Here is a 535,510-nt window from a genome sequence, read left to right as displayed (position 1 = left end):
ATGAAAGCCTTTTTTAGGCTGATAGGGCACAAACAGCTTTTCAGAAAACATGTAGCATTGTGAGGTAAAGTGATATTAGATCATCACTCAAAACTCACACTCCCCCTGGAATGAACCCAGTGAGTCTCAGATAAGATGACAAATTCTGGCCCTTGGCCAGGTGGCTCAGTTCATTGGTGTGTCATCCCGTACACCTAAAGGCTGTAGGTTTGATCCCCCGTGGGTGGGGGTGCATACAGGAGGCGACCGATTACTGTTTCTCTCTCACATGGATGTTTCTCTCTCTCTCTCAAATCAATAAAAACATATCTTTAGGTGAGGATTTAAAAAAATGAAGACAAATTCTGTTCTAGAAGAGCTCAGCTTCCTATTTAATCCACAAATAAGCCACAAGAGATTTCATTTCTTCATGGAAATTAACTTCTCCTTGGAAAACTGAAAGGCAATTGTGCTTCTGTATCTACTCTGGATCAGAGCAGAAGCCTCAGGCCAGGGCAGAATTTGATGGCCAGCGTTTACACCAGCTGGCACGAAGGCCAGTGACCTGTAAATATGAAGTGCATTCTGTGCGCACCTCATGAAATTCTCTTTTATGTTGATCTTCTGTTTCTTACCTACAAATAAATCCCAATATGCATTCAGTAGTCTCATTGTTAGTAAGAAAATAGTGTATCATTTTCAAATTTTTATATGTATATTATAGGATAAACCAAATAGTTTAATATCAATACAGACCAAAATCTTCAGCATAAGATGCAAATGACATTTTAGCTTACAAAAGCATTATGAATTTATAATTTATTTTGCTCTTCCTGAAAATTTCATATAATCTAACACTGAAAAGGTTTTTAAAAGCAACGACACCCCCCAGGAGCAATGAGCATTCACTGCACTCACATTGTGGTCCCTGTCACCATTTCCCACCCTCCCAAAACAAGCGTCTTTGTAGAAATGGCTGACTCTGACTCTCAGGCAGAAGACCTAGGAGATGTAATTTTCAACCAGAAAGCAAGGAAACTAACAAAAACCAGGAGTTATTCTAAGAGTTATGGCACATAACTTGAAGGGGCCCTCACTAGCCCACAGTTTCTTATCCTCAACACTATTGATATTTTGAGCCAAATAACCCCTTGTGGTAGGGGCTCTTCTACGCATTGTGTGCTGCCCAGTAGCAGTCCTGACCTCTACCCAATGTCTCCAGACATTGCTTAATGTCTCCTTGGGGTTAAAATTGCCCTTGGCTGAGAACCACTGCACAAGCCCGAGATGGAACCATTTGAGCACCAAAGTTTCAAAAGCTAAAATGACTTGAAACAAATAAAATACAAGAGAATTTATGAGTTTATAAATTTATGCGTTTATGAGTTTATAATGTTTCTTCAGCATGGAAACACAGTCTTCTCTGATTTTTGAATGCCCTTCCATCTATTCCCTTTGCTTCCTCCATTTCAAATTCTTCAGACCGATGTAGGAGCTTCTGGAAATTGCTTTACCTCTTGCACTGTGTTCTGGAAGAGTGCCTTGGCCCAATGTTCCAGGTCTCTACTATAACATCTGTCTGTGCCCATTTGGATATTTATCCCAATTTTTAAGTAGCTGGTGATTGTATTTTCAATAATCCAGAAGGCTTATCATTTCTTTCACAGAGTTGCTTTACTATTTTGTGGCTGCAATAATCATCCCAGTGAATGAAGGTTCTGGTCACAGGAGCCAGCTCCTAGGTGTGCAGAGCAGGATCCCGTAGATGCAGGTAGATTCTTGGCTTGGGAGTTTCCTCTCCCCAGTACCCGAGGTCTAGGAAACTCTCCTTTTTTCATCACCTCTCCCCACCCCAATTCTTGCTGTATGTGTAGAACTATCAAGTTGTGCTGCACTTCTGAGCAAACACTTCTGATAGGAGTCCTCCCAGGTTTACTGTTTAAAGCCATTACTGAGGTTTTAACAAGGGAGCAAACAACACTGTTGCCCGAACTTCAGCATATGCAGGACACATGTGGATTATGACAGTCCCAGCCATCCACAGTGCAGTCTTTTAATTTATTGACTGGCCCCTTCCACTGTACTCATTCACCTTGACATTGAAGCTCCTTTAGAACGTTAGTGTACAAAACAGCTCTCACCTTTGCTGTATCTATCTTCTGTCTTTTTTTCTACTCTTATTGCTCTGCACATTCAATAACATCTTTGTTTTTTTTTCTTCCAGGAAATCTTCAACTTTTCTGATATTTGGTCATAACTACTTTTCTTATTTATCATTTTGATAGAATTTGGGGAGAAGGAAAAGTAGACAGGGGTGCTCAGCATGCCAATTTGATCCCCAATTCTTTTATATGAGTATATAAGAACATGAGTGGGTATTATTTACTAAATTAGGATCACACTGTATATATTTCTTTTTGTATTTTGCTTTTTTCACTAGAACAACATGTTTCCAAAAGCATTATTATTAATGGTTGCATATTTTGAATGAGCCTTCATAGTTCATCATACTGGAGTATAATTACTAATTTTCATTATTTCTTTAGCACAAAATAACAAGGTCCTTGAGAAGAGAGGAAAAGGTCAGCTTTGTAGATCTTGAAGATCAATGAAATGTCTGGCATATAATAGCTCTGTAAGTGTTCCTGATTCAACCTGATTTTTTTTTCCAGTTCTACAGGTTGAGGACCAAGGCACAGATTTGGGATGGGGAGATAGGGGAGAAGAAGGAAGGAAGGTTGATTTGGGAGTGAACAACCCTAAATTCATGCATTCCTGTCTTTGATTTGATTTTCCCCTCCTACATTTTTGCTGCTACTACAGAAGTAGATCCTAGTTGAATCGGGAACTATGTATGTTCCTCTTATTAAAGCCTTGGAAACAATAACCTATGTTTGGAACATAATGTTCCTTCTAGCACATATCACAATATGTATAAAGTATTTCAGAAAGGATGTAACCCTAAGTTACAGGTGTATTAAGAAGTATAAAGATGGTCCTTGTCTACCCGAGTTGCTATTTTCTGCCTCAGAAGGATGAGTCACTCTCTGTTTATTTTGAAGGATTGGAGTTCCATCTCCTCACAGCCAGGGTTGTAATCAAGTCATGAATGTGCCGTGACAGTAACTGTAAACTGTTATGGGGCTGTGACATTCAGATGATTAGAAAGCTTTATTTCAGGGCACCGAGATGAATAGTTCACTACACGTGAGCAAGCGTTGGAAATCAAAGCAAGAAGGCAAACAGCAAGATTATACTCACCGAGAAGAAGTGTTATCAAACCCAGGACTATTTTTTCAAATTTTATAAATATAATTGAGAGCCTCAAAAGCGGATGATTGCCATTTCTTATCCACAAACACTGAAAAACAACTTCAGAGTCTTATTTTTCTCTTTCCCTTTTCAACACATCTATTTATTTAAAGTGAGTCACCAGTGTCTCCCATAGGGGGAAATTGAATAATTCATTAAAAACATCCCTCTCTCTGAATTAGAAAGTGAGATTTGGACATAAATTATTATCTCTTCACACGTAATAGTCTCACATAAAAAAATCAATAGGGGCCCACATTTATTTCTTTTTTGAAAGATGAGTTAAAGAAGATTGGAGGGGACGACTTGCCACTGATGTATTGGAAAGAGTAGTGGTGAGTATCTTGGTTTAAATTGAAATAGGTGTAGATTCTCGGTTTCTCACATTTCATAGGGTACAATATGAAAAAATACATCTAAAACAATTGTAATTACAGTAGTTTAAGTACCACCATGTGCCAAGTACCATTCATCTACTGTTTTTAATTCTCACAACAACACTGCAAGGTGAATATAAGCTCCATCTGAGACAGGAGGCTATAGCGCCCTGATAGGAGCTGTGACTGAAGTCACTTATGGCCACAGTGCAAACCACACCTACTGGCTCTACATCCTCCGCTCTTCATCGTACATCACAGTGTCTCTCTTGACGGCTGAGTTTAAAACTAGTGATTTTACTTGATTAGTTTACAATCGATAAAATTATTAACTGCTGCTTCTAATGGATTTTTAAAAAAATTATAGACTTACAGTATTTACTGAGTACCTACCATTTACAAGTATATTGCTGGGATGAGCGAGACTTTGCTTAGTAGCAAACCACCCCAGATCTCAGTGACTTTAAATAACAAAAGCTATTTCTTATTCACTTACTGTGTCCATCATAGGTCAGTAGGGTCTTTCCTGGGAGTTGACATTAGTCCCAGCTGAGCAATGAGCTATTCTCCAAAACAGTAAGAGCCACAGGAGTTAAGAGAAAAGATGACACTGAGGGGTCTTGCATTGGTGGTTTAAATTTTGGCCCAGAGGTGTCACACAGCACTTTGGTTATAACTCATTGGTGATAATTGGTCACATGTCTCCAGTCAATCATAGGGAACCAAGAAGTGGAAACTTACTCCAGGCTTAGAAGACTAATAGGCAGAAATATCTGGTGACTGACATTAACTCTCTCCCCAGGCATGCAGCCAGGCGCAGGGGGGACACAAAGAATAAGACCTAGTGTTTGTTCTTCTTGAGAAAGCTGTGAGACACGTAAACAAGCAACTGTAATGCCAAACTGTGGTATAAGCATCACGTTAGAGAAACACACAGGAAAGAATGATTAATTTTAAGTGGGGAGAGTACAGAAGTCTTACCTGGGCTAGGCTTTCATACTTCACAGGAACAGGGCGATCAGAAGGAACAATATTAATGGCTTGGGCTGGTCACAGCTGGAAGCTCACTGTGTTTATAGAAAAACCCTGCTCTGTCTTCCTATGCAGAAAAGGAGACGAGAACCTATTAATGTAAATAAACACACTGCAAAGCATGTGAAGCAGCCTGGCATTTGTGACAGAGGAAGTGAGAGGAGTGGACAAAGGGCAGAGCAGTGCGAGGCAACATGGGAGACGCCATGAGGGCCTTGGTGTCAAGGACCGAGCTCCTCAAATCACAAGTCCATGTGGCTCACCGCGGGGTCTGGAGAACATGCAGGTTCTGACTCTGCAGGCCTGGGGTGGGGCTGGAAATTCTACATGTCTAACAAGCTCCCAGGTGTAGCCAGTGCTGCGGGTGCCTGAATCACACTTTAAGGAGCAAGGACTATATATGACTGTTTCCCCAGCCCCTTCCAGCTTAGAGGTATTGGTCAGGTGCTAGCCCTGCCCTGAGCTCAGGAAGGGTAACTCCTGACAGCCCCACTGGTGAGGCTCCTAATCGGCCTCCACTAATCAAGATAAACCTACTGCCTTTCCCAGGGATTGGCTTGGGCCTAGTCCCGTGACCAGCCCTGGTCAATGAGATAAAAGGGAAGGCTGCTGGGGCCTTTAGGAAAGGGCTTCCTTGCTGTAAAATGGGGGCTCAAGGTGAAGACTTGGCACTTGCTGGCCTTGGAGTTGACCTGGTGAAGATGATCCTCAGAGCCGCTGTGTCCGTCTTACAAGTGTAAGGCGAGCCCTCGCTGGCCCCCGGGTCCTCACCGCCCCCCTCCCCATTGGATCCTGTCTACTTCTTTGTAAGCACCGCCTTCTCTAGCTGAGCCCTAAAAGTGGAATGCCTGAGGGTGCTGTATTGGACCCTCTTTTTTTCTCATCATGCACTCTAGACTTTTCAAACTGTGGATAGCAGGGCATTGTCAGGTCATTAAATCAACACAGAAGGTTGCAACCAGTACTGGGAGGAAGAACAGAGACTCACTGAACATCACACATGACAAAGGTAAGAATTGTTCGGAGTACTTATTTTTGGGAGGTGTGTGTGAGCGAGTGAGTGTGGATGATGTAAGATACATTTCTTATTGTAGATCCTTGTTAAAAATTTGAGAGCCACAGCTTTATATGATCTCATTTATTTGACTCTCAAACCCTGCTCTCCCTTCATAACTATGTCAGTTCCAAACCTCTGTCTTCAACATGTGCACTTAGAAAGCTCAGAGCAATTCACAATGAAAGCTGGACCTGCCTTTCAGGCCTGTGCCCGTCCTCTCCCCTCCCCCGCCCCTCCCCCATGCACGTCAAACCTGCTTTGCTCCAGTGTCTCTTGCATCAGGAACAGACACTGCCATCAACCCTACCGAGGCGGAGTAGAACCCAGGGTGTCATTCTTGGCCCTTCACATTCAGCACTCTTGATCTCAAAATTCTGCTTATTTCACCCCTATAAATTTTTCTAAAAGGTACTTTGCAGTATCTTTCACCCTCTCGTTTGTATGCTATGCATTCTGATCCACACCACTGTCATCTCACTTCCGGCCAAGACCATTTGCTTCCTAGCTCACCTCCCGCCTCATCTCTCATCCCTTCTCAATTCACTCTGCAGTCTGCAGACAGCGGGATCTATTAACCGTGTCACCCCCCCCCCCCCCGCTTACACAGAAGGGTCGTGCCACAGAATGGTAGCCCATCTTGGAAGGCGCTCCATAACTTGTTCCTGACCATCTCCTGTAACTAGCTTCATTGCTTCCCCTCTTGGGGCTGCTCTCAGCTTTTCGTATGTGCCATACTGTCTCATGGTTGGGCCTCTGAAGATGATTTTCTTTCTAGGAACTCTCTTCTCCTCTCATCTCTCAATGCATGCAACTCTCAGAGGCTGTTACTGCCTGAGGGAGGTGATCCTGGCAGCTGAAAGACCAGGTCCTTCCAGCATAACCCACAGCACACTTGTCTCTATTCTCCATGAGATGATGAGCTCCATCAAGGCCGGGACTGCTTCTGCTTTGCCTCTTTGCCTTCACAATGCCAAGCTCAGGATCTGGTATACAGCAGGGGCTCAATCATTCATTGTTGAATAGGCAAAAGAAGGAGGCTGTGTTTAACATATTTCTTTAAGTGATGGTAGCCCGTTGTGATGTAACATATTTAAAGGAACACATGATTGCCTGAAAGTAGAATGTTGCCACTTGAAATATTCTGGGAGCTTGGACCTGTTTAATATTCCAAATAAGGGATGTCAATGCCAGCTGAACCTCACCTGTCAAACAGGGATGTGCGTGCTCATCAGCATTCGGATTTTGCCACTGATCTGATAGCAAGATGCTGGATAATCCCATCCCTGCAATGGTTCACTCCCAAGCTTACTTCTCTGTATCTGTTCATCAGAACACACATTCAAAGACAGGACTTAGTGTCGCATTTTAGGACTGTGATTGTTTCTCACACTGGTAATGACAGTGGTGATCTTTCTGTCCCTTCTGCTCCCCTGGCAATGCCAGACCTACAGGCAGACAGGAGCCCGCAAGGCCGCAGACCTCTGATAAGAGAGAAGCTTCACTTATTTTATTTTTCATGCCCTTCGAAATGTTATTCCTCAATATGTCCCAGGGGATTCTACAGTAATCCCCTTGGCCTTGGCCTCTCTTTGAAGTTGAAAATTAAAATAAGTTTTCTCAGTTGCTTTTAAGTAATATAGTTAAATATTACAGCGCGGTTGACCCCTGCCTCCCCACATCTCCCCTTCGACATGATCTGACTGCGCTGACCAACCTGCTGATCAGACAAACTCGGTGCGCTGCAGAAGGGGGTAGCAGGGAAAGGAACGTGTTACACTTTAATGAAAAAGCAATTTCATGTTCCCCAAAGAAGGACAGGCCATGGAGGTTCACATACTGGCTCCTGCGGATCTACGAAGGCCAAACCTGGCCAGGGTCCATCTTCTCTCTGCACCAGCCCAGTGCAGCAGAGAGTGCAGCAGGGACTCCTTCCTGCAGCAGGTCAAGAGCCTGCACAGATGGCTCTCTTTCCCCGCTGGGCTGTCTGGGGGTCGCAAGGGGGCGCAGTCCAGCCCCTCCTCCTCCCCTGGCTGGGACTCTGTCAGCATCTGCCCCCTGTGGAGCCCCAACACGGCCAAACAGGGAGGAAGCGCAGGCCATTTACTGCTCTTCCGTTCCACCGGCCAGATGCAGAGGCAGACGAGCCCTCCCCGACGAGGCTGCGGGAGGCCTCTGCTGGTGGAGCAGGTTCAAGTTACATTCAAATAAAGTCCCTGGCAGTGTTTCTTGCTCTGTCCATTCAAGCTCTGGGGAGACAGAAAAGGCTGAAGTGGCTGCCGTGTCTTCCTGGCTTTGGGGAATGACACCTGCTGTAGGAAGTCACCGTGCTCTCTAATGACCATTTTGTTTTGGGGTACTGCACTCCCCCTCCACTTGATATTTCACGTAGACTCTCCCAGTTATTCTCCCCTCTCTTTTCTCTTTGATCCTCATTCCTTTCCCCTCTACACATCAAGCTGGACCAGCCTCGGCTTACACTGGGCTCCCTGGCAACGGGCTCGCCGGTGGGGAGCTGCGTGCAACCAGTCGCAGGGGCATTCTCTAGGGAGCTGGAGAAGAGCATGTGGAAGGAGACTGAGCAAGTGAAGAAGCTGACCCCGCATGGGGTTGCAACCCAGTGGCCTCAGCTGATCCTGCAGGGAGCTCTGGAGTTAGGCGGCCCTCCAGCTGTGTCGCAAATGGAAGCTGGGGGCCGGGCTGTTGTTTCCCTGATTCAGCCAGTCATTGGCCAAAGGCCTTCCCTTTGGAAGAGGCTTATTTTTGGACCAGGCTGTTCCCTTCAGTTTGGGGGGGGGGGGCGGCGTCGGGGATGGGTGTAGCAGTGAGGTTCTCAGCAAGTGCGGAGGGTCACCTCAGGCCTTGCCTCGGGGAGGAACCCCTGTGCCAGCTACAGGGCTGAATCTGCTCTTCAGACATGTGTCTTTCTTTCCCACAAACTAATCTGGATACTTGGCTTCTCTTAAAACCACAAGAACTAAGTGGATCAGTCAGAGTCCAGTTAGGTCAATAAAACGTACACAGGGTATTTCAACAGAGAAGTTTAGTGTAGGGGATTCACAAAACAAGTGTTTAGTATAGGGAGGCTGTAGAGTAATAACAAAGAGGGTCCCTGAGGTAAGCCACATGCAGTGACTGCGGGAAAGGAGCCCATGCTCCCAGGGTTGGGTGAATGAAGGGGATAAATGGGAGTTATCAAAACCCAGAGGCTCAAAGAAGGGGCTGCAGGCTGGGCCTCTGAGAAGGACCAGCCACCTGGCAGCTACCGGGGCCTTTGCGGGGACACAGGCTGTGGGACGTGGAGCGGGCCCACAAGCTGGAATTCGGAACCAGCTGTTGCTGCTGGGGTGAAGGTAATTGCTGGGGCGAGGATGGCGGTTCCAGTAAAAGAATAGGAGAGAGAGCAAGTTCCTTCTTCCCACTTCCTGCCATTTTCACTGCCTCCAGTGCCCCCTACTGGCAGGACCTAAGAGGATGGGGGTTGACAAAGGAGAAAGGCCCAGCATCACTCAGCAGAATGTAGAAGAGTAGGTAACAGCTGAAGACCGGCACATCTGGCATTCTGCAGTCACGGTCCTGCAGGGGAGCAGCCCAGACGCCGCCCCTTGGCTGACTTTCTGAAAGAGACAGGTGCCATCTGGTTCACTTGAGTCGGCCCGGCCACTGTCTCACATTTACCTTTCCAGACCTTGCGGGCGTTAGTTTGCTGGGAAAAAAAAAATAAATAAGAAAAAAGCATTTCCTTGAAAAGGATCCCAATTCCTTTTTGAGGAGGGCTCCAGGAGTATGAGCATGACTCACAGCCAGTACCACTTCACGATGTTCTTTCTCCTGGGACTAAAGTTCTCCTGTCTTCTCGCCCAGTCCACAAGCTCCCACACTCAGCCCCTCTTGCAGAGAGAAGTTTGGGGCTGCTCCTTCCTGATTCTTCTGCAACTCAGATGCACCGCTCGGCGCCAGGTTTTTTGCCTGTCACTCATGCTCCTGTTGTGTTTTCTCTTCATTGCCGTTCCCCTTTGGAGAGGGGCTGCAAAGGAGGCCAGGCCGTTTTCCAAAGCATGGATCAAAATTCTGCTGAGCCAGACCAACCCCGACCCCCTCCACCAAGTGGAACTCTTTCCCCTTGGTATGGATTTGTTTTTGGAGAATTGATGTAATTCTCCAAAGGACTTGGCAAGAAGTACCATTATTTTTTTTTTCTGGTTTTCTAAGAAAGGCTACAAATATTTTAGAAAATTAGTAGATAGTATTGAAGCCAATAATCGCTCTGGAAATTGTGGTCCAGGGGCCCAGACCATGGGAATATGGGATATAGGTCTTCAGTGCCTTCCAACTTTCCGAGTGTGGAGAGGGCTGGTTCAGCAGAAGGGGCTAGTGGGGTATCGGGTGGGGGGACACGGCGTGATTAGGGGGGCCTAGAGCTGGCTGCCTCTTGCTGCTTAGGGGCCACGGGCAGGATCCTGCAGCCCAAGGGCTCAGTGTCCTCACCACGACCTACGGGGGACTGGATTCTGTGATCTTCCTTGTTTTCCTAACAGTTTTAAGACACTCAGATTTGCAGTTTCCTGTTTCTCCTTACCACCTGCATAGAACCCCCAGCAGGTGAGCAGATTCCTTGTATCCACAGCCCTCCAAGCACCTTTGCTTTATCTCTGCTGAATGTGAATTTTCACACCTACCTCTCCTAGCCTGCCCTTGCTCTGCTGAAGCAAGAACACATGAAAGCCCGGATCTGTGATTTATATTAAGCAAGAAACTAAACTATGTGCCGTTTCCCTTCCCCCAAGAAGGGGCCATTGTCCATAGTGATTTACTGGGTGCCTACTCTGTGCATGGCTCCACGTACGTGTTACGTCTGAACCTCTGAGGTGGTTCTCATTTTCAGGTAGAAAACTGGGGCTCCGGGCAGTCAGACGGCACAAGGCAAGGAAGGGGCCAAATCAAGCTTGGAATCCAGCGAACATAATAAGAAAATTATGTTTAAAAGTCTTTCTTTTGTTCTGGTTATGTGAAGGAGACTCTGGCATTAATACATATTTTAAATTTTATTTTTTGTGATTTTGTATTTATATTTTGGTTTTCATATATCTTTAACACCGCTTCTCTCCACTCTATCCCCTCTTTCTTAACGAAGAGCAAATCTCTGACTTTGGCAGGCCAAGAGGCACGCAGAGGACGTCACTGCCGCTGTTTGTTCATTGTACCCATTTTCGTAGTTACCGCCTATTTGTGGCAAGTGATACTGATTTGCCATTTACAGTTAGAGACATGAAGTTTCTTTCTGAAGTAAACTTAAGTTTAAAAATAAAATGCGTCGGGTTAAAAGAAAAGTTCAGCACCTAACAGATGAGGTGGTACTTGAGTGCCGCAAATATCATGAGGGCATGACGTTGCAGAATGTTTCTGACTATCTCAGTGCCTCAGTTTCCCTGGGGTAAGAGTAGCACCTACCTCCCAAGGTGGTTGTGAGGATTAAATAGGGGCCGTGGGCAGGATTAACCTACATCAAGGGCAGAAATCAGCACCTGAAACAGTAAATCCTAGGTAAGTGCTAGACAGTGTTATTATCATGCAAATATGAGACTTTAAGAGAAGATTTTTGTGGTTCCTGGGTGTCTCCAGAGGAAAGGCAGGCTGCTACAGCAGCATCAACCACAGGCATCGAACTTTTACATGCAGCAATTTACTGGTAAAAGCTATTCCTACTTTCATACTGTTCTGTAAAATTGCAGAGTTTGGGGGAAACTACTGTAATTTGTGATTATTAGCATGCAATTTTTCTTTTTCAAATTGTGTTTATTACTATAAGGAATGGATGGCCTTTGAAGTATTTTATTTTTAACATGCTTTCCTGCCACTACCGCCTCCTCCCCACACCCACAGGAAACTGAGAACTGTAGCCAAACTGTGCAGACTGTTTCAATAATCATTGACCCAGGGACAAAGCTTGGTAGAAAAGTCCAGGGACTTTTAGAGCACATATTTTACTCATGTGGGGCATAGTTATATAAGGTAAAACTTTGATGGTGTCTTCTAAAACACCCAAGTGTCTGGACATAGGAGGTGGAAACTATGTGCGGAGGTGAAGCTTGAAGAGAGCTTGTGGAACACAATTTAGTGTTATCATGACGTTTCAACAGTAGTTTCGACGACCTGCCATGGAGCTTTGGAGGCTGGAGGCTGGTGTGGAGTTTGGTCAGGGGAGACTGCAGTGAAGCTTCCCTGGGCTCTCAGGTGTGAGATATTTGGTAGTCAAAGGTGCAATTAAGTCCTCAGGATCTTTCCAGTACAAAGATTCCAAAAGGACACAGAAGGAAGAAGCATCAGAGGCTACTATTTCTATCAGGGAACAATTAGAAACTATTATTTAGAACAGCGTGATGTCCTGACCAGCAGCGCCGGCATCACCTGAGAGCCACGCCTGTGCCACCCCCACCGCAGCTCAGAACTGTTGACTCAGGACCCTGGGGAGGGGTCCAGCAACCTGTGTTTGGACAGGCCGCCCCGGGACGCTGATGCGCACTGTGATGTCGTAGAGTCGCCAGTTTAGAGGAAGAAGTTTCCACTTCATCCATTTCGTCTGTCTAAAGAATTCTGTGTTAGGCTGACCATAGACATAAACAGACACAGACATAAACATAAACAGAATGAGCATTTGCTCCTTTTTCCTTCTTCCCTTTGCATCCTGAAGAAAATAAGTAAATAGTCTTCTAGGCCAAAGGGACAGTTTTGCCATAATGACTCAATCCTCCAGGGACACCACTGTGTCTGATGCCCAGGGCTTGACTCACAGCGAGCAAAGAAGAACATTCAGATTTTTCTTTTAACAACTCAATACACAGCAATCCAAGAGGTAGTGTAACGGGGCACAGCCAGGGCCCCCCACAAAGGGTATTTGTAACGGGGTCCAGGGATTGGGGTGTCCAAGAAAAATATATTCTCTCCACCCCAGGGCGGGCCTCCATGGGGGATGGGAGCCTTGAGCAGGGCCACTGAGAGTCATTTTGTATGTCAATAATAGGATAGCTTCGGTCCTCGTATGCAAAGAGGGTTATTTTGCATATCACCAAAGCTAATCAGAAAGGTTTAAAAGATTTAATACAGACTATAACTGTGAGAGGAGGAGGAGAGATAGGGGCCTGCAGGAGAGACCAAGGGACACAGATTCTGGGGAACAGTGTGAAGACCACGCGGGAAGGGAGAGGGGAGAAAGGACTCTTGCTAGCGGGCCAGGAGAAGGTGCCACGTGGTTATGGATTAAGAGCTGGAGATCACGGCGACGCAGCAGATGGAGCTGAGACCCATGAGAGGCCTGCCTAGCGGAGTCCCGGACTTCCGTTCTTTTTCTTCTGAAGGAAGGTACCCTGACAGGCCTGACTGGGCAAAGGGGGGAAGGCAGGACAGTGTGTGTGATGGTGATTGTCTTAAAGGGATTTTGAGGTTTAAGGGTGACACTTAGCCATTAATCAAACCTGTGTAACTTTTGAATAAATAGTTCCTTTCCTTTTCACCAAACTCTGCCATTCAGAGCCATAATTCCAAGGGTGGCGGGCAAAGGACCCACAACGGCGGGATCTCGGGGAAGGAGGGTGTCATGGTTTCGGTAACAGCATCTGGGCAACACCCACCCCCACGGGTCCTTTTGTTCGGTAATAGTAGGATCAGACACAGAAGAAAATTCTCGCTAAAAAGGCTGGTGATTCTACCATAGTGCACGATATGGTCCTAGACCCCTCACAGGCCGGCCCTGAGGTGTGAAAGGGAAGGCAAGCAGGAGAGGAGGCCCCGGCTCTGCGGGGGACGGTGCAGGGGCGGAGAGGCCAGCGCTGGGCGCCCACTCCGGGTCGCGGGGGTTCTCAACCTTCCCGAGCGGCTCTGCAACCCGTTCACTGGGGGAAACTCTGTCTCTTCCCACCTCTGGCTCTCAGTAAAAGAAGAGACTAGACATCACTGCAATTTTAGTCTAATTCCACAAAGGCAAGGGAGCCTGCCTTTCTTTTTCACTATTGTATTTCCAGGGCCTGGAATGCTGCCTGCTACAGAGGAGACAGATATTTAGGAAAATCAGTGAGGCTTGTGGGAGAGTTTGGTATAAAGCTGGGAGGTGGGACAAAAGAGACAGGGGCCGAGTCACTCCTTGCAAAGCACCTTGGTCCATCCAGGAAATCAGGACAAGCGTGAACATCCTCAGGAAGGAACACGGTTGAAAGCTGGAGACAGTCCAGGGTCAGAAGTTGGGCAGAACTGAACTTCAATGGGATCCAGGGAAGGAAATGAGGTGAAGATAGTCCTTGTGTCCACAAATTGCCGAGTGCAAGGGTAGGTCAGGTTGAGCTAAAGTTAGGTTAACTAATATTCAACAAGTCTGAAGTCCCTGTTGTGAGCCAGGTACAATAATAAAAGAACTTGTGATTTTGCAAGAAAAGAAACAGAAAAAAAAAAAAAAAATCCCTGCAATCATGGAGCAGATAGCAACTGGCTCCACAGAGAATATTAATACTAGCTACTTAAGGATCATGTCCCTTCACACTATTGCTGATGTCTCTTCCACCCCGTCTCACCCCCGTAACTACCCAGCGCCCAGAAGAACCAAGCCACACCCGTTACCTTTGTTGGTACAGTCAGGAGAGAACGCGGAGGTGCCTGTGCTCCCTGGCGCGGCACCCACCCATTTTAGCGTGGGTCGCTGAGCTGGCTCCTGGCTTGCTCCTGGCCTTTTCCATGTGACCAGCCAGTTCTGCCCAAACACCCACACGCTGCCTCCCCACACCCCGGCATCCGGCTCCAGGATATGAGATCGCGTTTTCACTCCCTTTAGGCCAAGGTCCACCTCTGCAGTGCTTTCATCCTGCCCCTAGATGGACCCCCTCCCTAGGATGACGAGAGTTGAAGCACCCCATCCCTTCAGTGTAAGCCCCTCCCTGCTACCCGCAGAGGTAGGAGATAGCCCTAAGACCCAACAGGACAACCCCAGTAGGGCTGATTCAAGGATGGTCAGGGAGGGCATTCATAACTGCACGTGGGCCCTCACCAGCCACCCCATGCTCTTCCTTACCCAGGTTTCCAAAAATCTTCGGGTCCAGGCTCACCCTAGGGTCACCTGGAGCCATAAGAGCTTGGGGTTCCAAGAGGCCCAGGTGCTATTCCAGGATTCAGAGTTTCCTGTTTTATCACCGACTATTTTCACTCTATTACAGTTTAGGAAAAATTCAAGCATCCCTCTGGAAACTTCACTCTATTTATAACATTGTTTCTATGGGGAAAAGTGTTCCAAGCAAGGGTTGATTTAAAACAGTTCTTAGAACACAACCTTTTCACTGGCAGAGGACTATTGGTAAATGTTTCTTCAAATGTAGCGATTATGTTGAAGTTTTTTCTGTTGTTGTTGTTTTTTAATGCATCTAGTATGAACAGATAGAACAAGGAAAAAGCAGGTGCTGCCTCTTGAATTTTTTTGGTGAGTTTGCAAAATTGAGTAATGTTTAAAGAAACAATGTTTATTTCAAAAGATAACATTTATTGAGTATTCTCTGCTGGCCTCTGAGTGAGAGTCTGTTTGCAGAGACTATGTAGAGTCTCACTTAATCCTCACAGCTACCCTCTAAACCGGTGGGCTGAAGAATCTGACCCCAGTTTTGATGCTCAGCTGCTCACAGCTTTCAGGTTCCACCAGGCCCCTTGCCCTGGCCCTCCCCTTGGCAAGCCCTCTTCCCCGGCTTGCGGGAAGTTCAAGCTCTGAACCCCGCTGCATGGAGGAGCCCCAACCCCAGCCCTACCCCAAGCCGAACCAGATTTTGGGGAGAGGGCTCACCTCATCTCTGAGGTGAGCGCATTCAGTGGGTACAGCATTCTCTGTTTTACCAATGAAGAAACTGAGGCTCAAAGAGATTAAGTTGCTTGCAAAAGGCCACAGAGCCAGATAATCATATCACCTTAACCAGTCTGCTCTTCCTCTACTTCAGGTTGCCTGAGAATTAGTGAATAAAGTTGCATGGGGGGGGCTTATACTTCTTGCTACTATTTAACACACAGGAACACATAGTAACTCATGGAGTCTTCTTAACAACTCTATGAACTAAATACCATTGTTATTTCCATTCTTTATAGATGAGGAACCTGAATAACAGCAACCTTAAATAACTTATGCAGGGTCAACCAACCACAAAAAAATAAAAATAAAAAAAATATTCAGTACTCAGATTTGAACACAGGAAGGCCGGCTCAAAGCTCATACACTTAGTTGAAGGGCTATAACACCTCTAACATGGTGACATGGTGTGTAAATAAAGAAGCTCATGATTGACCCAATTTGCAAGAATTATGTTCCTGACACTGCTTAAATGGACAACATGTGTTTAAAGAAAGCCTTGTATTTATGACATAATCACTGGTTTCAATATATTATCCATGCACACTTCATGCAATACCATATGCAGCTGGAAGGAAAAGCCAATAATTTGTTGTCTTGGAGGTCCCTCTCCCCTCCCTCCAAGAACTGGGAGATAGCTTTTCAGATAAAGGGGTCCCAACAAAGGCTATTTGATTAGTTTAAAATCCGTGGGTGTTGCGAAAGGAATCTCTGCAGTTTCACCTTTGCCCCAGATACTGCACTATGTACACATCCTTCCAGGTAGGTCGAGCCTCCCTAGCAATTGCCATGGAAACACTCCAGAATTCTTTTTCTTGTCTGTGCCATCTGTCTGAATAAAGGGATGACAGGGGAAATCTTGTCTTTAATTTCTCATAGGAAAATACCTCAAATTCTCTAGGGAAGAATATTTTTAAAAACCATCTGTTTTCCCTTTAGGATTTCCAGCAACTTCTTACAGCCAATAAGTAAAACTGTAGGAAAACTTTCATGGCTGATTCACCATAATAGCTACCAGCTCTAGAAACCCATTTGGGAGGTTAGGATTAAACAAAAATTATGAATCAAATAAAATCAACGTGAATTATGACACTAACAATTGAAACAAGTGTTAAAAACTAGTATCTTGTTTCCTCACTGGAGGCAAGGCGAGCTGATTTTTAAATCTGGGGCCTGAGCTGTCTCCCTCAGAAGCCTTGGGTAAATAGATTTAAATTTTGCCCATGAACAAAGCGAACTAAATAATGGCCTCCATGCAGAGCTATCAGAAGATGAAGGAGCCTGTGAAGGATTTTGAAGAATAAAGCTTTATGTAATCAACTGTCAGACATGGTCAGTCTTCTGAAGAAATAGATCAAAGCTCGGGGATGAAGTGTTTGAGTTGGAAGGCACTTCCTTCAGTGATTTTCAATCTGTGTTCCGAGGAAGGTCTGCATCCCTCTGATTTCCCTCTAGAGCTGCCAGAGGTGAGAGGTGAGTGTAGTCACCTCTAAACTCACCTGCCCAGCTTCTGCAGAGCACCTTTGCGTTTACTCAATCCTCTGATGATTCTCATTAAATTCATTTTAACATAGAACTCCATCCATGCCTCAAAAATGGTTTGTGAAACCCTTGATATAATCTAGCTCCCTCTTTTTATAGGGAAAAAAAAAAGGCTAAGTGATTTGCTCAGGCCTCGGAGATGTAGCTGGGAGCAGAGTGGTCCCTGACTGACCAATCCACGCTTCTCTCAGTGGCTTTGGGGCTGGAACTATGACACTAGGGCACAGCTGCCACTCCAAGACCGAGTTCTGAACCATTTTCCCAACTCCCGTCCCGAACTCCATCTCCTGTCTACTAACCTCTTCTCTGATTTTATTCTCACCTGACCATTTGGGTGTGTGGCCTAGCATGGCGTTTTCGCAACAACAACCTATTTGCTCTTCAGGGGGACAACTAACATTCCCAGTGCACAGCGTCCTGGGAGAGAGAAAGCCTGCAGAGACCCATCAGCAAGGTGCTGGGCTGCGGCGTCTCCGAGAAATGGTACTACACGTGATCTACTTCAAAGGAAACACTATCTTTATTCATGGAGTGGGAAAATCATTAACTTTTCTTTGACATAAATAACGAAAATTATGACTTTTCATGAAGGTCTCCCAGGAGAAAAGTAATATTAAAAAGGAGAAAAGTCTGTTATCTCTGTTACACGGATGAGTCTCCAGGTGGCAGCATCGGCACTGCAGGCACCGTGGAGAGCACTTCCCCTTCGGGAGCATCCGTGGTTTCCGACAGCGATGTTTCTGGCCGTCTTCAGTACCGCCGCCACTTCCTGAGCGCTCGCCGCATGGACCAGGCCGCAGGGACCAGGCAACGGGGCGAAGCTCTTTGTAAGTATTATCATTCACTCTCCATAACCACTGAGGGTTTTATTATCCTTCCCAGCCTACAGATATGGAAACTGAGGTTTAGAAAATGTGAATGACACAGCTTTGCACGACGGCAGAGAGCACCAATAATCCTGCTTTCTCCGTAAATAACACCGCTGAGAGCACAACGCAGTAACGCTGGGTTAAGTGACTCCGGGCTGCCCAAAAGTGGTAAATGGCACGCTCACAAATCACACACCAGCACTGCTGGGCTCCAGATCCCATGTTCTAAACACTACGCAAGCGTCTGCTTCAGAAACCCATATGCGTGCTCAAACTCTGCGAGTCTTGTCTTAAAAATAACTATTATTGATAATGATGAATCAACAAGGAAGTTGGCTGTTCAGTGCTGAGCACAATTCCTACTCAAGACAGGTGTCCAAGGAGACATTATTCATACTGGTTTTCTTTCTTTTTTTCAGATATTAAATAGTTTTTGTGTTAGGGTAAAATTTCTTTAATTTCTATTTTAGAAGAATTTCAACCTTACAGAAAAGTTGCATTAAGAGTGAATAGTTCCCAAATACTCCTTACCCAAGTTCACCAATTATTAACATATTGCTACTTATTACTTATATTCTCCCTCCCTCCCTCCCTTTGTATATATCAGAAATTCTTGGGGTGGCACCCAGCAATCTGTGTTTTAACATCCCTCCAGGGGAATTGGAGGTTCCCAAGTTTGAGAACCACTGTTTTATGCAAGGACCCTTGAAGAAAAATTGTTCTAAGCACTTGCTATTTTTCTAAAAAAAAAAGATAAGGAAAGTTCTAGAATTAGTGATTTAATTAACTTTCCAAATTATTGCCTGGAGTGGATTCATTTCTGTGTACTTAATCCCTCTTAAACTGTTCTACCTTTATTGCTTACACTCCCACACAAAAATTTTACAGAAATACAAATATAATTGTTATAGAGAAGTGTAACAATTCTCTAAATTACTATGTTCACCAAAATGGCTTATTATAATTCTCAGAGGATGAGTTTGAATTGCATCTACCCTTTCTAGCAAGCAGTTTAATAAAGTTGTCAAACACTGAGGTAACACATTGGTATCATCAACCATGTGAAAAGTTCATTAGTCTTTGCGATGACAAAATCACATTTCTCCCTTTAAATAAATGACTCAGAGTTTTACAACCAGCAAAGTGAAGATTTCCCACCGCCAAGAGTGTGTGTGTGTGTGTGTGTGTGTGTGTGTGTGTGTGTATGCGTGTGTTTGAAAGTGGAGCCTGAGTTTTACAGTAGGTTGACATGGTTACCAATAATTATTGATTTCTGCAACCTGGGTCAGGATCAGCCATCATTAAACAGGCTGATAATGACTGTGTACAGAGCACAGGATACACTCCCAAAGAAGGACCACTGGACACTATTTGTTTGGGCTATTAAAGTCTGGGTACATTTCTGTGAAGCGGTCCTTGACGTGGGCTTCTTCTTAGTTAATGTGACAAATCAAATTACAATAAGTAGCTTAAATTTCAAAGCCTATATGATGATCCATTTATGTCAGAAGTCAGCTAAAAAGAGAAGTCACAGAAAAAAAGGGAGGAGGAAGAGGAGGAAAAGGAAAAGGAATCGAGGGCAGTTTTTTAGAGTGCTTTAAAATAAAATCTGTATTTGAAATTTGTATGTGGAGAGGGGGAAGAATGTTTAATATACATCTCCTTGGAATACAAACTATGGAATTTTTATCATATTTATGTTTGTTTATTCTAAAACTTCAAAAAGCCCCATATCACAGAATCTCAGACAACAAAGATGGGAGAATAAATGAGCAAAGACGCAACCTAATATATTTCAGGGTTTTTACTTCACCCCAGAGGCAAGTCTATCTTGGGGAAACTGGCGGTTCTCCATAGTCTCCCGTGACTATGGCGCTGTGTCTCTGCCCCCCACCCCCAGCAGCCCTGCCCGATTCGCTCTCCCCCCTTATGATTCACGGTGAAATTTGGCAACTCCTTTCTCCTTTCTTCTTTCTCCTAACTTCTAGCCCAAGATTTGGCATATCACATTTCTGATATGTGACCGATGAATACTTAACAATAAAACTTTTATGACAGTGTAATCACAAGGGCTTTGAGCGTAGGATCAAGAAACCTGAATTTGGGTTTGGCTTTGGTTACTAATTAGTTTATAACCTTGGACTCAGGCTAAAGCTCATTGTCCTCATGGTAAAATTAGGTAGTTGGAGTAGGTGAACCAGAATATACCCTTCACCACTCAACTTCTATAACTCCCCCCCCCGCCGCCGTTTTATTGAGATATAATTAGCATACAGTACTGTATCTGTTTAAGGTATACAGCATCATGACTTGAATTACATATATTGTGAAATGATTACCACAATAAGTTTAACTCTCATCATCTTATACTGATAAAATGATGTTTTTCCCTTGTGATGAGAAATCTTAAGGTTTACCCTCTTAACAACTTTCAAAGATACCATACAGCAGTGTTACCTATAGCCATTACATTGCACATTACATCCCTAGTACTTGCTTGCCTTGTAACTGGAATTTTTTACCTTCATCCAATTCCTCATCTTTCCCTCAGCTCTGGTAACACAAAATCTGATCTCCTTTTCTGTAGGTTCTCTCCTTCCATCCTTCGTAACTTCCTCCTTCCTTTCTTCTTTCCTTCCTTCCTCCCTCCCTCGATTCCACATGTAGAGGTGAAATCATGTAGTGTTTGTTTTTCTTGGTAAGACTTATTTCACTTAGTATAATGACCTCAAGGTCCATCAATGTTGTTGCAAGTGGCAGGATTTCCTTCCACTTTGGGGACCCAAAAAACCAGGAATTTATTTATTAAAAAATTGTGTATTTATTCTTACATGTTTAGCCTTCAGTCACCTTCAAAGTACTATCCATTTGAGGCAATACACCTCTCAAGATGTTTTTTCTGCTGCTCAAAACAGTTCTTAAACTCATCGATTTTGATGTCTTTTTAGTGCTTCTGCCTTTTTTTGTTTGTTTGTTTCACCTCTTCCACTTTGGCAAAACTTTCCTTCTAAGGACTTCTTTCATCCGCAAAAAAAGTTGCTCAGGGTGAGGTCGGGTAAATGGGCGGGGTTGCTGGGGCGGCCTGGCATGCTGTTTTTGGTCAAAAACTGCTGAACACTCAGTGTGGTGTGGGCAAGTGCACCCCTAAATTGCCCACCACGAAATGGGCAAATGTCTTAGAGAGTCTTCAAAAAAAAAATTCACTGAAGCTGAATGCAGCTTCTCACAACAACGCCAGCTGGAACGCTGATACAGATGGGTTTCTAGAACATTCACCTAGTGGGAGAAACCTCTACTACACGGGAGTTTTCACAACTTTATCCATTTATTCATTGATGGTCACTTAGATCATTTCCACGTCTTGGCTGTTGTAGATAGTGCTGCTATGAATATGTGGGTGCAAATATTTCTTTAATGTAGTACTTTCATTTCTTTTGAATATATACCCAAGAAGGGGAATTACCGGATTATATGGTAGTTCTATTTTAATTTTTTGAAATCATACTCTTTTCATACTCTTTTCCATAATGGCTGGACCAATTTTTAATCCTACCAAGAGTGCACAATGAGTCCCTTTCCTCCACTTCCTTGCAAGCACTTGTTATCTCTTCTCTTTTTGATAACAACCATTCTTTTTTTTAAAGATATTTTTATTTATTTACTTTAAGAGAGAGGGGAAGGGAGAGAGAGAAACATCAATGTGTGAGAAATACATCAATCAGTTGTCCTTCATGCACCCCCAACTGGGTACCTGGCCTACAACCCAGGCATGTGCCCTGACTTGGAATCGAACTGGCAATCTTTCGGTTCTCAGGCCGGCACTCAATCTACTGAGCCATACCAGCCAGGGCTTGATAACAGCCATTCTAACATCTGTGAAATGATATCTATTGTGGTTTTGATTTGAATTTTCTTAATAATTAGTGATGTAGAGTGCCTTTCCCTATACCTGTTAACCATTTGCATATCTTCTTTGGAAAATGTTTATCTAGGTCCTTTGCCCATTTTTATAGTGCATTATTTGGTTTTTTTTCCTATTGAATTGTATAAGTTCTTAAGTATATTTTGGATATTGACTCCTCATTATACATGCTTTGCAAATATTCTTTCCCTTTCCATAGATTGTCTTTTCATTTTGTTGATGGTTTTTATTTTCTGTGCAGAAGCTTTTTTGTTTGATGCAGTCCCACTTGTTTATATTTTTTATTTTGTTGCTTGTGTTTAAGTGTCATATCTAACACATCATTGCCAAGGTTCATGTCAAGGAGATTTTCCCTCTGTTTTCTTCTAGGAGCTCTATGGTTTATGGACTTAACATTTAAGTCTTTAATCCATTTCAACTTAATATTTATAAGTGATTTAAGATAGGGGCCTAGTTTCATTTTTTTACAAGTGAATATCCAATTTTTCCAGCACCATTTATTGAAGAGACTCTTTTCCTCATGGAGTATTTTTGACTTCCTTATCAAATATTACTTGACCATATATGTATGAGCTTCCTTCTGAGCTCTCAATTCTGTTCCATTGGTCTATGTGTCTGCTTTTATACCAGTACCATACTGCTTCAATTACTATAGCTTTACAATATAGCTTTAAATAAAGAAGTTGAATGCCTACCATATTGTTTTCCTTTACTTTGGCTATTCTGGATCTTTTGTGGTTCCATGTAAGTTTTAGGATTGATTTTTCTACGTCCATAAAAAAATGCCACTAAAATCTTATAGGGATTGCATTGAATTTATAGATGGCTTTGGGTAGTATGGACATTTTAACAATATTAATTCTTCCAATTCATGAACACAAGATAATTTTTCATTTATTTGTGTCTGACTTTCATCAGAGTCTTAAACTTTTAATGTAGAGATATTTTACTTCATTGGTTAAATTTGTTTTTTAAGTATTTTATTGTTTTTGATGCTATTTGAAATGAGACCATGTTGTTTATTTCTTTTCCAGATAATTTATTGTTAGTGTATGGAAGTGATAATGATTATTTTGCATGTTAATTTTGTATCCTGCAACTTTACTGAATTTGTTGATTAGATCTAACAATGTTTTAGTGGAGCCTTTAGAATGTTCTACATATAAAATCATATCATCTGTAAATGAAGACAATTTCACTTCTTCCTTTCTGATTCTGATGCCTCTTATTTCTTTTTCTCACCTGATTGCTCAGGCTAGGACTTCTAGTGCTATGTTGGATTGGAGTGGTGAAAGTGAGCGCCCTTTTCTCTTTCTGATCTCATAAGAAAAGCTCTCAACCTTTCACCATTGAGTGTGATAGATGATAGCTGTGGGCTTGTCATATATGGCTTTTTTATGTTAAGGTACATTCTTTCTGTGCCTAATTAGTTAAGAGTTTTTATCATGAGTGAATGTCGAATTTCATCAAATGTTTTTTCTGCATCTATTGGGAAAGTCATATAATTTTTTCTTTCATTCTATTAATGTGATGGATCACATTTATTGATTTTTCTATGTTGAATCACCCTTTCATTGCAGCAATAAATCTCACTTGATCATCGTGAATGATCCTTTAATGTGTGGCTGTATTCTGTTTTCTAGTATTAAACTGAGAATTTTTTACACCTTAAATGTATATAATTTTTTAAATTTTTCAACTACAGTTTACATTCAGTGTTACTCTGTATTAGTTTTAGGTGTATCTGATAGTGGTTAGGCAATCATACACTTTACAAAATGGTGACCTGGTGCCCTGATATTTCAACTATCCACCTGGCCCCACACATAGTTATTACAATATTATTAACTACATTCCCATGCTATAATTTAGATCACTGTGACTATTCTGTACCTACCAATTTGCACTTCTTAATCCCTTCACTTTTTCCACACAACCTGCCTCAAACCTCCTCTTCTTTGGCAACCATCAGTCTGTTCTCTATCAGTTTGCTTCTGTTTTGTTTGTCTCTTTTGTTCTTTAGATTCCACATATAAATGAAATCATATGGTATTTGTTTTCTCTGTCTGACTTATTTCACTTAGTATAATACCCTCTAGGTCCATCCATGCTCTCACAAAAATTAATATTGTATTTTTTTATGGCTGAGTAGTATTTCATTGTGTATATGTACCACAGCCTTTTTTACCCACTCATCCATTGATGGGCACTTGAGTTGCTTCCATATCTTGGTTTTTGTAAATAATGCTTCAATAAACATGGGGGTGCATATATTCCTTCAAATTAGTGTTTTGGGTTTCTTCAGATGTACACCCAGAAGTGGAACCCCTAGGTCATTAGGAAATTCCATTTTAAATTTTTGAGGAAACTCCATACTGTTTTCCACAGTGGCTGCACACATCTGCATTCCCACCAACAGTTGACCAAAGGGTCTCTTTTCTCTATGTCCTCACCAACACTTGTTGTTTCTTGATTTATTGATGACAGACATTCTGGCAGATGTAAGGTAATATCTCACTGTGGTTTTAACTTGTATTTCTCTGATGATTAGTGGCATGGAACATCTTTTTGTACGTCAATTGGCCATCTGTATGTCCTCTTTGGAGAAGTGTGTATTAAGGTCCTTAGCCCCTTTTTAAATTGGGTTGCCTGTTTTTCTGGTGTTGAGTTGTCTGAATTGTTTATTAGTCTATGACAAAGGAAGCAAGGACATACAATGAAATAAAGACACTCTATTCAATAAATGTTGTTGGGAAAATTGGACAGATACATGCAAAAAATGACAGTAGACCACCTTCTTTCACTGTACACAAGAATAAACTCAAAGTGAATTAAAAACTTAAATGTAAGACCTGAAACCATGATATTCCTAGAAGAAAACATAGACAGTAAAATATCTGATATTTCTCTTAGAAATATTTTTCTGATATATCTTCTCAAGCGAGGGAAACAAAAGAAAAAGTAAACAAATGGGACTCCATCAGACTAAAAAGTTATTACACAACCATCAACAAAAGGAAAAGACAACCTACTAAATGAGAGAAGTTATTTGCCAGTGATACATCTGATAAGAGGCTAATATCCAAAATTCATTGAGAATTTTATATATATATATATATATATATTTTTTTTTTTCATGAACATTGGCCTGCAGTTTTTCTTGTTGAGTCCTTTTCTGGTTTTGGTATCTAAAGTAATTATGGTCTCATAAAAATGAGTTTGGGAGTTTTCCCTCCTCTTTGACTATTTTTGGAAGAGTTTGAAGAGAATTAGAGTTTTTAAAAGAATTCTTTAAATGTTTGGTAAAAGTCATCAGTAAAGTCTTCTGGTCCTGGGCTTTTTTTCCATTGGGAGATTTTTTATTACTGATTCAATCTCCTTACTAGTAATTGACATGTTCAGATTTTTTTCTTACTATTCAGTCTTAGTAGTTTCTTTGTATATATGATACCTTTTTCACATTGTCTCAAGAACTGCAAATATAAGTTGAAAAAAAAATACCCAGGTAAATAGGAGTTGAAAAAGGAAACCAACATTTTTAAAGCACAATGTACAAGAAGCTATGCTACATATATTTCTATAGATCATCTGATATAATCCCTGTAACAATTGTGTAAAATATTTGGTTTTATCTTTACTTTATAGTTTAGAAAATTAAATTTCAGGGGAGGTAAAAATTTTACAAGATTACATGGTTTAAAAGTACCGAATCTCTCATTTGAATTACTTGTGTTTTAGGTCAAAAAGTTTTGATTCTATATTTATAATTTATTAACATAATAGTACTCCCACAAGTTACCATGTATGAGTTTTCTGTGAATATATATTTCTATGTGAATATATTAATGAAGGACAGTTTAGAAAGTAGAGCCAGGCATCTCAACTATTTTAGAGAATGAGGAACTTAACACAGAAAAATAAGTGACTTGCCTTAGGATTGATTAATTTTGGGGGTTGTAGAATCGAGAAGGAAGAGATTTTTCATAAGGTTCTTCTGGGGTTTCACGAGAAATCAAAGATTCTCCTTTGGGCATTGTAAAAACTACATAGCCATAAGCAGTCTTCTAGGAAGAATGGCAAAATGTACAGCTGAATTAAGCTTTTAAAAATTCAAGTAGCTATTTAATAAGTTGTAAAGGTCTGTTTGCTGTCATATGAGAGATACCCCTTAAGGGATGTGTGGAGTGCATGACCTTTAACCTGAGCATAACCTGAGATCCCTAACAGCCAGGCCTAAGCACTGGGCTGCCTGGTTTGGAACATTTAGTTCCTAAGCATTACATGGCAAAGCTGACTGTTACTTCATGAAAATGGATCATTTAAAGGTGGAAATCTTTCTCCTAAGACAAGCAAAGAAAGTTATTCAAATCCCAGCTGCCATCAGGTATCATTAAAAAATGAGAGTGTCCAAGGAGATGCTTCTAATGGAAGAATAGCAACCAATAAAACCTAGCTGCTATTTCCCCCTAGAACCCTGGTCTCTGCCAGGTGGTGGGCCTCCCATCTGGTTCAGCAAACAAGCCCATGCTGCCCCGTCAACAAGTCAGTGCTCTCTACCTATGGGTGAGATTTGTCCTGGATAAAATGCCCAGATGCAATGACTCCTAGACATTCTGATTACTGAATTATTACTGTTTTCAGAAACTTAAAGAATAGGAGCTGTTAATGCTAATAGCACATTCTGTAACACATTTAGGGCATTTTGGGCTTTCTTTTACAACTGTTCTCATTAAGATTGATGCTATGCTAATTCTACCCCCAGCTGTCTGGAGATAGTCTATGTTCGATCACAAAGAAGCATCAAATAAACATATTTTCAAAATCAATGTTAAGTTTAGGCTGTCTGGATTCTTGGTTTTGGCATAAGCAGAAGGAAGAAAGCAGACTCTCTAGGGAAGGTTTGTAAAATTATGTTTTGAAATAATTTTTTTCTAATTGTGTTTTCATATACACAGTTGGACAAAATGTCTGGTTCCCTTACAGAAAGAACCATCAGCCTTAGAGAAAGACCCAAAAGTGCTTTTTTATTTTTGTCTTTATTTCTTTCGTCCATCCATTTATTTAATGACTCATTGACCACATAACAAATGGATGCTGTTAGGTACAAAATGACATAGTTTTTGTTCTCAGAAAGTACAAATTTGGCTGGGAAACAGGGTGGTTAAATAAATAATTACTAAAATATAGGAAAGAGAAACTTATTTGAGGAAAAAAATGATTCTGAGAAAATGAGGCATGGATCCAAGGGCAGGGGCGGGGGGGAGCAGAGAGAGATGAGGGAGGAATCGTGGCCACGGGGTTGCTGGGATCAGCCAAGCAGAGATGGGAAGAGGAGGAGGGAGCAGAGAACATTCTCTTGGGGACTGGGGACGTATCAACAGCCCCTGGGTCCTCTGTTCCACATGGGCCGGAAAGAATCTGTATGAAAGAAGAGGAGAACCACAGCTAAACCTGGGGATCCATGTGGTGTCCGAGCTGAGGACCAGGATAGCCAGGAAGCCTGAAGTGGCAGGCCAGACTCCCTAGTCAGTATGAAGTGGTTAGGAATTGACAATGAGCTTCCAGAAATATTAAGAAGGAACTAAAATTCCTTCAACTCTTTTTTTAATCTTGAGTTTAATGATGACCTGGGATGGGTATAACAGTTTTTGTCTTTGATAATGGCAGTTGGTGGATAGAGTATCATCTGTGGATCTTGATACCATTCCTAGCTTTTCCATAAGCTGGTTGTATGACCTTAGATAAGTCATTTCACCTTTCCAGTCCCCAGTTTCTTCACATCTAAAAAATAGAAGTTGGATTATCATTTCTTTCAGTCTTAAAATTAAATTTAAGACACCAAGAGGACAACTTTTTCCATTACAGATTTACTTCTAAGTTACTTCTTGTGTTGTCCACAGAAAGGGAAAGAGAGAGAGAGATTGGACCAGCTATTTTAAGATAAAGTAATTTATTTTAAGCCTTAAGTTGATAGCAGAGTTTATTTTGATAAAGTAACATTAATATTTTGACACTAATGCACAATTCATTGTGACCATGTTTGGATGTAAACATGTGGGACTTGTATGTCTGAGTTGAAGCAGTTGGGCTAGGCCCTTAGCTGCTACTTAGCCACGTGTCCCAGTCTTTTATTTTCCTTCCTTGGCATTCCATCTGGCTCTGTTCTCCTTGTTTGCTCTAATCAATTACCTTCATTTTTAACCACATCCCCTGGAGTCCTAAGGGGTCTGGATTCCTGCCTTGCTGAAGGTCAAAGGTCTAATTCTCAGCACGTGGATTCAGTAGGAGATAGAACTGCTGGAGTTTGGGTAGTTAGATGGAAGAAAAAGTTAAATGGAAAGAAATGTCCAGATCGACTTCTCAAGGCTGAACCTAAAATTTGCAGCAGCGATGTCTGGGGAAATAAGCCAGGTTTGTAAGATTGTGAAGGAACTGAAAGGTCCTCCAGGAACAGCCTTGAAAGTATCTCCTCCACAAGGAACCTCAGCCAAAGGGTATTATTGGTGGCACTTCCTATGGCGCGTTTCCCAGTGGCTACTTCTCCCCCGTGGGTTTGGGGCAGCAGCAGCAAGGCAGCCTGAGAGGGTGGTTCTCCACCCCACTGCACACCAGACTCTCTAGGGAAGCCTTGAAAAATATTGATGCTTAGACACCCCTGTTCCCAGAGATTCTGAATTATTTGGTCTGGGGGAAAAAAAGTTAAGAAATCATTTATTAAGGAATCACTCCTCTAGGACACCATCACTACAAACTCACTTTAAAAGCTGCCTATGAAAGAAAGGATGGTCTTGTCCTAGCAGGGTGGCTCAGTTGGTTGGAATGTCATCCAGTACACCGAAAGGTTATGGGTTTGACCCCCAGTCAGGATGCACATGGAGGGGACCGATGAGTCTCTCTGTCTGTCTCTCTCTTTCTCTCCCCTCTCCTCTCGCTCTAAAATTAAGAAACATATCCTTAGTGAGGATTTTAAAAAAGGATGGTCTTCATGAGAGGTTACACACTGCTGGCCCATAGGTAGAATTTGGAGGGCAGATGTATTTTGTTTGATGAGAAGAATGTGTTTTTTTTTTTTTAAAGAAGAGCAAACAAACACACTTAGAAAACCCTGAATTTGAATGCCTTTTCGGAACGCCTAACACTCAGTAGGCTTTCATAATTTCTGTTACTTTCATAACGTCTGTAGGTATTTGGTTAGTGGCTCCTCCTGGTCTTCTGAGAGCAATGCACAAACAGCCAGCTCTTTTCCTCTCATGATGAAGAAGACTACTGCGGAGGTGCTGGAGGAGGAGAAGGAGGATGAAGATGGCACAGGGTAATAGGAAAGCTGCAGATGATCTACCTGAAATTATGACTCTTCCCTTCCTTGAGTTTCCACCTCGTAGCCACACTATTTTTGTGGCTGGAGGAGCGCCTTCATTACGTGACAGGCTACCCCCAAGGAGGAGTTTGCGTAGAATGGGTCGATGTTAAGGACATTAATTGGACCATGGTGCAAGGGGTTTGTGCAGGGGAGAAGCAAAGCTCTGAGCTCACTCGGAGGAAGTCTCTGTTTGGACCCTTGGCTGGTATAGGGAGTTGAGTCTGGGCAGGGTCTCCAAAAAGGTTGTTACCAAAGACTCCGTGAGCGGCATTTGTTGACAGTGAAAAATAGTCCCCAGGCACGCGGGCAGGGACTTTGTCTACATGCAGAAAAGCAGAAGATGTGGGTGGATTCAATGCTGTGGCTTTCCTACCCTCTGCACTATTTCTGAATATACAAAAAATCTCTGGAAAACTATTAACACCTTTTACCACAACTTTCAACACAAATAGTGGTACTAATTCATCACTAACCCATCATTTCTACCACAGATGTTTACATTCATTATCTTGGGGCTAGAGATTCTATCACACGGTTTTCTGTCTGCCGCCCTTGTTCCCACACAACTCTCCCCAGGAGCAGAGCAAGGCAGATCATAGGTGTCGATGAACAGTTCATGGGCTGAGTTCATTTTCAGTTCCAGTTTTTACACTTATAAGTTGGGCTATAAAATTTCACAATTCCCTTGGTGACAGCACATTACAACTGGTGGTTAAAGCTCAGAAGTAGTAACTGTGGATTAGCTGTACTTTTTCAAACTGCAAAAGTCAGCCCAAGTTTGTGGTCAGGGCTTCTATTTCTGTTCCCATTAAAGGGTGCTACGGGCCAGATCAGTTCCAGTCTTAATCATTTTAAAAAAATGCGCACCTGTCCACAGAGGAAAGGGCCCATGGAGCAGACAGATCTTCTGATTCAGACATGGCAGAAAGGAAACGGCCTAGGTTCCCTTCTGGAGCACCAGGCCTGTGGCCCCTCCCTCCTCCCGACTTCACATACTCTGTATCCTCAGCTACTGGGAACACAGTCAAGAATCAGGATGTGCTATTTTTTGTTTCTTCATTTGTTTCTAGGAAGCTAAAATATACAAGCCTTTTGTAACAAAGTCTATATACCAGGATTTTATTTAGGGCATAATTTCTATAGCTATTTCTGCCCAGTTCTTCTACACTAGGCCACATGTGGGCTTTATGCAACATCCCTCAAATTCACTTATTTCTGCTATGGTAACACCCAGATCGGCGGTCCTTTCACAAGGACATAAAGAATTACCTTTATTTGAACATAACTACCTCACTACCGACAAATATAACATTTCTACTGAATAACTTTACACATTTCATTTAAAACAAACATTATGAAGGGGGGACATTGTGGTTTTAACCTTGACTCCTTCCCCAGGTCAGTGAATAGCAATTGATTTCTCTGTTCATGAGCAGCGAGGACGGAGCCATCTTTTTATTTTGAGTTTGGGGGATTTTGTAGGCCCTCATGTTCTCTTGGCCATCACATGAGAGATTTGCTGCTATAGGAATGATTTCGTGGACTGACTGCTGCTGCTCACCTGCCTGCTCCTCACAGGGATGCTTCCATCGACCTCTTCTTTCCCCCTCCTCACGTCGTATCTACCATGACCTTTTCGGGCTGCCCCGTGTATGGACTGCCAGGGTCTCTTCTTTTTTGGTCATGTACATAGTGACAGGTCCTGGGTCATGTAGACCGTGTGTTATTAATTTCACTCCCTGCTCCATTTTTCCCTCCAGGCACTCTTGTCCCGCGCTGGTTATTCCAGTTATTTAGACTCTCCATCCTGCTGTCTCAGACACGAGAAGGCCTGGTGCCCTAATTCCATTGTCCTGGATAAGCAAACCTTCGCTCTCTGGCCGAGCAATGTTTCCTGACCATAGTATAATCCACAGAACACTAGGTAATAGGGCTGTAAACAAATTTACATTATTACATTATTTACATTTACAGTATTATAAATTTATATTACTTTTTTGTAATATAAAACAAAAAACGATGCCTTATGTGTCTACACAGAGGGACTTTTGGGGCCTTTACTCATTCCTTGATTCAATCATTTATCACCTTTAATGAGGACTCTGGGGAACATTCTTCTCAGATCTCGACAAATCCCTTGGTCTGTGTGCCAGTACCCCAGGTTTTGAAGGCTTTGCCGCTAACTGCTCGCAGCTTTGTCCTTCAGAGCTTTGACCATGTAGACTGAAGTTACCTTGCCCATTTAGAGAATTAGGTGCCTGGGAGTGTATGATCCACCATCCCCTCAGCGGCATCTGCTACCCAGTGACCAACTGTGCAGCGGGAGGGAGCATGCAAAACACCAGCTTCCGGCCTCAAGAAGAAACCAACTCAGAGGAGAGATTTCTGCGCTGGTGCTCCCCATGGGATCTGGTGGAGACTGGGACTGTGTTTGGCCTCCTGATCTTCCCGCTCCTGCCTCCCCACTCCCTTAGCAATTTCTCCTGGGGGCATGTCCTTAATAAATCACATGCCTTTACATGTTTGGTCCAGGGTCTGCTTCTAAGAAAACACTGTCTAAGACGAGCCCCTACCATGTGCCAGACACTGATTATGTGTTAGTGGAAGAGGCCACAATAAAGAAGTTAACAAAATACTTAAGCTTTATATTGATGTTAGACATCATGGTCCTCTAATGAAATATGTGGTGTGTTCAGCAGTCTTGATAGGAAAGAGGTGGCATACTAAATTTAAGTAATTTGAGAATAGTTTTATGAAAGGATTATTTATAAAGATGTGGGTGGGTTATAGGGATGTCCCAAGGAATAGTAGCCCAGTAGCCTGAGCTAGTAGCAACAGGGGACCATCATTCTCTCCGGAGAGAAGTCCACTGACCAAAGCAGTGGTCTTTGGTGAAGGGACAGAGCCAGTCCAAGGGGACCACACTAGGAGTCCAGGGGAAAGGGCAGAGTATGGATCTGTTTGAGTTAACAAGCTTTTCAGCTCTTACAGAGTTTTTGACAATTTTGACAGTATGTAATTGTCAAAAATTACTTGGCTATAGGAAACCATTTTATAGACCATCTAATCGCAGGTCATGGCACTGTTGTTTTGTGGGATGCAGTTCGGTAAACACTATAGTGGAACTATATGCTGTTTAGAGATAATCTTTCTAAAGAAACACAAGATCTCTTTACCTATGGCATTTATCTGTTTTAAATACCACCTCCCCACACTGATTCTGCCCAAGTTATGAAAGTCATACGGTCCATTCCCATGCAACAGCATCACATTAAATATGACCACTACCTCTAACTGGCACCCACTGCCCTCATCCTGAATCACCTACCTGCCTTGAACCTTGCCAGGTACCATATTCCCACCTCTCACCTTGTTATTTGTGCTCCCGATTATAGACCCACCTTCCTTTTCTTACTGTGGTTCTTGTTCTCACCTTGACTCTGGTTCCAATTCTCCATTGATCACCCCGCAGAACCCTTTTCTGTGAAGCAACCATGTGCTGCACCCTGCCCTCCTCACCACGAGGGGGCAGTGTTTCCAGCCCAGGTCGCAGAACCCAGGCACTCACCCCGAGGGTGGCAAAAGGGGGCGCGGGGACGCGGGGGCGAGGTGGGGGGCGACTGTTTCCAAAGCTCACAGCTCACATAATCACCACGTGTTCATCCTAAGGAAAAAATCTTTTAACACGTCTATTCTTTTAAGTATTTACTGCTACCTGGGTATAGATTACACAGGACTAAAGGCATACACGTATTTAGAAAGATTTTGTATTTGCAAAGAGGAAGAGTTCAGGTGTTTGGAATCTAAATTTATTGTATAAGGCGGAGTTTTAATGAGCTAGTATCTTTGTTTCTGATTCAAGGTAGGTTAAAAGAAGGGTGGGTCAGCTGTGGTATTAGAGACAGGCAGCAAGATGGTGAGGGAAGTAAAAATGAAAAGAACTCAGAAAGCATTGCAGGCTGCAGGCAGTTCATATGCAGACCATTGGCACTGTGATAAAAGTAGGGGAATCGTACTCATATTTCAGTTGATTCTTAGCACTTTATTGCTTTTACCAGCCCGGAGCTGATTCCTACAAGGAAAAATCTGCGTGTTCGAGAAAATCATTAATGTTGGTCATTGTACTCTGTTTGTGAAGTCATGGAAGAATGTAATGCACCTTTTAAAAATGTTCACTTTCCTGGTTAGTAACAGTTACTATTTGCTAAGTACAATGAGCTGGGCACGGCACTGAACACCTTACACATTCTCCTTTAACTGACACAATAACTCTACAAGATATGAGCTATGATTTATCCTCATTTAATGGAAATGAAAGTGAGGGTTTGAGAAGTTAGGTCAGGTGCCCGTCTGCCTCGCACTTAGCATGCGGCAGGGACAGCATCCGAACTAGGATGTCTTATCAGAGCCGGAGTCTTTAATCACTGTCTTTTGTCTACACAACCTGACAAATGTTTTAGTGCTTCAGGGGTTACACCATCAGCTCTCTAGAGTATTCCCTTCATCCACAGACCATGTCTGATAAATGCGACAATATTGTATTTCTTAAGTCGTCTAATTCCAAGAGGATGTTCCCACATAACAGGATAAATAAAACAATAACAGCAGGTATTTAATCAAAAAGACATACAATTCAATCATCCTAAAGGAATGAGAATTGATTCCTTCTATAGTTAAGAAATCTCTGGGGGGAAATAAATCCACAAGCTCTGGTGGAGGTGAGTCGCTGTTTATCAGTCCTTCAGGTCTAGTTTATCTTTGCCAGTCAGTGTACTGGCTTTTCCCCTGCAGCCTCGGTCTCTACCCGCCCCTAAAACAGAGGCCTCCTCCTACCGTCCACAAGAGGGCGCCGGGTTTCCCACGACAGGACCCAGCGAGCGCTGAGACCTGACAAAACAGGACATGACCACTAGAGGGAAGCACTGAGATCCTTATGCCTCATTTCTTTCGTGAGATTCAAATCTGTTTGTAATTTCACCTTTTCAAAGATACTTTTATCTAAGATATATACTTTATCGTGCGAAGATGGTGCCAGTGGAAAATGTGCCCTGGCAAGCCATGGGGGCGCACTTCAGCCCAGCACTGCCATCTCATCGAGGCTGGTCTGATGTCAGCAGGGAACTTTGAGGGAAGCCCCAGGTACACAGCTTACCTAGTATAGTAAAGGCGTTGCCTGTCACTCAGTCTACTCAAAACATTTATTAATTATCGAATTCATTAAATTGTTAAATTTTTGGTGCCAGAAATTATTAAATCCATTAAAGTTTGCTCAGTTTCGAGAATGCATGTTGATCACAAATAACTCCAAAAATATTTGATTCTTCTCATTTTTTCTTTGAGGGAGTTGGAGGGATCAAGTCTGCACAGAAGTAGCCCCCACATTCCACACAATGAGTCATCTGTGTTCTGAGGGAACTGTACCACCTAACAGCGCCACCTCAGGACTATGGGAATACGGGGACTACAGAATGCTCCATGTGGGAGTGTACTGAAAAGAGCTGTAGTTATTAGCATAATGGCAATATTGATTACTCCGGGGTTTATTTTTCAAGTATCCTCTTTTGTACATGTGGCTACCACCACATCGCTTGAATGAATGCAGTTAAGTTTTTACACAAATAGTAGTGGGGGATTGAAGCATGTTCAAGATGTTCTGCAACATGGAATAATAAACAGCCATTTAAAATGATGCCAAGGAGTGTATTTAATATGGAAAAATAGTCACATTATATTAAGTTTTCTAAATAGGTTCTAAAACTGTATGAGCCCATTTATGTAATATATATTTATATACATACATTGAAAAAAACTGAATGATATATTGATTATCTCTGGATGGTGGCATTATCTTTTTCTTTTTTCCTCCTTTTTGCTTATCTGTATTTTCAACCTTTTCTATCCAACCATGTATTATATGTATACATTTTCTAAAGTTTACCAGACCGTGTTCTTTATATCTTTTACATTTCAGGGTGTGTTTAGGTAGAGCTGTCTGATCGTTTTACACAGATATTCTCATGATCATATACTTTTCACCCACCTGTTACCTTAGGTCCATGAGGCTGAATTAAGGATGGGACAGACAGGCAGAAGGGCTGCTTTTTTGTCGTGTTCTCTCTTGCTTTTAGAATGCAAGACTGTGTCTCCAAACTGCCCCTGCTCGAGAAGCTCTGGCTTCCCTATCCCCCCGAGTCATCTTCCCTTTTCCTATCTTATTCTACTTACCAAGCACTAGTCTTAGACAAGAACTTTTCCTCTTTTTCACCATCCCCTGCATGCCGCGGAGCAGGGTGGGGTGGTGAGGCCTTTGCTCAGCCAACCCCACTGCCTGGTATTCCTCACCTGCCCAAAGCTTGTCCAGCCTTCAAGGCCCAGTTCAAATGCCTCCTCACTCGGAGCCTTTCCTGAAGCCCCCAGGCCGTGAGCCCTCCAGTGTGTTGGGGAAGGAATGAGGAAGTGTGCAGTGAGCGGGTCGGCCCTGCTTTTCCCAGGGTGCCACCGAGTCCTTCTCATGAATGGTAATCACATCTGCAAACAACCAGCAACCCCACGCTCGCCCCACTGGTGCGAGTGGGTGTTAGTAAGGTCAAGGGATATATTTTGGCCAAAACTGCATACAACAAACAAGAATTGGTCTTTTACCAACATGTTGCATTATGATTCAGAGATTGTTTAGGAGTAAGAATTTCCAAAGCATATCAGGGCACACCTTTCCCTCTAGAATCATTGACAAGGCTTTTCCAGAATTGGCTCCTGGCTGCAGCCACCCCTTCTAGAGCAGGACAGCAGGAAAAGATGGTTCAGGCACCATCACGCACGGGGCCACAAGGAGCAGCTCCACTTGGCAGGCCCCTGAGGAGACTGGGCTGGCCTCAGGCGCACCTCCCGCCCCACCCCACCCCGGCCTCCGTGCTGCCCTAGCTGATGGACATGGGGCCGCTGGAAGCAGCTCCTGCTAGGTCCCTGCACCTTCCCCACCCCAGCTGCTGTGGCCCTGGCGGCCTTCCCATCCCTATTTTCTGGCTTTGTCCCTCTGCCCACCCGTGCTACTTCCTTTTCCTCGCATCTTCCAAGCTCCTCCCAGCCCACATCTCCTTGGCCTCCCCTCAGCCAGGCAGTGGGGGTCTCACTGGGACATAGGCAACCTCTAAGGGCAGTCAGCAGCGCCGCTGGGTTAGAGCGAGGCCGGTCAGGCCGGTCCCGATCCACCTGGGCTCAGCTGCTTGTGGTCCCTCAAACATTCCAAGGGCCTTCCCTCCTTTTCCCGTGGTGTACACACCGTGTACCTGCCTGGAACCCCCCATTGTAATTCCATTCCAACTGCTGTCCAGCTTCTAAGGCGGCCGAGGTCTCCCCGCCCCTAGGGCTCCTCTCGGCCATTCCCACCCCCGAGCATCCCTCCCCTCAGGCGCGAGCTCAGGCCTCACAGTCTGGCTGCCGGGGTCCAGGTCTGACTCGACTGCTTGCTGCCTCTGTGACTCTGGGCTGCTGACTGAGCTACAGCTTCCTCAGTTTCTTCTATGTAAAATGGGGGAATCACTGTACCTACCTCACAGAACAGTGAGAATTAAAGAACTAAGCCGTAGGTCTGGCAACAAAGCAAGAACTTCATAGATGTTTATTTTCCTCTGGATAGCATGTAATTTTCAATTTAGTGCATTCTTACTTAACTTTATATAGTTTCTATCTTGTCTTCTTAATGAGATTATAGTTTCTTTAAGTGCTATGGCTGAAGTTTCTATCTACAGTGACTTTCTGAGGTCTTCAGAGCATCCAGACAGTAATGTACGTACAGTAGATACTTAATAATTTCTTACTGGTTGGAATTGAATACAATAAGGTGATAATAGTGCCTTGAGACCTGTGAAACAGAACATACCAAACTGCAAGTCATGAGTCAGTGTACCTCACTCTTGTTTCAATCATCTTGTTTCAGGCATCCTGTTTCAGGTAGACTTTGCTGCTGAACAAATCGCCCTGCACTGTGATGGCCTAAAAGCAATGGTGATTCATTGTACCCTGTGATTCTGTGGGCTCTCTGGGGAGTTCTGCCGGTCCACAGCCTTCAGCTGGAGGGCAGCGGGGTGGGAAATCAAGATGGCCTCACTCATGTCTAGCAGCTGGTGCTGGCTGTAGGCTGGGCCTCTTTGTTTCTTCTCAATTTGACTTCACACCTTCCAATCAGCTAGACTGGGCATTTTCACAGCGTGGTGGCTGGGCTCAAGGCCCTAAGACTGTTAGAGTCAATGCTACATTACCCTCAAGGTCTAGGCTCTGGGACTTGGAGTGTCACTTTCACCATATTCTGTTGATCAAAGTCAGTGACAAGGCCAGCCCAGACCCAAGGAGTGGAGAGAGAGGCTCCACCATTTGGTGACAGGCGTGTCAGAGTCACATGGCAAAAGGGGACTGGACACAGGGAGGCCTGATTCGTGGGGGGCCATTTATAACCGTTACCATACCTATGTCCCTGGAGGTTTTGTAAACCTATGAGATGACAATCTCAATAACATTTTTCTACTGTGCTTTGCAGTTAAACAAAGGCGTTCACACACATTTGCTATTTTGTCCTTCACAACAACCGAAAATTCCTCTAAGGCAGGAAAAGGAGGTAATATTATCTTTGCAACAATGTAAAATTAAAAGCTGAAGTGACGCAGCCTTCTCCGGCTCACACAGCCAATTGTTAACAGAATTGCGTGAGTATGACAGTTTCCTTTTTATAAGCCGTGAAATATTTGTCATACAAAAAGAGTGGAGAGTAGTGCAAACAGCCACCCAGGGAACCGCCACCTGGCTGCAAGGCTAGCACGTCAGCGGCTGGCTCGCAGCTCCTCGCACACGCCCTCCACTTCCGCACAGCTGCTCTGGGGTAACAGCCATCTTCATCTCGGTTTTTATCTTTCCCATGCATAGGTAACATTCTATAAATACATTGTTATTCACAAATAATATCTACCATATTCCATATTTCTAAGGTACACCTTTTTTCCCCCCAAATTTTAATCTCTCTGAAATCAGGATGCTCTTATAATTGATGCCATCTCATAACAGCTGCCAGCCAGGTGGCAACTGTGTCATAGCTCTGCTGCCTGCACATCCTCCAACATCAAACGTAGCAGGAACAGACCCACAGAAAATTGTGGAGACAATAGGGGGACTTTTCTGACCATCAGGAATCAAATGGTGGTGGGGACAGAGTCGGGGAAGTGATAAGGCAGAAATGTTTAGAAATGGTCCAGGCGCGGAATCTGAAGGAGGTTAGCTCTACCTCATTGCAAAAATAGTGTCAGAGCCCAGTGCCAATGACTGTGATTTCTTTTATGGTCACTATTCAGAGGTGCCATATTGCCAGTCCTCTAGTTGAGCAGAGAATTCTGTGTAGGAAAATCCAGATATTAGTGACTTTTAATCAAAACTATTCAGAAGAACCAGGCTTTAAATGTGGAGGATTCTGGAAAATATCTTAATTGATTTCATTCATATTTTCCTTTTTATGCATGCACAAGAGTGATATATGGTTAAAAAATTGTCTAATCAAGTATAAAGTACCAAATCATAAATGACAAGAAAGCATTTTGTCAGAGTTTAATTCTCAGGATTTTTCTGTTTTAATGGTACACAAAATAATAGTATATTTTATAAACTTTAGGTACAGGGGGTCAAGTTATACCTGTATTTCTACAAACCATGCTTTTTTGCTCAACATTGCACTTTTAATATTTTTCGATTGGATAAATGTAGCCCAGTTCATTTGTTTTAACTACTACATTAAATTCCATCGTATAAGTATAGCATGTTTTATGTACCCATTCTCCTCTTGATGGGCACTTAGATTGCTACCATTTTTTTTTTTATTTCAAAGGATGCAGTTATGAGCATCTTGTACATACTTTCCTGTGAACTAAATTTCTGGATCACAGGGCACACACATCTTTGACTTTACTAGACTTGCCCAAATTATTCTCTCAAACGTTTGTCTAATTCACACTTTCAGGAGCCGTGTGTGCGAGGCCCCCATGCAAGAGTCCCTGAGCCCCATTCCCGCTCTCCTCTCTAGTTCTTCCCAACTCACTCTCCCTGCAGAGTCCAAGTGGCCCCTAAAACACACAACAGATCAAATCACAAACTGGCTTAAAACCCTCAGTGGACTTCCATCGTCCTTCATGACAACGTGACACGGCCGGCCTGGCCCTTACTTGTCCCCACAGCCCCTGCTCTTGCTACCCTTATATCATGCTAGGCCCACCGCCAATGTTGCAATCCAACTACTTCACAACCCTCTTGGTCCCTAGCATGAGGCAGGCTCTTTCTTTTCTCCCAACCTTTGCATATGTCATGGCCTCTCTCTGGAATGCTGTTTCCATTAAAACCACCCTGCTCCACCCGTCACCGAACTTTCCTCACTAACTCTGCTCGCTCTTCTTGTCTTAACCATCGCTTTCTCCTCAGAGCCTTCTTGGATCCCTCAACACCACCACTGGAGTAGGTAAGCGCCTCTCCAGTACACTCCATAGCATAGTTCACAGGCACTCATTGTAGCATCACCACGCGGTGCTGGAATGACCTCCTTGTTTGGTTCAACCTCCCACTTGATTTCAAACTCCAAAAATAGACGTGGAGGAGGGGCAGTGTCTATCTTGTTCACTGCTCTCTTCTCAGCCAGTAAATAGTTTCTATGGTGCTCCATAAATGTTGTATTTTTTGAATGAACAAGAGCACGGAATAAGTCACCATTTGAACCCACGTTGTTTGACTCCTAGTTCCCTGCATTTTCTACCGTAGGAAGACGATTATTCTTCCTAAATCTACAAATTATTAGCAGAGGGCCAGGTGGGCTGCACAACTGACCCTAAGGTGGAAATACGGGGGAAGAAATGTAGATTTTGGGTGTCAAATTATAGGAATTGTTTTAGGTTCATTGCACCTGAAACCTCTTGGGTCTAGGCACGCGCGTTTACAGGACCAATGTGTATTGTGTCACATGGGAGGGAAGGAAGGGGTCGGCCGGGCAGTCTTGTTTGCAGGCCCCTACCATGTATCGTTTGGGCAAAGGAAGGCACATCGGGGATGCCCTAGAAGCAAGTAACCATCCTAAAAATAGGATGGAAGTGAAACGGAAAAGGTTGGAGCCCGTGTTGAGAGATTAAAAATAGCCTAGGATTATTTTCAAAGGATGTTCTCTAGTTTTTCACTGTGTCATTTAAGACAAAAAGTGAGCTTGGCAGATCCTGACAGCCCTCTCTTACGACTCAAGAAAAAGGCAAAGAAACAAACAAACACATTTTTGCTTTTAAAACATCCACATCAACTCTGAGTTTTCGGCAGAATAACAAATTCCTAAATTTAGGAGCTCTACATCTTCCTTCTGAGCTTAACAGCATAAACTGGTATCTCCTGAATCAGTGGTTCTGAAACTCTCAGATGTAGCTGGATGATCAAAAGGGCTCATGAGAACACAGTTGCTGGGCCCACTCTCAGAATTGGTTCATGTGCCTGCGTGAAGCATGGATTTACATTTCTAAATAGTTCCTAGAACCATAGGCAGGAACAAAGTACCAATACCTGCGACAACCTGGATGAACCCCCAAAACATGATGCCAAGTGAAAGAAGTCAGACACTGAGAGGCCACATATTGTATGATTCCATTTATATGAAATGCCCAGAGTAGGCAAACCCATAGAGACAGAAAGCAGACTAGTGGCTGGCAGGAGCTGGGGGAGAGGAAATGAGGAGCGACTACTGAACGAGGACAGGATTTCCCTTTTGGAGTGATGATGAAAATGTTTGGAACTAGGTACGCGAGAGAATGCATAGCATGGAGAATGTACTCACTGAAAATGAATTGTGCACTTAAAATGGTTAATTTTATGTTATAAGATTTTTTCCCCCCTCAGTTAAATAAATTCCTAGGTGATGATGATACTGCTGGTTCAGGGACTACACTTTGGGAACCACTGATTTGAGTTGCAGGCGTGGACAGGGAAGAGGCTGAGGAAGGCTGACTTCCAAAATGAATGGAAGCCTCTATGTAGTCTACCAAGCAGACCTGGGATTCCAGAAGTCTACACAGATTATATTGAAATCTTTGTTCTCAGTTTGGGCTGACACTCAATAGCTGGAAGTCACTTCCATGTTCCAAACTGAGGCCCTGGCCAGCTAAAGAAAGGAGGTGACTGGAAACCAGTTTCGCCCTTTTCAGCTGATCACTCACCTCCGGCTGATAAAGAGGGCTTCAGAGGGTGAAGGAAGTTGCCAAATGGAGCCAGAAGAATTAGGTTTTACTCTCAGTTCTGCCTCTACCTAGTTGACTGCCTTGACCAATTGTTTACTTTTTCTGTGCCTGTTTGCTCATCTGAAAAATGGGAATAAGAATAACCCCTTCATAGGGCTCTTGGGGGAATGAAACAAATTGACTTTTAATTATCATTGTTATTGTTTCCCAGTTACTGTACTACTCTGCTCTGTACATATTGATCCAATCCCATGATGCAAATCCTCTAAGTGACACTCTCCTTACCTAGAGGAACAATTCTTGACCATTTTTTCTATGGCTAAACATGAAAGATGGCATTTATGTGTGCCACAACCAAATGTGTTTTTGTGTATCAGTGCAACTTTAGAAGACAAGAAAAGTGAATGGCAAGTATGGATAAGTAGGCTGGTCACCAAAGGAACATATTAGGCAGATTACGTAGAACATATAAATGCTGAATATAAAGAGGAAAAAAATGGAAGGACCAACAGGCACCTGATATTCATGATTTAGTCAATATTCATGAGTCCTTAAATTGATCCCATTGATAATAGCCATTCTGGACCCAATAAGTTCTCTGCCAAAGAAACACAAATGAAGACAATAAGTTAAGGGGTAAACTACAGCCTTAGCCAAGTGTACTTGCTCTTGTGTTTCTCCAAAGGAGCAAATGTGTGTTGTTGGCTCTAGTGCTTTTGCCTGCCAATCTCCATTGCTGAAACATCCACTCTGGCCCATGTACCCACCCCATGGGGAAGGGGTAGAATCAATGGAAGGTGGGTGGGGATTGACTACTGAGGAGCATAAGAGAATTTGGAAGAGAGGGTGGAACTGTTCTATATCATAATTATGGTTATAGTTTCATGACTGCATCCATTGGCCAAAACTCATAGAACTCCACACTAAAAGGGATAAATTTTATTGCACGTAAATTATACCTTAATAAAAACATAAAAATAAATATGATGCCCAAGCCTTTCACCCAAATATTATAATTCATTTCTTGTGGAATGATGCCCAGAGATTGTTTTATAAAAGCTCCCCAGGTGGGGAATTCTTGCTTCTGTCCCAGGTCGGGTAACAGGGAGCAGGTTTTCCCTCCCACCAGAGGAAACCACACAAGCAGACAAAGTATATAAAACAGTGGTTTTCAAGTTGGTAGACATCAGGCGACCAAGGTTAGTGAGCCCTCTAATTTTGGGGTGATGTTTGTTATCTTGATCTTGGTGATGATTTTGTGGATATATACGTACTTAACCAAATTGTTCACTTTTTATATGTGCAATTTATTGCATATCAGTTATACCTCAATGAAATTTTTTCTTAAGTTTCTCAAATGCAGCTATGTGTATAGCCTCAGTTGAGAACTGTCAGCCCCAAATATATGATTTTATTTGGCCCTGGGGCCTAACATCATAAGATTTGAATAATTTGAATTACATGTAATGTGGTCAAAGAACATACAATATTAAAGTTTATTAGAAGGTATATTTCACTTAACTAAAACTCATTTTGGAAAATCAGTTTAAACGTGCAGGAATGATTTTTTTAATAATGATTCTTCAAATAATGATTGATAAGTAAGTGTGAAGAAAGAGAAGCTAGATCTTACATGAAGACTTTCGAAAGGTTAGTACAAAACACATCAGTAATGACTCCTAGGCAATTTGGAATATGTATTAAAAGTCTTAAAATTGTTCTTAACATTTAACGCAGAGTTAAACTTGGGAAACGTAAGATGAGTGCGATGTCGGCCACCGCAGCAGTGCTCTAATAGCCACGACATGGGGCTCACCTCAGTGTCCAGAAAAGGGGAAGCGCTTGAATATCAGGAAATAGAATAGCATAGGCCCATTTGAAAAATATTGTAGGACAATATCTAATGACAAGAAAACAAATCTGTCAGATAGGATGTTTTTGGTTACAAGTAATAGAAGGTTTTATCAGCATAAACAACAAAGCTATTTATCTTATCTAACAGGATGCTCAGTTTAGGGAGGGTTGCAAAGTTGGATAATTCAGAAACTTCACAATGGAGCAACAGTCCTGGTTCCAACAAGCTTTCTTTAATTGGCTCAGCGTCTCAGGCTGACTCCCTCCCTCCTCACCTTTGCAAAATGGCTGCCATTGTTTCAGACACAGCCAGGCATGAAAGGCGGAAGTTTCCTTTTGCAGGTCAGTTTTTGTTTTTGTTTGTTTTTGTTGTTTTTTTTTTCAGAAGCTCCCTACAAACTTCTCTCCTGTCTCTTTGGCTAAAATAATGTTCCTAAGCTAATCAAGATGACTGAAATGACCAAGAATGGCCTAGACCAATTAAACTGCATTCCCTTAGGCTGGAGGAGGTGCCAGCCTTCCCTCAGGCACCTGGCTGTCCTATATCTGAATAAATCAAGGTTGACTGGCAAAGTAAAGAGGAAAAAAAATTTGTTCACTGGGCTGAAGTTAGGTAACACAAACAGTGAATATAATATAATTCAATTTTTAGAAGTTAATGTGAATACAGATAGGCCCGGGGAGTGGAGTGGGGAGAATAAAAGGCTATATACATTTTAAAATATGATTTCTATTTGGTAGAATAATAGTGTATTTATCTTTCATGTTTCTGCATTTCCCTTTTTGTTCTACATTTTCTGGAATGAATAGGTGATCCATATGAACCTGAAAGAATTCTAAAATGTTACTTTAAAATAAAAACACAGCTCTCACCAGGACTCTTTGAAAAGCAAATAAGAACAATTATGTAAGATCAAACCCAGGGCTTTCAGGGATGGTTGGAGTCTGTCTGTCAGGTTCCCCTTGGAGGCCAGGGCCTCTTGCAATGCATGAATCACCAGGACGCAGAGGTTCTACAAGGGTTTCAGCAGCTCTACCTGAGGCGCTACTTCTGCTGCTTGGAAAACTGTGCCCAGTCGGTGCTGTTCCCAAACCAGACGGCTGGGCAGCACAAGCCAGATTCTAAGCCAGTCCTCAGAGCCTAGGGCCAAGAAGGTACCATAGATCAGACCAAGGGGTAGGGTTACACAGAGACCCTCAGACCCGCCACAAGCTGAAGACCAGGGATGGAGGAATGAACTGGAAGGCATGAAAAGAGAAGATCATTAAAGAGCAATGAGGTGACTATGCCCCCAGACCACATATCCAATAACTTGGCACATAAACACCTACGTGTTGTAGCCAAGTCAGACAGGTGGGCTATCCTGGCGCACCCTAAGTGTCTCGTATAGACACTTCTTAGCCCATACCTAGGACTGAAAGGGATGAAAGAGAGCAAGAATGACCAGAGTTGACCAAAATTAAGGGAAGACATTTAACATTCAAGATATTTCATGACAATATACATCCAGTCACCAAACCTCTGATTCAGCCAAACCTGGCCTTCTGCATCCAGCCCCATGTCTTAAGAGAATGAGAGAGGCAGCCCAAGTGGGAAACACAGTGTATTTAGAGAACACAGACTTCAATTCTTATCTGACTCTATTAACTCCTAGTTGTACAAATTTGGGTAGGCTACTTCACTTCCCTCTGCTGCAGTTTCTTCATAAAATGAGGATAAGGCTGTCTAAGGCGTTAAATGAGCTAGCTCCCGCAAAGAGTGACAAACCTCAGCTCTGCATAATAAGGTAAAGAAGCTGGAAGCATAGTAGCTGCCTGCGAATGTATCGCCAACAGCTGCCCAAGCAATCCCTTTGTTGACCTTTAAAACAGCCAGTTATTATATCAGCAAAAAGGGATTACTGGGGAATAGTGGAGAATTACGATTCAGGACAAATGTGCTATAGCAAATACCATAGGCAAGTCCAACAAGCAAAGAAGAGGAATGTTACTTGACAGAGAAAAAAGAGTGTTGGGAGGGTTGTGTGAACAAAAGTCCATTGGAGGAAAGCGAGCGTTCAAGAGTTCAGGGTGGTGATTGTTTTTAACTGGCGAGTTTCTGGGAGAGAAAGGGAAATTTCTTTCCTCCTGCTGGAGTAGTAAGGTACTATTGACTCCCAAGGTGTGCTTCCTGTTGACGTCCACAGGTGGCTTGGAAGGGTGGGTGAGGGCTCCCCCTGCTGGCCTCCCCGCTCCATTTTAAATGAGGTTTCCTGTAACTAATTTTCACACCTCTCACCCCTGACCAGGAAGTTCAGAGCTCAGAAGACAGGAGTCTAGAGCTGTCAGATTTACTTTTCTGAATCGAGGTTTTAATGGAAGCAGATCTCAGGGCTTTGTCTTGCTGAAGCAAAGGTTCTTTGGAAATTATACCCAGCTAACTGCCCCCTGCCCACTGTCCGAACCCCTAGTGCTGGGGGAGTGAGCTCTGACTCTGCAAAGAAACAAGTCATGCTTGAGGGGCTGAAGGGGGAAAGTAAGTTTAAATCACCCAACTGCACATCCATCTTGGAAGGAATGTGTAGGAGTGGCAAGGAAAGGAGCAGAGAAGGAAGAAAGAAAAAGCAGCAGGAAACACACCCTGGAGTGAATACTGTCTGGGAAGAGCAGCGACCTTGACTTACCTTTCTTTTGGAAATGTGGAAATGTTGATCTCTTTGCGGCTCTTTGTTTGGGGGAGGGGTAGCAAAGCTAGGTGAGCAGCTTGTGGGAGCTTGGGAGGAGGTGAAGGATAGATTCTTTTAAATGAAAATTTCTGGACCGTCAAAGTGTTTCCACACAAGACCTCTTACACCTGCAATGCACACTCAGGGGCCTCGCCAGTGGTTGGCTTGTCTTTGTTGCTTTTCAGGACACTGAATTCTAACTCAATAACTATTAAAACAGTCTGGGGATGGGGGGTGGGGCATATGAAAATGAAAGCACTCAAGATCATATTTACTTATCCACATTGCAGAGACTGAAATTGGATCTCTTACAAAGCTTCCCAGACTATTAAAAATGCTCTACGACCAAACATGGCCAGTATGTCAGAGCCTCAGTACTTCCCCCGCTTTTTTTAACCTCATATATTTTGGTGTGTTTTAGTATGTTATCTAAGAAAAAGAATGCATTTGTAAAACTAAGGAGTGGTCTTTTTCAAAGTATTTTGCAAGTTTGCATTTTGATAGGAGTGCATTTGAGATTTCCGAGAACATACAGCTAGTGAGTTCAAACCTTCTGCCTGCAGATAGATGGGGACAATGAGCCTCAGAGAGGTGACAGGACTTACCCAGGGTCAGTCACACAACTTGCTGATGGCTGACCAGGACGTGAACCTAGAGCTTCATGTAAATATTTATGGATTTAGGTATGCCTTTACTAGTTTTTAAATAGTAATTAATCCTTATTTCAGAGTAATTCATAGCCGTATTTTAGAGTTGACGAGTACTACCCAAGAGTTTCTTGCTTGCTGCTCCCCAGAAGCAACCACTTCCAGATCTGTCACAGGCCTCCTCTGGCCTGTGCCTCCATGTTTTAAAATAACCTGCCAATACTAGATTTCTTGGCTTACCAACGTTAGGCATAGTCTATTCATTTCCTAATTTGTAGGGTGAAGATTTAGCATGTCCCTGATTTCCCCTCCCCTCTCCTCCCTATTTTTGGCAGTTATTTTAAAATCTCTGATTAAGTCAATAAATCAGCAAATACATTATTACAATCACATAAATATTCTTTCCTGCTAAGTCAAGTAATACATTATGATTTCATTTCTTTTTCTTTTTCATAATTTTCTTGTCCTTGGAGTTAATAATTGCCTTATATATTTTTATTTCCTTAGTTATTCAGGTACTGTTATTAATTCTTCTCGAACTCGCCAACAGAATATATTCTCTCTAGCACTGTTCTCCACATGCACCAGATTTCCTATCAGTTGGATATTGTTCCTGGTTAGCTGCCCCCTGGAGCCCCAGCCTCCGGCTCCAGGCCTGCCCGAGGCTCGCCAGGCTCCGTCCAGACATCAGGCTGCAGATGCTCTTCGCAGCATTCCCTCTATCCTGGGCTGGAGTCCCTTGTTTCCTAACCATGTGTATTTTTCTTGGATGAATAGCTCACTCATTTTGGTGGAGTACTTTCTTGAAAGAGTGCATAGGATGTAAAAAATATGCAAAATGGCTGTATTCTACCCTCATACTTAGTTTGGCTGAGGAGGTAGAAACTTTCCCTTCAGAATTTGAAGGTATTGCTTCTTTGATACCTAGCTTCCGGTGTTGCATTTGGGAAGTTCTAATGCCCCTATGACTTCTGATTTTTTTATGTGATCTCTTTATAGAGTTTATATTGAGTGTCTATTGTATATTAGACGTTGTATTCCAAACCTTATATGAACTTATCATGCTTAGTCCTTCATGAAAAAAAAAATAGCTGAAGTAGAAATTACTTTTTCTTTTTTCAAATAAGGGAATTGAGACTCAGAGATGGTATATATTTTTACTCGACATTTATCTATCAAGAAATTGTGAAATCAAGAAAAAGTTATGCTTCTCCTAAAAAATTATACCATAAGAATCACAATAGAGATGTTACTGGTTCAAAGGACTCATGTCAAGTTGAAATCAAGACCAAGAGATGCTGATGTGCAGAATCAAAGTTTAAGGCTGACTTTTCCAGGAACTGGGACAGGACCACCCCAGAAGCCAAGGCTATCTAATCAGCCAGTCTCGCTAGCAGCTGTTGCCATATTGCAAGTGTGTGTTCCTGACCCTGTCTGCTGAATGAGCCATTCTTGCAAATAAATGCCAATAAGTTTATATGCATAGTATACTTCATACAAATCTTGTGAGTGATGTTCTCAGAAATGAATTTTGGAAACAAAAGAAATCCCTAATTGACGATTTCAACACATGCTTATATTTAGTGCTGTTAACTTTGCTAGGAAATCTGAATGTTATTTATATTTTTTGAACACAGCCCAGTAACATTCCCTTTTCTATACAGTTTTTTAATATTTCCTCTAGGCTACAGTTCTTTGTAAATACTTTAGCTGAAAAAATGCGAAGAGCGGATGATGTGACTATTGTAGGATCCTCTGACGGGAAATCAGAAACTCAACAAAACTCTGAAACAGCAAAGCTGATGTCTATCTCAACATCAAAATCAAAACCAGGGCAAGCAGATAAGAAAGATAAATATTTTAAATTTCCATTATTAAAGCAGGAAATGAGATTATACATAGCAGTATGTACTCTAATGCTCAACTTGAAAGTGCATTTGGATGAACTTCTAAAAATTGAACAAATGTTAAAGCAAAAAAGGAAATTTATTAGGCAATTAATACTTTGTGTATTCTAAATTTTCCTTTCAACAACAATACATATTTATAGAAATATTAAATTTTTATAATAATTTTTATTTTATATATAGTATTAGTCTTCCCTTCTATTAGTATTTTCTATTATCAAATGTTTATAAAAGAGATTCTTTTTATGTGTAATTAAAATGTATAATCTTGTCACAAGATATTGATTCATAATAATCCATGCACTTATTTTGATTTTTTTTTTTTTACAGAAAACCTTGGTAGTACAACCCTGTAATAGAAAAATAAGTCAATGTTCATTATTATGATTTCCTGTTATTATTTACTATATGTAAGTAGAGTGTCATGAAAAATACAGAATCATTTATGATTTCAGAATATCTGAGAATTCCTATTTCTTATTCTTAAGTTCCAAAGACTGATGCCTCTTGGGAATTTGGCAACACTAAACAGCGGGAGATAGAACTACCAACTGCCTGAAATGACCATAGGCAGAAATATTTGGTGAATAGTACTAAGTACCATCCAAATGATAGAGCCATAATCTAAATTGTTCTTATTCCAGAACTTATGTTTGTCATCTACTTAAAACTTCCTCTACTGTCACTACCTATGTAGTAGTAGTCATTCATTCATTCATTTATTCCTTCGTTTGTTCATTCATTCACCTATGCATCCAACAAGCATTTACTGAACCCCACATGTATGGGAATCATATTAGTCTAACATAGAGATCAATGTTCAATAAACATTTGTTGAACTACCAGGTCCTGAAAGGTACACTAGCAGGACACAGTGGTCGTGAAGGAGTGAGATGCAGGATAGCCCATTTCTGATTGGGAGTAGAAGGTAAAGTCTAGAAAACAGCACGGCAGTTGGGGCCTAGAGTACGCAGACGGGTGCTGGAGCCATGCCTCGGTGAACTCAGGGGAGGCCGGGAGCAAAGGGGGAAAGTCCTGAATGGAGACCGCGGGCTTCGAGGAGAAAGACGAGAGGTTGCCCCAATCCACAGCACCCTGAGTGGGGACACGGACTTGGATATCTAATAGTCTTACACTCAAATCCTAATCTTGTGGTGTTAGTCCAGCTGCTGAAATGCTCTGCGTCTCGGTTTTATCATTTGCAGAATGGGAACAGTAATAGTTAATGTCTACGCTTATTATGTGAATTAAATATATTTATATTTACTGATGATGCATATCCCATTCTTTGTATAGTATCTGGAACATATAAATGCTCACTTAATAAGAGGTAGCTATTAATCATATTTTATCATTTTTGCCTGATCTTCCATATTCTTGAGAATTCTTTCATATTTACAAGTCATGTGCCATACAGAGTTTCAGAAGTTTCTTAAATAAGTCAAGAGTTCCGGCCTAAGGAGAAACTATTTAAAATGTAGTTTGACTTTCTGAGGAAAAAAATAGCCTGAGCTTTCATATTTCCTTTTCCATTCAGCGATGGGAAAGGTTTTTCTTAGCATGTTTGTCCTGACACCACAGTTACGACATAAAAACAAAATAATGTGGCTGCTCTAGGATTTAGGATGCATGTGGTTGTCAGAACGCATAAGTAAATATATCTAATATCTTTCCAATATCTTTTCTTACAAGATAAAATTATCACGGAACCCAGGGCTCCTCAAGCCCTTTGCTGTGTCATGGTGCGCCCTCTGGTGGCCCATCTTGTTGAAAGCATCTGCCTACCATAGTAATATTGTAATTGATTCAGAGAAGGGTCATCAATGGACGCTAAAACCAGTTTGTTTGTAAATAAGCTATCTACACACCCTACGAGCATCTCTCCATAGATTACTTATTACAACTAAGGGAAAAAGTTGCCTTTAGAGTGAAGAAATGTGACTGACACCACAAATGTCTGCTCATATGTTATTAACTATTAAAAAAAATATTCTTCTGAAGTGGAGAAATAACCTGGGTAGCACTTTAATGACATGATCAAAGTTAACATCACCCATAAGATGACGAACTGACAGCAGGTGTCTCCTAATGTAATAGCCTGAGAAGGCCACAGCATGTGCATAATTTGAATCTCATCCAAAGGAAACACCGGACAAGCCCAAATCAAAGAACATGCTAAAAAACCAATGGTCTGTACTCATCAAGAATATCAGTAGCATAAAAGGCAAAGGTTGAGGAACTGTCCTGAGGTAAATGACGCTAAAGAATCATGGCAGCTAAGTGTAATTGGGAAAATGTGTTATAAAGGATAATATGTTGGAAAAATTGGCAAAATTTGAATATGATTATATCCAGTAATAGTATTATATCAATGTTAAATGTCCTAAATTTTATCATCATGCTGTGCCCATGTTCTTAGGAGACACTTGCCCATATGTTTAAGTGGGCAGGGTGGTGATGTCTACAGCTTACCTCAAGTATTTCCTGTTTTAGTCCATTTGGGCTACGATAACAAAGTATTATAGATTGGAAGACTTGTAAACAACAGAAATTTATTTCTCACAGTTCTGGAGGCTGGGAGTCCAAGATCATTATGCCAGGTCACAGGCTTCTCCTTGTATCCTCATATGGGGAAGGGTCAAAGCAGCTTTGTCTCTTTCACAGAGGCACTACTCCTAATCATGAGAGCTTTGTCTTTATAACCTGACCACCTCCCAATATCATCACATTGGAGGGTAGAATTTTAACATATAAATTAAGAGAGGGGAGAAACACCAACTTTCATCCCATAGCAGTTCCTGCCAATATATTCTGTCCAGAAGCTCTCCAGCCATGTAATATGAAAAATAGAGAAATTTACTGAGGAAGATACAAGATACAAGAAATATTGTACATAGAAAAATGATGCCTCAGTCCCCTTCAAAGTAGGCACATTAGGACCTCACACAGTTCGCCCAATTGCCATCAGCTATCCTGTTCACTTTCCTGAATCTCATCAACAGTTTGAAATCTTCCCTTTCAAAGGTGATTTTAGTTTTGGGAAAGCCAGAAGTCGCAAGACACCAAATCTGGGCTGTAGCAGGGCTCAGTCACCTGAGTGATTTGATGGTTCACCAAAAAACTCTGCACTAGATGTGATGCATGATTGGGTGCCTTGTCATGATGAAGCTGTCAACCACCAGTTGCCCATAGCTGTGACCTTCTGAATCATCCAAATAGTTTCTGTGGAGGAATATTCAAACTTAATGCAAAATTTGATGCAGATTCATTGCTCTACTCACTCAGTCATTTTGAATGCAACAGGACACATGCCCACTCAATGGCGTCTACCACCCCCACTGACTAGTACAGTGAGTTGTCGTTCACGCATGTATATTCCAGTCCACTCTTCTTGGCTGCCAGATTACATTGATGTCACACAAACCATTCTCATTATATTAACAATGGCTGGACCTTTTCCAGACAGACCTTGTGTGTGTGTGTGTCTGTGTGTGTGTGTGTGTGTGTGTGTGTGTGTGTGTGGAGAGAGAAAGAGAGTGATAAAGCAATTACATTAATTGGTAAGTGTAGTTAAGATATACTTATATAGATGTTCAATGTACTCTTTTTGCAATATTTCTGGGAGTTTTTTTTTTCAAGATAAAAAAAAATGTATCTATCTACCATATATACAAGTAGAGGGGATCCTGCACACTTAAAAATCCAACCAGTGTCTCTTTCTTAAGGTCAAAAGATAACAATATTATCTTTCATAACCACTAAATTCCATCTTGATGAAATGTCAAAATAGGAAACAGGTGAAGAAGTAATTTCCTGCCCTGCCAGGCTCTTAGGAATGTACAGTATTTGCTGTCAATTTAGGCCCTGCAGTGTTTAGAGGAGAATTTGTTTTGTTTTAAATTAAGGTACCTAAATTGAAAGCTCCCAAGGTCCAAAGAGCAGCTGGGACAAGCATAGCTGCCCGCAGGCATTCCTGTCCACCAGCCACGTGTTTGTGAGTGGCTTCCAGAACCAGCCGGGCCGCGTGTGCACTGGCTGTTCCTGCTGGGGTTGGGGGCGAAGAGCGGGGGGCCGTTTGCATGCTCCTGTTCACAGGGCTCCTCCTGGATCTTTCTTACTGCCCAGGTGAGCACACACAGGAAATCAGGGAATCAGAGCGCGGAAATGGCTCTTGGAAGGCACTGAGTCCAACTCTCCCCGTCTTCCCATCTGTGGCTTTAATCTCCTCTAAAATGTCCCAACCAAGGTCAGCTAACCTCTGCTTGAATGTAGCTGGTAGCTGAAACTCCCCGCCAGCCCCACCATTTGTGAATGGCTTTAATCATTTGAACATCCTTTCTCTTAGGAGCAAGTATCATAACAAAATGTCTGCTTCCCTTTTTCAAGGCACCTAGTAAAATTTTTTAATGGAAAAACATGTCAATACAGGTTAACTAAAATTTTGGAACACCTCAACTACCTAGTCAATAGTTAAAGTCATATTTGACTATTTCAGATCTTTCACCGAGGCATCGCCGTATAATGTCATTGAGAAATGACAGAAATTTACATTTGAGGACACTTCTTCATTACCTCCTGAGATATGCCCACATTATGGCTGTATTTTTTAGAATAAAACAAAATCAGAGCAAGATTACACATATGGTGTACATACGTATGTGTACCGACAGTGTGTTTGCACGTGCAGAGAAGGGGATGTGGGAGGATAAATATCTAGGGTGTTCGTGGGGAGCGGGTTAGGGGAGGGGGAATGGGAACAGGAAAAAAAAGAAGGCTTTTACTTTCCATCTATATGGTTTTTGAAAAGAGCATGTGCTATTTTTATCATTAAAACATTTCTCTTAAAAATTTTTAAAAACCACAAAAAAGAGAAATTTAAATTGAGCCAAAATACCATTGCCTGAAGTTTCCATTTTGACTGCACTCTGGGCAACTCAAAATACACCTATTCCTTCTTGCATGTGGCAGCAAGTCTGCTATCTGATGCCACCCCGTGGGGCCCCTGTGTCTCATCTCCAAGCTTTATGTTCCCATTTTCTTCAACTGCCACTCAGCTGACAGGGTTTCCAGGCTCTTTGACATGCTGCTACCCTGCACTGCACCAGAGACTATCAAGTGGACTCAGAGAAAAAGGTATTCAGAAGTTCAGGCGGCAGCTGGTCTTCTGTTGAAAATTAGCATGTCCATGGTTCCCAGTGTTTGTGCACTAACATGGCCTGACTTTGTGGGGTTTCAGGTGCCCTATTACGAGACTGCATCCGTGCCGCAGCGCCGAACTAAAGCAGGTCTGCAGGGCCCCCACAGAGTTCTTATCAGAGTCCCACCAGAGCTCTCGTAGCACTTACAAAACCTGGCTGGCTTATCAGTGCCAACTCATGACAAGAACAGCAAGGCTGTGGCGTGATATCCTAGTTGGGCTTATCCAGAATAAACAATATCAGAGCTTGAAGAGGCTGTTCCCTGTGTTCATTGATCCCTAGAGAGACCATACTGCCTGTTTGCCTAGCTGAGTCTTCATTTAGTGCCAATTTGTCCTTGAATAATTATTAATAACTCCCCCCTTTTATTCATAAGAGTGTTGCAGCTTAGATGGTGAGCTATACGGTCACTCCACTTATCATATACCCAATGATAATAACTTTGTAAACATTGGAATTGATGCATGCAATGTATGTGGGTTTTAAAATTACCTTTGGATTAAAATTAACCCTGTTTTAAAAACTTACTACTAAAAATCCTTGAACATTGAATGTTTATATTTTGGTTAGTGGCTGATTAATAACTGCTTAAAACTTTCCTTAAAATATCAGCAAAGTAAATAGTAGCTAGGGAAAAAAAAGGAAATAAATCAAGTTTGGTATTCAAACTTTCGAACTGAATTAGTTATTTATTTAGTCCCTTCACCATTTTTAAAATTCCTCTTCCCCCATCTCCCCTTTGGCAAGCATCGGCTTGTTCGCTCTCTATATATGTATCTATTTCTATTTTGTTTTTTTAATTCATTTTTTTTAGATTCCACACATAAGGAAGTCATATGGTATTTATTATTTTCTGTCTGATGTTTCAATTAGCATAATATCCTCTAGGTCCTTCATATTGTGGCAAGTGACAAGATTTTATTCTTTTTTATTACTGAATAATATTCTATTATATATACCACATCTTTATTCATTCATCTATTGCTAGACATCTGGGCTGGTTCCATATCTTGGCTATTACTAGTAAAGCTGCAATAAACATAGGGGTGCACATATCTTTTCAAATGTGTTTTTGTTTTCTTCAGGTAAATACTCAAGCAGTGGAATTGCTGGATCGTAGGGCAACTCTACTTTTACTTTTCTGAGTTATCACCATACTGTTTTCCACAGTGGCTGCACCAGTCTGCATTCCCACCAACAGTGCACGAGGGTTCCCTTTTCTCCACATCCTTGCCAGCACTTGTTATTTTTTTATTTATTGATACTAGCCATTCTAACAGGTATGAAGCGATATCTCCTTGTGGTTTTAATTTGCATTTCTCTGATGAGGAGTGATGTTGAGCATCTTTTCATATGTTTGTTGACCATCTGTATGCCCTCTTTGGAGAAACATCTATTTAGATCCTCTGCCCGTTTTTTAAAATTGGACTGTTTGTTTGTTTGGTGTTAGGTTCTATGTATTCCTTATGTATTTTGGATATTAAGCCCTTATCAGATATGCTATTGATGAATATGTTCTCCATTTTTTAGGGGGTTTTTTTTGTTTTATTGATAGTTTCCTTCACTGTGCAAGAACTTTTTAGTTTGATATAGTCCCATTTTTTTCTTTTCTTTCTTTTGCCTGAGAAGACATATCCAAAAGTATACTGCCAAGAGTGATATCTAAGAGTTTACTGCCAGTTATTATTAGGAATTTTATTATTTCAGGCCATACATTTATGTTTTTAGTTAATTTGAGTTAATTTTTGTACATAGTATAAGAAAATGGTCAAATTTTATTTTATTTTTTGTGTGTATCTGTCCAGTTATCCCTGCACCACTTATTGAAGAGACTGTCTTTACTCCATTGTATATTCTTGCCTCCTTTGTCATAGATTAATTGACCATATAAGCAAGGATTTACTTTTGGGCTCTTTATTGTACTTCATAGATATATATATCTGTTTTTATGCCAGTACCACTTTGTTTTTATTATTGTAACTTTATAGTATATTTTGATATCAAGAAGCATACCTCCCGCTTTGTTCTTTCTCAATTTTTTTTCTATTTGGGAGTTTTGTGTTTTCATGTAAATTTAGAATTAATCTAAGAAGAATATCATTGGTATTCTATTAAGGATTATATTGAATCTATATACTACTTTAGGTAATAAGTACATTTTAACAATATTAATTCTTCCAATCCATGAACAAGGTATATTCTTCCTTGTTCCAAGGAAGGTATATTTTTGTATCTTATTCAAACCTTCTAAGGTATATTTTTGTATCTTATTCAATTTTTTCTTCAATATCTTGTAGTTTTCAGAGTAAACTCCTCCTTAGTTAAATTTATTCCTAGATATTTTATGGAGAAATTTCCTAAATATTATAAAAAGGAATTTATTCCTATCTTCAGATAAATCCAAAGCATTTCAGATCCCTAATAGCCAAATTTCAGGGGATGGCAGCTGCTGACATGGTTTTCCCTCTCTCATGCTATATAACCAACTTTGAAATGGCAGCCCCCAAAATTCATGATGGGAAGCCAAAAAGTAGATTTCCTGAGACAACTTACTTCAGCGGTGCTCCAAGGTTAACAGAGTGGCCATGGCACATTTTATCTTTCCCATCCCACGCAGCAACGGGCACTCCCTTGAAACTCCATCTTCACCTGTCCCACCCGGAAAAGCGTATTCCCCCCGGAATCAGGAGACGTCACAAGGATAGAGCCAACAGGTGCACATTACATCAGCATATACCAAAGATGAGAACACCTCGTTGGGCAGGTTCCTTCACCACCCTGTGCCTCAGTTCCCCCACTTTAAAATGAAAATGATAATGGTTCCTACCTCATAATACTAATAGAAGGTTTAAATGAGTTATTATTTTAAACAGTGCCTGGCACACAATGTGCTACCTAAGCAATTGGTGAACAAAAGGTAAATGAGGTAACTTGACCTTGATTCATGATTTCAGACTGGAATGGTCAGGGGGAAGACTGTAAACAAAAGGTGTATGAGTGGATTGGCTTGGCAAATTTGAGAATTAAACTGGGCTCTGTTTAGGAAACATAACCAAAGAATAGAGTTTTGTCAGCTGAAGTATCTCCCCCATTGCAAACACGGAAGAAATTGTCCTTCATTGATTAGTGCTCTGGATGCCTGCCTGCCTGCCAGCCATTTCCTCCTTGTCAATAAAGGCTAACATAGTCCAGCCTCATTAGCAACAGGAGGACATGAACAAATTAAATGGTTGCTACACCAAATCCTATTTAAAGGTACAATGACTAAGGAGAAAACCAATGCCATTCCTTCGTTTACATGAAGGCCCAAAGAATTTATTTGGGGCACACAATCAAAGTAGGTTTTTAAATCATTTTCTCCTATAATGTATCATCCATGTTTGTGCACAAGGCAGATTGCATGTTTCAAGGAGTCAGAGTTCTCGCCACGCTTCATATATCAACAAAATACAGATTATCCGTGAACCAGGTCTTTTCTAATTCGGAGTCTTCCCCATTCTCTTAACCAGTTGACATATCCCCATCCCAGGCAATATCCACCTCCATCTCTCCCTGCTCCCTCTTTCTCCTCTCTCTGCCCCTCCCCCTCCCCTTTCCTTCTCAGCTCTCCTCCTCTCCCATTAGTGGCGGGGTGTTGCAATGGGTGAGGAGGGATATTTTCTGCAGGGATTGATTTCTGATACCTAAAGCCGGAGTCTTGATCATTGCCCAAGGATGGAGTAGCATCTCTTAGATCCCCTTGGCCTTCCAGCTGACTGTCATATAAGCATCTGGTGGTGGGGACCAAAGAGCAGGGAAAGGGAAGACAATCTTTTTCTCCCATGTGCTTGTAGAACAGGTTTGAGGTTTTAGAGCTAAACTATAGTGTATTGTGATAAAGTGAAAGTTTAAACAGGATAGAAATAATTTATCTGGTAAACTAGAATTATGTATGTGTTCATTATGTATAATTCATGATCATAAATTGAAATGACTTTGAAGACAATCTCCTTTCCTCCTACCATTTTATAGATAGGAAGGCAGAGACTCAATGCAGTTTCCTTTTTGGAACAAGATGGAAGGGGTGTGTGCGTGTGTACATGTGTGTCATGGTACAAGAAGTAGTAGAAAGGGGAAGAGGGGGAGGAAGAGGAGAGTGGAAGCAAAAGTATCTGAAGTCCAGATACCTTTCCACTATCCCTATCTTGCCACAAGTTTGTGTAGTTCCATAACTTTATTTCTATAACATGAAAAATTACATAATAAATACACATTCCTTGGAGAAATTTCAGCATTTATACAAACACAAAGAAAACTCCCTTCTGTAACAGGCAGATATGACCGCTGTTACCATTCTGGTGTGTGGAGAGAGCACATGGTATGGGTGGCCTAGCATTCGCTCTGCCTTTTTCAGGGAGCCACACCCACATTTTGCTCTGGGGAGAACCCCTCAAGCAGTGGAATATCATTTCTAGTGGGACCACTAAGCCAGATGTCACGTTCTCCACTGACAAAGCGGTAGGCAGGTGACTAAGGTGAGATTTCAGTCTCCGGGTAAGTGAACCCCAGAGACTGAAAACTCTGGAGTTGCTTTCTCCTGGAAGGAGGTCGCCTTTTAGTTCCCATAACCCAGACACCTGGGACATCCTGGGTTCTGGCCCTTCTGAGAACTAACTCTTCAGCTTTCCCTTCAATTCTATTATGGTAAATTTACTGCATGATGGTCCCAGTTGGTGATCTTCATATTAATGTCCTTTATATGGAATCCTATGAAGAGGTGGAGTCTAGTTCCACATCCTTTGGCTCTGGATTGCCTATGACTTGCTCTGGCCACTAGAATGCAGGGAAAGTGAAGGCAGGCCAGCTCAGAGCCCAGGCTTCAAGAGGCCCTGAGTGCTTCCAGTCTCTCTCCTGGAGCCTTGGCTCCACTGTGAGAACAAGGCTGGACTAGACTGCTGATGGATGAGAAACCATTTGGAGGACATCCCAGGGGCCTCAGCCAACTTACAAAAGCAGAATCACCTAGTGGACACACAGCTACCCTCAGGTGCATGCAGAAGATCACCCTACTTTACTGAGCTAAATACATTGACTTTTTAAGCCACTAAGTTTGGGGTGGTTTGTTATGCAACAGTAGCTAAGTGACACTTCTGTGAAATCCCACATCCTTCCAATAAATTCCATTTATTACAAGCCAGAGTGAATTTCTGTGGCTGAAAAAAAAAAAAACTAATGGACACTTTCCATTCTTCTGCCGGAACATGATTACAATCATACCATACATCGTCTTTTGTAATCTACCTTATTTCACTTAGCAACTGATTTTGAGCATCTTTCCCTAGCAATAAACTGGGTACAGTAAAGAAGGAAAATCTATCCAATACCTCATCTGAACCTTTGCCCAAGTCAGTTTCCATCATGATATCAAGGCCATTGGCTAAATTGCCATTCTTAGGTAGGTCTAGCATGGTCTGTCCTTTTTAACAGAAAGTGCCTTTAGCCTATTTCTCAGTAAGATTACTGGACAGCACAGCAATTTTTCACAGCTTGATAACCAAGAGAAGGGCATAGCCATGCCTCAGAGGTGCATGTGAACATTAACATTTACAGCCAGTGTTTACCTCTGTGGAAAAAGAAAGAAGTATAATTTCATTCAAAATGTTCTATTCTTTTCTAATGTATAAGACATGTGGATGAAGAAAACAGAAAAAGAGATAGATATTCCCTGTAATAACTTTATTTTTTCTGAACAAAAACCAAGTGGTTGCAGCTCTTCAGGCCTTTTCTTCCTGGCCATCCTATTTCCACCATTTTTTAAACCAATCAGTAGCTTTAAGTTGCGATATTATTTGTTTAAAAGAGTAAGACAAGGGGAGGATGCAATACTTGCTTAATAATCCTAGGATTTATGCTAATGGAAGTGTGTCCATATTTTCCAAGGAAAATTAGTGTTTATCAAAATGGATCCCCTGAAACTCTGCAAATGTTCTAGTGGAGGGAATTTTCTTTTTCTTTTTCCAATTTTTTATTTTTAAATCATGTTTATTCTATCATAGTTTCCTTAGCTTTTCCCCCTTTGCCCTCCTCCACCCATCCCACTCCGCCCCCCTCTCCCACAGTCAATTCCCACTCTGTTGTCCACGTCCATGGGCAACATACATATTCTTTGTTTAGTCCCTTCTTGTGGAGGGAATTTTCTGAGTGCATTCTGTGCTTGGGTCCTTTCCAAAAAGTTGCAACTGGACGTCTATTCTGATCTTGATTGCTTTTCCTTTGAATTTGATTTTTTGCTGATAGTAATAGCTACCATTTATGAAACCCATATGGCATTTGTCTCATGTAATCTTCACAAAAACTCCATGAGGTAAATATAGATGTTTAAATTATTCCCATAAGGTTTCAGGAAGGCAAGTAAATGGTGCAAGGTAATAAGGATCAGAGCTGGGATTGCGACTCCAGTTTGTCAGACTCGCAAGTCAGAGTGCTTTAACTTAATGCTACACTGCCTCAATCACTATGGAGTTTTAAATAAAGACATTTTAAAAAACCATACTAAATCATCAGTAAATGGTCTTACAGAATTTTATTCCAATCCTAAGAGGGTATGATGTGGAAATAATACCTGATCTTCCCTGTCTCTTTCTACCCTCTGCAGCTTCTCCAGACTTCCACAGAGCCTGAGGGTACAGAACACACAATGTCTCCCTGAATGAGGCCACAGGGCACCATAGTAAAGAACCTCCTTTGGAACTTAAGAATCATTTGAAATCTTATGGCAGGCAATTGCTTAGGAACTCAGTGGTAAGCAAGAATACACGATATGTAGAATAAGCTTGTTTTTGAAGTGGATTTCACCCTAAACTGTAAATACTTATTGAAAACACAAGAGCACCTACATTAAACACCAAAACTAAGAATTACAACACACTCTACAAATGAGTACTGTCTAAAAGAACTTTCTATAATTATGAAATGTATTTTATCTGTGCTGTCCACTATGAGAGCCACTAACCTCATGAGGCTATTGAGCATTTGAAATGTGGTCCCTCCAATAGAAGGACTAATTTTGTTCATCTTAATTAGTTAATTATAATCAACTAAAATTTAAGTTTAAATAGTCACATGCGGCCAGTGACTACCATGTGGAACAGTACAACCTTAGGTGACCATACAAATGTAGGGTAAGAGCTATGTGAGCAATTTCAAGCATACCAACATTTGCATCATGGGGGTGCTAGAAGAAGAAGAGAGAGAGCAAGAAATTGAAAACACATATGAAAAACTAACCTGGTGAAGGAAATAAACGTACAAGTCCATGAAAAACAGAGAGCCCCAACCAAGATGCACCCAAAGAGGCCCACTACAAGACACATCATGATTAAAATGTCAAAGGTTAAAGACAAAGAATCTTAAAAGCAGCAAGAGAAAAGCAGTTACCTACTTTTAGGTAAGCTCTCATAAGGGAGCTCTCATAAGACTGTCAGCTGATTTCTCAACAGAAACTTTGCAGGCCAGAAGGAAGTGACAAGGAATATTCAAAGTGATGAAAAGAAAAGAACTACAACCAAGATTACTCTACCCAACAAAGCTATAATTTAGAATCAAAGGACAGATATAGAGCTTCCCAGACAAGAAAAAGCTAAAGGAGTTTATCACCACCAAAATAATATTACATGAAATGTTAAAGGGTCTTCTTGAAGAAGAAGAAGAAGAAGAAGAAGAAGAGAAGAAAGAAAGAAAGAAGATAAAAATATGAACAACAAAATAGCAATGAACATATATCTATCAACTGTTGAATCTAAAAGTCAAAATAAATAAGCAGAATGGAAACAGACTCAGATGGAGAACATTTTGAAGATTGCCAGATGGGAGCGGCTTGGGGGAATGGGTAAAAAAGGTGAAGGAGTTAAGAAGTACAAATTGGTAGTTACAAAACAGTCACAAGGATGTAAAGTACAGCATAGGGAATACAGTCAATACTATTCTAATGACTATGAATGGTGTCAGGTGGGTAGGAGATTTATCAGAATGATCAAGTAAGTTATATAATGTCTAATCACTGGGATGTACACCTGAAACTAATATAATGTTATATGTCAACTGTAAATAATAAAATTAAAAATGATTTAAAAAAAGAGCTAGATGAGGGTGGTCAGGGAAGGTCTCATCAAGATGTATCGCAAGAAGTTTTTGAAGTGGGAGAGAAAGGAAAAATAATGCAATTGGACTGAACAAGAAAGGAGGAAAGAGGGGAAACAAACACTGTCCTAGAAGAACAGTAGCTACAGATTTAAAGGCCCACTGGAAGGTAGCAGGAAAGTAATGTAAACAAAGAAAACAGTTTGGGGCAAGAGACAGCAAGGTGTGGTAGGGACTATGGAGAATTAGAGACCTAACCTGATCAAACGTGACAGTCATTAGTCAGCTCCAACCAGGCAGTCATTGCCATACAGAAATGCAAACCCCATGTTGACTATCTTCTTATTTTTGGAGAGAAGTCAGAAATTCAGATTTTTATGTAAGGTCATCTAATTTTAAACATCGGCAACTGTATTAATCTGTGCAGACTAAATGTTTTTAGTAGATGCTGTTGGTGGCCCACTCCTGTCCACTCAGCACTCACCTCTGCATGCCGGGGTACCTCCTGTGAATGCCTTTAACTCTCTGCCTGAAGACATCGTTCGCACACTTGGCCTTCAGGCAGGGAAGGCCGGGAATGTGAAAAATTAGTGCTCTCAGAAGCAGCTCTCTGCCGAACAGACATGGAGGGAGTGCATAAATACCCAGTCTCCTCACCTCCCAGCTGGCATAGCTCTGGGGTGTCTTCTGTGCTGTCTCCCAGAGTTCCCGTGGGAGACTGAGCTCCAGCTGTCCGCAGCAGAAACTGGCAGAGAATGGGCCATTCATTGGTCTCCATTCCTTCCCCATCTCCCTTCCCCACACATCTACCGATATTGCTAGGCATCACCTTCCAAGAAACTACTTGCACACCAATCTGTATCTTAGAACCTGACTCTGAAGGGACCTAAACAAAAACACATTTGTAACAAACTCAAAATCTTAGTTAAGTTTTAACTTTCATTCTCATCACAGCAAATGCAGGTCAGTTTCAGAGGCTCTGCCTGGGGACACATGGCTTTCTTCCCCATGTGGCCATGCATCTTCTATGATACGTTCCTTCTCCGCATTCAGTGATGGAGAAAGAAAGAGAACCAGGAGCAATGGGAGAAGGATTTTCATTAGCAAGGCCTAGAAGCAGTGACAGCGCTTTTGCCCACATTCCAATGGCAGAACACATTCACATGGTCCCTCCTACTTGCCGGGGAAGCTGAGGAATGCGGTGTTGCTGTGCACCCACTGCAACTTATTTAGATTTTGTAAAACACTGTCCAGGCCAAAGAAACCACGTCTTTGGACCAGGGTCAGCTTGTGGGTCACCAGTTTGGAATTTCTTACACACACTTATCCTAAAATTGAGAAAAAATGCCAGCAAGTTGCCTAACAAGTTCTTACCTTACACAGAAACAAATGTGGTACACTTGACCCAGCTGTGGAATAAGATAAGTGTATGGAAATCAAGTCACTTCTTCATTGACTACTACTATAATTTCAGGGAGAAGTTATAATTTCATTTCTGATAGTCCTTATATGAACAGTGGCTCCCAACATGATAGTTTTCTTTACTGGCTGCATTCTCTGCAAAGTGGTGGTCTATCTGCAAATAAAAGATCATTTAAGCACAGTCCCACGACCACTTCATATTCAACCACTCTCCCCCTTGCTCTCTACACTCTAGCCATGCTGTTTTTTTTTCTCAAACTGGTCTAACTTTTTCCCATTTCCAGGTCTTTGCAGATGTTCCCTATTCTAGTTATGTGTTCCCTCTCTTACCCCTTCTCCTTTCCCTGTTCTTTACCCGGATGACCCCTGTGTATTAATAACGTCTCAGGACAAATGTTCTTTCCTCACAGAAGCTCCCACAGAGCATCCAAAATCAAGTCGCTTCCCTCTGACCGCTGTTATTCTTGCTTATTCCATCTACGACAATTTAAAATCCTATTTGTGTATTTCATATAGGTGTCCCCGAGCCTGCTCACTTCAGCACCACACGCACAGCCCTTGGCACCATGTAGGGCACGATGCTGGTACTCAAAATGGATTTGTTGAATAAATACATGAATATTGAAAAAATTCCACTGCTTTAAAGAATTTTGTGGGGATAACTTTTATAATTAAAATATCATATCCCAACCTGTTTTGAAAGATTAGTTAAACTTTATTGGGTTTTAGGAAAAGTAGTATTTGTACAATGAATGCTGCCTGAAGCGACAAAATAAAATAAAAATTCTTTCTTTATCCTAGAAATCCAGGAACTCAATCTTTTCTAAAACCCGCCTAGATAAAATTCAACGTACTCATTTACGTCAACAGGAATGGAGGGATAAAAACTCTTAAAAAAAGTGCAAGTGGCATTATTACAACGTGAAGGATTATTTCCTAAAAGCATGATTGGCTTAAACAAGCTACCAAGTTGCTCATGGATTAAAAAAAAAAAAAGAAGGAATAGGAGCTAACCTCGATTCTTCCCTTTTCTTTACCCTGCACATTCTAATCTGTCTGCTGACGCTCTGAGTTGTACTCCCAAATGTAGTCCCTTCTTTCCCCAGAGAGAGTGGCCTGCATGGGAATAAAGAAAGGGTGCTACATTAAAAGGTTGGGGAGTGTTTTGTTCTTCATGCCTGTGGTATGTTTTGACTTCGCTGGTTCTAAAATGGCCCCTGGGGTATAACACAGCAATAAGGAGTGAGCCGGTCAGACCACTTGATTGCAGGTCCAGCACTTGCCAGCTGTGATGTCAGGCACGTTACTTGGTTGGGTCTCAGCTGTGGTTCCTCATACAAAAAAGAGGAATATTGGTACCCCCCTCATGAAATGGTGATAGCCATGAATGTATATGGCAACATGAGGACTCATTAAAGTCAAAGGAAAGAAGGGAGGGAGGGAGGGATGGAGGGAGAAAAGAAAGAGAGAAACTTTACCCTGAAACCACTATGAACTAGTTACGTAGTTAGGTACCTTAAACTCCCTGGGATTCACCTATTTTTCCTAAAAAATCAAACGAAGGGGTGGTGGATTACAGGACTTCTATTAGGCTATAGCAGTAAATGAGAAAAAATCTGGAGGTTCCACTTTTGCCCAAGACTGTGTGTCGAATGTGTAACGGAGCTGTCTACTCAAGGAGTACACTTATTTGTTTAGTTGGAAATGTGATTTTTGGTTTTTAGTTTTCATTTGGGAGGTATTTATTGCCAACTGGTGAGATTTGAAAGTATTTTCCCTATAGGAGGTGGATTTGGAAGTCTGGAACTCTTTCAGAAGCTGAAACTAATTAAAATATTTATTTTAGCACCCGTAGCGAAGACACTGCAGGGGAGAGAGTCCGGCGTTGGTTTTTATGAAGGTGTAATTATATCTACTAACCCCTCATGTGTGCTGTGGAGCATATGCCCCAGTACCACCCCACCTGCTCAGACACCTGCCCCGCATGCTAATTCGTAGAACAGTATTTAATGCCTGACCTAAGGGTACCCAGGGTTCCCCATCCCCACCCAAAAACAATACAGTCTTGTTCTTTCCACCTTTTATTACCTATAGCCTCACCTCTGAGTGAAGTACTTCCCCAGTTTTACATTCAATGAGAGCTATAAAACTGCAGAAGAGAAAGAGAAGCTGAAAGATGAAGTAACCAAGTGTCAGTTTCGGGGATATGCTATCACAGGGGTTGAGAACGGTACAAAATATATGAGTCCTCAGTCCTTCCTGAGCGCTTACAAAATCCTTGAAGAAGTATGATTTCAGTAAAAGGCAAAGCTAATGTGAACATTCACCATTCTCGAATGGTGAAAACTGGTAACTCTGGAGCTTTCACTGAAAACAAGTGTATCAAGGGTTGAGGCTTCAGGCGACTAAGAACTATGAATACCTGCTAATCCACGCAGGGGCTCAATGCTTCATTTACCACATTACTCCTCCCTACTCTCCATAGGCCTGCTGTTTTTGGAATATTTTGCAAATAATGAAATTGGGACTCCATGAAGGTCAGTGCTTTAGGAAGCAGTTATTAGTGAACTAAGTACATAGACTTGCAGGTCACATGGACTTCCCAGGCTCTTCTAATGACCAGAAGAATGACTTCAGGCAAGTTACTTCATCTTGCTGAATCTCCCCTTCTTCATTTATAAAAGAGGAGTGATAATAGTTCATGAACCACCTTTCTTGTGAAGATTCGATGAGTTAAATCATGAAAAATGCCTGCCTGGCACATCACCTGTCAGGGGAGGCACAATTAATCAAGTTTTGCCATCCTCCTCCTCAAAGACCACACGTGGCGGCCGGGGAGGCGGGGGGGCGGAGCAAGGAGCAGCAGCGGTAAGATACCAGCTTGGGATTTTTGTTCTACTCATTCAGCTATGTATTTGGTTTTCAAAAACTAAATTCAGGGAAAAATAATTGAAACTGGAAGAGGATGAACAGGGAGAACAGAACTGGAAAGAAACCGATCAGTCCTACTTTTGGAATATCCTGGATATGGGTCTTTTGACTCCCACTCAAGGCTTAAAAAAAAAAAACTATGATGAGCTAAGAAGTATTTGTTTTTTACCAAGAGAAGAGACTCTGTAGGGCTTCTAGAGTTCCCAGCCTTGAGGGCAAAGAGAAATTACAACGTTCTATTGTTATAGGCCAAGTCCCATTTTCTCTTCTCCAAGACTTTCCTCATACCCTTCCCCCTTTCTCTTCCTTACCGCCTCTTGACCTCAGCCTCCTTCTTCAAGGGCCAGTTCAAACCCTACCTCCTCTGCCTGGGTCTGCTCTTCCCTTTCTCTGGAAGCCGAAATGTTTATTTTTAGTGTAACATTTAATTGATTTCTTTGTTTCATACAGACTAACCTCCCTCAAATAAGTTAGGTGCTGCCTTTGACCACCCCACAGGATTTGATACTAAGTTGAAAACCTAGGAGGCTCTAATAGACATGTGCTTTGTACAAATTCTTGTAGAGAAATGAACTGATTATGGCAGTTGTGAAATACCCACTTGGCAGCCAGGACCAAACTGTGAACTTGGCACAGAATTTTAAGACTTGGTCCACACCCTCAAGGTACTTTTATCCCTAAAGAAAACAAAGCTCACAGCACTTTATAACTAGAGACACTGGAAGAGAGACCAGCAATGTGGATTTTACTGCTACTTCATTTCCCCTGCTTTTCTTAGCAGTAAAATGGACACAATAGTAGGACCTACGTGATGGGGTCTTGGTTGGGTTTAAATGAAATCACGCAAGTCAACCTCAAGATGGAGTCTGGCATATACTAAGAGCTCAAAGTTAGCAATGGGTAGGTTCAGAAATGAGAAAAACATTTGTTCAAATGCCAGGGTGGAAAAACAAACATCTTATGCTCAAGAGGCTCACCTGGACATTTTCCAGGCACAGCTCGAGCTGCTCTTAACTTATTTTTAAGAGGATATAGGGGGGATAAATGGTGATGGAAAAAATAAATACATAAAAATTAAAAAATATTTTTAAGGTATTTTATCCTAAGTACATAGGTCAAAGTAAGAATAACACTCCTTCCCCATGCCAGTTTCTATACAGTGGCACGGGGAGAGGAGGAAAGAGCTGAAAAAAATTGCTAAGGAGCTCACTTCTGGGCCTAAAAAGTCCCAGAAAGAGGTGACTCTGGAAGTCAGAGCCATTTATAGACCCCTCCCTCCTGAATCCCAAGGATGGGTAACTTGGAGGCATAAAGAGACAGAGTCCCAGGTAGTGCACATGGAGCAGTTTTCTGCTATGCATTCCATTCTAAGGGGAGCAGAGGGCTGAGTCCACTGAGCTGCAGTAGAACTGTGTTATATATTTTTCCCAACAGAGGCCCTGTTTCAACACAGGCCACATTTCCTTTTTCTGAGACTGCTTTCAGGAAAACAAGCAGGCGGATTTGATATTACTGAGCTGGAATCACGCAGCCTCAGAGGCATCTTGTGGAACAGCAGCCAGGTTCTGGGAGCAGTTGTGTCCAATGTTGGTGGGGAAGGAGAGGCGACTAGGCTCTTTGGGAAATGACTTTGGTGCACCTGAATGCGCTCTGCTAAGGGGGCTTCAGGAGCTCTTTGAGTAGGGATCAGCTTGGTTTCTGGTCCTGTTGGAAGCACCTACAACACTAAAATGAAACTCTTCAGCAATGGCACTTAGCTTAGCGTAAGGGTGTCACAAATAGCAAAAAGACTTTTCTGGTTCCGAGGCTTTCTGTTCCAAATTTCACCTGTGGTTTTTTTGTTTGTTTGTTTGTTTGTTTTTGTGAACTTGGTGGGGGACACCTGTCAAAAGGGTCTCAGCTTGATCCTCTTAATATTCAGCCCTGCAGCTGGGGAAGTTACAGTGCTAAGCTGTACTTGGTTGAATTATTGTTTTGAATGTGATCACCCTCCTCTCCTGGATGAAGGTAAAAAAAGAGAACTACCTGCGATTCTACAGGGTCCAGCAGAAGTAACGTCTGCTCGAGTGTGGTTGGTAGGGTAATAACGTGGGTGCAATAATTTATAGTTTTAATTTTAACACTTCATCTAGAATGCCATATGGTGTGCTTGAGCATGATACTGTTATGTTACAGAATTACATGCTTAGGATTTTGTGATAAAAGACTTTATAATAAAAAAGGGGCATTATTTGTGTCAGATCCTGTGAGCTTCAACACAGCCATACTGTGAATTATGGAGGAAGCTTTGCAGGCTAAACAATGGCGAGTGGGAAGCCTTTTAGGAAGGTGATGAGGTAGACATCCTGATAGCAATAACAACTCTGCAGAGAGCATTTTCTGCTGGCTCTCTCTCTGCACTGTGTTCAGACCTGCATTATCTCAGAGTTCTTGCCATCACTCTGCAAGGTAGGGACTATGACCTTCCTTTTAGGTTGCGGTGCCTGAAGCACTCATAGGTCAGCCACCCACTCAGCATCACACACCCAGAGAGGACAGAGGCAAGACTTGAGCACAGGTTCTTCTCATTCCAAAGTCTCTTTCCATCCAGCTGCCACTGTTAGTCACTTTTACAGGCTTCACTGAACCCAACACGTATTGAACACCTGCTGGGTGTAGGGCAATGCATAAAATCCCCAGGGGGGACAGAAAGACGTGTAATACCAACTGTGTCTGCAAAACAGTTCTGGAAAAGCAATGAACTATTTGCGTGGTTATCAGTTGGATGAGAATAAGAGACATCTCCCAAAGAAAATAGTAATCCTTCCTAAGAAAATAAGGTGGAGACCATATTGCTTCCTATCCAGAGTGCAAACATCTCTTGAGGCTGAAGAAAGGGCCAGGGTGTCAGAGCACAAATCAGGTTTCAAGACTAAAGGTCCTGAATTTTGGTCCCGGCCCTACCCCAAACTAGTGCGGTGTCCAGGGCGAGTTACCCCACATCCTTGGGACTTAGTTTCCTAGTTTATAGAAATAATAAAAATGAAAATATAATGTTTGCACTGGGCTACTGCATGAGGTTCAGTGGAGATCACATGAAGTAATTATATAAACATGCTGTAAAACACTCTAAGAAATTTTTTTTTAAATCCTCACCCTAGGATATGTTTATTGATTTTAGAGAGAGGAAGGGAGAGTGAGAGAGAGAGAGAGAAATATCAATGTAGAGAGAAACATTGATCAGCTGCTTCCTAAACACACCTCAACTGGGGATCAAACCTGCAACCAAGATATGTGCCCTGACTGGGGATCGAACCAGCAAACTTTTTGGTATAGGAGACGATGCTCTAATCGACTGAGCCACCTGGCCAAGGCTTAAGAAATTTCTTTTCTGAGCTTTTTTTCCTTGGAAGGGCTGCAGGGAACCAGGGAGGACATACCACTGAGGGCTCAGTGTTGGGAATGGCCTTGTAGATGAAGAAGACAAAGCAAGCTGTAGAGTTTTCTGAATTCTAGAAGCCTTCAACTGGTCGGTTCTCTGTTTATGGTGAATCATAATCATCTTTAAAGCCAGCGGTGAAGAATGGGGTCCAAAATTCTGTCCAGCTCTAGATCTAATGAAAATAGCCTTGTCATTTCAAAGTGGATGAGCCACCTTTCCCTCCCGTGAGCTCTGCTGGCGTCCTCCTCCGCACGGCTCCCCACACTGAACAAGTGGCATTTCCTGGGGGCAGGGCGCCTAATGGTCGGGACCCAGGGTCTGGATAGGAGATATTCTTATTACGACAACTGTTTTTCACCACTTTAAACCTGATTCCTCAGCATAGAAAAGTGGGGTGGGGTGGAGATGATAATAGTACCAGACTTGTAAAGTTATTGTAAATATTTAAATAAGATAATCCCTGTAAGCTGCTTATCCCAGTAGCTGGGAAATAAATGTAGACTATGAATATTATCATTACATTTATAATTTTAACTACTCTATGTGCCTGGTATTCTATTAATCTCATCCTCTGATACATTTGTTTTCAGTGCAAGTTTAATATCCTGGGAAGAGAGTTTAAACCCTGGGAAAGCTTCATGAAATCAATGGACCAAAAGCTGCTAAAAAGTTATAAGGCCAGAAAGCAGAAGCATCACCTTCGCTGGACCCAGATTTTAACCCAGTAATCTAAATTGAAAAACATACACCAAGGCAGAGAGAATCTGTCTCATAAGATTATGAATAAGCGTATATTCTATAACCCCTCGGTTGAGAGTATTAGAGCAAAGAAAAAAATTTTTGCATATGGCAATCACAATCATTTGCTTTCAATTGCCTGAAATTGCTAGGCTTCCATAAAGCACACTGAATAATTATAAGCCCCTGAAGTTTCCTGATTCAGCCTCCAAAGACTATTTGTTGAATTTCTTTCAACAACAAAACCGAAGTGAAAAAAAAGAACCTTCAACAAAAATACCTTTTTTTTTTTTTTTTTTTTTTTTGGTCAACAAAAGAATATCCAGCCTAAAAAAAGTCTTATAGAAGTTTATTTGAGCCAAACTAAAGGCAGCTGCTGAGAAGGAAAATCTCAATGGATTGAGAAAATGCTCTGGAGTATGGCAGTTTTACTGCTTATTTTATACGTCATAATCAAAGGAGAAGATGCACGGGATTACGTGAAATCCACTGGTAGGAGACTAGCGAGAAGGGATAGAGCAAAGCCGAGAAACCTCTGAGAGACACACACTTCTTTTATATTGGTAGGTCTAAGATAGTTAACAGTTAACATTTACAGTACATAGAAATGGTACAATATTTGGGCAACAAGGTAACAGAGAGGGGTTCCGTAATCTGGCGCTCTGGTGGGAGACTGGGCCCTGAGGGGCCTGGAGAAAGGGTAGTTACTGCCATTCCACAGGTATGTTATTGTAGATACAAAGAGGCAGGCTCACTTAGGGTGAAGGTTGACCTTTGCACGGAACGTACTGGCCTAGCATGTGACAACCCACCACGACTCACTTTTAGTTAGAAAGTTTTAATTTCAGACCATCCTATGGGATTACTTTAGGTCTCTGAATTTTTAAAGCCACCAAGCAGGCCTCTCTGGAGCTTGTCAGATGTAGTAAGTGGCTCCTTTTTCACCCACAGTGTTACCTCATTTACTATCTTCAAGATTTATAGGTTTGGGGAAGTTTCCTTTTTTGGGTGGAGTAGAAGGAGGGAAGAAAGGAGGCTTAAAAGCATTTCTTAGATTTTCAGACATAATGACCCGCCCTAGAGGCTTCCTTTCTCTCTAGAAAAGGAAACATACAAACAACAACAGAAAAAACAAACAGTGCTTCTGTTGTTTCCCAGGAAAACCCAGAGGCTTGCGCCAAGCAGACTGCTGTCAGTTATTCCTTCCTCTCTTTGGCTGCCAGGTCACTGGAGCTTAAAGAAGAGGAAGTAAATTTAGTGCACATTCTGTAACCTCTAGTCATGGGTCAAATTTCACTAAGGTCTATTAAAAATGACCAAACACCCGCCCCTTTGGAAAAACTCTGGGCAGCCATTTTGTGTTCAAAGAAGCTGCCCGGATCCAATGTTCAGCATTTTCTTGAAGTAAGTAAACCTCTCTGGAAAAAATCACAGGACAAAGAAAAGAGAAGTGCTCTGCTGAAGCAGAAAGAGACACTGCGTCCGGGCAGAAATTCCCCCTCAGGCTGCACGGTAAAGGCCTGGAAATCCCAGAGTAACAGCTGGGAAGTTCCACCTGGGCTGTATTTAGCTGAGCATTTTTATGGTCAAATCGACACTTGTCCTTCCGTATCTGTAAATAAACCTTAAATAAACTTGTTCCCTTTGGGGGTGGCATTTCTGGTTTCATTTCTCTTGACTTTTCTTCCCTTTCTATTTTGTAATCATTTCCATTATCGCTGACACTCCAAGAAGAGGAAACCTTAACTAAGGGAGTTAATGTGATTGCCTTCAAGCCAGCAGCACCCGCGTTGATCGCCGGCGGGAGGGCGCTGCCGCCCTGCTTAGGCCGGTTATGTCTCAATTGCTTTGTCAATCAGCATCTTTTCCGGCAAGGCCGTAGCCCAGCACGGCAGTAAGTACCCTGCAGCCAGCAGATAACGTTTTGAATCCTGTTGTTACTACTGAATAGTACAGGAGCTCAGCCCAGTTACTTAACCTCCTAGACCTATAAATCTGAAACTCCAGTCACATCTACCTCACATTTATAAGGATTACATGTTTTATGAAGGTTCATTAAACGCTTACTCCAACCACAGTACAGTATTTTACTGAGGTCTCGTTGAACTAGATGCCTCAGAAAGGAAAGATGAAATGGAAGTGCTTAACATTTTATGACAACTCCAACCTATCTGCACTTTTTCTAGAGAAGGTAATGGTTATGTGACTTCAGTTTCCCCGAGATCTGCCTTGGGGAGGATAAGGACAGGATGTGGAACTGCAATAGCCTACCCCTGGGCCCTTCCTCCAATTTTAACTCTACCTACTCTTCAACCTCATTAGGGTCACCCCATGACCTATGGTTTGGATTTCATACTCTCCCACCTTCCTTAAAAAGAAACCGTGGATGTATCAATTAACCCTTCTCCCAGCCGGGACCGTCAGTGTTTAACCCTTTGTAGATCTCTCCATATTAGAAAATAATCTCCCTGGGCCATATCCCCTCTCCTGCTACTACTCCATTTCTCTCTTTTCCTTCAGAGTCAGATTTTTCACAAATTATGTATTAATTAATGCCATTTTTCACATCTGATTTGCTCCTTAGTTTAATTCTATAGTCTGGTTTCTAGCCCAAACGTTCCCCCGGGGGAACCCTCTAAGATCCCTAGTGGTCTCCATGTTGTTCAATCCCAAAGGCATTTTCAGTCTTCCTCTCATTGACCCTCATCAGCATTGGACGCGGTCCCCCTTGCTGGGACTGCCTTGGCTCTGGGACATTACATCTGCGTTCTCTCCCACCTCTCTGGCTGCTCCTGTTTTCTCTCTGGTCCTAGCTCTTTCTCCTCCTCTTATTAAATGTGTTCTTTCCTCAAGTCCCAGTCCTTGACCCTCTTCTCACTTTTTGCCCTATCTCCAGGAAATCATTCTCAATTACTATTTCAGTTATTACCTACAAGACCAAGTTTATGATTTTTCTCAGCACATACGCTCCTCTTTCTTTGTTCCGTGTCTCAATGAATGGCACCATTAGCCATCTAGTGTGTATCATCCTGATTCCTTCCTCTCCCTCACTCACCATACCTAATTTATCACCAAGGCTTACTATCTCTTTCACTTCCAAAGTATCTCTCAAAACAATCTCGATTCCAGTATTCCCATAGGCATCACCCTAACCTATGCCACCCTCATGTTCTCTCTGTTTTGCTGGACTTCTCCCTCATTCACTCTGCTTTCCCAACCCTGTTCCTTTCACTACTGCAGCCAATCCTCTTATGTTCCTTCAAAAATTTCTCATGACTTTCTATTGATCATAGGAAAGTAACCAAAATCCAAATATGGTATGGCAAAGACTGACTTTCTACAACATCCATTTTCCCCTTCTTCCTTACAAAAATCATATATTATTAGGATGGCAGTCAGTCTCTCTCTCTCTCTCTCCCTCTCTCTCTTTCTCTCTCACACACACACACACACACACACACACACACACACACACACCATTTTTCTAACCTCCCTTACAGAGATTAATACCCTATGAGACATAAGCAGAAATTGTTATATAGTGTTGTTTGGGAAGTCCTTTTAACCCTGTCCTTTTAATTCTTCATGCCTGACATGTGAGTGTGATGACTGGAACTCCAGCAACCGTTTTGAGACCTCAGTAATGGAAAGTAGACCTGGAGATGGTAAGGCACAAAGTTGAAAGAAGCCAGAGTCCTGATAACTTTATAAGACTTGACCGACTACTTCTGGGCTTCTGTGTGAGAGAACAAAGTCCCATGGTTGAATCCTTGCTATCATTGGATTTCTAGCTCTAGGAGTTAAACGCAATCTCTAATTAATCTCTAATTATCTCAATCTCTAATTGAGGTAGTACCAGATTCATAAAGCCCTAAATGGTCTGGTCTCTGCTCTACCTTGCCGGGTTCTCTTTGTCCCACTCCTGCCCTTATGTCCTCAGTATACATTGGTCTGAATTCAGTTGTTCATATATACCACGTGGGCCTTTCTGCACAGGGACTTTGTCTATACTTCTCTGTCTGAAGGACTTGCCTTCCTCACCCTTTCTCTTCCAGTCGGTGCTGACTTACCTCTACTCATCCTTCAGACCTCAGGTGGAGCAGAGCTTTCTTAGGAAAGTCCTCCCGGACCGTCCCTCTCTTCCTCTTCCTCCCTCCCTCTACCAATCTAGGATAGGCTCCTTTGTTGTATGCTGTCGTACCACTTTATTCTTCAAAATACTTTTCTTAGGTTTAGAAATTTAGACATTTGTTAATATAATTATTTGATAAATATCTGTTTCTCTTCTTATATTTAAACTTCATGAATTTAAAGGCCATGTCTTTTTTTGCTCAATATTATATATGTATACATGCATGTGTATATGTGTATATAGTTGGTGCCTAATAAGTGATAATCAAGTGAATGAATGAACGACTCCTAGCCCCTTGTTTGTAATCTGTATTGAGCCCCTTCATTCTCTTTTGCCTCAACCCCACTCTTGCCAAAACTCTCAGCTGCTTAGCACTAACATTTTCATAGTGTTTTATGGCCTCAAAATACCATGATACAAATTATCTCATTTTCAGTCTCTCCAACAGTTCTGTAAGATACTTAAAAAGTGTCAAATCGTTGTCCAGACAGACTTGCAACATAAAATCACTACTTATTCATCCATTTAAATGGTCACCAGAGTTTGTGACCTCATTCCTTTCATTTAAATCTTGAGCCTCAGCTGTAAATTGTGATTTGGAGTAATTTTCAACTGTTCTGTAGCCATCCAAAATATGTATTCAAAGGAAAAAAGTCCTGCTAGGGAAGAAACTCCTAACATCGCACTCTCCCTTGCCCCATCCGAATAATGCTTTCTGCATCCACTCAATTCCCCTGACCTAAGACCCCCGGTGATAGTGAGGCTGCTGGCATGTTCTGGCATGCTTGGAGAAGCACTGTTCAAATGTCTTGTCAAGGGAAGAGGGCATGTTTCTTTAAAAGAACCCAGCAGTAGATAAATTTGCTGCTCTGCATTTTTAATAGCAGCCTGCAGAGCGTGTCATCTTGGGTATAATTTCTAGCTCACCTGGGAGAAAACTACTATAGAGTTGTGACAAACCATTGAGCCATGCATATCACCCTGTGGGTAATGAAGAAGAGAAACCATCCAAACCCAGTGGGAGAGCCCTGGGTCGCTGGGTGGCTTGCCCAGATTTCTGAAACTACCCTCCTTCTAAGACTGTGGGTCTTGGGAGACCACCGCAGCAGCTGTGTGTGCTGCAGTGGCGTGCGCTTCGCTCTGCATTTCAGCAGCTCCGCTAGCCCAGGCCAACAAGTACTGGCCCTCCAAATACACACAGCATGAGGAAAGCAGGATGGACTCTCTGACTCCACTTTAACTCTCCTGAGTTACAAAGTGGAATTATTTCTTCTCTGACTTTGGTCATCCCCCTTAGTCTGATAACCTTGGCAATCATAGTATCTCTGCATTTAAATTCCCCCCACCCACCAGCAAGATGTTTGTGTTGTTTCACATTTCCATCCTCTATTTCCCTCCTAAGGTGCTCAGAGGAAATTGTTTTGTTTTTTTTTGTCCTAAAATATGGTTGTGTCTACTTTCATGATTGATTTTGAAAACCTGTTTTGGGTATAAGACCCAGGACCAAAATGAAGACTAGCTATTCCTTTCGTCCAGTCAACGAAACTTTATTGCAGGCTATGGGAAGTACCAGGAGAGTGAACAGATACACAAAGAAAGAAAAATGTCTTTACTGCTCTTAAAGAACCTCTCTGAATCTTCAGTTTCCTCACTTGAAAAAAAAATAAAAATAAGAACAGTAACCCTATCTTGCACAATTGTTATAGGACTTAAATGAGATAATACAAGCTTGTTGTTATTAAATTAGGTAGAAAGATAATAACAATGTTTCAACTGATAGGCAAAAGTATATTATGGCTTTACTATGATTTGAATAAAGAAGTACTCAAGGAGAAATGTGTAAAGTTTTATTACATCTTCTATTACCAACATTACCATTCTAATGTCTACTTATGTTAATACCTCAGGCTTTTCCTTAAGGTAAATTGCATATCGCCTATAAACCAGTACAAGTTGTGTCTTTACAGTGTTACTTTCTACCACATGTACGATTACTAATGCTATCAAGTAATAATAAATACTAACACTTTGTGAACACTTACTATGCACTACTCCTTAATGCTTTGGAATTATGATCTCACTTAACACTCAACACCACACTGGAAAAGACATACTATTTTTCCATCACCCCTTTGCGGGTGAGGAAACTGATTCTCAGAGGGTTCAATGAGCAGAAAATGTGGCATGGCTCTTCCAACAAACATCTGTGATACTTGTCAGATATGCACATGCGTATGTGTCGAGAGGAAAATTATCAAGTGGGGAAGTGTTCCAGGTCATACAATGAAGGGGACTCTAGTTCCAACTGCTCCCTGCCTTGTCCTTCTCTGACCTCTGAGGAAGTTCTCAGTTTGCCAAATAGTTTGTTATGTTGGAGTTTTGTGCTGAAAAATAGGTGAAATAGATGGAGGGAGAGAAGAATAAGAACAACTTGAGTCTAACTCAAGGGTTGGGGGCAGAGTTTGAGGAGCTGAGAAAAGAAGTGTGGGAGTTGCCACAGTGTACGAGTGTGTCAAAAGCGGACAAAGATAAAAGGAATTTCGAGAGGTATGCACTCTAATGTGTTCTCAAAAGACTAGTAAATATCTTGAGTTATAGTTGAATGGTTTTTTGTTTGTTTGTTTGTTTGTTTGCCAGACTGCGTTTCTTTGATTGAGAGGCTGCTTTGAAACTGGACAAGGTGGATGAACAACTTTTAAAGATTAGGGGTATATAGTTAAAACATTATAACTTATCAAGAATCTTCTGGTTTATGTGTGTTTGCAAAAAATACCATTGGTAATAACAAACTTTGAAAAACTTTGTCTTGACATGGTCTTTCTTAACATCTCTAATGAGTCAGAACACCTAGTTTGTTAAGAAATCAAAGATACCCAGGAAATCCAGGACAATGCAGTGAGAATTGACATGCATGAGGTAGAAGAATGTGTGATGACCAGTGAAAGTAGTTATTGCTTATATCAAGGACAGCATTGAGGATCTGGTTTCTATGCTATTTAGGAACATGATTACTGGAGGGAAATGTCTATTTAGAACAGATCTCTTCAACCTATCAAAATGTACTTTAAGCGGCTCTTAATAAAATTATACTCTTTACAAATGATAGTACATGATAAGGAAGTGAACCATTTCAACTTGATAATCTTTCAAGTCATGATCAGGAAACCTATGAAGACATGCTCATAAACCTCTGAAGCTTAATAAATCTTTTGCTGAGGCAAAAAAGAATATAAATTATGTTCTCATACATTGAATGAGACATCCACTTGAGGTCCATGTTATATTCAGCTTTGTATAAAATGCTAACTTTAAGAAACTAGAAGGATTAAACATATTACATTAGAGATATCATGCTGGAAAAATACCATTTAAAAAGTATTCAGGTAAGCACTTACAAGTTGCAGACATTATGGGGCTGAAAGGGAGGATTCAGAGTTTGAAAAATATTGAAATTGCCTCTAGATATTTGGGGTTAGCAGTCAAATTTTTATGTTGCTTTCTAGATTTTTCTTTAAATTCTTCTCTCTTATAAAGAGGTTTTCTTTTCTTTTGGAATGGAAGTTTTAAAAATAGTCAACATAAAGCACATCCTCATCACATGCTATTATTCAGAAATAAAATTTGAAAATAATCTTTGTCCTGAGCGGTGTGGCTTATTTGGTTGAGCATGATACTACAAAAAAGTGCAAGATTGCCATTTCGACTCCTGGGGCACATGCCTGGGCTGCAGGTTCGGTCCCCAGTTGGGGTGTGTACAAGAAACTGCTTGTCAGGCTGCCAGCAAAAAGAACGCCCAATGCAAAGTGGCTTAAAAATAGGGATTTGCCATTTCGCATGACGAGAATCTGGTGAGAGATGAGCCTGGCCTGCTTAATTCAGCAGCACAATGACGTCAAGGACCAGGCACTTAGCATCTGCCCGTTCTGTCATACTCAGAATGATTCCTTTACTAAGGTGTGATGCGTGGACTGACAAGGGCCTTTCACTCAGTCCAACTGCCAGGCAGTCAAAGGAGACACCAACTGTAGCTGGTAAAAAAAAGCGGTGGGGTTCATGGGTTTGTCTCACGTTTGTCTTTGCTTTCAGGTTTTTGTAGTATTTTATAGCTAGTTAAGTGGATTTTCTTTTCTTACACAGAGGAATCTTTAAAATACATATTTATGAAATGAGAAATCATTCTAAAAATCTTTCGGGCGCCACATATTATTTCATGACAAGGAATATTAAAATAACTGTCCATCTTAAAATAGTTGTCTAAGCCTAACTACACATTTTTCTTTTTTAAAGTAAGTGTTCCACATTTGCTGACCTTTTCTGCAGTGTTTGTCATTGGTGCACTACCTAGCGGATGTTTGAAAAAATAAACTCATTTGGTTTCTCCCCCACCTCCTCCTCCTCCTCCTTCTTCTTAAAAAAAGAGACAACTGATTGATGTTTCTCTCCCTCTCTTTCTCCCTTCCCTCCCTCTCTCTAAAGATAAGTAAAATCTTTAATAGTGATGGCTATTAAAAAGAAAAAAATAAAAATCATCTTTAAAAACCAGATTTGAAATTATTCATGATTCACTGAAAAAATTATAATGAAAATTAGAATTACTCAGAATTGAACAATTGTCAATGAAATTAAATACTCAAGGGAACAGTACTACAAGTAAATGCAGCTGAAAGGAACATGAAGTCATCCAAAGAAAGAAGGGAGCACATAGTACAAAAAGAGCACAAATTAAGGAAATTGAAAACAGAAATTTTGCTGGGATTTGAGAGAGCCAAATAAATGACTTTGCTGTTTTCTCTCAAACTCTGAATCCATTGAGTGATCAACAAAGAATTATAGACATTAGCTCAAATGATCACCTTAATTAATGATTAACTACTTGGAGGTTGTGATTTAGCAAGAGCCAAAAAGATGTACTAGTACACCCTGCCTACCCTTCACTTGTACAACCTGGCACTGCACACGAGAGAGAAGGAGACCCACGCACCTCTGATTATTACCTTGCACTGGTCTGGAGGGTCAGAAGAGATCTGATACTGGTGCTTAGGTTGTTTGATGGTTTACATTCACCCAATCAATGAATCAGGAACAATGGCTTTTGCTCAACAGCAGATAATAAAGTTCACCTTTACGCAGAGGAATAAGGAATGGGGAAAGAAGTTGGGATTACTTAGGGAAATCTGTTCATGTATAAATTATAAGAGTAGGTAATTAGTATTTTCTACTCTGAAATATAATAGTGTCAACTGTATTGCATATCTTAATTTTAATAAAATAGATACTCGGGGCAAAATGAGAAAATAAAATAAAAAGGAGATAATGCACAAATAAATATGTTAAGATAAAACAAGGAATATAAACTAAGATAAAGCAGATATTAAAATAATAAAAGGATAATGTGAATTTTACACAGGAAAATTTGAAATTTTAGCCAAGAATGAGTAATTTCCCAGGGAAATATAATTTTGCATAACTGAGTCAGAAAGAAATAGAAAACCAAATGGACTTACAACCATTACAGAAATTGAATCTATAATTATATTTAAAAATCTACCCAACCTCTCCCCTACCCTCACTCCTCATAAAAAGAAGAGGAAAAAGAAGAAGGTGGAGGAAGAGGATAAGGTGAAGAATCATCACTAAGTCAAAATAATTTTAGTGGTGAGTTCTGCCAATGGGCAAATCCAATCCCATACAAATGGTTCTGGAAAATTCGGACCGCCCAAATTTTTCTCAAGGATTACTTAAAGTTCTTCTCTAAGGAGGAACAATTTTTATTTTCCTTCAACTTCTTGAACTGGTTTTGGTAACTTTTACTTTCCTTTTATTTATATGTACCAAAGACAGATAACAGGCTCTAAAAACATTGTTTCTTTATTATCAGACGAAACGCCAATGTGAAATGGGAACTGTCATTGCTGGTGGAAATGTAAGGTGGTACAGCCTCTTGGAAGACAGTTTATTGGTTTCTTACAAAACTAAACATACGCTTACTGTACAATCTAGCAACTATACTCCTTGGTCTTTTACCCAAAAAAGTTGAGACTTATTTTCACACAAAAACCTACACACTAATGTTTATAGTAGCTTTATTCATAACTGCCAAAACTTGGAAGGAACCAAGATGTCCTTCAGCAGGTGAATGGAAAAAAAAAGTGATACACCCAGACAATGGACTATTATTCAGTGTTGAAAGGAAATGAACTATCAAGCCACAAAAAGACATGGAAAAAACTTAAGTGAAAGAAGCCAGTATGAAAAGGCTACATTCTCTGTCATTCCAACTATATGACATTCTGGAAAAGGCAAAACTATGGAGACAGAAAAAAGATCAGTGCTTGCCAGAGGCTGGGGGCAGAGAACAATGATTTTTAGGGCAATGAAACTACCCTGTATGACAGTGTAATTGTGGATACATGTCATTGTACATTTGTCCAAGCCCATAGAATGTGCAATGCTGAGAGTCAACCTTAATGTAAACTATGGACGTTGGGTGATAATGTTGTGTCTGCGTAGGTTCATCAGTTGTAGTGAAGGCACCACTCTGGTTGGGTGTGTTGATAAGGGGGAGGCTATGCACAGGTGAGGGCAGGGGCCATATGGGAAATCTGTAACTTCTGCCCAATTTTCCTGTGAACCTAAAACTTCTCTTAAAGAGTAAAGTCTACTAAATTTTTAAAAAGGGGAGACAGTGTGCCCATAATTAAGGTCACTTCATTTGAGTACATGCTTGAGGCAAAGTTCATGGAGGAAATGGGAGGAAAAGTTTTTGTTAATTCTTCAATAAAGAAAAGTCAAGGAACCCCATTCTAAGTCCATTGCCGTAAGTGGTCTTTTTTAAGGGAAGAAGACCCTTTACAGATGTTAATTCTGAATTGCCAGCCTGCCTCCAGATTTCTTTTCCAACTCCAACTGTTGTCCAGAATTTTGCTGCCTGTAGAACTGTAAAGATTCCTAAAACAATGTCCGTGGCAACCCTGCCCAGATCCATTTTACTTACTATTGGCCTGATTGCGGTCTTATTGTGAATTCTTAAGAGTATCCTCTTCATTTTGATTCCCCCAAAGTCATGCATTCTGGGCTAATGGCTGGGTAACAAGAAGGCACTGATTAAAGATAATGGTCATGGTCTAGCTCTCATCCTCCTGCTTATTTACTTCCAGATTACCTGTGACCCATCATCTTTGTGAGGGTGGCCAGTTGTCTACGTTGCCCACCATCAATGATGGGCTTTCTATGTGACCCTGAAGACCTCATCATATCTGTTTAATGGGATTCCCCCCAATCCCCTGCTTTCTGTCTAGAACTCATCTTTGCAAAGAGTTCCGTTGTTTGGCTGAAGGCTTCCTGCCCCATTATATGTCATCACTTCTGGGAAGAGGAACACCATAAGCTGGACAGCTGAAGTGGATGACAGGTCAGGATGAGCTGAAGATGGCATTTTGCATTTGGCAGAGGTGGGGATGGTCTCCACCCTAGGCTGTGACCTATTTGAGTACAAAGACTTTTCTATTATTTTTTCATCCTTTTCCATTATTGCATCCTTAGCATCAGAAACTATGCCTGATACATTATATGAAGGCTCAGAAAAAATGTTTGTTGAAGAAATAAATGGATGGATGGATGGGTAGATGAATAAAGATATAAAAGGCATAAGCTTGCTTGATAGTAAGACAAAAATTAGCTTGCTTCTTGGAGCTGTGCAGGATAGGGCGTATAGGTAAGAACTTGATCAGCAGGACCAGCAGTTGGGAAGTACTTGTAGCTGACGGAGCATCACAACACTGTCATGAGAGCCATGTAACATTTATCCGTTTATCCATTTCAGGCATGTAGTAATACAAAGATGGGGATGATAAAATTCCTTGAGAGGTTTCACAGACTGCGGGCGGGAGAGATTTGTTGATAGGAAGGGCAAAGTTGAATTCCCAAAGATCAAGGAGTCAGCACGGTGGTTTCCTTCTGAGGGCTATGAGGGAAAATCTATTCTAGGCATTCTTTGGCTTGTAAGTGGCCATCTTCCTCCTGTGTCTTCACATTGTCTTTCTTCCATGTATGTCTGTCTGTGTCTAAATTTCCCCTCTTTATAAGGACATCTTCACATTAAATTGGGGCCCACCCTAATGACCTAATCTTAACTTGATCATCTGCAAAGACTCTATTTCCTAATAGGGTCACATTTGAGGTATTCGGGGTTAGGACTTCAACTCTTTTGGGGGACACAATTCAACCGTTAACAGAACCCAAGATAGAACCCAAGATCTCAGCTCTTCTCTGTTCCCGCTCTGCTCCCACAACCTCCAGTATGATAATTAGGAAAACCATCACCAAGAAGTCCTGAGGCTTATGCTTGGAATTTTTAAAAAATTGCATTTTACCAGTAAGGTCCCATGTTATTTCTGATTTATTCCTTAATGAAATTGACCGCCGCCTCTGTGGCTTTAACTACACGGCAGAGGAAATGAATAACAGAGAATCCAATCTAAGGTGACAGTGAGGCCATTTCCATTTAATTTTTTTTTAGTTTCCCACCATGCACTTCATTCCCATAAAGCATGGAATGAAGCACATGGGCCCACTGGATCAGGCCTTGATGCGCACTGCCGTCAGAATGAGTGTCTGGAGTGAACAACCGGGGCTGGATCATGCGCGCAGGTAGGGCTGTGTTAAGCTGTGCAGGATGGGTACAGGTCTAGTACGGGCTGCTTGGGAGAGGGTTCACTTAAATATTTGCCCAAAACATTAGGCCTGAAAGTGTGAGCAAGTTGTTCCCTGCTTAAACTGAACAACACGCTATTATAGCTGAAAGGGATGTTAGTAAACCTGATCCAAAGACCCTGTGCATGAGAGCTTCCCCAGGCCTATAGCAGTGTCAATGCGCCATCTGCATCGCTTCGGCCCACCCAGAGGTTCGCTTCAGCCTCAGGGAAAAATTCCCGTGCACGTGGGAGCCTTCTTCTTAAACACCTGTCTTTTCCCCCTGAGAGTTTTCTGTGGCTGCTGGAGCACAACTGCACAAGGGCAGGGCAAGGCAGGCTGGGAGAACCGGACAGTTATACTACAGTCCTTAACCAGTAAAGTTCTCAGGTATGTTCTGCATGTTGTCTCAAAGGACCTCCAGCAAAACAGTGTCTCTGTTACACACAGTGGTACCCACTAGTTAACACACCCCTTACTGTCTTTCCTCCCTTCTCTGTTTTATTTCCTCCTCTTGTCCCCTGGGATAGCCTCCCAAATAAACTACTGGTACCCTAATCCTTATCTCAGGGACTACTCTTGAGGGAACCCAAATTAAATCAGTGTTAATAACCCCCTGAAATTACATGCAAAACTAGACGTTCCTCTGCATTTTTCTGGGAAAGGGTACATAGCTTTCATCAGATCCTCAAAAGTGCTTACCCAAAACCTATGAAAAGGAGTAAGAACCACAGTTCATCATTTCATGGATGGAAGTTATTTCTTTCAGGTCTAATCTAATCACTTTCAGCTTGGGAAACAGAGATGAATGGAGGTAACATTTTAACTTGTTGCAGTTATCAGCCCGAGGGGAACCAGGGTGGCAAAGAGAACAGCACCCTCGTGTGGGAGTTTGGGACGGGAAAGAGCTTTATACACAGCTCTCGAGCATTGTTTCCAAGGCCGGTGGTTGTCTAAGGCTAATCTGATGTGCGTGCGTGTGCAATCCCCTCATGTTAGAGGACTTGGCTTTCATTGACTTTTAGTGTCTGGCCACCATTAGATGTGTGTCTTCACATCAAATTGTCATTAATCTGCAACTGTTCTCATGTCAAAGTCCTGTAGAGTCTTAATTCACCATTGGAAAACCCTTTTCCAGAGTAAGATTTTAGTCTCATAGTTTTTAATAAATTGAGACTTAAATTTGCCATCACGGAAATGACAGGGATTTACAGAGATGTAGCACAGTGATTGTTGCAGCAGATACCAAATGTCAGGAGCTAGAGCCAGACAAACACTAGGGTACATGTGATTCCTCTGTATGGGCAGTGTTCCACAGTCATTAAAATATCCTGGGTTGAAGTCAAAGAGACTATGATGTAAAGAAAACTCAAGATCAAATCATTGTTAAAATACTCTATTTCAACATTCTAATACTTAACTCTTTAATAAAACCAGAAATTTGTTTTGACGTCTATTAGGAAAAAACTTCAGTTATGATTTTTCTATGCTAATACCAATGATTACATTAGAGAAATACATTTAGTCCGGATTTTGGTAATTCAGTAGAACTAATAAATTTTAAGTGAATGTGATAACTTTTCAGAGTTTATAAAGCAATGAAACATTAAAATTGCCTTTTAATTATGGTTAAATGTAAGATATGATTATCCCGAATTAGCAAACAAAACCTTATTGTTATTAATATAATTGTGTACAAAATACTTTAGAATAGGCATTATTCACACTGATACTTATGGAAATCCAAACACAAGAGCCGGATAAATGTAGATTTGGATTTTTTGTCTTTCTTTTCTTTTCTTCTTCTTTTTTTTTAACATTTACCAGATTATTATAAAGAATTTAAGAGAACAGACAGATGAAAGGTACATAAATGCAAGAGATTCTGTCCCTGTGGAGCTGGGTGCCCCCACCTTCTGGGCCCGCGGGTGTGTTCTCCCCCACCAGAAACTCTCTGAACCTTATCCTCTTGTGTTTTATTACATAAAGCCCTCATTACACAAGCGTGATTGGTCAAATTATGGACCGTTGACAGTTGAGTCAACCTCTAGCCTCCTCCCCTCCTTGAAGGTCAGGGGGTAGGGCTGAAAGTTGTCATTTGTCTTCTTAACTAGCAAATCCTACATCAACAACTTAGTTTTAGCCAAGCAATAATTTCTATAACATTAATTTAATATTATAAATATATAATTAATTGGTTTTCTCGTTGGAGTTTGCATTTAATTTATGCTCTTTTTTTCCCCTTCATGTCATGTGCAAGAGCTTTGAGCACAGTGAGAATATACCTAGGTTTACTTGTGCTTAAATAACATTATAAGACAAGTGCTTAAGTGAACCCTAGGGAGTATATGAGAAATTTTGTTTTTTTAAAGGGCTTTGTACATTACTCAAGCTTGAGAAATACTATGTTAAAATTTCAGAGGAAAGCAATATTAATGTTGGCTGGGTTACCAGTCTGGGGAGACCATTCTCCTTGGTACTCACATCGTGCCCACCTTGTGAGCAGAAGCACTGAGTGCTTTTGTTCTAGACTGTCTTATCAAGGATATTTGTATAATGAACAATATTTGAAGGTAGAAATAATATCTCTATAAAGGAAATATTTGCTTCCAGTGTTGGAAGGTAGAGTAAAAGGGAGGCAGGTTTACTGTCCATTATAAAAGATTCGAGTTCCCTGGGTTCCGTGTCTCTCCTGTAATGCAGCCTACCGTTCACGCACCTGTCACCTGGCCCTCTCCGAATTACCCCATGCTGTGAGGACCTGGGGAACGGCACATAAATGCATGTACTCTGACTACTACTACTGCTCTGAATAAAAACTATCTTTTGTCTCTGACCCAGGAGTCTCTAGTCGTTAGCTACATCTATGAAACTTTAACTGGCTTAAATTGCAATCTTGCAAGTATGGTGAAATCTCAGGCCCTTTATAATTCTAGACCATTAAGTTGCTGCTTGCTGGCTGTGTGAGCTTGGGAAAATTATTTCTCTGAGTTCAGTGATTCCATATGTAAAGGGAGGAATAATAAGTTACCTTAGCATGGGAAGGTATTGCAAAGATTACAGTCTCTAAAGTGATTAGTGCAGTACCCAGTATATAGGGAGTCAATAAATGGTGAACACTCTCAGCTAGCAATGTGAAGAATATAGAAGAAGTGAGGGCAAAGGTCTCTTTTGTTCTGAAAAATATTACAGTTATATAAGATCCTTAGGACCCAGGCTAAGACAGTGATAGTGGTAACAGAAAGGATCCTGAATAAATTGAAAACTACTAGAACATGGAGATCAATTAGGCGTAATGGGAAAGTTAGCATTTATTGAGTCCCTAATATGTGCCAGGTGCTATTCTATTTACTTCTATGTAGTAACTCAGTTCTCCTTAAAACACTCTAAGGAGGCACTATTATTGTTGACATCTCACAGCCAAGAAGGCTTAAGCTCACTAAGATAAAACAACTTGCATGAAATCAGTAACTGAGGAAAAGCCAACGGGGACTCAAAACCAGGCAGCAAAGTACCAAAGCCCATGTGCTACACTGTCACGCTCCTGCATCCCTCAGCATGGGAAGGAGCAAGGGAACAGCAGGGGACAACACTTGCTTGGGTATTCCCAGCACCTCTGCTGTGCCTGGTTCTGGTGCTTGTTTTGTGTCTTCACACTGTGTGTTTTGCCTTTTAGTATGCCTTTTAATTTGTTATTTCTTGATTGCTGGGCATGGTGTACCAGGTAAAAGGAACTGCTGTAAATAGTCCTTTAGTAATGTGCTGTTAGGTATAGGGGAATAAGTCCTATGATTAGGTCTGTCTTTTAGTGAGCCTGTGCTTCCGGACTACGAACTTCACAAGTGATTCTCAGTCTCCCCGCAACACCTCATCAGAGTGGGCTGCATTTCGGTATTTCCCTTCTCCAAGGCTAGTGAGGCTCTGATAATACCCCAGCAGGTTAGTCTCCTGTTACAGTTTCTCCTGAGTGAGGGCCTTGTTAGAAGAACCGAGTACTCTGGAGTATTTCAGACTGGTTTCTTTCCTCTCCCCCTTCCAGAAGCTCAAGGGATTTTTCTTGATATTTACTTTGGGAACATGGTTGAACTCCTGGAGGTAAATGTCACAATGCTGTGGAGACCCCGAGTGGGTCCCGCTGGAGTCTTGAACTCAGAGCTGTCCACAATGGCCTCCAGCAATTTATCAATTACAGTTCAGGGTTTCCTCCTGGCACTGGTTCCTGTGATTGCAATGAGTGTCTGGGAAACCTTCTGTCCCTCCATTTGCCTGTCTGTCCAGTCTTGAGGGTAGTGGCTTGCCCTGTGTCCTCCTTCTGTTGCAGATGAAAGAAGAGTTTTTGATTTTTCAGCCTGCCCAGCTTCTTGCTTGTTGGATAAAGTGGCGATTTCCTAGCTCCTTACATGCAGAACAGGAACCTGGAAGTCTTCCTCACTGGTCTGGGAACTGAGGAGAACAGGAGGAGCAGAAGCTTGCACTGAGAAAATGATGCTCTGTGTCCTGACATGTTGAGTCTGGGGTGCGGGAACATCAAAGTGCAGGTGACCTACAGGTGCCTATGTGAGCGTCCAGCAGGCATCAACCAGGTATTACTGAAGCACCACCTTTCCTTTCTCAGAAAAATAGCTCCTAAAGTAGATGTCTTCTGAACATGGAATAAAACCTCTTTGCCTCCCTCCAACTGAGCTGGCACTCACCGGAGAGAACAAGAATAGCATGTAATGTTCTAACAGCTCTTCCAGCAGTGAGACTAAATACACATAAACTATTCTAAATTTGTATCTGCTGTGAACATGAACAGTGTCACAGTGTCATTCTGCTGAGTTTTGTCTGGACAAATTATATGCAAAGAAGAGATATGCATGCTCTATCACTTCCTTGACTCTTCCATCTTCAACATCATACCTGTGTGCCCAAGAAAATAACTCTGGCTTTACTTTTAGTCTCCTTTATTTGGGAGCTCTGTCATAAAGATAGTGAATGCAGATTGAGAAAGATATAGAAAATTAGAGGGGATACAATACAGGTATTTCTAGTGATCTCAGTTCAGTCTCTGTTAAAGGAATTTATTGGACAGTTCCACAAAGAAGTAAAGAGAGCAACACATTTTCCCAGAGTGGCAAATCCAGGCAATCTTATGAAGAACTCGCGATGTATGGGATATAACAGTAGCTCTACTCCTCCATCCTAAGATCTGTGAACCTAAGAAGAAATGAGCTGCACTCCTTACTCAGCTCCTCAGTCCACCTACTGCCTTTCCTAACTCTTCTTTCTGCTTCTTTTGCCTGGTGGCTTTGTCTTATTTTCTGTCTTTTTCCTTAGCATTATTTGACTTATTCCTCTGCTGCTAACTGGTTATTCTTTCTTTCTAGATCTCTCATTAAAACTCCGTATTAGCCCTGGCAGGATAGCTTAGCTGGTTAGAGCATCCTCCTGATACACCAAGGTTGGGGGTTTGATCCCACTCAGGGCACATACAAGAATCAACCAATGAGTGCATAAACAGGTGGAACAACAAATCAATGTTTCTTGCTCTAAAAAAAATCAATAATAAAAACTCCATATGAGAAAGGGAATGATTAGGATAGACAGCCCCAATAAGAGAAGAACACACCTGAGGGAAGAACAATGCAGGACTACTGGACAGCCTGTAAGTGATAGCTTAGGATCAGTTACTCATCCTTCGTTCCATCCACTGGTGGCTGGGGGTCAAACAGTACAAAGCCTGATGACTTAGCTTTCTTCATTGATTCCTCTCCTAACCCAGTTCAGTACACCTAAACCCTGAGCCAAGCCATGGCAACAACAGACAATGCTCCAGGACTGACTTGTCTGGCTCCCACTCTCTTCCAGTGTCCACCAGTTTCCAAACTCTGAATCCTTTATTAATCATGAGGCCTCACCTGCCACTTGTATCAGTATCTGTTTCTCCGGCTTCTGACCCTTCAGTAGCCTTCAAAGGCTTTGACTCAGCCTTACTCTGTCAACTCTCTCTATTTCACATTGCCTCAGAAATAAACCCTGACCCAGTGGGCCCACTGGCAGTGAAGGGTACAGGCTAAGTTGCTGCAACAGAAGACTCCAAAACTATAGAGGCTTAAAAAGATATGAGCTTACATACCTCCCAAGTAACAGTGCGGAGGTATGTGGTCTACCATTACCTGCTGCCATTAACACATACCTTCACTCTCCGGGTTGAGGGTGGTTGCTCCTATTAATGCCTTTTGCCAGCCAGCAGGAAAGAGGAAAAGGGGAGTGCACACTCTTAGAGAGTGCGCATTACTTGTGCTCACATCCCACCGACAAAACCCTAGTCGTATGGCCCCACCCAGCTTCTAACTGGGCTGGGACACATGGTCTGTAGATGAGTAGTCATGCCCTGCTAAAGCTTGGAATTGGGGGTGTGTGGTTGGCTCGTGGAGAGGAATGGGGGAGAATGGATCCCATGGAGCAACTAGTGGGCTCAGCCACAGGAAACAGCTTTAGATCCAAGCTCAGGGACAGATCCAGATTTTATGGGGCCTGATGCTTATGCAACTGATAGGGCTCTCTTTAAGATAAAGAATGCAAATGGATAACCACAAAATTATGAATACAGGATCTTGGAAGGGGCTCAAGCTAGCAAGAAGCCTGAAAGCTTAAACTTCGTCAGCTTCATGGTTAAGCCACCTTTGCTCTGGTCCATTAATCAATGTCCCACGCAAGTTCTCTCAATTTCTACAAAGGATAGTTTGGACCATTTAGATAGGGAGGATTTTGTTGACTTTCAGTGCCAGAGCCAAAAGTGGTAGCAGCATTTTGTTAAATAATAAGAAAACAAAACATGTTTTAAATTTCCTCTTCCTAATGCTTTCACTATAGCCCCTACCTACCCATGCAATGCCATTTGCTGGTGGTTCTGCCCTCAGCAAGGGTGGAAAAAGGCTCTTCCCATAATGGTGTAACTGGGCTGTAGTCATAAAAACTGCTGCTGTGATTTCTCCTTGGGAGCAGTCTACTTCCCAGCCTCTGATTGGTGGAGAGACCTCCTTATTTATGGGCAATTATTCTGAGCAGACAAGATGCCATAAGAAGCCCGTTTGGCAGCTGCTCATGGAAACTCTTACTGTGTCTTCATTTTCATATCAGTAAGCACGCTGTAGGAGATGAAGAACAGACTGAGGACTATGGCATTATCCCACACAGTCAATCAAGACCAGGCTAATTAGATTTTCCAGGTGCTTGGATTCAGTGGGACTGCATATTACATAAATATATAGATAAACATTCCTAGCCACGAGGACCAAAGAATTGTTACAGAAGGCTTTAGAAAGAAAACCTTTAGAAAAATAAGTCTTTAGAAAAGGCTTTAATTCTCTTGCTTACATGCTTGCATTCTCTCTCTCTCTCTCTCTCTCTCTCTCTCTCGGAACATAATAAAACTTCAATACAATTGAAATGCTTCGGCTTGTGTATTATTGATGAGTTTCATGGGCTGTAAGAGTAGTCACTCCCCAAAATGAAAATCTGAAAATATACATCCCAGAGGTTAGATGAATTCAAGTACATAAATACTAGCACATTAAGGAAAATATTCAAGAACAGTTTTTTTGGAAGGGATAATGATTGCTATTCATATCTGTGTTCATACCATCTCTCAGCTATATTTAATGTCCCTGGCTTTATATCAGAGATTTTTAAAAAGTCATGTTCTTCATTCATTAAATCTATAGGCTGCTTCTGGCTGTTGAGAAGCCATGGGTCCATGGGTCACTGTGTGGCTCGCATACAGGCAACCTTGCTACTCAGTGGTTTTAGCATACCCCCACTCCCCTGACTCAAATGCCAGTATCTACGTATCTAAGAGCATTCTGACTTCCTGGCTTCTTTTCCATGAATACGAACATCCAAACATTTGCCTGGTCATTTCCCTAGCATTTCATCTTCTATCTTAAGCAGATATTCTTCATGAGGTCCATCCTCACTCATTTCCCCCCTCTTTTTTAATTTAACATTTATATGTTGATGACTTTTCATGCTTTATCTCTAACTCAGAAGTCATTTTTCCTCCCTGAACTTTGAATAGATTCTGTGGGATATCTCCACTTGGATTCAATACTAGCACTGCAATCTCAAACATTTCCAAACTATGAACTCATTCCCCCCAGACACCAATCTGTTCCTCCTCTCGTACTCCATACCTCCGTGAGCGGCTCGGTCATGCCATCGGTCTGGGGGCCATACTTCATTCTTCCCTCTCATCTACCTTATTCCCCATGTTCAGTCACCAGGTCATGTTGATTCTACATCACTAATTTATTTCACATCTACCTGCTGCTCCTTCTCCATTGTGAGGACCCTCAGCCAGATTCTTTCTTACCCAGATTACTGAACAATTTCTTGTCTCCCTGCTTCTCATTACCAGGCTGGTTTTCCCAAAGACACATATGAGTTTTATTACTTCCTGGTCTTAGAAGACTATTCACAACTTTCCACAACTTTTAGGATAAAGCCAAAAATTCTTAGCGTGGCATACAAAGCCCTTGCTCTTCTGTCTTTTGCTTACCTGTTGGGCAAAATCAAGTTACATTGGAGTTCAAAAGAGTCATCACTTTTTTTGTCCTCTGGAATTTTTTTACTTGGAGGTCTTACCACCACCGAGAAGTTTCTTCTCACACACAACGCTGGGTTTTGTGCCTTTTCTCTGCTCTCATAACCCACATGTCTCCCTGTCCCATGGCTCCTGACATACTTCATGGGTACTGCGTGTTCTTACTTGGGTTCCCCACACTTAAACTAAGCTCCCAAAAAGCCTCATTCTTATCATAAATAAACACCATATCTTGTTTTTGTTGCCCATATCTTAGCAAGGTACTAACTCATAACAGGTACTCAAGAAATGTCTGTTAAATGAGTGAATTTGGTAAAAGCAAATATTAGATGGATGATTGGATTTGATGATGAGAAATTTCTAGAAATTATGCTTATAAAGTTAGCTGGGCAGATTCTACTCTAGTATTTAATCACCTTCTATACTCTCGGGTGCAAGTTTCTTATCTGTTAAATGATAACTAAGCATTTGATGAGCACCTACTCTGTGTCAGAAACTGCATGGCACCTCAAAGATGTGTAGGATGTAAAACTCTCTGTGGCACTACCTCTCCCTCAAGAATCTCACAGTCCCGGTTAGAGGCATGGCTAATAACAATCATATTGCAATGGGACAATTGTTATTCATGTAATGCAAGTGGTATGGGAAGTCAAAGGAAGGAGCACATTTTTCAGAGAACACAAAAATAGCAGGTGATATCTGAATCTTGAAGACTGGATTGGTGCTCATCGGGATGATAAGAGGTTGGTCCTGGGCCTGGGGAGTACGTTGCAGAGGAAGAGATCAGCTCCTAGATCAGTCGATGACTGAATTCCAGGACTGGGGTTTGGAGAGTTCAGCTGGACAAAATCATGACAGGCAAAGCCAGTCATGCCAAGTTTGGACTGTGCTTTACAGGTGATGAGGAACCATTGCCTGGCTTTAAACAAGTTTAATGCAATTTTCATGACTGAGGGATCATTTGTGTGCCTATAGGTGGGGATGTAGAAGAATAGGAAAGAGGCAGCAAGAACACCTAGGAGATTATTGCAGTGTCCCAGGCTAGAGATTATGGAGGCAGAGTATCTAGGGGTTATGCATGTAGATTCCTACATTCATATCCCAGCTCTGTTGGTTACTAGCTGGGGCAAGTTAGCTTCTCTGTGCCTCAATGTTCTAATCTGAAATGTGGTTTGTAATAATAACAACTGAGAAGATAACTGCAGGTTTAAAGGGAAATTTATACAAAGTGCTTAGAACAGTGCTAAAAGGAAAGAAAGAAAGAAAGAAAGAAAGAAAGAAAGAAAGAAAGAAAGAAAGAAAGAAAGAAAGAAAGAAAAAGAAAAAGTATTTACTCTTTTATTCTACAAGGGCTGGAACCAAAGAAGAAAACATAGAATAGAAGAGACAAGTACAATAAATATTCAGCAAATAGAATTGAAAACATTTGGAGTATGACAAGATGTGGGGTTAAAGAAGATGGATAAATTGAGAATGATCCCCAGGTTTCTGGCTTAAGAAACTGGGTTGAGCTGTGGCTAGATGGCTCTGTTAGTTGGAACATAGTCCTGTACACCAAAAGGTTGCAGGTTTGGTCCTGGGGTTCCTGGCACACACTTAGCTTGTAGGTTTAATCCCTGGTCAGGGCACATATGGGAGGCAACCAATCTACATTTCTCTCTTACATTGATGTCTCTCTCCCCCCAGCACTCCCCCCGCCCACTGTAAAATCAATAAACACATCCTCAGATGAGTATTTTAAAAAAGGAAATGAGATTGAGTGATGGTATCTTTCACAGGAGGAAGAGCAGAAACTTTTCTCTGAGTTCCACTTTGTCCTGAGTAACTTACCTACCCATGAATCAACCTGCCAATCATATTTGATTATTACAGGAAAACAATATATTGTCTTAAGCTACTGAGATTCTTCTTTGTTTCTTCTTGTATTTTTGTTAAAGCCGCATAGCATAGCTTACCCTAATTCAGTCTACATTCTAAGAGTAAATAGGTGTCCTTCTATCACAGTTTATTGCATACTCTGAATCACTCTCATGTTGAAATAATAGTTTCCTTACCTTTATTTTTTATTTTTATTTTTTTGAGAGGAAGAGACAAAGCCAATGTCAGAGAGAAGGTGACTTTGAGCTCAGCAGAACAGGACACAGAAACCTGGAGTGTGTGAGCCACTTTAATAGGTCAGTTGTAATATTTTAAATATTTTACTATCTATGCCCCTCAGTTTCAAGTGTCTGCAGTAATGAAGAGGTGTTCAATTGGAAATATGTCTGTCTTCAAATCAGACGCCTCCTAAGACTCTGCTTGGAACAGAAAGTTTTTGAAAGTCAGGGGTTGTTAGTGAGATGCATTTTGGAAATGTTGAATCTTAGTTTCTTGCAGCACTTTCAGGAGAACTTATTTAATAGGCTGTTGGATATGCAGATCTGGGGCTCTGAGGAGAGATCCCTAGCCTGAAATTAGAGATTTAGGGGTTCAAACCATGAAATTGTGTGGCTAGGTATCCTAGGAAGACAACACAGACTAAGAAGGGAGTTAAGGGCAGAACTCTAGCGGACACATCCACCAATCAGTAGCTGGAGGAAAAGATCCCAGAGGAAAAGGCTGAGCAAGACAAAATGGATGAACCAGAAGAGAATCACAGCATATTAACTGACAGAATGGGTAAGGCTACCTGTTGCTTAGCAATGGCAATAACAATAGTTGCCTAGCAATGCAGAGTGCCGGAGCAGCACCCCAAATTCCAAATTTCATGAAAATTCTTATTTGCCAGCAGCGTGTTTTTGTTGAATCCAGCCTCAAATCTTTGAAGCTACAGATTTGTACTAATTTGCATGGATAGTCCATATTCTAGAAGCAAAGCAGAACTATGATATTGTAGCTGCAACACTTTAATTTTCCATTTTGGGAAGCAGACTGTAGGTAATTCAGTTTCCTAACAAACACTCATTGTTTGTTAGACTGAGAGCTAAAACACCTACAAGAATTAAGTCTTTGACAGGGCAATTATGCAAGTGACAAGGAAAGAGACATGTGACTCTTTGTTTGGCCTTTTTGGTAGTTCAGGAATTCAGAACACATTCCCCCCTGTGATTCATTTGGACCAATGCCTAGTCTGTCCTACATGAAAATAATTATCAGTAGGTATACTTGCTCATGAGGAAATCAGTGAGATTATCCCATAGAATTCTCATAATTAGAAATGATCCTACCGAGCATCTAATAGAAGTTAAAATAAAAAATCCTCCACATACAAATGCGTCCACCCAAAATTTTAAGACTTTAAGAAATCCCAATTCAGTGTTAGAACATGCAGTGTGAACCTGTGTGTGTAATTTTGACTTTCATTTACTTAGCACATACATATTGAACTACTACTTTTGCCAGGGACTATGCAGAGTGCAGGGCACACATATGACATTCAAGGCAGATATCCCCGTGCCTTCATGGAGCACACACTAAGGCACAGACAAAATTCCAAAAGCAATAGGAAAAATAAACAAAAAAAGGCTTTAATTTATAGGAAGTGCCATAATGGAAAGAAGGGCTGAGCAGGAGGATTACAGAGAGGATCTACTTTAGTCAGGGTTGAACGAGGGCCTCCCTTAGAAGTTGACATTCAAACTGAGTATAATGGTGAGGAGGGCTAACCCTGCAAAGAGCCGGAGAAGCAGTCTGGGAAGTGGCAGTCGCAGCTATAGCAGCCCATATGCAAGCCTGCCAGGCAATGCAAGGAGGAGGCCAGTGTCGCTGGCAAATGGCATTGGTGGATGAGAGCCTGAAGAAGGAACATGGTCAAGATTTGAATGTTCCCCTAAATGCACTGAGAAGGCTTCCCATGGAAAGGCACCTGGGTGAAATGCTGCAGCTGTTCATACCCCTCAGCACATCATAGGCTGTAATAGCATGGCCGCCATTATAGGGGGGCAAGATTTTTTGTTAGCATTTCCCACATTGGTGACAGGTGATTATGAATCTAAATAGCAGCTCAGGGGATTAAGCACTGCTTTGTAGCCCTGCCACACTTCATACCTCATGCTGGGGAGATGTCTCCTCCTGCACTTGACCGGTTTGGGTGGCAGATTCGATGGGTCCGAAGGAGAGCTCCCCTGATCTCACTTGCGGCCTGACATTTCAGTCAGGAAAGCTGGGCCTCCATCAGCCCATGTAAGAGAAGCTCACGTTCAAAAGTAGCATCAAAGAACTGGACTGGTGCTAGCAGACCTATAAATGATACTTTGAGAAAGTAAATGGATTTTAAAGCAATGGAGTTTTCTCTGCCACTGAGTGACCACTTTTGTTGTTGTTGTTGTTTTTGTTGTTGTTTTCAGCATATAGCTTGGCAATTAGTAGAACTAGCTGGCTGGCTGGTTAAATGAGTATTCGAATAAACTAGGCATGAATTGGGAGGCCGCTTAGTGTACTAGAAGGCAGCTTGAATCTAGAGGCAGTCAGACCTTGCCACGCTGATTTTCTGGGAACCTCTGCATCTGGGAGGCTGGGTGAAGACTGTAGATAATGTATTGAAGCATCTGGCATACTAATTTGCACTGATAATTTGCTTGCTATTTTTATAATCATCTTTCAGTTTCCTTAGTTGGTGCCTTTGCTTTCATTCATCTTCTAAATGAGCAGTCCCCAACCTTGTTGGCACCAGGGACTGGTTTGGTGGAAGACAATTTTTCTGCAGACCCAGGTGGGTGGAGGTGGAGCTCAGGCTGGGGAGGGAAGTGGGAGACGGGAGACAGAGCTCAGGTAGTTATGCGAGCCCTGTCCATGGGCCAGAAGGTGCGAGGCTGGATCACCCAGTTGGGATTTCACCCTGCCCCTTCTTGTTTCCAGCTGGCTACCTCCTAGCTGGGTTGTTTCACTCATCTCTGCCAACCCTTGCTCTCCCTCCGTCCCAGCCCACAAGCCCACCCACATCCTTCAGACCCTCCAACTTCTCTGCCATTCCTCCAAATAAGCCAGTTTACCTGACAATTCCTTCCTGTTTAGAACCCTCTTCTTTCCTCCCTCCCTTCCTTCCTTCTTTCCTTCCTTCTTTCCTTCTCTTTTTTCCTTTCTCTCTCTATTTCTTTCTTTCCTTCTTTAATTCTTTCTTTCTTTCTCCTCCCTCCCTCTCTCCCTCCCTCTTCCTTCCTTCCTTCCTTTTCTCTTTCTTCCTTCCTTTCTTTCTTTCTTTCTTTCTTTCTTTCTTTCTTTCTTCTTTCTTTCTCTCTCCTTTTTTCTTTCTCTTTCTCCCTTCCTTCCTTTCTTTCTCTCTCTCTCCCTTCCTTCCTTCCTCCCTTCCTTCCTCCCCTCCTTCCTTCCTTCCTTCCTTCCTTCCTTCCTTCCTTCCTTCCTTCCTTCCTTCCTTCCTTCCTTCCTTCCTTCCTTCCTTCTTCACCTTCTCATTTTTCATAACTGAATGACATTCATGAGGCCCTAGGTTGAATCTTGAATGAAAACAAGGAAACAAACCCATTGCAGCCTCACTCCCCATTTACCAAAGGTACTGTTGGAGGTCCCCGGTTACCTAAGATATTTTCATGGTCAGTGACTTCCTACATAGAGTTATATTAGGTTTGGTTATTTTTCAGATTCTTCCTCATCAAGCCATGTTTCAGAGCCTAGAGTTACAGGAAAAAAAAATACTGTCTCTGAGAAATAGGAGGGATTCCTTGTTCATGTTGGACAAATACGATTCTGTGAGTCACAGCCTTTGTTAATCTGAGCCATGTCAATAGTAAATTGACGTGGTGCACTTCACCTACTCACAATAAATAAGTGGGTGTAAAGTTTTAGAGCTTAAAAATGCACTTATAATTTGTAAAAACTAAAGAGCTTTGTCAAATAATAAACTTCTTGCATTGGATTACTGAGTTTATGAATGAAGCCAAAGAGAGGCAGTCCAGGGAAAAGGTTTACTAGACAGCAGTGTAAGCAGGAAGCCCTCCTTCCTCTCCATCCCAGGCTCCTTGGAGCTCTACACAAGTGCTTCTTTGTGTGTAATCTCTTTGTGGCAAAAGATTTGTAACTCATCCAGTAAACAAATTCCTTTTTTCCTTTAAGGTAGGAATGGGAATCATGCCAATAACAGAGAAATTAAGTGACAGTAAGTGTATTGAGTACTTAACAGAGACATGAAGCTTTCTTCTCCCACTGATCTTCCAGAAATTGACACTGCAGACGGGAGATTTTAAGCATCTTCTCAATAGGGAACCTGGCCAGCTCAGGAGAATGAGTCGAAAATACCAGTATCAAAAAGCCTACCCAGATACCCTAGAGCAGCAGTCCCCAACCTTTTTGGCACCAGGGACTGGTTTCATGGAAGACAATTTTTTCATGGATTGGGGTGGGGGGTTCATTTCTGGATGATTCAAGTGCATTACAATCAAGCTCATCTCCTGCTGTGTGGTCTGGTTCCTAACACACCCAGATGGGTACCAGTCCGTGGCCGGAGGTTGGGGACCCCTGCTCTAGAAGGCCGCTCAGAGTTAATGAGCACTAGCCCCACCTACAGAGACTCTACTAGCATTTTAGCTCCTCCATTCTTCATCATGAGCAGACAGCCAAGATCACCAGACAACCTAGGAAAGCCTCCAATGATCAAAATGAGCAAATAAAAAGAGAACAAGGAAGAAACGGGCTGTTCGGGGAGAAGAAAACTTCATCTCCACAAGCTGGAATATGTATCTGCAGAGAGATAAAAGGTATTGCATCCATGAAATCAGTACAGAATGCTGTCATAAAGGAAATTTAGAAAACAGAAAGAGCTTTTGGGGAAAGAGCTTTTCATAGCAGAAATAAAAATAATTCAAAAGAAGGCTTGGGAGATAAAGCTGAGAAAATCTCCCAGGGAGTAGAGCAAAATGACAAGGCGAGAAGAAGATAGGAAAATGGAGGAGCACTCCCGAAATTTCAATACTTAAGTGATAGGACTTTGTGAATGAGGGGGAATAAAATCATTGATTAAATAATTCAATTAAAAATTCCAGAACTGAAAGTGAGGGGTTGTTTGCCTGATTCAAAGGACTCACAGCATAAAGAATGAGAATAGGCCCACACCAATGTACATCATTATAAATTTCCCAAAACACTGGAGACAAATATAAGACCTGAAAAGCATCCAAACAGAAAAAAAAATTAGCCATCCAAAGAGGAGCAGCAGTCAGAATAGGTTTAAACTCCTTAATAGCAACACAGGAATTAAGAAGATATATAGCCATACCACTAAATTTTGAAGAAAAATGATTCCATCCTAGAGTTCCATACTCAGCCAAACTATCTCTGTGTATGAGAGTAGAATAGGGATGTTCTCTTGAATGCATGATCTCAAAAAGTTTACCTCTCCTTTATGCCTCGCCAAAAGAGGGAATACACCAAGAAAAGGAACACAGAAAAGGTGAGATACAGAAAACAGGAGGTCAAAGGCAACAGAAAGGGGAAAGTGCTCTCCAGGAGACTGGTAGAGGGAGAGCTCAGCGAGACAGTTCTGCAGCAGATGTGGAGGGTTACCAGTCCAGATGAGGCAATGTGGCACGAAAAAAGAGTTGTCATCAGCATGATGCTGGCTGCTGCTGTATTCTCTAACTACATGCAGAATGTCTGCATTGAACTGACCTAGATTCTTACCTGCTCTTGGCCTGTCTCCGCTCCTTGGGTCAGCGGAGACAGCCATCACACCCCCACATACGTAATCTGGTTGGCCCTATTCTTTTTTAAAATTGTAGCAAAACATACATAATATTAAATTTACCTATTTAATTATTAAAAATTTAACTATTTTTTTAAATCCTCACTTCAGGATATGTTTTTATTGTTTTAGAGAGAGCAGAAGGGAATGAGAGAGAGAAACACTGATGTGAGAAAGAAAAATCAATCTGTTGTGTCCTACAGGCACCCCAAACTGGAATTGAACCCACAACCTAGGTATGTTCCCTAACTGGGAATTGAATCCACAACATTTTGGTGCATGGGGCAACACTCCAACCAACTGAGCCACCTAGCCAGGGCAAAATTTAACTTTTTTTATGTGTATAATTTAGTAGTGTTAAGTCCATTCACAATGTTGTGAAGCCAATCTCCAGATTTCTTTTCATCTTGCAAAACTGAAATCCTATACCCATTAGACAACTCCACATCCCCTCCACCCCAAGCTGGGAACCACCCTTTTCTTTCTATCTCTATGAATTTGACTATTCTACATACCGCATATAAATGGAATTATATAATATTTGTCTATTATTACTGGCTCATTTCTAAGTGAAATAAACACAATTTTCTTAGGGTTTATCCATTGTAGCATCTATCACAATTTCCTTCTTTTTTAAGGCTGACTAATATTCTGTTGTATGTATGTTTCTTCACTCACTCATTGATGGACACTTGAGTTGCTACTACCTTTTGGCTATTATGAACAATGCTGCTATGAGCATGGAAGTGCAAATATCCCTCTGAGACCCTGCTTTCAATTTTTTTGAGTATACACCCAGAAGTAGAATTGCTGAATCATATGGTCATTCTATTTTTCCCCAGCTTTATTAAGCTATAATTAACACATAAAATTGTATAATTTAAGGTGTACAATATGAAGACTTGATATGATTATGTATTGCAAAATGATTAACACCATAGTGTTACCTAACTCCCCCATCATATCACATAATTACCACTTCTTTTTTTATGGTGAGAGAGTTTAAGATGTATTCTCATAGCAACTTTCATGTATAAAATACATTATTTTTAACAATAGTCACTATGTTGTATATTAGATCTTCAGAACTTATAACTGGATATTTGTATCCTTTAACCAACATCTCCCCCTTTCTCTCACCATTGTAGTCTCCATTTCTGTGAGTTCAGCTCTTTAAAATTCCAGCTCTTTAATATAGTATTTTCCTTTCTCTGTCTGACTTATTTCACTTAGTCAGGCACTGAAGGTCCATCTATGTTGTTGCAAAAGGCAGGATGTCCTTCTTCCTCATGGCTGAATAATATTCCATCATACACATGTGTGTGTGTATACACATCATATATAAATATACATATATGTGTTTATATATGTGATATATGTGTACATGTGCACATCTATCTATCTATATATATCACATCATCATCTGTTGATTGACACATAGATTATTTCCATATCTTGGCTATTATGAAGAATGTTGCACTGAACATGGGAGTGCAGATATCTCTTCAAGATCCTGTTTGTATTTCCCCATTTACTCAGAAGTTGGCTCACTGGATCATATGGTAGTTCTATTTTCAATTTTTTTAACAACCACCATACTGTTTTCCATAGTGGCCACACCAATTTACATTCCTACCAACAGTGCACAAGTGTTCCAAATCCTTTGCATCCTCATCAACACATGCTATTTTCTGGTTTTCTGATACTAGCCATCCTAATAGATGTGAGGTGATATTTCATTGTGGTTTACCCTATTGCTGAGAGCTAGGGGAACCCATGGTGAACTCAGAAGACACAGATTGGAGCACACACTCTCTTAATCACATTTCTGTTAGATATCTGGTGTTGGGGACTTTCTACGACTCTGCAAAATCCCTGCCTATGGTGATGTGAGTTTACACAAAATGTCAATTTGTCAAGTGGGACTATGAAAATCCTGGATCTTACTCAACAACAAACTTCACTAATGATTCAAAGGATACAGGCAAGCAACAGGCACAAACAGAACATTTTTTTCCTGGAGGGTCCTAAAGTTTACCTTTACCTTGCATTAGGACACATTTTGTCCAAAGAGGACATACAGATGGCTAATACACATGTGAAAAATATGCTCAATTTCACTTAAGTATCAGAGCAATGCAAATTAAAACCACAATGAGATATCAACTCACACCTGTCAGAATGGCTATCATCAATAAATCAACAAACAAGTGTTGACGAGGATGTGGAGAAAAGGCAAACCTTGTACATTGTTGGTGGGAATAAAGACTAAAATTTTAGCTATCCTAATGGGTGTGAAGTGGTTTTTTTAAAAATTGTATTTTATTGATTATGCTATTACCATTTTCCTGATTCTTCCCCCTTTGGTCCCTTCCGTCCAGCATCGCCCACTCCCTCAGGCAGTCCCCCAATCCTGGTTCATGTCCATGGGTCATGTGTGTAAATTCTTTGGCTACTCCCTTTCCTATACTGTACTTTACATCCCCATGGCTATTCTGTAACTACCTATTTGTACTTCTTAATCCCTTCACCTCTCACCCATTCTCCTACAACTCCCCCATCTCTTTATCTTTAAACTTTGGCATTTTAATTATGATGTGTCTTGGGGTGGGCCTCTGCATCCATCATAATTGGGATTCTCTATGCTTCTTGGACTTGCATGTCTATTTCCTTCATCAAATTAGGGAAGTTTTCTTTCATTAGTTTTTCAAATAGAGTTGCAATTTCTTGCTCTCTCTCTCTTCTCCTTCTGGCATCCCTATGAAGTTAATGTGGAATTGCTTAAAGTTGTCCCACAGGATGGTTACACTATCCTCATTTTTTTGGATTCTCTTTTCTTCTTGTTGTTCTGATTGGTTGTTTTTTGCTTTCTTATGTTCCAAATTATTGTTTTGTTTCTCGGCTTCATCCACTCTACTATTGTTTCTCTGTAAATTGTTCCTTATTTCCATTACTGTATCCTTCATTTCTGACTGTATCTTTTTTATTCTGCTGAGACCTTCACTAACTTCCTTGAGCATCCTTATAACCAGTGTTTTGAACTCTACATATGGTAGATTGGTTATCTCCATTGCATTTAGCTCTTTTTCTGGAGTTTTGATCTGTCCTTTCATTTGGGCCATTTTTTTTGTCTCCTTGTTTTGGCTGCCTCTCTGCATTTGTTTCCATGTATTAGGTAGAGCTACTTTGACTCTGTGTCTTGGTAGTGTGGCCCAATGTAGTAGGTGGCCTGTAGGGTCCAGTGGCACAGCCTCCCCTATCACACAAACAGGGTACTTGAGGTGCGCCCTTCATGTGGGCTGAGTACACCCTCCTCTTGTAGTTGAACCTTGATTGCTGTTGGCAGATCAATGAGAGGGATTATCTCAGGCTAGTCAACTCCAAGGATTGGCTATGACCACTTATCACCAACCTCCATCCTCTGTGGAGGATCAGCCTTGCAGGGGCAGGGTAGTGGTGCTCTGACATGGTCTGTAGCTGCCCACTGGGTGCGCTGGCCATGGAGTTTCCTGGGTGGTGCAGGCATCAGCCTCCACCTGCATTTGCCCAGGGCCACCCTGCCTGAGTTATAAAGCAGTCTGAGATGGCTGTTACTTGTGCTAGGCTTAGAGATTTCTAGGCAAAGCCAAGCTGTGAATGCAGGCTGCTAGTTCCAGGCCTGGAGCTCACTGAGGCCATCTGCTGCTTGTTTGAGAGGATTTAGGAAGTTGTGAAGCATGAGCCAAGATCAGCCATTCATATGGAAAAGCAGCTTGGGTGGGCCCATAAATTGAGTGAAGGAGTCTCTGGGGATCTCCAAGGTGGGTCAGACAGTGTCAGCCAGGTAGATGGAATCTTATATGGGGCACCAACTCACTGGCTCTGTAGGAGGAGGGCCCAGAAAAGGGACAATGGCTTTTGTTGGCCTTGATAGCAGACACCGCAGCTTCCCCCTGCTCACCACTGCTGCCCCTCAAGCCGCCTCCCTGGTACTGGAGCCCAGAGGGAGTGAGTCTGACTAGGTGAGTCCATGTGTGGGTTCTTTAAGAGGAACTGCTTGGGGCTATAGAAGTTTCTTACACTGACTCAATCCCTGCTGGTTTTTGCAACCAGAAGTTGTGGCGACTTATCATCCTGGCACTGGAACTTTGAGCTAAGAGTCTGGTGTGGGACTAAAACTCCTTGCTCCTGAGATATCCCTCCTGAGTTTTTATCCACCACACAAGGGTGAGGGACCAACCTGTTCCTCATCTGTGCACCTCCTACCAGTCTGGATGGATGTGGTTTCTTTAATTCCATAGTTGTCCGACTTCCATTCAGCTTAATTTCTACAGGATCTGAGCAATGGTTGTTCTATTTTTTAGTTGTAATTTTGTTGTGATTGTGCAAAGAGGTGAGCCATGTCTGCCTACACTGCCATCTTGACTGGAAGTGGCAAATCGATTTTTAAAACCCAAAACCAATATACAAATTGGCCAAGGAAAAGTTTCTAGAGCTAATGGTCTTAGCAAGGTTGTAAGATTCAAGGCCAATATACAAAAATCAATTTTATTTCTATATACTATCAATGAACAATGAGCAATTAAAAAGCAACGTTTTAAAAAATACTACTTACAAATTACAACACTAAAGAATACTTAGGTATAAATTTAACAAAATATGGGCAAAATCTGTATGGTGAAAACTGGAAACCACAGATGACAAAACAATGAACTAAATACATCAAAAGATACATACTGTGTTCATTGTTAAAATGTCAGGTATCCCCGAATTGATCTACAGATTCAATATAATCCTAATCAAAATCTCCACAGGATTTTATTGTACATGTCAACAAGCTGATTCTAAAACTGATATGGGATAACATAGGAATAAGAATAGTCAGTACGGTTTTGAAAAAGAGGAACAAATCAAGTTGTCATGCCACTTGATTTCAAAAGTTGCTTTAAAGCTCCAGTAATCAAGACAATGCAGTATTGGCAAAGGATAGACATGTAGATCGATGGATCAGAACAGGGAGCCCAGAAATAGACCTACACATATATGTCAATTGATTTTTGACAAGGATGCAAAAGCTATAAAGATAGTCTTTTCAACAAATAGTGGTGAAGCAACTGACATCCACATACAAGAAAAAAAAAGAAGAACCTTGACCCACATCCTGTATTATATACCAAAATAAACTAAAAATGTATAGCAGGCTTAATATAAAATTATAAAACTTCTAGAAGATAACATTTTCAAAAAGTCCTGTGACCTTGGGTTAAGCAAAACTTTCTTAGATATGTTGCCAGAAACAATCCATAAAAGAACAAACTGATGAATCTGGCTTCATCAATATTAATAACTTCTTTTTTGTAAAAGACACTTCAGAAAATAAAAGACAAGCTACAGACTGGGAGACAATATTTGCAAATTTCATATCCAACAATGTCCTTGTATCCATGATGTATACATGAAAAGAGCTCACAAAACTCAATAATAAGAAACAAAACCCAATTTTTTAAATGGCCAAAATCTTTGAACAGATACCTGGTCAAAGAGGATATGTGGATGGAAATTAATCACCTCTCACATTTTAGGGAAATTCAAGTGAAAACTATAATGAAATACAATTTTATAACCACTAGATTGTAAGTATAAGTTTGACAGCTCCAAGTGGTATGGAAGATGTGGGGAATCTGAAACTCTCCTGGCCTATTGATAGGAGTATAAACTAGAGTGATTTCTTTAGCATGTAATTTGGCACAGTCTAGTTAGGTTGAAGATTCGTACACCACATAATACAGAAATTCTACTTCTAGATAGTTGATAAAAACTCTAAAAATATACACAAAAAAGAAATGCACACAAGAATGTTAGGTACAGCATTTGTGCAGTAAGGTAGGGAATGCAGAAAATGTCCATCAACAGGGGAATAGATAAATTGAAGTTTGTTCATACAATGACATACAATATAGCAGGGGTTAGCGAACTATAGCACATGGATGAAATCCAGCCCAATGCCTATTTGTGTAAATACACCTTCATTGAGAGCCAGCCACCATCATTCTTGATGCACTGTCTATGGCAGCTCTCCTGTTTATTGGATCATGGAGTAGTTGCAACAGAGATGATATGGCCCACAAAGCCTAAAATATTGACTAGCTTTTACAAAACAGATTGTCTGATGCCTACTATACAGCAACACAAAGAAATAAGTCAAAGTTACATGTATCAGTCAGGGTTCAACTAGAGAAATAGAACCAGTGGGAGATATGTGGTAAGAGGTTTATTGCAAGGAATCGGCTTAAACTGTTGCGGTCCTGGCAAGGGAGGTCATCAGGAAGGGCAGGCTGGAACTGCCAAGCAGGAACTGAAGTACTGTCTACAATCAGAATTTTTTTCTTTAGAGAAGCTTCAACTCTGTTCTTAATGCCTTTCAAATGATTGAATCAGGTCCATTCAAATTTTCTAAGATAATCTTCTTTATTTATAGTCAACTAATTAGGGCCCTGGCTGGTGTAGCTCAGCTAGTTGGGCATCATCCTGCAAAGCAAAGTGTTGCCAGTTTGATTCCCAGTCAGGGCACATGTCTGGGTTACAGGCCCGGTCCCACAGTTGGGGTGTGTGCCGGAGGCAACTGATCGATGTTTTTCCCTCCCTTTAAGAATAAGTAAATAAAATCTTTTAAAAAAATAAATAAAAATAAAGTTAACTGATTATGGGCTTTAATCACATCTACAATATACTTTCATAACAATACCTAGATTAGTGTTTCACTGAATAAGTCGGGGCTGTAAGACAATTCTTGTGAATAGAATGCTGAAAAACAACAAGAGAAGTAGTAAAATGTTGTGAGGCATGGCAACCTTTATATAAAGGCTGAAAACAGGCAAAACAATTTAATGAAGTTGATGGATACACGGACATATAAAACCATGAAGAGGAAATGATAAATAGCTACTTTATAAAACCAATTGTCACTGGGGAAGAGGGAAAGGAATGGGGATGTGTATACTGTATTGGTAATTTTTTTAAGACAAGGGACTCCAAAGCAAGTGAGAAGTAAAAATTTTTATTAAGCTCAATCTTGATATTGCAATTATTTATTGTATTACTGCTAATACTTGTAAGTATGTTTGCAGTCTTTCACAATAATTTTTTTTTAATGATAATAATTGCCCTACTTTAGACAAGCCTAAAAGACATATTCACACTGAGCAATCAAACTTGAATCAGGACCAAAGAATAGAAACTTCCTTTTTTTTTTTTTAAATTTTATTTCTTTATTTTTAGAGGGAAGCAGAGGGAGAAAGAGAGGGAGAGAATCATCAATGTGTAGTTGCCTCTCGCATGCCCCCTACTGGGGACCTGGCCCACAACCCAGGCATATATCCTGACTGGGAATTGAACTGGTGACGCTTTGGGTCACAGGCCGGTGCTCAATCCACTGAGCCACACCAGCCAAAGCAGAAGCTTTTTTTTTTACCTCCATGCCAAACACCCGTTGGTGGCTGCTTCAGGGTTTTGTTCATGGATCAGTGTTTCAGGGAATGAGCCCCATCTTCTGGGAGCCGAGCCTGGAAAATCACAGTGATCAATGGCCTCCAGCCTGCGCTCAGCTGAGACCACGGAGCAGGGTGTGAGTCATTCATCCTGGAGCCCTGACCTTAGCTGCCCTCCACAGTGTCAAGGTCTGTAGCTAAACAAAACTCCTGACTTAAGGAGCTAGAGATAAAGGGGTGGTGGTCTATCACATGACACGTGGCCGCTGATAGGATGAGACTTGTCTCACCTCCCAAGGGGCTTTCCCCAGGGCCTGCATTTTTGTTCATGCTCTGAACGACACAGCATAGGAGTTCTTCCTGAAGAATGGCAGATGACTCCTAAGAAGTGGTTATAGTTATACACAGATCTAAAGATTGCAACCTGCTGCTGCCTGCAGAAATTGACAAACTGACATTCTATACAGCATATACGCATAAGTCTTTTTGTAAAAATTAACTCCTTTTTTAAATTAAAAAAACCCACAATCTTTGTAAAAACTGGAATAGATGAAAAACTAGGTGGAAGAAAACAAATGTCTCCCGAGAATCTCACTACTAAGAGTTAATGGTGGTTTTATTCCAGTATTTTTTGGTCATGTAGATATATATTTTTCCTATAGTCAGTTCATCATTTCAACAATGGTCACTGAGTACCTGCCACATGCCAGGCTTTATTTGAGGTGCTAGAAATATATAAATGAACAGAACAATCATGATCCCTTCCTTTATGGAGGTAATAATGAGATGAGGTAGACCAACCAGAGAAAAGTAAATAAATGCACAAGAGAAATTTAGATAATGTGTGATAAGTAATGGTAAAGCAGTACCTAAAAATACTGAAGACTTGTAATATGCTGTTTTAAGTCCTTTGCCTCATATATATGAATACATTGACTTAAACTGGGGGAGGGGGAGGGGAAGAGTGGTGTGTTAGAGGAACGGTGGCTACCATAAATCTTGCAGCGCAATGGTCAGGAAAGACCTCTTGCAGGAAATGACATAGGTTCACATGAACGGAGAAGACAGATGGGGGAAGATCCAGGTTACAAGCTTCCTCGGCTAAGGGAATAGTAACTTTAAATTCCCAGAGCATGAAATAGTTTAGCATGTTCATGAAACAGAAAGAAACAGACAAGGATGGCTGCAACGTTAGGAAGCAAGGGGCAGAGTGGTCTGCAATGACACCAAAGATGTATGTTGTGGTCAGACCATGTGGGGCCTTGAAGGCCACAGAAATGAGTTTGACTTTTATCTAAGACAGAGGGAAGGACTTTGAAGATTTTTAGCAGCAGAGTGACAAGATCTGATAGCCATTGTTTTAAAAATCACATTGCACAGTGTTTTGCAAATGGATTTTAAGGAGGCAAGAGCCTAGTTAAAGCAAGGGGACTAGCTAAAAGGTACCTGTGGCCACCTAAGCAAGAGGTGATGGCCTCTGGGGCCAGGGCTGGAGTAGGGGAAGGTTTTGTGGAAGTGATACTGTTTTTATAGTTCTATGCATGCCTAGTACATTTTACATAACTTTATAAAATAAAAAGGATTCAAAAAATTCGTGTAGAACATAATTGAAAATACATATGAGCTGTAAGTCAGGAGACCCAAACTGGAGAACGAGCCAGGATATCTAAGAATGATACATTCCGAGAAAATGGAAGGATGACCCTAGAACTGTCACCCTTGTGGGGACCAAGGAGCTCTTTAGAGGAGCAGAACCAGGCAGAATTTTTCCAGCTGTGTCATTCTCTCCCCATCTCAACCCCTATTTTCATACTCTCATTTCAGTATGAGTAAAGGACTGAGTTCTTGTTACAGCTGCTACTCGTGGAAAATTTGGGACCATTAGCTGATACCGTGTCCTGTGCCTGTCTTGCCACCATCTTACAAACAGAATTAAAACTTGGGCTCCCTCCTTGCTAGAGCTCTGCCAGTCCTTAAGTCCATGGAACGTTAAAGGCAAGTGCAACTGGGTTTTACTAAAGGCTGAAGAGCCCACATTACTGAGTGCTACACAGAAGCCATAACTGAACAGAGCAGGCAATAGCCTTCTGTCGATAGGACTAAGGACTGTATTTTATTTAATTGAATGTCTTCTATGTAGCTTATGGTCAAAACGTCTAAGGCCTACTTCCTTCTAGTTAGTATATGGTGTCTAAAATTCAAAAATTATAAAATAGAGACATGAATATATTATTTAAAGTTATAAGAGTAAAACCTATTGCAAAAACAAGAAATTACAAAAATTGGGAGGCAGAAAGGTGAGGATGTGGGAGATAGTTCATAGAAGAATGTCAGAGATACTTTTAAGAAAAAATATAACTATATAATTTGATGTTAAGATGAGAACTACCAGATGAACAACAACAAAACCCACAGAAACTCTGAAGAGTAGTCTTCTCTGAGACTAGAACTAGAGGTTGGATAGTGAGTGGGAAGGAAAATTTTGCTTTTATTTTTAGACTCTTTTATATGACTTGAAATTTTTTGATCTCTGTGTGTTATTTATTCACACTTTAAAATCTACTGCTTAATTGAGAGTGATTTACATACCATTCAATTCACCCATTTAAAATGTGCAAATCAAAATTTTTCAGTGCATTTAGAGTTGTACATCCAGAGTTGTACATCCGTCATTGCTATGAACTTTAGAACATTTTTGTCATCTCCCCCCGAACCCAGTACCCGTTCGCAGTCACTCTCCATTTCCCCATCCAGTGCCCCTCTTCCCAGTCCTGGCAACCACCAATCTGTCTTCTGTCTTTATATATTTGCCCATTCTGAACTACTCATAAAAATGAAATCATATAACATGTAGCCTTTAGTATCTGGCCTTTTTCGGTTACCATGACTTTTTTTATTGTTGTTATATTACAGCTGTCCCAATTTTCTCCATTGCTCTCCCCTGCCCCACCCATCGCCCCTCCCCACAGTCAATTCACACCCTGTTGTCCATGTTCATGGGTCATTTACACTTCTTCTGTAACTAGATCCTTCCCCTTCTTTTCTTCCTTTATCCCCCTTCCCACCTCCCCTCTGGTCCCTGTCAGTTTGTTCCTTGTTTCCATGCTTCTGGTTCTATTTTGCTCATTTGTTTGTTTCATTCATAAGGTTCCTGTTACAGGTGAGATCGTATGGTGGTATTTGTCTTTTGCAGCCTGGCTTATTCCACTTGGCATAATACTGTCCAGTTCCATCCATACTGTCACGAAAGATAGTTCTTTCTTTCTGCTGTGTAGTATTCCATTGTATAAATGTACCACAGTTTTTTGATCCATTCATTACCTGAAGAGCACTTAGGCTGTTTCCAGCACTTAGCTATTGTAAATAGCACTGCTATGAACATAGAGGTGCGTAAGTTCTTTTCAATTGGTGTTTCAGGATTCTTAGGGTATAATCCCAGCAGTGGAATCACCAAGTCAAAAGACAGTTCCATTTTTAGTGTTTTGAGGAAATTCCATACTGTTTTCCACAGTGGCTGCACCAGTCTGAATTCCCACCAACAATGCACTATGGTTCACTTTGCTCCACAACCTTGCCAGCATTTGTTGTTTGTTGATTTATTAATAATGGTTATTTTGGCAGATGTGAGTTGATATCTCAATGTGGTTTTAATTTGCATCTCTTTGATGGCTAGTGATGTTGAGTATTTTTTCGTATGTCTATGGGCCATATGTATGTTCTCCTTGGAGAAGTGTCTATTCAGGTCCTTTGCCCATTTTTTAATTGGATTGTTTGTCTTCTTGATGTTGAGTTGTATGAGCTCTTTATATATTTGGGAGATTAAACCCTTGTCCAGTATATAATTGGTATATATGTTCTCCCATATAGTAAGTTCCCTTTTCATTTTGATGATGGTTTCTTTCACCATGCAGAAATTTTTTAATTTGATGCAGTCCCATTTGTTTATTCTTCCCTTTATTTCCCTTGCTCTAGAGGATGTATGAGCAAAAATATTGCTGTGTAGGACATCTGAAATGTTCCTGCCTATGTTTTCCATTAGAACTTTATGGTATCATGACTTATATTTAAGTTTTTATCCATTTTGAGTTTATTCTGGCGTATAGTATAAGTTGGTGGTCTAGTTTCATTTTTTCACAAGTACCGTTTCAGATTTTCCACTACCATTTGTTGAAGGGGCTATTTTTACTCCATTTTATGCTTCTGTCCCCTTTGTCAAATATTAATTGACCAAAGAGACATAAGTTTATTCATGGGCTCTCTATTTCTGTTCCATTGATATATGTATTGTCTCTTCTTGTGCCAGTACCAGGCTGTTTTGATTACAGTTGCCTTGTAGTATAGTTTTATGATCCCTGCTACTTTGTTCTTCTTTCTCAAGATTGCTGAGGTTATTCGGGGTTTTTTTTCATTCCATCTATTTTTGAAATGTTTGCCCTAAATCTGTGAAATATGTCATTGATATTTTAATAGGGATTGTGTTGAATCTATAGATTGTTTTAGATAGTATGGACATTTTAATGATGTGGATTCTTCCAACCCACGAACACAGTATATGCTTCCATTTGTTTTTATTTTCCCTAATTTCTTTCTTCAGTGTTCTGCAGTTTTCCAAGTGCAGATCTTATATCTCCTTGGTTAAATTTATTCCTATGTACTTTATTTTTCTTGTTGCTATAGTAAATGGAAGTTTTTTCCTGATTTCCATTTCTGATGTTTCATTTTTGGTGAAAAAAATGCCTTTTATTTTTGAGTATTGACTTTGTAGCCCACTACTTAGCCAAATTCACTTATCAGGGCAAGCAGTTTTTTGGTGGGGCCTACAGGGTTTTCCATGTCATCTGCAAATAATGACAATTTTATTTCCTCCTTCCCAATTTGGATGCCTTTTATTTCTTTTTCTTGTCTCATCTTTGTGGCTAGAACTTCATATATTATGTTGAATAAAAGTGGTGAAGCTGGGCATCTTTGTTTTGTTCCTGATCTTAGGGGGAAAGCTTTTAGTTTTTGCCCATTGAGTATGATGTTGGCTGTAGATTTCCCATATATGGTCTTTATTATGTTGAGGTATGCTCCTTCTATTCCCACTTTGCTGAGCATTTTTTTAATCATAAATGGGTGCTGTACTTTATCAAATGCTTTTTCAGCATCTGTTGATATGATTATGTGATTTTTATCTTTATTCTTTTTATGTATTGTATTATGTTTATTGATTAGTGAGTATTATACCATCCTTGTGTCTGTGGGATGAATCCCACTTGATCATGGTGTATGATCATTTTAATGTATTGCGGGATGCAGTTGCCAATATTTTATTGAGGATTTTAGCATCTATGCTCATCAGCGATATTGGCCTGTCGTTTTCTTTTTGTTGTTTACCCAGTTTTGGAATTATGGTAATACTGGTTTCATAAAAAGAATTTGAGAGTCTTCCCTCTTCTTGAACTTTTTGGAATAGTTTGAGAAGGATAGGAGTTAGCTCTTCCTTAAATGTTTGGTAAAATTTGCCTGTGAAGCCGCCCAGCACAGGACTTTTGTGTGTCGGGAGTTTTTGATTATTGCTTCAATTTCACTAATCGTTATCAGTCTATTCAGGCTTCTGATTCTTCTTGATTTTGTTTTGGAAGACTACATGTCTCTAGAAATTTTTCCATTTCACCCAGGTGTCCTATTTCTTGGTATATAGTTGTTCGTAGTAATTTCTTAAAATCCTTTGTATTTCTGTGGTATCAGTTGTAATTTCTCCTCTTTTATTTCTGATTTTATTTATTCAGGTCCTCAGTCTTTTTTTCTTGATGAGTCTGGTTAAAGACCTGTCAATTTTGTTTACCTTTTCAAAAAACCAGCTCCTGGATTTATTGATCCTTTGAATTGTTCTTTTAGTCTCTATGTCATTTAATTCTGCTCTGATCTTGATTATTTCCTTCCTTTTACTTGCTCTGGGCTTTGTTTGTTGTTCTTATTCTAGTTTTTGTAGATGTAGGACTAGGTTGTTTATTTGAAATGCTTCTGTCTTTCTATCTTTTTTAGGTGGGCCTGTACGGCTATAAACTTCACTTTCAGTACTGTCTTCACTGTGTCCCACAGGTTTTGGGCTATTGCGTGTTCATTTTCATTTGTTTTCAGAAACTCTTCAATTTCATCCTTGACCTCATTGTTAACCCATTCATTATGTAATAGTATGTTTTTAAATCTCCATGAATATGAATGTTTTTGACATTTTTCCTTGAGGCTGGTGTCTAGTTTCAAGCCATTGTGATCCAGGAAGATGCTTAATATGATTTCATTTTTCTTGACTTTCTTGAGGCTTGTTTTTTGACCTATCACATGGTCTATCTTTGTTCCATGTGCATTTGAAAAGAATGTATATTTTGCTTCTTTGGGATGAAAGGTTTGTCCATTTGATCTAGAGTGTTGTTCAAATCCACACTTTCCTTGTTTATTCTTTGCTTGGAAGATCTACCCATTGTTGACAATGGGGTGTTAAAATCCCCTACCAAGAGTGTGTTGCTGTCTGTATCTTTCTTGAAGCCATCCAAGATTTTCCTTATATATTTTGGTGCTCCTACATTGGGTGCATATATATGTATGTTTACAAGGGTTATATCTTTTTGATGGCTTGTTCCCTTAAGTATTATATAGTGTCCTCCTTTGTCTCTTTTTATGGCCTTCATTTTGAAGTGTATTTTGTCTGATATAAGTATTGTTACCCCAGCTCTTTTTCAGGTCTGTTTGCTTGGAATATTTTTTCCATCACTTCACTTTCGGTCTGTGTAGATCTTTTGTTCTGAGGTGGGTCTTTTGTAGACAGCATATATGTGAGTCACTCTTTCTTATCCATTCAGCTACCTTATGTCTTTTGATTTGATCATTTAATCCATTTATGTTTAAGGTTATCATTGATAGGTACTTATTCATTGCCATTTTTCTCCTTTGTACTTGTGTTCCTCTCTGTTTCTCTTCATATTCTTAAAACAGTCCCTTCAGCATCTCTTGTGATGCTGGTTTGTTGGCAATATATTCTTTAAGCCTTTTTTTGGTCTGCAAAGTTCCTTATTTCACCTTCCATTTTAAATGAGAGTCTTACTGGGTAGTGTAGTCTTGGTTGCAGGCATTTGCTTTTCATGACTTGGAATATTTCTTGCCATTCCCTTTAGGCTTGAAGTGTCTGAATTGAGAAATCAGCTGCTAGCCTTATGGGGGCTCCCTTGCATGTTGCTATCTGTTTCTCCCTTGCTACCTTTAATAATCTCTCTTTGACTTTAAATTTTGCCATTATAATTATGATGTGTCTTGGAGCGGGCCTCTTTGTGTTCCTCTTGATTGGGACTCCCTGTGCTTCCCGGACCTGTGTGACTTTTTCTCTCATCAAGTTAGGGAAGTTTACTGTCATTACTTTTCAAACAGGTTTCTGTGCCTTGTTCCTCTTTTTGTCCTTCTGGTATTCCTATGATACAGATGTTGTTATGTTTCATGTTGTTCTGCAGCTCCCTTAAACCCTCTTCATTCTTTTTGAGTTATTTTTCATTTTGTTGCACTGTCTGGGAATTTTTTCTACCTTGTCCTCCATCTAACTGATTTGATCCTCTGCTTCATCTAGTCTGCTTTTAATCCCTTCTACTGTGTTCTTCAATTCAGAAGTTGTGTTCTTCGTTTTTTCCTGGCTCTTGGCAATGGTTCCTTATAGCTTCCCTGCAGTAGTTCTTTTCAGTTCTCACTGAGCTCACTGAGCTTCCTTATGACCATTATTTTAAACTCAATGTCTGATCATTTGCTTGCCTCTATTTCATTTAGCACTCTTGCTGTGCTTACATTGAGTAATTTGTTTTTTCCTTTATAAATTTTTCTAAATTCTCAAAACATACATAAATTTTTGTTATGATCAAATGTTAACATTTCCTCCCCTCAAGTGTTTATTGTTTTCTGAATTGAAAATGTAGCATGAGACTTTTTAAAAGATTTTATTTATTTATTTTTAGAGAGAGGGGAAGACGGGAGAAAGAGAGGGAGAGAAACATCAATGTGTAGTGCCTCTCACACGCCCACCACTGGGGACCTAGACTGCAACCCAGACATGTGCCCTGAATGGGAATCAAACCAGCGACCTTTTGGTTCACAGGTTGGCACTCAATCCACTGAGCCACACCAGCCAGGGCAAGAGAGTTTTTTTAAAGCAGGAACAACATTAACCTGAAGGCAACAATAGTTAACATTTTAGCAGATATTCCTCCAGGACAATTTCTAGACTTTCTGTACTTTTTTGAGATTGTACTATAAGGTAAAGTTCAAATTATGCCTTTTATTTTTATCATGATATCATAAACAAGCCCCTGTATATTAAACAAAACTCTTTAACCATTTCTTCTTAAAGTCTCTAGGACGAAAACACCACTATAATGCTCAGTGTGCAAGTGGTCACAATAGAGGACTCCTTTGTCACACTCACTACTTTAAATGTAAGGGAAAATAATTAAGGTACACACTCACACAATGTTCCCAACCAATGGAAAATACAAACCAAGGAGACAGTAGAATTTGGAGAGGATGTAGCCTGGTCCATTGCCGCAGTCTGATACTCTCTCCCCACTTCATGCAGGAAAAGGCAGAGAGGAGTTTTACGCAGTATGAAGAAGCTGGGCAATTCTCCAACATTTCTAATTTATATCTTCATGGTGTGACTTTGCCTTTTGGTTTAAAGTGCCTGTAAAGCCTCACAGTACCCGCCCTCCAACTTCCATATTTATTCTTAAGGAGTATTCGTGCTAAAACAAAAAACCCTACATCCCTCTTGCTTGCCCCATCCTCTTTTCCTTCTCTTTCCCTCATTATAATTCTTTCTCCTGAAATCACCTGTGCCATCAGGACAGGATGACAGCAGGTAGAGCCAGGACTTATGTTTCTTTTCTTTCCTCCTGAGGGCTCCAGAGTTTCCAGTTACAGCAAAAGCTGATTGTACAGATTCTATCTTCTCTCATATAATGGAAGCAATTGCACTCTGCTGATGGTGAAAGCTCTGGAAGACACTTTTAACACTTGCTTCAAGTGTTCCATTTCCTGTAACAATAGAAGCTATTGACTCTTTGTTTTCACATATGTCCACAAACACTTTCAAGACAGCAATGTCATCCAGAACTATTACATACAATGGGCTAAAAACCTGGAGGAAACACACAGAGGCAAGCATAGGAGAATAAACCTGACCATGGAAGACTCTCCCTCCCAAGTCTCCAATCATAGTTGCTCAAGAATAAACTTAACATGAATAATTTGTCTTTAAGGTAGCAGATCAGGCAGAGAATATAGTGCTCACCAATACCTATATTCTCCTCTTCTTCCCTGGCACAGCTACTATACATACATTTCCTTGTCATTAGGTGGGGCTATGGACTGAGTTCTGGCCAGTGGAATGTGGGTGGCTGTGATATCTGCCACTTCCATAAGTGGCATCTGAAATTTTTTGCTTTCTTCCAGTTCATCAGGGATTTTGGAGGCCACATGTTAATAATAATGGTGCCACAGATGGAAGGAGCCAGGGTCACTGAACGACTGCATGAAGTCAACCCTATCACCAAACCTTGTTGAACAGAGACATGAATAAGAAATGAACCTTTATTACATTAATCCACTGAGAACTGAAGGTTGTATGTTATGTCAGTTTGCATAACATATTTCCTTTTTCTATCAACTACCCCAGCAAAATATTCTAGGTTGCTGTGACAGCTTGTGGACAATGTCTTTAAAGGTGTCAAAATAAGAGCCCCAATTTTCTAGGAAAGCATCAAAATTTAAACATCACCAGGAGGAGAGACTTACTAGGAAGGCTCTTCATAAATGGTTCCATGTCCAAGAAAGTCCCTAAATGTTTTAAGAAGTAAAAGCACAAATCAATGCTGTCTTTCAGGTGCATTCACAAGGTGAGATGACACAGAGGACTTGAGGAATCTGAAAGGGGTCTTCACCAGTGGACTAAAGTTAGCATTCGGTTCTCTTCAATTTTCTCTTCAACAAGCATTGTGTCATTAGCTCCATGCCACCATCTCCCTTTAGAAAGCAATACAGAGAAACTCCAAGTCTTGGCTCTGGAAGCTGCTCCTCCCCACAGAGCAAGGGTAATCTTGCTCACGGTCAGTGCGGGAGCCCTTCTTGAAACAGTGACAGGAAGGTGTCGGCTACACAGAAGTCATGGGTGGGCAGCTATTGTCTATATTTGGGAAATTTGAGTGTCTTTGTTGAATTCATTACCTCTCATTCTTTTTCAGCTGTCCCTACAGTTTCCTTTATTTCTTGGTATTCTTTCTAGACTTGTTGCACTTTTATTGTGACCCATCAGATGTATTCATTATTGAGAAGAAATTCTTTTAATGTTTCAAGGGGGTAGAAAACAACGGAATATTTCGCATATTTGAACAAAGGTTATGACATGAAAAACCTACGCTGAGTCATGATGAGTCCACGGTCCGTTCTTCCGACCACCTCCTGCTCTGGGGATAAGATGGCAGCCCTGGGTCTTATTTGTGGGTCTATGGCTGGTTTTTGTGACTTCAGGTAAGTTGTTTTAACACACTATTCCCCAGGGTATAATAATTGCAATAGATTTTGCACCCTTTGATTAGAGGAACATTGCTGACTCATTTCTGCCTCCTTCACCTATTTCAAGCTTTTAAGCCAGCCTCTCCAACCCAAGGTGGGTTTCTTTCTCTTATTTGAAAGAGTTGACTTTCAGTTTCCTTAACACCCAAGTTCAGATTTGATATTTTAAAAAGTTATATAAATTTTAATGTCTTTAGGATGCTTTTTGAAATAAAGTTTGGTTGTCTGTGCTACACTAACAATTCTCTACTTTTTCCTTCTCTCGCTGCTCCATCCTGATGTTTTTCTCACTTCTTGTTCATTCTTCAAATCAAATACAATTAAGTTTATATTTTTTTATAACTCCTGGGCAAAGTGAAAATTCATCTAGAAAAAGTATGCATATGAGTTTTTTTCTAACAAGAAAAAAATGTTGAAAAGGAGTAACTGAACTTAGCAGAAAACAGATTATACAGGCTAGTGGAAATTAAACCAGAAGTTTTAATGGTGGTATGCATTTTTAAATGTAAAAATGACATAACATCAATACTTTTTAAATCTTAGAATTTCCCCACCCTACCATATGAACTTTAATTTTTAATCATTTTCCTTCAGGAGTTGTTTGTGTGCGTATTTTTTCACATAATTATAATCTCAATGCATATAATCTCGTATTTTGGTGAATTTGTTAAGGAAAACTTTTTTTAAGCTCTTTTTCATATTCCTTAGATGAATTACCAGGCATTTTGGGAAACCTTTTTAGGGTCAGACCTGAATGCCTGCTGACATTGGGCATCCAGTTTTCATATTGTTTCTGGCTGAAGAATGTAACTATCAGCTAGTCTTGAGGAAAGCTAGAATGATACCCACCACTGGACAAAGAACAATGAGGTACATGGGGCTTGTAGTTGGTAGTGTGTTTTCTCATTGTAAAATGAAAAACTTAGCAAAAAAAGTACTGAGGTATTGGGAATAGTTTGGAAAAGGTTCAGGTACATATGCACCTCTTCTTCTGAGTCCTTGATATTCAACAATTTTGTTACTGTATGTGATGAAAAAGGGGGTCTAAAAATCATAGACTATTAGGTTTGTGCCCTTTCAGGGCATTTCATCTAACCAGCTCATGAAACAGACGGGAGTCCAAATCTGAGGCATCTGAAGCCAAGAAAGAATGCAGGCTTCTCTGTTGCAGGGAGGCAGGTGGGAAAGTAGGCCTTAGGACTTTTAGTTCAAGGCTCTTTCCAGTCCTGAGAGAAAGGAGGAACAAAGAAATGAAGAGGATTATGAAAGAAAAGATGCAGCAGGAAAAAAAAAGCAAAACTAGAGGAAAGGAAGATGGTAAAGGGAAAAAGAAGAGAAGGATGAGAATTTGGGTGAGGTTTTCAAGCCCCTGCTAATCTCAAGAGCAAATTTGAAGTGAGAGAGCAGAGTCCTCTGAAATGAGCATGTCAAGTTATATAGGGGGGTCAGCTAAGCAGTAGTTTTTCTTGTCTGCTTAGAAATCAAGTTTTTAGAAAGTGAAGACAATGTGATGAAATCATTCAGAAGTTGTGAAGGATGTAGTCCTCTTTTACTATTCAATGACTGAGGCTTTCTTTTTCTTATTGTTCATGACTTTCTTTTTTTTATTGTTCAGTTGAGACATTGTTGGCTGTTTTGAGGAGAAGTACACAGGCATTTCAATTTGTACACAATTCTTTTTTATTTTATTATTTTTAATCATTTTTATTGTTATTCTATTACAGTTGTCCCAGTTTTTCCCCCTTTGCCCTGCTCCACCCATCCCACTGCCCGCTCCCAGAGTCAATGGCCACATTGTTGTCCATGTCTATGGGTCATTCATACACGTTCTTTGTCTAGACCCTTTCCCTTCTTTCCACCATCATTCCCCTCTCCCCTCCCCTCCGGTCACTGTAAACTTGTTCCATGTTTCCATGTCTGTGGTTCCATTGTGTTGTTCATTAGATTCCTCTTATAGGTGAGATCATATGGTATTTGTCTTTGACTGACTGGCTTATTTCACTTAGCATATTCTCCAGTTCCATCCAATTTGTACACAATTCTTATCATATGTACCCAAAACATAAAGTCATACAGTCGTGATTATTTTCTAAACAGTTATTCCAGTTTCTTTCCAGTTTAAAATTTGAAGCCTAATTTTCCTTAATAGAGTATCAAATACCAGTATCTTCAAATGCTGATAATGCTCTTACATCAAAGTCCCACTAATTCACAATTTAATATCATATATACTACCTAATTGAATTTTCAATCTTTCACAGCACATTAACAAAGTTACCACGAAAACTGGACAACCATGCTAAAGTTATTACCGAGTGCACAAAATTCTCTCTGGGAGAAACAAGGTCAAGGAGTGGTTTTCTTCAGGAAACAATTCTACCAAAAACATGGGGATAGAAGTAATTTAAAATGTTTAAGACACAGTAAATGCACAACTGACTCCAAATTGTCATTCAGTTTGCTTTGTACTGCGGGATATAAAAACTACCCCATTCATGGAGTGTACATCCAGGACAATCAAGCCTCCCATATTCAATATCCCACTATTTTCTGATTGCACCAAAAAAATAAACAACCAGCACATGATTTCACCTCCTAAAAACACATTTACACACACTCCAGTGGGATGAACCCTGGCTGGGTAGCTTAGCTGGTTAGAGTGTCCTACCAGTGCACCGAAGATTGTGGGTCCAATCCCTGGTCAGGGCACACACAAGAACCAACCAATGAATGCATACAAGAGTGGAAAGCCAAATCTATGTTTCTCTCTCTTTCTCTCTCTCTCTGCCCCCTCCCCAAAAATCAATAAAACAAGACAACAACAAAAAAATATAAGTCTAAATACCAAAAGTAACAAAAAGGAATTACATCTTTAAAAAATGGGATAAGGAGGGATTCTCACCTTTTAAAAACATTTCTAGAGCCACTAAAACAAAGAATTTGATAGAAAGATTCCTCTGGATTGTACAAGAAGGGAGACAGGGACCACTGGTAAGACATGGCATATATTAATCAGACTTGGCTGCTTTCCCTCGCTGGACTGCCTTCATTTTTAGTTTCTCTGCTCTCTGCAGGTAGGTCTTCTTTGGGTTCCTATTTAGCCATGTTGGCCTGTTTTCCCATTGCTCTCCTTTTCTCTTTTATTTGCACTTTTTTTGCCTGCAGATCTATCCTTCCATGCTGCCTTTTTTTGGCTCCGTTGCCACTTTTGCAGGAGCAGGGCTTAGTTGACAACCTTGCCAATCTTCTCTTGGGCTCCTCCTTTGCCACCTCCTTGGTGGAGCAGACCTTCCTCTTGGCATGGTGGCGGCATGGCGGCACATGGACGGCACGTGCCAGGTGCCTGATGGCCTTGGTGCAGCAAGAGCCTTCGTGAGTCTGGGCTGCCTGGCTGCTGCTGCTTCTCCCACCGCCCAAGCTGCTTGGCCACACCACAAGGCATGCCTTTCATGCAGGTTTGTGAGGATTTTTTTCTAGTTGAGGAATAGATACAGATGACCTGCTAGAAGTACCCATAGTTGGCCAATGCTCCACAGATGCCCTCTGTCAACTCCTTCTTCGATGTATATGGGACTTCAGTTTTTCCCTGAGACATCACTGAAGTTAAATATGCATTAGCCACCTAGAGAAACCCAACCTCCCTCATTTTGTAGAAAGGTCACAAAGGATTTGTAACTAGCCCCAAGCCCCGTAGGCTAGAAAAATTTAGTTAATGGGATATAACAACCATCCCAAAACTTAGCAGGTGAGATAGTCCCCTTAAAATGGCTGCAATGAGGCCCTTTTATTTTTATAAATACATGCTTCCCCTCAAACCAAAAGTTTGAGTCTACCTCCTTTCCTCTTAAATCTGGTTTGCCTTGTAACTGCTTTGTCTAATAGAATGAAGTGGATGTTCTAGAACTTCCGAGCTCAGTCCTTAACAAGACTGGCAGTGTTCAGTTCCTCCCTCGAAGCCAGCTGCCAGGTAAGAAGTCTAACTGTCCTGCCGAAAAGACCACATGCTGTAAGGAAGCCCAGGCTAGTGACCTGGAAAGACTGAGGTCATGTGGAGGCAGACTGAGGCCCCTGATGTGTGAGTGAAGACTTCTCAGACCTTCCAGCTCTGATGCCAAGTGAGTGACCCTAGCCAATGCTCAGCTGAGTCCAGTTGACTCAGAAAATCATGAGAAATAGTAAATTGTGGTGGTTTGGCTACTAGTTTTGGGTAGGTTGTTATCCAGCAATAGATCATTGAAGCAGTGACTTAAAACAGTAACAATGTATTGGGTTGGTCAAAGTTTGGTTTTTTCTGTAAGATGGCTTTAGTAAGTGCTTGGTTGTCTTTAACTTCATTCAAAACAATTTTGTTAGATTGTATTGTGACAACTACCATATCAGCATGTGTTAAAAAAAAACTAATCAAAATTGGTGAATTTCTGTGTAGCCATTTTAATATTGAAGATGGAAGAAAATAAGCACCATTTCCAGCATATTATGCTTTATTATTTCAAGAAAGGTAAAAATGCAACTCAAAAGCAAAAAAATATTTGTGCAGTGTATGGAGAAGGTGCTGTGACTGATTGAATGTGTCAAAAGTGGTTTAGAAAGTTTTGTGCTGGAGATTTCTTGCTGGATGTTGCTGCATGGTCAGGTAAACAAGCTGAAGTTTAGAGTGATGAAATTGAGACATTAATTGAGAACGAGCAATGTTATACCATACGGGAGATAGCTGATGTACTCAAAATATCCAAATCAATAAACTTATTGGTGAAAATGAAAAATGTGTCTTTTATTTTATGGAAAAAGCCATACAGGCTTTTTGACCAACCCAGTATTATTTCTAATGAATCTATCAGTTGGGTGGGTGGTTCGGGCGATCTGAACTAAGCCTGGCTGTTCCCACTTGGACTAGCTTGTGCTTCTGCAATAACTGAGGGCTGTCCGGTCAGGGTGGCCTCAGCTTCGATGACTCAGCTCCGCTCCACAGGGTCTTTCATCCTTCAGTGGGCTTGTTCTCAGAGTGATGGCAGGATTCTAAGAACAGAAGCAGAAATGTACAAACTTTTGTTTTTAAATGGACTTTCTGTTTTACAAAGCTTTATATTTACAACAGAGCACAGAGAGAGACGGGGCTACAAAGTCAGAAGGAGATCATTACTTGGCACCATTAATGCTATCAAATCTACTACAAGAAATCTATGTGTATTCCTTATAGGGAGTATTAAATAGCATTATTATGATTTTGGACTAAGATCTGGAAAAATTGAAGAAATTATACTTGAAATAAAGTAAAACAATTAGATGAGCAATTTTTGATTTTTAAATGTTTCCAGATTTTTCTGGCCAAGTCATTGTTGCTAGTGATATTGATCTTGGTTTACTTCCAATAGAGGGTGACTTTCCCAAATTCTTGTTGATAAGTTTGTAGAGAATCTGGAAGAAATATCAGGTTTTGCACTGTGTGGGCCCTTGTTCCATTAATTAATTCATTTGCAGTAATGATGATCTTAAGGCTTTTGGTAGAGTTGTTTAGAATCCTGTTTAATAGAGTTAGTTCTCTAACTAGCCAGTGGTCAGTCTGCTTTGTGGCTTCTCTCTGGAAACCGAAGGCTGTTGGCATTTGTGCTTTATAGAAAGGAATCACTCAGGCTCTTAATGGGAAAGGCGGGCTGTATGTACACATGTATGTGTGCATTCATACGTAATGTGTGTGATCACCTGTGATCCACTACGATTTCAACTCTACCTGTGTTCACTTCTCCTGCATTTCCAGGAAATATTAAGAACTGACTTTGCATTTCGACTTATCACTACCTCTCTGGGGAGCAGATTCATTTTCCTCTCCTGGGATTTGAAAGCAGGTAGTTGAGGTGCAGAGAAGGGGAGACAGGGATTACCATTCCCGGAACCCAGCCTGCCTGCTCCGTACAGCAGTGTGCTGCTGCCCCCTACACGGTGATGCACGCCAGGCAGATAAAGGTTCCTTTGATCTGTTCCTCTTTCTTCCACGGCCCCCTCTATCGACCCCAAATTGAACTTTGTTAATCCAGTGTTTGTTATTTCCTGCTCAGGAATTGGGAGTCAAGGAACCTGTGCTCTGGCCCTTGAATCACTTATGATCTTTGGGTGTTCCTTTTCTCTTCTGTACAATGAGCAACCTGGACTAGACGTATGTGTCTGCTCTAGCTCTGAGGATTTCGAGTGCCAGTATAAAACCAGACACGAATTATAGGGTCCCAAACGAGCGATGCCCTAAAACCTCAGCTACATCTGGAAGAAGTCTAAGAATAGAGTTATTTGTGTTACCAAGGAATTATTGCGCTCCTTTCTGAGCCGATAATAAACCGTAACAAACTTCCCCAGGGTGGAGGAGTGGGAGGTACAAAAAGATTTCAGAACTGAAAAGAAGCGTTTTCAGAAAGTTATGTTGGCTCACCTAGCCAGCGATATTTGAGGATAAGGACCATGAATTGTTCGTTTTCCTCGGACAGAATGTATCCCACGTTTTCTATCAGTGTATTTTTGTTTGTTTGCTTAAACAAGGGTAAGGTGGGTGGAAGTAATGAGGGTGAGAAATACCACCTGCTTTGATTCATCTGCGAGATCCGCTCCGTTTTCGGTTCCTATTTAGTAAATTCAGATATAGCTTCCATAACAGTATCTCTCTCCCCACTAAAGAGAGTCCTTTAGATCTGCTCCTGCCCCTTCTGTTATTAGGCTGACAGCAGGTGAGAGCACAAGTGCCCCACGCCCACTCAGCGCTCTCGGTCGGATTTGGTCCCCACCCCCCATCCCAGCCCATTGGCGCTTTACGTCCCTCCAGCCTTCTCTCTGCGAGGACCCCATCGCCAATCCTTCCCTACCTGTTAGGTAGGTCTTATTTCCTGGGAACCCTTGCTGTCCTTAGGAGAGGCACCGCCGCCTTGGAATCCTAGCCTGTCCCTTCCTGGTCGAGGGAGCACCAGTACTTCAGTGCGGGATTTGCCGCAAGCAGAGTCCAGCGGGCAGGTGACCAGGCGTTGCAGAGTTCAACGGCCTGAGGATGGGGGGAGCCCTATCCCAAACACAGCCCTGTTTAGCTGGGACGCAGGATTTTGAGAACAGCCGGGAAGCTCCTGGATAGTTCCGGAGCCTTGTAGGAATCGGCCCGCCCCGCCCCTGCTCTCCGTCCTGGACACCCGACCGCGAGACAGAGAGCCGTGTCCATGTGCATCCACTGGGGCGTCCAGTCTGTTTTCAGCCGAGGCTCCCGCCGCCGCAGCTGCAAAACGGACTGGCTTCCTTGCAGGGCGTGCGGGATAGAACAAGGGGGTGGAGAAAAAAGGGGAAGAGCTTGGGCGGCCGGCGGGCGGGGCCTGCAGCCTCCCCGAGCCGTGGCAGTCACCGTGCAGTCCGCTCTTTCTGCGCCTCTCTCCGACTCGGGCGCGTACTGCGCCGGGACCCGCGCCCCAACCGGGGGGCGCCGCTGCTCCTTGGCTCCCGGCCTGCCATAGCGCGGCCGCGAGGCTGCGCGGGCAGTGGAGCTGTTTCTAGACGCTGAGGCTTTGGTGGCCGTTCACTGCTCAGTCTGACCGAAGGACTGGCGGGGAAGGAAGGGGAAAGCGGGGACACACATACTCGCCGCGGCGCGCGCGCATTGCACACTAGCAGCGGCGCGCCCCCGCCGAAGCGCGTCCGGCGCAGTTTGGCCCCGAGGCTCGGGCCCCGGCACCTGCCGGCTCTCAGCTCTGCGCCCGGGCCCCGCCCCCGGCCAGCCGACCCTCCTGCGCCTGGCTTGCACTGCTCTCTCTTCGCTGTGGGGAAGCAACAGCACCCCGATAACTTGCAGACTGTGGCGCAACTGGTCTCAACAGCGGAGGCGCCCGAATGCTGCCCGAGTGAGGTAAGTTTCCTGCGCGTCCCCGGCCCCTCCTCCCTAGACCCTCCTTCTGGGCTCGGGCTTAGGGACTCTGTGTCTCCGATGACTCTTGGCGGTCTCTTCACGCTCCCTGTGTCCGCTTTGTGCTGGGGGTAGGCGAAAGGGGGTGCGCATGGCTACCGAAGCGGGACATTCATTCCGCGGGGGCCACAGCTGCGCGCTCCCCGTCGTCGCCCACCCGCTCGCCACTCCGATCCCGGGGCCGTGGCGACACTCGGGGATCGTTCTGGGTTCACTTAAGCAGGAGCTCCGTCCTTTTTTCGAGGGAACGCGCTCAATTTGTCAGTATCAGGAGAGATCTCCCACCACCCTCCCCCAGTATTAATCAGCGGCGAACTTGTTAGGCGCCCCTGGGATCTCATGAGGGGCTTTCAAGTCGGTGTTCTGGTCATTTCTGGTGCTGGAGCCGGACTGAACAGGTGCGGTATGGTTCCAGCCTAAACGCTACAACAGACTTAACGCGTTTCCTCCGCTTCTCCTCCAGCCCCGTCAGCGTGACGCTTGAACAGCTGGGGCGGGGTCGGGGTCGGGGGGAGTGTGGGGGCAACGGAGAGAGAATGACAGGGTTTGGTTTGTCAGGCCAGAGCCAGGAGTCGCCAAAACAGAAGTCAACAAAAGTCTGCTTATCGCTCATCTATGCAGATAAGCCTGTTGTCCTTTCGTTTGCCCCCTCCCCTGGTTTACTTATCTCACAGGGCTCTGCGTGGTTGGGTAGAAGCCTGTTACAAAGAAGTTGTTTGGGTAGGCTGATGAATTCTTTCGTCTTGTGTACTGCAATCAGGGCTCTCAACAAGGCAACGCTAGTTACTGTGATGCTTTTTAAAGGCAGAATGTTGCAGACCAAAAATACCACCCCCGCCCCAACACTTTTCTCTGAAATTCTCAGCCTGCTGGAGGCCCTAGCTACAAGGTGAATGACTCTTGAGGGATCGGTTGGGTCTCATACTGTGTTAGTCTTCTGCAAAGGAGAAGCGGTCCCCTCCTCACTATTCCTGAGCAGGGGTTTGGGGAACCCCGGTTGTCCCTCTGGTGAAGATCACACACCCGGGCTTCTCTCTTGTTCTGTGGAAAGGCTGGTGTTCTGCAGCCCAGTGGAGAAAGCAGAAGGGTTTGTTTCATTACCACTCTAATGTGAAGTGGAATAGTATTCATGGAAGCTTTTGTCAGAGTATTTCCAGCTGAAAGGAGGCCCTGGAAAAAAAACCTTTCTCAGACAACTTCATGCCAGTGGGAGGTTGAATAAGCATCACACATGATCTGGGGCTGAGGGAAATGGTGCCTTCTGTATACAGTAATATGAGTGGAGACTTAGGAGGACTGCTGAGAAAGCTGGTAAGTCTGAGACTCATGTATAATGATGTCTTAAGAAGGAAACTATTAAGAGCTGAATGATAAAACCGCATTACACTTTTGTCCAAATTAAGACTAGAAGGATTTAATAACAACACTTTAAATTTCCATTAATGCCTTACTATTTGTAAATGCTTTTCAGCCTTGTCATTTGATTCTGACCACTTCTGAGAGATGCAGAGCAAAGATTGTGAACCACATATTCACAGGGGGGAACACGAGGCTCACAGGGCCAGGATCTTAGCATGGTAACAATGGGCTGGAACTGAAGTCGCAGCGAGGGTCTTTGAAACACCCGTACCACCACCACTGTCACCACCCAGGGCTGGTTCTGTACTTGTCTAACAGTTTTACAATGGCCAGAGCTGCTGCATTTATTTTGTTCTGCACCGTCTTCCTGTGAATTACTGTTCATACTTGACAGATGAGGATCCCGAGGTTTAGACAGGGGATGGGGGTTGTCTGTGGTTTCATGTCTAATCCAGTGGGGTTGACAAGCGTAGAACTCAGAACTCCTGATGCTAGTCCATTGCTTTGTGGATTATACCATTTTATACCATTGTTCCACTTCCGAGGACACATCACAAACACTGCACTGCACTAGGGACTGTTAAGCACGCCTGCTGGTGGCCTGGGTTCTAGTGCTGACACTGTCTTTGCCTGTGTGACCTGGGCCAAATCATATCACCTCTGAGCCTTACATCTCTCATATAAAACGAGGTTTCTATTGAATTACCTTTCTCTTTCTAGTTTTAGCATTCTAGAATGTACATCAGTGTATTTGTAGTCCCATGTTTTAAGTTTCTCTACAGAAAAAAAAAAAAGGCTTTTTACCCTTGTATTAACTAGGGATTTAACTAATTATCTATTTCATGTGTAATTTACTCCTTCCTCCCATTCACCACATACCACTTACCTATGTTTCGCTGGGCATAACGCGCATCCACGTTTTGTGCTCATTATACGGGATAATTATACCCATTGTATGTAATCATTATCCCCATGTATAATGCACATCCTTATTTGTCCCTCAAAAATTTGGGCAATAAGGTGTGCATTATAGATGGTAAAATACAGTAATGAAGGGAAAGGAAATTCCAAGTGTACTTCAGCTCAGCATCTATATTGTTTGGTATTACTATTTGACTTGAAAATATTCTGAGAGGCTGACCTACTCTAAAATACATGTCAGGATTTACTTGAAAATTCCAGACAGTCAACTCAGTACCTGTATTTGTTTATTTTTCAGCTTTGGGGTTTACATACCATAAGGTACTCAGTAAATAGTTGTTGAATGAAGGAGGCGAATCAAATAACTCCTAAGGAAATCACAACCATCTCATTATGTAAATTTCCAACATCTGCTGACCCACAGAATAATTTACCTACAAGAGGTGTGCCTCCTGAAGCTGGCAGGCATATGTGCCCATTGTTGCTCTCCTTCCTGAACACATCATATAAAGAAGAGTTGTTCTTATTCCACATAGACAACAGATTCGTGTAGCCTATGTTACGCTCTTTCACTTGCCTCCCCTCGCTTAGTTGTTAGCAATGTGTAACCCACTGAAAGATATATTACTAGAAATCGACTTGTGCCATTTCATGAAAGAGTGTGTCTTGAGAGGGAGAAACCAACCACCTTTTTTTTTTTTTTTAAGTATATTTCAGCACAAGCTAATACTAGCTCGCGGTTTCAGAGGGGGAACCTAATTAACAAAACCAACCTAGTTTCTGTTCCCTTTAAGAATCCTCTTTTCTTTCTACCTCTTGTTTCTGTATACTGAAAAGTAGTGTTTCTGTGTTTAGAAGAATGATGGTAAAGAATTAGAATGGGTCTTAATTATTAATTAACAGACCCAGCCACTGGGGATTGAGGTGTATTTCTTTCTGATAGAGAATTCAAGTATTAACTAACTAGTTCAGACCCTCGCACCTTTTCTGGGTGAGACAGCGGCAGCTGAAAGAGGTAAAACGGCTTGCTCAAAGTCACACAGATGTTTAGCAGGAGGATCAGAGCTAATGAGGAATTCTTAAGAAGGTTCATAGTCAAGATCATGCCTGGGGTTTTTATGGTGAAGGTGCGTTTTTACTTTTAAGAAGAAAAAGAATTGTCTGTTTTTTATCTATTCACTGTGTTTCTCTTGGCTACATACATCAGCAGATTCAGAATTAATACTTTGCTCCAACTACTGCTTGGAGACAGAAGACTATTTTAATAGATATACAAATGTGTGCTGGTTTTCCAAGCTTATCTTCCTGGTAAATAAAGCCAGAAGCCAAAGGTGGCCCTGTCATACAGCTGGTAAAGTCATAAATATGCATACATTTACTTTTCATTTTGCTTGTACTTCTGTTAAATGGTGAGTCAGAACACTCAATATCCTGGAAAAATAATTTTTGTTCCTATGGCCAGAGCCTTCGTTAGTTACTCTGTAAAACATCAAGTTCTAAATGTATTTGTTGCAGAAACATGTTCTCTTTGTATCAAGTACATTAACTGGAGTTGGAAGGAGTCCTTTTATTTTTGTAGGAGCTGCCCAGTTAGAACTGTACATTATGTAGCTCAGCTGTTCATTAGGAGACTTATCTGGCAGTTCTTCTAAAAGGAAGGCTAATAAGGGAGGAGAGAAACCTAACCTTTTGTTTAGTATTTTTCTTTTAAAAAATAAACTTTAAACTTAACCTATTGATGAAATTTTTGCAGTGTGCTGTATAGTAAACAATTACCTGCTCTTGAAGTGTTTTATTCAGTCATGTTCCTTCCAGTATAAAAGGTTAGGCCAAGGAAAACAGCTTGATTTTGTGATTGCCATTCTCAATTGTATTCACTTCTCCCTGACTTCATCAGAGGCGTAGAAAGGAGATGATGATATAAGAAAACACAAGAATCCTACCCAAACTCGATTATTTTGGGGAATATTTGAAACATAGATAACAATGGAGACGGTGACATGTTTAGTTAGCTGGCAGTGCCTTGGTATGATCATTTTAAGTTAAACCCACATTTGAACAGACAACTACATGAAGTGTCTTTTTGTAGAAGGTCTTCTCTGTTGTTTATGGGGCTGAATAAACAGTGGGTGTGCAGTTTGTTTGGGGGAGTTTACGGAACAGGAAATCAGTGAGATCTTGAGACTTATTTTCTCTACGAGTTTTAAAAAGTCAGTTGTGAAATTGTAATGAAACATAAAGCATTGAGTGGACAGTATTGCTGCCACTAAAAATGGGCGTGTGTGTCTTTCAGTTGAGGTTCAGATAAGGGTTGGAATTCAGGCCCAGGGGGCCCAGGGAGGATAATTAGCTTGACTTGAAACTAAAGTTGCAGGACTAAAGACAGGACTGTAGAAAGTTCATCCATTTTGTAAGAAAAAGGTGATATTTAAATCTTTGCCACTCAGTAATGCCGAGCAAGGGGTTTGCAAAGAGAATACAATTATAGCTAGCTAGTCATAAAAAAAAGTGTCTCTTTGCTTCACAGGCCTAAGAAATGCAATAGATTCACCATGTTGGGTAGTGGGGTTTCCACATTTAATATGCACTTTTTTCTTTCTTTAAAACAAAACAAAACATGCCCACTCTCATGATCATTGGATCATTGAGTCATAACATCTGTTGACAAAGTAAGGAAATAAAAGAACAGCAATCAGAAGAAGCAATATTATGACCTGCTTGAGGGAGTGGTAAGCACATCCTAGGTGTTTAGCTAATATTTGTCAATGGAAAAGGTTAGGCATCATGTTTTATTTATCTTTGCATTCTTGGAACTTAGCACTATGCCTGGCAAGTAGTAGGGATTTAATAAATGTGTATTGAACAATTCATGCATCTAAAAGAAAATCACTCATCACCTTGGGACATCTCATAATTATTCTAATGATTCTTTTATTTTCTAGACCATTTAGAAATGTCAGGCAGGCTAGTTTCAATAGTTTATAGTGTCCTTCATTTTTCATCATAAATAGTATTTATTCATCAGGCTGCCAATCTTTTTTTAACCAACATGTATAGGAATGACTTCTTATTTCTCTCCCTTAACAGAAGTAACAATGTAAGTATGAAATGTGTTGTTCTGTTTATTATTCAATATTTATAAGCACCAATTAAGCATTTTTAAAGCACCCAGAGCGGCTTCACAGTGAGCTTGGCGCAGGATACACAAATAAGAATGGACTTTAAGCTTCCCTAAATTAATCACTTGAAATGTCACCTTCTCTTGAGGCCTTCTCTGATCATCTAACATAAAGGGGACCTTCTACATATGTTTCTTTCACTCATACATTTATGTATTTTACTTGTTTTTCTACTACCTCTGCCTGAACTCACACTCAACCCAAGATTATAAGCTTTTTGAAGTCATGGTTCTTGAACACTCTTTTTTCTTTTTTTTAAGTGCTTGGCATGTAGTAGGTGCCCAGTAAATATTTAAATGAGTAAATAAGTCCCATCCATCCTGTCAGGATGAACTGGGCCACTATTAAGCTAATTCAAGCTGAACAGGTTTAGCTGTGAAGATAGTTCTTAAAGGCTAATGATAGTGGTTCTACGAAAATGATAACCAAGCCCCCCAGGAGGAGGAAACAGTGTTCGTTTAGGTGAATAAATTTTGGCACAAATATGAAGCAGAATCTCTAAAGAGTTATTCCTTTTCATTTACTCAAAAGTGGATAGTAGAATACAGATACATACAAACTATCAAGCATAAAACAAAACATTCCAAAACTATTGAAATGGGGTCTAAAAGTACCTAAGTCATAATCATATGTAATTCTTTGTTGAGACCACTTGGTGATAACATACAAGGCAAATCTTATGACACTTTAAGTGAAAACTTCCCACCCTCAGATCACTTTTCTTTAACTGTTAGATGTATCAATAGCCCGATAGCAGAGAAGGAGTTCTAAGGTGTGGCTCCTGGACCACCAGGAGCAGCAGCACATGTTGGAATCACACGTCATTGCACTATAAACTAGATGAACTGAATCAGAAACTCCGGGGATGGGGATCAGGAATCTGGGTGTCAGCAGGCCTCCGTGTGATTCTGACATATACTTGAAATCAGCAGCAAACGTTAAATCCATTGTTCGATGTACAGACCTTCTGAAGTGCTTGGTATTCCTAGAAAATCCGGGCTATGTGGAGAGGATGCCATCTGCCTGCTCTGCTAGAAATACCAGGGGAAGTGGATTGAGCTCAGGCTTACAAACCAAGGGGTCGCAGGTTGGAATCCCAGTCAGGGAACAGGCCTGAGTTGCAGACCAGGTTCTCCATTAGGGGCGTGCGAGAGGCAAACAATCAATGTATCTCTCACCCATTGATGTTTTTCTCCTTTCCTTTCTCCCTTTGTTCCCCTCTCTCTAAGATGTAAATAAATAAAAATCTTAAAAAAAAAAAAAATTCCAGAGGAAAAAGAAAAGCAGTATTGGCTTTTCTCAGAGCCGTGTGGATCACAAGAGAATAAATGTATATGACTGGACTGGATATGTTGGACCTTTGATAGAATGAAAAAGCTCTTGATAGTCACTGGCCCTGCCAAGTAATAGATACTCCCCAAACTGGGAGATAGACCAGGGTGTGTGGGTGATGAGGTAAGACATGTTCTGTGCATAACTTGTATTTGGTTCACCTCCATAGGATGCTTAGGTGGAAGAATGATTTCGAGAGCTAGTGGTTTTCTTGCAAGAGGAAATGGTGGTTTACTGACAGTACTCAGAATATTTCAAGTCAGTTTAATATACTAGATATTGATGGATCCCTTGACCAGGGCAGTACCAGGTGCTATGCGGTGTACAAAATATGAACACGGTTCTGGCTTCACTTTGCTGAGAACCAACACTATCCGAGGCACTTCCATAGTGCTATTTCTTTTCATCTTCATCACGTTCCTGGATGATAGAGGAGGAAAGGGAAATCAAGTCAGGTTAGGTATATGCTCATGTGCACAGAGCCAGAAAGGCATATGGTTCCAACCCTGGCTTTTCTGATTTTACAGTCCACATCCTTTTGTCTGCTTCACGCAGTTGCACCTTGAAATACAGTTTTGGAAGAAGAGTTTTTTTTAAAAAGAAGACATAAGGGAACCTAGAATTTCTATCTGTGAGCTCTAGATTATACTTGGATATCTCAAAGGCACCCCAAATTCTACATGCTGAAGACCAGAGTCATGATCTTTTCTCTCCATACCTGGTCCTGGCACTGCCTAGCTCCATGATGAGCACCACAAGCTACCACCTGGCTCAAGGCAGACACCTGGGTGCCGCCCTTGACCCCATCCTTTTCCTCCACCGCACTGAATCCATCACCCATTTCTATTGATTGTGTTTCCTGAAAATCTCCCCCATCCATATGCTTTTCATTGTTTCTGCTGACCGTGTCCTAGTTCACCTTTACATCTCCTTGCTGGGTTCCAGCCGCAGCCTCCCTGCACTCCTGAGTCCATTCTGGCTCCCTTCTGCTCTGTCATCCATCCTGCAGCCAGAGCAGCTGAGATGGCTAGACTCTGTTGGCCAGATCCTTACTCCCACACCCAGCCAAGCCCTCACGGAAGTAGACACATTCTGGCTTCTGGGCCTTTCATACTCTTGTATAACTGCTAAGGACTTCCTCTTCCTAACAGCATCCTACCCCTGATGCTTTTGGTCTCTTGGAGTGCAATTAGGCCCACAGTGGTAACTAATTTTACATGCAAAGAATGAAGACTTCAGTGTGATCCTAGGGACCTGCCCAACGCAAATTTTTAGAGTGCCCCTGGAATCCCTGAAGTGCACTCACTCATCCAAACAGGAAACAAAGACTCAAAGACTGCCAATTAGGTAAGAGAAAAGGAGTTGTTGAGGATGAAGTTAGTTGGAGGCTAAAAATATTATTAGCTTAGGTATCTTTAGGATGAAATAAGAAACAGGATTGTAGGATCCTGTAGAAACCAGTTAATATAAATTGGGCTAAGCAAAGCTGGCATTTCATCTTTGCACATGGTTTTTTCATTTACTCAGTTTCACTTGCACTGTAAATAAGAGCAGTAGCAAAATGTCTTAGTTAGTCCAGGCTGCTGTAACAAAGTACTGTAGACTGGGTAGCTTATAAACAACAGAAGTTTATTTTTGACAGTTTTTCTGGGGGCCGGAGGTCAGGGTGCTGTCGGGTTCTGATGAGAACCCTCTTCCAGGCTGCAGACTGCCAACTCCTCATTGCATCCTCATATGGAAAGAAGGTGAGAGAGCTCTCTGGAGCCCATTTTGTAAGGGCACTAATCCCATTCATAAAGGCCTCACCCATGTGACCTAATTAATTACCTCCCAAAGACCCCACCTCCCCACCCCGCCACTTTCCTAATATCATCACACCGGGAGTTAGAATTTCAACTTTGGCGGCACGCCAATATTCAGTCTAGCATGCAGCCCTTAATGGCTAAGTTAGTGTCCATTAAGAAACACATTATACACTGTAACCCAGTATAGATATAGACATATAAATAATTATATTTAAAATAAAGGTTTCATGGAATAATACTTCATTATACTACATGAAACATGCTCTGATATTTTCTGATATGTTCCCTCCTGCCAAACACTGATCGTGATCCACCAACTTGATTATATTCCCTATTGATGGGCTGAGACCTGTAATTTGTCCTTTTTTATTATTCATTTTTATTTTATGCAATCTTTCTTGTATTTTTTCCATTACTGTTTAGTCCCCTTATACTCCCCTCCCCCGACACTGTTGTTTATATCCATGAATCCTTTTTCCTTTTTGCTGAATCCCTCTACCCACTAATCTCTCCCCATACTAGCTGTTATCTGCTCTCTATAAGTCTCTGTTTTGTTTGTTAGTTCAGTTTATTCATTAGATTGCACATGTGAGTGAAATCATATGGTATTTGTCTTTCTCTGACTGGTTTATCTCACTTAGCATAATGTTCTCCAGGTCCATTCATATGTCACAAAGAGTAATATTTTCTTCTTTTTTATGGCCGAGTAGAATTCCATTGTGTAAATGTCGCATAGTTGTCTTATCCACTCATCTATTGATGGACACTTGGGCTGTTTCCATACCATGGTGATTGTAAATAATGCCGCAATAAACATGGGGGTGCTTATATTCTTTTGAATTATTGTCTTGGGTTCCTTCAGGTATATTTGCAGAAGTGGGATCACTGGGTCAAAAGGCAGATCCAGTTTTAACTTTCTGAGGTATCTCCACACTACTTTCCACAGTGGCTGCACCAGCCTGCATTCCCACCAGCAGTGCAAAAGTGTTCTCCTTTCTTCACATTCTTGCCAGCACTTATTGTTTGTTGATTTATTGATGACATCCATTCTGACAGGTGTGATATGGCATCTCATTGTGGTTTTAATTTGCATTTCTCTGATGACTAGTGATGTTGAGCATCTTTTCATATGTCTATTGGCCATTCGTAAATCCTCTTTGGAGAAGTGTCTATTCAGGCCCTTTGCCCACTTTTGAATTGGATTGTTTATGTTTTGGGTGTTGAATTTTGTAAGTACTTTATAAATTTTGGGTATTAACCTCTTATCAGATGCATTGATGAATATGTTCTATTATGTGGGTTGTCTTTTTATTTTATTGATGTTTTCCTTTGCTGTGCAAAACTTTTTAGTTTGAAGAATTCCCATTTGTTTATTTTTTCTTTTGTTTCCCTTGCCTGGGGAGATATGTCCGATAAAAAATTTCTACGAGCAATGTCCGAGATTTTGCTGGCTGTGTTTTCTTCTAGGATTTTTATGGTTTTATGAGACCTGCAATTTGGAGAGCACAACTCTAATCTATTGTCCCCTCCAGTGCTGCCTGTGTGGAAGCTCAGGCCGGACCATGACTCCCCATCCGGTGCCCTTTCCACCCCTGTGCCTTCAGGGAGGGTTGTGAGTTAACACCTTCACAAAGCTCCCCCTGCCAAGTGTTAATTTCCGTCTAGAAAACATTGGAGGGTAGGCATCTGATGGAGTTGGGAGAAAGTGACTCCTAAGGCCACCTCGTCTGTTACACAGGGTAAATAAGCTACCGTGATGAAATACGGCCTTTTAAACTGGGACGTGTCTAGGATATTTTTTCACGTAAGGCTCACCCTAAAGTTCATACTTATTTAGTTATACACGAACCTAAATACTGTAGGAAAAATACCCTTCCTTTTAAAACATTTCAAGAACAATTTGACAGCAAACTTTTTTTTTTCCTGTTTCAAATACATTGAGACATCAAGCCTGGCCATTTTATTTGGCCATTCAAGCAGTAAATGAAAGTAGTTTAAAACAGGGAATTCACAGCTTCTCAGAACTTTGGGGAAGGCTTTTAATTCTAGAATAGATTTCCTGATTATGAAGGGTTTGCTCCTTTAAGTGTCAAATTTTATTATAGCCAATTTTTGTATAGGGAACTTCCCTAAAGTTGTCACAACTTTCCCTGATTTTTAAAGAGATTTTACAGCACAGAGTGTGTCTTTTTTGCAATGATAAAGTGACAGCTTTATTATCCATTCAGGGATGCAAGGCTCTTGCCTCTCTTTATCTGCCTTGATTAATTTTTTTGTGCGGGGAGGGTGCTGTTTCTGTGGCTCAGTCGTAATCTCTCCTTCACCCCTTTTTGCTGCTGAGACTCTGTTACGACCTTGGGAGCCAGATAACCTCCATGTTGTCTGAATTTTATTTCCCAAATAGACTCAGATAATGTATTAAGATTGAAATTTTTTTAAAGGCGAAAAAGCAGTTTTGAGGGAGGGCTGTAAGAGTGCCAGTTCTAAAGCAAGGAAACTTTAGTTTTTTCTTGTTCACTTACTCCATTGGCCAAAAAAAAAAAAAAAAAAAAAAAAGGCGTGTTTTCCTTGTGTCCTGTTTTTGGGCCGTTCAGATGAATAAAGTGCTACCTTTTTAGGTTGAGATATTTATTCATGATTTCTTTTTTCTTTTAATAAAATAGTTATGTGTTTATTACATTATGGTCTAAAGCACGCTTTCATAGACTTTTTAATTTAACTTAGAGTGATAATTTATGGCTGATTGGTAACAGCTTCATTTTTCATGGATTCTTGTTTGAGAATTTATAGATTGTCAAAGGTATTTCTCTTTCCCATTGGAGAAATTGCATAGAAAATTTCCCCAAGTGTCCTAATATCCATCCTCCATTGGAAAACAAACTTTAATATCTGCAATAAAATAAGAAAAATGTATACGAAAAGTTTGACTTATTATTAAGGAGTGATGTGAACCAGACTATTCTTAAGATTATGAATTCATTATAGAAACAAAAGGACTTACAATAGCAGTATTCTTCTGGCAAGCTATATTTAAGTGATACCCTTTTATATTGTTTTCCTCCAAGACGTAGTTTGAACAGAATGGTGAAGATTTATGGCAAATGCAGTAACTGGGATACAGTCTCTTGTGCTAAGGATTAAGAGAGAAACATAACTTTTGTTTATGGTTGTTTATAAAAAACAGAATGGAAATTCAGCTCTTAAGCTTTGTGTACATTTGGGCTTCATTATTTAGTTTTGCAGTTTCTCAGAAACTCCCTCTCCTATGTGGCAATTTATAATGTAAACATGATGCATCATTTCATTTTGTGCAAACTTTATATAAGGAGTAGTCACTTTCCACATATGTAGAATACTTCTGGAAGAATCTTGTTTTATTATTTATTTACTTCTTTCTTTATTGGGCACTTTGTAGATGTCACACAGGTCTAAAAGTTATACTGTTAAATGATTATTTAAAAACTGATCAGGACTAAGGCTTTGATCCAGATCTCCAAACCAGAAACAGAAAGAAATGAGGCCAGTGGGTTGGGGTGTGTTCTTCCAATGTCACTCAAACCCAGAAAACCAGGATCTGAAGCTCCTTCCTGGACTCGTCAGGACGTGGGCCCTTGGGCTAACCCTCAGGTATCTCTGGCCGCATCATTTGTTGCCAGGGACCAGCAAGGGACTGGCAGAAATAGCCAGTGGAGTCCAGACATGGACCAAAAAATAATTGGAAGGAGAAGAAACAGGTACTGTCCAGGTATAGACTGGATCACAGAATGCAGCTAAGGCAGGTGGCGGAAGGGGAGGGACTGGGGAGAGGTATTATAGTAATGCAGGAGCATGGCCTCAGGGACCCTCACATTGTGGGTCCTTCTGGCGAGCTGGGGCTCCTTACTCCCCAACTTGTCTTTGAGGTACTCTTTGCAGACAAGATGTCTCTAGTCCACTTGGGGATTGTCCGCTTCTCACAGACCCAGATTCCTTGTGCTGCCTCCTGACTGAGACCGAAATCTTGGCTGATCAGTCTCATACCACCCTCGAACTCAATGATGGCATTTGCCAGGCCATTGATGGTCTCAATATGGCATTTTCCAGGCCGTTGGTGGTCTCAATATCCAGGTGGTTGGTGGGGCTCGTCCAGGAAGAGCATGTGTGGGTTCTGCCAGGCCAGCCAGGCCAGACACATTCAGCACTTCTACCGATCAGACAGGCTCCGGATCCCGCTCATCTGCTCTTTTCCGGTGAGACCATATTGCCTAGTGATCTTCCTCCTTTCTTATCCTAGATCTCTGGGTAGCACTTCATCATGTACTCCAAAGACAAGAGGCCTAAATCCAGCTGCTCTTGTAACACCTCATGGAAGTGTTTTCAGATCATCCAGTCTGTGGGCAGTAGCTGTTCAATTAGCAGCTTCGAAAGAGTTGGCTTTACTGCTCCATTGGGCTCTACCAGAGCCACTTCGGTGTCAAGATCAATACCAAATTCTAGATTGTTGTACAGTAGATGCAAGGCCCATTTTTTGTACACTTGAAGCTCACATTCTGCAACTAATGACGGGTGGAAGGATCTTGCCATGTGGTGGGTAACAAAATGACAGTGTCTTGTCTCTCTGTCACTTCCCATGCTATCATTTTCTATATTATCCTTGTTCTGGGCCTGCCAGGCCAGCTTAGCACCGCCATAGCCAAACCTAGCAATGTAGTTCTTCATATGCACAAATCTGATCTTGGTCCCAGTGAAACCTCTTCATCTGGTTCTCCTCTAGCTCCAGCTGTGTCTTTATATACTGATCATAATTACCCATGTGATAGTTCAGTTCCTTGTGCTTGACGTTGGTACAGACACCATTCAGAGAGTCCTGGGAATGGGAGATGAAGGCCAGAATGTGCTTAAAAGTCTTTAGCTCCCCCAGCAACCACAAACAAGCATTGAGGTCCAGGTGGTGCGTGAGGGAAAGGGAGGAGTAGAAGAGATGATTCTGTGGCTTTTGGCTTGAGTGGCTGGAGAGATTGGAGAATGATGGTTAACTGAGAGAGAGTCCTGGGAAGAGGCAGCATATCCTTGGTGGCAGAGGTGTGATGATGCGTCCAGTTTTGAACCTGCACTTAGTATTCCTGTGCAACTGTAAGGAGAGAGGTCCGTGATGGATACACTGACTATGTGATTGTCACTGGTCTGTGGGCGGTGATTCAAGCCATGGGAGTGGATGAGGTCGAGTTACTTGCAGGACATCCAGGGGATCTAGAAGGAAGTTGTGTGAGTGTGGATGGACGGAGACAGGCCCATGATGGAGACTGAGTGTCATGTTCTCTCAGCAGTGATTACAGCCAAGGGATTAAATGAGACTTCCCTGAGAAGGTTTGTACGCTCAGAAGAGAAAATGCCTGAGAATAATATAGCTTCCTGATTATCGTTTGCAATGTCATTTCTTCCTACTCCATTTTTTTCTTATTGACTCTTCTTCTGTCTTCTTCTCTGTTTAAGAAAATCACATCAGATTTTCATGACACCACACACGCCACTTTTCTATAGAAGGCTTCTCCGATCCCCGCACTTGCCCAGAGTGATTTCTCAGGCGTGCGTTCCCTTTGGAATTCTTGCTCTTATGACTCTTTTGGAGCTTTTCTTTGAAGCTGACTTTTCAGTGGTTCTACACTTATCTCTCCAAGCAGACTTGAGTCCTGGAGTCCTGACAGCTGAGACTGTATCTTCTCCACTTCATGTTTCCCACCCAGCCTCTCAGCTCCAGTGTCTTCTACACACTAGCTGCTCTTACTGCTTTTTGATTAATTTTATTCTCCTTTAGCAGAATGAAGCGAAAGGGGAACAACTCAAAGTTCTATAAGAATTTATATCAGTTAACATAGCTAAACTAAATTGAAAATGCCCGCCTACAATGTGTTTGTAAGAACGTTCTATTTCTCCCTAAAAGAAGAAATTTAATTAGCAAAATGGTTCACAAAACCCATTCTTGTCATTTATCACTCTTGTCAGAATTCTTGTCATTTATCATTCTCACTATGTGAAACTTTCAGAGGAAGAGAGTATATCTTTTGGCAGCTCCACTACTATTGCTTATTGTGAGCAGAGTTTATCTCCTGGTTTCATTGGGTTGAACTTCCTGCTGTTTTTAAATGACATTTTGCATACATTTGCACAAGCTGAGCCTGGATGCAGTGAGAGCTATGGTCCAAGAACCGGGTATTCTGTCCTATCCCACCCCTCTCCTGACACTTTAGTGACCCCTGATCCAATGGCCTGATCTTTTCTATGCATTTCCCCCCATCCCCCATCTGCGGTATGAGAATATACACTGGCTCCAGGCCTAGTTCAAAGGCACGTTGTGAGACCAGCTAGAATGATAGCCTTTGAGGTCCTTAGAACAAAAGCACCATGCATGTTAGAGAATTTATTTCATAAGAATTACAGCAGGAGGTCAGGCTCCAGACAGCCACGATAACCCCTGGGTAAGCAGATCTGAAGCAAAGCATGTAAAATCTGCTGTGAAAAGGTTCCCATAATAGAAGAGCTCTTCTCCCCTATTCCCAGAGGCTAAGGGTACTAGTGGGATGCTTTGCTAAAATTCTTATCAGAGCTCCAGAATTTAAGCACACCCTCATCATGGATGAGGAGAGCAGTGAAATTTTATCTTTAAAAAGACATATGTCTTGGGTATAGGTTTGGTGAAGAAGACAAAGCTCATATTTATCTGTTAAAGAAAAAGAATGCTGGCGGGCAGCAAATAATTCATGATAGAGTCCAAACCAGGACATGATGCTCAATGTATTAAACAAATTCATTGCTTATTCAATTTAGATTGTGTGATTTGTAGTTGTCGTCATCGCACTACACAGAGTTCCGAACACTGTGCCTCACATTCAAAGCTGGTCAGTGTTTCAATTGATTCCTATTTAGATGGACTAAGAGGAGCTCCTAGAAGTCACCCAGAAAGCACTTCTAACACATGTAGGAACTTTAAGGCTGTTTGAGGTTAATTGGACATTCCTCAAATGCTAATATAAACTTTAAATAATAATAGAAATATTTATCGTTTTGTTTACCTGTGTCAAATGGCAGAGGAGGTTGACTGGTGTTAATGACAGAGGTAACACCTGATCCAAATAAGAGGAACTCGTAGAGTTTAACATCAACGGCATAGGGGTCACAACATTGGTTCTATAAGAAGAACTAAGAGAGCAAAATCTTAATTCCTTATTTAGCTTGGCAGTGAGAATAGCGACATAATCATCATTGTACAGGTGCTATTTCTTTGTTTTCTGCTCTTAGATACAGACTGTGCACTAAGCATGGTACACTTTGTTATGGTTGCAGGCTAGATTGCAAAAGGTAGCAACTTCAAAAGAATAAAGAATAGATAACAAAAGGTTGGATGTCAAAGCAGAGGGAAGAAGGTGAGCATGCCTACTAAATCGAGGGAGTAAGATACAGTCATTAAAAGTTGGTGGAATTCCAGCCTTGGCCGAGTGGCTCAGTTGGTTGGAGCATTATCCCATACACCAAAAGGATGCAGGTTCAATTCCCTGTCAGGGCACATACCTAGGTTGTGGGTTCAATCCCTGGTTGGGAGCACATATGGGAGGCAATCAATCGATGTTTCTCTCTCACTCCCCTGCTCTCTGCCCCCTACCCTCCCCACTCCCCCTTCCTCTCTCTCTAATGTCAGTAAATGTATCTTCGGGTTAGGATTAAAAAAAAGTTGGTGGAATTCCAGAGTTGTGCCATTTTGCATTCCCACTGGTGGGACATGAGAGTTCCAGTTGCTCCACATCTTCATCACAGTTGGTATGGTTAGACTTTTTAATTTCAGATATTTTCATGTGTATAGTCATGGCTCACTTTGGTTTTAAATTGTATTTCTCTAGTGGCTAATAATGTTGAGCTCCTTCTCATGTGTTTATTTGCCATCCTTTTATGTTCTTTGGTGAGTTGTTAAATTTATATATTAACTCTAGTAATTTATAGCATCATAGAATTTTTTTACATAGATAATCATGTTTTCTGTAAATAAAGACAGTTTTACCTAAAAAAATTGTTGGAAACACAAATGATGATTTAAGTACTTAAAATTACAAAGGTAATGAACAGAGAAATTAAAACAATAATAGGTCAAACTTGTGGTGGAAACCCGGGGAAAATAGGAGGAAAGTCCCTGATAAGAATCAAGAAGAAGAAATTTAAGTATGTTATCAAGAGTTAAGGAGATAACCACCAAGACAACAAAAGAGAAAATTTTATGATTGGTTGCCTTGGGAGAATGGAACGAGTGGCAGGAACAGGAAAATCGAGAAATGGCTGTTCTAGACCCAGACACAGAGAGTTTACTGGTGGTTGCCAGTGGAAGGGGGTTGGGGGACTAGGTGAAAGAGGTGAAGGGATTAAGAAGTACAAATTGGTAGTTACAGAATCATCACACAGGTATAAAGTATAACAGAGAATATAGTCAATAATACTATAATAACTGTGTGTGGTGCCAGATGGGTACTGGAAATATTGGCGGGACCACTTTGCAAAGTATATGATTGTCTAACTACTATGCTGTACACCTGAAACCACAACAAAATAATATTGAAGTCAACTGTAATTGGAAAAAAAAAAAGGGATGCCAGAATGACACCTGAAAGTAATTTAATGTTAGGTGCCAACTCTAGTTGGAAAATAAAAATTATTAAAAAAAATAAAATAATGTAATAGCTGTTCTCACAAAGTCCTCTATATCATTTGCCCTATTACCTTATACATGAATTTTTTGATAAAAATAAATCATTATTATATTGGTAATTAGACCCTAAAGACAAAAAACAACATGAAGTAACTATAACTTGTAGAGAGTAAAAGCTGAACATCGTTAGAAATACTGGGGAAATAGTCTGTGTGCAGAAAGGAGGGAGGAGCCCTAAAACTACATTCATTGCTGACGCTTATCTAACACTTCTTTGGTACTTCCTAAATAATAAACAGGCATTAACTTGTTTAATATGCACAGCCACCCTGGGGATGGGCACTATTGTCATCATTTTATAACTGAGAGAATCATGGAGCAAACGTAGTAAGTACGTTATCGAGGCCACACAGCTGAGTTTCTAAGCCTGCATTTCTATGTTATGTCTCATAGTAGAGTAATGAGTGTGGCACCCCACAGTGCACACCCTGTGTGCTCCTTGACCCTAAGGTCATTTGACCTGCCCTCTGAGGCTGTCTCCGAAAGAGGTACAGCAGCCCCTGGTACCCCATGGGAGATACATTCCAAGACCTCCAACGGATGCCTGAAGCCACAGTTAGTACCACACTTTATATATACATTTTTCCTATACATACATACCTTTGATGAAGCTTAGTTTATAAATGATACAATAAGAGATTCATTTATAAATGATACAAAGAGATTAATAGCAAATAATATAAAACAATTATAATGATACATTGTAATAAAATTATGTGAATGTGACATTATTAAGTAACATAAGGGTAACTTGAACCAAGTACTGCAGCACTACAGCCATCAGTCTGACAACTGAGATGGCCACTAAGTGACTGCGAGTTGGGGGGGGTGGTGTATACAGCATGGATACACTGGACCAAAAGATACTCGTGTCCCAGGCGGGACAGAGCAATACAGAACAAGATTTCATCACCCTGCTCGGAGGGGGATGCGATTGAAAATGTATGAATTGTTTATCTCTGGAACTCTCCATTTAATATCGTGGGTCTACGGTTGACCTCGGATAACTGAAACCATAATCAGTGAAACCACAGATGAGGGGAGATTACTGTAACTCACCTTGGTTCATTCATAATTCAACAGATAGTTGAGGGCCTAACAACATGGTTCTAGGTACTAGGATTGGGATTTTTCCATTTAAGTGGGGAAAAATAAAGAATAATACACTAATAATACAGATAAAGAAAAGTAAAGATAAAGAAAAATACACTAATAATACAATACAAGATGCTGTAGAGAAAGAGTAAAGCAGAATAAGGAGTGGAGCGCTGACAGCAGTGGTGGAAGCGTGTTGTTTTGGAAAGCGACGTTCCCTCCGAGGGGAATACCCGTGAACGTGAGTGTTGTCTCAGCTCGGGCTGCTAGGACAAATATACTCCAGGCTGGGTGGCTTAAACAGCAGACGCTTGTGAAGGTGCCGACAGATGTTGTATCTGGTGAGGGCCACTTCCTTGTTTGCAGATGGCTGTCTTCTCTTTGTATCCTCCTCACACGGTGGAGAGCAGAAAGAGAAAGCAAGTCTGTCATGTCCTTTCTGATAAGGGCACCGATCTCATTCACAAGGGATCTACCCTCATGACCGACTTACTTCCCAAAGGCCCTACTTCCTAAATATTCTTCCACTGGGAGTTAGAATTTCACCATACGAATTTTGGGGGGAATGCAGACATTCAGTCCATAGAAACAGATGTAAGTGAAGTAGAGGCATGAACTATTCAGTATCTGTTGAATTATCCTGCGAAAAGCATTCCAGCAAAAGGAGTAGTAAGTGCAGAGCCTGAGACAGAGCTCCTTTGGCCTGTTTGAGGTGCTCCACTTGGGACAGTGGAGGGGAGTACTTGGGGCCAAGGCAAGTAGAGCCCCATGCACCTGATAGTGAATTTGGGGTTTTGGGGTTTTTTTTTTTTAAGTGTGATGAGAAGCCAGTAGAGGGTTGAGAGAAGGGAAAGGACATCAGAAGAACTGCTTGCATTGTATACGAAGACGCAATATTTCCAGAGTTTTGAAGCTGAGAGAGCATTTTGCTAGTTGGTGAAGGTTTGAATGAATGAACTGCTAGGGAAGGTAGGTCATCTGTGAATAAGGGAAAGTGTTTGTTTTCACCATACTAACATTTACCTTCTTTAAAGGTGACTTATTGGTTGGGGCAGTAGTAAAGTTGTAGCTGCTTAGAGATGCTAATTTGTGACACTGTTGTTGATTGCTTCCTGTGTTTCATGAAGTTAGTATGATTAACTACCACTAAAAAATTGTCATTCTTAGCTATAAAGTAATAACTGTGAGGATACATTAGGGAGCTGGTAGGGGGGTGGTATATAAGGAGAGGTAATAAGGAATTTTGAAGGAAAGGTTTACTTGAGTTTAGAATATTTGGATAAGGAGAGATACTAAATACCTAAAAATATTTATCTTTTTCTAATATTTCTCTTATAAACACTTTTTTTGGTTTTTTGCTCAAGGTATATATTTTTAAATAAATGGTCATTGAAAGTGAGAGTAAATCCTTAATTTCTGTTATCTAGGGCAAAGTATAACTTGGTTTATTCCTGGGAAGTATTAAAAATATCTAGTCTGTTTACTTATCCAGAATATCAAAGGAATTTCTTGACATGTTTGTTTTAAGAAATTATACTATAAATAATAAAACTACATTTTAAAAAGCAATAAAATAGGGAAAATATCTATATCTATGTACACATATAAAAGTTAGTGTCCAGAATATATAAGGCACGTATTTAATGTCACAACTAGGCCAAAGATTAAGTCCTATAATTTTTACAGCATAAGACCAATAGGTGCAAAAATAATTACCCATAGTAATGATGAAAGAAATGAAATGAGGTAAACTGATATTTAAAAAAATTAAAATAAATTATAATGTTGGTATGGGTATGTAGAAATGGAAATATTTGCTCATGATTGGTAGCATTGAAATTATTACATACTTACTGAAGGGTACCAAAAATATTTAACAAAAGCCATTATAATGAGCATACCCTTTGATCCAGTGATTTTTTTTATCAAAGGGAAAAAAGGTGAAGAAAATCTTGTTAGAACACTGTGAATTTTATTAATGGAAGATTATTAATATATTTGATATATTAGTATAAATTATATATTTATGTAATAATTTTAGTAATATATAAGGCATATATTTAATAACTCTGTTAGCTAAGATTTGGGATGATGGTTAAACAAGCTATAATAGCTCATAAAAATATACTGTTATTTGCAGATAAAAATACTGTGGAGATGCCTGTGTAGTCAGTAAAATCTCTAACATTTCTGTTAGCAATGGTTTGTTTTTTTTTTTGACATATCTCTTCAGGCAAAGGAAACAAAAGGAAAAATAAACAAATGGGACTACATCAAACTAAAATGTTTTGGCACAGCAAAGGAAACCATCAACAAAACAAAAAGACAACCTATTGGATAGAAGAGATTCTCCAATGGTATATGAAGGGTTAATATCCAAAACTTATAAACAACTTATACAACTCAACACCAAAAAACCCAAACAATCCAATTAAAAAATTGACAGATGGCCTGAGTAGGCACTTCTCCGAAGAGGACATACAGTGCCCAATAGACATGAAAAGGTGCTCAATATCAATGATCATAAGATAAATGCAAATTAAAACCATTGTGAGATATCACTTCACACCTGTCAGAACGGCTATGATCAATAAATCCACAAATAACAAGTGCTGGTGAGGATGTGGAGGAAAGGGAACCCTCATGCACTGTTGGTGAAAATGCAGGTTGGCAAAGCCACCATAGAAAACAGTATGGCATTTACTCAATAAATTAAAAGTGGAACTGCCTTATGACCCAGCAATTCCACTTCTGGGTATTTATTTGAGGGAACCCAAAACACTAATTTGAAAGAATATGTATATTTCTTTGTTCATTGCAGCATTCTTTATAATAGCTAAGATATGGAAGCAACCCAGTTGCCCATCAATAAGCAAGAAGATAAAAAAGTGGTAGTACACACACACACACATACACACACACACAATGGAGTATTACTTAGCCTCACAAAAAAAAAAAAATGAAATCTTACCATTTGAGACAGCATGGATGGACCAGAGATTATTATGCTAAGTGAAATGATCAGTCAGAGAAAGACAAATACCATATAATTTCACTCATATGTGGAATCCAAAGAACAATATAAATGAACAAACAACATAGAAGCAGACACACAGGTACAGAGAAAAGACTGGTGGTAGCCTGTGTGTGTGTGTGTGTGTGTGTGTGTGTGTGTGAGTGTGAGTGTGTTGGTGGGGGAAGGTTTGGGAGACTTAGTGAAAAAGGTGAGGGGATTAAGAAGTACAAATTAATAGTCACAAAATAGTCACAGAGATATAAAGTACGGCATAGGAAATATAATCAATAATATTGCAATAACTATTGTCAGGTGGGTACTGGAAATATTGGAGGGAACACTTTGTAAAGTGTACGATTGTCTAAATACTATCCTGTATGCCTGAAACTAATACAAAATAATATTGAATGAAAAATAAAAATTTTAAAAGGTTATATAAAATACCTATGAAAAATAGATACAATATTATGAAAGACTATTAATCATCAAGTACACTGTTAAGGATGAGAAAGCAGAGAGAAATTTTGTACAATTTGCTTTAATGATTTTGTTTACCTTTCTATTGTGTTTTTGGTTGCATATGAATACGATAGAATATAAGGGAATATAGTTCACATTTGAAAGCATATCATAAGATGTAGAAAATAATATGCCAGGTCAACAAGATTTGGAGCACCTGGTACAACAGCCAGGAATTGGGACACCAGGACCAGTCCACTCTATGCTTCTAGTAAAGGTGTAGCTGGTGTAATTGAAGAAATGCTCCTCAAGCCTAGTTAGAACTAGCATCAGTTCTCAAAAAGTGAGCTGTATCAGTAGATGAGATTTATTTTTGGATTAAAAAATCACTCCAAAAAAGGTTTTAGACCTGTTTTCACAGCCCATATTCCACTAGAACATTTTTAAAAATTCCATAAAAACAAATGTCTTAATTTGTAACTGATATCACACCTAAAGTACTGTCATGTACAACTAAATTCCAGAAAAATGGAGAATTTCAGTAAGCCCAAAGAAGTCATTGGAATGGAATTTGACCTGGGCTATATTGAAAAATAAAACTCTTGAGCTTGTCACAGCCGGTTGTATCAAAACTAGGCAGTAAATTCCAAGTATGTAATGAAATACTCAAAATGGGCCCCACCCACTTTTGGTATACACTGAGTACAAACACAACTCAACTAGAATGGAAATGGGAAAAGGAATCATGGATTTCCTGATAGCTTTGAATTTAGGATGTACTTCCGGTATATCGCCTCTTTTCATGAGATATTATTATCCCTGAGATGGGGTCACATGGTGGCACTTTCTTTTCAGTTTTAGTTGAAAGCTGCTCTTCTCTACTTTCAATCATTAACAAGTTAATAGGTATGACCTCATCAGTCATCACTGTAAAGGAAAGCTACCTTTAGCACAAGCCTACGGATCCTTCTCAATATGTATGATAATTTAGTTTCAAGGGTCATGTGTCATGCTTGAGTGCTGCCTTAGAATCTTAGAGGCTGTTCTAGAACTCTTGACGTCTAAAAGTTGTAGTATTTTCATTTAACCTCAGTTTATGAATATCCATCTCACCAATATGATTTCCGAAGCTCCTGATGCCTGGATAAGAAAGAGGTATATGTTTCGCAGGGGAAGGTGAGGAGAGGTGAACTTAAAATTGTATTGTGTGTAATAGACAAGATCTAAGATGATCCAATCTGTTAGTCCATCACAGAACAGCCTCTAAAATTAAGTTGCCTTTGTCTACCTTAAAAGATTTTTGAGAGGATTAACTGAGATAAAGAAATACAGGCAATAGGAACCAAATAAAAACTATTTTCTTTCACTTTTAATGAGTAAAGCTTTCTGTAAGGTGCTGAGGGCAGAAAAGATGGCCTTTCGAGTGAGGGGAGGAGGTGAGGAGACAATTGCAAAAACAAGTTCGTGGTCTTTATCCTCAAGGAATTTACAATAGGTGAGAGGAGCCAGGCAAACATATTTAATGAGAGGAAGATAATGCAATGGAAAGAAGGATGGCAAAAGTGCCAAATGTGGCAGGAGTTAGGGTGAAAGCCAGCCGAGGGGTTCCAGATTAAGCCTCTGAGCTTCTGGTATGTGTGGCGGTTCTCTCCAGATTCACAGCTAGACACAAGAGCTCACTAACACGCGCTGGCCAACTTCTCTGAGAGTCACACTCTAAAAAGTGGTAAGATGCTACAGTTATGCTCTTCGCCTTTGAAAATTGCCTCTTTTTCACTGTACCTCAGGAAATATTTTGTAATAGGCAAACTGCAACCATCATTATAACGTGGATGAAAGGAGGCTAGGAAGTGAGCGGGTGACTTTCAGCTCTTCCCAGTTCACCTTCCTCCTCCAGGGACTTCCGTGCTTCCACAGCTGTGCTGTTAGTGGGCCTCCTGTGAACTAGGTCCAAGTAAAATTGCTTTCTAGAAGCTCCTGAAATCTTTCCCACAGCACTGGACTAGTGAGGTGGAAGGCATAAGCATTTTATTTATATCTCCATTATGGGACTTAACTACCTTTCAGTTACTTGCAGACATGTTTTGTCTTCTCTACTGGATTCTAAGTTCCTTGAGGGAAGAAGGATCTCTTGTTTATTTTTTAATAAATAAAACTTTGTCCAAAGCAGTTTCTGCTGCTTGGAAGTCTTGCTGACTGATTGAATGACATGGATCAATTTTGTTTTGTTTCTGTGTTTGTCCATTCAGGAGTATCTGGAATTACGTGTTCATCTGGTTTGGGCATATTTGGGATTCAAAAGAAATTCATTCCCTTGCCATTTCTAACTCACATTCTGGTGGCATTTACCCTTTAGTCTACCCGGGGATCAGCCGTGGTATGTTTCATTTAGTCTTCATGATATGTCTTAGGAAACTCAGAACTATGGTGGCCTGAAGAGGAGATATTGGTCTCAAATTTGATAGCTAAACCAGACACTTGTGTCTGGTAAACAGAAGATGGTGGGATCTGAAAGAAAAGAACATACCTAACAGATATAGGAAGGCCAGTGTTTTTCCTGGTCAGGGCTTTCTGGGAGTGCTCAGAGTTAGGCAGCAGCTGGCATAGACCTAGTGGAGAGGCCTGCTTGCTCCTTAGGCAGCGCCTGGCCATTCTTGGTTGGATGGAGTGGCCTTCACAATCGCTTGTTGGCACAATGTACAGGCATTCTTCAAAAGCTCATCATCTGGTGTGCTACTCTTGGTGACAGTGAAGAAGAAATTGGAGCCTTTTACCAATTTGAGTGCTTTGCACCTGCTGAAGAGTTCAGCACCTTCCTCCCTGCAGTAGAAAAAAGATTATTTAATTTGGCTGTGGGCCATAAGGTGAATATAAATACTTGTGTATTGAGTAATAGAATTGGGTGGTAACATTGTTAGAAATCCCAGAAGCTGATCAACCAAGTACAAACTTGCCAGTGGGAAATGGGAAGCAGGTAGCTGAAGAGGACCTGGCTGTGTGTTGTCCATGGTCATGCAGTGTGGTTATCCCTCTAGCTCAGTGCCTTGTCTCTGCCTATGAGCCGTCCTGGCATTGCAGTCCAGACTGTACAGACGTGCATACTTTGTTTTTCTCTATTTGTTCATTCTATATCAGTAAGTCCTAACGGGTCCATGTAGAAAGAATGAAGACTAGCCACGGTGCTTCCTAAACAAAATTTTTAAAGTACCATCTCCCTTGAGTCCTATTGCCTATGCTGTACACAAACTCTGTGTGACTTTTAGATTAGGGGGGTTATGTTAAATTTTTCTGTCGGTTTGGGGTTCACATATCCAAGGATTTTAGCTTTCCTTCTTCATTCACCACATTAAGATACCTAGACTCTGTAAATGATCATTGAATTAGGAAGCATTTATTCAGAGGTAGTGGAATATACTGTGGTGATTTAGAGCTTTAATTTGGGTTCAAAATCTGGCTCTGTAAGTTCCATGTGTCCCTGGAAAAGCCACTCCTTTATTTCTCAGTGTTTTCAATTATAAAATGGGGTAATTTTGTGACTACCTTGAGCTGCTGTGAAATAAACACTTTGGAGCAAGCACGCAAATATTTGCTGATATTTACTGGACATTTTGTATGATCATTGCACAAAGTGTACACAGAAAAATAGATGAAGTTCACTCTAATCAGGAGCTTACATTGTAGTGGCGGAGACAGGCTCACGAATCACAACCAATAGTGCTGGGAATGCAGCGTGAGGAAGACATGGTTTATAAGAGGGAAAGATCGCGCCACTGTAGGAGTTACACAGGATTAAGGAAGCTGGAAGAAACAAGAGAATAGGGAAATGTACTAGGTGGGAGCCAAGGACAAGAAGAACAGAGGCTCAAAGCTTCACCCAGCTTATTTCTGCTGCTTGGTTAAGAGTATCATCCATGTCCTGTCTGGTGTGGCTTGGTTGGTTGGGAGTTGTCCTGCAAACTGAAATGTCTTGGGTTTGATTCCCGGCCAGGGTACATGCCTGGGCTGCGGGTTCGGTCCCCAGTCAGTGCATGTACAAAAGGCAACCAATTAACATTTCTCTCTCACATCAATGTATCTCTACATCTCTTTCTCCCTCTCTAAAAAAAGAAAAGAAAAAAGGAAAGGGGAAAAAAAGGAAGTCCTCAGGCGAGGGTTAAAAAAACAAAGAATTCCATCCCTGTAGTCTCAGGACCATTTGAGCAGGAAGCTATGGAAGCAAATACCAGTCACCACATTAAAGAAAAGAAATAAGGGGGAAAAGGAATAGGACCTTCCACATCTGGTCCGCTTGACACATTCTGGCCTCACCTGCCTGCTACCACCAGTCCTCACTGGCCAATGTCTCTCTAGTCTGTGGAAGAGAAGAGGAGAAACAGGATTGATAAAGAAGAAAGAGCATGCTTGTCTACCGATCTACAGTCTGATGAGGAACAATTCCACAGAGCATCTGGTAAGGCTAAAAGGGGGGAAAAGCCCATCGGTTTGATTGTTGTAGAGGCCTGCTAACCAGACAGATGGCAGCTAAGGCTGATAATACCTTGTTGACACAAAGTGCAAAACTGAAGAGACAATAAGAGATGACCATCTCAGCTTCTGCCAGCTGGGCAATTGGGTTAAAAAATGTATAACACCTTTTGGGCTTTAAAAAAATTTCACAGAATACAACCAAGAAAACTGCTATATTGGTTGTAACACTGAACCACTAAGGAAGAATTACTTCGTGGTGTGGAAGATGGAGGGCCCTTTGAACACAGTGATCACATTCTCTTAGGATTATTTTTAACAAGCTTTTTTTATTTTTGAACATTTTTCTTTTTAGAAAACTCTCGAGAATACCGTACAGGAGGTTCTCATATACTTTACACCCAGTTTTCCCTGTCACTGTCTTACGTTAGTGTGCTACTTTTGGCCCAGCCCATGAACCTATATTGTTACATTTTTAACTAAAGTCCGTGCTTTGTTCAGATTTACTGTTTTTCCCTACTGCCCCCCTTTTTTCCTAGGATCCTCTCTGGGATCCCACATTATATTTAGTTGTCATGTATCTCTAGGCTCCTCTAGGTTGTGACAGTTTCTCAGGTTTTCCTTCTTTTCAATGACCTTGACAGTTTTGGGAATTACTGTTGGGTGGTTTATAGAATGTCCCTCAATCGAGATTTCTCTGATGTTTTTCTCATGATGAGACTGAGGTTAATGTGTTCTGGGAAGATCAGGTGCTGTTCTCATCACATCACATCAAGGATACCTAAAGTTAATATGATACCACTGCTGATGTTGATCTTGATTACCTGGCTGAAGTAATGTTTGCCAGGCTTCTCCACTATAAAGGTGTTCTTTTCTTTCCTCTCTCTTTCCATACTGTACTGTTTGGAATGAAGTCACTATGTGCAGCCCACACAAGCAGTGGGAGTTATGTTCCTCCTCTTTCAAGGAGGAGTATCTAAAAATTATGTGAAATTATTCATCTGCATGGGAGATGTGTCTGTTCTCTCCCATTTGTTTATCCAATCACTTATTATATCACTATGGACTCATATTTATGTCATACTTTGAGTTATTATCCAATACTACTTTATTTTCTTGCTCAAATTGTTCCAGCTTTGACTCCTTTTTTCACTTCCTCTTTCAATTGGCTCCTGTATCCTTTGATAGATCCCCATCATTGCAGAACTTTGTTTGCTTGTTTGTTTTAGCGCCTCCTTACTTTCTGACACTACAAGATACTCTTGGCTCCTTTGGTATATTTTCTGTCTTAGGCCTCTTGGGAATTTGTACCATAGAGAAATAACTCTTGGCCATAAAACATGTAACCAGGGCTGTAGGAAAGAAGATTTTAAAACAATACATGGAAATACATTGGATTGCATGGCTTTTTAAGGAATATGTGAGAGATTCTGAAAAAGAAAATTCTAATGACACAAATAGGATGAAACTTCAGGGTGGGGGGAGGGCAACATCAAAAAGAACCAGCGTGGCTTCTGAGGACACTTTATTATTAATTTGGATTTAAAAGGCATGCACAGAAGACTTGTGACTGAACTGAGTTTCTAAAAGTATTATCAGCAAAAGTTACTTAGCTGCTGGTTTATTAAAACAATTGTGTGACTACACTAAATGAAGTTATATGGTTCACCTTGAAACCAGCTATATTAAAATGGCAATCCTTTCATGTCCCTGAAGTCATCTGTAATCTTAAGTCATTCACTCAACAAGTACCTACTGAACACCCACATGTAATTCATTCAGGCTCTGGGGATGCATCAGTGAGCAAGGCTGCCAACGTCTGTGCTCTTACGGAGTTTACATTCTGATTCAGGGAGGTGGGCAACGAAGAGGTATTTTTTATGACAAATGATAATACAGGCTATAGAGAAAGTAAAGCAGGATAAGGAGGATAAGGGGTTCTCGGGGGGGGGGTGATGGACTTGTTATTTAATAAAAGGTGGTCAGGGTGGTGACAATGAAATAAACTAGAAAGAAGCAAGATAATGAATCATCAAAATACAGATGACACACCACACACACTATACACTTAGACATATACACACATGCGTTTTTACACCAAAATGGTTCAACCTAGCCAGTAAAGAAACTAAATTATACTTTGTAACAAACCAGGGAAACATACCTTTAAGTGCTAATAAAAAAACCAATACTGGCAGAGGTGGTAAGGAGACAGACATACTCATGTGCTTACTGATGATGTAACTGTGTATGTAGAGAGCAAGCATGTAAGATGCTCATGCCCTTTGTTCCCGGAAACCTACACCTGGATCGTTCCTGCGAAGAGAACAGTGAGTGCGAAACATATGCAGAAGTATGTTTGGTATGTGCCAGGAATAACAAGTTGGCCAGTGTGGCTGGAGGGGCGTCAACAAGACAATGGAAGTGGGAAGGCCAGAGAGATGGGGTGGGAGAGGGCAGACGCGCACCAAGCAGGGGTGTATTGCACACTTTGGGGATGCCAGTCATGGAAAGTACATGGGGGCAGCTTTCCCCAGAGCTCTGCACTGCTGGGGACCTGGGCTTTGTAGGTTCTTCTCGGTACTTGGGCTTTTTCTTTGAGGAGACAGGAGTCTTTAGAGTATTTTGAGTGGAGGAATAAGGTAGTCAGATTTCATTTAAAAAGGATCACCCTGGCTGTTCTGAGTGCTAGGGTTTCAAGGGCAGAAGCAGGGAGACCAGTTAAGAGGTCTTTGAATATATTGGTATATATTAATTTTCATCTATTTGCCTTGATCTATTTTATGTATATTTTACATAGTAGTAATTGTGGACATACAACTTTCTATTTACATATATTAATGTTTTTCTCCTGTTACTATACTTGGGACTATACAAGTTCACAGGTTTAAAATTTTTAGTAGTTGCATACTAGTTTGTGCATTAGTTCCCTCTTACTGATCTAAAAAATTATCTCAAATTTAGTGGCTTAAATGGGCACAAAGTTACCTTGCAGTTCTAAAGGTCAGAATTCCTAAAATTGAGGGGTTGGCAGGGCTGTGTTTCTTCTGGGAGCTGCAGGGCCGAATCTGTTTCCTTGCTTTTTCCAGCTTCTAGAGGCCACCCATATACTTTGACTCGTGGCCCCTTCCACCTTTAAAGCTACTAGCGTAGCATCTTCAATTCTCTCTCTCTTCCCTCCCTTCAGTCTCTCACTTCCATTTCTGTCATCACGTCTCCGCCTCGGAGTCTGACCCTCCTGCGCCCCTCTCTAGGGACCCTTATATTACATTGAGCCAGGATAATCTCCCCATCTCAAAACCCTTAATTTCATCATGTCTGGAAAGTTTGTTTTAGTTGCATAAGGTAGCATATTCACAGGTTCTAGCGCTTAAGACCTGGACATCTTTTGGGGAGGGGGCCCTTAGGCCTTCCATGGTTGATATTTTGTGGTTCATTTGTCTATTCCTATCGTTGGAGACTTAAGACTGTGATTCCAATTTGGGGCTGTTGTGAGATTCCTAAAGACATAATTGTATACTTGGACCTTCTTTTCTTTTATAAGGTGTCCTTTAAGATAAATGTCCTGGTGTAGGGCTCCTAGAACAAACAGTAGAGGCATCTTATGTATTTGATTTCCAAATACACAAAATCATCAGCGTTACTTTTTCTTACTTAAAGGTGTATTTCCATGGTTTGTTATAAAATGGCATTTTGTTGTATTAATTTCTTTACTGGATAGGTTGAACTTTTGGAGTGTGTGAGTGCATGTGTGTGTGTGTATGCACGTGTAGTAGGTGTGGTATGTAATTGTATTGTGAGAATAGCATTTTAGTTTATTTTGCTTTTTAGTTGTATGTGGAGCTGGAAAAATAGAGACAGAGGTAGACTATTGCTTAAGTCAAGGGGTAAGGCTGGCATTCATAGATGGCATACACAGAGGTATTTTGCTTTTACATCTCTAGCAAAGAGAATAATCTTCATGATGAAAAGGGATTCATTAAGAGGGATTTAGGAGACGGTGAAAGAGCATGTAGGTAATTTGAATGAGTTCACATCTCTAGGGCACACTAGATTGCATCTCAGAGTGTTGAAGGAGTTAGCAGATATCATCTCTGAGTCACTGCCAGTGATTGCTGACTAACGCTTGGCTAGTGGGAGAGGTTCCAGAAGACCGGAGACATGCAAATGTTCTGAATAGCTTTTGAAGAATTCACATTCCTAAAACTATCAGTGTAGAAATGCTCCCTTGCAAAAAGTGATTTATGAGTCCATAGAAGAGATTACATTGATCCTTAGGAACCAGCATCATTTTACTAATGTGTAGTGACCAGTCTGTCACATTTTCCTTTTACGTTAGAGTTTTAGACTGGTATCAGAAGAGAAATCCATAGACATTGAAGCATTGGAGAAAAGCTTTTATAGGTCTCCTCATGCGCATAATAGAGAAAAATGGGAGGATGAGAGAATAGTTAAATAAATTCACAGCCGATTCTATTCTTAGGCCATAGCACAGTTACTGAGTGTCTGTCAGTGCGTTTCCAGTGGCAGGCCTTCAGGTTTTTCTTTGGCACCAACTTAGGAAATATTGTGAAGACTTGCATAGAAATCTTAAAAGCCATGTATTTGATATGTCTGATGACACCAAATTCAAAGGGTTAGCTAACCCTATAGAATAAAAATTCACACTATGAAATAAATACCCACCAACTATGAATATGGGCCAGACCAACTAGATAAATTTACAGAAATAATGAAAATTTTTTAAAAACTGAGGTTTTGGGAATCGAAACTGGAGTTGATTTTCATCCTTTATTGCCTTTCCTGAATTTCCCCTAATTAAAGATAAAGCAATAAGTACTCATATGATGAAAGTGATTATTTCACGTTCAATTCAAAGGTGGTGGGAGAATACATGGTTGATATGAGAGCATGGAATAATGTAAAAAATGCTGAAATGGGAAAGATCTGGGTGCTACCCCTGGCGCTGCCGGGGACTAGTTGTCATCTTGGACAAGCAGTCGGTATTGCCTTTCTGGGTCAGTTTTCTTATCTGAGAGTTGGGGATGGCAGGGGGTGGTGTAAAGCTAATCGCTTTGCCCCATTCCCGCTCTCGTCTTCTATCAGGCAATTACAAGTTCATCCTCATGTTCCTCAGTGAGTTGGGCCAAATTTCTAAATGGAGCTGTCCAGATATTTTGGATTAAACAGACCCTTGTACACCATCACTGAAAAGGTTCCATTTTCTTTTCATCTGCAAGTTCCTTCAGATCTCCCTCCTTCAGGGTCCTAGGAGACCATCCTTATTCTCAGCTCTTCAATCCAAGGTTGATTAGGCACTGCACTTGAGCCCTGTTTGATCTCAGGAAGACTTCGTCGTCTCTGGCTGAGGGCTCAGACCCGCCCTTTGGGATTTCTGGATGAGGCTGGAGCCTCTCCTTCACTGGCCGAAAAACAACTCCATGGCGTTACCCATGAGGCACTTGCCCTCAGCATCTCCGTTCCCTGTTGGCCTACCCCAGCCCGTCCTGGTAACCATCAGCTCCTGATCCCTGACGCTTAGCTATCTTTCTCCCCAGCACCACTACTTTGATTTAGTTGTAAGCATACTGAATGTTTAATGTTGAACTTTTAAACTTCACATTCCCCCCAATATGTAGCTTCTTGTTAACATTTCTAAAGGGGTTTAAAATGCTTTACATGCCTTAATTTACTCTTGCCTGGTCTAATTTCTACTATTGTGAGTTATCACATATGATCTAGTGTTTTATTTTTGCTCTTATAGAACACAACATATTATACATCTTCGTACAAAATCTAGCCTTTTGCGTCTTTTGTCTTACTTACTTAGACTGAATTCTCAGAGTTGAGAGTCTCTAACTGAGGGGTCCGTTGGTATGGTCCTTGCTCTGTCTGGCAGAACTTTATTTTGATTGATACAGTAAAGAATAGAGGTCACTTTAGCGTATTACATTATTTCCTTAAAAACTTGAAAATATTTAAGATGTTGGCATTTATAGTTAAACATAAATTTCAGTCTCCCTCTAGGCCCTCCCTCAATACCCTGTTCTCACTTTTGATGGGAGGAATGTTGGCAACCTGAGATCCGTCAGGCTGCCGCACCTCTCAGCCTGCTTTTCCCTAAATTTCTCCTTGGGCTTCTTCGACCCTGAATTATTCCCAATGGCTGCATTTCCACAGCTCACGTCAAGCGCTCCCTGCTCTGCTGTGCCTATGCATGCGCCAGGCTTTGCCTTCTCTTCATGTGACATGTGCAGCAAACTTCAGGTCCTAGGTCAAAGTTAATTACAGTTAACAGGTGAGAAATGTATTGTGCAGACTCCTGTGTGCGCTCTGCCTGCCGTAAATATATCGTGGGGTTCATGTAGCATGTGTTTGGTTAGCACATTGGACAGAAAACGAACCACCTGCTCTGGCTGTCACCAGGGTAGAGTTTCTTTGCTTATCTGAAAAACAGTTCTTTGACTTGCCGCCTGTGGCTGGTGCTCTTTTCCTGTGTCCTTGGAGGCCACCTCCCACCCCTTGCCTAGAAAGCTTTCCCAGCCCAACCAGCACAAGATAAGCAGGGCAAAATAGGAAGCCACATCCAAGGCTCCTCTGTATGCCTGTTCATATTGAATGTCTGAATTTTCTCCCTTAAGAAAAGGAAGATCTGAGAACTGATCTTTTTGTCAGATATAAACGGTGCTTTGTTGCTAATAAGGCTTCATATTTATAAATAGGAAGTTTTTAAAGCCTTAAGGATACAGGTGCTTTTAAAGAAGGTTTTCAGTCTGTCTGCTTTCTGTACATGTTTTGGGGCTGAATAAAGGTTAAGTAGTTCCAATACAGCATGATACAGTGAAATGGAAGTTAAGTGGCTATTATATGTGTAGTTAGCAACAGCAGAAGACAGAAATAACCCATTTCTTCTTTGTAGTCAGAGATGCCTACTGTTAGGACAGAGATGTTTTTTGATATATTTTCATCCTGAAAGTCTCCTGTGGTGGGTTTCTGTGCAAAGCAGAGGTAAAAAGTTTGTAACCAGAACTCTGGTTCAATAGCTCTGATGAAGTCACCAGAGCTCTTTTAGCAATCAAGTTGTTTGCATGTCATAAAACTATGATATGACTCTAGGCAAATATTTATTTAATGAGAAGTGTAGGTGTACACAGGAAGACTTACTCACTGCTTACGGAGTGTTTCTTTGAAGTTCCTTAGTCCCTAACTCTAGGACATGGTGATATCATGGGAGTGGCAAAGACCATAAATATCACAAGATCCAAGTTCAAGCCACTGTTTGGCTAGCTGTCTTACTAGTTGTAAGGCTTCAGGCTCGTAAGTCACCTGAGAGGCCAAAGGAGTTTTTCTGACAAAATTAAGAATGGCTGGGGGAAATGCTGAATTCAGTCATTTCTATGTCCCCCGAACCCCCCTGCTGCCTACTGTAAGTCTGCTCTCTGAGTCTGTGAGTCTCTTTTAGTTTTGCTTTATTCATTTATTTTATTCTTTAGATTCCACATATAAGTGAAACCATATGGTATTTAAGATATCTAATTATGTTTCCAAATGCCATTTTACCTTGTTTTATGTAATGGCCATTTTTGCCATGTGTAATGTACACCCACATTTTGGGCCCAAACTTTCAGGAAAAAAAATGCTTAAATTTTTTAATTAATTAATTAATTAATATTTAGAAACAAAACAGGTTATCATATTCCAGGGTATTATTTTGCACAGAGATATCATTATTGCTTTCTAGAGTTACACTTTTAATGCATAAGCATAAGTAAAAGAATTAAAAGCATTTATATAGATACAGAATTAGTACTACCCATGTATGATGCACATCCTTAATTTTCCCTCAAAAACTTGGGCACAAAAGTGCGCATTAAAAACAGCAAAATATGGTACTTACTCACTTAACCATACTTAGACAATACAGAAGTTACAAAGTAAAAAGTATCCTGTATTTTCATAACACACAACAAAATAATTGTTAATGTTTTGGAGTATTTCCTTCCAGTCTTTTTTTTCTAAACAGATATGTAAAAATGTGTAAAATATCATGTGTACATTCAGGGTGGGGCAAAGGTAGGTTTCAGTTTTCATATGGAAAATAATACAATAATTAATAAATAATAATACAAGAATAAATTCAGTGTTTTGCATACTCACAACTGTAAACCTACTTTTCCTCCACCCTGTATATTTCAAAATTAGAATAATACTGTATATACATTTTCATAAAAAGAGTTTTGTTTCACTTAACATTGTATACGAGGATTAGCCCATGTCATCTGAGTAGTGCTTAGAGCATTTATGAAAAATCAGATTTCCTTGGTCATTTCTGCAGTTTCTTCTGAATTTTCCATATTGGAGACAAAGTTATAGGCACTCTCCATGCTAAACGCTTTTGGCTTGTGAACGTCCTGTGAGCCCAAACAGCTAGCTTAGGCCATTTGAAGAATAAATAGGAAGACATATTTCAGAGCGCTTTGTACCTTCTTTCTGCCACAGGCAGGGGTCAGAGTGAGGATGATATGATAGAGGACCCCTAAAAAATTGCATATGCATGTGACCCGTCAGTGTCTCAGATGACATCCAGAAATAGTTTTGTTTGTGCACAACCAGGTGAAATGGGGCTGATGCTGGACAAAGTGAGAAAGGAGGGAAACTTGGTGATTAAAGCGTTTTTTTCTGTGTCCCACATACTGCTCCTTTCCCTGCCCCCAGTTATCTCTTTCTCCTCCATGGGCCTGAAGCATTTTGTTCATGCTGCAGATAAAGCTCTTATTGCATAGTAACTGGAAGATTTTTGTGGCAGTTGTTGGGTATGGGGAGGGCTAGGTTAGGTTATAAGACATAAGAAATTTATGTCTCCCCATTTTTTTTTACGTCAGTGAATTTCAGAGTTGGAAGGTACTCTGAGCTAAGAACAGGTGCAAATGGACTACTACTGAATATGTAAAAATTATTTGCTACTATTTTTTGCATGCATGTAGTTTTTTTAAATTTAATTTTTCAATTACAGTTAACATTCAGTATTATTTTGCTTTAGTTTCCTGTATACAGCACAGTGGTTAGAACCTCATATACTTTACATAGTGTTCCACTTGATACTTCCAGGACCCACCTGGCTCCATGCATAGGTATTGCAATATTATTGACTATATTCCCTATGCTTTACTTCATATCCCTGTGGCTATTTTGTAACTACCAATTTGTATCTCTTAATCCCTTCAGCTTTTTCACCCAGTTCCCCAACCCCCCTCTATGTTGGCTACCATCAGTCTGCTCTCTGTGTCTATAAATCTGTTTCAGTTTTGCTTATTCATTTATTTTGTTCTCTAGATTCCACATATAAGTGAAATCGCATGGTATTTGTCTTTCTCTGACAGACCTATTTCACTTAGCATAATAGCCTCTAGGGTTATCCTTCTGCTGCAAATGGTAGGATTTCATTCTTTTTGAAGTCTGGGTAATATTCCATTGTATATATGTATCACCACATTTTTATCCCGTTGTCTTTTGATGGGTAACTGGGTTGCTTCCATAACCTGGCTATTATAAATAACACTGCTATGAACATAGGGATGCATATATTCTTTCAAATTAGTGTTTTGGTATCTTCAGATGTATACCCAGGACTTTCGTTTGCTGTGAGCTGTTTTTTGTTTGTTTGTTTGTTGTTTTTGGTACTTTATTGCAATGGTTGTAATTGGTGTGTTCAGAATTGCTGGTTCTTCTTGATTCAGTATTGGAAAAGTGTATGTTTCAAGGAATTTATCCATTTCTTCCATATAGTCCAACTTGTTGGCATATAATTGTTTGTAATATTTTCTTTTAATCTATTGTATTTCTTTGGTGTCAATTGTTCTCTTCTTTCATTTCTGATTTTATTTGTTTTAGGTCCTCTTTCTTTCTTTATGAATCTACTTAAAGGTTTATCAGTTATGTTTATGTTTTCAACAAACCAGTTCTTGTTTTCATTTATCTTTTTCAGTGTTTTGCTTTTGTTTTTAGATTCTATTTTTTTATTATTTCTTCTCTAATCTTTTTTATTTTCTTCCTTTTAGTTACTTTGGATTTTGGCATTCATCTTCTAGTTCTTTTAGATGTAAGGTTAGATTATTTATTTTAGATTTTTCTTGTTTCTTCAGGTATAACTGTATTGCTATGAATTTCCCTGTAGGACTGTTTTTGCTGTGTCCCATAGGTTTTGTATTGTTGTGTTTGAATTTTCATTTGTTTCAAGGTATCTTGATTTATTCCTTGATCTCATTGTTAACCCATTTATTGTTTAATAACATGCTGTTTAGCCTCTGTGTGTTTGTGCGTTTTTTTGATTTTTTTCTTGTAATTGATTTCTAGTTTTACACCATTATAGTTAAGGAAGATGCTTGATATGATTTCAGTCTTTTTAAATTTATTGAGACTTGTTCTGTGTTCCTTTATTTATTTATATCTTTTGTTGATTATGCTATTACAGTTGTCCCATTTTTTCCTGCCCTTTATTCCCATCCACCCTGCACTGGCCCTCCACTTCGGATCCCCCACCCACCTTAGCTCATGTCCATGGGCCATACATATAAGTTCTTTGGCTTCTCCATTTTCTATACTATTCTTAACCTCCCTCTGCCTATTTCATACCTACTATTTATGCTGCTTATTCCCTGTACCTTTTCCCCTATTCTTCCCCCTCTTGCTCCCATCTGATATCCATTTCCATGATTCTGTTCCTGTTCTAGTTGTTTGCTTAGTTTGTTTTTGTTTTTGTTTTTTTAGGTTCAGTTGTTGATAATTGTGAGTTTGTTGTCATTTTACTGTTCATAGTTTTTGATCATCTTCTTTTTCTTAGATAAGTCCCTTTAACATTTCATATACTAAGGGCTTGGTAATGATGAACTTTAACCTGACCTTATTTGGGAAGCACTTTCTTTGCCTTTACATTCTAAATGATAGCTTTGCTGGATAGAGTAGTCTTGGGTATAGGTCCTTGTCTTTCATGACTTTGACTACTTCTTGCCAGCTCCTTCTTGCCTCCAAAGTTTCTTTTTAGAAGTCAGCTGATAGTCTTATAGGAACTCTTTTGTAAGTAACTGTCTCCTTTTCTCTTGCTGCCTTTAAGATTCTCTCCTTATCTTTAATCTTGTGTAACTTAATTATGATGTTCCTTGCTGTGTTTCTTCTTGGATCCAACTTCTTTGGGACTCTCTGAGCTTCCTAGATCTCCTGGAAGCCTATTTCCTTGGACAGGTTGTGGAAGTTCTCCTTCATTATTTTTTCAAATAAGTTTTCAATTTCTTCCTCTTCCTCTTCTCCTTCTGGCACCCCTCTGATTCAGATGTTGAATGTTTAAAGTTGTCCCAGAGGTTCCTAAGCCTGTCTTCATTTTTTGTAATTCTTGTTTCTTCATTCCGTTCTGGTTGAATGTTTATCTCTTTCTTCTGCTCCAAATAGTTGATTTGAGTCCCGGTTTCCTTCCCTTTACTGTTGGTCCCTGTATATTTTTCTTTATTTCACTTTGTTTAGCCTTCGCTTCCCCCCCCCCCCCCATTTTGTGACCATACTCAACCAATTCAGTGAGCATCTAGATTACCAGTGTCTTGAACTGCGCATCTGATAGGTTGTCTGTCTGTTCCTTGCTTAGTTCTGTTTTTGGAGCTTTGATCTGTTCTTTCATTTGGGGCATATTCTTTGTCTCAGTGCCAGTTGTGTTGGGAGGGGGAGAGCGTTAAGTATTCACCAGGGTTAGGCAACCCAGGTTGCTGTGTTGTGACACTGTATGGGGGAAGGGTCCGAAAGGGAACAAGGCTGCCTGCTTGGCTCCCTGCTGGCTTTCAGTCACTTCCCTGCTACCCACAAGAAAATTGGACCCTTCTAGTGCTCATTCCCAGGTGGACGGGTTTGTGAATGTTTTAGGACCCCATAGGTCTCTCCAATGGACTTTCCTGTGAGGTTGGGAGTTTCTTCTGCAGCCACAACCCCCACAGATTTTTACAGCCAGAGGTTTTCAGGCTTTCTTTTCCTGCACTGAAACCCTAGATTGTGTGGTCTGTCTCTGTCCCCAGCTTGGTCCTCACAGTTTATCCACACGCAGGTCGGGGACTGCCCAGTCATTCAGCTGCCGCCTTACTGTGCGTCCTCTCCATCCCGGTTACCTGTCTCCGCCCCTCCTGCCAGTCTGGATGAATGTTTCTTCTTTAGCTCCTTGGCTGTCAGACTTCCATACAGTTTGATTTTCTGGAAGTTGTGGTTATTTTTTTATTTTTAAATTTCTGTTGTCCTTCTTTTGGTTGTATGAGGAGGCAAAGTGTATCTGCCTAAGCCTCCATCTTGGCTGGAAGTCCTTGTTTTGTGTTCTACCATGTGATCTATCCTAGAAAATGTTCCATGTGCACTTGAAAAGAATGTATATTCTGTTTCAAGTGAAATGTTCTGAAATGTTAATTAAGTGCAGCTGGCCTAGTGTGTTATTTAGGGCCCCCATTTCCTTGTTGATCTTCTGTCTAAGATCTACCCATTGATGTCAATGAGATGTTAAAATCTCCTACTATAACTATATGACTATTTATCTCTCCCTTTATGTCCATCAAGATTTGTTTTATATATTTAGGTGTGCCCTTGTTGGATGTTGGATGGATAACTGTATACAAGGGTTATATCCTCCCATTGGATTGATCCCTTTATAATTATGTAATGCCCTTTTTTTTGTCTCTTATTATAGCCTTTGTTTTAAAGTCTGTTTTGTTTAATATCAGTATTGCTACCCCAGCATTTTTTTGTTTCCGTTTGCATGAAATATCTTTTTACATCTTATTACTTTGAGTCTGTGTGTGTCTTTTCATCTGAAGTGGGTCTCTTGTAGACAGTATGTATGTATATATACATTTTTTCTATCTGTTCAGCTATCTTATGTCTTTTGATTAGAGCATTTATTCCACTTCACTTAAAGTGATTATTGATAGGTACATATTTATTGTCATTTTATTATAAATATTTATCTGCCTTTACTTCCTTCTTCTTAAAGAAGTCCTTTTAACATTTCTTGTAATACTGGTTTGATGACATTGAACTTTAGCTTTTTTTTCTTTTGTTTGGGAAGTTTCTTTATTTCTCCTTCAGTTTTAAATGATAGCTTTGCTGGGTAGAGCAGTATTAGTTGTAGGTCCTTGCTTTTTATCACTTTGAATATTTTGTGCCAATCCCATCTTGCCTGAAGTGTTTCTGTTGAGAAATCAGCTCACAGTTTATGGGAGCTCCCTTGTAAGTAACTGTCTTTCTGTTGCTGCTTTTGATATTCTCTCTGTCTTTAACCTTTTCCATTTTAATTATGATGTGCCTTTAAACTGATGGGCCTCTATTAGTTTATCTAGTTTGGGACTCTCTGTGCTTCCTGAACTTCTGTGTCTTTTTCCTTCACCTAGCTAGGGAAGTTTTTTCTCATTATTTCTTCAAATGGGTTTTCAGTCCCTTGCTCTCTCTCTTCTCCTTCTGGTACCCCTGTGATGTGGGTGTTGTTATCCTTGATGTTGTCTCAGAGTTCCGTTAAAACTATCATCAACTTTTAATACTTTTTTCTTTTTGATGCTCTGATTTTTGTTTTCTGATGCCTTTCATTGATTCAGTCATCTGCTTCATCTAACCTGCTTTTGATTCCTTCTAGTGTATTCTTTATTTCAGATACTGTGTTTTTCACTTTTCATTGATTATTTTTTATCTTCTTTTTTATGTTTTCTATCACTTTGTTGAAGTTCTCACTGAATTCATCAGTTCTCCCCCTAATTTCTCTGAACAGCCTTATAACCCCTATAACTGTTGTTGTGAACTGTGTATCTGGTAGACTGCTTGCTTCCATTTCATTTAGTTATTTTTCTGGGGTTTCTCCTGTTCTTTCATTTGGGGCATGTTTCTTTGTGTCCTCATTTCGTTGCCTTTCTATATTTATTTCTGTGTAATAGGTAGACCTGCCACGCCTCACAATTTTTGTATGGCGGCCTGATGTTGTAGGTATCATGTGGTGTTCAGTGGCAGTCTCTAGGATCACCTGAGCCCTTCTGTTGTAGGGTAGTCTTGATTGCTGTTGGCCTTTTGTGGGTAGGGTTGACACTTAGGCTGGCTTACTGTGAGAATGACCCTGACCACAGTGTACAGGCTACTCTGTGGGGGCTGACCCCTCGAGCAGAATTCTTCCTAGCATCGTCTGGTGACTACCAAGATTTCCCTTTGGGTGTGCCACTTGTGCATCTAATTGGATCATGTTCAGATGTAGTCTGAAGCCGACCTCTTGGTGTGTTGGCTCTGGGGCCTCTTTGGAGGAACTCCTGTGCAGTTCAATGTCAGATGCTGCCTATGACTGACCCTGGCTACCTGTTAGGAGCTACAAAGCAATCTACAGGTTGTGGCTGTTTCTACTGGGCCTGGGTGCACGTGGGAGGGGTCAAGCTGTACGCTGAGCCTGGCATCTACCAGCACAAAGCCTGGTGGCAGGTCAGCAAGGTCCAAAGCACCCTGAGATTTTCCCCCACATCCCTCTGCTTGTTAGGCTCAGTCGCTGAAATAGACTCTGGAGGTAATTGAGTTTCATGAAATAGGTTCTCAAGGAGTCACCAGGTATGGGTAATCACCAGCTTGATACAGATTCACACTTGGTGCTAGTTGTGGGTCTGGGGCTACTCAGCAAAAGTCCCAGGGTACGCCTAGGCCAGCCACCACTCACCTGGAGCCCGTGGACTTCTTCAGTGGGGTGGTGTCAGAGAGCAGTCAGGGTGAAGCCGGTAGCGTTCATCAGTCTAAAACAGGTTAAGGTTTGGGCATGTGGAGGGAGGGCTCAGTGCCAGTCAGGGTGTGCAGAGGGGAAAACGGCCCTCACGCCAGAGCCACGCAACTCAGTCTTTTTCTCTTCATCTCTGACACAGCCAGAGTCTGCTGGGACTTCCTCAAGAGCCTTCCAAGAAAGACCACCGTGCAGGCCCAGGCTGCCCACAGAGAGTAGACTCCTCTGCAATGTGCTAGCTCAGCACGGTGGGGCCACAGGGAGTTGATGTGGTGGGGTTAGTGAATCTCCAGGGAGGGGATTCTGGTTGGGTGCACCAGAAAGTCAGCCCTTGCCCCCAAGCCACTCTATCCAGTCTGTCTGTGTGCATCTCTGACACCCTCTGAGTCTGTCCAGATCTCTTTGAAAGCCCTCCAGTGAAGTCTGCAACACAGGCTCAGGCTGGCCCCAGCTAGTTGCCTCTTCCACAGGGTGAGAGCCTGGCAGGGCTGGGCTAGAGATTCAAGAGGATGGGGCTAGTACACTCGCCCAGGCCAGTGCTACGTGGAGGTGTGTGCTTGACCCAGGAAAGATTGTGCCTGTGGGGAGTGTGGGAGAGGGACTCAGTATATGGTCATCGGCGGCTGTCCTCCCAGCCCTCTTCCCAGAGCCACACAACCCAGTCTCTTCTGGTATGACCTCATTCTGCTCTGAGATCTCTTCCTCTCTCCAGAGTTCAGGATGAGTGACCCCAAATGGAATTTTATGCATTGGCCCTTTAAAAGGGCACCTGGGTTTCTAGCAGACTCCCATTGTACCTGGCGCAATCCCCACCGATTTTCACAGCGAGATGTTATATGTGTTCCTTTTCTTGGCTTTGTTGCTCCATGCTGGGGGGCCCAGCATGGGATTGAAACCCTTGCTCCTCAAGGAAGAACTCGCAGCTGAGATATCTCTCTGATTATCAATTGCAGTACATGGGAGTGGGGCCAGCCCTTTCGGCATCTCTGCCCTTCCTCCTAGTCTCAATGTGGGTTCTTCTGTAAATCCTTGGTTATAAGACTTCTGTTCTGCTAGGTCAGTGGCTGTTTGGTTTGATTGTTCTGTAATTTAGCTGTAATCCCAATTTGGTTCTGGGAGGAGTTGAGTGTAACTTCTACCTATCCTGCTACCATCTTGGATTTCTGCATGTAATATTTCAACCACATTATAGGTCACATGGTTGGTGTTGGGCTTGCTGAAACTTCAACACCACAGAGTCTATATTAGAAAATACTACAGTTAGTGGGAAGTTTTTCTGCATCATTAGAGGTACTTTGAGGATCCTTGCCATTCCAAAATTCAGTGAGTTAAATTTATTTTCCCTATGGGAAGATGCATTCCCAATTCTAAATGACTGAGTTTGGATCACAACTCTTTCAGAGTTGCACACCACTGGTATATAAAACCATCTTTAAATATGCAGGAAGGTTTTTATATTTGGCTTTATGTGTAGATAATGGTAATAAAACTATTGTGTGAGCCATTATTATGCGTCAGGTACTGTAATCAGAGCCTCCAGGCATTCCCTCATCCTCCGAACAATGACGGTTTGAAGTGGGCAATCTTATCTCCTTGCCACAGGTTAGGAAGGTGAGGCCCAGCAGAGCCAGGACGTGGCTGCAGACCTGTCCATCTCCAAACTATGCGACCTTTCTCTCTATGGTACCTGATGCCTCCCGGCCCTGTGCTAGCAAGTCTTCCCTCTTTCTGCTTCATCTGCAAAGGGACTTCCACAAGAAAGGAAAATTAATTCTTTTAAGGATATCTATTTATTTTTCATTTTATCGTTTATGCTATTACAGTTGTCCTACTTTTTCTCCTTCAGCCCCCCTCCACCCAGCCTGCCCCCCACTTCCATAATCCATCCCCCTCACCGTTGTCCATGTCCATGGGTCCTTCACGTATGTTCTTTGACTAATCGCTTCACCTTCTTTTATTCTATTTTACACAGTGTTATTCTCTTTGAGCAACCCAAACACTGAATGCCTTAGATGGAGTCACACACTACAATGGATCTTTACTGTTTCAGAGTGGGGCTGAAAGGAAGTTGACATGGGCTCAGGTGCCTGTAGAAAGAGTTGCGTTAGGAAAATATTTTCTGTAAAATAGCACTAATATATCCTGTTATGTACAAGGTTCACATAAACATACAAAAAGTCATCTGCAGAGAATAGAATGGAGTAGTCAACAAAGATGGATAGCACGTCTTTCTCTTTACTTAAAACCGTATTAATAGTAATTCTGTATTCACATAAATCTAACTTAAATGTGAGGCAGGATATTCATTTGTTTGTTCATTCATTTATCTTTTATTAAGGACTTTTATTAAAAGTTCACTTATGTGCCAGGTTCCATGCTAGGCTCCAGGAGTAGATGGAACACAGTCCCAGCCTTTAAGGAGCTTAAAACCTAATGGACATTAGGCCACTAGGCCAAACATGAGAGTAGTGCATATGTGTAAGGAGAAGTCTCTTTCATATAATATGGATTTGGTAACCATTATCTTCAGTAACGTAAAAAGTTGGCCAGTGTGTGTGAATTCGGTGAAATCTGCTGACCTATAATGATGCTGAAACTGTTGCCTTGTCCGTTTGCTTGATCAAAGTGCCAGTTTATTGAAGAAGAGTTCTGGGTCATGTTTTTCTGCTCTGAGCCCTGAGATATGCTTCTCATGACACATAGGAAAGGGGGAATGAATGAAAGGATATCCCATCTTGATATCCCTGGGTTACTGCTGGGTATGAGCTGGGGCTCTGGGCTTCCCAGCTAGGCCCCAGTGGAAGGATTCTATTAGGGTGACATCTAAGGAGAAGATTCATGAGGTTTAAAGCCTGTTTCATGCAGATCAGAGCTGAGTGTGGTGGTGGTGGTGGTTCCTGGTGGCGGGACCCCTTCCTGAACCATACTTACGTTTCTGGAAGAGGAGGAAGGTGCAGGGATGAGAACTTCTGCTGTGGGCAGGAGGTTGGCTATCTCAGTAGCTATAGCTGCTGAAGGCTCTGCATGGCCTTGCAAAGGATGGAGGTGTTACAAGGTAAACCCAGAAACTGTGGTGATCTTAGTGTTCAAGCTGGAAGCATTTTTGGAAAGTATGTTTTTTTATGAGATGTGCTGCCACAAAGGCATTCTATGTGTAATTGGCCTTAAATAAATAGATTTTGTGGGATGCTGGTTAAAAAAAAAAAAAATCCAGCTTCATCTGGTCTCCCATTAAAATGTGTTCAGCAGAAAGCATTTTCCTTATTTCTGGATGAAAACATACCACATGATTATTTTGATTCCTCTTACATAATAAAAAGTACCACTTTAATTTGCCAGATCCTTAAAATGTGTAGTATCATAGTCACAGCTTCCAGCTTCGTTCCTGTTTAGAACCACCCTCCTTCCCCCAGCTAGAGTCTGTTGTAGAGAGAAGGGGCTGTGGTTGGATGTTTTCTCTCTCGCTTACTCAGTAGCTGTTACTGACCGTTTAGGGTAGGGCGGGGAGGACAGAAAGGGGTAGAGGAAATTTTTTTGTTGGCAAGTGGTATTGCAGGAGGGCTGTGTTTCTGTTGTGGGTGTTTACAACTGATTCTTCTCTGATGGGACCCTTTTGAAAGTTTTTCAGAGATAGCCCCTCACCTATCTCTGGGGACTTCTTACCTCCAGGTTTCTTGGTGTGGCTGCCGCATTCTCTCCTTTCTCAGTCTCTTGAAAGCCCATTGGTTCATTTGTACTCCTGTCTGCTGGGTTCCATTGCAAGAGGTAGCTTTTACTGGACAAGCATGATATAGCCCCACATGTGCGCTCATGGTATGGTCCCTGTCTGGCCCATTGGAAGTAGCCACCCATCCTTTGCTCCTACAAACTTGGGGAGTTGAGGCTGATCTCAATGCATCCTATCAGCCTACCTCTAGTGCTTCAGATTTCTCAGGCAGAAGTCATCATGTTGCAGGAGTCTCATGTTTTCCAACTAGTTCTGTCAAGACCCCTCAGTGGGCTAGCAGAGGCAGGGCAGGTATTCCCACCTCTTCCCTTAGTCCTTTATGCCGTGACCACTACCGCAGACTACTGGTTTCAAACATTCCTCCTTTTAGCCACCAACAGCCTGACCTATTCCTCCCCTCCCTGTGCATGGGGAGTTAAAGGTCAGTGAAAATGGTTTGGGGCTATGTCCTTTGAAGAATTGCATCTAGGCAAGGCACTTCCCTTTGGAATCTGATATCTAGTCTATCAGCAGCTTGGTTGGCGTGTCCATTTTAACCACCTATAATACTTTATTTGGGAAGCAGTGCTTGTCATATCCCTCACTCTTGGAGATTCACAAGAAACCTGACATAGCAAAGGCTCCCAGCCTGCGGGCCACTTTGCCCTGACCTTGCTGTGTCTCCTTGGGATGCGCCCTGATGTGCTTCTCACTCCTCTGCGTAGCTGGGCCCTGTGCACCTTCAGGATCCTCAAGTGTTGCTGCCCCAGAAAAGACTTCCTTGCCCCCTACACCTAATCGATTCCTGCTAATTTTCTGCCACTGCATTCTCTTTATTTCCTTCACAGCATGTATTACACCATCAAATTGTAAGTTCCACAAAGGAAAATCCATATGTCTTTCATTCAGTAGTGGTGGTCACTGAATATGTGTTGAATAAATGAATGAAGGCGTGAATTAAAAGAACAACTTTGTTTAAGCCACCACTTCCCAACTCTACCTCGTCTTTCTGGTTAACTTTTAACATCTGGGGTCTTGGTCCCACGGGAGGCTGGAGCGGAGTTCAGGAAATGCTGATAGAAGGGTTAACTTTCGGTAGACTTTACTGTTCATTATTGTCTCCACCCCCCTCCCCCACCCTGACTCTCATTTTCACTCACTCTCTTCTAACAAGACAGGGGTTTGAGGCAAGCAGGGCAGGTCTGTCATCCCATTTTACAGATAACCACACCAAGGAGGAGAAGTTAGGTGTGAGGTCGCCAATGGCAAACATGGTGCTGAGCTCATTCCTGGGGTGTCCTCTTCTACCTCCCCTGCTGACCCTCTTGTCGCAGCTGTCCTCTGACTTTGCCGCAGGACTGTGGCCTCACTGCCCGCTTCCAAAGTGCACAGAAGCGACAGGGACACGGCCTCACTTACGGAAAGACAAGTTCCTAGCCTGGTGTCTACAATATATGCGTGTTGCTTGGTGCAGAGTAAGAGAATTTCTCTTGAAGACTTAGCCCTGTGAAAGCAATGCACCTGCAGGTGCCACGTTCCCCTTCTGTCCTTGACCCACGCAGTTGGAGGTTCAAGACAGGTGAGAAAGTCCTCCTCAAGGAGAAGCTGGATCCTGAACCACTTGTTAGCCATTTGTCCTGAAGGATGGTGATGGGCTTGAACTAGGCTTGGCGATCCCCTTAACTTTTCATTCTTTCCCTGTCCTAACGGTGGCCACACATCAGAGCTTCACATTCTTCCTCTGACAAGCTTTATCCCGGTAGGGCCTCTCCGGGCAGTCCGGGTGCCCTGAGGTAACAACCTTCATTTCAGCAGGCGGAAGCTTATCTCACACATGCACATTCTTCTGGTCAGTCCTTTCTGGCTATTGCCACATTGAAACGGCAGCTGTCGGCATTTGTTGCTTAATTTCTGTCTGTTGATTGCACAGTATTAGACCATCAGTTCTGTAGGTTAGTTATTACTACCACACCATTTGAAACTGTGGACCATGTGGTGGCATTTTACTTTATGTCATCGATTGGTGATTATCATTCTTCGCACATGTAATAATAAAGCCTTACATTGGAAACATGCTTCAGATTTCACGGAGCACTTTCATTTTATTCTCTCTTCTGGTTCTTTTTTAGGAAATTCCAAGCAGGCAACTTAATAGGTATGGAAGTGGGATGTAAAGTTTTTAACCTAGATATTACTTTACAATAAATTTTGACATGAAATAACTTTTTTTACAGCAAGTATTTCTTTAGTAGCAAAAATTAAAAAGTGAATTTATAATTTTTATGACCTACCAAGTTTTTAAACCTTCTTGTCAAAGTCCAACAAGTAGAATAATACAGTAGAAAAGGAATTCTTCCCAGGGTCATATAAAATAAATCATGACTTCTTGGCTAGGAGCTACTACTCTAGGATTCAAACCATGACATGATTTAACACTACATTGTAAAGAAATAAGTTGTCTACCCCAGGGTTTGCTTAAAGTAGAGGCCTCCATTTATTTATTCCTATATATGTTGAGGTGAAATCCACACAACATGAAATTAACCCGTTTTTTTTTTAAGAGAGAGAAGAAGAGAGGGAGAAAGAGAGGGAGAGACACACTGATGTGAGAGACAAACAGTTCTTGAACATGCCCGCACTGGGGACTGAACTCACTCCGGGAATTGAACTGGTGTCCTTTTGTTTTGTAGGACAATGCCCAAACACCTGAGCCAGGGTGTTTTAACCACTTTAAAGTGAAAAACATCACTCCAGAGTAATTTCATACTATTAAGTGATCGACTACCCCCCATTCCCCACTCCCTATAGCCCTAAGCAACCATTAATCTGCTTTCTATTTCTATGAATTTAATTACTCTGGATATTTATATAGATGGAATCATGCAACATGTGTCCTTCTATGTCTGTCTTCTTTCACTGAGCATAATGTTTTCAAGGTTCATCCACATTGTAGCATGTATTAGTACTTCATTCCTTTTTATGGCAGCATACCCAGTATTTTTAACATCAAAAAATTTCTGGGGTTATGAAAACTCCAGCACCCACTCACACATAGACCCACCACATCCTTCCCTCTATTGGCAATAGCGTCCTCTCACAGTAATTGTAAGTTTGTCTGTAATAACCTACAAACCCTAAAGGAATAAGTGCAGTTAAAGCTGCAATTTGTCGAATGTTATTTAAGACTCAGAAAGAAGACTGGAAGCTGTTCTCTGCAAGGATTATAGGTATTTCCTTGTATAAAAAGATATCCCGGGAGGTACCTCTTTATACAAAGAAATGTTCACTAAATTATGCAAAGAAAATGATGAATTAACACAGATATTCTCAAGACCCTCGCCTCACGGAAGTTGGTTTTTACTACCAGTGCTGGGAGCACCTGTGGGTCTTTAGTCTCCTTCCATTAGTCCCCACTTGGAGGTTGGGACCTGCTGATTTAAGATCTTTTTCTCAGCCTTTGTAGGTGACGTGGTATAAAGAAAAGTGTATGAGGCCTAGCTGTGGGGTAGTGCTCAGAGCCCAGGACTTAGACTCTGAAGAAAAGAGAATGAACTTCAGAGGTTGACCGATCTGGGTTCAAACCCCTCCGCCACCACTTGTTAGCCATTTGTCCTCGGGCACATGACTTTAAGTGGCCTTCTGGGTAAAATGGGAATAGATACTAATCTACTTGTGGAAGGCAAAAAAATGGCTCCAAAGGTAGCAATGTACCTAACCCCTGGAACCTGTAAATGTTACTTTATTGGAAAACAGGAGTCTTTGAGGATGTGATTAAGGATCTTGAGATGAGTAGATTAGCCTGGATGACCCAGGTGGGCCCTAAATGTCATCATCAGTGTCCTAATAAGAAAGAGACGGGGGGACCACACAGACACAGAGAGGAGCAGGTGATATGAAGATGGCGGCGGAGATTGAAATGATATGGCCCCCCAGCCAAGGAGTGCTAGTGGCAGAACACCCTGAAGCTGGGAGAAGCGAAGGCAGATCCTCCTGGAATCTCCAGAGGGAGTCTGGCCAGCCAACACCTTGATTCCGACCCAGAAATACTAGTTTTGGGCTTCTGGGCTTCAGAATTGAGGATGAATAAAGTTCTGTAGTTTTAGATCACCAAGTTTATTGTAATTTGTTACAATAGGAAACATATGCTTCTTTTATAAGGTAATTTATAACTGCCTGTTATACTCAGTTTTCCTCTCTTATCCCCTTGTGTGAAAGGTGGTCTTTCTCAAACTTGTAAGAACAGTGGCGAAGAGCTTTAGCTCTAGAGTGAGGTTCTTCAACCTCGACATTGTTGACACTCTGGGCCAGATAACTGTTGTGGGCTGCTCTCGGAATTGTTGCATGTTTTGCCACATTCTTACCTGCTAGACATGCCAGTAGTACCTTCCCTTCAGTTGTGACAAAAAAAATCAAAAACAAACAAACAAAAACACCCCCCACCCCCGGCATTGCCAAATATCACCTGGGGAACAAAATCACTCCGTGTTGAGAACCACTAACCTAGGGTATGACTCCTGGGCTTGATCCTGTCTCCATCTCTAAGTAGCTATGTGGTCCTGGGCAGGTTAGACAACCTCTCTGAACCTCAGTTTCACTATCTGTAAAATAGTAGTAGTACCTGCATCACACAGTGAGGCTAGTTAAAGGATGTAATGTATGTAAAGGCCTCAGAACAGTGCCTGGTACCTATAGTAAAATGTTTAATAAATGAAAACTATTATTAATCCATGCTCTGCCACACTAGTTTATCACACTGTTTCCCATAGTTGCCTTTATAAAAGTAATTGGCATTTAAAACCTTTTCCAAATAGAAACTTCTGTTATAAAGATCAGTGTTTGACATTAAACATCCTTCTTTCATTGCCCTCCCCTCCCCTCTGCTCCCCTCCCCTCTGCTCCCCTCCACCGCTGTTCCTAAGAGTTGAGGAGTCATGGCTTGATTTGAACTTGGATCGCCTGTCAGGCAGCTAACTCTCTGAACTCTTCATATAATTTCCTGGATAAGCTGTAACAGCAAGAAAACCCCCTCCCATCTGTCAGTGATATTTCTATTATTCCATAATTACAGCTTTCTCCTCTGTGATGTTGCTTTGTTGAATTCACTTAGGGCTGTGTCAGTGCCTCTATTCAAATGTGTGAAATATTTAGCAGCCTTTAGCAGTTTTGGTGAAATGTTAGAAAGTGTTTTGAATAGATGTCATCATCTACTTTTCTAAGGAGGCAGAATGAACTCCAACTGTGATTTAGGCCATTGTGTCTCCAAGCAGTGGGGACACAGCAGGGAGAAAACAAAGATTTCCTGTTCTCAATGAGCTTGCATTCTAGCAGAGAATGATAATGTGCTCAATGAATAAGTAAGTAGTATAGTGTATTAGATGGTGATAAGACTGGGAAAACAAGGAGTCTAGGGTAAGGGGGATTGGGAGAGCTGAGGTGGCGCTGGGGACAAGATGCTCTCTTGAATGAGAGTGGGAACATTTTTAACATTTTTCCTAGTGATAAATGAAAATGTCTTTGATGTGGATTGAAACCAATGTCTGCTAGTACACATCTGCTTATGATGAACAGTTGGAATACCTTGAGTCTTTTTTTGGTAAAGATTTCATTTATTTATTTTTAGAGAGGGGGAAGGGAGGGAGAAAGAGAGGGAGAGAAACATCAATGTGTAGTTGCCTCTTGAGCATCCCGCATTGGGGACCTAGCCTGCAACCCAGGCATGTGCCCTGACTGGGAATTGAACCAGGGACCCTTTGGTTCGTAGGCTGTCACTCAGTCCTCTGAGCTACACCAGTCAGGGCCTTGAATCTTTCAAAGGTGTTAAACCTGTGCTCCTTCTCCACCATACTGCCTGGGAGTGCCTTTAAAAGGTAAGCCATGTGGCTTTGGTTTATTTCATCTGGAATCCTTGATAGAAATGGTTCAGGGATGGTTATTGGCAAGGCAGTTTCAGGGAAGGAGTACACCTGGCAGATCAGAGCACTGTTTTTTACATCAAATGGATCAACTTTTTAATTCTGGCTCCTCACATATAAAGCAAATGACTTTCGGCATGCCACTTCACCTCTCCAAACCCCTGTCTCCTAATGATCTTTGTCAGGATTAAATGAAATAATGCATTGAAAGCACTTAGACCTGCCTCAAAAGCATAATAAACTCTCAGAAGATGCTGGTAGTTGTAGTTTTACAATTAGCACAATAAACTATTTCTAAGGTAGTATGTAAATATTTGGGGTAATTGTAAAGCATACCTGTGATTATCAGATTCAGATATGTGCAAACATTTCTCTAATAAACCTGCCTGCAAAAGGGGCCTCTAATTAGTGAACCTGTGGACTGGTCTTTTGTGAGCTTTGGCCCCAGACACCCTCGGAGAACTCTGTGCAAATTTTTGGAAAGGGAGATTGAAATTGGGGAATAGAGGCAGTGAATAATATAGGTAATAAAAGCCCAGCTATTAAAAATGTGATTAATTGCCCTGACTGGTGCGGTTCAGTTGGTTGGGCATTGTCCCGCAAAGTGAATGGTCACTGGTTTGATTCCCAGTTAGAGCACATGCCTGGGTTGCATGTTTGGCCCCTGATTACGGTGCATATGAGAGGCAACTGATCAATGTTTCTCTCTCACTCATCCTCCTTCCCTCTCCTCTCTCTAAAAATAGACAAATGAAATCTTTAAAAATGTGATTAATTATTGATCACGGGTGGTTCCACCAATTGACTTTTCTAGGTAATTGTATGGCTATTCACATTGCTGATAGACATTTGTTAAATGATTCTGAAATAGAATGAGTTGCCCACTTTTGCTGAATGACTCCAAAAGTCCCTTGAGGAGTCAAAGGCTTCGCTGGGAAATGGTCTGGGTCAGGAACTGAGCAAACCTGGAAGATGCCTGGGAGGCATTGCTGCGCTGCAGTAAGTGTTTCAGAGCTAATGCAAATGGGGCGGGTGCAACATGTACTAAGGGCCACTGAATTGATCACTTTAAAATGGTTAGTTTTACATTATGTGAATTTCACCTTACTAAGTTTTTAAAAAAATGAAATTCTGACAGTGCTAGGATGAAAGCCCAGATACACCATCTCTTCGTCTACTCTTCAAAAGAGCTATTTAAAAATAGGGGGGGGGGGGGGGGGGGGGGGAGAAAAAAAAATATTAAAAAAAAAAAAAAAAAAAAAAAAAAAAAAAAAAAAAAAAAAAAAGGGAAAAAAAAAAAAAAAAAAAAAGGAGGGGGGGGGGGGGGGGAGGAGAAAGGAAAGGAAAGGGGAAAGTAAAGGAAAATAAGGGGAAAGGAAAAAAAAAGGGGGGGGGGGGGGGGGGGGGGGGGGGGGGGGAGAAAACGATACCGGGGGGGGGCCTCCATTTGTTTATATGGAGTAACTTTTCTTTAACTTAGAAATGTATGAAAATTTTAATATTTCAGTAGATCCAGCACTTTATGTTTACTTATTAATAAAATTCAGTCCTTCCAGCTTTAAATTTTTTTAGTGCTCTATTGGTTACATAGAGGCCAAAGTTACATCCCCATGGTATCTATCACAGTAGGTGCCCAACAAGGTGACATATCAATCTAAGTAAGTAAGTTTCCTTTATTTGAGATTCTGAGTGATTTATATGTACCTCTCTGTCTGCCCTGCTGACGTTTAAAAAAATCTGTAAGAAATTATTTGTAATATATGCATTTAGCAAAGTGGATCAAAAATTCATGTAAAGTCTTAATGTTTCATGCAGTATTACCAAGGCCTTACGTGTACAGTCGTTGAATGGTGGAAATCTGCACTCGTACTTCAAAGAAGAAATAAGTTTTGTGTTAGTGTGTGCTACTTTGGAGAGAACTTTCCTAAAGAGTCCATTTTCGCTTCTAGCACTGATCCTAGTTTTCAGATCAGCAGTATGTCACTTCGAAAGCACACTTATGGGCATACCTCCGCTTAATGATGTCGCAGCATTTCACAAAAGGTCGTGGGCACTAATATCGAGCAGTATGCTAATTAAAAATATATTCCCAAGTAATACACTTTCTTTAACTCTCCCCTCATACAAAAAAAAGAAAAATTGGCCTGTGTAAGGAATACAAGTTTTCCCCCCAAAATATGAAAAACATTTAAAAAGTATAAGGAATATAGTCCTATCCGTAGAAATACCCACTTTTGACGTTTATGATTGGCTTCCCTGATCTCGTGCAATTGCTATCACATTGCCTATACATTTGTATATTGTCCTTTTATCTAAACATTATCATCACATGTGCTTTTCCTAGAGCTGGAACATTTAAATAGGAAAACTAGACTGCTGCCCAGTGGGAACCTGGCCAGAGTCCTGAGGCTGAATCTCAGGATGACCTCGGCATGGCCTACCACGGTCCTCAGTCCCTGACCCAGTGTCCTCGGAGGGCCTGGAAAACAAAGCTGGGATCGTCCCACATGACCTCTGGGAGGCTCGGGGTCATCTGAACAAAACTCTGCTTTCCTCTGAGCGACAGAGAGGCCTCTGAAAGCTGGCCTTTCCCTCAGAGCCCCAGCATAGGCTTTGCTTTGGCATCTTTGATCGGTTGTCTGAGGCACAGGGATATTACCAGAATATCCTTAATCCTATTGTGCATGAAGAATAGCATGAAGGAGGAGGTTGGATAAACTGTCTTACTCCTGAGGCCAAATTCCAGGATTTTTTCAGGCCCTTTGGCTATGGCATGTGACATTTTACATAAATATTCCCTCAGACCTCTGTTTGACAGGTCTGCCTGTCTCTCTCTGTGGTATAATATTAGTTCTAAAAACTTATAGCTGATCCATTACCAAAACCAAAAAGGGAGAGCTCGAATTAGAAATTTAATGTGAAGAATTTCTGAATTGCTTTTATTTTCATTTTGTCAGCCTGACACATTTGAGGAAAATACAGATTTCTAAAAATGTGAGTGACTGACTGCTATGCAGTCTGTGTACTCATTCTTAGTTTACAGTTTTCTTTTACAAGGTCATCTGTGAATTAAGAGCCAGCCAACAAGCAAGGAAGTTTGGAGAAGAGTAATTTTTAACGCCTTTTTGTCCCACTCATCCGTGTATTCCAATTGATTGAAACTAAATTGGGAAAAGAATTTTCTGTTATTTTTGACTTTGTTACAAGTTTGAGAATTCTGATCATGTGTACATACTCTTCTGCCACATGGTTTCTCTATAATTTCTTTGCATCAAACAGATTTCTTGTATTTTTTCTTGTGTTTTCATTTTCTAGAGTTTCAAGTTAAAATATACACATATCTCAATCTATTCCTTTAGAACAGCAGTATCTGATAGAAGTATTATGAGAGCCACATAAGTAACTTTAAATTTTATAGAGGCCACATTTAAAAAATAAAAAAAAAACAGGTAAGACTAGTATTAGTGATGTAACTTATTTAACCTACCTACATGGTTATCATTTCAACATTTAATCATCTAAAAAATTAATGACACATTTATATTTTTTCTTCTGATGGAATCTTCCAAATCCAGTGTACATTTTACATTTACAGCACAAACACTGGATTTTCATCAGAAGTACTCAATCTGTATTTAGATTTCAGAAGCTTTGTCATTAAAAAAGTCAACTGACATTCCTCGGTTGTTTTAAACGTAATTAAAAACTTCTTAATAACAAAAACAAGCATCAGTGTTTTAAAAAATTTAATTAACATTAAATTTAATTTAAAACTCACCTCTCCTATCATTCTACCTGACATCAAACTATACTACAAGGCCATAGTAATCAAAACAGCATTGTGCTGGCATAAAAACAGACATATAGATTAATGGAGCAGAACAGAGAGCCAGAAATAAACCCATACCTGTATGGTTGATTAACATTTGACAAAGGAAGCAAGAACATACAATGGAATAAAGACAGTCTATTGAATAAATGATGCTGGGAAAATTGGACAGACACATGAAAAAAAAGAAACTGGACCGTGTTCTTACACCATGTATGAGAATAAAATCAAATGGATTAAAGATTTAAATGTAAGACTTGAAACCATAAAATTTCTTCAAGAAAACATAGGCAGTAAAATCTCTGACATCTCTCTCAGAAATATTTTTTCTGATGTATCTCTTCAAGAAAGGGGAACAAAATAAAAAAATAAACAAAAGGGACCCCTAAAAACTACAAAGTTTTTGCAAAGCAAAGGAAACCATCAACAAAATGAAAAGACAGCCTACTGAATGGAAAAAGATATTTGTCAATGATATATATGCTAAAGGGTTAATATCCAAAATTTATAAAGAACTCATGCAAATCAACACCAAAAGAAAACAAACAATTTAATAAAAAAGTAGGCAGACTACTTAAATACATTCTTCTCCAAATGGGACATACAGATGACCAATAGACATATGAAAAGATGCTCCATGCTCAAAGTCACTAATCATCAGAGAAATGCAAATTAAAACCACAATGAGATAACATTTCACACCAGTCAGGGCGGCTACCATTAATAAATCCACCATTAGACAGACAACAAGTGCTGGCGAGGCTGTGGAGAAAAGGGAACCCTCCTACACTGTTGGTGGGAATGCAGACTGGTGCAGCCACTGTGAAAAAACCAGCATGGAGTTTTCTCAAAAAATAAAAAACACGTCTGCCTTATGACCCAGTGATTCCACTTCTGAGTATATGTATGAAAAAAGCCAAAATACTAATGTGAAAGAATATATGTATTTCTATGTTTATTGCAGCATTAGTTATAATAGCTAAGGTATGGTAGCAACCCAAGTGCCCATCAACAGATAAGTGGCTAAAAAGGTGGTGGTACATAAATACTATGGAATATTACGTGGCCATAAAAAAGAATGGAATCTTACCGTTTGCAGCAGCATGGATAGACTTAAAGAAATAAGTCAGTAAGAGAAAAATAAATACCTTATGATTTCACTTATATGTGGAATCTAAAGAACAAAAAAAATGAACAAACAAAATTAAAACAGACTCATAGACAGAAAGTGGACTGGTGGTTGCCACAGGGGAGGAGGTTTGAAAGTGATAAAGGGATTAAGTACAAATTGGTAGTCACAAAATAGTCACGAGGGTGTAAAGTACAGCATAAGGAATATAATTAATAATATTGCAATAACTATGGTGCCAACTGGGTACTGGAAATATCAGGAGAACACTTTGTAAAGTATATGACTGTCTAACCCCTATGTTGTACACCTGAAACCAATATAAAGTAATATTGAAGGTCAACTATAATTGGAAAAAAAATCACCTCAGTTACATGCACTTCAGGTGCTGGTTTAATTTTATGCACGGCATTCAATTCTGTTACATTTACTAATAGCATGGGGAATTGAGAGAGAAAGAAAGGACTCGTATTGACTCTGTGACTAGCCGTGTGACCTGTGATGTGGTACTACCCAGGGCCTTCGTTTTAAGTTAACTTATAACGAGGAATGGACCAGACATTTTTCTCTGGTACTCATAAAATGTTATAAGATGCTCTTCTTTGGCACTTACAAAATGTTATAAGCCTTGTATGCACAAAGGTGCAAAATGCCACACCAGTTGAAATGCATTTCAGACAACTTCTATAAAATAGGTAGCTCTGAAGTGTTACATTTTAGGACATACAGTTTCAGTGAGGGTAGAGAAGTAGAGAAGGGAACAGCCACATCAGATATGGTAGTTCGCAGTTCTCAGCTCTCCTCTGGGGGGGATAATTGGTCACATGTTGTAGAAATTATAGGAATAACTGATCTCTTCTCTCAGTGAAATTGCCTGTATTTGATTCCTATTGTTGCTGTAACAAATTCCCACAGAATCAGTAACGTGAGACAGCAGACATTTATTACCTCACAGTTCTGAAGGTCGGAAGCCCCAAAGTGGTGTCCCTGGGCTACAATGAAGGCGCCAGTGGGGCTGCCTTTCTCCTGGGGGCTCTAAGGGCAGGGCTGTCCAACCCAAGGCCCGCGGGCCTCTGGCTGCCCAGCACAAAATCGTAAATTTACTTAAAACATTGTGAGATTTTTTTTGTGATTACATGTCACAATGTATGTAATGTGCAGCCCAAGACAACTCTTCTTCTTCGAGTGGCCCAGAGATACCAAAAGGTTGGACAGCTCTGCTAGGGAGAATCTGTTGTCTTGAATTTTTTAGATCCTGGAGGCCAGCAGCCTGCCTTCCTCCACGTTCAAAGCCAGCAATAGCCTTCCTCACGTCGCGCCACTCCGACATTTGAAGACCCTTGTGATCGCTTATGTAATCCAGGTGAATCTTATTTTAGGGCAGCTGATTAATAACCTGAATTTCACCTGCAGTCGTAAATCTTCTCTGCCCATAGTCACAGGTTCTGGGGATTTGGATGTGGACATCTTTGGGGAACCATTTTTCTGCCTACCATACATTGCCGTGTCTCTGCGGTTTCATAGTTCTTACCAGTAATTTCAGAGCTAGTCTTCTGTCTCCCTACCTTCTTTGTGCACTCCAAGTTAGAGGCAGCCATCAGTTAATAGAAGGCAGGAGTCACCTGAAGGAATTAGGGCGAAGTAGTGACCTTGACTGACTAAGGAATTTCTTTTTATTGATGCCTGCCTCAATCTCTAGCTGTATCTTAAAGCTAGTTATATGTAGAAGGTTCTTTTACTTGTGACTGTATTCCCGTCCATGGAAAAGTAGAAACTGTGTCCTTCTCAATAGGAATGTATTGCCTAAGCTTTTTAAAAAACCTCCTGTCCGACACCATAAATGTTTGCCAAAGTGCAGTGTGCAGTTTTTTCTCTCTGCTGAGCAGGTGGTTGAAGGTTGTGGAATGTTTTGTTTCTGAATATAGGATCATAATGTCCTTTTGAACATGCTCATTAAAATAGAAAAATTGGACTGTAGTAATTTGCATTTCAGTTCAGTCTTTTGGGTGGATACGTGTATCTGCTTCTCACTATAATTATTTGCATCTCTGGTGAAAATGCCACATCCATTTGCAGGTTAATTATGTCATTATCAAATTTAAATTCACTTGTAACATTTAGAGAAACTGTACAAGAAGCTGATGTAGAAGAAATAAGGCAGGGTTTTCTGAGTGTACCAAGTGGCAAAATCAGCACTTACCTTTAGGTTGACAGTGTCATTTGGACTTTACCTTATGAAGTGTTGGTGTGGAGGGTAATAAACTGCTTGGGAGACCTCACTAGTTCAGCTCCGTCTCATGTTTATGGTGAGACCTGTCTCAGCCGTTCAGTCACTTAGAAATGTTTCTGAGTGCATACTCTGCTACTCTGTGCCAAAGTCTTTGCAAGCAATGGGCTGCCGTCCTTAGAGCTGCCATACTGCACAACTCCAGGGGTCGCTGTTTGCAGCACTCAATAGTCTCTGTGAACAGCGCCCCCTGGAGTTCTGCAGTGAAAGACTATGAAGCCTTATTCAGTGACCCTGGCATGGCCCTCAGGAGAGCCTGTAGCCCAGCACGGCACGCATTTGCAAACAGACTCTTAAAATTCCTGTTCTTAGGAAAGTTAAGGTATCTAGAAAGGTTTCTCAGAGGAGGCCCTGCCTATACTGAGTCTTGAGGAATCAATAGGAGACGGTCGGATAAAAAAGTTGAACAGTTCTGGGCAATGCCAGTAGTTTGCAAAGGAGCAGAGGTGTGCAAAAACATATGGCATTTGCAGGACCCGCAAATATTTCAATGTGACCGAAGTGTGAGAATTCGTGTGGGGATATGGTGAAGTAGAACATTTAGCCTTTCTGTGCCTTGGTGCCCTGTTTAGTAAAACAAAGAGAACAGCACTAGCTACCTCATGGGTTGTTGTGAGTTTTAAATGAGATACCGTAAGTGGAATGCTTAGGACAGGGCCTGACATAAAAAGCATTCACATATCAGCTGTGGTTGATGATGAGATGACAGTTATGATGTGACAGGAGCCTGAAAAAATACACAAAGTCTGTTTAGCTCATGCTAAGGAGTTTTGACATAACATTATTGGCACGCGGAAATTGTTAAAGAATTTTTTAAAATGATGATTCTCAGCTTTGTAGATTCATACACTGTGTCTTCATTTTGCAAGGCTTGATTAGATCCTGGTGAATTGATTCATCCTACTCAAAATCGTCAGAGACTGATGAAGAAAAATGCCACTTTATCAATTTATTCTCAAAATGGAAACACTCAGCATGATGTGATGATTATGGCAACGAGGTCGTGTGTTTTAGCTGTGATGAATTGTCAAACTTTCTTAATTTCCCCTGTTAACATGAAATGGTCTCATGTATGAGGATGAGGAGTCAGAGCAAATGCAGATGAATGCTTCGAAGGGCTGGTTTCAACGGATGATGCCAACCCAGTGTATCAGCCCTGCTCACTGAATGCATGTGTGCCAGGCAGATGAGAACTCTCAAAGCACTTGGTATGAGGCACCATCACCTCTGGAAATAGCAGACACGCTCTGATTGTCTCTTCTTTCTCCTTTTACAGATACCCCTTTTGTTTTTTGACACATCCCTACCCAGCCTTTTTTTCCCATCATCCCTTTGTTTCAGCATGCTTTCAGATGTCACACTTTCGCAGTTTATCTTGATCCTTTTAAGGGTGACTGCTCTTTGATGATACTTTGGGATTTACCTGTCTTTTAATAATAAACACTTTCCATAATGGCCATTTTTTTTCGTTGCATTCAGGCACTAAATAGTGGGTTATTTCTGGGAATATTTAGTCAGTTAAGCCCTTCATTGTGGGTGAATTCACAGTACTATTGATTGCAGGAAATGGCTTTTTCATTTCTTAGTGTCCTCTTATTTTCCTAACCTATTGTTTTAATCATCTCCTATACTGCATGTGGAATCGATTATATTTGGGAACCTATAGTGCAATGGATGAGTTGGGAGGATAAGATTTGTCCCTTGAAGTTGTTATTTGTATAGAAATAAACACTCTTTTATCAAAGTACTATTGTAGGACTTTAGAATTTTATTAGTATCTTTTTATTGAATTCTTTAAAAATATAAACATTTATTTTACTGGATTTTTATACTTTCACTTAATGCTATAATGTTACTTTATATATTCTATAAAATATTCTAAGTTCAGGCAGATACTTTATCAAAAACAAAAAGTAACAATTCTAAAAAGACAGAAACTTTGATCTAGTTTTACTTGATAAAGTACATTTCATCTTGCCCTCACCTTTATTATGTGATCTCTTAATCACAAACATCAATGTATCCCTCAAAATTGATTTCAAATTGAAATTACCTGGATCTCTTTAATGATAGTTATTTAAAAACACTGAAGCATCTTACACATTTGGCATGTGCATTTTTAAATTTTTAAGGTAAGTAAAATGAGAATATTTTTTAAAAGTGAAGAAGATTCATATAAATTCACTGCCTTTTGGGATACATAATCTGAATATTGTTTTTAAACATTTAAATTAGAATGTTTTGATAGAATGCTACCATCACTGCTCACTCTCTTGAATTCACTTACAGGTCATTTGTTCTTAACCATTGTTTTAAAAAATGAATGTTCACCATGTTTTGCTCCATAGGAAATCAGTCACAATTGTTCATAATGGGTAGTAATTTTCAATTGAAAGCTCTAAAAAAATAAATGAAAGCTCTGACAAAGACTGTACTTTTAAATCATAATGCTTCAAAGAACACAGATATTGACACTGCGACAAAAGAGAACTTGCCTCTAGTCTTATTTTAGAAATCTGTCCCACGGAGCAGTTAGAGATGAGACTGTATTATAATATCTATTAAAAGTCTTACACTGTACTGAAAAGTCAGGTGTGTACCTTTGCTGTACTGAATTCTGTGCTCTAGCAAAACATTTTTTAATGATGTTCTAGTACATACTTATGTTAATACAACATGAAGAAAATGGTTGTTCTGCCTTACTTGGAATAAACTCAAAGCAATATTCCAGCAAGAGCACCAGAGCGGTTTCTAAAAGTGCAAAGCATGTTTTTCTTTTTTAAATTCTCTAGCAAAGTAGGATCTAAGGTCTTAAGAAATAAATATAATTTATATGGCTATTTTGTTTATAGAGAGGTAAATAGATCATGTAAAGTGATTATACTAACTTACTGTTGGTTAAGTTTGTAATACTAACTTACTGTTAGTTAAATTTGTAAATTTGTATAAGTGAAGGGCCAAAAAGCACATAAAAACATGTCCAGTTTGTTAACAGATTTGAAAGTGCAAAAGAAAATGCCACTTTTTAATTTGCTAGGTCTAAGAAGCACAATCTACCAGGGTTGAAGTAAATGTGAAGAACGAACACTTAGACTTCGTTGGAAATGTTGATTGATGTAGAGTTTCTCAAGGGTTCATCAGAAGCCTTGAAGTACATATCCTCTGACTGAAGTAGAGTAGTTCTACCTCTGAGAATTTAGCCTAAGGAAATAATTGAACAATGAGGGAAAAAATAAAGACAATATTTATTGTAGCATTGTTTATAATAGCAAAAATTGGAAACATTTCAAATATCCCTCAGTAAAATCAAATTATGATATAGATGCTGTGCAGGAAAATACAAGGTAATATTGTAAGTTACAAACTACTACGTATAACATAGTCTCATTTATGGTTGAAAAAAGAGTGTGCACTAAGACTTGGTGGATATATATTTAACAAAATGTTAACAGAAGCTATTACTGGATAATGGATTGTGGGAAATCTTTACTTTATTCTTTGAGAATATTTTAATATAAGAAACATAGACATTTTTTACAAGCAGAAATTGTTTTTAAATGTATCTGCTTAACTAGCATTTCTACTTTTACTAATCTGCCTTACAAGTATTACTGGATGAACATGCAAAATGTTCAGTAATGTTTGACACAGCATTGTCAAAAATAGTTTAAAAAAATTAAACCTGTCTCCCTATCCCCTATTGCCATGAATTCAAGAAGGTCATAATATAACCATGCATCATAGCTACTGAAATTGAAGATGTAAATCTATTTGTTAATATGGAAAAGGTGTTCATATCACATAACACAGAAAACATTTTGTGTGGGTGGGTAGGAAGGTATGTACGTAGACAATTAAAGTCTGAAATCTTTTACTGTCAATATCAATAGTAATTAATTTGAACAATGAACAAATATTTCTTTTATTACCAGAGAAAGTAAAAAAAAAAATCAACAAAAGTAGAGACCAAAAAGGAGATATAATCAAAAATATTGTGAGAGACATGTAAAATTCTATGGAGATAGAGGAAGTTGGTAGTATTTCTAGGAAAATTTACTTTATCAAAGTGGCTCCCGAGAGAGAGCCTAAAGGAATTAAAAAGCATTGTGCGAAGTGAAATAAACCAATCAGAGAGAGACAAATACCATATGATTTCACTCATATGTGGAATCTAATGAACAAACTGAAGTAACAAGCAAAATAGACACAAGCTCATCGATGGAGACAGCTAGGATGACAGCTCTGGGTGCAGCGTTGGGGAGTGGAGGAACCAAGGAAAAAGAAAAAGGACTCATGGACACAGGCAACAGTGCGGCGATTGCGAGGGGGCGCGGGGTGGGGCTGAAAGAGGGTATCGGGATAAACGGTAATGGAAAAATACAATAAGAACACGTCTACACACACACACACACTCTCTCTCTCTCTCTCTCTCTCTCTCTCTCTCTCTCTCTTACCAAATGGTGCTCTCTAAATTCAAAGTGTAAGCCCCATGTGGCCACAGTAAATTCTTCCAGCATTTAAGGATCTTGCTATTACTAAATAGGATGACCATAGAATTTATTGAAAGGGATTTTAATTGGAACAATGGGTGTAAACCAGAATTGTCCTATGTAAACCTGCACGACTTACTATTTCAATTTTTTTTCTAAGCATAGAGCAAAAGGCAAATTTCAGGTTTTTTAGAGGTGCCAAATGACCTTTACACCAGAATTCCCTGACGCTAGTGTGTGCATGTGTGCATATATATGCTCGCACGCGCTGCACATCGGTCTTGCTTTTGAGTGTTGATGCAAAACCCTTCAATAGAATACCATCAAATAGAATTTAGCAGTGCATTAAATAAATACCATGATCAAGTGGGGTACATCACAGAAATCTGAGCTTGATTCAGCACTGGAGAAGCTAGTCTCCAGATTAGATAGATCAAAAAAGAAAACTCTATATGGTCATCTTCATAGGTGCCAAAAATGCTTTGCTAAAATTCAGTACTCAGTGACATATTGATTGGGGCAGTAGTTATCTGACTATATATTTTTGTCAAAACTCATCAAGCTGTATTCACTCATCAAGCTATATTCTTAAGCTTGAGTAACAGGGTGAATTTTATTGCATGGAAATTATGTCAATAAACTTAAGTTTTATAAGAATAAATAGAACCAGTCTATAGTAAGAGAAAAAATTATACAACACACATTCCTGATTAAAAAGAAAAAAATTAAAACTTGATACATTTAGAATAAATATAATTTGTTATTTCTATTGCTTTATTTTGAATATTTATAGTCTCACACCAAGCCAACATCACCTTTTGTGAAACCTAAGAAGCATTCCTATTTAAATTTAACGTATGATCAGAATATTCACTTTTAGACACCTGACTCAAAAAGTACCATTCAGGAAATGTTATATATAAACCTCAGAGTGGAAGGTGCAGACTTATTATTCGTAGATATTTCAAGTGTATACCTAGAAAGTAGAGGGTCAACTGAAAAATTATTAGAAACAACAAGAAAAGTCAGCAAGTTTTGTGGCTAGTTATAATGCTGCTGGCTAGGATCGAGGTGGGTAGAAAAGGGAAACCTGAACGCATACATCATCCATTAGGAGAGGTTTCAAAGGTGTCCCCCACGGCCATTCATATGCATGTGATATAAGCTGGGGCCTGTGCAAAGCATTGGAGGACATTCTTTCACCTATAAGACAGGACTGCTGCCCTCTCAGCATGTGACCAGAAACAGGGGTTGATCATAAATAAAAATGACAAAAGGATGCTATGGAAGAAGAGGGATGACAATTCTGGGGGAAAGGATTGAGAATATAAGATAAGAAGAGAAAAGAATGGGTTTTAAGAAGTCACGAGCTTGTGCCTAAGCCAGCCCTCATACTCTTTTGATCTGGCCTACTTAATGTGTTACGCATTTTTTTCAATTTGACATCTACAAATTGCAAGAGTTCATATTTTCAAAAATCGGGATTTCCAGCCTCTCTTAAATACTTAGAAGCTCCAGCAGTGAATAGCATCCTTTTCTGCAAGGGCAACAGTTGGCTGGAACTGAGCAGTGGGTGTCTGACACCTTTAGCTGGCTGAGGGATTCTTCAGTCAGCCAAGTACAAATAATCTTTCTCTTGGTGCTGTCACTCTGTCTATCTGTCGCCCTTAAGCATGTCAGTTGGAACCCGTGGTGTTTATAGTAAACCAGAGAGATACTGGGCAAACTTGCTAGGCTCTTAGTTGTAAAGCAGAGTCTATAGGAATAGTTGACCGTCACTCTGTAGGGAAAAGTGATGGAAGTATTTGAACAAATTAAGAAATATATGCTTAACTAAATGTACAACTTATTTATACCCAGTAATACATCCAAATTTCCCCCACCTTATTTTTAAAATTAAAAAAATATTTTTAACATTAAAATAAAACATTGAGGGCCCGTCTTCAAAGGGCACTGGCCATTGCCTGTATGTTCCTCAGTGCATTCTTCCTTCTGAATTCTGCATCGTAAAAAGAATGCAGGAGAATTCTTTTTAGCCAGGGAAATCTTTCTGTTCTTTGACACATCGTTAAGATTAATTGAGCCTTTAAATTTTATAGATTCCAACAGCAAATTAAGTAGGAAAATGGAACAGGCTCTTACTGTCACGTATGCTATGGGTTTGTTGTGTGTATGTGTGTTTTTTTCCCCTAGCTAATATTCTGTGTCTGGCTGCCAGATCAGCTAGATATTCTAGAAATGTTAGCATTAATTGCTTTTTCCCTTCATTTTTGCTGAAGAAAGTTGGAAGTTTTCCTGCTGACAGTGACGGAGCTGATTAAACATAAGCAGCACTGAGCTAATATATATGAAGAAAAGAAAAATGTAATTTCCACAGAGTTGGCTGATCTAAAGCTGAAGGTTATGTTACTGACTTTTAAGATTTTATTTGTTTATTTTTTAGAGACAGAAGAAGGGAGGGAGGGAGAGAAACATCAATTGGTTACCTCTCGCGCACACCCCCCACTGGGGACCTGGCTCACAACCCAAGCATGTGCCCTGATGGGGAAACGAACCCATGGCCTTTTGGTCACAGACCAGCACTCAGTCCACTAAGCCATACCAACCGGGGCTTATTTTACTGACTTGAAACAAACAAATATTTATAACCTATTATTTATGCCCTCAGTCTATCTCCTCACCCCACTCCAGGGCTTTCTGTCTCAATGTCTTTTCTTTTGTATCATCAGTATTTTTCTTAATACTAGTCACTTTCCAGGAACGAAAAAAATGTTTAAGAAAATCTTGTCCTTAGAGCCATTCCATGGTCCATCAAGATGACATTTATGGCTTGCTTTCCTCTCATCCTCTGGCATCTAGTCAGAACTTGAAAAATGTTTTCTCAGTTGAGTCAGCCAAGTTTTTCAAAGCAGAGTCTATCTGGCTACCTCCATATTCTAACCATTTACTTAAGGTGCAGCTTCTTCACAATCTGATTTTTTTTTTCTGCACAATCCCTCATCATGTCTCTTCTGGAGTCCGCTCTCCAAGATCGCCGTGTCTCCCAGACAGTAACACACATGCACGCACACACGCACACTCCTTATTTTCTTTTTTTTAAAAAATGTTTCAGTTAGCCCTGGCTGGTGTGGCTCAGTGAACTGGGCACCAGCCTGCAAACCAAAGGGTTGCTGGTTCGATTCCCAGTCTAGGGCACATGCCTGGGTTGCAGGCCAGGTCCCCAACTGAGGGTGTATGAGAGGCAACCACACATTGATATTTCTCTCCTGCTCTTCCTCCCTCCCTTCCCCTCTCTCTAAAAATAAATAAATAAATCTTTAAAAAATGTTTCAGTTACAATTTACATTCAATATTCTATTCTTTTCAGGTGTATGCATAGTGGTTAGGTAATCATGTACTTCACAAATGTTCCCTCGGTATTTCCAGAACCCACCTGGCACCATACTTACTTATTACGATATTATTGACTGTATTTCCTACGCTATACTTTGCATCCCTATTACCATTTTGTAACTACTGATTTTTACTTTTTAATTCCTTCATCTCTTTTACCCAAATCTCCCAATCCCCCTCTACTCTGGAAACCATCAGTCTGTTCTCTGTATCTGTGAATCTGTTTCTATTTTGTTTGATCAAATGATCAAATCGTTCATTGTTCTTTAGATTCCACATGTGAGTGAAATCATATGGTATTTGTCTTCCTCTGGCTGACATTTCATTTAGCGTAGCACCCTCTAGGTCAATCCACGGTGTCACAAATGGTAAGATTTCATTCTTTTTATGTCTGAGTTATATTCCGTTGTATATATGTACCACATTTTTTTATCCATGCATCTGTTGATGGTCACTTTTGTTGCTTCTATATCTTAGCTATTGTAAATAATGCCACAATGAACATAGAAATAGACATATTCTTTTGAAGTAGTATTTTGCGTTTCTTTGGATATATACCCAGAAGTGGAATTGCTGGATTATAAGGCAGTACTATTTTTAAATTTTTGAGAAACCACCATACTGTCTTCATAGTGGCTGCACCAGTCTGCATTCCCACCAGGAGTGCATGAGGGTTCCCTTTTCTCTCCATCCTTGCCAGCATTTACTGTTTGTTGGTTTATTGATGATAGTCGTTCTGTCAGGTGTGAGGTCATAGCTCACTGTGGTTTTAATTTGCATTTCTTTGATGATAAGTGACATTGAGCATCTTTTCGTGTGTTTATTTGCCATCTGTAATCCCTCTTTGGAGAAGAGTCTGCTCCTGTCCTCTGCCCACTTTTTAATGGAATTGTTTGGGTTTTTTCATGTTCAGCAGTATGAATTCTTTATAAATTTTGGATCTCAACCCCCTTATCAGATGTATCATTGGTAAATATGTTCTCTCATTCAATAGGCTTTTTGTGTTGTTGAGGATTTCCTTTGCTTTGCAAAAACTATTTAGTTTGATATGGTCCCGTTTGTTTACTTTTCCTCTTGTTTCCTTTTCCTCAAGGAACTATGTTAGAAAAAATATCACTGAGAGAAATGTCAGAGACTTTACTCCTTATCCTTTCTTCTAGAAATTTTATGGGGATTTTTCTGTTTGTTTTCTTGTTGCTGTTTTTAATGTTTATTGAATTTATTGGGGTGACAGTGATTAGTAAAATTATACAGGTTTCAGGTGTACAGTTCTATAACACATCATCTGTGTATTGCATTGCGTTCACCACCCAAAGTCAAGTCTTCCATCACCATTTATCCCTCCTTTACCCTATTCTAGCTGCCCCCACCCCCCTTCCCCTCTGGTAATCACCACACTGTTGTCTTTGTATTTGAGTTGCTGTTTTTTTCTTTTTGTTTGATCTCTTCACCTTTTTCGCCCATCCCCACCCCCTCCCCATGACAGCTGTCAATCTGTTCTCTGTATGTGTGAGTATGTTTTTACTTTTTGTCTGTTTATTTTGTTCATTAGATTCTACACATAAGTGAAATCATATGGTATTTGTCTGTCGTGAGCCTTACATTTAAGTCCCTAATCTGTTTGAGTTTATTCTTGTATATGATGTGAGAAGGTGGCGTAGTTTCATTTTTTCCATGTATCTATTTTTTGCAACACCATTAATTGAATAGACTGTCTTTGTAAGTTCTTGCCTTCTTTGTCCAATGTCAATTGACCATATAGGTGTGGGTTTATTTCTGATTTATTTATTCTATTAATCTATGTATCTGTTGTTATTTTGATTACTATAGCCTTGTACAATAGTTTGGTACCAGGCAGCATAATAACTCCAACTTGTTCTTTTTTAAGATTACTATGTCTATTTGGGGGTCTTTGGTGGTTCTTTATAAATTTTGGATTATTTGTTCTAGTTCTATGAAAAATGCCATTGGTATTTTGACAGGAATTGCATTGAATCTATAAATTGCTTTGGTTCACGGACATTTTCATGATGTTAATTCTTCTCCATGAGCACATTATATGCTTTTATTCCTTTGTATCTTCTTCAAGTTCTTTCTTTAATGTCCTACAATTTTTTGAGTACTAGTTTTTTACCTCCTTGATTAAATTTTTTTCTAGATTTGTTTTGATGCAATTATAAATGCGATTGTTTCCTTAGTGTCCCTTTCTAATCAATCATTAATAGTGTATGAAAATGTAACTGATTTCCAAATATTTATTTTGTATGCTGCTACTTTACAGAATTTATTTATCTGTTCTAGTAGTTTTATGGTGGAGTCTATGGAGCTCTCTATATTCAGTACCATGTCATCTGCAAATGATGACACTTTTACCTCTTCCTTTCTAATTTGTGTGCCTTTTATTTCTTCTTCTTGTCTGATTTATATGGGTAGGACTTCTCTTACTATGTTAAATAAGAGTGGTGAAAGTGGACATATCTCTATCTTATTCCAGATTTTAAGGGCAATGCTTTTAGTTTTTACCCATTGAATATGATGTTAATTGAATGTCATATATGGCCTTCATTATGTTGAGGTATATAGTCTCTACTCCCACTTTACTGAGAGTTGTTATCAAAAATGGGTGCTGGGTTTTGTCAAATTCTTTTTCTGAATCTATCAATACGATCATTTATTTTTAATCTTCATTTTGTTTACATAGTATATCACATTAATTGACTTGCAGATATTGTACCAACCTTGCATCCCAGGAATAAATCCCACTTGATCATGGTGTATGATCTTTTTAATGTATTGCTGAATTCAATTTGCGAACATTTTGTTGAGGATTTTAGCATCTATGTTCATCAAGGATATTAGCCTGTAATTTTCTTTTTTTTTGTACTGCCTTTACCTGGTTTTGGAATTGTGATCATGCTGGCCTTGTAAAAAGTGAGCTTGGGAGTCTCCCCTCCTCTTGAATTTTTTGAAATAGTTTGGGAAGGACAGCGGTTACTTCTTCTTTGAATGTTTGTAATATTTACTTGGGAAGCCATTTGGTCCAGGACTTTTGTTTTTTGGAAATTTTTTGATTGCTGCCTCAAATTTGTTGATTATAATTGGTCTGTTCAGATTTTCTGTTTATATTTTATTCAGTTTTGGAAGATTGTATGTTTCTAGGAATTTATCCATTTCTTCCAGATTGTCCAATTTGTTGGTATATAGTTGTTTTTAACATTTTCTCTTAATGCCTTCTTTTTCTGTGGTGTCAGTTGTCACTTCTCTTTTATTTCTGATTTTATTTATTTGGGTTTGGGTCCTTTATTTTTCTTGAGGAGTCTGGTTAAATGTTTATCAGTTTTGTTTATATTTTCAAAGAACCAGCTCTTGGTTTCACTGATCTTTTACATTGTTTGTTTTTGTTTTTGTTTTAGACTCAACTTCATTTATTTCAGTACTGATTTTTATTATTTCCTTTCTTCTACTCACTTTGGGCCTTGTTTGTTCTTTTTGTCTAGTTCCTTTTAGTGTAAGGTTAGACTGTTTATTTGAGATTGTTTGTTTTGAGGTAGGTCTATATTGCTATGAATTTTCCTTTTCGGACTACTATACTGTGTCTCATTGATTTTGTGTTATTGTGTTTTCATTTTAATTTGTCTCAGGCGTATTTTTTTTATTTCTTGATTTCATGTTTAATACGTTCATTGTTGAGTAACATGGTAGTTAGTCTTCTTATGTCTGTGTGTTTTTCAGTTTTTTCTTGTAATTGATTTCTAGTTTTATACCATTGTGATTGGAGAAAATGCTTGATATGATTTTAGTCTTCTTAAATTTATTGAGACTTGTTTTGTGTCCTGACATGTGGTCTATCCTGGAAAATGTTCCAGATGCATTTGAAAAGAGTGTATATTTTATTGCTGTAGGGTGAAATGCTCTGAAAATACCAATTAAATCCATCCGGTCTAGTGTGTGATTTAAGGCCGCTATTTCCTTGTTGATTTTTTGGTCTGGAATATCTTATCCATTGATGTCAATGAGGGTGTTAATCCCCTACTATGACTTTATGACTATCAGTCTCTTCCTTATGTCTATCAAGATTTGGCTTAAATATTTAGGTGCTCCTATGTGTGGTGCATAAATGTTTTCAAGGGTTATATCCTCTTGCTGGAGTTATCCCTTTATCCTTATATAGTGTCTTTCTCTGTCACTTATTATAGCCTTTTTTGAAAGTCTCTTTTGTCTGATATAAATATTTGTACCCCAGCTTTTTGTTGTAATTTTCATTTGCATGAAATATCATCCTTTTACTTTCAGTTTGTGTGTGTCTTTTGTTCCACAGTAGGTCTCTTGCAGGCAGTACATATATGCATCTTATTTTCCTGTATGTTCAGCTACCCTATGTCTTTTTTTTTTTTTACTAAGATTTTATTTATTTATTTTTAGGGAGGGGGAAGGGAGAGAGAAAGAGAGGGAGAGAAACACCAATGTGTGGTTGCCGCTCATGTATCCCCAACTGGGGACCTGGCCTGCAACCCAGGCATGTGCCCCAACTGAGAATCAAACCAGCAACCCTTTGGTTCACAGGCTGGCACTCAATCCACTGAGCCACACTAGCTGGAGCATATATTATGTCCTTTGATTGGAACATTTAATCAACTCACATTTAAAGTGATTATTAATAGGTATGTATATATTGCCATTTTATTCTTTATAATTATGTTCTCTTTTTTTTTGTCCTTTTTTCTTAAAGAAATGCCTTTAACCTTTTTGGTGAAACTAGTTTGGTGGTAATGAACTCCATTAGTCCTGTTGTTTTTTTTGGGGGGGGGGGTTGTTTTTGGTTTTTCTTTTTTGGCGTGGTCTATGAAGCTCTTTATCTATCATTGAATTTTATTTATTTAATATTTTATCCTCGAGGGGACATGCCTTTAGACTTTAGAGAGAGAGGAGGGGAGGGAGAAAAAGATGGAGAGAAACCGTGATATGAGAGAGAAACATCAGTTGGTTACTTTCTGTACACATCCCAGCTGGGGCCTGAACCCACACCTCGGCATGTGCCCTGACCAGGAATGAAACCTACAACCATTTGGTTTATGGGATGATGATCCAACCAACTGAGCCACAGTGGCCAGGGTGTATCTTTCCATTTTAAATGCTAGCCTCGCTGGGTAGAGTAGTCTTGGTTGTAGGTTCTTGTTTTTCATCGCTTTGAATATATATTTTTGCCAGTCCCACTGGTCCAAAGTGTTTCTCTTGAGAAATCAGCTGACAGTCTTATGGGAACTCCCTTGTAAGTAACTGTCTTTTTCTTGCTGCTATTAAAATTATCTCTGTCTTGAAAATTTGACATGTTATTTATTATATGTCTTGATGTGGGCCTTTTTGTATTCATTGTGTTTGGGACACTCTGCACTTCCTGGACCCGTGTGTCTTTTCCCTTCACCAGGTTAGGGAAATTTTCAGTCATCATTTTGTCCTCTACATTCTCAATTCCTTATTCTATCTTTTCTTCTTCTGGTAGTCTTATGATGCAGATGTTATTATGCTTGATTATGTTCCAAAGGTCCCTTAATCTATCTTCAGTTATTAAAATTATTTTTGCTGCTCTGATTGGGTGTTTTCTGTTCCCTTGTCTTTCAAATCACTGATTTGGTCCTTTGCTTTATCTAATCTACTGTTGAATCCTTCTAATATATTCTCAGTTCATATAGTGTATCATTCATTTCTGATTTGTTCTTTTTTATAGTTTCCATGTCTTTTTTATGCTTAGTATCTCTTTGTTGAAGTTCTCACTGAGTTTATCCATTCTTCTCTTAATATCCTTGACCATTTTTATAACCATCATTTTGAATTGTGTATTTGGCAGATTTCTCGCTTTCATTTCATTTGGTTCTTTGGGGATTTCTCCTGTTCTCTGTGTCCCCATTTTGGCTACCTTTTTGTATTTATTCCTGTGTATTAGGTAGATCTGCTCTGTCTCCCAGTCTTGGGATGATGGCCTTATGTAGAAGGCGTCCTGTGGGACTCAGTGGTGTTGCCTCTCTGACGACTTGATCTAGGTAATCCAGGAATGTCACTTGTGTGGGTTATGTGAGCCCTTCTGTCATAACTGAGTCTTGACTGCTGTTGTCCTGTTCATGAGTGGGGTCGATCCTGAGTCTGGGTGACCGTGAGGACTGACCCTGGCCACAGTGTATGAGCTGTCGTTTGGGTCAACAACCCAACAAGGCAGAATTTGCCCCAGTAGGATCTGGTGCCTTATAAGATATTTCTTTATTGGTATCAGTTGTGGAGCTAATTGGCTTGTGCCCGGATGTCTGAAGCTTGCCTCTTGGTGTGTTGATTCTGTGGCCTTTTGGGAGGGACTCTGGTACAGGTCGATGTCAGACGCTGCCTGCGTCCAGTGCCAGACTAGCTGTTAGGAGCTACAAAGCAATCCTGCTGTCTGTTAGGCTTAGTCACTCAAAGAGCCTCAGGTGGCACACAAGTTACATGAGGTAGGTTCTCAGTGAGTCACCAGGTATGGACAGGTGGTGTCCACCAGGTTGATACAGATTCAAACCTTGTGCTAACGGTGGTCTCAGGCTAGATGCCCACTTGCCTGGGACCTGTGGACCTTTTCAATGGGGTGGTGTCAGAGGACTGTCACGGTGAAGCCAGTAGAGATCATCAGTCTAAAACAGGTTAAGATTTGGCCATGTGGAGGGAGAGCTCTGCACAGGAACAGCAGTGCCAGTCAGGGCATGCCGGTGGGGGCGGGGGGCGGGGAATGGCCCTTGAACTAGAGCCACACAACCTGATCTCCCTGTGCACCTCTGACACAGCCAGAGTCTGCTTGGACCTCCTCGAAGGCCTTCCAAGAAAGACTGCAGTGCAGACCCAGGCTGGCCACAGCCAGAAGACTCGTCTCCAATGCGTGACCTTGGCAGGGCGAGGCCACAGGGAGTTGGTGTGGTGGGGCTAGTGGATCTCCAGTCAAGGGGCAATGTCAGTCATGTGGAAGGTGAAATCAGCCCTTGCCCTAATGCCACTCCATTCACCTTCTCCCTGTGCATGTCTGACACCCCATGCTTTTGTTCAGACTTCCTCACAAGCCCTCTAGGAAAGTCTGCAACATGAGCCCAGGTTGGCCTCAGCTAGCTGACTCCTTCGTAGAGCAGGGAGCCTGATGGGGCAGGGCGGGGTGAGGGACCCTAGGGAATCGGGAGGGTGGAGCTAGTGCATTTCCTCAGACTGACAGCAGAGGGGAGTGCTTGAACCTGGAAAGATGGTGTCTGCACGCACTACGGGAGGTGGCCTCAGTACAGCGGCAGTGGCTACTGTCCCTCTAGGCTTCTCCCATTAGACGTAATTCCCAGTCTGATCCTGTATGCCTCCAGTCTGCTCTGAACCACTCTCCCAGCGTGAGCTCCCGCAAATGAGGTTTTGAGTGTTTGGCCCTTAAAGAGAGTACCTGGGTTTCTAGTGGACTCCCATCTCTTTCTGGTGGACGGAATCTACTGATTCTCACAGCCAGATGTTATGTGGGGTCCTCTTCCTGAATATGGTGATTCAATCGGAGGAGCCTGGCATACAGTTGAGATTTAATGCTCCTCATTGGAGAATCTTTGCATGGTGGGGTCAATCCCGAGTCTGGGTGACTGGGTGGGTGAGATATCCATCGGGATTCCCCACCACCACATGTAGGTGCAGGGGCCAGCCTTTTAAACATCTCCGCCCTTCCCACCAGTCTTGATATGGCTTCTTTTGTAATTCTTTGGTTGTAAGACTTCTTTTCATTTAGTCTTCTGTTGGCTATTCAGGTTGACTGTTCTCTAATTTAGTTTTAATTCTAGTTTGGTCCTTGGAGAAGGTGAGTGTAACTTCCACCTACTCTGCCACCATCTCAGGTCTCTCACAATCCTTACTTTCTTCCGCATTCTGCCACATTTGACAAGTGTTTCATGTATAACAAGCAGCATTCTTGGGATATAATCAGAACTCTCTATTTTTGTCTCTTCCTGTAAATGCATTCAGTGGGGAAAGGTCGACTTCTGCTACTGGATGAAAACTCAGGAAACTTTCTGCTCACTCTTAGGCAATAAAATCTCCTAGTGTCACTTTAAATCACTTTTGAATCTAGTCTCTCAAATGTCAGGTGCCATGTAATTGGCAGAATTTGCAACTTCATTCCAGCCCTTCCTCTCCCTTGACAAGGGCATTCTGTAGGCAACATACCTCAGCTCCTGAGGAGGGGCGCAAGTTCTCCTCTCTCTCCTGGCCTTTAACTATCAGTCCTTTCCAATTGATTGAGGTTTTAATCTCTTGGATTCAAAACAGTGAGAGGAGAAAGTCCAGATAACAGAAAAATGATAATTTTCACTCAGAGGTTTTACTTAACTAGTATGATTGTCAACATGACTTTTTTGTGCTCCAAATTAGTTAGATTAAAATTTCTTGGGGAGGCTTTTTTTTCAAGAGTTTTTCATAAACCATCTGACTCAGCTGAAGACAATATCTTCATCTCAACTGTCAGGACTTTAATAAGTACTTGTGACAGTAGATATGCTTTTTACCCTTGTAGTTCCAGCTTCTGGAGCACATTAGGTTCATTTGGACAATATTTTAAAATTCAAGTTAATAGTGTGCAGCTTTCTTCCTGGACTCTCAACTTCCCTTGGGTCTTTTTCATCTTTATAGTACCCTTTATAGAGCCTCAATCTTAACAGATTCTGCGTGTTTTGGGGTGTGAAGGAATTTGAGATCTCAGGGTTCTAGCAGAGAATCTTTGTCACTGAGATTTTTTCAGTCTTCGCACTGAACTGCATTTATTTCTGGTGCTCAATAAATATTGTATGAGGAGTTGGCTAGGTGGTTGGTGCTTAGGAAAGAAGAGTTATGTAACAGTCCAGTTAAATAAGATGTACTGGTTATGGTTTCTGTAGCTGTTCTGAGAAATCTCATGTCTGGCTGTGTTCTAAGAGCTTCATGAATATTACCTCAAATAATGTTTACAACAATCATTTGATACAGGGAATACCATCCTTACTTTTTCGATGAGGAAACTGAGTCACAAGGAGGGTAAGTAACTTGACCCTTAAGGTTACATGTGGATAAGTTACAGTCAAGATTTCGACCCCATACTTACCTGGCATTGAAGATACCATGATCATGAAGATTTTGACCCAGGTTCTCTGACTTCAGAGCCTGAGTTCCTAAATACTATGTTGTAGCACTACCCATTCAAAGGGAGTAGACCTTTAGAGAAATTTGGGGAAATATTAGGATTAGCCAGTTGCTCCCTCTCCCCTACTCCAGCCTCCCTTCTTTCAGTCTGCCCTCTTCTCTGTAATCTGCCTACCTGCCCTCCTGCCCTACAGGGGAACATTAATGAATCTTAGCAAAAGGCAGGGGGTTCCCTTGGTGCAAGTGCTTATAAAAATTTACTCTGGCAGCATTTATGCAGATTGGGTAGGGTTGGAGTCATCCTAAAATGTGCAAGACTCGTATGAAGTTATTGCAGTAGCTGGGAGGAGATATGATGGAATGTTTGTTAATAGAGGTAGAAAGGGAGAGAAGGACGTCAGATGTTAAGCGGGTAAAATTGAAGAGGTTTAGTGATAAATTATATAGGAGACATGGAAGAGAGATCTAGAATATGCTGAGTTTTGGTGTGGTTGTCTTGAGGGATTGTTGTATAATTTATTCTCAAGAAAAAAAATAGTAGATTTGGGGTAAGGAGAAGTGAATTTGTTCATAGATGAGTTTGAAGGACCTGTGGAATAGATCATGGAAATGTCTAGTAGGTAGTTATTTATGATAGTCTATGATAGAACAGCCTTGTCTAGGAATATAAATCGGAGAGTCATCAGCACATTGGTCAAAGTTAAATCCATGAAGTGGATGCTTTTGCTTATAGAGAGAGAGTTTTAAAGTGAAAGGGGAACCCAGGAAGCACATTTAGGAAGCAATCCCTATGAATTTAATAAATCATCCTGACTCTGTCCTGGATGCCTTTTTTGATTTTAAAGAAATCACTAGCCCTCTCTGAACCTCTGTTTTCCTTGCTGATAAAAGTTAGTGTAGGTGATTCTAGAGTCCCTTTCAGATCTGACACTCTGGTTCTAATCATTAATTAGCATTTGTTTTCCTGACCGCTTTGGGGGAAATAGGGCATTTATTCATTGCTTAATCATGTAACCTTCATTTAAGGGTAAGTTCATGAAATTGCATGTGCCCCTCATCTGTCTTTCCGATAAACATAGTCATTATCCTGTACATGTCAACCCCATCACTGTTCTTCACAGATGGTCTGGAGCACCACGCATATGGTAGGTTTGAGGAACCCCAGGGTGTTTCGTGAGACACAGTAGGGGATGGTGATTAAGAAGAGCTCAGCCTCTGAGGCCAAACCTCTGGGCTCCAGTTCTCCTACCACTTAACCTGCTATGTAACTTCCAGTAATTTAAAAGCTAATCTCTCTATTCCTCCTTTCCCTCATCTGTGAAGTAAGGATAATAATCTTAGAGATGGTGTAGGGATCAGACAAGTTAATATACACACAGTGCTTGGAGGGATGGATACCTGGCACACGTGCCCTTGGTAAATGGAAGCTACTATTGTATGATGGTGACAATGACAACATAGTCTGGTGAGAAGTGTCTTCATTGTAAGGGCTGAATAAGTCTAGTATCTTACTTCATTTTCATTTCCAAAAGGAGAGTGAAGAGGAAAAGTCTATACCACTTCCTAATAAGTGGGAACTTTCAGATGGCTGAACTCCATGGGTGGAAAAAGTTTATTTTCTGCTAACGAATTGCTCAGCTGCAGGTGAAAAAGGCAGATGGATACTGAATCACGGTTGCATTCAGTTTATAGATGAGTTGATATAAAAAGGAGGAATTAGAGTGCCCCACTCTTAGTACTTTTTCTTTTTGTTGCTTTTCCTTGTCATCTTAATGTGAAGCTGGGCAAAAGGAGAATAAATTAGGAACTGGCCTTTCTCAGTAATACACTTTGCTGTCTTTAAGCAGCTTAGAGGTTAGGTGGTTGTTGGCTGTGCTGTTGTCACCCTCTAAAACAAACAAACAAAAAAATTTCCTTAAAGCATGTAGTTTATGAATCTTTTAGAATGGGGCAGCAGCTTCAATTTCTTTGGAACTTTGGACCTGCTCCTCAGAACATGCCTATCAGGTATCAGCTGCATGGAGGGAAAGATACATCTTGAGGAAAGGTAACTATTGAAACTTCTTGAATGTTTTCCCAGTTTCTTTCCCTTTACTCCTCCCCGCCCCCCCTGCCAAGAGAGGCTGGATTCAACATGTTTGCCAGGCACAGCCAAATGGGTGTCCCTGTGCAGTTTATCATATTCTGGGAAGGACAGTAGCATGAAGGCAGTAATTCAAAACAGGTTTTAAAGGGGATGCATAAGAATAAGCCCCTGGGATTGGTCCCAGTTGAAAAGTTCAGTGTGACCAGGGAGGGTAGCTGCTGCTGTTGGGGATTAACAAATGGCTGGCTGAAGGGAATGGTATTCATTGTCGGGGCATATTTTTAGTGAATGATGGCCTGTCTACCCCATGGGATCCATCTCTTAGACTCAAAGAGTAAAATTCTTAAATAATATTGGGTTTTTTGTTATTTTTTTCATCCTCGAAACTGTCTACCTGACTGCATATGAACCTTTCAGTTCATTCTTTTTAGACCACAGAAGTATATAGCCCTAGAAATTACTACGGTCTCAGGGAGGAAGAATTTGCCTGTACAGAATCAAACTAAAAGCAAGAGAACAAAGGAAGCCCTCTGGTGAGAGTAGTGGAAAAGTTGGCAGGATCGTTTTGTGATCAGAGTGTTGAATATTTTAATAGAGAGAAACCTGTTTGAATAGGGCCTTTACTCTTTGCTAGGCCTGTTGTGGACGTCGTATCATTTTATCCTGACAAAGAGGTTGGGTCCCCACTTCACAGGTGGAAAAAGTGAAGTCCAGGGAGGTTGACAGACTTGACCAAGGCCACCGGACTGAAAGAACGATAGTCTGGCTCCTTTCTTTATGTTTTTGCTATGGTACTGCTGTGCACTAACATGTTGAGTCCTTAAGTATATAATCCAGCTAGATTTGCAGCTTTTTCATGTAACACATGTTTTAAAATTAACTTTATACGTTATCCATAAAGCCATCAGTCCCATTTTCCTTCTTGCCAGATGCATTAATCTTTCAAGTGAAAGATAGTAGATAGGCAGAAAGAAGTGTGTGTGTGTGTGTGTGTGTGTGTGTGTGTGTGTGTGTGTGTAGTGACCTTCGTTTATGTCTTAGGAGAAGTTCAATGTCAAAGAGAAGGCACCAAAAATGGACACTGCTCAACATGTATAAAATGAGTGAGGAACAAATGATACACTCATTTTTATATTCTATTTAAAAGACTTAAGGCAGTAGAGAGGAGGGCTGAGTGGCTATTTTTTTTTTTAAAGATTGTATTTATTTTTAGAGAGAGGGGAAGGGAAGAAGAAAGAGAGGGAGAGAAACATTAACATGTGGTTGCTTTTCGTGCACCCCCTACTGGGGACCTGGCCCACAACCCAGGCCTGTGCCCTGACTGGGAATCGAACCAGCAGTCCTTTGGTTCACAGGCCAGCACTCAATCCACTGAGTGGATGGCTATTTTTAATGTATTCACTGATATCCTCTTCTGAAAAAAAAAATGAACAAAATAACTACAGTACACAGGCATTTACTTGAACTTTGCTGAGGGCCTAGGCTGGGAGCCTCTTCCATCAGACCTTTGAGGCCCTTTCTCCCCCTGTACTTTCTCCATATAATAGGTGTTGCTCCATGCAACCAGTGTGATGACTTTTAACTTTACAAAAAATGAAAAGGGAGAGGTGTCAAGAGCCCCTTACTATACTTCTGCTTTGATTTTCTAATCCTTGCTGTTGTTTTAAAGTTTTAAGGATTAGATTAAGCAAACTTAAATGGTAAATACTCTGGATATTATCTGCACTTAATCGCTCTCAATAATTGTACAGTTGATAGTAAATAGTTGATAACAGTTTCTGAGATCATCTACTGTTTTTCTTTAATTGATAACAAAATAAGTTCCTTGTGGTGAAAATCATAAACACAACCTCATTCTTCCCATATGTAATAACAGCTCACACTGAGTTGTTTTGATGTTAATTTAACTCTGTTCCATTGTATGAATCATGCTAGGAGGATATTGCAGAACCATTTTTTGACTGAACACAAAGATTGCTGTTGAGACAGTCAAAGCCTATAAAATCGGTTTCATTTCCTCCTTCATTCCCCCTTAGAAATAACTAACTTTGAGGGCTTTCTGTGAACAGGACCAAGGAGAGCTGATGGTTCTGCTCGTGACCTGTGACTGACCTAAGACAAGTATCCAGTGGTTATGTGAGGTTTCTGGAATCTACTGGTGTTTAGGGGCCCAGTGAAATGTAGCTTAAGGGATGTGTGTGTGTTGTGTTTTTGTCCCCATTCTTTCTACTGTCAAGGCCAGCTAGCTGTTCTTTCACTGATGTTATTATGTGTTGGAGAGAGTTAGAAGCTTAGAATTCCAGTTTAGAGTTACACTCATGGTTAATGCTTGAACAGTGTCTTCCTGACAATTGAGGTACATTCTTATTCTTTTCTGCCCTCCATTTACATTCCAAGTTCCTATTCTCTTTCTTTATATATCAATAGCATTTTGAGGTCTAACTTCATATACAATAAAGTGTATAAATTTCAAGTATTTAGTTTAATAGATTTTTACATATGTGCGCACCTGTATAGCCAGCACCTCGATCCAGGACATGGAACATTTCCTTGTGCTCTTCCCCGTCAGTAGCCCCAAGGGTAACCTCTGTTTCAACCTCTGCCTTCATAGATTGATTTTGGCTGTTCTTGTACTTCTTTAAAATGGAGTCATAGTGTTGTATTCTTTTGTGTTTGATTTCTTCCATTCAACATTATACTGTAACTCCTCCTTGTTGTTCAGTAAAGAACTTTATTGTATAATGTAGCCATCCATTTGAATTTGGATTGGGACATTTGGGTTGTTTCTTGTTTGGGGCTATTACAAACAATAATGCCAGGAACATTCTTGTACAGGTCTTCTAGTAGACATAAGCACTTATTTCTCTTGGATATATACCCAAGAGTGCAATTGCTTCATCATAAAACATGAATATATATTTTCTTTCAGTAGGTGCTGTACTACCAAACATTTTTCCTCAGTGGTTGTACCAGGTAACACTCCCAAGTTCCTATACTTTGAAAGCATAATTTTTCCTCTGCAATATTGTTAGTCTAGGTTGGTGGTGCTAGTTAATATATTTGGAGATATTTTCCAGTTCATCACAGATTATACATGTACATATACATGTCTGTATTTCACATTAATTCAATGTGGATATGCTTGGGGGTTTAATAGTGAAAACCTGTCCCTAGGATTAAAAGGAAACTGTTAGTTTGAGAAAGTATAATATTAATCACAGTAAAATTTAACTATTGACTAGATGCCTGATTTTATGACTTAAGAGTGAGCATGAATACCAGCTAAGTATGGTATTTAATTCATATCCATATTGAAACCAGAAGGACAAATTGACTCAGGAAGGATCTCCTGGGACTTGCCTCTGGCATTATTTTTTGTAAAGGGCTGAATTGCATTTTATGGCTACTATTTTCTCTCATTTATTCCTTTGCAAAGAAGCAGTAACTCAATATAGTGAACACTGCTTAGAATCCTCAGCACTGAGCATTTCAATTATAACAAGTGTATATCAGCATATGGTTGAAAAAAATGGAAACTTAGGGCTTCAGTTTCTTAGTTCACGTAATAGGTAGTTAGACCATGACCTGCTTGGTCTGGAGGGCACTATAACTAATAATATTCTGGATATAACAAAACTAATTGCCAAAGTAAGGAGCACTCCGAATCAGTCTAGAAAAGCTTAGGCTAGAGTTTTCTTCCCTTTGGACAAAGCTATGTTAGTCCATTCATTCATTCATCATTCACTTGCACAATGATTCAGCAACCCCTTGTTCAGTATTATGTACAAGGCCCTGTTCCAGATACTAGGCATACAGCTGGGAACAAAGCAAAGGCCTTGCTGTCATGGAGCTGAACTTCTTGAGTATAAGGGGAGAAAAACAATATATACCTATATGTCTTGTGGTGCTCTGGAGGAAAATAAAAATACACTAAAGGCCAAGAGAATATAGGCTTGATGTTGGGAACTGTTGTAGCTTTTTATAAGGAAAGTCAGAGCAGATCTCTGAGTCAATGACATTCGTGCAGAGACCTGAAGGGTAGAGCAGTGTGGACATCCATTGGAAGAAGAATAAGCTAAGTGGAGGGGGAGTATGCCTGGTGACCTGAAGAACAGTAAGGGGGCCACTGCTGTTTAAGGGAGGTGGTGAGAGGTGGGTAGATAGAGGTGGGACCCAGATTAGAATAGGGCTCTACAGCAGGGCTCTGCAGATCATTGTAGTAACCTGAGCCTTTTCTCGGAGCAGGAGTCCACTGAAGCATTTTGAAGAGAAGTGACTTTTCTTTCTTTTCTTTTCTCTTTTCTTCTCTTTTCTTTGATGACCTTGGACAATGTGCATAAAATTGACGGTAGAAACAAGAGTGGAAACAGAAACAAGTGAAAATCTCTAATGGGTATGTTCAGGCAAAAACCAAATGGCAGAGATGTTTGATACTGTGGACTTACCACCACCTGTGTTTTATTAGTTAAAATAATTGTGTTTACCCAGACACAGATGAACAGTGTCAGCATATTTGAGTGACATTAGAAATAATTTAGTGATATGCATTAGCAATATGGTATGGATATTGTAAAAGAAGCCCTGTAGTTAATTATTTTGTCTAGTTAACATTAATTTTCCTCTTGAAGCTCTTTCTCCTCTTTCTTCTGTTCTTTTTTAATAACATTGTGTCATTCCTTCCACAGCTCATGCTTGAACTTCAGTCATTTGTGACTCCTCTCTCCCCATCCTCTGTACAACCAGGCAGTCAGGCTCTTGTTATTATACCTTGCTGGCTCCAAATCCATCTCCTTTTTTGGCCATTCCCAAGTTTAGTTTAGACCCTACTTTCATCTCAGAGTTAGCCATCAAACTCTCTATTCCATGGTAAATGCAGCAAAAATCATACAGATTTTGAAATGAGACATCGATTCAAAATAGTTCAGGTCTGTGCTAGTCTGTATAGCTGTAGCACCTTTTGCAATTTTTTAATTTCAGTCATTGTCCTATAAAATGAGCACAATATCTAATATATGGGATTGCAGTGAGGATAAGAGGGACTGTGGAGTGTTTATAGTGCATTGCAGGTAGCAGGCAGTTAGAAAATGTTGGTTCATCTTCTGTCCTTCCATTTAGCTACATCATTGATCTGCCTGGTAGGTCCTACTGAAAGTATAGCTCTCATTGTGTCATTGCTCATCAGAAACTTTCAATGGTTCCCTATTGTCTCACTTATTAAATAAAGATGCTACTGCCTGGCTTTCGGAGCTCCAGTTCTCTCACTCCAGTATTTCCAAGTTTTATACCCGTAACTATGCTTCTCCATGTACTTCATGTATTAGCCAAATTCACTATTTTATTTTCATGCTGCCACTTCTATGTAAAATGTCTTCTTTATATTATCATCATACCTATCCTACAAAGCCTGTGTCAAAAGCCATTGCCTTTACAAAGCTGCTAAGAACTTAGAAGTGGAAACGTCAGCTTTGGCAACATTGTGCCCAAGCTCTGGATCCAGGTCCTACTCCTTACTGTCATCCTGAGGATACTACTCAATCTCTGCAGCTCAGTTTCCCTTGCAAAATAAGAGCAATAGTACCTACTTCATAGAGTTGTTGTGAGGATTAAATGATATACTACATGTAAAGCCTTTTGAATAGTGCCTGGTACTTGGAAAGCTTAAACTAGTTTCTCTACAATCTTGGGCATGAATAATCAACATTATTTTTATTATCCGGACCTGTATTTTCCAGGGAATTCAAATTACAAGGTGTTTGACATCCAGTGGAAAGAGGAATAGACTAGGAACCAAGACACCTGGATTCTGGTACTGGTTGCCACATAGCCTCTCTGGATCTTTTCTTTGCTGCCAAAAAAAGGGTGGGGGGGGGGGGAATGAGCAAAAATCACTAAGCTTTCTTTCACTTCATATAGCCACATGGATATCTAATAATTGCCTCCAACTAAAATTGACCAAAACAGAACTCTTAATTTCTACTTGTCTAAACATACTCCTTCTGTATCAGTCAGTAAATGATACTATCATCTACTTAGCTAGTTCAAGTTAAAAAAAAAACAAAAAACTTCTGAGTTACCTTTGAATCATCTGTTTCTTTCACCATCTAAATCAAACCCTATTGGTTCTAAATACTTAAAAAACATATCTAGTGCTACAGCCCTAGTCCAGCAATCTCTTGTCTGCACTGTTGCCAAAGATTCTTAATACATCTTTCTGCCTCTATTCTTGCCCTTTTTCAAACTATTTTCCAGAGCCAAAGTGATACTGAAAACGTAAACCAGATATCACTCTCTTGCTTAAACCTCCTCCCCCCGCCCCCCAGTGGCTTTTCATCATGCTTAGAACAAGATCCAAACACATTTACTTCCTACCACTCTCCCCCTTATGCTGTAGATGCATGGCCCTTCTTTTCCTTCCAGCTCACCAAACTCATGTCTGCCTTCGGCCTTAGCATTTGCTGTGCTCTGTTCTTGAAATATTCATCCCCCAGATGTTAGCATGATTTGCTTCTTGTCATTTTGATCTCAGCCCTAATTGCCCCCTCCCTTCTGTAAGTAGTACTCTATCATACCCTGTTTTATTTCTCTTTTTATTACCTGAAAATAGCCTATTTATCTCTTTGCCCTCCTGGTTGAAACTAAATGTCCTCCTATTAGGTCTAATAATTCCTAACACAGTGCCTGAAACACAGTAGGTATGCCAAAAAAAAAAACAAAACAAACAAAAAAAAAAAAAAACCCAGACTGAATGAATACATAAAGGAATAAATATAAACCCATTTTAATAAGGTACCAAAATTTATATTAATTTTCATGAGCCAAGTGTTGTTTTTTAAAGTGTGAAAACCTGTTTGTTTTCCCTTAATTTAACCCCTCATATTGAATATTATTGAATACCTACGCTTGTGCAAGAAATGACTGTAAATAAAACAGTAATACAATTACAGGTTTTTTCCCCAAGTAGTTCTCAAATTTACCATTCCATCCATCTTCTCTCCCACACTTCCACAGCAGTGCAAATTTTCATGCTCTGTGGCCTAGAGGGTTCCCTCCTGTTTCCCCCCCCCCCCCCCCCCCCCCCCGTAAATTCTAATCTCCCAATAATCTATTCTCCCGACTGCAGCCATCGAGCTTTTCAGTCGCTATTATACACCTGCCTGAACACCTTCGGAGTTTTCATTGTTCTCAGGATAAAGACGAGAATCTACCCTGCTCCACCACCTCCCGTCACGCCAGCCCTCTCCCCGATCCTGGTTCCCGCCTGCCACCTGGTTGGTAGCCTTAGCTTTCTGCTTCCTCGATGGTTCTACACCGCACCCACTTCGCCTGCCTCTTCCCATCTTGAGATTGTCCCTTCCTCAGTGAAGCCTTCTCTGGTTAGGACAAGCGCCACTCCCCCTCACACAGTCCCACGTCACCAACGGCTTCTTTTTCAGAGCTCTTACTTAACAAATATATACTAGTGAATACGGCAAATTTATTAACGTCTTAGTGTGAGCTTACGCTCAATAGCAATTTGCGGAAGGAAACTTCCTAGCCGCCCAACCACTCCTCGCACCTCCCCCAAGGGCTGTGGCGCAGCTATGACGCATTAGATAGGCGCCACGGGAATATCGCAAAACGCCTGCGCAAAGGGGTACGCATGCGTAGAGGATCGAGACCGCTGACAGATTCTCGGTGGCGGTGGTGGCGGCGGCAGCGGCGGACCTGGACTGCGGGGAATGGGAGTTCTAGCTCTCTGACTGAGCACCGCCCCGGCCCCCCTGGCCCCCCGACATGGCTCAGGAAAAGATGGAGCTAGATCTGGAGCTGCCTCCGGGTACGGGCGGGAGCCCCGCGGAGGGCAGCGGCAGTGGCGGCGGCGGGGGCCTCAGGAGGTCTAACAGCGCCCCCCTTATCCACGGCCTCAGTGACACTTCGCCGGTGTTCCAGGCCGAGGCGCCGAGCGCCAGGCGGAACAGCACAACGTTCCCGAACCGCCATGGCCTTCTGCTACCGGCCTCCCCCGTCCGCATGCACAGCAGCCGCTTGCACCAGATCAAACAGGAGGAAGGCATGGACTTGATCAACCGAGAGACGGTCCACGAGCGCGAGGTGCAGAACGCAATGCAGATAAGCCACTCCTGGGAGGAAAGTTTCAGCCTGAGTGACAACGATGTGGAGAAATCCTCCTCCCCGAAGCGCATCGATTTCATTCCGGTGTCACCAGCACCATCTCCCACCCGGGGAATTGGGAAGCAGTGTTTTTCACCATCCTTGCAAAGTTTTGTGAGTAGCAACGGATTGCCTCCAAGTCCTATTCCCAGCCCAACGACCCGATTTACTACTCGAAGAAGCCAGAGTCCGATTAATTGCATCAGACCAAGTGTTCTTGGACCATTGAAAAGAAAATGTGAAATGGAAACTGAGTATCAGCCAAAGAGATTTTTCCAGGGCATCACCAACATGCTTTCTTCTGATGTTGCACAGCTGTCAGAGCCTGGTGTGTGTGTATCTTCCGATACCCTTGATGGAAACAGCAGCAGTGCTGGATCTTCTTGTAACTCACCAGCGAAAGTCAGCACTACCACCGACTCTCCGGTGTCACCTGCCCAAGCGGCCTCTCCTTTTATTCCAGTAGATGAACTTTCATCTAAGTGACTCACCCTCCCATGCTAGAGACTCGGTTGTTTTTTGTTTGTTTGTTTTGTTTTGTTTTGTTTTGCAATGGAGAGAAAAATCAAGTTGGAACAAGCACTGAACTTTGTCGATTAATTTGAGTCTATTTCCTATTTGACCCTTTCCCTTTTTTGGAATTTACTGAACTGTTGATATTCTAGAGAACTTTTATGTCAGGTTCCTGCGGATGCCCTTGAATTCAGTGTAGTAATATTTTCAGACGTTTTCCCAATAAGTGTGTTGAAGCATACATCTTTACGCTGCTAATATGTCTAAATACATATGTTATCCCTTGATTTTTTAAAAAATAATTGAGAGCTCTATTTATTTATGGGATTATTAAGTTCTGATGCAAATATAAATGTTGAATTAATCAGTGTAGTAAACTGATGTTTTAAAATTCCATACTTCATGCCCACACTAATTTTAATGTTATTTTTAGTGATTGCTAATTTCTATTTGATGAACAATAACTTACGTATTTACGCTATTTTTAAAATATGTTATATCATATCAATTCAGTGGTTGTCTGTTTTATCCAGGATTCCTTGGATATTTAATTTTCTGGGTACTTAAGTGGATGGGAGGGGGAATGATAAAGAACAAGATATAAACGTTTGCAACAAATCTTTTGAAATTAAACCTAAAAGTAAGCATTTAAGAAAAACATTTTAAAATGAAATTTAATAGTAATTCTAATAAGTTGTACAAATATAACTCCTCTACAGAAAACGTTTTTTTAAAACTAGAAACTGCATTCTCTTGGGTATAATCCTAAAGTGAAATGGGACAGTGTCTTGCAGTCTTAATTCACTGTACATAGACTGAGGCCAGATACTTTGTACCATTGCAAACTTAAAAGTTTTTAAAATGTAGACAATGTGTGGGAAGTCCTGTCGAACTTCAGCAGAGCACCAGGCAGATAAAACTCTCAATCATTAATATGCTTTAAAATATCCAATCATTGCTTCAGTAAAAATCATTGCCAACAAGAAGCCAGAGCAACTTTTGGCTGCTCTTTTTGCTTTGCCCATCTGTCACCTTCCTGGTTTTCCCTGGCTGAGGAAGGAAACAGCTGTTTCCTTGCCAACAGGTCCTTCCTCTCCATCTCCCACCAAAGTAGGGCATCATCGCATCATTGGTTAGACAAAGGTACAGTGTGACTCGGGTTTCTGACAGTGAGCAACAGCAGGACTGTGGAATTGTTTCAGGAACTTCTGTGGTTAAAGCTACACCTGGAGTTGAGTGCCTTGGGGACATCAGTTAATTAAGGGTCAGTGACTTGGAAAAGAATATCCGTGGAGAGTCACGTAGGCAAATCATTATTTGACTTAGGTGTTGTTAAAGGTAGAATTGTGAACTGTACTTTTCTTTGCCTTTTACAATTAAGACAAAATATGAAAATATTTAATAACAATGTTTTTTATATTATATTTCATATATCATCCTTAACTAGAGAGAGACAGAGAAAGAAAGGAAAAAAACAGGGGAGAAATAAAAAGACTAAAAGAGGCCAAGACAAAAAGCTCTGGCTTTTTATTGTCTACAGAGATTTTTAACAATTACGTGGAATTTTTACAGCTGAGAGAATAAACAGAACTCGCCAACTTTCAAAAGTTACCTCAAGGATTCAGTAAAATTATGTCAAGGGTAAGATGATGTGCAGAGGCTTAAAATTCTCTCTTTTAGGTAATGGTGTTCATTACCCCTTCCTGACTTGTTCCTCAAATTCAAGCCTGTATCTCCAACTTCCAGTTGGGCACCTTGACCTGCTTCCAGAGGTACTTTAATCTCAGCATCTCTAAAGCAAAATTTATTGTCTTCTCATTGAACCTGTTGTTGAATTACCTAAATTGATTGTGTCACTACCATCCAACTTCCTCAACTAGAAACCATAGGAAACATCCTTGACTTTCCTTTTTCCCTGTCTGGCACACCCAACTCACCAAGTCCCGTCTACTTCTGAAATGAATCTCAAATATCTCCCTTTCTATCTCTCTATCGCCATTGATTTAGCTTAAGTTATGGCCTAAGTGAATTGCTTGCCTATTTTCTTACTTCCCTTTTGGCCCAGTCTTCACATCGACTTTAAAGTGATCTTTTTTAAAATATGAACTTGAGTTTTCACCCCCCTGCTTAAAAAAGATATGCTTCCCCATTTCCTATCTTTTTTTTCTTTCTTTTTTTAATGAACTGGCCATACTCTTAGAAGCTTTAATCCACTGTTCATCCTGCCTCAACAGACATCTTGCCTTCTTACTCTGCAAACACTAGCCTACTTGGTAATCTTTAAATATGCCATGTACTTATATGTGTTTGTACTTTTGGATGGATCGTTCCTTCTCCTTAAAATGCTATTTCTATCCTTTTCAACCAGGCAGATGCTTTATTTCTTTTTATTGCATATGAATTTAACTGAAATAATGTATACCTGATGATTATAAAGATATTAAACAATGCAGGTATCTATACAGTAAAAAGATGAAAGTCTGCCTTTTAATACATAAAATTCATCTTCCCTTCCCATAGGTAATTTCTGTATATATTGTACAAGATGTGTTAATCCACATTTCCATGTATGTATATGTATATAAAGGCAGGAAACCAACATGTCATTTACATCTCTCTTCCTTTCCCCCATATCTTACCATTCTCCAAATCTCATCGATTTTATTTTCCAGAATCTATTTTCTTACTTTCATCTCTGCTGCCACCCTGATCCAGGATGCCATTATTTCCCTCTTAGGTTTCTGAAGCTGCCTTCTAATTCCCATTTGTCCCCCACACACTTGCTCTGGGTGGCTACCCACTTACTCTCCATATAGCAACTTGAGTAATTCTTTTAAAATTGCTAATCTGATCCCTCTCCCAGCTTTGAAGCTTCTTACTTGCTTCCTGTCGGTGTTGTGGTATATCAAGAGGATGGGGTTCTGGCCCAGCAGGCCCAGTGGGAGAAAGCTCTTGCCTCTCTCCCTCTTGTCTTCTGTATCCCACCTTGCTGGCTTCTTGCGTGTTATGTATATTATGTTCTCTCCTATTTTAGGCCATTTTGCCAGATCCTTTTTCTTGAAGGTACAGAGAAACAGAAACCTTATTCCTGGAAGCTTATTTTTCTATATAGGCAGTAAGTTTTAAATCAGATGAGTCTCTTAAGAGTTTATATAGACAAGTACTCCAGAATGTGAGTACTTAGATCATGTAAGAATTATCCTTTAAGAAGAAAACATTTTTTGGGTATTAGTATTGCTAATCTATAAACTTTGTGTTAGAAGTCCCAAAGCACATAACATTTAGTTACAGTATAGTTTGTCATATATAAGAAATGTCTGTATATGTTTTCTTTTGTTATGTTTGTTAAAAAACACAATGTAAGTAGGAAAAAATAATTTGGTCACTAAATTTGCAGCTGCTGGATGTCAGAACCTTTAAGCATACTTAAAAGATTGAGTGGAATCAAGAATAACCTGTATCAGGTTATCTTCCAGTGATTCACAGTAACTAGTTCAACCAGTTAAATACTATAGCAAGAGAGTACTCTTAGCAGTAAAGTGGGGAAAGTGTCAAGGCTTATGAAGGAAACACAATTTAGACTTTTTTTTTTTTCTTATGGGCATGTTAATAGGTGAGTAGTAAGAGTTTGAAGATCCAAGAGAGAGGTCGGAGACATGGGATAGTTGCCACAACAACAAACCAAGGATGACGATGTCACCTGCATTTCCTGGGTAGCTTCAGGGAATAGAAGAAAGAGTTGGTCTTGGAGAGGAGGTCTGGAAGCACATGAGGAGGGGAGAGGCCAAGAAGGGAAAGGCGAATGAAACAGCTAGGGAAAGATCAGTAAGTGCTGAAGTGATATGTTGTTGCAGGATTTCAGGGGTGTGGGGAAAGGTTATGAAAAGTGAGAAGAATTTGTATGTGAATGCTTCTATTTTCCAATCATTGCGGAATCTATGATGTTTGAGGGTGGAACAAGGGTAGACTTGGAAGCTTGAGTGAAATAAAAGGTTTAAATGTTGCCTCTATTGAGACTCTATAAAGAAATGAGTAGAAGGTTTATTGAGCCACACTGGATGGCAGGTGCAAAAGAAGTGGATTGGATTGACCTTGGTTTGAGAGTTGGTTAAGTACTAGGTACACTAGGTCAAGTCCAGTGTGTGAAGCAATTAAGTATTCTGCTGAAAGCGGAGTTGAATGACTTACCAAGGCCTTGGGGATGGTAATAGAAGTCAGCAGTGGGTTCTTGGATATTTCTTGCAAGGTCTTACCTTACAATCAGCCATGGCAGAGTATACAGAGAGTCTGATTTCCCTGCAGAACTCCCACTTTAGCGGTTTTGCCCATGTTTTTCATGGCTAATTTTCTTTAGTTGGAAAGTCAATCCTACATCAGCGAGCCTTGGGTTCCACTTATTTGATAAAAAAAAAAAAAAATGAGTCATATTGCACACTGTAGCCAAGAAAGTTCTTTATGCTTTCCCTAACTTGCCATTCAATAAAAAATGTTCTTAAAGGTTGAAATGACCTTTATATTAAAAACTATATGTAAAGTACTTGCTATATGTCAGTCACTGTTCTAGGTGCTAAACAAATGTGTTATTTCATCTTTATCATCTGAGGTAAGTGCTATTAGTGTCCTCATTTTATAAATGAGGAAATGGAGGTACAGAGAGGTTAAGTAACTTGCTCAGCATTCCAGAATGGAGGTGGGCAGTGTATTATGGTTAAGAACACAGACTGTGGAACCAAGTGGCCGTGATAAGGATTACATGGGTCACTATATGTCAAGTCCTTACAGCAATCCTGGGCAATTTCTGTAGGAGTGTTACCTATCATTATTCTCATTGTGATGTGTGGTAGTTGTCATTATTGTTTTCTTAATAACAACAATGATGCTGTGAACCTACTAAGAAATCTTATCTCTATCATCCTTGGCTAATGAAATGCCTGCCTTCATACTCCGTATCATTATACTCTCTACCCTTCAAGACATCCTTTATCCTTTCCTATTATAAGGTGAGTGTTTTGGATGTTGAGGGGTGGGTTTTTTTTCTTAATTTTTAAATTACAGTTGACATACAATATTAATTTCAGGTATACAACCTAGTGATTAGACATTCATATAGCTTAGGAAGTGATCACTCTGATTAGTTCCCATTTGATGTCATACATAGTTATTACGATATTATTGACTATGTTTCCAGTGCTGTACTTTATACCCTCATGACTGTTTTTATAACTAGCAATTTTTAAACCTTAATCCCTTCTTTTTTACCCAACAACCTCCCCCCCCCACAGTCTAACAACCATCAACACATTCTGTCTTCTAACAACCATCAACACATTCTGTCTTGTTCATTTGTAGGTTGTTCTTTTTTCAGACTCCACATGTAAGTGAAATTATGTGGTATTTGCCCTTCTGTGTCTGATTTATACCCTCTGGGTCCATCCATGTCATTGCAAATGACCAGATGTCATTCTTTTTAATGGCTGAGTAATGTTCCATTGTATATGTGCACCACATCTTCTTTATCCACTCGTCTGTTGATCGACACTTAGGTTGTTTCCATATCTTGGCTATTGTAAATAATGCTATAGTGAAATAGGGGTGCATATGATTTTTCAAATTAGTATTTTGGATTTCAGATATATATCTAAAAGTGGGATTTTATGGTCATATGGTAGTTCTGGGTCATATGGTAGTTCTGTGTCATATGGTAGTTCTATTTTTAAATTTTTGAGGAACCTCCATACTGTTTTCCATAGTGACTGCACCAGTTTACAATCCCACCAACACTGCGTGAGGGTTCCCTTTTGAGAAATTGGAAAGTCTTATACTAAGCAGACATCTCCCTCTGTAATTTCCACCATTTAATTCAATTCGGGCTCTCTGGAAAATGCAGAACAAGCCTTCTCTCTCTTTTAGATAATAGCCTTCCCTTCACAAATCAGAAACACTTGATTCCTCTGTAATTACCTCTTCTGAATTTGAGAAATCTTGAGCAGTTTTTTCAGCGTACTCCCTCTATGAAAGAGGGCTATCATTACTTGGCAGCCAGAATTTTCACAAGATTGTAATCCCTTTAAGACGGCTTTCCCTACTGAGAAAGCAAAAGATGGTTTAATAACATGAACCATTGCCAATAATAATTATAATTAGTGCTAACAGTTCTTGAGCACTTGGTATGGATCTAGACACTATTTTCAGTGTTTTGCTTGCATGAATTCATTTAATCCTCATGACAACCCTGTGAGGTGGTTGCTGTAATTATTTTCATTTAACAGATGAGAAAAACAAATACATTTTCTTAAGTCTCTAATACATTTTTTTCTTTTTGAATTTAGGTTCTTTTTATCTTTTCCTTATAAACAAACTTTTTTATTTGAGATAAAGCTGATTTTCCACTTTGCTACTGCTGCTGCTTTTATTTTGAATCAAATATGTTTATAAAAATTATGGCTTTAAACATTATAACCACATTAGAGAAAGTGATGGGAGAGTTATTTTAGTAATCAGTAAAAAATGGTATAAAAGGAAATCATGCTTTATATATTTTTAAACTGATTTGCTACTTGAAGAAATCCCCAAACCACAAAATTTCAGATTTTTTTTTATTTTCTTTATATATACGTGTATATACACATGCATATATATGCTTTGTCATGTTTGAGTTGTACAGTATCCTTGGTTGTCCTTAGGTAATTGTTCCTAGGGAAACAAAAGCAGGAACCATTTTGAGCCTCCCTTGCCCCCACCAAACCCTATGAGTTAAAAATGTATCATTATTTAGAGGAAAAATAACAGCAGAATCTAAAGAATGATCGAAACCTTTTATTACCTAAATAATAAGCTCTCTAAGAAGCCCTCTGCAGAGGGCAGAGATTTAAATTCGTAACAATTCGGCAGTCCTTGAGAAACTGTTAATTTTTTTAACTTTACTTCATAGAAAATCATTTTACAATTGAATGAAAGTACTCCAAAAGGAAAACCCCTTTCAACACATTTTAGAACTGGTGCTTAGATTTCAAGTTTCATAGTGGCATGTGCCAGCATTAGACAGTTATTTGTTCCCAAAGGTTAGTATCATTTTTGAAAGTTCAATAAATATTTTTAAATCTCTTCAAAAGTGACTTTTAGTTCTATCTGTGGCTAGTTTGAGAAAATAATTTTATAATAGAGGCTAGGCAGATAACATATAGTCAAGCCTCATGCATGTCAACCAAATGTACATGTACCTGTGCAAACACACACAGATACTATTGACAAGAATGTTTTGTGCTTTGATTGTACATCAGCTTTCTGAGTTTGAAGTGCTGTCCTAAAAAAGAAATAGGTATTTGGTTCTGGTACGTAGGATCTCTGCCTCATTCCTAGTTCTTCTTTTGAACTTGTGAAATAAGTACTTGGGGAGAGGTAAAAATCACTCATTAACAAATTCTAAGGCAGTATGACTGAAACTTGAGAAGGGAAAACTTACTGCTTTTATTTACCTGCAGAAGTTCAGTTCTGTGTCAATGCCAGGGATAGTTCTTGTTCTTTTCCAATTGCCTAAAATGGTCTTCCAAACCAAACTAATGTCTAAGGGTTGGCTAGCAGGCGTGTTGTGAAAGAAGACAATTGAGAAAGACCTTTTGTGTCCTCACAAAGTAAAATAGTTGGTCGAAGTTACCATTCCTGTGATTCAGGCAATACCTGCCCCTTGCTTTAAGGACAAAGAACGATTTTACTGTTGCAATGCCAGGAGGATTACCGGAGTCCAGTGACAAGTAGCTATTGAGTGCTGATATCTTTTGGAAAGAAAAATATGAGATGTTCGGGAGAGAATGGGAGTGGGGAGATGATGGATGGATTGGGTATTTCTTTTGGCATGTGAGCCCTGTCTTGGGCTATCATTTTGAGCTCACTGTTGAGTAAAGAATGACGTTGATGGTTTTCTTTATGAATGCTTATTTACTCTTTGTTCCACTTCACTGGGGATTCAGAGTTGAGTCAGGATGTGTTTAAGAATTTCTCTGAGTGTCTTTCCCTTCTGAGGAAAACAGGTGAATAATAATAATACTAATACTTGCCAAGTTACTTTGGGTCAAGAATTACAATTCTTGGAGGTCTTTACCTTACCAATTTATACCAGTCTTATAACTCTGAACTAAATTCTATGCCTATTTATACAGTCTTTCTAAAGGCTCCATTTTGCCACACTCCTTGTTACTAGATATTTCTAAAGTGCAATTTTAATGGCTACCCCTTAACTTCAAGATTAAATCAAATCATGCAGCATGAGTGAAAAGAGACCCCTGTACTTCCTCATACCCCCTGAATTCCCAACTAGCCACACTGAGTTGCTTGAGGTTCCCCCAAGGTTTCACGTTCCTATAGATGGTCTGTGCTTTGACAAGCTGTGCCCTCTGCTTAGAATGGCTCTTCCTTCTTCCTCTACAGTCCCTACAAACCTTCTTTCCTTAACTAACTCCACCCACGGAGTTCATCTTCTGGAGAGCCTTTCCTGATGGCCCCTGCTTCTCCAGCCCTGATCAGTTAGATGGCTTTCTTTGGTCATGCTCTTATACCCAAGGCTTCCTTCTACAAAGGCAGTCAACAGGCTGACTTGTTTTTATATGATTCCTTGTCTGTTTTGTGTGAAAACAAAGCCTCAGCCTTTTACTTCTGTCTCTAATGCCTGTGCATAGCATATTATAGTTGCTCAAATTTAATTTGAGTGGATGATTAATGGATGGGTAAACGGGTGAGCAAATGGCACAGACTATTTTTAAGAGAAAGGAATGTAGTAAGATACTTAGTGGAACAAGTCTAATCACATGGCTGGGCTCTATGGTTTGCCAAGAGACTAAAATTCATTCATTAAGCAGTTTTGGTTTGAGTACCTATTATGGGCCTCACACTGGCTCTTCTCTTAGGATATATCCATGTACAAGACAAAGACTCCCACCCTTTTGAAGTACATATTCTGCCTACATTCTAATAAGGTAAAGGGAGGGTGACAATAAACATAATAGGTAAGTAAATCATATAATACATAGAGGAACAGTAAGGAGGTCAAAGTGACTGAAGCAGAGTTATTGAAGGGAAAGAATAGTTGGAGGGGGACTTAGAGAGGTGGGCAGGAGTGGGGATTGTTGTAAACACAGATGGCATAGGGTCTTGTGTGTCACTGAAGGACAGTGGCTTTGGTTAGAAGAGATGGAGAGCCATTGCAGGGATTTTTTATCATAGAAGAGGCATGATCTGTCTTAGTTTTAAAAGGAACCCTTTTGCTGCATTGACGTCAGACTATGAAGGGCAGCATTAGAATAGGAACCCGTTAGGAGGTTTTCCAGCAATCCAGGTAAGAGATGATGGTGATTTTTGGATGAGGGTGGTAGCAGGGGAAAGTGGGGGTGAAGTGGTTGAATTCTAGACATATTTTGAAGGTAGAAACAACAGATTTTGCTGACAGATTTAAGATGGGCATGAGAGAGAAAAGTTAAGGATAATTCCAAGATTTTAGGCCTGAGCAACTGCAGGGACAGAGTTACCATCGACTTAGATGTGGAAATCTGTGAGTAAAGTTAAGATTTTTTTGTTTTTATTTTTATTTTTTGTCTGCGGGCATGAAGATAGGTGTAGGGCGCTTCAGGAGCTCCGTTTTGGATGTGTTAAATGAATGACTCTTATTAGACATTCAAGTGGCAATGTCAAGTAAGCGACTGGATATTTGAGTCTGGAGTTCAGGAAAGAGGGCTGGGCTGGACATACACAGATAATTGGGGGCGGGCTGGCTCTTGACTCTATTTAAAATCAAGAAAATAATACATGTGATCACTAGAGGTTGCCTGACTGTGTGTCTAGAATTATAAGAACTGAATCTTGGGTCACTCTCTAACATTGAGAGGCCAGGAAAAGGACACTGAGAAGAACAACCAGGAATGTGGTATCCTAGAAACTATGTGAAGAAAATGTGTGAAACAGGATGAATGGGATTGGCAAGAAATATTCAAAGTCATGAAAAGCTGTAGAATCAAAGGATAGATAAAGAGCTTCCCAGACAAGAAAAAAAACTAAAGGAGTTCATTATCACCAAACCCTTATTATATGAAATAATAAAGGGACTTATTTAATAAAAAGAAGATCAAAACCATGATTGATAAAATGACAAAAATACAAATCAGCAAACGAATCTAAAAAACAAACTAAACAAACAAGAAGAACAGAGACAGAATGATGGATCCAGAGAGCGTGTTGATGGTTGCCAGATGGGTATGTGTGGGAGAATAGGTGAAGAGGTGAGGGAATTAAGAAGTACAAGTAGGTAGTTACAGAATAGCCATGGGGATGTAAAGTACGTACAGGAAGTGGAATAGCCAAAGAGCATATATGCATGACTCAGGGACATGAACAATGTGGGGGGGGGGGACTGCTTGAGGGAGTGGGGAGGGTGTGGGTGGAAGAGGGCAAAAAGGGAAAAATCAGGAAAACTGTAATAGCATAGTCAATAAAATATAATTAAGAAAATAAAATACAGACCCCTTCAGAAAGAAAAAAGAGAGAATGATCAATTGTATCAATTGTAGCTGGCAAATTAGATGAGGATTGATTATTGAGCCCTGGATTTACTAACAGGTAAGTAAGCTACAGGTCATCTTGGTGAAAGTCATTTCATTGGCGAGGTGGGGTGGAAGTCTCATTAGAAGAAATTTAGGAGAGAATAGGATGAGCAGGATTGGCGACAGCCAGACGGCTGAAGATTGTTTTTTGTTTTTTGTTTTTTTTTTAAATCCTTGAGGATAAAGAAGAACTAAAGTGAAAGGTCATCTCTTTATCCCTTTCACCTTCTTATTGGTAAATTGTAATTAAGCATTTCATAAGAAATATCCCATCATATATGATTATATTTAATCACATTTGATTATAGTTTGGGGAAAAAACAAGGGCAAATGAAACTGTTTTCTCTACTACTGCTGCTTCTTCCTCTTCCTCTTCTTCCTCTTCCTCTTCTTTCTTTTTTCTTCTTCTTTTGCATTATTGCAAGGGGAAAAATCCATGAGTAAGTGTTTTTACTCCAAGCATGAGTAACCTGTTAAAGTGTTAAAGCCAAAGTCTTACTGATTCACTTTCTTCATGAATTTGTCTGGTTCATTTTATTCCCTTGTCACTTTTTTCTCTTGATGGCTTTTTTTTTCGCTTCTAAATTGAAATTTAATTCCACACCCGTGACACAATTATTTCTGTAAGTTTGGCCCAGTTTCCTAACCCAGAGACATTTTCCTCTTCAGTGAGTGCTGTGAATTTTTTTAAAGTAGTTCATTGTCCTCTTAGGTTTTATTTAGGAACAGGTTTTTTTTTCTTATTCCTTTTTAAAATTACTGCTGAATGGCAGGAGGGGAGAGCACCAGTAATGATAAGAAAGAAAGAATGCTTTCCTTACTTTGAATTGCTCACAATTTATTCTAATCATAAAATATCGTCAAGTTCATTCTTGTGGGTTAGTCAGTCTGTCTTAAAAATTTATAGAAGAGGACTCAGGGATATTGAAGCCGTGTTTCTACCCAGGAGGAAAAAATGCCTTCTCCTGGAACTACACTTTCCTGATACTGCATTTCTGTCTTTGAAGATTCCAACCAAGTGCTGTTCTTTCCACGGAGCCTCCTCTACTTCCCCAGGCTCTAGGTAGTATTGCTTTCCTGGGAATCATTGTGCTACGTACTGCCTGTAGCCCTTAATTTTGTTGTTTACCTGGGGGGCGGGGGGGGGGAGGCGGGGGCGGGGGCGGGCAGTTTGGCGCTAATGTCATGTAATGGTTAATGCAGAGCCTCTGCAGACTTGTAGAACTGCATTCCAGATGGGGAAGTCCCCATTCCCAGCTCTGTGATTTTAAGCAAATCACTGAATCTGTGTGTGCCTTTGTCTTTTCTCCTGTTAAATGGGAATAGTTCCTACCTCAAAAGTAATAAGGACTACAGGGGATAAGACTTGTAAAATTATTTGTCAGAAAACTGGTAACTTGAATAAATAGAAACCTGAATATATGAAATGTATAATATATACCTATATCTTTATGCTTATATATTTATATAATATATGAGATAATCTCCTACATTTATGGCAGATTGCCTTAAAGAAAGTGACAGTGGCTTATGTTTCTTTCCTAATACCAATTCTTATCTATAGAAAGAACTCAGTATTTATTAATGATGATAGATGGTGCTTAGGAAATATGGAATGTTCATGGAAATTGTGATATGCATGTCATAATGTATTTCATTCTTGCACATTGCAAATGGTTTTAGGCTTTAGAAAATCTTTGAGACTAAAACTCTTACAATGCACAGTGTAGGGAGGTAATGTTGCAACTTTGATGGTGTATGAAGTCAGTAAGCTTTCCTTTCAGTTTTTTTTAACATCCATGAAAATGGGGTTTTTCCAACAATTTTGCAGCTCAGGATACAGAAATCTGCTTTAACTTTAACACAATCTATCAAATTCTGTATAATTAGGAGGGGAGCTTAGGTGACATTTACTTTTAAGCAAGCATTCATAAGCCATGTATTTTAATAATGTGAAAAATATTAGAAGGAAGGAGCAAAATAGGCTAAAACAAACAAATTACACCTTCTAATGATAAAAGCAATATTAGTTAATTTTGGAAACTAAATTAGAAAATTCCAGTAAGCAGAAAATCAGTACAATTCACTGAGATGCCACTGTTTACACGCCCATGTATATTGTTCCATGCTTTTTCGGTGACTAAATATGCATATGTAATTTTCACACAAAATGGCATTTTACTGGATAGTCAGCTCTTTAAGGTGCTTTTTCCCATGTAATATACAATGATGCTTCAAATATATTTTTGCATTATTTTACCCTCTATCGCTGTCCTATATTAGTTCACCAACTGTTTTTGTCTTTTTAAGATTTTACAGTTTTTCTCAATAGCAGTGTTCTGATGTACATCTGAACAACTTATCGAATTTAAAGACCACAAAGTTTCCTTAGACTTGCCAATGTGAAATAGCTGGCATGTTAATTTAATTTAATTTTGTCCATTTAAAAAAAAATTCTTTTCCAGTTTTGAGTGATTTACCTGGTGGTCACACTTGGAGCTCCTCCTCTGTGTGACTGAAAAGAAACTATAGTTCTCTGACAAAAATGTGTATTTCAGGTTTTATTCATGAATATAAGACAGACTTTTCTTCATTTGATCCAAACTAGAGAGCTATGATAATGTCATCAGGAAAATGTTGCAGTGAGGTTTTTACTTCTTAACTAGACTGATCTGTAGTTCAGGGTTAGTAAAGTCACCAGTGGGTCAAGTTATTACTGTCCTGCCATTTCAGTGGAAGAATGGCTGCAGCCTGTGGGTCGGGAGTGATGGGGAAGGAATCCAGAGTTCGGTATTTGCCTCAGAGACTTACGGTTACCATCATCTCCATCTTTCATAGCTGTGGAAACGAGATTCCACATTTTCTTAGTCAAGATTTTATCAAATATTGCCTCCAGCTGCCCACCAAAACTTCTCAGAAGTCTTGTCATTAAAAGTAGAATATTTCTGTTTTATGCACTTAGAAATGACAAAAATTCTCTCTTGTGTCATGTTTATCAGTATTAGAGTTATAAAATATTGTATTCAAATCTATAGATCTTAGGAAAAGGAAAAATAGGGCTGACTTAATAATTCCTTTTTGCAGTAAATGTCTGGCCAGTGCCTACTATGTAAGAACCACTGTGCTAGAGGCTGCCATTGCACAGAGGAGTGAGCAAGTTCTTAAGCAGCTCTTGGCGGGCTACACATATAAATAAAAAAATACCAACAATGATTTGTAGTACTTTGCTGCCATAAATAATGACCTATATCCAAGATGCTACAGGAATTGAGAGGAAGGAAGTAACAAAGGTGCTTACAGAGGATGTAACTCTTTAGCACATTGATAAGTGAATAGGCATTCCCTTGGAAGATGAGGAGGGTGTGAAAAGTGTCTTGCAAAGTGTGCAAAGGACAGTGTGTATGTATTCTAAGAATTTCCAGCAAACAAGAATTGCAGTGTTCGTGTAAAACAAAACAATTCTTGAGTTAAATTTTAAAAACCTGTTTTACTAATTTAATGTTTTCTTATTTTTCTATGTTTATGTTTTTCTTAGAAAACTAATTGATTATTAGTTCTAATTAATTAATAAATTAATAAATCTTTTGATTTTAAAAGAGTAAATGAGATGGGCATGACTGAATATGGTGTTCTTGTAACCCTTTCCTATATCCATGACATACTTTGTTCCCTGCCTTAGATTTAATAGCTTAGAAATTATGACTGCAGATTTGCAGAGATAGAAAGATAGAAGAGAAAAAGAATATGTAGTTCAAATTATCTGCTAAATTTTCTATGCTCTTAATAATACTCCAAAGTATAATCAGGATCACTGTACACATCTGTTGATCTTAGCATTGAAAAAGCCTTCAGTTCTACATTCTGAGATTTCAAACACAGTCGATTTATAGTGCAAAGGAACCAGAGACTTATTAAATAGATATGTTGTCAGAAAACCGTAATGGTCTTACTTAAATATTTTCCACATTAAGTAAGGCATGCAGAACTGTTACGTTACTGACATGTGTTTTTTTTAATAAGTGAATTTGCATCCATGATAATTTTTAAAAAATTCTTCATGGATTTCCACATAATAGTCAATGTGAATACTTGAAAAAGATAATCTGTTGGATCCCAGATTTGAATTAAACCTCCTCAAAGTATAATGATTTCTTTATTAATTTGAGCTTATTTTATAAGCAAGCTTTTTTTTTTTTTTAGGTTTAGGAAGCATAGTTAACCAAAACCTGGAGAGTGATAAGTGGGTAGATTTCTAATATGGTTCTAACAGTTTTCACTTGGTGTATAGTATATCTTGAGCACCTACTATGGCCTAGACACTGAGCTTTCAGGAAGAATTTATCTCTAGTTTTTAATAGGCATTCATCCCTTGGCTTCATGGAGTTTATATTATACTGAGGGGAAATAGATGAGAGAGAGGTAATGAAATAATTGTCAATTGCCAATTACAGTAAAGGTTAGGAAGGAAATACACACGGGGCTGAGAACTTGAATCATAGAGAAGCACCTGCTTTGAGAGGGTGGTCAGGGAGAAAATTCACAGCCTGGGAGAGGCATGTGCAGATTCCATGAGCAAGAAAGAGCTTGATGTGTTTGATGGATTGAAATCAGGCTAGTGGAGTTGAAGCCAAGTGAGTAAGGCAGGAATACCCTGAGATGAGGTGGAAGAGCAAGGTAGGCAGCAGAGGTAAGGTAGGTCAATCAAGGTAAGGAGTTTGGATTTTATCCTAAATGCAATAGGAGGCATTAAAGATTTGATATGCAGGAGACTGTCCTGAACAGATTTCCTTTTTACGGTCATTCTTGCCTATGGAGAATGGAAACAGAGAGACCAATTAGGAGGCTGTTGTATTAGTTCAGGCACGGGACATTGGTAATGGGCTGGGATATAGCAATGAGGATGGAGGGGAGAAGGTGGTTGTGAGAAATTAGCAGGACTTGAGGGAGGGTTTGGTGAGGGGGGGGGAGTAAAATGGGGAGGATTAGAGTGACATTGAATAAGATGGAGAAGTCAGAAAGGGCAGGAGGAGAGGTGTTTGAGTTCTCTTTAGGACCTATCATGGCTAATGTACTTTCAGGGAAACCCAGAGGGAGCTGTCATTTGGATGTGTAAGTCCAAAGCTTAGGAAAAGGCTGGGCTCTAGCTAAAATTATATTTGGAATGACCACACTGCCCATCAGTATACTGGGTTTAATACATTTTTTAAAAAGGTGTTTGTGGTATAATTGATAAGACCAAAACTTTATCTGTAGTAAATATCCTTTATTCATCAGTGACTCAATCATTATGTCAAATGAATGAAGTCCTCTTTGGTGATTCTTCCACTATTCCAGATGGTTTAGCATGGTACACAAGAGCTTCCCGGCAGAACCTTCCAGATGTATGCCAGGCTTCTCCCCAACGTGTGTCCATTTGTATCTTCCAAGATACGTAACTGCTAATTTCCAGAAGGCACCATGTTGCCCTGCCTCCATGCCTTTGAAAATGCTATTTCTGTGCCCTGAAAATACCCATCCCAACCTTTTCATCCTTGCTCTCTGCTAGTCATTATTTAAGCTACAGCTCAGGTAGGTGTCACCTCCTCAGAGGAGCCTTCCAAGAAGAGTCAGACTGTGCCCCTGCCAACCTGTATTCATCCCATCTGAGCACTGATTACACTGTTTGGTGGCTGCCAATCGCTTCTTCTGTCTCTTAGACAACTCTGCTCTTACACCCAGGCAAGAGGGCCCTGCTCTCTCAAAACCACCTCATCTGGGTCTTGTGCTTGAAAGGCCCCTTCCCGGCTCTCCTCCCGCTGAGCCCCTTCTCCATGAAGCAACAAGTCTGAGAGGCCAAGACGATGTTCCCTGCTGGGGCCCAGGTGCTCCTTCCCATGCCTCACTCTGTGGAACCAGGACCCCAGATTCCAGAATTCCGTGTCCTCATTTGGCCAGCTTTGAAGGCCTGGGCTCCTTTCTCAGGCCGTCCTCCTGAGGGAGAGCCAGGCTCCAGAGACTACACCGTTGGGCATGAAAGATGGTGAGCAATATCTGCAGGGGTGTGTACGTGTGTGCGTACAAGGCTCTCGGAGGTGTGACACAAGACTGCAGAGGAGAAAAGGAGGTGCCAGGCCAAGGGTCAGGAGGCAGCCCATTCTGTCCCAGAACCCTGAAGAGTATGAGATTTCTGAATTCAAAGCTCGCTCTTTGAGGAACTGAAAACAGTGATGCTGTTGGGGGCTGAGGTCCGTGTGGGCAGCAGGTGCCCAGTTTAGGCTGGTGAGGAAGAGGAACCTCCTAGCATATGGTTTGTGGGCCTCCGTTTGTTCTCTTTCCCAGACCCTGCAGTTGGTGGGGGTGGGCCTTTCCCTAGTGCTAGTGCAGGAGGTTGGGGCCATGCCTTTCCCAGCACTGAGCACAGGACCTGCACATGCACAGAGGTTTGTTAAGTGAAGGAATAATCCAGCCTTCCATGGATTCTCTGGCCTTGGGATGAATCAGGGGCAGTTTGAACCTCCACCGCTACCTGCTTACCGATAGACCCATCCCACTCAGGGTCTGTGGATGGAGCCCCTGCCTAGAGGGTGCAGCACTGCCATGTGTGTGGTTCTCTGCAAAGGTGCCCAAGTGAAGGGCAAACGAGGGCTGCTTTCCAGCCCACACTCAGCAGCCAAGCCCTGCACATGCCAATAAAAAAGGGTAATTTTTTTGCAGGGTTGAACCTGCCCAGTGGAGATATCTTTTTTTTTTTTTTTCATGCTCCAGAGAGAAGTGACCTTTTGCTAAGTCAGAAAGGGTGTTTTATGCAGGGGAGGGTTGTCATTCAAACAAAGGTGTTCTAAGCTTTCCAAGGTTGTGGGAGGGTAGGATATTTGAGTTCCTGGCTCCCAATTCTCCATTACTAATAAGTTCTTGAGATGCTTAAGCTATAAGCACCTTGAGTGTCAGAATATTTTGAATTATTGCCTCTGTAACTGCATCTCTTCCTCCCCCTTCCCCCCAAACCTCAGACAGGGAACTATTGATCCACGTCTCAGCCGTCCATGCCATTTCCAGTGCTCCCAGCCCTCAGTCAGCACCTGCTGCCCCCGCATAGATTGTCTGTAGGTACTTTAAGCCATCACTTTTCCTAGACTCCTCCGCCCGCCTTCTGCTAAGGTGAATTGAAGTTGTGCATAGTGGGGAGGGGGGTGCCGGGTGCTCTCCTTGAGCCACGACCCAGTCCTGTGCGTTCTGACGAGAGCTCCCCAGACGGGCTCTCCAAGGGGAAACAAGCCTGGGCGGGAGCCATGCTGGAATTCCAGGGAGACTTAGCAGTATTAGCACTAGGGAAAGGGCATGTACTTTTCCCATGGGCTGCTAATTATCACAATAATGCGCCATTCTTTCTGGATTTCTTTCAGTTGGACTGAATTAAGAGCCATAGGTTTATCCCAGTCCTTGACGCTGAGAAAAGAGGGTATGTTTGGTGCTGAGACGTCAGCACAGCAGTGAGCTTTGAGGCAGCCTGCCAGTTGTGTAAGAGTTGAACTATATCCTAAAGCTGAAGATTTGAAATTCTTTCCCCTATTTTCAAACCATGGGAACTGAAATAGTTTAATAATAAGAGTAAGAGTTACTTCTGTGAACTTAATACACCACTTGACAAGAACACTTTGTCGGAGTGGACTGAGTCCCATCCAACAGATAAGTGAAAATGCAGACCTGCATTCCCGTGTAAGGCAAGGTTACTTTGCAGACCACAGGGCCGTGGTGCATCCGCGGAGGGTCTGCAGAGCTCAGCGCCCTCCAAGAGAAGCCCAGTCTCCCATTGAAGGCTTCACTATTTAGAGCAGTTGCTGTATGGGGTCTTATTTTGTTTTGTGACTAATGACATGTTGCATTCTAATAGAATGAAAGGTGGAGGTCTGCCCCAGAGTGTTGTGGTCTGTTTCGGCCTCTCGTGCCATTCTAGAAGCAGTGAGCCAGTGGAGAGCGGAGGCTGTGTGTGAGCATCGCAGAAAACACTAGAAGATACTCCCGGAGGAAACTATTAGTGTCTCTGGGTGCTGGCTGCTTTTATTTTCTTTTGTGATTTTCTGTGTTTACCCAATATTTCTATAATAGATATGAGTTCCATTTATAGTTATATTTTTAAAATATTTAAAAAGAAAACCCATTTGAAGAAACTGAAAGAAAATTGTGTAAAATGAACCTAAAACAGGAAAGGGGAGGGGAAGGGAGAAAGGAAGGAAAAATCTCTCATGGAAGTGTTTGGGATGCTACATTGATCACTATCCTAGTTTTTCATCTTGTTTTATCACTCTCGAAACTGAACATTCATTTATTATCCAATGCTAAAAGAGAGGAAGAAGAAAACATTTATAAAGCATTGACTTAACTTGTAAGGATAAAAACAATCCTCTCTGTCCTTGAGACAGCTTATCCTACTGTGGCAGACATACTCCTAGGTACATTTATTAAACTTTGAACATTTTAGTCTGTCCCTGTGCCAGGCTCTGTGCTAGGTTCTGCAGTTTACAGGTACATACAGAGAGCTTACTTGTCCTGAAGGTAACTGACAGTATACTGGAAAGAAAAAAACTTAAACTCATGATTACAGTGCAGTCAGTGCACAAGAGGGGCGGGGCACCCTGGGAGCCCAGAGGGGAGGTACTGAACCCTGGCTTCGGAGGAGCAAGGCAGGATTCACAGAAGAAAGTGATGCCTGAGCTGCACCTTGAGGGACAGGGAGCACCTAGGCAGGGAGAGAGGGCAGTGGCTTGGCAGGCTCTGGAGTGAATGCAAAGGCAGGAGGTGAGGCAGGAGACGCACAGCTTCTGGGAACTCTAAGTCATCCTACACCTGGGGGCAGGCGGCAAGGTGAAGCGCGTTCAGGAGGCCAGGTCATGAGAGGTCATATGTTATGCTACAGACTTCGAGTTCCTCCCCAAAACAGTGGGAAGCCACTGCAGGATTTTAGAGGAGAGTGGCATAGGCAGGTTTGCATTATAGAAATGTCTCTTCAACACTATTATGCCCCAGTCAGGCAGGCACTTTAGGAAGTTGAAGCAGTAATCTGTGCAAGAAATGAAGTCTCTTAAGATATTAACAGGGAAAAGTCTGAGAAGGAGTCAGAATCAAAGTACATTAAGGAGATTGATTAGCAATAACTTGGATGGGCTCTAAGATTGCGGGGGGTGGTGGTAAGGAGAAGTCAGGACGGCCCTTTGATTTCCAGCTTGGACAACTAGGTAGGCGATGGTAGCATTTGCAGAGTGGAGTGTAATATGATAAACTGTGGTTGGAGCATATGGAATGTATAGTGCCTGTAAGAAGCTGTAGGAGCCCTTAAAGTGATTGAAAGTGTAGATCTAGGGCTCAGGAAAGAGACCTGGACTCAAGAGTTATTTGGGAGTTATTACAAGTAGGTTGCAGTGAACCCATTGGTAATTGAAGAGATTATGCAGAAGGAGTGAGAAGAATACAGAAGACCATGAGGAACATGAATATTCAAGAGGGAGCCAAGATAAAGGGAGCCTGCCAAAAAGACTAAGGCGTGTTCAGAGAGGTAGGGAAAAGCAGGCATATATGGAATCTTTGCCCACGCTCGTTCTCAAGTGTGCATCCATGGAAGAGAGGGCGAAGGTCAAATGACAAGTGGCAGAAATGCCCAGCCCACCTGAGTTTGTCTTTTCAATAAGTTTCTCTGGACACAAAAGTGTACCAACATCTTATTCCAGAACAGTTGGGAATACCAGTTTATTTTTGCTTATTTAACTGAGCACATTGCCTCTCCAAACAAACTCAGGCTTCTGTTAGGAAAGAACATGAGGAAAGGGATTGGGGGTAGGCAGTGACGGTGTTGACCGTGCAGGGTAGCCAAGGGAAGAGGGACTCTCTGGGAAGGAGGACTAGTCATTGTCAGTTCCACCAAGACGTCAGTGCCTACTGTGTGCAAAATGCTCTCAGGCCAATGCTTCAGAGAAATTCAGGAAGATAATGAATGAGACAGTGTTGCTGAAGCAACAGGGAGTCCACTTGTGAACTCGGGCTGGTTATGGGTGAGGCCGGATTGCTGTGTGTCCACCAGACAATGGGAGAGGAGGACGTGAAGGCAGGGAGTGGACACCGGTCTTTAGGAAATTTGGCCTTGAATGTATGGGGAGCAAGACAAGTTGCAGCCAGAGGGGAACGTCAGAGTGAAGGAGAGGTACCAGGAAGGAGCTGACATATTCATATTCTCAAGGCAAAGAGCCAGAGGAGAGAAAGGGGGTGACAATACAGGTAAAATGATACATGATGGAGAGAGGGCTCCAGATAGGTGTGTGTTGGAGCAGACACAGAAGACACCATAGCTGTGCATTAGAGAAGAAGAGATGAGAGGGTGGGAATCTGTGCTCACAAATTCTCTGGTGGAAAAGGCAGCAGATGAGGGGGTCTCTGTGAAGCAGCAGGCAAGATGTCAAAATTGCCAGGGAGGGGACTTACGGAAATAAGCAGAGTCCTAAACTGGGTGCTACCGACAGCCTGGTTAAGAGCCCCACTTTGGATATGGACAGCTTGTGCACTCACATCCTGGTTCTGCCATGTGAACTCTGGCAAGCCATTTAACTTCTCTGTGCCTCTGTTTTCTCATCTGTAAAATGAGGATAATAACCCAAGCCTGTTACTTGAAGTTATTGGGAGAATTAAATGAGTTAACTCAAGTCCTTATAACAGTGCCTGGCAAAAAAGATGTGCTCCTTATACATCAGCCATAATAATTATTATCAACGGAACTGAGGGCCAGTGCAGCCTAGGGTCATGTAAACACCCAGATGTAAGTGGTTGACGGAGGATTATGAAAGCACAGCCAAGAAAGTACTGTGTTCTTCCAGGATGGAAGGAATCAAGGATGTCCTCAGAGAGCAGAGACACTTGACCGATACACAGGGTCGTGGAGAGGTTGTTTCAAGTTGAACAATTGTGGGCACAGGCACGGGGCCATTGAGAACCCACGATGCTGTGTAAGAGCGCTCTCTCCCGAGGCTTGAGAGGGAGCCTGTGAGGCACAGAGCACAGTGTGTAGAAAGCCACCTTCCGCCTCAGTGAGAGAGGACAAGTGTCTGCAGGGGAGCAGTGAGCACAGGCTGTGCGGGGCCTTGAATGCTGAGTCTCCTCATAGCCACAGGAGGTTTAGAAGCAGAGAAGAGAAAGATCCACTCTGTCTCACGTGCTCTTGCTGGTGAGAGTGGCTGCTGGTGGTGGTGATGGTGGTGATGAAGATGATGATGATGATGATAGTGCCAAATTTACAGAGTGTATACTATGTGCCAGGGACACTGTAAGTACTACACATATTGCTCACTCCTCATAGCTGCCCTGTGAGAGAGGTACTATTATTTCCACCAATTCTCAGATGAGGAACGAAGGCACGCGGAATAAGTGACTTGAGGAGGCCATCCAGCTGGTGAAGCAGGGAAGTCTGACCCTGGGGCCTGTTCAGTGACTGCCGCATTGTCACTGCCTCTCTCATCAGGGCGCGGCTCAGAGGAAAGCGCGGCAGATGGTGGAAGCGATGATCTCAGTTAAGTGTCTGGCCGCTTGTCTCAATTAGGAGAGTTTGGCAGTAAGGATTAGAACCCCTGCCCAGAGGTCGAGCAAACGGTGGATATGTTATTAAGGTACAGGGACCCTCCCAACCCCCACTGCTAGCTAGGGAGTATGACGAGATTCAGAGGGCTGGAAGGGTATCAGGCAGTAGTGCCATCTCTGTGTATCTGAATGTCTGGAAACATGGGACTTGGAGCATCTTTGTCCTATTTGATTAAATTTTACAGTTCTTCAATTTATTCTTCCATGACTCATCGTGGAGATAACCCCATGTTCTGTCAGATCCAGCCAGTGCCCAGGTTCTGAGGGAGTTTTTGCTCTCAGCACCGTACAGGGCTCCTTCCTCTCCGTGTCCAGCTTGATCTTGGACTTCTAGGTCCTCAGTACCATGACCCATGCAGCAGCTGCTAGGTTCACTCTTTAGATCTGGTCTTCCCTTCCCCTTTCATCTTGTCTCCTGTTAAGCAATATTATCTTTAAACTTCTTAGTGGTTTAAGAGCCTTCAGTAGATGTTCCCTAATTTGTCATATCTGTAGTTGGCTCCTAAGGTCATCTAGCCCGGGACTAAGCACTGTCTCCAACCTTATTTGCCATTATTGAGTCAGAGTAATCTTTCTCTCTCAGCAGGCACACCGTTCCTAGACACACCAGTCTCTTCCTTCTACCTCCCTACTCCTCCCTCCCACCAGGACATTTCACCCTTCCCTTAGGACAGCTTACTCTAGACCTCTGTCCCCTCCCCCTCCTCTGAACAACTCCTTGCAGTCTTGATTCTCCCATTAAATTGTTCATTTGTTGAAAGCAGCTTTCAAACCTATATAGAGCCAAGCACATATCAAACACTTGGGAAATGAAATTTCCAATCAGTGATTAATGATTTATGATCTCTTGGCCTTTTTTTTTTTAACTTTTAAAATTTTTTATTACATTTTTTGGAACATTCCATGAGAGCCCTCTGACTGTGATAAGTGAATACTTGTTAGAGGCAAAGCCAAGCAAAAGGCATTAACTCCTAATCCTGTTAAAGACTTTCCCATTATTCCTGGTGCCTGTGTTCAGGCTTCTCTTTTAAGCTCCTTGACAACAGGGCCCAACTGATTCATTGTTATTTCCGCAGAGCCCGGTACACAGAGGAGCGCTGCAGTGAATGCCTCAGTGAATGAATGCCCTTTTGGGTGGGGATATGTCCTAAGTGGTTATCTCATTACAGTTTTTGCTCCATCTAGACATTTATGTTTGTTGGAAACTGCTTTTAGTATTTATTGATAATTATTAGTCGAGAAATGTAGAAAATGTTAATTAGGTTGTACAGAATTTTTCTCCTGCTCAATCCTTTTCTACTCTTTTCAGCCTTCTCCATCCCTGCTGCCTGGTGCATTTCTTCCACACTCTTACCTACCCCTTGCAGTGATTTTTCAGACTTCCCCACAGACACGTAGCCCCTGAACATCTGGCTCAGAGGTCATTCTTTGGGGTAAACTACCAGCTGGCCTTTGTATTTGGGGCACATAGGAGATCTGTATTGCTCTGGCTTTCTCAAAAGAAGACGAAGTAGGCCCAGAAATGCTTTGCAAACCACTACAGGAGCAAAACCTAATAGATTTTGGTTATTTGCATCTGAGTCCAAACATTTTTCTACCAGTCATTAACTGGCTTTAATTTGTATACAGTTTAGACACTATTATTGTAATATTTGAATAATTCCTTAGGAGTGTACTCTTAGCAGAAATGAAAGAGGAAGACAGCTGAGAAATAAAATGTGAACAGAAAGCATAATCTGATACATTTTAAAAATAAGACAATTTTAAAATGCAGCAAAAATAAAATATTGTGAAATCTACCTGATGTCAAATATCTGGCAAAATTTGGGGAGGAAAAAATAATTTAAGCATTATATAGAGGCTAAAGAGGTCCCCTTTGAGGTCGTTAGTGATTATCCCTGATGTCTCTGGGAAGAGATAAAAACCTGACAATGTTTGTCGCGTCTTCATGGATTCTTTTTCCACATGCCCAATGGAAGGCCACGTCTCAAGACCATGGATGTATTTACTCTGCTGACTCTCAGCTTTCTTCGGCCGCCTTCCAACACCACTGCCAAACACACACAAATACGTACCGTGTCTTTGTGTATTTATAATGAAAACGGGGGCAGGAGAAGATTGTGCAATAATGGTGTTTTCAGGAAAGGATGTGGGTTACACTGGTCTGAAAGCAACACACCGCTCAGTTGTTTTCACGGGCTACTTTTTCCTAATGGTTGCAGCGAAGACTTGGTTTGAAAGGACTTATGAATTCTTTTAGTACGTTTGTGGGGAAAATGAATTACGAGTGGTTCTTTTTATGCTGAGCCTTTTGTCGTTGCCATTTATAGATACTTTGTTTATTCACTTTGTGAGAACCATTCTGCAAGTTGATGAGTGTGCTTTATGAGAGAATATAAGAGCCCAGCAATTTGTTTTGATTGGTCTCCATTTGGATTCACAGCGAGCAGGTGCCATCATTTGGAATTGGTCTGGGCAGTAGCTTGGCTATGTAAATATTATATGCATGAAATGAAACCTCATGTAAATTGATTTCTTCAGTAAGAATAGTGAAGCTTTATGTTGACTATGGGAGCACCATGGTTGTATTTTTACAGCTTCTGAGCATACAAATGTATAACCAACAATGTGTCTAAACATATGTGCATACAGGTGTCCTCCATTGTGCAAATATTTAATATGTAGATTTTCTGCATTTTATTGAGAGTTTATGTCGATATTTTAAGGAAATAAATCTGAGCCTATGATTTCTTAGCACAATGGAAGTTTTTTTCTGGTCTGAAGAATACAGGCATTTATACCTTGGAAACTACGTCAAGGATGTTTTCAGTTTGTTGTATTTTTGTTGCTTCTCTTTCAGCCTTGGAAAATAACCCATCACATTTTTAAGCCTTAGATTTTTCCTGCTGTTTTGTTGTTTATTGCCAAAACCACTTTAAAAGACATCAAGTCTTTTGTGACGCACACTGGAAGGACTGAATAATCCTTACCACCCCGGCAGAACTGTTCACAAGGCTGACAGTTTCCTAAGAATGGCTTTCTAGGTTTTCATAAATCCATATACATGTTCACAAATGCATTTCTATTCAGGTAAAAGACTGTACACGGACTTATGCTCATAGGTAGAATGTGCTATCCAGAACTCTATAGCCCTTTAAATAGTAGCCTAAACCTTGGGGGGCTTCTGGGTAAATTCTTTAAATGCAAAATTAATATCTCAGAGTACACCCATGAACACATATTGTAGACCCCTTCATGCCACTGGGTCTGTGTTTAAGCAAGCAGCCAGGCTGCCTGGCATTTCCCTCATCCCCTACCTCCAACCTCATGTCCTAGGAAAACTTCTCTAAGCCCATTTTCTGTGTTCCTCATAAATGAAGTTTTCCATGGTCCCCATTGGCTGACTTTCTCCTCCAAGAACCCGGAGTAAAGCACATGTCATGTTGTATTATATCAGTCACCACATCTGTCTCCCCTGTTGATGTGACTTAGTTCTTTTTGTCTCATTTTTTAAGTTTTCAATTACAGTTTATATTCAGTATTATTTTGTATTAGTTTCAGATGTACAGCATAGTGGCTAGACAATCATATACTTGACAAAGCGTTCTCCCCAGTATTTCCAGTACCCACTTGGCTCCATATATAGTTATTACAATGTTAGTGACTGGAGTGGCGAATACACAGTGCAATATACAGATGAAGTCTTATAGAGTTGTACACTGGAAACCTATATAATTTTATTAACTAATGTCACCCCAATAAATTCAATTTAAAAAATAATAGTATTGACTGTATCCCCTGTGTTGTGCTTTACATCCTGTGACTATTCTATAACTAACTATTTGTATTTCTTAATCCCTTTGATGTGACTTCTTTGAAGAATAGGATCTGTCTTTGCCTTTATGGCTCCAGGACCATTGCCTGACACGTAATGCTCAAGCAATGTTTGTTTAATGAATGAAAGAGTGAATTAATTTGCTGGCAGACAATGAAAATGAACTCGGAAGAGCATAATTTAACCATAAATGATTAATGTTCAGCTATGCCCAAGACTAAAATTATTTTTTAATTACTTTCTTTATTGGGAGATATTCTAGAAAATGTTATCATGTGTAGCCTGAGGAATTAGAGGTTGAAGGGGTTGCTGCTGAGCAACTTGAATATGGTCCCCAAGAAAACTTTTGGTAACTATAGAGTTTTTAAAACCTCCCCTATCACCTTGTGAATTCAGGAATGCCCTTTAAGTTGAGACTCACTGATGTAGAACAAGTTTTACAGGAAATGCAAATTAATATTTGTTATGTAAATTAATATTGTTGGCTAATGTTTCGATTGCATTTATGAATTAAAAAATGCACTGCAATATTTATTAGACACTCTTATTACTGTTTGTTCAGATAAGGAAAGTGAGTGCAGTCCAGGGGAAAGAGTCAGACAACTCTGAATCAAATCTCAACCCTGTCACCTCTGCCTTGACCCCAGCAAATTACCCCAAGTCACAGCCTCACCCCTACACTTAATGAAGACGCTCCAGTAGACCCTAGCTTCTTTGCAGTGATCTATTTAAGCTCTTCGGAAATTGCCAGTCACAAAATTAGAAATGTGTGCACCCGCTCCTAGCCTACCTCCCAATTCACATTTCCTTTGAGACTCATGTTTCTGGTGTGTATCATTAGCTCATACCTGCTTTTCCACTTTCATTACCATTTTATAGCTCATTCTACAGGCCATCATTGGCCCGTTTGTCCTCAGAGCCATTCCTCACGCTTCTCCTGTTCTGTATCACAGGGCAGTCATCCCCTATAGGATGCATCTCTCAGGCTCCTCAGGGCAAGTGGAAGCCAGAGATGGGTGGTGGAGTGTAGAGTGGGTAAGGGAGAACCCTCTCTCTCTGTCCCCTCTCTCTCTGTCTTGGGTGGTGTCTGCAACAATGGTTGTCTTCTCCATGCCTTCAAACATAACCCTCGTTCTGTAGTCCCAGCTTCTGCCAGTGAACCCTCACCAAGGTGTACTGGACCCAACAGATACCTCAAGCTTTGTTTTTCAGTTATAGTTGACATTTAATGTGATTTTAGCAGACACCTCCAGCTTTTGAGGTCTGTTACCTGCCTCTCCTCTTAGTATGACTAACTCTAAAAGCAATAGTGGCTTCCTGCACATGTTAATCTCTGCATTTCATCATCTTTTGCTTAGCTTTTCAACTCATCCATCAATTTTATAACTAATTCCATGTATTAAATCCCCTCTCTCTAACATCCAGAATGGTTTCTGTTTTCCCTACTGGACCTTGACAATTCTTTGGAAGTGATAAAAACATCTTTATTGCCTTTATTAGTCAGAATAGCTTAGATGATCCCACATCTATGAAGCGTGCTGAAAATACTGATTCCCCAGACCCACCATGCAGAGGTAGCAATTGAGTTGTTTCTGGTGCATGGCCCAAGAATCTGAATGTTCAAAAAACTCCCCAGGTCGTTCTGATACCCAGCATTGGTATAAAGAACAGCAAAGCCAGGCTTGGTGCTATGGCGGGGAGGTGCCCTATGTTAATTGGCCTACTAAGGCCTGCACTTTTTCAAACTAGCATCATAGCAAGACTCTTGGCAAAATTTAAAATGACTACCTTCCATGGATATTGTAGGACATTCCATTATAAGGTCAAAACAGCACAAGCTAAATTGGAGAATGTCAAGGGATCATTTGCAGAATTAAATGAGATCATGTAATTGATACATCTCACACATGGTTGTTACTTATAAATGATAGTATCTTTCGTTCCCTTAAATTGAATGAGAGCATAGAAATGTAGAGAGCTATGAAATAGTGTAAGTTATTTCTTTCTGAAGCTCACAGAATTCAGACACTAAATACCAGAAAAGATAGATAAGCAATAAAATATTTTTAAAAAAATATCATTTCTTAGCATATATTAATGTTGGCTGAGCTGATGTCTCAACAGTGTGCCATATGACACCATAAGTTGGCTCTATTTACTGTCAGAAATGATTTAAGAAAATAAGTCTATATGGGGAGTCTTGTGTTCAAATGCATATTAATGCATTTCCCAACAAGATCTGAGTCTTATGATTATGCCCTTACTTGGCCACTGGAATTTCTCCATTCCAGGATCTTGCCAGAGACTGTAACTTTCAGTGCTCCACCACCCAATTCTTATCGAAAGTTGGTTATGAAAAACAATATTCATGAAAGCCTGCCTGAAGGATGTGCATTCTGTTCATTCCTCATCTAGATAGCCTAAATATTATTCATGGTTTAAGTCACCTCTTCATATCTCTATGTAATAACTTCTCATCAGTTTCCCATACAGGGCAGGATTAATGAAAAAAGGCACTCTATCCTTATGGAATTTTTTAACTATGTTAAAAAGGAAAACTCTCATAGATTTCTAGACAGAGAAAACAGTAAGTTGCCAACAGAGGAGCGTTAGAGTAGCTTGAAACTACTCATCTGTAAGCCAAGAAGCAAGAAGACAGCAATACCATATTGATAGATGAAAGATGAGGACTGTGAGCCAAGAATACTGCACCATCCAAGAGATCTAGTCATACATGAGGAGAAAAGAAAGACCTTGGAGTAACATTGGGCAGGGACATAAAGTGACCCAGAATGGACCTCCCATGAGCTACTTCTGAGGAAACTATAAAAATTGAATCAGAACAAAGGTATCAGGATAAGGGAAGATAAGGAGCCAAAGAAACAAGAATGAGCAAAGAACCTTATAAAACTTATCGTCAAGCCTAAATAAATGATGATAATGTGATTGTGAACTATAAATTGTTAACTAAGATTTCTTGAGAGAGCAGAGCCATGTTGATTAAGAGAAGCTGTTTGAAGTTTGGAGAGGAACAGCCAGTGAGAAAGTACAAATATTTCAAATATTTCCTCTTACGAACAAGAAGACAGAAGAGCCGGCAGGGGTTGGGCTCTCTGGAAGCAGGCACTGGGATAGAGTGTTGAGTGCAGGATGTTTATTAGGGGTCAACACATATATTATGAGCTGAATGTGTCCCCCACAAGATAGTTGAAGTCCTAATATGCCCCACCTATGAGTGTGACCTTATGTGGAAATAAAGTCTTTGCAGATGTAATCAAGTTAGGATAAAGCTATTAGGTGGGCCCTAATCTGATATGACTGGTATCTTATAAGAAGAGGAAAATGCAATGTGAAGACAGACACACTATGAGAACTCTATGTGACAACAGAGGCAGAGATTGGAGTGATGCAGCCACAAGCTAAGGAATGCCAGGGATCAGTAGCCACCACCAGAAGCCATAAAGGGACAAGGAAGGGTTCTATGCAGAGGTTCAGGGGAAGCGCAGTCCTGCAGACCCCTTGGTTTTGGACTTCTAGCCTCATAACTGTGAGAGAATACATTTCTGTATATATAGTTTGTGAATATATATATATTTGGGTTGTGGGGGCAGCAGTTATTTTGTGACTGGCAATTTCCAAATTGTATATGTATACAAAAATATGTATATAGATATAGATACATAGATAGATAGATAGATATACATATAGATTTTTTTTTTTTTTTGTGAGACACAGAATTTGAAGACTAATACAAGGAGCGGGGAGGGATTGGGCATGTAGAGAGAGAAGGCAAACTCCCATGTGGACTGCCCAGGGAGGCTGTGACTGGGGAGAGCTGGCCCCCTGCAGAGGCAGACCCTTAAGGGGCTGACAGCTGTAAGTGTCTGCTGGCCATGTCCTCAGGGGCAAGTCTCCCGGCTCCTGGGAGGGCAGTCTGGGTGGCGAGTCTTCGTGTCTGCTGCTGTAGGTCAAGGGGAAGATGTCTGGGTTGTGGGGGCAGCAGTTATTTTATTTAATACAAAAATACAGATTTTTAAATTATTTTTAAATAGATAACTGAGCACATATTTTTGGAGTAAAATTGTTTAATTACTAGAAAGAAAATGGAATTATCAGTTGATTAACCCAGCAAAAAAGGAATGAATAAAAATCAATGCAGTGACAATAAATGTGATTAATAATAACACATATGATGGAAGCAAACAAAAAGACAAATCATATCACAATAGATGTGAATTTGTTGAAGTGCCCTTTAAAATGACAAAGACTCTTAGATCGGTAATAACTAAAGAAAATCCCAGTTTTAGGCTATTTAAGGGACACAGCTAAAACAAAAGGGCAACTAAAAAAGTTGTAGATAAAGAAATGGACAAGGATATGCCAAGCATATGCAAGAAAAGGAAAGCAAAAGTGAAGCTGTTAGCATCAACTAAGGTGGAACCCAAGACCAAAATTATTAAATAAAAGAAGCTACTTCTCAGGATAAAGAGTACAATTTATAAGAAAACTATTCTATGCCTGTCCTTTATACTTAGTTATGTAAATTTAAGGCAAAAACAAAAAGTAGAAATATGAGAGTATATGACAACGACACAGTCATAGTAGGGAATTTTAATGTATTCTTCCATAGTTTAACAAAATATACAATGACATGGAGTGGTAATAATATAGTGTTTTTGTACCCTATAGACAGAAGATATACACTTTTCTCTTATGCCTGTTTTTATGGCCACAGGGAAAAACGAATTTGAATTTGGGAAGAAAAAAAATTGTTTTATTCATCCCTTTTTGTGATCCCAATGTAGTAAAACCAGAAATGGGCAATGAAAGAATAATCATTAAACTGTAAATACTTGAAATTGTGATACTTTTTTGTAGATGATTTCTGGATGAAATTGAAGAATATCCAAAGTGGCAAATTATCTGGAAATGGATTACACAGAACATTTTATGACAAAACTTACAGAAAATGGTTAATATAATCAGACATATTTTCTAGCTTAAATGGTTTGGGTAATATATTTTTGAAACAATAATAAAGAACTAAGGCTAAGTATTGCATGTAAGAAATTTATAAAATAAGTCAAAAGAAGATATTGACAGAAAAAGCTATATTAATGGAAATGGCCACAAAACAAAGAAAACCTGACTAATGGAGAAAATATATATACATTTTAAACACTATATTAAGAATATGTACATGCAATACATATAATACATATGTATATGCAATACATATACATATGCAACACATATACACTACATGTATTACATATACATGTACACATACAAACAAACAAAAAGAAAAAAGGGCAACATCAGAAATTAAGGAAAAGACATTGCTTACATCCCAAAAGAATTAAAAGGATTCAATGGGAAATGTTACATGCAACTTTATGGCAACAAATTTAAAAATCTAAAGAAAATTGATGGTTTTCTTAAAAATGTATAAATTACTAAAATTCATCCCTAAGAGAGGCTATAAATTCCAAGAAATTAATAATCATAAAAAATATCTCAGTGCCTATAAAGAAAGACTTCTAACTTTATGAAAAATATTAATTCCTAATACCAAAACCTCATAAAGATGGGACAACAATTATTTAATTTCAATCATGAAAATACCCTTTTTAAAATGGTAGCAAATTGAATCCAAGTTAGGGTTTATTCTAGAATTATAAAGATGATTTTTCATTATGAAATCTTTCAATGTTACATATTAACACAACAGAATAGAGAACAATGTATGATTATTATATTAACTGGTGCAGGAAATGTTATTTGATATAATTTAATAGTCATTCCTATTAAAAATTAAATTAGGGTGTAGCAGAAAGAACCTACTATGATACCAAACAAAGAAAAGCATTACGTTGGATAGATTATTTAAAAATGAGAGAGATACGTAGATTAGAAGAAAATCTGAAACATTGGTAAGAAAAAGTGTGTGTGTGTGCGTGTGAGAACCAGCATAGGGAAAATTTCAATCCTCATGAAAATCACAGTTGATGTACCACAGGGATAATATTGAAAAACTGTCCACACATCACATAGGATCTCCTTTATAAAGACCTACAGGAGAAATTTCTGCCCCAACCCCAATCCCCTGATACCTGTGGTTTCTTTGAGCAACTGGTTTGTTCTAACTTACGGACATTGGACATTTAGGTAACGGATCGTTTCCTCATTTGCGGTGACCACTAGGGATCTCGGTGAAATTGAAGACCACAGGGTCATGTGGCTTACATTCTCTGCATAGCCCATACTGCTGGTTTCATCTTGTTCCCCCATCTTTGTTTTTCTCTCACACACATTCTTTATTTTAGTTTTAACCGATTGCATTGTATGTATCCCAGTAGCCGCCTGTGATCATTTTGGGGGGTTGAGGTGGAGATAAGAAAAAAATAATGACCAGTGATTTCTACTTTAACAGGAACCTGGGAAGAAAAACAGTCTCAACAATGAGTAGGCTGCCCATGACGACCAGCAACAGATGACTTGCCATTTCATTTACTAAGGTAAGGAAATACAGTCTATATTTTTAATTTATTTCAACTGACTCATTATAGAGCCCTTACCTCTTTTATTTTATATTTATTTACAAATATTCTAAGTCCTATATCTAGTTCATGACCTTTAACTTTAACATTATCAAGTTTAAAATAAGCAACAAGCAAATAGAAACAGGAAATTTTGTGAATGTCACTAGGCCTGAAGAGGCAGAACCCAGGATGTGTGGACTCTACTATTAATTACTGGGTGTGATTCAATTCTTGAACAGCATTAGTATTTTCCTTATTGTTCAACATAGCAGTGCTAACTGCAGAATACTTGGAAAATAGAGCATATATAAAATTAAAACCCAAAGCACTCATAATCCATCATTCATAGATAATCACCAGTATTTCTATGAATTTCTTTTCTCCTTCTTTTTATGTATATATACAGATATATATGATTAAAATGTTATTGAAACCATGTTTTTAATCCATACTTACCTTGGCTTTCATTATAATTGATGCACTTAACTGATACAGAAACATAGCAAGTCTAGGAACAAAGAGAATTAACCACTGTAACCATTTTAATAGCCATTTGCAGTTTACTAAGACATCCTAAACATCTCATTTGTCTTTCCTACACAGATGCCCTGGTTCATAGGTGTGCATGACCTTTGCTAAACATCCCCTGACAGGAAAAAAACAAAAAAACAAAAAACCTTTGAATCCAGGTGACATTTCATGACCTTCGTTTATTACAATAATCTGTGTTGTGCTGCTTAAAGGAAATTGTTTTTTAAAACACAAAAGTTTACCTGCTTCTCTCTTCCTCTTCCTACTGTCCAATCAGAGGTGATTTACAAAATAATAAAATAAACCATCTCAACATCTGTCGTTCATTTATGCTGATTAGTCAACTCCTTATTATGGTTGGTTTTTCAAGCACCCTTCAGAGTTCCTCTTAAGCTTTTTGATTTTAAACACTGCAAAGTCTTGGAAGTGAAGTTACTTAAATGGCATTCCTTAGGGAAGTGTTAATTTTCTCTTGGCCCTATTAAACAGTTAATGGTTGGAGAAAAATCCTACTCTTCTTTACTATCATTAGTACAAACTAAATTGGAGATACAGGCAGACATACCTGAATATAGAAATGAGCTAAAGTTTTGTACAGACAATTCAATAAAGAAATATGAAGAAAGAATTAAACATGACAGAAAATGTTTATCCTTACTATTGATCATATGAATGCATTATAAAATGATATTTTTTCCTAAAGTTAAATTGACAAAGTGTTTTGTTTGTTTGATTTTAAATGAAAATACTTGATGCTGGTAGAGATATAAAGTAGGTATGATATTTTACCCAGTAGATATTGTTCTAGAATCTCTGGCAGCTCTAATGAGACATGCTGTTGGTATAAGAACAGAGAGTACAGTTTTATTTGTAACAGAAATATAGGATGTATCCTATTGTCCATTAATAAATACTGAATTATGATAAAATTTTATAATATTCAGACATTAGAAATTATTTCCAACTAATAGTGATGCAAAAAAAATGTTTATGATACAAAGTTAAGTGAAATGGCAAATGCAATATTGTATGTAATATATGATTCCAGTTTTGTTTTAAAAAACCCACATTGGGAAAAGATCAAACAGTAAAATAGCCAAATATTAATAATTCTTATTTCTGAATAGTTGGATTAAAGGTGATAGTTTTATTTTCTTTATATTTTTTCAAATACAATTAAGATAAAAACATATTACCTTTAAATTTCTAAATTTAAAATTAATTTTAAATTTTAAAATGATTGAAAAGTAATGAATAATCATATATTTGATTAAAATAATCAAGGAGCCCTCATATTTTTTAAAACTTAATTCCAAATTAATCTTAATTCCATTCGAGAATGGTTATGTCAGAAAAATGAACATGTGGCATATCCAGTAATAGTTTACATTTTTTAAAATGATTTAAATTCTATATGGAGATTATTTCTACTGAAACACCTATAGCCTAAAAGTCTTTTTCACATATAGAGCAAGTTATAAGGGGTCAGCATTACCATTTATTCCATGCCAACTAACATAGCCATGGCACCTTTCAAGGAATCCGCATACAACGTGATTGGTGGTGTCCGACTCCTCAAGAATGTCTTTATCACGTTCCTTCAAGGGATCAATCAGCTCTCTTCCCAAGCACAAAACAAACAGATGGAATAGATACTGCCTATATTGATTTAATGGCATCTTCTTATATTCCTTATCTATTTATTTATTCTTTTATTCTTTATTAAGCACTTAGTAGGTACTGTGTACACTGTAGGTATTCGAGGTACATTAGTGAACAAAACAGACTAAAGTTTCTGTGGAGTTTAAAATTCTTTGGAAGATGACAGACCAAAACAAAAACCCACTATAAGAAATAAGTAAACTCTATAGTATTTTGGACACAGAAAAAAGAAGGTGAGTTAAGGGGGATCAGGAATATGAGGGCAGTGGGGAGCTGAACAGGTTGCAGTTGAAGATAGGATGGTCAAGCTAAACACCAAGCAGAAGTTAACATGTGAGCAAAGACTTGAAAATGATAAGCAGGGATTTATTCTTATCTATTTACATTTGACTATTCAGGCAGTGAAAATAGTTAATGCTGCAGCATTTTGATGTGTTTGAGGACCAGCAAAAAACATCTGAAACAGGGGCAGTGACGGGGAAGTAATTCAGACGAGCTGAGGTCAGAGAAGGAACAGGGAGAGGGTGGGTGAATCATATAGGGTCTTGTAGGCCATTTGCAAGGACTTTGGCTTTTACGCAGGATGAAATGGGACCCTGAGGCTGATGTTATTCAACCTTTCGGATCTCTTAATTCTACTAATATATTATTCTAAACTCACCAAATTATTATGAAAAGACTAGAAAAAATAGTTATTCTTTAAATGAATTAAGCAGATACAGCATGGAAGGAGGAAACTTGTCTTTGAGACCTTCAGACTCTAAAATGGACAGAATGAATGGACACAAATGGAATTCAAAGTTTTGACTGATCAGGTATCCCAGATGGTCGTAACTTGGCAATGACAAAGGATGCGGGCTTGCTGTCAGAAACCGTAGACATCAACAACCAGGACTCTCCCACCCCTGCTCCAAAAAGATCAGACATAAAAAAATGTCAGTTGTAGGTCTGGGAAACTTGTGAGGGATGTGGGGGTCCAGGATGCCCCAGAGAATCGATTTTCAGCCTACTTATCAGTAGTGCCTTCTAACTCCACCAAAATTATAATAATGCTTGTCCTTTTGGCTTGTTCTGGGGGATTTAGCCTTGCCACTGATGTTCAACATATTTATTGAGGTCACATCCTTGATCCACCCGTGTCTAAGGCAATGTTTATGGAGGTTGTTTTCTCGAGACTGCATTCAAGAGCAGCAGGTAGTAGGTTTCATAGGCCTATCCACCACAAATACATTCACAGACAAAAAATGGGGAAATGTTGGGAACCGTCCTGCCTGGTTTCAGGGACTGTAGCCTTGCCAATAGACGAGAGGGCCCCAAGGCTGGAGCTGAGCAAGGAGGCCTTGGGAAAATAGGCCACTGAGGAGACAGAACCTGTCCCCCTGGCAGGGGCTGCTCCTCACATCACCCTGCTTGGCCCTGGAAGATGGCTTGTTAGTCAATGATGGGTAACACCCCTCGATGGCAGCGGAACCTAAGACAGGCACAGTTGCATGGGGGCCATCAGGGAAGGACTTGAGGGACACAGAGAAGGGGCAAAAGACCCTCGCCTCTCAGTTTTGTCATGGCTGGAGTCCTCATTCTATCTGGAAGAAGTCTCCTTATCTCTTGGCTGCTCTGCCTACTGCCTGACCAGGTCAGTGAAACAATACTAAAGGCAGGTACAGCCCTAAACTGGATCGGGTGGTTCCCCGGGGACAATTCAGCCTGGGAAAGGAATGCATTGGAGCCTATGCAACTTACTTCGCTAAGAATGCCCTCAAGCTAATGAGTAATGATGTTTGGGGTTGAGCATAGGATGTGATCAGTTTCCCAGGTTTCAGGGCCAAATGGGCACCACCCTGTCTACCAGACCCTGACCTGAGGCAAATTTCTGTGTTCCTTCAATCATAGCCTTTTAACATTGATGATAAAAGCCACTTCAAGAGAAGGGCTTGAGGCATTCTCTACCAGAGGGAATCGCCACCCCCTTTTCCTGGAAGACCAAGAAAATGACTTATTTTACCAAGAGAATAAGTCTGGAATGACTTATTTTATTTCTCCATCCATGGCAACCCAGGTAGACTCTGCGGAAATGGAGTACCACCCATCACACAAATGGAATTCAAAGTTTACCAAGAGGATGCTTTGATTCATGGGTAGTGATAGGTACATCTGATAAGGTTGGCTTGCCATGGGCCATTCTTGAATTTTCTGAGATGGCTTTTAGTCATATCAAGATTATGGCAGTAAGAGGAAACTCAGGCATGTAGTTGCAATGCAGAGAAGTGGCTGGCCAGTTCTTAGGTTTCACACACATTTCGTTTATTACACTATGTTTATTAAAAGCCCAAGATTTAAAATATGCTTCAAAGGCTTATGAGGAAGAAGTTTTACTCCTCCTGGGTGTATAGAATGCTCTTCATGCAATTTAAGATCAGACCCTTAGATATCATGGTTCCCTGATTATGTGGTATCCTTGTTTACATATAAGTAACTTGTCTTAAAATTTTAAATGAATTAAAATTTAAGTGCAAAAATTTTATCATTAAAATGTGAGAGAAATACATGTGTAAACATCTGATATCTCCCAATGAAAAAAAAATAATTTTACTTAAAAGCATTGGAATAAACCTAAAATGTAGTCAGTAGTTTTGAGTATGAAAAATATAAAACTTCTCTGTCATAATTATAAAACAAATTTAAAGAGAGCACGTAAAATATTCATACTGTTTGGAAACAGATTAATAACCTTAATACAAAAGAATCAGTAAGGAAACAACTACTATCAGTAATTATAATAGGTAAAAATCAATAACTAAAACAATAAGGAAACAACTACTATCAGTAAATATAATAGGTAAAAATCAATAACTAAAACACTAAGACTCTTACTAGATAAATAGAAAAAACAATAGAAAACTCAAAAGAAGACATGCAAAGAGCTAAATAAATAAATAAATATATATACATATAAATATATATACACACACACACAATGTTAACCTTTACTAATAATTTTCAAAGATGCAAATTAAAATTAGGAGATGCTTTTTTAAACCTGTTAAATTAGAAATGATTATAATGTTTACTAAGCATGTAAGGAAACCAACTCCCACTCACTGCTGACAGTGTAAATGGGTATATTCTTCTTGGAAAGAAATTTAGCAGTCTGTAGTGAGAACTTTCAATTTCTTAATGGCCTGGTATTTTTAGGAATCTAGTCCAAGAAAACATTGAAGGTGGACAAAGACAGAAGCTTAAAATAATTCTTTGTAGAGGCAAAATCCTTGGACTACATCAACTATTCTTTAACAGACAGTTGTGTTTACACAGTGCTGCCTTGCAACTAGAAAAAAGAAATTTATTCTTACAATGAGATATTTATAATCAAATGGAAAAAATCTAATCACATAAACCAGCTATTTTCAACTTTTTACATGTCATGCCACTGAAAAACTAATTGCTAAAATTCTGCAGCACACCAAAAAGTATATAATTTTTTTGTCGATCTGACAAAAAAAATGTATCATTTTTGATCCGTTTACCTCAGAGGGCTATTGTTGTGTTGGCTGTTGTCATTTTTTTACTTGACAATCTTAAGGGAAAAGAGCTCAGTGCTCCTGACTAAAGAGTCAGATGTCGCGTCTTTTCAAAATTCTTGGAGCACACTGGTTGAAAATAAATGACATAAATGTTTAGTGAAAAACTCTGTTAAGATGGTATAATATTTTTAGTATGAAAGTACATGGAACAAAATGTGGCAACAAATGGGTCAGAATGAATGGTGGAGGTGCCCGAGGGTAGTAGATTTGAGTAATTTTATGTTTTGGTTCTTATTTTTTGGTACTTTCCATATATTTTTACAGGAAGCATCTATAACCAGAAGAAAAACGTTTTAAAGGTTCTGGAGAAAGAAACTTATTTACATGTGGTGGGATTGGGCTTTCATAGCATTTTTCCTATGGAGTACAGTGTACTACCAAAATTATTTAGAAGTAAAGCTTTATTTTGGAAAGGTTAGGGACCGCTGATTTTTTTTAGTATTCTGAGAAATCTCTTACTTTCTTGGAGACAACAGCAATAACAACAAAAATATACTTAACCAAAGTAGATCCTCTTATTAACAATATTAGTAGCATATTGTATTTCAGAGCAGAGCTGTGAATTCAAATAGGGACTTTTTTCTCTTGTAGATGTCGTCTGCTGCTGAAAATGGAGATGCAGCACCTGGAAAACAAAACGAAGAAAAAACCTATAAAAAGGTGAGCGTTTTATTTTCTTTTGTCAGTTCAGAAAGAGGAACACTTTTATAGCTTAGAACGTTAATACTGTTATAGGTTCTTGTAGTTAAATTACTACCTTGGTTTCCTATTGCTGTTGTAACAAATTACCACAAACTTGGCAGCTTATTCAACACAAATGTTTTATCTTACAGTCCTGTAGGTCATAAGTCTGATGTGGGTCTCATCATGCTGGGATCCAGCTGTCAGCGGGGGCTGTTGTCCTTTCTGGGGGCTCTTGGAGGGGAGCCCGTATTCTTTTCCAGCTTTTCCCGGTGGCCTGCATTCCCTGTATCAGGGTTCTCTTCCACCTGCAAAACCAACAAGGGCTGGTCTATCCCAGGCTGTGTTACCCTGATACTTTAAAGAACCCTTGTGATAACACTAAGCCCTCCTGGATAATCCAGGATAATCCCGTTATTTTAAAGTCAGATGATTATTGACCTTATTTCCTCTGCAACCTTAACTCCTTGCTGCCGCATAACATAACATATTCACAGGCCCCAAGGGTTAGGACATGGATATCTTTGGCAGGCCATTCCTCTGCCTACTACAATTACTATGATATAGAGGCCCTTATGGGTATGGGTTTGTTTAATTGACTCACTGCTTTCTACCAGATAGTACACATTTTCTACCTTTGTATTAAAAAAAAATATTTAGGGTGAAATTCTGTCCCACCCCTTTCTAAGTCTCTCAGATTCCATGTTGGCAACCCACTTCACAATAATCTCTTTCCAGACTTCCCAGTGTACATTACCTTACCATTCTTTGACTGATAAAGCTTGGCTCCTAGCAACCAAGCTAACGTTCCCAGGCATCTGTACTCGGGATTTTAAATGGACTGTGCATTGTAGCTTTTAAAAAGTCCTTGTCCCCCTTTCCTCTTGTGAGTAGGAGGCTTATGCATTGAAGGTTTATTATATCTCAACTTTTCCTTTTGCATTTTACTCTTTAACGGATAGCAGCGAGGAGTTTTGTCATGAAGTACATGTGCCATTTGATCTATTCACATGTTCAGGTTGTGGAACTAACAGGATGTGTTTCCTGTTTTTTTGTTGTTGTTTTTTTTTAATCTCACCCGAAGGAATGTTTTTATTGATTTTAGAGAGAGGAAGGAAGAGAGAGAGAGAGAGAGAGATGTCGATCATCAATGTGAGAGAGAAGCATCTACTGGTCACCCTCCGTAGGCGCCCCCACCAGGGATCAAACCCACAGCCTAGGTGTGTTCCCTGACCGGGAATCGAACCAGCAACTTTTTTGTGTGGGGGACGATGCTCCAACCAACTGAGCCACCCGGCCAGGGCTCCTGTTCTGTTTTTATATAGGAAAATATACTCTGTTTGGGGGGTATAACTTGTCCTCTGACTTTCCTACTCAGTCGAACCTAGAAATATAAACAGGGAGGGTGCCACCCTAAGTGATGACATGCTTGAGGAAGAGCGGGGTGAAGATTCAAGTGCTCAGAAGCCAGATTATTTGTTGTAAAATTTGTGCATCTGGCCAAAGGCAACAATACACTATTTATTTTTTAGACACAGGTGGAAAACCAAATCCTATCTCATTTACACAAGACTTGTTGTAAATTCAGGCAAGCATGAGACCAACAAACATAGAGACAGTCAAATTGCCAGCCTGTCGTTACTTTCGATCAGTTTCAGGCAGTTTTCTCAATCAGCATCAAATGCACTGATTCTTGACTGAATTCTGACTTAAAGAAGGCCCCTTAGTGATGCAAAAGTAATAGAATGTGAGCATGACATCTTAGAGTTTGCTAAGAAGCATGTCCTGCCCAAGAATTTAGAAAAGTGAGTCTTTAACAATACTATAGTATGATTCTGTGATTAATTCATCTAAAGGATATTTGACTGAGCAATACTGGGAAGGCTGTAAAACTAAAAATCAGATTCTAAAGAGAGTAAATAATTCCAGTAAGAGAAGATGCAGGATGCAGGGAACGTAAGAAGATGGAAGGAAGGGAGGGAGGGAGGGAGGCAGAGAGGGAGGGAGGGAGGCAGAGGGGGAGGGAGAGAGGGAGGGGGGAGGGAGGGAGGAGGGAAGGAAGGGAGGAGGGAAGGAAGGAAGGAAGGAAGGAAGGAAGGAAGGAAGGAAGGAAGGACGGAAGGACGGAAGGAAGGAAGGAAGGAAGGAAGGGGGACCTGCCAATGATTTTTTTTTTAATGTGTGATGACATAGGGATGCTGTTGATGATTTCTGATTTTAAAAGGAACATAAGCAATGGGAGGAGGTATGCAGGCCCTGTGTAAGAAAAGCACCAAAAGACAGTATGGTACCTAGGAATTAAGTCCTCAGTAAACATGATGTTGATATGCACAGCAAGATGGGATCACTTAGGGAGTATTGCTTTGCTGACAGGTAAAAGCCCAGCTAAATTACTCAATTTCATTCTTCTCAATTAAGCAAAAAGACCATAAAAATGGTGTTGTTCATGGTGCAGTTAGAAGAGGTGATAATAGAAGTCACATTAACTATTGCAAATATGTTTGTCCCTCAGTCCAGAAGAGCCATATCCTAGATGAAAGAACTTAAAGCTAGAACAGGGAAACCACTGAGTGTGAGCTTTGAGAAATCAAAAGAATGGAAAAGTTGTCAAAAGGCAGGAGATAAGCAAATATCATCCCTATTTTCAAATAGGAGGAAAAGGTACGTTGTGGAAACCAGATGTAAGTGAGACTGCTCCTTGGCATAATTCGAGCATGGATTAGTAAACACATGTTTGTTTAAATGTTATACATTTAAAGAAGAAGAAACACGTCTTCCACAAACCTGTAGAGCTTTAAAAAGGTATGGTTTATGTCATATTAACTGTGTTTCCTATCATGAGATGGCCATTACATTAATCTCTGATAAGGAGAATGCTCAGGTTTTATGAATCTTGATTTAAAGGCACCTGGAAGATTATTAGGGCATCCTTTCAGACAAAGTAGAGAAAGATGGAGTAAATATTTGGTTAGTGTGTAGTTGGTACGTGATTGGACTCATGTTCCCAAGAATGGCAGTTTTGCCCCTATTGGCTAAGTCTCTACCAGCATGATGCATGAATTGACCCTGTGTGGCCTAGCAATTTTTACCTATGATCTTAATAAAAGTATAAAAGCTAAGCTTTATCTAATATGCAAATTACAAAAAACTGGGAATGATAACCAGCAGACTAGATGAGTTTCATCAAGGCCACCGACCCTTTCATTAACTATTGTCCCTTTTACAAATACCTTAAAGTTAAAAATTTCTTTTTCTCAGTCCTAAAGCTCTGACTATGGGGTATGCACACTTTTAATAAGAAGCTTTGATGCCCCTATTGGGTCTTTGCCTGTGACTGAAGCCAATCTATAGGGTCCAGGTTAAAAACCACTGCCCACCCCCCCCCACCCCCCGCCTATTATGCTAGGCATTGAGAAGGATACCAAAGGAGTTTACAGGGAACTTACAGTCAAGTGGGGAAATGAAGACATGGAAACAATTTTAGAACACAAGTAGTCTGTAACAACATGTCCGAAAGAGGAGAAATCGGTGTGGGTTAGAGTGAACGAGCAGACTTAGGCTGTCTGTATCTGCCCCCAGATCTACTGGGCAGCTGCCAGCAACACTCAGTGTCATGACTGCTGATTTCCACGTGTTTTTAGGGAACACTCACTGTTCATGGAACAATGTTATGCGCTCTAGGTCTCGGTTGTTTGCATGTGATTATTTGGGCTGGCTGCTACTTGTTCTTCCAGTTGTCCATTTTTCTAATCCATTATCAGTTCCATTATCAGGAAGACTAGCTAAAGTCCGTTGGTGAGGTTAATGGCTCGAATTAATGGCTAAAATGAGAATTTTGATTTAAGCTGCTTCAAACAATCATGTTACCCATTGAGACAGACATTAAGGGCTACCTTGCTGTGTTTACAGAGTGTAGATATTTCCAGTCTCAGTTCATTTATTGAGTGTATTCCATAAGAGTTGTAAATGCAAAAGCCTTCAGGGCAAGGTAGGTAACAAGGAAGGAGAGTGGTAAACAGGAAAATAGACACCTATAAAGGGGGCAGGTGGCACTCAGCTCCAGCTAATAGAGCTATGCATGAGCGCTCACCCAGGACTGCCAGACTTCTCAGCACACCACAACTGTGGATTCTGATGTGAAATCTTCCCATTTTTAAAGGTTGGCAGTTGATTCAAAAGTTTCAAAAGAACACTCTGAATAAAACAACATATTATTGATCATCTCTGATCCCCGGGCAGGGACCGGTTTGTAACATCCTCACTATTTGGGTAGAGATGTGAGATAGAAGAGTACGATGCAAGAGGAATTCCTGTAAGATTTGGTCCCTGCTTCCTATGACCATGCAACTTATCTAACAGAAAAAATATGGGCCCACATGAAAAAATTAGATAAAGACTCAAATTGGTATTACGTGTCAAGACAAGTGACATTTCACTTAATCCTCTAGCACATCCTGATGAACCTGGAGCTTATGACAGTCTTCTGGGAAAAAGTCATTTTCTTGGGTTTCTTTGTTGGCAGAGCATTTCGCTGGGATAAATATTTCATAGATGTCCCGTTGTTTTTTTGTCATGGCAGAACAATCTCACTTCTTCGGTGACTGCATTGATTTACCTACTCATTTGTCTCAATGACCAGGAGTCTGCACAGGCACAGAATCAGGAATGAACCTCATTTGTTAGAGGGACAGGAGAGTCTGGCCTGGACACAGCTAAGTGTCAGTGTTTGGGGCACGTTGCAGACAATTTGGGAAATACGGGCTGCCTCTAAATGACAGCCAGCCTTGGGGCCGGTTTGAGGTCAGCACTATTCATTAGAACTTGCTGCGAAGATGGAAGTGTTCTATAATCTGCACTAATACAGGAGTTACAAGCTGCGTGTGGCTCTCAGTTACTTGAAATGTGGTCAGTGTGTCTGAGGAATGAATTTTTAATTTTAAAATCACTTCAATTTAATTAATTTCTTTATGTTTAGTGATTTTTAGAAGAGAGAGAGGAGGCAAGGGAGAGAGAGAGAGAAGCATCAATTTTTTGTTCCACTTATTTTTGCATTCATTGGTGGCTTCTTGTATGTGCCCTGATTGGAGACCAAACCCACAACCTTGGTGTATTAGGATGATGCTCTAAACCACTAAGCTACCCAGCCAGGGCCAAATCAGTTCAGTTTAAATAAGCACATGTGGCGAATGCTTACCACATGTACAAACAACAATGAAGACTGACCTGAAAGTTTCCAATCTGAGTAACGATCAGAAATTTTCTGGCATTGTTGGAATTAGAGAAGATAGAGGAAGAGATTAAAAAAAAACAACAAGATGATAAACTTAGAAGAGGTCAGGAAGCAGGGCATCAGTTCACTCAGGTAAAATACCAGTGCCAGGGATATAAGTTTTCTTTTGTATGTGAAGAAATTGCCCACTGCACCTCTACCCTTCTAAAATAAGCGAATGTCACCATGGTTAAATGACTTACCGCAGGTCACCCAAATAAGATGGGCATTAAGAGAACATTGTCAAGGAGTTGACTCAAGTCTCCAGGCATATGATGTCCTAATTTTGTCCATCAAAACTGATCAGTGTTTCCCAACCCCCTGCACATTGACTGGCATGGGAAGTGTTCACCACCACCGTCTGAGTTTCTTTTGCACATCTCCACCCAAAAGTTGTCATTCCAGGCCTCCCACCCCCTGCTATACTTCTTCCACTCTGGCTGAGCCACACTAGGCCCCTACTGGGAGATTCAGGTTTTGCTTACTGCTGCAAACTGCCTTGGGTGCGAAGGTCATCCGCCTTTGGCACCAACACCACAACTTTGGATGTGCCAGTCATCTCTGACCAATTTCCACCATGTCGGGTACACTGATGACAGCACTCAGAACACGCTAGCAGGAAACTGACCAGACTAGGACACAAACAGCGTCCTTGACCCAAGTTTTCCAGTTTTTTCCATTTTGTTTTGTTTTATTTTTTAAGACCCTGCCTGTCCTTTAGTTCCAGGGTCTTAGCCAGCTTCCCCTTCAGTGGAGGAGGCAGGAGGGAATCGTGCCTGCTCCTTGCCACATTACAAGGAAAGATGTCTTTTGTGACTTTTTAAATATGAGTGAGGTAATAACTCAGAGGCACTTCGATCTAAGAGGAAGCATTTACTTAAATACAAGTTTTTAAATAAGATATCTCTGGGAAGATACAGAGGTAGCTACTAACATTGGCTGCCTGTGGGGAGAAGCGGATGGTGGGAATCTTAAGTTGGGGGAAACTTTTCTGTGTTTACTGTTTATGCATATTTAGTTTTGAATGAGTAACATTTTCAGATGGGGAGAGAGTAGCTGGCATGTGTGTCATGCCCTGACTGCCCTTCTCTTCTTTTAGGTCCTGGAAAGCCAGCAGTTTTATAAAACAAGACACTTGCTTTCTGCCCTGGTGGAATTACACTCTGTAATGTTACCGAGGCATCTGTGTCTTTGCACTGAGCAGCGGTTGTCATGAGTAATAACCACACTGGCCTCTAGAAGAGTGGTCCTAGGGCCTTCCAAGTGTTATTCCTAATTCACTTTAATCCAAAACCCCTAATTAACGCAGTGGTTCTGAACCAGCACTTCTTCCCCCCAGGGGACACTTGGCAATGGCCGGAGACAATTTTGGTTGTCACAAATGAGGCAGGGGGAGGGTTGCCATTGGCATGTAGGATGTAGATGCCAACGATGCTCTATCCTAAAATGCACATAACAGAACCCATAACAAAAAATTATCAAGATCCTAGTAGCAGCAAAGCTACCAGCCTTGCCCAAACCAGACTACTCTTCTACGTGGAGGGTGGATGTGAGTCCAGCTCATCTAGCTACTTCTTGTATAACCTCAGGCATTTTCCCTAATTGATCTGAATCTTAATTTTCCTCATTGGTGGAATGTATTTAATACCTACCCTGACTGCTCATAGCGCTGTGAGGATGAGACGGTTTAGCAGATGTGAACACATCCTGGGAAAAGCGGAATGCCAACGAGTGAAATCACTGTTTCCATTAGCAAAAGCAAGATTCCCTCAGCCTCAGATTTCCAACCAGATTAGTTCTCTTAGAACTGAGCATGGCAGCCAGTGTGACTGCCACCCACCCCCTGTGCTGGGCTCAAGGACAGAACGGTCACTCGCATCCTAGTGCTGTTCTCGTCTGGCATGGGCATGGGAGGGTAAACAGTGAGTGCTGGAGCAGGACACTGTGTCCTTCCCAAGAGCAGTGGCTTCAGAAATAAGAAAGATATACACCTAATAGTGAGCTACCACTGTGTGTTTAGGACAAATACCACATGATATCACTTATATGTGGAATCTAAAGAACAAAATAAATGAACAAAGTAGAAACAGACTCATAGATACAGGGAACAAATTGATGGAGGCTGGAAGGTTGGGGGGAAACAGAGGGGTGGGGTATTGGGGGATGGGATAAAAAATGTAATCGGATAAGAAGTACCAATTGGCAGTAACGAAGAAGCATGGGGATATATGGCAAAGCATAGGGAATATAATTAACAATATTGTAATAACTCCATACAGTGCCAGCTGGGCACTTGAATTATTGGAGGGAACACTGTGTATGTACATGAATGTCTGTATACCGTGCTGTACACCTGAAACTAATACCAAAAGTGTGAAATGCAAACTGTAACCAAGAAATAATCCCATCAGATTTAAAAGCATGTATAATCATCTACTATTACCATCTACCCTTGTGTGCAGGTCTTCCCTCTAAACCCCGCAGCTTCCATATAGGATCACCTGGGCTTCTACCTGCTTCCTTGCTAAGTTCTAAAGCAAGCAATTTCAAATCTGGCTTTATGACTTTTAAGTACGATGTTGCAGGTAATTAAGCAAAAAAATATTGGCAGCTTTGAAATAGCAGGAGAAGCTAGCTCTCTTACTGGGTGTTCCCCTGAGATGTTCATTTCTGAGTGACTTCTTTTATGTTCACTTTGGAGGGAGCATCTCTGTGCTGATGCACCCAGGCCCAGGGTTACTGTGCCTCTGCATTGTGATTAACTATGGACTGTCCATCTTTCAGACCCAGATTCCAATGAAACATCGCCCTGATGTCCCCAAAACACTCATCTAGGAGAAGATGTTTTATACGCTGAACTTGCTGCACAGTTTCCTCCAGGGGCAACAACAACCAGTGCATTGTTGGGTTTGGTGTTAACGGCAGGCTGGGGTTTTCTGTTTTGCAGCCGGTGAGGCCATCTGAGCTGGAGTTCCTCCTCTCAGGACACAATGTTGCTTTTGTCTTTAAATTAAAAGTCTTAATGTACAGGCAATCTGCACGTCTTCCTGCTTCCTGCGCAGCCTGGCTAACATGGTTCTGATCTGGCCAGCAGGCTCCTTGCCCCAAGGCCTGTGGCTTTTCCATTTTTATCACTGCCATCCCCACTTCCCTTGTCTGGATACTTATGAGAGATTTTTTAAAGGTGGCTTTTAAGAAGTTGCTCAAGAACCTAGAGATTTAAAGTTATGAAATTCTATATTCTAAATTCTGAAAAAGACCAGCAATGAAGGTTAGGTTCTTGTCTCATACCTACTATCAAGTTCTGCCAGACAGTATACCCCTATTTCCTGGCCAGTTCTGTTCACTGTTTGTGCACCCTGACTCTGTGACTTTTATTACACCAAGAAAGCAGCATGAGACAGCCAGCCCTCGCCGTGGAAGCCATCATACCTGAGACATTCAGCACGTCATTAAAGAGAAAAGAAAAAGAAAGTGGCTGTACTCTCGAGGGACTATAAAATTAAGATTTCCAGTCCTCTTATGTCTTTTTTGCCCAACTTCCCATACTTATTTATATCCAGAGACACAAATTGAGTCCAATTATAAGGAAAATTTTTAACTTTTCATAGGACCAGCTATATTTTTTTCCCAGCAGAGAGGAGACCAGCGCTCTTACATTTATATCGGTCTTTCTCCTTATCCAAGTGCTGCTGTCTACTTTGCATTATGGATCAGGGAGCATTTGGCTATTGAGCATAAAGCTGAAATATGGGCTGTCTAAGTGACATTCTAATTCTCCCAAGTGAATTGTTCATGTTGTGACTTTGTCATTTTTTTAAGAGTGTTGCCAGTGCCTGGGAGATAAGACATATGTTTGATTGTATGTCCATGCATTCATTTATTTATTCCATTGACAAATATTTATTTAACTTGGCTACGCTTTGAAGGTAGGACAGAGGCCAAGAACCAATCTCTGCCCTAGTCATCTTTTATTGTCATGGTAGAGACAGACCAGAAGAAGTAAACATAATAAAATAATTACTAACTTTATAAATGCAGTGAATAAAGTAAACAAGGGTAGGTGTGCTGCTTGTTAGATTAAGTATTCGGGAGGGGTAGCTCTCTAAGGAGGTGACACGGGCTGGGATTGCAAGAATAAGAAGGAGCCAGCTGACAGAGAGTGAAAGTAAGTATTTTTGACAGAGAGAATAACCAAGGCCTGGCACTCAGTGGGTTCCAGGAGCTGAAAGAGAGGCCAGAGCAATGGAGGATACTGAGCAAGGAAGCATGGGCAAGGTGGGATGAATGCAGTAGTTCTCATCTGGGGCCGCTGTTGTCTCCCAGGGGACAGTAGACAGTGCAGTCACAACTGGGGTTGGGGGTGGGCAGTGCTACTGGCATCTAGTGATGAGCCCAGGGACTCCGCTACACTTCCTTACAGTGCACAGGACAGCCCCTCACAACAAAGGACTCTCTGGCCCCAAATGCCAGTAGTGCTCATTCGAGGAACCCTGGGTCAGAGAAATAGGCAGAGGCCTAAGCCAAGATGGTAGACTAGGAGGAGGAAGCGTGAGGGGAACAAGTTAGAGATAACATTTCAGAGTTGATGTGGACTGGGCTGGCTCATGGTTGCACGTGGGGGTGAGGGCATGGGAGGAGTGATGGGTGACCCCAGGATTCCAATCTGAGCACCTGGAGAGCGATGCCCATTTATCGGGATGAAGAAGAGCGGTACTGGGAAAGGTTTGTGAGGGAAAACTGAGTCTTCCAATTTGGACATATTTGTTTGGGGATGTCCATGAGCTATTGAGGGGAGAATCAAGGAGGTGATTGGAAGTGTGAATTTCGAACTCAGAGTAAAGATCCATGGTTCAGATTCAGTTTGTTGAGTTGTACATCCACAGGAATTGGTGAGATAGATGGAGACGCCCAGGACTGGGAACATCCATATTTTGTTATTCCCTCCTGAGACCCTCCTCCAGGGAGTTACATTACTAAAATAAACAAAGCCGGCCAAGTCATTCCCTTATAATCTCCCGTTGGCCTCCATTACCTGTGGGAAAATCTTCTACACTCTGAAGCACAGCGTGTGGGTCCTTTATAGTCCTTTCCCAGTGGGTGTGTCTCGGCCCATCTCCTGTCATTATCTTCAGCACACACCTAACTGACAGTGTCCATCCCCATTCCTTTGGCCAATGCAGATGACCCTGGAACGTCTTCATTTCAGAAACAGCTCTATCATTGTCATTGTTCAACCTCCCAGACAGCGACGGTTAGTCACTCCTTCCTAGCCCTGTACTTACCTCTCGTATATCATGGATCACTTTGTTTTGTAATAATCACGTACAGTAATGTCCTGCCACCTACTCCAGAGTAGCTGGAGAGCAGGTGCCTTGCCCAATTATCTTGACATCTGTAGGTCCCACACAGTGCCTGGCACATAGAGATCAAGAGATGTATCCCTTTTTTCTTCTTAATTCTAAAACTGTCATAGACTCTACAGAGAGATATGTTCTCGAGCCTACCACCCCAGATCTGCAATTAGAGGTGAGATAAGTCGGGGGAGGGAAGGGGCCACAAAAGGTGTGGAATTTGTATTTTGAATGTTCAAATTGCAGGAAAACACTTTGGAAGAGCTCAGTTCAGCTCTTTTGGCTTTTTCTGTTTCAAAGATGGTAGTGATTATCTACATCATGGGTTGCTGTATTGCTCCTTGCAAGTTGCCTATTAAAGATATGGCATCTTTAAATCCCTTGTCTGTAGTCTACAGACTGCTTATGATCAATGACAGATGGAAGAACTTTGGCAGTGAATTTAAGAAGGCAGTCTTTTCCGTCACTGAAAGGTTCTATTCTTTCCAGATGTTTGGCCCAATTAAAGGCTGCCCCTAGATAGATGCCAGTGATTGTCAGGGGGGATTAGGATTTGGGATTGGCTAGCAGCCCCCTTCTCTACAACAGCAGCAAATGCCCTTTTCTTTGTAAGATAAAAGAAACAGCATCGATGATTTTTTTCAGGTTTGCTATTTCAAAAGGAGAGGGGATAATAACCTAGCAGTTTTTGCTTTTTTATCCTCAACCGCGGACATTTTTTTTTCCATTGCTTTATAGAGGGAATTGGGGGTAGGAGGAGAAACATCCATTGGTTACCTTCTCATATGTGCTGCCCCCTGGGGATTGAACCCACAGCCTAGGTGTGTGCCCTGACCAGGAATCGAACCTATGACTTTTCAGTCTATGGGAAGGTGCTCCCAACAAGTGAGCCACACTGCCCAGCAAATAACCTGGCAGTTTTAAAAGCAACTACATCCTTCACAAAATCATGGAGGGGTGTAGAATTGAAAGCTGGACTCAGGACCCAACGTCTGGCAGTGATGAGAGTGCAGTGTTGACACTCTTCTTTCTTCATCAGCAATTGCCTGAGAAGAGAGTCTGGCCACGGGAGTCAGGCTGGCTCTGCCGTTTATGAGCTCAGCCTCGTGCAGGACACTTGTCTGAGCTTAGTGGTCCCATGTATCGTTTCAGTATTAAATGTGAGGATGAATGAGAAGGTACTTGGAAGATAGTAGTTGGCTGTGCAAATATTAAATTGCTACTATTGCTCTATCCCTACTCACCCCCAGTGGAACTTAAGCCCCATGAGAGCAAGGACTCGGCAGAATGGGTAAAACTAAATATTTAGTAAAGGAGCGGATAGATATTCTACCTTCTCTATTCTGGGACATTGTTCAAATTTGGAATTCCAAATGGTTTGGGACCCTGTTCTCTCTTAATGGCAGTCCCTACTATTGAGTGTTAAGGTGAAAGATGTTTTTTAAAAAGCAGTGGAATTCTGTGGCAAAGGGAAATCTGGTTTTTGCCTATAAAGGAGCGCATGCGTGCGTGCGCGCGTGCACACATGCACACACACACCCTCCCACCCCATCCCCCCCAACCTATGTCCAGAAAGGGAATGTAGTTTTTTCATCTCTCAGTGTCTGATTTAATTTGGGGAAACTGTGTTGGGCTTCAAGAGCCTTTTCTTCTCATCTGTCTCTGCTTTTGCATGTTCTAGCTGCTCTTCCTGGGCCAATGGGAATCTCCTGAGGAAAATGAAATGTCATCTTTCTAAGGACTCAGAGTGCAATAGAATTGAAGACGGGAGGATGTGGGAAGTTGAGGGTGAGCAGGCGATGTCCAGCTTTGTCACATGCTTTTTAAAGAAAATCATGGAAAAACAGCACAATCAGTCCTCCCTCAAGTTTATTTCCTTATTTTTAACTTAATTTTTCTAAACTTGGAGACAAATCTAGTCTACCATTTTCTCCCCTCTATGTTCTGTGAGACATTTAATTTGGATATAATTGTAATAATAAAAATTAGGAGTGTCTTGAAGTTGTAAATAAAAAAGATTTTGAAGTAGTGAAGTTGCATTTGTGAACAAAATCAAAGGATAGAGACTTCTAAGGTTCTTCTTGGTAAGATGAAATCCTGTTTTTTACACAAGTATTCAAACAAGATTGGGCGCATTCAGGGTGGTATGGCCATGGACTTTTATACAAGTATTCAATGTAAAATATGTACTAAGTTAGGTTTCCTTACAAAACCATTTCCTTTCAGAACTCAGGGTATGCTAAGTTAAACTGCCTTCATTAATTTACTTTTAAGCATTTTCTTTTTCTCTAGCATATTGGATACTTCCATTGATATATACTGTTAATTTTTAAATCTGTGTTTTTGAATTATGGAGGTCCTGAATGGTTTCAGGTGAGTTTACAAATGGGCGGGAAGAAACTACAAAGTATAATTGATTGTCTAGCCAAGGAGAGGGTGTTTTAAGTCAGAAGCCAGGTGAGGTAGATGTGGTAATTCTCAGTGAGGCATCCGATGGCCCTCAGAATCCCTTTGGGGACACACAGAGTGGCCGGCGCACAAGGCAGAGCCTGGCCCTTTGACTTTCAGGCTCCCTCCCCGTGAAGGATGTCTTTAAACTAACCATCTACTCTAGAATAGGAAACATTACAGCAATCTGCACCTTCCTGCTTATTGCCCCAAACTCTCCCCCAGCAAGGTCATGTGAACCAGAGAGCCTTGGGCACCCCGGGGCCCGGCACTGCATCGATGTTCCCAGCTTTCCAAGGCCCCAGAAAGCCATGTGTTCTCACTCAGTAGATAAGTCGGGGCACATTCTTGTGTTAGCAGGGAATTAACAGTGAACAGAAAGGACTTGGCCCGTGACCTCACCAAACCAAGTTAAAGGGTCTGGATGTTTTAGCATGTTAGTGAAATACATTCAGAGGTTATTTCCTTTTAGATTCTTTCCGTCTGCTTTAGGGGAGTGCCTGTTTTCCCAGGTCCTCGCTAACACTTACCACTCTTCTTTTTAAAAATCTTTACCAGCCGGATAGGTGAAAAGGCCTTAATTTTCATTTCAATTTGCATTCATTTTTATTCCTGGTAAGTTGGACCTTTTTTTTTTCCAGATGATTTTATTGATATGTATGTCTTCTTCAGAGAATTATCTACAAATACCCTTTGCTGTTTTTTTGTAAAAGCTACTTATATATTAAGGGCATTGCATTTTTGTTGCAAATGTTGTGCTGGTTTAAATTAGTCTTTTCATTTTGCTTACCTTTTTTTTTGGACCCAAGTTTTATAAAGCCAAATTTGTTAATATTTCCTTTAAGACTTTTCTCTTTTTTCTCATTTTTAACTATTTTGCTAGTAATGTTTTGTTTTAATTATAATATTATAATGTGAGGCTTTCCATAGTAGTCTTAATTTTCAAAAATTTCCTGGTGATGTTTTCACATTTACTACTTTAATTGAACTTTAGAATTATAAGGTCACTTCCTCTAAAAAGATTTCTATTGTAATTTTTGTTGAAATTGTATTAAATTCATTAATAACTTAGGGAGAACTGGCAACTTTAACTGTTGAGTCTTCCCTTCCAAGAATGAAATATATATATGTATATATATGTATATCTGTGTATGTGTGTATATATAATATATAATATATGTTCTTTTATGCTCCTCAGTAGGTTTTTATTTTCTTCAGAGATGTGTATCTATTTTTAGTTAAATATATCCCAGAGTAATTTATGTGAGAGTTGTTATTACTTTGGAATTTTTTTCTACTATAAATAGGATTCTTTTCTTTTTTTTTTTAACCTGGGAATGTATAAGATCTAGATTCATGTGAGTTTATTTTGTAAACTGCCAACTTGATTTTTTCAAACGATTCCACTAGATCCATGATTGATTCTTGAATATTGTAGGTAGCAATGATATCATCTCTAAATTATAATTTTTCTTCTTCTAACCAATATTTTATATTTGGTTTTCCTATCTTATTTTATTAACTTGATCTTCCAAAACAAATATCAAAGAATCTTTGTGATAAAAGGACAGCCTTGTCTTGTTGATGATTTTATAGCACAAATGGCCCTTGTACCACTTCCCAGAGTACATTTTTTATCACATACAGGTTATTAATAGATACATAAATAAACATACCTTGATTAATACATTTGGGAAGTATCTCTCTAGTGCTTGCAATAGTATAATGTTGATACTTAACTCAAGAATTATTTTTCATGTTAAGAAAAGTTTCCTTCTGACTCAAATTTTACTAAAAGTGTTTTTAAATCTTAATTGGTTACTGACTTTGTTTATATAATTGATTTAAGCAAACTATGGAAAGATAGTCAATGGAAACACAGTTAGCTCTTTGAGATACTCCAAGTACTTGAAAAATAGTAAAACCATGTTTCTCATAAAATATTATTTAATTTAGATTTGGTATCAATCCAGAAGTTCAGGGTAATTATATCATTTCCTTATAGTTTGGGACAATTTTTAGAAATTCTTCCTTTAGGCCTGCTCATCTTTCCTCCACAGAGCAGAGTAATCTGTGTGGAAATTTTCCTAAAATTTCATGCTTTTCACAAGCTCTGCTGGGGTAGGCAATTTATTGAAATCATTCCTCCTAAGAAATGTTGTTAGGGCCAAGAAAACAAAGGTGGTTTTTGTTTGTTTGTTTGTTGGCTTTTTTTTTTTTTTGGCTTGAAATCCTTTGTTTATTCATCTCAACTTTGCTTTTGAATATAAGTTCATAAATTTGGAATGAGGATGACAGTTAAATGCCCTTTAAGTTTCTTGGTTACTTTTTGTTTTCTGTTTTGTTTGTGTGTTTTTAATTCTGTGATCGTCCCTTGCAGCAATTGCTTTATTAAGAACATGCAGGCCCCAACTGGTGTGGCTCAGTTGGTTGGGCATCATATCGCAAAGTAAAAGGTCGCCAGTTCAATCCCTGGTCAGGGCACATGCCTGGGTTGCAGATTTGGTCCCAGTTGGGGTGCATATGAGAACCAACTAATTAGTGTTTCTCTCTCACATTGATGTTTCTTACCCTCACTTTCTCCCTCCCTTCCCCTGTCTCTAAAAATAAATAAATAAAATCTTTTTAAAGAAGAACATCATGCACGATGCTGTGGAAAATGAAATAAAAGCGAAAGGTGGAGATTAGGTTACGCTTTACTTCTCATCTCTTTTAAGAGAGTCTGAGTTCATTTTCCTTTAGTGCAAAGGCGATAATACTTTGCGTCTTTTCCCACCCTTCCTTAAATACCCTGTGGTCTAGAAACTCAAATGATTCTATGGGTTTAAAAAGATTAATCCTCTATGGGAAAAAGTGAAGATTATCCCTCTTTTGTGTGGCCCAGAGAAAATGAATACATCAGAAAATTATCAAAAGTCTGTCATGAGAGTTTCAATCTGGTAGGAAATGACATTAAATATTCATAAAGCATGGCACTGGGTCCTCACCGCACTTGCTCTTCAAGCCTAGGGGAGTTTTGGCCATCACCAGGATCTAAGCTGTAGAGGTAGTATTGCGGGAAGAAGATGAGGAAGGCAGAGTACTGTGTTCCTGTTGGGTCTGACCTGGGTCGTCTCTAGTCCAAAGAGGTTCTGTGCAGAGCAACTCCCATCCAGAAGGCCAAGTGTGCACTCTTCCATGTCAAACCCATCACTCATTCATTCAACAAATGGCCATCTGGGGCCTGTTTTCTGCCATACATTGAGACCACAGAGATAGAATCCGAGCTCCTTCATTTTAGCCCAGTGTCAACTAGCAGTGAGAAATACCTTTGAAATAATTCCTTTAGACGTTCAAGTTAAAGAAGGAGATTTTTAGCAAACAGTGAATCCCCTTGGTCTGACTTCAGTGTGTTTAAACTTATGTGTGCTGACAGGCAAGTGTGGCTTTGGCCTTTAAATAAAAATAACTCACTCCAAACCCCAGAGAGGTCCCAGTAGAACATCTTGTTTATAAATAGATTCACTGTTTTGGAGCTGGTGAGGCAGAGTAGAAAGGTAGATAGGACCTAAAACTATTGAGAGTGTCTTAAAATTAATCTGTGTATTAGTTTCCTATTGTTACTCTAACAAATTACCATAATCTTAGTGGCTTTAAACAACACAAACTTACTATCTCACAGTTCTGTAAGGTAGACTTTCAATACACGTCTTTCCAAGTTAAATCAAGGTGTTGACAGGGCTTTATTCCTCTCTGGAAGATCTAGAGGAGAATCCATTTCTTTGCCTCTTCCTGCTTCTAGGGTCCATTTTCATTCCTTGGCATGTGGTGCCTTCCTCCCTATTCAAATCTGGCAATGGAAGTGGAGTCCTTTTCACACTGTATCTCACCCATTCTCTTTTTGTTAAAATTTTTTTTTAGTTTGTATTAGTTTCAGATGTACAGCTTAGTGGTTGGACAGTCATATACTTTACATAGTGTTTCCCTCGATATTTCTCGTACCCCAACTGGCACCAACTCTCACCCTTGCTTTTGTCTCTTCTTTTTGCACTTTGAAGGACCTATAGTATTACATTGGGCCCATCTGGAAATCCAGGGCAGTCTGGGGAGGTTGTCATTTCAAATTCAGCTGGCTAGCAACCTCAATTTTATCAGCAACCTTGTAAGGCAACGTTTTGCTTTCTAAGGTAACATACTCAAAGGATTCACGGGTGCTAGAAATTATGACATAGGCATGTTTGGGGACCATTGTTCTACCCCCACAATATATTTATAACTTAATGGTGTCCTCTGCCGTGTACCTAGGACACTGTCATCCCTTTATCTTATACTGTCAGCCTGTATATGGAGATTGTCTCCTGTCTATATTTCCTTATCTTCATCTTTCCCTTCCCTCTTCTATTTAATTCTCTCCCTCTAATCCATAAGTGTAAAACCATGCCTTCAGAACCTAAATCCCCCTGTAATGAAATTACACAGATGAGATTATCATACAGGGTATAAGCATGAAACAGGGTTTCTGATGCTATTCCATGTGATTGAAAAGCAAATATGGCTCATGTTACCACTGTCACATGAAGCAGTCAATTTTTAAACACAACTTAGAAAATCAAATTTTGAGCCAGCTCACTGCTGGATGCAGTGCAGACAAGTGTCCCTCATTTCCGGCATTATTATGCGTCTCCCACAGAACCATTTGCTCTTGTTATTTCTTTAGTGTTTACAGAAACAGGTCATGTTTATGGACCATGTCCGGAAGAAGGAAATTATATATGCAAAATCTCTACATGGGGTATAGAGTCAAGTGATCCCTAGGCTGGAATCAAGGACTATAAATATTCCAGTGACCTCATAAGTACCATGGGACTGGTATTTTCCATCTTTCAGCATACAGTTTAGATAAGCTTGGATGGATCTCTTTAATAGTTCTTTGAAAATGGAACATTAGCTATCTACAGAGATTTAATCTTGAGCAAAAAAAAAAAAAAAAAAAACCAGAATAAGGTCTGATGACAGAATTAATCCTTTTTCTGGAAAGTAAATGGATATCCTGTGTGTTTTTGCAGCTTCCCTTGAATTGAGAGTCATCACCATCACTGGAGGTGGAAATAGCAGAAATGATTAATTTAGAAAGGAGAAGGGTTGTGGAGTGGGTGGAGCTGACATTTGTCTGCATTGTATTCTTGGAAAACTTAGACTCTTAGGGTTGGAAATGCCTCTGATAAAACTATTCATTAACATATGAGTAAGTAGAAGCCCCCAAACTACTTAAGTCCCCAACCAAGAATGTGCTGAGTGCAAGAAGCAGAGCCAAAGCTCAGGTTCCGAGTCTCTGGGCTCTCTGCCTTCCTCAGTGCACCACGGTCACCTCCAGTGCCTGGGACGGCTGCCCTGGGCTGACCAGACCCAGCCCCGGCCCCAGAGATGCCCTTGGTGTTGATTTCTGCTTGGGCATTTCTCATGCACAGATGGCTAACATACTACCTGGGCAGTTTACGCTTGAGAACTAGAGTGCCAATTGCCGTGGGACACAGTAGCCCCCGTGTCTGTGTGCATGTGTGCATGTGCATGTCAAAGGTGGGAAGGGCAGGCAGGCGTGTTCACACACACACTACACCAGCTGCATTTTTAAGGCCCACAATCAGGACAGAGGTGAACAGAGTGCACTTTCCTGCCCCTATTGCCATTGGTTTTTTGTTTTCAAATCGTTTTAGTAATTGCGTTTTGCGCTTGGCTTGAAACAAAATGTGAGTTAAGACAGCTGTAAAATTTTAAGACATTGTTCTTGACAAGACGAAAGTATATGCCATTTCATTGATGTGGACAGCAAATATCGCAGACGAGAAAACAAGCATCAATGTGGAACATTGACCTGTGACAGAAGGATGATTTATCTTGGTGCGCATTAGGAGAGATTTGCACTAAGATGAAGTTGTGGTTTCCAGCCAGGGGTAATTTTGCTCCCCCTACCATCAGGGAGCATTTGACAATGCATAGAGGCGTTTTTTGTTGTCACATTTGGAGGAAGTGGTGCTACTGTCATCTAGCGAGTAGAGGCTAGGGCTGCTGCCGAGCATCCCGCAATGCACAGAACAGTGCCCACAGCAAAGACTTATCAAGTTCAAAATGTCAGTAGTGCCAAGGCTGAGAAACCCTAGCCAAAGGGAATTTGTGCTTTATGTGCTACTTGGCTTTAGAAGGCTAGGTAGAGAGTTTATTAATTTAGAAACAGCTTGGCATGTGGAAGAAACATAACTTGGGCAGTTTCTATCATTTCTATGGCCTGAGGAAGTTTCTGCAGTCCAGCTGTGTAAGGGAGCAAGTTTGCCCAACAGTTCCAGAATAGCCCCTGTGCAGACTCTCTCAGGCCTCTTTTCTCAAGGATTGGAATTGAACATCCGCTTCCCTCTGCTCATCGTGTGGATTCTGTGGTTGAGGATGTAGGTGTATTTGACAGAGGGCGGGGGCGGGGGCGGGGGCAGGGGGAGCAGGGAGGGCAGGGGGGCCGGATCATAATATAGTTTGGATAACCAAACACTGAATTAAAGTGATGATTAAGAATATAAAGAGCTAAGGAATACCTTACCCTTATCCATACTCTACAAAAAAAAAAAAAAAAATCAGGGGGCCCTAAAGCAGGTCCTGAACCTCAGCATGATCAAGAGTTGGCAAATATCACTCTTGCAGCAATAGCTGAAAAGAGAGAGGCCTCCAAGGAGAGAGGAAATGGTTAGGAGGCTACTAGAGCCCTTCCATGTACTGTGTTAGACTCAGAGACTGAGCCTAATAAGAAGGATTTGTACTTCCTTGTTCTTTTTTGAATCTTTGAAAGAAAATTTCCATATTGTTCGGGCTTTTTCCCCCAAGAAAATTACCATATTGTTTGGAATTTCCCCACTGGTTAAATTCCAAAGAAATTAAATCATGAGATAAAGACACAGGTACTTCTAATCAGGCTCATTTTAGAGGACTGATGGCATGTGGTTCCCCTCCCATGAAAACAACCCCCCCTTGACCACACAAGCCCATAAGTATGAGCAGCTGTGGTGCTTGGTGTCAGGACCACCTGTACTACTGTCTATGCACCTTGGTTGGTGGAAATTGATGAAAGACATTGGGGCTGCTTTCACTCACTTCAGTTCACGGTGAGAACACTGTCCCTCTTGGAAAAAACTCTTCTGTTACCCAGCCAGCCTGTACAGATTTTCCCCAGGCCATACCGTATACCAGGTATGTCTTTTTCATAAGACAGGCTGTTTCTAGTGGACCCTCTGTGTAGCTGCCTAAAGATCTGTGTCAGCTCCTGGTGCTGGAAGAAGGGTGGAGGGATTATGAAGAGGAGTGGGCCATGTCAGAGTGGGCCTGGCCGAGAGGCAGTGAGAGGGGTGGTCAGAAGGCAGGTAGAGGCTATCAGAGGTCAAGATGAGATCAGGAATCAGCCAGGCCTTTTGTACAGCAGAATCAAGGAACATGTAAGGGAACATAGCACAGAAATTTCTAAATAGAGAACTGCTTGCTTGTGTGCATTCTGAAAGTTGGCTACTGCGGGGTCTAAAGAGAGAGAACCCCCACATCCATAGCGAGGTGAGGGAGGGACGCTGGACTCCTGGGGATCTGAGGGTCACTGTCCGGGGGCCAGCTGAGGTGGGACACGGACTCTGATCCTGCAGAGCCCATCCTGGGGTTGTCACGGATGGAGGGAAATAATGAATCGTTCCAGACACTTCTCTGTCTGCCAGGAGAGGGGGGATGGCTCTTCCCTCTAGTGGAGAATGCCCTGAGCCCCTTTATCCAAAGGCTTTTATTGAAAGGTTATCAGTGGGGCTAGGTAATAGGAATGTACAGGTGATCTCATTACATCGGTATGTTAATGTTTACAGAGAATAGATGACGTTTTGAAGAAAACAAATGGCAGGAACATGCCGATTTTACATGGGTCCAAGAGGAGACAGGTAAACATGAGAGCGAACACATAAGAGTGCCAAAGGGTTTAGGGTTAGGGTCTTCGAATAATGTAAATTTCCTTCCCAGCATGAGCTGGTTATCATAGCTTTTGAGGGAAAAACAAAGCATGCTTTAAGGAATTTACTTCTAGGCCTGATTTCCCCTGGAAACCTCCAGATCCAGTTTAGGGCTGTTTCAGTATTGTTTCAAGCCTGTGTCAGGCAGGGGGAGGGCAGTAGCAGCCAGGAGATAAGGAGACTTCTTTCAGATAGAATCAAAGCCATATCAAAGCCAAAGCAAGGGGTGCGGGTCTTTTTGCCCTTTCTCGTTGTCCCCCAAGTTTTTTCCCTGATGCCCATTGTGACTGTGCCTGTCTTAGTTTGCCCTTTCCACCAAGGGGTCATACCCGTCACTGACTGACCAGCCATCCATTGTGGCCAAGCACAGTGATGTGAGGGAGGCAGGGTCTGTGCCCCTGACAGGCGGACAGGTTCTGTCTCCTCAGTAGCCTGTTTTCCCAAGGCCTCCTTGATTAGCTCCAGCCTTGGGGCCCTCTCACCTGTCAGCACGGCTACAATTCCTGAAACCAGACAGGGCATTTCCCAACAGTAAGATATCCATAGCCTCATAGAATCTTAGTGTTGAGATGGTCTTTATCCATCAGATCTAATCACTCAGTCATTGAGCTAACACTGAGCTGAGCACTGAGCAAGGCACTGTGCTTAAATGGCAGACAAGTTAGTATAGTTGGAGGGAGAGTGTGTGGTCAGCAGCCTGGGGCTACAGCAACCTACCACAGTTTCCTCTCACTGTTCCCAGGGGAAGAGGAATGAAGGACGCTCCCCTCTACTGAGCAATGGACTATGGGGCAGGCACTTTCACTGGTGTTAGAGTAGCAGGTCATCCATTAGCTGAGGCCACCAGTGATCCATTTCAGGCTGGGCCACTGGAAAATTGGTGTGTTGAGATCAAGTCAAGACATTCTAGGAAACCTGCTGAGAATGGATGCATCACCTCATAGTCCAGAAAGGTGGCAGAGTCTGGTAGCGAGCCCTGGTGGGAAGAACCCTGACCTAGGAGTTAACCTGTTGGTAGCTCTGACACCAACTTTTATGACCTCAGGCAACATCAAAAGCAATTTACTAATGTTCTCTCTGAGTTCAAGAGAAAAGGACAGAACAGCAGTAAGCAGCACTCCCAGCCTCTCCCTGGCTGGCACTTCGGGAAATTGCACTTGACTGAAGCAAGGCTTGCTTCCTCCTGCTTCTCTTGCGAGAAATGACTACTCTGTTCTCCTTTCTCAGTCTCAGTCTTACTTACTTTAAGGATTATAATCCAAAGAAAGCAAAATGCAGTTACTTTCTGTTGAGTGTTTTAATGGAGGAACTGTAACTAAAAAAATGAAGGGAGGGCAGAGAGAAAATGTCAGAATGGAAGATGTTAAACCTTAGACAACAAATGGTTTCTACTTGGTGATCACATATACTGAAAAATATGTGAAATTAGAAAGTAGACGTACAGAATTTTCAATGTGGAAGAAATTTGGGAACTCAAATGCCCTCGTTTTACAGAGGAGGAAAACTGTGACCCAGGGACACCATGTAGCTTTCTCAGAGCCTCTCAGCCCCCTAGGAGCAGAAGGGGCCCCAAACTCAGATTTTTGTGATATTTCTGATCCCAATATATGGTCATATTTGCAAATTAATATGGGGGCTTATGAAATGAGGGCAGTCGTCATTGTCTGTGAGTTTTTTCTTCTCTTTTTTTTACCTTTGGTCAAAAACTGGTTGATGGCAGAGCTAGGAGCCTCCTTTCAAGAGTCTCTTCACCTTTGTCCTGGGCTAGTCCCCTATCTTCCACCCCGGCGTCCATATCTAGTGGCACAAGGAGGGAGAGAGCCTGGGGCAGTAAGATGGCAGCATGGTGGCATGGCACAAACCCCGGAGAAGCTCCTCCTGCCAGCCAGAGCTGCGGCCATGCGGAAGCAGCTTAGGCAGGCTGGGACCCACCAGGGTGCTTCTCAGGGATGCAGGGGCAGGCGCTGGCCCCTTCCAGTCCGTCACCTTTGCCTCAGTGACCAACCCCCTGCACTGGCCAGGGACTCTTCTCATCCTTACCTCTTTGCAGCCTGGTGTCCAGCTGGGTTTTGGTAGTGCTTCTGTTCCAAAGACCTAAGTGTTTTCCTGGTGGAAGGGCTGACCCTAGCCTCCAGGGTCAGGAAAAGCAGGGATCTGAAAAGCCATGAGGGAGAGATCAGAAGGCAAGGAAATGCCATCAGACATGGGGTGCGGAAGCTTCCGGCAGATGGGAGAGTCCTGAGCACCTACAATGGCTGGGGTTTTGTCCAAATGTACAGGGTTCTCGGAGGATTTAAGAAACTGCATTCCAAGCTTCTATAAGTGTGCAGGCAGAAAAATCACATCTTGAATGCAATGTAATCCTAGGTCTTGAAACAGAGGTTACTCGGGCAAAGAATGTTTAATCCCAACTTAAAACTGTGCACAGTATTTAAAATTATTGCCCAACTTTGATGCTTTATCCTAATTATAGGGATTCTTGAAATATATATAAATTGTCTGACATATTAGTCTATACCTACTTAGGAAAGTTCCATTTGAGAGTTTTTTTTGTGAAAATGACTCAGATTTATCTTTCAAATATGCAATCTTCCTGAGTCAGTTTCTTTATCTATAAAACAGAGGTAATAAGGTTATGATAAAAAAATCAATAATGCAAATAACTTGATCTGGCACATAATAAACACTTAAAACAATTGCAGCAGAATTTATGGCATTATTACAGAAATATATAAGAGCATAAATGTATCTCACAAACAAAATTATTACACTCAAGCTTTTAAATGCTTAAAATCAATCTCTTTGTATTCAGAAAACACCTAAATTCCAAATTTTAAAGCTTCTTCAGAAAAATACTAGCATTAACATTTCAGATCTCTTTGTTTAAAACTCTTGGCATTGTTTTTCCTGTAGTGCTCCAGAAATATGTCCACAACTACCAAGCAGTTAGTAGTAATACGGTTAACAGTTATTATTACAATCATTTAAAATAATTTAATTGTGAAAAGGAGGATGTTTCACTTCCCATTCTTTCAGAAAAGACAGATGGATCATAGGAATATAAGAAGACTTTTTTTATCCTTTATCAATATCATTTCTCAATCCTTAGATCTGGTGGTTTTATTCCATAAGGAATGTTTAGGGCTTGCATATAGAAAAGTGATTAAAGATTAGAAAACTGCACGTCACTAGCAAATAATGTCTTTCAGTGTCAATCTATAAAATTCAATGTATTTTTAGTTTGTGGAACTTTCAGTTTTATTTTATTTATGATTCTGTCTCATTTAGCAATCATCACCCTTCCCCTTTCTTCCTTCTAAGTCTTGGATCCCTTAGGCTTGCCTTTCTATTTCATAAATGTTTATTCCTATGGTGTATTCCTATTCCTATGGTACACACACACACACACACACACACACACACACGGCATACAGAGTGGGGCAAAAGTAGGTTTAGAGTTGTTCATGTAGAATATAATACAATATTTAATAAGTAAGAATACAAGAATAAACTCTGTATTTCGCATACTTACAACTGCAAACTTACTTTTGCCCAACCATATATGTTGTATATATTAGATCATATATACAAAATATAAGTGAGATATATCTCTTAATCATATATGTTACTGATATATATTTTCATAATAAATATATGATATGTTATAGGAATAAATATATATTTATATATAAAAATATATGAATAGAGGGAGAGATATATATATGTATATATAATTTACCAAGAGCCCTGACTGGTGTAACTCAGTGATTTGGGTGTTGCCCTGCAAAACGAAAGGTCGTTGGTTTGATTCCCAGGCAGGGCTCATGCCCGGGTTGCAGGCCAGGTCCCTGGTTTAGAGAATGTAAGAGGCAACCGATCAGTCCTCCTCTCACACATCAATGTTTCTCTCCCTCTCTCTCCCTCCCTTCCCCTCTCTCTAAAAATAAATAAATCTTTTAAAAAAGAATTTACCATGAAAATTAAGGGAAAAAATTAAACTAAGAGAGATTCGAAAGGAAAAGAAAAACAACTTTTATCGAATAGTTCTTTTGGGCCTACTTCTATACCATTTATTATTTTCTTTATCAGTTTCTTACAGATCAAGAACCATAGTCATGAAAAATGTTAAGTATAATACAAATTGAGGCACAAATGGAAAAACATGGCCGATGACTGCTGCGCAGTAGTCAGCTTCATTTCTGTTCTTGTTGTCTTTATTTGGGTAAATGAATAGCAATCAAGCCCTTCTGTTTATGAAGTGAGAGAGTTTACCTCCTGGGTTAATTACTGCAGAATAGTGATAGCCCTGCCAACATATTAGAGCTCTGGGCTCTGGCTTATGTCACCTTCTTACCTAAATACATTCTTTTTCTAAAAACTGAAGAGGTCAGTTGGTGAAATGAAAAGGAAAGATTCAAGGTCTCTTGGGGGAGGTGGTAAAAGATACAACAAGATTTTGTATGTCACTGGTATTTCCAGAAGTATGTTAAGATTCCCCATAGGTCTGAAGTCTGGGCCTCCCTGAAGGAGCTGTAATTATCCCTCCTATTCCTAAACCAGAAACAAAAGCTGTGTGTGTGTGTGTGTGTGTGTGTGTGTGTGTGTGTGTCCATGTGTCCATCTGTCTGTCTTCATATGCAGCAAGAGCTTGGGGAGGGGTGGCAAGAAATGTAGGGCAGAGGAGTTAGCATCCTCTCAAAGTAGGTAACGATAATTTGAAGCCAGAAAGGATGAGGAGAGAGTGGAGATGGCTGGAGGGTTTCTTTTGGGGGAGAGGAGTTGGCTGCCTGCCCTTTTCTTGTCCTATGTAAAGCCGACAGACAAGCCTAGATTCTAATTCCTTTCTGAACATTCCTAAGTGCCAACCTGACAGTGAAACCTGATCACTTTGGCCTCATCTGGTTTGCATTTCAAACGGGTGCCCATGACTCCATGTACCTGAACTGGCAGAGTTCTGTGAAAATGCCTCCTAGGAACTCTGTAGGAGTGAGGCCTGGCTTAGACTCTGACCCGCCTACCCCTCTTGGGCAAATGCAGTTAACCATGTGCATGCTGGTCCATAGAGAACATGAAAGAAAAAGCAATAGAAGCTGGTTTGGCATTGCCTGGAAGCAGGCCCAGGCACCAAGAAACAAGTAGTTACACTGGCCATAGGATTTAGTTCGACCTGTGCTACATTGAAATGCAAAACTGGCAGAGCTGATCTCTCTGTATTTCTCTGTCATTTTGATGTTGGATGCAACAGTTATGAGCATGCACTTGGGGTTAACAGATTTGGGTTTAAGGGCCAGCTTTGTCACTTCCTCACTGTGTGGCCTTGAAAAAGCTTCTTTGTCTTTCTGAATCAGCTTTATATTAAGTGAATCAGGATAATATTTTACCTTCTGTGTAGAGTTGTTGTAAAGATAAATACATATGAAGGAGAAAACGCCTCTAAAGCACCCAGTACAATGCCTGGATCACAGTGAGCTCTCAGAAAATGCTAGCTAGCAAGTAGAGTGGTGGCAGAGCGCCAATGTACAACATTTATTTCCCCCAAAAAAGGATTGAAGCAGAGGTATAGCAAGAAAGATACTACCCTAATGTGAAAAAGTTCCTGCCAGAGATACCTGATTGCTTCTCCAGAGTCTGCCGGGTCCTTTCCAACCCTACAGTATGAGGCCCAAAAGGGACAGGTAGACAAGTACTTGTACAGTTTTCTCTGTATCTCTCTGCCAAGGCGTGTTTCTCAACGCTCACCCCACGCCCAGTTATGTGTCTCTCCAAGTCCCCTGTCCCAACGAGCCAGTTAAGGAGTTTGTTTCATATTTGTTATTGAAAAACAATTTGAATTGTCATGTGGGTGTAAAGTATTCTGAAATACCATTTCAAATTTTTAAAATTATCTAAAGAAGAGCAAAATTTTGTTACAGTGAAAAGGAGTGAAGAAGAACTTCATTGGGTAGATGAGGAAGGGTAGCTGCAGTTTCTGCCCTGTGAGAGCTTCCAATTTCAATAAATAAAAACTCTGCAGAGTCGTCATGGAGGCCTATTGTTTTAGAGTTTCCATGGGGATTACTTTGTGAGTGCAGCCTAACTTTAATTAGTACAAAATAACCATGCATGGTTATTAGTGTGTAACCATAAAAAATGAAAGTTATGAAGTTAAAGGAAGATAACACAGTAAACACACACAGAGGATCTCCCTTGCTAGTGATCAGGAAAATGGGAACTAAAAGAGCAAGATTAGGAAAAAATAACAATATTAAGGATATAACTGTCGGTGAATGTTTGATGACAAATGCATTCTTCTGTTCTGCTGGTAAATGTATAAATTGATGAAATCTCTTCTAGAAAGTATTTTGGCAGTACTTACCAAAAGCACAAATTGCATATTCTTGAATTTAGCAATGAGCAAGGGCATTCATTACAGCATTATTTGCTATTAAAGAGAAAGAAAGAGAATAAGAACCCTAATTTTTGCCAATAGGAGATCCATTAAAATGATTGTGCTATATACAAGCCATGAACATACAGATATGTACGCATTTAAAATAATGAGAATCTGTTTAGCTGGACATGGAAGGATATTGTGTGAAAAAAGTAAATTGCAATACAGCATTTATAGTAGAATCCAATTTTTATTTTTAATGTACAGACATGTGTATATGTTTTTAATGTGTAGAGAAAAAAGTCACGAAGAACACATAACAAAGTGACCCTAGTTAACCCTGAAGAGCAAGATTGAGAAGGTTTTGTTTGTGTTTTACTTTCTGTAGATAAGGGTTATTTTTCTCAATAAGCATGGGCTACTGTTCAATATTTTTATTTAAGCACAGCTATATAGACATTTCTCTTTCAGTTTGAGATATTTTTGAATCTGCATCATTTTTCAGGTAAAGAGCGTTGGTTATAAGTTCATAGGTTAAAAGCACTTGAAATAAAGGTTTCCTTATGTGTTGAAGCAAGAACCAGTGTGACTGTGATTTAAGAAAAGTTTGTTTCTCTCTCACATAACAGTACAGAGGTAATTTACTTCCCCTGCAGGGGCCCAGGTTTCTATCTTGTTTTTCTGTCATCTGGAATGTATAGATAGCTTCCACACATGATCAGAGAGTGCTGCTTCATTTTCATCCCTCACATATGCAGAGGACATTCCCTTTCCCATTAAGGGTGTTACCTGGGAGTTGGACACATCATTTCCTGTCACATTTCAGTGGTCAGAAATTAGTCATGTGACTATACTTAGCTGCAAGAGAACCATGAAAAATACCCAAATAAAAATTTTACTTCTGTATAACAGGGTTTCTCAGTATTGGCACTATTGGTATTTAGGGCTAGATAATTGTTTGTTGTCAGGGTGGGTTGGGGGCGTGGGGCATTCGTTGTCGGATGTTCAGTAGCATCCTTGGCCTGTATTCAGTAGATGTCAGCAGCATTTTGTTGTTGTGACAGTCAAAATTGTCTCCAAACACTGCCAGATGTCCCCTGGGAGACAAAATCAACTGTCATTGAGAACAAATGCTAAATAAGAAGGGCAAATAGATACTGGGGACAACTAGAATCATCTACTGCAAGCATTTTGTTATTCCTCCAAAACAGTGCTTAGCACTGATGTGTCACATTTTACCTTTGAAATTGACAACTCCCTTGCCAGGAAATACAATATTCTAAGACTGAGAAATTTGGTCTCTGTTGATTCTAGAAGGATGAAAAACCAGTCCTTGTTTTTATCTGTTGAATCTAAATTTGTATTTGTATCAAATAAATACTATTTTTATTCAAATATACAAACACGTATTCCTAGTGTGTATGAATAGTATTAAGGATATTATGCTTTGCCACATTTATGATCAATGTCTCAGTCTACACTGTAATATTTTTAAAGGCTAATTTAACAGCAATCATAATGCTGTTCTATCCTAAATCAAAAATTTCATCTGCAGTTGATAGCATACCTCTTTTAAGGGCAATTAAGTGTGCATAATTTTCCACTGCTGAATACTTGATACAATATTTTTCTGTTAATGAGAAGTGTTTGGTTAATACGCTTTTCCATTTCAGTTGAGAGTATGTGCTTCACTGCCAATCATACAAATAGGTGGAGATCATTTAAAAGAAGCCACAAAATAACTCTTCTTTGTTCTGCCTTTTCTATCACATTTAGAGATTTAAATCTTTCTTCAAACAAGTGGATACAGTGGGATCTTGTTTAAAAGACTGTTTAGTAATAAAAAAAATTAAATATAAAGAGAATCTGTCCTGGACTTCTTCCAAGGTCGTTTAGTGCTGAGTGGGTCAGAATGACCTTGTTATGAAGCTGTTTCACCATATAGGTCATCGTTATGTCCACAGGGAAGGACATCGTTAGAATGGTACTGCAGTATTCTTAACTTCTGAAAATGTAAAGAGCAGCAGAAATTGTCTCTGAAAAGTAGTTGCCAGCCATGAAAGTAACAGAATACCCCAGAGTCATCTACGACATCAGTCATACTGGGAGAAGGGCCATAATCATGTCTAGCTGCCATGTGAACAGTGACTGTATAGAGAGACTACTGGTAATGCTGGACCGAGAAGAGTAAGTAGGAGACCAAACTAGAATGGAGAAGAACAGCGCTGAAGGCATGGAGATCAGCATGTGCAGGACCAGGAATCATGAGCAAATGTAAGCAGGATAATTTAGCTGATGTTGTGAATTTGTGTAGAGGTGATAGGACCTGTGGTGTGACCAAGACAACTTAACTGTCCACCAGAAGTTATGGTCCCTCTTCCATAGCAAACCTGGAGCCGGAAAATAGCCGCAAGGCCGGCCCTCCTAGTATCTTGGTGAGGCGGTGTGACTCATCCCTACTAATGGACTGTGAGTGGGTCTTTATCTGGAGGGTCTGGGCAGAAAATGGATGACACACTCAATTTGGGGAATTGAAAGAGAGTTTTAGAAAGGATGTGGTAGAAGTATAAAGCAACTACAAGCAATAGTACAGTATCTTGAGATCAAAACTTACATTGTTACCTGTGTTGGGCCTGCAAGGTAAGAGAATGGTACAGTTCCTAGAACCCAAAATAGGAATTATCCAGAGTGGGCTCACAAGAAAGGAGCTATAACATTCAGAAGGACACATTGGTCTGAGTCAAACCCGAAGGGGAGGGGAGGAAGGAGCAAACTCCATGGTGTCACGCTCAAACCTCCTTTTGGTCTTCTGCGGAGGTGTCCCATTGGCCAAACCCAACTGGGAGCCAGAGGGCCAGGAGACGCTCTACTGTAGCTGCACCAGGAGTGCCCAGGACACAGGGCAGCATGGGGAAGGGGCGAGGAGCAGGGCTGGGGGAACATCCAGCATTGTGACCTCCAGCAAAGGTAGTAGGACGTGGGAAGTGGGCATTCCTTCCCCAGTACTGCTTTTTCTATCAGCCAGCTGCACTTGGGGGACTTGGGGACCCTAGGAGCCATTGCCATACAATGCAGGATGCCACCAAGCAGAGGAAAGCACACCAATCAAGGATGCCCACAGTAGGCTATTCCTGACTGAGAAATAAACTTGTGTGAATCTAGACACCAACTACCAGTGGCATGTTTTTTACAGAAGTTAGCCTTTGGGATGTGTTTATTATTGCAGTGAACATTAGCAGGAATTAGATAGTAGAAAATCTTGAAGTTGGTCAAGCAAGGAATTTAGATTCATTTCTGTAGAACGTTAAAAAACAGCGAAGGTTTTTACTCTGGGAGATGGTATTTTTTTTTTTTTTTAAAGCCTGAAATGATGAGTCATGTGGCAGGTGGAATGGAACACAGTGAGCAAGAAGTTAATGAAGCTGACCCAAACCTCGTGTTCTCAGCAGGACCTGTGACTCAGTCTAGGACAGTATAAACTGAAAGGATGGAAGAATTTTAATCCCATTGCAAGGTCAGATGCCAGCCCACCATGAAGAATTTAGGGGAGGAGGTGGGCTAAGTCCAGTTTAGTGATCATGCTGCCTCTATGAAACAGCTTGGCTAGTCTTCTCTGAGATATGGGAACTGAAAAGGAATTTTGGAGAGAGTTGTTGATATGTCCTGAGTAGTTCCCATAAGGGAGAGGGTCTGTCCATCCTGTCCAGCCTGAGGAAGGGGGCTTCCATGAGAGCGCTCTAGAGTGTGGTATGTGTTTGCTGGAGCCTGGGAGATGCAATAGACCATAGTATTTTCTGGGAAACTGGAAGAACAAGAGAATTGTCTGTCAGCTGCTCTGATGGTGGCAAAGCTTAAAGGGGATTCTTGGGGAGTTTGGGGTGTGGGCACTGCTTGTCGATTCCCAGAGTTTCAGGATAAATGATCTGTGACCAGTTGAAGGCACAGAGGTGGAGATTAAGCTGATCTGTGGTCACCTCTGAGGATCTGGGAGAACACCTGGAGCTAGCATCCAGGGGGGTGTTCTCCCCCTGAAGGTGAGAACACAGCTGCCATTCGGAGGGGGTAAGTGCAGATCTGAAAAGGCACCCCACAGAGAAAGACATGTATACACTCAGAGAGCCTTTTAGTGCCTGAGACACCTTAGCTGTACGATTCCAGTAAGTGCACCCTTCGGCAAGCGGTCTCAAAGAGAAAACAGGCCCAGCCCTTCCCACTGCTGGTGGCCAGCCTGTGCCACGCCATCGGGGAGCAGGGGGCGGGGGGCGGGGGGGGGCGGCTACTGAAAGTATATTTAAAGTTTTTGTTATAAGTGAACTAAACAAACCAAATACCTACCTTGAGGCCATTTTTAACTACCTGAGAGTAGAAATGAGCAGAAGACCCTTTATCCAGGGAGTCACTAGAAGGGTCATAGCCCTGCCCTAAGTTTCGTCCTAGGGAAGGGGATGCTCAAAGCCTGTACTACATTTAAGGGACAGTGGGAGGCAAAAATAAAGTTGAACATGATTGCACTTCATAAGAGTGTGACAGTTCCATGGGTCTCTAGCATGGAGGCCCTGACCTAAAAGAAAATGAGATAAAAAGATGAACAAACCCCAAACATGCCTTTGTCATCCCTCAAAATGTCTCTATGAGCATAGTAACAGTACCTTCATTAGAGGATATTTCTTTTCTTACGTATAACACAAAATTTAGAAAATCTGAGAAGTGCAAGTCTTGAAAGTAAAAATCACCCAATATCCCACTGCCCAGAGATAATCATTACAGTTAAATATATTTCCTTCCAGTCTTGTTTTCCTCTGTGGATATGTATTGATACATTTGTAAATTTTTCTGTTTCACATTTTATTATAGTCTACTTTTTAAACAATATTTTTAAAATATAGAACATTTTAAAAATATGATTTAATGAAGCCATAATTTGACTGGAGTTTATCAAATACTTTTGTCAAATATTCTAGATCGAGGCTTGAACTTAATGTACGAATCAGTGATATGAATGAGAAAAGAATAGCAAAATTAATGCATAGCTTTTGATTTTCCATCAAGTTGTAACATTATCAAATGAAAGAACCACTTATTGAGATGCTTGTCACTCCTTTCTTCAAATTCTCTTTTCTTGTTTTTTTCTGAAGCCACGTTTTCCTGATTTTCTTCCCACTCATGTGGTCACTCTTAAATCTCCTCCAAAGGTTCTCCTTTCCTTGTCTAATCTCGAAATGTTGACTGTGCTCAGGGCCCTTCTAGAACATTCCCCTCTCTCCTTAGATGACTCACCCAGCCGTTTGGCTTTCAAAACCATTTTATGCTGAAAACTCAAATTCAAATTCTCATTCCAAACCTCTATTCTAAGCGCCAGACTTGTATAGTGACATCTCTATTTGGACGTCTCATTGGCATCTCAAATGGAAGTCTTAACCTTCCCCCACAAAATGTGTTCCTCCTTCAGTCTCCCCAACTCAATAAAGCAACCAGAGTCCTTTCAATCGCTCAAGGAAAACACAGGAAGCATTTTAGTGCTTTTCTCTCTCTGTTTCCTAGCTTATAGCAAGCCCTGTTTATCTCCTTGCAAAATATATCTCTCAAATTTAGCTCTTGTGTCCATTTTCCTATTCTTCACGCTCCTCTCAGCCATTCACATCTCAATATGAACGATTACAACAGCCTCCTAACCACTTTCCCTCATATATCCCCTCCAATCTGTTCACACAGCAGCCAAGTGAGAATGCTGCTCTTTTACTGAAACACATTGAACCTTAAACATGGCCTGCAAGGCCCAGATCTAGATCCTCCTGTCTTTCCAGCTTCCAGTTCTGATGCTCTTCCTGTTACTCATCAGAGTTTACCCACAGTGGTTTTCTGTCAGGTCCTGAACTGCTGCTCGGTGCCTCAAAATCGTGTCCCCTAACCTCCTAATGTGACTCTCAGTTCTTTGAGGGCAAGGATTCTGGCCAGGTCACCTCTGTATCCCCAATTTGTGGAAGAGTGCCTGGCACGTGCTGGGTGCAGAGCCAGCCTTTGTTGATATAACCTACCTATTGGCCCATACTCACCGGTCAAGTAAGTCTCAGGCTACACATCACTCCCTAGGTAGACCTCTCCTTAACTGCACTATTCTAAAGTGGATCTTCGCCCTTTTGACCTCAATCACCCTGTTGTTTATATACCCGACAACAGTTGTCATTATGTATCTGTGCCTTTGTTTGTTTAACAACTCTTTCCCCCACTAGACCAGAAACCCCCATGAGAGCAAGAACCATGTCCTTTTTTTGGTTCATCCTTTCCCCAACGCTTAGCACAGTACTTAGCTCACAGAAAATTATGAGATCTTTGCTAAAAGAATGAATAGCATCTGAGGGAATGGAGTTCTGAGGGGTGCTCTTGTCTTGGCCTGGGGCAACACTGGCAAATGCTGGAGTCAACCTTGAAGTGGAAGAGTGTGGTGTACAGAACGGTGGTGCCCCAACGATGTCTGAGCCCTAATCCCTGGAACCTGTGACTGTGTTGTTACCGCACGTGGTTAACAGGAATTCCCAGGTTTATTCAGTTAAGGATCTTGAGACAGGGAGATGATCTGGGGTTATCCAGGTGGATCCAATGTAATCACGAGAGTCCTTATAAGAGGGAGGTAGGCAGGTCAGAGTCAGAGAAAGGGATGTGTTAACAAAAGCAGGGCTGAGAGACAGACAGACTGAAAGGTGGAGCGAGACTAAGGTAGATTGGAGGATGCTGCTGGCTTTGAAGGTGGAAGAAGAGGCCGCACGCCAGAAAATGTGGCTGGACTCCAGAAGCCTGAAAGGGCAAGGAGACGGATCCTCCTCTAGAGCCTCCGGAAGAATTCGTCCTGCCGGCACCTTGGTTTTAGGACTTCTGACCTCCCAAGCTGTAAGATACTAAGTTTATGTTCTTTGAAGACACTGTGTTTGTGGTAATTTGTTACAGCAGCCATAGGAAACTAACCCAGGAGGGACTGGAGAAATGGTTTGAGCAGCCTGGAGGCGAGATGCGGTCCCACTTCTTTTTATTTAGAAGGCATTAGGCTTGTCCCCCCACAACCCATCTCATTTCCATTGCCCTGCAACCAGTTCCATGCAGTCTATTCCCCTTTCTTTCTCCTGAGTTCCATCCTTGGGACAAATAAGTCTATGCTTTCTTTCTTGAGTATAAGTTCAGAGTGAAGAGGGAGAACTTAGAACTGGACTTGAGCTATGGACACAAGGAAGAGGGGTAAGTGTTTCCCGGGCTGGACAAGGATGGCCTCCTCTTGCTTTTCAGAGGTGTTCTTGAACCCCTTTTCTATGGCCTAGTCTAAGATGTCTTGTCAATGAACATCTCTAATTAATAATTAGACTCTCTAGATCTGTTTTTTGAGCGAAATGAACCTTCTGGGAAAAAGAGAAAGCATTGGACGCCCCCCCCCCCCCCCCGCCGTGTGAAAAATACATATAAGCAGAAAGTTTCATATGTGGTTGTTAGGGGTTCATGGACTTGTAAGGTCAGTTTGCTCAAAGGATAGTGTATGTTTGGGGTCTTTTTTATACTAAGATGCAGGAGTTGGTAGGAGGTAGGAAGGAAGTAATATTACAAAATGGGCTAAGGGGTTTGGACTTAATTCTGTAGGGAGGATATTAGGGACCATTATAGTGTTTCAAGCAAGGTAGTGACACAATTATATCTTTACTTTTGAAAATAGCACTCTGGCAACATGTATATTGGCTATAATCTCATAACGAGTTCATCAGAACACCTTAGGGATAAAAAATGCTGTTGACATAAAATATTTAATACTTCCTTTTAAAGCCACTGATATCAGATGGCATATTAAGTGATCTAATTTCATGGACATTGTGCTGTAGAAAGCAGTCTCCTGTAACAAATGTAAGATTATTAAAATCTTACTATTGTCGGGATCATTACTTCCCTAACAGCGGATATATGTAGACATTTAGTCTTATTGTTACTGTCATTATTATCTCATTGTTAAGTACTTCTCAGCTTCAGTCAGATCCATCCCCCGCAGAGAAAGCTGGGACCGCTAAAGCAGCGTGCGGTGAGGGGCACTGAATGGGGGGCCTTGCAGACCAGAATGTCATGCTTGCCTCTATCATACACTAGAAAAGGAATTCCGATCAAGTTACTCTCCCACAGTTTCTTTATCTATAAATTGTGCATTACAAACCCTACCTGTGTAACAACTGTGGTGATGAAATGCAAGCATTAAACAAATAGTGCTTTGAAGAATATAATGTATTACATGAATGCAACCTGATATTAATTTTCATGTTAGTATTATTCTCATCCCTGCAAGTTTGGGTTAGTGAAAGGAGCTACGGAAGTAAATGTTTGTGATTTGCTTTGGTGATTTTATGTGGTTCTCTATCCAAGCATCAAATGTTGTAGAGTTTTTTTTTTCTAGTATCCAGACTTGCTGCCTTCACTTAGCCCTTGATAAATCCTGAATCAAAAACACTGTTTTTCTGTGTTCAGAAATACAGAGTTGTCTGTTTTGAAGGAGTCAAAGATCCCCCTTTGGAGTTAGAAGGAAAAATAATCATGTCTCACTACTTGAGAGCCTACACAAAGCCACGCAGGGAAAATCGCAGGGGCTGAGAGCCTGTGTAAAGCCGTTGACTCCCTGCAGACTCCCTGCTAGTCTGCGGCTGGGTATCCCCTGAAAATGAGACGGGGGCTAGTGGCTTGGAGCTCACAGGGAAAGAACTGCTGGTTCTAGAAGAGCAACCACCAAAAGCAGTCCACAGAAGGCTCTTTGTCATCACCACGATTTACTAATCTGCTAATCAGAGACACTCCCGGTAGCATGTCAGCTTTACAGTCTTAAAGCCCATCTTGCTCAGGAGAGGCTGTGTTAAGAAATATCACAGCATCGCCCACCTGGCTGCTGCTGCCCCCTGTCCCGTGGGAAAGTGCCAGGCGATGGGACCTTTACTCCTGTGACTAAGAAACCACATGCCCCAGTGAACACAACCAGACATTGCCTTGCAGCAGACAAGATGCTTTTTAATTACACCCAGATGCCTCAATGCTCGAGGATTTAATTCTACACAGAGACTAGGAGAAGGAAACTTCAAGGTGGCGTTCCTCCTGTGGCAGCGCAATACCTCTTCATGTTTATACCTCTCCCTGCTATTGGTGTTTATACTGTTTTACCCAGTGGTTTGCATATACAACCGTGAACTTACCGATTGTTGTATATGATTAGAAGCAAATAAAATATTTTCCTTATTTCACCAAAAGGAATGGCTCCCATAAACCTGCTACTTTTGCTGAGGTCAAACAGCCAGACTTTTAAAGAGAACTTCCGACTTCGATTCTTGGCTCATTTTGAAAAAATGATATGGTAGCACCATGGGCTTTGCAGCCAGACTCTACCCGGCACTAGCAATGTGTCTGGGATGGGCCACTTAACACTGCTGGCTTCAAATCCTGCACCCGTAAAATGGGTGTGGTTCTTGCTCATTTGTATGGTCCTTGAAAGGGCTAAACGAGGTTAGAGGTTCTGACAGAGGCAGCAGCGTACCTGTTTATAACTTCGACTCCAGAGCCAGACTGTCTAGGTATGCGTCCCACCTCCACCTCTCCACTGAGTGGCCTCGTGTAAGGGATTAACGCTTCCTGAGTCAGTAAAATGGAGGTAATAATAGTACCTCCCTCACGGGGTCGTTGTAAGGATAAAAAGAGTCTATATACCCAAAAGCACTTAAAACAGTGCCTGTCATTTACAGTAAACACTATAAGTATGTGCTATGATTATGATAGATTGTGATAATTGTGGTTATCCATCAAGTGTCTAGCACAAATATTAACTTTTCTGCAGTTTCTATTATTTCTCCATCAGAGCACTTGCTTTTTAAGGAACCGGAAGGGAAAAGTAATTGTATTACAAGTTTGCTTTCTGTTTTGACTAAACAGATGCCAACAGGGTCCTTTTTAAAAATCTTATTCCTTCACGGACTCAAATGTAATCTTTTGCCTAAGGAGAAAGATTTTTTTTTTTTTTTTTTTTTTTAGAGCAAGAACAAATTCTTGAGCCTCACCCCAGACCTCCTCAGTGAGAGATTCTGGCGCTGCAACCCAGCAGCCTGGTTTTGGTTTTGGTTTTCAATGTCCATTGACTTTTTTAAAACATTTTTTTTTTTAGAGTAGTGTAAGTTAACAAAAAAATTGAGAAGAGGATACAGAGAGTTCCCATATACCTTCTGCACATACACAGACTCCCCCACTATCAACATGCCTCACCAGAATAGTGCATTCGTCACCATTGATGACCCTACATTAACATATCATTATCACCCAAAGTCCATAGTTTACAGTAGAGTTCACTCTTGGTATTATACACTCTGTGGGTTTAGACAAATGTATAATGATATGTGTCCAGCGTTATAGTATCATCCAGAGTATTATCCTGGCCCTGAAAATCTTCTGTGTTCTGCCCAACCATCCCTTCCCTCCCCAACCCCTGGCAACCACCAATGTTTTCACTGTCTCCTTAGCTTTGCTTTCAGTCTGTTTTAATAAGTGTCCCAGTGACCCGCATGCTTCCTAAAGTTTGAAAACACCGGTTACAGACTCCTAAAACTTTGCCTACCTTCTATTGCCAGGAGGTGGGGGGCTCAACAAAGACTTGGGTACCCCATCCGTTTCATGGGTATTTCAGCCCAAGAAGTGTTAAGTGGCTGAATGAAGCAGAAATACAGATAGTCTGGAAAGCAGAATCAGGGGGGTGTGGGGAGGGAAAAAGCAAACTTTGAGAGCATGTGAGCCTGTTGATAGGCCTGGAACAGAATGTTTTGGGACTGGATCCTCTGGAAAGTGCTGATGTCACATGTACCATACTGCTCTGAGTGATGGCTAGGAAAAGGGACGCCCTTTGAATTTTTATGCAAGCTTAAAATTAGGAAAATCACGTCAAGTCCGAGCTGTTGGTACAAAAGGTCATGAATGCCAATTGGTGGCATTGCAGAGCTCAGAGAAGGAGTATTAAAATAGCAAATGTTTTGTTGTTTTAGTACTAGTTGCACTATGGCCTTGAGTCTCAGTTTTTTGGGGTTTTTTGTTTCTTGGGTTTTGTTTTGTTTCACCATCTTGTTGCCCTGTGATCTTAATTTAAAAGACCTATGGAAAAAGAAAAGCACCAAGCATTTTTCCACCTCCTGCAGGGAGGAGGGTAGATAGTAGGTAGTGGTCCTCAGACTAAGGACAGTGCAATATTTGCAGTGCAGTAAGCAAATCAGTTAAATGATGACTGCATGGGAAAGCGACAGTGGAGGTGACTGAGCAGGAATGATTGATTGTGGCCATTTTGGGTGACGTCAACACGTGTTTATTGGGGACCTAGCCCTGTGCCATATGTGATTTGTTTGAGGTTCAGCCCTGGGTGACTGAGGATTACAGTGCCTTAGGAAAAGAAACCAGTCTTAGAAGCGGGGTGGGAAAGTTGTAAAATGCTAGTTTGGTTTTGTATATACTGTGTGTGTGATGATAGAATAGCATCCAAATAGGTTTAAAAGGTCTGAGAGCCATATTCATAGAGATAGTTTTTGAAGCCATTAAGAATGGATTGATTATCTACATAATAAGGAAATCTGAGGGTCAAGGATCAAGCTTTTAGGAACACTGCAATTATAGCAAATAGAGTGAGAAGTCGGTGAAGAAATAAGAGACCACCAGAAAAGGCAGAAGTTGTCCCAAGACCATGTACCAGCATAGAAATCAAGAGGATATATATTTTTTTTAATTTTTTAAAAAGATTTTATTTTTAGACAGAGGGAAAGGGAGGGGGAAAGAGAGGGAGAGAAACATCAATGTGTGGTTGCCTCTTGCACGCCCCACACTGAGGACCTGGCCCAGAACCCAGGCATGTGCCCTGACTGAGAATCAAACCGGTGACGCTTTGGTTCGCAGGCTGGTGCTCAATCCACTGAGCCACATCAGCCATCAGCCGGGGTGAGGATATATATATATATATTTTTTTTTTTTTTTAAAGAAGAGAGATATGTTCTTTGATGTTGAAAGTGTGAAAAAATAAAAAAAATAAAGCATGTGTTGGCGGGGTAGGGGTAAGTAAAAATGTTAACTCAAAAAGAAAGTATCGATTTACAAAACAGATGATTTTAATTATATTCATTTAAGTCAGGGTTTCTTAGCCTCAGCGCGGTTAGTAGTTGGGCCAGTTAATGCCTTGTGATGAGAAGCTGTTCTGCGCATTGTAGGGTGTCGAGCAGCATCCCTGACCTCTACACACCTGACGCCACTAGTAATGCCTCCACCCCCAGTTCTGTCATCCAGAAAATGTCTTTGGGCAATGCCAGCTATTCTTGGTAGAGAACCACCAATTTCAGTATTTAGTTTCCTCCGTAGATGTCGTATTACAGTAGACACAGCAAGGCATAAAAATATGACAGACTTTAAACGTTCAGAAGAATGCATTCAGATTTTCCTAAATTGGTTTATTCTTCTATATCCCCTATTATAGTGGTTAAAACTAGACATATACATATTTATACATATATTCACATATACACGCATGTATACATGCTACATATACACATACATGTGACAATAAATCCCCAAGTTAATATTATGTAAATTTAATTATGGAGTGAATTTGGAAAAGTAGTAAATTGGATACACTGGTGATCCAGTGCTATGTGTTTTATCACAGATCAGTGTAGGAAATTTCGATTGTGGATCCATGACAATATTAGTAAGCAGTTTCCACAGTAAATTTTATGTATTCTAAAGACTCAGAATTATTTTTGCTCATTTTTTATGAAGATAAAATGTTCTTCCTGATCCATAGGTATATTATAGAACTTCTGATTTTTTTTAAAAGTGTGTACCATTTCTCTTTTGCTAGAAATTATGATGCTACATATTGCAAGTATTCTACCAAATTTCTAACTATAAATAAAAGATGGAGATTTGGGACTATAATTTGGCCTTAAAAACATTGGTAGGAAAGATTACCACATGAAAAATAGTTTCATGACAAGAAGGGTCATTAATGTTTGCAATAAACTCCCCATCAAAAGAAGCAGCCTGTCATTTTTCCAAACCCAGCTTCCTCATTGCTTAGGAACAACAAAGAAGATCTAAGCCTGTTTTGCTGCTGGTGACCTTGAACAAGGCCTGACCGTTGAGGCTAACTCTGAGACCCGTGTTTGCTTTGCAGACTGCATCATCTGCTATCAAAGGTGCTATCCAGCTGGGAATAGGATACACAGTGGGTAATCTCACTTCCAAGCCAGACCGAGATGTTCTCATGCAAGACTTCTACGTGGTGGAAAGTGTGTTCCTGCCCAGGTAAGACTTTTGTGTGTGTGATGATTTCCATGCTACAAAATCTTCCTTGGTACATTCCCACATTGAAGACTTTTCTACCAGTGCATGTGCAATGTACTGATGCACACGCTGGACTTTTATCAGGCCCAAAGCAACCCAACAGATGACTTCCTGTTGCATCAGGTGGCTTGCATTTTCTATATGGACATGGTAAATGGGTTTGTCCTGTGGGCCAGGTGTAATTAGTTGTGATAATGCCTGAAAGACCATATGAAGAAAGACTTTGAGATTCAGTGGGAAAGAATGCAGGCATTACTGAGTGATGCCTGCTTGGGCTTAGAATAAGAGGGCATCCAGGAAGCCGCAGCAGCTGTTAGGGTTGCTACCCCTAATTAAAAGGGAGGCTGGGAAGGTCACACTTGGCCCTGCATCTGAGTTCACTCATACACCTCCTTTTTAAACTTGACTCTTTCAACTTACCTTTCCTCAAGAAACTTTATGAGAATCCCAGTATTTTGATACCATATTTGCAAAAACACCAAGTTACCTGTATATGCCTCCTCTAATTTTATTGTATTTCGAAGGAAAAAAATCAATTCAACAAATAAACCTGAGACTGGATGTTAGCGATCATTACACAATTTAAATGTACTTAATTCCACAGCACTGTACACATAAAAATGGTTAAAATGGTAAGCTTTTTACTATGTCTGCTTTACCAAAATAAAGTAAACAAACAAAACATTTAAGTCTATTACTAGCTTAGTATAGGAAGAAAAGTAGTCATGATTAAATTGGAAATGTCGCCACTACCGATAGGTCATCTTTATATACATATGTGATTCTAGATACAGTATATTTTCTTAATATAAGTATGTGCTTTTACCTAAATATGTTTATTCATGGTCTAGCAAATAAAAATATTTTATTTTGGCGAGCTGGAAGTAAATTATTTTGTCTTTGGGACTCTGAGAATTGACTTGTCAGACACTTTTTTTTAAATGTTTCTTCAAAATAAGCCACTTTTGTTATTATTATTGGACTTTTTTTCAGTTAATTTTATTCCCTTTTTTTATTGATTATGCTGTTACAGTTCCCCAATTTCCCCCTTTGTCTCCTCTCCCAGTTTGCCCCCCTATTCCCGCAGTCGGTCCCCTCACCATTGTTCATGCCCATGGGTCATTCATACATAGTTCTTTGTCTAATTCCTTCATCTTCTTTCATCCTGTCCCCACCTTGCTCTCCGCCTCTGAAAGCTGTCAGTCCATTCCATGTTTCCATGCCTCTGATTCTGTTTTGCTCGTTAGTTTATATTGTTCATTATATTCCAGTTTTAAGTGAGATCATATGGTATTTTTCTTTCATTGACTCGTTTATTTCATTTAGTATAATAGTTTCCAGTTCCATTCATGCTGTCGCAAAAGGCAAGAATTCCTTCTTTTTTGCTGTTGCGTAGTATTCCATTGTATAAATACACAACAGCTTTTTTATCCACTCATCTACTGATGAGCACTAGGGCTGTTTCCAAATCTTGGCTATTGTAAATAATGTTATGAACATAGGGGTGCATATATTCTTTTAAGCTGGTGTTTTGGGATTCTTTGGACATGTTCCCAGAAGTGAAATCGCTTGGTCAAAAGGCAGTTCCATTTTTAACTTTGTGAGGAAACTCCATGCTGTTTCCCAGAGTGGCTGCACCAGTCTGCATTCCCACCAACAGAGTACTAGGGTTCCCTTTTCTCTACATCCTTGCCAGCACTAGTTGTTGGTTGATTTATTGATAATAGCCATTTTGGAAGGTGTGAGGTAATATCTGCCAAAATGGTTTTAATTTGCATCTCTCTGATGGCTAGTGATGTTTTCATGTGTCTAGGGTGCAATACTATAAAAATCCTAATGGAAAACATAGGCAATAAAATTTCAGATAACCTCACATAGCAATATTTTTGCCAATATATCTCCTAAGGCACTTGGAAACAAAGGAGAAAATTAACAAATGACTACAACACATCAAAAAGCTTCTGCACCGCTAAAGAAACCATTAGCAGAATAAAAAGGGAATCCACTGTATGGGAGAACATATTTGTCCATGATACATCAGACAAGGGTTTAATCTCCAAAATATATAAAGAACTCATACAACTGAACACCAGGAAGACAGACAATCCAATTAAAAAATTGGCAAAGGATCTGAATATATCCTGCTTCTCCAAGGAGGACTTACAGATGGCCCATAGACATAAGGAAAATGCTCAGTATCACTGGACTTGTGTGACACTGGCTGGGGTGACATTTTTACTCTTAGTGTTCTTGTTACCTTATTATTTTTTTTAATCTCCAGAAGAATGCTACTTATATTTATCTCTTTGTCCACTGTCAACTGCCTAGCAATAAAGCCTCTAAGTGACTATGACCCTGTAATCACAAAGGAGCCCATAAATAAATGAAAGTCAGCTATGAATCCAGGCAGCCTCATTTTCCTTAAAGATTCTCAGCTAAAGAATAAAGTTGATATATCAGAATTTTTGAAGTCGGCTTCTATAGGGTCCTTTATCAGGCACATGAACTAGTTTCTATACAGAAAATGGACAATCCCAAGGCCTAAGATACAATCCTGTTTGTTTATGACACTACTCTTCTTTCTATAGCTGGAAATTGTTCAGTGTTTTTAACAGTTCGTTTATCATTCCAAAACGTATGCATTAACTACATTTTTTTCTCTTTAAAATCATGAGGCCATGAATTTATCTTAATCTTTTGGTATGATCTTCTAGACTCATAATTGTCCTATAAATGTGTTTTTAGGATGTTGTAGCTCTCATTGTCTTCTAAGGCCTCTACTCAGACATGTCAACCTTATGTTTTTGTCTTCATCTACAGAGAAAAAGGAATGGGGACCTTTTGTGGGAGGGTGGCTGGCAGTGAGTTTGTGGTACTGGGAGCAGTTAGAGTTGAAGATGGTTTATAAAGAAGGGCAGGGTGCCCCATGCATTGCTGATCTCTTCTACTTACGTGTCCAATCAACGGGGAGAACCACTGAAGAGCACTGGGGAAAGTGTAGTCCAACATGTGGTCCCCCGACTTTCAGTATCAGCATCAGTTGGAACTTGTTAGAAATGCAGGTTCCTGGGCTTCACCCTAAATCAACTGAATCAGAAACACTGGAGGTGGGATCTGGGAATCTGTTGTAATAATCCCTGTAGATGATTCTAAGCACGTAAAAGTTGGAGAACCACTGGCCTAGCACATTACTTCCCATTTTAAAGGACAATCCTTCTAGTAAATACCAAATTTTGTTCTTAAACTTATTACATGATTCTTACAACTAATAAAACTCCAAGTGATTTTAAATTAATCTTAAATATTAGAATTATATTTAGCAACTAAATTATACATGACCCTGTATGAGATACTTTGCAATAAAGAGCACATAAATAAAGTCCTCCTAGGCACTTTCTTCTTTTATGATTTACTTTTCAGTTACATTTGATATACAATATTATATTAGTTTCAGGTGTGCAACATAGCAATTAGACATTTATACAACTTACAAAGTGATCACTCCCAATAAATCTAGTTCGCATCTAACATCGTACATAGTTATTAGAATATTATTGACTATATTCCCTAGGCTGTACTTTACATCCCTGTAAGTATTCTGTTAACCACCAATTTGTACTTCTTAATCCCTTCAACATTTTCACTCATCTCCCCAACCACCTCTTGTCTAGCAACCATCAAATCGTTCTCTCTCTATATATGAATGTTTCTGTTTTGTTTGTTCATTTATATTTTAGATTCAGCATATAAGTAAAACCATATGGTAGTTGTCTTTCTCTATCTGACTTATTTCACTTAGTACAATACCCTCTAGGTTCATCCATGCTGTTACAAAACAGCAAGATTTCTTTTTTTAAAAAATTTTTCGTATTATTTATTTATTTATAATTTATAACTCATGCTTATTTTAGTACAATTGTCTCAATTTTTCCCCCTTTACTCCCTCCCCCCATCTCACCCCCATCCGCTATTCCCACAGTCAATTCCCACTCTGTTGTCCATGTCCATGGGTCATTCATACATGTTCTTTGTCTAGTCCCTTCCCCTTCTTTCCACCATTGTCCTCTTTTCCCATCCCCTGTGGTCACTTTCGGTCTGCTCCATGTCTTCATGCCTCTGGTTTATTTTGTTCTTTAGTTTATTTTGTTGAATAGAGTCCCCTTATAGGTGGATCATATGGTATTTGTCTTTCATCAACTGGCGTATTTCACTTAATATTCTCCAGTTCCATTCATGTTGTTGCAAAAGGTAGGAATTCCATCTCTCTCTCTTTCTCTCCCTTTTTTCTCTTTCTTTTTCTTTCTTTCTTTCTTTCTTTCTTTCTTTCTTTCTTTCTTTCTTTCTTTCTTAATTACAGATTGATTTTATTTATTTTTTAAATGTCAAAGTTAACTATAAAATATTTTAAAAATTTAAATCCATTATGAAATCTCAGCAATTAAACCAACATGACACCAGCACAGAAATATAATTCAAGTAAATCAATGAAATATAATGAGCATTCTAAAGACAAATGTATATATTTGTCTAACATTGTAATATATGATTAAGTTGATATTTCAAATCAGTGGGTAAAATAAGGCTTATTCAACAAATAAAGAGCATGGACCACTATTACTTGAAATAAAACAAATATAGAGCCCTATTTCATACATTATACAAGAAGTATTAAGGTGAGTTAAAAATCAATATGTAGAATCTAAGGAGTTTTAGGAGAAAATACAAACTAATATTTTTCTTACTCTGAAGTAAAATATTCAAACCCAGAAGCTATAATGTAAAATATTGACAATATGACTACATTAAACATTTAAGACTATATAGTAATATACATATAAAAAAGTTAAAGGACAAGTAATAGAATAGGAAATTATTTGCAATACATCTAAAAAAACGGTTATCTAAAACACAATCAGATTAATATGTCTTAAAAAATATTGGTAATATCAAGTATTGGCAATTGTGAAAGGAACTGGGTATTCGTAGTCTCTTTTTCTTCATCTTAAAGCAGTCCCTTTAGCATATTTTGCACTGCTGGTTTGGTGGAAGTGTATTCTTTTAGCTGTCTTTTGTCTGGGAAACTCCTTATTTCTCCTACCATTTTAATTGAGAGCCTTGCCTGGGTAGAGCAGTCTTGGTTGCAGGCCTTTGCTTTTCATTACTTGGAATATTTCTTGCCAGTCCCTTCTGGCTTGCAGTGTTTCTGTTGAGAAGTCAGCTGCTAGCTGTATCAGGGCTCCCTTATATGTTACTACCTCTTTCTCCCTTGCTGCCTTTAGGATTCTCTCTTTGTCTTTGATATTTGCCATTTTAATGATGATGTGTCTTGGAGTGGGCCTCACTGAGTTCTTCTTGAATGGGACCCTCTGTGCTTCCTGGACTTGTGTGACGTTTTCTGTCCTCCAATTAGGGAAGTTTTCCATCATTACTTTTTCAAACAGGTTCTCTATCCCTTGCTCCTCTTCTTCTCCTTCTGGTATCCCTATTATATGGATATTATTACGTTTCAGGTTGTCCTGCATTTCCCTAAATGCCTCTTCATTCTTTTTAAGTCTTTTTCATTTCCTTGCTCCTTCTGGGAGCTTTTTTCTACCTTGTCCTCCAGCTCTCTAATTCGATCCTCTACTTCATCAAGCCTGCTTTTGAGTCCTTCTACTGCGTTCTTCAATTCAGAAATTATATTCTTCATTTCCCCTTGTCTCTTATTGATCGTTTCTATGACCTTTTTCATGCTGGTATAGTTTGCAGTAAGTTCCTCGTAGTTTCCCTGTAGTTTTTGGTAATTCTCTCTGAGCTCACTGAGCTCATTGAGCTTCCTTGGAACCGTAGTTTGGAACTCAATATCTGATAGTTTACTTGCCTCTATTTCATTTAGTTCTCTTTCTGGGGATTCCTCCTTTCTCTTCGAGTGGGGGGTGTTTCTTTGTCTTCACATTATTTGTGAGACTCTTCTTTTTTTGCTTCTGCTTCTTAAGTTGATCTATCTTGATTTCCTGACTCTGTAGCGTCAACTTCTATGGTAAGAGACCGCTGTTTTTACTTTCTGGATCTGCCTCTGATGATGTCAGATGTCGTCCCTGTCTGACCTTAAGCAATCTGTTCGAGACTTCCAGGAATCTAGTGTTTGTGACTGTCTCCTTCAGCTGTTAATCTAGTCACTCTGCATTCAGCAGGCTGATTTAGACAGCACAGAGCACGGGGGTGGGAGGCAGGGGGAGTCCCTCCTGGGGGCAGGATTGTTGGGTCCTCTCACACTGCTGCCACTCGGGGGGATTGGTCTCTGCCTGAGCAAGATGGCTGCTGCCGCATGGGGGATGAGTGAGCACCGAGATCCCATCGGGTACTCTCTCAGTTCTCTCCCCAAAGCCTCCTTCCCCAGTCTCTCCTCAGGTATCTTCAGCCCACTCTGCATTGACTTTGCCAGAGACCAGGATAAGTGGCTGCAAATAAAAATTTATGCATTGGCCCTTTTAAACGGCTCTTTGCGTCTCCAGCTGCCTGTCTCTAGCAGAGAGCAACCCTGCTGCTTTTTACAGCTTGTTGTTATCTCTGTACTTTTTTGGGCTCTGGTGCTATCGGCTAGAGATCCACACTTTTGGTTTAGACCCCGCTCTTCTCAGGGGGCTCCAACTGGCCGTTTCAATATCCTTCTGGTGCTGCCACCTGTGGGCGCCCCACCCGCCTTCTCAGGTCTGTACCGCACTCCTTACCGGTTAGATTGCAGTAAAGCCGATTCTTCTGTCTCCAAGGTTACAAGGCTCCTCTCTCGCTATTGTTCAATTGTTTGTTCCAGGTGATTTCTCCACAATTTAGTTGTAATTCCAGGTTGGTCCTGGGAGGAGGTCAGTGTGACGTCCACTCACTCCTTCGCCTTCTTGATTCTCCTAGGAACATTTTCAAGATTTCATTTTTTTTATGGCTGAATAATACACCATTTTGTGTATATACCACATCTTCTTAATGCATTCATCTGTTGATGAATACTAGGTTACTTCCATATCTTGGCTATTGTAAATAAGGCTGCAATGAACATGGGGGTGCATATATCTTTTCAGATTAGTGTTTTGGATTTCTTCAGATAAATAGCCAGCAGCGTAATTGCTGGGTCATATGGTAGGGGTTTTTTTTTTAATTTTTTGAGAAACCTCCATACTGTTTTCTATAGTGGCTGCACCAATTTATAATCCTACCGAAAGTGCACAAGGATTCCCTTTTCTCCCCACATTCTCACCAACACTTACTTGGTTATTGGTATATTGATTATAGCCATTCTGACAGGTGTGAGGTTATATCTAACTGGTTTTAATTTGCATTACCCTGATGATTAGTGATCTTGAACATGATTTCATGCTTATTCAGGTCCTGTTCCCATTTTTTAATCAGATTGTTTGTTTGTTTTGTTATTGTATTATTTCCTTACATATTTTGGGTATTAACCCCTTATTGTATGTGTCACTGGAAGATATTTTCTCCCATTCAGTAGATTGTCTTTTTGTTTTGTTTATTGTTTCTTTCACTGTGCAAAAATTTTTAGTTTGATGTAGTCCCATTTGTTTATTTTTCTTTTGTTTCCCTTGCCTGAGGAGACACATTAAAAAAATATTGCTAAGAGTGATATCAAAGAGTTTACTGCCTATGTTTTCTTCTAGGAGTTTTATGATCTCAGGTCTTACATATAATCCATTTTCAGTTTATCCTTATATTTGGTGTAAGAAAACAGTCTAGCCTCATTTTTTTGCATATATATGTCCAGTTCTCCCAACAATTTGTAGAAGATACTGTATTTACCCTCATTGTGTATTCTTGCCTTTTTTGTCATAGATTAATTGACCATAGGAACTTAACTCTTGTTTATATCAATTAGCCTAGTCTAAAATTAGTTTTGTTATACGTGGTTTCTCAGCAGTTCCAAGAACCTATCAATGATGTTAGGTGAGGACTTACTGTAGTTCCTTCTTACTGTAAGCAATCAAAAGACCGCAAAAAGTGATGAATAAATTCAGTGTTGTGATTGTGCCAATGGCTTCAGTGTGGTATACACATGACAAAACTAATGAACTGTGCACTTTATTGTATTTCAGTTATACCTCAGTAAAGCTGCCAAATGATACTTCCTCCTTACCCACCCATACTTTTAGACTTGCCTGGGAGGAGCATGAGGGAAAGTAGGGTGGACTGGTTCTTGTAAGCAACTGAAATGTTCTGAAGCCTCCAGTGGCTCTAAAATCCAGTGAGTCCATCCGGATTATAAAGAGAAGTAATTGCTTAGGGTGCCTTGAGATGTTTTCATTATTATTGCTGTGAAGCTACGAAGTCTGTTTCCCTTAGCAACCAAATGTATTATTTTTTCATTTATTTGAAAATGGCTCAAAGTTATTTTTAGATATTATTTATTTGTTCTACAGATTATTTCCTTTTACAGATGGAAAAAGCTCTGGACCTGATTAAAATTTGCAGAATAATATAAACGCCCTTTCATGATTTGGTTCCATGATCTTCCAAAATTACAAAGTAGATATGTAGGGAACCATGATCATATCTTAATATTTTGACCCCAGATTCTGTGCTGCAATCAAAGGTTATAATAAATTTTCATGTGCAATTGGGATTAGGAGGAAAGGATGTTTCAGACGGTTTGCACTGTGTTTTAGGTACTTAGTTAGTAGTTGCAACAAATGTGGCAAAAAGAGGTAAAGAGTGTAAGTACCAACTATGAACCAAGCAGAGTTTTACTCATATATTTATATGATATATAATATTAAATCATTATTATTACCATTCATCTTTACCAAAAAAACCATTTTACATATAAATTAACTAAGGCCATGAGATACTTACTGGCCTAATCCAAAGCCATTCAACCAATAAATGGTAAAGCCAGGATTTGAATAAGGGGTGGCTGGCTCCGAAGTTTTCTTTTTCCCTACACTATGCAGTAAAGCATAGGAACAGCATTTCTGCTCTTTTGTATCAGAAAAAGTATCCAGCATTCACCTTAGAATTACAAACCTAAGTCTGCCTCTCTGGCGCCTCTTTGACAATTGACAAGCAGCTCTGGTCCATTCCTCGGCTCCCCTCTGGGAGGCCCCTTCAGTGCTTCTCTGTGACAGGAAACACGGTTTGAAGGCTGGTAGTGAAAGTGACATATCTTTACACTTCAAAAATAGTCATCTAACTGAAGAATTTATAAAAACTCTCCTGTGTTTTAATCGCCTCACTTGTAAAATGGAGTTGAGCTCACTGTGCAAGATGGACTGGCCATGGCTTTGATGGACGTGTTCAGGATTTTATTTGAATAGTGAGGGAGTCTCATTGTGGGAGAGAATGCCGCAGAACTACTGTGAGGGTAAACCGTAAGCCTAAATGACAGGCGAAGGTCCGTGTTAAAGGTTTATGTAAGTGTTGGCAGGTATCAGTGCAAGGTATGATTTGGACACACTAGCCAACTACCTGAATTTCAAGTAATGCTGACAGAAACACATCCAAGAATTGTATCTGTACCATGGAGTCAGCACCCTGCGACCCGCAGCACGAATTCGGCTCTTTGCCTCTTTGTGTACACAGTTCAACTGGAACACAGCCAAGGCCAGCCACATACGTACTACCTGTTGCTGCTTTTCCACTGCAACAGCAGAGTTGAGTAGCTACAACAGAGGCTCTAAAAAGATTCCCAGCCCCTGATCTCTACAGACATTCTGCACCAAGTTTTATGTATATGTGGCTAGAATACAAAACTGCCACCATGTCCCCCTCAGGATTAGGTTGCTGGGCAAGCCAATAATATGATGTCCCTTCAAGTCAAAAGTCTTTAAATATTTGCTCAGCCTACATGCTGGGAATGGGGAAAACCCGATTTCCTATCAATAAAAGTTACATGCTTCTTCTTTTAGTTCAAAATAAGAGTTATTGCATGTCCTGAGTATTATATAACATTTTAACTTAGTTGAAATTGCCTTCAAAGCACAATTTCCTGGTATGGCAATAACTACTTGAAAAGTTTTTCCATTTAAATACTCAATGATAGCACAGATATACAGTAAATGACACCCCAGAATGCATTACTTTGTTCCATAATTTCAGCTAGCCTCAGCTACTGACTTTCAAAGAGCACTGTCAGCTGACTGGCCTCCAAAGATGACGCCATGCCTACTGCACAGGGCCGCTCTGTAGAGGGAGGCTGGCACTGGTGAGGAGGAGGTCTTTTGTTTTGCTTTGTTTTTCCACTCAAGAGCACTATCTAATTTGGCAAAAGAAACGACCAATTTCTATTTCATATGTGGAAACTTAAAGGAGCTCCACCTTACCTGAATTGGCAGCGGCATTTACTGATACCTAAGGCTGCTTCTGCAGACTGTGACTTGCCTGGGTGCCAGCACTAGTTTGTTGTTGAACTGTGGTAGTGTCGCTTGTCCAACTGTATTGCCACTTAAATTTTCTTAGACTCAGTATCACTGTCTGTACATCAGGACAGAGCACCCTTCACTGTCCTGTCTCATGGGACTTGTGGTCTTGCTTGTTATGATGGTTAATTTTATGAGTCATTGGGACTGGCTGTGGAATGCCCAGATAGCTCATAGAACACTATGTCTGGGTTGTTCGTGAAGGTGTTTCCAGAAGAAATTAAACATTTGAATCAGTAGACTGAGAAAAGAAAATCACTTCACTAATTCAGAGGGGCATGATCCAATCTGTTAAGGGCCAGAATAGAACTAGAAGATTTCCAAAGGGCTGATTCACTTTCTGCTGAGTGGAGATGCCCATCAACTTTTGCCCTCCGACATCGGCTCTCCTGGTCCTTGGGCCTTCAGACTGAGGTCAGGACTTAAATCATTGTCTCCTCTGGTTCTCAGACCTTTGGGTTTGGACTAGAATCACACTACCAGCTCACACGGGCCTCCAGCAGGCAGGTAGCACATCATGGAACTTCTCAGCCTGCACAGTTGCATGAGCCAGTCCCTCATGGTAAGTCTGTCACCTAGGAGTTGCTGATTCACTAGTTTCATCCAGAGACCTAACCACACTACTGACTGTTACAATTTGAAATCAAGGGAGCACGCCATGTATAAGATGCTGCTTATTCTTGGTGAAATAAGAGAAAAGGATAAGAGAGGAAGTACTGTTCTTTATTCTAAATTTCTTCCTGCTTTTATGGTATTAACATACCCTTTCTTTTATAACTTGATGGGGCTAGTACTGTGGGTTTGCTTAATTGTGTAGGTTGTTACTTGGGAACATAAAGTTGGAAATTTTATGTTGACCTCCAAATTTTTATTGTTGAAATTTTACTGGCTCATGGGATTCAGACACCCAGAACCACTGCTGAAAACCTCACAGCTAAAATTTCCAAAGCCTCTATTTTAATGCCAAGAGAGAAAAGTGGATTTTTTGTTCCCTCAGACACTATAGAACATAAAGTCATTGAAGGAACTTGGTGTAAATCTTAACTTGTGGGGAAGTCAGCCCTTCCGCAGGGGATTTTTGCTGAGTAGACCTAGGTGCTGGCCACAGGCTTCTGATGCAGAATACCCAAGCTCAGGCAAGGAGAGTCCACAGGAGTCTTTAGTGGGACCGTTCCCCTGGCCAGCGGACTCATGTGGACTCTAGTTGTATTTAACCACCTTAACTATGCATTTTATTTTTTTAAAAGGATTTTATTTGTTTAGAGAGAGAGGAAGGGAGGGAGAAAGAGAGGGAGAGAAACAACAGTGTGCGTTTGCCTCTCTCATATCCGCAGCTGGGGACCTGGCCAGGAACCCAGGCATGTGCCCTGACTGGGAATCGAACTGGCGACCCTTTGGTTCGCAGGCAGGCACTCAGTCCACTGAGCCACAACGGCCAGGGCGTAGCATTTTATACACATGTGGAGGAGCCTGTGTTGGATATCTGTGGACCAGCGCCCATGCCCACAGCCAGCAGGTCTGCCAATGCATGACCTCAGAAAACTCAGGTTGGTGTCTGCTGGCTACTCCTTGCTGGGACTGCTGTTTGGTTCTGCTCTTTTGCATTGTACTCCTGACAAACTCCAGCTGGGGCCAACAGTCCCATTAATTTTCATTTCCTTCAGCAGAGCTTCACTCATGCCAAGTTGGTATTTGTTATTCACTGGAGCAGCTTAATATGCAGAAGCAACCCCTCCTGCTGTGGTACTGAGCATGCTGTGCTCTGTTTTTTGGGGCGGTGGGGAGGTGTATAAGGTTATGGCTTCTAACCCTAACTTTTAAAAATGTTTTAATGTTGTGAACAATAATACATAGAAGGGTTTATCCTCCTGATTCTTTCAAAAAGAAAACTGTGAAAAGTGTCCCTTTGGTCCCTGTGCCTTTTCAGCCAGTGCCCAAAGCCACTTGTCACTGTTACTAGGGGGTATGTTTATCCTTCAGGGATTTTTTATGCATATACCTGCCAAAAATTTTTCCTTTCCTTTTGTATACAAATGGTGGCATGCCACACGCAGTACCTGTATCATGATTCTTTCACTTTATTCTAGAGGTCTTGCTGTGTCATTACATATTAAGCCGCCTTGGTTTTTGTTTGTTTGTTTGTTTTTAATATCTGCATAGTATCCCAGTGTGTGGTTGAACCATAATTAATCTGACCAGTCCCATATGAGAGACATCTAGGTTACTTGTAATCCTTCATCCTCACAAACAATGCTATAATGAATAAGCAGGTATATGTGTCATTTTGTACTTGTGCTACTTTATCTGTCACATAAATTATAAGCATGCATTTGCTGAATCAAAGAGTTACGTATACTTATAATGTTGACAAGTTGTGAAAATATTCCCACTAAACATGTCTCAGAATGCCAACTTCCCTTGAGCTATCCCAAAATTTTGGACTTTGGTCAATCTGATAGGTAAAATGTCCTCTCAGTGACATTTAATTTTCATTATTTTATTTTGAATAAGGTCAGACAACTTTTCATTTGTTTAAATCATGTATATTTCCATTTCTCTAAAGTGCCTGATCATATCTCTGGCTTTTTTTTTTTTAATTAATGTTTTTTGTCTTTTTCGTTAGTGGAAACTGGAGCTCTTTATATTGGGAGATTAGCACTTTGTGACATGTGTTACAAATATTTTCCCTTTTTATCATTGTTTTTGTTAATGTCTGGTCAACTCATTCTTCATGTGAAGTGCTCAAGTCTGGATTGTTTCTTATCATCATACAGCCTCAGTATCCAAACACACTGAGGGGCTTCCCACATGCCGGGCACTTGGCCATTCACGTTTCCATTCCTTTTGTCATTTCATTTCTAGAGCTACAGGACCCAGCCCCAGGAAACAACTTGTAAATGGTAGAGCTGGAACTCAAACCCAGTTCTTCCTGGACTGCGAGGTGTTACGAGCATCTTAACTACCACACTGGATGACCAGTGTGATTTAAGAGAGTGCAAACTAGTCTTAGTATTCGTCAAAGGAACACAGTCTTATTTGACTGTGTGGTATCATGAAATCAGACCAAGATAAACTTCCATAGAGTTTCGATGTTCCATATAGAACATGGCAAAAAGAGTTCTTAAACCTCCATGTAAAATCATATTATTCCACTGCATTGTTCTAATTTTTCACAATGAAAAATTTAAGTATAGGCAGATTAGGTGACTTCTCTGATGTCATGTGAAATTTATTATTATATGTAGAAGAAAAGTGAAGCGAATGGTAAACATCATAAACATCAAAATTCAGGCCAATGGGTACCTCCAAGGGGAAAGAGGAGTATAAGATCAGAAAAAAGTATTGAAGGGATTCAACTATATGGATACATTTTATTTCTTAATCAGCATTTGGGGGTCATGGATATTCACTGATTTATACTTTACAACTTCCATATGTCATAAATATTGCAAAAAAATTCAAAGATGAACCCAGAAAAGGGGGGGGGGATAAAATGATGTATGTGAGAATGGAAATAAGGTTTTAAAATCCCTACAAAATTTAACATCTCTTTTCTTGTAATTATTGATTTAAGAAAGGTCCCATTCATTTGTAGTTTGATGGTTCTGTCTGTTGATGAGATATTTTAAAAATTATTTTACTCATTCCTACTTAAAAGTATTTATCCAGTGTTCAAAATTCATGGTCAGAAAATACCTTTCTGAAATTGTTCCACACACTAAATCCTGGATCTGATGCCTGAAGCAAGTCAACCATGGTTTCACCAGAGAAGATGGATTGATTTCCCCAGGAAGGAAGCGCAGGGGGATAATGAAAAGTTTTCAGGCTAAAGACGCAGTGTGATTGGCAGGGAATGCCTGCTTGGAGTGGCCCTTGCTGAGTTAGCATCTGTTTTTACCTGATGGCTACTGGCCTTTGTAACATGAGCTTCAAGAGACTCACTCTCAGTGGGTGTTTCTTATAGAGGGGAAATTGACCCTGCTATAGAATTCGAAGTCCAAATTGCCTTTGCTAATGTTCTCTTTCTTATTCTTTTTAATATTTTAACTACAGTGAAGGGAGCAATCTGACCCCAGCACATCACTACCCAGACTTCAGATTTAAGACATATGCTCCACTAGCATTCCGTTATTTCAGAGAACTTTTTGGTATCAAGCCTGATGATTACTTGGTAAGAACCTATAATTTTCCTTCCTTTTCCAGAAATGTGGGATGTAAACATTTGCCTCATTGCAACAGTAGCAAGCGACTTATGTCTCTTATTTTATAAAGCTCTGGAACATAGTAAAGGCTCTGAGTGCCATAATGATTGTAAATTTAGCTTCAGAACATGTGATTTGACTGCAGTTTTTAACTGATGTAGCTACAAAATCTGCCATGGTAATTGATACTTAAATAACTGTAGCATTGGGTGCTACTTCAGATAACTATTCCAACAGATTTATTAGAATTAGTTCTAAATACTCCTGTGATTTTTGCTGATTGGATTCTATTTGAAAGCCTATTTTAATAGCCTTATTTACATCATTCATCTTAAACCTGCCTTGGTCCACAACTGTTTTCTCCTTGACTTAATATCATTTTAAAGAAACTGGATAGTTCTCAAAAATCTCTTTATGCAGGCTCTTCTTTAAATGTGTTTTGATTTGGTACAAGGGCATGTTTTATCATTAAATTTATCATTTCTCCCTGTGTTCCTTCTGGCATGCAGCAGGTACAAACACACCGGCCTTTTTGTAAGGTAGTGTGCTGTGACCTCGGAGTTTTACCTTATCCCTGTTCAGTCAGGAACTTCCTCTCTGTTTCAAGAGGAAAATGGTTTATTGCATAATTTTATCACGGTTAACACCCTGGAACTCTTCAAAATCAGTTTTGAAGAAGCTATAGGAAAGATGCCATCAAACATGTATTGTTCATCTCATTCCAAATGATATTAATAAGACCTGAGCTAGATCCTGGAATAATGCTTTGCCCAGGAAGTATAACAACATTTGTCTCTTGTAACAGAGAGTATTTAAAATGGATCTTTTAATTTCAGTATAATGTAAATGATTAAATTCCAAGCTGATTCTCTTGTGCCAGTGGAAACCTGTGAATGACCCTCTTCTTTAGTTCGGCCTTAAGAACATCATACGACTTCTGCCAGAGGAGACAGTACTGGCTCCTCAAGACACATTAGTAAGTCTTTAGAGAGCAGGGAGAGCCGAATGGAAAGTCCGCGGGCACCCTGCTGTCCTGAAATGTGCGTCCGTGTAGCTCTCCGCCTTACCACCGCCCTTTGACTGCGCTGTCAGGTGCCTCTACCCACCATTATCAGCCCTGCCATCCCAACCACACTCAAGTACACACACACACATTCAGCATGAGCATGCGTGTGTGTGTGTCTTAGGTAAGATTCTTTGTTTTCTAGCCATTCTGTCATTACTGAGTGTTAGTGTCATTCAAGGAATGCGTTTGGGGAACCTAGTGGGGCCTTAATATTGTCTTACTAAAAACAAGATCAGTCCCTCATCTTTTGTCACCCATTAGACACTAGCGGATTCTCTTTCTGAATTTCCTTGGGCTTCTGCCAACAAAGGAGGTACCACAGACTTACATCTCATACCGCAGATCCAGTGAGTGCAATGAGATGGTAGCCTGTCTCCCCTTCACCCAAGTAGGACTCTTTCCAGCCCCTCTGTGGCCTCTGACCTCCAGACTGCGAAGCCCGTGCTGTCATCCATTCCTTCTCACGGAGTTACTCTCTTTTGGGAAGACCCATTTCTGAACAAGTTCTCGTGTTGCTTTTACATTAATGAGCCTTTAAACTGGAAAAGTTACTTTCATAATGAGGTTGGGGTAGTTGCATAAAAACATAGAAGCACAGGAGCATAGAAGACTAAGCTAATGGCTTCTGGGAGCAAAAGCCTTCCTTCATGTACCTGGCAAAGGTAAAGTAGTCATTGGGTATTTTGAATACCTATTGTAACTAAAATACTTTGCTCATAATCATAGGAAGATTTAAAGCATTATAACTCATGGTACTCAGAGAACTTAGAATCCAGTTGGAATGATGATTGGTTTATGTGGGAGACCCACCATTCTACCAGGCAGGAAATTAAAAGTAAGTAAGAAGACTGAAAGGACACTTTAAAAGCTCCAGGATTTCAGAGGAGGGAGGGGTCTCTCTCTGTTGGGTTGACGATTGAGAGGGCTTCTTATGGGCTATGGGCATGGTGTGAGTCAACTGTGATTTTTAAAATTACAAGGGACTTGAGTAGGTGGAAAAGAAGGCAGAGCTTTTGGAAGAGGCCAGCAGGAGGTGACTGTGATACCCGAGGTACAAAGGCATTAAGTATTTAGCAGGACTTTGAGCGGGCGGTGTGGCAGGAGGGGGAGGTTTTGATCAAATGTATTAGAAAGATAGGGCCAGATAATTCAAAATAGTTGGGGTTGTTTTTTTTTAATTTCTAGGAAATTAGTGAAGTGTAAAGACTAACTGGTTATTTGACAATGCTGAACTCTTTTTTCACGGGGTGATGGTATTGTGCTTCTGTCTTAAAGGAGGAGTCCTTGTGTTTTGGAGACATATACTGAAATTTCTATGGATGAAGTGATTTGGTGCCTGGGACTTGCTTCAAAAGAATATGAGGGAAGGAGGCAGAGAGTGGCTAGAGGTCTAGAGAAAACAAAATTGGCCATGAGTTGATACTTGCTGAAGCTGAAAGACACATGGATATTGATTATACAGTTCTCTTTACTTTTGTTTATATGTGAAATTTTCCATAATGAAAAGTTGGGGTGGAGGGGGATAGGACCAGGCAGGTAAATGTCCTTTTGTTTTATTTCATTTTTCACCTTCCTTGTGACTGTACACATGGTTCAACAACTCGATCCATCCCTAGGACCTGCAAGAAACACAAGGACGGTGGCTCCCTAGCTAAACATGGCCTGGTCCACAGTGGCTACAGTCAGCCCTTGTCCTGCACTGGGGACACCCACGGCCCAGGACTGAGGCAGCTTCCTCCATAAGCCTTGGTGCTTGTGGACGCTGACCTCCAAACCACTAAGTCTGGGGTTCCCACCCAGTGATCTGGAATGTGGTAGTTGAGGAAAGGGTCTTTTGCACAACACAGCATGCTTCAGAAAGTCAGGTATAATCCTCAGAGACGTTTTAGCCCAACCCTTCATTTTAGATGAGGAATCTGAAGCTGGGGTCAGTGAAGGGAGACCCCAAGTTCACCCACGTTGGTGGAAACAGTGTCCATACCAGAGCTCTCCTTATTTTTCCCCAGGTGTTTTTTGTTTTTATCATCTGGCCTCATGCTTCCCAACCCACTAAATCACTGGCCTCTCATTAAATGTGGTCTCAAGGTAGGTATCCCTAGCCCATCTAACTGTGAACCGTGATTATCCATTCTGAAGAATACAGCCAAAGAGCTCAAACACCCCTAAAACACATTTTTGGAAGAGTTAAGCCCAAATAAAGCACAGAGAAATGAAATTCATCCCTCTAAAAACTGTGTGAAGCAAAGAAGGATGCCTTGCAAATCACCAAGTGCATCCTGCCGTCTGTCAAACTGGGTCTATTCAAACCCAGATTTGTGAAAATGCACTGATCTAAATGAGGGAGAAGGAGGGGATAGTGTTATGTAGTGATTGGTAACTCTATAGATAGGTTTGATATTGGATCCCCGGGATATGTGTGTATTTCTCCTCAGTTTTGAGCTGTTGCATTTGGGTTTCAGCCTGAATTATCTGTTTATGTTCTTACTCCATTAAAATTCACCATGTGCACGCTGATTGCAAGTGTCATGTTGAAACATGCAAGTTTGGGTGCTTCTGGGTGCCCCCACATAGCAGTGCAAATGCTTTCTCTTCCTTATTCGTTCCTAAATAAACACCTCTCAAGGGGAGGCAAAGGGCCCCAGAGCCTTTTCTCCCATCTCTGCTTGGGCTACAGGCCTTTGGTTCATTTCCTTCTCCACCAAAACCCGGGGTGATTTATATGACGTCTTTTCAGGTTCACTGACACCAGTAAGAAAGAGAGCAGGGTGAATATTTAACACAGTCAAGGGGTAGAAATGGCAGGAATAATGATCTCCACCACACTGCACAGGTTTACATTGTTAATTTGCCTGGCAGGGCCCAGCTGGGTTGTACGCTGCGTTCTTTCCAGTGGGTATAGGAAGGAGGCCCTGCAGGGGATAGAAGCCAGGAAATGAATACACTGAAACAGCTGGCACAAATGAAAGTGCCTGGAAGGCACATAAAACCCAGGAGTGCACACGGGGGCTTATTCATCGTGGCTAATTAAAATGTTCCCATCTTTCCTCCTTATTTGCTCTTAAAAGGCTTTCAGTGAAGGTTGCTTAGAAGAGAACGTGGTAACCAAGTTGTTGGTCGAGAAAACATAATATTCCTGTTCAGCATCCTGATGCCAGTTTGTTGCACACTAACTCTGTGCTAAGAGACACCCCCCCAATGAAGTTATTAAAATGCATCAAAAAAATTTTTCCCTTCATATTAATTTATAAGTTATGTAAAGGAGTATTTGACAATTAAGTAACCAATGAAATAATCTCCATATTATGTCACTGCTTATAGAAGAATTTGAGACTAATTGGGAGCAGATGTTTAGGTCTGAATCCAGTTTTCTCTAGACAGCTCTCCCTGAACCACCCCCTAATTTCTCTATTTGCAACCTCTAATTTCCACATTGTTTTTGTTACTTTCACAGCATTTACTTCTATGTATGAGAAAAGGGTTTGAGCCAAGAATTCAAACCCAATGGAACAAACAAACAATTTCTAAAGAGAGTCTGGGTTCTGCCTTCACTCTTTATGAGACCTTTATTTTCCAAGGTCTCAAATATGTGATTATACAAAAGACCTACCTTTTCTCTTGTTTCTCTAAGAATGTCTCAGTGTATCTATGGGTGGTCCTCTTGCCATAAGAGTCAGACTGAAGGCCCTCAGTACATCGGAAGATACCGCCAGCTCTCCCTCACCTGCCTGTGTATTGCAGGTTGTGTGCCTCTCTCCTCTGCAGATGGTCATATTATAAAAAATAGTACCAGCCATAGCTAAGTGGTCAATCCTTTGCCAGGGGTTTTGAAAACACCCACCTTAAAAACTTCCAGCTGCTTTCACGTGGGTATTATTATCTTTGTTTTATTTTTTAATATTAATTTATAGACTTTTTATTAGAGACAAAGAGGAAGAGAGAAAAGAGAAAAACACCGATTTTTGTTCCACTTACTATGCATTCATTAACTGCTACATTTTTTAAAAAATATATTTTATGGATTATGCTATTAAAGTTGTCCCCATTTTCCTTCCTTGCGCCCCTCCACCTAGTACCCCCATTCCTTCCAGCAATCCCCACCTTAGTTCATATCCATGAGTCGTGCATATAAGTTTTTTGGCTTCTCCATTTCCTACACTATTCTTAATATCCCCCTGTCTATTTTGTACCTACCAATTATGCTTCTTAATTCCTGCCTCTTTTCCTCTATTCTCACCCTTCACCATCCCAGCTGATAACCCTCCAAAAGATCTCCATATCTATGATTCTGTTCCTGTTCTGGTTTGCTTTGTTTGTTTTTTAGATTTAGTTGTTGATAGTTGTGAATTTGTTGCCATTTTAATGTTCATAGTTTTGATCTTCTTTGAGCATCCTGATAACCATTGTGTTAAACTCTGCATCTGTTAGGTTGGTTATCTCCATTTCATTTAGTTCTTTTTCTGGGATTTTGTTCTCTTCTTTCATTTGGACCATATTTCTTTGTCTCCTCAATTGGCAGCCTCCCTGAGTCTGTTTCTACATATTAGGTAGAGCTGCTTTGACTCCCTGTCCTAGTAGCATGGCCTGTTGTAGAAAAGGCACCTGTAGATTGTGTGGGGCGGAGCCTTAGGTAATTGCCAGGGCGGGGCACCCCACTTCACTGCTTTGTGGCTCTGCTGGGGGAAGGACTTGGAGAGGGGACAGTGCCTCTGCCTGGCTTCTGGAAGTTTGCCTGGCACTTGCCCTCTTTCCACTCACTTCACTTACTCTCCACATGCAACTGGTGGTGCTCTTCCTCATTGACTGCTTCTTATATGTGCCATCACTCGGGGTTTTAGCCTGCAGCCTTGCTGTATCTGGACAACACTCTAACCAACTGAGCTACCTGGCCAGGGCCTATCTTTGTTTTAGAGATGAGATTGCTTAGACTCCAAGATGCTGCATTCCCTAATCAAGGTTACATAAATAGCCACTAGCAGAGCCGGAACTATAAAAACATCAGTTGATTCTGAGTCCTGTGCCCCTGCCGCTGGTCAGCCTGCCACGTGGACACTGTACTCACAGCAGGAAAGTGCCCTCTGCTTCCTCTTGGCTTTTATGGCATCTTGAGTGCAATCTGATGGCTATTTTTGTTTTCCTACCTTATTCTTGACTTGTCCGTAATGGCTGAGGCTCTAATGCTGCCCAGCAAGAGAGCATCAAGAAGTATGGTTGGAGGAAAGAGGACGAGATAGAAGATGGAAGTTGTCAGTGACATTTTGGAAGGCAGAAAACACTTGCTGCTTTCTTTTCTTGGAGAATTTTATTTCCCTTATTCATGGTGCTGCCAAAGCAAGATGATTTGAAAGGTGACATCTAGAGAACAGCCTTTTAACCATTTTTCTCCCAGTATCTTCATCCTCCTCTTCCACCCCTCCTCTCAGATTTTTCTGTGATTCAGGCTTATTCACGAGTTCAGATAAAAAGCTCTGGGGATAATCAGCCCCGTCTTTGCAGAGGCCTCCATCAGAGGATACGGTTCTCTAAATCCCTACTATTGCCGCTCCCCAGGACTAGTCTGACCACACATATTTGCTGCCTTACCTTTTTGCTCTGCACCCAGTACTTCTCTCATCAAAAACATGGATTATCAGTCAAACCCTGAGCTCCATAACCAAAAATTGACCTTTCTGCCAGTTTTTGGCACTTTTGGTGAGATTGACAGCCCTTCAGTTGTTGGTGGAGTACAGTCACTTATTTGACAAAAATTTGTTGAGTATCTGTGCAAGGCCCAGGTCCTGAACTGTACTGCAGGATAAGATAGTCAGAGTTTCTGCACTCATAGAGTTCTACACTGTAATGCGAGCTCGAAATAAGTCAATAGGCCATTAAAGTATTTTGTGGTAACTTCTGTGATGAGAACGTCCAGTTCCAGGAAGCAGTGGATCTCGACTCGTGGAACCAGGAGGAGCTTTCAGGAATGAGTGCTAGCAGACACTGAACGTCAAAGTCACTGCAACCGCCTCCTCACTGCACTCCCTGCATCTTCCTTTTGCCCGTCTACAGTGGGTCCTCAACACAGCAGACAGAGTGGTGCCCTGCTCCAGACCCTCCAGTAGCTTTCAGCTCCTCTAGAGGCAAGGCCATCATCCTTACAGTGGCCGATGGCACCCCGTGTTCTCTGGCCAGCTCTACCCTTCTGACTTCATCCCTGTTGGCTCTCTGCATACCTGCTCCAGCCACTGGCCTCCTTGCTGTGCCTTCACCTCTTGAGGCCTCAACACTTTGACATTGTCCTCCCCTCTGCCTGATATGCCCTTGCCCCAGACATCCACAGGCCTCTGCTCAAATACCACCTTCCCAACGAGGCTCTCAGTGGCCACCATGCTTAAAATTTATTGCAACCCAGTCCTCATTCATTGCTGGTACTCTCTGCCCACTTTTCATAGCACTTACCACTCTGTGATATATAATTTATTTACTTGTTAGTTCACTGTCTGATTCCTCCTCCTAGTATATAAGCTTCGTAAGTGCCTTGGACATTACCAAGATGCATTACACCGGATGATGTAGATTGCCATGCATGGTTGTGCAGGGTGTCCGAGAACACCTGGCCCAGGTGAAGGAGTGGAGCCTGGAATCCTGCCCTTCTACTCATCAACCTTGTATCTGGCCCAGCACTACATCTCCTTCTAATTACCACCAAGGTGCCATATGGACTAACCACAGCACTGAGACGACTTTGATTTTGAACTCGTTGCATGTGGAGTGTTTGTGATAACACTAAGTAGAAATATCTATTAAAAAGTTAGGTATGCAATTCCAGAGTCCTACAGAGAGAAAGAGAGACCTGGGCTGGAGATACAGATGTTAGAGGCATCTTGTTGAAACCTTAAGTGGATAACATCCTTTGGAAGAATAAATCGTGAGAAGAGAACAGGTGTTAGTGTGCAAATGACAAATACTCAGTGTGGATCGTACCTTTAGTTCTTATTTATGGGCACCTGCTGGAAACAAAGCACCTTAGTCAACACTAGTGTTTGGGTTATCTCTCTGAATACATATGATCATTTATGATTCTGTCACATAACCCTGGGGATGGGAAGGACATGTCTGTGTGCCATCAAAGTATTATTAAGATAAACAGATCAATTAAAGTTTTCAAAATCTTGCAAAGAGCCTTCTTAGTATACCTGGAGCCTCTTTTTAAAGCTCATGGAGAGCGCTTCCTTTTTCAAAGTGGCCAAGGTATGTAATGCTGTGATTTTTCCTCCTTTGGGTGTGCCATGTACATTAAATATATTTTTAAATGTGTATTTATTTACTCTTGTAGTATTCCCTCTGCAATGAACCTCTAATAGAACTGTCCAACCCCGGAGCCAGTGGATCCTTGTTTTTTGTGACCAGTGATGATGAATTTATTATCAAAACAGTTCAGCATAAAGAGGCAGAGTTCCTTCAGAAGCTGCTGCCAGGCTATTACATGGTAAATAACTGAACATAATTAAAGCTTCTACTTGAGGTGTAATTATTTTCTTAAAAAGTTTTATTCTGTATTTTTTTTCAGGGACTTTTTGGCATGTTTCTTCTCTTTGGTGAACTTTATTTTGCATTTAGACTATACTATGACATTTGTTGACTAGATTTTTAAAACCAAAAGAGAACAGAGTAGTAGAATATAACTGTTGACTCTCTCAGTCCTGGGTTCAAATCTCAGCTCAGCCATCAGCTAACTGTGTGGCCATGAGTAAGCAAGGTAACCTCTGAGTCTTCGTCCCCTCAGTCTTTAAAAGCTGGGGAATACCTATTTTTATGTGGTGGGTGTGATATAGAAAAGATACAGGATGTAAGAAAAAGGAAGCAATGCATTCATTGCAAAGCTCTTTGCACCCAGTGCATGGTAGCAATAAGAGTGGTTAATGTTCACTGAGTGCTAAACTCTGTTAAACACAGCTGTGAGGGCTTTACATGCATTAAGCCATTTAATCCTCACAACGAAAATAAATGGAGTAGGTTGCCAGGGGTCATCCAGCTAGTGAGCTGTGGAGCTGGGACTTAAAGACAAGAGGTAGGATTCCAAAAGGCTTCGTCTTTAACCCCTACACCACATACCAACATGTATTCAAAAATAACCACTATGCTTCAGAATGTGGGTTTCATAGGCTAAATACGATGACCTGAAAATCACCTTTTGCATAATGCCTTAGAGACAAAGAAACAGTAACCTAATCCGAGTGTATTTACTAGACATTTAGCCCAAATTTTTCAAAAATAAACACTTTTCTTAAGTAATCTTGTCATTTTCACACCTCTCCCTTCTTTGTACCTTCATAACAGTTGTTGATTGTCTGTGATTGGAATGGCTACTGGAAGTTTAGATTTTTTTTTTACTGTTGTTCAAGTACAGTTGTCTCCATTTTCCAGCCACCACTTCCCCCCACCCTACCTACCCCCACCTCCCACCCTCAGTCTTACCGCCTTTGGCTTTGTCCATGGGTGTACATGTTCCTTGATGACCCTACCCCTTCTTTCCCCCATTTCCCATCACACTCTGGTTACTGTCAGTTTGTTCTCTAGATTTTGAACGCCCTGGTTCTGCTATTGACTTGCTGTGATTGGTAACTATCATCTTTGTTTCAAAACAAAATTGATGAGCTGCCACACAGCTCATTTACATGTAAAAGATTATTAAGCTCCAAAATCAGTTAGAGACAACATTAAGTTCTGTAAATTAGTCCCACATATAAAAATAGGAATCAAACATCTAAATAAAAATCTTAAATGACAGAGTGCACAGATTTGAAAAGGTTTTGATCCTGAACAAGTAGTTTTTTTACTTTTAGAACAAATTGTCTACTTTCTTTTAGAGAAGATAGAAAATATAGAAAAGGAAAATGAATGTGACCATTTATAATTCATTCCCAAAGATACATATTGCTAATATTTAATATAATTTGGTATATATCCTTTCAGATGTATTTTATTCATACACGCATTTTAAAGTAATCTAAAATTGCAATCAAACAAACATTGCACTCTTTGCTAAACTCTTGAGTAAATCTTAAACTTCTATAGTCCTAAGCTTCTATAGGTCTAGATAGACTATTTTCTTATATGACTATTAAATTAAAATTAATTAAAATTCAATAAAACTTTAAAATTTAGTTGAACAAGTGGTTTTATCTTAGTCATGTAAGCTAGTATAACAAACAATATAATTCATTCCATTAACAAGAAGAAGGCGGGAACATTATGTAGTTCTCCAAATCGACACTGAAGAGAAACTAACACACGCAAAATTCAACATCTTAATTAAAATTCTAAAAATTAGCAGGGAAGTCTTTTAATTTCATAAATAAATAAATGAATATGCATATATTATACCTTTATCAATCTCCAAAAGTTCACATAGGTCATTGAGAAGAACAAGAGCTCTTTCACTGGAAATAATAGAAAAAGACAAGGATGTCCTCCTTCAGTGGCCCTTTCTGATATATTTGCTAGAATTCCTAGCAATAAATTTTTGGTACAGAAATAGAAGAAAACTGTATACACTTTTCTCCATAAATGATATAATTGAAAATGAGCAAAACTTCAGGACAATAAACCAGTAGTTTCTGGATGATGAGAATCCAGCAGAGATAAGACAAATCTACAAAATCCATTGTATTCTATTATTTAGGTCATATAGAGCTGGAGAATATAGAGGAGGACAAAAGATTCCATTCATGATGAAAATAATTTATAAGGAACACTTGTAGAAAAATAAAGATAAATAAATGAAGACAGGCTATGATTCTGACTGGGAAAGCACGTTATAGTAAGTGTAACATGCAAACAGTAATCTCCCCAAAATGTTTGTAATTAGAACTCTAAATTACTTGAGTTTATAAAAGGAAATATACCAGACTAATATGATGAAAAGAAAAAAACTTACTGAGAGATATAAAAAATGATCTGAAATAATAGAGATATGCATCATCCCTGAACTCAGTGTTGTAAAGATTTCAATTACCCCCAAATAAACATATAAATCTAGTCTAATCCCAATATAATTTTTCCCAGAACTTGAAAAAGTTGATTCATTTCAAAGTAAAAACAAGTATTATTTTAAGAGCATTTAAAAAATTAAACAGTTGAAAGGAAAAGCTTTAAGAATGAACAAAACATTTTTGAAGAAAAATGATGGGCCTACTCTGACATATGCCAAAAATCTATTAGGCTATACTAATATTAAAGATGTAGACCCATAGATCAGTGGATTCAAATGGTATCCAGAAATAGACCCATGTGCTTTGACAACTTATTGTATGATATAGGAGGGACTTGAGCTCAATTATGAAAGGACCAGTTGTTCAATAAATGCCGTTTATTAAAGAAAAAATTAAATTCCCCATTTCAGATCTTTCACACACACAAAATTAATTCCATATGGCAGTGCAACATTTTTAATCTCACGGCACACATAAACTAATCGCTAAAATTCTGCAGCACACCAAAAACTACAATTTTTGCTAATCTGACCAAAAAAACAGGTATCATTTTGATTCACTCACACCAGATAGCTTTTATTGCATTGGCTGTTACCATTTTTTATTTGACAGTCTAAGGAAAAAGAGGTCAGTGCCCCTCACTAAATAGTCAAGTATTGCATGTTTTAAAAATTCTTGTGGCACATCTGCTGAAAATCACTGACATTTAGTTTTTATGGGGTAAAAACTAAATCTAATGGCCAAAACTATTAAAAATCTGGAAGAGAACGGAAGACATTTATAACTTTGGGATATAAAAAGCTTTGTTAAACAAGAATCAAAAAAAGCCCAAGAAACGAGTTCATAAATATACTACATTAAAAGACAAAACATCTGTATAACGAAAAAATATTGGCACAAAATTAAGATAAGCACATAGGATATTTCTGGACAGATACAACGAAAGTGGGAATGCTAGTTTCCTTAAAAATTGGGAATTAGGGAAGGATCAAGCATAGTAGAGTGACTTTTCATTATATATTTGCCCTTTATCGCCTACTTTTAAAGTAGAACAAAATTAGGCATGTAATCTTTGTTTTTATAATAAAAACTCAGACAGAATATTTACCGCATATAGGAAGGAAACTGTTAAATATCTAGACCATATCAAGAATTCCAGCAAGGACAAAAACCTATAGAAGAAAAAATGAGCAATAGGGTATTAGCACAAAATTATTTTTGAGGTAGCTAAAAATATTAAATTAGTGATCGCTGGTGTTCGAATTATTAGAAACAAGTTTCCGTTTCTAGAAACCAGTCACGCTCACAAAGATTTTAAAGTTTGATACACAGCACCTGGTAAGAGCGATGAAAAATATGTAATCTTACAAAGTGTGCTTGCAAATCAGTCTGGCCATTTTGGAAGACAGTTTTTCAGGAGCTATTAAAATTTAAAATGTTCATCCCATATACCCTAGGAATTAATTTTCTCTTTAGCTACCTTAGAGAATAGTCACACATGGCACTAATCAATTCTTTGCCCATTTTTACTTGGAGCTAATTTGAGACTTTGAGTTCATTTTTAGTTCATCCACTTTTAATGTCCTGAATTTAGAATGATAAAGTTGTTATTGCAATAAGCCAATTTAAGAACTAGATTAAGAATAGCAAACTTTTAGCAATGGCCCTTCATAAAGATAATCACATTCCGGTTTTTTTTTTAAATTATCATAGTAGATGAAAACACATCTTTAGTGGAGCTTACTTTATGAAAATAGGAGATTTTAACCATCTTTTCTTTTTTCCTTTTTTTTTTTTAGAATTTAAACCAGAATCCAAGGACTCTTTTGCCAAAATTTTATGGACTATATTGCATGCAATCGGGGGGCATTAACATCCGAATTGTGGTGATGAACAATGTCTTGCCACGCTCCATGAGAATGCACTTTACATATGACTTGAAAGGTTCGACCTATAAACGAAGAGCATCCCGAAAAGAGAGAGAAAAATCCAACCCCACATTTAAGGACTTAGATTTCCTGCAAGACATGCACGAAGGGTTGTATTTTGATATAGAAACATACAGTGCGCTCATGAAAACGCTTCAGAGAGATTGCCGGGTAAGGAAACATTGTTGCTCTGATTTTCTTTGAAAAGTCACCTGTGGTAGTGAACCTTTGTAAGAAATGTCCAGAACGGACACGTGGATCCCATTGATCCCAATCCCAGGGCTGACCCATGCTTCCCTGGTGTCAAAGGAGTTGGTGTATGATGGGGGAACTTTCTAGAGTATCTGTTGATTTTTACTAATAAGCTAAGTCAACCTTCTTTAATAAAATGAAAATGATTTGTTTTTCTTTCCATCTTCTCCTGTAGAGAAGGTAGTGACACCAGAGGGAAAAGAAACTTAGGCTTAAAGTAGTGATTAGGCCATACAGAAATCTTGGAAGACGTAAGATCCCACAGGGCAGAGAAGTTTAGAGAAGATGTCCTTGATGGGATTGATGAGTGGATCGCTGGAAGTCCAGTGCGGCTGCAGACCATGTGGGGAGCCCATTTGCTGAAAGCATTTGATGCAATCTGAGTGGGAGACAATGAGGAATGAGGCTTAACAGAGCAGCACCATTTTACACCAACTTAGCCAGAGTGCTTGTCAAAAGTAAGGAAGAATTCATAGTCCAAAGTCCCCAACCTTCAATACTTAAAAGGCCAAACCCCAGGAAAGAGTCTTCTGACATGGTGAATTTACCAAATGTAAGTAAAAGTGCTTTTGAAGAAAAAATGAAAATGCAATCCTGATGGGTTCTGAAGGATGATGATCATTTCATTAACAAATCCTCGGGAGTACCATTTCCTGGCCCAGTGAACTTAGAACCATCTAGGATCTTAACTTAGTTGAGCCTAATGAATATGGGCAGAAGGCGTGTTGGAGCAGGGCTAAGTCTGACCAGGACTTTCTGGAAGAGCAGATAGGACTTGCAGGGCTTGGTCACTGGGACAAAGAGATGCCTTCCAGGCTGTGGCTTTCTGGGCCCTATGTGGACCTGGACAGATGACCCACATTGCTGCAAGGCAGGAAGGACCCTTTTCTGCCAGATATCAGCTCGCCTGAAGGTGAAGAATGCAGTCTAACCACCCCATGCAATGTAAGACGTGGGGAATTCTCACTGAGAAACACAGCCCTGCTATTTCTGTTTTTTTCTTTCTCTGTGTTTTAACGTATATGATAATGCACAAAAATGTGTCCTTGGAATTATTTGTTTCATTGATAGAGATGTTACTCCCCAACTCCTGTTCTTTAGCTACCATTTAGTGACTGCTTAGAATGTGCTGGGCTAGTCTACAGTTTTTAAATGCATCATTCAATTCATTCTCTCAGTAGCCATTTGAAGTCGGTAGTATGCATACTCCCATTTTAATTGATGAACAATCAGGTTCTTAAACAGGTTAAGAAACCATCCAGCATTACTTAGAAGTGGCATAGGCCACTCCTGTCTGGGTACAAAGCATGTGCTCTTAACAATTGAAATGTAAAAATTCACTGTAAGGATACTTTTTAAATCATCTTTTCAGAAGTTAAGGGAAAATCAGCGGGAACCAAGCCAAAAAAAAAAAAAAAAAATCCAGCTGAGCTATTCATATATCTGGGTAAATATGAGTAATTTATGTTTTTTTTAAAAAAGAAAAAAATACATACATTTTTAATAGAAACCTTTTCCTGTGCTTTTTCTACCCCTACAGGATGTGGGTGAAAAGTGACTCTCAATTCCCCAGAGTTTAGTACAAGACTCTCCAGTTTTAGATTGGCTTTCTATTTGTGTGTGTGTGCACACATGCTTCTTGCCTCTTTACTATGGAAACCTTTTTCTGCTGTCTTCTAAAACCACAGGTTTCTATGCTAGAAAAAAGGAAAGGTCAAATGTAAAAAAGAGTGGCACAGGATTTGTCTGTTTATTTACTCCTTCCTAAGGCCAAGACTGATGAAAGAACAAGGTCAAATAAGACTTTTCATCAGGAGTGAGACCCTGGAGATTTGCCCCACCTTTTTCTGGGATATTTGTTCTAAGGAACAAAAAGGCCAGTATAGAGGTCTCCCAAAGCTAACTCTTCTCACACATTGCACTTGATCTTGTAGAAGACACAGACCATGGAGCTCCCTTAAATTTCACACAATGTCTATCTTCAGAATGGCTTTTGGGGGGCGGTATGGGAACATGTAAGTGCCATGCTGTGGGGGAACCTGAGTCCCTTCCATGATCTGCCTTGACTAGGACCAAGGCTCCTGTGATCTCAAATTTGTAGCTGGTTCTCTGAGCAGAGCTGCCTCAAGAAAGGCACATTTGTGGAATGGTAGGTCTTAATATTGAGTAGTCATGACCTCTTTGCAAAACCTATGAACGCTGTCAGCTGTCTCTGCAGAAAAATGCCCATCCACACAGCAGTTCAGAAACCCCTTGGAGCTCAGTCTCTCCCAACACACACACACAGTCCCCATCCTAGAGCCACATAGCAGTCATCTCTCTCTTTCTTCGGCTCATCCTCTGAAGGGCCAGCTCCCAGTGTGGGATCTGCGGTTGGCGATGCCAGGAGCATCTCTTGTGTTCACATCTCTCATGTTCTGCAGAACTGAGCGGTAGCGCTGGCTGAGGTGCTGTGGAGATCTGGGAGGCTGTGAGGTCGCCCCAGGGCCAAAGCCAGCACCAAATGATCTAGAGTCTATGCTGTTAACTTTTCTCTAAGTAAGGCGGTCCTGCTGCGGCTCGAGAAACAAATCAGTCAGTGTTGTGGTGTTGGTAGCCCAGTCAGAGGAAGGTAAACTCACCCATATGAGGAGACACCCTCTCACTCACTTCCCAGACCTGTACTGCTGGCCTACTATGTGCCACCATGAGGTGGATGACCTCTATTTTTAATAAACTGCTATGTAGCATATTAAGTGCAATGATAACATTCCAAGGCATTGTGTGGAGATCAGAGTAGGCGAGATCATAGCTTGGTTTTGGAGGATGAGGAGAGTGCTCCAGGTAGGCGAAGCAGTAGAAGCATATTCCTAGGAAGATAAACCAGTGTAAGTGAGGCATGAAATAGCACAATGCGTTCCAAGAACTGGAGTTTGGTGTTGCAGCAGTTCGCAGTGAGGGAGAGCATGTGAGATAGGAAACAAATGCAATCAGAAGCCAAATAATGTCAAAAGACTCTTTCTGGTGGTGCCAGGGTCCTCTTAAGAGCTTAGAAGTGACAAATTCAAGACTCCCAGACTTTGGACCCCAGCTTTTCTATTGCTCCCAGATAGATACGATAAGCCTCCTAACCCCTTGCTGACCTCCTCTTATGTCCTTCCTCCCATCTCTTTATTCCTATTTTGGCTTGACATCTCAGACCCCAGCATTCCACTTCCCTTGCATGACTCACAGACCCAGCTTGACCTACCTACATTCCTCCCCAATCCCCAAAGACTAGGTGCCCAATTCCCAAGCAGAGCTGCTGCTTCTGGACTCTGCATTCTAAATGTCTGGAACCATCTTTTGACAAGTGCCATCTTCCCCCACCGCCCCTGGTCCCTTGCCCTCACTTCCCTGGCCCAACCTCTGGCCCTTGTCTATAAGCCTGACCCCTATGATGGCCCATCTCTGACCAACTCCTTCACGTGGTACATTGGCCCCTCAGAGTTCTTGTAGAAAACTGAACTCACTTTATGCTTCAACCCTGCTGAGCCCACAGGACTCCAACAAAGGGCTCTTTCTAATAGCAGGGACCCAACTCTTAGAGTTCCCCCAAACCCCAGCTTGCTGTTCCCCATTGGCTGTGTCTGGTGAAAATGGACATGGAGATCATTGGGTTCCCTTTCTTGAGGCATTTCCTCTCCCTCGGCCTTACCCCCCTGCTGCCGTGACAGCCGTCTATACCCTAAGTGAACTTGGCCAGGGTGAGAGCCATGACAGCAGAGTGCCGCCAGGACGTCACAGGTCACCTGCTATCAAAAACAGGAAGTAGGATTCATTCAAACCATTCCCTATAGTCTCCATGTAACAAATAGGCAGAGAGGCACATCTTGTGTATGAGAAAGCCGCTCTTCCTGCGCATTCTGTCATCTTCCTCCAAGCCCGCTGCTCCTCCCAGCTTCCCTGGCTCAGGGAACACGACCATCATGCAGCCAGTACCCCGGCTCAGTCCCTTGAAGGTACCCTCTCCTTCCCTCTTTTCTACTTCTCTCTCTTTTTCCTCCACACTCAGTAAATCACGATGTGCCAGCCAATCTGTCTTAACCCTCGTCTCCACATGTACAGCCTTTATTGGGACCCTCTCATTCATCTCCTGCAGCTTTGCAGTCGCCTCTTAACTAGTCTTCAGTATCACTGCTTTCCAACACATCCCCAATGCTGCTGCCAAAGGGAACCTCTGGTCGCATGATCACCGGGTCCTTAAGGTCCTCTGGCTGAGACAGTCTGCACGGTCTTCGGGCCAAAGACCATACTTCTTAGAACGTGGGAAGATCCTTCCTTATCTGGTCCCTGCCATCTTCTCCAGATGTTCCTTCAGCTTCCTTCTTTAGCCTTCTCTTCCCACCCTCTGGGAGCACCCCCAATCCTCCAGCCATTCCGGTGTCCTAGACACTTTCTCTAGAAGTTCTGGTCTTTCCATGCATGCCTCATCTGCGGGACCATTCGCCAAAGCTCATCCTTTTCATCTCTGCACTGTAGTACCTGGTTATTATGGACACTTAATACATATTACAAGATGTTGATTTAAAGAAATCTTTTATTTGGAAATTTATGTGTTAATTTTGGAAAAACAATGAGAAACTGTGGTTTAACTTACCATAATTTTTACTTACTATACATCCATTTACATCCATTTTAACTTACTATAATAATTTCTTCTCTGACATACTTATCTGTAAAAATCTAAAGAGTCCCATACCATTTAATTGATTTAATAAATTGTTACATCCTACAATATTTATTGATAACTCTGGGGAAATAACATTGACAAAGAATATTAGTGAGGACTTGCATTTATAATCCAAATATTTCTTATTTCTTCAAGTGGGAATCTCTCAAATACAGTCTTGATAATTAATGACCTAAATGACTTATTTTACATTTATTATCACTTTGTTGAGCGGCAGAGTGATTAATTTTTAAATAGTGTGGAAGCAATTTTCTTTTTTTACACAAATGTCTGTCACCATAAGTATTAATAGGTTCTCAGAATTTAATGAAACCAGTCTTAAAAATACTGAGACTCTTTGATGTGAAAACTGGGATCTTTCTAATTCTAAATTTGTAGCTCAGATTCTTCTCAGCTATGGGCATGTTTGTATGCATTGCAATATGTTTTATTTTCTATAATATTTAACATTATGGCTAGGGCTTATCCCTCAGCTATAATTTGATTTAGCAGTTTTTTCTTTTTTTTTTTTTTTTTGCATTTAGTATAGAAAATTTCTTCCTTTTTTTTCATATTGGTTGCCTTCCCAGTGATCATTAAAGAGGGAAAAAAGTGCTTCAGGCTTAATAGAAAACAGGTGTACATCTCTTTCACTAATGACAGTGCTTACATTTAAGCTATTTCCTTTATCAACAAGGAATTGGATGTTGTTTTTAGACTTCCGCTAACACATGAGAAAGGAGACAAGTATATCATTGACTTTACATCTCTGTACCATACCATAAAAGATTACTTTTGAAAAAGATATAGATAGCCCTGGCTGGTGTGGCTTAGTGGATTGAGCACTGGCTTGTGAACGGAAAGGTCACCAGTTTGATTCCTCATGAGGGCATATGCCTGGGTGGCAGCCTAGGTCTCCAGTTGGGGGTGTGCAAGAGGCAACTGATCAGTGTTTCTCTCCCTCTCTTTCTCCCTCCCTCCCCCTCACTCTGAAAATAAATAAAGTCTTTTAAAAATAAATAAATAAGGTATAAATTCACTCTCTCAAATTATGTTCTACAAACACTATAATCCCGTGATCTGTTTTATTTGTTCCATTCTTTTAAATTATGAATTTTACTATCTACAATGTTTGTTATTTTGATTTCATTGCAATAAAAATATGTGGCAAATTTAAAGTTGGTGAACAAATAAATAAAACCAACTCACAGAATCAAAGGTTGATTGAGCTGGAGAGAATCACAGAGTGCCTGGGAAGCAGTGGAACAATGCCTTCCATGCTTTAGTCTGGGAGAAAATAGTTTTGCATATTGATGTCTGTGCCTAACTGAGCCAGATTTCCTTGTGAGAATAGACATATAGACGTTGTCATGTATGTGAGGACTTAAACATTTTTCTACCTGTACATCCTTTTTTATAAAAAAAAATTATTCTTAAATAGTTGTATATTTACATGCAGTTGGAGGAAAAATACAGAGCCCTCCCATATGCCCTTCACCTAGTTCCCCTGGTGGTAACATTTTGTGTGGCTTTGGGACAACATTGCAACTGGGAAGCTGACATTGGTACAATCCACTGAACTTTTTTAGATTATTTCACCAGCTTTACACGCACTCATTTGTATGTGTGTGCATGGGTGTGTATGTATATAGTTCTATCTAGTTTTATGCATGTATAGATTTATGTAACCACCACAGTCAACTAAGAACAGTTCCTCCACCCAAATCCCTCATGCTACCCTTTTATGTATAGCCACAGCCACCTCCCTCCCTTACGGTCTCTTTCCAGTTCTTTTTATAACTGCCCGTCTGCTTTCCATCTCCATAATTTTGTCATTTCAAGAATGCCATATAAATGGAATCGTGCAGTATATAACCCTGAGACTGGCTTTTTTTTCCACTCAGTATAATACCCTTGCATTCCACCCCATTATTGTGTTTATCAATAGATTGCTTTTTTGTTGTTGTTGCTGGGTGATATTTCATGGTATGGATATACCACAATTTAACCGTTAACCCCTGAAGAACACGTGGGTTTTCTCTAGTTTTTGGCTGTTACAGATAAGCTGGTGTGAACATTGGCATACAGGTTTTTTCATAAGCATATGGTTTAATTTCTCTAGTATAAATGCTGAATGTAGTTGCTGTGTCTTACGGTAAGCACATGTTTGGTTTCATAACAAACTGTCATACTCTTTTCCAGAGTGGCTGTACCATCTTACATTCCCACCAGCTATGTATGAGCGATCCAGGTTCTATTCATCCTCACCAGCATTTGCTGTTGTGACTACAACTTTTATTTTAGGCATTCTGATAGGGCTGTATTTAAGTCTCTTGTTTAAAAATTGCTTGATATATTCTCTAGCAATGCCAAAGATAAATCTGGTAAGAGAAGCAGGGGATATAGGAAGAGTGGTAGAAATGAAACATAAAAACTTACAGTTAAATCTAATGGCTGATCATATGTATGTGGAATTTAATGCAATTTCTAGGGATTCCTGAGGAGGACAGGCATCAGGTACAGGACTTTACCATGTGTTCTTCTAATAAGCATTTCTAAGAGAATTTAAAGATTCATAGCACTTCATTTAACTCCATTCTGTAGCCATTGGTATTTCTACATTATATTATAATTACTCGGTTATATGTTTAATGTTTGCCTACTAAAATCTACTCTCTGGGAGACCAAGAACTGTGGGACTTTATTTTCCTACACTTCAAATCACTTCACTTCATAGGATAACAGTTGTCTCGGTGTTAGTCCTTTGATGAAGCCTAAGAGATAACATTTTTAAAAATGAATCTTACCTAATCAATAATAAGAGCATATATAATAAGAACAGACTTTGGTAGTTGCCTATCCCTGGTTGGGTATGAAATAGAACCAGAGCAAATCATCCTATCAACACTGTGAATTTGTGGATAATCATTTGAAGTAAACTCATATTGCTCATTTGGCCAGTGTCCGTTAATGACCAGTAAATTAATCATTTGCAACTGTGTTGACATCTTAATCTACTCATTTATTTAGGTGGTGACTGGTGTCCCCATTTAAAACTATCTGTACAACACAGCTGTTCATCTGGCCTGGAAGGGGCCGATGTTGTGCAGGCTTTTGCCAGGTGCTGCAGGTCAGCTCGAGCGCAGGTGGGTGATGGAAGGGGGCTTCTTGGCCCACAGAAAGGACAAGATGTTCAGTACAAGTGAGTTTCAGAGTATCTCCAAAAATCAAAATACTCTTCTGTGTTGTTGTTCATGTCTGACTTTCTACTCGGTAAGAGATACCTCAATTTGAGCCCAAGAAGTAATTCTCAGTATTTCAAAACCAGCTGTTCTTACTTTTGGTAGAGGGAGGGTTCCTTCTTAGATATAACCTGTAGATACCAAAGTATCTTAACATTTAAAACACATCATAACAAAACACATATTTTATGTAATCATAAAACACACAAAATACGGTACATAATACTGGTACACGATTTCACATGAGAACACATTTCCAAGGTTCAGTTCATCATAGGGTGGTTCAGTTAACATATATTGTGGATCTGCTTTGAGCCAGGCAGTGCTTGACATTATAGATAGATTCTCTCGTTAATCCTCACAACAGTCCTGCAAAGTGGCATGTTTCCCTTTTGACAGAAGACATGGAGCCTTGGTAGAGGTTAAGCTTCCCTAGATCCACAGAGCTTGTGATGCTGGATTCAGGATTTACACCCAGGCCTCTCTGACTCCAAAACCCGGTTTTTCATCAATACACTCTCCTTAAGGGGCTTATAGATACCATGGGGGAAAAGTCTGTGAGAATAAAAAAAATTAAGTAATGACGTAGACAGACGTATGCAGACATGAAGGGCTGTAAGTGCCTGGTGACTGGCTTTCTAGCTCGGACAAGGAGCTGTTAGAGAAGGTGCTGTAGGAGTTAGGAATGGACTCTATCAAATAGAGAACTTGGTTTGGCCAGGACAATGAGTTAAAGAAATCTTGCCACCTACTTCAGGGAAGGCGAGAGAGAGGAAAATAGTGCCAAGTGACTTAAGAACACAAAGTAATGTTAGTGATCCAAACATTTAATTTTAAAAGTTTAATGAAAAGCATAATCAAGCACGTTGACACTTGCCAACTGTTACCAACGTCTGTGCTCATGAAATCCTATTAACTTGAAAGCAAAACTTCTTTCTGAGAAATGTGATGGTTATAGCGGAGTTGATTGTTTTTCAAATCTTGTTTTTCATATCTTGTGGTGAGAGAGATCAGGGACTAGACATGTACCAGTGACTTCTGTGTGAGCAGCTTTTGAAAATTCTCATTAACTACAGAAAATGGAGGGTTATCAAGCCACTAGTTGTTTTTTTAACCCTCACTTCAAATCAAATGGAGTATTTCAACAGTTTCTACAGAAAGAATGGAAATGGGAGACTGAAATATCTTCCTCAACCCTAAGAAGCAAACTGTTTTTCTTTTCTTCCTAAAAGAAATAGTACCTAAAAATTAGAGAGTTCAACATATTTCTTAAAGTGGTGGTGGTGGTGTATCTAGTCGGTGTTCATTTTAATTAATATATCATGTGGAAATATAAATATATAATAATTCAACTTAATGTTAATTAAAGTTTTGGAGCTTATGAATTAGAAATAATGCTGTATCTAGTATAGTAGAGTTTCCTGCCTTAATGTGAAAAGAACCTAGATGTCTTTGATTTTGGAGATGATAGTAAGTCTAGAGGTGAGGTCAATGTGGGTCAAATGGGAGGACTCAAAAAGTATCTAAGGAGATGGGACAAAGGAAAGGAAATGTCCCCATGGGTCACATCCTCATCCCTGTTGGGAATCCTGGGAACGCAGAGGGGAGAGCATTGGCAGGAAGGGGAAGTGGCCACAGCGGGGCATGATGGCAGCAACCAGCCTTTGAAGAAGTGTCTGGAAAGCTTTTGAGGTTGGCCAGCGTGGATCCTGTTGCCAGTGTAAACCATTCACACAGACGGCCATGTCAAACAGGACAGGCTTGTAAATACCCAGCTACAGGAGACAGGGGGGCGGCAAACCCTAGCAACTTACACAATAGAGTGGAGGCTCCACAGCTTAGGAGAAACTTCTGGAATCTGGTGAAGGACTGAGTTCTAGAGACTTAGGGAATACTTGAGAGTTTCTTGAGTTTGGGAAAATGTTACAAAGTTTAAAAAATGATTCAAGAATGTGTCTTATGGCATGTTACACAGCTTGTGTGCCTTTTAAACACAATCTCTTCTTCAATTTAGACAGTTGGGAACACCTTTAAGGGGGAAAGTGGGTTTGATTTTTTTATAGGACTTTATTTTATTCCTTCAACATCCAGTGCACATTTACTGAGTATCCATGGGGTCATAGGAATGGCATCTGCTCAACTTCCTTGTGAAAAGGCAAGGGAATTCTTTGGCCACATCCTGGTTCTAGTTCTTTCCAGCGAAAAAGGCCAGCACGTGCTGGCTTTTAAAAGGCTTTGGCTCATGTTTATGATTCTTCATCCCTGTTAATATCAGTCAATACTTTTTATATGCTCCTTTCCCCTTGAAGTGACCGGGCCTTTGATGTCATCAGTGTCCCTCCTTCAAAGACATTTCTAAGTATTTTGATCCATCAAATCTAATTCTTCTCACCTTTGTCCCTGGAAATTTTGCACTTCTATATGGTGATGTGGAAAATCTCCGTGAGAGAATTTCTGCCTCCCCATAAGAGCGAAGTAGCCAAAAAAATCTGTTATTAATGAATTGATATATTTAATTTTGATTTTTCATTATAAAAGATATTAGCTGTGTGCTTTTCTACATGTATTCTTCAAAAAAAGTATTTTTAATTTTTTTACTTATTGATTTAAGGGAGAAAGAAGAAGGGAGAAAGAGAGATTGAAACATCTATTTGTTGTTCCACTTATTTATGCATTCATTGGTTGATTCTTATGTGTGCCCTGACCAGGGATCAAACCCAGAACTTTGGCATATCAGGATGATGCTCAAATGAACGGAGCTACCCAGTGAGGGCTCAAAAAGTTATTTTTAAAAGATGCAGAGTCTACTGGACATGTCAGTTGTCCATGGCTATCAGGGAAGCAGGGATGTTAAAACCTGATATTGATTTTAAATATCCTCATCCAGCTTGAATGTGAACCTGCGTGGAGTCCACACCTCATTAACTTGCTTTTGTTTTTTTCACACGAACTCATTTGTAAATTTTGCCCCTGCACAGCCAGCCCCAGCTGTTCCAAAGACAAACCCCTCTAGACTACAATTCAACATTTGCTTCATTTTCACCAGCACTTGGTCATCTGTCTTCAGATGATGATGGACAGTCTTGGGGGAGATGGAGATTTGCCATCCTGTGATACTTCCCTTTCCGAAAGAGCTATCCAACTTTTTCTAGATTATTAGCAATTATAGAAAAAAACGTCAGCAACCTCATTTTCAAAGGATAGAGAAATTGGTGATTCCAGGTTGCACATTTCCTTCCTCTGCACTCAGATGTACAGGAAAAATAGAGTTTTATTTTTTACCACTAATCTTGCTCACTAAACTCTACTTCCCCAATATTTCAGTCCTTTCTGATGTAAGTAGTTACCTCTTAATATAAACAGTCTTTTTATTCAAAGTTCAACTCTCAGGGTTGGTATAAATTATCCCTCTTTTATTATCCCTTATTTTTTAGGCAAATGCTTTTGGAAATGTAGGGTCTCAATCACAGGACAACACAGAAAGACAAAAGCATTGCTATGGGCCCCTCCACCTATGATATTCTATTTCCACCTAAAACCATCACTGTCCTGCAAGTGGGATGTGGCCTTGAGCCGCCCTCTTACACTTTCTTTAATTTTGACTATATGCATATGTTACTATTTTAAAAGTAAATTATAATGCCTCAAGACCCCAAAGAATTCATTTCTTGTGATACCTTGCACAACCCCAGGTTTTCTATCACTCCTCAAAGCTCAACCTACAGGTAGATACTTGCTGTTTTTCTGAAATTGTAGGTTGTTTGATACCAATGGCAACATTCCCAGGCCTAAGAGTTTTCCTGCCCTGTGGAACCTGTGATGATCTCAGAGCATGAACTGCTTGATTTCTCTGACTTCGAACCACCACAGGAACCTCGTTGACAAACCCTGTCTTACCTGCCTACTGAATTAATCCTGGCATTCAACAAATAATTTTGAATTCTTGCTATGATTAAGGCTCTGTGCTAAGTTCATGGCAGGTACAAAAAACTAATAGGATATGGTCTTTGCCTCTAAGAAGCTTAGAGTTTAAAGTTTAAGTTCAAACCATCAAAGTCTTATTTAGCTTGGACAGGTTCTCCCACTCTTCTTCCCTTTCTTTGTCCATTAGAGCAAACTAGAGAGGGGAGGTGAGGTGTTTACCCAGAGAGGCAGTTCTTCAGAGGAGGTGGACCGTAGTGGATGGTGATGAGGATTCAGGAATTGCATCTCATGTATTGAAATAGATGTGGAAAACTTGGACAAAGAGTGGTCTTGAGTCTCACTGGGCAGCTGGCCAGCTTCTAGGCTCTCAGCTGTTAATTAAGCTGCAAATCACTGATGATCAAGCCAACTGGAAGATGTATCGCATAATGGGAAAAAACTTGGCAATATTAGTATAAAATACTACTTTTAAAGTGTTTACAAAATAATGTATTAAGACAACTTCATTTGTAGGAACAAAGTGTAAAAGAAAAATCCAAAACTCATCCAATATAGAAGCTGATATATATGTATACCTACTCATATAATCAGTATAATCTTTTGAAATGATTGATGGCTATTCCTGATACCTCTAAGGTATATTGCTTAAAGCTTTTTAAGTGAGCCCAAAAAATATTGGTGCAGATCAATCCAGCACAGCTCAGAGTTCGAAATCACTACATTGGACACAGTGAAAAACACATGACCGCCATAAGTAGGCTAAGGATTGGATAGTTATTTCAGCCTGCTTTACCAGCTAACATTGTATGGCTTGTCACAGTCTGTTTTTTTTTTCTCTTCATAATATTAGCAAAAAACACTCTGAGCTTTATTGAGGAAATTAAATTAAGTTTAAAAAGCAGCATTCAGCATTAAGTTGACTTCGCATGCAAGTAATTCTGGAGCTGTCCTCTGAGGCTTCTGCTTTTGGGAGGAATGGCAGATCCTTGGATTCGTGTTTTTCCTGAACCCGTAGGTCCAGGGGTGTATTTTTGCAGACATTCTGGAGGATCCTATCTTGAACCGATTTATAGTGTTGGATTAACACAGACGTTTTGCCAGTCATTCCCTCCTGATTCAGGCACTACACTGTAGGCCAGCAGAACACTCCTCAAGGCCCTTGCTGTACCTTCCTGTCTATCAGCTCTACATTTTATAAATGTGGTTATTCTTTAGATCTTCTGTCTGAGAACGGTCAGGGGAGATGAGTATAGAACGGAGAAAGTTTTCTGCTTTAGCCACTTAAGATACCAAATTATTTTTTTTTATCTGTACCATTTCTACCCCATCATCAGCAGAAACAGTGGTAAGTTAACACTAAGCTGGTGTATAAATGCGTTTCATTTCACTTAAGCATTTCAAAGCAGGGTATTAAACTTTATTTTTGAAAAGGTCAAACATGTACAAAAGTGGACAGAATATTACTTTGAACCTCCTCCTACACCGTACCCAGCTTCCAGCGTTCTCAGCTCACGGCCAGTCGCTGCAGCCCACTGTCCCTCTGCCCACAGAATTTGTAGCGCATCGCAGGCATCACATCCTTTTACCCACGTATATTTTAGCAAGAATTCCTAAAAATGAAAGACTCTTTAAAAAGTAACTATAATCTCATTATCATACCTTTACCAAATTAATAATTCTTACTAATCATCAAATATATCGTCAGTGTTCGAATTTCTAATTCTTAGAGAATTGACTTTTCTTTTTTCCTCTGGATCAGGATTTAAATAGGACCTCCTTGTTAAGTCCCTTCCATCCCCTCATAAGTTATTTTTTCACTGTTAAAGTATTTGTTGAAGAAATTGGTTTGTTTATTTCCATGGTTTCTTTTAACAAGCTCCTCTCTCCTGTTTTTCCTATAGATTGGATGTTAGATCTAGAGGTTTGGTCAAGTTTAGCTTCCTTTTGATCTTGCCCCTTCCCAAGAGGAGGCAAATAATGCCAGAATGCCTTTATTTCTGTGAGTTTAGACCCATTAGTTCATTAGGAGTTGTAAAATGGTGTTTTCATTTTATCCTACATTAGCTAGAGTACTCAAAGGATTTCTTAACCAGAAAGTGCCTAGCACAGAATAGGTGCTCCATAAAATATTAATGGCATGAGTTAGTTTCCTTAAGAAACCCTGTGACATGGGAATTGTTGCATGCCTTTGGTAGAAACCTTGCTTGCCTAACGTGCAATTATTAAAACATCTCTTTTCATCCTAGAGTCACCATCTGTCTCCATTTTGCATAAAGCATCACTTAGATTACTTGAGTAGCATTGTCTTTGTCGTTCTGAATATCTTTTGGTGCTGGCTACCAACTTTTAAATGTAGCTGTTTTTGCAAATTCTTTTAGACTTATTTCATGATCTTTCTCAGGTTTATGCCAACTTAATTTTGCATTCCTTACATATTGGAAAAGCAGAGAGATAAAGGACAGGAAGCAAAGGAGGCCCTGAGATGTGTTTCAGAACAGAGCCTCCTCAGGGCCAGTTCCAAGCACCCTTTAACCCCTTGGATGGTTCAAGGTCTTTGCCGTTGACCCAGCCTGCAACACACTCTCCTTGAAAAGGCTTCCTGAAAAGAAACTGGTATTTTTATCAGACTCCAAGCTCAGCCTAGTTTACAGCAAAACAAGCTTGCCTTTTATCTGCCATTTAATGTGCATACAAAACAATAAATTAAAGGAGTCTCTGTAAATCACAGCTTGATTTTTTGCCCTTGACGCAGTGTGAATAAATACCTCTGGTATGGATAGGTTTGAAAACAGTCTGGGCTATTATCTTTATTTTTCTGACAGCATAGAGCACATAGTCACAGTAAATACCTTTAGTGCTGCAGATTTTTCACAATTGTTATCATGAATCAAGAGATCAGATTCTCATATTTAAGATGTAGTTGAAATGCTATACATTCTTGTTGCTGACTGTGTTAGTATTGTTTGTTCACATGAAAAGTTAATATAACAAATACACATTTCTGCTATGCTCAGAGGGTGCAGCAGGGAGTACAAAGTAAAACAAACCTTTGGTGAGTGGAGCACTCTTGTGTATATGGTTGGAAAAACATACTTACCACCTGAGGTCAAATTTCATTCCATAGAGGGACACTGATAATAGGCTTGGGTTTTCAGAGGAAAGACATGTACTCAACATTTTTGTGACATCATGAGTATAATTTTCATGGAACTCATAGTTAAGATAGGCTTTGAAAAACCAGTAAGATTTTAAGACAGTAACAACCTTCCAGAAGAAACAGCAGGGCTTACATCTTCAGGGCATATGTAGGGGTAATTAAGGGATTCCAGTTTGACTGCCTGGAAAAATCTCTCCAGGCAGGTATTAAGTAACAGGGAAGTTGGCTGGAGCCGCAGCAGTGAGGACCTTCGATGTCACTTTGAGGTGTTGGCAGCAAGCAGTGGTGGGAGGTTAAAGGCTTTGAGCAGGGGTGCAATGGGACCTGGTCAAGTGAGGGTGTCAGGAATGGATCAGAAAGGAGAAAGAAAGGAAGCCGAAATCAGCGCATTAATGAGGAGGAATGTCTTAATGCTAGAAGCTGTAGGATTGGATAACTTAATGAAAGGAAACTTGCCTGAAATCCACATTAGAATTATTTCAGATAAAACAGGGAAGGAAAAACAACTTCTTCAGGGAAAATAAGAGCTTAGGGTGGCAGCGAGACAGTGTACAGAAGTTTAGAAATGTCCAGAAGGCCATTAGAAATATATAGGGCTGGAGCTTAGGAGCAAGTTTAGACTAAAGATAACATGTTAGGAATTATCTGTAGAGAGATGGTAGTTGGAATCTACCTCAAAATACTTCCCTCTTGAACTCCCCTACCACTATCTCTTTCAAGTATCACCTCCTCTCTCCTGCCCTATTGAAATAGTTCCCAGTCGAAAGGAGGAACCCCTTGTGTGGGGCGTCTCCACAGCACCCTCATTTTTCCTCCCAGACCCATTCCAATATGTAATTCAGGCTTGTGTAATTTTAAGGATGGTAGAGTTACGTTTTACTTATCCCTGTAGTCTGTGCCTGACACAGACTACACACTCAAAATTATTTTTCCAACAAAAAAGTAAGTGAATATCAGTACTGAAAAGCAGAGACAGAAAAAGTTGACGAGAGAACTCTGGTGAACACCTTTAGACTACAGAAAGAAAGAGCAGGAAAAACAAATTCGCGAAGAACCAAGAGAAGGCAAGACAGCTGAGGTCACGTGGAGATTCCAGGAGGACTGTCAGCTATGATTCATGCTGCAGGTAGAGAAGGAACAGGGCAGCAAGAACAGCTAACGTTTATTGGGTGCTTCCTGTATGCCAGTTACTGTCCTGAGACTCAATGTGGATTAATTCAGTCTTCGTACTAGCTCTGTGAAGTAGGTGTCCCTGTTATCTCTCCTGTACAGAATGAGTAATGAGTCTTACAGATTTTGCCCAAGGACAAACAAGTGGGGGAGCCATGAGTCAAATCAAGCCAGCTGGCCCCAGAGTGTGGAGTCTTACCCACCATGCAGCCATCCCCGTTCCTTCTTGCACTGGGACAGGCAGCAGTGTGCAGGGTGAAGGAGTGTGGCGGAGTAGGTGGAAAAGGAAAAGGAGGTCCAGTGACCCTTTTATGACCTTTGGCCATGAAGAGAGGATAGAAGTGTCTATCATTCTGTGTTAGAGCATCTCTCACATTATGTCCCCAAATCTACAGGAACTACATGTGACAAGAACATTCCTGATGCACCACTGGCCATTGGAGCCTGGAGAAAGAGAGAGAGTTTTATTTTAGGAACAGATCATTTTGATCACGTCTTCAGGATATTATTCCAGCTGCCTTGACATTGACTTTTTTTTTTAACTACATTCCAATGTTATTATTCACTTAAAATAGTCCTTGAGAGAGAGACAAAAATCTGGCTTTGACAGTAAAAAGCACTGTGGTAATTCAACTTGCTTGCAGTTTTACATATGCCTATGAATTCGTTCTTTGCTTTCATTTTTTCTTTCAGCTGAGGAAGTAGAGTCTTGCCCAAACTAGATGGAAAAGCACCTGTATTTGCATTACCACTTGTGTTTTGCATAACAAATGTACAGATACAGAATCCACCAGCAACAGCTAGGTCAGGCAGACATTCCGGGAAAAACATGCGTGCCTCAGTGACAGATGAGACCGATTGGTGGTTGTCACATTGCAGAATGTTGCATACTCTCAGAGCTCACAATGTTAAGATTTTGGCAGATTTATAGATTCCTTTAATTAAAGAACTGGAAGGATATGAATAACAGAACTATTTCATTCCTAATTGATGCAGATCTGCAATGTTTGTGACTAAAATCTGTTCCCAGAATCTTTCATTACAGAAGTTTTTAAATTTGATTTAAAGTATGTGCCTATATAGTTATCTTTTTCTTCCTTAACTTTTTTTTATGGACGGTAACTTCGCCTAGGCCAAAATCTATCAAGTCTTTTTCATGCAATGGAATTGGAATTGATCGTTTTATAAGGTTTTTGCTTTGAAAGTAGGAGCTTGACATCCTAAGGACAATTCAGCACTGTTCAGGGATGCTGACAATCCAACTTAAAAGTAGAGAGAAAATGAATCTCTTTTAAAAATTTATTTGTAGCATTTTCTTAATTTCTTGAAGTTTATTTTAAGAAATAAATAAACCAGGACAAACATTTGACCACTTAAAGCATTTGGGATAGCATAAAATTGGACCACAGCCTAACTTTTTATCACTTATAAAATGCACATGTTCTCTTTGGCCTGTCCTTGGACAGGAAAAGAAACTTCAGTTACAAACCAAGCAGTTCAGATTGAACATTGCCTTAAAAATGTAAGAAAAATAATTTTCTAAAGAAAGCTTTTTGACAAGCAGAATTAATTTGTGCATGCTTTGCTGAACAAAGTGAAATAAATATGATGGTATCAGGAGTGCCTTTCAGCCTTTTACACTCTTTACTCTACCACTCCTGATGCCTGTTAGGAACATTCACCGCATTGTCACTAGGTCTGATTAGAATTTGTTTTTGAAGCCATTTCGCCACATTAAGGGAACACTTGCCAATGGATAGTTTGAGCTGTTAGGGCACAAGGCTGTGGTTTTTGCCAATGAAAAAGAAGACTGTTCCCTTAGACAGATCATGAGCCCATCATTTTATAGCCTCTTGGCCAGAATTACTGTGTTATCTGCTGACCTTTCCCCTTTGAACATCCAGATGATACTATAGGGTACCCATCTACCCAGAGCTTTCAAAGAAACCAGGATTCACTGAAAGGGTACCAGTAAGCAGTTAGAATGCAGTTGTGTTTTGTTGGATTTTTATGAACTCTTTATTTCAGAAGTATAACTCCAGGGGTGTTTATTTCACACTGATGCTTATGATCTCTCGTGCTAGCATGAGCAATGAGTCGCCATGACATATAGTGATGATGATAATAACTAGCAGTTAATTGAGCTCGCTCTTTGAGCCAGGAATTTTTCTATTTTTTAGGCACTTCACCTGCGTTAGCACATTTAATATTCATAAGCACCCCATGTAGTAGGTAATATTAGTATCACCATTTACAGGGGAAGAACTGAGACATAGGGAGGTGATATAACCTGCCTAAGGTCACAGAGGCCATGCTGTGTCTTTATCCAACAGTCTAAGAAAGGATTCATGAGCACCGATAAATGTGAATAGGAAAACTGACATCTGAAGGCAGTGATCACTGGGCAGGTTTACGGAGCTCTTGTGTGGACACAATTCCCAAGCCGTCCTTTCAGGATGGTTGAGAAAAATAGAGGCCTAAGACCCTTTCACGCCTGTTTCTGTCTGAAGTAAGAATCCAGTGTCTGTTAGTGTTTTCTTTTAAGAGGCTGGGTTTACGGCAACCCCGATGCAGAGCTGTCCTCTTTTCCTCCACAGTTCTGTGCTACTTTGGGGAGGGGTGAGTCCTCATAACCAATCCGTAGGTCTGATGCCAGTGTGTTCGGTCAGTACGGAAGGTGGAAGGGCTCTTCCTATCACCGTTTCTTCCTCCACTGGTCTTGTTTTCCATCCTCTTCAGGTTAGGGAGGCTGGTTCCACATTGCTACCAGGCCACTCTCTTCTCATTTGGGTTAGAAAGTTTTATGGACTAATAAGTAAAAAGATCCTCCTTTCAGCTCTTGCCTGCCTCCTTTCCAAAAACACCCAGCTTAGTACCTGAGAGATGAAGGATATAACTTCAGTACCTGAAGTTATGAAGGAGAGACTCTGGAATAACTGATACTGATTTGCAGCCCACTTTCAGTTTTCCTCATTGACAGCAGAGAGGCACAGCACCCAGGGATAACCGTATGTTTCCAAGGCCACATATGCCTTTGTTCACAGGGCCTGCTGTCAAATGGTATCCATGATGTGGCAGCCACAGGTATGTGAGTCCTTGGGTCTGACCCCTCCTTATAGCACCATAAATGTCTGATCCAAAAGCAGTTAGGCTGAGAGAAAAATGAGAAGTGTTAAGAAATTCTGGGTGTTCAAAACACAGGTTAAACTAATACCTCAAGATTCTGATTCTCAATAGCATTTCCTCACAAGGGTACAGTCATGTTTGTTCAGAGACTGCTATTCTCCCATTCAATATGGTTTTACTTTGGGGGCTATTTTTGGTTTCCTGAGCAGCTTTGTGTGAGAAATGCCAGGCATTAAGAATTCTGTTGTAGAGAATAATCATATCCAAACTACTAGAAAAAACTTTATTGTAGTGGAAAATACCCCATTGAAGAAGGGTCCCAAGTGTCAAAGGCTCACCTACATGCAAAAGCCATGTTGACTGACTCTCATCTTGACCTTGTTTCCTTCACTTTCTGGTCAGAATATCACTATCTCTTTGGCAGCATCCAACTCCTTTTAATTCTTTCTTTTCCCCACTGTTTGCTAAGTGGATAATTAAAGAATAAGTCTTGTTCTTTGTTGAGATCAAAATTTTAAAAAGGACTCGCTACAGAACCAAATGACAGCTTTGAAAGGCTAGGTTTGAAAAGGCCACTGAACTCCACCAAGGTTTATATTTTTAAGAACAGGCCTTGGCTGGTGTTGCTCAATGGATTGAGTGCCAGCCTGTGAACCAAAGGGTTGCCAGTTTGATCCCTAGTCAGGGCACATGCCTGGGTTGCCAGCCAGGTCCCCAGTAGAGGATGTACCAGAGGAAGCCACACACTGATGCTTCTCTCCCTCTCTTTCTCCCTCCTTTCCCCTCTCTAAAAATAAATAAGTAAAATCTTTTTTAAAAAAGATTTTAAGAACAGAATATAAACAAACACATTACAGCTGAGTCTTCATGCTGAGGAGGGTACAAATTTGTACAGACCATTGGTTATTGGTTTCTCTGCCCTAGTGCTTAACAGTATGGATGCCAGAGTTGACTTCCTGGTTTCAGATCCCAGTAATGCCACTTAAAAGCTGTGTGGCATTGAACAAATTACTTTATCTCTGTGTCTCAATTTTTTCATCTGTAAAATAGAGACAATAAAAGTCCATAGCTCAAAGAGTTGTGAGGACTGGACGCAAGTAAACCACTTAGTACCAGCACAGGGAAAGTGTTCAATGAATGCTATTAGTGAAACATTCATGGACGATCAGGAAGAGATTGCTTATTTTAGATTTGCATAAAAATATTATCTTAGAGCTATTGTGATAATCTTAACTGCACATAACCTAATAATACTTCAAATGTTTTTATTTTTATTTTTCCTCTATCAGCCACTCCCTGGGAGTATGTAGAAGCTGAGTCTCGGTGTATCTAAGGCTCTCTGATTCTGCGTGGGTGACACATACAAGCCATTTGAGTTGGCCTTCTGTTCTTTTTCTTATTCAGGTATTGGAAAGCTTCAAGATCATGGACTATAGCCTTTTGCTGGGCATCCACATCTTGGACCATTCCCCCAAAGAGAAAGAAGAGGAGACCTCACAAAATGTGCCTGATGCAAAGCGGCCTGGGATGCAGAAGGTTCTCTACTCAACAGCAATGGAATCCATCCAGGGTCCAGGGAAGTCTGGAGATGGGATCATCACAGAGAACCCAGACACGTAAGTGCAGCCACCCGCCCACCAACCCTCTGGGTTGGGGCAGCCCACATTATTGAATAGTTAAACGCAATCATGTTCCCTTCATGGTGGCTCTTTGGGAATAGATTCCTACTTGATGCTCATATGAATTAAGCCAGGCTTCATTTCTTTCTTTCTTTCTTTCTTTCTTTTTTTTCTCCCCCAATGGATGGGCTCATGTGTGGATAGGGTGAAAAGAGTGTCAGCAATATCTACTCAGGTGCTCAAAGACTAGAGCCACTCCTAGGCAAAGGGACAATGGGAGGAGCCCCTTGGTCCCTGGAGAATGGGTGCCAGAGTGAAGTGTGGTGTGGGACTCAGCCATTGCTGGAACCCTGGACTGCAACGTGGAGGGAACAGAGGACAAATACCCTGGTCACTCTCCTCTCACCTTTTGCTCTTCTTCTTTTTTTTTTTTCAATTAAAGTTTACATTCAATATTATTTTGTATTAGTTTTAGGTATACAGCATAGTTGTTAGACAACCATCTACTTTACAAAGGGTTCCCCTCAATATTCCCAGCACCCACCTAAGCCAGGCTTCATTTCTATTCTGTGGATAACTAGATGAGTAGCAGTTTTTTGAGTTATTATCAGTCTTTCACCCACATGGGTTTCCTCCCTCGAAGGGCTCCATATTTAAATGATGGCTGAAAATGTTTTTACCTCCATTTACCACATATTCAAAACGCCCACCATACCAAGTCTGTTCAGAAAGTATCCAGCCATGTAATATGAAGAAAAAGAGACATCTACTGACGATGATACAAGATACAAGATACTAGAAACATTGTACACAGGACAATAGCACCTCAGTCCCCTGAAGTAGGCGCCTTGGTGGGAGACACAGCTCTCCCAGTCGCCATCAGCTGCCTCATTGTATGTTCCTGAATCTCACTGAAGTTCTGAAATCCCTTCCCTTTCAAAGGCAATTTTAGTTTTAAGAAAAGCCAGGAGACACAGGGTGCCAAATCTGGGCTGTAGGAGGGCTGAGTCACCTAGATGATTTGATATTTTGCAAAAGACTCTGCACAAGATGTGATGCATGAGCAGGCGCATTGTCATGATGAAACTGCCAATCACCCGTTGCCCATGGCTGCAGCCTTCTGAATCATCCCAGGAGTTTCTACGGAGGAATGTTCAAGCTTAATGAAAAATTTGATGCAGATTTTTTGCTCTACTGGCTCAGTCATTTTGAATATGACGGTCACACAGTATACATGCTCACTCACTGGCTTCTACTGCCCCCACTGACTGGTACAGTGAAGTTGTCATTGTTCACACATGTGCATTCCAGTCCACTTGTCTTGGCTGCCAGGTTACATTGATGCTGCCCAAGCCATTCTCGTTATAGTAACAATAGTTGGCCTTTGTCTGGGCAGACCTTTTACTTCCAATTTGAATAAACATGTATTTAAGCAAATACATGATAGGAATTATGTTCCCAATTCAGAGTTTCTTCACAAGAAGATTCTGTTCTCACCTCTCCCCTGGCAGATATGGTCTGTCACCTCAGCCAGATGTGACAATAGCTTCAAGATTAGTTTGCATATTTTATAAAGTGCATATTGATGAACAGAAACAATTACAAATAAAGAAAATTATTGAAATGGTTGACTGTATCACATGCATGTACCAGCTGAGCAAGGAGACTGAAAGAAAGAAATTTTACTTGGTTATAAGAGACTACCTTCTACAATTCAACAAGACTAAACTACTGGCATATTTCACTTTTACAAAAGAAATTTGTATGTATTAAACATTTAAAAAATCCTTGCTTATAAATCAATCTGAATGCCCAATAATCAATTAAACAAATTCTTCTTTATCAATATAGTGAAATACTACGTTTATTAAAAAACATGTTAGCACTGAATATGAGAAAATGTTCATCCTATAGCAAGGGAAAATTCAGGTTATGAAACATAAAATAATCACTTTTGTGTATTAATAAATATGTACATATACACAAACATACTAGAAATTTTATTAGTGGTTATCTTTGCATTCTAGGAATGGATTCCTTACATATTTTTTCTTTGTGCTTTTCTATATTTTAAAACCTCATAGTGAACATAAAGTACTGCATTTTTCAAAAGCAGTATTTTAAAATACTTCAAAAAGTCTTGCTCATGGTTTTAAAATAGGAATACTTTCTAAATTGTATTCTTTATACACAAGTTTTATGAGCTGACAGCTTTGGTATCGTTCTCCTTTGTGGGAAATACATGATTCTGGATTTCCAAGAAAACTAACAGACCAGGGGAAGAAAAATGATGAAGGGAGAGATAGTCCAGAATTCTTAAAGATTGTCCATTTTTATTTATAGCCTATGTATTAGAAATGATTTTTAACTTTATTTTCATATGCTATGTGCCAAAATAATTTCTCTTTTGCTCTATCAATAGAATGGGAGGAATTCCAGCTAAAAGCCATAAGGGAGAAAAACTGCTTTTATTTATGGGCATCATTGACATTCTGCAATCATATAGGTAAGAAAGTTGGGGAAGTAGTCTTTTATCATTTTAAAATAAATCAACAAAAGATTCTGAAACTTTACCAGGTGGGAATGATTTTACATTTTCATTTTATTTTTCTGTTTGTTTACATTTAGATTAATGAAGAAGTTAGAACATTCCTGGAAAGCACTTGTTTATGATGGGGTAAGTGGCTTTTGTTCCTTGTTAAACTGTATATTACTCTAATTTCTCAGAGACTTTCTGAAGTCTCTGTGTGTCTGGGAAGCTGTGTCACTAGACTTGGAGAGGAAACAAGGGTTTTTATAGATTCAGAATCATGCTTGCAGATTGTTCAAATCTAAGAACAATGATAACATAAATTTGAGTATTCAAATAGTGGACATGCAGTCTGGTGGCTAGGTCCAGGCCAGGAAAACAAAATGATACCTTGTTTCTGTGTGAAATCTGAAGGGCCCAATTATGAAATGATAATGAGAAAATGGAGACTTTTCCTAACAAGCACTGGAGAGATCAGAGGACAGTTGAAAGTTCTCACAAGACCAAACTACAGAGGGGTTTGAACCTGACTTTGATAGTACATAGCCTTGGATTGGAAACCTGTATTCACTACTTTACTAGCCATTTACTGAATCAGAAATACTGTTTGGTATTTGATCTCTCTTAGCCAGGTCTCCCACCTATACCAAGAGGCAGTTGTAATACCTTGTATCCATTTCATAAGACTAATGTGAAAAGTAAATAAAATAATGCACTTTGGTGTTCAACACGACACCTAACACATAATAAGGGCATAGGAAGTAAAAGCTTTTAAGTTATGGAATTTATACGTGGCTAAAGCTGACTAGTACTAGAATGTCTTTTGGACATGGAGTTGGCATAACAGAAGAACAGTTATCAAGAAGCAGCCTCTGTCTCTCTGCCCCGCTCCCATCCCAGCACTCCCCTTCCCCACAAGGATTTTCCTGTCTAAATGTTAGACTTGAACTTCCTGCTGCTGACAGAACATTCACTGGCCTCACCTACCTCAGTTATCAACTTGAAGTGACAATTTCAGAGAATATATTGGTCAAAGATTTGCTCACACATTTTTTAAAAGATGTGAGCAGATGCTTTCCTTGGAAAAAGGATACATTTTAGATGCTGTTCTTCTTCTAGAGAAACACCCACTTTCTCAGTTCTGAGGAAGACTGATAATAACCCTTCAGCATGAAACCTGCATTTTGTCTACACACCAAGGAATGATCTCAGTCGGAATGCACTTTTAAACAACAGGTTCACAAGTTTGTTTCTAAGAATTAAACTTAGCCTTCTTATGCGGATCAGAGATTCCTTCTCTTAAAAGGCCAAGGTTAATTTTTTTTTTTCCCTTACAGCAGAGGAAAGTAGAGACTTCATACTGCCCTGAACATGGGAGAGAGAGGAACCACTCCCTCTCGCATCCCCTTTCTGTTTTCGGAGACAACTTTTAATTCCCCATGACCGGATGAGACTTCAGGTCTGAACGGCCTTGTCCTCTGTTGGTCAGATGCTTCTGAGAGGCCCCACCTTATTCTAGTTAAAACATATCTTCTTTTTTGGTGTTGGCTTTTTTAAGACACTGTCTGTGCTGATTATATACTTGTGAAATTGTAAGCAGTAATTAAGACTTATTGTCTGTTAACAAACGTGCCTCTTATTTAAACAACGTTTCTTCATACCAAAGAGAACCACAATCCAACTCCTCTTAGAAGGCAGGGCTGAGCCTTAATCATCCTGCACCCTAAGATTTTTTGAAATTCCTGTGCTTTTGGGAATATGTGTCCACTTCAGACAGGAGCTGCTTGAATACTGGGGAAAGGGCCTGTGAAACCAGAGGGAAGTTTCCCACCACGTGGACAGCACCACTGAGAGTCCAAGGACCATTACAACTTGGCCAAAGAGGGTTCCTCTGTCCAGCGTCCTTCATGCTGTGCTGACTGCAAGATTACATTGTGCTGTAGGTTAACACCCTGTTTTACAGATGAATAAACACAGACACCCAGTGTCCACGATCACACAGCTTTTGAAGTTAGAGCGAACACCAGCACCAAGTCTCTCAACCTTTGGTCCGAGGTGTATTTTTTCTTCCAAACCCACTGCAGACACCTGGTAGTATCTAAACAGATTTTTAGAAATTTTCTAATTGGAATCCACAAATCTGGAATCAAAATGGAGCATGATATAAGCAAATATACTATTTCTAAAATATTTACCTTGGATAGTAAATAAATACTGAAAAATGTACAGAATTAACTCCTTCATCCATTTCCTTTTCTGGATTTATAGTAACATTACCCTTCAGTTTTAAAGACTCCTACCAAGCATGAAAGAATTGAGTTAACAATTTAAGTGCAATTCAATCTAATCAGTAGATAATTCAGTGTAATGGGGTCATCAGTCCGCCTTGTCTCCTAGGAATCTTCCCAATGTCTATGCACTTCGTACTGGGAGATTAAACCAGCACACTTTTTCTCTTTTTTTTTGGGCAGGGGGAGGGGGAGCTGATGTCACTCTTACATTGGGGTGGTTTTGCTTGTTTATGTCCTCAATTTCTGTTCCTGACTGAAAGTGTTAACCCTCCATCCCAGATGACTTGAGGCACTGGCTGGCTGTACATAAAAAAGAATTTAAAAGCCCCCCCATGGCACACAATAGAATAAGGATTAGTCGTTTGGGTTTATAAAGCAGGATCTCTTTGCTGTGTCTCTCACCTGCCCCTCTTAATGCTTTATTTCATCCTGAGTATCTAGAATCTTTGCTCAGGTTGAATCTGGGGCCTCCTACCCCAGCCCAGCTCCTGGGGCCTGCAGGACCCAGGACACTGCTCTTGCCTGGCTCTCGACGTCCACGCCTTCTGGGCAAGGGCACGGGCTAACAGAATGCCAGGTGCACAGCTCTTCTGGCTTGAACCATCTGAGAGATAAACCTGTGATCCCTGATTTGTCTTTTCAGGACACTGTTTCAGTTCATAGACCGAGCTTTTATGCAGACAGATTTCTAAAGTTTATGAACTCCAGAGTTTTCAAGAAAATTCAAGGTAATATTCTTACGAATTTTTTTTTTTTACTTTTAACATTTCCATGCTGATTTCACTCTGTGTATCTTTGCAAGGTTTTATTGGAAGAGTTTAGATTATTTGTTTGCCAAACGCAGGAACCACATAGTCATTATTGTCGGTGTCCCAGTCAAGTATTGACTGATGTCATAATCACTAAAGTCCTGTATTTTAGTGGAAAAATTTAGAAACTGACTAAATGTTCAACCCTATAATATGTCGGTTAAATATATTTTGGTACAATCAAATAATGGAATCATATACAACAAACATAAATGATGTATGGAAGGAACATTTAGTCCTTACAGATTTATTCGCACTTATAAATACTTGATGGTCTGCATACCTAAATGCATGACAAAGTTCTGATAGGATATATAAAAATGGTAGTAGTGGTTATTCTCATGACATACTCTTCAGGACAGACCATGTTAGATCACAAAACACTTTCAATAAATATAAAAAATTAAACAACAGTGTGGCGATTGCTAGGAGGGAGAGAAGGCGACAGGAGGTGGAGCAGGGCGGATATTGCTCTTACGAGGGACAAATGGTGATGGACAAGTCTAGGCCTGGGGTGGTAAATACGCAATACAGTGTACAGACCATGTGTTGTAGAATCGTGCACCCAAAACCTGTATAATTTTGTTAACTAGTGTCACCCCAATAAATTCAATAAAAAGGAGAAAAAATCTAAAAAGTAAAAAAGATTGATATTATACAAAGAAGCTTATTTTAAAATCTATTTTAATTATAGTTGACATATAATAATAGATTAATTTCAGGTGTACAACAGAATGGCATTCACCATTTTTATACCTTACGAAGTGATCACCACAGTAAGTGTGGTAACCATCTGTTCCCATATATAATTATTATGATACTATTGACTATGGAGGACTCTGGCCCGCAGAGTCCCCCGATGCGCCACGGATGGGAGAAAGAGTCGTTCCAGACACCACTTGCCTGTCTGGAATGGGGAAGGAAACGGGAAGGTGATTCTCTCTCAAGGAGAATGCCCCAAGCCCCTGTGCTCAATGGCTTTTATTGAGAAGGTTACAAGCGAGAAACAGGTAGCAGGAATGTATAGGTAATCTAATTACATCAGTAACTTAAGTTTATAGGGAATAGGTGATGTTTAAAAAAGACAATGGCAGGGACACACCGAATTGCTTGGCTCCAAGGTGAGCAAACATTATGGTGCCAGATGGGATTTGGTCCAGGAGTTTTATAAATTTCTTTCCCAGCCCTGAGCTGGTTACCTGGTATAAGATTAACAGAGCTTGAGGGAGAAACAAAGCGTGCTTCAAGGGGTGTAACTTACTTCTAGGCCTGATTCCCCGCCGGGGACCCTCGGAGCTATTATCGGGTCCTGCCCATCAACAGCATTACCTGTTCCAGGCTTACGGGTCCTCTCCCAGGCCCCACAGGACTATAGTCCCTGATACCACTCAAAACGGCCCCGTGCAATTGACTATATTCCCTGTGGTGTATGTTACATCCCTGTGACTTCTTTTATAACTAGATTTGTATATTTAATCCCCTTCTCTTTTTTTCTAATCATAATGGAACCAATAAATAAAAACTGGAAAGTTTACAAATATATGAAAATTGAATAACACCCCACCAATATATCAAAGAAGCAAGCACAGGGATATTAGAAAAAAATTACAGATGAATGAAAACAAAGATATACACACTAAAAACATGGGGTGCTGTGAAGGCCGTAAATGCCTACATTAAAAAAGAAGAAACATCTCAGATCCATAGCCTAACTTGAACCATTAGGGAGGAACAAGAAGAGCAAACTAAACCCAAAGCTAACAGTTATTCTGAATTGTGGGTTTATATAGGTTTTCTTTTTCTTACATCAGTATTTATTAAACTTTCTACAATGGATATGTATCACTCATGTAGTAAGTTTTTAAACTATGTGAAAAGGAAAAAAAATAACCCTATCATTACATGTAGTTTTATCATTTAGGTATCCTGTGGTCTAATTATATAAACCAAAACATAGCAATTTAGCCGCACAAACCTGAAAAAGTAGAATGTTCATATTATATATTTATATAACAGATTTTTCTTATAATATTTGTTGGGGTTTTCTGTTCATGAAAGTAAACTACTTTCTTAAGTCTTTTAATTTTTTCCAGCTTTATTGAAATATAATTGACATATAACATTGTGTAAGGTTGTGTGCGATGTGCTGATTTGATGCATATATGTATTGCAAAATGCTTATCACAGTTAAGTTACTTAACACATCCATCACCTCACATGATTACAAATTTTGTGTGTGTGGTGAGAATGTTCAAGATCTACTCTCTTAGCAACTTTCTACTATTTAATAAAGTATTGTTAAATATAGTCACCATACTGTACATTAGAGTCCCCAAGTTTTTTTGTCTTATAGCTGGAAGTTGATACCCTTTGACAGCATCACCCCATTTCACCCATCCCCCCACAGCCACTCTTTTACTCTGTTTCTACGAGTTCAACTATCCTAGAAGACACGTATATGTCAGATCATACAGTATTTGTCTTTCTCTGTCTGACTTATTTCATTTAGCATATGCTTTCAACATCCATCCATGTTGTGGCAATGGCAGGATTTCCTTATTTTCAATGCTATGTGCGTGTGTATCACGTTTTGTTTATCCATTTATCTGTCAGTAGAAACTTAGGTTGTTTCCGTGTCTTGACTACTGTAAATAGTGCTGCAACATATTTGGGAGGGTAGATATCTCTTCAAGATAATGCTTTCATTTTGTTTGGATATATATCCAAAAGTGGAATTGGATCATATGGCAGTTTTATTTTTAATTTTTTGAAGAACCTCCACACTATTTCCCACAGTGGCTGTGTCAGTTACATTCCCACCAACAGGGCAGAGGGTTTCCTTTTCTTCACATCTTTGCCAAGACTTATCTCCTATCTTTTTGTTAATAACCATTCTAACAGGTGTGAGATGGTATCTCGTGGTTTTGGTTTGCATTTCCCTGGTGATTAGTGATGTTGAACATCTTTTCATCTACCTGTTGACCATTTGTGTGTCTTCTTTGGAAAATGTCTATTCAGGTCCTTTGCCCATTTTAATTAGATTATTTGGGTTTTTGCTATATTGAGTTATTCGAGTTCCCTATATACTTTGGATATTAACTCTTTAGCTGGTATACAGTTGGCAAGTATTTTCTCAAATTCCAGAGGTTGTCTCTTCACTTTTTTTATTGTTTCCTTTGCTGTTCAGAGGCTTTTAAGTTTGATGTAGTCCCACTTATTTATTTTTGCTTTTATTGCTTTTGCTTTGGTTGCCATATCCAAAAAATTGTTGCCAGGACCAATGGCAAGGAGCTTTTTTCCCTGTGTTCTATTCTAGGAGTTTTATGGTTTCAGGTCTTACATTTAGGTCTTTAACCCATTTTGATTTAATTTTTATGACAGTAAAAACCTTTCAATGTAGAAATATTAGAAACTACAAAAAGATTCAGAAAACCATGTATGTTATTTGATATCCCACAATCCAGAAATATCCACTATTAATATTTTGATATTCTTCTTATCAATGTTTATGCCTGTGCTTTGTGTAGAATTTTATGTATGTTCTTTATATTTTATATAACATTGTTTCCCATATGATTGTATATTCTACAAAGATACCATTTAAAATTGCAATAAAAATATAGATGTGTAGTAAAATTGTGATACAACATTAAAATTATATGGGTATGCCATGATCTCTTTCACTATTTTTCATTATTGCACATTTGAATTGTTTCTCCTTTTTCTATTTCCAACTAATATTTTATGAACATCATTTCAGATCAATTTTATGTCCAAACTTATGATTATTATTTTAGGATACACTTAAGAAAGGAGTACTGGGGAGTTAAAATGCACGCAACTGCAGAGATAGATGATACCACTGTAGACGTCCAAAAGAGGCTGAACCCTTCTAACCCTCAGCCAGAATTATTCTTTTTAAAATATGCTACTCTGATAAGTGAAAAATGTTATCTGGTTGTTTTATTTTTGTATTTGTTAAGTACTGGTGAAGTTCAACCATTATTCATGTTTATTAGACATTTGTCATTCCTTTGAGAATTGAGCTTTGTGGCATTTGCTCCTTTACACTAGGTGTTTATTATTTTTCCAAATGATTTATATGAGTTCTACATATTAAAAATATCAATCCTTTTAAAATCTTTTTTATTCTAGGAAAAACTTTTGTTTCACATTCAACTATCTCTGTGCTATCTTAAAATTGGTCTCAAATTGAGACCAATTAAAGTAAATCCTCTAAGGGGTTTTGTTGTATTTATTTATGTATTTTGCCTAAGATGGACCATAAGATAGTGTTTATTTAGCTTGCAGGCCTGTCTGAATAACAGCTTGTGGCCTATTTACCCCAAGGTGGAAAAACATGACTCTCCTGTGCCCTGGTTGGTTTAGGGAGGATGTGGCCTTGGCGTCCAGCTTTAGTGAGACTCCTCCGTGAGAACCCCCATCTTGGGAGGTTTGCTTCCTTGGCTGTATAGGAATCAGTGGTTCAATCAGTGGCATCTTCACTTCCATGAACTATGTTATGTGTTGCACATCGTCCCCGTTTTTATTGTTTATCATGTTTTTAATGTAACAAGTATTTTGCTTCTCAAGTCGTCAAATCTGTTGACTTTTTTTCTATTTTGATGTTTAATCTCTTTTTATAACATCTTTATGGAGATATAATTCACATACTGTGAAATTTACCCTTTTCAAGTATACAATTATTTGATCCTTAGTATATTCACAAAGTTGTGCAACCATCACCACTGTCTTATTTTAGAACACTTTCTTTATCCCAAAAAGAAATCTCATAGCCATTAGCAGTCATGCTCATTCCCTCTTCTTCCCAGCCCCTGGCAACTACTAATTTATTTTCTGTCTCTGTGGATTTGCCTATTCTGGGTGGTTTGTGTAAATGGAATGATGTAGTATGTGTCCCTTTGTATTTGGCTGCTTTTACTTAACATATTGTTTTCAAGGTTTAGCCGTCCTGTACTTTATTCTTTTTTGTTGCTCGATAATATCACATTTTATGGATATATCACATTTTGTTTATCCATTCATTAGTGGGGGGATATTTGCATTGTTTCTGTTTTTAGCTGTTATGAATAATGCAGTTATCAGCATTCATGTACAAGGTTTTATATGGGCATATGTCTTCATTTCTCTTGGATATATACCTAGGAGTAGAATTGCTAGATCAAACGGTAACTCCATTGAACATTTTGAGGAACTGCCAAACTCCCAAAGCAGCTACATCACTTTGCAATCCCACCAACAACATACAAGGGATCCAATTTATCTACATCCTCCCAATATAGGTTAATGTCTGACTTTTATTTTAGACATCCTAGTGGGTGTAAGGTGGTATCTCATTGTAGTTTTTATTACTATTTCTTTAATCACTAATGATGTTGAACATTTTATGTGCTTATTGACTATATTTTCCTTGGAGAAATGTCTGTTCAAATCCTTTACCCATTTTTAGCTGGGCTATTTGTCTCTTTATTGTTGAGTTGTAAGAATTTATATATCTGGACACAGTTTCTGTTCTTAGATTTATGGCTTAAAAATATTGATTTAATTTTAAGAATGTGGTTTGAGATTGGGTTCAACTTCATTCTTTTGCAAGTGGATATCCAGTTGTCCCAGCACCTTCTGTTTAAAAGCCTCTTCTTTCCCCAGTTGAATTATCTTTGTTCCCTTGTCGAATATCAGTTGTCCACCAACGTTAGGGTTTATTTCTGGATTCTCAGTTCTTTTCCATTGATCTGTATGCCTGTCCTTATACCATTACCATACTACCTCAGTTGCTCCTGTGCTATATTGTAAGTTTTGAAATCAAGAGCATGAACCCTTCAAAAGTGTGAGTGGTTTTTCGAAAGTGTTTTGGCTATTCTGGATCCCTTGGATTTCTCTGTGAATTTTAGAATCAGCTTGTCGATTTCTGGGGGGAAAAAAAGGCAGCTGGTATTTTGATAAAGCTTGTATTGAATCTGTAGATTGATTAAGGTGTGTTGCCGTCTTAACAATATTGTCTTCCATTCCTTCACCATGGATGTCTTTCTTTATATTTAAGACTTCATTAATTTATTTCATCAGTGTTTCGTCATTTTCAGAGGACAAACATTACGCTTTTGTTAAATTTATTCTTAAGTATTTTCAATGTTATAAATGGAATTGTTTTCTTAATCATTCTTATGTTTACAAAGTACTTCACCATTGAGGAATCAGATAAATGTTCACTCATACTTTTCTTTTACTATTTATAAGTTAGTTTTTATTTTTTAAATCAATATAATATTGATGAAAAACAAGGTAGTGCTAACCTTGTTTTCCCCCAAGTAGTTAACCGTGGTCACAGTACCATTTATTGAATAAAATCTTTCTGCTTCTAAGCACATTCAAACACTTTATCATTTTTCTTATTGCATGGACAGTAATGATAATGCTTATAGCTGTGCCACAGTAGAAAAGGTTATCTGCATCCACTTTCTTGCTTTACTTCTTCCTTAACACATCTCTGTCTAACATTCTGTAGATTTCACTTATTTGTCTTACTCACTGTTTGGCTCCTTCACTTGGATGCAAACTCACTGCTATAGCCCCAGCACCTAGTACAGGGAAGTGGAGCCTGGGAAGGGGGTGGGTCATAACTTGTATGCTGGGCCCCACTTTCTCCTTACTGTCCACAACAGATTGTTCTAGAGTTTACCTCCACTTCAAGGTACCATTCTCTAGCCATTTATTCTCTCTTCCGGGTCCATGTTTCAGCCTTCAAACTGTTCATTCTAAATACAACCCCCCTCAAATCTACATCTCCTTCCAGCTTCTGGTACATCTTTCTCACCCTTTGCAGTCCCATTATTGGAGAATTGGACCCAGTTGCTCTCTCACTTCCTTATTTCTGTCACTCTTCTGGGCACTCCAGTTGGCTTTTGACCCCACCACCGCACTGAAATATTCTTCCCGAGATTATCAACAGTCATTGCTTAAGGCACTGAGTAACTTTGAGTCTTGTCTTAAAACTACAGTATTTGAAACTGCTGATGTCAGCCCTCTGAGCGAGATTTCCTCCACTTGTCTTTTCATGATTGAGGACCGTCCTGGTTCCCTCCCAGCCTCTCCTGCTCCCCCTTGGGGCCCCTTCGGCAGTTCTCATCTCTGCCTGACCCTTACGTGTGCGTGTTCCCAAGCGTCTAAGCTCCAGCTTTGTCTCTCCTCCTTAGTCAGCTCTTTCTGCATGATTTTTCAGTCTCCCATTACCACCTGAATTCTTATAACTCACTCCCCACATCTCCAACAAACCCCTTTGCCTATCCAACTTTTTCACTTCCTGTCCACCAAATTCTACAAGCTCACGTGCTCACAGTTAAATTCGACTGCTCCCTGTTCCAGAACCTGCCTCACTTCCTGAGTGCACACCTCACTGAAGGCCCCTGCCACCTGCTCAGTTATGCAAACCAGGAATGCGGGCCTCGCGGCAAGCTTTGATTCCTTCCTTTTCCTTACCACCCATGTGCACTCACTTACCAACACCTATCTCTCTCTGAAACACTGAGCATTCATCCCCTTCTTTCAACCACTGTGTGTGTGCGCGCCGCGCTTGTGCTTTTGAGGGTTTTTCCGTACAGTTGTGGCCCCACATTGGTCTCTTGCCTCCAGTTGTGTTCGTAGTTAATCTCTTCTCCTTACACTGCAGCCAGAGGGATCAGTTTAAAATATAAATATTCTCTTGCGAATTACCTGTTAAAAGCATTCCAGGATTAATTTCTTTTTTTACTTCCATGGATCCCCTAGTACACAAAGTCCTTGATTTGGCTTCTGAGTCCCTTTGTGATATGACCTTTCTTTTCCTCCCACGTGACATCTGTCTCACCTCGTTCTATGCCATTCCCTCTCCTCTGGGCTCCTGCAGCTCTGAACCCCTTTCACATACCCCAGACGTTCCAGGTCCGGGCTGACTCCACGTCTCTTCACATTCTTGTCCCTTTGCCTGCAGCTCTTTCTCCATCCTACCTGTGGTCTTCCTTCAGGTCTTAGTTTAGATGATGCTTCTGCCAGAGAACTTAACCGTACTCTGCCATAATAAGCTGTTTTTCTGTTTCCCCCACTAGACTTTGAGTTCTGTAAAAGTAGTGACTATTCCTAGCACCTGGCACATTTCCTGACACTTAGTAGGCACCCAATCCTTATTTGATGAGTAAGTGAACAAGTGAATGGACTTTTCATCTACTACCAGCATTTCAAAGCATAGCAATTTAATTAGTAAAATTGACAAGTTAAACTACAACTTCAAGATGTCTTATCAGCTGTGATTAACTTAAAGCTCTTAATGCCTAACTCAATCCCCAAGAAAACAGTACCTGATCTTCAAGTTTCTTTATTTTCAAATCAGTTTGTTTAACCTTCTTAAATCCATTCATCTCTATCCAGAATTGAGTCACACTGCCAATGTAATATTGTCTGCAAAACCCAATAAATCCCTCTGGAAATATTAGTCATCATAATTTTGGAACCTTACTAAAATTCTCTACTCAGATAATATGTCTAATGTCCTAAAATTTAGTTTCCTGAAATGACTACAATAGTACATTAATTTTTTAGAAATCAACTGTCCTAAGATTTTAGGACAATAATGCGTTCATTCAACCAACATTTGAGCGCCTATTACATACCTGGTACTATGCTAAGCATTAATAATATAGAAAGTCTGTTTAAGGTCAGGGATGAAACATCTTACAGATTTATAATGTAATAAAGCCATTGAGAATAGTGTTTTGCCTACACTGTTATAGGTACACAGAGAGAAATAAGACCAATTCTTCCAACAGAGAGCTTCACAGAGAGAAGGCTATTTAAGCTAAGTCCTGAAAATATAAGTCAGTGTTTATTAGAAAAAAAGGCAAGAAGGGCGCCTCGAGGAGCAGGAACAGCATATACAAAGGCCCTGGGGTAGGTACAGGGAATGGCACAAAAGTGAGCTGGAAAACAGTAAAGCGTGGAGGTAGTTGAGTGATAGGACATAAGGCTGGGCCTGGACGTGGGATACCTATCCCCAGACATTGTTTAGCCAAGGACAAATCCTGGAGTTTCTGTGGCACAAAAGAAAGTAACCGGTAACCCAAACCATCTTTTGAGATCTCCCCCCATCAAGAGAAACCCCTGAGGCGCTCAATTTCCCCAAGATTTGAGTCCTCTGATGCTGGCTAAGGCCCTGATAACTCCTTTAAGGAAGATTCACCATTGGAGAGAAAAGTAAATTCTTTCTGAATGTGTCATGTGCTCCTGGCAGGGGTTTGCTTTGGGGTCCTCCCTGCTCCTCATTGTTTGTGATGCTGATAATGAGCAAAGAGCTATTTTTCTAGACTCATGGCCTTTGCTCCAGTATGAACGACAAGTACATACAGTTCTCTGGATGTCTTCCACTCATTCACTTTTTTTGTTTGTTTTTTTGTTTTTGATGCTGTCAACATTGTTTTGATCCTAACTGCTCCTCTATTTAGAGACTTACTATTGACCTAAGAACCATGCAATTCTCAGACCTTTTGTTCTCAATATCACTTTATACTCTTATTTATGTGGGTTAATATCTATCTACATTTAACATATTAGAATTTAAAATTGAGGAAAACTTTAACTATTCATTAATTCTTAAAAGGAAACAATAAAAATGCACGTTAACATATGTCAATTTTAAAGTAAGAAATTTTTAAGTAAAAAGTAATTATGAAAAATAATTTTTATTTTTCATTAAATTTTAAAATAAAAAGTAACTATGAAAAATAGTTTTTTTCATTTTATTTTTAAGTTATTTTGCAAACAAATACTTTAGAGTGATAAGAGCATCATTACTTTATATGTTTTCATATCCCTAATTCTTGCTCAATAGAAGACATCTAGGGGGTCTCATGCCTGCTGCTGAATTCAACTTGTGATATTACCAGTCATGTAGCACTAGAGAACTCATGAGAGAATGGAAGTGAGAAAAGCAAATAATGTCTTAATATTATTATGAGAATAGTTTTAATGTTGCAGGCCTTCTAAGAAGGTCTTGGGGGCTCCTAGTGGTCCCTGGATCACAGCTAAGATCCTCTGACTTAGAAGTTTTAAAATATTGCGTTGTGAGACAGAGTTGGGGATTTATAAAAATTAGCAGATAGAGTATTAAAGCAAAAGCCAGTGTCTGGGATATTACTTCAGGCCTGTAAAGCAGGCGTAACCACCGCATTGATAGGGTGAGAAGTTAAGGAAAATGTGATTTATTTGTGCCACTTATTTATCATTAAAATCCATTTTGATCAGTTTTTACATGTTCAAAATCTGCTCCCCTCAGAGAAAAACAAACTCCAGTTTTATACTTTTCCCTTCATTTTAACCAGAAAATAGAATGCTAAATGAGCTAGGAAATGAACGCCCAATTAAGTAACTTAAGAAAAAAGGAAGACACCTGGGGTTTCATGGTTTCTAGCCCTGTGACCTTGAGCAAGTCATGTTTCTACTCTGTTCCTGGACCTCTAAAAGGGCCTATCTCCCTCAGACAGCCATGGGGATAGTTTGAGATATGGAATGTGAACGTTGGCTTCCAAACTCTAAAGCCTTCTACAAAAGTTGTTTATAACGGTGATATGATGATGATGATAAGACTCCTCATGGGACACACAAGCTGTCCCTTCCCTTTAAGTGAAGAGTTTGCCCTCTATTCCCACATTTGTGTGTCCCAAAGTCCTTTTCCAATAAAGTCCTTGCAAGCTGCCTATGGGAATGCCCCAGATGAGTGCGTAATCTATGTTCTGAGATTCCCAAGGCCAAACACAGTTATAGCAACACATCTGTTGTCAGGTTACCCCTACATGCAGACCCCCAAAGGAGGAGAGACACTGCCAAAAATAGCTTCAGGGAAACACATAAGCAAGCCTCAACTTCCTGTCCCCCCATCCACCAAGGAAATTCTATAACATGGTAAGCCAAGAAGAATGATTACAGCAAAGAGTGGATAAAGATAGGGATGGCCCAGGGGCACTGAAGCAGTAGCCCCTGATGTATCAGAAGTAAAGTCACAGCCTTCAGTGAGCATGGTTGGTGGGAAAGTATATTTGCCTTTGTTCAGGTTCGCAGCACACTTCTGAAATTGTAGGATGCTGTTTGGACCAAGATCGGGAGTGAATTATGCATCTGACGTAACCGTGACTTAAAAAAGGCCAAAAGAGCAGGAAATTTCAGTGGAAAGTCACTGCAAGAAAAAAGCAACTGGAAGTAACTTGGCTAAATTGGGCAGCATGAGTATAAGATTAAACATTGGCATGGTCAGAAATTCCCAGTCCCAAGTTAATAAAACTAGGGTCATGAGAATTCTCCTTAGTTTACCATCTGCGTTTACCAACCCACCCAGCTTCCACCCAGCAGTGAAAAAAACATTACTTGGAGAAGGGAAAATAATTCTTTAACAATAAACCACTTGAATTTCACCTCAAATAGGACCATTAATTCAAAATCTAGAGAAACATTTCCACTGGAATTTATTCTAGGATATTCCGATTCAAGTCAAGTCATTTTGAACAAATGATATTACCAAAACACAATTTCATCTCCCTTTCCTCATGTATATAAAGCTAAGTTTCTTGCATTCCACTCAAATAATGACTGACATGTTAATAACAAAGAATAAATAACTTCTTAAAAAATGAAATATTGGTGTAGTTTTACAATAAGTATCTTCATTTGTCTCTTTCTGTCCAGCTTTGAAAGCCTCACCTTCTAAAAAACGATGCAATTCCATCGCTGCCCTGAAGGCGACCTCACAGGAGGTCGTGTCCTCAGTGAGCCAGGAATGGAAGGACGAGAAGCGGGATTTGCTGACGGAAGGGCAAAGTTTTAGCAGCCTTGACGAAGAAGGTAAAGATGTGTAACTTAAAAGAAAGAAAGAAAGAGTTCTTGTGATTTTATTGTATTTATACAAGCAATGTAAACTCACAGTAGAAAAATTACAAGATATCAGCTCTAAGAAATAGGGTCCATTAAATAATTTTTAAAGGATATTTACAGTATGACACAGTTAATATAAAATGTTTAAAACATATAAACAATGTATGGTTTCTGGTATAAATAAATTAGAAGATCGTAAAATATTCAAAAACAAGATCGGTAATCCCACTACCTGAAGATACCAGATCTGAACATTTTGGTGTTTTTACTACTAGACCTTGTTCTGTGCATGTATTTATATATTTTTTTCAAACACATATATATTATATACTTATAAACACATATACATTATACATGCAATCACAATATAACAATGAATTATCAATTTATTTAGGCCCTCTTTAATGAATTTAATCAGTTTTATAATTTTCTCCTTGCATGCCATATATACCTATCTTTTGTTAGATTTATTTCTTAGATAAAGATAGCGGTAATAGACATAGATATGTATTTTGTCTTTTCCAATAGTGTCTTTTTAAGACTTGGGTTTCCTGGCTGGTTGCTGCTACTGTGCAGCCCCCACTTCCTTTTCCCTCTCTTACGTGCTGGCGACGGCTTCTGGCACAACGATGAATAGAAGTGGTGACTGTGGGCAGCCTTGCCTTGCCCTCATTTTAGAGGGAAGGCTTCTAATGTGTCCCTGTTGAGAAAGACATTTGCTCTATTTGATACCCATTATCAGGTCAAGGAGGTTCCTTTTTATTCCTCGCTTGCCAAAAAGTTCTTATCAGGAATGAGGGTTGAATTTTATCAAATACTTTTCTCTACCCAGTGAGTGGATCATTTGGTTTTTCTCTTGTAATCCTAGAAGAGGAAGTGACATTTTAGATTTTTTAATCAGTATATTCTTTTGGCAATCCCAACATTGCCTGCAAATTTCTTCTACTTCCTGTAGAAAATTATGACTCTTCTCAGGGTTTTCTCTTCCTGAGTCTTTAGAATAGGGTGTTATTCCTGTTTTCTTCTGCACCACTTATCCATATGGGCCGTGTAGATTTCCTTCTTTCTCGTCTTCCTATAAACCTACTCTTACCCAGATCTGCCCTTGCTCCCCTGTCTGCATTGATGGCTCCAGCCTGGCAGACATCCGCCCTCTTTCCCTAACCACCCCTGCGCTGCCCTCTCCCTCCCGCATGTCTGGTTTTCTTATCGCACCTATAAAACTCAAGGTGTCTGCAGTCCGGGAAATAGGAAAAACTTGTTTTTAAACTATTGAGCACACTGATATGCTCAATGTGACTTCTGAAATGAAAGCAGTATGTCCAGGTATTAAACTGGATAATAAATGCACTACATATTAGCATCCAGAAAGTCTAAAGATGTGGCGAGTAGTGCACACAGTGTGCTCTTTTTTTTTCCACATAAACTTTTGGACCCATTGCTTAAATGGAAAAGTAATTTACCTGAGAAGGTTTTTGAAAGTCGAAGAAAAACCTATTAAGTATACCCTTTGAAAATGTCAGCATACTATTTTTAAATAAGTTTATTCCAACAATTCTCTACCTCCACAAAGTTTGTTACAAAGTTTGGCCTTTTCATAGCGCACTGTATTTGGAGACTTCCTTTTTCATAGCACACCGAGTCATCACCAAATTCCCTTCTAGTTTTTAATCATTGGTTTTCTGTCATTCTCAGTATATCTTAGTTATGTTAGTTTTCTATCGCCATATAACAATTACCAGAAAGTTAGCAGCCTAACATAACCTCCATTTATTAGCTCACAGCTCTGTAAGTCAAAAGACTAATAAGGCTAACCTTGGTTCTTTGGGCACTGCGTATCAAGGTCTCAGTGGGGCCATGTTCTGGGAGATGCTGGAGAAGACTCCTCCTCCAGGCTCATCATGTTGTTGGCAAAATTCATTTCCCTGCAGTTCTAGGACTGAAGTCCCCGTGTTATTTGCTGTGGGACACCTGAGAGCCACACTCGGGCCCTAAAGACCATCCACATTCCTTACAAAGCTGCCCCTCCATCTTCATCCTTAGAATTTCTCCCAAGTCAGTCCACCTCATACTTTGAGCCTCTGACATCACCATCTCTGACCTGGAGACATAGAATTAAAGGGCTCATGTGAGCAGGCCAGACCCACCTGGATAATCTCCCCTTGGACCAACTCAAAATTAACTGATTAGTAACCTTAATTATATCTGCAGAGTTCCTTTTGCCATGTCGGATGCCATAATCACAGGAGTAGTAACAGCTCATCATATTCACAGTTTCCGCCCACACTCAAAGGCTGTAGGTCATTGGGGATCATCTTAGAATTCTGCCTACCACACTAGGTTAAAAAAAAACAAAACAAAAACAACTGAAGGCTACAGGAGCGTGAAAAAAACAGTTCTCTGCTTCAAAGATACTCCTACTAAGAGGCTGAGGGGTCAGCTACCCAGGGTTTGGATGATGTATGACCTGGGCCAAGTCCCTGGACAGATAGCGTTTTTCTGTATTCTGTCCCTCAGGGAACCTCTGGTTTACAGCGGCCAGCTGGCTGTGTCCCAGACCTGGGCCTGTGCTAGTTCTCAGTTCAGCTTCATCTGTCTTATGTTTGGTGGTAATTCATTGGGCTCTGATGTGTTGTTATCTTTCAGATCCAATTTTCAGTATTATTGAGAGTTTTCATATTTTTCTCTGTAGTTTAGGAGAAAGTGGGATCAGGTATGTTGAAGATTGCTAGCCAGCTATCTCATTAAATTGAAGCTTTTCTAATTTGTGTATGCTGCAGACTTCGGTTACTCATGTTTTTATAAGATTATCGCCTGTTATTCATAATGGCAGTTCTATATTTTGACCTAAAGCGTAAGCAGAGCTGCACCATCGCATACATTTTAGTGTGTGTCCAGTCTCCTCTCCCAGAACCCAGCCCTTCCGCTTCCTATTGCCCCCATGCCTCACCCCCACCTCCCCATCTCTCCATCTCTACCCCTTCAAATCCAAAGTCCCAAACCTTCCACCCACGTGATAGTGCCTGTTGGGATCAGTTTCCATTCACACACACTTCCTGAAATACATAATGTTGAGTCTGTTGTGCCTATAACAGAATACCAGAAACACCTTCCAGTTATATTGTATTTATTATTGTCTGTTTTAGTTTAGTTTGGGGGAATGATTGAAGAGATTGCACAGGAAAGCCTGGTGACACTAGTTAACAATACTGTATTGTATATTATTTGCAAGTTGCTAAGAGAGCAGATCTTAAAAGTTCCCATCACAAGAAAAAATGTTGTAACTATGAGTGGTGATGGGTGTTAACTGCTATTATTATATTAACCATTTTGTAGTAGGCATATATATCAAATCATTATGTTGTGCACCTAAAAGTAGTACAATGTTACATGTCAATTCTATCTCAATAAAAATTCAACAGCAGACTATCTACCTAGGTTTAAAAAAAGAAAAAGCACAAATCCAACTGTAGAACTTTAAGGATGGGATTCGTCCACCTACTATGTCCACAATGTTCTCTCTTTTTAGAGAAGCTCTGATCTGTGTGACTGGCCCTTTAATTAAAGGGCTATCTCTGACAGGCCAATAATGGGTGTAAATTTGCCTAAAATTTAGGATAAGCTGACTTAAAATGACCTAGATTCAACTCTCAAAAAAAAGAAGAAGAAGAATCCACATAGAATCTGAGAGTGGGCCTGGCCTGCCGCTCAGCCTTGAATATTCTGCTTTCCTGATGATGGAGGCCTTTTGGATGAGATTTTCATAGGCACCTCCATATTTAAAAAAAGAAATGAGTTTCCTCTTTTTTAAAAAGGCAGCCTTGCTGTTAAATTATGATGTCAGGAAGTGCTGTGGATAGTGTTCAAAGATATGTGTGGGCTCAGACGTGGCTAAGGTATAGCTGGCTGTCAGTCTGTGAAGCATGTTTCCTGGCTCGTAAAAAGACTAGCTCATAGGTCTGAACTGAGAATCACAGATATGTGCACATCCTGGGGAGAGGAAAGCAGGTTCACTGTCTGTTTATACATTTGCCAATCATCCTTTTAATCTCTGTTGAATTATCTCTTTAAGCTCCTCGGAGCTTTTTATGTCATCTCTTGAAACAGTAAATCACTTTATTAGGCTTTAAAAAGAACATTCATAACGTCATTTTCGTAAGCCATTTTGTAAATTAATGCAATTTCCTTTCTGTTTTACCTGTTACAAGAAACTATTTTATATTTATGTTCCAGTTCAGAGGAGCTCAGTTAATTCGTAACTTAATTTGCAGCCTAGAATGTAAAATGAATGCTTTTGGCTTGTTTAAATTATTACAGACATGAAAACAGTGGTTATTACTGAGATTCATGAGTGTGTGTGTTGCTTTTGTTACCCAGCGCTGGGATCCCGACACAGGCCAGACCTGGTGCCCAGCACGCCATCCCTGTTTGAAGCTGCTTCCTTGACAACCACAATTTCATCTTCTTCCTTATATGTCAATGAACATTATCCACACAACAGGACTACGCTTTATTCAAACAGGTAATATTTAGTGTGATCAAATTGCCAGCCTGGCTGTTACCATGTCAACATCACAACTAGACCAATATCTCTGAATGAGAACATGCTGTCCCTAACAACCAGGATGTGCCTGTCACCTGCTCTGTAAGAAAGAGAGAGAGAACATGCTTGATTTTTACTGTGGCAAAAAATGCATCTGAGGGAAAACTCTTCTGATTTTTCATTGTAGTTACTCATTATGTTTGGTTCTGTGGAAGAAGACAAACTTTTCATCATTTTTATTTCAATAATTTTTAAAGTTATTTTTTCAATTACAGTTAATGTGCAATATTACATTAGTTTCAGGTGTATAGCATAATGATTAGATATTTATATGCCTTATAAAGTGATCACCCAATAAGTAGTACCCATCTAACACCATATGTAGTTATTACAATATTATTAACTATATTCCCTACGCTGTACTTTACATCCCCATATCATTTTTATAACTGCTAATTTGTACTTCTTGATCCTTTCACCTTTTGTACCTATCCCCCTAACCTTCCTCCCATCTGTCAACCATCAGTTTGTTCTCTGTATTCAAGAGTTTGTTTCTGGTGTGTTTGTTCATTGATTTTGTTTTTTAGATTCCACGTATAAGTGAAATAGTATGGCGTATGTCTTTCTGTAACATTTCACTTAGCACAATACGCTCTAGGTCCATCCATGCTGTTACAAGTGACAAGATGTCATTTTTATAGCTGTGTAATATTCATATATATATATATATATATATTCATTTTATATATATATAAATATATATAAATAAAAATAGCATCTTCTTGATCCACTAGCCTATTGATGGGCTCTGACTCCTTCCATATCTTGCGTGTTGTAAGTAATGCTGCAATAAATGTAGGGGTGCATATGTCTTTTCAAATTAGTGTTTTGAATTTCTTCAGATAAATACCCAGCAGTGAAATTGTGGGTCAAGTGGTAGCTCTAGTTTTAGCTTTTTGAAGAACCTCCATACTGTGGTCCATAGAAGCTACATCAATTTAAAATCCCACTGATAGTACACAAAGGTTCTTATTTCTTCACAGTCTTGCCAAGCCTTCTTGTTGTTGTTGTTGTTGTTTTTTATTTATTGAGGATAGCCATTCTGACAGGGGCAAGGTGATGTCTCAGTTAGATTTTAATTTGCATTTCCTTGGTGATTAATGATGTTGAGAATCTTTTCATATGTCTGTTGGCCATCTCTAGGTCCTCTTTAGAGAAATATCTATCCAGGTCCTCTGCCCATTTTTAAATTCAATTGTTTTTCTGCTGTTAAGTTGTATGAGTTGCTTAATCTCTTTTTTGATATTTACTCCTTATAGGATGTATCAGTGGCAAATATCTTCGCCCATTCAGTAGGTTTTCTTTATGTTGATGATTTCTCTCACTGTGCAGAAACTTTTTAGTTTAATGTAGTCCCATTTGTTTACTTTTTCTTTGTTTTTATTAATTTCTTATGGATGGATTTTTAAAACAAGCACTCTTGGTTAATATTGCAGAGATAGCTACAAAGATACGTGAATATTCTCTTTTCATATAAGTGACATTTGTTTCCATGGTAGACAGAGTAACGGCCCCACAAAGTTGTTCACATCCTAATCCCCAGAATCTATGACTCTATTACCTTGTATAGCAAAAGGGTCTTTGCCAATGTGATTAACTTAAAGATCTAGAGATACGAAGAGTATCCTGAATTATCCAGATAGGCCAACTGTAGGCACAGGCTCCTTAAAAGAGGAAGATAGAAAGGTTGGAGTCAGAGAAGGAGACGTGATGCCAGAGCAGAGGTCAGAGAGAAAGTTTTAAAGATGCTACAACTGCTGGCTTTGAAAGTGGAGGAAGGGGCCATGAGCTAAGGAATGCAGGCAGAATCTAGAAGCCAAAGAAAGGCAAGAAAACTGATTCTGGCATAGATCCTCCACAAAGGAATATTAGGGCTTCTGAACTGCCAGAGCTGTAAGATAATACATTTTTATTCTTTTAAGCCTCTTGAGTTTATGACAATTTGTTACAGCAGCAACAGGGAACTATAGAGTGACTCTCAAAAATTTCATGTGAATTTGAGCATTGAGGTAGGTTACTGAAATTTCTTACATAGAAAGTCAATTTTTTATTAGACATTTTTTCCTTTTTAAACAAAATGTTTCCAAACATTGTTTCTAGGAATAAAAAATATCTCCACAAAGAGTTCACAACATTGTGGGATTAGCTGTTTCACTTTTTCTGTTTTAACATATGCAATTTGGTAATTATTTTTAATTTTAGGACAGGGACTCCTGTGTATACATTCTCAATAATTATCTGTTAAATGTTGAACAAGTTGTTTTTGAAACCTAGCTTTCAAGAATCAAGATGAAGTTTACGCAGGTAATGTGCTTCTTACACTGTAAATCATTTTCCGCCTTCAGATGAGCAGCTGGGTTCACTCAGTATGGTAGATTCATTTTCAATATATGAATATTTATAGATTCTAGCTTGGTCCTTTGGCAAATTAAGGCTTGGTGGTTGGAGGCCCTGTAGAAATTCTTTTTTGTCGCTGTTTCCCTCTCTCTCAGCTAGATCCGGGGTAGGTAATAGCAGGTGAGGCAGCCAGTCTAGGTCTGGAGAAGTGGAAGAGGTTGCTGGGTGAGCCACAAATCTCAGCTGCGCTTCAGTTTGGAAAGCTCTGCTGTAAGGCCAACAGATAAGCCTCCCATCATAACTTATTCTGCTCTACTCTGAAGGTAATTTGGTTGGCTTCCTTGCATTAGAAAAACTTAAGGTGACTTTATACCTAATATTAGTGTGTACCTTGACTGTTCAAATTTATAGGTAAATTAGTCAAACAACAGAGTTTTTCTAATATCTGTACAGTCCAACTGAACACCATTCTTTTGCTTTCAAATGTAAGATAGGCTCTCCAAAGATAGTTGAAAAGTTCTTTGCAAGTTCTTTGCAAAGGAAGTTCTTTGCAAAGTCAAAATCAATTCTCATATGAAGCCACGGTGATGATTTACCATTGCTTTGCTTCTGTTCTCATTATCAGGGTCATGTAATTGAATATGCTATTAAATTATCTACTAGAACTTTCAGCCCAAAAATTAAAGGGTTTTGTCTGATTGTTTGTTTTGGTGGCAGTGGTTGCCGTTAGGGGTCAAGTCTCTGCCAGAGGTATTCTGCTCATGGGAATTCATAAGGTTCCCCAGGGTTTGGCACTGCCTCCTCCTGACTCCCCACCCCTCCCCGCCTGCCAGGGAGCCCCCTGTGCATGCCCTGCTTCTGCATGTTCCTGGGCCGTGGGACTAGTCTGGGTGCTTGTATTTATGCTACACTGGTTATCGTTTACTTGAACGTGAAAAATATCAACGGTATCTATGGTTTTCTCCTTCCTTTTTTGAAATTAATTGTTTGAAATAAGTCTCCTTTGGCATTGAATCCCCAAGTTGCAACTTCACAGCTATCAGTCCAGGTTGGGTTCAGTTGCAAGAACAAGAAACAATTCTGGCTTCATCACAGAGGGATTTGACAGAGGGAATTAGGTACCTACGCAGGCTGCAGGAAGGCTGAGGGCGTGTGCTCGGGCTGGGCTTCTGGAAATCACTCCTGAACACACCACCCAGCTGGCCCACCAGCAGCCCTGCAGCCTCCGCCTCAATGAAGTGGGTGCCCTGCTGACACAATGCGAGTCCAAGAAAGGCGCTTTGGTGAACCCAGAATGCTGTTCAATACAACCTAACATTTTAAAATTAATCAGTTTCATGAAAATACCCAGATTCTTTTTGAAAAACCACCAGCTTTGGCACCACTCGGCTCCACTGCATCCTGGTGGTTCTCAGCTCGAGGGGAGAAGCGTGTGCCACCACCCTACCCTCCCTGGCCCAGGTCCCCACGCTCTGCTTCATTCATCTCTGCTCTTGCTGCCTGTGGGCATATCGGCTTTTAAGCCTTGATTTAGACAGGCCTCAGATCATAACTGCCGCCATAGGGAAATCATGTGGAAAAGGTGCAAAACAGACATAAATGTGCTGTAGAACCCTCCGGAGAAATGATGGCTGTGCCAACTTCTGTGAATCAATTTCATTTTCCCCACCCACCACCCCCAACCCTCGCTGCTGGGAAACCTTATCAGCAACCTGAATTGTCCACTGGTACGTGGGTGAGGGCGTGGATGAAGGAGAGTTTTCTTGAGGCCCATGAGGACAGGGCTGCCCTCGAGAAGGATTATGAGGAAGTTGGTGTGGATTCTGTTGAATGAGAGTGTGAGGAAGGAGAGGAATGCTAAAGTTAAAATGTCACAACAGTGCTGCTTTTACAGGGAAGCTTATTCTCTTTTAAACAGTGAAAAGTTGTGGTCTGATCAGTGAATTTGTATGTAGCCGTACACTCATGTACAGTTACTGGCCGATGCTTTAAAACATGACACTTTGTTACAGACCCAACCAGTCCATTTCTCTGATGGGTTTGAATAAAGTATTCCCTGTCTTAAAGGAAAAATAAAAGAAATTATATTTTGTTTTTATCATATTTTCTTTGACAGCCCCCCTAGATCTACCTAGTGGTGTGTCTTAAGGCAATAAATACACAGTATTCTGAACCTCATCTGGCCTACTAAGTTTTAAAACCTAATTCCAACAGTCTGGAAAGACAATTAGTTGAATATTGATATTATAATTCATGTCTGGGTTTTTCTCTTTCTCTATGATCTTATTTTCTCTTAAGGATAAGTGGCCTCTTTTCCTTTTTAACATTATGCTATATATATATATGCATTTAAATAAGCTGGAAATACTTCAACTAACAATTGTCATTCTGTCAGTCGTTTTAGAATCCTTAACTTTGAAAGATGTTGATTAGTGCCTGGATGTCTCCACACCAAAATTATATACTGCAGTGGGAAACTGCTGTCACTTAGAATTATTCCTTTTTTCAAAGGATTAGTCTTTGTTACCTCAAAAACTCTGATAGCAACCCATTCTTTTTTTTTTAAGCATACTCCAAAAATTTACTAAAACTAAGAAAAAACAGTATCATTTTTTAAGTGTGTTTATATTATTGAACCTGATGATTGGGAGTGCATACTTTCAAGTTTCACCATACCCTTCTGTGTGAGTGTGCGCAATTCATAGGAATGAAGAGAAAACTGTTGTGGGTATGTGCTTCCCAGCCAAACAGTGGGACTTAAATTCTGAATTTTTGGTCCTGAATTTTCTTTCCTAGTAAAAACTCTGTTCTTCTCAAGGAAGTGTATGCATTGAGTGCTAAAAAATGCAGAGACAAATGTGTTTTATCCCAAAGTTAAAACAATTTAATGTTGTGGAAATTGGTTGCACTCATGAATATTGATTCTTTTCATGATTTCCTACACAGTCGGTAGCAAAGCTGAAGCTCTGATGATGCATAAGAATTGAAAACCCTACTGCATTCCAAAATATTTATTTATACTTCACCATCACAGTTGCCTTTACCATAATCACCATTCTGTTCAGTCTCCTGTTTTGAGAGTGGCTATTTCTAAGAGCTGACTCTTCCTGGAGTCATTTGGAATAATATGAGAAGAGCAAATACGTGATAGGAAAAGTCACTGGTCATTTGCACATAGAGGACAGCTGGCAAAGGCTCTCTAAATGATGAGTGCAACATTCCAGGTCTCAGAGGCTGATCCAGTGGATTGGACCGCAGTTCTGTGCCCCTTTCCTCCTGCCAAGAGGGTATTATAAACCCAGGAGAGGGGTGAACAGTGGCTTCTAGCCACAAGCCCCTCCCAACAAGTTGCTTACCACTCAAATGTAAGGACACACAAGTAGAGCCATCCCCAAGAAGTTTAGAAACCCATTATCTTAACAGATTTATGTAAAATATAAGGAAAGAGAAATGCAGAGATATGCATTATGTGAAGGTCCAAGGTCACATAACCTGCTAATAAGATTTAAACTGGAACACAGCTCTCCAGGATCCAAGGCTCATGTTCTTCCCACTATGCCGCTCTTTCATCATGGCCTCCAATACTTCCAGCCCCATCCTTTTGTGTATTAGGACACAGAAAGCTGATTGGTTGTGCTTTTTTTCCTCACGTGAATTCCAGCCCTGTGTCTGAGCCATTTTTCGTTGTTTAATAACTTAAGTATTTCCAGTAGGTAAAGTGGTAGGCTTATGTCATTGTCTACCTATGGTGTTTATTCTAGAAGTCATTGGCTAAGTTTCCTTATTAAAAGCATCATGGCTGTGGGAAATTTTTTTATCATAGTCATACTTCAAACCCTTAGTAATAATTTAATAATAATAACTACCATAATAGCTAATCCTCAGACCGTATTTTGTGTTAAGAGTTTGTGTTAAGTTCCTTACATGCATGAAGGTACTTAATTCTCACAGCAACTTTGTAAAGTCATTATATTTATTGTCTCCAGTTGACAGATGAAGGATGCCTTACAACATTAGATAACTTTCCTGAGGTCAAATGGCTAAAAAGTAGAGCCATGATTTCTGCCTGCAGCACTGATACAGAATCTGACGCTTGGGGCTCCGCTCCTCAATCATCCGTATTGTCTCACCTCAGACGAGACAACTTACAGATGACACTTTCAGTGGAAATTTGGTAGTACGCGCACAAGTTCTCTTATTTCTCATTTGTTTTGCCTTTTCTTTTTCCCCTGTGATTTCGAGTGAGGATTTTCACTTTCCAAAATGTGAGAAACTGAGTGTTCAAATGCCCAAAATATAGCATATTAATTTAAAATCACAAGAAACCTAAAATAGCTAGTTCCTGACGTTTTTATTTCCAGTTCTGCAGGTGGGCTCCAAATCCTTACATGATCATTGGGAAAAAGACTTTTGTTAGATATGTTTCTGCTTGATTTAGAAAATGCTGTTCAAAATCTTCTGTTAGCAGGAACATTCAGTACAGAGTCCAGCACAATTAGTGCCCTTTTTATTACACAACGTTTTATTACAAAATCAGAAGCATGTAATTCTGTAACATAATAATATCACACTCAAGCACACCATATGATATTTTAGGTGAAATGTTCAAATTAAAACTGTAAATTATTACACCAATATTATTACCCTACCAACCACACTCAGGTAGGCATTACTTCTGCTGTACCCTGTACTTCCAAAATGAAGGGAGAAGAATGTTGGTTGCAAGAACTTTTTAGTAACTCCAGTTCCCTAGCCATAACCTCAAGGGAGGGACAGTGCATGCCTGCAGTACTTGTTACGCACATGGCAGCTACCTGCCAACCCGGGGTGCGCTGTCCCCGCCTCCCGTCTCTGCAGCCCTCCTGCTGATGCTGAAATTGAATCTGACCTCCCTGGACTTGGTACATTCGTGCTTCTTCATGTGGTTCCTCCAGCCACACAGACAGACCTTACCACCACAACCACCACCCCTGGCTGGGTCCTTCTCTTGTGTTTTCATGATTATAAATCATTAATTAGGGTATTAGCCCTCAAACTGCCACTTTAACTATCTAACATTTGGGCAAGTCATTTCACTTTATGTGCCCGTTTCTTCATTTGTAAAATGTGGACTATGACACTATTGTCCCAAAGGCTTGTTATAAAGATAATATGAAATAATAATTGGAAAACATTTATAATACCTCCTGGAACATAGTAAGTCCATCAAAGTATTTGTTAAAATAACCAAGTGATTCCAGATCCTAACACCTTGCAGCTCTCTGGTTAAGTTCCGCTATGAAGGTCAAGATGGAATTGCTCTTGGCAATAAGCCATACAAAGTACTTTATGACTAATGACATTCCAGTTGAGGAAACAGAAAACACACTTGGAATTTCAAAGAGAACTTAATAAAGGGAATTGGTTAAGGAATGTGGGGAAGCTGGAAGAGTGAAGGGGGAGGTAGAAGAAACCCAGGTAAGTAACTGTAGGAGGCGGCAAGAACCTAGACTCATGAAGGAGGACCCCACCTGGGGCCTGGCTGCCATGCTGGCAGCAGGGACAGTGGAGGAGGATGCCACTTAAAGAGCTGGGATAGTGTCAGGGACACAGCTGCCTCCATAGACACCAGCCAAAGAAGGAAGAAAAAAATGAGTGAGAAGAGGCCCAAAGGCTTCCTTCCCTCCCTCCTCTCACTCCTGTGGAGTCCTCTACTGGCCGAACCTGGCAAAGGCGCCTGAGGAACATCGTGTACTACTGTCCAACTCTCGGACCCACCATTGCAAAGCAGGGTTGAAACAGAATGTTAATAACAGTCACAGTACACAGAGCAAAAACTAGATAGATGTAAAATCTTTTACAAAAAAAAATTGCAAAGGTTGAGGCTTGGCAAAGGTTGAAGCTTTACAAAGGTAGAATGTGTGCACAAGCACAGGAATTGATTGAGACTCATACAAAAGGAATGCCAGAGATTGTTTTTACCATGCCAGTGTAAGAGTAGTAAAAAATAGCTGTAATTTTTTAAAACGATCTGTGCAATTAGAGGCTCCAATATTTACCAACAAGTCTGACTGACAGCCAGTAATGCTTTCCCCGGTGCTGTGCTAGAGTAGATGTCAGTTACAAATACTCATAGAAACGTTTTAGCTGATCCCAGGCACGCGGCATAGACCAAAGGTTCTTGAGCTCAAGAATTCCACAGAGCTTTGCGAGCCTGGGGACACAGGTGAAACCATCTCTGACAGGGCAGGAGATGTGGGTTGGAGACAGGGCTGCCATCACTCACGCCCTGCCAAAATACCGTTCCTTGACTGCCAGGACCCTGACCACTCCATCTCATCAACGGACAATGACTCAGTTTAGAACAAACACATGAGGGCGGGGGGGGGGTGGTTTCACTTCCATTCTTCTTACAGTGAAGGATTTACTCAGATCCGCCCCAGTGTCAGGAAACTAGGTCAACAAACAAATGATGGTACATATTTGAGGGAGAATAACACTCCTTAGGGTCCTGAAGCAGAAGTCTTTTGTTCAACACAGCCTCCCAAGAGAAGAATATCTCATGTTAGGAATTAGTACCATTTTAGGCATGCGGGGTTGCAGGCGAACTTAAGAGTGGTGCAGGTCTTTTCTCTGTGACTAGGGCACCTGCAGAGAAAATTGGAGCCTTCTAGAAGTTTCATAATGCATCTGTTAGTTTAACTTCTGCTCCCCAACCCCCCCCAAAATAGATTTACATCACACAGTCTTCACCTGAATTTTACTAGATGGGGTTTTGGGGGTTTGTTTTTGTTTGTTTGTTTTTTGACAAATTATAGAATTACTTCTGAAGTGATTAGCTTTTCAAATGAGGTCTCATACATTTTGGCATGGGCAGGAAACTGAATTTTTCAGATAGCTGACATTTTATGAAGAATAATTTAGGATTTAACACTAATTCAAAGAACAGGTATATGTTTTTGATTAATTTGTACATAGTAATATTTCTAGGTGCTTTGGGTGCATTATTAAGACTTTTTAATGGATCCAATTTATGGGTAAGCCATATTGAAAAAAGAAGCAGCAAATGTTGACCAGCCTTTGGATATTCTAACTTAAAAATAACCTCCTTTATCCCTTTTCTGCCTTTTAGTTCTGAGACAAAAAAAAAAAGTCTATGTTCCTTGATTTGAGCCACTGGTGTTGCATCTCTGAGAGAATAGTGTGCTGGTGGTGAATGTGTCTCTGTAGACCCTCCCCAATCCTCTGCCCCCTTCATTGAATCTCTAGAGAAATGCTTCGCAAAGTGTGGCTGGTTCCGATATCTAGGTTTTAGTGCGCTCCTTGGGGGCTTCCCTTATGCACACTACAGGTCAAGAAATAAAGTTCTTTGAAGGTACTCTTCTTCTCTGTATTCACTGAGGACTGAAACTATTTTTTTGCTTTGTGGTTCAGCTGAAACACAGATGTGCTTATTCAAGGAATTAAGAGGATATAACGTGTAATGCCTCAAATATAAAACCATGGCAGAGTGGATGGGTTTTCTGATTATCCGAGGAGATGGGACCTCAGCTCCTTTCTCCTACCTCAGACTGACCTGGACATAGGTTGCCTTGCTTCACAGGTATTATAGGTTAGCGATACCTTTGGGGAATACTCCAGCCTGCCCCAAACCTGCTTCTCAACCCAGCCCCTCTGACCTTAGACCAAACTAGTTTACAGGGATCCTTGACTTAGTGGCCAAGCAAAGTCATTCTCTTGAGAATCACATGGGCTTTACTGACTCTCCTGTTCTGCTTATATATGTTCATTTGGTCTTTCTGGATCCCTGAAAGTCTTCCTCTCAATCCTGACCATTTCTCTCTGTCCTATTGATGTGTCCACATCACACTCAGTAGCTACTTCTGCCCTTTGGTCATGCTGGTCTTATACAAGTTGCTGCCTTGCTCCTGCCCGAGTGGGCCCCACCAGGGCAGCACCTCGGGCTTGTCTGTGTCACTTCAGCTACCTTCAGCTGCTGTGGCCTTTCTTTGAGGTGCCCCCTTGTGGCCCACCCACTGCATTCCGCCTTGCGTTCTGAGCTGTGCTGGGCGAACGTCTTCCCGGCTCGCTTCACCAGCTCCTGCCGTTCCTCCTCCCTCCCTGGCACCCTCTCAGGCCAGGCTCTGCCAGGATCCCAGTTTCGTTTTGATCCTCTGATATACTGCAAGTACACACAAAGAATCGCAAACATAATTTCTTCCAAGGCTAGAAGAAAGTTGATCCCTGACATCCCCTGTTTAAGCCCTCTGTTACCTGTGAAATTATTTCCGCAGCAGTCGGCTTTATCGCCTTGTAATTTAGATGACTTGTTGACCTTAGGGGGAAAGAATTTCACAGTGGAAGTCCACAGTGAACCTGCTGCTGAGGACTCCTGCACTTCAGAGAAACTCACGGACCCGGCCTCAGACAGGCAGACTAAACACATCTACACAACCAGCTTTTTGCCTTTAGCTCATTATAGTCTGGCTGTCAGGAGAATTAGGTAAGTGTAATGAGAGAATGAGGAGGCCGTGATAAAAATCTCAAGTCAGAATAGTATGAATCCAAAATGTATGTATTTAATAGCCTGCTTTCAAGGATAAACTAATGAAAAGGAAATACATCATGATGTAAAGGAGCTCAGTGTTTTTCTGGCCAGCCATATTAAAAATTAATGTTTGGCAGGTCATACAAAAACTGTAAGACAACCAGACTTGTTTTCTCATGAAGGGATTTGGCTAAAATGAAAAGGTCATCCCAGTGGCTCCTTGGAGAAAATATATGTTAGAGCGTCTCCGTCCTTTCTTTCGTTGCTTCTCATCACACTGCAGGAGCGCTTCTGCATGTTTAAGTGCGTAATCTGGGAAAGGTGCTTATCTTCCGTGCATGTGTGAGTGCACCGGGGTTGGTGCCCCGGTCATTCTGTCATTATTGGCCGTTTTCTTTGCCGTCACTGAGTTGTGGCAGGAGAAAAGGCAGCCATTTCAAGGCCAGGGCAAAGCCAGTTTGTGAAATGGATCAAATTCTTACTTCTTTGCCTTTTTCCTGCCCACCTTCCTGATGCTTCTCCAATCTCAGCAGCACAGCTTGCCCTCCAAGCTTTAGAAATGGAAGGGTCCTTTCAGCATCTTGTCATCAGCCCTTTTAATTTTTTAACTCTTGTATCAAAATTCTGTGTGTCAAGTTTAACAGTCAAATAACCGTATAAAGTTTTTTAAGAAAAAGAGCATGTCCTTGTGCACCTCTCCTTAAATACTTTACTGCCCCCAGATGCCATCACCTTCAACTCTTTCAGCTGATTCATTTGGCCGTTAATTCCATGTCTCCTGATAGCATGTTTACAATGCTGCTTCTTGATCTTTCAGGTTTAGGCATTAACAATAACTCCGCACTATAGAAGACGAAGATTCGGCTATCCTTTCCCCACCCCACTCCGCCCCACTCCGCCGGTGCGTACATCGTTCCCCTCCCCTCCCATCGCCTCCCTTCCAGCCGCCCGGTATACTTACATCGAGATTGTACGCATGTTTTAATCGCATGCGTTTGGCTGTGTGAATACTGTTTGGTTTCCATTTTCTCTCTCTCTTTGTTTTCTCTGTAATAAATACTCGTCTTACTCGTTTGCTTAGCTTTCTATGTATTTGTCCTCCAACTTACTTTTCTCCCTCCATTTCATCTACTTGTCTTTCTATTCTGTTAGAAACTCTCTAAGAGAGTTTCTCCACTTTATCTCCTAGTCCTTCCACTGAGTTTTTCCTTCCTGCTGCCATATTTTATAAGAATTCTTTTTTGTCCACTCAGTGCCCTTCTTTCAGCCTTCTTTCCTTATTTCATGGTTGTAATTTCTCCTTTTTCTCTCTGAGGGTTATCAGCATTTTTCTCTTCTCGCCTTTTGATCTCAATTTACATTCAAGTTGCCTTTTTCCATTTGCTTTGGTGTACATCTTTCATACTAGAGGTTTTCCTCAAATTTCTGGAAGTACTGGATTGTTTCTCAACCAAGTGTTTGAATGGGAGACTAAAGAGCTGACTAGAAGCTAAACTATTTGAGTTGACCAAGCTTCACTAAAAGGTTATCTGGCTGGACTCTGACAGTGGAACCAGTATTAGTATCTGCCAGTCTTTGCTGGTGACCTGGGCAGATTCCCTATAGGAGATGCTTCCGACTTCTAGCTTGGAGGGGAAAGGGCTGGTGGTCCACCTTGTGGAACCTGGGGCGGGAAAGAGGGCTGGATGTCTCGGCATCTAACTTGCAGGCATTCACTCCATCACTCTGTTCTCTCCAGTGCCTCTGGTGTTCCTGGGTCCAGATACCCTCTGTTCTGTCTCCTCATCACAGAGAATTTAAAAAAGCCTTCTAGCCTTTTATTGGAATGGGGCAGAATATTTGCCTGGCTATGTGTCTCTTTACTTCCCTCAGTGGCGGCTTAGGAGTCAGTTCTCTTGGGTTTGCTAAGTCCTTAACTTCCTGTCCATGGGCTCTCCAGGCTCCAAAATATTGTATCTGTTAGCCTCTCCTATCTTCTCTTCTTTTTATAGATTTGTGCCTTTTTGAACCCTTTATTATAGTTTTAGACGGATTGGAGGTGACAGTCCAATTATGTGGGACGTGTTCCATCTGCCTCTGCTTCTTTGTCCACAAATTGAGAGGACCAGAGAGTTGCTGAGTGAGGATTCTGAGGTTGCAATGCAACTTAATAGCAGAACAGGAACTAGGACCTACATTTCATGACTCCTAGTTCAGGACAGCCTCTTTCAAAATAGACGGTCTTGTCCATAATGCATTCATCCACAATGAGAGTCTTCCTGGTAGGGTGTGATGAGTTTAAAAGGCTATTTTGCAAAGAGCCCTTTGTGTTTTTGCTTTGATCGGTATCTCATTAGAAGACAGTAAATCAGGAAGCGTCTGAGGTCTTCCCAACACCTTCATCCTCCACAGATAAGCCCTGCAGAAGGGAAGAGCTAATGACAAATGTTGGTAAGACAGTAGTGGCAATGCTAAGTTATACTGCATTTAACTTCTGTGCCTTTTCAACTTTCCATGTAAGTGGGGTTGTACCAGGTCCCACGAACGTGTGGGAACAAGTGGAGTTACAGTTGGATACCCAGATTCCACTGGTGCCTGCTTGCTCCGTCTGCTGTGGCAGATGCTGAGTCCCCTGCCAATATGCCTGTAAGTCCCTGGAGGTGTCTCCTGGGTGCTCACCAACAAGTCCAGTCCCATGGAGAGCTGTCACTTCTCCCTTGTCCCCCCCCGGTACCACAGTCTCCCACCAGGCTGTGGTGCCCTCCAGACAGGAGGCCCAAAGGCCCCAGAGCTCGGTGACACATGGGAAGCATACCCTCACTTTTTAGAGGGACCCCAATGCAATACTATTGGGCTGGATGTTTTACAGACTTTTAGTAAAATAGCTCTTCCTGGTTTTTATGTAAAGCTCTCTTGTCTGCTTGTATGCTCCCTCTCCTCCTCCCCCCATTCTGACTTGCTCTGTGTCTCTCACGCTAGGAATCGAAGGTGAGTGCTTGGGGTTAGCCTGCTACACTGAACTAGATATGCCCTCTGATAACAAAGACATAATTCAGTTCGTTTGCTTTCATAGCCCTTCCTCAGTCCTCAGCAAAGAGGCTCACTTGCACTGGGCCTGCCCACCAGACAGATCTGACTCCCACGAATGGACACTGCTTTGTCTCAGTATCTCAGGCTGTGGTCCTTATCACATCTTTTAATAGAGAAAGTACACACAATATCCCCCAACATGTGGGGAAGGACCTCTAGTCACAGGGCATTACAGAGGATGCTAGAAAAGAGAGAAAAGATGGCAAGTCTTTGCTCTTGAGAAACCATAATATTTGTATAAACAGATAGAATAAAAGGCGAGTGGCGTTCAGGTCAATGAAAGACCTATGAAATGTGAGTTAGGAGAACAGAGTTCGGAAAGACCACTTGCCCAGAGCTGGCTGTGAGGCCCGCAGCAAAGGAGGAGTGCTAAAGGGCAGCAACTCCATGTCCCTGACAGTATTTTCCACTGTTTTTGGCATAGGAAGTCCTCAGAAAATGTTTCTTCATTATCCAAATGCAACATTTGAGGGACTTGTGAGTATGGTTGGTTGAACTCAGAAGGGATCCCAAAAAGGGAAATACTGTTTTATTAAAAAGTTTAATTCCAGGAAGATATGTATTGATCACTTGCTTCCAGCCATGTTTGTAACAGCGATTATACATCTAACTTGTCAAGTGCAGACTGATGAGTGCTGGGCTCGTCGCCCCAGGCACCATGAGACAGCAGAGATCCCCCATGTGTTCCTGACGGTCATTCAATCCCCTTTGTTATTCCGTGGCTGAGACAGGTTTGAAATTGATTTCCTTGCCTCAGTGACATAGAAATAGTTCTTAATAAACAAGGGGCTCCTGTATAAAGCCCTCTCAGTGTGATTTCTGTAGAACTAGGGAACTGGATATTTTTGTTGAGGAACACACAGCTCTCCGATGTAACCAGAGCATGCCACCTTTTTGCCAAGACAGGAAGGCAGGTCACCTGGGAGCTGGCGTCAGATTGAAACGACAGGAATTCTGGGGGATGGTGAGAGCTTCACATTTTTATAGCACTTATATAATATTTATAAAACCTTTTACTGAATACGGAAAATAATTTTTAGAAAACAGATGAACGATAGCTACCATTAATTAATGCACAACTTTTACATTTTTTGTTTATCTTAATAATCCAAAGAACATGTAATAGATCCCTATTCTATACCATTTAATCTGCTGAACACTCTCCATATATTATTTTACGAGTATTGAATGCACTTGTCAACCCTGTACGGTAAGCATTGATAGAATGAGTAAAAGGGACTTACGTAGAAACATACATAACAATGACATAAAACAGTCCGTTATTACCAAGGCTATTGTGTACCCAAACCCAACACTGTATAAAAAACACTACTTGACCCATTAAATGAACACATAGGCACTCACGATTTTTTTCCTCTAAAATCTATAAAATTTGTCTTCAACTATTACGAATATAGTCTCAAATGCTTCCCTTGAATGCATTCCTATTTTTGGATCTCCTGAAATGTAACCTCAGTCAGTTAGGAAGCGGCCCCGTAACTGACAAAAAAAGAACACAAGTTAAATAGCAAATAGTCCCATTGGTGGAATCGTATGGTATGATTTAGGTCCAGATCAGTGTTTTCCCTGTGTGTATGTTGCTAGAGAAAGAACAATATCTTATGTATTGAGAAGTAGAAGTGAGCCCAGCACTAGAAATGCTTTCAGCCCAAGAAACAGAAAACCTATTAATAGACAAAGTTTCCACTAGACCTTTCAAGCCTATGTGTGAGGCGCACGGGTGAGCCACGGGAGATGAGCAGAGATGTTCATCCCCTCAGTCTTGGGGCAGGGGTGGCTGAGCGGGGCCTAGCGGGAGCCCCCAGGGTTATTCACCCCAGGTGGCAGCAGTCTCCTCCACGTTCCCATGTGATCATGTCCTATGAATATCATGACACTAAAAAAGGTTGAGCAGTACTGGCCTGATACATAATAAAGGACACTTGTCATGTATTTGACATAAAGTTTGGAAATATGCAGCCCAGGGTGAGGACAGCTGCCCAGCGACAGTCTCGTGGATCCAGGCACTTTCCATCCTCTGCTTTGCCATCCTCTACTTTTCGGTTTTGCTTCTCTACTCTGTTGCCCCACCGTCACAAGGTGGCTGCCACAACCTCAGACATCATGTCCTGCCTCTAGGGATTTTTGCAGGCAGGAAACAAGATCAGCACAATAACTGGGATGGGGGCTGGGGTGTTTCTCATTGCAACAACCGGTCCTTTTATCCAGTGGATAGGAGAGCTGCGGGGAGCTTTCCCGGTCCTGCCTCTAGCAGGTCACATGACCACCTCTTGCTGCAAAGGAGGCTGGGAAGAGAGACGTGCCTGCACTGGCACTGCTGATTTCCACCCCACAAACTTTAAAAGGTTAACTTTTCTTTGTTGAAGCATTACTAACGTTGGATATTTGGAGATTTTTTTTCTCATTTACTCAGACTTGGCAGAGCAAAGTATTGCTTTTATTGTGTTGCAAAGACTATCGGTGATTCATGGCACTGAGGGGAGAAACTACACATAATCATTGCCTTTGATGAGCTGGTAACTTTTAGAAGATTGGTTCATAATATTCCTAGTGCTGACTTAGAAGGAAAAAAAAGAATAAAATGCCGGCCACCGAGGATTTTTCCTTGATAATTTGCAGTCTTGGATTTGAAAAATAGAAATAATTCTGAACCAATTTTCAGTCTGTGATAAGGCATAAACTTTTTCAGCTTTGTGAATTCATTTTCTGATTATGAACGCTATATGGGAACTTTATATGTAGGGAATTTGGAAAAGAAAGTAGTTATTCTTAATGTCCATTACCTTGATAGAATTATTAATACCTTTGTAAATCCCAATCAGGCTCTTTATGGTTCATTATATGATTGTAATCATAGTGTAAATGCCACTTTGTATTATGTCATATCTTTCTATGGTACTAAATGCCCTCTTCCTACTTCTTTTCGTGTTCACCTAGGTAAAAATATATCCCATTCACTCCTTATCTCATTTCCTCTTCACCAAAGGTAATCATTTTTACCTTTTTATCTAAATGTTTGGCTAGTTCTCTCTGGGGAGGAGGGGAAATTCCCCCCTTCCCTTCTTGGTTCTTATGGCTGGTTGAATAATTAAAATGACATAAGGCAATTAACAGGAGAAAATCAAGTTTTAATATGTGCACCCAGGAAAGTCACAAAAACAAGAAAAATTCCAAAGACAGTGAGGGAGCATGAGGTATACATGTCATTCTGGACTAAGGAAGGGGTAGGGACCTGGGACTTCAAAGGGAAGCAGGGCAGTTCATGGGCGGATGAAAAGAGTTAATGTTTAGTAAACAAATGTTTGCTGGATCATCTAGAGACAATGGAACACAGAAGTGACTTTGATCAAATGGGCCTCTCTACCACACCTGGGTTCAGATTAAACTATAGTGTTTGGTTGTGGTAGTTCCTTCCTGGAACAAGTGTCTATCTGAAATTCTTTTAGGCAGTTAGAGGAAGGTCAGAGGTTCTTTATGAGATTTCCGGACCTTAAAAATAATCAGCTTAAAATAATCAATATCACAAAGAGGCATTTTTAGGGGTGGCAAACTCTGCTCGCCATCATCTCTAAACAAAATGCTTCTTTGCGGGGGTTTTGTTCTCACTTGGAAGATGATTAATATAGCTCCCTTTAATCACCCCTGTCTCTTACTAGTCCTCTCTCTTCCTTTTTTTTAAACATTTTTATTTATTTATTTTTAGCCAGAGGGGAAGGGATGAAGAAAGTGAGGGAGAGAAACATCAATGTATGGTTGCCTCTGGCACACAACCCAGGCATGTGCCCTGCCTGGAAGTCAAACTGGCGACCCTTTGGTTCTCAGGCCAGTGCTCAATCCACTGAGCCAGGGGTCACTAACCCTTCTCAAACCCTCTCTTCTCCTAGTAGAGGTGCGTTGTAATCTTAGTTAGATTGTTATTTATCTTATTTTGTCATAAACACTATTCACAACTGTGCTCTATTGTACAGTATCATTACGTTTCCTTATATATTTCCCCAAATGATGTTCTGTTATGTTTTGTTTGCCTAGTTGTCTCCATACTTCTTACTAATTGAATCTCAAGCTCTTCATCAATGTCTCATTGGTTCAGATGCATCAGACATTGTGCATCACTGTCCTGTCGTCCACCTGAAGACTGTCTCCCCAACGCTGAGCTGATCCAGTCTGCTGTCTCTGCCTAGTGCTCTGTGGTCCTCCTGGGACCTTTCTGTACCTTTGTTCTGTGCATTCTCTTGATTTCTGATGTTGGCTCCCCTGCTTCATAGTTCTCACAGCTTCCTCTTCTTGTTCCCTTGTTTTTTGTGGAGCACATCCTCCAGTATTTTTTTAAGCAAAGATTTGTGGGAAATAAATTTTTGAGATCTTGCATGTCTCAAATGTCTTTTTGCTAAGCTCACTTGTAAGTAATAGTTTGGCATGGTATAGAATTTTAGTTTGGAAATTGTTTCCCTTTAACCACAATTTTCAGCCGGTGTGCCACAAGAATTTTTAAAACATGCAGTGCTTGACTATTTAGTCAGGGGCACTAACCTCTTTTCCTTTAGATTGTCAAATTTAAAAAATGACAACAGCCAATACAACAATATCTGTCTGGTGTGAATGCTCTGTCTTGAACCATAAATATATAGGTCATATAATAGAGTTGCACTGTATTGGTCACGTTGCATAATAAGGTTGCATCTAATTGGTTAATTCTTGGTACCAATATCTGAATCTACAAGTAGAGGCACCTGATTTTTTTTAAAAAGTCACTTTGGAGCAAAAAGTATAGTTAATTACTGTTGTTATTACTATTAATCAAAACTATACCTATTTTTGTCAGATCAGCAAAATACCTATTTTTTTTGGTGTGCCATGGAATTTTAGTGATTAGTTTATGAGTGCCATGAGATGAAAAAGATTGAAAATTACTGCTTTAGGTTTTTAAAGGCATTACTCAGTGCATCATCTTCAGGCTCCCCAGGTACCCATTGAGAAGCCCAAAGCCATTCTGCGTCCTAATCCTTTGCATATGACCCATGGCCCCCTTCCCCCTGTCTGAAAGTTTAAAGATCTTTTTCCTGATAAAGTACCTTGAGTGGGCCACATTTTCATCCTCTGTGAGCCTTTTCAGTCTGCACACTCATGTCCTTTAGGTCTAGAAAGTCTTTATTTTTTCATTTTTCCTTTCTGTTTTTCTGTTTTTTAGGTCTTGATGATTTCCTTGCCTCTGTTTCTCTCTTCCTGTATTTCCTCACTTGAAAATTGAGAACTGCTAGACTGGTCATCCATGTTTCTATAGCTCGTTTTCTGGCTCCCATCTCTTTGCCTCTTTGCTCCATTTTTTGGTGAGATTTTCTCATCTTTTCATGGAAGCATGTTATTGAGTCACTTCTACTATTATATTTTTACTTGCTAAGACCTCTTTCCAATTTCTTAAGTATCATGTTTTTTATTTCATAGTTACAGTAACTTATGTGAGGATATAATTAACAATCAGGATGTAGGTTCACGGCCTTTTCTCCTCCCAGCACAACAAGTTTTCCTCCAGCTAGCTTATGTATTTTTCTTTATCTTTTACAACAGTAACTGTTCTCAGATCTCTGGTAATCCTTGGTTGTCTGCTCACCCTTAAAACTGTGCCTCTACAAATCCGTACAGACGGAAAGTAGATTAGGAGTTGCCCGGTGCTGGGGGAGATGGGGAAAATAGACAGTGACTGGTCCGGATGATGGGGTGAATGTTCTAAATGTTCTAAATGTTCTAAAATTGGTTGTGGTGATAGCTGTTCTAAATTGGTTGTGGTGATAGCTGTACAACTCTGAATACACTAAAAAGCATGACCTTGCACATTTTAAGTGGATCAACTGTGTGGTGTGTGAACAATATCTTGATTAAAGTATTGCAAACACAAAGTGGGACACTACAAGAAGATTAGGATCTCCAAGCGTGTGGCTGCGGCTTATCACCCGTGGGTTTCACTCTTGGGTGATCTGGCTGCGCTGTTTAGTTGGGGGAACCGCTGATACCAGTATCTTTGTCTGCTTGGGTTGATTAGATTCTCCTCAAAAGACTCTACCAATCTTCAGTGCCGTCCACCAGAACAATTCGGCTGTCAGCTTCCTGGGAGTTGAGTGAGGGAAGGTGTCTCTGAATCCATCAGGGTAACACCCACCTGATCTCCTCATTTTCAGCGGAGCCCCTTAGCCCTGCACAGTACCTGGCGACCTCCTGCCCCAGTACACACACACTCTATAGAGAATAAATCCTTTTTTAAAAGAAAATGCCAGGGTTGAGAAAGGGCGGTTGCCCCATGATAGGGAGTGGGGGAGATGATCTGCCTGCTTCTTAATCAGACTCACAACCAAACATAATTATATTAGCTGCCCCCACTCCACACACGCACACGCATGCACGCGCGCGCTCTTTCAGAGATCCTGGCACCCCTAATTCCTGAGCTTTTTGAGAGTTCTGCGAATTTGCTTTCTCCACTATTTTGTGTTTTCAGTTAGAAAGCAAAGTTGGAAGCATCTTTACCTGAGTATATACACATTTTGCCTTCTCCACATATTCAGAACCATAACAGTATGTATTGTTGAGATTACTTTTTCATTTAAAATTATGATTTAGAAAAAAATAAAGCATAGAATAAACATTTGCTTTTGAATAAAATGCTCTTATTTTATACAGAATCCAAAAATATGAGGATATTGCTCTGCTACCAAGGAGGGGAATATTCCTTTTCATACACAAATAGAAAACTCAGCCCTCTAGGCATTCAGAAAACCAGTTAAATGCATTCAAAATCCTAAGGCTAGTGATAAACTGATTTAAGATAGAGGACGTAAGCTTCTGGTCAAGCCATGAAGCACTGCTTCAGCTTAGCAAGTGATCAGAGTTCTCAAATTCTGACTGTCTCATAAAGATTACATAGATTTTATTGTTAATAATCCATAGATAAAATTAAATGTTTACTACATTTCTTAAATACATTTCTCCTGTGGTTCTGTGATTTGAAGGGAGTCCTAAGCTGCCCAGACTGAATCTGGGGCTCTGGGTATTAAAATGATGGGGAGGGTGGTGGCCAAGCTTATCGTCCTCCGCAATACTTGACCTTGAGGCCAAGGACTGACTGAATTCCATTTCTGGTGCCTAGAATTACACCTTATACCCAGTTAACATCTTCTGGTTTGCTTGTTCAATTTGTTTGTTTTTGGATACCATTAGTTCATTTTAAAAGAGACATGGCAACTGTTTGCATGATGAACGATTTCAGAACTTCAGTGGAATGGGCAGCTTCATGTGATACCATTTCAATAGTGATTTATTTCAGTCTGCATACTTTCCAAGAATGTCATAATCTCTAAGTAAGAAATAATGTCTGTCATCTAGAACTACTTCCGTGCCTCCATATTCTGGAAGAAGAACTTGATCTCCAACATGCGCGCTAACTGGTTGAATCCACTATTTCCTTTGGAGCTACTAATGTTGCTTATGATACTTTTTCTTGAGATTTTTGTGCAAGTGTAATGCCTCCTTTGGCTACAGTTTCCGCGGCACTCCTTTTGACTAACACTCAGTCAGTGAGGGGGAGAAACTTCCTTAATGTCTGTCTGGCTGCCACAATTCTGCTCTGCTCTGGTGCCATGGCCATAGGGAGAGAGATGGGCAATCCAGCCCTCTGGGCGCATGAACTCAGTAAAAGCCAATTAACGTTTTCTGAAACTCTAATCAAGTGAATAACGAAGAGGGAAACATTCATAGTCAACAGCACAATTATGTCATATATATCAACAACATCAAGACCATTCTAGCAGTCTTCACCTCCAACTAAACATTTCAATGTAATACAACCTTGAGCTGAATTCTGCATGTTAGTAACCATGATCTCTGGGATTACCACAGTCTCTAAAACCTTAGGATTCTGTTTCTCAACCTAAAATGTCACCTTTCTTTCACTTTTAAAAAGACTCATTATCTCACTCCATTGACAAAAGAAATGTATATTTGATTTAGATTATGAAAAATCACTTGACCTCTCCAAAGCATCATAACCTTTCAGACTGGCTACATAGCTTGTGGGATCCCATGCAAAATAAAAATATGGGGCCCCTTGTTTAAAAATTATTAACATTTTCAAGATGGTGACAGCAGAACATTAAACCAAGCACGGGCCCCCTCTGAGGGCCGCATGCCCAAGCAGCCAGCTCTGTGGCCATTTCTGGAGGGAAGACACTGTTGCTGTTTCTTCTGATATTACTTTCTTTTAGTCCAGCTATTACAGGGACCAATACTTCCCCTGCTCAGGGACTTTTTACTATGAGAGAAGCTGAAAACCACTCATTATACAGCCATTGCCTAAAACTCTGCGCTTTAAATACTTTCTAGAGTTAAACCATAGAGCTAACTTCAGACAATAGTTCCTTGGACAGCCTGCTTCCCATTGTGGCAGGCTTTGGTGATGGTGATTTTCATGTGCTTTCTTCTCGCCCTGACTGTAGCTTTCACTGGGTCAAAGTCTTCAAGCCAAATTAAATTAAAACTTGGGATCTGATCCCCAAGAGGAAAAGAACTTGAATAAAAATGTATCTCCCCTTTCTCAGCTCCTGGCAGTTGGTAGAACTACTCATTTTCTCCCCATCTCACTTGTTTTTCAGCTCAGTGCATCTGAGCACCTGCTAGTCATATCAGAAGGAAATGAAATCAATAGCACTTTCTTCCCCAGTGGCGGTCTTTAAACTTCCTTCTCTTTTGCCAGTAAGTCATCATTCTTCTTCAAGACTGCTTTATATTCAGGCATGTCCAAAGTTCCCTTGACTTGTTTGCTTTGAACTTGGAATGTGGTAGACACTTAGAAATTTATGCAGTCCCGCCCTCGCCCACAGAGGCACTTTACATGAACACAGTGGACTGAAATGTCTCTTAAGAGTTTCAAAAGGATGATTATGATGCCATTCAGAGAAATAGAGGGCCTAAAGGAAATAAAAGCGTGAACGTTTATTCATCACAAGTAAACATCCGACCTTAGCTACCTCAGACCAGAGGCATGTTATTAATAAATTGAATTTTGAATAAATCAGCAACTCAGTCCTGCAGTTGCCGTGCTGTGAAGGGTGCTCTCTTGGGGCTTCCACAAACTGAGCAGCAGCTGACCCTGTGCTAACCGGACTGTCCGTACTGTGCCGGAAGCCTCTGGGGCTGGCATGTGGAAGCAGGCTGAGAGCTTTTTTCCCCAAGGGGGAGAGTGTAAACCCACGCATGGAAGTTACAAAGAAATGATTGTTTTAGAGAAGGAAGAGCTTAACAGTGTGGTTATAGAAGAAATAGGCTACCTCTGAAAATGCTAAGCCTCTCACTGGAACTGAATGACCCTCTGGGAAGACTGCTGCAGAAGAGACGGAAACATCACGTGGCATTTTTAACTAGAATGCCTTTAGGTTTTCTCCTGACCCTGCAGTTCTTGAGTACTTGGTCACAACAAATCCAGAGCTTCATGGGAGGAAGAGAAGTCTGTTTCACATGTATAGCCCCTCTCTTTCTTTCCTTGTAAACGCAGTGAAACCAAACTAGCAAGCGTGGGGCCTTAAACAGACCTGAGGCTTACACTGCCCATACTTGCGCAATGTGCTTCCTTTGAGGAAACTCTAAGATTGTATAACCATGTGTTCCAGTGTATACAGGTAACCTAGCATATAGGCTTTTTTAAAAAAATTTTTATTTATTGATTTTTTTTTTTTGAGAGAGAGGAATGCAGAAAGAGAGTGAGAGAGAAACATCAATTTGCTCTTCCATTTATTTATGTAGTCATTGGTTGATTCTTGTATGTGCCCTGTATGGGAATCAAACCTGCAGTCCTGGTGTATCAGGACAGTGCTCCAACCAACTGAGCTACCTGGCCAGGGCCAGCATACAGCCATTTGAATTAGAATGCCGCTCTGTCGTTCACCAGTTCCATGACTTAACCTACCTATAGCATGACAATGATGACATCTACTTCACAAGGTTATTTATTGTGAGGGTAAGATGAGAAAATATATATAGATATAGATATAGATATAGATATAGATATAGATATATATCACTACCCGGTACAATGCCTAGCATATAACATATACTCAAATATCCATTCTTAAAAATAAGATAGCCCTTCCAACAGTTTTATAGACATATTACCTGCTGGGCACTGTGCTTAACATGCAGGATCAGAGGACCCCTGGAACTCTCCTAGGTCCCCAAGGATGAGTAATTCCGCATTCTTTCTCCCTTACCCCTGGACCTCCAACATAGAAGCTGGTTCCAATTAGTGTACTGGTTCTAACTAGTGACTGTGAAGCTGCAATTTAATTTGGAAGTTCAAGGTAAAGATGGAGAGCAGAGTATCCCTGGAAAGGTAACGTTCTAGCAGAGTATACTTCACCATTGCTGCCTCCGATGGACAGACTTATTCTGAAAGACTTAGCCTTTCAGCCTGAATTAATGCCAGTCATGGACTAGGAATGGCTTAAGAAACTAACTCAGTTCCAGACCTCTAACACAACACATAGGAGGCATACAAAGTTTATCCAATAAATGAATGATGAAGTAAATGAGGTCAATCAGGTCAATCTTAATCCTTTGGATTAACTGTAAAATGATACCGGAGCACTGTATTTACTAAGAATTAGAAAATTCAACCTAGCTCTTCAGTGTTTCCATATATTAGCCATCCAAAAATACATATGTCTATCCTCTATTAAAAAAATGTAATTGGTCTTCAAAAAGCAAAAAAAAAATTTGGAATTGTGTCAGAAGGCACAGGAACCAACTGAAAGAGCTCTCAATAACTAATGCTGGAACAGTTCGAGCAATAAGATAGTATAACATTGAATAATGTCCCAAAGAATAAATATATAGTAGTCCATATCGATATCAATATATGAATGAATGAATGAAGGTGAAGAGACAAATCTCCCACACAAGAACTCCAAATAATTTATGTAGCAACTTGCCTTCACAGAAGTGGAGCATAACTCCTCTTAAGAATGAACTGCACTTAGTGGCTTGCTTTCAAAAAGTCTAGTCAGGAAAGGGAAGTGGCTGTAACTTTATAGTGGAGAAAGTTGATAAATACGACACTGGCCAGGTCATCAAGGTTGACGTTGTCAATAAGAAGTCATTTTAATAGTATAATATATGCTCTGGGCGTGATGTGATGAGAACGGCACCTTGCCTCTGTGATCTTCCTTCCAAAAACCTATAAATACTGTCTAATCATGAGAAAAACATCAGCCAAACCCAAATTGTGGAACATTCTACAAAATACCTAAAACATACTCCTTAAAACTCTTGTGGTCTTCAAAAACAAAGTCTTAAAACCTTCACAGTCTATCGGTGCCCAAGAAGATATAATGACTCAATGTAATGGGCTATCCTGATAGGAACAGAACAAGGACCTTAGGGAAAACTTACAAAACCCAAATATGATATGGAGTTTAGTTTTTTAATGCATTTTTTAAAAAGGTATTTGGTGCTTCTTCCCTCAAAATGACATCACCATAACCTACACCACAAGCATGCATTGCAGTAGCATTTTGTTGTAATGTGAATGTTGGGGATCATGTTTGAAAACAACCTCTCGAGAGTTTACATGAATTGCGGTACACTTAGTATACCAGCTGCACACATAAGGACAGCTCTCTGTCAAACAGTATGGGTCTTTTTGTAGGTAACCTTAGCTGTGATTAGTGTATTATGCAGATTATAGTTTAACCTTCCATGGAATCTCAACCCGTTTAAGGTTGGCTATGAATAGCTCAAACTTCCCAGTTTCCAGAATTTGGGATTGGGTCAAAGATTTTCATGCATATGTGTTAAGGGTAAGCAAAAATATCTTGCTTTTATTTAGCTGCCTACATTGAACATTTAGGCAGCTGTAAATTTCTCTGTGTTTGAAACATAGAAAACCAGGCTGTGTATCTCCTGAGGGAAAGGTGCATCTTGTCAGACTGTGTCCCAGATGCTGCAGACTCATGAAACTTTATTCATAGGTCATTGTCTTGGCAACACTTGTCACTATCATTAATCTGCTCTTTTTGCAGCGCCTCCAGCTTTTCCAACTTCAAGGAGGTAAAAGTGAAAGCAGGAAGGCATACAATTTCCCTGAAACTGTTTCTGGGCACAATATTGATTTCTATATCTTAATATCTTTTCTAAGAAACAATCAGCCCATCCCTTCCTGAGAAAATGTTAACATTTCCTGTGAACTCATATGCAATTTGCATTGCTTTCATTTTCATGACTTTCCCTGGATAAACATTTGGAAATTGTTGTGAATTTAGGATAAACCAAGTATAGTAGAGAAATAAACTACTTCCCCACATATTGTAGGTGGTCTTTTTAATGGGGACCTTATGCCACTTAATAAATTCTCCTCAGAGATTAGTTCCTTGATGTTCTAGCTGAGGAGTTTTCTATCAGCGTCCTTCTTTTGGGTGAGAGTAACGAGTAAAGTATATCGCTACAAGAAAGGGAACTCCTTATGGCTGTATCCTCAAATATTATGGCATGTGTAACGATTCTGTGGAAATAATAGGTATCATATAGGGTTCTTTGCTTGCAAGCAAGAGAGATTAGCATTGCAAAGGAAATTACTGGGAAAATGGCAGTTAGTTCACATAACCTAAAGAGAAGCCTAAACTGTCAAGCCAAGGAAAGAATATGAAATGCAGCCCCTCAGTGGATTCATTCATTCATTGATCAGTATTTACAGAGCCTCTACCCTGTCCCAGGCGCTGTGCTGCAGGGTGAGAATAGAGGAGTGTGGGGAATCTATCACACTCTTGCTTTCATTGAGATCGCTTCCAGACGATCTCAGACTCATGGACCGCCTCACATTTGGCTGCTGCCGATCTCATTACTGAGTTCCTACGCTTTTCATCCATCATTCATCAAACTTCCCAAGATTCAGATCCCTACGGTTATCCAGTGAACATAGGTTGGGTCACAGGCTCACCCTCTGAGGTGAGGTGCTGTGACGTGTATCCCCAACTGGACCAAATGGAACTAGGGAAGCCTCGTTCCCCGAAGGCTGGGTGGGCGGCTCTTACTAGCAGAGGGAGAGGATGCTGGGTGGGCAGAAAGAGAACTCCACTCTATTCCTTATTACTAGTGTAAAGACAGGAATGAGAAGACTTGGGTCTGGTTTAGGATTCTGGCTAAAGCCACTTACATATAAATAAGTAAACCTTGGTTGTGTTTTCATAACCTTTTTAGAAGTTCCTTTCCTTTCCTCATCTATATAAAGTGGAATTAGCAATCCCATTCATAGAATTGTAGTGGTGGTTCTTGGAAATCTTCTCTAGGTCCTTCGCAATGATTGCCTCCTTCCTCTTTCCCACGTCACTACCTCCTGACTTCTAATGCTGTATGTTAGTTTTACCTGGTTTTTAAAGGTAAAAGCAGAATTATACAATGTGTACTCCTTTTGTATCTAGCTTCTTTGCTCAATATTATGTTTGTGATTTCATCCATGTTGTTTAGTGTTGTTATATTTATTAATTCTCATTGCTGAATATTATCCAGTGTATGAATATACCAATATTTGTTTATGCAGTCTATTGATAGTGGACATTTGGGTTGTTTCTGGTTTAGGGCTACTATGTAAAGCTCCTAAGGACATTGTCATACATGACTTTTGCTATAATAGGAATGCATTTCAATGAGGTACGTACCTAGGATTGGATTGTGGGTTAAAAGGTGTGCATGTGTTCATATAGTCTTTAATTTAACTGCCCCCCAGCTATGTATAACAATCCTAGTTGCAGCACATCCTTGCCAGTGTCTGGCATTATCATAGAATTGTTTTGATGCTTAAATCTGGGTCACATCTAGTAGCTAGTTCAGAGTTTGTTCCAATAATTAATTGCTTAGAGTTAGGTGGCTTCGCACATGGTTGTGAGATCCACATGGCATCTACAGATATTTCCCATGCTTTTCTCACAAATGATATTTCAGTCTATTTACTGGTATAGTGTTTATCTTAGCATGGAAATCCTTAGTGCATTGGACAATGTGTTGGACAGTCCCTACTGGGTTGGATCCTTTTTCACATGTGTTAACAATAAAGCTCTGCTTGGTAAAGTGTCACATTGGCCACTTCAGAATAGGGATCCCAGCTCCCAGCTCCCAGCTCTGCCGCAACTCTTGTCTCTGGAGAGATATTAATAGTGAAGTCACCAGGCACTGCCTCTCCAGGCTGTTCCACTGCTCTCTTCCCCATTCCAAACCAAGACAGGCATCAGTCTTGCCTGAGTCCTGCTGGGGTTTATTTGTAGTGGCAGGCAGTTTAAGGGCATGTATACATTTACCATCCTGCCAAAACTGGCTCTTTGGGCCCTGCACTCAGCTTCTCAGGACCTCATTTGCTTCATGAATAAAACTGTGGTGGTAATAGGTACCTCAATGGGTTGCTAAAATTGTGAAAGATAATCTATGTAAAGTGCCAGGCTCAATACCTCAATAAGGAGTAGCTATTACTAATTTTAGGGGTGGTAATCATTGTTGTTTGATCTCAGACACAATAGGCTTAAAACCATAGATTTTTAAACATCGAAGAGTTCTGGGGAAAAAAAAGACCACAGACTCAACATTTTAAAACAAGACATGGCCATTTATAAAAACTGCATTTTTGGAAGAAGAGCAGTCACCGGCCCAGGGGCTGGGACCACCACGCCCTTTGTTCCTAACACATCAGCATTAGAAGTTACCTTTTGTACCTGAATATATCCTATGCCTCCCCCGCAGCCCTTTCAGGAATTTTATGATCCACCAGAAAAGAGAGCCTTGTTCTCACAAGTAAACAAACTTCAAAAGGGAAGACTCATAATACACATTCGAAAGAAAGTCGAATGTACATTTGGAAACTAGAAGAATCACAGTGTTTGTTCAGAAGAACAAAGGAGAGTGTGACTGAAAATCTGTAAGGAGGTCTTAATGGTTGTTCAGGAGAGTAGAATTGAAGTTATATGAAGTTTTTAATTCATTATGGGGCATGATATTCATTTCATTATGGAAGTTAATTTCCTTGTTAAAAAAAAAACAAAACTGGCCACTCTTTAGCCCAACCCCTTTACTTTAAAAATTAGGAAACTAAGGTGTATAGAACTGACATTACTTACTCCAACATCACTCAGATAGGCAGTGGCAGGTTCAAGACCAGAATCAATGTTCTTCAACTCTGAATCCAGTGACCTTTCTTTCCATTGATCTTTTCTTAAATATTACAAGGGATGATGCTGACTTTCTAAAATCATTGACTGATGAAGTCTAAAATTGTTTAAAGGAGCACTTTTCCCCCTTAAATTGTTTTCACTGTAACTCTGTGTCATCTAGAATTATAGCTAGGATTAATTATAGGTTGTCAAGGCCAGGCACTATGCCACCAGGTCTTTTAGATGCTTATTCATTATGTACTCGTAACAGGGCTGACCTAAGCTTTGATGATTACTGTAGGTGTGTGGTTGTTCCTAGCAATTAGTAGGAAATTTTCCTACACAAGCAATATTGCATAGAGTGGATCATCTGAGATCATATTCCCCAAAGTGTTGGTAGGACAAAGTAGGTCATTAATATTAAAATAGGTGAACTTCTAGTTCATCCAGATATTGTGGATTTTATTCCCTTAGTGTGTGTGTCTACACACACATATATACACACACACATACTATACACACGCACGCATGCACACACATACACGCTTTCATATATATTATCTTCCATACACCCAGGTGTAACCGCTTTTACTTTTCACGTTTTAGAACTGAAAGAAGTGGGCTCTAAGTCTTCAAAGTCAAAATATTCTTGTGATTGTGTTGTTAGTGTCTGCTGATTAAGAAACTACATATGAAGATACAGACTTGAGTGCCCTTTCTGATTATTCTGGAATCCCACGGGGCTCTGTTTGCCAGCAGCCATAGTGATTCTGACGGAAATGGCAGCGTCAGTAGATTGCGCAAAAAATGGCTGCTAAGGTGTTCCTTTTGCCTTGTGAGGTGGTGTGCCCGTCCTGGCCTGTGCAGGTCAGCTGTCCATTCTGTGAACCAGCTGGTAGGCACAGCCAATATGAAAAATGAAATTACATAAACTTACAACTAAATGAGTTGTATATTAAAAGGTCATACTCAAAAGTCTTCTCTGCCCAATTATTTTACTTTGTATCTCCTCGTATTTGCTCTTGGGGTCATTTATGCACATCATAGGTGTGTGGTGAGGACACTATGTAATGGTGTGCCAGTGTGCGTCTTTTGCCAGCTCCCTACTCCATGACACCACACCGGTAGGCTGAAGTAGACGTATTTATTCCACAGCAGTTGTCAAATGCTGTAATTCAGGGCTAGATATATTGTTTTGTTGATTGTTTTTTTAAAATGTAAAAAGTGTGTTGCATCTATAGACACTGCATTGTCAACAGCACAAAAAAAACTGAGGAAATATTCTTCCAGTATTTGCAGACTATATTCCCATTTTTCAGAGAACTAGCTCCTATTATTGACAAGTGAATGAAGTTCTAACAAATGTCTTCCATTACATTTTTGTCTTATTAAAGGAAAATATCAACCAACATCATATTAGAACTACACATTCAGTTACAATTATAAGTTTTATGTTGGATGGAAAATTTCTACAAAAATCAGCAGGAGTATTCTATGACAGTCAATTATATGGAAGTTACATGAAAGACTGTTGCACGTTTTATTATTATTTGTAAATTATGTGCTACACATTCTTTGTCAGTAAAACTCATAATAAACATATACACACACACATACATTTTTCTTAAAAGTCCAGTATTAAACATTTACCAGTACATTTGTGCTACTGAAGTCCATACAGTATCTGTTTATGATAATAATCTTCATTGATAATACTTTTAATAGCTAAAGTGTATTGAACACAAATGACAAAGTTTATAGGAGTCACCGCACTGAATCCTCACAAATGCTCTTACACTGTTAGAGACAAGGAAACAACAAAGAAGGTAAATTCAAACACCTCCAGCATAAGTGGGAAAAGACATTTATTAGACACCATCCAAGACCAAGGAGTATGGTAGGCACTTGCATATAAATTATTCATGTCAACCTTGTGTTAAATGAGAAAAGTTATTTTTATCGCTATTATACGGATAAAGAACAAGCTCAGAGAGATGGAGCATTATCTAAAATAACTAGAGCTTAAATCAGACTCCAAAAATGGATCATTAAGACTTCTTTAGGATTAAGTAAAATAAAGGAAAAAGGGTATATCATTTCAGTGACAGGTTTTAAACATCACCATTTGTATCTACAGATTGCTAAACACATTAACATGTAAAAAGTCAGGCATATGTAGAATGTCAAATAATGGGTGCTGCGTTTTAAGGCATTTTACAAGTGACTAATTATATACTAGTTTACCTGTGCGGGCTTTCCGGAAGGCAGTTTATTGGCTGTGACACACATCTGCCCCCAGGAAAGTCAGTGGCATTCACTGCTCCTGAGCCTCAGCCATGTCCGGCCTATGGAATGGACTGCTACCCCTCCAGGCGCTCTCGAAACCAGCCGCAGAGCAGAGCCAGCACGGAAGCCCGAAGGCACAGGCAGGGCTTCCGGTGGCAGTGACCGACATCCTCCTCGTTCTTTGCCAGGCTGCTTAGGAGGCGTGGTTCTGGTCCTCAGTCATTCAGACAAGCAGACCACATCATTTCGGGACCGCACACCTCACTGCCTCGTCATTCTTCTGAGCCAGTATTTCTTTTCTCTTTTCTTAGATTTTCGTATTTATTTATGAGAACCTGATACATTAATTTTGAATGTCTGTGACAGATGTCTCCAAAGTACAGTTGCAAAAAAGTTACATAGGAAATAATACATATACAGCTCATCAAAGTGTTTTGCTAAATTTGGGACTTACTGTACTTTCTGTATTTTATTTTGCATGAGTGACTACCACCTCTTCTCCCCTAGAACTATTTTTTCAATATTTTTTAATAAAATTGTATATATTTAAGGTAGACAACATGGTGATTTGCTCTGCATAGTGAAATGATTACTGTAGTGAAACTAATTAACATACTCATTTCTTCACAGAGTAGCTACATTTTATGTTGTAGAGACCAAGAATTTGACTTTATTTAGTCAAAGTGAGCTTATTTCTTTCCTTCACTACACTCTTAAACATAAGGATTGTGTTTTGTGTTTGTTTTTCCTGGTTGATTGGTTTAGTTTGTTTTTTTGTTTGTTTTTTATTATTATTTTTATTTATTTATTTTTAGACAGAGAGGAAGGGAGGGAGAAGGACAGGGAGAGAAACATCAATGTGTGGTTGGTTTTTGCATGCCCCCTCCTGGGGATCTGGCCTGCAACCCAGGCATGTGCCCTGATTGGGAATCGAACCAACAACCGTTTGGCTCGCACGTCAGCGCTCAATCCACTGAGCCACACCAGCCAGGGAGTAGTTTGGTTTTGTTTTTGTTTGTTTTTATTTGAGATCTACTCTCACCCTGCCCTGGCCAGTATGGCTGTGCTGGTTTTGAGCATCGTCCCATGCAGCAAAAGGTTGCAAGTTTGATTCCCAGTCAGTACACTTACCTGGGTTGTGGGTTCAGTCTCCAATTGGGGTGCCTATGGGAGGGCAACCGATTGATGTTTCTCTCTCACACTGTTGTTTTTCTCTCTCCCTCCCTCCCTCCTTCCCTCCCTCCCTCCCTCCCTCTCTCTCCCTCTCTCTCTCTCTCAAATCAATGAATGTATCCTCAGGTAAAGGGTTTTTTTTAATCTACTCTGTTTGCAACCTGCACCTCTTTAAATCAGTGCTGTTAACCACAGTCCCCGTGCTGTGCATTACCTCCCCAGGGCTGACTCACCTTAGAACTGGAATTCTGTATGACCATTTTTTGTGTGTGTAGTAGAAGCACTTGAAATCTACTCTCAGCAAATGTCTAGTATACAATACAGTAGTATTAACTCATTTGCTGTACATTAGATCTCTAGACTATTCATACTACAGAACTGCAACTTTGTACCCTTTGGCCAGCATCTCCCGTTTCCCCCACCTCCTTGCCCCTGGTAACCACTGTTCTACTCTCTGCTTCTGTGTAGTTGAGTTTTTTAGATTCCACATATAAGTGAGACCGTGTAGTATTTTTCTTTCTGTATCTGTAAGCCAGTATTTCTTAAAGTATAGATTCTAGAATGAGCTACTCCAGAAAGAGCAAGTTGTAAAATGCCACTTCCTGGACCTCTTGGTGACTCTAATGCACCTACCAGTTTGAGGACCACTATTTAAGCAAGTGGGGTGTGTACTGACCTTTGATTCCAAGGCTCCTAGTTCAGTTTCTTAACTGCAAGGGTTTCGGTGTATAAAAGGGCCACCGCCCAGAGTGCAGGCTCTTGGGTTCGGAGGAGGCGAGAGGGCCGGCCAGGAGCTGCAGCTCGCTGCTTCAGTGAGGGGCTCCACCCACCCTGCAGCCGGCCCTCTTCTGGGTGCCACTGCTTCCCCACCCAAGGCCACACCCCTGCAGCACAGCATCGAGACCTCTGGGGCTCTCGGCTGCTACTCTGAGCAGCTCCACCCTTCATACCAGAAAGCTGGTGGCCACTATGGGGAAAAAGAACAAAACAAAAGAAAGTGGAGAAGGTGCTAACAGCGGAGGAAGAGTCGTCTGTGCTGGTAAGGTTCTCTGCCATCCAGTGGTAAAGGGCAAAGCGGAGCAGCTCCCAGCACGGAAAGGATTCCAGGATATCCAGGATAGGGGCAGCGCGCGGGAGCCAAGAGAGAACCTGGGCTGGCCTGATGTCACTGCCCAGTCTCTACAGTCACAGGAAACAGCACTGGAGGCAGATAAATCAGAGAGGGGCTGGCACAAAGCTGACTGATTGCGAAGGAAAGGGAGAGGAGAGCAAACCAAAGAAGAGGAGTCAGAAAAGCCACAAGGCTTTGCCCGGGGTTTAGAGCCGGAGCAGATTATTGGGGCTAGAGACTCCAGTGGAGAATTCGTGTTCCTGATGAAACGGAAGAACTCTGAGGAGGCTGACCTGGGCCCTGCCGAGGAAGCCAGTGACAAGTGCCCCCAGGCTGTCATACCCTTCTGTGAGGAAAGGCTGGCGTGGCATTCCTACCTCTGGAGGGTGAGGACAAAAAAGAGGGCCAGAACGAACTCCTCTGAGGACCAGTCCCTGTCATATCTGACTGGGTTTCAAGTGGGGAGAGGAAGGAGTTCTACTTGACACCATAGAGGTGGCTTGAGAAGGTGTCCTTGAAGGGCCAGTCTAGTGTCTGCGCCCTACAGCAACCCAGGTGCTTTAAAGCCATTCTGTGCTGTGCAGTTTGTGCGCACGCGCACCCACACACACACACCAGCCAGTGGAAGGGAAGGAGGATATGTGTTTCAGGTGACCCATTCTGTATTTTGATGAGAAACGCAAAGGGCCTTCTATGGAGGACAACACTTGCAGAATGGGTGTGTGGGAGAGCAAAAAGATACTGTAGATCTTCAAAGAGCCTCTCCACAGCCCACGGTCTTCTTCCTGGTAGTGTTAACTCTGCATTTTTACAGCGTAGCATGTATGTAGTGTTTTGGCTATTACTGGATATATTATTTGGGGGTGAAAGGGATGGGGTTGGAAGAAAGGGAAATGGGTAGGATTGTTTTTCTTAAAATCTGGGGCCTGATTGGGGAAATGGTGAAACAATGGAAAGAACAAGTAACTAATGATGATTCAGTTCTGTATCCAGAATATTTTGTCTTTTCAAATAATGTCATTGGCCATCTAAATGAGGATTGTGACTTTTTTTTTTTTTAACTGATTTGAGAGAAAGAGAGAGGGATTGATTTGCTGCTCCACCCATTTATGCATTCATTGGTTGATTCTTGTGTGTGCCCTGACCGGGACTCAAACCTGCAACCTTGGTCTACCGGGACAATGAACTATCTAAGCACCTGAACTATCCCACCAGGGCCGAGAGACTGTTTAAAAACTGTGAATGCTTGAAACTTAATGGCCCAAAGTGTTCCCTGCTTGAGCTTAACGCTGTTTCCAACAAAGATCTAAGCGTACTGAAAAGTTACCAAAGCTGCCATTTGGGGGGGGTGGAAACTGGTTGAGAAGGGGAAGTCTTTTACTGGAGTTTATACATAGGCAGGTTATTCTGTCCTGGAGGTGCTAATTCTTGATTTAACAAGGAGAACCTTTCTTTCCAGCTATGAAGTAATAAATGTTAGCCTGTCCATCCAAGCCACTGGCTGAGGTCTTTGGGGAGGAGGAGAAGATGGCATAGCAGGTGTGAGAGTAAAGAGAAGAGGCCCTACTCTTAGGGTAAAAACCCCTTGGAGCCTCACTGTGATTTGACGTTTGAGCCCTGAAACCGTTGGTGGCAGGGTGCAGTCACTCTCAGCACCAATTCATCAAACCACTTCATGAGTTGGATTATTTCAAAATCCCTGGGCTCAAGAGATTACACTTTCATACTGGAGCAATGGTTTACTTTAAAACATAATATAAAACAAAACAAAATGTTTCTAATCCTAAGAATTAACTAATACCCATAACTCTGTCTTGAATCGCAAGATCCGTCAGTCCTTGACATCCTCTAGACCTGCATCTAGAGCTCCATCGTAACCTCTTTTCAGCCATGTGTTAGGTTTCTTTGAGAATTTTGTCTAAATGTAAACGTCCTACCACGCTGTCAGTTTTTGTCTTCATAAAGCTGTATAGATTTATAAGAAAAACTAAAAATTAAAGGGCCCCTGCCAAAGATTATTAAAGTTGAGCCATGATTTGAAAACCAGAATAAGTCCCAGTGCTTCCCAGAGATGCCAGTACCTCCCAAATTGTCACAGCCTGGCACCACCCATGCTTTGCGCACAGAGGCTCTGTTGGATTTCTCTCTCCCTGAACTGCTTACCTTCCTAATGACTCAGGACAGGGTGGTCACCTCTCCAGCAGAGACCGGTAGTTTCTGTGACACTTTCTGATTATTCCAGTCAGTCCTTGTAATTAGCTTGGTGTTAGCCTAGCCACTCATGAGAAGCCTTCCTGTCATCCTGTGCCTCTCCGAAGCTAACGAGTGCACTAAAAATCAATTCTGCCTGTGGTTTCCCGAGAGCCCTGGAGGGTTATCATCACAATACACATCTGTGATAGCAAGGCTGCCTTGCAAAATGTTCTCATTTTTTTCCCAGCAACTTCTGAGGACATGATAGTGATCTGGATTTTGACTAAATGATGCCACTTTTATGCAGAGGATGGTCATTTCAGCCCTGTGCCTTTTTAGCACAATCATAGGAGGAGGACCTGAGTAAAGTCTGACAGCTAAGGCACAAACACTGTCTCAAGATCCCTGGTAAATGATAAAGGCTTAACAAGTATTTGGTGGATTTTACTGAAGAAGGGCCTTCCTTTTTAAAGACAGAAAATGTAGTGTTTAGCCAAGAATTGGAATGGTGCCTTTTTTCAAGTGCCCAAAATATAAATTTCCTGCAGGTTGAGGTGACTGGTGTTCTGGGCTGGGGAAAGGGAGAGAAAGTTAATGAACCAGCTGATTTGCCACGGCAAGTTTCTCTGTTACGCATTTATACCACTTGTGTTTGCTAGCCTGCCAAAACGAAGTACCACGCACTAATGGCTTAAACAACAGAACTTTATTGTGTCGTAGTTCTGGGGCCCAGAAGTCCAAGATGTTGGCAGCGTTGCTTTCTTCGGAGGGCTTTGAGGGCGAGTCTGTTCCCTGCACGTGGCTTCACCTCTAGGGGTTTGCTATCAATCTTTGGCATTCCCTGACTTTCAGAAGCATCACCTCAATTTCCGCCTTATCTTCATATAATGTTCTCCCTGTGAACGTGTCTGTGTTTAAATTCCACTTTTTCATAAGGATGCCAGTCAGATTAGAGCCCCCTACCTTAGTAGGACCTCATAATAACTAATTACATTTGCCGTGACCTCATCGACAAGTCAAGTCACATTCTGTTTGGAGTATGATGGGGGAGGCAGGGACTTCAGGATAGGAATTTTAGGGGAGGACACAAATCAGCCTACAATGCCACCCATCTGAATAAGTTTTTGTCATTCTGGATTTTTCAGTTCTGATAGCAAGTGAGTGCAAAGAGATTGCAGAATACCTGACTGCAAACTACCCTCGTGGAGTGATGTCACTGAGGTGCCACGTAGGGGATAGGGGATGACGGTGCTGGGGGTGGGAATTCTTTGTTCATTTTATCTTAAACCCTTATTGGTTCCATTTGCTTACACAGCAAAGGGTTTTCCCATTTCAGCATACTGTACTTCTGATCTGCTACTCTGATCTCTAACTTTGGTTTTCTGAGGAAGTCGAAGCAGGCCGAAGTAGGCTAAGAATCAAAGCTTTTGGAAGCTGGAAGGAACTCATCCAATTCAAAGTCCTGATTTTACAGGGGAGGGAACGGATGCGAGGAGGGTAAATCACCTACCCAGTTATAGCATATTCAGCTAACGAGTGCCCAGGGAGTGCCAGAATCAGCGTCCTGCCCCTTGTTCTAGCTCATTCCTCTAGACACTATGCTGTTCCTCACAGTCTTAGAGGCCATGGGTCCCCTGGGACTTAAGAGGGGGACTTTGTCTAGCTAGGAAGTACAATTAACTGTTTTCAGTGCATGCTACTTATCTGGGCATGTTTCGTGGACTACAGATTCTTATCCCCCCAAGCCTTAACTTCGAGGTCTACTTAAATATATCTTACCTCTCAACTCCATGGATAAGACCTAAGGGAAGAGAATTGATTCTGGTATTAGGATCTGCCAAATATGAACAAGAAAGCAGTTTTCTAAGAGAGTAGAAGCCTTTCCGTATTGTGAAATCCAGTAGAAATTACTTTGATTATCAAGGTTTTTAATTTTTTTTCTTTTTCTTTTTTTGGTTCTGGGTGGATTTTATATTTTACGATAATAATATATGTAGTCATTTACTTCTCAAAATTATTTATCCATTCCTAACATTGTTTAAAGCTCATTTAGTCAGTGACCCAGCCATGTCTGAACTGTTTGCCAATGTATGTTTCCCTTTTAGCACAGTACCTGGAACAAAGTAGGCGCTAAGCATACATCTGAATAGACAATTTAAAGTCTTGTAAATAGAAAAGCAGATACTGTCTTTGATGCTGACAGTCCATTATTGAAATCTTTATATACAGTACAATGCACAAATCTTAAGTGTATAGTTCCATTTATTTTTACAAATGTGTACATCCCAGTAACGATCACCCAGACCAAAATAAAGAACGTTCCCATCACACCAGAACATCCCCTTCTACCCCTTCCTAGTCATGACCCCCAAGGTCATGGACACTTTCCCCTTTGTTTTCTTCTAGAAGCTTAATAGTTATAGCTCTCATATTTTGTCTATGTTCCATCTCAAGTTAATTTCTGCATGTGGGATATCAAAGTTTCTCTTACTAGTCTTCATTTATTCTTGTTCCTCTTGATTAAATCAGATGCATCTACTTTTTCTGTTTACTTGAAAAGTTTATTTTTTAAAATATATTTGATATGAAATACTATATTAGTTTCAGGTATGCCTTATATTAGACAAAGTGCTACTACCCCACTAAGTCGAGTACCCACCTGACGCCATGCATAGCTGTTGCGGTAACGTTGACTGCATTCCCTGTGCTGTGCTTTCCCTCCCCAGGACTATTTTTATAACTGCCAATTTATACTTCTTAATCCCTTCACCTTTTTATCCATCCCCCCAGCACCTTCCCATCAAGCAAACATCAATGTGTTCTGTATATGTGAGTTTGTTTCTGTTTTGTTCATTTATCTTGTTTTTCAGATTCCATGTACAAGTGAAATCATATGGTATTTTCCTTTTTCTGCCCGACTTATTTCACTTGGCACAATACCCTCCAGGTAGATCTGTGTTGTTGCAAAAGGTTAAGATTCCATTCTTTTTTGGCGAAGTAATATTCCACTGTATATACATACCATCTCTTCTTTATTTATTCATCTATTGATGGACACTTAGGTTGCTTCTGTATCTTAGCTATTGTAAATAATGCTGCAGTGAACGTAGGTGTGCATGTCTTTTTGAATTTGTGTTTTGGAGTCCTTCAGATAAACATCCAGCAGTGGAATTGCTGGGCCAAATGGTAGTTCTACTTTTAATTTTTTGACGGACCTCCATGCTGTTTGCCATCGTTGCTGCACCAATTGACACTCCCATCAGCAGTGCACTGGGATTTCCTTTTCTTCACATCCTCACCAGCAGTTGTTTTTTCCTTTTGACTTATTGATGTTTACCATTCTGACTGGTATGAGGTGATAGCTCCTTGTGGTTTTCATTTGTATTTCTCTAATGATTAGTGATATTGTGCATCTTTTCATATGTCTGTTGGCCTTCTTTTTGTCTTTTCAGGAGAAATGTTTATTCGGGTCCTCTATCCACTTTTTAATTGGATTGTTCATTTGGGATTTTTTTTTTTTTGGAGAAGGGGGAGTTAAGTTATATGAATTCCTTGTATATTTTGAATATTAACCCCTTACCAGGTGCATCATTGGCTTATATCTTCTTCAGTTCAGTAGATTGTCTTTTCCTTTTGTTGATAGTTGTCTTCATTGTGCAAAAACATTTTAGCTTGATGTAATCCCACTTGTTTTTCTTTTTTTCCCTTGCCCAAGTGGACATATACAAAAAAATTTTAATAGTGATGTCAAACAGTACATTGCCTATGTTTTCTTGTAGGAGTTTTATGGTTTCAAGTCTTAGATTTCTCTTTAATCCATTTGGAGTTTATTCTTGTATATGACATAAGAAAGTGATCCAGTTTCATTCTTCTGCATATATCTGTACAGTTTTCCCAACACCATCTTTTGAAGAGATTGTCTTTACCCCATTGTATAGATTTGTCATGGATTAACTGACCGTATAGGCCTGGGTTTATTTTTGGGCTCTCTATTCTGTTGACCTATTTGTCTGTTTTGATGCCAGTACTATGCTGTTTTGATTACTGTGCCTTGTAGTATAGTTTGATATTGGGTAGCATGATACCCTGAACTTTGTTCCTCTTTCTCAAAATTGCTTTTGCTATTTGGTGTCCTTTGTGGTTCCATATAAATTTTAGGAACATCTGTTCTAGTATTGTGAAAAGAGTCATTGCTATTTTGATAGGGATTGCATTTAATCTGTATATTACTTTGGATAATACGGACATTTTAACATGTTGTTAATTCTTTCTATCCACAGCACAGTATAGCCTTCTACTTATTCGTAGCTTTCTTCAGTGTCTTATATCTTTCTGAGTATAGGTCTTTTATCTCCTTGGCTAAATTTCTTCCTGGGTGCTTTATTTTTTGATGAAGTTGTAAATGGAAATGTTTTCTTAATTTATCTTTATGATAGTTCATTATTGGTGTATAAAAATACAAACCAATATCTGAATATTAATTTTGTACCCTGCTACTTTACTGAATTCATTTATTAGTTCTAATAGTTTTTGTTGGAACCTTTAGAGCTCTCTAAATATAGTATCCTGTCATCTGCAAATAATGACAGTTTTACTTCTTCTTTCCAATTTTTTGTCTGACATCCATAGCTGGGACTTCCAACACTATGTTGAATAAAAATAGTGAAAGTGGACATCCTTGTCTTTTTCCTGACTTAAAAGCTTTCTGCTTTTCACCATTGAGTAAGATGTTGGCTGTGGGTTTGTTATAGATGGTCTTTATTATGTTGAAGTATGGTCTCTCTATCCCCACTTTGCTGAGAATTTTTATCATAAATGGGTGCCAGATTTTGTCAAACATCTTTTCTACTTCTAAAAATATAATAGGATTTTTATCCTTCACTTTGTTTTTGTGGTGTGTGTATCACATTAACGGATTTGGAGATATTCAAAACAGCCTTGTGTCCTGGGAATAGATCCCACTTATAGCAATCTATTTTAGTTGATGGTTGGTTAGGTTTGAACACATTCTAAATTTATCATTCATTTTTACTTCTTTTGTGTATTTGTGTTTATCCCTTGATTTATTGTCATAATTACATGTAATTTTTGCCTTTTAACCTTTATAGTAGCTTTAGAGTTGATCTGCTCCTTTGCTAAATGTTTGCTTTTGTCAGTAGAATTTTTTTCTTTCCTATATTTTCTTATCCATATTTATCTTTTCTACTTACAGAAGTACCTTTAACTTTTCTTGTAATACTGGTTTAGTGGTGATGAACTCCTTTGGCTTTTTCTTGTCTAGGAAACGTTCTCCTTCAATTCTAAATGACAAGCCTTGTTTGGTGGAGTAATCTTGGTTGTAGGTCTTTGTTTTTTGCTTTGAATATTTTGTGCCAATCCTTCTGGCCTGCAAAGGTTCTGTTGAGAAGTCACCTGACAGTCTTATGGAGCTCCCTTGTGGTAACTGTTTCTCTCTTGGTGTTTTTAGGAATCTCTCTTTGTCTTTAATCGTTGGCATTTTAATTATGATGTGTGTTGGTGTGGGCCTCTGAATTCATTTTGTCTGGGGCTCTCTGCAATACCTGGACTTATATGAGGTCTGTCTGGAAAAAGTCCAGCCATTGTTAATATAAAGAGAATGGTTTGCACAACACTGATGTAACCTGGCAGCCAAGGAAAGTGGACTGGAATGCACATGCATGAACAACAATGACTTCACTGTACTAGTCAGTGGGGGCGGTAGACAACATTGAGTGAGCATGTGTACTGTGTGGCCATCGCATTCAAAATGACTGAGTGAGTAGAGCAACAAATGTGCATCAAATTTAGTGTTGAACATTATTTTGCAAAAACTATTTGGATGATTCAGCAGGCCACAGCTATGGGCAACTGGTGATTGGCAGCTTCCTCACACCAATGTGACCACACATGCATCACGTCTCGTGCAGAGTTTTTTGGTGAAACCTCAAATCAGCTCCCGCTAGGTCCAGATTCGGCACCCTGCAACTTCTGGCTTTTCCCAAAATTAAAATCACCTTTGAAAAGGAGGAGATTTTAGACTGTTGATGAGATTCAGGAAAATACAATGGGGCAGCTAATGGCAATTAAGAGAACTGTGTGAGGTCCCAAGGTGCCTACTTTGAAGGGGACTGAGGTGCCATTGTCCTATGTACAATGTTTCTTGTATCTTCTTCAATAAATGTCTCTCTTTCTCATATTACATGGCTCGATACCTTCTGGACAGACCTTGTATGTCTGTTTCCTTCACTGGGTTAGGAAAGTTTTCAGTCATTATTTCTTTGAATAGGTTTGAAACCTATCCCTTGCTCTCTCTTCTTTTTTTCTGGTAACCCTGTGATGTGAATGTTGGTAAACTTGGTGTTGTACAAGCAGTCCCTTAAACTTTATTGTTTTTTTCTTTTTGCTGTTCTGATTAGGTGTTTTTACCTACCTTGTCTTCCAAATCACAAATTCAGTCCTGTGCTCCATCTAATCTGATGTTGGTTCCCTCTAATGTATTCTTCGGGTGTGGCCTTCTTCATTTCTACTGTTTGTTTGTTTTATGATCTCTCTATCTTTGTTGAAGTTCTCACTGAGATCATTTATTATTCCTCTTAGTTCATTGAGCATCCTTATACACAGTTTTGAACTGAGTATCTAATAGATTGCTTGTCTCCATTTTGTCTCTTCTTCCGGAATTTTGTCCTGCTCTGTCATTCGGGACATGTCTCTTTGTCTGCACTCCAGCTGACTCCCTCTGTTCCTGTGTGTTAGGTAGACCTGCTGTGTCTCCCAGTGTTGGCAGAGTGGTCTTATGTAGTAGGTGTCCTGTGAAGCCCAGTGGTACAGTCCCTGCTCACCTGAGCTAGGTGTTCCAGGGGTGTCCCCTGTGTGGGTTGTGTGTGCCCTCTTGTTGTAGTTGAGCCCGGATTGATGTTGGCATATCAGTGGGTAGGACTGACCCTCAGGCTGAGTGGCTATGAGGGCCGGCCGTGACTACAGTGGACAGGCTGTTGTATAGAGATGATCCCACAGAACAGGGGCCTCTTAAAAGGGCACTGATGTGGTCTGAAGACACCCACCTGGTGAACTGGATCTACATCCTCTTAAGAAGAGCCCCAGTGAAGGCAAAGTTCAGATTGGGAACATCTGGTGGGAGCTACAAAGTTGGTTGTCGCTTGTGCTCGACTTGGAGGTGCCTGGGATAGGCTACGTTGTGAACCAGAGCCAGATGCAACTAGTGCCAGGCTCGGGAGCCTATGCTGGGCACCACAATGTGACCTATGGCCAACCACCACTTGTCCTGGCTTTGTGGCTGCTTAGTTGAAACTGCACTCCAAATCAATGCTGCCTGTAGCTTATGCCAGGCTTGGGGCTATCTGATGGGAGTTATTATGCAAGCTGAGGCCAGTCACCACTTGAGGCAGGCTTGGGACTGCTTAACAAGAGGTACAGGACATGTTAAGGCCAGCCACTGTTTGTTTAGGGTTTGTGAACCTCTGAGAGATTTTAGGAAATTCTGTAGTATGAGCCAAGGCAGGTTGATTAGGTGGAAAAACTTCTGGAAGTGACTTGTGCCTCAGGTAAGAGTTGGATAGGTTGGGGTCTCACTGATTCATCAGGGCTGGATGAACAGTGTTAGTTTATGATGCATTCAGATTTGGTGCCTACCTGCACCTGTCAGCTGGGTGGAGAGAGGGCTCAATAAAGGATCAATGGTGCCTTCCACTGCTACAGTCCCCAGAGACAACTGTTGTTCCAGCTCTTGCCCTGAATCTCATTAATTCACTTCCTTCCCATATGTCCCCTGTGCTCTACAAGCTGCCATGCATGCACTGGAGCCCAGAGCAAGCGCGTCTGTGAGTGAGTCTGTGTGTGAGGGGACTGCCTGGGACTCCAGAAGCCCTCTGTCTCACGAGGCTACAACCCCCACATGTTTTCACAGCCAGAAGTTATGGGGATTCCTCTTCCTGGTACTGGTGCCCCAGGCTGGGGGGCGGCGTGTGATTCTGGGACCCTTGCTCCTCAGGGGTGCCTCTGCAGCCAGGAGAGCCCTCCCAGGTCTTCATTGCCACACAGTGGGATTTGTCCTTTCCCCTTCTCCACCCTTTCTACCAGTCTCATCGTAGCTGCTGCTCTATATCCTTAGTTATAGGAGTTCCATTCAGCTTTTCTTCAGATTATTCTCAATGATGACTGTTTTATGATTTAATTGTAATTGTGATGTGGTTGTGGGAGGAGGTGAACACAGACTTTATCTACCCACCATCTTGACCGGGAGTCTACCTTTTTCTTTTATAACTGAGCCGTTGTTGCTGGGGATACCTTAGAAATACAGCAAAGGGCTACGTCTCTGCAGTGATCAGACAGCTTGAGGCAAATCCAGCTGCCACTATTTATTAACTGTGGTTAGACAAGTGCCTTAGTACTCACATGTACAAAATAAATAAGAAACCCAACCTTCCAGGGTTATCTTTAATAATTAAATGAAATAATGTCTGTAATGCAGTCATCAAAGTCAATGATGACTGTTGGCTTTAAATGTTTGGGTGGATGTTGGAAAGAAAAATAAATTTCCCAAAGATATGCTGTGGAAAAAGCCCTGGACTTGGATGAGGATTCCTTTGTGAAAACGTTTCTCCCTCCACCCACACACATACTCAAAGAGAGGGCCCTCACCCCATTTCTGTGCTTGTTCTAAACCTGCTGGTGGTGGGAGCTCAGTTGCTTCCTGCCTTTGAACAACCGTGGCTTCCTGTCCACAGAACTAAGGTGAACAAAGGCAGTGAGTTCGATGCCCACTGCTTACAGAGAAGTGAAAAGTCTGAGGCAGCAGGTTTCAGGGAGAGAGAGAGAGAGAGAGAGAGAGAGAGAGAGAGAGAGAGAGAGAGAGAGAGATATTTATTCATCAGGCCACCTGAACGAGGAGACCAGAGGCAAAGCTCAAAGTAGGATCCCCAAACAAAGGCTTAGGAGGGTAAGCAGAGATTGTACATATTAATTCTAATTCGGGGGGTCTGGATGAGTAGCCTTGGAACTAAGCTGTCTAAGGTTAGGGATGTGGAAGGGGTGAGAGAGAACAAGGAAATTCCACTTGGGCAGAGTTTGATTATCAGTGATGTGTTTGTACTGGGTCCCTGAACTGGATCTGCTTTATTGGAGGACCCCTTGCTTGCTTCTTAATGGGGCTCAGGTGGTAAAAGTAGCCTCTCTGCTACCTGAATTCCATTGATTTTGGTTCCACTGTTCTCGTGAAGTCATATTAAGGTTTCTGAGCTGCTAACTGCACCTGCTTAAGCCTCTGGGATAAGTCTGATCCAATTTGATCTGTTGAGAAGGCCTGTGGTTCTCTCTAGAAAGTCACATAAAATTTAAAAAAAATAAGTGTGTGTGTGTGTGTGTATTTGTGCCTGGTGCCAATGTTAGGGCCCAGTTTCACTAACAGACCTGGCAGCACGCTGTTAAATCCAAGACTAGACCCACGTGGCAGCCATCAGTCCGTAACAGACAGCCTAGCTCTGCTTGCCTTCGTTTGAAACAGAAGGCCTCCTAGTCTAAAATTAGCAAAAGTGGGAGAGCGTGAAAGAGCAGCAGCTGTGCTCACGGCTGAAAAGACAAAGAAACATCCCTCTGAAAGCCTCCTGTTTGGCAGGGTCGGTTTGAAAGGGGGGTGGTAAAGCAGTCTGGACACAGTGATTACGGCCCGGGGCTGCCCACGTCTCTGGGTCCATACTGTACACTGAGCAAGGACGTGAGCATGAAGGAGATGCTCCTTGCCGGCAGGGGCATGAGATTTGCTGTACCCTAACGCTATCCAGGCTGCACACAGGAACCCCGTGCCAGTGCTTCAGAATTCCACAGCCTAGAGCAACCTCCGCCCCGCCCCAGGCCACCCCCCGCCAGAGGGGGGCTTCTCTGAGAGGGGCACAGGGTGTTGGCTTGACCATCACATCTGAAATGCCTGAGTCATGTTGGACTATGCCCTTCCCTAAGCAGAAGGTGGCACGAGGACTGAACAAGGGTTTACAGTCTCTAACTGAGACCAGGCTGTATGTGTGGGTTTTCTCTGCAGGTAGTTTTCCTGTCCACATTTGTTATTAGTTAATGTTCTGGTAGCTAAACTTAGAAGAGCAGAGATGGGATTCTTTCCACAATCTTGTGATAAATATGTCTATACAGGCAGACCTCATCAAAGCTCCCTCTTCCACACCCAGAAAAAGGGTGGAGCCCCAGAGGTGAAAGTCACCGTGATACTCCATTTGTTTACACAGAAGAGCATTACCCTCTGTTCACCTCCCTTTCCCTTATAATATCTGACTTAGTCCTCTTGGTGCCCCTGTGAGGGGGCTGGGCAGGGACAGTCATCCTTATTTACACATCAGGATTCAGGAGCTCAGTTTCGTGACTTGCCCAGTGTTACAGCTAATAACCAGAGAAGCAGGGCTGATATCTAGGCCTGTGCTCTGAGTGGAGACACTCTCTGGGTTCTGCATTTAAGCAAAAGTAGAAAGAGAGAGACAGAGAGACAGAGAGATTCCATTCAACCTTGATGTTGTGAATGTTTTACTTTGCACCCAGAGAAGGAAATGTAGCACTCACTCACTGATGGCCAGGCATTAGCAGTATTTTACATAGTCATAATAAACCATATATATCAGTTTTCTAATTTTGGAGCCAATCCGTGGACAAAGGAGGAAAAATTAGATTATAACTTCAAAATAGAATATAACTAGTGAGAGCCATGACAAAGTAGAGATTAAAAAATTTTAAGTGTATCTGATACAAAGTAAGAGGGAAAGCATGGACAAAGGTGAAATAATGTGGGAAATGAAAGGACATACATTGTGTGGTTAGTGGAATAAAAAAGGTTATTTAGTACATTATGTACTGCAACAAAATAAATAAAATATATTAACAAAGGTCAGGAGGAAGTGCAGAGTAGGACAGGGTCAATGTCCTTCATATGGAATCAATAGATGCTGCCTTAGGTTGAGAATATCATTTATTCCCTGATTCATTGAAAGATATGAAGAGAGGATACTAAGAAAATGGCAGTGGAGTAGGTGGATGTTACAGTCACCTCCTCCCAGCACCAAATTGGAATTACAACCAAAATATAGAGCAACAAACGTGAATAACCAGCTGAAGACTAGCCAAAGAGAAGTTGCCACATCAAGACCAGTGAGAAGGTGAGAGACTTGGAAAGGGCTGATCCCATTCCCATGGGCAGCCGCTGAGATCCTGGAGGGATACCTCAGCTGCACAGGTTCCCCCTGAGGAGTGTGGGGTTTCAGCCTCGCACCAGGCTCCCCAGCCCAGGGCACCAGAGCCAGGAAGAGGTGCCCAAATAACATCTGGCTGTGAGAAATCAGTGGGTATTCTGTCCCCCAGGAAGAGAAGGGAGGCTGTTGGGAACATGAGAGCCCTCGTAAAGAGCCAGTGCACAAAATCTCGTTCACATCCCTCACTGTGGGCGCCGGCAGAAGGAGGGTGGGACAGACACTGGGACCCCTGTGCTGAGTCACTCTCGTCCTGCACTGCCGTTCCCCTCACCTTCCCCGAACCTGACTGGCACCGCCCCCCACTCACAGGAGATCTGCTAGCCGCACTCCCTGGGCCCCTCACTCCTGACTCCTCTGGTCCGCCCTGCTGAGGTCTGGGGAGAACCCCGGACAGAGTTGCGGGGTTGTAAGACAGGGCCATTTTTCCCTTGCATGAACAGCCAGTGCAGAGCCCTCCCTTCACAGCCAGACCTTGGTCTGTTTGGGCCTGATGAACTCTGCTGGCCTTGTCCTGAAAGCTGTCCGAGACCCTGCCGCACCCCAACGGTGCGTGAGCGCCCAGCAGATGGCAGCTAGTCTTGGTATTCCATGGGGCATTTACCGAGTGACCTCAGACGCGGTGCTGTCACTGAGTTGGAAGCTGTATCGATCTGGCGACCACCACTTGCCCCACCTGGCGCTTGCTGAGAACCTTCCTCGTGCAACTCGAGTATCGCCAGAGGCCGTCTCAGGGACTGAGCCGAACAGGCAGCGGTGGATCTCAGGGTGCCTTGGGACTTCACCTGCCTGCCCCAGGCCAGGTGCTGGTAGAAGATTTGACATGTGGTGGTGAACACACAATAAAATATACACCTGAAACCTATATAATTTTATTAACCAATGTCACCTGAATTATTTTAAAAAAGAAATGTTAAAGGCTCTTCTTTAAGAAGAAGAGAGAAACAGAGGAACATAATTAAAAGAATAAAATGGCAATAAATACATACCTAAGAATAATCATTTTAAATGTAAATGGCTTAGCTCTGGCTGGTGTGGCTTAGTGGATTGAGTTCTGGCTGGGAACCAAAGGTTCAACTCCCAGTTAGGGCATGTGCCTGGGTTGCAGGCCGGGTCCCCAGTGCGGGGTGGGATGGGGTGGCTGCAGGCAGGCGGCGTGCAAAAGGCAACCGCACACTAATGTCTCTCTCCCTCCCTTCCCCTCTCTCTAAAAATAAATAACAAAATCTTTTTAAAAAATAAAATAAATGTAAATGGCTTAAGTGCTCCAATCAAAAGACATGAGGTAGCTGAATGGATAAGAAAACAAGACCCATATATATGCTGTCTACAAGAGATAAAAATAGATGAAAAGTAAAGGGATGGAAAAGATATTTCATGTAAAGGGAAATGAAACAAAAAGCTGGACTTGCAATACTTTTATCTGACAAAACAGACTTCAAAGGCCGTAGTAAGAAACAAAAAAAGACACTACATAGTGATAAAAGGAGCAATCCAACAAGAGGATATATAACCCTTGTAAATATTTATGCACCCAACATAGTAGCACCTAAATATGTAATGCAAATCTTGATGGGCATTAAAGGGAGACACTGACAGTAATAGAGCCATACTAGGGGATTTTAGGCCAATATCCCTGATGAACATAGATGCTAAAATCCTCAATAAAATATTAGCAAACTGCATTCAGCCATCCCTTGAACAGATCATATACTATAATCAAGGGGTATTTATTCCAGGGATACAAGGTTGGTACAAAAGCCACAAATCAATAAACGTGACAAACCACATAGACAAAATGAAGGATAAAAATCACATGAGCACATCAATAGATGCAGAAAAAGCATTTAATAAAACTCAGTGCCCATTTATGATTAAAAAACTCTCAGCAAAGTGGAAATAGAGGGAACATACCTCAACCTAATAAAGGCCGTTTATGACAAGCTCATAACCAACATCATACTCACTGGGCAAAACCTATAAGCATTTCCCTTAAGATTGAAAACAAGACAGGAATGTCCACTTTCACCACTCTTATTCAAGATAGTACTGGAAGTCCTAGCCACAGCAGTCAGACCAGAACAAGAAATAAAACATCCAAATTGGAAAGAAAGAAGTAAAACTGTCATTATTTGCAGATGACATGACACTGTATATGGAGAATCCTAAAGATTCCACCAAAAAAAAATGCTAGAAATAATAAATGAATTCAGTGAAGTAGCAGGATACAAAATAAATATCCAGAAATCAGTTGTATTTTTATACACCACTAATGAACTATCAGGGAAACTAAGGAAACAACCCATTTACAAAATTAAACACTTAGGAATAAAATTACCTAAGGATATAAAAGACCTGTACTCAGAAAATTAGAAGACACTTAAGAAAGAAACTGAAGAAGATACAATTAAGTGGAAGCATATACTGTGTTCATGGATAAGAAGAATTAACATCATTAAAGTGTTCATACTACCCAAAGCAATGTATAGATTCAACACAACTCCTATCAAAATACCAATGGTATGTTTCACAGAACTAAAACAAATATTCCAAAATTTATATGGAACTACAAAGGACCCTGAATAGCCAAAGCAGTCTTAAGAAAAAAGAACAAAGTTGCAAGAATCATGCTGCAAGGCCATAGTAATCAAAACAGCATGGTACTGGCATAAAAACAGACATACAAATCAATGGAACAGAATACAGAGTCCAGAAATAAACCCATGCCTTTATAGTCGATTATAATTTGACAAAGGAGGAAAGAACCCACAATGAAGTTAGGAAAATTGGACAAATACATGCAAAAATAGAACACTTTCTTACACCATACATAAGAATAAATTCAAAATGGATGAAAAACTATTTAGATTCAAAGCCATAAAAATCTTAGAAGAAAACTTAGGCAGTAAAATCTCAGACATTTCTGGTAGCAACATTTTTTTCTGATATATCTCCTCACAAGGGAAACAAAAGAAAAAATAAATAAATGGGTTTGTACCAAACTAAAATGTTTTTGCACATCGAAGAAAACCATCAAAATGAAAGGGCAACCCACTGAATGAGAGAACATGTTTTCCAGTGATACATCTGATAAGGGGTTCATATCCAAAATTTATAGGGACCTTAAAAACTCAACACCAAAACAGCAAGCAACCCAATTAAAAAATGGGCAGATGACCTAAATAGACACTTCTTTAAAGAGGACATACAGATGGCCAACATACATGCAAAAGTGCTCAACATCACTAATCATCAGAGAAATGCTAATTAAAACCACAATATCACCTCACACCTGTCAGTCAACAAACAACAAGTTTTGGTGAGGATATAGAGAAAAGGGAACCCTCATGCACTGTTGGTGGGAATCCATATAAGAATATATGCGCCCCAATGTTCATTGCAGTATTATTTACAATAGCAAAGATTTGGAAATAGCCCAAGTGCCTATCGGTAGATGAATGGATTAAAAAGCTATGGTACATTTACACAGTGGAACACTACTAAACAGTTTAAAAAAAAAAAGGAAATCCTTTCGTGACATCATGGATGAACCTGGAGAGGAATATACTAAGTGAAATAAGCCAGTCAGAGAAAGACAAGTACCATATGATTTCTCTTATATGTGGAATGTAATAAACAAAATAAACTAACAAAATAAAAACAAACTCATAGCTACAGAGAGCAGACTGACAGTTCTCAGAGGTGTAAACTTTGAAACTTTGTATACTATTTGTTGTTTTATACTTAAAAGATATGTATGTATATTTCAGTACAATTTCTTTGTACTCAGGGGGGTGACGGGTTGAGGAGGGGCTGGGTGAAAAAGGTGAGGGGCACAACTCATAGACACAGACAGCAGTGTGGTGATTGCCAGAGGGAAGGGGTAGTGAGGAAGTAGAAGAGGATAAAGGGGGGATAAACCGTGATGGAAGGAGACTTGACTTAGGGAGGCGAACACACAATACAATATCCAGATGATGGACTGTAGAACTGTACACCTGAAACCTGTGTCATTTTAATAACCAATGCCACCCCAATCAATTTAATTTTAAAAAATTAAAATTAAAAATTAAAGTATATGATTATAATTTTTAAAAAGGTATGAAGGAACCACCGGAAGAGCTACAAAAAGAAGTCATAAAAGGAGCTGCCCCTAGGGGGTAATGAGGTGGGGGGGCAGGGGGTTATTTATTTCGTCATAAGTCATCTGTATTACATATATTATGATGTTATTACTTTGATTTTAAAAATGAAGGCTGTGAGAGGATGACTATTAAAAGACAAAAAACAACAGATTGTACCATGTATTTCTGAGCCAATTCCCCCACGCGAATTAGCTGTAAAACACTCATTAGGTCCGCAGTCAGAAATCAGAGTGTTCCAGGCTATAAGATTATTGATGGTTCTTTTCAGCAGTCCAGCCAGGCTAATGCTCTCCAGTGGAGCCAAGCTAATATTGCTGATAACAGAAAGGAGCATTTTTGTAAATGACAGAGAAGCCTGTGTGGCATCAGAGAACCATTAATGGCTGCTCTCACCGAGAGTGCTAGGAGCACGTGAAATTCCCCCTCCTGTCCCTCTCATCTGGGACAAGTTTGTGACCTTGCAGAGAACAGAAGAGCTGAAGAGGACTGGCAGCTCCTCCGCTTTTACCAGGGAGGAACAGAACTGGCAGATTGGGTCTCCTGAGTGCCTGTTGCACATGAGGTGCAATTAGCCCCAGACAGTCCGAACTGAGGGACTTATGGCAAAACTTGATGGTGCGGAACCAGACAAGTAGCTGGACTCATAAACACAGTCACGCCTTTAACAATTGACTCTAGAAGTGGGCCTTCCCAAGCTATGAGGCTAAACAGTGGCCGGGCATCCGACCTGACCACTGGGTTATTAGGGCATTCCGCCCAAGAGAGGTGCCCTCACTTATAAGTTAACCCTAAAACGGAATCTGGGGAACTCTCAGCCAGAAAAATTAAAAACTGATTCCAAATAGGCTGTGCCCAGGAAACCCACAGTACAGCAAGAAAACAGAGCCTGTAGCAGGACTATTCCCCAGTGTCAGAACTGAAGAGAAACAAACATGAAATTGATCAGTGACATAGATATTTGAATGAAAATCCTTTCAGAACATGTCTTACCTTTATTACTTGGGGGATCACCAAGAAAGGCTTTAGTTGCATTTATCTGGGTTGTATGGTTTATTCTTATAATATCTGCCTACTCTAACAATATTTCATCAATATTTTAAGCAGCAATGGACATACACATTTAAGTATAAAGGTTCTTAAGCCCAAACAATACTTTATGTCCTGTGTGAAAGATTTCTTGATTAGGAAAAAATACACCTTTATCTTCAAAATGAAACAAAATTAAACAAAAAAGAAACAAAAAGAATAGAGCTACCATGTGATTTAGTAATCCCTCTTCTGGATATCTACCCAAAAATTTTGAAAACACTTATTCATAAATATATGTACTCCTATATTAATTGTAACATTATTTACAATAGCCAAGACATGGAAACAACCTTAGTGTCCTTTGACAGATGATTGGATAAAGAAGATATGGTACACACATACAGGGGAATACTACTCAGCCATAAAAAATGATGAAACATTGCCATTGACGACAACATGGGTGGATCTTGAGAGTATCATTCTAAGTAAAACAGGTCACAGGGAAAATGACAAGAACTACATGACTTCACACATGCATGGAATATAAGACAGAAAGCAACAGACAACCACACAAACTTATAGACCCAGACAACAGCATGGTGGTTACCAGGGGGAAGTGGGGTGAGGGGAGGGTGAAGATGGTAAAGGGGGTCAAACATATGGTGATGGAAGGAGACTGGATTTTGGGTGGTGAGCACACAGTGCAATATACAGATGCTGTGTTATAAAATCACACACTGGAAACAAAAAATGTTATTAACCAATGTTACCCCAATACATTTTTAAAAAAATTGTACCAAAATACACATATATATCTTTTAATTATAAAACAGCAAATAGTATACAAAGTTTCAAACTGTGATCATTGAATTTCATTTGTTTATAAAATACCCAGTTTACAGTTTAATATAATAAATATAACTCCAAAAACAATGTTGCCTTGTAAAGCTACTTTTTTTCTCATACGCTTCGACCCATCATTGCTCTTCTCAGGAGAACAAAGATTGCCAAGCTTACATCAAGCGTCATATACTGCACTTGTTTTTGCTGATTTATGTGATTGTTTTAAGTTCCTAGACACGTTACCTAAGCTACCTTGGTTTTGGCATTTCAGCAGAGATGGCCGTAGAAAAGGTGCTTACTGAGAAAACCAAGTTCAGGCCCTAACTCTATTCAGTTACAGTGTGACCTTGGACAAGCCACTGCAGCTCCCTGGGCCTTAGCTTCCCTGTCTGTGAGGAAGTGTTGCGCTAAGAAGTGCCCGGAGGGGCCAGGCAGAGATGATGCAAATGAGTAGAACAGGCCAGGTATAATGCAGAAGAGAGTAGTGGGGACCCTAGGGACAGGAGGGGACATGCCCAGTTTAAAGGGGGCAGCCACAACCTCCTTGCCACTCAGCACTGTGGACTCAGAGTTTGCCAGCTGTTGTGGTCTCTCTTAAGAAGTGGTGGAAAACTCTTGGGTTTTTTTTGGTTTTTTTGTTTTGTTTGTAAGAATTTCTTATCTCTTAATTTAGTGATCATTCAAACTCCGAAAATCTCTTTGGGTCCAAAACTCACTTCTCCCAGCCATACTGTGGGCCAGCAGTTTGCAAGCTCCAGGCTGGGCCTCCTCCAGGACGGAGGTCCCCTTACCTGTGTTCTGTGCTGTACCAGCGCTCGCCCTGCAACACGAGAGAGGGTTCTCCAGGCGCCATGGGTTGCACACATGGTCTCTTCACCTCAGGCGTGAAACCTCAGAGCCCAGACCTCTTATGAGGTCGGTCAGACTTTTTTTCTCTATTAGGAAAAAGATAATTTCTTTTGAATGGCTGGCAAATAAGTCAGGGCTTTATTCAAAGCAGATGGTTCTAAAATGTGGCCTAAGATAATCTATGCCAACAAATTTCTGTTACTTCTAATACCATGTGCTAAGAGACCAAGTTTAGAATCATGATTCTCAGGTACTTCATGAAACCTTTTTTTAAAAAATGTTATTGAGATATAGTTCACAAATATAATTAATTCATTTAAAGTATACAGGTTTGTGATTTTTAATGTATTCCAAGAGTTGTATAACTAACAGTAGGGTCTAATTTTAGAACATTTTCAACACCCCGAACAAGAGACCGTATACCTGAGAGCCGTCACTCTCTGTTCCCGCCCTTATTCCTGTCCCTGGTAACCACAGATCTGCTTTCTCTTTATATAGATTTGCTTATTCTGTACATTTCACATAAAATAAATAACATAATAGGTGGGACTGTATGATAAGTTTCTTTCACTAACCACGTTTTCAACAACCATGTTGTTGTATATATCAGTATTTCATTATTTTTTATTGCCCCAAAATTTTCCATTGTGAGAATTATTTATCAATTGATCAGTTAGTGGAAACTTGTGTAATTTACACTTTTTGGCTGTTATGAATATTGTTATGGTGAAAATTCATGTACACGTTTTTTTTTAATACTTGGAATTTTAAGAGACAAATGATGGGAATGGATTTTTCTTTAATCCTCATCCAAGGACATGCTTACTGATTTTAGAGAATGGAAGGGAGGGAAAGAGAGAGGAAGAGAAACATTGGCATTAGAGAGAAACATCAAAGCTGCCTCTTGTGCATTCCCCGACCTGGGATGAACCCACAGCCTAGCCATGTGCCCTCACCGGAATAGAACCCACAACCTTTTGGTTTATGGGACAACACTCCGACCAACCGAGACACACCAGCCACACCCATGTACAAGTTTTTATGTGGACGTATATATATTCGTTTTTCTTGGGCATATTTCTTGGAAAAGAATTGCTGGCTCAAATGGTCTTAAGGACCCATGAAACTGTTTTCCAGAGTAGCAGCACCATTTTACATTCCCATCAGCAGTGCAGGAGGGCTCCAGTTTCTCCACATCCTCTCCAACACACACCTGTCTTTTGTGTCGTAGCCATCCTAGTGGGCTCGAAGTGCTCTCCCAGTGTGGTTTTCGTTTGCATTCCCCTGATGACTAGTGATGCCGAGCATCTTTTCATGTGCTTTATTGTCCAATTGCATATCTGTTTTGGAGAAATGTCTATTCAGATCCTTTGGCTATTTCTAAAGTGGATTATTTACCTTTTCATTGTTGAATTGTGAGTTCTTTGAATAATCTGACATGAGTTCCTATGAATCTCATTTTTGTCCCCCAAATTTAGTGCTCAGAATATTCTACTTACTAAGATAGGAAACTATTCCAATATACATGGAAAACAGTATAAATAACAATTTTTTTTAAATATGCCTATTTTATCAAATTTAGACCATATGATATTGAGGAAATCAGCTATTAATTTCAACTAAAAAAATTCATAAATGTACCTGTTAAATCCCAAAGAATACTCAAGGTGTCTTTTCTGTTTTTACTTAAACATGCTAGTAGTTTACTCATGGTTTCGGAAAAAAAGTATTAGATTTACTTTTTAGATGTTAGAAAAATATTTGCAAACTGGGTTTACTTCTAGAGGTAAATCTCTGGGTCACAAGAGGACAACAGGAAGAAGAGGATTACTTTTTGCCTATATTTTACACCACAAGTAGTGCCATTTAAGTAGTTTTAAAGAGAAAAGCACTTCTATCAATAGAATATTCTGTTATACCCTTAATCTTAGGAGGGAAATCAATAAAAACCATAACTAAAAATTCAGACAAGAAGGGGAAAATTTAGTTTCAAATCTCATCAAATAAATTGTATGTTTATAAAATAATCCAGAAGCCATTATAGGTTTTTTAATTATATGAATATAAATTTATATTTAATTATATATAAACTACAAACTCCCCCCCCAAAAAAAATAGAAATAAAAATCAAGAGGTGTGCCACAATCACATATTTTCTGAGCACCTTGTGCTTCGTTTTTATGTGTAAGTAGATAAGGAAGTTATCTTTCTTGTAAGGCTTAACCAGGCAGGAGCATTTTTTACTCACTGGAGTAGTGAATGGCATCTTAACAGTTGAAAGGCAAAAGTCAAATAAAGCCCACAAGAGCATCATTGTTTTGATCCAAAAAATAACCCAGGCAATGTTTATTGATAAACAGTGCCTCTCAAAATAGCAGCCCTTGAACACTGGTAGTTTACTTAAACTGAGAAGTCTGTGAAGATTTATATATGAAGTCAACAGCTAGATAGGAAAAGGGCACATTCACTCTCCTCTTTAAAATCAATCGGGACAGACTGTTTCCCATATTGTATAACCCATCTTAGGTTTTTGAAAAGCAAGGGAACTTCTTTTACAGTATCCAGAATTTAGGAGAAAATGCATTAAGGCAAAAGGGAAGTGGTTTTAGTCCTTTGATTCACACATTCTCAAATATCATCAAAGGGAAGGCCTATGGGAGAGCCCACCTCTGCTTCCTCCTAACACTGGTCTGTATTCTTACAGTTTTCTCTTTAGGTCTTTTATGGTGATCAGGGAAAAATTCAAATGAACTAGACCATGATCACACAGTTCTTTTCACAAATGTTATTTTATATATTGTAAAGGTCAGGATTTCTAACTATTTCACATATCTTCAATTAATAGAGACAAACAGAATTATTTCCCAGACTAGGAAAGGAGAGGGGAATACAATGTCCTCAATAATCTCCCGTCCAACTGGGAGGCTCAGACAAGAAACTCAAAGGAGGCCTTTAGATAGGGGTTTTCAGAAAGGGGCGAGCTCTGAGCTAAGCCCAGAGCGAGACAGGCCCTGGTGATGGCCAAGTGAGAAAGGAAGCCAGTCTTCTGCAGCCCTGCTCTCAGCCCTGCTTCCTGCTGAGGGAAAGCCACAGCCCATGCCAAGTTTGTTCCCTTCTCCCAGCTTGTCTAACACCAGTATCACACCCATCCACCATTGTTTGCAGATACTATGTTTCCCAAAACCATCACATGGCAAATTTCCACAGGTTAAAAACGTAACTAATCTCTGTTTCATCAGTCGGTGAGGAAAGATTGTGCATTTCGGAGCCCTTAAATTAATTCCCAATTTAAATACTATGAAAATGGACCAATTACTTAAATAGTGAGCACTGGTATCATGACAAAACAAGGTGATTTCCTTTCATAAGTGACTCTTCAATATGACTGTCTACCTACATTCCTTTGGCTTTTGTTGTTACTAAGGATACATGTAGGCTTATCCTCAAAAAGCACATAATTCAATGCTCTGTATTTATGTAATTCCTCCAAAAGCACATAATGCAATGCTCTGTATTTATGTAACTCATTTATGTACTTATGTAATTCACTTACGTATTTATGTAATTCATTGTAACAATGTAGGCCTTGCACTCGCTGCATGAGCATCATGTGCGAGTTTGTTGGAAATGCAAACCCCTGGGCTCTGACTGAAGCCGAAACTGTGGAAGCGGGGCCCAGGAAACTGGGTTTTAGCCAGCCCTCCTGGGGATTCTGATGCACGTTGAAGTTTGAGAACCTTGAGAACCGTGGCTGTAGTTAAACTTTTCTTGCCAAAAATAGAAACAAAAAACAGTGGAAAGAAATCATCAGTGCTAACGAAGCACAAGGTCATCTCTTATAAACTAGCAAAGCAGGAATACTGTGAGAGGAGAGCTTTAGCACAGAGAGCCAGCTCTTCAAAGTCAAAGATAACCCATGGTTGCAAGAGTCCCAGCAGCTCTCCCTCACAAGGCACAGGACCCGCAAATGGCCTCTCAGAAATGAGAAAGAAACGTTTCATACACCAAAGGAGATAGAGAAAACTGGCTGGTTAGCAAAACCAAATTATTTAACCTCAAGTGAGCACATTTCCAGGTGTAACCAGATTGCCTTCTAACACTCAAAACAATTTTTTTTAATCCCAAAAAGCCTTCCCACTCTCACCCTCTTTAGCACAATTTTGGAGGTGTCCTTGGGTTTTGTTCTAGAGGTCACGCCCTCATCATTACTCTTCTTTACTTTTCCAGTAAAGGGTTACCTTCCAGTTCGACATTTACCTTGGAAGAGGGGACCATCTACGTGACTTCTGAGCCAAATGCTCTGGAAATAGAGGATGATAACGCCTCCGTGCTCGATGTTTATTTAGTAAGTAATTTTCAGTTTCTTTCCCTTCCCCTCTGGTTTACAAATGGGCCCAGGTCATGGCTTACACAGAACAAGCTCTGTAAGGCCAGGCATGCGTATATGTTAAGAGAAACAGTGGCACCCTGTCACTTCTACAAACGGTGCATCTTTTCACAAGCTACGTTTTCCCACCATTTATGGAGAACTTCACACAAAAACAAATGTAGGCTGAAATGCTAAGTCACCACATGTAATCAAAGAGCAGATCACTTCATGCTGAGGCAAAGTGGGGCTCCTCGGTGTTATCCCCAAGGTGGCATCTTCTGTGTCTCCTCTGCATCCCCTGTGTGTGAGCCGTCTTCAGTTGGGGGAAGGAAAAATTGGTGGCCTGAGCGGCACAGAATCAGCCGTGGGAAGAACCTGAATTCACCACCAAGAATCTTGGCTCCACTCCCTCCCTCGGTGGTCACCAACCAGCTGTGTGATCTGGGCAGGAACCTCTCCAGCTGTGTGTGCTGATTTGCCGGCAGAGGGCAATAAGGCCTGCCCTACCCACCTCACAGGGCGGCTTGGAGAATCATGAGTGACCGTGCTTGTGGACGCCCTTCAGAGTCCATCAGGATGTCTCTAGAGGCTTAATTGAATTGTTAGATGAGGCCTAGAAAGAGACTCTACTGGCTAGAGTCTAAAATTTCCCTGAAAAGTACACCTCATGCTCCTTCTCCACATCCTTGTACACCTGCACCAAATTTCATGAAACAGGGAAACGCTGATGTGGAATTTTCGCTTTTTCAAGCTGTGCCAAGCCTGAGCCAGTGCACATCACCCTTAGTGCGCAAGCTGGACGTCGGGAAACGACACCACTGTCTCAGAGCAGCATGTCTGCTCACCCCATTTTATGCTTCTCCATTTCTTCCAACATAGCACTGTATTTTTCAAGTGTACTCTGCGGCACGTAGTCACCCAAAATGTTACTTTTCGGTCTAAAACTCTCTAGGGTCTTCCCATCTCTCCTGGAGTAAAATCCAGGCCTCAAGGCCCCATGCAGCCTGGTCTCCCCCTCCTCCCTAACCTCCTCCCCTGCCTAGTTCTCCTTGCCGACGCTGTTTGAGCCACACTCGCCTCCCTGGAGGTCTTCCCACAGACCAGGCATGTTTCTGCCTCAGGATATTTGCATATATTATTACTCTCTGGACACTACCTCAGCTCCCTGAAACTAGTTCCCTCACTTCCTTTAGGTCTCAGCCCAAACATCTCCTGCTCAGAGAGGTGTTCCTTGACCCCCTAGATAAAAACAGAAGCCCCCCCCCAATATTATGAAAGGATTATTTTTTACAACCCCTAAATATCCTGTTTAAGGCAAACAGAATTTTTTCCCACTAAGAAATACTCCTCCCCGCAACGCCCTGACTCTTAAAAAGTAAGGTATAGAGGATATTGCAAAATCTTTACAGAAGAGTTCATTCCTCTCCATAACCAAGAAGATAGGGAATTAATTAGGGAAAAAATACGGTATTTTGGGGGGTTTCATGGTATGTTTTGTTTTATCCAAGAGTATAAATCGCATATGTCATATATATCAGTAGAATTTTAAAGTAGAAAGGAGTTACTTTTCATTTAGCCTATTCTCTCTCATTTAAAACTGCATGTTACATAATAGTGAAAACATTTTTATTTCATTTAAAAAAAAACCTCCAAGTTTTGCCAACCTGATGAGAGGAACATTGTTTCTTGTTTTAATTTTCATTTCTCTGGGAAAAAAAATGTAGAAATTTAGAAAGCTGAAATAAAAGACCCAGTGAAACCTCATCGTCATGAGCTGAGGGCTCAGGTCACTTGTATCTTTACAGAAACCAGACTTGCACCCCCGGGGACATGGGGTACTCCTGAACAGACTGTCAGGTCACATGGTGGTTAAATGGCGTTACTGGTACCTGTTCGTCACCCCGCTATCCTTATTCTTTTGGTAGAAAAGTTGTCTTATTAACCATTTTGGTTGTTCTTCCTTGGTACTATCAATTTCATTTATGAGAACACTGCTAAATATGTATTTGGTTTTATGCGTGTCTCGTTTTATTGTTTTATGTCTTTGATATTCAAAGCAAAGCATTTCAGAAAAGGATGACGCTTGCCTCAGAAGCCATAGGGAAAAGCTGCAGCATTAATCGTTGGTTGTATTGAGAACACGTGAGGACCAGTTAGGGAAGAAAGGAATCATGGGAGTCTGGAACTGGAAGAGGTGGTGCTGGTGGTTGGCTGGCTGGTGTGGTCTGCTGGCCAGTCCTCCCAGCACAGCTTGTGAAGTGCCACAGAAGCGCTGGAGGACAGAAGGGGAAGCGAGAGTGGGGTCAGGCTATAGAGACAGTAACAAGGCGGTGGAGAGTCTTCTCACCAAGGTTAGAGAAAAAATGGCCGAGCCTAATCTTATTTTGTAGCTAGTAATAATAAGCTGTGAAACATTTTTGAGCTTTCTCTACATGCCTGGCACTGTCCTAAATACTTCATACACATTAACTCATTTAATTCTCATAACAGCCCATTGAGGCAGATGCGGTTACTAGCTTTGGTTTTTACAGGTAAGGAAGTCAGGCGCATGGAGATTATGCAATTTGCCTGTGGTTCTGCAGCCAGTAGTCAATGAGACTGGTGTTCAAACCAGTGGAGACCAGCCCCGAGCCACACTCGTAATTGCTGCCAGGGTTAAGAATTATGCTTCCTGTGCAATACTCAAATTGCATTCAGAGACGTTAAGTGACTCATCCCCCCGCCCCAAAAAAAAAGACTACAAGGTAAGATGGCATGAAAAAGAGAGAGGAAAAAGGATACAGAGACACGTTTGGGTTAATAAGCATTGATTATTTTTAAATTCCAGTACAGAATGTGAGACTTCAAGAATGATGAGGGCAACAGTTTAGTATTGTTGGGAGAGCACAGGATTTTGAAGAAGAATAGCCAAACTAAGCACATACCCATGTGCCAGGCACTGTCCCGGTGGTTTGCTTAGCCTCGCTCTTTCACAGGGGTAGGCGTGAGTCTCCGTTCGTGGGGGTGAGGCAGCTGAGGCCCACCTGATCAGTTCTCAGAGGCGAGGAGTGGCCGGGCCAAAATTCCAGTCCAGCTCCACCTAAACTGGAAACCATGCTGAAAACTGTCACTGTTCTTGTTACTCATGATTGATGCAAGTGTCATGTTCTAATCATGCTTCTGAAAGTGACAGATGGATCCAAAAAGGGAAGGGTGGCTGTTTTATGTTGAGTATAGTGTTTGTAAAATTTCACTTTCATTATTGTTTCCTTCCTACCTTTTGTAGTTCTAGTACAGCCATTCTTAAACCTTGTGCTCTTGGGACCCCTTTATACTCTTAAAAATTACTGAGGATCCCAAAGAGCTTTTCTGTATGCGAGTTCATAGGTAAAAAATGTAAATGAGAAAAATGTTAAATATTTGTCATTAATTTATTCAAAATAATACTTCTATTGAATGTTAAGTAAATTTCTATGAAAATAACTATATTGTCCAGAACAAAAGTAAATTTAGTGAGTGGCATTATTTTACATTTTTGCAACCCTTGATGTCTGACTTAATAGAAGCTGGATTCTCCTATGTTTCTACAGTGGTCTGTTGCGGTATGGCATGTCCTGCACTCACTGTACAGCCGTGACAGGGAATGAGAATGAAGAGGCAAATACACCTTAGTGTTGACCTCATAGACCCCCCAGAAATGGTACCCCCCATAGTCGTGCTAGTACTTGAACTTAGTCACATCACCTGTTGCAAAACCAAATGGCATATGAATTAATTAGAGAGAAATAGGCATCTGGATTCTATGCTTGTCTCTGCCTCATCAATCATTGCCCTTGAATAAATCACTCTCTGGGGGCCTCAGTTTTCTCACGTATAAAATGGATCATTAAATCATCTCTAAGACCCCTTCTGGCTCTTACCAGCTGTGACTCATTCTAAATAACAAGGAGCTGCCAATACAAAGTTTGTCCAGAGTAACTATAGTTGTTTCTCCAAATTTTACTGTTTCATCACATATTCTTCCATAAACCTTCACAGTAGTTAAACTTAAATTTTATGGCAACACATCTAGAAAGTTCCACGCCATTAACTTGTAAAATTCCAGGTTATGTTTTCCTGCTGGAGATTTTTATTTTTTATTTTGCACGCTCTTCCAGATCTGAAAGGATACAGCCTGTTGCCCTCCCTTCAGTGTTTCCGTTTGCCTCAACACTATGAAAGAGTGAACAGAAAAGCTTGAGAAGGGAAAGCCATCTTGCCTATAGCTTTGTCTCCTTTCTCTCGACCTAAGTAGAGTCCCCGTAATCATAGTCGTCCTTACCTAAAGGGCACTTGGAGGCTCCTGTGGTGACACTGTGTTCAGTGTTGTCACCAAACATAGTCACATTTCTCTTGTAAAGTTTCTCCTCCTTTCACATACAGCATTTCTCTCTTAGCCTAATCCCCTGGTGCCATTATTTGTACTAATGGACAATACTGTTTAAATCCCTTTAAAGGCATATGATTTAAACTCAAATGATTTATGCATACCAGGTAATATCTGAAATTTCCTTTTTTAAAGGATCCGCTCACATTATGTGCATGTAAATTAAGCCAGCTATCCTGCTTTTTCCTGTGATTTGACATGAAATTAAAAGGATAGGGTACCTTAGAAGGCAGCTAATTGTTCCATCGTCCTTATTAAAACATTTGGTTCAGGCTCCTAGCTATTCTGCACTGCTTTGAAAAGGCCATTTGCCTTCGCACAGTGGAGTTTCAGGCTATCTGAATCATTTGCAAATATTTAAATCAAGGGAAGTGTTTTAGAAGATAATTTTATCCAGTGACCAAAGATGTGTTTTCCATTGAATTTTGAGTTGATGACATAGATTAGGGCATTTAAAAGAATGTAACAGAGATTAGCAGGCTTTGTTGATTTAAAATGGGCAATCATGCAGTTTTCATAATAGAGCTAGATTCCACTGTTTGAATAGTCCCTGATATTCTAAGGCACTGGCAGTAGCTGTTATTTTAGTTCCTAAGGCAGCTTCGTTGCCTGGTGTGAATGCAATTTTGTGTTAATGGGAAAAGGAACAACTAACAATGCCATTGCAGCGGAAATATGTCGTGGGTGACGAGCTGGGATGGATGGGTAAATGGGAGATACAGGATGGCTTTTTTAGTAATACAGCAATTAGAAAGATGGCTGCTACTCCACAGTGACTTTCTTGCCTCTATTATTTAGTCCTGAGGAAATGCCCTTTCTTTTTACGCTTTCCACATTAACATCCTCTCAATGATATGTACTTCCATCCAGATATGTGTTTGCACACTGGCTGTCTGAAGTGCAAAAATAGCTGTGGGCAAAGGAGAAGAAAGAGTTAAGCCATTGGCGGAGCCATGCCAGCACTAGAGACGGGCGCTCTGGCGCTCTGACTGCAGCTGCTGGACAGCTTGATGACTGACTGTGTCTTTAGGGCGGTTAATAATACTCTTTGATCACGGATGAAGGGTGGCAGAGAAGTGAAAATGATTGAATTAACAGCTTATCATACTATTATGGATGAGAAAAGCCTGAGAAAAAGAAGAAAAACATTTTAAATTAGGTCATAGGGGTCTTAGAAAATTCCGTGGGACTTTCTGACAAGAGAAGCTGCATTTCTGGATTTGATTCCGTTGGCACTGAGGTTAATGGCATATATGTGAAGTATTAGGTCTCTTAATCACTCCTTGTCTGAACCAGTGTTGGCGGCTACAAGGGGCGTTTATTTGAAATAGTGGCAATTTTATTGCTTCTTGGCGGAGAACTAGATTCCCCACCAACCAAAAAACTGCTGCTTAGGTTTCTGCTAGATTTCAGTAAGAGCAAAGTAAGAAGAGGAAAATGCTACTTCTGGCTTATGGGGCATTTAACCAAAATGCTGCTTCCTTCCACTGTCTGACCACTTGTTCATAAGGGGTCAGTGGGGGCCCTTTTTTATCTCCATAAATGCTTGGCCCCCTTAAGTCACTGGCCAGACAGTATTTCTGTGCAAGAGCTCAAAACTGAATCTCAGGGCCTGCGCCCCACGGCACCTAGAATCGATTTCTGCACTGAAACGAGAGGCGCAAGCTTCCAATTAGCGAGGCGGCCTGAGGGTCTGGATTAGGAGGTCGTCGCAGGATTTTTTTTTTTTTTTAACAGTTTTAAACTACTGTGTAAGGATTAGCTTAGGGAATTGGAGTTATAAAGGCATACTGGCTTTTCAGTTAAATTAGACCCACGGTTAGCGACTGAATGAACGGCAGCCTGCAAGGCTGGGGTGTACCTTTTGTTGTGTTTTGCCCTAGTCACAGTGAGCCGTGGCCTCACGGGCCGGCTTCACCACCTCCTCCTTCAAGGCTGGTTCTGCCCGGCAGCTTGGCTGGGTCTCCTGTCGCGTCCAGCACCCCCCACCCAGGTAGCCCCCTCCTTGCCTCCTAACGTGGATCTCTCTCCCCTCGCCCTCCGCCTCCAGACTCTCCCTGTCACTCCTCTTCCATTTTCCTGTCCTTTCTTGTCATAGAAAGCCAGTGTTTGCTAGTCTCCCGAGTCTTTCCAGCTCTTGGAAAAGAGTGTTTGAGGAAAAACAGTCTCTGATGGTGTGAACGTGGGGTTTTCCAGACCCTGGGCCTACAGGAAACAAATTGCAAACTCAGAAGGAACCAGATTAGGAACAAATGAGGATTGAGGAAAAGCAAATTTTCAATCTTACTGTAGGCCTAGTGAACAGGGCTGACATCACTCACGCCCGTCGCTCTCCAGGAATCTGAGGAGGACTGAGAAAGTGTTGAGGAAGGGAGAATGCTTAAAATACTGTGCACTTAGTAAAACCTTGGGCCTCCCCGAGTGGGGATCTGAGGGCTTAGCCTGTGGTGTGTCTCGCGTGTGTTACTTTGCCGGGGCTGCTGTAACAAAGAGCCCCAGCCTGGGAGGCTTAAACAGTGGGGATTTGTTGTGCCAGCCTTCTGGAGGCCAGAAATTCTAGATCAAGGTGTTGGCCGGCCATGCTCCCTCTGAAGGCTCTGGAGAGGATCCTTCCTTGCTGCTGCTTGCTTCTGGTGGCTCCACGTGTTCCTTGGCGTTCCTTGACATGCGACACTCTAATCTCCACCTCCGTGGAGATTAATCTCTCTTCATATGGCGGTCTTCCCCATGACACTGCATGTCCTCTCTTCTCCTCTTGAGGACACCGGTCATTGGATTAAGGGCCTACTCTAATCCAATGTGAACTCATCCTAACGTGTAGATGTAATTACATCTACAAAGACCTTATTTCCAAATAAGATCACATTCCAAGGTTCCAGGTGGATAGGCGTTTTCAGGGGACACCATTCAACCAACTACACGGTTTCGCTTCAGGGCCTGTGGATTACTTCTTACCATGCATGGCCCCATTTTCCCACTCACTTTCCATCTCCCTGGCTAAGTCACTGTGAGGTTGGTTAGATGTTTCCAAATTATTTTGGATCCTGCCAGGTATTGAATAAATGGAATGTGTTAACATATACAGTCACCTACCTGTTGGGTACATATTTTGTGTTAGAAATAAAAATCCCGTGGTGGACCAGGGCATTGGTATTTTTAAAAGCTCGCCACACAGGCAAGGCTGAGATGCAGCACTGAGCACGTCGACAGGGTCCTTCAGCTCTGAGCATCCTGGAATCCCCTCCTAGGATGGTTGGCCAGCTAGCTCTGCTCTATAATAGAGGAAAAAAAATACACATGATTCCAAGGTGAACCCTAATAGGCTCCTACCACGCTCAAGTTTTGAATAGGGCTTGCGATTGTGTTCCTGGTCCTCCAGACCCTAGTGCCACCTACTGGTAGGAAGGCACCTCTGACCAAGGCAGAAAAGGGATTGAAGTCCTTGAACTGAAGCCTAATGAAGCTCAGTGGGCTGTTTCCACTCTGTGCCCTTTATGCCCGCTCACCACAGGCGCTCCCTTCGCACGTCAAGGGCCGGTCCCTCGGACAAGCCCAGCATCTTCCACCTCTCAGGTTGGCCTGGAGGCCCCTGTCACAGTCAGACACAAAACTAAAGGAGCTCATCTTGCCTGGGCTGTGAGGCTGCCCTTCTCCCTCCATCCAGGCCATGTCCGCGTGAGCCTCTTTGAAAGGGCTCCCTGGCAGTGTGGGGATTCCACACAGAAAATGCTCTTTGCTGTGGCTTAGGCAGCAACTTTAACAAATTCTCAGCAAATATACGTTGGAAAAAGCCTTTTCTTCACTTTCAATCTTTGATGGCTCATCCCTTATAGCCACTCAACTTCCAGACAGCTCTACCTTTTTTAGTAACCCCCTATAGGGGATGGGGTTAAGTAGTATAATAAAATTCAAATATACAGGGTGAGGCAAAAGGAGGTTTACAGTTCATACCGAAAATAATACAGTAATTATTAAATAATAATATAAGAATAAACTCTGTGTTTCATGTACTCACAACTTAAACCTACTTTTGTCCCACCCTGTCAAACCTTGTTAAAAAAAAAATTTCTAAATTACAGTAATGGCTGCTGTATTTGTTTCCTAGGGCTGCCATAACAAAGTCCCACACAGGAGGTGGCTTGAACAACAGAAATTTATCCTCTCCCAGTTCGGGAGCCCAGAAGTCCAAGCCCAAGGCGTCAGCCTGCGGGCCGTCAGGGACGGGACTGCGCCAGCTGCTCTGCTTGGCTCACAGACGGCCGTCTTCTCCCTGGGTCTTCACACTGTCTTCCCTCTCTCTGTGTCTGCGTCTGTGTCCAAACTCCGGTCATTCTGGATTAGGAACCACACCAGTGACCTTGCTTTAATTTGATTTCCCCTGTAAAGACCCCGTCTCCAAGCAGTGTCACGTTCTGGGATACTGGGGGTTAGGACTTCAGCATATGAAGTTTGGGGAGACAGTTCAGCCCCTCCTGGTTGAAAGTACTGAGAGGGGAAAGGCTTGAGGGAGAAGAGCTCTGAGTGTCTTCCACCGTCTGGCCAAGCGATTTTCAAGTGGTGCGCCACGAGAATTTTTAAAACATGCAGCACTTGACTATTTAGTCAGGGGCACTGACCTCTTTTCTGTTAGATTGTCAAATGAAAAAAGGACAATATCCAACACAATAGCCATCTGGGACGAATGAATCAAAATTATACTTTTTTTTGTCAGATCAGCAAAAAAAAATTTTGTGTGTGTGTGCGCAGAATTTCATAGTTAGTTTGTGTGTGCTGTGAGACAAAAAGGCTTGAAAATCGCTGCTCTAGACCATGGCCGGGGGCTGCTGGCATCTTACGCTTTCCTTCTACGCATGTGAGAGGGAAGCCAGTTGCCTCCTCCGAGGGCAGTGCTCCTGTTTGAATGAAACCAGGCCCGTGTTCCTCCCACAGCATTTTCCTAATGCAGCAGAAGCAGGGGTCTGAGTGAATTCGGTTGCAGCCCCAGGACTATATGATATATTAGATAATAAGGTAACCATTTGGATTTACAATTAGCAGAAGTCACTCAAGGGCTGGAAAGTCCGCTGTGGAATTGTCAGCTGATATAAATCACTGATGCCCTCGGGCTTCCCTTGGGTCTTTGGAAAACAAATTAATCAGGCAGGGAACCATGTTAAAATATTGCTCCTGCACTAACAGTTGTGAAGTGAGAGGCCATAATCCTAAATCCATCCCATGAGAGGTCCTGGACGAGGGCCAGCTTTTTCCTCGGGTCTGTCCTCATCGGCTCTCTGTCTGCTGGGCAGTATGGGAAGCTTTGCTAGGGCACGCGGAGGCTGGCAGGAGGCCTGGCACTGCCTGTGCTGCCAGCACCTCAGACTTCAGCAAACACTCTCCCAGACTGGGCACAGCGTGGTCATTTCATCTGAACTGCGTATGCACTTCAAGGACCTTCCAAGTCCCACCTTCTGCCTTGAGGATTGCTAGTTAAAGGGCCCACCGTCCCTGGCCTTTGGGAAAGAGTAATTTCACCTCTGATTCTGAGTCTAAATTGTTTTTGAAATGCAAAGGTTGGAAATTTGGACCTACGCTTCTTTGAGTTCCCTCCACCTCTAAGATCCCATAGTGGTGAGATCTGACTCCGTTCATACACCATGCCCCCATATCTACACCAGCATGTGTAGTCATTTTACCACCTAAGACAGTAATGAGCTTTGGATTTGTGCTGCTATGGGACAAAGAGAAATCCCCGACTCCAATTTGTCCCCAGGTGATTATGACTTGTGACGTAACCCCCAACTTGAGGTAGAGATGAAAATAATAAAATGTAAATATAGAACCTTAGGTAAAAGGAAAAAGACTCAGGGCCTCCCAGAGCCCAGTGGTGGCTGCTTTCTCAGCAATCCCTGAATTTCAAACATGGGGCAATCTAGTGACCGAGAGAAGGAGGGGGACTCCTGGGTCCGGGCGAGGCTTTGTGATGCGTTTACGTGCATGTGTGGTGACGCGGGGTTTAGATGAAGCAAGTGGTGAGGCAGCGCGAGGCGGTGTGCCGAGGCGGTGTGCTCTCACGGCCGCAGCAGGAATGTTGGCCAAAAGAATAACGACAATATAAAACGGAAAGGAGACAGAGCAGGGCTGGGGAAAGCAGACGTCAGGAACTAAGGAAGGAAACAGGGGCTCGGTATACAAAGATGAAGGAAAGGACCTACTGCCTGGGATAGCCCAGAGAAAAATGCTCTCCTCGCAGGTATTTTGGCAAGGAACTTCAACTTGAAACCAAAACAAGGAGGCACTTGGACAGTAGAAAGGAAGGTTCTGTTTTTTGGGGTCCCAGTGATGAAACTTGATGTAGCTGTAGTTAAAAAAGAACGTCGCCCCTGACGGTTAAGAGCTGGCGGAACGGGGAGACTTCGCGGGCTGTTTAGTGCTGATTATCTTGGCCAGTCTGACTGTCATCAAGTTGTGCCTCCTTTCGGCTCTCCCCTAGGATGCCCTCACGCCACATTCTGCGTCTAATGAAATTCTATTGACTAAATATCATTGTTAAACAGTAGGTTGAGGAGTATGTGTGTCAGAGAACCGATTGAAAGGGTATGGAATGGGAACTGACCCTAGGAATAAGACCTCTGAAAAGAAATGTCTCACCTTTGATACCCTGCCTGTGGCTCTGAAAAGTCAACTTAGACCCTCCAACGTGAGAAGGCCACCCTGAAATAGTCCACTTTTGGGATCCTTCTGGGGATACCTGGCTTCCCCATAGTGCAGTCTACCCACAGAAAGAGGTGCTTGGTTAGTGAACAGACAGCTCATTATTTGCTATATTTTTACATTTTTGTGCTTGTGTTTTAAATCATTTTAATATTGAAAGAGCTTTGCCATGTTTAACCATGTGTGTACATTATTGTACAGTTTCTCTTGAAGAATTAAGCACTTGAGTTTAAGTGGCAGTAAAAATACACCTGTCTCTCTCAAGCACACACAGACACATGTGGAATAAATAACATTAGCAATTAAGGTATTGGAAATTTCTAAATACTCTTATTTTTTTTAGACCAACTATTATCACACCTTTACCTTCAGGTCTCAGGATTTAAAACATATCTTGGATCTGAGCACACCATGCATAGGAAGCCACCCTGGCACCTCTGTGGACAAATGGTTGTGTGTGCAGTTCAGTTGGTGACAGAGCCGAAATGTCATTCTGATCGTATCTCTGATACCTGGTTGGGCTCTCTTGCCAAAGCACCAGTTCCCATTTCTGTTTCCAAAACCACCAGGTCAGGAGAGGGTCGAATCTCAGTTCACCCCAAAAAGTGATTAGTGTTGTGGGCAATAATACCTGAAGAGCCCATCTTTCTATTGGGGGACTGGAGGGACTTCCAAATGAGCCACGTTTTTAAAGAATAAACTCAAGCCATCCAGCTTCCCTCCTAGGGTAGACAGCTGACTATCTTGTCTCTTTATTGATGGGCTTGCAGACTGTCATTTGAAGGAAAATTATAGTACATTTTATACCAAAAAAAAAGATAAAATCGTTTTCTGCAGACTTCTCACTGTGACCATGTTTACAAGCTTGAAGACACTGTGCTTTCAGATCCCACAAAACACTTAATTAAGAGCTGTCAGGCCATCTTGCTTTATTAGAGTGGTAAATTAGTGCAGAGTGGGCACTTTCGCGTAACCAGATGTGTCATCCCAGGATTACGTCACAACATGGACATAGCATTGGCAGTTCTCACCCAACTGACAGTCCTATACCCTGGGGGTGAGAGTGGGGGTTTATGCAAGTCTACACTGAGGAACGACAACACCTCAGTTTAAAAAAAAACTTAGTCAATATAAAAGGCTTTTATGATCAGAGCTGGAAATGACTTGTCATTGTTAATTGCTTTTTTACTGAATTATAAATTTAACTAATTTTATGAGGTACCAAACGACTAATTTTTTTCGGAGAGTGACTTATTTAACAGGAACTAACATAGTACAATATCCTGAGTTATCTGGTAGTATAAATTTACAAACAGTATTTAACCTGGGAATAAATTGAACCGAAGAGGTGATATACCCGTGTTTCAAAAAGTTTTAAGACACTGAAGGAATTGAAGAGGATACAAATGAATGGAAGGATATGCTGTGTTCATGGGTTGGAAGGATTAATATCACTAAAGTGACCACCCTACTCAAAGCAATCTACAGGTTCAATGTCATCCCTATCAAAATACCAATGACATTCTCAGAACTAAAGCAGACAGCCCTGAAATTCATATGGAATCACAAAAGACCACAAATTGCCAAAAACAATCTTGAAAGAAAACACAAAGAACAAATCAGGAGGTATCACTCGCCCTGATTTTAAATTATACTACAAAGCTGTAATAACAGAAACTACATGGTACTGGCACAAAAACAGTCATATGGATCAAAGGAACAGAATACAGAGCCCAGAAATAAACCCTCACTTATATGGTCAATTAACCTATGACAAAGAAGATAAAAATATACACTGGGGTAATGACAGTCTCTTCACCCAGTGGTGTTGGGAAAACTCGACAGATACCAATAAAAACATGAAACTGGACCATTCTCTTCTACACCATATACAAAAATTAACTCGATTAAAGACTTAAACATAAGGCCTGAAACCATAAAACTCCTGGAAGAGAACATAGGTAAGAAACTACCTGATACCAGTCTGAGTGATACCTTTGTGGATACATCCCCTCAAGCGTAGGAAACAAAAGCAAAAAAAATCAAATGGGATTTCATTGAACTAAAAAGCTTCTGTGCAGCAAAGGAAACCATCAACAAAACAAAAAGACCACCTGTTAAATGTGGTGATATATTTGCAAAATATATATTCAGTAAGTAATTGATACCCAAAATATATAAGAAACTCATATAATTCAATAACAAAAAAAAAATCTGGTCAAAAAATGAGCAGAGGACATGAAAAGACACTTAAAACAAAGATGGCCAACAGACGCCCTAGCTGATGTGGCTCAGTTGGTTGGAGCATTGTCCCATACACTGAAGAGTCACAGGTTTGATTCCCAATCACATCATATACCTGGGTTGTCGGTTCAACCCCTGTTCAGGGCACATGTGAGAGGCAAGCAATTGATATTTCTCTCACACATAGGTGTCTCTCTCTCCCTCTCTCTAAAAATCGATGAGCAGGTCCCCCAGTAAGGATTAAAGAAAAAAATATTAAAAAGATGACCAGTAGACATATAAAAAGATATCCATCATCGCTAATCATCAGGGAAAAGCAAATCAAAACCACAAAGAGATATCACCTCACACCAGTCGCAGTGGCTACCCGCAATAAATGAACAAGCAAGTGTTGGCAAGGATGTGGAGAAAGAGGAACGCTAGTATACTGTTGGCAGGATTGTAAATTGGTGCAGCCAGTGTGGAAAACAGTATGAGGTTTCTCAAAATATTGAAACTAGAGCTACCATATGACCCGGCAATTCCACTGCTGGGTATTTATCTGAAGAAATCCAGACACTAATTGGAAAAGATATAGGCATCCCTATGTTCACTGCAGCATTATTTATAATAGTCAACATATGGAAGCAACCTGAGTGTCTATCAGTAGATGAATGGATAAAGAAAATGCAGTACATATATACAATGGGCTGTTATTCAGCAATTGAAAAATGAAATCTTGCCAGTTGCAACAACATGGATGAACCTCGAAGGCATTATGCTAAGTGAAATAAGTAAGACAGAGAAATACAAATTCCATATGGTTGCACTTATATGTGGAATCTAAAAGAAAAATCAAAACATATGAACAAACAAAACAAAAACAGACTCAGAGACACAAAGACCGAAGGCATAGGTGCCAGAGAAGAGGAGGCTGAGGGGATGGGTCCAAAAAGTGAAGAGGAAGGTAGTCAGTGATACTGCGGTAAGTCTACGCGGCGCCAGATGGTTACTAGTATTAGTGGGGTGACCACATTGCAAGGTATAAAAATGTCAAATCACTATATTGTACACCTAAAATTAATGTAACTGATGTTAATATTATATACCAACTACACTTAAATAAAAATAATAAATGTAAAATATTTTAAAAATTTGCAAACAGTATTTAATAGAATCTTGTGGTTGAAACAAAACTTTGTGATTATCTCACACAGCCCGGCCGTGACTGCTGAGTCTTCTCTACCAGCCACCGCATGTCGGGTGCCTTCTGGGCACTGAGTTAGGACACAGCTTTCTGCCTCGGCTCTACCTAGAGGCCACTCAGCCACAGCCTCACCCCCCAGTGACAGCACCTGCTCCTCCTTCAATGACTGCTCATTTCTTTACTCTGGTTAGAAAGCACTTCCAGGTTAAAGCAAAACTGGCTTCCATGCATTTGTCCTGGCTCTGGCCTAGGATTCACTTAGTCTCACCCATTGGGTCACAACAGATGGCAAAAGGGACCTGTGTGCTGGGTGAGGACATGAGTATGAGTATGATGAGGATCAGGGTGCTGGATGGGGGGAGGCTGGGAGGGGTGCAGAGTGACCGCTCTACTCACTTTACACATTCTGATATTCCAGCTCCCACCCCAGCATCACAGCCATCTGTGCCACCACTGTTGATGACAATGTCCCACCTTCAGGTGTCCTGAGACTAACGTAGTACTTAATCCCTTCTCCCATGGCTAGTCTGTAGATGTTCAAAGACAGTTATTATGCCCCATCTCTATGACTCCGACTGTCTAGATCAAAAACCCCAGGTCTTCAGCCATTTCCTCAGAGTCCTGGGTTTTGGGAGCCCTTCACTGGCGGATTTTCTCAGGCGTGACTCAGACTGAGCAATGTCCCCCTCAGGGTTTGGCACTAGAAACCAGACACAGAACTCCAGCTGTGATCTATAGGACCAGTAGAGCAGAACTATCACCTGCTTTTGTTTTTTGGTTTAGGAAAGCAGGACTCAGATCTAATTAGTTGGACCATATCACTTTATGTGGGTTTTTTAATATCACTGATTGATACGCACCACACATCAAAGTTATCACACTGAGCCTAAAGTCCTGAGCCCAAAGTCCATCTGTCCTGAGGATGCAGGCAACTTCCCATTTGCCTACTGCTGTAGCTCAGAACGCCAAGCACTTAAGCTTTTTCTGAAAGATATTTTCCAAATAATGGTTTGAGCATTTTATATATTTAAGCAGGGAAACCTCCCTAACAGATTAGTAAGAGGGAACAATCTAAACTATTAAACACAGTGGTAAGTTAATAAAAACTACAGCTAACAACTGGCTCAAATTACATGATAAAATATTCATTTTTAAATAGAACTATGTTGTCCTGGCTGGTGTGGCTCGGTTAGTTAAGTGTCATCCCGCAAACCAAAAGGCCGTTAGTTCAAATCACGGTCAGGACACATGCCTGGGTTGCAGATTTGGTCCCCGGTCAGGGCATGTGTAGAAGACAACCAATCAATGTTTCTCACTAATGTTGATGTTTCTCTCCCTCTTTCTCCCTCTCTCTAAAATAAATAAATAAACTAACTTTTAAAATTCCCATATGAAAAAATTCCCATATGACACAGCATCTAATAATTTTTGGAGTCATTTCAAACTTTTACTCAAGCCTTTTCAGCCTCCAAACAAAGGTTGGGATCCAGCCCCAATCTTCTTTACTACGGTTTTGGGAGCACTAGCATATTCCAGGAACCTGTACTAAGTGATATAGTGATCTAGACATAGAAAGATATAGATATAGAGAGAGAGAGAGACAACCCCCCAAAATGGAATTTATCTATTAAAAATTGTGTGTTCTTACATGTTTAAACTTCAGTCACCTTCAAAGTACTTTCCATTTGATGCAATACACCTACTGAAACATTTTTTTCCCCTTCCCGATGCGGTTTTTGAACTCACCGATTTTGATGCCTGTTAGTGCTTCTGCTGTTTCTTGTTTCACCTGTTCCACATCGGCAAAACATCTCCCTTTAACGACTTTTTTCTTCCAGGGAAATGAAAACCAAAAGTTGCTTGGGGCGAGATTGGGTGAATAGGGAGGTTGGGACACGGGGGTCCTGCTGTTTTTGGTCAAAAACTGAACACTCGGTGCGGTGTGGGCAGGTGTGCTTGTAATCGCCCAATATGAAATGGGTAAACACATTGAAAGAGTCTTCAAAAAAAATTCACTGAGGCTGAACACAGCCTCTCACAACAACGTCAGCTGGTACACTGATACAGATGGGTTCCTAAAACAGTCGCCTAGTGGGGAAAGCCTGTACTACAAGGGGCCACCCTTCAGAAGATAGTTCCAGTTTTGGGGGGTCCTGCTCATATAATTTTTGTATATTGTATATACAGCTACCCCACTTTGCAGATAAATGAGGTACAAAAAAGGTTAAGTAACTTGCATAATGTTCTATAGCTGTAATAATTAGGAAATCAACAGATTTAACCCACTGTGTCCATCTGCAAAGACTGAGCAGGGGACTGTGCCCCCCATACATATCTTAGTATAACTGTCACAGATTGAACTAGCTGCCTCTGATTTTAAATGGTTGTCGTTTTAGGTTAAGTATTAACTGGATATATTTTTACTCCCCGGCCACATGGACAGTGTTTGAAAATGAACACAACATTCACAACGAGTTCAAGACCATGTTCAGGTTACTTTGATTGGCTTCAGACCTGGTATACCACAGCACATCCGCAAGCCCTGTGCACTTGGAGGAGGGCAGGAGTGTCTTCGGTGGTGCGGCTTCCTTCTGAGTCTCTAGCACAGTGCTGTGATTTATTAGGGACTTGATAAACTGTGTCAATAACATATTGTGGGCCTGGCAGAGAAGCACATGCTATGCTCCTCATTGCAGAATTGCAGCCTAATGCACCCGCACTGCACCCTGCACAGTTCCCAGGCACAGGGCGCCAGGAGAAATAATGGACTTGTGTTCCTACTCACGAGGAGCAGGTATAAATCAATGCCAAAACTAAGTGTTACAGCTGCTTTCTTTCTTTTTCCCCCTAGTAAGTGCAAATGGTGACCACCTAAGCAGATGGATGACACGTGAACACAGTCGCAGGAGAAAAGCTCCTCCAGTCCAGAATTTCCCAAAGGACCTTGGCTGAGCCCCACAACACAGAATAATCAACTGGATTTAGGAGTCTGAGCATGTCGGGGGGGCGCTGGCCCACGGGCTGGTCAGCAGATGTGATGTGAAAAAATACCACACTCTTCCCTCATTTGCTGTTGCTTGCTGAACTGTGAAGAACTGCATGAACCATATTTAAACTGCTTTATATACCATTGCCAATCACTTTTTTTGGACTTGAAAGTGCTATTTTCCTATTGATACTTGCATTATTTCATTCTGCATGCATCCAGTGATTATATTTAAGCAACACATGTAATCTGCTTATATATTTTTTAAAAATTCCATCTGTGCAAAATGGCATATAAAGTATAAATCCTGCTCTTTTTGCAAAATTATAATCATAGCCATGTCATTAAAAGTTTAAGTTGGTTTTATCTAAAGATCAGTATAATAGGTCTGCATATACTTTATAGATCACTAGCCTCTATAAAGATACTTTCACTGTTTATTAGTGAAGTGAGAAAAGCAGAGCTATTTATAAAAGGCCTTATGTCGTGTACATACACGTTGTCTTTGAAATACTTGTGATTTAGTTTATTGCTTGTAAAAGAGAAATTATATAATTTATTTAGTAAATATATTGTAAACTATAGTTTTATTGAGAAAAATAAAATATTTTGTTCTCAATTGTGGTAATACAGTAATTCCAATAGTTTACGGTCTTATTTCTATTAATTAAAAAGAAATAACTTAGATGCCTCTCATTTTTAGATGTTGCAGAATCCTAAATAAGTTGAGTCTCATGACATAAAAAGTAGAGGAAATTCTCTGGGCCCTGAGGAAAGACTCAATAGTGGGTTCTGCTCAACTTGTTTGAGCCTTTCCCAAGGGTCCTAGTGTATAGCCAGCTTGTACTATGTTATGCCACGGTAGCAAACAACCCCAAAATCTCTGGATGGGGATCCAAAGCAGTTCCCATCTGGAACATGTCATTTTTATGGCAGAAGGAAAAAAGTGATAGTGTAACAAAGAGATGGGAGTTCATTTAAAAAAAAGAAAGAAAGAAAAAGAAACCCTTCAGCTTAAATGTAGTTTCTGATGCTTCTGCTCAGATTCTACTGGCCAAAGCAAGTGACATTGACAAGTCTGATGTCAAAGGGGTGGGAAATAGATTTCTCACACAGGAATGAATTCAGTAGAGACAGGCAGTGAGTATTTTAATCAATTTATGCATCCATACCATCTCATGCACGTCCCAAGCAACAGAGACTTATGAGGCTGCATAACCATACATTGGGGGGGAAAATCATTAGAAAGCAGAATGGCCCAGGCTGCAGAAAGACTTTCCTGATAAGATGCTCAGTGTAAAATACTTCAAGGTAAAGAAAGCTGATTCCTTGTAAGCAAACATGGTATTAACCTGTATAAAGGCAGCCTACAGCCATAGTTACTCAGAATAAGTAATTTTACCTGCAGAGTTGGTGCTGGGAATCTATCCTGGATTGGGATGTCAATGGGGAATTCTACTCAAGTGGATTACTGAGGGTTCTCTGCCTCTCTCTCCCTAGTATTCACATGTGCTTGCAGATGCTCTTCCTCGCTGCAGGGGTTTTACCTGGCTGGAATCCCAGTCTTTCCCCCTCCCATTTGTAAACCTACCCATTTATCTAAGAAGGGACCCTTAGCCCAGGACCCATTGTTTCCTACGAGGGTCACAGGTAGATATTAATAGGACCATGAAATAATATTTACAAGTAGGGCATGCTTTTGAGCAGATGGGACTTTTTAGTCATTAAAAAAAAGAAAGACTAATTTTCATCAAACTCAAAGTGATCTTGACCTGAGAAATGTTAAGAATCATTATTTAAAGGCCCAATTCAAATGCTATTTCAATTCCATGAAGCTGTCTATGATCCCTAACCTCTGCTTCTACCACCGTCACCCTTGGGCATCCCGTAGTTATTTCACCTATCCCAGAAAACCTCAACACTGCCTACCCTTTTTGAATAATTGAGGTATAAATTACATACAATAGAGAGCACAAATATTAACTGTATGTATTGTTCAGTGGATTTTTATACCTGTAGATACCCATATATCCAGCACCTGCAACAAGATAGCAAATATTTCCAGCTAACATACAGGCCCTATCATTCCCCCATCCTCATCAATGGCATTGGTGGGATTGATGCCTTCCCCTCAGCGCCCCAAAGGTGGCATTTATTATGACTCCTATTATAATGGAGTAACTATGCCAGTTTTTGAACATCTTATAAATGGAATCATACTTTTAACCTGGCTTTTTATTCAACACTGTATGAGCTTCATTCATTTCGTTGTATGTAATGGAAGTTCATTCCTTTAAATTACTAAGTAGTATTCCACTGTATAAATATTCCATAATTTTCTACTCTATTGCTGATTGACATTTGGGTAGTTTCCAATTTGGGTCTAAAAGTGTACATATTGAAAAATGGATGACAAGGCCCCCAGACCTCTTCCTCCACACAGTTCCTATTGCAGACCACTTGACTTCTAGCAACCCTACTGGACATAGAAGAATTTTCTCTGAGAAATATCACTATCATGAAATAGGTGATCTTATTATATATAGAAAACCCTAATGACTCCACCCCCCTCCAAAAAAGAAAACCTTTTAGATGTAATAAATAAATTCAGTGAAGTTGCAGAGTACAGAATCAGTGTATAAGAATTATACAAAATACACTAATAATAATATATGAGAAAGAGAAATTAAAACAATTTATAACTATATCAAAAAGAATAAAATATATAGAATAATTTAATCAAGCTGGAGAAAAACCCTCTACACTCAAAAATATAAGACATTAATGGAAGAAATTGAAGAAAACACAAATGAAAAGCTATCTTGTACCCATGAAAGAATTAATATTGCTAAAATGTCCATGCTACCTGAAGTGATCTACCGATTTAATGTGATCACTATCAAAATTCCAGTGACATTTTTTAACAGAAATAGAATAATCAAAGTATGTATGTAACCACAAAAGACTCTAAACAAAGTAAATCTTGAGAAAGAACAAAGCTGGAGGTATCACACATTCTGATTTTAAACTATTTTTAAAAGCTGTATTAATCAGCCCTGGATGGTGTGGCTCAGTGGATTGAGTGTCGGCCTGCAAACCAAAGGGTCTTCCGTTCAATTCCCAGGCACGGCGCGTACCTGGGTTGCAGACCAGGTCCCCAGAAGAGGGCATGCAAGAGGCAACCACACATTGGTGTTTCTCTCTCTTTCTCCCTTCCTTCCCCTCTCTAAAAATAAATAAAATAGTTTTTAAAATAAAAGCTATATTACCCAAAACAGTATGGTATTGGCATTTAAACAGACACACAGATAATGGAACAGAATAGAAAGCCAAAAAATGAACCCACACGTATATGATCAATTAATTCATGACAAAGGAGAAAGAATATAATGAAGACAGGATAGTCTCTTCAATAAGTTCTGCTGGTAAAAACTGGACAACCACATGCAAAAGAACTGAACTACTGGGTTGGCCAAAAAGTCTATATGATTTTTTTCCATAAAATAAAAGACACACTTTTCAATTTCACCAATAACTGTATTGATTTGGATATTTTGAGCACGTCGTCTGTCTCCCACTATTGGCTTCTAGTGGGTGGAGGCCGGGGTGCTGCTAAACATTTTCCAATCCATAAGACAGTCCCACAGCAAAGAATTATTTGGCCAAAATATCAATAATACCAAGAAACCTTTGCAAACCACTTTTGTCACGTTCAATCAGTCTCAATACCTTCTCCATACAGTGCACAAATCTTTTCCTGTGTTTCAGTTGCATTTTTACCTTTCTTGAAATAATAAAGCGTAATATGCTGAAAATGTTTCATATTTTCTTTTATCTTCAATATTAAAATGGCTGCATAAAAATTCACTGATTTTGATAATTTTTTTAATGCAAGCTGATAAGTCAAATCATTATGTGGTATACCATAAACTTGAACAGTGCTGTGTGTCATTTATATCTTAAAACTGGAGGGAAAAGATCTCAAATAAACCTTACTTCACACTTCAAGAAACTAGAAAAATAAGAAGAAATTAAGCCCAAAGTTAACAGAAGAAAGTTTCAAAATAACAAATATCAGAGGAAATAAATGAAAGAGACCAGAGAGTCAATGGGGGAAAAAATCAACAAAACTAAGAGCTGTTTTTTGGAAAAAAATAAAATTGACAAACCTTTAACTAGACTAAGAAAAGAAAGAAGACTCAGATAAAATCAGAAATGAAAGAAGAGACATTATAAATGATACTTCAGAAATACAAAAGATCATTAAAGGCTACTATAAACATATGCCACCAAAATAGATAACCTAGAAGAAATGGATAAATTCCTAGGAACATGCAACCTACCAACATGGAGTAGGAAGAAACAGAATATCTGAAAAGCTCAATGATAAATAAAGATATTAAATCAGTAAGCAAAAACCTCCCAACATTGAAAACCCAAGAACCATACAGCTTCACTGGTGAATTCTCCCTCAAATTTTAAAGGGGACTCAATGCTAATACTCCTGAAAACTCTTCCCAAAATGAAGAGGAGGGAACACTTCAAAACTCATTCCATAGGGTCAGCATTACCCCAGTACTAAAGCCAGATAAGGGCACTACAAGAAAACTATAAAGCAATATCCCTGATGAATATGCATGTAAAAATTACCAACAAAATATTAGCAAGCTGAATTCAAGAATGATCAAGTGGAATGTATCCCTGGGATACAAAGATGATCTAACATATTCAAAACCATAAATGTGAACTACCACGTTTAAAGAATAAAAAATAAAAATCACATGATTATCTCAATAGATTTTTTAAAAAAGCATTTGACAAAATATAACATCCTTTCATAATTAAAAAAAAAATACCTTCAATAGACTGGGTATAGAAGGAGCATACCTCAACATAACAAAGGCCATAGATGACAAACCCACAGCTAACATTACACTCACCAGTAAAAGGTTTTTCTCAAGAACGAGACAAAGATGCACACTTTTACCACTCTTATATAGTACCAGAAGTCCCAGTTAGAGCAATTAGTTAAGACAAAGAAGCAAAAGGCATCTAAATTGGAAAGGAGAAAGAAAAATACCCATTATTTGCAGATTATATGATCTTAGGTATAGAAAATCCTGGCTCAACCAAAAAAAAAAAAAATCTGTTGGAACTAATCAACAAATTCAGTAAGGTTGCAGGATATAAAGTCAATATACAGAGATCAGTTGCATTTCTATACACTAACAATGAAGCATCTGAAAAAAGAAAGAAAACTATCCCATTCACAATGCAACAAAAATAGTAACATGCCTAGGAATAAATTTAATCAAATGAAAGACCTGTACAACACAAAATGCAAAATTCTGTTGAAAGAAATTGAAGAAAGTATAAACAAATGGAAAGGCATTCCATATTCATGGAAGATATTGTTAAAATATCAATGCTAGCCAACATCTATAAATTCAAAGCAATTCCTATCAAAATACCAATAGCATTTTTCAAAGAAATAGAAAAAAAAATCTTAAAATTTTCATGGAGCTTTCCACACTAACAACACTCTTGCAAACATGGTGAATGTTCCTAAAGCCCACCAGACTTTCTGTAAGAAGTGTGGCAAGCATCAACTCCATAAAGTAACACAGTACAAGAAGAGCAAGGATTCTCTGCATGTGCAGAGTAAGTCACAATATGACAGGAAGCAGAGTGATTATGGTGGGCAGATTAAGCTGATTTTCCACAGAAAAGGCCAAAACTGCAAAGAGGATTACAATGAGGCTTGACTGTGTTGAGCCCAACTGCAGATCTAAGAGAATTTTGGCTATTAAGAGATGCAAGCATTTTGAACTGGGACGAGATAAGAAGAGAAAGGGCCAAGTGATCCAGTTCTAAGCTTCATATTTTGTTTTATTATATGACAGCACTATCCTGAGGATACGTTCAAAAAAATTACATGGAACCACAGAGCTTCTAATAGCCAAAGCTATCATGAGAAAGGAAAACAAAGCCATGAGCATCACACTTCCTGATTTCCAACTACACTACAAACCTGTGGGAATTAAAACAGTGTGGTGTTACCACTGGCATGAAAGAGACACATAGACTAGTGGAACAGAACAGAGGGCCCAGAATTAAACCCATGCCTACATGGTCAGCTAATATTTGACAAGCATGCCAAAAACACCTGGTAGGGAAAGGACATTCTCTCCAATAAGTGGTGTTGGGGAAACTGGATAATCACAAGTCAAAAAATGAAATCGGAACCTATCTTACACCACACACAAAAATTAACTCAAAATGGATCAAAGACTTGACATAATACCTAATACAATAAAGCTCCTAGAAAAAAAAAAAAGGGGAAAAAGAGCTCCTTGATGTTGCTCTTGGCAATGATTTCCAAGATATGACACCAAAGTACAAACAACAGAAGCAAAAAAAAAAAAAAAAAAAATCAACAAATGGAAATAATCTTAAAATTTCTGCAGAGCAAAAGAAACAATCAACAAAATAAAAAGACAACCTACAAAGTGAGAAAAAATATTTACATACCATGTATCAAATAAGGGGTCATTATCCAAAATATATAACAAAAAATCCAATTAAAAAAATGAGCAGAGGACCTGAATAGACACTTCTCCAACAAGGACATACATATGGCCAATAGATATATGAAAGGATGCTCAACATCACTAATTGTCAGAGGAATGCATATTAAAATCACAATGAGATATCACCTGATACCTGTCAGAATGGCTATCATCAATAGATTCACAAATAACAAGTTTTGGTGAGGATGTGGAGAAAAGGGAATCCTTGTGCACTGTTGGTGGGAATGCAGACTGGTGCAGCCACTGTGCAAAACAGTACTGAGTTTCCTCAAAAAATTAAAAATGGAACTGTCTTATGACCCAGCAATTCCACTTCTGGGGATTTATCCGAAGAAACCTGAAACACTAATTTGAAATAATATATGCATCCCTATATTCACTGCAGCATTATTTACTATAGCCAAGATATAGAAGCAATCCAAGTGCCCAGTAAGAGATGAGTGGATAAAAAAGTGGCGGTACATGTAGAGAGTGGAATATTACTTAGCTATAAAAATAAAATTTTACCATTTGCAAAAGTATGGACAGACCTAGAAGGTATTACACTCAGTGAAATAAGCGAGGCAGAGAAAGACAAATACCATATTATTTCACTTATATGTGGAATCTAAAGAACAAAATTAATGAACAAACAAAACTGAAACAAACTCAAAGACACAGAGAGTGGACTGGTGGTCGCCAGATGGGGACTGGATGAAAAAGGCAAAAGGATTAAGAAGTACAAATTGGTAGATATGAAACAGTCACAGGAATGTAAAGGACAGCACAGGGCATATAGTCCATAACATTGTGATAACTATGTATGGAACCTGGTGGGTACTATAAATATCAGGGGAAACACTTTATAAAGTATATAATTGTCTAACCACTGTGCGGTCCACCTGAAACCAATACAAAATAATATTGAAAATACACTGTAATTGTAAAACGGAGATAAAATAAATAAATAAGAAACGAGCAGAGGAACTGAATAGACCTTTTTTCTAAAGAAGGTATCCGAATGGCCAGTAGGCACATGAAAAGGTGCTGAACATCACTGATCCTCAGAGAAGCAAAAATCAAAACCACAATGAGATACCACCCCAGTCCTGTTAGAATGTTCATTTTCAAAAAGACAAGATATACCAACTGTTGGTGAGGATGTGAGTAAAGGAAATCCTTGTGCACTGTCCGTGGGACTGTAAACTGGTACAGCCACTACAGAAAACAGTATGGAGTTTCCTTTAAAAATTAAAAATAAAACTCACGTGATCCAGCAATTCCACTTATGGGTATTTATTCAAAGAAAACAAAATCACTATTTTGTGGTCATTGCAGCATTATCTACAATAGCCAAGCCATGGAAGCAACTTAAGTATCTATCGATGGATTTTTTTAAATGTGATACACAGATGCACACACACAAACGCAAATATTATTCAGCCATAAAAAAAAGGAAGGAGCTCTTGCCATTTACAACAACATGGATGAAACTTGAGGGCATTATGCTAAGTGAAATAAGCCAGACAGAGAAAGACAAATACTATATAATCTTACTTGTATGTGGCATCTAAAAAAAATTGAACTCATGGATTCCGAGAACAGACTGGTGCTTGCCAGGAGCTGGGGGGCAGGTGAAGGGCGGGGGTGGCAGGTGAGCGCACGCGTGCTGGTCACAAGGTCATAAGATGAGTAAGTCCTGGGGATGGAAAGTATAGCATGGTCATTAGTTAATGAAACTGTATTATATATTTGAAAGCTGCTAAGAAAGTAAACCTTAAAAGTTCTCATCACAAGAAAAAAATTTTATCTATATGAAATGACAGACATTAGCTAAACTTTCAGTGACAATCAATTCATAACATATACATATATGTATCGAATCATTATGTTGTACGCCCAAAACTAATACCACGTCATATGTCAATTACATCTCATGTAAAAAAATTTCCTTTCTTTGCCAATTTTGGGTTTAATGTGCTGTTCTTTTCAAGTTCTTAAGGTGGAAGTCAAGGTCATTGATTTGAAATTTTCCTTCTTTTCTAGTACAGGCATCTAGTGCTATAAATTTCCTCTTGTGTATTGTTCTAGTGGCACAAACTTGACATGTGCTTTCATTTTCATTCAGTTCAAGCTATTTTCTAAGTTTCTAAGGGGTTTTTCTTTTTATTCTTCTTTGATCTATGGGCTATTTATAAGTGTGTTATTTAGTTTCCAAATACTTGGGGATTTTTCAAGAATTTTCCTGTTATTGCTTTCTAATTTAATTCCATTGTGATCAGAGAATATCCTTTGTATGACTTAAATCCTTTTAAATGGATTGGGACTGGTTTTATGATCCAAAATATGGCCTATCTGGACTTTCTGCCTATTCGTACTGTCAACTATAAAAACATACCGTGGGAGCTTATGCCAAGTCAGAGTGCATAAACGATGGGCCCTCCACCACCCCCTCAGGCCACCGTGCCGGCCCCACACCCCCAGCAGGGGAAGAGGGCCGGCGCGCCCTCATGCTCACGGTGTGAATTCTGAACCTCCATACCGCCGAGGTTCTATACGATAGAGTGTGTCCCAGTAGCAAACTCCTAGCTACAGACATATCCACTTGTCCTCCCACTTTTTCCTGTCTTGCCCTTAAGTTTGACAGTCAGTTCCGCATACCTACAGTTCTCATTATCCACACTGGTGACAACACATTTCGCTACTGCAAGTAAACACAACACCCTTTCCCAGTCCCACTGGCTGGCACCCAAGAAAATGGAGAGGAATTCCTGATTGGAAGGTTTCTACTGTGGCTGTGAGTTCTTTATTGTCAATTCAGCAAATGTTGATCAAGCAAGAGTCTACCGTGTATGAGGCCTGGTTCTGAGCTTATGGTTTAATCTTGGGCCAATAAATGGAGATTGATGTGTACAGAGGAGGTCAGATTGGAGGGGAAGAGGAAGGAAAAAAGACCTAGTGATGATAAAAGAGGGGCCTAACTTCCATAAAAGGAAAAACCACATTCCCTCAAGAAGAACATAGCAGGGGTTGATTGCCTTTCTGTGTTTTGGGCCAGGGCAGGTCCCTGGGCAGATGGGGATTCTAAGTCTTCCCCCACAGACCCCCTCTTTGCTTTCATCACAATAAATAAAATTCTGCCCCAATTCTGACTGACCTCAAGATTATTCAATAGAATTGATACACAAAAAACAATCACTGCTAAGTTAACTTCTTAGCAAGCAGTCCCATGTCTTAGAAGTAGGACTGTTTATTTAGAAGCAGCCTTGTGCCAATACATGACAGTTCATGTGGCATTAGACTCTGAAGCTCAATTAGAGAAAGCACAGGGGTCTAGAAGGAGCACAGCACACTAGAAAAATCTTCATGCTTTATTTATAGGTCAGAACATCAGGTACTTAGCTGTCCCAGAACCAACACAGAATAATCTTTATTTCTCCCCATTTTCCATTATGCTTTTCTTCATGGTCTGGGGAGCAGGAAAGTCTTTAGCATGCCCAAGGGAATGGGGATCCCTATACATTCTAACAAGCCCTTTTATCTGATTGGAAAAGATGAAGTAGTGGAACACAATGTGTCCACAACGTCCTCTTGGAGTTTGGCTCTGGAGCCACGTGAGGAGGCCCGAGTATGCCCTGCTTCCTGAACGCCCTTTAGAAGGTGATCAAGATCTCCCTCCTGCCTGAGAACTGCTCACCAGAAGTCACCCTGGCTGATTCTCCTGTTTACTCTTCATGTAACCACTTCTCAAGAGCTAATAGATAAGAAGGCTTAAAGGCCTACCTTGGAGATCCTGTGGGTTCCATTCCAGACATTGCAATGAAGCGATTTGTAATCTCTGCTTGCAGAGGGTCTTGCCTTCAATTTGTAAAAAACACAGTATCTGTGAAGCACAATATTGCAGAGCTCAACAAAATGAGGTGTGCCTACACATCATCCAACTTCCCCTCTATCTGCAAAGTAGTCTGTGGGGGCAAAATAAGTTCCCCAGAATTCAAACAAAGCAGCTTGCGTGTTCTGGTCCAGAGAGATACTCATCATAACTGGATTTTGACAAGCCAGCTTCTAGTTTATTTCCTTCCCATTAGCAGAATAGTGAAGAACATCTTTGAACACCATGTTTCTATGTCAGATTTATAGATAAAAATGATAGCTATAACATGTTGATTTTAAAAATTGGCATGGCCTCTGTTATATGAAGGAAAATACATTATGGGAGTCAGAAAGTTTAGAAGATGGAGAAAGTTTGATAACAATAACTTATAAAGAACCACATTTCTTACAAAAATTTTGGTGATCATCCATCCATTGATACTGCTGATTTTGCTATAATATTTGTAGGCATGGGTTAACACATAAAATACCAGCATTGTAATGTTATCAGGACATGAAAAGGAAGCAGTCCTAGAAATAGGCCTCCCTTGTCTACCTAAGAACATTTCTTTTGATACATAAGAAGCTGTTAACAATGGTTCACGCCGGGGAACAACACTAGGAGTTTGGAGAAATGGGAGATCTAGGGAGGGAAATTTTTACTTTTCATTTTATAAACTTCTGAATTGCTGAATGGTGACCATAAATTACTTTTCTTACTAAAATAGCAATGAGGTAGAGCTGTAAGTTTTAAAATGGTGAAGACTTGCAAGTTAAATGAAAGCAGTAAGTTATATTCTTGTGAGAAGATCATGAATTATATTAATGTATATGCACACACATATTTTTACATGTAGAGTTACATATATGCCTAAAAGCACAAGAAGGCCTATAAAAATACACCGTGACTGGGTACCACGTTCCTCGAGGGCAACAGTAGGACGAGGAACCAGGTAGGATTCGACATTCTTCATTATTTGATTTTTCCTAAATACATTCATTGATGTGCTACTTGTACAATATTTAAATCAATAAAAAGGGGGCAATGTTGATAAAAGCCTTTTCCCCTCTTTGGAAGCTTCCCCACTTTCCAGGTAACAGCACCTGGGGGACTGCGCCCCTGTCCCGTCTTATCTGATTCTGGTCGGGTTTCTAGTCGCTGGACCCCCTCACCACCACCTGAGTCAAAGTCAGGGGTGGGCACATGACCCAAGGGAGGCCGATCAGTTTATCTCTTTTAGGAATTTGAACCATGAGCAGAAACACACGGGGACTAGAGGAATTTGTAAATGAGTCATCCAAAGGCTGCATCTTAAATGGTGTTATGTTTGTGAGGCTGTTAACCAGCAAGTTTCCTGGGCTCCTATCTTTCTGAGCATTGGTTTTTCCATTCTTCCTTTATGTGTCCTTCTAGTAAATTCCATTTTTAAAAGCAAATGAAGAGAGAGAATAACAAATTTATTGAAAACAGTAACAAATTCAGGATTGATCACACTGAGTCTCTGTTTCCTATAAGGCACTCAGGTGGAAATGTCTAATAAACTATTGGAAATGTGGGTTCGGAACTCAGTAGGGAATAAGGATTGGTGGCACAGATTCAAGAGGCATGAGAATTCTAGCCGAAGTACATGATCCAAGAGAGACAACAGAGTCAAGGATGGAAGTATGGGAAACACCATTTGAGGGGGTTGGGGAGCAAAGATATCAAACACTGTCGTGTATTTGTTCACCACGGCGGTAACGGGTGAGACCTGCCATACTCAGTCCTTCTGAGACCTTAAAGATGATTTCTCGTGCATACCTACCGACTTGGCATTGTCATGCGGATGCAATGTTACTGAACATGTATCATGCCTAGTCATTATCATATAATATATAGGCAGTGAAACCAGGTGACTGAGTAAGAAATTGTACCCAGGATAAGGTGTTATATCCAGATAGTGTAGACTATGTAAGGAGCTTTTGCAATGATTTAAGGTAAAATAATGTATGAGTTTCTCAGTGACCCTTTCGGCTGTCACCGTAACAACCCACATTCCATGACAGAGAATTGGGCTCTCAAGAGAAACAGGAGAGAACTTGATGTTTCCCTTCAGAGGTCCCATCCAAGACACTCTATATCTGGTAATACAGCATACATGGCAATTAACACTAGAAGAGGCCTCCAGTGGAGCAGAGGCCGCTGCCAAAATATGCCATATTAAATCAGAGGTCAACTGATATTCACCAAGCCCGGTCATTCTCAGTCTTAACTGCACATTAGAATCACCTGGGACATTAAAAAAAGTACTGGTGATTCATCCTGCCTCCCGAGATTCTGACTGAATTTGCCAGGGGTGTGACTTGAACCCTTTTTTTAATATTTTATTTATTTATATTTAGAGACCAAGAAAGGGAGGAAGAAAGGGAGAGAAACATCAATGTATGGTTGCCTCTCACGCCCCCTACTGGGGACCTGGCCCACAACCCAGGCATGTGCCCCGGCTGGGAATCCGACCGGCAACTCCTTGGTTCACAAGCTGGCATTCAATCCACTGAGCCACACCAGCCAGGGCTGACTTGGACTTTTAAAAGCTTCCCAGATGATCCTACTCTGCAACCAAAGTTTAGAAACTCTGAATGAACACATAAATATATTTTATGTGATATGCATTACAGTAGCCTGTACAGTGTATCTAAAATTTGAAATTATTTTCTAATAGTTAAAATTAGTCAAATTCATATACCCCAAATCATCCAGATTTGGGGCTTCTGTCGGAAGATCTGTAAACAGCAGGCTTGCATTCTCACTATTCAACTGTGCCGAGTTGCAGCCACCCCTGGTATAAGCATATTCTCTGCACTCCACAGTCCTCCCCGCCCTTCCCGCTATCGCCACAGCACAGGGCCAATGGCAGTTGCTGCTTATCATCCTGCTTGCACTGTGGGTTTTCTTACATCAGAAGAGCAGTGAAATGCTAGTGCTTGTCACTGTGTCTCCAGCAGAAGCAGGAAAGCAAAAGGCAGCCCAGGAGGACCATGGGTTCCATAGGGCCTGCTACTCATTTCCAGTGCCTGCCTGGCCCCTACAGCTTGTGGATGTGTGTCCTTGGTTTAAATCTATGTTTTCCCGACAGGAGCACCAAAATGCCCTGTATCCTATAGAGCAAAACTGCTAAGAAGTGACAGTTCCCACCTCTAATTATCTTAATAATTAGATGGCTCTCTAATATAAGAGAAAGCTACATAAAAACAGTAAGCAAAAAAAAAGGGGCATGCAAGGGCACGAGAAAGAGAGCTCCAGAATTGAGGAAATGCAGGAAAGTTGAAAAATTTGTATTCATTATATGGGACAAAGGGAGCTGGAGCCAAATCTGAGGTGCAAGGTACAGAAATGCCTAACCCGGAGAGGAAGGGGAAGGGGAAGGAAGGGAGAAGGGAAGGGAAGGGGAAAAGGACAGGAAGGGAATGGAAAAGGGAAGAGAAAAGAGAATAAGAAAAGTGAAGGGAAAGGAAATGAAAAGGGAAAGGAAGTAAAAAGGGAAGGGAAGGGAAGTGAAAAGAGAAGGGGAAACAGAAGGGAAGGGAAAACAGACTGCAAACTTAGGGGTGGATGGCAGCCTTGCTTCCTAGGGAGTTGGGAGTCAATTCAGCCAAGCTTGATTCTATTTTGAGAACCCCCTTTTATAAGGCCCAACATCGGCACGTGATACTCCTTTAGCCTCTGTGCATACTGTCCCCTCTGCCTGCTCTACTCCTTCCTCCCTGACCTCCTTTGCCCAGTCTTTGCCTCATGTCTCGGGTCTCATGGACTCACGCCCTCACCACCCCCAACTACAGATCGGGCTACTCCTCTCTGCTCCCACTGCGCCCTGTGATTACCCAATCAGAGCGTTTGTGTGGCTTTTGTAAATGCTTTTAAGTTACCTCTCTCCTCACAAAATCAACTCAAAATGAATCAAAGATTTAAATATAAAACCTAAAACTAAAACTCCTAGAAGAAAACACGTGAGAAATGCTTTGTGACACTGGTCCTGGCAATGATTTCTTGATTATGACACTAAAAAGCACAAGCAACAAAACAAAAAAAAAATAGACAAATGGAACTACATCAAACTAAAAAGCTTCTGCACATCAAAGAAAACAATCAACAGAATGAAAAGTCAACCTATGGAATGGGAGAAAATATTTGCAAATCATGCATATACTAAGAGATTAATATCCAAAATATGTAAGAAACTTCTATAACACAATAGCAAAAATAATAGTAATAACAACCCAATTTAAAAATAGGCAAAGGATTTGAATAGACATTTCTCCAAATAAGACATACAGAGGGCCAACAGATATGTGAAAAGATACTCAACATCACTAATCATTAGGGGAATGCAAATCAAAACCACTATGAAATATCACCTCAAACCTGTTAGGGTGGCTATTTATCAAAAGGTCAAAAATAGCAGGTGTTGATGAGGATGCAGAGAAAAGGGAACTGTTTGTATATTATTGGTTAGGATGTAAAATGATGCAGCATCTATGAAAAACAGTATGGAGCTTCCTCAAAAAATAAAAAGTAGAATTTCCATATCCATCAATCTTGCTTCTGGACATATATGAAAAATATTGAAATCAGGACATTGAAAAGGTATCTGCCCTTCTACATTTATTGCAGCATAACTCACAATAGCCAAGATATGGAAACCACCTAAACATCCATGACAGATAAATAAAAAAAATGTGGTGTATACACACAATGGACTACCAGTCAGCCTTTAAAAAGAAGGAAATCCTGGCATATGTGACAAAATAGTATACCTGAAGGGCATTCTGCTAAGTTCAATAAATCACAGAAGGACATATACAGCATGATTCCACTTCTGTGAGGTATCTAAAATAGTCAAACTCATAAAAATAGAGAGTAGAATGGTGGCTGCTAGAGTTGGGGGAAAGAGAAATGGGGAGTTGCTGTTCAATGGGTACCTAGTTTCAGTTATGAAAGATAAATAAGCTCTAGCTCTCTGCTGTACAATGTTGTGCCTATACTAATGCTACTGTACTACTATCACTTAAAATGTGTCAGAAGAGTACATCTCATGTTAAATGTTCTTCAAATTAAAAATATTTTCTCTCTCCTGCACAAGACTATGGGGCTCCATGAAAACATGTTCTTTATCAGTCTTGTTCACCACTATATCATCAGCAACCACAGAGTCTGGATCTGTAGAAGCTCAATAAATACCGATGGATGGACGGATGGACGGACGGGTGGATGGATGGATGGATAAAGGGATAAATGAGGCAAACACAAAACTGGAAGAAAGAACCCAAGAAAGATGGAAGATTTGGAGATTGTAATCAGAAAGCAGAATACTGTAGTTAAAAATATTTGTGGAAGAACATTTTAAGAGGACAGTAAAGTCCAGAGTATAACCATAGGTATTACCAGTAGCTGGAGTCTAGCCTGAAAAACAAAACCTCAGCCAGGCAATTCAAAGAGAAAAATTAATGCAAGGAATTAATTGCAAAGGTGATAGAAGAACCGAAAGAGCTATTGCGGGAAATGAGACAATCTTAAGGTTAGGAAATGCAGAAAGTTGAGTTGCCACAATGACAAGTAGATGGACACAAGGGGAAGAGGTGTTGCCAGAGCCCAGGAACACAAGCTGAGCCAGTGGCCTGCAGAGCGAGAGGTGGGACCCCAGAGGAAACCCAGTCGCTGCTAGAGATGCTGCTGCATGGATGGGACAGGGCGGGAAGGAGGGTGGGAACTCCACGGCTTCGCTCTCCCACCCACCCTCCAATTTCCCACGAATACCTCTCATTGGCTAAATTTTATTAGGAAGCTAATTAGCGATGAAGTTTGGGAAATGTGATTTGCAGAGATCAGCTCTCCTGAAAGACAGAGATAAACAGGCCAGGAACAGAGAATGGTTCTCACAGCCAATAGGCCAATAAGCCGCCCGACGTGGACAGACTTGAAGCTGAATGAGAGCAACAGCAGCAAGAACATTCCAGGAACTATGAAACTGGAATGAGTGAGAGATAGAACGTCCCTCTGGATATTACAGCCACCATTTGATGCTTCAGGGGTGAAATATGAGAGGAGTGTGGCCTGGGCCCAAAGAGCTCAACGAATGGCACTGTTTAGGGATGACTTGGAGGACAAGAGATAAAATGAGGAAAAGAAAAAGGGTATCACTGTTTTGTTAAAAGCCTGGTCTGGAAAGAGCCAAGGAAAGGTAGAAGAGCAAGACAGAGTCAAGACCTAAGTGTGAGTCCAGCTCAGGCACTTACTAGCTGGAGGATTTGGGCAAGTGAATTAGCTTCTGTGCCTCTATCTATTAAATGGAGATAATAATAACCATCAGCCCTGGCTGGTGTGACTCAGTGGATTGAGAGCTGGCCTGCGAACCGAAAGATCACTGGTTTGATTCCTCATCCAGAAAACGTGCCTCGGTTTTGGGCCAGGTCCCCAGCTGGGGGCCTGCGAGAGGAAACCAATGGATGTTTCTCTCACACATTGATGTTTCTCTCCCTCTTTTTCTCCCTCCCTCCCCCCCTCTCTAATAATAATAAAAAAATAAAAATTCTTAAAAATAGCAACTGGCATTATGTCCGTAAGAAGAATTAAATGAGAGAGTATGCGTGAGCACTTAGCACAGTGCCTAGGCATGGTAGTCACAGCAGAGTGCACATTCTGTCTACAGTCTCAGCGTCAGAGCACTGAAGAAAAGGCTTTCTCTGAGGTTCTGGCCCAGGGTCTCTCATGAGGGTGTAGACTGTTGGTGCACCTCATTTCCTCACTGGGTTTCGATTGCATACCTCCGCCCCTCGCCATGTGGGCCTCTCCATAGGATGTCCCAGGTCCTCACACCCTGGCGGTCAGCTTCCCCCAGGGCAAGTGATCTGAGAGAGAACGCAGGAAGGAAGCCAGTTTTCCAAAGCCTTATCTCCGATGTGACATACCCTCACTGCCGCCACATTCTGTTGGTCACACAGACCAACCTTGGGACAATGTGGGAGGGGACTACCCAAGGGTGTGAGTACCAGGGGCGGGGGGGAGGGCGCCATTTGGGACTGGCTGCCCCACTTCCTCTCCCTCTCCCTTGCTTTATTTTTCTCACACCACCTATGACCAGCTAACATTATTTAACTTATTTTGTTTTTCCTCAGTCTCCCCACAATAGAATGTAAGAAGGAAGGGGTTTTTCTCCTGTTTTCTTCTCTGTTGTATCATCAGCACCTCAGTCAGTGCCTGGCACAGAGTAGGGCTTCATTAAATAGTTGTTACAGGGGGGATAATGAGCCACCCAGCTGCACCGTTTCTCTAAGAAATGTACCTGAGTCCCCTCTCAGAACAGCATGGCTCGTAAGTACCACCTGAACTTTTTTCCCTAATCCTCACCCAAGGATATGTTTTATTGACATTTTTTTTAGAGAGAAAGGAAAGGGGAAGGAGAGACAGACAGACAGACAGACAGAGAGATGTGAGAGAGAAATATTGAATGGTTGACTCCTGGTCCGCATTTAAAAAATAAATTGGTACTTCATTCTCACAATCTATGAGGAAAACAGTACAACATTTTTAAACTGAAATCCAGGATGATTATGGGTCTTCTTGCCCAATGGTGCTGATGGGTATAGGACCAGTTCCCCTGCCCTTGCCCAGTGTACCCCCTCTTCCAGGCCTGCCTACTGCACCGTGCGGCACTTCGCATTACTGACAAGTCACAATCCACACAGAATAGTCCACTGACAGCTCATACAGCTTCACATAATGCCTAGTTCATAGCGGGTCACACGGCTTTCACTTGGGCACACTGGCGCTGCCGGAATGAAAGGGGGAGCTGAGAAGCCTGGGGAGAAGGCACACAGCCCCATTGTCTCCTGCAGCGAAGACGTCCAGTGGCCACAGAAGCTCCTTCCCCCTCAACCCCTACCACAGCACAAAGTACTTTAACGACACACGTATAAATTCAGTTCAGTTGATCAACAGCTCACCTATGAAAATGAGAGGTAGAAGGATAGCAACAAAGATGCCAGCTACGCTTTGATATGGAGTTCCAACCCTATGCCCTGGCACTGTGGTTGCCTAAGGCAGAGGGCAGAGAGCGAGTCGGCCCTGAGTCCTGGCAGGAAGCAGCGTAGGAGGTATCAGCAGCATCGGGTTAGGGGGAGAGGAGAGGGCTGGCGCGTGGCAATGGTCAAAGGTAGAGGAAGGGTACCCCCATCCCCCTTCCTTCTCCTAACTCTTGTAAAGACCACCCACTCTCTGCCCTGCAGTAGTGGTGAGGGGAGGTACCCAGGTCAGCTGCAGGGAGCTGGCTTCTCATGATACCAACCAGCCCACCATCCCCCCGAAGCACAGACTCGGATGTTTATGGACCTCGTGTCAAAGTGGCCCCAAGGGGCTAGCCACCCTCCCAGGCCACAGGTGCATGAACATGCCTTTTAATAAAAGGTAGCAGGACCAACCATGAGGCCAAGTGTGGGACCTGAGTTTTCTAGTGTCTTGTGTTTTGCACATATAGTTTCACTTAATCCTCAGGCAAACCTCTGAGGTAAAAGTATATCTGCTCGTTTTTACAGATGAAGAAACTGAAACTTGGGTTAAAAACTAGACCAAGGGCACACAGCAAGGGGCAGAGAGCAGCGATTTGAGCACTTTTAACATTTATCTAAAACTTGGGAATAATGCAAAAATATGGCTTTGGGTATTTAATTCAAAGTTATACTGGAAAAGTGGTTTTCAACTGGGGAACAATTCCTCCACGCCCTCCCCCGCCCCTGCACCACCACCTTTCTAATTGTCAAAACTGGATGGGGTTCAGGTACTACTGCCATCTAGTGGACAGAGGCCAGGGATGCTGCTCAACATCTTAGCATGCGACAGCGCCCGAGAGTTGTCCAGCCCACAATGTCAGCAGTGCTGCTTTTAATAAACTCTGTTCTAGGCCAACGAGACTATGTTTGACTTATTACTTCCTGTTAAGTAGGCCTCAGGAAAGTCAACTTGTAGAAAATTAAGATGCAAATAATTTTTGTCCAGTTGTGTATCCAACTTAGCAATAGTACTCTAGAATTCTCATTATCACTGACTATGTAGATCGGTCTCTTCCATCCTCTTCGAAACCAGCTTTGCCTTCCTTTGTTCTGATTCCCCCTTCTATTTCCGTAGGGCAACCATAACAAAGTACCATGGGCTGGATGGCCGAAGGATGGAAATTAAAGATCAAGGTGTCCGCAGGGTTCGTTTCCTCTGAGGCCTTGAGTTGGCCGCGCTCTTGCTGCTTCTTCATTTGGCCTTTTCTCTGTGCATGTGCACCCCTGATGTCTCATCCTCTTCTTATAAGGACACCAGTCATATTGGATTAGGGTCCCAGCTTTGTGACCTCTCTTAACTTCATTTACCTCTTTAAAAGCTCTATCTCAAAATACAGTCACATTCTGAAGTACTACTGGAAGTTAGGACTTCATCATATGAATTTTGGGGAAACAGAATTCAGCCCATAATCTCTCTCTAATTAATTAATCTTTGACATGTGTTCAGCATGTATTTGTATGAGAATTATGTTAACTTTTTGAAAAGTATGCTTTGCAAATACATGTAAGCCCACAAAGTCTATGTGTTTCATCTGTCTTTCTACTATATCAGGCTGCTTCCGTGAGGGCTCTAGGTATAGTAACACAAATTCGGAGAATCGAGACAACGGAGGAGTGAGTGGAAGTAACACGAATTCAACAAGAAAAATGACTCTCTAAGTACAATTTCAGGTCTATCACGTGCTTCTTTTCTGTTGTCCTATCAACCAGCCTGAATTCAGAGTTTTTGTACAGCGAGAGTCCTTTGCCTGAAGTTTTCTTAATCCGTCAGATCAAGGATCAAACACTGTCATACATGGTCCCTACAGGAAACCTTTCTCAGCAAGTAGGTCCAAACCACCTTTTTCTGGCTAGTGAAAGTTTCAATAATTAGCACATTGTTTAAGTAATGCACATGTTTCATGTTTTTGTCAAAAACATTTTGGAATTATTGATTGATTAGTTTTGCTGACTCTCTTATGAACTTACTCTATATTAAAGTCAAGATCATGTATCAAGATCTTGGAATTCATATTCTGGTCCCATAATCAGTCTCCTGCGACAACTGCTATTTCTCATCCCTCATTATAGAAAAATTTGCCCTTAGCAAATGTCAGAGAAGAACATCCCCAGCAATTTCTCGTATCAATCAATCCAAGCAAATGTAATGGGCTTGCTTTTCCCCAGAGCTGAAGTCACCTCTTGGCAGCAAATTAAGTGTGAGGCTCTGAGTCAGAGCCCTGAGCTGAAGCCCAGGGCCAAGCAAGAATGAGTGAGAATTGGGAAACTTAAGTTTTTGTCCATTCAGTGGAAGTTTTGAGGCACCCAGTAAAATGCAAATTAAGTATCTCAATGCAGATGTTAGTCTGTAAACCGTTATTGGCGACTGTCAGTTAGTCCCTAATCTGTTGGTGGTGAGCCAAAGAAAGTCACTACCAGTGAAGAAGTAGGAGACCAACAGAGAACGTCACTCATTTTTTCTTTCATTTGTTCACTCATCAATAGAATACCCATCATGTGCTATAGATGGTAGCTAAGTAAGATAACTTGGAAGCACAGGGGGTTCCTAAGACACAGTTGTGGAGATAGACAGGTTGGTTTCAGAAAAGACACTGGAGGAGACCGTCTCTGCCATCGGAGTTACTAGGGGGTGAGGAGGAGACAGCCACGTGTTCCTGTTGTTATAGCTGCAAAACAGATTCCCCAAACACATATCTGAGTGGGCAAGAGGTTTACGGTTGTTCATATGGGAAATTATATAATAATTAATAAATAATAATACAAGAATAAACTCTATGTTTCACCTACTCACAACTATAAACCTACTTTAGCCTACCCCCATACTGGCTTAAATCCAACCCAACATCTTTTATGCTCACAGGTTCTAGGGGTCTGGAATCAGACAGGGCACAGCAGTGACAGTTTGTCTCTGTTCCATGGTGTTGGTGGCCTCAGCTGGGGCTGGACTCATCTGAAGACCACTTCACTCACACGTCTACTGGTCGATGCCGGCCATTGGCTGGAGGCCTCGGTTCCTCTCTGTGTCGTCTCTCTGCTTGGGTAGTTTGGATTCCTCAAAATATGACGGCTGATCCCCAGAGCAAGAATCCCCAGAAAGAGGAGAATTCTCCCCACCAAAAAAAACTATACCCTCTCTTTGACGTAATTGGAAGTGACATAGCATCACTTCTGGGGAATGTCAGTCTGAAAGACCACATGAGGCAAGATAAATATGGTGTGGTCCTCTTTGGGAAACCCAATCTTCCATACCAAGCAACGAGACGGGAGGCCCAGAACAACATGAGGGACGACCCAAAGCAAAAAGAAAACAGTACTTGTTCTAGAAACTATGTGCAGTTTGGAAAGGGAAAAATGTCTAGATGCCTCCTAATATCCATTCCTCCACTTTTTTTTTTAACAACAGGACTTTCAAATTTTATTTGGACACACTGGCTGCTCAACTAAATCGCTATATTTGCAGGTAGATAGAGTCGCACTATGAGGTGCAAGTGAAATATTAAGTGCAAGTTTCAAAATGTGTCTTTTAAAGGGAGAGGGCGCCATTCCCTCCACCCTGCTGCCTAGAGTGCATGTGTAGTGGCTGAAATACTAGCAAGTATTTTGGACCATGGAAACAAGGGCCACAGCGCAGCTAGTAGAGCCAGGAGCCAGAAGGAGTCTAAATCTCTGAAAACTTTTACTGCCCAAGAACCCTAGACTGCTGATTTCTCATTGGATGTGAAAGAGAATAAACTTCTAAATTGTTTAAAATATTATTTCCTTGTTCTCCGTATACTCGGCAAAACCTAACCCTAACGGGTACATTCAGATTAGCTGGAGAGTCGGGCGCACGGAAGGGAGCGAGAAGAGCCCTTATCTTGATGGCAGTGAAAGGGGACTGACAGGAGTGCCGTGGTTTGAAACACATTTTAGATTTAGATTTTTATATTTAGAAAACTCAACCCGGCCACATTGGCTCAATTTACAAAGTTGCCCAAGAAGTACCCTAGTACCATACCGCAGCGGTTCTCAGACTTTAGGGTGCATGAGATTTCCCTGGAGGACCTGCTAAAACACAGATTGCTGGGCCCACCCCCAGAGTTTCTGATCCAGTGAATCTGGACAGGGCCCGAAAACGTGCATTCTAGCAGGTCCCCAGGTGACGCTGAAGTTGCTGGTCCACACATTTTGAGAACCACTGCCCTAGCATAAATCCTATCAAAGTACCCTAAAGGCAGGGAATGTGAGTTGGAGGGATATCCCCCCACCCCCACCCTGCCTCAACCGGATGGGCATTGGAATGGCCTATACACTACCTCCTAGCACCTGCCCTTTGGCTGAAGCAACCTAGAGGGGTGGGGAAAGGGGCTGGGTCCTACTGAATCCCTCAATGGGCCCCCGTTTCTTATCAAATGTGCCTGATCCCTCGGACCACTTCCAGGGTCAGGAGAAGGACAGATTCTCGCGTGGCCTTAACATCCTCTGCCCGGCTACTCTGAGCCTGTTTCCTTGGCGGAAAAGATAGGGCAGAGATACCAACTTTGCAGGATATTGGAGCATTGCCAGGCCCCTTCTATGCCAGAATGTGCTAAGAATGCTGGTTGATAATAGTGCAATTCTCTAACTATATAATGAAGTTCTGAGGACGTGAGGAGGGGTCTACCTGCTGGTGTGGTAGGGTTGGGGCCCTGGCCAACAACCAAAACATTTGCCTTTGCCTTTGTGGATCCTTCTGGTGTGGCTTTGAGGAGGGATTCTCAGCCTTGGCACAACTAACATTTTGGACTGGATAGTTCTCTGTCATGGTAGGGCTGTCCTGTACACAGCCAGATGTCTAACAGCATCCCTGGGCTCTACCCACTAGATGCCAATGCACACACTCTGCCTATCCAGGACTGTTGTGACAAGCAAAGTATCCTCAGACACTTTGCAGTGGGAAAATAGTTTCTCCATACCTGCCTGGCATATACATAACAGGCACTCAATAAATGACTACTTACAATGAATTGCCCTGGCTGGTGTAGCTCGGTGGATTGAGAGCCGGCCTGTGAACCAAAGTGTCGCTGGTTCTATTCCCAGCCAGGGCACATGCCTGGGTTTCAGGCCATGACCCCAGTAGGGGGTGCATGAGAGGCAACGACACATTGATGTTTCCCTCCCTCGCTTCTCCCCTTCCTCTCTAAAAACAAATAAATAAAATCTTTTTTTTTAAATGACTTACAATTAATTAAATGTGGTAGAATGTCTCTCATCCAAAAGAATGCCCTAGACTACCAGATAGCCAGTCAGATCCCATCCCTTCTATCCTATTATTCAAGGCCCTGTGCAAATGCCACTTCTTCCATGAAGACTTCCTTGATTGGCCCCACCCTTAGTTGTACATACTCTCCTACTCAGTGCTGATGCCCATTAGTTTATGTTCCTCTTTAACAGTTGTAATTTAGTGTTCTACATCTTTATACTTTCCACTATTCACAAAGTACCAAGATGACTCTGGAAGAATGTTAGCCATTATCCATCTTCTCTACCCACTACCTTCCCTATAAAAATGATATTCTTTGCTACCTATATTTGACATTTTCTGAAGTATATATAAAATATGAAGAAAATTTTGTGATTTGTATTCCTTTGCAATATATAACTTAAAGTTTTCTGTTAAAATATATTAACAACCTAATCCTACATCTAAAAGAACTGGAGGAACAACAAAAAACAAAACCCAGAGCAAGTAGAAGGAAGGAAATAATCAAGATTAGAGCAGAATTAAATGACATAGAGACTAAAAAAGCAATTCAAAGCATCAATGAATCCAGGAACAGGTTCTTCTAAAAGATAAACGAAACTGACAAACTGTTAACCAGACTCATCGAGAAAAAAAGACAGAGGGCCCAAATAAATAAAATCAGAAATGAAAAGAGAAGTAACAACCACAGAAATACAAAGGATTGTAAGAAATTACTATGAACAACGCTATGCCAAGAAATTGGATAACCTGAGGGAAATGGATAAATTTCTACAAACATACAGTCTTCCAAAACTGAATCCAGAAGAAGCAGAAACACTGAATAGACCAATGATAACTAGCAAAATAGAAGCAGTAATCAAAAAACTCCTGGCAGACAAAAGCCCTGGACCAGATGGCTTCCCGTGCAAATTTTGCCAAACATTCAAAAAAAAACTAGTTCTTATTCTTCTCAAACTGTTCCAAAAATTTCAAGAAGAGGGAGGGCTTCCCAATTCTTTTTACGAAGCTAGTATCATCCTAATTCCAAAACCAGGTAAAGACACAGAGATAAAATTACAGGCTAGTATCTCTGATGAACATAGATGCTGAAATCCTTAACAAAATATTGTAAATACAGACCCAGGGATACATTAAAAAGACCATACACTGTGATCAAGTGGAATTTATCACAGGGATGCAAGGATGGTACAATATTCACAAATCAGTAAATGTAACGCACCACATAAACAGAATGAAAGACAAAAACCACATGATCATATCAATAGATGCTGAAAAAGCATTTCATAAAATCCAGCACCCATTTATGATTAAAAAAACACTCGGCAAAGTGGGAATAAAAGGAGAATACCTCAAAATAATAAAGGCCATAAACAAAACAAAACAAAAACAAAACAAAAAAAAAACCCCTACTGCCAACATCATACTCAATGGGCAAAAACTAAAAGCTTTTCCCTTAAGATCAGGAACAAGACAAGGGTGTCCACTTTCACCACTCTATTCAACAACAAAATGAAAGTCCTAGACATAGCAATCAGAAAAGAAAAAGAAATAAAAGCCATCCAAACTGTGAAAGAAGAAGAAAACTGTCATTATTTGCAATGACATGAACATAGAAAACCCTTTAGTCTCCACCAAAAAACTACTCGACTTAATAAGTGAATATGGCAAAGTAGCAGGATACAAAGTCAATATTCAGAAATCGATGGCAGTTTTGTACAGCAACAATGAACTATCAGAAAGAGAAACTAGGGGGAAAATTGCATTTACTATAGCAAAAAGAAAAATAAAGTACCTAGGAATAAATTTAACCAAGAAAGTAAAAGACCTGTACTCAAAAAACTATAGAACACTGAAGAAAGAAATTGAGGAAAATATGAATAAATAGCAGCATACACCTGTTCATGGATTAGAAGAATTAACATCATTAAATGTGCATACTACCCAAAGCTATCAATAGATTCAATGCAGTCCCTATTAAAATACCAATAGCACATTTCACTGATTTGGAACAAATACTCCAAAAATTTATATAAAACCAAGAAAGACCCTGAATAGCTTCAGAAATCTTGAGAAAGAAAAATAAAGTTGGAGGGATCAAATACCTGATATAAAACTATCCTACAAGGCCACTGTAATCAAAACAGCCTATTACTCGCATAAGAACAGACATATAGATCAATGGAACAGAGAGCCCAGAAATAAACCCATGTTTGTATGGCCAATTAATATTTGATAAAGGGGGCATGGGCATACAATAGAATTAAAATAGTGTCTTCAATAAATGGTGTTGGAAGAACTGGACTGGTACATGTAAAAAACTGAAACTAGACCACCAACTTACACCATACACCAGAATAAACTCAAAATGGATAAAAGACTTAAATATAAGTTTTGATACCATAAGAGTCTTAGCTGAAAATATAGGTGGTAAATTTTCAGATATCCCACATAGCAATATTTTTGCCAATATATCTCCTAGAGCAAGGGAAATAAAGGAAAAAAATAAACAAATGGACTACATTCAATTAAAAAGATTCTGCACGGCTAAAGAAACCATCATCAAAATGAAAAGAGTGAACATATTTGCCAGCCATACATCAGACAAGGATTTGATCTCCAAAATATATAAAGAACTCATAAAACTCAACACCAGGGAGACAAAAAATCCAATTAAAAAAATGAGCAAAGGGCCTGAACAGCTGCTTCTCCAAGGAGAACATACAGATGGCCCATAGACAGATGAAAAGATGTTCAACATCACTAGCCATCAGAGAGAAGCAAATTAAAACCACAATGAGATATCACGTCACAGCTGTCAGAATGGCCATCATCAATAAATCAGCAAACAACAAGGTGCTGGTGAGGATAGAGAAAAGGGAACCCTAGTGCACTGTTGTGGGAATGCAGTCTGGTACAGCCACTGTGGAAAACAGTATGGAATTTCCTAAAAAAATTAAAAATGGAACTGCCTTTTGACCCAGCAGTTCCACTGCTGGGAATATACCCTAACAATCCTGAAACACCAATCCAAAAGAACCCATGCACACCTACATTCATAGCAGCACTATTTATAATAGCCAAGTGCTGGAAACAGCCTGAGTGCCCATCAGCAGATGAGTGGATGGAAAAACTCTGGTACATTTACAGGATGGACTACTACCCAGCAAAAAGAAAGAACTCCTATCTTTTCCAACAGCGTGGATGGAACTGGAGAATATCATGCTAAGTGAAATAAGCCAGTCAGTCAAATACAAATGCTATATGATCTCACTTACAAGAGGAATCTAATTAACAAAATAAATTAATGAGCACAATAGAACCGGAGACATGGAAACATGGAAGACTGACAGGGGCCAGAGGGGCGGGGGGAGGGGGATAATAGTGGAAAGAATGGAAGAGACTAAAGAACATGTATGAATGACCCTGGATATGGACAACGGTGTGGGTATTGACTATGAGAGTGGGGTGGATGGGATGGGATGGGCGGAGGAGGGCAAGGGGGTGGGGGGAATTGGGACAACTGTAATAGGATAACAATAATAAATAAATAGATAAATAAATAAATAAAATGTATTAACAACTTAATACTGTGCACTTATTAGGGTCCAGGGCCTGTCCAACAAAACGTTACACGGATTAATTCATTTTATTTTTACAACCCTATGAAATAGAAACTTTTATAAAATCCATTTTACAGAAGCTAGCAAGTGTGCAGTGTCCGGATATAAGCCAGGCAGCCCAAGTTGTGTGCACACTTCTAATTGTTGTAACCTATACCGGCCGCCAAGCAGCTTCAAGACCTGCATCCTGTCAGTTCCCAGCAAGACTGCACTCCCAAATCCTTCCTGTTTAGAATTTCTGCAGCAATGGGTCACTAGGCTAAGGTCTCCGCGGTCAGGAACCTTGGTTGCTCATTCACTGTGTTGCCCAAGAGGGAGATCCGTGCTTTGAACAAAGTGGCCTCTCCATTTTTGTTAAATACACAAAAAGTGCAAAGCTGGGAAGTTCTTCCTGAGGTCTAACCTCTGACCGTTTCACAGAGCCTGTAGAAGAGAGGTCGTGGGCACAGGGCTGAGCAGCGGCGCCTGCGGCCCCCGGCCACCAGGTGTCGCCGCGGCGCCCTTGGGTGGGAGGGCGGAGCGGCCGCAGATCGCGGGGAGGATGTGGACGTTCGGACTCCGCTCGGCTGCTGGCCTAGTACCCCGCTCGGCGCTACTGGTCTTGGCGCAGACCAGAGCTAGGACCCCGCGGCAGACGAGAAACATGCCACTCAGTGGGCACGGAGACCCGCGGGCCGGGACGGCTGTGGCCTGTGCGTCCAGCCATGCAGTGAGTACCCGCCAGAGAGCCACGGGGCCGCGCGCGCAGATGGAGGGAGACCGCGCACCGGGTGACGCTCTGCGCACGCGCGCCCGTTGTGACTCCGGCGGGCAGTACGTGAGGCGACGTACTAAACTAGTCCGTTTCTGTGAAGACTGAGAACAATGCCTGGCATATTGTGAACAGTCTAGCATGTGTTGTAGCTGTAACTGCGGTTATTTCGGCTGCTCCGACTTCCTCAGCGTGGAGCTTTTTAGACATGTCGCCTGCGCTCTGCATCCCCCTCCCCATTTGCCTCTTCTACTCGCCTCTCAGCCCCGCGGCTTCTGCTTGTCTCAAGGGCTTGATCAGGGCTCAGGAACCAAAACTCACAGTCTCAGACCCCTTAGTGGCAATCAGAGTGACCTTTGGTGAATGTAACTATTAAGAGGTGGCAGCCTCTTAAAGCACTTAGGTGGCTTCCCAGCTGAGGTCTTGTAGCCTCCGCCTTTCTCTCACCTCCCTTGCTGTCTCCACTCCGGCCTGACTTTTCTCTCCCTTCTCAGGCTCCGTGCTCTCGTGCACTCGTGCACTAGGGTAGAACCCTCTGCGAGGGCCCCTTTTCTAGTTCTCTACTCACTTCCCCCGCCACCCCCGTCCCCGTTATTTTTTCCGTCCCTTCAGCTGGTCAGTAAAGCTGGACGCCCAGCAGTTATGTAGTGAAAGAAATCAATAGGTCACATGGTCTCCTGCAGATCAAGTTAACTAATCAGATCTGTGAGACAGCTCTCTGCAGTCAGAACCTCCCTTCTGGACGGCAGCCCACTGCTGTCTCTTGCTATGTGTTGTTGCTTGTTTTAGGCAAATGCTAGGGGTGTTACTGATACTTTCCAGCTTCGTGCTTGCAGTTTATGTAGAACAGCGCTGTCCTGCAGAACTTTCTGTGACGATGGGTTTGTTCTATGTGTGTGTCACTACGCACTGAGGCCACAGGACACTTGAAATGTGGCCGATGCAACTAAGGAACTGACTTTTAAAATTTTCTTTTAGTTCAATACATTTACATTTAAATGCATGAGACTGGTGGCTACTATACTGGACAGCACAGGCTTAGAGACTGGGAAAACTCCTTGTAATACATTAAAAGAAGGTGAAAAAATTCCTAAGAAATGCTCCTGGAAAACTCTTAACATGATATTGTTGAATGTAGAAGTGGTGCTATTTAAACTTTCATTAATGGACTGTAATATGCTGAAAAATTGCAATGTTCTTAACTTTGGCTTTTAGAGTTTGAGCCTTCACTGCCTCATCCAGATGCTGAATGTCAAAAAACAGAGTGTCTGTTTGATGAACTGGAGAACAGCAGGAACTTTGGGCAATCCAGGGTAAGATGAACACCTTCCACATCAGATCTCTTTCTCCCTCTCTTTCTCCAACATATACACACATACGTGCACTTCTATTATTTTTGCCCTTTCTCTTATTGTTAAAGTTAAAAAAAAAAAAAAAGGCCATCCCATACGGAACCTGTTTTCTTCCTTAGCAGCATCACTTATAAACATCTCTCCACATCACTGTCTACCATGTTATTTTTAATGATATGGTATTAAATTATATACCATAACAAATGATCACCTCCATAAGTCTAGTAACCATTTGTCACACTATAAAGTTATTACAACGTTATTAATTAATAAAACATGTGCTATACATTACATCCCCATAACTTTTTATTTTATAAGTAGAAGTTTGTATCTCTTAATTTTCTTATTTTGCCCATCCTCACCCCCGCCTCTGTGGTAACCATCACTTTGGGTCTGTTTTTTGCTAGGTATGCATTTCTTTTTTTAAAATTTTATTGCTTATGCTATTACAGTTGTCCCAATTTTTCCCCCTTTGCCCTCCACCACCCAACAATCCCCACTCCCTCAAGCAATTCCCCCAACATTGTTCTTGTCCATGGGTCACGTGAGTAAGTTCTTTGGCTACTCCATTTCCTATACTTATAACCAGTGTTTTGAACTCTGCATCTTACATCCCCCTGACAATTCTGTAACCATCTATTTGTACTTTTTATTTTTTATGGAAGTTTGTTGTTGTTGTTGTTGTTGTTTTTAAGATTTTATTTATTATTTTATTTTTAGACAGAGGGGAAGGGAGAGAGAGGGAGAGAAACATCAATGTGTGGTTGCCTCTCAAGCACCCCCTACTCGGGAGCCGGCCTGCAAGCCAGTCATGTTACCTGACTGGGGATCCAACAGGCAACCCTTTGGTTCTCAGGCCAGCGCTCAGTCCACTGAGCCACACCAGCCAGGGCTACCTGTTTGCTCTTCTTCATCCCCTCAACTCTTCCCCCTTCCCCCACATCCCCCTCTCTGGCAACCATCCAACTATCTCTGTATCCATGATTCTGTCTCTATTCTTCTTGTTTGCTTAGTTTGTTTTTTAGATTCAATTGTTGATAGGTATTTTTTGCCATGTTATTGTTCCTAGTTTTGATCTTTTTAAAAAATTTTTTTTATTGTTGTTCAGCTGTAAGTGTCCCCATTTTTCCCCCATTGCTCTCCCCTGCCCTGCCCACACCCCCTCTCCCACATTCAATCCCCCACAGCATTGTTCTTGTCCATGGGTCCTTTATACATATACTTTGATTTGACCCTTCTCCTTGCCCCCCATTGTCCTCTTCACCCCTCCCCTCTGGTCACTGTCAGTTTGTTCTTTATTTCCATGCCTCTGGTTCTATTTTGCTCACTTGTTTATTTTGTTGATTAGGTTCCACTTATAGGTGTGATCTTCTTTTTCTTAAATAAGACCCTTTAACATTTCATATAATAATGGGTTGGTGATGGTGAACTCCTTTAATGTTTTCTTGTCTGGGAAGCTTTTTTCCTGACCTCCGACTCTAAATGATATCTTTGCTGGGTAAAGCAATCTTGGCTATAGGTCCCTCCTTTTCATGACTGAATATTTTTTGCCAATCCCTTCTAGCCTGCAAAGTTTCTTTTGAGAAATCAGCTGACAGTCTTATGGGAATTCCCCTATGGGTAACTAACTTCTTTTCTCTTACTGTTTTTAACATTCTCTCTTTACCTTCAACCTTTGGCATTTTGATTATGATGTGCCTTGGTGAGGGTATCTTTGCATCCATCTCATTTGGGTCTCTCTGTGCTTCCTGGACTTGCATGTCTATTTCCTTCACCAAATTAGGGAAGTTTTCTTTCATTATTTTTTCAAATAGATTTCCAATTTCTTGCTCTTTCTCTTCTCCTGGTACCCCTATGATGCGAATGTTGGACCTCTTGAAGTTGTCCCAGAGGATTCTTACACTATCTTCGGTTTGTTTTTATTTATTTTTTTATTCTTTTTTCTTCTTGTTCTGATTGGTTGCTTTTTGCTTCCTTATGTTCCAAATCATTGATTTGATTCTGTGCTTCATCTACTCTACTGTTGCTTCCCTGTGAATTGTTCTTTATTTCAATTAGTGAATCCTTTGTTTCAGACTGCATCTTTTTTATGCTGTTGAGGTCCTCACTAAGTTCCTTGAGCATCCTTATAACCAGTGTTTTTAACTCTGCATCTAATGATTGCTTATCTTTGTTTTTGTTTAGTTCTTTTTCTGGAGTTTTGATCTGTTCTTTCATTTGGGCCATGTTTCTTTGTCTCCTCATTTTGGCAGCCTCCCTATACTAGTTTCTATGTATTAGGTAGAGCTATTTTGACTCCGTGTTTTGGTAGTGTGGCCTAATGTATTAGGTGTCCTGTAGGGTCCCGTGGCACAAGCCTCCTCTATCACCCAAGCTGGGTACTCAAGGTTCACCCTCCGTGGGGACTGAGTACACCCTTCTCTTGTAGTTAAGCCTTGATTGCTTTTGGCAAGTCAATGGGAGAGATTTACCCCAGCCAGTCAGTTGCAAGGATTGACTGACCACTGACCCCCAACCTCCATCCTCTGCGGAGGATCGGCTGTGCAGGGGCAGGGTGGTGGTGCCCTGACGTGGTCTGTAGCTGTCCACTGGTTGCACAGACTCTGTGGTTTCCCTGGCGGTGCAGGCCAAGGTCAGCCCCCAGTTGTGTTTTGCCTCCCTGACTGGGCTATAAAACAATCGGAGATGGCTGCTACTTGTGCTGGGCTTGGAGATTCCCAGGCAAAGCCAAACTATGAATCTAGGCTGGCTGCTGCTAGTGTCATGCCGGGGGCCGCTTAGCAAGATGTACGGGGGCTAGGGGCTCACTGAGATCCGCTGTGGCTTTTTGAGAGGACTTAGGAAATTGTGAAGCAGGAGCCAAGATCAGCCATTCATATGGAAAAGTCTGTTAACAGATTGGGTAGGATGGTGCCTAGGGGGAACTCCAGGACGGGGCAAACAGTATTAGCCAGGTTGATGGAGTCTCAGATGAGGCACCCACCTGCCGGCTCTGTGGCTCTGTGGGGGAAGGGTTCAGAAAAGGGACAGTGGCATTTCTATCTGGGAGAAATCCGCCCCCTACCTCTTGCCTTGATGACAGACCCTCCCCTTCCTCCCTGTGTGCCACTGGTGCCATCCAAGCTATGTCCCTGGTTTTGGAGCTCAGAAGGAGTGAGTCTGAGTAGATGAGCCTGTGTCAGGGTTCTTTAAGAGGAACTGCTTGGGACTCCGGAAGTTTATTCCACCTACTGAGTCCCCACTGGTTTTTGCAGCCAGATGTTATGGGGAATTACCGTCTTGTCACTGGTATCCTGAGCTGGGGCAGGTGGGGCAGGGACTCCTCGCTCCCAAGATACCCCTCCTGAATTTTTATTCACCACGAGTGTGTGTGGGACCAGCCCATTCCATATTCCATCCCTCCTGCCAGTCTTGATGGATGTGGTTTCTTTAATTCCGTAGTTGTCAGACTTCATTCAACTCGATTTGTGACAGTTCTGAGTGATAGTTGTTCTATAATTTAGTTGTAATTTTGATGTGGTTGTGGTCGATGTGGTTGAGCTGTGTTACCTATGCCGCCATCTTGACTGGAAGTCTGGTATGCGTTTCTGTTGGGTATATATCTAAGGCTGGAACAGATATACAAATGTAATCGACTTTAGTTGATACTGCCGAACAGTTTTCAGAAGTGATTGTTCCATTTACTGGCCCATCAGCAACCAGTATCTGAAAGCTCTGGTTGCTTCACTCCCTGGCAAACTCTTGACACTATCTGTCTCTCTTATTTTAGCCATTCTGGAAGTATCCCATTGTGATTTTTTAATTTCTATTTTTCTGAAGACCAACAAGTTCTGCACCTTTTCATACATTCATTCACCACTAGGATATCTTGTTTTTTGAAATGAGATTTGTTTAAATATTTTACCCCTTTTTCTATTGGGTTTTTTTCCTTATTAATTTGTAAGGGTTGTTTATATATTCTAGAAATAAGTCATTTTTAGATGTATGTAATACAAATATTTTATCCCACTTTGTGGTTTGCCATAAATTTTAATAATAATAGCATTGGAAACCTCAACCTCTAGCTAAAGGGGACTGGTTGAATAAAATATGAAAATCCATATGTGCTGATATGGAACAATTTCCAAAATGTATTTATGAAAACTGTAATATCCCTCATTTGTTTTGTTTTGCTTTTTAATTTTTTTTTAATATATTGATTTTAGAGAGAGAGAAACATCGATTTGTTGTTCCACTTATTTATGCATTCATTGGTCGATTCTGATATGTGCCCTGACCAGGGATGGAACCCACAACCTTGGTGTATTGGGACAACTCTCTAACCAACTGAGCTACTGGGCCAGGGCCAAATGCGCTTCCATTTGAATATTAAAAAGAACATAAAATTTTTGGAAGGATACAGAAGAGACTGTCATCATAGTTGACTCTGGGGATGGGGGCTGCCTATTTGGGAAGAAAGGCCTATTACTTTACTGTTAGCCCTTTATGCTGTTTAATGTTTGCTCTGTACACGTTAGCTATTCCCCATCAGCTTTTTAGATCTAAACAAATGAACGCGGCGTGTGGTGTTAATAAACTGGAACGGTTCAGTAAGCACGTGTTCTGGTGGTTTTGGTTCCCTGCAGCTCTCTCGATGAGGCCACCTACGAAAGACTGGCAGAGGAGACGCTGGACTCCTTGGCAGAGTTCTTTGAAGACCTTGCAGACAAACCTTACACATTTGAAGACTACGATGTCTCCTTTGGGGTACCTCTTCACTTATTTCATTTTTCTGTTTGCTCCCGAAGCATTTTAGCTCACTAAAATAAAGAATTCCCCTCTAGCAGAAGTAAGCATCCAAGAGCCTGTGGTTCAGGGTGAGACCAAAAGACTAGGGTTCACGTTCCAGCCCTCGTCCACCAGGCTTGTGACCTTGGGCAAGTCACTCAGCCTCTTTGAGCCTCATTTTTTATTAAAAATAGAGGTTCTCCAGCTTCACTCAGTACCCATGAAGATAAATCAGAAAGGGACTGAGCGCGTGTTTGTGCCGTCAGGCAGACATGTGGAACACTGAACTAGACCACTAGTCCTAACCAGGGTAAGGTACTGCCTGAGCAGTATTCAGGCTGCACTGACAGGGGCCCCGCTCCTGGGAGGCTCTCACACAGGAGGTCAGGGTGCATTCATAGGAAGTGTATGTTTTAGAAGCTCACCTGAGATTTAATGTGCATCGCTGGGTCCCCCCTGTAGGAGTTTTTATTCAGTGGGTCTGGGGTGTGGCCCAGATCAGGCATTTGGAGTTTTAAAGTTTTAAAACCCCCTCCCCAGTTGATTCTAATTGGCATCTTGGGTTGGAACTTTTGGGTTGAATGAAGCTTGAGCCCTAGATCCTGGAAGCCAGGTGAGTGCCTTTTGGTGTCTACTGGCCACCAGGTGGCAGACTTTAGCAAAGGTCAGCCTTTGGATTTAGGATTACTGCTTAGGCCTTAGAGAGCAGTTCTTTTTTACCATTGGGAGTAATCCCCTTCAGAGCTTAATCCTCTTGATAGCAATTAATTAATACCAGGAAATGTCCTGAGGTTTGCATTTTGGGTTGGACCATGGAATTATTTAGGAAAAGCAGCTGTCAGGCTAAACTGATAGAGATGCTGTTGGATATAGCTGTTGGAGTGCTGGATGGAGAAGGGATCCTCTCAGGTGGAGCAGGCAGCAAAGTCCCGGAGCTATGAAGCCTGGTTGTAAGGAGAGTGAGGGACTTGGTAAAAATAGAGGCAACAGGGCAAGAAAGGAATGAACGCCTCCCAGGTGGTTTTAACGATTGCTGTCAGCAGCAGCAGATGCAGCTCTAGTGCCCAGGCAGTGTTTTAGAAGTGCAGGCAGCCTCAGAGGGCAGAGCTGCCTGGGAACCATGACGCACTGGCCTGGCCAACCGCACCATCTGTGGGATGATTAGAGAGGGGGAAGCTACAGGTCCCCTCTTCCTCTAGCTACCAAGGGCTGTAGCTAGAGGAAAACCCAGTCCCAGGCAAACCTCTGCCGCACGTGCAAACATTGATTAATATGTCACAAAAACAGTCACACCCCCTGTTCTAGTAGGATTGGTGAAGCTCCGCCTTGGCCCAAGTACTTTGCATAAATGTTTCATTAGAAGCAAATGTGCCAGTATTCTAGCAGCTGGATTCTGTTGACCTCATTGAATCCAGCAACAAAAGCTTCTGCTCAGTGGCAGGTCACAGGACCCAACTGAATCCTCCCTTCTGTGTCTCTTTCAAGAGTGACTCAGCTGCTGGGCTTTCCAGACCCCGTAACTGAGTGGAACCCCTTCCTGCAAAGCAAGAAGCACCTGTTTTTTTCCTAAGCCAACCCATATATCTTGAGTATCACTCTACTCACCAGCAAAAAAATTATTTCTAGCAAATTATTTGCTAATCAGGGAATTCTGTAGTGTAAATGTAGAAAACTGAGGGAATGTAGTAGCTGCCTCTGTAGTTTGGACTTCTGATTAAATATTTTGAAATGCTAACTACTCTACAGTGTGAGTTTCTGATTAGTCTTTCAGAGGCTAATTTAACATATTTTACATATACAATAAATCAGTTGAAGTACATTATAGGCAGTAGAATACCTGTAACATTATTACCTGAGCTTTCTTGGAAAACAGTCTCTTCCTGCTCTCAGGGTTCTGGGGTAGGAAGAAATTTTATCCTGCCCTCCTAGGTTCTTTCAGCTGGTCTAATAAACTTACATAAGACAGATTAACAAGAGGAAATAACCAAATTTAATTACATATATATGCATGGGAACTCCACATACATGAGAGAGTCAGAGACCCCACAAATATAAGAGATTCAGGGACAGTAAGTTAAACTGAGGTATATATGGCACTCTGAGCTCAAGGTAAGTTAAGGCACCTTGGGGCTTCAGAGGGGAGAAAGGTCATGGAGGGACAGTAAGAAGAGCAAACGTTCAGTAATTAGAAGTTTGCCCTGCCATATACCTAGGTCATAAAAAGTTATTTCTGGTAATAACTTCTATTATGGGCAAGGCCCCAAATGTAAATTACTTAAGGGATAAGTAAAAGTTTCCTGGAACCACAGGGTCTTAATTGCTGTCAGCTCAAAACAATTCACATGCCAAAGTGCACATTTTGGGGAGACCTGTTCTGAACCCCTACAGGGTCCAGTTGGATGTCACCTCCTTTGTGAAGCCCTCCTAGGTGTTCCAGGCAGACACCACTGCTCCTTCTTTACCCAGCTCTCTGAGGATAACTCCGCAGATCACCGATCACCATACATTTTCACTGTCTATTTACACATCACTTCCCATGACTAGTCTGGGTTCCTTGGCAGTATGGACACTGTTCATTTTTGGTACCCCAATGCCTGGAGGAACATTGCCCAGTAATAAATGTTGATTCACTATATAAGTGAAATGGGGCCCATATAATTTTTCCAAAACACACTTTCATTGAGGCTACTCAGCATATATAGATATTTTGCTAGCTTGCTACTGACCAAGGTATCTAGTCCAGATACACCCGAGAACGCATTGGTTCTTTTTTTTTTTTAATGAGAATTTGCTTGTTGCCATGTTCTTCATGATCTATGTTGTTGGTTTATTACTGCCATAGAGGACAGGTTTCTGAAACTTTTGGGGTCAGGACCCCCTGTAAGAATCCGACTGCTCTCGAGCCTCTCCTGAGAAAAACTTCTCCACACACCCCTCGGCATAGTTTTGGCTTCAGGGTGGAGGCTGTTTGCAGATCCCTGAAGACCACCTCTGGGTTTCAGGTTATGGATGCTTGCTTCATATTTATTCTTATTCCTTAAGGGTAAGTTGGTGTCTGTTTTAGGAGTGTGGGAAGCCACATATATTGGGTTGGCCAAAAAGTCTGTTACATTTTTTCAGTAAAATAAAAGACACATTTTTCATTTTCACCAATAACTTTATTGATTTGGGTATTTTGAGTATCTTTGGGTATCTTTGGGTATGTCGGCTGTCTCCCACTATTGGCTTCCAGGGGATGGAGGCCAGGGGTGCTGCTAAACATCTTCCAATGCATAACACAGCCCCACAGCAAAGAATTATTTGGCCAAAATGTTAATAGTACCAAGAAACTTTGCAAACCACTTTTGACACATTTGGTCAGTCATAGCACCTCCATACACTGCACAAATCTTTTCTTGCGTTTTTAGTTGCATTTTTACCTTTCTTGAAATAATAAAGCATAATACGCCAAAAATGTTGCATATTTTCTTCCATCTTCAATATTAAAATGGCCACACAAAAATTCACCAAACTTTAGAAGCTTTTTCTAATGCACACTTGTATGACAGCTGTCACAATACAGCCTAGCAAAATTGTTTTGAATGAAGTTAAAGCCAACTAGGCACTACTAGAGCCACTGTACAGAAAAAATGTAACAGACTTTTTTTGGCCAACACAATACATGAAGTCCCCCGACTTAATGTGTTATACCATATGTGTCTACTTCTATAACTCAATTATTGACAAAAGAAATTGCTATTTTTTGCTTCCACCTGTGTAGTGCTGCTATTGATGAGTGGGAATTAATAAACCTCACCAGCTGTGGCCGGGGTCTGTTCTGATTGATTAGCGCCCCTGTCTCAGCAGCTGCTAAATGTTTGGGCTGTCTCTAATCCTCTCCCCACCCCACTCCCCTGCATTTAAATCTGCCCACACTCCCAAAATAGACTCAGATTGGTACGTGAGAAATAGCAGTAACGAACAAATGCCCTTTTCATCTGGTCTATTATAGACAGTTCCAAAAGCAGTAAGAACTCCTGGTGAACCAGTAAGGCAGATCATTTCCTTCCTGCTCTTGCCACTTTCCTTTGGGAACAGCCTCAAATTCTATAGGGGGGAAAATCTAATTACACACAATGAACAGGAAGAGGGGGTGGGGAGGTGAGAGTGGAGACTTTCTGCCTTGTGCAACCTTGCCCTTAACTTTGATACAAGTTATCACAGTACCTGGTTATCATCCACTCCGTTAGTTCAACCACAAATGTATGTTGTATCTATCTAGCATTTTACCTGAAGAATGCACATGCTAGACACTGAAGACGCTAGAATGGACAGACAAATCTATTCTCAAGGGGCTTAAAGTAGTGGAGGGTCAGGTTCATATTATTTATATCACCTGTATTCCCAATGTCAATTCCCAATGTCTCTATCATTTCTCTGCTTTTTTTAATCAGAAGAAAAGTTATTAAAAAATAATTGAACAGTGTCCTCCCCATTTCATGCCTGTCAATCATGTTATTACTGGTACTTTCTCCATCTTTTCAATAGCTCTTTGTGTTCGTGAACCAAACACAAAATGTAAGAACCATTCAGGGCTCCTTGGAGGGACGGGCTCTAGAAGGCACAGAGAAAGGGCGCCGTGTATCTCTGCAGTTTCTGCAGGGACGGGGAACAGCGAGAGACTCCCCGTTCACCAGCGCCATTCAGAGGCACTTAGTGGCGTCGTCGCTGTTCCTTTAATATCTATCCTGCGCATTCTAAAGAAACCGCAGGCCTTGGGACTAAAGGGGTCCTTTGTTGAAAGAGTGTTTTCAAATTTAAATGAGCATTTATTCATTTATGGAGCAAAGTTGGACCAACGGGTCTTTTGAAGAATTCTCAGCTCCTGTAGAGGAAAATAAAGCTGGAGAGGAGCGTCTGAGAAGCTTATGAGATGCGTGGGAAGGGTCTGGAAATAAAAACCCTGGTAAGGAGTGCCTGCCTTCTACCAGTGGGGCTGAGGCTGCTGCTCTGCTAAGACAAGCAAAGCAGGTGGTTATATTACTTCCTCTTCTCTTACCTTTTTTCCATTTTTTGGTAATGAACTTGTCCTGTCCCATGTGTGGGCCAATGAGGTATACTCTAGGAGGGTTGCTGTGTGTCTTTTTTAACACTCTCTAGTATGTTCTGGCTGGCAGTGAGCAAATGAGGCAGCAGTCAGGATGCGGATGATGCAGCGCTCTTCCCATTTGCCAGCTGTAATACCTCAAACAGGCCGCTCAATACTGTGGGCTTCTGTGTGCTCATCTCAAGAGGAGAAGAATGATGATTTCCACCTTGCTGAACTCACAGGGAATGAGCAGAAGCACTGTGAGATAGGCGTTGTGATTAATCATAGTCTGATTCTGAGAGCAGCGTTCTCTCTGCGAGATCTATTTCTAAACACTAAAGACATTATGACGTATATTGTGCACTTGTATGAATGCAAAGTGTTGAGATATAACAAAACGTGAAGCAATTATGACGAAGTGATAACTTTATCTTATTTTCTTCATGCTTTCCCCACCCCCTACCTGATCCCCTAGAGTGGTGTTTTAACAATTAAACTGGGTGGAGATCTAGGAACCTACGTGATCAACAAGCAGACCCCAAACAAGCAAATCTGGTTATCTTCCCCATCCAGGTATGTTCAGAAGTCGAAATCTCTGGTTGTTAAGCTTGTCTGAAACATGACATCATGGACCATTTAAGATCTATCCCCCTCAGATGTTAGTACCTATGTAAGTGGACCTCCGCTGATGTTTGACCGTATGTCTTTTTCTCAGTAGGAAAGTTTATTTTGGTTATGTAACTTCTGTCTGGTGATCATTTGGCTGCTGTAAGCAGAGATTGGGCTGTTAACAAGATCTGAAGTGAAAAATTAATAACTTTTCAGAACTTGGCCTAGATAGTTTTTCTCTATTAAATCATTTCCCTGCCTTTTCAAAAGCCACTTGTGATATTGCAGCATCCGAACAAGCTGCACTTTGTCTTCAAAGCAAGTTGAAGTTTGACCTCTAGTTTGTTTTGAGCATCTCAGTTAAAGGTTAATTGAATTCCATTTGCAGAAGGGGGCCGTGTGCTCTGCGGAGGTGGGATGGAGTTTTAAACTGCTATTACAGGCATTTAATGCCCCGTGGCTTTTCCATTGATGTGCTTTCAATCTAGTGGAATAAAAAATTGTGCTGGAGATGGCTGTGCTGTATCTCAGGGCCCAAGAACATGTAGGGAGAGAGGGTCCCTCATCCTTCCAGATACTGTTGAAGTGGTTAAAAGACAGTAAAAGGGAGATGCCAGCAAAGCCGCTATTAGACCAGCCTCTGTGGGTCATTCGTTAGCATTTCCAAAGAGAACATACTGACTGTGAATTGGGAAAGACCCAAATATAACTAGACATAGAATTCTTTGAAAGCCTATTGGTGTTTTCATATTTCTTTTTAAAGTTAACTTCTCCCCTCCCCCAACCTTGATCTCATTTTTAGGCAGTTAATATTATACTATTTCTCAGGTTAATTAAGCGTTATGCCTCCTTCACACTAACCTGACTAGGGACTATGTTATAATTCAACAAAACAACTGCAGAAATCACTGTCATTTCTAGCAAGTCCCTTATTCACAAATTGATTGCTTTTTAGACTTGGTTTACTTGAAGTTGAGGGGGGTTACTTTATGTGGGCCAGTTAGCCTGCTCTCTTTGCCCTCAAACAGTTGCCCTAACCCTCACTGTGGCAGTGCATGAGGACTGTACGTTCTTATCCTTTGTCTCCAGAGGAACCAGTATGAGAAACTGGGCAGACCAGCTCAAGTCCAGCCGTCAGCTTTGGGGATCAGTGACTTTGTAAATACCGGGCAGGGCACCAGAACCAAGTGTGACGGCTCCACTAAAAGGATTCTTTGTGTGTCTGGAGCCTGAAAATGTCCATATCGTATTTGGACACACCTACCAGCAACATGATCCTACCCCAGGCATGTTTAGAAGCATATAATTCTGGATAATAATAAATTCCTTTTTTAAATCTATAATTCCTAATGGGAATCTGGAGTGAAAACCTGCCAAGGAGCCATTTTCTATCACAGATACTATGTCCTCATAAAAATTTTATTTCCTACTCTATTTTTCACATCAGTCCAAAATCATCTTTGGACTGCATTTGTGAGAATTTGGATGGGACTGTATTTGTGAGAATTTTTTTGGGGGGGCAGTGGATTTTTGTTGTTGTTTTTCAGTTGACAACTTTTCAGGTCCTGTGGAAAGAGCGGCCTTTCCTGGCCACTGTGCCCCGCTAAGGAGGCTGTAGGATGGAATAAAGGAGGGTCTGGGTGGGGCCCTGGAACAGTGGAGGGGCCTGGCTGTTCCTCGCGCTCTGCCGGGCATACTGGGAGCACATGGGGGCCCAGGGCCAAGGGAATGCTCTCTGGGTTTGGTCTGGATTGTTAGCCTTTTTAATGTGGTCCAGATGGTTTGTGTTCAGCTATTTGTGCACACAAAACAAAGGCCTCAGTCCTTTTGGTTTGTCCATTTTGTCTCCATCATTAGGAAATGTTCTAACCCCAACATTGGTTGATAATACAGAAATCCTTGATTTTGTTTTGTTTATTTTGCTTTAAGATTTTATTTATTTTATTTTCAGAGAGAGGGGAAGGGAGGGAAAAATAGAGGGAGAGAAACATTGATGTGCAGGAGAAACATCAGTCGGTTGCCTCTGGCACACCCCCAACTGGGGACCTGGCCCGCAACCCAGGCACGGACCCTGACCAGAGTCAAACTGGTGACTTTTCAGTTCGCAATCCACGGAGACACACCAGCCAGGGCAAATCCTTGATGTTTTTATACCCCGAAAGATGCTTCCCTTCCGAGCCTTCCTCCATCCTGGCGAACTCCTTCCAATCTTGGACTTTGGAGAATCTCTCCCTAAGCACACAGGTGCCCCTTCTCATGGGCTCCCAGTGTCCTCTGCTCCCACCTCCTTCAAGTGCTCATCGGGTCCCATCACTCTCTGCTGGCGTGTCCACTGCCCTGCCAGGCTGAGAGGAGGTGCAACTAATGGGCACAAGTAGTACAGCTGAACAACAAGACACGCCAAGACCCAACTCCACCTGTGTCCACACAACACAGCATTTCCAGCATGAAGTGAGCGCGCACACCACTCTGATTCCCTCGATGAGCTTGAGGTGACGGAACTAGCTCTTTAAACTCTCATTTCAGGGATGTAAAGTTGAATTTAAAAACAAAAATTTTTTTTTAAATAATTATATAGGTGGTTGCCAGGGGCTGGGAGAGGAGGGAATAGGGTAACTGCTAAATGGATATGGAGTTCTCTTTTGCAGTGATGGGATATTCTGGAACTAGATAGCAGTAGTGGTTGCACAACATTATGAACATACATAAATGATGATAATAATATGTGCAAGGGACAGAGCATCTCAAATGGTACAAAAGGACCCTAACTTTAAAAACACCGCTCTGATACAGCAGGTGTCACATGTGAATCGGGGGAAAGTCACAGATCAGAATGTGATACGCAGAGACTCACCAGTAGAGTTCAGATGTTTCGAGGTCTTGAGAATGATTCTCTTATTTATTCCAGAAAGTAAATTGTGTAACTATTCTTAAAAGAAAAACCCTAAAGCAAGAAGTCAAATATATACCTCACTAAGTATTACTTTCTGGAGTTTCACTCCAATTTTTTGGTGGCAGCATCTGCAGAATCAGTCTTTCTCCTAAAGGGCCGTCCTCCGGGCGGACTGTGATGTGCTTTCTCTTGCAGCGGACCCAAGCGCTACGACTGGACGGGGAAAAACTGGGTGTACTCCCACGACGGTGTGTCCCTCCATGACCTGCTGGCCGCAGAGATGACTAAGGCCTTAAAAACCAGGCTAGACTTATCTTCTCTGGCCTATTCGGGAAAAGACACTTGATGATGCCAAGCCCAATTCTAAAGACATTGAAAACTATAGAGCCAAGACCCAGCTTTCTTCTGCAGCCGAATGTCTAGTTTGTTCCATTCCTGCTTTTGAGGACAGTTGCATTGTGTGTAGCAGCTCTGGGAAAAGAATACATCGCCTTCCACTCTACCCCTGACTTTGAATTTTTAATTTTCACAGTGTTTTTGGATTTATTGTCTGAGTTCCTCCCTCACATGATATCCCTTATCTTTATAATGCCCATATACCCATACCTTTCTATACAACCTTGCCACAAAGCAAAATAATGAGAAGGAAAAATTCTGGGAGCAGAAATAAATGGGCTCACAATTCATTTTTTGAAGGACTTCCTGAAAAGCTGCATGAAGAGGGACTGGCCGATGTCACCATTCTGTCTCAAAGTGAGACTCATTAAACAGGAGCCTAGAAGTGTTCCCACGCCTCTTGAAAACATAAACACTTCTAAGCCTGTTTCTGCTGAAGTGTCAGTGGCACCTTGGGAATTCTCAAACCGAAGACTATTCTTTCTTTGTGCTTTGTGTCTGCCAGGGTGTATGTAGCCTGCAAGGGGTGCTCGAAGATATGGTGCTGTTTCTTTCATACATACATATATATGTACATACAGGCACATTTATGTGTGTGTGTGTGTGTGTGTGTGTGTGTGTGTGTGTGTGTGTGTGTGTATTTAAATCTCTTTTCAAATTTTAGGGTCAGTATACAATCAGCTGCTGTAGCACAGGTCTGAGAATGCAAAACACCCTCCCGAAGACCAGAGTGGGGAAAGCCATCTCCATAAGCTCGTGGAGGCTCCTTGTAGGCTGTGAAGGGCCACACAAATGGAAGAGGTTTGCGTTAATACAAAGAACCCTGGTCTGCACTTGGCTCAGCCCAGAGTGCTGTCTCTCTGGGCAAATTCCCAAACTCGCTGAACCTGTTTTCCTGTGTGTTAAAAGAAAGAGTTGAACTGGATAGAGTATAGTTGATTCCTAATTCAGACTGTCAGTACTTCTGTTAGGCCACTTCACAGGCTAGCTTTAATTCCCTCTGGGAGATGAGGAGATGACAATGAACAACTTTTTTAAGCTATGGAATAAAATATATGGTTATTAGAATTACTTGAGTGTCCACTGAATTCATGTTCAAATAATGAGCATCCTTTCTTGTGCCTGTACTGTGCTAACTGATGCTACAGACTGTTTGTGTTCCCCCAAATTTTTGTGTTAAATCCTAACCCCCAAAGTGATGGCGTGAGGAGGCGGAGCCCCTGGGAGGTGCTTAGGTCTTAAGGGGTGAGTCCTCATCAATGGTCTTAGTCCCCTTATCAGAGAAACCTCAGAGAACTCCCTCACCCCTTCTACCACATGAGGACCCAGCTGGCCCTGAACCAGAAAGTGGGCCTTCACCAGACACTGAATGCTCTGGGGCCTTGGTTGCTGACTTCCCAGCCTCTGCAACTGTGGGCAGTGAGTTTCTGCTGTTTACAAACCATCCAGCTTATAGTGTTATGTTATAGCAGCCTGAATGGACTGAGACAGCCTACCACACCATATGACCTCACTTTAACACCCTCAGGAACATTACAATTCATCCAAAGTTACACCCATTATTTTCTTAATAAAGAAAGATTACTGACAAGTCTATGCAAATGTGTAGCGAAGAGTTTTGCAGTGGGTGAACCATTACATTCCATTATAGAAAAATCAACAGTAAAACAATGTAAACAATTGTTCAATGGGTATTTAAAATATGTCTTCAGACAAAATTATTGTATAGTCTGACAGAAATTTTAAGTATGGTAGGTCAGAATCCGAATATAAAATTACGTGTGTGTCTTAGTCTTATTTCAATGCAAGCTCACTTGGAACTCACTTAAATGGTGCACTCATTCATCTGTCTGAACACAACATAAAATGTAGGTGTTTAACCAGGCTGCTGTAACATGAAAATGGAAGTTCAGGGACACAACGTAAAACTTCAGAGGTATTTATTCAGGGCGCCATAACAGGAAAGTGGAAGTCCTGAGCTGTGCTCTTGATGCTTTCCTTATGGCCTAGCCTTTCTGGCCTGTTTACTTTTACTTTACATGCACTTGTAACTGGTGTAATTATTCAGTTTCTAAGACCCTAGGAGTTTCCCAGTAAGGCAGTGAAAGGAGTACAAGCACAAGGACAGCCCCCGGGGGGCAAATGAAAAGCATATTCTGACAAGCAAACTGGAAAAGCACGACAATGGGGGGCCAGTAGCCCTTCACCCCCCACCTGCACCCTCAGACCCTGGGAGCATCATCACATTTATGGTATCACTTGTGTGAAAGGATGAATTTTCAGGAAAATGTCAACATTCAGTATAACAAAGGAGGCAAGGAAATGTGCAATAAAGTTTTTAGAAAGTTTTCAATTATGTTTAGCTTCCTGAGTAGACAGGCCCTTAATCACTAGAAAAAAAAAAACAAACTAGAATGACTTACAGACTTCTCTCTGAAGATACAGAGAAGCGCTGGGGGTATACGTAAGAGAACTCGAGTTTTTTAATCAGAATTTTAAAACTTGAATCCAAATGCTGCCACTTACTTGCCTGTTGACACCAGCCTCAGTTTTCTCCTCGTAAAACGGAAATGTCTGTCTGACTCGTGGCGCCTGGGCCCCCATCAAAGCGCTGAGCACGTGGCAGCTATTGTTAGCACATGCAGAGCATAATTTCATATTTAAATTAGGAGTTTTCCCCTAAAGCATTTTTTATGTCATCCTTTACTCACCTCAAACTTAGTTAAAAATGCTCATTTTCTGACTATGGTGATGGATTCTGATTCCATAGAACAGTATTTCATGCTCCCTACAATGCTTATTTTTACTCCATCTTCTGCATAGCTTCTAAAAACAATTTGGCCAACTTTAAGTTTGATAGCTTGTATGAAATAGGTTTACAGTATGTGTTTCAAGCTATACCTGCTCCTGAATTCTACTAACCTCATTGCCACCGTTAGAGAAAGACCATGTTTATAAATGTGAAATTTGTGTGGATTGGCCACGCAAGGTTTCCAAGGAAAGCTCGCTTCCCACCTTCAAGGTACACACTAAAATTAAAGTAGTTTTAGGTTGTGTCCAGTTGAATTCTTGGCAAGGATTCATCTTTTGTAAATGAAAGCACCTACATACCAGATGGGAAAGAAAGGCACAGGTATGAAATTTCATGTCAATTTACCCTGCTGTTCAAAGGTAGGACTTTACAACTGTCTTACTTTGTATAATTACATTAGAGGAAGAAATGCCTTAAAATCCTTGGTTTGACTTAATTAGTCATAACAGCCTAAGGATCACAATTAATGGCCCCTTGGGAATGTGTAAAACTGGATCATTTATATCCTGATGTCTGCTATAAAAATAGAATCTGAGCTCACATAGTCAGTCTTCTCTGGATGCATTATTTAGGGTATGGAATGTTTCACATCTTGACCAAGTGGGTATAGAGGGAATGTAAAGTAATGTAATAAAGGCCATGTACGACAAATGCACAGCGAACATCATATTCAACAGTGAAATGCTGAGAACCTTCCCTCTAAGATCAGGAACAACACTATGATGCCCACTTTTGCCACTTTTATTCAGCATAGTATTAGAAGTCTTAGCCAGAGGAACTAGGCAAGAAAAAGAAATAACATGCACCCAAATTGGAAAAGAAGAACTAAAACTGTCACGATGTGCAGAAGACTTGACATTATATGAGGGGGGATCCCCCAAAAAACCCCACAGAACTATCTTCTGGAGGGCAGGCACCCTGTATCAATAGTACAGGCTTCCCGTGCTAGGTGAGTGTTCTAGGAATCCATCTGTATGAATGTACCAGCTGGCATTGTGAGAGGCTGCATTTGGCGTCAGTGAATTTTTTTCTTTTTTGAAGACTCTCAGTATGCTTGCCCATTTCATGATGAGTGATTTACGAGCACACCTGCCCACACCATGCTGAGTGTTCAGCAGTTTTTGACCAAAAACAGAATGACCCCAGTGCCCCACCGTCTCTATTCACCCAGTCTCACCCTGAGCAACTTTTTTGGTTTCCTCAGATGAGAAAAGTCCTTTAAGGGATATGTTTTGCCAATGTGGAAGAGGTGAAACAAAAAAAGCAGAAGCACTAAAGACATCAAAATCAGTGACTTTAAAAACTGTTTTGAGCATTGGGAAAAAAATCTTGATAGGTGTATTGCATCATATGGAGAGTACTTTGAAGATGACTGAAGTTTAAATATGTAAGAATAAATACAAATTTTTTAATAAATTCCAGGTTCTTTTGGATCCCCCTTCATATATAGAAAACCCTAAAGACTCTACAAAAAACTGTTAGAACTAATAAACAAATTCATTAAAGCTGCAGGATATACAATCAATATTCAAAAATCTATTGTATTTCTATACACTGAACTATCAAAAAGACAAATTAAGAAAACAGTCCATTTACAATAGCATCAAAAAGAATAAAATACTTAGGAATAAATTTAACCAAGGAAGTAAAAGACCTGTACAATGAGAATTACAAGACACTGATAAGAGTAAAGAAGATACAAAATAAATGGAAAGCTGCTCTGACTGGTACGGCTCAGTTGGTTGGGTGTTGTCCTGCAAAGCAAAAGGTAACTAGTTCGATTCCTGATCAGGGCACATGTTTAGTTTGCCTCTTAGGTACCTAGTTGGGGCGCATACAAGAGGCAACCAGTCGATGTTCCTCTCTCCCATTGATGTTTCTCTCCCTTTCTTCCTCCCTTCCTTCTTCTCTCTCTGAAAAAAATAAAATAAAATAAATGGAAAGCTATTCCATGTTCATGAATTGGAAGAATTAATATTGTTAAAATGTCCATACTACCCAAAATGATCTACAGATCCAATGCAATCCCTACCAAAATTGCTATGGCATTTTTCACAGAAAGAGAAGAAACAATCCTGAAATTTTTATGGAACAACAAAGGACTCCGAGTAGTTGAAGCAATCTTGAGAAAGAAAAACAAAGCCTGAGGCTTCACACTTCCTGATTTCAAATCAGACCACAAAGCTGTATCAAAACACTATGGTATTGGCGTAATATAGAAATAGAGATTAACGGAACGGAATTGAGAGCCCAGAAACAAACCCGCACATATATGCTCAGTTAATTTATGACAAAGAGCCAAGAATTTACAATTGGTAAAAGGTAGTCTTTTAATAATTGGGGCTGAGAAACCTGGACAGCTACATGCAAAAGAATGAAACTGGACCCCTATCTTATCTACAAAAATCAACTCAAAATGAATTAAAGACTTGAACCTAAGACCTGAAATCATGACTCCTAAAAAAACACAAGGGATTAATTTCTTGACATCTATCTTGGCCATGATTTTTTTTTTTTGAAATTGACACCAAAACAGGCAACAAAAGCAAAAATAAACATGCGAAAGTACATCAAACTAAAAAGCTGCACGGCAAAAGAAATCAGCAACAAAATTAAAAATGAAGGTACAAAATAGAAGAAAATACTTGTAAACCACATATCTGATAAGGAGTTAACGTACAAAATATATAAGGAACTCATAGAATTCAATAGCAAATAAATAACCTAATTAAAAACAGGCAAAGGACTTAAATAGGTATTTTTCCAAAGAAGATATATAAATGGCCAAAAGGTATGTGAAACGGTGCTCAGCATCACTATGCATCAAGGAAATGCAAAATCAAAGCCACAAGGAGATATCACCTCATACCTGTTAGAAAAATTGCTATCAAAGCGTGACAAAATGTGGAGAAGAGAACCCTCATGCACTGTTGATGGGAAGGTAAACTGATACAGCCACTATGGAAAACAGTATGGAGGTTCCTCAAAAAATTAAAAATGGAACTACCATGTGGTCCAGCAATTTCACTTCTGGGTATGTATCTAAAGAAAATGAAACCATTTTCTCAGAGAGGATATCTGCATCCCATCTTCATTGCAGCATTATTCACAACAGCCGAAGTATGAACACAACCTAAGTTGTCCGTTGATGAGATGATCGCATAAAGAAAATGTGCCATATGTGTATATGAAAATTATTCATCCTTAAGAAAGAAAAAAAAAATCCTGTCATTTACAACGGCATAGGTAAACCTGTAGGGCATTAAGCTAAGTGAAAGAAGCCAGAGAGAGAAATACAAGTACTGTATGGTATCACTTATATATGAACTCTATAAGTAGAATTTTTTTAAATTTCAAAACGATAGAAAAGTTGTTGCCACAGTCTGGGGGGAGGGGGAAATAGGGAGAAATTGGTAAGACGGTCCAAACTTTTAGTAATAAACAGATTGTTTCCATTCTTATAAAGGTAATAAACCAGAATCAGTTTAAACCAATAAACCAGAACAGGTTTACTGACCCATTTACTGAAGTATTTAACCTGTTGAGGAAAACATCTGCACCTAGCAGGAAAATCGGCTCCCAAAGACTTTCTTCACTAACTGTTCTATCTCCCACCTGTCCTTCCAAGGGCCACATTCATATCTGGTGAAAATATTTACTGTCCCCTAAGTGGCCCACATCCTGTCTTTCCCCTCATGACGGTATTATGATCTCACTAGGTGTTTACTCAAACTTTTGGGAATATAGGAGTTCTAAACTCAAATCTCCCTGCTTTTGGAGAGTATTCACTTTTCCCCATAATGCCTGCATGCCCATGACAGTAAACATTAATAAATTGGTATAGCTTCTCTCCAGCTAACCTGCTTGTCATTGTACATCACGGACCCAGCCATCAAACTGAGGAATGCAGAAGGAAGGTCTTCCCTGGTCTCCGGTAGTGCCACACAGAGTAGTCTGACTGCCCAAACAACCCTCTGTGCTCTGCCTCTATAAGCATCAGGAGTCCTGAGATATATACTTTTTTAAACTTGAGAATGTGTGGGAAGAACAAATTTTTCTCTCCCTTAAACGTTCTTCTGGGTGGTCTAATAATCAAGTAGGCATGAGACAGATTGGCAAGTGAAAATGACCAAATTTAATACACACAGGGTAGGCAAAAGTAGGTTTAGAGTTGTAATACAAATAAATAATACAATAATTAGTAATACAAGAACTAACTCTGTTTCATGTAGTTAACTACTGTAAACCTACTTTTGCACACCCCTGTATGTATGGGGACCTCACATACATGAGAGACCCCACATGCAGGAGAAGCTCAGAGATAGAAAGGACTGAAGACATCCTGAGCTAAGGATGAGGTATTGCACCTGAAGGCTTCACTGCAGCTGGCAAAAGAACAGATATTTAGTAAACAGAAGTTTGCCCTCCCCTAGAGATAGGTCTAAAGAAGTTATCTGTGATGCCGGGGCCAGGTTGCTAAATTGGTTGAAGCATCATCCTGTACACCAAGAGGTTATAGGTTCGATTCCCTGTAGGGCACATACTATGTAAGCCAGTAAGAGGCACATATGCAGCTCAGCTAACTGGTGTTTCTCTCTCTCACATGGATTTTTTTTTTCTCTTTCTCTCCCCCGGCCCCCTGGAACCATATCATCGGCTGAGGATTTAAAAATAAAAAAAATGTTATCTCTGATAATACCTTCTTATGTGTGGACAAGGTCCTTAATTCACGTCCTTGTACGTAGTTAAAGAGAGGGGCTTAAGTTTCCATTGAGCCTGTAGCGATAGTTGCTGTTAGCTCAAAACGATCTACGGACCACAGAGGCACACCTGGGGGTGGTACAGGACCCACCGCACTATGCTATCCTACTAGGGATCCCAAAATCCCCCCCACCCCACTGCTTTCTTGAATTTCTAGAATTGGCATGAGACTCCAATTCCAGACCCTTATGGGCTCCTCACAGGACCATCTAGCTGTCATCAAGGATCCTCTCCCTGTTCAAACTTCCCGCTTGTTTCTTCCCCTTTTAAGGGCCCTTTCATCCTTTCATCCAATTTAGTGCATCATCTGCATTGTCCTGTTTCCTCCAAATCTAGTTGCTGGACCTTTGAAACCCAAAGAGGCTCTTCTGTATGGCACAGGGGATGGAGGAAGGAAGAGAGAAGAGCCTTCTCATTGGTCTGCTGTCAGTGCGTGCAATCCACAAAATAATGGGCCTTCCCAAGAACTTAACCAGATGTGTGCCCAGCCCCGGCAGGAAGAAGTAGGGAGGCAGGAAGTGAATCCTGCCCCTGGCTCTGGGCTAGGGCAACTGGCTGGGTAGAGGGCTCCAGCCTGCTTTGCATCCTGACGTTGCTTCTGATAACGGCTTCCTGCCTCTGTAGGTTCATGGTTCAAAAAGCCAGAGCAGCCCTAGTGCGTGGGATCTTGCAGCGGTTTTAGAAAAGAACAAGGGGAGTGTTGAAAGCCTGCAGGATGCCATAAAAACATCACCAGGAACACCTTTCCAGACACTCCTTGGACTGTCGGTTGGGGCTCAGCCTCCAGCCCTTCACAACTCACCCAGTCCTCGTCTTTGTAGTTTGTGACCACTATGTGACCCAGGAGGCAAGTTCTCCTTGGCTGCTTTTCCCTCTCTCTTAGGATTTTTTTCACCAATGTTTAAGAAAGTTTTGCCTGGACCACCCCATGCCCAAGGTAAAAAGTGCAAGCCATCCAAAAAAGGTAAAACTTCAGAGGCTAGACAGAAATCTACATCCTTCACCAAATCTCCAGGGGGTTCTTGTGTTTACTAAAATCTGAGCCCTGCAGCAGGAGGGAAGTCAAGGGCCTTAGAGATGCTGAGAGAGAAAACCAAAGAAAAAGGTGAATTCTGAAAAGGAGGAGAATCCAGACCTTTTCTTTCTTCCTGCTCAGATAAGAGGGTTACAAGAGCATATTTCCTGGAGCCTGAAGCCATCGCTGGTGAAAGGAAGTGGTCCGTGAGGAGGAGATGGAGGAAGTGGAGCCAGGCATTACTAATACCCCCTGCCGCCCCCTCACCCCCTTTTCGCTTCCCCCCCAGGCTGGCACTGGGACCAAGAAAACTCACAGAGGTGGCAGGCTGAGCAGGCAGACACTTCCCTTTTGGCCCTGGGGGTGTGTTAGTGAGGAGGAGACCTGACAGAAAAGGAATTTGCTAGGGCAGCTCAAAAAGGAGGGGAGATTCCCAGGGGCTCTGGGAAGCAGGTCAGTGCCGGGAAGGCGGGAGACTCCCGCAGAAAGGATTCAGGGCCATACTTGGCTGCAATCCTGCAAACACATTCTTCTCTAAGATCAGATACGTGGGTTTAGGAGACGGGCCGTTAAAATAAAATAAACAGCATTAATAATGTTAGTAATCATGAGTGTCACTAGTGTTGAAAATTTTCTGGAACCCTTTCATGAGTTGCCTAATGCCCAGAGAAGGATAATAACAGTGTTTAGTAGCCATAAATTATAGGATCAGTGCGCAGAGCTAGTAAGATGATGAGCCAGGGCTTGTGAATTGGCTTTGTTTTTGTGCTAATTAGATGTTTGGGGGGGGGGGGGTGTGTGTGTAAAATTTCTTGACCTTTTTTTGTCATCTCTGGCTCTTTCTGATTTAAAAAAAAAAACAAAAACAAAGAAAACTTTAAAGAGGTAGGAATTGACTACACTCTTGATGGATCTGTGTTTATGTTTTAAAAATTGACCTAGTAAATTTAACTGAGGCAAGGAAACTGTTAAGCACAATGTTTTTGCCTTTACTTTTCATTTTTCAACTGATTTTTGTGATTCTTACTTGATCCAAGCCACATGCTAGGATACAAAGGTGAACAAACACATTCTTTCCCATCTAGGAAGTCGTGGTCTCATGGAAGTAGAAAAGTAAACGAGAAGCAGAAAAGTAAGCGAATAAAAAGCACTGTGGAAAGACTGTGAGCTATAGGCCTACAGAGACCCTCTAGTATTTATACAAGCATATGTAAGAGGGAGTTTTAAATTATAAAAGGTAGTGTCAATGTAAGAATGTCCAAACATGTAAGAATTTTTGTCATTTTATTTGAGCCAAACTGATGGCAATTGCTGGGAAGCAAAACCTCAATGGATTGAGGAAATGCTCCAGAAAATGGCAGTTTTGCACCTTATTTTATACATTACAGGCAAAAGAGGAGACAGAAGGGGGTTACAGGAAATCCATTGGTGACAGATTAGGGAGGTGGGAGAAAGCAAGGGAAGGGGGACTTTGGGATTGGATAAAAAGGTAAAAACGATAGACACATACTTCTTATATATAAATGGGTCCAGGGTAGTTAACAGTCAACAATTAACATGATAACAACAACAGTGGAGGAATTTGTAATCTCTGCCCCAGTGGTTTGGAAAAAAGGGAACTACCTGACATTCCAAAGGTATGTTATCATGGATACAAAAAGACAATAGACAGGCTCAATTAAGCTAAAGATTTTTTGTCAGGAAGATCCTAGCCAAGGACAATGACTGCCCACCATTATCTGCTTTTAGTTAGTAAGTTTTAATTTCAGACCATCCTTTGTGGTTACTTTAGGTTTCTGAGTTTGTAAACCAGTCACACAGGCCTCCCCGAGCTTGTCAGTTTTCACACATGTTCCCGTTTCATCCACGGTAGTACAGTGCATAAACTGTTCTGTATCTTGGGTTTGTTTTTTGTTTGATTGTTTGTTTTCTGTACAGTGTGCCCTGGAGATTCTGCCTAGTAGCTGTGCACTTTAAATAGATCCTTGGGTCCAAAGCAAGTGGTGGGTAGAAGGAACAGGAACAGTAGGGAGTGAACCAGGTGTGGAGAACAGGACCAATATTGGTCCAGTCAAAATAACATAAAGTATATAAAACAAAATGGAGTCACTCATGTCAACCAAGATGGCTGCCAGTCGGCCATGACACTTTCATTCAAGAGGAAAAGCTACTTAAGTCATACCAGACACATCTGGCAAGGAGACACACCTAACATATCTGTACACGTGAGCAGAACAGCCACGTCTGCAGGGCGGGACCACCCATAGATAGGCTTCTGTGGAAATTCCCCACTTGCCATCAGGGTGCCGAAACACTTATCAAGAGACCCAGAAGGGTGGAGTACATCACTCTCAAGGGTATAACTGAGGTAGGTTTCAAACAGCTGCTGAGACAGCTGAGCCCCACGCACCAAGGTGCTGCACAATGCAATGCTAGTCTCCCTTCGCATTGGTCACAGGAGGCTCTGCCCTGCTGGACTTGAGACTTCGTCTGCCCTGCTGCCCACCTGGCTCCAGAGATCCTTCTTACAAAATGCTGACGGCTCCCTTGCCCACCGTGCTGTCTCCTGGACCCACAGACTAAGACTCTGGGACTCAGGTTTGTCATCCCCCAATTCTCTCATGTAATATTATTGCTGATTATTTCTAAACAATTAATATTGTTATTAGTTTAGTATAAATGTGGATTGAATCTGCATTAGTAAAAACTGAATAAACATGTTAATAAAGTCTGAGTGAATAGCACAGTCACCTGTGTGGGCTCCCTGTTATTCCTCAGTGCCGGTGGCACATGCAGGACTGGCGGTGATACAAGCAGCTCAGCACTTTTGGCTCTGAAGGCCGGGGTCAGACTGGGTCAACGGTGACTGAAGCCTGGTTTATAGGGAAGACTGTACTGTGAACGTGCGTTTACCACACTAGGTAGCGGTTTTCATGGCTTGACACCTTGTTAGGAGTGGAGGGTACCCAGGCTGGTGCTCCATCGATCCAGGGAAGATTTAGCGCACCCTCTTGTTACTAGCATTGGGATTCCTGGGTTCCCCGAGATAGATATTAAGAGTAAACCCCAGAGAGATTTCCAGACATGTTTTATTAATCTAACGCTTGAGTACCAGGGCGCCAATGCAGAGGAAAGAAAGGTCCCCTGAACTGGCTGGAGGCTGGCTCTGCTTGGCTGCTTCTATAGGCTGGGGACCAAGCGGGATTGCTTGAAAAAGCAGGCTTTTTGAAAAAAGCAGGCTTGTGGAATTTTCCATGTTGGGAAAGCAAGTTGTTCGTAGGGAGATAAAAGTCTGCATTTTTTTAAACATGGAGTGGAGGGCTAGTGACATTTTCTCATTCGGCCTGTCCCATGTTCCTTCTGGCCGCCTGGTCTTAACTTGGCTTCCTGGCTACCAGCTGTTTTTCCATTTCCAGGCCCAAGTGCCCGGGGCCTTCTGAGTCAAGGTGCTCTTTAGGTGATTCTAGGGGAGAATCTGCTCATGCCTCTCTCTTCGCGTTGGTGTCCTTCCTTGCCTTGCAGCTGGACAACTGCAATCTCTACCTCTTGTCACATGGCTTTCTTCCCTCTGTCTTTGTCTTCACGTGGCCCTCTTCTTATAAGGGCACCACTCATATTGAACGAGGTGCCCGCCCTCCTACTCCAGGAGGACCTCATCTGAATTTGAGTGATTACCTCTGCAATGACGGCGTTTCCACGTAAGTTCATATTCTGAGGTGCCTGGGGGTCAGGACTTCAACACATTGTGGCCCTACTCAACCTATAATGACTCCCTCCACCTGAATATCACAATAACCCTAACCAGTAGGTGCTTTACTCAAAGTTTTAGAAATAGAGGAGTTCTAAATTTTAAACTGTTATAAAATTTTGGCCATATATATTTGTAGTTGAAGTAATACATAAATAAACAAAATATTGCCAATTGTAGAGCCCTCTGATAATTAAGGCTGTCTTAGAGTTATTTCTGAGCAGTAAGAATGGGGGTAAACTTTTATTTTCTTTACTTGTACTTTCCCATATTACTTGTTTTTTCAAGTAGTCATATAATTTTTACTTTTTGACAGTTAATGATGGATCTAGATTTTCAGGGAAATGAAGAGAGCCAGTTTATTCTATCTGTGCTGAGCAGGTGATCACTAGGAGCTAAGCCAACGGGACATGTGTGGGACAGTGCAAAACAGCCAGAGGAGTCACAGTGAGGCCGGGCTCGGAAGGGGGAAAGGAGCTCTGAAATCGAACCTGGACATTCTCCACTCCAGCATCTTCCCAAGTGAGTCCCATGGGTTCTATGGGAATAAAATTGCGGCCAAGGAAATCTGGAACACAGCACTCCCTCTCTCCCTCTCAAGAAGTTACAGTGCACACATCTGAGAAGCCCTCCGTGGAGAAGCCCATCTGGCTCAGAATTTCCCAGACATCTGGATTCAGAACCTTTCTGAAAGTTGGCTTTTTTAGAACTAGTGTTTTACTCTGCTCTAGTCCAACTCTCATCTTCTAGGTAAGAAAACTGAGGCCCAGAGAGGTGAACCGAGGCCACACAACCAGTCCTGGGCGAAGCAGGACAGAAACCCAGTTCTCATGGTCATTGATTTGTCGCCATACCTGCTATTTCCTACATTTCTTCCTGCTCAGGGTTGGTGAGGCTCTGTCGGGAGTATTGGGAAGAGAAAGAAGATTTAGGAAAGCTATACTTACGGCAATAGAAGTGTATTTGTTTTGGACAGTTCTTGGTTGTTTTTAATTTTGCTATCTGTGATAATTTTCAAGTAACTTAAACAAATTTTAAAATATGCTTCTTTCAGAGACTACTATGTTTTATACTTACCTAGGAGGGGACTTACCATGATCACGAAGGCGGTTTTCCCAGGGTGAGGCTTATGCATTGCGCTCCAGATGTGCTGACCCTGCTATTTCCCCAAATGTGGGAAACTCAACTGCATCATTTGTGGTAGTGGGGGACGGCATTTGCGCTCTCCCCTGGAAGAAAAAATAAAAAGAGGCTACTATGTTAGAGGAGCCTTTTACTACTCTATCAAAAAGAGCTCCCCCAGAGCTCTGGACTGCTCCTTCCTAATCTAGAATTCAGCCAAGTTCTGTGCATGAGAAACTGCAGCTTTCACATTGAATCTCTACTTCATCTACATCAAATCTTCCACCGGCCACTGGCGGGACCCTCTCACGAGAGAGAAAGATAGACATCTGTGGTGACGTGGACCAGACAATAGGGTTCCCTGTGGGCCGGAGCTGACTTCTCTCTCCACACTGACTCAAAGCCAAACGCCAACAAAGCTGTGCCTCTCCCTGTTTCAGGATCCGCTTCTCAGGAGCCCTTTGTCCCTATGATGACACACAGTAAACAGCAGCCTGCTCCACTCTCTCGGAAATTCCACCAGGCTGAAAGGCTCAATCAGATGAACACACACAGGCCCTTCTTTTCTCTCTACTGATGGGCACCTACCATGAAGTCACAGTTGGCTCTATTGGGTTCTGGCATGACAGCCCCCAGCCTCCCCACCTAGAGCTGAGAAATAGCCTCAAGAAAGTGCCTAACTGTGTCGAGTGTAATGTCCTGGAGGCACACGTAACAAGAAATCAATTCTGACAAACACGTTGGGCACCTATTGTGTACACTGTCACATTCCTCTCAAAGTTGACAGTTGGAAAAAGAGACAGAGGCGTACGTGACTTTGATCCAAAACCCAAAATAGTGCTCAAAGACGGGCTTAAAATAAAATACATTGAAGCTCAAGGAAGTTAGCAATTGCTTTTGATTTAGGGGAGGTTTGGAGGAAAAGGCCTTGAGCGATGGGTGCATCCGTTTGCTGGTGGAGAGGGGTGGGAGATAAAGGCACTCCGCCAAAGGGGTCCGCTGAGGGGAGAGTGCGGACTTCTGGATGAGGGAAATATTTGAGCAGAGGTGAGTGGGGAAGGGTATGGATCTCCCAGAGTATTAGAGAAGTCTGCTGCTGCCGGGAGCGGGGAGCATCGGTGGAGAGGGGATGGAAAAGATAGATAGGGGCAAGACGTAGAGACCATGGACCTGTAGACAAGCAGCTGGATTGCGCTCCTGCACCTCTGCTCCATGCACTGACTTTGGGGAGGGAGAAGACATGCTTATAAATTGCATGGCTTTATTCATTATTATATTGAAACTGCTGCAGCCAAAGAAATTAAGATGTCATGCCATCTCTTATTTTGGACTGCCCTGGCTGGGTGGCTCAGTTGGTTGGAGTATCACCCATGCACCAAAATGGTGCAGGTCCCTTTCAGGGCACATACCTAGGTCGTGGGCTTGATCGCTGGTTGGGGCATGTATGGGAGACAACGGATCGATGTTTCCCTCTCACATCAATGTTTCTCTCTCACCCTCTGTCAGATTGATCTAAGATCAATAAACATATCCCTGGGTGAGGATTAAACTAAAAAAATGGACCTTCTGCCACAGTTAGTATAAAGCCACAACTAGTTTGAGAATATTTGTTGTTGTTATTATTTAGGGTGTTGTTGGTTTGCTTATGACCTAATATTTTTATTAAGTCTTATATGGAACTTTGGCATCCAGAGAAATTAGGAAGTTATTTCTGAGTTAACTTGTGTATGTAACATTCTGTGGTTAGGACTTATTATTTCTTCTCTTTTTAAAAGTACTGTTTGGCCCTGGATGGTGTGGCTCAGTGGATTGAGGACTGGCCTGTGAACCAAAGGGTCTCCAGTTTGATTCTCAGTCAGGGCACACACCTGGGTTGTGGGCCATGTCCCCAGTAGGGGGTGCGTGAGAGGTAACTACACATTGATGTTTCTCTTCCTCTTTCCCCCCTCCTCTCTAAAAATAAAAAAATAAAAAAATAAAAGTACTGTCTGTTTTTCTTCTAAACATGGAGAGCTTTGAGGTATGGGAATAATACCAGATCTATGCTTTAAAAAGATAACCCAGATTACTCTAGGGTCAATGTTTAGGATGAATTGGGTTAGATGGAGAGAAGTTACAGATGGGAATACTGGCTCAAGACCTAGCTTAGTGGCTTGCTTTCATTCATTTCTTCAGAAAATTGTTAGGAGTATTTACAATGCACCAGGTACTATTCTGGGCATCACAAATGTGAGAGTGAAGAAAGCAAGTGAAACACCTGGTCTGAGGCGCCCTTCCTTCTGGGGGAACATAGACAATAGACATATGAATCTTCAGTGTCGGGTATTGATAAGTGCTAAAAAGGAAAAGGCAGCAAGTGAGAAGAATAGAGGATGCTGGGTGGATCTCTTCCTCTTTTTAAAAATTATTATTGTGGTGAAATTGACACAACACAAAATTTACCACATTAACCATTTTTAGGTGTACAATTCAGTGGCATTACATACATTCACATTGTATGACCATAACCATCATCCATTTCCAGGACTTGTTAGGGGGGAGTTTGTTTGTAAAAAAAAAAAATTATTTATTTTTAGAGAGGGGAATGGAGGGAGAAAGAGAGGGAAAGAAACATCAATGTGTGGTTGCCTCACACATGGTCCCTACTGAGGACCTGGCCTGCAACCCAGGTATGTGCCCTAAACTGGGAATCAAACCAGTGACCCTTTGGTTTGCAGGTCAGCACCCAATCTACTGAGCTACATCAGCCAGGATGGGTGAAGCTCTTTCTGATAGAATAGTTGAAGTCTTCTCTAACACAATAGCCTCTGAACAGAACTCTGAATAAAGGGTGAGAATAGCCCTGACTGGTGTGGCTCAGTGGGTTGGATTTTGTCATCCAAACCAGAAGGTCCCTGGTTCAATTGCTGGTCAGGGCACCTGCCTAGGTTGCAGGCCAGGCCCCTGGTTGGGGGTTGTTTGAGAGGAAACCGATCAATGTTTTTCTCGCACGTTGAGGTTTCTTTCGCACACTGATGTTTCTCTTCCTCTCTTTCTCTCTCCCTTACCCTCTCTCTAAAAATAAATAAAATCTTAAAAAAAAAAAAAAAAGAGTGAGAACAGACTCTGAGCTCAGGTAAGCATGCTCCAGATCCTGGAAATAGTAAACTATCCCAATAGCCCTGGTGAGCATTGCTACAAAAAGGTTTACGGTACTGAAACCCCACCCCCAGAGGACAAAGGAGAAATACTTCCTCCCAGAAGTAATTCATTTAGTAGAGACGCCAACCCAGATCCATGAAAAGACAGACAATTTAGTGCAAACCACAAGATCTGAATCCTGGTAAGGATTTCGTATCTGTCCTGGGATCCCATACCAAAGAGTGTGTGGTGGTTGTGAACGCAAATTTATGAGTCTGTGAAGTCTGAATTTCCTTTTTGAGTTACAGGGCTGTCTTTCACCAGATGTATGAGTAAGAAGTCATGAGCTTTCTTTGAAACTGCCCTTTGGCCTATTGGTATGTGTTTTGCCTGTGATAGGATCAATTAGTCATACATTATGGAGTACATTCCATTTTTCTGGGTACAGAGAACAACAGGGAAATGTCTATTCTATCTCCTGTATGTAGTCAACAGAAATACTTTTAGACCTTAATCCATTCATCCTATCTAATAATTTTGTCATCCATGAAACCTTCATGTGTTCTGCAGTCTGCCCCTGACAGTTCCTGTTCAATGAAAGATCCAATCATGACTTCTGACTTATTTTGGATATTTGAAAAATGAACTTGCCTGTGGCCATACGTACAATAGTCACAAAACCAAGTCCTATGCCACAGCCCTGTAAGGGAAATTAGGCAATGCACAAAAGGAAAGAAAAGTGTTCTCCTTTTAGTTGCTCTTCTAATTTGCTTTCCCTGGAAATCTTCAGAGAAACTTGAGTATGTTTGCCTTAGGTGGATGCCTGTTTTCTCATGACAGGAAAAGCAGCAAGAGGGAGTGGAGCTGCTCTGCCTGTAAGGAGGGACAGCCCTGTCCATATAGACAGAGCCGGGGCAAATCCGTAGGGTAAGAACTTGAGAATATGTATAATGAATCGGCAGAAATTTCTACAAGGCTGATACAGCATGCAGTAGTTGGGATTAGATATATTGTATGTTTGGGCAGAGAAAGCAGAGATTCTACAGTTTATCACGGAGCTACAAGTACAATGTGACATGCTGAATAACCAACCCATCAAAAACTGCCCATCTCCCTGAGGTTTAATTTTACAGCTCCACAGTCCTTTATGAGAAGCCCTTGGGCCATATGTTTTGGAATCCCGAGTCTTTCAGAAATATGGTGTACACACTGAATGGCATGACTTAATACTTTTAGCAGAATCTAGGGTGGTAAACCATAATTAAACCCATGCATATATCCCCAGGGAAATGTATGATTATTTGTACCAAGTGGAATAAGGCAGGCTCATAAATAGACTGACATCATCAATTCAGGTCAGATTACTGCCAAAGTAGTTTAAGCACCAAATGTTTGGTTTCAGAGGTAAAACTCTGAAATTTCAGAAATGTGGCTAAGGAATTGTGGACCTATATAAACTTCCTCTGCATAATTCCAAAAAGCAAGCAATTGCTTGAACCAGTCTCATGATGGCTACGATGCTATGAATCAAGAATCTGGATCCGAGCTGGAATGAATTGCTCAACATCACATCCTTCTACACACAGTGGGTGTGCCTGGAGTAGGAGGTACTTTGTTGGGGGATATTTAGTGTATATTAGTGGGACCTGAAAACACACAAAAAAGAACTATTATGCACCTGCTGGATGTTTTTACCTGGCTTACCAGAAGGCAAAAACCCTATGAATCATACCCAGTAAGGCAGGTGCAGGTGCAGGCCGCAGGCAACCGATATCTCCCAAGTGAGTTTAAAGGATCCTATTACGCAGGATCCTAAGAGGTTGTTGCCTTGTTGCCTTGGGAAACGTGGGTACGGCTAATTAACTCAGCACTTCATTTTAGTGACTCTTCAGTTCTTGATACAATTTCTCACACTCATGGCTGCCTAAGAGTGGTCGGACCCACACTCGAGACATAGTTCTTCCGGAAGTTTTAATGTGGCACCTGTGGCTGCTCCATCTCTGAGGGAGTGCGCGGGCCATGCTCTCTAAAGAGGCCACACACTGGACTACTTCTGGGGCCTGTCTCCTAGGTTTCAGATTATCAAGTGCAACGCAAAGCAACCCGGACAATGCGGTTCATAGGATGACTTGGGAACCAGGTTCGTAGCTTTTTATTTTTTCCTCACTGTGGGGGTTTGCAAGTGAAGGAGCATAGAGAACTTTCTTGACAAGAGCATTTGGCCATATTAAGTCAATATATTTAATATTCTGCTTTTGACTTATTCATATTGGAAATGATACCTTGATAGGGAGACAATTCAATTTTTCAATTTTACACATTTATGGAGCACATGTTATGTGTCACTGTGCCAGATGTAAGCTCTCTCTATAAAGAGTTTACAGGCTAGAATATATATGTGGGTACATGTTGAATGTGTAACTAGGAGTAGCCTTAGGACTCCATTTTGACTGATGTAAGAAGAAAACCTTACAGCTGACGGGCTTTTGCTTACACTATCTGTTAGATGCCTGAAGGTGGAGGGACCACATTAGATCTATGAGAACCAAAACCACAGGCAAAAATGCCAGGGGTAAAAAACTGGAAAAGCTTTGTCCCCTCTTTTAATCTCAGAGTTGCTACACCCCAGAACTGGACTATCTGCCTCCAAATATTTTGGGATGTGGAATAAAATGAAGGCCTATCTTGTTTGGCCACTCTGGTTGAGATTCTGTTCTTTGTAGCTGATCATAATCCTGATGCAGTATCCTTCTAGATTTTTTCTCTGTCTATATAGATACATAATTTCTAACCCTAACAACAATCTATGAGGCAGGTAATGTTATCCTCATTTTTCAAAGGGAAAACAGGTCCAAGCAGGTCCAGTGAGCTTACCTTGGCCACACGACTAGAAGGTGAGTGCACTGGGATGTACGCCCAGGTCTGTGGGAGTCCAACGCGCATGCTCTGTCCCCTGTACCACGTGCCTCTCTCTAGAGTTCTTGGACTTGGCTGAGGAGGAGACGCCGCTAAGTCTCTTAAAAGTACCGGTGCACATTGTTACAAGATTTTGAACCAACAGCATTAATTAGAATTGGTTAAAAATAAAAATGCGTTAGCCCAGATCTTACTGCTTTTCATAATACTTTTCCTTTTTGCCCAGTTGTTTTCAGTCCCTGTTCATCTGTTTGCAGAGCTGTAGCTATTCTATACAGATCATTCATTGTTCTTTTTTCAGCCAACAATAGTATATCTTTTTTTTTTTTTTATAAGCATGTCCTCACCCAAGGACATGCTTTTTGATTTTAGAGAGAGGGAAAGTGAGGGAGAAAGAGAGGAAGAAAAACATCAATGTGAGAGAGCACCACAGATTGGTTGCCTCTTATAGTACGCGCCCCGGCTGGGGACCCAACCGGCAACCCAGGCATATGTCCTGACTGGGAATCCAACCTGTGACCCTTCAGTTTGTGGGATAACACCCAGCCAAATGAGCCACACTGGCCAGGGCAATAATATACCTTGATGTTTCTGTACATCTCACAATATTTTAATTTTTTTGACATCTGGGTTGTTTCCTCTTTTTGGCTATTATCAGTAAAGCTACTATGAACATTTATGTACAAATTTCTCTGTGAAGATGAATCCCCAGTTCTTTGAAATAAATTCCTAAGAGTGAATTCCTGGGTTATATAATAGCTGCATGTTTATTGTAGTATTTTCTTAAAAAACAAACTATTTTCCAGAAGGTATGCATCATTTCACATTCCCACCAGTAATGTATGTTGAACAATATTTTTGACTTAAAAAATACTGAATGCAATCTGTAAAATGAGGAGGAAGAAGGTGAGCATAAGTCTGTACTGTCGCTGCCCCAGATAAAACTTAGTTTGCATTTTAGTTTATTTTTGTTCTGGTTCTTTGGCGTATGTGTTTCATTTTTGCAGAGTGGTAATCGTAGTATGTGAATTTTGTATTCTGTTGTTTATACTGAATATTACATTGTAAGTACACATTATCCACAAGCTCCCTGAGGGCAAAACCTCCATTTTGTTCCTCATGGTATCACCTGTGCTTAGCATAATAGAGTAAAGCTGGCTCAAAAAATATGTGTTGACTGAATAAATATTGTTACATACTTCATAGTTAAACGTGTATGCCCACATAATGTTCCTTTTAGTGAATATGACTTAATTTACTTAACTTCCCCTTCATTGTGGAATATTTTCAGTTTTCCATTTTTTGTTTATGAATAATGTGTTGATGAAAAGTTTTGTGCATATAGTTTTCTTGCATTTGTGCTTATGATAGGGACCCCAGGGTAATATGACAGGGACAAATAATTTGGGCATTTTTTAATGTCTTGATGTATTTTATGAAAATGTTTTTTGAAAGGCAGGAGCAGTTTATTTTTTTATTATTTGTTTGTTTGTTTGTTTGTTTTAGAGAGAAGGAAAAAGAGGGAGAGAAACATCACTTTTTGCCTCTCGCATGCCCCCAGCTGGGGACGTGGCCAGCAACCCAGGCTGCTCCCTGACTGGGAACTCATCTGGCAACTTTTCAGATCACAGGCTTGCGATCAATCCACTGAGCCACACCGACCAGGGCAAAAGCCAGGAGCAGTTTACAATGGCAATACCAATGTAGCAGTTTCACCACACCCTCGCCTATTCTGGTTTTTGTTGTGGTTTTAAATTGGTGCAATTGATTTAAGTGGAAGGATCCCTTAATCAATTAGTATGCTTACATAACCTCGGTTTATTGTCACAGGCATGCTATGACAAACAAGTACCCATTTAAATGTAAGCCCATTATTTCAGTTATGTCTCCAAAACCCCCGCTCTTAATTACCCAGTGCATAATGAGCACAGGTGTAATTCAACTGTATCTTGGCTTCTAATTTCTATGAGTGTCCCATACACCTTGGCCTATACAATTTTAGTTGTAATTATTACAGAACTATTATTTTTTTATCTACAGCTTTTTAAGAATCATAATGAAAAGGTGATTTTTACATTAAACATTATAATCATATTTGAGTATTCTACAAAGTGATTCAATGAATATATCCATATATATGTATCTCTATGTTTATATATCTATATCTATATCTATATATTTCTATCTCCATCTTTCTCCCTGGAAATTCATTGGCAATTTTTGGTCCAGGAAAACTATGCTTTTGTGTGTGTGTTTAAATTTAATATTCACCATAGGCTTGACTAAAACTACAATGATCTTTGGACTGCTAACAAGTGATCAACTGAGAGCATTATTTCTTTATGAGTTGCTTGTCAAAGTCCAAATAAGTAATGTTGAATGCCACAAAGCAGGCAGTGTGCTACTTACTTGAACTGATAGCTTCTTAGCAAAACTTCCAAGCTTTGGCCACAGAAACAGTGAATCTAGAGGTAATCCTTGGCTCTACACAGGGTTTATAAATTGCACGAATTAAGGTATCACACCAAAGTAGATGGACTATAAAGCTTGTTAATTGGCATCAAAGTAATTATCCTTGTCATTGTTGAGCGTGGAGAAGCGATTGTCCTTGACTACTCTCTTGCCCTTCTTCTCAACACTCGGACTGATAGCTACAGGTGGAAGAATCCCATATCAATTATTGGGATTCTTACTGGGGGAATCTCTACCCGACAGGTGTGAGTAGGGGTGAGGCCAGGGTAGAGGGCGTTTAAGAGCACTCAGCAGTCACATGACCCATGCACCCAAGGCCAGCTTGTTTCCGAGAGCTGCAGTGTCCCCAGTCTTCAGGAAGCAAGCAGCAGTGCACTGTGACCAAGACCTCTCACCAGTCCCCATCAAGACAGATATCCTCCATCCCATTAGGACCAGTGCAAGAGTCAACCGGAAGATAACTGGCAGATCTTCTAGCCCATCCCATGCATTTGTCGTACTTTTGCTTTCAATTAGTGCAAGTCTGTCTTCACCACTGTTCCCCATGCCTCTAAACCACAGCCTTCCCCACTTGCTTCTCCATTAAGCGCCACTGCAAAGATGCTGTGCATCCTTCCAGCTCTTTTTTTCTACTCAGGTGCATATATGTGTGTGTATTCAATACATAAACAGGTTCATACTATATGTATTTTCCTGCAACTTGTCTCTTTCCTTAGCAACGTGTCTTGGAGGATTTTGCATATTGGTTCACACAGACTAACTTACTGTTTTAAACTGATGGAAAGTGTTGCTCAGAGTCAGTCAGCAGATATTCCTTAAGAAGTTCTGATCCCCCCCACAATCAGACAAAGCCTAGAAGGTATCAGGTGTTATTTCAATTCAATCCCCCCTTATTTTTTATATAGGAAATATTTCAAACACACAAAATAGTAGAAAGACAAGTACAGTGAACAACTACAAATATGCTTAGAAGTTAAAACTCCCACATGACATGGGATGATATATGTATTTCTTTGGTGGGTGGAAAGAAGAATCACTCCTGCCATCTACAAATTCTGATCTTTCGATGATCTGACATCTTTTCTTCAAAGTTCACCAAGAAAGTAAATGTCTGCTTAGAATGTGGTCATCTTTTTATCCCAAAGGGAACTTTAGAACCCAACATCAAAATGGGATATAACCTAGAGGTAAAATTGGATGACACATAGCTATACTCAACAACCTGAGTAAATCTTAGAAATGGAATTTGCAATGAAAAGAGGTGATTGCAGAAAACTACATACAGTGTGAGCCTATTTCTATAAAGCTCAAAAGAGGCAAATCCGAACAATATATTGTTTACAAAGATTACATGTTTTGGTAAAAGTTTTAAAATATTGACTGTATAATTTAAGATAGTAATTACCTTGAAATCAATGGTTGGGGGGTAGGATTTGGAAGCATGTGACATTGTCAGAAGCACTGGTTAATGTTTTATCGATTAATTGTGTAATGGGACCAAAATACATTTAGCACATTGTATGGATGTACCATTGCTTATTCAGCCATTCCTTTTGTCATTTATTATTATTATTATTATTATTATTATTATTATTATTTTTGCTATTCCACTAAAGAGAAATAAGCATTCTTTTTCAAAAAAGATTCTATTTATTTATTTTTTAGAGAGAGAGGAAGGGAGGGAGAGAGGGAGAGAAACATGATATGTGAGAGAATCAGAGATCGGTTGCCTCTCTCACACCCCAAACTGGGGACCAGGCCTGCAACCCAAGCACGTGCCCTGACTGGGAATCAAACTGGCGACCCTTCAGTTCTCAGGCCGGCACTCAATCCACTGAGCCACACCAGGCAGGACAGGAATAAGCATTCTTGAACATATTTCTTTTAACACTGTGTGAGTATTGGGGGTGAGAGGAAGAGATACCCAAAAGTAGAGTTACTGGGTCAAACGGTAGGGAGACTGAAGTTAAGACTGCGAGAAGTTAAGTGCAGAACTCAGGATCGCACAGGCGGCGTGCAGCAAAGTCAAGACTAGGAACAAGGCTCTTTCTGGGGCTCTGTGGTGCACCTGTCACCGGTAAAGAAAACACCTGTCAAATCAAGGCAAGTGCCCCACTTTAGACTGTGATTTGACCCTTTCCCTTTCCTGTCTGTCCAGTCTGCGGGTGAAGCACGGTATCAGTTTCAGAACCTCAGGTCCCAGAACACAAGGGCTCCCTGTCACAGGAGGCAGCAGAATAGGGCTTTGTCTCCTGGCAGGCAGGGTGGTTTCTGTGGGACTGCCTTGGTGCCTGCGGCAGGGAGGGAACCTCTGCTGGGCTCTAAGTCAGAACCCAGAGTTCTTGCTCCATTTTTCACAGCACTACCCCTGTGGCCCATGGGGGCGTCTCTTTTTATTTCTCTGAGCAGGTTTTGAAATGTTTAGTCTTCAGAGTGGAAATGTTTATTAGTTACTGAAAAGGCTGTTTTGCTGGTTACAGGAAAGCACAAAGGAATACATACAACATGTACCCATGAAAAGCGTGGGTGGGAAAAACAAAGATAATGTCGGATACCAACTATGCCAGCCGAAGTCCCTTTCTGCCTACCTGAACACACTTGAAGAAAATCCCAAACCCAAGCCTTCTGTGAAATGTTCATTTCACACACAGAAAGAAATTAAACAACCCTGGCTGGTGTGGCTCAGTGGATTGAGCACTAACCTGCAAACCAAAGGGTCTTTGGTTTGGTTCCCACCCAGTACATGCTGGGTTGCAGGCCAGGTCCCTGGTTGGGGGCGTATGAGAGGTAACAACACTTGATGTTTATCTCTCTCTCTTTCTCCCTCCCTTCCCCTATCTCTAAAAATAAATAAATACAACTTAAAAAAGAAATTAAACAAATATTTTATTTTTGTGTGTATGCATACATACATATGTATAAATATAAAATAAGTAACCCAAACACATGTAAGCAGCAACATCAACTCTGTGTACTAGATTAAATCAGTAGTGTGGGTTAACATATTTAAAAATTTTTCCTCTTGTTTTACTGACTTAGGGAATACCAAATTCCCCCAAGTATCTCATCAATTTTTTTTTTTAGTGGTTGGTTGGTTTGAATCAGAATCAAAACAAGAAATAGACATTGTATTTCACTGACATTATTTTAGTCTTTGAATCTAAAGGTCTCTCCCCTACATCATTTTTAATGCCTTGCTACATGTTGGGAAAAGTGGGTCATTTGTCTTTGTGAGTTTCTCACTTTCTGGATTTTGTTGATCATACCCCAGTAGTAGAGTTGTTTAACTCATTCTTCTATTCAACAGTTGCAATGAACTGGCGGTTGAACCTAGAAGCTTGATCAGACTCAGGGTCCTTTTTGGGCAGCAAGAATGTGTCATTTGTGGTATTGCATATTTCCATCAGAGGGCACATTTCTGGTAGGTTTTTTCTGTGATGTTAGTGGCCAATGATGATCACTGCCTTGATCCATTATTTTATTAGGGTTTTAGAAAATGCTGACATTCAAATTTTGCCATCCCTCATTTATTGGCTAGAACAATTTTCTCACCAACTATTTAGTATCCTGAGATAAAGTTTATACAAGTTTTAGTTTGGGTTTCCAGGGAAGCAGAGACTTGAGACACAGGCTTTGTTGAGGAGCTAGGGAAGGAAGCGAGGGCTGGGGAAGCAGAAAGCGCCAATTCAAGGGAGCCTCACCCATAAGGCTGCTGCTTCAGGCATCTGATTGATCAATTCTGTGTGACTTGATTTCTGAGAAGTGATATAGACTAAGTCTTACCATAGTTCATCTTGGTGGGGAAAGGAGGGAATATTTATTTGTCAGCTTCTATCCTCCACTGGTAGAAGATTAGAACATGGCACATTAACTCACAAGCCCTTGCTGTGGTGACCTATTGGCACGTAAGTTCCCATCAGTCCCCACGCAGAGAAGCACTGGGGGGAGGTAGGAGCTAAGGCTGTTTCAGGCTGTTTCTGCAGGCAGCTAGACTTGTTGCAGTGACCACTCACCAGGCCGGTCATGGTTTGATGAGCATTTTAAGTAAAGAGACCTTGAAATTTTTTTCAAGAAAAATATGAGTCCTAAATGCTAATGCTAATTCCACTTTACTATTACTTAACTTCTTTGATTTTTATATTGATCTCTTTTATACTGAAAAACTTAATTCTTAAGGATATTAACATAACGACTTATTACTAACATGATTACTGAAAAGCAGTTTGTTTTTAACAGTCTCTTCATCCTTAGGGTGTCAACCTAAGGGATGTAGAGTCAAGTAATTGTTTTTTAAAGTCATCTGACATAATTTCCCTTTACATGAGTAGGGCGCCAGATTGATAACTGCATTCATTTGCTGAATTTTGCTTTTTAAATTTTTCATAATTGTGTAAAATTTGCATCATTCCAAGGTCAAACCTACAAAACAAGATGTAATCAGAGAACTCTATCTTCTATCCTTCTGCTCTTTATCCTTTTCCTGGCTCCCATAAATAACCATTTTATTAATCTTTAAAAAAAAAAGCGCACACATGTGTCTGTGTTCCTACTTAGGTACACAGTGGAATACAATATACACCTTGAATCATCTTGCTAGCACTTTGTTTTTGACAAACTATTGTTCATCTTTTTAAAAACTTAAAAATACTGTCTTGTAGGCTCAATCTACCCACTTCCTGGAATAATTTGTTGATAGGCACTCTCAGAAGTCTAAAGTAAATGAACCTGCGTTTTCTAAGAAGCATTGTTATACATTCCATTGCTTCTGGCAAAGGTTCCTGCAGGGAAGGAGGGTTTGGCAGTCATAGCATAGTTGTCTAGGATGAATGAGGGCATGACCTTACCAGGAATTTTTCTTATTGTGGTAAAATATACAAAACAAAATTAACCATTTTTTTAAGCATACAATTCAGTAGCATTAAGTACATTCGCATTGTCGTGCAACTAGAACCACCATCCCTTTCCAGAACTTTTTCATCATCCCAAACTGAAACTCTGCACGCATTAAAACAATAACTCCCCATCACCTTCTCAGGATTTTTAACAAGACTAAGTGAAAGGAGCACCTGCTTGCCAGGTGCAGGCTTGGGCACTAGGAAGATTATGCCCTCGGCTGGGCCAGGTTCCGGCTGTGACTAAGCAGGCTCTCGGGTTAGCACGCCCACTCCCACCTATTGTCCCAGCGGGAGGAACCGGTATTTCCGGATTAGGGCTTCAGGCCCGGTGATCCCGGCTAAGGGTGAGGTGGGCGGGGGAGGGGAACGGAAACTGATTGTAAAAGTTAACTTTCCACCAACCTCATTAACCTGCTTCCCATCCACTCCCGCCAACAGAACAAAGACCCCAATACACACACACACACACACACACACACCCTCCACACCCCAACACACACACACACACACACACACACCTTCAACCCCCCATCACCCCCCCAACCATCCCTCCCGTAGTGTTTTTGAAGAGTGCCAGAGCTGCCCCCTTCTAAGAGCACAACCCAGGAGAGGATTAGAAAACCGACCTGGGCTCGAATTAAGAAAGAAGCACAGGGCCCTGGTCGGATATCTCAGTTGGTTAGAGCGTCTCTCGATCCCCCAAGGTTGTGGGTTCTATCCCCGGTAAGAAAAAATGAAAGAAGCACAACGCATTATGCTTGCCCTGCGCGGGAAGAAAGCTCAACGCAGTTTTGCAGAGAAGGGAAGAGGCAGGGCAGCGGGCGCGCTGGCTAGAGTGACTAGGCGGTCCCTGCGGCCGCAGCCCCTGCCCCACCGCTCAGTGGCGTGTGAGACCCGCCTTGGACCCTCTAGACACCCCAAAGTAAGCCTGCACTAGGCTGCGTCTCCTCCCTCCGGGCCTCGAGGAAGCAGGTGACAGCACTGCCCACCCTCGTCCCCTCTGAGCCGCCACTCTCTGGCTCGCTGCCGCCCTACGCCCTCTGCGCCCCACCTTGGATATTTTTTTTTTTTTTTTATTTCTCCCAAACCTCCAAACAGGAAATAGCCTGAGTAACAATAATACACAGGAGCGGCCGCAGAGGCCACTTGAGCCCGCCCATTCCCGGGGCAGCCTCCCGCTGTCCGACTCGGGCCAGGCGCCGCCAGCGACGCGCGCGGGGAGCCCAGGGGACAGCGGCCCAGCAGCCGGCGCCGTGTGGGAGCGCGCCCCAGCGCCGCCGAGAGCCGCCCGCAGCGTGCGCCCGACTCCGCCGACCGCAGCCGCCACCCGCCTCCAGGCGAGTACTGCACCCTCCGCCCTGTCCCTCCCTGGCCCGGGAGCGCCCTTGGAGCGTCTGGGCGCTGCTCGCCGCCCCGCGGAAATAGAGCCGCCCGAGGCGCGGCAGCCCTGGCTCTGGCGTCGTCAGAAAATCCTCCTCCTGCTCCAGCTTTGGCAAGGGGGAAATTTGCCGGGTGTGACAGAGCGCTTGCGCCTGTGATCTGTCGTGTGGACGGAGGTGAGGGTCAGCGCGAGTAAATGCTAGTTGATGGCTCCTCCCCACCTCCGATTACCTTGGTGTCTACTTTATTGAATATTGATTATTTTTTCCTTTGTGGGGGAAGCTTAGCTAACTTTTGCTTCCTCATCCCCCCCTGGGGGAGGACAGCGCATCATGGGGTTTCTCTTGGGGGGGATCGTTTGGAAGTGGGTTCGATCACGTACCTGGGACAACTACAGGTACCTGGAAGCCACTTTTCTTTTTCCTGCCTGGACTTGCGCCATCGCCCCCAAGGGATAGGAATTGTCTCACTTCCTGTTGAGCTTCTCTTTAACCAGATTTAAAGGGCCTCTGAGTTTCTGTTGGCACTGCCAGCGTTAGCAGTACTATCTGGAGGGTGCAGGAGCTGGTGCCTTGGGTTTAGGAGGGTCGAGGGTTAGTTGAAAGCAAGTAGGGCTGCCAAGCCGCCTGCTGAGCTTCAGCTCCGGGGCTTGAAAACTCCGCACACCTGGGAGGCTGACTACATACAACCGCGGCGGTGCTCGCGGGCCCGCGGAGCCCTCAGAGCTGCGTCCCCAGCGCGCAAAACTTTGGAGCACCCGCTTTTTTTGTTGTTGTTGTTGCACTTTCTGACCCATTTGTGAGGAAGGGGCCGAGCTTGTGAACACGCTGCTGGGCGTTGTCAGTTTTATATGACTCCGTTGCAAGGTTCTTCTATAGGGAACTCGGTCGAAACTGAGTTGGAAATCTTTATGTTGGATAAAGGCCACTGAATTCCAGGCATTCTTCGCGCTTGAGAAGGGTATTTTCAAGAGTGTTCTGTGAAGTCTGCATGAGGGCTTTCTGCAAAGCTGCCTCTCTCTGTCAACTGTCCTTATTGTCTGTAGTTCCCGAGTGGATGGTTACTCTTAGAAGCCCCCTTCAGTCAGTCCTTCTCTCCAGGTTACTCAGTGCATTTTTATTCATGGTGATTGGTTGGTAAGTCCTTAACCAATGTGCTTGAAAGAAATGATCAACCTTCTGTTTGCCAGTGAGAGGACCTAGTTCTAGATGGTTAGGCTGACAGCGTGACATTTACTTTCAGGTGCTCTGAGGACTTGTTGCTTCAAGAGAAGTCCCCGGTCCAGCAGCGGCATCACCTAGGGACCTGTTTAACATACAGGATCTTAGATCCCACCCTGACCTGCTGAATCAAGATCCCAAAGGGATCGTTTGCATATTAACGTTTCAGAAGTACTAGTCTAGGATTTCCGTTCAGTGGAAGGAAGATATTTTACAATACATTTTCATCCAGTCCTACATTTGAACCTTTTTGCCAGACCAGGACAGACATTACAGCTGGTGGGTCACAGTCCCTCCCCCCGAGGGTGGCAGGCTCCTTGGAAGGCGCGAACACGGGATTAGCATACTAGCTTGCGAGTTTTTTTGTTTCTCCATACTTTTATTCTTTTACTGTTATTGCTATGCTGTACACAATGTAAAATTTACCATTTTAACCATTTTGAAGTGTCCTGTTGAGTGGCATTAAGTACGTTCACAGTATTGTGTAACCATCACCATTATTCATTTGAGGAACTTTTTCCACCGACCCAGGGAGAAACACTGTCCCCATTCAACAATACAACACTTCCCCTTCATTCTAGCCCCTGAGCTTCTGGAGGCTTAACATTTTGGGGGGCACAGAAAAGGTAGATTAGGAATGTAAAGTAAAAAGTAAAATCATGTTCACAGAATATACAGATTTGGAGATTCCTTGGTCTTTGGCTTGGTGGACAAGGCATCCGCTAGTTCCAGGTTCTTCGAGGGCATGTGCTCTCTTTTAAAAGCGACAACCCTGAACCATGAGGGTTTCCTTCCTGGTTCGGCTGGAGAGGACTGACGCAATCAAGGGCTCAAACGGCACTAATTTACTAAGCCTGGTAAAATCTATCTTGGTGCTTTTGACTGGCTTTATTTTAAATGGCGTATTATATTGGGTTTGGTTTCTCTCTTTTTTTTAAATATGGACTCAAATTCTTTTTTGAAAGTAGTCAGAATAAACCTTAAGGGGAAAAAAAAGTTGTTGCTTGGTATATAGGACGAGGGCACTGCAAGACTTCAAAATGATTTGAAATAATTTTCCAAAATACTCCAGACTATTTTGTTTCAGTTTTAATGTTAAATGTGTCTAATGGACCAACAACATTATTTCTAGTTGTAAAAATGTTTGTATAAATTAGAAAAACCTTGTAATAATGAAAGTCATCTGCTTGCATTGGCTTAAAATTGTCCAACTTGTTGCTTGAGAACACGCTTTTTGGTGAGAACATAAATGTGAGTTGGTAAACTAATAAAAATGGTTTCATTCATGATCTACGAGAATAATTGTTGAAGATCAAGAGTGTGGTTCAGAATACATAAGCTACAAGAATATCGGAAAGATTTAGTAAATGGCCGAATAGTGGCAAATTCTTCAAATTCTTCCTGGCTCATTTTTTCTGTAAGACCCTTGACTCTTCTTGTTGTATGACTTTCCTCACAATGAGCCTATCCGCTTATCGGAAGGAACGTAGAGCTTCCGTTGATCGAAAAGTCCCTTTGAAACTATAAATGAAGATCATTCAAATGGGCAAGACTTGGCAGAAAATTTTCCCATTTCAGAAGAACCTTGCATTCCCATAATTTCATATTGTTATTTTCCTTTTCATTCTAGTTAGGCAAAAGAGAACAGGTTTCCCCTTGTCTACAATGTTTTCTTCTCAAGTAACTATAGAGTTCAGGGTTTTGTTTGGTGAACAAATGCTATTTTGTAGTCCACACATGGGAACAAAATTCCTTAGACAGTGTCCAATGAATGGTTTCATCAGTGATTCAGTGATGCCTTGAGAATCACTTGGAAATGGAAATTTTCCCAACTACTCCAGGCCAGCTGAATGAGAATGTCTGCATTGGAATTTGTGGATTTAATCACACCTTGGGTGATTTCAGTATGTAATTGGGCTTGGGAGTCGCTCGAATAAACTACAAACACACAAGCTAAGATATTGGAAAATTAATCTGAAGGTACAAGAGAACACAATTGTATATTAAACATGACATAAAATTAATAATGAATTCTTCCTTAAAATTAATTAGTCATTGTTTCAGTTTTGCCAAATCCAACCAACACCTTTTGATTTTGATCATCATTCTCAAGATCTGAGGTTCAGAATTCTGAATGTCCCAGAGAACCTACCAGTCTCCATAGGAGAGATCAAGGTATTGGACTACTTGATTTAGTGTCCACAAACATTTGTTGAGTGCCAATTGTGAATCGAGCATTTTCAGATACATTCTTATTAAATCTTTACAATGACATTGAGAGAGGCATTTCTTGTTTTCCTCATTTTACAGATGAGAAAACTGAAGGCAATCTGGGTCCTCCTTCTCCAGATCATGGTTCTTTCTGCGGTTGTTCCATGTAGAGTAATAAACCTCTGCCTGCTAACTCCCCTTCATCCCAATAATCTATGTATTTATTAATATCTTTTGGAACATAAGTTATTCACAAGACCTCTGATGAGTGGTTATATTTGGCTTGAATGTAGCGTTCGTGTCCAGCTCCCAGAAAACTCAAGTCCTGGGCGTTCTCCTTATGGAGATTGGTCATCTGTGCCATCTCTGCACATTGGCTTGACCGTATCTCCCTGGCAGGCAAGATGCTACACAGTGGAGAAGGAAGGGCACAGGGAGAACTGACATCTTCCCCGACCAGCTGACTGAGCAGGAGTAAACCTCGTAAACTTGGAGCTACCACGTCCCAGAACATAAAATTAGGGGAAGAGAATTATCTTCCTCTAAGAGTACAGTTAGGACTGAAAAGGGCCTTATTTGTAAAAGTGCTTGAGAAATTTACAGTGTGAAAGAGACAGAAAAAGTCACAGATTTGAGGTACTTAACACTTTTTAGTTAATGAAGTTTATAATTCTCTTCTAGCTTTAGGCCATTAAAAAAAACAACACTTGTATTGAGATGTACTTCACGTATCATACAATTTATGTATTTAAAGTGTACAGTTTATTAATTTTGAGTATATTTACCGCAATCAATTTTAGGACATTTTTCTTGCCCTAAAAAAGAACAGACCTCTTTCACGAACCATGAACCAGGAATCGCAAACCTCTCACACCCTTTGATTGGCAGCTCCCAATCCCTTGCGTCCCCCACCCTAAGCAACCACTACTTTGTGTCCATAGATTTGCCTATTCTGGATACTTCCTATAAATGGAATTATATAACACGGGATCTTGTATGTCTGGCTTCTTTCACTGAACACAATGTTTTCAAGGTTTATCCTCATCATTGCATGTGTCTGTGCTTTATTCTTTTTATTGCCGAGTAATATTCCATTGTATGTATACTGCAGTTTGTTTAATCATCTCTTGAAGGACATTGGGATTATTTCTACTTTTTGGCTATTCTGACTGATGCGTGTGTGAACATTCATGTACAATTTAAGTGGACATACATTTTCATTTCTTTTGGGTACATTCCTACAAGTGGAAAACATGATAACTCTGTATCGATCATTTTTAGGGACTGCCAGACTGTTTTCCAAAGTCGTCCCACCAGCAGCATATGAAGTTTCCAATTTCTTCACAGTCTCATCGATACTCACTGTCCATTTGTTTTTATTTTAGCCAGCCTAGTTGGTGTGAAGTGGTTTTCTTTTTTTTAAATTATATTTTATTGATTATGCTATTCCTGCAGTTGTCCTGATTTTCCCCTTTCTATTCAGCAGCCCCCACTCTCAGGCAGTCCCCCCACCATTGTTCATGTTCATGGGTCATGTGTGTACGTTCCTTTGTTACTCCTTTTCCTGTGCTGCACTTTACATCCCCATGGCTATTCTGTAACTACCTATTTGTACTTCTTAATCCCCTCACCTCTTAGCTCATTTCCCTGTATTTCTCTCCCATCTGTCAAACATCAAAACAATCTCAGTGTCCTTGATTTTGTCTCTGTTGTTCTTGTTTGCTTAGTTTGTTTTTTAGATTCAATTGCTGATAGATTTGTATTTTTTGCCATTTTATTATTCATAGTTTTGATCTTCTTTTCCTTAAATAAATCCCTTTAACATGTCATATAATAATGCTTTGGTGATGATGAATTCCTTTAGTTTTTTTCTTGCCTGGGAAGCTCTTTATCTGCCCTTCCATTCTAAATGATAGCTTTGCTGGGTAGAGCAATCTTGGCTGTAGGTCCTTGCTTTTCATAACTTTGGATATTTCTTGCCCATCCTTCTAGCCTGCAAAGTTTCTTTTGAGAACTCAGCTGACAGTCTTATGAGAACTCTTTTGTAGGAAACTAACTCCTTTTCTGTTGCTGCTTTTAAGATTCTCTCTTTATATTCAACCTTTGGCATTTTAATTATGATGTGCCTTGGTGTGGACCTCTTTGCATCCATCTTGTTTGGGTCTCTCTGTGCTTCCTGGACTTGCATGTCTATTTCCTTCACCAAATTAGGGAAGTTTTCTTTCATTATTTTTTTCAAATAAATTCTCAATTTTTTGCCCTTTCTCTTCTCTTTCTGGCACCCCTATGATGCGAATGTTGTACCTCTTGAAATTGTCCCAGAGGCTGCTTATACAATCCTCATTTTTTTGTATTCATTTTTCTTCTTGTTGTTCCGATTGGTAGTTTTTTGCTTATGTTACATATCATCGATTTGAATCTTGGCTTCATCCACTATACTGTTGTTTCCCTGTAAATTGTTCTTTATTTCAATCAGTGTATCTTTCGCTCCTGAATGGATCTATTTTATGCTGCTGAGGTCCTCACTAAGTTCCTTGAGCATCTTTATAACCTGTGTTTTGAACTCTGCATCTCATATATTATTTATCTCCATTTTGTTTAGTTATTTTTCTGGAGTTTTGATCTGTTCTTTCATTTGGGCCTTGTTTCCTTGTCTCCTCATTTTGGCAGCCTTCGTATGTTTGTTTCTATATATTAAGTAGAGCTGCTTTGACTCGATGTCTTGGTAGTGTGGCCTAATGTAGTGGGTGTCCTATGGGGTCCATTGGCACAGCCTCCCCCATCACCCAAGCTGGGTACTGAAGGTGAGCCCTTCGTGTGGGCTGAGTACACCCTCCTCTTGTAGTTGAGACTTGGTTGTTGTGGCAGATCAATGGGAGAGTCTTACCCAGGCCAGTCAGCTGCAAGGATTGTCTGACCACTTACCACCAACCTCTACCCTCTGCGGAGGATCAGCTGTGCAGGGGCAGGGTGACGGTGCTTTGACATGGTTTATAGCTGTCTGCTGGGTATGCTGGCCCTGGGATTTCCTGGGTGGTGCAGGTCATGGTCAGCCCCCACCTGTGTTTTGCCCATAGGCAGCCTGCCTGAGCTACAAAGCATCTGAGATGGCTGCTGCTTGTGCTGGGCCTAGAGATTCCCAGGCAAAACCAAGCTGTGAATCTAAGCTGGCTGCTGCTAGTGCTGATCTGGGGCTCACTGAGGCTGGCTGTTGCTTGTTTGATAGGATTTAGGAAGTTGTGAAGCGTGAGCCTAGACCAGCCATTCATATAGAAAGCAGCTTGGGTGGGCCCATAAGTTGGGTGGGCCAGAGTCTCTGGGGACCTCCAAGGTGGGTCAAACAATGTTGGAGTCTCAGATATGGCACCAGTTTGCTGGGTCAGTCTCAATGGATGTGGTTTCTTTAATTTTGTAGTTGTCAGACATCCATTCCACTTGATTTCTGACGGTTCCGAGTGATGTTTGTTTTATATTTTAGTTGTAATTTTGATGTGGTTTTGCAAAGAGGTGGGCTATGTCTGCCTATGCTGCCATCTTGACCAGAAGTTCTAATGTGGTTTCATTCATACTTCTCTGATGCATACTGATATGGAACATCTTTTCATGTGTTTATTTAGAAGGTCAGTCTTTCCTAATTTTTAAAAATTCTTTTCTAAAGAAGATTAGATAGAGAAGAAATAGTTTTAAATAGATTCTCTAGTTTGAATGGTTTAGAAGAATACTGAAAACGTAAATTGAGCCCGCTGCTCTTTTGAAATTCATTTCAGTTTTTGCTCATATTTTTATTTGCCTTAGGGCATGGCCTTGTGCATGAATTTTAGTACCTTATGTTCCAAAGGATTTGAATCAAGAATTAGCAGACACATAGCTTCTTGGAGGTAAAGGGGAGTAAGTAGGCAGGGACATATTATTCTACATGCTGATTTAATGGCTAACAAAAAAACATGCATCTCTCATATTAATAACATACCCAAAAAATGCATTGATGCCAATGGTGGACATTTTAAACATTGTAAAATATTGTTTGATATTGTATTGGTTAACATCTATTCATTCTACTTATTAAAGTATACAATAATATAATTGAAAAATCATGTTAAGTTGTTCATGTGTTTTATTAGAATATTCTTTATTTTACTTTTACATACTACAAAAAGGAGGTAGACTGCTGGACATTTTTGCATGCATTAGCACATTTTTGGTTTTTCTTTCAAGCTGCTTGACAGTTTTTCCTCTATAGTCATGCAGAGAATTACCTTCATGCTCTACAATTACAAATCAGTAATGGATTTTTAAAATACCTGTTGCATTGGCAGCCCACTATATTTCACTTGGGTTGTACGATTTTGATGCTGTATTCCTGGTCAATGTAGGCAGTATTAACAGAAACAGGGAAATCAGCTGGATTAGAAAAAGCATTACTTCCATTTGAGAAGTGTTTGAGACAGCCATGGGATAGGCAAGATGCAGTGGTCCTCAACCGTTAGCCTCTCTCCGCATCACCCAGAGAGCTTGTTAAAACAAACACCGCGGGCCCCACTCTCTGAGTTTTTAGAGGTTTTGATTCAGTAGGTCTCTGATGGGGCCTGAGAATCTGCCTGTGAGACTCTCTGGCAAATACCCAGGTGATGCTGATGCTGCTGGTCTGGGCATCACACTATGAGAACCAATGGTCTGGAGGCATTGGGAAGTGTAGGACCAGAGCAAGAGTGAGGGAAGGTATAAGGCTCGAGGTTGGCCTGGGCATCTTGTGCATACAGGAGCATGGTGACACCAGAGAAGAGGGTACAATTGGGGGGGTGAATAGACAGTTGCTGAGGACTGAAATGTAGGGATGCAGTGGGGGGAGGGGCAGCCGGAAGAAGAGAAGCCTCCGAGACGGGGAAAGAATGGACAGAGCTTAAGAGGACACCGCGGCCAGTGAGGGCCCCACCCTCTGTAAACTGGAGTGAGGGCCTGTCTGGGATGTTGGTTGCAGAGGAGGGGCTGGGCTGTCACCTGGATGGTGGGCGTGGTAGCTGTGCAGGCCTCACCTTTCCATCACTCCTAGGGAGGCCAGCATTACCTGGTAGAGGGATGTGCTGCTTGGGGCCACAGGGTCAGGTGCGGACTTTCCTTCATAAGATAGTCCAGAGGCCACAGTCCTGGAGTCACGAATGACCGCTCTCCCTCCTCTTGCCTGTCACTGCTAATCAGCATCACCCTGGAACCAAGTGAGCTTTGTAAACCAGCAGCTTTAACACCTGTGTTACCGTGTGTCTGCTCTCCTTAGCATACCTTGTATAAGCCGATTCCGAGAGTGAGTGCTGACAATCCATGTTACGAAGGTCAGGTTTGCTACACAAAAGAAATCCTAGAAGGGCAAGGGCCCACTGCTGTTGGATCCTGTGAAACTGAGCTGTACCCCGCTCTTTCTGTGGTTTCACAGAGTTGGGACAAACATCCCCACATTTTCTTGTATATTTTATTTTAAAGGACTCCTCATTGTATCCGAGGATGTAAGGCATTTCTCTTGGGTTTTGGAAAAAGCACAAAGCCTGCCCCAGGGGGCTCTCTGTGATCCCTGGGGGCATGTGTTATTAGCAGAGTGAAAGAGTTTAATATCTGTGGTTGTAAACTCACTGCCCAGCCCTGCCTGGGACTTGCTGGTGTGGTCAGGAGCCCAGAGACGCTGCCTACTTTAGACTTGCCTGTTGTCCCTAATCCCCCTCAGCCAGTTGCATGCTTTTGCATTTCTGCCTGGTCCCTGCAGGTCCTGGGCGTGATTCCTCTGGTTAGTGGACAGGACTGCACAGACAGGAAGTATTTCATAGTCCTGCTTCTGTGCAGAGACAGCATCCTGGGAGTCCTAACACCACCCCTAGGTCCGTCCAATGATTCTCTAGGAGGACCCGCAGGACTTCACACATAGTTGTACCCCCCACTATGATTATTACAGTGAAGCCAACAAGGGGAAAAGGCGCCCCGAGTGAAGACTGAGGAAACCCAGCCCGAGCTTCCAGCATGCTCTCCCAGTGGGAGTCCCATAGGATATGCTTATTTCCAACAGCAACGAGTGGCGACAATGCATGTGAAATGTCACCGATCAGGGAAGTTCATTAGACACCCAGTGCCCAGGGTTTGTTCTGGGGACTTACTGCTTTGGCATCCTCTGCATAGTATGTACCAAAAGTTCAGACTCCCAGAAGGAAGCAGGTGTTTATCATAAACTACATTGTTTGCACAGTTTAAAGACAGGGAGCCACTGTTGTCAGTCCTGGGAATGGTGGGAACCTTCCCAAAATCCAGGTTCCCAGATGTCAGCCAAGGGCCAACCTTGTAAGCTGGCCTTTCAAAGGATGTTAACTCTTCTGTGCACAGATGGGGATGAGAATGGAAAGTGAGGGTGGTGGTGGACGCCCCGCACTGGGGAAGGGTCTGTCCATGCAGCTTCTGAGGCTGGTGCTGCAGGAGCTTCGGTCCCTCCAGCCCCTCTGACCGAACCTGGGCAGGGCAGAAGTGGACTTGGGTTTTGCACTCAGATCTTGGTTTTGGGCCAAGTGGCATTCCTTTATTACTACAGGGACAGAGAAGAAGGGCAAGAGTACACCCTGGCAGAGTTCAAAGCCCTGTTCATTCATGCGTTCACTCACTCTTAACATGCACATAAGCTGATGGTTGTATTCTGCCAGGCACTGTGCCAGCTGCTAGGGATACAGGGTCAGCAGAGCGAAGTCTCTGCCCTCCTGAGACCCACAGTCTCCAGAGAGACAAGTAAAGAGGCAATTACATTTCATTAGGATGAGGGCATACTAAGGGCTCCAGGCTCAGTGGGTGTCCGCAGGCATGAATTTGGTAACCTGGGTACGAGTCATTCCTCCACTACTTATCACCTGTGTGGCCTCAGGCAGATAACTTAGTCACTCAGTGCCTGAGTTTCTTCATCTGAAAACGTAGAATTTACATCCACTTTTTACAGTTACTGTAAGAACTAACCAAGGTAACACATGTAGGGTCCTTACCTCAGTGGCTGGCACAGTGGATGTGTTCACTCAGTGACGGTTTGGCGTCACCTAGGAAGAATGTGGTAGCCAGAGGGAACGACATCTGCCTTTCCCACTCTGGGCCGAGTCCAGTGTCCTACAGCATCCCCGCCTCCCTCCAGCCCTGGGCTCATAGGCGTGCCGCGAGCTGCCTTCCTGCCGGTTGGCTCTGCTTACGGGTCCGAGAACGCTCCTTATTGTTTTTGCTTTTTTGGCTTTCGATGTTACTTTTTCCTCTTCCTGAGATGCCTCAGGTCCTTTTGTCGGCCTCAGAAATGTATATTCACATTACTGAGACCTAACTCCTCTCCCAATGGAGGACTTACCGTCTCTGTGAAGACTTTTCCAAGCTAAGATCCTCTGACAGAATTGTTCCCTCTCTCCTTTGTCATGGTCCTGTTCCATGGTCACTCTCATCTCTATTACAGCATGCTGGGTTGCAGTTAGTTGTCACTTCATTAGGCTGGGTGATTCTTTTGGGTGGAGATGGTTTGATATTATCTATATATCCAATGTCAATCAGAGTGTTTGATAGGGAGGAGCTCAGTGGTTGTCCAGGGAGGGAATGACTGAATGAGTATTAGGTTGAACTAGAAAACTCAACAGGAAATGGATGCAATGTCAACAAAATAGGTCCCTGCCTTCAGAATAGAGCTTACAGTCTAGGGTGAGAGACAGGTGATAAATAGGCAGACACAAATCTATAATCAGATACTGAGAAGTGACTCAAGGAAAACAATATGGTTCCAGCAGCATGTGTGAGGGAAGTTGGAACAGGGAGAAATAAGAAGTCCAAATGTCGGTGCCCTGGGCAGTGGCCAGTTGTCTTCTGGAGGCTGGACGGACTGGTCAGGCAGGGGGCCACGCCGAAGCTTCTCCAGATGGGGCTAGGAAGGCGGATCAAAGGTTACCGGTACCTCAGCTGCCAAAGGGCAAGGACCACCAGGAGATCTAAGTGGACGCTCAGAAGGTCAAAGTGGCCCACTTGGGAGCGTGGAAAAACTGGGGTTTTGCATGTAGTCATTAAATTTGATTCTTCCACAACCTTAACAAGTAGGTGCTCTTATTATCCCCTGCTTACAGATGAGGAAACTGAGGCTCTGGAGAGATTAAAAGACTTGCCCAGGTCACACAGATAAGTGTGAAGTGGGGATTCACATGCAGGCAGTCTGGTTCTGGAGTGTAGGATCTTCGCCAGCACACCTTGCTGACCCCTAATTATGAAGTGAACTCTAATATTATTGGGTACCTATTACATGCTGGTTCTTGAGGAGGGAGAGACACTAGAGATAAAAAGATAAATATGCCATTGTACCTACCATTTAGGTCATCATAGAATACTGAGGGAGACAGACCTGTAAAAACATGATTTTTTTTTCAGTCAATTAAAATTTATTGAGACTAACAAGAAACTTTCTTTACCTTTCTTAACCTTTCTTTTATCTAGTGTATTGAACCTCTGGCAGAGGGAAGTGTTTTGTTATTTCAAAGGTGTCTGGTGGCTGAATTGCTCATAAAAATAATATCATTTAGGGTATAGTGGTCTGACTCAATAAGTTAAAACTCACTATTTACTTTAATAGGAGCTTATAATGAGAAAACATCATGTAGTTACATGATGGTAACAGGTATCCTAAAATATATAATACTATCAAGCTGTAATTTGAGAAAAAATAGAACCACTTATATAAAAGGAAGTTGTTTTAAACTGAAAATAAATATAGATAATTTAGAAATATTTTATAGGAAAATGTAAAATGAAATGACCTGAGAACCTGTGGGTCGTGTGGAAGCTCAGTGACTCCAGGAGGGAACTCACTTTCGTTTTCTGGATGAGGGTGCGCAGCGGAAAACCCAGCCTGCGAGGGACAGGATAAGGAGGACAGTGGCCCCTTGGCGGGAAGCGGGCTCGGTGAGGGTGGTGGCAGGGCCTCCTGTGGAAGGAGTGTCTGGCCACGCACTCCACATTCGGGTCCACTGAGAACAGCAGGTTTGGGGAAGAGGAGAGGGAAGAGGAAGGCCCGCAGCCGGGAGGACGGGAGGACGGCGTCCGCAGGCAGGGGCAGGAGACCCTCCTGTCTCAGGGGAAGCAGCACCGCCGGCCCAGGGATCATCAGATGCGCGGGGACCCACTCGGGAAGGCGCTAGTAGCTTGAATATTGGCTCTGCCACTTAGCAGCTGCAGGACCTAGGGCAGGTTTCTCAGCCCTGAGCTTTAGTAAAAAGGGATCATTAATTTTGCCTTCTCCCTGCATTGGTGAGGCTTGAGTTTCATTGCTCTTTCAGTTATTCTTTGTCTCAGGTCTACAACCTCCGTTCTTGAAAGGGGAAGGTTTTGTCCAGCTTCCCACCCTCCAAACCAGTGATCATGAGCTCTTTTTTCAAGGGACAGAATCTGGCTTTGAGAAGAAGAGTGGGTTTTTCCAGGTTTTCTTCAAGGTCTTTGCATCTCTTTCTGTAGGTCTCCAGATCCTAACAGTCACAGCTCCTCTTTTTTTTTCCCTTCAATATTTTATATATTTATTTTTAGAGAAAGGGGAAAGGAGGGATAAGGAGAGGGAGAGAAACATCAGTAAGTGAGAGAAACATCAGTTCGTTGCCTCTTGCATGTCCCCAACTGGGGACCTGGCCTGCAACCCAGGCATGTGCCCTGACTGGGAACCAAACTGGCAAACTTTTTGGTTTGCAAGCCCGAACTCAATCCACTGAGTCACACCACCCAGGGCTCATCCTTTTTTTAATTTTAATTTTATTTTTCAATTACAATTGGCACTTAAAATTACTTTATATGAGTTTCATGTGTATACCATAGTGGTTAAACAATTATATAATTTACAAAGTGATCCCCCCAATAATTCAAGTACTCATCTGGCACCAGACAGTTATTACAATAGTGTTGACTATATGCCCTGTGCTGTACTTTACATACTGTGACTATTTTGTAACTACCAGTTTGTACTTCTTACTCCCTTCACCTTTTTCACCCAGTCCCCCAAAACCCCTCCCACCTGGCAACCCTCAGTTTGTTTTCTGCATTTATGATCCTGTTTCTGTTTTGTTTGTTCAATTTGTTCATTAGATTCCACATATAAGTGAAATCATATGATATTTAGTTTTCTCTGACTGGCTTATTTCACTTAGCATAATACCCTCTAGGTCCATTCATGTTGTCGCAAATGGCAAGATTTCATTCTTTTTTATAGTTAAATCGTATTCCACTGTATACACACACCACTTCAGTATCCATTGATCTGTTGATGGATGCTCAGGTTGTTTCCATATGTTGGCTATTGTAAATAATGCTGCAATGAAGTAGGGGTGCATATTTTCTTTTAAATTAGTGTTTGGGGTTTCTTTGGGTATATACCCGGAAATGGAATCACTGGGTCATAAGGCAGTTCCATTTTTAAGTTTTAGAAGAACCTCTATACTGTTTTCACAGTGGCAGCACCAGTCTGCATTCCCACCACCAGTGCATGAGGGTTCCCTTTTTTCCACATCCTCACCAACACTTGTCATTTGTGGATCTATTGATGATAGCCATTCTGCAGGTATGAGGTGTTATCTCGTTGTGGATTTAATTTGCATTTCTCTGATGATTAGTGACGTTGGGCATGTTTTCATATGTCTATTGGCCATCTGTATGTCCTCTTTGGAGAAGTGTCTGTTCAGGTCCTTTGCCCATTTTTTAAATTGGATTGTTTGTTCTGTTGATATTGAGTTGTATGAGTTCTTTATAAATTTTGGGTATTAATCCCTTATCAGATATATCATTGGTGAATATGTTTTCTCATTCTGTGGGTTGTCTTTTCATTTTGTTTATGGTTCCCTTTGCAGTGCAAAAACTTTTTAGTTTGGTGTAGTCCCATTTGTTTATATTTTATTTTGTTTCCCTTGCCTGAGGAGATAATATCATGAAAAAATATTGCTATGGGAAATGGCTAATTTTACTGTCTGTATTTTCTTCTAGGATTTTTATGGTTTTGAGTCTTACATTTAAGTCTTTAATCCATTTTGTGTTTATTTTTGTGCATGGTATAGGAAGGTAGTATAGTTTCATTTTTATGCATGTGTCTGTCCAGTTTTCCCAACAGCATTTATTGAATAGATTGTCTTTACCCTATTGTATATTCTTGCCTCTTTTGTCAAATATTAATTGACCATATTTTTGGGTTCTCTGTTCTGTTCCATTGATCTAAATGTCTGCTTTTATGCCAGTACCATGCTGTTTTGATTACTGTAGCCTTGTAGTATAGTTTGATATCAGGCAGCATGGTTCCTCCAACTTTGTTCTCCTTTTTCAAGATTGCTGTGTCTTTCAGGGTCTTTTGTGGCTCCATATAAACTTTTGGATTATTCTAGTTCTGTGAAATACGCCATTGGTATTTTGATAGGAATTGCATTGAATCTATAGATTGCTTTGGGTAGTAATGACATTTTAACATTTTATTTTAACAATGTTAGTTTTTCCTATCCATGAGCACAGTATATGCTTCCATTTATTTGTATTGTCTTTAATTTTTTTTTCCTTTGGTGCAGGTCTTCTACCTCCTTGGTTAAATTTTTTTCTAGGCATTTTATTTTATTTTTTTGATCCAGTTGTAAATGGGATTGTTTTCTAGTTTTCCTTTCTGACAGTTTATTATTGGTGTATAAAAGTGCAATTAATTTTGGATATTTATTTTGTATCCTGTTACTTTACTGAATTTATCAGTTCTTTTAGATTTTTGGTGGAATTTTTAGGGTTCTCTATATACAGTTTCATGTCATCTGTAAATAATGACAGTTTTACTTCTTCTTTTCCAAATCAGATGCCGTTCCAGATTTTCCAATTTGTTGGCATATAGTCGTTTGTAATAATTTTTGCCTTTAATTATTTTGTAGCAGAGGTTAAAAGTCTGGAAAAATTGTAAGGGAGAACTTCCCCAGTTGGTGGGTACTGCCTGAGCTGGGCCTCAAGACCTTATATTCCCCTCTTTTTTAAAAAAAGATTTTATCTATTATTAGAGGGGAAGGAAGGGAGAAAGAGGTAGAGAAACATCAAAATGAGAGAAGCACCCACCAGCTGCCTCCTGCATGAGCCCCACTGAGGGACTGAATCTGCGACCCAGGCATGTGCCCTGACAGGGAATCAAACCAGCTACCTTTCGCTTTGCCAGACGATGTCTAACCACAACGGTCAGTGCTGTTTGTACCCCCTTTTAAGAGTTTCTGTCGCTTGCTCCAACCCCTGGGTCCCCATACTTTTCAGCCAGCCTGTTGTCCAGTCTCTGTTGTTCCTATAAAACTGCTCAGCCTTGGACTTCTCTGGTCCTTTCACTGTGTGTTGAATGAAGTTGTAGCTGCAAGGGAGGGTTAGGTTTCTAAGTGCACCTTGTTTTTGCCTGCAGAGAAATGAGGATTGAGGAAGAATTCTTGAAGAGGTACTGGGAACAGAAGGACCGATGGGAGAGGTGGAAGGAAGGCGGGGAAGAGATGACGAGATGACATCTGTTGATACGTAACATCATCTCGTTTATTATGAAAACCACCCCAGGGGTGTGGTCTTATTCCAGTTGTACAGAGGATGAAAGAGGCTCAGAAGGGTCAAGTACCTTATCCACAGTCACAAGGTGTTAATCAGAGAGGTGGGATTCAAATGAAGCCCTCCTATTTAACCACGGCTGTCCTTCCCTATGTCATGCATGGAGTTGGTACGATGGGGCCCCACCAGAACTGGTGAGGCTGGCTTCAAGGGCTCATGCCTGGAGAGCCAGAGGAGGACGCAAGAAAGAGGGAAAGGCAAGAGGCGGATGCCGCTGGGGGCTGGGCAGTGGGTTATGTTAGGTATCTATTTGGTTTGGTGCAAGGTTGTCAGATTTGATGGCCTCCTGTTCGAGGTAATAGTTTAAACCCAGTAGTGTGTGTGTTCTGAGGATGACTGTGAAGGGAAGGGGCTAGTCTGGGCTATAAGGGCTTGAATCTAGGAGAGCCATGACAAATTTTCTTGAGCTCTTTAATAATTCTTTTATATCATATAGCCTGTCCTTCTTATTGTGTTCTGATGGGTCACCTGAGTAGCGAATATGTAAAGATATATTACATGTGACGATATTAAGTCAGGGAATGAAATGACTTGCATAAAGTTATCTGGTTTATTTGTAGTAGAGCTTAAAAAGAAAGAGACAAATAGCTGTTTTCCTGACTCTCCTACTTTTAGTAAGGCTTTTTCCAGCTCCCTGAAAAGCAGACCACACCCTGTAAAATAGCCTGTTTGCGGCATTAGTTCATTTCCATTTTTATAGTTCTAAAGCACAGGAGCCGGTTAAAATACCCAGTGAAGAAGGATGCCCATTGTTTTCCCCCAGCAGAAACAAAGTAGAAATAATAAGTACAAAGAGAGCATCAGTCTGGTCTGTGAATTTTTATATTCTATTTTTATCATTCAGACACAGATTTTGAGCATCTGGACATAAAAGACATTTTGGATCATGCATTACATTTTTTAAAAAAATAGCTAACTAATATTTAATCAGAGACTTGCAGTTGTAAAGAATTTCTAGAACTCAGGTAATTAACCAAAGTAATGCATATTTCTAAAGAACTTCTAGAATAAGTGAAATGCCATATAATTACATATCTGGATGGGGTATTTTGACTAGATTTTTTTCCCTAGTGTTATTGTCCTTATGTAATATTATGAAGGAGTTCATACAAAGATGACAATTTTAAAAAGTGAATAGATAAATAAATTAGAAAACTGAACAATCTCATTTATGGAAGAAAAGCAGATTCTTTCTAATTATTTGCTGAGGCAGAATTCTTTTCCTAATGAAAGACGCAGTTTTAATTTTGTATGAAATCATCGTAGATAAGAACCACTTTCTAAGAGGTATGTGTTAAATGCATAAAAAATTTCTGTAGAAAATGGGGCTTTAAAATATGCCATTTACAAAGTATTATGTCACTTTCACTGTAGTAAAACAGCTTCCAGCAGGTAACAAGTTTAACTGGATATTTTTTCTTAGTTCAGGCTTCATTTCTTATTTGAGAGGGTTGTATAGTAATTTTTATCACGCGTCATTAGAAATACAATTTGGTAGAACAAAGCCTGTTGTGTAACTATAATTACATCTTCCTGTATGATTAAATGAGGGCTGTATTGGAGCTTTTTTCAGCCACGGCAGCTGTAGCCAACCAAGTCCAGCCTATAAAAGAATTCCTGTGACTAACTGGTACTAATTGTTTGCAGAACAACCAGTGGGAGTAATATTCATGAATACTATGGAAATAAAGTATTCCAAATCCAAATGGTTTATCCCTTGTTTCAACACTTTATTGTGGTCAGATTATTTGTACAGTCAGGCCAACTAAAGTGGGAGTTCTTAGTCTTTTGTTGTTGTTGGAACATAACTTACGTTCATCTGTTTGGGGCACTTGTCTTATAAATGGGGAAACTGAGGCTTGGGGAGCAGTTGAAGGGTCAAGTTACCAACCTTTAAACTTTTTTTGCTCACACAGTCCTAGCTGAACCTCACCATGTATATATTAATTTATAAATTATTCATATATTGATGTATAGTAATGAGTATATCAATTTATTAATTAATAAGTTATATTAATAATAAATATTATTATTTATTATTTCCAGTGCTACTGGTAGGTAGTAGGTAGAGAGGCCAGAGAGATGTCATTTTCAAAGTACATATGAATATGAATATTTAAAACCATAACTACTCAAACTAAAATTTTAAGGAATGAGAGAAAAAAAGGAAATAGGTGGTTTAATATTTTCTTTCCACACCCCAAAGATTGTTGATGTATGCACCCCACTTTGGTCACCACTTTGGAGATTTAAGTCATTCAGATGGAAAGAAAGACAAAAGAGGAAGATAAAATGAAATTTGCAATTGAGGAAAGAAGATCTGCAGAAGCAGGTTCAAGATTTTGGGGGTTGGGGGAGTCTGGGACACTTACTGACTGTGGGCATCTAAGTTATCAGAATTCGTACGTAACGATTCCCTCTTCCCATTTTAGTTTCTACTGATGCATGAGTTTGTTTAGACACGGAGTAGTATAACTCCTGTAGCATATTCAATAGGAAAAAAATAGCTTGAATTAGTTGGTCAGGGAGGTGTGTAAGTCAGAACTCCTTCAGAGTGACAGAAGTGCAACTAAAGCCAAATTTCACAAATGCCAGTTTATTAGATTTAATGAACGTGTACTTGGGATCTCCTGGGATGACCGTGGCCTTAGGAAGAGCTGGATCCAGAAACTCAGTGTCATCACATTTCCACTGGGACTCTTTTTTCCAACTACCACTGAGGAGCCCTCTCTGCTAGAGAGGGGACAGGACTGCCAACAGCCCTGACTCCTATCAGCCCTGATTAGCAACTCCAACGACAGGGCATTTCTCTCTGAATGCTCCCTTTTCATTCCGGGGAGACCCGTCCACCCGGTCTAGGTCATGTGTACAAAGACCCATTAGGTGGGCCATTGTGATGGACGATCCAACTTTACCCTGTGGAAAGCCGGCCACAAAGGTCCTCAGAGCTGAGGGGAGACCCTTACAAAAAAGGGGGAGGGGCTGGGTTCTGTACATCTCCAAACAATGCATTTTCATGCTCGCAGAGCTCACTCATGTTGGGCTCTAGAGGTATTAAAAATATATTGAAAACAAAACAAAACAAAAAAATCCAAAACATTTGGTTGTCAGTCTTTGCTGTTGACTCAAGCAAAGCATTTATAACATTTAGAAATGCACTGCTATAAAATGACAACTGGTCCTCCTTCATTTGTCAAATGCAGCCTTTTAGAGAGAGCTTTTTTATTTTTATTTTTTTTGTAGAATGAGCAAATCTGCTTCTGATTTTAGTTCATCCAGTGGCACACAGGCTTTTTGGACCAATTATTACCAGACCTTGAGATAAATCACTTCCTGTGCCATTAGTACTTGAAGGATTATTGGTCACAGATTTATGTGCAGATTAATTGGGGCGTACCTTAGATCGCTGCGTTTAGAACCATGGTCGTCCTGCAAATCATTTTCATTAGTGCTTTATTCAAAATGCTTTAGCCTTATATAATACTGACAGGGCAGGGAAGTCTGAGCGATCCTCTCTTTATCGGAGGTTTGGCCTCCGTCTGGCTCCCACCCTCACCCCCCACCTAGAGTTTAACCGTTCTGGCTAGGGATCCCAGAGCGTCTAAAAGCACAGCGACCTCCAGCTTCCAGTGTTGCAGATTACTTCAGTTGCTTCAGCTGAACAGTGACCGAAATTTGCAAGACCTTGTAGCGAGAGAGAGAGAGACAAGATGAGGTACAAAAAATACATGGCTATTCTGGAAGCAGCAGTTGGTATCACCCCTCTTAACAAAAGAGAACTTCTCCCTGAGAGCAGAAGACACGCGAACCTCTGGCAGCACCCCGGGTAAGCAGGGGAGGCCAGAAGCTATGCGCTGTGTGTGTTCAGGGGCCTAGATGGAGAAAAGGGTCATCTCTGTCATAAGGGCAGTAAATGTTGAGTTCTTCGTCGAGAACTTCGCGGATATGGCCTTTCCATGCGGATTTAAACATAGCCAGTAATGAAATTAATGGTAATAATACTCTAGAAAATTCCTGGTGTAATAGCCAAGAAGATGAAGTCTAGAGTTGATTTTTACATCCCGATATTTTAATTTTCTGACTTTGAAAATTTTCCCCAGGGTCTAGCAATGTAAATGTGCCTTATTTTTTTCCTACAGTGCAAGTATTTCTCTGTCTAAAATATATATGTAGGCTCTGTTTCAGGTAAATACTTTTCTTAAAACAGCAGTTTTTATTTCACATCTTTTTCTAAAGCCCCACTGGTTTACGCCGTTAAAAAAAGGTTTAGATATTCTTTTCTGCATTAGAGGCCTCGATCCTGTCTTTTTCCCCCCTGAAGTCCGTCTCTTGTATCTTTTACACATTGAGGAGGAGCTTACTTAAAGGTGCCTGGGTGGTGGTACTTTTAGGGGCTGAATTTAATTTTCAAAACTGAGTGAGCGACACATTGGCACTTGCCCAAGGATCAACTCAAGGTATCTGTGTAACTAATAATATTTCTTTTTAAAAAGTGGAAAGTCATTACCATAAAAAAATCATATAAACAATTTACATTTATTATGGAAGATTTAGAAAATACAGAAAAATAAAGGGGGAAATCACCCATAGCCCAGTCAATCTCCCTAAGATAATTACTATAATTATTTAGGTTCTCAATGGGGATGTGGGGGTGTGGGGGTGTGGTGGCAGCAGAGGGACTTGCCCCCCCAGGGGACATTTGCCAGTGTGTGGGCACATTTTTGTTACAGCTTGGGGGTCCGGTGCTACTGGTAGGTAGCAGGTAGAGGCCAGAGATCTTAAAATGGACAGGCCCGTCCCCTGTTATCCAGCCCAAAATGCCAATCGTGCTGCTGTTGAGACATGTGAGTTAAGTAAATTTTCTTTCCATCTGTGAAAGGTGGTTTTTATTAGGAATAAATGAGGTATTTCCTTCAGAAATTTTAGGGATGCTTTAGAATGGAATCCCAAGACAGCATTATTATTATTACTATTGTTATTATCATGTTACTGTTCTCTTGAAAAGTAAAAGGAATTGTTTATATGTGTGGAGGGGACAAGAGACATACAGTGACTCTCGGCAGGTCCACGCGGGTTGATGTTCTTTATTGCGGGCTATGGAAAACATGTCGTAAGGATCAAATTGTGATTCTTCAAGTAGCCCCTTAGAGACTGGACACGCTGTAACCGTTGACCTGTGCCCTAGAATGATGCGATCAGAGCTGGAAGACTGTTTTGTCGTGGGCGGAAGGATGGTTTCAGAAGGCACACCGAAGCCAGTCAATCTGCAGGCTGCCGGGAGTGTCAAGTGAGGGAGAAGTCCGAAGCCAAGCCTGGGCTCCGCAGGAAGGGACTGTGACGATTGATGAGGGCTGCTTGTTCTGGATGTACAATTGGAGAACCAGAGAGCTGCAGCATGTGGCCTGTATATTAACCATTCCTTAATTTTTGTTTAGCCTTCACGTTTTACAAGTGTGAAACCCAGCCTCATTTGAGTCATGATCGAGGGCTCAGCCCCCGGACAACTGGAGGCTCTTAGTTTCTGGCTCAGGGTCATTCATTAAGGGACTCACCCTAAACAAACTCACATGATTCAGAGGGGTGGATTGCCAAATTATTCATTTCTTTTTGGAGATAATCCTTTCCAGCAATTTCAATGAGTAAGTGTCCTAAGTAGAACCATCTCTGCTTCTTCTCATTTCTCCGAGTCAAGCCAAACAGAAGTCAGATTATTCATTCCCTCATGATTCTTATTCAGAGAAGGTGATTTGTTTGTTTTTGTTTTTTTTAAGAGACCATTCCCTTAAGCAGCACTGTGCCACAGGACAACAAAGTCTTCTTTGTAGCTGTAATACTTTAAATACATATGGACAAAATACTGTTTTTGCTGATTGCTGGTTGGTTTGTTTTTTTTTGTTTTCTGCTCCCTTGTCACCTGAAACAGCTGTCCTTTGGACATACTAATAAAGCTGGAACCAAACCCTCCTTCCTGGGTATGCTAGGATGGGTTATCTTCTACTTTCATTTTATTAGTCAGTTCTAAATCTTTCAAAGGCACCTCAGTATCTTATTTCTCAAACTTGAATATGCATAAGAATCAGTCTGTTGAAATGCAGATTTTAATTTTGTAGTTTTAGTGGGGCCTGAGACTCTGCATTTTAATAAGCTTCCAGGTGATGCTGTGGGCTCAGGTGAGTCCAATGGATGGTCCAAATGATGCTAATGGTTCAGTCCCTGAACCACACTCTGAGGAGCAAGCAATAGGGAAAGGCTTTTCATCATCGCCTACTTGCTTTTTCTTGACCTTGAGCTCTATGATCTTCCTAAGGTCTTTGAGTCCCAATACCTCCCCTCCCTGCAGTTGTTAGAGACCTCAGTGGTAAGAAGTGAGGTGGTTGGCCGCACTTCTGCAGAGGGAAAACTGTCTGTAAGCATTTCTATGGGACTGATGGAATAAATAGTGAAGCCAATATTTCTCCCAAGAATTCTATCTCTTTCATTCTTTTCAAGGAGTATTCTGATTACTACAATATGCAGAAAGTCCTCACTTAATATCATTGATAGGTTTTTGGAAACTGCAGCTTTAAGTGAAATGATGTGTAACAAAACCAATTTTACCATAGGCTAATTGATATAAACACGGGTTAAGTTCCTTTGGCATATTTCTGGTCACAAAACATTGCCAGACTTGTGCTGGCTGGGTGGCTCAGTTTGTTGGAATGTCATTCTGTGCACAAAAGGTTGCAGGTTCAATCCCTGGTCAGGGCACATACCCAGGTTGCAGGGGGGCAAGGGATTGATGTTTCTCTCTCACATCAATGTTTCTCTCTCTTTCTCTTCCCTGCCTTCCTCTTTCTAAAAAAAGAGAAAATTACCAGACTGCTCAATAAAAACCCAAAACTCTTCTAATGTTGTATTAAACATTGAAATAAATGTGAACTTTTACAGACATTTAAGAGAGATGAATAAAAACAAAATAATTCTTTTTCTAATCTGCTGGCTCTGGTTCAGGGTCACTGGTGGCCAGAGCCCATCCCAGCAGCTCAAGTCACAAGGTGGGAACCCACCCTGGACAGGATGCCCTTTCTTCGCAGGGCCACCCACACCCACACGCACTCAGACTGGGACAATTGAGACATGCCATTCACCTTGCACGCATATCTTTGGCATGTGGGAGGAAATGGAAGGAAACCAAAGTCCCCAGGGAAAACCCATGTAGACATGGTGGGAACATGCAAACTCCAACAAACAGTGACCTTGACTGGGAATTAGTTTTTGCAAATGGATTTTATTTATCTATTTTTAGAGAGATGGGGAGGGAGGGATAAAGCGAGGAAGAGAAATATCAATGCGTGAGAGAAATATCAATTGGTTTGCCTCTCGCACATACCCCAGCTGGGGACCAAACCTGCAACCCAGGCATGTGCCCTGACCTGGACTATCACTGGTGACTCTGCTTTGCAGATAATACCTGACCAACCAACCAAGCCACACTGGTCAGGGCAGAATTGATTTTTTAAAAATCAACATTATAACGAAACCAGATAGAAAGAAATGACATTGCTTGAGGACCTGCTGTCCTTGTAATACTGCATAGTATTCAACAGCAGCCACTTTTTCATTTTAAAATATAATTGTGGCCCTGGCCAGGTAGCCCAGTTGGTTAGAGTATTCTTCCCATATACAAAGGTGGTGGGTTTGAACCCCGGTCTCAGGGCACCTACTAGAATCAACCAATGAGCCCTGGCTCGTGTGACTTAGTGGATTGAGTGCTGGCCTGTGAACGAAAGGGTTACTGGTTCAATTCCCAGCCAGGGCGCATGCCTGGGTTTCAGGCCAGGTCCCTAGTAGGGGGCATGTGAGAGGCAACCACACATTGATGTTTTGTTCTCTCTCTTTCTCCTTCCCTTCCTCTCTCAAAAGATAAATAAATCTTTATTTATAAATAAATAAAATCTGAAAAAAAAAAGAGTCAGCCAATGAAACATAAATAAAAGGAATAACAAACCCTCACATATGTTGAAAACAAACATATGTGTTGTTTTCCTCTCTCTTTCTCTCCCCCCCTCCAACACACGCCCACCCCACCTTCTTCTCTCAAATTAAAAAAAACAACAACACATAATTGGACAGCAGGTCAAGATTCAGTTTTCAAAACATCCTGGGATTCATTTGGTACCAGCTTTCTCCTCCTTTTGTACTTTTTCTTGTTGTCTGCTGACAGGGCTGTGCTTGGCCTTACACTCTGCAAGCAGTGCAGGCACATAGTAAGCCCAAACTACCAGCTACCAACCAACTGGCTGAATGTTGCAAGTTCACTGAAGCTCAGATTGGAAGATTTATAAACATGAACATATTTACCCCACTGCCCGGTACATAGTAGGTATGCAGCAAATATTTGCCCATGCTTACTCAGTTTCAGTGTAGTCACAAATGAACAAAAGAAATATATAAACAAGAAATTGACACCCAAACACAAAAAAACTGAGCTGCCTGTGGATTTTCCTTATAAAATTTTGTAGTTTTCTAGCTTTCATTCATGTTACCTGAGAGTAATTTTACATATGGGTTAATGCTATGGCAAACCAAGAATATAATTGAGTTCTTCCTGCCAAGTTTTTTCTTTTATTAATTAAAAAAAAAGATTTTATCTATTTTTAGAGAGAGGGGAAGGGAGGGAGAGAGGAAGGGAAACATCGATGTGAAAGGGAAACATCAATCGGTTGTCTCTTGCACATGCTATGACCAGGGCCTGAACCTGTAACCCAGGCATGTGCTCTGACCAGGAACCGAACCGGCAGCCTTTTACCTTGAGGGGTGATGCCCAACCAACTGAGCCATGCCGGTCAGGGCCCACGTTTTTTTTTTCTTAATTGAAATATGGCCCTGGTCAATAATGGTGTACATTAGAAATGGCTGCTTGTTATTAGTGGTTTGTACACGTGGCAGAAACCTCGGGAATATTATCAAAGAAAGTTAAAATGAGGGTGTCATAGAAGTGCAGAAAATGGATTTAATTAAAAGGCCAACCAGCTTAATAAAAGAAGCACGCTCTCTTTGGAGCTGCTAACCTGTAGAAAAATTTCATGTTAAGGCCAAAAGCCTAACCAAGCCCATCTTGATTTGCTGGCCATTTATTTATCTTTGAAAGTCATAAAAGAAACCGCATAGGGGCGGGCTCTGATCCTGTTGCTTGCTCTGTCGGGTGTCCAGATGGCCTCGCCTTAGCCAGTGCCTGTATTTCCTGCTGATCCTTGGAGAAGGGAAACGTGTCCCCTGACTGCACAAATAAAATCGACGCGATCTTTTATTTCTCTCTCACTGTGTAGGGAGTGTTTTGCACACACGGCACAAAACCACTTTGTCCAGCAAGCAGAAGAGTAGGCGCAGAAGTGGTGAGGCGCCACATTCTTCCTCCCACCGGGAAAGTCCTCTGCGACCGCCCGCGCGAGGCCCCGACGGCCCGGCTCGGGCCGAAGTGAGTCGGCTGCCTTGTGCTGTTGGAAAGGCACACGCAGCATTAATAAAAATGTCCAGAAGGGCTATTTCTTGGATGTTCTTAGGAGAAGGGGTAAAAAGGAAAAAGTATTTGCCAACTTTTTTCTACTTGGGGGCAGACCACACACATAAAGATTAACTAGTAATATAAATGCCATGAAAAACAAATTTCCGTTTAGTTGAAACTGTTTTCTCTATTGTAGACTTTAAAGTGGTAAATTTTATGTTAAGTGTATTTTAACACAATTAAGAAAAAGTTTTCTCGAAATATTTTCCCATCTGCTGAGTATTTTCTTGAGCTTGCAAAGTGAATTCTTAAAAGATCTGATTCCTTAGGATGACCCTCAAGTGGAGTGAGGGTACCAATTTTTACATGGGTACTCATTTTCTCCAATTTTGAAGACTGAAAACATTAGGGACAGCAATTCCATTTCTAGATAGAGACCTGAGAAAAATGAAAATGTCCACATAAACCTTTGCGCATGCGTGTTCATAATAGCCAAACAGCGAAATCAACCCAAATGTCCATCAGCTGATGAAGCGATAAATAAAATATCATATATCTGTGCAATAGAAGATTACTTGGCCATAGAACAGAATGAAGTTTTGCTACATGCTACATACATGTTGCTACATGCTACAACATGGATGAAACTTGA

General features: G+C 40.9%; 3 protein-coding genes, 1 non-coding gene and 3 pseudogenes across 6 annotated transcripts; 6 read left to right on the top strand and 1 right to left on the bottom strand.

Annotated features, from left to right (window-relative positions):
- Positions 1-125,313: 125,313 nt before the first annotated feature.
- Positions 125,314-438,425, top strand: PIP5K1B (phosphatidylinositol-4-phosphate 5-kinase type 1 beta). Of its 2 annotated transcripts, XM_054583051.1 has the most exons (15): positions 125,314-125,491; positions 243,754-243,838; positions 250,228-250,296; positions 290,951-291,081; positions 305,574-305,691; positions 314,098-314,250; positions 318,556-318,855; positions 339,650-339,861; positions 342,287-342,370; positions 342,493-342,541; positions 345,329-345,413; positions 357,216-357,371; positions 361,779-361,923; positions 420,240-420,357; positions 437,758-438,425. In XM_054583051.1, exons 3-15 carry the CDS (start codon positions 250,228-250,230, stop codon positions 437,758-437,760), a joined length of 1,623 nt encoding a protein of 540 aa, XP_054439026.1. In that variant the 5' UTR covers positions 125,314-125,491; positions 243,754-243,838; the 3' UTR covers positions 437,761-438,425. The 2 variants fall into 2 exon arrangements, with proteins under 2 accessions (XP_054439026.1, XP_054439027.1); XM_054583052.1 differs by lacking the exons at positions 125,314-125,491; positions 243,754-243,838; positions 250,228-250,296; positions 290,951-291,081; positions 305,574-305,691 and adding an exon at positions 308,404-308,873.
- Positions 137,915-140,425, bottom strand: LOC129078502 (ATP-binding cassette sub-family F member 2-like; annotated as a pseudogene).
- PABIR1 (PP2A Aalpha (PPP2R1A) and B55A (PPP2R2A) interacting phosphatase regulator 1) lies at positions 210,290-211,709 on the top strand. Its single transcript, XM_054583053.1, has one exon. It carries the CDS (start codon positions 210,414-210,416, stop codon positions 211,275-211,277), a length of 864 nt encoding a protein of 287 aa, XP_054439028.1. The 5' UTR covers positions 210,290-210,413; the 3' UTR covers positions 211,278-211,709.
- LOC129078459 (chromobox protein homolog 1-like) lies at positions 393,473-396,119 on the top strand (annotated as a pseudogene).
- Positions 438,426-443,444: 5,019 nt separating the features above from the next.
- On the top strand, positions 443,445-443,766 carry LOC129078428 (60S ribosomal protein L36a-like; annotated as a pseudogene).
- Positions 443,767-465,775: 22,009 nt separating this feature from the next.
- FXN (frataxin) lies at positions 465,776-481,705 on the top strand. Of its 2 annotated transcripts, none has more exons than XM_054583050.1 (5): positions 465,776-465,969; positions 467,227-467,324; positions 471,989-472,109; positions 477,674-477,771; positions 480,896-481,705. In XM_054583050.1, exons 1-5 carry the CDS (start codon positions 465,802-465,804, stop codon positions 481,044-481,046), a joined length of 636 nt encoding a protein of 211 aa, XP_054439025.1. In that variant the 5' UTR covers positions 465,776-465,801; the 3' UTR covers positions 481,047-481,705. The 2 variants fall into 2 exon arrangements, with proteins under 2 accessions (XP_054439025.1, XP_054439024.1); XM_054583049.1 differs by lacking the exon at positions 480,896-481,705 and adding an exon at positions 479,909-480,297.
- A 12,796-nt stretch (positions 481,706-494,501) lies between these two features.
- On the top strand, positions 494,502-494,664 carry LOC129078510 (U1 spliceosomal RNA). Its single transcript, XR_008529965.1, has one exon. It is a non-coding gene; the product is annotated as a U1 spliceosomal RNA (small nuclear RNA).
- Positions 494,665-535,510: the final 40,846 nt, after the last annotated feature.

The sequence above is a fragment of the Pteronotus mesoamericanus genome, unplaced genomic scaffold, assembly GCF_021234165.1.
Source record: "Pteronotus mesoamericanus isolate MK-2021 breed Mesoamerican mustached bat unplaced genomic scaffold, CSHL_Meso_final contig_73, whole genome shotgun sequence".
NCBI classification, from domain to species: Eukaryota; Metazoa; Chordata; class Mammalia; order Chiroptera; family Mormoopidae; genus Pteronotus; species Pteronotus mesoamericanus.
This window is presented reverse-complemented; position numbering and strand designations above follow the sequence as displayed.

What these genes read in the sequence shown, in the direction of transcription:
- PIP5K1B (XM_054583051.1), top strand. Translation starts at nt 250,228, where the DNA reads ATGTCGTCTGCTGCTGAAAATGGAGATGCAGCACCTGGAAAACAAAAC. An exon ending in TGCTGCCAGGCTATTACATG is followed by an intron (nt 314,251 to 318,555) that starts GTAAATAACTGA and finishes TTTTTTTTTTAG; the next exon opens with AATTTAAACCAGAATCCAAG. An exon ending in AGTTTTCAAGAAAATTCAAG is followed by an intron (nt 345,414 to 357,215) that starts GTAATATTCTTA and finishes CTTTCTGTCCAG; the next exon opens with CTTTGAAAGCCTCACCTTCT.
- PABIR1 (XM_054583053.1), top strand. Translation starts at nt 210,414, where the DNA reads ATGGCTCAGGAAAAGATGGAGCTAGATCTGGAGCTGCCTCCGGGTACG.
- FXN (XM_054583049.1), top strand. Translation starts at nt 465,802, where the DNA reads ATGTGGACGTTCGGACTCCGCTCGGCTGCTGGCCTAGTACCCCGCTCG. An exon ending in ACTACGATGTCTCCTTTGGG is followed by an intron (nt 472,110 to 477,673) that starts GTACCTCTTCAC and finishes CTGATCCCCTAG; the next exon opens with AGTGGTGTTTTAACAATTAA. An exon ending in TGGTTATCTTCCCCATCCAG is followed by an intron (nt 477,772 to 479,908) that starts GTATGTTCAGAA and finishes GTGACTTTTCAG; the next exon opens with TTCGCAATCCACGGAGACAC.